This window comes from Hesperophylax consimilis, chromosome 21, assembly GCF_061612785.1.
Source record: "Hesperophylax consimilis isolate HC1 chromosome 21, BYU_Hcon_1.0, whole genome shotgun sequence".
Lineage (NCBI taxonomy): Eukaryota > Metazoa > Arthropoda > Insecta > Trichoptera > Limnephilidae > Hesperophylax > Hesperophylax consimilis.
Window position 1 is genome coordinate 28530661 of NC_142856.1, and position 576716 is coordinate 29107376.

At 33.8% G+C, this 576716-nt stretch overlaps 1 protein-coding gene and 3 non-coding genes across 4 annotated transcripts; 1 reads left to right on the top strand and 3 right to left on the bottom strand.

Annotated features, from left to right (window-relative positions):
• Positions 1–60096: 60096 nt before the first annotated feature.
• LOC149413825 (neuropeptides capa receptor-like) lies at positions 60097–395558 on the bottom strand. The gene is made up of 6 exons (XM_089644473.1): positions 395198–395558; positions 283829–283919; positions 268646–268845; positions 144314–144562; positions 99909–100092; positions 60097–60934 (listed from the first exon to the last, which is right to left on the bottom strand). Exons 1-6 carry the CDS (start codon positions 395556–395558, stop codon positions 60097–60099), a joined length of 1923 nt encoding a protein of 640 aa, XP_089500599.1.
• TRNAS-UGA (transfer RNA serine (anticodon UGA)) lies at positions 152194–152275 on the bottom strand. Its single transcript has one exon. It is a non-coding gene; the product is annotated as a tRNA-Ser (tRNA).
• TRNAS-UGA (transfer RNA serine (anticodon UGA)) lies at positions 279686–279767 on the bottom strand. The gene has a single exon. It is a non-coding gene; the product is annotated as a tRNA-Ser (tRNA).
• Positions 324188–324302, top strand: LOC149413828 (U5 spliceosomal RNA). The gene has a single exon (XR_016304233.1). It is a non-coding gene; the product is annotated as a U5 spliceosomal RNA (small nuclear RNA).
• Positions 395559–576716: the final 181158 nt, after the last annotated feature.

Here is a 576716-nt window from a genome sequence, read left to right on the forward strand (position 1 = left end):
GACCTTAATTTTTCGAAAATGAGGCTGGAGCAACAGTTACGGTGAATGGATTTCGCTATCGAGAGATGATTAATGATTTTTTATGGCCGAAATTGGATGGTATTGATCTGGACAACGTTTATTTTCAACAAGACGGCGCTACGTGCCACACAAGCAACGAAACCATTGATCTTTTACGATTGAATATCAATATAACACCTCTTATTGGAAAACCCTGTAGTTAAATTAAACTCACTTATTCTTAACATTCTTCTCTATTCCTTATTTCTCTATTTAAATACTTTCAATACCAATGTTTTTGTTATTCAAAATTTAAAAGTAGAATTTTAACATTTATCTCTTTTGAAAGAACTGTCTTTCTAAATCTGGATAGATTGTTACTGTCATACTATGACCTGTGTATACTACCTTCTCACACAGATGCATTGCCGGTATACAGCATATTTCAGAATACAATTAGGATTGTATATTCGTACCTATGTGTTACTACGCTTTGTGTTGTTTGGGTCTACCCTAATCGCCTATAACCCTACAAATGCACGTTGATAGAATATGTAATTATTAGCAAATTTAAGAACAAAATCGTTCAATTTTGATTTGATTTTATCTTTTATGTGTTTTTATATATTCACTTGTGCGTACATTTAACTACGCAATTCATTTTTGAAATATGTCTTAAATAGTGTACAGTAAGATGTATGTAATGGGGTATTTTCAATAATGTAATGAAACAAAGTTGATAGTTTTAAACAGACAACAATTTTTATTTTCTCAAAACAAATGCATGTAGGTACACTTAGTTTCCTACAACTTATCCTAGATGGCGCTAGGTGTATCATTTTAATTATTTTATTATCATAGACTAATAGCATTTTCAGACAATATAAATACCGTTAAATATGTGTGGAAGATTTCAAATTTATTTTTCTAATTCTGATCATTGTATTAAAAATGTGTAATTTTAATATTTAGATATATAATTAAACCATCTAAAACCGCACATTCCGAAACTTTTTTTTAATATGAAACCGCACAAGAGTCCCAACTGCTGTCAACCGTCTGGAGCCAGTGTGACTAAGGCATCCCCAATTGTGGTATGTTGTGAGGCTGAAGGTAATAGGCAGTGGAAGGACATGGGGACGAAGATGGTGGGGAAATACCAGGCTATTCAGATCTGGCCACCAAACACGGCCAAAGCCATTTAAAGCAACGTTTCAATTCTGAATTGTGGGCTTACACCAGGGCGATACTGAGAGTACCTTTCACTGTGGAACGTGTCGCAAATATACAATATATTATTTTAAATAAGTAATTTATGAAATAACACAAATTTAACAAATAAAATTTACTTGCGCACGCCTGGGTTCGAATTTGCGACCTCTGGCATGCTAGTCTTAAACCTCTCCACAACGGTGGCCGTCGAAACGTTTCCAAATGGTTACAACGTGATTATGACGTAGAAAACGCCACTGCTGCTTATCCGGCGTGATGTAAACGTCGCCATATACACGAATAGAAACGAACATATCGTTTTGGCTACAAATTGAAAATTCAACATTTTAAATCGTTGTAAAAAATATATTCATTCACATAAAAAAAAAAAAAAAAAAAATATCTTCATCTCTGTCATTTTTTCGAGAATAAAACAAAACGGTGAATATACCATATTGGTGAGCTGTTTGTAAGTAAATAGTTGTGTTGACGAATATTACTGTATTTTTTATTTGTATAAAAGTTGTTAAATATCTAGTGTAGGTACTACGTAAACACTGCAACTACGATAATAAATGTTTTCTGACAAACAAAACTTTTTTTCCTTTTTGCCTTTCCTATTCCTGCTTTCTATTTTATCATTCAGTCCTTTTACAGCTTTGAGAGTTTCCTGGAAGGAAGTTCAAGGTACTCGATCACTACGAGTATATTTAGAAATTCATGCAGGATCCAAATTCAAATTCATCCAGTACACAAAATGGATTGAAAGGTAAAAACTATTTTAATTTTACTTTGATAAATGGACTAATTTGATTGATGAAAAAAGGGCTCAAAACCCCTCTGGAGCCAGTGAGACTATGGCATCCCCGGTTAGGGTAATTTGTGAGGCTGTAGGTAGTGGAGAGGGGAAAGAGATGGGGAAGTACCTGGCTATTCAGATGTGGTCGCCAAACACGGCCAAACCCATATCAAGCAACATTCCAATTCTGAATGGTGGTCTTACACCAGAGCGATACTGAGAGTATCTCCCATTCTGAAACGTGGCGGAAATATACCATGTATTATTTTTAGTAAATTATGAAATAACATACATTCATAAAATATAATTTATTATTTATTAAAAGATAAATTTATTTTTACATTACAAGGTTTTTATGCAAAGGATAAAAGTAGTATAAGCAATAATTGTTATATTTAATTATTGAAGGCTATATTAGCGATTCTAAAACAAATATTTGAAACAGAAAAATCATATAAATATACGGTCACATCTAAGTCATGAACCCAGGACCCTCGCCTTGCCGGGGCACCTCTCTACCAACTGAGCTAATGGGACCATATCTCCTTAGGTCATATTTAAGTGTATCATATTTCGAATAAGAACTACCAACATTTTCTTAATTTTCTCACCGCACATTTTTATTGGTTGCTATCTTTATGTACGGTCGCAAGATTTAACTCGAACTAAATGCAATCTAGATAGTGTCTCGTATAAATATATCTTATTTTAATTTTTATATGCGACATCTATTGACTTTTTACGCAAGTTAATGATGAATATTTTATTTTTGGAATAACTTATTGAGTAAAACCTCAAATTGTAATATTTATTTATTGAAGACGTAGATTTCAACATTCACTAAGAGATTTTTTTCTTAATTTTTATTTATATCAACCCCACGCAAGAGGCCCCGAGAAAAAAAGTGGGTGTGTCAAGCCTACGCAAGACAGAAGTGAAACTTCTAGTTTCAGCTGATGCTTGGCGTGGCGCAGTTCGCTGGTGTCTGAGAGAGAGGAAAGAAGAGAAGAGAGAGAACGTTCGTGAGCGGCTCCCCCACCTCAACAAGGTTTCACTTCAAAAATGCCACAGCCGAGAATCGAACCTCGCTTAACTGATTGAAAGCCAACCACGCTGAGCACCAACTGTAAGCAAAGCCGCATAAATTGATTATATTATGTAGGTTCTGAAAATATGAGAGCTTGTTATGTTTTATAATGTTACCTACATCACACCCAAAATATAATATATTTTTAAAAATAATGTACAATGTACAGAAATAGAATCCCACACAAGATCGCGTAGTGCGCTCTAGCGAACGGATATTTTATCAGAGGGAGATAGTTTTAATTTTTTTTTCTGTAAATTATTACATATTATCAAAATAAATAAATTAATTAAATAAATGTAATACAATTATCATAATATACGGATTAGATAATAATTTTAATCCAACACAATAACGCAAAGCGCGCTCTAGCGGAGTAATGTTTTATCACAGTGAGATAAGTGTTTTTATTATTTTGCAATATTATTTTCTTTTAAAAAATGTTCTGACCTACTAAAAAATAAGATATTGAATGAAAAAGGCGTTAAAAACAAAAAAATAATGTGCGATGGCCGAGAATCGAACTCGGATCAACTGCTTGGAAGGCAACTATGCTGACCATTACACCACCAACGCCAGTTGTCGGGATGAGCTAAGAAGCATTTATATGTTACTTCAAAACTTTGACTAGATCAAATGAACTTTAATCGGTGGTGGGGGTACCCGCATTTTCGTTTCGGTCATGAGTCGGTTTTACTCCGGTCCTCGAAATTGCATGACGCGCGTAAAGAAGTTTCACTTCAATAATTTCCCTCAAGGACTGTGTCATCTTTGGAGATGCTGTATGTAGGGTCTTCTTTTAGGAAAGGGAGGAGAGAAAGTTCTGCGAAGGTAAAAGGTTTGATGGTTGGGTTAATCTAGGGATCATTATCTCCAGGAGTGACGGACGTAAGAATATATCCCTCCCACTGCGGCGCAGGTCTATGGGTCGACAGACCAGTTGGAGGGGTAAGAGGGTCTCCCCAAATCAGCCTCTCCCGATCTGGCACGCCACGCAGTTGGTGGGAAGACGCATCCTGAACACACCGTACCCAATTTTGGCGCGGTTGGATATCTAGCCCGACTGACAGCGAGATGCAAATCGCATTGTATTTGACCTGGCGTCCCGCCAAATCGCACCATTGTGCGGTTGTCAATGGGGACTTTTACGTAGTCCTCGAGTACCTCAGGTATGGTGAAATATTAATAAAAAATAATTATTTAACTACATTAAAATTTCAACACGAAACAAATTATTTCAGCTGCATTAATTATGTAGATATTCAAATTATTTTGGTGAAAGATTTAAACATTACGATAAGAGCCATTTCATTTGAATATCAAACAATCTAAACAATGAAAAAAGGTTCGAAAATAATAAAAAAAATAATTAAATAATTGCCCCGGTTGCGTGTCCACATACGTCACCGTACGTAATTAATTTATTCATTTTTTGTAGCTGCGTAAAAGCAATATTATCAAGTTTTAACGTATAGCCCACACACGAACCCTGATACAATAAATGGAAATGCTTATGATTTATAATGGTGGCTGCACAGTAATTCATATGTTTTCCTATTCAAATTATCGTGCAAAGCATTTTATCTGTGTATCTAGTTTACATAAAAATTGGTCACTTTCGGTCGACTACAAAAATTGTATTTTAGAAATTATGTGTGTTAGTACCTCTTGGCCACAGCATATAGAAAGTAACAAAGATACAGGCATAATACGCCTTTCAAACCACGGTGGTTTGATAGTCAAAAGAGAAAGGCTTCGTATGCCTGTATCTTGGTTTTAAAATGCTTTAGTGTACTTAAGTCGTTTTGGCTTGGCTCCCTTGATATCATGTGTTTTTATGTTTATCTATTTATTCTATTTGCCAAGAATAATTAAGTTATTTTTTGCTTCGAATTGTTTTAATTTTAGTTTTGAGAAGTTATTTTGAGTTTAAAAGGTTTTATTTTGACAATAATTAATTATAGAAATATTAAGAAAATATTAATGAAAAGTGTGTTTTTGTACACCCGTGTTATATTGTATTAATAACCTTATTGATGGATAATGTCATTACTTGTAAAATATTATATATATTACAATAAATTTAAATACTAATGAAAAGATAAGAAAAATCGCCCATTAAAATGTTTTCACAACATAATTGAATGCGGGTCCAATTAGACCCATATATACCATGTACGTAGTTGAAAATATGTATACCAATTAAGTATCAAAGCCATTTCAAGAAAACTTTGAATTCAGTTTCGAATAAATTAGGAAGCATCTCAATAAGACCCATAAAATGTTATATTCACGACTTTGTGAACTTAGAAATAATATAATAAATAAATTTGTCCACAAACATATAATATTTATTATTATATTAATTTATAATCGTACAGTCATTGAATAACGATGTTTTTCTTTTGTCCGTAACCTACCGACATAATGATAGAACGATATTCTTATTTAAATTCTTAGATATATTTACGTACCACATGACCCAACTATTGTTTATATTGAAATTACTATGTTCAATGATTCTGTCCTTCTCGACAAAAGTTTCTTCTGGGAGTAACCCATGTTTTTTTTATGTTACGATTTGTTTCACTAATAAAATATATTACGGAAACAAAAAAAGATAAAACTCAGATAAAAGTTCTGTTTTCTTGTTTGAGAAAAAGTTGGCTGATACTGCATGGTATCTTGATTCTAACTTTTCGTGACCGGGTGATGTTTATTTTTCACGCTTCTGAGATGTCATTTTGTCATGAACCACAGCATGTCTTCAATATGTTAGCTGTTATGCATTTCAATAATTAAGTTATATGTAATACGCCTTGAACAGCAAAAAACAACAACTCCTTGTTACTCATCATCAAGTATCGTGTAATACCAATAATAATAATTGGATATTTTGTTTTGCACTGTTTTTTTATGAAAAAGCACGTACAATTTAGTATGAGATCCAAGGCTTTGCCAAATTTTATTATTCACAAATTATACAGAAAAAACACGTGCTTACCTGGCAGGTCACTGTGTTCAATGGATTGACATCCTATTTAATTGATCCCTTTTCCCATCCACGTAATTAAATCAGAATTTGTACCTTGTTCAGAAGCGTATTGCCCTGGGGAGAAAATCGTTACCACAAACAAAGCGATTGCTTCAGATAAATCACGTATTTAAACCTAGCCCAAGGTTCTTATATACTCTAAGAACATTGAACAACAAAGTAAATAAAAAAGTAATATATTTCGTAATATAACAATATTATATTACGAAATCCGGGATAAATATCTATGTACCTTACCATGATGCTTCGTTTCATAAATTTTATAATTTAACTACCTCCGTGGTCGAGGGGAAAGGCTCTCGACTGGCAAGTTTGAGGTCACGGGTTCGAAACCCGGTGTGCGCAAGTAAATTTTATTTGATTCAATTACTCATCTCAAATATTTGCGGCACGTTCCAGAGTGGAAGATACTCTCAGTATCGCCTTGGTATACCTGGTGACCACCATTCAGAATAGATTGCGTTGCTTGCAATGGTTTTGGCCGTGTTTTTTGACCTAATCTGAATAGCCAGGTACTTCCTAACCTTCTTCTTCCCCATCTCCTTCCCATCTCTACTACCTTCAGCCTCACAACATACGCCTATAGGGATACCGTAGTCTCACTGGCTCCAGACGGTTGGGAGCAGTCGGGACACTTGTGCGGTTTCATATATAATTTTATTTTTTAGCAATTGAATAAACCCATCAAACTAGGCTAGTGCTCATATCATAAAATAATACAAAAAGTAATATAATAACTAACAAAAAGATCAAAACAACAGCAACAGCATTACAAGTTTGTAGAGCAGCGCCCCGGCAAGGCGAAAGTCATGGGTTCAAGTACCAGGTGCTAACTTTCTTTTTATGTTTTTTATATTTCAATTTTTCGTTTAAAAATTCTAATATTATTTTCAATTATTAAATATTATAATTTGAGGTTTTACTCATTAAGTTATTCCGAAAATAAAAATATTCATAAATATATATATATTTTATTAAGTTAATAGTTATAGGCCTTAATCGTAAGTCTCTAGTTTTAAGTCAGTAGTTCTAGTGTTAACTATTTAAGAAATATATTTGTACAGCGCCCTTGACGTGATTTCTCACGAAAACTGCGCTATATAAATTAGCCAATTATTATTATTATTATTAGTCTTGCAAAAAGTCAATAGATGTCGCAAATTAAAATGACAAGGCAAGGGTCGTGGGTTCAAGTCCTAGATGTGACCGTATCTTTTTCTGATTGCATTTAGTTCGAGTTGAATCTTGCGTTCATACATAAAGATAGCAGCCAGTAAAAATATTCGGCTAAAGAAATCGTGAAGATAATGTTGGTAGTTCGTAGCAGTGCCCGGCAAGACGAACGTCCTGGGTTCAAGTCCCATATCTTTTTATGATTTTTCTGTTTCAAATTTTCGTTAAAAAGTCGCTTAAATTGTCTTGTATAATTAAATTAAAATTGACGGATATGTGTATACTTTACAAGAGGTTGGTGCTTGGCCTACGGGATAACGAATAGCCATGATTCAATACAGTGTTACTGACATAATAATCATCGGAAAGCCACTAAACTTTCTAGGCATAAAATTGTTAATTTAAAAGCAAATTACTTTCTCAGACGGATTTAATTAAGAAGTTAACCGTGTTCTCCACAACAATTAATTAACACGCCAAGTAGACTGCTCTGTTTCATAGTTTTTAAGCTTTGCTCAACATATTGGTAAAATTGTTGTATACTTTCAAGCTGTTCCTGATTTTTCGATGTTTGATTTTCCACACAGGACGTCATCTCGAAGGTTTAATTAATTTTAAATTTGAAAACACTTCCACTTGCCGTACGTTCATTAAATTTCCCTTTCCAACAAGGGTTGTTCACAAATTGACTTCCACTTTCCAAAGTTACTTCTTCTTAATCGTACCTAACAATTCCAAAGCAGTTTATACAACTATTTATTAAGACAATTGTTAGCTTCTTTAAATTGAAACATAAGTCAGTAAGAAGTTAATTCTTGTATCGGCGTGAATAAATAAAACAATTTAGGAGGTTGAACGTCGGTACTTATTTGAGGCATCTAGAACCAGAGCGGTCCAATGGTCCAATGAGATAAATGCAATTGAAAAATGTCCGTTTTCAACTATAATTTCGTGTATTCTCGAGTTTGGTTAAAATAGTCGTAAATATTGCTCCTTTTATTGGATGTCTTTACAAAGCACCTTCCTAATGCTTCATTGGTTACAAAACCAGAAGGTATTTATGGCGAGTCAGCAGTCACTAACGAAAAATTTATTTCGCACTTCGTATTTTCGTAAATTTGCAAGAGAAGTCTTATCATTTCGAAGGATTTATTTTTATCTTCCATTTTCGAATGTTCGCATTGAATGAAATTGTCTGTGGGCTTGTGATAATATTGAATGTTTTGTGCCATAACCAACCCAATAATTTTATGTATTTGACTTATAATTAAGAACACAAAAAATTCTTTGTGGACGTATTAGTGATCCAAATATTTGTCCAATCGGGTCTTGAATTTTCAATGCAAAACTGTGTTTAAGAAAATCAAATGGGATAGAATTCTGCGCTGGACTAGTGGGCTAAATGAAATAGTTGTTTTATTTCAAATTTATATGGAAAGCAATTCTAGTTTTCTTCTTATTTCATGTCTTAATGTGACTACATCATACGGATTTCCACCTCTTGTACCCTTTTCTTTCTCTGAATATTCTCTCCTTCCTTTCCTTAAAAAGACACTGCACACGGCATCCTCAAAGATGGAATAGGCTCTGAAGGAAATAATTTTTTTCCGGGCCTCCTATGTGGAGCTAATGTAAAAAAAAATTACATATTATAGATCTTCTCGCGTATGTGATGCATGTTTGGGGGCGGTGCCTGGAACGTCACGGTGAGACCCAAACGGTCGCACTAGACATATCCAAGGCCTTTGACCGGGTCTGGCACCGAGGACTTGTCAACAAATTGCCTTCTTACGGACTTCCCGCATCCCTGTGTACGTGGATTGCTGACTTTTTAAGGGATAGGTCGATTCAGGCGGTTGCTGACGGTTTCACCTCTCCCTCACACTCCATAAATGCTGGCGTCCCACAGGGATCGGTTCTGTCTCCGACTTTGTTTTTGTTAACAAAGAAACAAGATTTTCCATCAGGTGTCCTTGACACATGATAATGGGTCATTCAGACAAATAAAATATTGTATTTCCTGAAAAAATATTTTACGAATGACATCTAGGTCACATGAGTATTATTTTTCTTTTATATAAGAATACAACATAAATCTTACGAATAATATTTTTATCTGTTAAGCATAAAAATTACTGTGGCAACCGTTTACTGGATTCTATTATGTTGTATATAGCCCATTTATCTACATGCATTCAGTTCGTAAAGCCGCATGTACACCAGCTATGTAAATGCCGGCAGCTGTATTTAGCATGCCAGTAGCGAATCGCATACTAGTAGTTCGTATACCGTACAATGGCACAGCGTTTGATTTTACATAAGCCAGTGGCACGCGGTGTGAGGTGGGGAGTGGAGAGAGACGCGTAGTACGTCTAAATCAAACCTCATAGATTACAAGGCCAGTACACTGAATCAAGTCAGCCTCCTAACTTGTATGGGAACCTCAAAAAATGTTTTTTTTTTTTAAATTAACTAAAACACTCTGAATGAGTGTCCCGGCCTTGTGATTTAGATGGTTTTGTCTGAATTCGCTCTGCCAGTAGCTTTCTTGCAAGTTGATATTTTCGCGATATAAATGGCTGGGTGGGACAATGAAAAGACTGAACTTCGTATTCACTATCGCAACTACCAGTGCATGTGGAATACAGGTTCGCTGCTTTACAAAAACTAAATTGCAGTTTGTTTCTTTTTCTTCCTAAACTTCCATCTCAGCCAGCACATTAACACTAATAATTAGTTATTCGCAAGAAATTAGAGATGTGAGTAGCTAGCATGATAGTATCTACCTACGGCTCAAAAGCATGCCTTTTCACCGGCATGTGTATCCGCGCCATAATGCGATTTATGAAGTAGTTCTTAAAACGGTATTTTGTGTATTTTTATTGAATGAAGCAAATAGAAAAACCCGTAAGCAATTGTAAAAACTGTCTATAGTCTATACCTATTCCATAAAATATTTAAAAAAATAAACTGGGATGAATCACATCATAACTTCGATAGCAATGTTAAAATTGAAGAAATGCTTGCCGTCCATAATGGAGTGCTGATACCCACCCATATGAATGTATGTAAAGCATGGAACTGGCAGAGAAAGCATGAAAGTAGACCTAAAATGAGATCCCTGAGGCCTACATGAGTATGAGTCATGAGTACGCGGAGAAAGATGATCCTGTTAAAAAGTGATAATGAATTTTCATTTTAAAAAAGTGATAATGAATTTTCATTCCAATTTCCATCAATAATTTTACCTACCTACAGACTTGACGTTTCATCCTTGCTCATACTAATTTAAAGAAATAAACGCAAATAAAGCTATATTTAAGCAGTAAAAAAGTGCAGAATACATTGATTTCACGATCGTGCGTTGTTTGTGCGTTTTCAAACTTTAAAAAAGTGAATCTGTGCTCTATTTCATTGTTCGTGAAAAAAGGACAATAGGACACAACAATTTAGTGAATTAAACAATTAACAAACAGTGAAACATAACGAAATTTAAAGTTTATCCTAAATATCTAGAACCTATTAAGGTTTTTATTAAAAAACGGTGTTTTTTACTTCAAAAAAATATGAATCCACATCAATTCATGGATTCTGCGAAGGAGGCAATTGATGATTTATTGAATTGTGTTCAAGATAAAGTGAATAAATTTAATAAAGAACAAATTAACTTAATTACAACGAAAACAAGTGCTATATTTAACTGGATGGGACATCTAACTCTTCAGTTATCTGAAGCAAAGGAAAAAATAATCGAACCAACATTTGGATACGGGAAAGTAGCTGAAAACCAAAATAAAATATTGGAAAGTGATTACAAATTAATAGTTTCATCGAACAATGCTGACGAATCTTCAGAAAATATACAAAATAAAATCAGGAAGAAAATTAACTTAAGTAAGATTGGTGCCAAAGTGATTGGTGTTAATGCGATATCTAAAAATAGAATACTTATAAAATGTTCGACAAAGTACGATGCGGAAAAATGAGTAAAGCTATCGGAGACGAGTTCAAAGACATCAGTGCTACAGAAATTAAAAAGAAAAGACCAACTATAATACTTAAGGGCATTGCTAATGACTATAATAAGGATGATATAATACAAGATATAATCGAACAGAATGAAGATATCAAGGATGTGATGATAGATAAACCAGAAATTGAGATGACGTTAAAAAAGATCTTGAAAAACAAATATAATAACACATCTAATTACATAATAGAAGTTAGTACTGAAATAAGAAGAAGGCTAGTATATACCGGTAAAATCTATGTGGGATACCAGAGAATACAAGTAGAGGATGCCCATCCTCTAGTGCAATGCTATCACTGCCTGGGCTTTGGACATACTTCTGTCAGGTGTCTTCATAAAGAAAAGGACAAACCATTGTGTACACACTGTGCTGGTGATCATTCCTACAAAGATTGTGCTAACAAAGATAAAGAACCTAAATGTAAAAATTGTGATAAAAATAATAAAAAAATGAACTGGAATATTGACATCAGGCATTCTGCAAACGTTAAAACGAAATGTATTGTGTATAAAAAAATGAGCTTTTTAGCAAAAGAAAAAATAGAATATTGACTAGAAATAAGATTAAACCTGTCTCAAAGTAGATTTAGTGTTATTACATTTTATTACATAAATATCGTTATAAAAATTATAAAAAATCACAAATTAACTAACAAAAATAACATTATTATATTACATTATTTTTTTAATAGTAATATCATAACGTCACCTTCAACAACATTTTTTTTGTTTACTTAAACATGCATTTTTTCACTGTGTACTACATTTCACATTCATAATTATAAAAAAGGCTTTTAAAATTTTTTTAAAATATGAAAAATATTCTGAGATAACACTAGATGTGAACATACAGTTTATTTTATATTTATTAAGCCTTTATCAAAAATTACTTGTACCAATTAGCTTCAAATACAATCACTTTTATTTTGTTAAATATTTAACATTAAATTCTTCAATTTATACTCAAAATATGTCTGTTAAACAAAACAAGAAAACAATTAATTACCATCACGAACTAAATGGCGCAGAATAATTTTTCTTATATAGATAATGATAATGAAATAGAAAGTAGTACAGTAAATAATTTAGAAGATTGGATAAAAAAACAAAACATAAATTCGTCTGATAATCTTGTTTGTATTCAATTAAATATTAGATCTATACAAAAGTATTGGGATGTATTGCATATATATTTAATTAATTGTTTGAAGCATATTGACATTCTGATGCTATGTGAAACATCTGTTCAAACTGAAAGTATGTGTATTTACAATATTCCTGGATATAATGCATATAACTACTGCAGGACTGATAAGTCAGGAGGAGGTATTATATTGTATATAAGAAACAAATTTGAATTTAGACTAAAAACATTAAAATCAATACATTTTGAAAATATATCAGGAAAGCTCATACTCCAGGACAAAACTAAAGTCAATATAATAGCTATCTATAGACCTCCTAATTTCAGTAAATCTTCATTTCTGACGGAATTATCATCATATCTTGAGACAATTAATAGTAAGGAAAATATTATCTTACTTGGAGATATAAATATTAATTTGTTTGATGAACAAGATAATATTGTAACTTCGTACGAAAACTTACTTACTAACCATTATTTAACTAAATGCATCAATGTAGTAACCAGAGAAGCTGTATCAAATGGACAAATTACTCGCACGTGTATTGACCATATATTTGCCAAATTTAGAGGCAAGAAAATAACAGCTTGCGTCTGTGAAAATAATATTGCCGATCATTTTATCACTGCTATTAATATAAAATGTCATAAACGTCAGGTAGACTTTGCAAATAAGTATATTCAAATCATCTCACAAAAGGATATTGATAGACATATCAGAGATTATAACTGGAGTAAACTTATAGAGGATAAGGATTGTATTTCATTATATGAAAAAATAAAATCTTTATTTAATAAATTTTACAAGAGCAGTTCTAAAACGATAGTGCAAAAACCGAAAACACGACCTTATGCAATAAATGAATGGGTAAGCAGTGAATTATTATGTCAAATAAATAAAAGGGATAAACAATATAAAAAAATGGAAAAGTACACCAACAAACAAAACATATGAAACAGAATACAAAAAATCACGAAACCTTGTCAATAAACTTATAAATAAAGATAAAACTAACTACTATAATAATAAATTTAAAAACTGTTTTAATGATACAAAAAAAACCTGGGATGTGATAAATAATATTTTAGGACGTAAACCCAAAAACGATTGTGATGAAACAATAACACGATATATGTTAAAAGATAGAACTGAGGATTCTGTGTCAAATGATTTTGTGAATTACTTCTCGGATAGCATCAGCAACATGTTACATAAATGCAATCACAAAGCTACTAATATTGTACTGGAAGAACTGCCTCACAGTTTATTTATACCAAGAGCTACTATAACTGATATTGAAAACATTGTTAAAAAAATGAAAAACTCTAAAAGCACAGGTATTGACAATATAAGAATGTTTGATTTAAAAAGAAATATAAAAACTCTTGGGCCAATAATTACTCATTTAATCAATACGATAATAAAGCAAGCAAAAATTCCACAAGAATTTAAATGTAGCATTACTAGACCAATATTTAAAGGTGGAAAACACATTGAACTGGGAAATTATAGGCCTATTAGTATACTACCTGCGTTAGAAAAAATTCTCGAAAATTTTTTATCAAATAAATTAAATAATTACATTGAAAAATTCGCATATATAGATCATCATAGATCCAAATCAATATGGCTTTCAAAGAAAAAAAAATACTGAAAAATTACTGCAAGATTTTTCCAATTACATAAATAATCAATTAAATAATAAATTACATGTTATTGTGTTATTTATCGATAACTCTAAAGCTTTTGACACAATTAACTCTAAAAAACTGCTAGAAACCTTAGAAAAAATTGGAATAAGAGGAAATGTGTTAAATTTATTTAAAGATTATCTTAGAAATAGAAAAATATGTACCAAAATAAATAATTATTTTAGTAAAACAAAGAATGTATCTGCAGGAGTTCCACAAGGTTCCATATTGGGACCTACACTATATATAATTTATGTAACTATAATGAAAAAACTTTTCTCTTTTGTTAAACATTTTGTATTTGCAGATGATACGGCATTGGTCATATCACATAAAGATCTAAAAATTGCAATTGAACTCATGCAAATTGACTTTAATCAACTTTGTAAATGGTCACATGATGCAGGACTATTAATAAATGCTAAAAAAACCAAAGTTATGCATATAAGATCACCTAATGCCAGATTTCAATTTAATCCTAATATTATTTCTCATAGTTTTAATTGCATCCATAAAAATATCCCGACTAATTGTAAATGTGAAAGCTTAGAATTAGTTACAGAATATGTCTATCTTGGTGTTACAGTAGATTGCTTTTTCAAATGGGACAAAAATATTTAAAAAAACCTGTAAAAGACTCAGATCAATTGCTGGCAGAATGTACACATTAAATTTTTTCCTATCAATTGAAACACTTAAAATAATATATATGTCAATGGCAGAATCTATTATAAGATATGGATTAACCATATGGGGAAATACTAGTATAACCAATCTGAAACAAGTCCAAGTTGTACAAAACGCAATTGTAAAATTACTAGTCGTCCCTAATATTTTTAAACAGAGACATAATACACCGTTGCTGTTTCAGAGTGCCAAAATTTTACCTGTTAAGGCTATACTATGGCAAAAAATCATAATTCAGTATATATTTACCCCGCAGCATAAAGAAAAATTAGAACATAAATACAGTACTAGATTCACGCGCAATGACGGGTTAATAGTTCCGAAATTTAATAATAAATACGGACAGAGAACGTTTGAATACAACATACCGAAGATATTTTATTTATTACCTGACACTATAAAGCAATGTAAATCTATGAATAAGGTTAAATATATGGTGAAAAATTGGCTATCGGAAAAAAAATATTTATTTTAATTATGTATGAAAAATTGTATGAAAAATTGTTAATTCTGTAGATATAAGATGTAAATTATAACTTTAAAAAATGTATTTGAAACTAAATTTAAGCACCTGTTGACAAGCCAATTCAATCGGCTTAGCAGGACTTGTTTGTTGATATTATGTATTAACTATTTATTCAATAAAAAAAAAAAAAAAAAATTAAAAAAAATAAAAAAAATTCCATATCAAAATTTGTTGCGTAGTTTATAAGAACTAAGCGCACAAACAGACAGATGCGGAAGCGACTTTGTTTTATACTATTTAGAGATTAGAGATAAATAAACTTAATGCAACATACTAAACCGTAAAATTACATATTTTCCTCTTTCTACCAATTTCTCCATTCATTTTCTTTTTGCCATTTCATCTTATTTTGATAACAGAGTTCACCAGAAGGACACATTCTTTTGAAATATATTCACATAAAAAAATGTCTCCAATAAAAAAATATTATTCATTTCTTCCTTACGATATTTCTTTCACGTTGCGATATTTAACAAGTTTTTGGGATAAGTTTTTTATGTCTTCGTGTGTTTCTTCTTCCGGAATCTGAACATTGAAATAGTATTTTTTACTTTAAAAAGTAACTCAACAAATCTCAAATATTCCCCGGAGGGAACATTTCATCTATCGAAATATTGTTAATCTTTGACCGGGGGTTAACCTTTCCCATGATACAACAAATATAATTTGAATTTCAAAGATAATTGACACTTCACTTTGTAGTTTCTTGTTATATTTGCCAACAACAAAGTGGTACGAGTAGATAAAAAATCTCAGTTTAGTTTGAATGAATATACTTTTCGCGAAATATATATGCGCGTATAAAATTATGATTGCTGATTTATTAAAAATATCTTCAAAATATTGGTAATCCGGTTAAAAAACGGGACTGCATCCGCATTCTGATAAACTTTTAGTAAATTCGTAATAATATCAGAACACCTACATTTGCCCTAACATTATAATAGGAATCACTAGCGCCTGACTTTTCGTTCTCATATTGATTCGGTATGCAACACTGCCATGCGAATGCTAGGTTTTGTAATCTGCAACGCAATTTTTTTTTCTAATACGGCAATCATAAAAATGCTTTACTCTTATAACTCTGGTTCGTAGCATTCGCATCGAGAGTCGCTTGGTTTTTGGGGATCCGAAGATGCAATACACTCTGTGATGGACTCGCCCTGGGATAAATTTTTTTTATTGTTGATTTATTATGGTGGGAAAGAAATTTTCAGTTGGTCTCACGACATAGGGGATTACCAGATGTTGGACAACTGATTTTAAAACAAGTGCTTAGATTTATTAGGGTAGAAAAAAAATAGGAACATGCACTGTATCGTCACAGACCTCCGTGATGGTCGTTTGAATTCTTAGATTTTATTCAGTGGGGTAGTAATGGATTTGCCAGAGTAGGGGGGGGATAGGAAAAAAAACCTAACGAGATCGATAAGAAACAATTCAACTAGGTTGAGCAATGCTACTAAGTGGCTTTCTAAGTATGAAATACGCCGTTAAATATAGTTACGTAATTTTCTAAGGATTCAGACGAATTATAATTATGAATAGCGAGGTAAATAACATTTTAACAGGACGAGTTTGGAATTTGCCTAATTAAATTAAAATCTCGCAAGAAGATTTAAAAAATAAAACTATCACATCATAATTATTTACTACATTCTAGAATTAGGTTGGTAATTTGAAAAGAGGCTAAAAACTGGTGGGCCAACACGCCACTGGACTGGAAGAGTCTTGTTACATTCTTTTGAACAAAGAATTGGACATTTTACTTGAGAAGTAACAATTTATTGGTTTTGAAACGATTTAAATTGATGTGTTCCTTTAGTGCATTTCTGTCTTTTGAATACAAAAAGCATTCAGAATTCAAAAAAACATAAATTAGAAATCGCATATGGCGATTTGGGGGGGTTGGTTTGGGGAGGGAGAGTCTGGATTTGAAAGCGCGGGGAGACGGTCGGGATAGTCAGCGTTGAAGAACGGAAGAAGAAAGTCGATAGTCGAGGGTGAAAAAAGCGGTTCAAGAGAGTCAGGTTTTGAAAACGTTGGGAGGCGGGAAATAGAGTCAAGGGGGTCAGAGTTTCAAGGTCTGGGAGACGGTCAGGAATAATCAGGATCGGTCAGCGTTTTAGGATAGTCGAGTCGGTAAAAACTAGGAAGCGCGTCAACAAGAATTAATCGTCGGGACGCGAACGCAGCTAAAGTCATTTAGTGTAGAAGGAGTGATTTTTCTAACAGCATGAGTATTTTACTGCATGTGACTGTGTTTGTTTTTTTTTATAATTATTTGGATTGTTGACACTAAGATGTATCGGTGAGTCTATTATAATCTAATTATTAACACTTATTTCCCTAATGTAAACCAGATAATTCAATTGTATTTTGAAGTAGGGGTATTTAACTTGAGTACTATAGGTAATTATGTTGAAGTCTTGAACGGAAGAACTTGGGACAATGGTCCGGACCTGTTAGCAAGGGAGGCCATAAATCACCTATTGCCTTGAAGCGACCGGGTCTTGGCGATTAACAAAAGGACTAAGAGCGGTTACCCTGAAGCCGCTTTGGATCATTCAATAATAGACATTGTTTATGAGTTAGAATATTTTATGCAATTTAAAATGATTTAATAATTCTCCAGTAGTTAGTAATATTTAGCGCCAAAATTTATAGAACACAAACCATTGTATTTATGCAGTGTTTTTATAGTCCGGCGAACGGTTATTAGTCGAAACAATCAGATACCTATGGGCGGAATAGTAACGGATAGAACGGTTATTAGTCGAAACAATCAGATACCTATGGGCGGAATAGTAACGGATAGAACGGTTAATTAAATGCTTCAATGCCTGTTATTTGACAATGAGTTGTCGTATCCTCCTTGGGAATTCAACTTATTCTTCACGGAATTCATAAAATATATTTAATTAAATATAACTTATTCAAACATCACTCTTTTCATTCATTTTTGAATCGGGATAACGCAGCGGGTTGAAGCTAGCCGCCGAGAGAATTCATCTGTCTGGCATTCCTATTCTATCAAGTGAGATTTTCATTTTTCATAAGTTTGGCGGGGACGAAGTATACGAATTTTCCGTAGGCTGTCCTATCTTATCAAAGCGACAAAAGCGAAGGGAACGAAATTTGTGATTGGCTTACCTAATAGGGGCTTTTGTGTTAGCAAAGTCGATAACCCTGGATACCGAGATAAAGTCTATTTTCAGTAGAGTAGCGCCGGTTTTTACCCTGCTCAGGTGTGGTTGAGTTATCCCCGTAAAAAGCACCGGTTTCTGTCGAAGGTGTTGGCGGACCAGCCTTAGATAGTCACCCTGAATAGACCCCTGTTTCGAGTATTTTCAGCTGGTGAGAGGACGCTTTTCACGGAGTTCAAATCGAAGGGAACGAAAATTGCTAATGGGCTTTCCTACTTGAGTTAGCTGGTAGACGAAGGAACAAAGCGGATAAGGGCTATGCTATTCTTGTCTGGCGTGTGGGGAGGATTTTCTCGCTGACAGAACGAAGGGATCGTGACGAATATGAAGTTGTTTCGGCGATTTCTGACGTCCTTCCTGTTAAATTCAATAAGTACTTACCCCACTATAGGAGGAGAAGTCATCCAGAATTAGGTTGGAAATTGACTCCGACTGAAACCGTTTGAGCTGACGGAGATCGGATGATTCAGATTCACGACCTGATGATTCCAGTATCCCTGATCCTTAGCGCCGGAACTCGAGGATATCAATTTCTACCATTCTTTGATATTTGAAGTGAACGGAGGGTAACAAACGATAGAGCGAATGACCATGACTTTGAAGTGGGGTAAAATCTCCCGTCTAGGAAACATTCGTTATGTCGGATGGACGCCCTCATCCAAATTAAATATTGACATGACTATTTTGAGTGTGGACGAAAGACTTGAAGTATGTTCTGTATTGTACATATGATAAATATGTGTCATTACCTCTACTGGAACGAGAAGCTGTATAGACTGGAGCCAGGAGCTATTTGGAGTAGCGTGACTGCAGAGGCGAAGTCGAACAAACTGAAGCTGAATTCATCATTATTCTTACGAGCGTAAACCAGAGGGGTGTTCACGGGACTCCCGAACTCCTGACGTTGCTGATGCAAACCACTTCAGTATATGTTTATGTTTGAGGTTAGTAGAGTGGACTCCTAATTTTCGGCATGCTGGCGAAGCTTAACTCATCATCGATTTGGGGGAGGTTGACGCGACCTAGACCTCGCGCTACCCACGTGACCCAAATGGTTCCTGACACCAGGCTATCATGCCACCGGACCGGAGCAGCTTCTTATACCTAACGGTATAAGATGAATCTTCTTCAATCATCATCATCATCAACATCATCATTCACCAACAAGGACCCACATCCCACTTTCATCACCCTCCGGCAGGAGGCAAAACATGTCATTATTTCATTTGTCGCTGAGCGATATTCAATTCGTTTCTGGAGGTGTTGGGATTGGACCATCAACTTGGCTGCTCTCGAGCTGGTCACGTTGATGGATGGGATTTGGACGGAGACCAATCGAAAGCAACACATGTTTTGTCTCTAGCTATTCCCGAAAATACCTACTCATAGAAATAACTCACAAAACTAACAATCCATAGTCAAATCATTAACTTAGAATCTTGTGCATCTTGAATTGAATTGTCTATAGTGAATTTCATGTACTTAATTTGTAATTAATTGTCTCATTATATTAGCACATTATCGACTGCAGCATCCTGAAACGTTTGGGCGAGCAAACAAGGTAGGAAAAGGTAGTTAAAATCAGGGTAGTCGGTCATTGTCTTATTTTCAAACCATACAGAATGTAACACGCCTCATCTAAAAAGAACCAAAGTTACCACAACCAATTAAAAGGATCCTTCAATGAATTAATCCCTGTCGAAACAAAAAATTGACACAACGTGACATATTAATTCGTTAAGATTGAAGGGTTGATAAACCGCGAGAAGTTGCAAATCAAACGTGACAAAAGATTAATCCGTTAATAAAAAGCTAGGGTAGAAGCTTAAAAAACATTACAACTCAGATGATATAGAAAAGGTGCAAAAAAAGTTTATGCGATACGTTTACATGCGAAAGTTTGGGTACTACCCCTTGCGAGATCGCTCTGACTTCATCGCTGGAATGCTAGGACTTGTTCGTCCAGACATTAGGAGAAAAATTGAAATAGCGGTAATAGCACATAATCTGCTAAACGGACACATTTACAAAACTGATTTTCTAGATTCACGTTTTATGTCCACGATATCTTCACCAGCGCTAGGCTTTTTATTTTTTCATGAGGCAGGATCAAGCTACCAATGCTCATGCCTACGGGCAGAAAGACTTTGCTTTTAAACCAATTTCCTTCAGAGGTAGACATGTTTCAGTCAAACCTTAATGAATTCGAGATTAGAGTAAGTAGGTATTCATTTTTTAACACGATGAAGCATCGCAACTGATTTAATAAGTGTATATAATAGAGTAATGTACTGGTAGGTAAATGATTAGTGCTTTTCACATATAAACAATAAATAAACAACTATAATGACAAAATTCAACTCATTCATTAATCACCTGCAATACAGTGTTTAAGCGGATTATGAATAATTTGAAGAGATTCTTAGTAAATTATCTATATATTTAATCAAATGATTAAATTAATTGTACCTTATTTTATCTAAAAATTGCTAATTTATTATTTTTTTTTTAATTTCAGTTGCGAGGCAACATTCCCTCATCCCTTTCCTCCCCCATCCCGCTACAATGACAAAACCTGTCTCCCACATCCGGCCTGTATACTTAAAAACACATATATATTCTTGTATAATGCATTATATAGGTGTATTACATTTGTTCTACTTCCATTTTATACTTATTACATAGTTTGTCTTCTAAATTTGTTACTTATTCCTGCTTTTTATATTCTAGTCTACATTCACTAAATACTTAGTTGTGTATTACCAAATCAACCATCTGTTGACATTTATAATTGGTCTGTTTCTTTTGCATCCCCCTTTGTGTATTGAATTAATATTAAGACTGTTAATGTTCATGAAAACAAATAAATAATTAAACATCAATATGTTTTCTCCATGTGGAAGTAGGTATGTATGTATTCGCATAGACTGGATGGATAGGAAACATCAGTATTTAATCCTACAATTGTCCTACCCCCACCCAATGTACCTATCCTAAAATGTAACCATATAAAATATCTGTTGGAATAATTGTTGCGAGATGAAGAAGATGTCAAACCATATACTACATTTTAAACTCTCAGTATGCTCAGTGTGTAAAGCAAATATAGGACATATTGATGTGTAATATAAAACAGATCGCGGAATAAATTTGAATCATCTGGAAGCTGGTATATTTTGTGGCCACAACTGCAACGGGTAAGTCGTGACATTGGGGCCACAACTGCGTTCAACTTAATATTGAATCTTTGTGCGAGTCCGAACTTTAATTAAAACTACACCCAGCACATGAAAATAGTTTTCTCCGATCAGAGCACCCAGTTTGCATCTTGGATTTTATAAATGCACTTCGAATACGATAATGTTTTTCTTCAAAATGCGTTAGCAGATGAATCCACAAAGAGAATTTTATCGTTATATTCTGAACATAATACTGGTTCAATCTTAAAAGTTACTCCTCGTGCGAGTAAACAACTTAATAATTAAAACTATATCCATAACATGAAAATGGTTTCTACCGATTTCCTACTTGAATTTTTACTGCTGTACTTATTAATCAATATAATGGCTTCAGAGGCGTCACCAGCTTCCAAGCTTGAATGGTGTATCTTATTTTTTTATAGAGCTTATAGGGAAGGAACAAGAAAATAGTCAGAATAAACTAAAACGTGCATCCTGTGTAGATTAAAAAAAATAATAATATGTACCTGGCTGAGAACCCCCCTCCCCAACAGTTACTATACAACAAAGTATTATCACAATAAAAACACATAAATTTGTTTTTGACCACTATTGTTTTATTTTCACTCTACCGGTTTCAGAAGAACCCTTCCTTCGTCAGGAGAATATTAAAAACAGTTTTTAACAGGAAGGGTTCTTCCGAACCCGGTAGAGTGAAAATAAAACAATAGTGGTCAAAAACAAATTTATGTGTTTTTATTGTAAATTATGATGAGCCACAAAGTGAATGCTTTTTACAATTAAAATATTATCAGTTTATTATTATAGTAGTTTCGTCGGCAGTCACAAACGTCTTTTTTTCTTTATTTTTTTTTAATGTGTCTAGAGGGGGGTAGTTGCCCGCCCCTCCCTGCCCCCCGTGCCGACGACCATGAATGGTTTCCGTCTAAAATGCGTCTGCAGATAATTTTGTCCGTAAGCGAGTCCCCAGTTTAATAAGAATTGCACGCATTATTTCTTATTACACATTTAATTTCTTATAAGTAAAATAACAATAATAATAAATTCTGATTTAAAATTCATTAACTTGGATTTTTACATATTTTAAATCAATAGCAGGATACTTATTGATAAATATCATTCCCTTACGAATACAAATTACCTAAGATTAATTAATTTAATATTATCCCTCAAACCTCTGGATTATTCTGTCAGAAGCTCCAAGTATTTCAGCTTTGAAATAAAATTAAAAAATCGAATATTTTTTAACGTATCCGAAAAATAAAAACTGTCTTTTAAATGTGATGAAATACACATTGCAATTTTATGATTATAAATAAATACATAATTTTGTAATTTTTACATTTTAAGTGAAAACATATATATTTTTTAATTGTTAAACTTATGTTTCTGGTAACCAAAATAACTGAAAACAAAAAATAAATAAAAACCTACTCATTTAATTAGATATATGTATTAAAAACGTTATTATCTGCTCACTATATTGTCTTTTAATATAAAAATAATCAATAGCAAATTTTCGAAGATGCATTTTTTTTTCAAATTGCCTTTTGGTTTCATCAACGTGTATTTTAAATTTGTATGTGGTTATTTTTTTATTTGAATATAAAGCGTGAGATTTTTTCTTTCTAACACCGTTGCGATTATATTTCTAACCATGACAGAAAGTGAGATACAACGATTTCAATAAGACCATATGAGCTGTTCCTAAAAGCGAACAAATTAGCCCGAGGGGTTAAGAAAAATAATATGGGGTATCTTCCATTCGGATGGTACGTTAAATTCCAAAAAAACTGTTTCCCAATAGTTTACATAATGTACTTGTCAACTTGCGAGTTTCAGGTTTTATGCAAGTCTTCCCTTGAGACATTTGTGTCAATCTTCAAATTATTGTGTTCAACGCCGCAGTATGACTCATTACCGGCTTGTCTGATTTCAGAACTTGTTCACTGTCTCAAGCATTTTGAAGGGATCTATTTCCAACTTTACTAGATACTATTTAAAGCAATTAACTGAATGGTTTCGCTTTACTGATGTTCTGATATTAACAATCTGGTCAAACTAGAAAGAGATTTGGATGTCATTAGTCGGCGGAAAGTTGAATGAATCAAATGGCAGCCAATGTGTTTAGTTTGGAGATTGAGCTGTCAGATTATCAGGCCATAAAATTGTAGTAATTAGTAATTAACATTCAACTAAAACATAGAAAATCTTTAAAAATCATAGCGATTATTTTAAATATCTTTTTGCAGTGTTGTTATTTGGGTGTAGATTCAATACAGCCCAACAGATCTCGGTAGAGTAACGTAGATCTAAGTTATTATTTTCCAGTTAAATTAGTTTTAAGGTATTTCTGTAGATGGCGGTGCTTACGGATAAAACATTTTGACTGTACCCGAATGGTAAAAAGTAAATCCGATGATTAGATAGTCAGCTCTAGTTCCAACTGCTTCCCTCGTTAGAATAGCTCATAGTTTTTAATAGAACAGACGTATGTCTAGTAAGATATTTACTGTAATTATCTTATAATAATAAAGTGCTCATAATCTTTAACGAACCACTAAAATATTGAATACTCCCGATGTTAGGTGTATTCCATGCTAATAAGATAATTAAACAGTTTGCCAGTACATTCAGAAAATCTTAAACATACGTTAATAATATTAAAAAATATATCAGTTAATAATTAACCCCATTGCTGACAAGACTTTTACTAATTCCAATAATACGTACACTTCTATTCTATAAAATTTATCTCGGCAGTAGGTAAGTAAGTACACTTTGCACAATGCTTCTTATTGCATTATACCTCCAAAAGTTAAAAGATAAACTCAATGTGGGACCAGTACGCAGTACAGTTTATTACAAAATTTGATTGAACTTACTAGAAAATATATAACAATAAAACTGGCAAATTATATAATTAACTAGCAGTTAAAAACCCTTTTTAACTGCTAGTAAATTATAAGGTTTTTTTCTGCTAGGCCCTGCGGGCGGCTCTTGGTTAGACTTCGCCCATTTTAAGTGATATTAACAACAATTACATTTAATAGATATTAGGACATTCACAGAGAGAGGGTGAGTATATATATTGTTAAAACACGGAACAGGAAGGAGTTTATTAATAATAACATGCTAAATTTACGCAAAATAAGAATGACAGTTGTTTGAATAAATGAAATTTTACATATTTGTGATGGATTATTTCCAAATATATTCGAAGAACCTAATATCTTTGATTATTTAAAATAAAACACTATTATTGACTACATGTCTACAACTGATATTAACTGTTATCGTACCTAATATAATTAGCTCATAGGAGACTTGCAGTGCTTAAATATGTGTTACAACCGTCAATGTCTATAAGTTGAATCAATATCGTTTAGTTTCCCACAGTTAAAGATAGTCATAACAAAGTTGAATTAAAATATTAGATTATTACATATTGATTAATTGTACCCGTGTTTATAAAAGTTGAATAAAAGGAGGGTAATTGTGCGATGAGATTAGCAGTCGGTTTAATTGAAAGGTGTTAATTTTACTCCAACTGGTGGTAATTCTTTACCTACAACTGTTATTGTATCTAATAACGTTTAAAGTTAGATTATATATACATCTTCATCAGGAGAGTAAAAATCTATATATAAAGGTAGATTATTACAATATAGCGCCCCTGAGGTGATATCTCACAAACGCGGCGCTATGCGAATTGTCCAATAAATAAATAAATATAATGTTTAAATTTTATTGTGTTTACACCGATGTCAAAAATTAAATATAGATTGAAATTGGGAAAGAAGAAGTGGAAGGAGGGGGGGGGGGGGTAAGAGTAGGCTGGGTTTATAATAAAATTAGGAATTACAATATCGCTAGACGGGAAAGACCAGTTAAGTGGGAAAATATTTAAAAGAGAGTTTATAAAAAAAATCTTGTTAATTATATCTTCTTTTATATTAACATGTTTCCTCATTTCTAAAATTTCAAAATTATTTATAGTGAAGCATTTTGAGACCTGAAAAAAAAATAGCATATAACCATAAAACAATATATTCATAAGAAAAATAGCATTTAATAACGGTTATTCTAATAAATTTATAGTTGAAATACTAAATAAAAAAATTAAACATATTCTCTTCAAACGGTCTTTCTAAAGATAGAAATAAACAATGGCGTAGAATTTTGTTTGTTGATAACGATACTTCTAAAATTATATATAAAACAATCCTGGTACTATTCAACTGGCGTTTTACACTAATAACAATGAAGAAATATATTCTCAATAATAAAGATAGCAAAATTCAAACAAAAAAATCAGGAGTTTAAAAACTAAATTGGGATGATTGTAATTTCTTTTACAAAGGTAGAACCAATAGAAACTTTGAAGTCAGAACTAAAGAATATCGCAGGGCTCTAAATGGAAATAGTTAATCTGAGTTTGCATATCATCTTTTGAATAATGATCACACTTTCGATAAAAATTCAGGTCTTAAAATACTTCACTCAGGATATAAAGCATCGCAAATAAATAATTTAGAAATTTTAGAAATAAGAAAACATGTCAATATAAAATCAGATATAATTAATAAGCAAAAAAAATATAAATAATAATGAAAAATGCCATTACAAAGTGATAAGCTACCAGAAGAAATCTTCTTATCAAACGCTTGTTAATGGTAAGTAGTCAAGTATTGTGAGCTGCATATTTAAATATTTCGCGCCAGTCATGTGGTTCGTTTTTATACCGCCAGTGGTTAACTCTGTCGGCCATCTATAGCCGTGCGTATCGGCCATATTGAAGGAACGCGTGATTTTTTATAAACGTCAAACATAATCACGTAACTGTGGATAATTTTCATTGTAATGTAATTAATCCAATGGATTATGAACTTTCTAAAACATATTTTCTTCGATATTATCCAAAAATTATATGAGCAGAAACGATGCTTTTGAAGAAATCTCGTATTATTATGAGGCGATCCTATTTTAGTATGAAATCGTGTATTAATTTTCAAGTTAGCGGAATTTACCCGAAACAGACAATTTTAATTTGACCAATCAGAGGGCCTACATCGTCCAGACGCTAGGACAATAATACTATCAGATCAGTTTATTCATTATTCAGATTTACATTAGCTATTAAAAGCCAACGGTTACTAAAATGCAGGAACCACAAAATAAAAATCTATAAAAAAATGATATAAACTACTAAAAAATCTATGTACTGCAAAGTTCAACTACCAGCGCGTGGCGCCAAACATTGTCTATCGCGGCGCACAAAGATCGTCTTATTTTGATCTAGGTTATAAGATTTTACCGTCATGGAGATTGTGTTGTTTTAGCTTTTTTTGTCTGAAGTGTTTTGTGCTTATTCTATAACGAACAGCATGGCAACATCGGCTCTTTGACCGTATTTTTATAATAATATGTTAATATTATTATAATTAAGGTTTGTCTCAAAATATCATATTTTAAATGAGGGTTCACTGCTCAAACGTACTTTAGAGAAATTCGCAACTATTGGCATTTCAACAATGTTAATAAAATGTATTTATAACTGTGTAATATATGTATTACTACATGAAAGGTTTAAAATAGTTAAGCTTTCCTGATAAGATATTTTTCTATCTCGCGAGAATTCTTTTTACATGACGTGAAACCGCACAGCAAATATTTAATAAATAAGAACGTTATAATATTGCCAACACTCTATGTTTTCAGCTTTTCAACGTGATATTGTTTTTCAGAAAAAAATAGACAACCTTACCTACGGGAGTTCCTTTCACACGAGACTTCATGCAATGTACAGTAATAATTTAGTGGACGTATTTATTCTGGAAGAGTAATGAAAATTTGATGAAAAATTACAGCGATGTTTTCTGCGTCTTTCCTAGTGAGATTTTATATGCACTCTTTGCGGAGCAAAATAAGAAGAATCTTGTGGGACGGATTATAAAGAGAAACTCAAAATGAGGAAAAGATGGTACAAAATATGGGTAAGATCACTAAAAACGTCCTTCAGAACTTCTGAAGTGTCCTGAAATAAATTCTATTTTTCGTTACTTCTGGGGGAATTGTTAAACAATTTAAACGTAGAAATTCTCAGGTATGATTTGAGATTTTCACGGCTCAATGTAATGCAGTGATTTATTTTTGGGATTTTATGCCGTGTTGCGCTACCTCCTTCTTTATCTAACTTTCGGACCGCATTATATATATTAAAAAACAATATGGTTTGGCTGAGAGTTGAACCTTCCTCCCCGGGGCTCAATGGAGTCAATCGCGGTTGGGTAGGACGACATTGGTTTCATAAATTTACTGCTCTAATTATTATATGTTAGCATGTGTAGTCGTGATTGCCGCCATTGTTGATAGAGTGCATTGTCGACAATGAGTCTATCTCTCTAGTTTCAGCTCGGTCGGATGTCGGGAAGGGGGTTGATTTCCACTTCAAAGATTTGCTTTTATTCATTCATTTGTGAAAACGAAAGTGTTATTCAAATAGATGTAAGTATTCAAAAACTTGAAAACCTTGTCTTCAAAGCATTTGTATTTATTTAACCAGTGGATATTTATGTGCGCAATGTAAATTCGTAGTTTTAAGCTGCCACCACCAGAGTATTATATATAATACCAATATTTCCTAGGTAGATCTCTTCCACCCTTAACCGTAACGGTCATATAAAGACACGACCCCATTGGTGACAGAGATTAATGGCAACAACCCTGAAAGCCTCCGTTAATACCCCCGAGCATTGGTCGCTTTAATACTGCCTCCACCTAAAATATTATAAAAACCGAAATACATTATCGTGAAGGTACTATTTGTATGCAGAAATTTTCAACCCCATCCCCTAGGACCTGAGGTATTATATTGATAAAATTTTCCGAAATATGGGTTTCTTTTTCAAAGGTACCTATTTATCATAGGCTGTCAGATTTTTTCAGATTCTCTTAGATATCATGTCTCTTGGTGTTGACCTCGTACGGATTAAAAACATATTTTTTATCGGGTCAGGGCTGTTCAATTTAAATATTCGAAGCGAGTTTTCAAAAGGTTTTGTACATTGCGTCACAGATAACGGTTTTATTTTAAACGTTAATTAAAATTTTCCTTCTTGTTTCAGTGGGCTATCACAGGCTATGATTAAGACAATCTTTAACAAAAATACTGAACGCCAAAATAACTAATTCGTATGTCATCTTCCCTTAACTCAATTTCCATCAATCTTTCAAGCATTTCGGTTAAAGGGTTACATGGCCTTGGCGCCCGGAAAAATATTATAAAAAAATTTCGCATGTATTAAATAAACCAAATTATTATCATTTTACACATACGTATATAATATGGTAGTTTCATGAATTGAAAAAAAAAAAACGGAGATATATGCAATCGAAATAGACTCTCTTTTCAAAATACTTGCTGATGGTGCACTTATTTTCTTTGTCAGGTATCGTCTTAAAAATAAAATATTTGTTTTATTATTTCGAACTGTAATTGCTAAGATTTAGCAAAGTTATTATTTTTTTTAAGAAATGACAGCTTTTTGAAAAAACTCTTATTTTTATTGAATTTTGTTTTAAAAAATAATAACTTATGAAAGTGGCAACCAATGAAAAACCCTACGCTGCATTGTAGATAATATTATAAAGAATAATTGAAATTTTAACAAAATCGGTAATGTAAGATATTAATGGTATAATGTAAGATATAGGTAATGTTGAGACATCTTGTAAACCAGCTTGAAAAAAGTAGTTTCGAAAAAAAACGCAAAAGAAAAATCACAAAAAAGACAAAACAATTTTTTTCAAAAATTACCTACCTTCGCGATGTCCTCCAACTCCTTTTCGAACTCTGGCTCCGAATCTAAAAATCTTTAAGAAGTTTTTATGGTTACTTTTAAGATGATGTTTTTGCTGTTTTAATGAGCTGATTGATATGGTTTTTGAGACAAATACCCACTAATATAATCAAAATCAATAATAATAATCCTATAAAATTAAAATTAATACTTCTAAAATTTATTTATAACTTAAAAAAAAAAGTTTAAAACTGTTAATACCTGTTGTATAGTTAATGGCTATCCTATGAGAAGCTGCAACGATTTAAGACAAATCAATGGGGAACAGAAACAATATTTGCTATAAAAGTTTGCAAACGTTCAATGAACTCGGAAGCTAAAAGTATTGCAGTTTTTCGTGGGTTATTCTTAAATGTTGTTTTCATATGCACCTCCCCACCCAATGATTCCATACTGAAGTAATGATTGGACTAGTGCGTAATAGACTTTTTTCAGGTTGTTTAGCTTGATAACATTTCTTAATCTAATGAATATATAGATACATTTTCTAATGCGCTTGACAAGTTCACATATGTGTCTGTTCCATTTCATATGTTGGTCTACAATTACACCGAGGTACTTTACTTCAGTTGTTTGGTTTAGTATGGTACATGATTTATTACAAACATCTTTGTTATATTTTTTGTTGTGTATTATTATATGAATGTTGGGGTAAGTTTTGAATTTATTTATTGTGAATGGTATATAAACTGTTTTTTTTTAGTTAATTGTAAGTAGATTTGTATCGAACCAGTTTTTTAGGATTTGGATGTCATTATTTGCATTTTCATTTACAATTTTCCAGTCATTACCCTTAATTATGATAATTGTATCATCTGCGTAAGATATAACTGTTCCACTGAGGTTTTGTTTAAAAATGTCGTTTACGTACATGATAAAAAGTAATGGACCCAAAACAGTACCTTGTGGTATCCCGAAATCACTTGTGAGTGGTAGACTAGATGCGTGATTAATTTTTACTACTTGTGTTCTTTGGTGAAGATAAATTTTTAGCCAACTTAATGCTGTGTCATTAAAACCCACGATCTTTAATTTTTGTATTAGTTTGACATGAGATATGCCGTCGAAGGCTTTTTGGAGATCAAAAAAAATACCAACACATTTTAAAGATTTGTCTAAAGCGTCTTGTATGGTACTAGATAATTTAGCAATGGCGTCTTTTGTGCTTTTGTTTTCCATGAATCCAAACTGGTTTTCGTGAATTATATTATTAATCTTTATGAACTGAGTTATTCTTTTTTTGGCAATTTTTTCAAATATTTTTGCAATGTTTGATAGTAAAGAAATAGGACGGTAATTGGTTGGTTCTTCCGGATTGCCGGTTTTAAATATTGGTATAATTACAGATTGTTTGTACATGGATGGAAAAACTCCGCTTTGAAAACTTGTATTGATTATATGAGTTAATGGTTTTGATACTTGTGATTTTATACATTTCAGTGTTTGTATTGTGACCCCATCAAAACCAGGGGCAGAACCTCCTTTCATACCTGAAATAATTTGTTCAATTTCTTCTGGTGTTGTCGGTTGAAATAATTCAAATGTATGCTCATTATTTACTGTAGTATTTGGGTCATTTGGGGTAAGGCCTTGTTGGATTTTTTTAGCGAGGTTTTTTCCTACATTAGCAAAAAAATTGTTAAATACATTTGCGGCTTCTAGAGGTTTATCTTTACAGCAGATTTTTGAATCATTATGGTTTACATTGTTGATTGTTTTATTTTTTAAATGTTTTTTATCGACAATTTCATTTATGATGGACCAAATCCTTTTACTGTCATTTCCAGATAATTCAAGTTTTTGTTTGTAGTAGTTATCCTTTGTGTTTTTTATTAGATATGTAAGTTTTTTTTTATAAGCTTTGAAATGTTTTTGTAATGTTATATTTTCCGGTTGTTTTGTATATTGTTTGTAGAGTGTTTCTTTGTGTCTAATTGAGATGATTAATCCGTGAGTTATCCATGGTTTGATTGGCTTTAGTTTTGAAGATGTTTTGTTAGATGTAATATTTCTACAAGCATTTATGTGAAAACTCAGTTATTTATCAAATATTTTGCAGCATTCTTCTACATCGTTACATTGCTTATAATATTATAGTAGTTTTGGAATAGATACTTTGACCGGTCAGTGGCTGAGTTGACATCGCGTTTGGGTCCTATCCAGGCGTAGTGTGTTCAATTCCTTGGCTGGCCAAGTGCGCTATCACAACACCAGCAAAATTTTCCACTTACTGCGGTGGTAGTAAGAGAATTAAAAATAATTTCAGGTTATTCGTAACCCGGGAATGTTTCCGTTCTTTAAAAATATATAGATTAGTAAAAAAATTGTGGCTAAATAAAACATACCTACTTAAATAAAAATAAAAAAAAACTATTTTATGCGCGATTCGCGAAAACAAATTCCCTCAGGTAATATTTCATCTTTGAGGATGCTGTGTGGAGGGTCTTTTTAGAGAATGGAAGGAGAATATGTTCTGGTAAGGAAAAAGGTATAGAGGGTGGGTAGGAGGTCAATGTGCGTCAATGTGCGTCAATGTGTCCAGGAATGACGGACGTCGCGGTGCAAGGCGATGGGTTGATATCCGCTTCTTATCCAGACTTTCACGCAGTTGGTGGGCAGACGCATCTACCGCCAAGACCCGAAAAAACTTCACCCCATGGACTCGGGCACCCCTGATGTTTATTTATTTATTTATTATTTATTAACGCCCTATCGGGCTTTTACATAGTAAGTTGACAGTATATATGTATATAAGTGTAACATGTACATGGATAAAATAGCTAAATATAATTTACTCATAAGGTAATTAGAAAATAATATGGTAAAGTAAATCAAAGTATGAAGGCTAGACCTTTTGTTTTAAAGCTAATAAATATTACAAGTTAATAACTAGCAAAAAATGTCTAAAATTAGTTGCCCTTTGAAACTCTCAAAGTTATTAACACCAAATATGTCGAAAAGTTTACAATATTTGTTTGCAAGGTGATGAATTCTTGGAATTGGTGAGTACAAAGAGTAGTTAGTATTGAGGTTATTGTTACATTTAAAAGTGTCTATGCTTCGAGTTTGTCTGGCAGGTACATTCATATAAATTAATTCCAATAATTCAGGGCTGTCAATGAGAGATTTGATAATTTTGAATAAAAATAATATATCAGTTAGAACTCTTCTATCCGATAGTTTGAGAAGTCTGGTTTCGGTACGCAAGTTATTATTATTTATAAATTCGATGGGAATATTCATTTTAAAATTGATGTACCGAAGAAATTTATTTTGTACCTTTTCGGTGACCATACTGTTGAATTATATTCTATTTTACTTCGTACTAATGAGCAATATAAATGTTTTAAAGTTAACACATTTTTAAACTTTGCCCCCATTCTCAAAATAAAACCGAGCATTCTCATTGCATCGCTAGTAGTTTCATCGATGCGTAAGTTAAACTGTAGACTTTCGTGAAATAAGATACCGAGATCTAGAATCTGTGAAACTCGAAGAAGATTAGCGCCATTAATGAAATAAGAAAAATGAAGAGGATTTTTACCTTTGTAAAAACTAATAATCTGGCATTTACTAATATTTAGTTGCAAATCATTTTCTGAACACCAAGCAAATAGTTTATTCAGATTCGACTGCAAAATAGCGCGATCATTATCATCTTTAATTATTATTCTGTAGATTTTCAAATCATCGGCAAATAACAGAACTGACTTTGCTAAAAATATTTACTATGTCATTGATGAACAAACAAAATAATATTGGGCCCAGATGAGATCCCTGCGGTACTCCACTTGATGCCGCAAATTTGAAAGAAGTGAATGAATCAACCTTTACCGCTAAGTACCTTCCCAACAGATAACTCTTAAACCATTCAAACATGCTCCCTCTCACTCCCAACAATTTTAATTTACGTATTAAGATTCTGTGGTTTACTTTATCAAATGCTTTACTGAAGTCAGTATATATGGAGTCAGTTTGATATGATGTGATAAAGCCATTAACGATATCATTAGTGTATAATATTAAATTGGAAAGCGTTGATCTTCCTTTAATAAATCCATGTTGAATTGGTGAGATTACTCGTTTAAATTGAGATATCAACTTGTCTAGTACTAGGCTTTCGAAAAGTTTGGGTAAAGAAGACATTTTGCATATTGGCCTATAATTTGTTACTTCGCTCTTATTTCCTTTTTTGAAAATAGGCGTCAAATGACTAAACTTCTAAAGGTCAGGAAACACACCTGATGAGAGTGACTTCATAAATAACGTATGTATGGGATTTGACAATGAATGCATACAATTAACTAGGAATCTAGGTGGAACTTTATCGGGTCCTGAGGATTTGCGGGAATCGAGACTCTTCAGCTTGGACATAACGTCCTCTATAGTTACTGTACAGTCAGATATATCAAGGTTTTCAACCAAATTAGAACAAGAGTACTTACTGTCTACACTATTACTAACATATACACCACCAAAAAACTCAGCAAACAGATTAACAGTTTCCTGTAGATTTTGTGATTGTTTACAAACGAATGACATAGTACTAGGTATATAAGTTCCATTTTCTTTTTGGGATTTAACATATTTCCAAAAGAAATTTGAGTCCTCTATGAGAGAGCCTTCGACAACACACATGTAACTGTTATAACATTTAGTAGAGAGCTTATTACATTCTGCCCTCATTTACCAAACGTAGCGAACCTCTGGGGATGACCTATGGCAGGAGCGTTGGTTATCAAATAAATGCTTCTCAGGGCGGCGGTACCCATACCTGCCTCTCAAATAAAAAAAATCAAAAGCTTTTATTAAGAGCTGTTATTGGTCAATGTAAATTTAAGAAAAAAGTTTTTTATGATTTAATTATTTTTTTGTAAAGAAAATAATAATAAGAAAAATGTATTTCGGATGTATTCTAGGCAATACAAGAGTAATATAAAATACTTTCAGGTAGGTATATTTAATTTAAGGGTATGAGAGCTTAGAGAGGTAAGTTTCCATCTTCATTTCAATGCCTCAGTTCAGAAATGAACATGAGAAAAGAGAAAACAATATACTCTTGCTCGTTAAAAGCTGTCTCATATCTCCGCTACAAACTAGTTTCTTCATTAACATCGAGATATCATCTTTAACCTAATGAAGGTGAGTCCCGTTCATTGTAAACTCTAGTTGCTAAATATTTAAATGGACATTTGTGTTATATTAAATTTTTAGTTGTTGTTTTCCAAACGTGAACTTTTTGTGATAATGAAGTAAAAAGCATATCTTTTTGGTTTACCATATTTATTTATTTTATGAAATGTGAGATAAATATAAAAATACAAAACAAAATGAACCTTTGTCTGTCCAACTGGGAAGGATTCCCGTTTCAGGACATCCAAATTGTGTATTTAGTACATATTATTCTTACAATGGAATGGCGATGCTGTCAAAACAAATTTTGAGAACATTGTTGATTGCATTTGAAGTGACAGGATGGTTTCTTTATCCTTGAAAGAATCGCAAAGATGTAATTTATTACCAGGGTCAATTTGGATAACATTAGTAATTGCATTCAGAACTGATGAATGGTTTCTTTCGGGACAACACAAGTCTGAGATTCTTTCCAGGGCATTTTGGAGAACATTTACAATTGTTTAGTTAGAATTTCCACATATAAACACACTATTTTGTTTTGTGTTTTTTTTTATATTGTGTATAATATTTAATTTTGCTTTTTAATAGTCAGTTTTATTCGTTAATCTTTATTTCAAGTACTTTCGCACAGATTTGAAACTTTGCATAATTAATTAGCTGTTGGGGGGCGGAATCAAAAAATCATGGTAATCCGTTATCACGCACACCAAGCTTTGATAAAAACCTGACAACACCAAGACACCCAAAACCGTCTACCACCAATAACTGGACAGCTTTTCCAGCTATTTATTATTTTTATCAAACATAGCGGTGAGATAATATATTACTCCATAGTATTTACTTCATTTTTAATAAAGCGGAGACGGTATACATGTAGTTCCCGTTAGCACTCAGGCCATAAGCCCATTGTGTTATCTCACATTTTAGCTCATTCCTTTGACTATTTCCAGGTCCCATGGGGATCCGGATGTAGCGGTGAGGGTTTTTTCGAAAGAAATTCCCTTTTGTTTGGGTTGCCTGAAGGCCCCAAGAGCGAAGAGTCCACTTAGGTGACCTCAGCTCTCCTTTCCACTCCCCCTTGGTTCCCTGAAGGTTCAACGAGAGAACTATAATAAATAATAAAAAAATTAAGACATTAAATATAATTTTCGTACTTATAGTATATTTTTGTTTTTTCCATTTTTATTATTAGTTTTGTTTTTATATTATTTTATTCCTAATTCAAATATGTTACCAACAAGGTAGGGGCATTCGCCCCTATTCGTTAAGTAAAAAAATAATATTATTAATTCATGATGAAGGCGTGAAATTTTTTTTAAATACCATTTAATACGGCAAAAAAAATCCGAACAATCTTGTATTTGCGATATTCATTGGAAAATTTTACTAAACAAAATCAAAATATAAATCCAACAAACAAAATTTACAAAAACGGAAAATCAAATTCTCTTTTAGAGGTGCAAAACCAAATATAAATCTTTGCACAAAAAAGTCTTTTCCAACTGAAGTTAAGAATATTTTTCTCCGCCCCTTCTCCCCACTTCTACAAGGACGAGCGTTAACACATTCAGACCCACTATTTTGATAAATGAATTATTTTATTAATAAAATTTATTATTATTTTAAATATAAATTTTATTATAAAAAATTTATATACATTTTATGTGTTCAAATAATGATGATGATAGTATTAGAATATATATTGTACTTTATTTGGCATCAGATTTATCAAATCGGCTAAGAAATCAATCCAAAGTTGAAAATATCATCATTTCCATTACAAAAAAATATATTAATTTTCCTCAGATGATTTATTTGAAATGTCAAAAGCTAACAAATAACTATTATTGTCCTCGAGTTCATCAACAATGTGACAGATATTCCAAAATTTTTTTTCGATACCAATAATATGTCGAAGAAAGTTACTCCAATACTCTGGCGTAACTTTTTCAATATCTTCTTGCATGAGTCGTCTTACGTCACTTATTTTGAAGGAAGTATTGTTTACTTTGACATGCTCTTTAACCAATGACCACATCGTAAATAAAACTAATCAACACCAACATTCACAAATTTTATACATATATTACCTATCTTTATCCTTGAATTATAAAAATGCATTGTTGCAAATCGAATATTCATACAAATAACACATAAATAATGTGTACCTGTCCTTTTTTGTTTTTCGTAATTGGTGATAATGAATTTGGACATATCGGCTGAGCATTCATTTTATCGCAGGGTCTGAATGGGTTAATTTCTCTAAGCGCGGGCACTTAGAACGAAAGCCAAGGACATACTGAATTGTGAGCGAAGACAGAAATTGCAGCCGAGCGATGGTGAAGGAACGAAGCGGGGGGGGGGGGGGGTGGTATGCGCAGAACAAACCTAATTTAGTACGCTAGCAGGACGTTCTTAACTTGGATCGAGAATAGGTCTTAGGACGTTTTAGGGTTGTTCAAAAAATTATAACAATTCATCAAATTTAAAAGTAAAATTCAAGTTGTGTGAAAGTTCTATTTCATGTTCTGTTATTATTTCATTATAGGCCGGTTGTTTTACAGTACTTGGATAATAATAGAACTTGAATAAAATTTTCGCAGAATTCGAATATTTTGTTTGAAATTTGATGAATTTTTTAAATTTTGTGAAAAAACAATCCTGTTTTTTTTTTACAAATTTTAAATAATGTTTATTGATGGGTAAATTCCCAGGAATATATTTTTTACATATAAGCCGTCAATGTATTGATATTTGCTGTGTTGATACATAATTCAATGACTAACGCAGCAGTACTGCAATATTGTCATTCGAATAATGAATTATTTACACAAACTATGAATACCATAATATCTAATTCTGTAATACCAATATGATACCATAATACTATAATACCATAATACTATAATACCAATATAATACTATAAAACCATAATGCTATAATACCAATTTAATACTATAATACCATAATGCTATAATACCAATTTAATACTATATTACTATGATACCAATATATTCAAAATGTTTAGAAAATTTAAAGTTTATTTTTCGGATTATGAATATCGTACTAAAAATATGTAATTTTAATATTTTCATTTTTAAATGTTGATTTAAAAAACGATCTAAAATCACACATTTCGAAACGGTTTCAACTGGCTACAACGTCATTATGACAAAAAACTAAGGCCTTTACAAACATGTGATGTTTATAATAATTTCGTGGAACATTATTAAAGAAATAAAATTTGTTAAAGAAATTGTAAAGTAGAACCCATGCAAAAGAATATTTATTTAGAAAATATGTTATTATAGTCTTCTTGTAACTAAATTTTTCACACAAAATCAATTCTAATAGATAATTAAAAGTGCATTTAAAAAGCGGATTTTGTTAATATTTTCGATTCGATTTTTTACTTGGATCGAGAAAAAGTCGATTTTCCAAGAACAACATTTGTAGACTTATGTCACTTGTAGACTTCTGGCAGTAAACCGATGATTTGGTATGCATACGCCAGGTCTCCTGGAAAAGCAATACCTTGGAGCATACTGGGGGATTTGATATTCCCTTCCTTTGAATTGCACTATGGTGCCAATGCCCCGAGGTGCCGCCTTGTGACAATACGTTTGTGATCAGTACCAGGATAATATGATCAGAATGCACTACGTCATGGTTATTATGTTATTGTTATTAGATTGGCTTACAAGTGTCAGGGACGTATTCTCGAATAAGTGAGACTACGACATTCCCAATACGAGATGATTGTGAGGTGGTATCACCAGGTTATTCCCATTAAGGCTTACTTGCGTAATCAAATAAAAATTAGTTGCGCAAGCCGAGATTCGAATTTTTGCTACCAAAGTTGTTTGTTATCTTTCGAAGCATCTATTTTTCCATTATAAGTTGTATAAAATTTTATCCGGAATTTCGCAATGTGTGAGCAGGTTTTGTAAACTACAACTCCTTTATCAATATAATACCCAACCTTACAACTTTTCCAAGATTTTCAAGTCCCATCACTAAAAAATACATATACGAAAAATACGCTACTTCAAAACCACAAAGATCTGTATAAGAAGTCACACCATGCCATGGTTCGTGTCGAGAGCAATAGGCAAAATACAATGGGTCGCTTATGGACTCCATTAATGCATACCAGTTTTGCACAACACTATTACACGTACACTGGAGTGGTATGGTTTAATAAATTAACGACTGAGATGAGATTAGAACCGGACTTTAATAAATTTAAAAATAAAATTAACTCCACTACAATAAATAATTTCACGAATTAGAATGACGATGATATCTCACTATATTATTTTATAAATTATTGTATAAAAAAACTAAAATCTCTTCACTTTATATGTTTTTATGATTCTTTTTTTCTTCTATTTACATATGTATGTTAAGTTTTTATTATTTTCCCTATACACACGAGTTTTAGACTCTTGTAAAGGTAAACATGTTAATTTTTATTGAAATATGTTCTTACTATGTAAATTTAAACATTATACTGTATTTAATAAAATAAATAAAAATATTTTAAAAAAAAGATAATAATAACCTCTAGACCAGAGGTAACCAAACTTTTTTGCCCCGTAGACCACTTGCCATATTTTTTTTTCCGTAGATCCCCTGCCTGCCGAATATTGAATTTTTCTAAAACTATTAACGTCCCATGTGATTCCCTACCCTTGCCTGCCCTACAACCGGGTGGCGATATAGTTCCTCTGTTTTTGAATTGTGCAGACAGGGGCGCCCTTGTGAGGTATTGCACCAAATGGAAATGGAGCAGGATAAGCAACGTGAATTTTTTTTCTGTAGCTGGCCATACAGAACTGCCCCTTAAGTTCTTTGTTAGCGCTTATTCCGATCAGTTCTTCTTATCATATGATATCCGATTCTTCAACATTCCATTTCCACAGTCAAAATGTCCCCAAACTTAGTTTTGAAGTCTGTGTGAAGTACATCTAAATTTTGAACGTCACTATTACCCTGGACGTTTTTCAAAAACAAGTTGGGGAACTAGGAAAATTGTGTAAATTTTTTGGTTCAATATATTAATTCTGACGAGAAAAGGAACGTGGACTCTATTTATATACCTCAATAAACAACTTTACAAATTTTAAACATACAAATATCAAATAAGTTATTTCTCAGTCTATTATTAGTATTAAATAAACTGTGTTATTTGTGTAAGGTGTATTGTGTCATTAACGGAACTCCTAAATATTGAGTTGAGGTAAATGGGGGTCCGCTTGTATGTACCCCCATTTGAATCTCCCCCAAATTTTTTTCTCGCTGACATAGACCCCCAGCAAGCCTATATCGGCCCATGGGGGTCCATATAGACCAAGGCTGCCTAACCCCAGGCCCGCGGGCCATAATGTGGCCCGCGAACGAATTATAAGTGGCCCGCGTGAACCATTTTCAAAAAACCCGCCAATCCGCCAATTCGAAAAAGTGTCGCGGGCCTGCGGTAAAACAAACAATGCAGCTTGCGCGCGGTCACCAGTGTTGCCAACGAAGGCGATTTATCGCTATTTGGGCTACTCAAAGTGACGAAAAAATCTAACCTGTTGAACTTACTTTTTAAACAAAAATACACCGGTTTTGGTATAGTATTTTTTGCGTCCGAAATGGAATCTTGTAGCCACCCCCCCTTCACATGGAATTCAAAAAATTGTTGTGGGGAATCACATATGATGTTTTTGGGTGCGCAGAATTTTTTCTCAGCGAAGTTCCGTAACAACCCCCCCCCCATGGATTTCAAATATTTGGTCGGGAGCACTCATTTTGTGAGGAATTATGTTTTATAGAAATTCTCTTACAACCCCCCCCCCCATGGAAATAGGAACCGTCAGGTATTCAGTGGCCCGCCAGTGATTCAAAATCGTCAATTTGGCCCAACTGTTAAAAAGGTTGGGCAGCCTTGATATAGACCTTTTTGGGAACCTCTGCTCTAGAGTATTAAAATTATATATATATAAATTAAAATTGCATAATCATATAATCTCTTTAATCTAATTACCAACGGAAATTACTTTTTGTATGTGTAAATCATTTAGTCTTATATCGCTAATTTGTACCCTAACAACGCAAAACCTACTTGGGCGTACACGTTTTAATAAAATATTAAATTATGCTTTAAAAAAAAACTAATAACAAATAGCAAATTTTAAATGTTTCAACAGAATTGATAGAAATCCAGAATAGCAAGAGAACAGAAAAAAACCTATTTTTATTAATATGAAAAAGATAAACTCAGGAACAAACTTAAAAATTTACCCTGGCTAGCAGTTACCAGCGCAACATGAAAGCATTTATCAAAATCTTTTCCGATAATTTTTCTTTCCTTATCATCTCTAAACACACCCTGTCCTAAGTAACTACCCTTAATGCAACAAGCTCGCTTAAGCTAAAAGCAATCTGTCATCGATAAACGTAACATTATCGTTTTCCACCCTTAGGAATATCACCATTACGCCATAAATTAATAAATATCGAGCAGCAGGTATACGAATAATTTTCCGCTCCATCACACTTTATTCGCTACCTTATAAAAACTACATACAGGTAAGATAGAATAAACGGTACAAAATTTCAGGAACTTATCATAATATTATTTGAAAGTTCTTAATATATTTATGTAGCTACGTATTTTATATAAATATGACATCTGTGACCGACTCTAGAAAAAGAGGTTGAGGTTTGAATCCTTTTTGTATTAATATACGATACGGCACGTACCAGAGAAGGATATACTCTCAGTATCGCCCTGCTGAAAGACCGACATGTAAACCTTTAAAATGGATTCAGCCGTGATTACCTAATACCTTGATTACTTTTTAGGTAGGTAGGTACTGCCTGACCCAACCTGCTTTGTCTTCACTCCCACCCCCTTCCCCTCCCTACTTTTTTGTTTATGTTTAAGCGTTTTTTGAATTAAGTGAAATAAATACCTTTTTATTTGATTACTTTTTTATTCTGAATATAACACAAATAACAGATACAAGATACAATGTATTTATTTTATTTTATATAATAAAACATCGTGATGCACTTTTTTGAAAGTAGGAATTTTTTTCAAATTTCAGGAAATTTGAAAAACAGAGAGGAAAAATAAATAACATTGTTTAAAATATAAGAAATAAGATAAAAAAGAAAATATAAAGAATGCGGTAGGTTATTTCATAGTAATTGATATTACATTACAAAATATTTTTGATAAAGTTTTTAATCTACTTTTTATTTTATTTTATTTATTTAAACGCCCGTAGGGCTTTTACCTATAATAATGTACATATTTATTTTTTAGTAATACAGATTACATATAAAAATTTAAAAAAAAAATCAGTGTTAACAAAATACAGGTTACATAAAAAATATCAGAGTTGACAAAATATGTTACATAAAATATAAAAATTTTAAAAATATAGGTATGGATAGAGTAAGTGAGATGAAAAATAGAAAATCTGCCAAAATCCACAAAATCAACCATAATGATAGTAAGAAAGTATAACAATAGTTTACAAATTAGGTAAAAATAGTTCGGACATACTCCGTTTAAAAATGGCCAAGTTAAAATTATTGTCATAAAAATTTATATTATTTAAGTATTTGTTACCAAGACTGTGTAAACGTTGTATTGGAGAGTGAAAACTATAGTTGGAATGAGATGTATGTATGTTAAATGTTGATATTTGCCTAGTTGTTCGTTTAGGTATGTGTAGATTTATTAAATGCAGGAGTTCACAACAATCGAATTTAGAGTTCAATAATTTTAATAAAAAGGTTAGGTCGTTTATTTTTCTTCTGTTTTCTAATGTCGGAATATTTAAAAGATTCAATAATGACTGGTAATTTATGTGTTCTAAAGGGATGTTAAGTTTAAAATTGACGAAGCGTAGAAATTTTCTTTGAATTCTTTCAACATTATGAATATGTACATTGTAGAAGGGCGACCAAACTATGGAGTTATGTTCTATCATACTTAACGTAGAGATACTTTGCCACAAAAATATTCAACATGCTCCCAGAAAACATTAAACTGAGTCAAACACAGAAAGAGTTTAAAAAAAATAAAAATTGGATTTATTCAAATGATCGAGCATATACTGGTGCCCTCACCCAAACACCTTGTCATTGACAGTTATTGTAGTATGTATGGTGATAAAACTTGCTGTATTTGTATTGTGTATATGCAAACAATAATTTAACCTAACCAAACGCCTTGTCATTGATAGTTATTATAATACAGGGGTGGCCAAACTTTTGACCTTTTCGATATACTTGAGTTAAAAATTATTTATTGCGGTCGACTGCAATGTAGAGTTTAAAAGTGACAAAATAAAACTATTTTGTGATAAATTTGTAAGAATTTATTAATGCAATGTAACCTATATAAATGTAATCTTTATAAGTTTTTCTTTTGAAAGGCCAGCTTCATAAGCCATTTTTCATCTTTAAGTTCGGGTATATTTTCTCCTTTCGAATGTATAAATGTTTTGATTTCTGGCAGTAATTGTCAAAATCTCTTCAAAAAGGCACCACGGCTAAGCCACCTGACATCTGTATGTAGCAAAAGATCTGAGTGTTCGGATTCAATCTCTTCAAGAAGAGCTCGGAATAGTTGCCTTTGCAAACTTCTGGCTCGAATAGAATTAACTATTACCTTTAAAGGCAACTTTCATAATATTATCAGAAGAAACTTGAAATTTTATCATCATTTTTGCACAGTGAAATAAAACCAACTCTTTGTCCCACCATAGCGGGTGCTCCATCTGTCGTGATAGCAACTAGTTTGTGAATCGGAAATTCAGTTTTTTTCAACAAAACACTTAAAAGATATGTAGATATCTTCACCTCTGGTTTGCCCTTTCAATGGAATCATCGTTCGTAACTCTTCTTTTACCGTCTGGTCTTCAAAAACTAGACGCACGAAAACGCACAATTCAGCGACGTCGATTACATCGGTGGATTCATCAAACTGTAGAGACAAGAAACTACATTTCTGCAAGTCTTCACTAAGAATCTAGTCCAAATTTTCACTTAAGGCTTCACTGCGTCTCATTACTGTGTTTCGTGACAAAAATGTCATTTATTGCTGAAATAATTTCTTTCTTATTTTTAAAGTCATTAAAATGCGCTTCTTCAGCTCTCTGCATGGCTTCCTTAATCATTTCTCCATCTTCGAAAGGTTTCTTACGTCTTATCAATATTTCTGCAAAGTGAATGATGCCATTGTTGCAGTTTATAATCTGTTACTAGGCGGCAAAAAGACTGGATCGAACATAAAAAAAGTTCGATAACCCTATTTTCTAAAACTAAATTAAAATATTGACAAAGCCAAAAGCTGGGCGAAATATTATTCGCACCACAATATCTGCATTTTGAAAACGTAAACATGTTTTCGTTGACGTAACAAAAACGCTTGTAGGAGATATTATAGATAGCCCATTAAAACAATATATTGCAGGATTCAAGTTTTAAAACTAGGAGTAGTGACAAAGCCGGTAACAACGCGATCTGTTCTTATAATTTCTGAGTGTAAACTGAGATCTGTATTCGCTTCTGTTCCTCCATCACGGCACAATCATTTTAAAGATTACAACTATGTGCAATGAGCTGTTTACTGCCGGCACTCTATCAGCTGAACCAGACGCATCTATCATCATTACAATAATGGGGCGTCTCCGTGTGCCGGCCCTTATAATCAAATGACCATGCCGCTGCTGAATTCCTGCTGGCCACCGACCGAACTGGCCACCGCTGTTGATCGCCTTAAGACTTGCCAATTTCTGCTGCAGTGAGATTATGGCATCCCCAATAGGCACCAAACACAGCTAAAGCCATTTTAAGCAACATTTAAATTCTGTATGGTGGTCTTACACCACGGCGATACTAAGGGTATCTTCCATACTGGAACGTGCCGCAAGTATACTATATATTGTTTTGAATGAATAAATTGTGAAATAACACAAATTAATCAAATAAAATTTACTTGCGCACGCTGGGATTTGATCCCGCGACCTTCGCCTTGCTAGCAGAGAGCTTTACCCCTCGACTATTGAGGCCGCCGTAAATAAAACACACGATCAATAAAACCCTATATCAATCATAAAGCTATAATTAAAGGCGCTACTGCGTACTAATTAATTAATATCTCGTCGAAACTTGTTCCACTATTAGAACACAATAATCGGTGCCCTTTTCACCTGAATCGGTATTTTTAATTAGAGCGTTGGGAGAGCTGGAGGCCAGTTGGAGGTCAAAAAGCAGAACCTATTTATTCGCTTTATTACGATATTGCTAAATCTGTCATCTATCATTATCATTATCAGTTAGCGATATTTGTCAGCTTAATATTTGAATCCGATAGTAGATGGACAAAAGCGGCCGCTTTCAGCGCGCACTTCACCATGTCGGTTTAATGTCAACAATTTTTTGAATAATGTCGTTTATTATGAAAAACACCTGGCTTATTAATTAACGAGGGTAAAATAACAAAGCTCTCAGAATCGAAAGAAATCATAAGCGAACAATTGATTCCGTTACAGTTTGGATAAATGTAAATTGTTCAAATATAACTTCTTGTGAGCAAGACTCATTGACCAATTAACTCCCTTTTTAGTATCAAAAAGTTCACGTGGACGGCCAAAATTAAAGTTGGTGTTACAATTGTTTAGGAATTTCAATCCGTAAACAGATACTCCAGTGTTCTCACCGTATGATGATTTTTTTATTTATTTCGTATCATTTTAGGTTCAGCTATCGACAGTGCAACCGTGCTAGGGATATCGGTATAAGATCGTAAATTGGAAGTTAAGTTAATTGATCCGATATTGTTATGTTATCGATTTGATTGTGCTAGGCTCCAGTGTTCTCAAGAACTAAAACCCTGAATGTAGCGATAACACACACCTTACACGGGCAAATAAACTTTAAACGCAATCAAACTATATAACTGCATACCCAACACATAAAAAACTACTAATTACAAATATATCTACCGTCATTTTTAAGCAATAATTATATAAGTCTGAAACTTTGAATGGAACCCGCAGCCTTGCTATCAGTTTATCATTGAAAAGTAATATCGGTGGGTGCAAGTAAATGCTATCTGATGAATTTGTGTTATTTCACAATTTATTAATTTACTTGCGGCACGTTCGTTAATACCACTTTTCAGAAATGTTTTTTTGTTCCTTTAAATGGCTTTAGCTGTGTTTGGTGGCCATATCTGAATAGCCAGGTACTCTTCCACCTGCCTTTCCCCATTTACTTCCCTTCTCTTGACTACCGTCAGCCTTACAACAAACCTCAATTGGGGATCCCATAGTCTCACTGGCTCCAGACGGTTTGGAGATGTTGGGACTCTTGTGCGGTTTTTTTTTTAATGTTCACGATATATTTATCTAAAAATATGTTAATGTAAATTTAAACTACAAGATGGTTTGATTAGAACGATTAAAAATCTTGAATTTACTTAAATAATTTGAATTATTGTTCTCTCCCTCTCTTCCATTTTTAACCGATGTTTGTATTGTTAATGTCGTAATTATTAATTATTTTTAATGAAATTATTAAAATATATAATAACACACCATAGATAGATCACTGACTATACAATACAAGCTAAAAATGCCTTCTATGTAGAATAGGTCGGGTGTGATCCCAAATCATTCTGAAGGTAAATTTACAATTTTGAAAGGCAATGAAAGATCGTGAGGCAAAAATATTTGTTTTAGAAATGATTTCTTATGATTCTATAATATGTGTAAAAATTTTCACCCAATATAATTTTTGATGGTATCTGAAAGGATTTTGTTGACAGTGGAGATGAAAGAACCCTTTTAATATTCCTTCTCGTGGTTTAATATCCCTTTGAGAGACTGAAAATGTTATACATTTTAATGTAATCTCAATCATATTACGCCAATGGAATAAATAACACCACAAACAAATATAAATATTATTTGCTTGTATTGCCATCATCAATACGTCATCGGGAACGTACCAGCAAACAGTAAAATGTGTACATCGTTAGCTATTCTAGAGTTCTGAAACATTGACAGTGAGATATTTGCGAGATAAATCAGAGCGCAATAATCAACAACCTCTCAATACGGTCAAAGGCTTTGTTTGTATGCGCCTTGCATTGAACTCTCAATACCCAATTACCTGTTAGGGAACCAATTGCCTACGTGACAATTCTACAAAAGTCTGAAGCCAATAATTATTTTGGATTTTGTTTTATAATCCATGGCTAGAATAAAAAGAAAATTTGAATTAATTATGTTATTACAGTTATCTTGGCAAACGCAGTAAGATATAAAAGGGTAATTATTCCTCTTAAGAAAACAGCAACACGCTATTAAATTGGAGGAGAATTTTCAAAAAGGTTAATAATAACAAAAATTAATACGATACAATACTTTAAATTAAGACGAGACAATACCATAAAATTAAGCCAGAAACTTAACCTTAAAAAACTTAAACTTAACACCTACGTGAAGGAGCCGTGCGCAAAGATATAAGACGCGCGTCCCTTGTGTATTGGACAGACCTACGGTTGAATTTGCTTTTTAAAATCTCTAAAATAAAGTAGGAATCTAAAAGAAATAAGTAATGATGTCAAAACAATATTTAGCACGCGGTCTGGCATAATGCCTAACAGACCGAGAAAATCGATGTTTCGGTGGGGTATATTTTAGTTATTTCAAATACGTTTTACTAAAATCTCAAATGTTTCTAGAGGGATCCCTAGGAAAGTAACTAACTGATCGACTAGAAATATGAAATCTGGTGCTTACCGTTAATTTTATAATTCAAAAAAGTTTTATAAAATTTTCTAACCGCTTCAAACATTTTAATGGTATGGTCCTGTTTTTATTAATCTTAAATACAAATAACTTACATCCGTAGGGATCCCTCTAGAAACATTTGAGATATAAGTAATACAGCTTTTCCGTGGTCAGCTGTTTGTTTTTGGACTTCATGAAGGAAACTTTCTTTCTTGGAAAAATGTGAACGTCGAGTAAACCCCCGTTATTAGAGTATTATGTCGTCTTAAAGTAGGAATCTTGAAGAAGGCGTTTACGACCATATGCGCCGCGTGGCTTCAGTGTATTCGACGGACCCATGGTCGTATTTTTCCTGGCGAGCGTTGAAAATTGATTTTTACGCGGGATATATTTTAATATACATTAATAGTATATACATTACTGCAAAACTTGAATTGTAAAAAATATTGTACCTAATAAACAAATAAAAAAAAATTAATTCTGATAAATGTATTTCTTAAATTTAAGATGTTTCGGAAAGTAACTAATTCATCGTCTAGAAAAATAAAATCTGGTACTAATTGCTATTTTTACTGTTGAAAAACGTTTCATAAAAACGTCAAATCGTTTCACGTTTTACGTGAAACATTTAAACGGTAAAAAAACGTTTTTATTAACAGCAAATGTAAATATGATCGGATAAATCATCAAACTGACAATTCAACACACCCGTGATTCAACACAAAGTGATGAACCATAAACTAGGTTAAATACGTTACGAACAAGGAGAAAACTTAATGACTTGAAATATTGTTTTGATTGTTTTCATAAAAGACTTTCAGTAAAGCACGAATGTGCTATGAGGAAGTCCGAACACATTTATTTGGACAAGGCCACCTGAGTATAAGCACGTTGACACGCATAATAATGTGGCGTAGAAAAATATCACTCACCTTATTATTTATTTATTGCTCTCACTGAACATCATTCATGTTATTTCTCATAAAAATCAACCTCACCAAGACTAACCCTGTATCGAGGTTAACACTTAACATTTGAGTGAAGTATACATAAAATAATTACAAAAATAAAGTAATATTGCATACAACACACAAAATATTACAAAAGAAAGACCAAAATATGTTACATGAGTGGCCAGATGGGTAATTTGACAGTATTGTAATAATATTTGAACCATAACTGTCATTAATCATTATTCCCAAGACAAAACGAGGTAAATAATAAAGAGAGCTAGGGTTACATTCAGTTTGTAGCAAATGGAATCTTATTATTTAAGAAATGATAGGGATGAAAAATTATTATCCCCTGTCAATACAAATATCTTAAATAAATTTTAAATTTAACCAAGATATTAATAGACTTAATATGATTTGGTTGAATATCAAACATAAGTGGAGCCTGATATGAATAGTTTCTTTGACCAAAACAAGTTTTAGTATGTACCGCCACATAAAGTTCAATTTAGAGCTATTTCTAGTGGCACGGGTTTGTTGTGTTCTTTCTGAAAATTTGATATTGACAAAAAATATTTGAGTGATATTTATTTATTTATTTAACGCCCAGAGGGCTTTTACATGGTTGGTAGTATAATTTTAATTTGACAGATACTTTGAAACATAAAAAATAAGAATAAAATTACATTTGATAAAAGCTATGCAACAAGTCATAGAAACACAAGAAACAAAAAAAGAAAATTACAGCTATTTGTAGGTTTACATGATGTGTTTAGGAGTATTGTTGAAATAAATGTTTTAAATGATCCACAAAACTTGCCAAGTTGGTATTGCATATGTCAACATCGCCCAAGTAATGACTTCCCATGGTGTGAAGTCGTTGTATCGGAGAGTGGGCAATGTAGTTACGCTTATGTGTGCTGCTGTAGAATATTGTATGTATGTATGTATTGTGTGTAGCTGTTATACACACATGACATTACACTCTTTATAGAGTAGGTTGGATTACGTGTAATAAATCTAATGAGATCTTGAAGCAATTTAAACTCAGGATTTGTGGAACAGATTGATACTGTTTTTTAGTCAGAGGGGCGAGGATGTAATCTCCCTGATTTATGAAAGTATAAAAATATATGAACAAAATGCTTCTCACAACTTTCAATATATTTGGCACATAAAACCAGGAAGAGAGAAAAAGAAAGGAATTCTCAAATGCATGTTCTGCTGGTTGAAGGTAACATTCTTTTCCAGGCGAGTTCTTCCGTGTTGAAGGTTGCATTTTCTTCCAGGCTGTTCTTCTGGATTGAAGGTAGCATACTCTTCCATTCGTGTTTTTCTGGATTGAAGGTAGCATTCTCTTCCATTCGTGTTTTTCTGAATCGAAGGTAGCATTGTCTTCTAGGCTTGTTCTTTTGGATTAAAGGTAGCATTCTCTTCCAGGCTTTTTCTGCTGGATTGAAGGTAGCGTTCCTTTCCTCACATCGACCCTACCTGTCCAATTATTACTGCATTTCTGTTGTACTTCATTTATGTTTTTTGTTGAAAAAAGTGTCACCGGAGACCAACATTTCAAATTTTTTTACTCCAAATAACGTCAGGAATCAGAGGTTAAAGTAAGTCAAGTACATTCCTTAATACCCTGAATTATTGTTAATTAGATAACTAAAAAGTGGCAAATATTTCGAAAGAAGAATTTTTTTTAATTTCCTGGAACCAACTGGGGCAGTTTATACAAATTTTTACGCCGAAAATACCTTATCGACATTAAAATTATTGTTATAACTGCTTCATTCTGGCTAAAGCTCCCTGGAGAGTAAAAAAACTGTAGGGCAGGTGCGTTGAGAGTTATACTTTAAATTATTTCCAATTTATTATAAGAATGGACCTTAAAAGATAAAATATTCACCGCTAATTTCGTCGTTCAGAATAAAGCCTTGTTTTGAATAATGGAAAATAAACTGCGCTTATACAAAATATTGTCTTGCTTTTTGAATACACCATCCCAATTTCAAGAAAAATGTTAGTTAGTTAGGTAATTTGAATTTGAAATATTTTTTGACTTGTCCGATATTATTATTTTTTAATGATAAACTAATCATTTTGTAAGACAAGGTTTTATGATAGCAAATAATTATTGCTTATTATTATTTGTTATCCTTTATGCTATGCATAAAGCCTTATCTTATAAAAATTACTTTATCATAAAAAATAACAAGCATTGTTGCTGAGCCGTGGTCGTTCTTATCATTGGGATGGCTATTAGGCACATTGTTTTAAATCGGTTGCTTATGCTATCTAAAGGGTGAATTTTATTGAAGATATATTCTTTGTAAATTTGATATAAGGCGTTGATTTTATACAATTCTGTATATCAGGTACATACTGACCATTAAATACTCACGCTACTGCAGCTTCTAGCTCTATCAGACTGTTAATATATACCGTGTTTTCAGTTCGATGATGGTCGATTTGGAAACCACCGTTCCACAGGTACTAAGGATAGGTACATAAAATATGACAGTTGTGATGCTGAGAGGAGGTGAGGTAAAGGAAAATTGGGCAATATTGCTTATGGCTATTACTGGCTACACGGAGAAAACTTACTGATATAAGATATTGCTAATTTAATAAAAATCTTGTCAAATCTTGTCACGGGACTGCAGGCCTTTAACGAATGAATTGACAGGTTTCCTAACAAAACGTCTGTAAAACACGAATGTGTTATGGGGATGTCGGAAACCGTATTCATAAAAATTCTAAGATTTTGAATTTCGTTACTATACTCATTAGAATAAACGTAGCTGCATGAACATGTGTTCCGATATATCCCGAATGAACTGATAGTTTGTTATGAAATGGCCAGCCATCACGTTTTTAACGAGACTTTTAAAAATAAGCAACGTTTATTTTTTTCGTGTACAAAGCTATATACTGGCTATTCATTACTGCTCATCAACCGCGGGTAAAGCCGTTTAAAGCAACGTTTCGATTATAAATCGTGGCCTTGCATCAGGGCAATTCTGAGGTAATCTATGACTCCAAAAACAATATTAAGTATTTTTTTTAAATTTAATTAAAATCAAATTTAATAATATAATTATTAAGTTCTGCAAGTATTTTTTGGTTTTTGTTATTGTTACAGCTGTTTCGGCTTTCAAGGCCATTTTCAAACTGTCAAAGCCGAAACAGCTGTAACAATAACCAAAACCAAAAAATACTTGCAGAACTCAATAATTACATTATTAAATTTGATTTTAATTTAATAAAAAAAAAATAATGGAGTTCTACGAATTAAACACAAAAACAAAAAAAAACAATATTAAGCATTTTTGTAGCTTCACGGAAAGATATCGATTTTTGCTCTCACGATAAATTAACAAGTTTTATTAATAAAACATCAATTTAAGAATGATTTATCGGTTTACCTTGATAATATATCATGAAAATAATATATTATCAAGGCTTTAATACAAAAATATTCGCATTTTCATTTGCACGTGTTCCGGACATCGTGAAAATATATTCGTAATTCACTAAAAGTTTATCAGGAAACATATTAATTCATTCGTAAGGCGAGCAATTTCATTTTTAAACGGAACTACCAATAATTTTATCAGTATCAATAATTTGAAGAGATCTTTATAAACTAGCCATAGTCAGTTTTCTCAGCGTTACTATAATTAATATTATATGGGGACATTTTTCGAAACTTGGGAATAAAACAATATTATTGATGATATAATAAAAAGTTTTGTTTAATTGGTTAATTTTTGACATTTTAAACACTATTAACACAGATCTCATTAAATTTTAATACATAATTGCGAAGGTTTTATACAAAGCAAGGTGTTATCATTAATATCTTTATGCGTGAAGAAGAAACTGTTTATTGGAAGTTCGATAAAATTAACAAATTATGGAAATCATTACAATGTACTGAAAATTAAAACTACTACTCTGAACAAACTATGAACTTCATGGTTCAAAAAAAGTGAAAGAAAAAAAGAGCAGAAACCTATTCAAATATGTATCATCATTATATCAACAATGTGTTTAGACAAATGTGGACAAGAGAGTGAATTTTCTGCGAATCACTTCAGAACATTTATCGAGTATTTGCGATGAGCAATAAATTGATTTGATTACATATTTTATCCCAACATTTTTACAAAAAAAGCAAAAAGTTAATGTAAATAAATTTTATTGTAGTTTAAATAATAATTGTAAGAAATGGAACCCACTTATGCAGCACCTACGTGGGGGTAGGTAATATAAACATTTGGTTATCAACTCTTTAATTAATATAACAGCATGAAAGTAGGTACATATTGTTAATAATGAAGTTACCGTGTTACATTATAAGCAATATTGTAGTTACGCAAAACAGATACAATTATAATTTTTCAACTTCTAAATCATTCAGCCATAGTTGAACATTTTCTTGTTTAGAGTGATATTTTATTAGTCGTTTGAATTTGTTTGATAAAAGGTTAAATGTGGGATTTTATAAATATATGCATTTCTTTGGTATTAGTTTGAGAGGTATAAAATACATTATTACTCATTTTACTCTTTGTATTTTCGTCCTTTTGAAAATTATTTTTGTTTTTATAACCCTTTACAGGGCAAAATTGTGAAATTTTATAGACATGTGGCAAGTATACTAATCAGCAACCTGTAAGGATTTACCCATAATAGGGCACATTTTTTAAATTTCATGGTCAAGTCACATGTATACTAATAAGCAATTAACATGATAAAGAAATTATAAATATTATACAATTTACATTATTTTTACACTAGCCAATTGAAAATGTTTGTTTCTTTACAAATATAACTTTAAAATTTGTATGAGCTGCTTGTAAAAGTGAAAATTTCATCAAGTGAACCTCCCCATCCCAATACACCGTCAATGATGAATTATTGATCCAGGAAAAATAGTTATTTTCAGTTTTGAGAAATTCTTTAAGCATACAGATATATCTATGCGTAAAATATCTTAATTTTGAAAAAAAGTCTTAATTATTTGAGATGCCAATTCACATTGCTTGTATTAATGGATATCTTTAGTCAAATATTTGATATTTTCAACTTTAACGGGTTCATTTCACAGTGAATGTGTTATTTGCTTTCGGTTGGCATTACGTGTTTTATTTGTTATTGGTCGTGTTTGTATAAAATGTTTCATACCAAGATAATCCATTTATTTTTATGCGTCGTCGGCAAAGGAAACATTTTTCCAGGGATTATAACATAACAACATCATTTATATAGAATAAAAATAGAATCGGGCCAAGTACAGATCCCTGTGGATAAATTCAGTGAAAATATGGTTTCACATTTACAGAGTAAAACATTGGTGATATTACTGAGGGCTTCTGGTGGAGATTATCTATGATAACCAACTTCTTAAATAAAATTGTACCGGAAGAAGATCAAGAGAAAGTGAACATAACAATAATTGTCTATGCCATGTTTGCCATCACGTTCAGTGAAAATAATAATACGATATTCGCTTGTTCTTTGGTACTACCATTTCAGAAAGGCGTATTTCTTATTAGATTGACACTTGACAGCTCGCACGTCCATGTGAATGTTGGAAGTTTTTTTTTGTACACTTGATTATTAATATAGCTTGCGTACTGTAAAAAAATCTTTCAATGTAGGCTTCGGGAAAAATTCAAAGAATAAGCATTACTGCGATAATATGAGAGAGACGAAGAATGTAACTATAGCCGGTAAAGAGTGAAATTATGTTGGTCTAAATCTGAACTAGAAGCTCATTTGCGCAGTTTTTGTTTATACTTTAAATGCGTGGAAGTATAAAATTCCTGGAAAAGTAGATGTATTGTTTCCGCTTTTCTACACAAGCATTGCTTTGAATACAATCGTTGTATTTTAATTGAATTATATACGCAATCGATTTTATTTTTCGAATGACAATTTGAATAAATTCCAAAGAAATAAAATCAACCTTGCAATAAATTCAAATATAAAACGTACTATCTTTTTACCAGTATTTATTGTATATTTTTTCACAACTGTATTATTGATTGTGCGCTACGTGAGTACGATATAAATTGGTTGTTGTGTATTGATTGAAAATCAAAACTTAGAAAATCGACCTAAATGTGAATGTGAAATTAGAGAGAATTATCCACTAGATCCGTGTGTACACATTTTGTTTGGTTGATAATAATACCATAGTTAGATAATATTATCCGTCGAAATGATCTGATATGTCTGAGCTGAGGGTTGAAATACAATATTTGGAGTAATGACTAAAATTTAATGATATTGTTTGGAACTTACTAAATTCGTGATTATTTGCAAGAACTGTAATTAAATCAAAGCGACACAAGACTCTAATAACGGGGGTTTGCTAGACGCTCACTTTTTAATTTTATGATGAAAGTATTACTATAATGTCAAATTTTTCTAGAAGGATCCCTACGGATGTAAGTTATTTATATTTCAAATCACTAAAAATATGACAAATATTTTATGTAAAACGGTTTTAAAATTTTATAAAAGGTTTTTCAACTTTATAATTTGCGGTAAGCACCAGATTTTTTTTCAGACGTTGAATTAGTAACTTCTCATGGGATCCCTCTAGAAACATTTGAGATTTTAGTAATACGTTCATCATAAATAATTAAATCAAACCCCACGGAAAGATCGATTTTCTATGTCTGCTAGGGCAAAGTTGACCGTAGGTCCGTTCATTACGCCGAGCCGCGCGCCGACTATTGTTTGTACACGACTTATGTCGTTAAGATTCCCACATTATTTTAGAGATTTGATAAGACAAATTCAACTGCAGGTCACATTTTTGTGAACGGCTGCTTCACTTGTGTAATTAAGAATTTGTCTTTCTTTTAGGGTACTGTATTGTCTTAAGTGAAATCTTTGGTAATTGGTTGTACATGAATCTTATTTATATATTTTTAGATTGCCAATGTGATGAATTTATAGTTAAATGAATACTTTCTTTTTTAGAAATGAAGCACTGACAATTTAAACTAATCGTACACGACGCAAATCTCAAATGAACTTGTTAACGACTTAACAGGTAGAAATTTACTGACTGTATAGTAGGATTATTAAGAGGAATCTGCCACCTCAGGGACATAAATGTGATATTCTTGGGGGTAGAAATAACATAATATATTATATTGTAGATAGATGTAGGAAATTTTAAAACTTACATTCACTAAATTTGCCAACGACTCGTTTGGGATGGCAATTATGCACATCGTTTGAGGAAACAGGAGGTATCGACAAATCCCCAACAAAAATAAACAATGTAATTATTGAAATTAATAAAGTACTTAGTTTTTACCACTTTAAGTATTTTTTTTGTATTAGGCAATTCACCATAAAGAGAGTGCTTTGTGCTTTAAGTTTTATTAAAACCCTTAAGAAGTGAGCGTTGCTCATGAAACATTTATAAGCAATAAAAGTGGTAAAAACTAAGTATTTTAGTAATTTCAATTAAAATTGTGCCACAAAATAAGTTTGCTGTGTTAGAAGAAGTAATGTTATTATTTATTGTTATTTAAGAGTTGAATCTTAAAAGAAAATAAAAGTTTATGGTGTTCTGAAACTAAAATAATTACCGAAGACTTTGTTTCCTGGTATCGGTTGCCTGAAAAGTAAATATTAATTCTGTAATTATTTTTTTTAATATGTAATATGTTTCTATATAAATTAGATAAACAATTCAATATCGTAATAATGTTTAAATGACACGACAGATATTCCCATACATTTTTCTTAGTCATTTCAATCTGACCTTTTAATTCTAACTGGATAAAAATCTGTACAATTTCTTAACGTATTCTAATAATATTATATTCTTGTATTTACATAGATACAAAACTTATTTATAAATAACTTACAATATAATATAATGTAAACAATATTTTCCTTAAAATAAACATTTTAAGATAAGTTTTTTACATTTTGCTATGACTAGTAATTTTCAATATAATATTTTTTTCACAAATTATAGGTGCACACTTTTAGACAGCTGCTTTTTACGTATATTTAGTTTTGGAAAAAAAATGAAAGGTAAAGTTAAGTTAGACATTTAAAAGATAGGTGCCAATATATTATGGGTTCCGTGGTAACTCAGGATAGTGGAAAATCAATTCACTTTTGAAAATTGAAGTTAATGAAAGCGATGGAAAAATGGCATTTAAACTTAACTTGACGTAACCTATTTAACGTAGTTTTTTTCATTACGTTTCATGACTTCACTTGTATGAAAGCATGTTTAATTGCCGATGTCCTGAGTTACCCGGGTACCATATAATACAATAATGGGATGCAATATATTTGTGGAGAAAACAAACTCTTTGTTGTGTTGTATTTTATACGAGATATGGGAATATTTTTATATTCTATACGTTGGCAGGTACAGTGTTTGTACCTACGTTTCATCACGGTTGCATAATATAGCGGATAAAGTTCACTACAACTTGTGCGTAATGTGAAGGCAATTTGGGAGGCGCGAATTTATTTTTTGGATAATAACACCTCCGCCATAAGTCACCCCAATTAGTTCGCCTTTAGTGACTTAGAAGGTGTGCTCGGGTTCATCGAGTGAGGTGTGTTCAGATCTTGGCCGTGAATGTGCCTGCCCGCCTGATATTGTAGAAGGCCGGATTGGGGAGACTCTTTGACCTCTCCAGCTAGTCTGTCCGAAACACCGTCTTGCACCGCAGCGGGAGGGATGGATTCATATGTTCTTCACTCCTGAACACTCTGACCCCTAGATTCCTACCCACCCCTTCAACTTCATCTTATTTTTTTTTCATAAAAAGATCTTCCACACAGCATCCCCAAAGATGACAGATGACATATGTTGGGTTAATGTAAAAAAAAAATCTATTTTATAAATTTTAGGGGTAAAAAGCACTCCACAGGAGGTGAGAGAATAAGCGCAGGGTAGGAATTTCAGGGGGGTTTTAGCTGGAATATACGATTTAATATGAACGACTATGGGAGTTATCTAAACTAATGGGTGTGAGTGCACTTTAATCAACTGCATTTTTACATGTAGATGTAGGCATTTATATAAAATTGAATGTATGTCCATGTCACAAAATAACGCTAGTTTATATTACATTGCTTCGATGAAGCTTTGTAGTATGGGATACCTGGTCGTCATAAAGCATTCACGATTTAGGTTTATTTACAAGCTTGTATTTTTATTCGAATTGATCTTTGATCATTGATGAATAATGTAATATTAACGCGTCTCATTAGGTCTTTGTAGCTTAATCGGCAGAGCGATGTACCGACATGACAGAGGACCTGATTTCAAATTCCAGTTTACAACAGTTACCTTTAATATTTTCTGTTTAAGTTAAATTAATTTTTTTATATATCCATTAATTTATATTATTCAACAAATAAACCAGTTCTGCTGTGTATTCTAAATGCATTATCAAACTGTGGTAAAGCAATAAAACTTATACATAATAATGGTAAAATATGGTAATAACCATATATAATTGATTATAAAATTAAAAACAATTAAATTTCAAGTATAAGTAACTATCTAGAAGTACTATATATATAGGGGGTCTGTAAGGATTAGCACGCACTGCGATTAAACGCAGCGGTTTTGGAATAGCTGAAAACGCCAAACCGCGTACAAACAAACTGCGGATAGCGTTTTTACTTCTTTCTATTTGATGGTGGTACTGAAATAGAATTAAGGCGATGCCATACGTCGTGTAATATTTTGAATCGAGCCGCCATCAATAACACTCCTTACGTAGATGGCGATAAGGCTTAAATTCCTGCCTAACACCATTCAGCTGTTTTGATTTAAGCAAGAAAAAAAAGCCAAAAGTGCGTTTTATTTTATTTTGTGGATGTTCAATGATAAATATTTAAAATGTTTCCTATCATTTTATAAATAACTTAATTTTCCACATTATACAATAAAACCATAACCGAAAATGTGTTCGTAAGTAGGAAATTTTGAACTTTAAAGCAGTTTTCATAGGCCTTATTAATTATTTTTTTCTGGGTTTATAAAAAGACTTATGTAAAAAATACTCGATTATTTTAAGGCCAAGATGTATTATACTCGCGGTATTTATTTAAAGCATCTGAAACATTTCTAGGCGACCAAATTTTCAAACCAAGAACACCTGATTTTGTATTACTACGTGGTGCATCGCCTTAAGTAAAAAAGGTTTTCAGCTATTCTAAAATCGCTGTATTTTATTGCAGTGCGTGCTAAGCCTAATTGGCACCACATTTTGATAATGTTTTCAGAAGACTAAACAGCTTCACGCGAAATAATAATTGCATGTCAGAACTTCTTTATAAATAAACTGCCTTTGTATAAATGGAATAGCAATATTGTTGCGGAGTTCCACAAATTTTATTTTATAACAATAAATGAATCAATCATTGATATTTGTTCATATATTTTTTTCTTCTTCAATTTTTATTGAATTCTTATTTGCACTCCTTAATTTCCTCAAAGAAACTGTACAGGACGTGCTTGCCTGCACAAGTAAAAACTGTAAATATAAGCACCGGTACACATTCACCATTTTCCTTTGTAATGATTCAAATAAAATGTCCCGTTAAGCGGCAGGGCAGGTTAGGTAGTTTCCTAATATGTAGGGCAGTTCTATCAGTATTTATTAGTTTTTATGGAAGGTTTTACATAGTTTTTTATGTTTGTTATATCTGATGTGCATATTATATTGATGATGATGATGTTCTATGTGGACGTTCGATACAAAAACCATAAGCACAGCGTTTCCAAAGATGAGTCGTGAGTTTCTATAAGGATCTTCAGTGGAGTCAATAAGAAAATTTTCGATTCGTCTAAATATAGTTGATTTTATAAAAGCTCGGTTAAGGCTTGACAGATTAGTTTAACATTTAAAATAAAAATAAAATGTGATTATGAAAGAAATTGTGTTTTTAAGAGTCATTGTATTAAGTGAAAAATATATTAATACTATTTAAATTTGATAAAAACTATTTTATTTTAAATACTCACAAGTGATTATTTTAACAATGCAAGGGAATGTTATAATATAAGACTACATTATTTCAAACAATGTTACTTTTATATACTTATTATATTTTAATAATGTTATTTAAAAAGAGAAGAAAATTTTGGTAAAACAAATGTTTTAAAATTTTTTCGTGGTGTTATACAAACACAACTACATTGTTATGATTTTATATTAGAAATATAAATACTTAATTGATTGTTTTTTCTACTGATCATAATGGCAGATAAAGTATTAAGTTATGTAATCGAGAATCGATTTGAGATATTCACACGATTTGTTTAATAATAAAAAATCTACGGTATGGATAAGATTTTATCTTCATTTTAATATCTAGATTTTTTACATCAATTTTGTCTTTATAAACGTTTCGTAAGATTAGTATTACATTATAATATTATGTACATTCAAGTATTCATTATTAAAGATAATTTTTAAAAGATTTACAATAATAGTAATATTAAGTCTTGACCCTATATGCGGGTTTCAGAAGGATCAGTGAGATCTTTCAATTTTGAATCATCAGATATTTCTTCAATATAATCATCGTGCGGTCTAACTAGGTTAGTGGCAAATCCGATCCCCTTATAAGCGCTGTTAGGGTACAGTATTTTGAGTCCATTATTAGGAGGTTTTGCGACAACAGGATCTTGCCTAGCGGAAATAATTGAATCCATCGCATTATTGCTGAATTCAATTCTTGCAACTGTTTGTTCGCGATCGTTCAAACAAATTGCTTTGTTATTTGATACTATCAAATGAGAGTCGCTTCTTGAATCGGGCATTCGGTAATTATTAGCGTTGGAATTCTCGACTTTTAAAGTATTGTTGTACTTTTTGATGCTGTCCATTTCGTAGTTTTCTCTGGAGGGGTTGGAAGGAGAATTCAACAGGTTGTTTGTTTCCGTTTCCAGTTTGATTTCTGCGCGTTTCGCGTTGGCTTCGTTCTGTTCCTGGGAATTGAAATTAGAGAACATGCCTTTGAAAGGGCTGTGATTGATAGATTTTCTATTTGACTTGGTGTCGTTGTTGTTCCACTTCTTGGTACTCTGGTTGTTGTCGCTCCATCTGTTTTTATTGTGGTTGAGATTGTAATCTTTTGAGAGGGTGCTATGTCTCGACAGCCTGGAGGTAGTATTTGATCGGTGGAGGGGTTCGGAAGATACGGATCTCACTCTCACCAGATGACTGCCTTCTCCGCTGGCGGCAATTGTGGTTTCCCTGAAGCTAGATTGCTCCCTAGAAAAGCCAATGCCGTTGTGAGAGTTTTTCCGCTGGCAGCACAGCGTTTCCCTGAAAGCGACGCGGTATCTGGAACAAAACAAGAAAATAACACTTTACTTTAAGCTTGAGTGCGGTTTCAGACAGTTTGACTTAATTTGATGGGTTGTGTCTCGGAAACATTTTCACTTGAGTGCATAAACTGCAGTTAAAATGAAGAACATTAGTGTAAACTTTTACAATGTAGAAGTTTGTCACAGAAAATATGCAAAGATGGTTAAATTTGATAATTATTTATGTTGAAATAGTTTTCATCCAAAATAATACTCTGACAATGGAAGTCTAATTCCGATACGGATTCTAATTTCATATTATAAAGACAATACAAAATTCAAAAGGTCTTTCACCCATTAATACTCCTTTCACAGCATCACAATACATCAAAATAATACCTTTTATTAAAATCTTAAATTGTAAATTTGACTAGAATCGGGCCTATTCACAATTCTACAAAAGCCGTATTTAGCCTTGGAGCCTCGTTGGATGGTATGAGAAAATGACTTTTCTTTCATTATTATAAGCCTAGTACGTCTACCTTCTTACAGAATCTGATTAGTTCATTTAAAATGTGATATATTTTTAGTGACTTCATTTGTAAAATTATTAATCAGCAATAATCTATTATTTATTAGGGGCTAAGACTCATTTGTTTTTTTTTGTACTTTATTCAAAATATTTATTCATTCGTTTTTGTGTATTCATATTTTTTGACATAATTTTCCACTACCACACTAGGCACTTACCCGTATTATGGTAGTCGAAATTTGTGTATTTAATTATATTCTTATATTGATTTATTTTTGGGGTATTATGCCGTGTTGCGCTATCTTCTTTAGCCAACGAACCGTTCTTCTTAATGCCGTTTCGAACAGCATTAGAGTGGCCATCATTATGTCAGATATGTAATCGAAGATTATGGTGAAATGTATTCTTAAGCATGTAGATGCGAAACCATGTTTCCAGCTCTAATCCTCTAAGATCTGGTATTAAAGCATAAATTAAAATGTTTTATTGCATTTAGTTTTGGTGTAGCCGTTAGTTACCAGATGCCAAGAATTATTGAGCTTAGCCCCGTCGTCTTTTTTAATATTAAACATTTTTGTGAATTTTAATTGCCTGGCGTACTTTATGCGTTTTGGGTCTTCTCAGGAATTCAGCAACATATCTAAAGTAGTGGCCGGTTTCAATTAAATTCTTGGAAATTGCCGATTTGTCAGGATGGTTGAGTTTACATACTCGAAAGTGTTCTGATATGCTTTTGGCCTACACAAACCTTGTCAGATAAAGAACAGCTGAGTTCATAAATTATATCTGTCTCAAGAGGAAAATTGGTTCTACCTGTTAATTATTAAATATACTGTTTTTTTAATAGTATTTGGAGGTAATCTGTAATTGCTTTCTCAGTTAAGTAAATTCCACATGTATATATAAACCAAATTTATTGTGAATTGTTGATTTCTCTAAATTAAAATAAGTAAATTAACACATAAATTTACTTGTAAACAAATGGAACGTACGTCGTAACCTGTTTGTTATAATAATGGTGGGTGACGGTGACCATTATTCTATTATTAACGGGACCTTTACAATAGGATACACATTAATCACGTAGTATATACAACCAATATCAGTGATTAAGATACGTAAAATTTTATTTGATATATTCGTTCAGTCCTCATGTTAATTTGTTCGGTTTTGGGAACCATCGGCTGTTAATCGTATAGTCAATTTATTCGCTTTTCGGAACAGCTTATATGGTCCCTTAGAAATCGTTGTATTACAGTTAGAATTATGAAATAAATGGTGAAAGAAAGAAAAAATATCAAAGTTTATATTAAAATATTGAAGATTACAACATAATAATTAAAATGTACGCCTATTTGTAACCAAAGGTTCCGACCGCAATTTGAGAATTTTTATTTTTAATCAATTATTTTAATTTGAAACGACAAAAAAATGAGATGACTGTAGTGTTTATATTACATTTTTCTAGTAAAATATGTATTTTCTTATCGTTATTAATCATTTTCGTTCAGAGTTTAGAGGAAAAAACTTGATTTCATCATTTTAATATTTAAAAATATATATATTTATTTTTTAAAATCAAATTTGTTATCTTATTTCAATTACTTCCTGATAGTTTATAAATATCCCATAATTTGGATTTAATTTAGAAGCGAAAATTTACACAAATTTTTTGACTTTCTGACAGCATCACTAAGAAATAAAACGGTGAAAATTTCATAAAAAAATAAAAGGTAACACTCGACACAGGAATTCCCTTGTGAAATGAATTCTACTGTAATGTACCATTTTATGATTGAAAAAAAAGAAAACAAGAGATATATTAATATTTGTTTTATCGAGTGTTCTAAAAATTCCAATATTCAAACGTATAATAAATATACAAAAAACGGTGACCGGATACATGATCACAATGATAATTCATCACATCTTTAAAAAGTTTTATAAAGTCATGGAAAGTGATGAAACAAAAACTTTATTAACTGGGTTAAGTAGGTTAGGTTAAAAAAAAATTTTTTTCATCGTTTCTAATGACTTTATATCACTTTTTAAAAGTGTGTTGAATTGTCACTGTGTTGAGTTATCATGGAACCGTAAAAACTACATTTTCCTTATTCTCCTTTTTCCGAAGTCAGTGTTGAAAGTAGTTCACCATTTTCAAATTATGTATGAAAACACTTAAAACATTAATAAAAAACATAACTTGTTAGCTTTTCAATGATTCATTAAATAAATAAATCACTGAATGATGCCAGATCCGTCCACATCACACTGAACCTTTTATCCGTTCCAAGAGTCTGAGATATTATTAAAATTTAAATAATTTTCCAAAAAATATCGCTTATAAAAAGCTTGGGGTTTTTATTTACCTCTTAATAAATTCTCTAAAAACCCAATATTCCGAAATTAAAGTTTTGAAATGGAAAAGCGGTTCAAATTGTAATTATGACCAAATTGAAATGTTCACTTTTGAATTAGGCACGGACTATTCCTAAAAATATTCTTTACGTTTATTAAATTACCCGACCACATAAAGGCATTTTGATAAGCCTTTTGAGGATGGTTCTGGCAAGAAAAAGTGCCGAATAAAAAATTTGAAAACGATTTTCATATTCTAGTAATCTCATGAACACGAGGTTTTACATAGTTGAGTCTACATACTGCGCTAGATTGTCTTTTAGGATTACATTGGCTTTTATTCTCCTTAGGAGCCTTATAAGATCCTAGGCCTAACCTCTGATAAGAGCCCTTAGCATTTTCCAGAGAGAGTTTTATAAGAGGGTAGAACTCCAGTTGATTATAAACCTGCCGAGGGTTCGAACCCCGGCTTTACAGGACAAACAAGGAGAGACATATCATGAAAGGCCAGACTGGAACACTTCACAACTAGTCTACTTACGTCATCTTACATGAAGACTAGCGTTATTCAAGGCGGCTACTTCAGGACTTGGCAAGTATAATAGAGCAACAACCAATTATTTTGCATTAGAATGTTTTCTATTTCAGATCTTCTTCACATTGAATCCAGTTTTTTTTTAGTCTCAAATGTTTTTTATGTTGTTTGAAGGATAGTGGGGATTTTATTTTAGAGTTTAGTTCCATTCAACAAAAAGCTGTTTTTCCCAAATGTTGTATTATTTTCTTAAGTTCGATGTGTTTTTGACACTGAGATCTAATTTCAATTTTTTTGGTATTTATGAATGCAAGGAATAATTGTTTTTAATTGACATTATTGTTAAGATTGTTAGGTTTCAGGTGGAATTATCCATTTAACTTTCATAATGGAAGAGCTCGTCATTCGAGAGATGTTGCTGATTCGCAAACAAACAATCATTTATATACTAATTTACATAATAAACGCCATGTTATCATTTTGATATATACAATATTATGTTACATTTTTTAATAGAATTTCTATCTCAAATTAACGCAGACTAACTTTGAATGTCCTTCAGACTTCACGCATTTGGTTTTAATAAGGCTGCTTCACGCTCGAGAAAATATTTGCATGGTGATTTCCACATTCTAACCACAAATACTTAAGAGAAAGTCATTTTGCTTCAGACATCGCTTGACCTCTATAGTAAACTAATAAGAATATCAAGTCTCAGCAATTCACGCTTTGGAAAGGTTTGTTAATATTAAATACTTAACTTACTTGTTCTCAGTTTGAGTACCTACTGTGCGATGATATGAGTATGTACCTACCTCTAGTGGTCAAAATATGTTATGAGTGTGTACCTCTGGGGGTCAAAAGATGATATGAGTATGTACTTCTGGGGGTCAAAAGATGATATGAATGTGTACCTCTGGTGGTCAAAAGATGATATGAGTATGTACCTCTAGGGGTCAAAAGATGTCAATTAAGAGAAAAGGTAGATACTTATAGCAATGTATTTTGTTAAAAGAGGTAACCACATTTTCTCACAAAACTTTTTGAACTATCAACATTTTATCATCGCACATTTATCTTTATGTATGCTCGCAATATTCAACTCGAACTAAGTGCAATCTAGATAATGTCTTTCAAATATTAAATTTTCTTTTGAGAATCGTTAATTTTGTCTTTAATTATTAAATATTACGATTTGAGGTTTTACTCATTAAGTTATGCCAAAAAAAAAGAATTAATTTTCCTTACTAATAATAAAGAATTAATTTTCCTTACTAATAAACGTCGTGAATATTTGGTACAGTTAATAAACAATAATTGAGTACGCCAAATCCTTAATAATTAACGAAAAATAGTGTCTGACAGCCATAAAATAATTCATGGAAAAATATAAATTTTTTATCCAGCCAAATAGGGTTGTTTATCGCTTGTATAAAGTGTTAATAATAGTAATTTCTCACAGATTTTTTAAAAGTTTTTTTAAATGCCTAATATATTTTTTTTATTTTTGAAGATGTGGTAAAGAATAAACTTTTAGAAACGAATAAAATTACTTTTTAAAATTTTATGTTTAAAATATACTTTAATATTAATAATTTGCAACGATTTTTTTCAAAAGGTAGAAAAATTTTGGAGAATTCACAATTCAAAAAACAAAGTCCTTTTATTTGGAATTTTTAAGAAAGCTGTCATTTCACTTTTATCTCGTTTAAATAATAAAAAAAATTGAAGTTGCTTTTGATTCCGGAAAAATACCAATAAAAAAACTGATGTTTGCATGCATTACTTTCATATCTTAAAACGTTTATTGATACATATTTACTGGCCCGAGAAAGACGTGAATTAGAATTAGAAATTCTTACTAGCTACCTCAAAGACAGAAAACAAAAAACAAAAATAGGGGATTTTTATAGTACTGAAACAGGAATAAAAAATGGAGTACCACATGGAACTGTGCTTGGCCCAATTCTCTTTCTAATATACATAAACGATTTGTGTGATGTTATAATCCCTGGTAAAAATTGTATCTTACGCTGATGATACAGTAATAATAGTGAATGGAAAATCCTGGCCTGAAACTTTTTTGAAGGCAACAAAATGTATTACATATGTCTCATCATGGCTAAAAAGTAATAGACTCTTCTTAAACTATAATTAAACATTTTACCTAACCTTTTCTAAAAATAGTAAAAATAAACCCCTCAATAACCTTAAAATTCGAATACATAACGTTAACTGTAATCAAGAAATATGCTCATCTTGCTTTGAACTCGGAAAAGTTGAAAAGATTAAATATTTAGGTATTGTTATTGATACAAAATTAAATTGGCAGTCACAAATTAATAATACCGTCTGTAAATTAAGATATCTTACATACACATTTTACAGACTAAAAGAAGTGCTCAATGTTGAAAAACTGAAAATTATTTATTTTTCTTTGGTGCAATCTTCACTCATATACGGAATAATAGGATGGGGCGGTGCGCTTCATACACATATCAAACCTTTACAAATAATTCAAAATTATATCATCAAAGTTATGTATAGTCGGAAAAGAACATTTTCAACAGATGAGTTATACAAAGAATCTAAAATATTCTGTCTCCGTAAACTATTTATTTTGCAAACTATGAAATACATCTTTAAAAACAAAAATAAATTCGAAATAAATGAAAACTGAACCAACATTAGAAATAATAATGTATTTTATACCCCCCAAACGAACACGAAACAAATGCAAACACACTGCAGTTTCATTGGACCTCGTACTTTCAATCTTTTACCGAAAAATATTCAAGTGATTACTAAACTTCCTCAATATTTAAAAGAATTAAAATTATGGCTTTTCGATACAGCAGTTGAAACTTTTTTTAATTTAATTTGTATCAATTTATGTTTCTCATAAAATATTCACCATATATTACACTAAACACTTATAACTTTACTATACACTATTATAAACACTTTTTATACAAACCGCTTAGACAAAATGTAATCTTGTTTTTATTATAATTATTGTTTATTTCTAGGTACAATAAAATAATAATTTAAATTTATTACCCACGCACAGGCTGCGCCTTAGTGGGTTCCCATTATTCGTATTGATTTATATAATATTGTATGTAATTAATGTAAAAATTGGGAAAAATAAAGAATTAAAAAAAAAAGATACCAGAGTAGAGCCATGCCAAAAATCAGAATAATAGAAAAGTATGTATAAATATGAATGAGACAAAGAGCGTGTTCCAACACCGAATGTAGAATCACCTCTCAAAGTTAGCTTACTTTACTCCGGACACTGTATAAATACAATGGAAACCAACGAATTAACAACACACTTCATGCGGGCAAAAATAAGGGTCCCATTCGATAAAATGGTTTGTGTGTGAAACGGCTGTGCACTTGAAAATAATACATGATTTGAATGTATATTTTTACACAGCACACCCCAACTCTAAAATTAAATCCTTATTTTTTGTAATACGACTCAATAAATTTGGCCATTTAGTGATGTTTTATTTGTAAAAAATATACATATTTTATTAAATTACAACTTTTTTTGATTTCCTTACAAATCATTACAAAAAACAAAAATTCCGCATCTTCGGTGCGATACCCGCCTCCCGAATTCACAAATTAAATTGAACAAAGTTATGTTGGTAAATAAGTAGATTTGTACTTTGCATTAAAGGTAAAATTCCACAAAATGGCGTTTGAAAAACAAGAATAATAATTATAATTTCTCGAAACAAATTCAAGATGTTATTCTGAAATCGCCTAAATTTTACGTATTGTCTTAAAGGCATGGAAGACTCGGCAAAAACAATATTGCAAGTACATCTTGATAATGTTAATAGTGTTAATCTCAAGTGACCTACCAGGTAAGTATTGTACTGTATATTTTCTCCATAAGTAGTTAAGTAAGAACATAGATTATAAGTTTGTACAGCGCCCTTGAGGTGATTTTGCACAAAAACGGCGCTATACAAGTCATCCAAATATTATTATTATTATTATTATTAAGCTTCATGTTCTCCAACAAGGTCGTTGAATACATATCAAAAACATTTTATTCACTGATTCCCGTAGGAAATATAGCATAGAGCAAAGGAAACCTCGCGTACTTCTCGTAGCATTCTGCACGAATTCTCTTTTGGAATACAAAAAACAGGCGCATATTTTTGTTTGTTTAGTTTCAAACAATATCTGACATTTAATACGAATTTTGCTTGGCAATGTATTGCGTGCAGCCTGGAATAGTAGTTTTGGATGTCGTGTCAATCATGCAGTTTCACGATCTCTGTCTCTCTTGCACCTCCTTACATCGTATATCGCCATTTATATTTGATCAAAATGAAAATTTCATAATTATGTGTTTGTGTGTGTGTGTGTGTGTGTGTGTGTGTGTGTGTGTGTGTGTGTGTGTGTGTGTGAGGGTGTGTATGTGTGTGTGAGTGTATGTGTGTATGAGGGTGCGTATGTGTGTGTGTGTATATTCCAATCGAACAGTTTATAATATTATTGACACGATGCCATTTTTAAATTTGGACCGTGAATCCGTCAAAAAGTCGATGCAAAAATTTAGACAAATATTATTGAATGTGTGTAGAGAACTACATCTGCCATTCATACCTAATAAGGCATTTTCATACATTTTGTTATCAGTAGGTACGAATTTTGAATAGCAAATATGATTTATTGTTCTCTACAGATAGTAATATAATACATCAATGCTTTAACCTACCGGATTCTAGACTAACCTAAGCACCCCTGCTCTAACCCCCTCATGTTGTCCCGTTCCCATCATCATAATTCATATCAGACATCCCTGTAAATATTATTTTTCTGTGAATATTGATATTTATTCCAACCAAATTTATTTTCTTTTCTTCAGTGGATGAAATTGAAAAAAACATTTCACTCGACGTGTTTACGCGTTTTAAAGGTTTCAGACACCTCAATTTGGAGGTTAAAGATTGGATTCCCGCCAAAAACGTAGCAGTCACACCATTGTGACATCGTGATGTCAAGATTGATTCAATGAATTTATTTATCACACATCTCACAAAAGCAGCATTCTAAATTCAAATGTAAGCAAGTGTTTGGCGCCGAGATTTTTAAGATTTGAGACATTCAAACGAACGCTGAAAAGGGGCACTTAGTTTGCTTTTAGTTTGACGCTTAAATTATCATATACAATAATAATAATATATTTTTTCTTTTTCCGACTTTATTTTCGGGTTAAATCTTCCCCACAGGAAAAACAAAACCATTTCGCACACTTTTCCACAAATGATCACCTAGTCAATCCACATTATGCAAGTGCATTATATAAGCAAAATAAATACAAAACAACACGTCAAATCACCAGAGATCAAATGGGAAAATAATTCACCGACTCCAGATATTTTCGTATCAGAGGGCTCGGTAGAAATTCTAATTGGACCTATAAATCCTACTGATCCCTCAATATAAATATTTAAAAAATCTTTCGTAATCGTACATGTATTTAAAATAACCGATTTTTGCATTTTTATGTATAAATTCTTTGACAGATCTAATACACCTAAATTTTGAATGAGAGAGCTAGGTAAAATGCCAGTAGCCGAAATAACAAATGGTAATATTATTATAGTCTGAGAATGCCAAATTCTTTTAATTTCATTTCCCAAATCTGTGTATTTATTTATTTTTTAGAAACAGATTTTTGAATATTATAGGAATTTGGAATAGCGACATCAATGATATAAGTTATTTTTTTAATTTTGTCATGTAAAACTATATCGGGTCTATTTTGACTAATCGTTCGCTCTGTTAGTATAGTTTTATCATATATGATTTAATATTTTCAGGGCCAAAAGTATTTTTGCTATTTGTTTTTGGGGTGTTATGCCGTGTTGCGCTAACTCCTTCTTTAGCCAACGTTTCGGACAGCATTGCAGTGTCCATCATCAGGGCAGATGTGTTATTGTATAACACACACAATAACACATCTGCCCTGATGATGGACACTGAAATGCTGTCCGAAACGTTGGCTAAAGAAGGAGTTAGCGCAACACGGCATCACACCCCGAAAACAAATAACAAAAATAGTTTTATCATAATATATTTTATAAAATTCATTTTATAAAAAATGAATTTGGTTCGTATTCATATTGTGTTTTTCTGATTTTTCTGTTTCTAATTTTCGTTTGAGAATCGCTAATATTGTCATCAATAATTAAAAATGAAAGTATTTGTGTTGGTTGTATTGACGTAATTTCGACTGCATCGTGGAATATTGTGGAAACAAATACAAATAAAGTGAAACCCACATTTCTATTAGATTAATCGATCCCTATATCTTATGACTTAGGCTAGGTGAGGTTAAGATAGTCATATTGGGCACTTGGCATTGGGCATTGGGCATTGGGCATTGGGCATTGGGCATTGGGCACTGGGCATTGGGCACTGGGCATTGGGCATTGGGCATTGGGAACCGGGCATTGGGCATTGGGCATTGGGCATTGGGCACTGGGCATTGGGCATTGGGCATTGGGCATTGGGCATTGGCAAAATGAACATATCGACACATCCACGCATATAAATGCGTTTTTATTTTCAATTGTTTTTCGCACATAATTTTGAATTGTATTTTGGGTCTGGATAATAGCAAATTAAAAACATGCTTTCGATAGGTAAGTATATTATAAGTACAGAGAGTTGAACATAATTTTCAAAAACTTGAACTGCCTTTTCCGTTTCTTCTTCCGCTATAGAAACTTTTATGTATTTTGGCACGTTACCATGAGTGGAATGCAATATAAAACGTAATAATCGCCCTGTATTCCTTATGAATTCATTTTTTGTCATCCCATATTTCTTTAATTCGATGGGTTCAATCAGTTGCAGGCTACCTGCATTACTTGATTTGCCAGAGACAGCGAACAGGAAATCTTTCCTCTGGAATAAAATTGTCGACAGAATTCCGCACGGTACTTGTTCTACTGGCATCCTAAGCACGTACAAACTCAAGTCGTCCTGGGATTTGTATATGAAGATTTACAAGGGTAGGATGCCAACTATGCAATACGGTTACAATATTACTACTCATACGTTTTCTAGTTGTTCCTACCCGGCTTCGCCCGATTTTATGCATTATTTTTTAGGAAAAAAAATATTATTGAGAAATATTGTAAGTCGGTACTTATTATCAAAAGAGATGCCGCTGATTTTTTAACAGCTCCATAGCTCTTGATGATAAATATATTGAGAGTTGAGAGATGTTGCGTTGCCCTGAAAAATCTTGAAAGAAAGCAGTGCAAAGTCAATTGCTGAAACTCGTAGTTTTTGTGAAATATTGCCGCATTAGATAAACTGAACAGATTTCTGTTTTATGCAACTTTAGAGGGTTATTTTCAGGACTACCGCTAAGTAATTTTATACATTTTTTTATCTCAATAACAATTCTTTTTCAAACATTTTTTAGGTAGGTAGGGACTATGATATTGAAAAAAAATTGCGATTACGAAAGCAAATAATCACGACAATTTCAGAGTTGAAAAAATATTTTTTTACTAAGCCATTAAAACGGCCACCACCTTGAACCAGAAACGGAACATGCAAATAAATTTACAGACAGACAAAAAGCTAAAAGTTCAAATTAAAACAGGTACTAACTAGTAGTTTAGTGAACACTTAAACTTTAAATGTTGTGTAAGTAGGTAGTAAAATATTATTATGGTAGTTTAAGAACAGATATAAAATGACAAAAAAATTTAGTCGAAAGAGAATCTAAAAAAGTATGTTTCTAATATTCTCTAAAATGGTAAGTTTTATAAGTAGGTACTTAAATATATATCTATTCAATTAATAAACACGATTTCATATTTCAAAAAATTATCTTTAATGAACCATTAAAACGGCCACCATCTTGAAATCGGAACCTGAATGTAACAAACAAATTATAGAAATGAAAATTCTACCAAATGGTAGAATTAAAATAGGATAATAATTTATTTCGAAATCTCATCAAGATTCATGAAACGGCTTCTTTTGAAGCAAACAAAGATTTGTGAAAATGTTAATGCCCATTATCCCAAAGCTCATCTCCAAAAAAACTTTTGTACTTTCAATTATCGTGTCTGCTTTTTCAGAATTTAAAAAGCCGGCGCACTTAAAATAATGTCTCTCAACTCAAACTTTTTTATAGAAAACTTTGCCTCGTGTCAAATTCACCATGCAATACGATACGACTTTGGAATAAGAAGCCAAACATAAATAAGCTCACAGAAGTATTTTATACTAGCGCAGCGGACCCCTGGATATCACGGGATATTATAATTGTGAATCTCACTATCTTTCAAAAATAAATATTGTCAATTTTCTGTATAATATAATAATATTTTTTGTTGTCAGATCTCTAGTCAATCCAAGTGAGCCTTCTATGCCTCAATACAAAGGACTATCCCATCAAAACCGTAGTTTCAACTTGAACGATTCCCCTATTTCCTCACTTAGTCGAATGAGGATTGGACATTGTTTCGTTCCTTCTCACCTCTTTAAAATTCACGTGCTTGACTTCTCATATTAATAATTTGACATTCAGAGTTAAAAACAAATTAACTCTTAAATTAAAAAAATGTCAACTTATGAGATTCCACAGAAAAAAAACCTATTGTTGTTCACCTACTTTCTCAATAATCACACCTTATTATCTGTTGATGAAATAAGAGACCTTGGTATAACCTTTGACACTAAATTAACATTCATTAAACATATTAATAATATAACCAGTAAAGCAATGCAAGTGTTAGGATATGTTCAAAGGATTTAAAAAAATTAAAAACTGTCAAATTACTTTACACTTCACTTGTTAGAAGCCAACTAGAATTTGACACCACCATTTGGAGTCCTTACTACAGTACATGAGAATTCCCTTGAGCGAGTCCAACATAAATTTTAAAGTTATATTAATTTTTAATTGGGAATACTCATTGTATCAGACGTAATCGTGTGACACACAAGACTGTAAGGGGGCCGGTGATCCCAATCTGTGGAGGCGGAAGGCGTCGTCCTTCAGTGGCGTGGAGGGGTAGAACGGGGCCGTCTCTGAAGCCGTGTAGAGCTGGTCCGATCGCTTGTCGCTTGTTCTTGAGCTGATTCCGAGTCTGGTCCGAAGGGGTAGGCAAGTCCGTGGTCCAGGGTGAGGCGAGGGTCAGAGTGAAAGAAGGCGAGCAGAGGCAGAAGTCGGAGCGAGGTAGAGGGCAGAGCAGAGAGAGAGGTGTAGAGCTGGTGGTGGTTTCTGGAGATCTGACGTTTTCAGGGCCTGTTGCCCGTTTTATAGGCCACCAGCGGGCGCACGACGCGCACACGGGACACTTTCTCTTTGATTCCTGGAATCCGTGAGCCGTGTTTGCGACGCTATCGCGGCGCCCGCCGGGCCGGTAGTTTCGGGCCGCGGTCGAACGTGACCACGGCCCTCCTTTGTTTGGGCACGATCCTCAGAACCGTGCCCGTGGGACGTAATGACGGCGTACCACCGGTCATTTGTGACGCTATGACGGCGCATGGCGCACGGCAAGGCTTCCCACTACGTTTTGGCACGGTTCTACCAATCGTGCCCGAATTAAAATATGAATATGATTTTACCAGCTCTCACATTACTTCTCTGCCCGTATACCTCCAGCCAAGCTCCGACGTTTCGTTTATTGTAACAATTTTACATATTACATAACAATTTTACACAGCAATTTTACAAACTTCTACATTTTACATTTTTCGGCAGTATATTTTACCTTAATAACAGGGCAAATAGCAAATCAATAATATGGGGCGACGTCGGCTGATATTGGAGCTGTGATGGACTCGCCCTGGGATAAATTTTTTTTATTGTTGATTTATTATGGTGGGAAAGAAATTTTCAGTTGGTCTCACGACATAGGAGATTACCAGATGTTGGACAACTGATTTTAAAACAAGTGTTTAGATTTATTAGGGTAGAGAAAAAAAAATAAGAACATGCACTGTATCGGCAGAGACCTCCGTGATGGTGGTTGATAATAGTAAGCCGAGCTAAAATGCTGGTGGGCCAACACGCCGCTGGACTGGGGGTAGTCAAGTTTCATCCTTTGAACAAAGAATTAGACTTTACTGGAGAAGTAACAATTTATTGGTTTTGAAACGATTTAAAATTAATGTGACAGGTTCTAGGGCCATAATTGATGTGTTCCTTTAGTGCATTTCTGTCTTTTGAAAACAAACGCATTCAGAATTCAAAAGAACATAAATTAGAAATCGCATATGGTGATTTGGGGGGTTGGTTTGGGGAGAGGGAGTCTGGATTTGAAAGCGCGGGGAGACGGTCGAGACAGTCAGCGTTGAAGATCGGAAGGAGGAAGTCGATAGTCGTGATTAAGGAGCGCGGGCGGATAGACAGTTAGCGTTGAAGAACGGAAGAAGGAAGTCGATAGTCGGTGGTTAGGAAAAGCGGTTCAAGATAGTCAGTTTAAAAGCGTGGGGAGGCGGAAAATAAAGTCAAGGGGGTCAGAGTTTCAAGGTCTGGGAGACGGTCAGGAATAATCAGGATCGGTCAGCGTTTTAAGATAGTCGAGTTAGTAAAAACTAAGAAGCGCGTCAACAAGAATTAATCGTCGGGACGCGAACACGGCTAAAATCATTTAGTGTAGAAGGTGCGGTTTTCTAACAGCATGAGTTTTTCTGCATGTGACTGTGTTTGTTTTTTATAATTATTTGGATTGTTGACACTAAGATGTATCGGTAAGTCTATTATAATCTAATTATTAACACTTATTTCCTTAATGTAAACCAAATAATCCAATTGTATTTTGAAGTAAGGGTATTCAACTTGAGCACTATAGGTCCGGACCTGTTAGCAAGGGAGGCCATAAATCACCTAATGCGTTGAAGTGACCGGGTCTTGGCGATTACAAAAGGACTAAGAGCGGTTACCCTGAAGCCGCTTAAGATCATTCAACAATAGACATTGTTTATGAGCTAGACAATTTTGTTTTCTGCAATTTAAGATGATTTAATAATTCTCCAGTAAAAATATTTAACGATTAGGTTATACGGAATTCATAAAATATATTTAATTAAATATAACTTATTCAAACATCACTCTTTTCATTCATTTTGAATCGGGATAACGCAGCGGGTTACAGCTAGCCGCCGGGAGAATTCATCTGTCTGGCATTCCTATTCTATGAAGTGAGATTTTCATTTTTCATAAGTTTGACGGGGACGGAGTGTACGAATTTTCCGTAGGCTGTCCTATCTTACCAAAGCGACAAAAGCGAAGGGAACGAAATTTGTAATTTGGCTTGCCTAATAGGGACTCCTGTGTTAGCAAAGTCGATAACCCTGGATACCGATATAACGTCTATTTTAGTATGGCAGCGCCGGCTTTTTCCCCTGCTATTGGTGTGGTTGAGTTATTCCCGTAAAAGCACCGGTTTCTGTCGAAGGTGTTGGCGGACCAGCCTTAGATAGTCACCCGGAATAGACCTCTGTTTCGAGTATTTTCAGCTGGTGAGAGGACGCTTCCACTGAGTTCAGATCGAAGGGAACGAAAATTGCTAATGGGCTTTCCTACTTGAGTTAGCTGGTAGACGAAGGAACAAAGCGGATAAGGGCTATGCTATTCTTGGCTGGCGTGTGAGGAGGATTTTCTCGCTGACAGAACGAAGGGATCGTGACGAATATGAAGTTGTTTCGGCGCTTTCTGACGTCCTTCCTGTCAAATTCAATAAGTACTTACCCTACTATAGGAGGAGAAGTCATCCAGAATTAGGTTGGAAATTGACTCCGACTGAAACCGTTTGAGCTGACGGAGATCGGATGATTTCAGATTCACGACCTGATGATTCTAGTATCCCTGATCCTTAGCGCCGGAAGTCGAGGATATCAATTTCTACCATTCTTTGATATTTGAAGCGAACGGAGGGTAACAACCGATAGAGCGAATGACCATGACTTTGAAGTGGGGTAAAATCTCCCGTCTAGGAAACATTCGTTATGTCGGATGGACGCCCCGTTCAAATTAAATATTGACATGACTATTTTGAGTGTGGACGAAAGACTTGAAGTATGTTCTGTATTGTACATATGATAAATATGTGTCATTACCTCTACTGGAACGAGAAGCTGTATAGACTGGAGCCAGGAGCTATTTGGAGTAGCGTGACTGCAGAGGCGAAGTCGAACAAACTGAAGCTGAATTCATCATTATCCTTACGAGCGTAAACCAGAGGGGTGTTCACGGGACTCCCGAACTCCTGACGTTGCTGATGCAAACCACTTCAGTATATGTTTATGTTTGAGGTTAGTAGAGTGGACTCCTAATTTTCGGCATGCTGGCGAAGCTCAACTCATCATCGATTTGGGGGAGGTTGACGCGACCTAAACCTCGCGCTACCCACGTGGCCCAAATGGTTCCTGACACCAGGCTATCATGCCACCGGACCAGAGCAGCTCCTTGTACCTAACGGTATAAGATGAATCTTCATCATCAACATCAACATCAACAGCTACCACCAAGGACCCACATTCCACCTTCATCACCCTCCGGCAGGAGGCAAAACATGTCATTATCTCATCTGTCGCTGAGCGATATTCAATTCATTTCTGGAGGTGTTGGGATTGGACCATCAACTTGGCTGCTCTCGAGCTGGTCACGTTGATGGGTGGGATTTGGACGGAGACCAATCGAAAGCAACACATGTTTTGTCTCTAGCTATTCCCGAAAATACCTACTCATAGAAATAACTCACAAAACTAACAATCCATAGTCAAATCATTAACTTAGAATCTTGTGCATCTTGAATTGAATTGTCTATAGTGAATTTCATGTACTTAATTTGTAATTAATTGTCTCATTATATTAGCACATTATCAACTGCAGCAACCGGAAACGTTTGGGCGAGCAAACAAGGTAGGAAAAGGTAGTTAAAATCAGGGTAGTCGGCCATTGTCTTATTTTCAAACCATACAGAATGTAACACGCCTCATCTAAAAAGAACCAAAGTTACCACAACCAATTAAAAGGATCCTTCAATGAATTAATCCCTGTCGAAACAAAAAAATTGACACAACGTGACATATTAATTCGTTAAGATTGAAGGGTTGATAAACCGCGAGAAGAGCCAAATCAAACGAGCAAAATATTAATCCGTTAGTAAGAAAATAGGGGGGAGCGGGGAAAACATTACAGTGATGCCGTTGGACCAGGAGGTGGGGTTTTAAAATGTTTTACATTCTGTTTGGTTCAAGACAATGAAAAAAAATATATAAAAAAGCCAGGGCTAACAGTTCAGTATTTTAAATACAACACTGCGGAAGGTAGTGAATTTCTACAATAATAGTTGAGCTATACGTGAATTTATCACTAGGGAAAAAATTAATTTATTTAAATTCCAAATAGAAATATACGAACGAAATTTTATGATGTTATCCAACCTCCGATAGGACACAGTGAGTAAAGGTATTACATTGTGGAGGGAGAAAATAGTCCCTTCAGTAGTAGACCTAACACCAGCGCATTAGTTTATTTGCTTTAAATGCTAAATATCCGAAATAAAAATATCCGTGAATTATAAGCCGAGAATAAATTAGGTTATTTAAACTTCAAATAAAATTGTATCCGTAATAAAAATATCCGTGAATTTATCAGTAGGGAATAAATTAGATTATTTAAATTTTAAATAAAATTGTAAAACAAAATTTTGTATTGTCATCCAACCTCCGATAAGACATAGTTATTAAAGGTATTACATTGTGGAGGGAGAAAATAGTTTCTTCAAGTAGTAGACACAAACCCAGTTCATTCTAGAGGCTGATGTCCAACCTCCGATAAGGGCTGAAATAACAGATAAAACTTTTTTTATGTTTCCTTATTCATTGAAATTATTTATTACATGCATTTAGGATTTTTTCGACCGCCATGCTAGGCACATGCCGTGTTACTTTGAAGGGAGACGAAAAGGGAAAGTGCAATTTAAACAAACATTTTAAAGTCAATAATAGACGTACGGTGAGAAAGACCCTAGGGCCAAGACGGTTGTAAAATCATAACAAAGATGTATTGTACTACTAGACCGGAGCCTCTCCCCGGGGACAAAAATAAATAATAGCTTATTACGACACTTATTACGAACTTGACCGTTATAAGTGGGTCAACGGACAGGATGCTGGTATTTGAATGTTAACAATGTTTTAAAATAAGTCAGTTTCAGAATCCCAATTACGGAAGTAGAATCGATTAAATAAAATAAAAAATATATAAAAATAAATTGAAAGTGAAAAAAAAAAATAATAATAATAAGAAAAAAATATAATATCCCAAAATAGAAATCTAACATAGTGTGTTCTTTGTGGATTTAAAGTGTCAACTAGTGTCAGTAACAGTTAAAGATGGAAGGGTCAGCACGTAAGACCAAAGGACGTGGGCGGCCTTCAGCGAGGGAGGAAGTCGCTGCCGCAGTGGAGACGGTTGGAGAGATTCCGATACCGGTGAATTTGAGCCAGGTGACGAGGATTATCCAGGACGCGCTAGGGCCGTTAGTAGAAAAGGTGCAAACTATTGAAAGACAACTAGAAATACGGGTGATAAGACGGGAAGAGAGCGAGGCGGAAGTGCTCCTAGGATCCGGGAACATGCGACAGGTTGTGGAATTACTTCCTGCGCAGGAGAAGCCATCCTTTAAAGGGGGGAGCCAGAACCCTATCTCTTTCCTGGAGGACCTGCGGGAATACATTCGGAAGACTAAGAGGACGGATAAAGTGATGGTGGCAAAGGAAAGCCTAAAGGGAGACGCTAAGAGCTGGATGAAGATTTATAGTGGCAGGTGGAAGACAATCGAAGATTTTGAGAAAGATTTCCTCGCCAATTATTGGGGAGAAGTGTGCCAGAATAAACTCAAACGGAAGTTGTCAGATGCGGCTTGGGACCCAAACGGTGACAAGACGATGCTTACGCACTTTGCCGGATACTGGGAGCTGGCGAAGGCCTTAAAAATAACTGATTCCCCGGCCGGGGTAATCAATGAAATTATGAGGCATTACCCGAAGGAAACGCAAGCGTTGTGGTTCTCTCGAGAACAGGGAGATGAACTTGACGCTGCCGAGTTCCTGAGGAAGATGGACAATATGGTTAGTCCGCCCATCGCCTGCAACATCCAGAAGGGAGGACGGAGAGAGGAACCGAGGGAAAAGGAGCGAGTACACGAAAGGCGCCGATTCCAGAGGGGGAATATAAACACTTTCGTAAGGGAAAGTTCAAAACGCCGGGCGGCTGGAATGAACGCCAATAGCAGGACATCTGAGGGCCCCAACGCAGAGCAGGAGCCAATAGAAGCTGAGCACGCGGGAAACGCCGTCGAGTCGGATCCGATGCCCTGAGGACATCGACTCAACCAGCAGAGAGCGGGGCACCGGAGGCGAGAACAAACATAGCTTTAAGGATAATGTTACGACAAAATTGGAATTTAGGAAAAGGGTTAGGGAAGGGAGAGAATGGAAGGGTTGAGCCTGTAAAAGCGAGGAGAGTAAAAGAAGGCGAGACATTGAGAGGCAGAGGATGGAAAAGGGAGTATGTGGGTATGGACGTCGGCTCATGTGTGAAAAGACTACAACATGTGAGTGACATTTGGAACGAATGTGAGGTAGGAGAGCGTGAGAAAGGAAAGAGATACGCGGGTTTTAACACGATTTTTGAGGAAGGGGTGTACGATGAAGTAGAAAGGGGTAGTACCTTGTCCCAACTACCCGAAGTGGAAGCCGACGTTGACGGGATTAAGGTGTGGTGCCTAATAGATAGCGGTAGTCAGATAACGTGCGTGGCGGAAGAATTGTGGCAATGTAAACTGCGCGACCATAGACGATATCCCGTAATACCGGTGGCGGCTATGCAGCTACGGGGTGCCGTAGGTCAGAAGAGTCAACGCATATCTAGCTTAGTACTAATTCCTTTACGTTTCGGTGACGCATTGTTTAATACCCCTTGTCTTATAGTTCCGAAGCTAATAAAATCTATAATTTTAGGAATTAATTGGCTTGACGATTATAGCGCAGAATTAAAGTGTGGACGGAAACGTAGTTTGGTACTGTCATCGGAATTAGGCACATTTGAAGTGGAATTAAGGTTATCAGGAATAATCCGTACTGAGCCGCAAGCAGATAATATCAATCAATATCCCGGCAGGGGCGAGCACAGGTGCCATGTGCACACCATCGATGTTGACAACGAAGCAGATATGATACAGGGAGTGTCGGCTAAGATCAACGACTTTGTAGGTGAACTGGAACTAGAGGTAGCTATTAAGGATAAACTTGCGGAAGTATTGTTAAAAAATCGGGAAGTGTTTGTTGAAAACCCGGGCCTTACGAATGCATACACCCATGTAATTAGAATGATAGATGAGACGCCGTTCGTGAAACGTTCTTATCCAGTGCCATTCGCGTATAGGGATAAGGTAGATGCTAAGATTGCTGAGTTGGAGAGCCTGAATATAATTAGCCGAGAAGCGACACAGTTTTCGAGCCCACTCACATTTACATTAAAAAAGGACGGTACCGTTAGAATTTTGCTAGATGCGAGGGAGCTTAATACGCGAATGCAGTCCGAAGTGGAGAAGCCGCCTCTAACTTCAGAGATCATACAGAGATTTCACGGCGTAAAGCATATAACAACGCTAGATTTAAATAATGCTTATTTTCAAATCCCCCTCAGTAAAGAAAGTCGCAAGTTCACAGGGTTTGTTTACAATGGTAAATCATTCGTGTACAGAGTACTGCCACAAGGGTTGAAAACATCTGTCGGTAGTTTTAGCCGAGCGATGGACCTTATTTTGGGCCCGGGCGTCCGCGAATTTTGCGCAAATTATTTAGACGACCTAGTAGTATTTACCTGCGGTGGACTTGACGAACATTTAGGGCACATAGACGCGGTTTTGAAGAGGCTGAAGGATGCTAACATGACATGTCGACTGATGAAATGCCAGTTTTTATACACGGAAATCCATATGTTAGGTCACATTATTACTCCCTTTGGTATCCAGATGGATCCGGAAAAGGTGGAGGCGATACAAAAATTTCCTGTGCCGAAAAAAGTTAAACAAGTTCGGGCATTTTTAGGCTTGTGCAACTACTATCGGCGATTCGTGAAAATGTACGGGGAGGCGACCAAGGGATTATGCAGTTTATTACAAAAAAATCAACCATGGCGTTGGACGGACAAGGAACAGCGGGTGTTCGACAATGTAAAAGAGTTATTTTTATCTTCGGTTATTTTACACCATCATAATCCGCAGAATACCTACTATTTGCAAACAGACAGCTCTGGATACGCAATTGGCGGAGAGCTCTACCAATTAGATGAAGATAGCAACCACCACGTTATAGGGTTCGTTAGTAAGGGGTTAACGGGGCCAGAACTGAGGTGGACCGTTTCCGAACAAGAATTATTTGCCATCATATACTGTTTACATAAGTTTGAAACGTACCTGCGCGGCGTCAGGTTGATCATTAGAACGGATCACCAGGCTTTGTCATTCCTGAAAAGTTGGAAAATGTATAGCGGTAGGATAACTAGGTGGATTCTGTACCTAAACCAGTTCGATTTCAAAGTAGAATACGTAAAAGGGAAGGATAACATAGGCCCGGACATATTATCTCGATATTCGCACGATGCTTTGGAAGTGCAAGAGGATAGAACGGAGTGCCCAGATATAGCGGCATTTATCGTCAGAGACAAAGGAAAGCTTAAAGAGGGGTTGCGTAACATAGGTGTGCTACAGGGAAGAGATGAATTTTTGATAAAGGTGCGAGAGTTTGTAGACAAGGGGCTACAGGGAACACCGAGTAGGAGCCTGAGTAAATACGGCAAGAATTATAATTTGAAGAACGGAGTATTGTACTATCTCAGCGGAGAACAGCGGAGTGTACTTGCAGTCCCACAAGAGATGGCGAGTGAGCTAATTAGATACGTACACCTGGAAATCGGCCACGGAGGCGGATATAAAACCATAGCTGCTTTAAAAGACAGGTACTTCTGGCCAGGAATGAGTAAGCAGGCGAAAATATTAGTGCGGGAGTGTGAACTCTGTCAGCTGTCGAAACAAGAGATAAGGCCGACAGTGGGACCGGGAAAGTCGATCATCACCCGAGAAGTAGGCGAGCTGATAATGGCAGACCTCTACGGGCCACTACCTCGAAGTTTACTTGGAGTTAAGTATATATTCGTCATTCAAGACTCTTTCAGCAGATATATAAATTTGTTTAGTTTAAGGGTTGCGAACACAACAACAGTTTTAAGGTGTCTGGAAAAGTTCCTGCAGGTTATTAAGGCAACGGCCATCTTGACGGATAACGGTACACAGTTTACTTCAAAAAAGTGGAACCTTTGTTTAAGTAGGTTAGGTATTAGAATACTGCATTCCTCGGTGCATAACCCGGGGCCCAACATAACCGAACGCGTCAACAAAGAATTAGGGCGTATATTTAGAATCTATTGTCACGACAAACACACCAGATGGACGACGCTGTTGCCCAATATTGAAGATACTTATAATAACAGCATACATTGTAGCACAGGGTTTTCTCCGAATGAGATAGTATTTGGAAATGGGCCTAGGTACAGTCTGGATAAGTATTTGGACAATAGTGTGGTACCTATCGTAGATTTAGCAAAAGTAAAAGCGAAGGCCTACGAGAATCTGCAAGCTAATGCTACGAAAAGGCAACATTACTTTAACATGAAGAAGAGACTAGCCGTTTATGAGATCGGTGCAATAGTAAAGCTGAGGCGTTTCACACAGTCGGACCTTTTGAAAAAGAAGACAAAAAAATTCTCATTGTTATTTGAGGGGCCTTACGTCATCGGGGCCACCCCCTATAGCAATACTTATACACTGGTAGACCCAAAAACTAGGAAGATTAGGGGTAATTACAGTGCCATACATCTAGCGAGGTATTACGTTAACAAAGGCGAGACACAGACTAGCGGGGACAAGTGCGACTAAGAGAAAGAAAGGGGAGAGCGTATGAATGGATCAGTTAGGAGTCAAAAGGGCAGAGTAATGGCTTTGATAGTTTATGACAGTAGGACGGTAGTAGTATTAATAATTGTGTTTCCTTTAAGAGAAAAATTGGATTTAACAAAGTAAGGGCAGTTTACACAAGGTTAAGATTTTATTGTGCAAGGTTATATAAGGCAGGATGTTCCGTTAGAACAAATAGGCGAGACTCTTTATTGAAAGCCTTTCATAAATGCACTTGAGAATAAATATTGTTGTAATTATGATTATCTTAAGAAATGCTGATAAGCAGTAATTATTTGGAAAAGATGCTAGAGAAAAATAAAATACTTTGTTTTGTAGGCACTAGTTTGTCATTAAAGAAAAAAAAAACATTAATTTTAAGTCTTTCTTAAGTCAACGATAAATGAATGTTAACAGTTTCAATGTGTTAGTTAAGCAACAGATATTTCAATTGTCTTATTTTTTTTTTGCCAAGTTGTACACCGGTCGTTAGAGAACAGCGCATTCAAACTAATATTGACAGAGAAAAAAATATGAAAATAATAATAACGGAAAAAAAAAAACACACAAGGGTTACAAATAGCCATGAGGGCACGCGTGACTGGCGACCGCTGAACACTAAATTATACTCGCGAGATTGTGGCACGATCTTTGTTAAAACATTGTACGAGAGGCTTTGGTCAAAAGGTAGAAAGCCATCGGGTTAGCGCGGGCGGGTGCGCACCCAAAAAGAAAAAAAATAAATTTATATACATTCTTGCACATATTGTAATTACCCAGGTGTGGCCTTGTGTTCCATTGGGAGTATGTGCAAACATGCACTCCAGACGCGATAGTTATTGTGATTACAATGTTTTGCAAAGATCGAGCACGGTCAACAAAAAAAAAAAAAAAAAAAAAAACGAAAAGAATTAATAGAAAAAAAAAAATCTAAACAAAATACCCAACGCTTAAAAATGCAAATAATTAGTGCGAAATAACTCTCAAGATCTTGGTTACTGTATGCTCAGTCATAAAACAATTAACAACGGCAGGAACACACAAAAAGTTAACAAAAGGGCCCCATAACGGACCTACCAGAGGTTTAACTGATAGCGTGCGGCCAAGAAAAAAAAAAATACTAAGAACGTCAAGTGAGACAGGGGCGGATTGGGAGATCTTTCGTAGAAAAAAAAAAAATATATATAAAAAAATAAAATAAAAGGTAAAAGGGATTAGGAGTTTTAACAATTTTAGCGACAAGAACAGGGCAGTGGGGAGCAAGTGAAACCTAGGAAGGTTTGGAAAAAAAAAATGTATTATTGGCGAGTTCAAACGTGTTCTGCTGCTAGGGTGATGGAACAATAATAGCTGACAATAGCTTATCTCCGTATCTACTCCCACTATTATTTTTCCAGAAGGGAGCTGTGATGGACTCGCCCTGGGATAAATTTTTTTTATTGTTGATTTATTATGGTGGGAAAGAAATTTTCAGTTGGTCTCACGACATAGGAGATTACCAGATGTTGGACAACTGATTTTAAAACAAGTGTTTAGATTTATTAGGGTAGAGAAAAAAAAATAAGAACATGCACTGTATCGGCAGAGACCTCCGTGATGGTGGTTGATAATAGTAAGCCGAGCTAAAATGCTGGTGGGCCAACACGCCGCTGGACTGGGGGTAGTCAAGTTTCATCCTTTGAACAAAGAATTAGACTTTACTGGAGAAGTAACAATTTATTGGTTTTGAAACGATTTAAAATTAATGTGACAGGTTCTAGGGCCATAATTGATGTGTTCCTTTAGTGCATTTCTGTCTTTTGAAAACAAACGCATTCAGAATTCAAAAGAACATAAATTAGAAATCGCATATGGTGATTTGGGGGGTTGGTTTGGGGAGAGGGAGTCTGGATTTGAAAGCGCGGGGAGACGGTCGAGACAGTCAGCGTTGAAGATCGGAAGGAGGAAGTCGATAGTCGTGATTAAGGAGCGCGGGCGGATAGACAGTTAGCGTTGAAGAACGGAAGAAGGAAGTCGATAGTCGGTGGTTAGGAAAAGCGGTTCAAGATAGTCAGTTTAAAAGCGTGGGGAGGCGGAAAATAAAGTCAAGGGGGTCAGAGTTTCAAGGTCTGGGAGACGGTCAGGAATAATCAGGATCGGTCAGCGTTTTAAGATAGTCGAGTTAGTAAAAACTAAGAAGCGCGTCAACAAGAATTAATCGTCGGGACGCGAACACGGCTAAAATCATTTAGTGTAGAAGGTGCGGTTTTCTAACAGCATGAGTTTTTCTGCATGTGACTGTGTTTGTTTTTTATAATTATTTGGATTGTTGACACTAAGATGTATCGGTAAGTCTATTATAATCTAATTATTAACACTTATTTCCTTAATGTAAACCAAATAATCCAATTGTATTTTGAAGTAAGGGTATTCAACTTGAGCACTATAGGTCCGGACCTGTTAGCAAGGGAGGCCATAAATCACCTAATGCGTTGAAGTGACCGGGTCTTGGCGATTACAAAAGGACTAAGAGCGGTTACCCTGAAGCCGCTTAAGATCATTCAACAATAGACATTGTTTATGAGCTAGACAATTTTGTTTTCTGCAATTTAAGATGATTTAATAATTCTCCAGTAAAAATATTTAACGATTAGGTTATACGGAATTCATAAAATATATTTAATTAAATATAACTTATTCAAACATCACTCTTTTCATTCATTTTGAATCGGGATAACGCAGCGGGTTACAGCTAGCCGCCGGGAGAATTCATCTGTCTGGCATTCCTATTCTATGAAGTGAGATTTTCATTTTTCATAAGTTTGACGGGGACGGAGTGTACGAATTTTCCGTAGGCTGTCCTATCTTACCAAAGCGACAAAAGCGAAGGGAACGAAATTTGTAATTTGGCTTGCCTAATAGGGACTCCTGTGTTAGCAAAGTCGATAACCCTGGATACCGATATAACGTCTATTTTAGTATGGCAGCGCCGGCTTTTTCCCCTGCTATTGGTGTGGTTGAGTTATTCCCGTAAAAGCACCGGTTTCTGTCGAAGGTGTTGGCGGACCAGCCTTAGATAGTCACCCGGAATAGACCTCTGTTTCGAGTATTTTCAGCTGGTGAGAGGACGCTTCCACTGAGTTCAGATCGAAGGGAACGAAAATTGCTAATGGGCTTTCCTACTTGAGTTAGCTGGTAGACGAAGGAACAAAGCGGATAAGGGCTATGCTATTCTTGGCTGGCGTGTGAGGAGGATTTTCTCGCTGACAGAACGAAGGGATCGTGACGAATATGAAGTTGTTTCGGCGCTTTCTGACGTCCTTCCTGTCAAATTCAATAAGTACTTACCCTACTATAGGAGGAGAAGTCATCCAGAATTAGGTTGGAAATTGACTCCGACTGAAACCGTTTGAGCTGACGGAGATCGGATGATTTCAGATTCACGACCTGATGATTCTAGTATCCCTGATCCTTAGCGCCGGAAGTCGAGGATATCAATTTCTACCATTCTTTGATATTTGAAGCGAACGGAGGGTAACAACCGATAGAGCGAATGACCATGACTTTGAAGTGGGGTAAAATCTCCCGTCTAGGAAACATTCGTTATGTCGGATGGACGCCCCGTTCAAATTAAATATTGACATGACTATTTTGAGTGTGGACGAAAGACTTGAAGTATGTTCTGTATTGTACATATGATAAATATGTGTCATTACCTCTACTGGAACGAGAAGCTGTATAGACTGGAGCCAGGAGCTATTTGGAGTAGCGTGACTGCAGAGGCGAAGTCGAACAAACTGAAGCTGAATTCATCATTATCCTTACGAGCGTAAACCAGAGGGGTGTTCACGGGACTCCCGAACTCCTGACGTTGCTGATGCAAACCACTTCAGTATATGTTTATGTTTGAGGTTAGTAGAGTGGACTCCTAATTTTCGGCATGCTGGCGAAGCTCAACTCATCATCGATTTGGGGGAGGTTGACGCGACCTAAACCTCGCGCTACCCACGTGGCCCAAATGGTTCCTGACACCAGGCTATCATGCCACCGGACCAGAGCAGCTCCTTGTACCTAACGGTATAAGATGAATCTTCATCATCAACATCAACATCAACAGCTACCACCAAGGACCCACATTCCACCTTCATCACCCTCCGGCAGGAGGCAAAACATGTCATTATCTCATCTGTCGCTGAGCGATATTCAATTCATTTCTGGAGGTGTTGGGATTGGACCATCAACTTGGCTGCTCTCGAGCTGGTCACGTTGATGGGTGGGATTTGGACGGAGACCAATCGAAAGCAACACATGTTTTGTCTCTAGCTATTCCCGAAAATACCTACTCATAGAAATAACTCACAAAACTAACAATCCATAGTCAAATCATTAACTTAGAATCTTGTGCATCTTGAATTGAATTGTCTATAGTGAATTTCATGTACTTAATTTGTAATTAATTGTCTCATTATATTAGCACATTATCAACTGCAGCAACCGGAAACGTTTGGGCGAGCAAACAAGGTAGGAAAAGGTAGTTAAAATCAGGGTAGTCGGCCATTGTCTTATTTTCAAACCATACAGAATGTAACACGCCTCATCTAAAAAGAACCAAAGTTACCACAACCAATTAAAAGGATCCTTCAATGAATTAATCCCTGTCGAAACAAAAAAATTGACACAACGTGACATATTAATTCGTTAAGATTGAAGGGTTGATAAACCGCGAGAAGAGCCAAATCAAACGAGCAAAATATTAATCCGTTAGTAAGAAAATAGGGGGGAGCGGGGAAAACATTACAGAGCAGTACGTCCGTTACACTCATAAAAAACATTAATTACCCCTCTCTGTTACAATTATTGGGACTCGATACATTAAAAGAAAGAAGAATTTGTTTTGACCTATTTTATTTATTTAAAATCGTTAAAAATATTCCTACCCAACCCTTATAACTTTTTCCTTCCCAGAACTTCGTCCCCTTCCTTTCCACACAGCATCCCCAAAGATGACAAAGGCCCTGAGGGGAGTGATTTTTCTCAGGGCCTCTTCTGTGGAACTAATGTTTAAAAAAATTTCATTCAAAATCTCGTCCCTTCTAATTCTGAACTCGACTACAATCTTCCATATAATTTTGAAATTTTCCAATATAAATTCACCGTCCCTCTATATGGCCTAGAACAATTTGAAGGGTAAAAAACAAAAACATTCGAAAAAAAGTTATGAAACACAATATTATATTAGAAGTGTTTTTAATATAGTGGCCTCTACGTGTAAAGTTGTATTTTTTTCAAGCTTAAACTTTCTAATAACAGGGTGTTTATCTGTATTGATCTACCAGGCAAATCTTATAAATTTCAATTTTCTAATAACAGGGTGTTTATCTGCATTGAATTACCAGTCGAATCTTATAAATTAAAACTTTCTAAAAACAGGGTGTTTATCTGTATTGATCTACCAGGTAAAGCTTATAAATTAAAACTTTCTAACAAAAGGTAATCTGTATTGATCTACTATGTAAATTTTATGAATTTAAAGTAAACAAATACCCATTTAAAAAATAATACGCACAAATTTTTGAACCTACTTTTTCGATTGTCTGTTATGATTTATACATTTATTTATATCAGTTCAAAATTTAAAAATTAAGCATCATTAAACTTCAATAATTTTACGCATTTCACAGAAATACAATATCATATCACACATTTTCATAGGGTGTATGCTATTTATGTAAGAAAAGGTTTATGATTATATATTTTTTTAACATATAGGGTTTTCCAATATGAAGTGTTATTTTGATATTAAATCGTAAAAGATCAATGGTTTCGTTGCTTGTGTGGCACGTAGCGCCGTCTTGTTGAAAGTAAACGTTGCCCAGATAAATACCATTCAATTCCAGCCTTTAAAAATCATTAATCATCTCTCGATAGCGATCCATTCACAGTAACCGCACCAAACAGTCACACGCTTGTTGACGAAGCCACCGAGGTGGAAATGGGCCTCATCACTCAAGATGATTTTTCGATGGAATTCCGGATCATTTTCACGCATTTCAAGAACCCAATAGAAGCTGTATCGTTCCATTTTTATTAATTGCTTAGTTTCTACTTGTCAAATGTCAAAAAATGACAGCTTCAAAAGTAACATCTACCGAAATAGCGGTCTATTCAAAATAACACCTCTTATTGGAAAACCCTATACATAACCTATTTATGAAATATTGTTGTAAGGGCAGCATTAAAACAGTAGCGCAAAATAAGATTTATTTCCCATGTAGAATGCTGCTTTCTAAATAAATTAAATTTTTAATCAATTCAATGCTTACGAAACGGGTAAATAAACCGCAATAAAAGGGTTTTTTAATAAAAGAACCGGGATGAGGTGTACCCGGTGTTGCTCGGGGAGGTTTGAATCGTGTGGGGTAAAGTTTTGGGGTTGCGAATTCTAGTGTAAATGACTTAAAATAATAATAATATAAATTTTATTGTAATAAGTATTTGTTTCGAATCCATATGTCATTCCGATGCAAAGATTGTGTGAATTAATTCTTCCTCAGGCGTCCCCGATGTTTTTTACTATTCACTACTACATACCGCATTGCTACTATTAAAAAACTACACTAAACAATCTTTAATTCGACTACTTATCTCATTTTACTGCAAAGATAATGCGTTGTAATAAAAAGATTTTTAATTATCAAATATATGCGGCAATGCACTACGTCGTATAATATTTTAAATTGAGCCGCTATCAATAACAACCCTTACGTAGATGGCGATAAGGTTTAAATTCCCGTTTAACACCATCCGCCTGTTTTGATTTATGCAAGAAAAAAAACACGTGCCTTTTAATTTATTTTGTGGATGTTCAGGCATAAATATTTAAACGTTTTCCGATCATTTTATAAATAACTTAATATGCCACACTATACAATAAAATAATAACCGAAAATGGGTTCGTAAGTAGGAGATTTTGAACTTTAAAGCAGTTTTCATAGGCCTTATATACTATTTTTTTCTGGGCTTATTAAAAGACTTATCTAAAAAAATACTCTATAATTTAAAAGGCCAAGATGTATTCTACTCGCAGTATTTAATTAAAACATCTGAAACATTTCTAGGCGACCAAATTTTCAAACCAAAAACACATGATTTTGCATTATTACGTATGGCATCGCCTTAATAAATAGTTATTATTCATCAATTAAACATGAGACTCTATAATTTGATTTAATGGATTCAATAACTTAGGGCCATGTGCCAGGTTCAAGAGATCTGGCAGCAGAGAATTTACAGTGTAAAAAATTTTAAATTCGTATAAGTGACATAGAAACACATGAGATTAACTAAACTTAGATATAGTGTAGGGCGCCATGTAGATATGATAATATGTACAGAATAAAAGTAATTTAAGGAGACAGCGTCCTGTAATAGGTTTAACTAACTAACGCGTAGCCAGAGATCACCTGCCAGATCATACAGAATGACCACCCCTGCCGCTTGCCCGCTGGGAACTGAGTTCCACCGGTTCTTGTCAAAACCATCTGCCCCGCGTTTCGAACTTCTTCTTCTAATTTAACAACACCCGTACGGCAAGCAACCTAGTGCAGATTGTTTGTGGACAGCCGAGTTAAAGTACAGTACTTTCGTATAAAGTTGCAGACATGGCAAATTTAACCGTTACAGCAAGTTTTCCTCGAATGTCCCCGACTTATTCTACCATTAGAACCGCTCTCTAACACCCCTGGCACTTAAATAATAAACTTTGAAATTTGCATCGCAATCGATTGAATGGTGTAGGAACGCGTTCGGCACAAACAAAGAAACAACCATATATATAATAAATGACTAACTGATTTAGAAAATATTCTAGTAATGCACCTCGTAACCCGAAGTCTAACATTGTTAGAACAATATCAGACTAATTATCATAATTTTGAAACATTCTCAAAAGATTGCTAGAGCGTAATATTAATATTGTGAGTGGTACAACTTCAAGAAACTTTAGAGTTTTGAACGTAATCGAGTTATTTTAAAACTGAGGTTCTCATTTTACTTAAAACATCACTTAGTAGTTCTCAGTTTTCATAGTAATATAATGTATTAACTTTCACAGAAACTGTGGAAAATGAAAACATATAGTTCATATTTGTACGGTAAACTTCTGTTTTTGATTTTTTTGGTGCTCTGTAAAATCATTTAATGTAAATTCTTGCTACCCTCTTTACGTGCTATCAAGCAACGCAGAAGTTTCAATTTATTATTTTTATGCCATCAAGAAGATGACAGATACAATAATGTTATACCCGGTTAACTTAATTCTTACTAAAAGATATAATAAATACAGTTGGTCCAACTCATAGACATACAAAATTATAGACTTACCCATGGGGTGACGTGACTGTCTCCCTTTTAAGTAATTTGTCAATTAAAAGCCCTAGAGGATTAGTGCGATTTTGTATGAATGGCATTGAAGCCAAATCTAGGGAAAAGGGAAATTGCCTGGCAGCCATCTTAAATGACTAAATTTTGAAGTGATGTATGCAAAGTGGTGCATGATGAACTATTATTATTTTTGGAGTAAAGGATGAGACAAAGAATGGGATACGTCACTAAAAATTTAAGAAGGTTATGGAATTTTTCATACGTCTTCCCCTTCGCCCCGCGGCTTCAAATTGTACTAGAATTGCTCCGTCCAGGGCTTTTTAAGTCATGCAATAAATAAATCTGTTGATATACTGTACAGGCAACCTTGTATTGTCCTATAAGTATCCAGTATTCGAAAATAAAATCTGCTTACGAATAAATAGTCCTTCTTATCCAAATTGCTGACTGCGAAAAAACCTTAAAGCTGAGGCCAAATGAGCGTAATTTTGTGAGTTGTGAGTTGCGTTTTTGTATCGCGTACTTTACGCTGCTTTCGGTTTTATATAAAAGGTTTGTTCCACACGGCGTTGTGAGTTGTCTGCCGATCCACTAGCGTAATTACGCGACTCGAAAAAATACAACTCACAAATTACGCTCGTTTGGTCTTAAACTGCAAATTCCAAAACGGTCAAACGAAAGATCGGGTCCGTTTCCAAAATCAAGTGTTTTGGTGTCAGACACTTTTGTGTTATCATTCACCTCAATCATTTTTGCGCCGTTATCGAACTACAACCGAATTGTAGACGATTCGATTGATTTGATAAACGAACATTCAAACCCTGGGCAGAAAAGTCCCACAATAAACTACGCTGCATACTGTTATCTTACTTGAGCGAACTTTACTTTTATGCGCAGGGTCTGGTTATTTCAATTTGCGCCTTTCGGCGATAAACGCACGACTGATGTCGTAGTTTATTAAAAGCATTCTCGGACCTTCCTGGTGCCAAAAAGATGGTTACATGGTTTGCCTCCAGCTCGTTGAATGACACCCAGAAATAAGGTCAGGACAAGTCTACTCTTTTGAATGTCTATGGTAGAACTGCTGAATGAACATATATGTTTTTGAGAGATTGCGTAAATTTTGTTTATTTTTCTTTTCACTTTACATGCAAGTACTTGCATGCCACTTCAAAATCGTGAATGCAGGGACATTGGAGGGTCTAGACTCGTTCATAAATAAAATAATGTAGCCTCCAATTTTTAAAAATGTAGATACTTGGCGTATGTGGCAAAGGAGGTAAATAATATGTTTCTTTATAACGCTATTCTGGAAGTGGTGGAATTTTCCTTCAAACGTAGGTTTAGGTTGTTCCTATCATCCAACTGACGTATTGATAAGCGTTTTGTTGAGTTGAGTTACAGCCGTTAATTATTGTTTTCATCAATATCCATAAATTATACCTTCCAACTATTAGATTTCCAATTTTCTTCGTTGAAGGCTTATATTTTAATTACCATGGGCCGGTTTTTCATCTCCAGCCTTCTCGTAGACGAGAACTTAATTATTAACTGACGGTTTTTACGCCTATCATGTCAGACATGTGAAAACTTAAGCTTAACCGACACTTGTAGCGCATTGGTGATCCAGAATAAAATTATTTAATAATTAAAGAAGAAGATAACACTAATACATCAAAATGAAACTTGAAATAGAACAACACAAAGATAATAAAAAAAAATAACGGTCACAAATATGAATTGAACCCAGGATCTGTTGTCTTACCGAAAGAGGCGCGTTAAACCACTCGACCATTGGGACCTATTTTTCATTTTTTTATTTAACTTTTTATTTATTTATTTATTTTAAATTTATTAATGAATTAATTTAAAATTACAAACCAAAGCCTCATTTAAAGCGTCATATTTGTTGATATCGTATTTCATATTCAGAATTGACAATATCATATTGCAACTAATTTAGTTGTTGTTTCATGTTTCACTTAGATTTATAAATATTATTATCTACTTCAATGATATATTACACGTATGTAACCTTCAAAATAATTTAAAAAGAAAAAAAAATATTTCTGAATATTATTTCCAACTAAATTTTCTAAATTTTTCTGCTGATGTATTTTTGTAAGAGTAGAAAGTTCTAAATGCATTTATTTGTAACCTATATTTGAATCCCGGTGGTTGGAGTAGTATAATTGATGCAGATTGAATGAGATTTAGATTCAGACTAAATTTTATACATAGAAACATTTTTGATTGAAGGTACGGTACGATGATTTTACTCGTACACAAAAATATTATTTTTATACGACATATTTAAAAATATTTTTTTTTGTTTGGCTGAGGATTGGGTAGGACCGACATTTATTTCGTCTATTAACTTAAATGTGTATATGTCAGCGTGCGTGTACGTCAATGCCACCAAAAGTTGATTGAATGGATTGTCATCGACAACGAGTCGATCTGCCGAGTTTCAGATCGATCGGATGTCAAAAAGCTGTGTAATTTCTACTTCAAAGAATTGCTTACATTCATTCATTCACAAAAAAATTCTCAGTCAAAAAAGATGTATTTTAAAAATCAATCCGTAAAAAAGATAGTTTTTTTTACTACAGTAAAAATATTTTTGTTTTTTATTGAAACAGTTTCTGCCGCGGTAAGACCTGGTTGCGCTATCATTTTATACAATTTCAGAGAAATGCGTAAATGTCCACGTGTCTATGCGTGATTACCACCAAAAGTTGATAGAATGCATTGTCATCGACAACGAGTCAATAGGCCGAGGCTTAGCTCGATCAGTTGTTGGAAAGTAGATTAATTTCCTCTTAAAAAACTCGCAATCATTCATGAAATTCAATTTAAAAACTACACTAAAAAAAACAAAAAGAAAAAAGTTTCACGTAATTTTATAATTATATTTATCTTTTGAAATCCGGTAATGAAAGTATGATTGAAACACGCCCCCTAGAACGTTCACGTTAACTGGTTCAACTCTTCAAACAAAACAGTAATAATAAAGGCGTCTCGCGGCGGAGCATTACCCACCCCCTTCCCGCTCCCAGTAATATCCACCGGAGTTATGAAATGGCTTGATGGATGATCCATCACCACTGTTTATCACTTCGTCAACATGGCGTGGAATTTTCAAGATTGTAGTGCTTTGGGAAGGCTCAGGACGTGATGTATTTTTAAGTATTGTCTAACAGATTTTTAGAGCTTCATTTTGTGTGATTTCTTGAGTCAAAGAACGAATAACAATACATATTATTAATTGTTGTGTTCGTAAAGGTCTCCAAATCGTCTTGGAAGGAGTTAATAAATAAGTGGTTCTTTTAGATTAATCAGGGATTCATTAATACTCCGCGTATTATAAAGGTGACTAGATAGTCGACCTAACTCATAGCTGGCTAATTGGAATCTGAAACAGTAAGTTTCTCTGAGAGCCTTCTCACTGGCCCTGGCGACTACTGGCCACTGGCTCCATCTTGCGGACTTCCACGCTAACTCTATGCACTGCCATCTGGGCGTGCATCTATGAAGCTCTTACTTCCCAACATCAATCTTATGGTCTCTTTTCAGGGTGAAATGCCTAAAACCAAAAAAAAAAAAAAAAAATCTTATGGTCATATTATCTATTAGATAAATATAATTAAGCTTTAAATTCTTTTGAAATGTTCTATATCAAAATGTTTAAATGGGGAGGCTGATAAGATATTAAACGAATGGTAAATGCAGGTACCTTCGTTAATGGACGACTGAACGCAGATGGCGGTAGCAAATAATTGTCCAAATAAGCGAAGCTAGCAGTCCACAATGCAGTGCTGATTCCTACACTGATGTATGACAGTGAGGTATGGAACTAACAGAGAAAGCATAAAGTAGAATGAATGCTGTAGGATTGAAATAATTTTTGTTACAAATGGGTATAATGATAACCTCAGTGGGATCTCCCGTACTGAGGATTTCATTTACGGATGATTAAAATTTAGTAGTACCGATGGATATATAAAGTAAATAAAGATATATTCAATAGTGTTTTTTCTTCTGAAATAATTATAAATATATTAGACTCTCTCGCTGCAGCAGCTGGTCCAGTTTCTTCACCACCTAGGATTCTTGCTGCAGAGTCTCCATCTTCTATCTTCTTGTCACCTGTTCCTGTTCTTCATTTTACCTAACTTAAATTCACTTTATTTTTGTAATATTTATTTTTTTACAATACCTTCATCAACAAGTACCCCTAAGGTGATATCTTACAAAAGCGGCGCTATACAAATTGTCCTATATTATTATTATTATTGCATTACAAAGTGTTTTTTTTTTGTTCAGTTGAGTGGTTTCGGTTTCAGTGTGTATTGTTGCGAGTTTTGAATGAGAGTGGGATTTTGCTGTAGAGATTAGTACCATAGTATAGGAACCTTATTTGGCCAAATATTGTGCATGTGGTTGCTTGGAATATATGTTAGTAGTTATTTATTGTGTTTTGTATTTATGTATGTAAAGTAGTATTGTTTTAGAACAGAGTTGTTTAAGTGACATGATAATAAATCATATATAATCGTGTGAGAAAAGTGGATATCCTCAAATAATGTAGGTGTGATATAGTGAGTAAGATTAATATAGGGATCGCCCAGATGGTTTGGTATGTTGAGCGAATGAACGAATAAATCAAAATAAAAATTTTCTCCCAATCATAAAATTTGTAAGTGGGTATTTAAATACCTACCTACTTAATTAATAAGCATGATGATTTTACATTTGAAAAAAAAAAACTTTACTGAATCGTTAACTCGTCGTGTGCCAATGCAATTTTTTTCCGTGCTCCACTTTATTCTATTTTCGTAATAACTTACTTGTTGTTTTTAGAAAACGATGTTTTTGTAAATTGTAATTATTTTGAACTAACTAACCACCACGCCGTTTCCCCGCAGGGGTAGGCAGAGGGCGGACCGCCAAACAACTTAGTCTTTTTTTTTAAATTTTAAGAGTTATTGTTGAAAAGCCTCTCTATCCTCAACGTGTGACTTTTTGGTACGGTTTATGGTCAGGCGGAGTCATTGGACCTTACTTTTTCAAAAATGAGGCTGGAGCAACAGTTACGGTGAATGGATTGCGCTATAGAGAGATGATTAATGATTTTTATATGGCCGGAATTGGATGGTATTGATCTGGACAACGTTTACTTTCAACAAGACGGCGCTGCGTGCCACACAAGCAACGAAACTATTGATCTTTTAATATTAAAATAACACCTCTTACTGGAAAACCCTGTATTATTAAATGAATTCCAAATGGTTGAGTTAAATTCTAACTGGTTTATAATCTTAATAAATAAAAATTCAGCCTACCTATGTCTGTGTTCGCAAAACTCGAAAAGTAGACGACCGATATCGCAGAAAATTTCAAAGTTTCTTGTTATTAGTGCCAAGAGTGACGAGAGATGTTTATGGTAGAATAAGTCGGAGACACCCGATGAATACTTAACGCAATATATCTGCACCGTAATGAGATACGGTGTCGAATTAAAGGCAATGTAATGTATTTATTTAACAGTGACATTGTGGTATACAGTAGTAAATGGTGAAGATGTCGTAGGCGCCCGAGAAAGACATTGGTAATAGCGAAGCTAAGGGGGGAGGGAAGATAAACCCGTTGTGGAAAGATCTGAAGTGTTTGTTGAAAGTTTCGTTCACAAGAAAGCAATATTTTCGGAGCTTAGACTTTTCAGTGTGGGAGTTGTCACTTTGTTACAAACAGAAGCACTAGAGACACTTTGTCAGCTTTCAGTTTGACATTACTCAAATTAATTAATACATGACGTTTATGCTTTTATTCTGGATTCTTGAACAGACGAAATAACGACAAGATTTCGATGACTACAGTTTATTTGTTTCTGTACATATCATTTATGATCTGCATCGGTAGTTAAAAAATCATAATGATTTTTCAAAATTTCTCCTTCTATAACGGCATAGCAGAAATGAAGTAGTCACTCAAAAGTTAAAATTCTGAAGTATGTTTTATTAAGTTTGATTAATAAATCATTTTTATTTTGTTTGACAGTTACATGACAGACGTCGTATTAAAATGATAATTTAAAGTACTGAAACGAAATCTTTGTAACGAAGTGATTAATGGAATGTTTGAATAATTAATAAATTTGATAAGTGATATTATTTACTTAGAATTTGTATCCACAATGTTCAATCGGTGTGATAAAACACTTAATTCGCGAATGATTTATTACTTTAAATTGGTATTCAAAGATAATCTACAACAAAAAAAATCCGCCTCTTAATCAAACAATGGTGGATTATAAAAAAAATCATTGTTACACGTCACTTTTTGATAACCTTGAATGTATCACAACGACCATTTACACAAATGGCACGTCACTTTTTGATATCCTTGAATATATCGCAACGACCATTTAAACAAATGGCACATCACTTTTTGATATCCTTGAATATATCGCAACGACCATTTAAACAAATGACACATCACTTTTTGATATCCTTGAATATATCGGAACGACCAATTAAACAATTCATGATGACATATAATTTTTGTTATTTTCGAATACATGGAAACGAACATTTAAAAATAAGGATGACAAATCCCTTTTTGATATTTGTGAATATATGGGAACGATTATTTCGAAAAATTATATAATCCTTACATTAACGGAAATGTTAAAAAAAAAATCACTGAACAAGAAAAAAGCGCAAATGAAAATAATTGAATTTTTACTCGTACATCACATCATTACATTGATGATAAACATATTTTTGCTATTTGTAACACATAATACGCAATAGAATGTTCTTGAATATTAACTTGCACATTCTTAACTTGGTCTTGAAAGTAATATTTATTCCTAAAATATTTTGCCTTATATTATTTTGCTCTGTTGATCAGAATACATTTCTGACAAATAATAAGATAAGCATACCCTACCCTTGATTGAAAACTGCCTTCGAATTTCAGCATATTCCAGTCGATTCTATTCCACTTTTCCTTCGGCGAAAGGCTAATTTAATCAATTTTACTGGAGCGCACGAAAAATATGACATGAAAAAATTTCAAACACAATAATATTCGAATATTCAATGATGTTTATTGTGGAAAAGCATGTTTCATTTAAAGGACAGAAATGAGAAACGAATTCAAACTACACGTTTGGCAACAAAACAGCCTTAAAATATTCCAAATATAATTTAATTACTTCAAAATAGTATTGTATGGTATCGCTGTGCAAAATTTATCAGAATTTTGACAAAAATATGAATAATTTGAGATCGCAATGAGATAAATATTTAACGAATAAAACAAAAATAAATTAGAGTTGAAAATTTGGAAATAATTCCACTCCACAAGAGCCGATTTTTGCAATTTTCGCCAAAGCAAAAAACCCATGCAAAATGAACTCAAAATGGCGAAATGGCAATGGAAGGTAAAGGATGAAAGTTGACCGAATGATGAAGAAATAATATCCTTTGCACGTGAGTGGAAAAACTACTAGGGATCGTGTTACAATTGTGGAGATTTGGCAAGAATGCAAGCCTGATTTAAGCACGAGGTTTAATTTTCTAATACAGAACTATGTTTACGAAATTGAAATGGGATGGAGATCTACAATGTCAGGCGAGTGTAGGTGAGATGGAGCGCTGATCTATTGGGCTAAATGAACCGTTTGTTTCCGTTCGAAGTTGTATATTTATTATTCTATGTATTTAAGTGTATTGAATAATATTTAGAAGGGGACGCTTAGATGGTTTGAACATTGCGAGTGTGACTTGAGAAAAGAATGTGAGTATATATGAGATGTGAGTATACACCATAGATGAAGAATTTCCCTCGAGGACTAAATACGTAAATATGTTTACCATTTTATTTTAAGTTTGTTGTCATATAATTTATTTAGATATATGCTTTTATATGGTAGACATAGTATTAAACTCACCGCCCCGTTCAGCTGAAATAAAATAAATTACTTGACTCGGATGATGTCTAAAGTCAGATTAACAGAAAGATATATAATTTTTTAAAAGATGCATTAGTATGAATGAAACAAGGATTGTGTGCCAAGACAGAGTTGTGCGGTCTATCCTCCTTTTGTACCTCTCCGAAGAAACAGCAAATGGATCGTTAGTAACTTAGTTAGCTAAATATAAACAAATTTTGTTGACATTACCTGTTGCTCATGACATTGTAGAGTATTGGGTTGACTGTACTGGAGACATAGTACAGCCAACCAGTCACGGAGAACATCCATTCGTTGATGTCCTTGAAGTGCGTCCAGTTCTGTCCGTAGATGTAGATCAGCCGCTGGGCGTGGAAGGGGGCCCAGCACAGAAAGAAAGCAACGACTACTGCGGCTGGAATGAAACGGATAAGAAAATGATTAGACCTTTTTAAATACCTACATCTATTTAAAATTCATTTTTTTTTATAAATTAATGGATGTAAAGCTTGAATGTGGAAATTAACCCACTTTCCGATATCCGATCGAGTTGAAACTCAGCAGATAGACTCGTTGTCGATGACAATGTATTATATCAATGTCTCTGAAATCAGCTAACATCACGTGAGATAATATACCTAATTTTATTTATCAAATAATACATAATACATACATGTTTTTGTCAATTTTAGAGGCGGTTTTAGGTACCGCCGCCCCGGGAACCATTTTTTTAAAATATATTTATTTATATATAATTTGTACATTTATTTATAACAATTACAGGTAATAAAGCCTAAGACGTTATAATTGTACCATTAATGCAGTGTATATGCAATGCCAAATATCTCGCAAATGCTCTATAGGACACAAAAAATAAATCAAATTTTTTATCTACCGCATTCAAAAAGCACGTAGCTCTCCCCACAGGTGAGTTCATAAATAAATTAGTGCGGCTTGCTTTACTATATATTTACTATTCCACATCTGCTGCAGCGGCGTCTTCTCCTCCACAACCACAGAGTACAATACAGCCTGTTCTGCCCAAGCTGCCAACCCAGCCAATAACATCGTATAGCGATGCCCTCGTCAACGGTAGACGACGATCTCGGCCAATCTGTAAAGGGACAGGGTCTATCGACGACAGCTTGGTCACTATTCCCAAAAACCTACATCTGCATGTATTCATGTTTCACCCGAATACCACAGAAGAAAATATATCTTCATTCTTAAAAAAGAAGAAGCCGGATTTAATTTACACTGTCGAAAAACTGGTTACGAGGCATGAACGTTATGCTGCCTTCAAAATAGGCATACCGGAAAATTACTTCCACTTTTTCCTGGACCCCACGATCTGGCCTGAAAACGTGGCCTTCAACGAATGGTCATTTCGGAGACCACGACCCCAAACTAGGACGGTCGATACGACGTCCGAAAAAGATAGACATTAGTGGAGTATACCAGAACGTTCGAAGTCTGAATAATAAAATTATCGACTTCATGACAAACGTAATGTGCCAGAAACCACTTCTGATTGCTCTTACTGAAACTTGGCTAACTTCAAGCACCTTTTCGTCGGAGCTATTCGAAAACCTATACCACGTCTACAGGAAGGATAGAGGCAGTCGCGGAGGAGGGACTCTCCTAGCCCTCCGAGCTGACAGCCACTCACACGCGGAAAGAATGGACTGCATAGAAACCCAAGGTGAAGACTTGTGGGTGAAAGTATCGCATAGAAATGTCATCATTTATATATGTGTTGTATATTTTCCTCCAAATACAACATCTGAACAGTATCAATTATTTTACGACAAAACTATAAGTGAAAGTGTAAAGTTACAATCAAAAAATATTATTATTTTCGGTGATTTTAACTTTCCCTCAGGGAAAAACCCAATTGACGTTTTCGATTACTTTTGTTCTTTTTATAATTTAACACAATTCAACACTGTTTATAACATAAATGCACACATGTTAGACCTAGTATTAAGTAATGTAAATTCTAAAAATGCTGTTATCTGCCGCCTTAACTCCCCATTAGTCAGAGAGGATATTCATCACCCTTCACTTTCATTCACATTCGATTACACAACTCAATCACATATACAAACAGACACATTGCCTCCAGACATAAACATGGGTTGGATTTTCCACGAAAGCTCAGATAACACACTTAAGAATGCCTTAGAACAACATCACTGGAATCATTACGATTGCCTTGACGTAAATCTAGCTGTCGAAATGTTTTATGAACAGCTCAATAATATTTTCAATATTTGTTTTAAGAAAAGATCTACACGTATGCTCAAAGATGTTAGACAATATCCGAAATGGTTTAATGGGGAAATCATTCACCTCATACGAGAAAAAACTAAAATGCACTATCTTTGGAAAAAAACAAAATCCGAACATGCCTTAGCTAACTTTAAAACTTTGCGAAAATCAATCAAACGGTTAATTGGTCAGGCCTACACTGACTTTACACGTGAGGCCGAGAACAGTATAATAACAGACCCAACTCGATTTTGGTCTTACACTAACGATAAACGCCGCGGCTGTGACAAACTTAACCACATGGACTACAAAGACAATAAATATGATGGATCGTCTGAGATCGCCGCAGGTTTCGCACACTATTTTCAATCAGTATTTAGCGACAATATCCCCAAACTTGACATATCCTCTATAGCTTCATTGTCATTTAACTCTTTACCTGTACAAATTCATGAAATTAACGATGACGATATTATTACAGCTTTCCATAAACTAAAACCTAAATACTCCGTCGGCCCAGACTGTATTCCACCTATAATCCTCAAAAGATATGCAAGTTATTTTGTTCAACCTCTAAAACATATTTTTAACCTATCACTTCGCAAAAATATCTTTCCGGAAATGTGGAAACTAACGAAAGTAACGCCTATACATAAAAAAGGAAAAAAGTCAGAAATAGATAATTACAGACCTGTAGCTGTGTTGTCAGCACCCGCAAAACTTTTAGAAACCATAATTTATTCACAGATATATAACCAAACAAAACACGCACTCACCGAAAATCAGCACGGATTTCGTCCCACACTGTCACCTTCAACGAATCTTATGAATCTCATTACCTATATTAATAATTCATTTGAAAATTTTGTACCTGTTGATGTGATTTATACAGACTTCGAGAAAGCATTTGATAAAGTCGACCATGATATTTTATTAAAAAAATTAAGTGACATCGGATTCTCTCAGAATTTCCTCGCTTTTATGGCTAGCTACTTACGCAATCGTCGTCAGTATGTCAGTTACGGACACCATATCTCTCACGAATACAAAACTAACTCCGGGATTCCCCAGGGATCGAATCTAGGACCCCTTCTCTTTCTCTTATTCATCAATGACATTGGCAACACTATAAACCACTCAAAATATCTCCTTTTTGCTGACGATATAAAACTTTTCAAAGCAATCAAAAGTTACATCGATTCCATTCTTCTGCAGAACGATCTTGATTCTCTTGTCAAATGGTCGGAACTGAACAACTTACCCTTCAGTATTCAGAAATGCAGTGTCGTTACATTTACAAGGTCCAAAGATACATTCCTGTTCCCCTACCACATTAATAAACATGAATTAACACGTAAAAATGAGATTCGAGACCTTGGCGTAATTTTTGAAGCAAATCTCTCTTTCAAATCCCATATATCTGATATTGTCTCCCGTGCCAACAAAATGCTTGGATTTGTTCTTCGTAATTCAAGATCATTTACCAACGGAATCGCAATCCGAAGAACGTATGAAGCACTTGTTCGCAGTATCTTGGAATATAGCTCCATTATTTGGGCCCCTTCTGAGCAAAACCATATTCTCGAAATAGAAAAAGTACAAAAGAGATTCATGCGTTACCTATATATGAGGGAATATATGTACTACCCTTTCCTGTATCCATCCTTATTCTTAGCAGGAATGCTCGATCTTAATACATTAGAAGCCCGCCGAAAAATATTTTTAGGAAAACATTTTTTTAAGATAATCTCTGGAACTATACATAATCCATCTATTTTGAAAGAGATTAACTTATATGTCCCAGACAAGTATACTCGTGGAAGGTCCCATACCCTTTTTTATGCTCCAAAAGCGAGGACTTCTGCCTATCAGAACGCCCCAGTCAACAGAGCGACTGAACTGCTCAACGAGTCTGCATTGACCATCGACATTTTTAACGTAACCTACAGGCAGTTTAACAATTATCTTTTGACGTATGTCACAAAGTAGTGAAACTGACCTTTTTATGTGTTTTGCTATACTTTTTGTCTAATTTGTAATCTTCTCCATAATGTATTGGTGAATAACCGTTTTACGGAGAACATGAAAAATAAATAAATAAATAAATAGAAGATTGTGATGACGTCCTCGAGAGTGAGACTCTGGTACAAAAAAATTTAATTGGGCCAGTATCTCATTATTAGATAAGTGACCGTTTATTAGTTGGAAAAAATATTTAAGCAAAACAATACCTCTACGTGTCTCTAGGGAGTGGTAATTGGTCATGCCTAATATATAAATCGATGGGTAAAGCCAAGGGTAACGTCCATAGAGCCGCGAGAATAAAAACCTTAAAAAAAATTTATGGACTCTTTCAATGCATAAAGTGTTAATGTTAATTCATGTGGAGCCCAGATGATCGAGTTTGATTCAAGTACACTTAGGACTAGTGTGTTATATAATAACGTCAGTGTTTTTGTGTTACGAAACGGATATGATTTTCTAATTACGAAGCCGAGAAGCCTGTTATTGAATAACCGACGGTTCCATGATAACTTAACACAGTGACAATTCAACACACTTTTAAAAAGTGATATAAAGTAATTAGAAACGATGAAAAAAAACCTAGTTAACTCAGTTAATAAAGTTTTTGTTTCATCACTTTCCACGACTTTATATAACTTTTTAAAGATGTGATGAATTATCATTTTGATGATTTATCCGGTCACCATCCTGAATGACTAATATTTTATCAGGAAATTGGAGTGCTATCACTTTTTTAACAGTATAATTTTAAGGTCTAAGAGATGGCGTAACTAAGTCGAAATTTAAAAATAGATGTATTATTGTAAAAAAAATGTTTTTAACGGGTTCATGTTTTATTATATAACATTACTGCAAACTTTAAAAACACAATACATTTGTGTATTCTCCCCTCAAAATCCATTTTATCAATAAATTGCTTTGCTTTGCTTTTATGAAAACTTGGAAAGGTTATCAAAACCAGAAATGAAATACATTAATTAAAGTAACTAATTATTATTATTTTAAATTAAAATAACTGACTTAATAATTGGAATCGTTTCACAATAAATTATTAGGTAATATTAGCAACGAAAAACAAAACCACGAGAATAGTGAGTTTCGACGTCAAGAAATTAGAAAAAAATAGCGAAATTAGAGGAATATAAAAAAATATTTTCAATAAACTATATTAATTCCACCGTGAACTATGGTAATTTATTTAAAAAAATATTAAGTCTATAATTAATTGTTTTTTTCCGAACTTTAATATTAATAATTGAATATATATATATATATTTTAAAAACCGTAGTTAAAATTATATTACCTCATGATGACCAAATATTATACATTTTAATTAATTTTTCTGTTTTTCAAGTATTTAACTTATATTTTAGCGTTTCAATAAGTAAATAATTTACGTGAATAACACGAGTTCAAGTCACATGTAAAACCGTTTAGTAATTATTACTTTATACAAGTAAAAACTCGTTTTTACCAATAATGACTTACTTACTTAACAGTGTACAAAACCTAATCTAAAAAAAATTGTCTCCCATTATTACACGGCAGAATATTCGCCAATTTTCTTAAATATTCTATTCACTTCTTAACAAATATAAACATCGCGATTTTGATTGGTCTGCAAATATTCAGAGTAGGCTTTAATCATTTTCGCAAGTTCCCGTCATAATCTACGCGGCCTTTCAGGAAAAGAAAGGTTTTGCATATATTAAAATTTAACATAAGGTACTAAAAACAACCCCCTGAAATTCAAATCCCCTAAAAGCTCTTAGGAACGTCGATAAAATGTTGCGTCGCTTCAAACTCATTTTTAAATCACTTTGAACCGAATTAAAATAATGGGGTAGTAGGTACTTTAAATCACTTCTACTTGGGTTTTTTATTGTGTCCAGTAAAAAAATGAAATATAATTATTTATTCCAAGTATTTAATTTGAGTTTATGACGTTTTTTTGTACATTAAGATGAGCAGAACGAATCAACGCGAATTTTTAAGTAACATAAAATAATAAAATTAAAGATTATTCATGGAAATACTGTCGAACAAAGTGAATTTATTCTTATTATTTTTCAATGGTAAACTAATTTTTATAAGACAAGGTTTTATGCTTACCATAAAGGATACCAAATAATTAGTCTCCCGAAATACCAATACAAATTGAAAATATCTCACGAGTAAAAATAAATAATTCCCGTTGGCGGCATTAATTTTTACACGGGAGATATTTTCAATTTGTATTGGTATTTCGGGAGACTAATTATTGCGTATAATTATTTGTTATATTTATTCTTGTTTAATATTTTAAATACATGGGTGACGTGTTGTGCATGTCTCACTTGGAACTTTTGTTTTGAGAGCAGGCACAGTTTAAAACATGACATATAATAGTTTACAGTAGTTTATAACAAAAACACAAATAACAAAAAAGCATTGTTTAAGTTAAAGTTATAAACGATCACAATCGTGCCATTCTAAATGCAAAGTTATAAATTGGTTTTAATAAAATCTTTGATAAATATTAGCTCTGTCTTGGTTGACGAACCAAGATTTATTATCTGATTTACATTTAAAGTAATTTGAATTATGTCTAATGGCCAGTGAAAGAGCATTGTATAGTTTTTGTGCAAATATTTAAAATTTATTTAAAAAAAATTATTTTATCAAAAGGGATAAGTAAGAGGTTATGATCTTTGGTTCTCGAGCAGTCTGGATATTGTCAAAAACAGTTCTGTGAAAATATTATGCTAGTATGTTTTTGGCATATGGTTGCCTAATGTCCAAAACTCATATTCTCCTAAAGATTTCACCTGAACTGCTTTTTATAATTAGTTTCTGGCTGTACAAATCGGATCAAGTATATTCATGGAAATACCATTGAATAAAGTATATTGTATAAGTATATTCGTGGGAATACTGTTAAATAAAGTATATTGGAAAAATTATATTCATAGAAATACTGTCGAATAAAATATATTGCAAACAGTGAGTTCATGGAAATACTGAGGAATAAAGTGCATTGGATAAGTATATTCATGGAAATACAGTTGAATAAAATATATTGAATAAGTCTATTCATGCAAATACTGTCGAATTTAGTTTATTGAATAAAGTTTGTTAATGGAAATACAGTTGAATAAAGTATATTGGATTCGTATATTCATGGAAATAATGTTGAATAAAATATATTGAATAAGTATATTCATGGAATCACTGTCGAATTAAGTTTTTTACATAAAGTTTATTCATAGAAATACTATAGAAAGTATTTTGGATTAGGTGTTATTACTACTACAATCCAGGTAGTGATTCTCAATAAAATGTAATGAGAAAATCAAGTTATTTTTCTTCGACCCCAATATACAAAAGTTCTAACGCCTAACTAATAAATTTTATATATTATTTAAAATAAAATTTAATACATATACACTAGGGCGTCCCTTATATGGTTGAAAAAAAATTTTTTTTGATATCAAAATGCATACCCACTATTTCTTTTTGAACTACCCAGACTTACTTAAATACAAAATTTTATCTTCCTACGTCAACATTAACCCGTGCCGACAGAGCTCTGAAGATTTTGAAAATTGCTGTTTTTAACCCTTTCCGTTATATATTGAAATCAATTGAAATAATGATAATAATAATAAACTTTTATTACACACAGGGAGTACACAGAAGGAATAAATCATGATATTTATTATATTTATTACTTTATTATATCACTAAACTAATCGAACCCTATTTTTTCGGTCATATTTAACTGTATCATACTTCAACTAAGAACTACGAACATAATTTTCATTTTTTAAGGTGTTTTTGGCTGCTATCTTTGTACGTGATTGCAAAATTCTACCCGAATTTAATTTGCAATCTAGATGGAATCTTTAATAAATATATCAATTTATATTTTATAATATGCGACATCTATCACAAGTCTAGGATCAAAATTCAACATGTTTGTATTGGAATAACTTGTTGAATATTTAAACAACGGCATGGTGGGTTCAATTCCAAGATACAAGCGAATCTTTTTTTTTTTTAAACTTCCGATTTTGTTGTCCGGGTTAAATCTTCCCCAAAGGAAAAACTTAACCCTTCCACACACTTTTCCACAAATGATCATCTAGTCAATCAACACTATGTAAGTGCATTATATAAGCAAAATAAATACAAAACAATACAAGCACAACACGTCAACTCACCAGAGATCAAATGGGAAAATAATTCACCGACTCCAGATATTTTCATATCAGAGGGTTCGGCTCGGTAGAACTTCTAACAGGGCCTATAAATCCTACTGATCCCTCAATATAAATATTTAAAAAATCTTTTGTCATCCTACATGTATTCAAAATGACCGACTTTTACATCTTTATATATAATTTTTTTGATAGATCTAATACGCCTAAATTTTTAATGAGAGAGCTAGGTATAATGCCATAAAATTTAACATTTTTCGTTTTAGACTTTTTAAAATTGTTTTTATTGATTAAATATAACAATTTGAGGTGTAACTCAATACAATATTGAATGTAAATAATATGTGTTAGCCTATACAGTACAGATTATGCGTTTACACGGAGAAAACTTACTGATATGAAATATTGTCAATATATTTAATATCTGGTCAAATTGATCATTTTCCTGTTAAAATGGAATTAATAAAATTAACAAAAAATAACAGTACAGCACAAATATGTTACGAGGAAGTTGGAAACTGTACGCTACACACGATATGTATATTACAGAATAAGTGCAATGCTGTGGGGAGGGGGGACGGTACGGCAAGAGAGGAGGAAAGATAAATGATAATATATCACCTTTGATCTATTTCCGTTAGCAGATTAAGCCTTGGACACATTAATATTTAATATTTGGCTAATTTATATAGCGCCGTTTTCGTGAGAAATCACCTCAAGGGCGCCTCTATAATATGCGCATACTTTGGGCGTGGCATATACGTATTACATGTTGAGGTGACACACTACGCTATAATATTTCTAAGAAGAAAGGGTCAAATCAATTGGGGAAGTGCCGCCGAATATCATTTCACTGTATGGGATCTGTCGCTTTGACAGATGACAGCCACGTAATTACGGCGCGCCGTAATTACGGCGACCGCCGCGGCGGTCCATTATTGTTCTGACGTATAATTCGCAAAATTTTCAAATATCGCTACGCCCACGCGTATAACACATGTGATAGGTCTGTGTGGGATTTATGGCGAGCAATATGGAGTTATGTAAAACGCTTTGATCTTATAGCGTAATCTGTCAACCCCTTTAAAGAATATAATCTAGGCCATACTCACACATTATAATTAGTAGTCGGTGAAGAATATATCTGATTGTATTGCGAGTGACATCGTGAGATAGGCCACACCCACAAATATTTATGTATTATATTCGCCGTGAAACCTTCAGGTAGTTCACTACCTGAAGGTTTCATTGTAATGGGTATTATAATGTTTTGCAAGACAACCTTTTTATCTCGCATAACAATGGTTTGATTATGGTAATGCTTTGTTTAGTGTTCAATGAACACACCAAAGAAAGTTGAGAGGCTTAAAATGTACACAACTCCTCAGCTATACAATACACTTTTCTGAATAATGTATTTTCCAAAGATAGTAATATATTTAAAAAATTGTAATTCTTTTCAATTTTCATCTACCTCAAAACAGGTTTTGTTTTATTAAGCGAGGTAGGATCTACTAAATGTGGAGATTCGCAAAGGTTACAGAGGAATAAGCGTAATGTGTATCATTAAGATATGGACGCTTAGATGGTTAACCATGTAGAGAAAATGAACTGAGAAATGAGTATAAGGAGAATAATTTGAATAATAATAAAAGAAGTTGAATGAAATACTTGAGTCGGGCCACGTTAAGAATCAGACCAGAAGAGTTTGTATGAGAGGAGGTGTTTGAACTAGTGAAAAAACATTTTTAATGGATAAATTTAGAAACTATATATCTCCCGTTGATAGGTGAACAGAATTGAGTTGAAGAACACAAAAATTAGATTTCTAATTAAATAAGTTCTTATCACAATATCATGTCATATCATTGATTTACTTTTAATGAGGACATGATTTTGTTTTCATTAGCTCCGTACAGGAGTGTCATCTGTGTCATCTTTGAGGATTCAGCGTGGAGGATTTGTTTAAGGAAAGGAAGGAGAGGTAGATCTGAGAGGGAAAAAGGTATGAGGGGTGCGTATTATTTTGGGGTCAGTGTGTACAGGAGTGATGGGGGTTTGAATTCATCCTTCCCATTGTGGTGCAAGGCGATGGGTTGAGAGAGTTCTGCTGGAGAGGCAAAAAAATCTCCCTAGATAACAACTAGACAACCTGCTAAGTCCCCAAAAATAGCAATCCACTTGGGGTAACCTATGACAAAGGTGTTGGTTATCCAATGAATGGTTCCCGGGGTGGAGGTACCCATAACCCCCCCCCCCCGCAAATTAAAAATACAAATTAGGTGCAAAAATTAAGAGGGAAACATGTAAAAAATATATTTTTTGAATTTGGTCAGAAAAGTATAGTCTCATTTGTAAATACGCCGTCGTTTTTAAATAAATCTTAGAAGGGTAATAAATTCTCAATTCGTTCACGAATTAAGCTTCCCCGATTTAAAAACAAAGTATAAATGTAATCATTTGACCAGAGCTGACGACAAAGCCCCCAAATAACCCAAAATCGTTATCTTCTTCAGGCTCTTGAATAGTTCTTCGTCCTATCTCAAATAAGGTTTTAGCCATTTCCGTCCATTTTTATCCGTTCACAAAGAAAACTGACCAAATTCGACAGTTGATATAGGAATTTATTAGCCAACAGGGTTCATTTTGTCAAAGATTTACTGCCACGATAAAACGCACTAAAAATACGTAAAGGCACCGGATTTTCCTTAACACACTATTCTTCGTAAATAAAAAATATAGCCACCTTATCAAAAAAATCCATCTTACACTACCAAAAATATCTTTAAGACATCACAAATACTGTTACTTCTTTATTAGGTGCCATTTATTTCAACGTACTTTTTCAAAGCTACTGTATTATTGAGAAACTATCGACCCTATACGCATTCATTTTTCGTATAAATCAGAATTTGTATCTTAGCAGCAGATTTGTTTTGTACGTTATTAGTCTACGCATGCAGCATTTTGCAGTTAACAGCTCATATAGGGTTTTCCAATAAGAGGTGTTATTTTGAATATTAATTAAGGAATTAATGATTTTTTATGGCCAGAATTAGATGGTATTGATCTGGACAACGTTTACTTTCAACAAAACGGCGCTACGTGCCACACAAGCAACGAAACCATTGATCTTTGACGGGAAAAGTTTCCGGACCGTGTTATCTCTCGAAAAGGTGATCACAATTGGCCACCGAGATCTTGTGATTTAACACCTTGCGACTTCTTCCTTTCAAGACACGTGAAAGAGAAGGTCTACGTCAACAGCCCAGCGTCGATTCAAGACCTCAAAGATGGAATTCGTGAGGCTATCGAGGACATAAGGCAGCCACTTTGCGATTTGGTTATGGAAAATTTCATGAAAAAGATATGGTCCTGTAAGCGTGGTCGTGGTGGTCATTTGACTGATGTTATTTTTCACCATATCTTCTACTTTATAATGAAATAAACATTAGATCATTTATATAAAAAATGGCATTTTTCTTTGAATATCAAAATAAAACCTCTAATTGGAAAACCCTGTAGATATATTTTGATAGATAGGTACAGTAAGTCAGGGTTGAGCCCGGTGTTATTCAGAAACTATCGACCCTAAACGCATTTATTTTCCGTGCAAATTAAAATTTATATCTTAGCTGCTGATTTTTTTTGCAGTGTTTTGCAGTTAACAGCTCATAGATATATTTTGATAACTAGGTACAGTATGTGAGTTAGGGTTCAACTATGGAATGACTTACAAATGTTCATACGTTTATTTGTTACTTGTAACGTACAAGGTTTCCCAAAAATGTATTCACACTTGAATACACCATTCTTTCTATTTTTTCCAAGTACAACGCATTTAGAATAATGGCTGTTATTAGACTACACTTTGAAAGACGTAAATTTCTTTTAAAATGAACGTAGTTGAAGTGCGAAGACTGTTTAGAAGGGAGTTTCAGATACATCCACCCATAGATAAGTGTTATATCTGCGTTAATATGCAGATTTTGGTATTGGGAACTCTTTGTTAAAAGTAAAAGGTTCTTCTTAAAATTGTGTTTATTTAAGTTACAATAAAAAGGTCTGGATTTAGTTACACTGTTCATTACCCGAGGGTTGGTAATTCTCTGGTTCGAGAAGCTTTTTTCCAGTCAATATCATCTCACAAGTACTTGTTACACTCTACGGACTAGCGACATCTGGCGGACTCTGGAGTAAGCTTTATGACTAGCGCCATCTATCGCTTAAATACTCAACCTTATTACCATACATCACAATAAGTTTTGAGGGGACTCATAAAATATGTTATCTATCAAAACGGGCAAAAGTTGATCAATCGATAGAGAATGCTATGAAATTCCTAGTAAAATGATTCGCCACGTTTTCGATTCCAATGTTTCGCATTGTCCGCAATGTTCGGATAAAACTGGCATCAATTTGAACATTTGCGGCGTTTTATTCTAAGTATATACTGTTTTTATAATCAAACAAAGTGTGTAAACATTGTTTGTGATAATCCATACACCTGTATTCAGGTGTATGGATTGATATTTGCTTATTGAATACGTAAGTAAAATCTAATACGCATGTTTTAATTGAGATCACCACCAAATCGAAATTATGAGAATTTAATTTAAAGTTTTTATTATATATATATTCAATAGTATTATTATTCCATTTCCAAATGACAGTTTATTTTTAGCAAGTTCTGCTGTGTCTTAATAATTATACACAGTAATAATAATTAAACAGCAGAACTTGTTCATAAATTATTATTGAATATGGCAAAGAAATGAGAATCGATTCAACTATGAGTTTATACACAATTCCTACATCAATTAAGAAACTATAACACAGTACAATACTCCAAAAAGAATGCTCTGGCAATGCTTTCAGAGTATCACCTTTCAAACATATTAAGTACTCACTTACCTAAAGGTTATAAAATTCGAAGTAATTTAGGATTTAAATTACACTCACAATTTAAAGTTCTTTGAACAATTCTCAAGTCCATGTTCTAAAGAAACCTTTCCATGAAAGCGACTGAGATTACTTCTGAGAGCTGAAAACTTCTGCTCTTCATTTCAATTCTTGTAGCCTGATTGTTTTACCTCTTTTCTACCAATAATAAAGGCAATGTACTGAAGAAGATAACTAGCCCCGCCAGTAAAATGATAAACGTTAAAAATACTTGTTTTAGTGTACATTATACAGTATACAAATAGTGCCAATGGCATTCGAGAATCTATTCCCGTATAATTTTTAAACATAAATAAATGTATTTTTATAGGTACCTACACCAATACTACGAATATTATATTAGAATTATCTAAATATATTTTGAATTGAATTGACTGCACTTTCATAGAGTTTTTTTGTGTTACGGTCTGCAGGGTTAATATTTCCCTAACGATAGCCATCGTTCTTTGGTAAAAGAGGATAACAGACGAAAAGATAATAATAAAAAGAATTTGTTTTACAAGATTGAGAGTTTTCAAATTAGCCTTTCGAATTTCGATGAGTCTTATTTCCTGTATGCTAGACTATCGCGACTGCAGTACAAAAATGTTTATGTCATATCTTGAAATATTATGTAAAATAAAGTAAGATTATTCAGATTATTTAGTAAGAGTGCAGGATAATTCAATAATAATAATACAAATAGAAGAGGTCACAATGTGCTTCCTTGTGGCACATTGATTACTTCAGCGTTTCCTTTTTTTCATCATTGAATGCGTAGAGTGGTGGGCATTAAAAAATATGGGTTGGTTTACATAGTCAAGGAAAATAGATTTATTTCATTTTTTTCTTAGGGCGACACATTTTTTCCGAAAGAGAATCCAAGAAAAGAAACTGCAATCATTTGAAAGCCGTGGCAAGATGTGGGAAATATAATACAAGTTTTCCCCTAACGACTCTTAAGGAAAATAACTTAGCCTCTCGTAAAATACCATGAAATATGAGTTTTAGTCCGAGGCGTGGTTCTTGTTAATGGTAGTTTCACGCCATAAAGGTATAACCTTGACATACAGAATGTAGACAAAGCGCCATTGAGGTGATTTTTTACAAAAACGGCAAAAAATCAGTTTATCCGATAATCTCCATATGGCATGGCATTATATTTTTAATCGGAAGAATGCGGGTTGTATTCCTGCGGAGCGCAAATAGATATTTTATATTAAAACAATATTATGACACCTTGCAAGAGCGCCCCTGTCTGTACACTTGAAAGTAGAGGTGGGCAAAATTGATTGAATTAATTCCATGAATTAATTCAATCTTGTAACACAATCGATCTTATTCTCATTTTCAAAAGGAATTGAATCTTAATTCGTTATCGTTGGCATTTTTTTCTAAACATTTTACAATTAAATTATTTCATGATAATAAGGTAACAATTAATAATGATGTGCACTTTAAATGATTTAAATATTATAGTGTTTCATAGAAATCTAATTAAATATTATTACGGTACTATGGCGGCGCGCCGCGAAGTTTATATGTACTGTGCCCTGTCGCACTAAATCGCGTATCTAGTATCCCGCGTCCCGCGCCGTAATCCAAAAGACTCTTTTCATCGAGTCCCCAGTCAAGGAATTAACGAATTTATTCCGTTTTCAGTTGTGACGTCACGCGTCGTGACACAAATCCTATGTCCCATGTACCGAGTCTGTCCGGACAAGCGCTCAATCTCAGGGAATAAGTGAAACAGGACAGAGACAGTGACACTCGAGACAGAGTTCCCAATTCCCTATTCGTAATCGAGTCCCTTTCCTTACTAGTTACAGGTCCGTCCGCACCGTCTGCAAGAACGCAATTCATTAATGTCGCAGATAGACACAACACACTTACTAGTCAGAAGTTCCTAATTCATTGCGCTATGTCAGCTGTCAATCGGTTCGTCGTTAGTTCCCGCGTGGCTAAACCTTCGATTTAGTACCTAGTCAGGTGAAAACTTTCTACTTCGGAATCTGAATTCTAGTAAAAAAGCGAAAGTATCTCCTGTATTCTTCTCCTTTTCACATGCGAAAATAATGCAATACGCTTAGAAACAAAACGATATTTACGTTATTGTTCTTATAAGTATGTTTTTTATGTACCTGCTTACTTGTAGACGTAAAACGAGATCGGTTGACTGTCGAATTGTGGGTGATGATAACAAGTAATTTGTTTTGATTTCTGTATTTTTGTACTGAATTGTATGCCACTCAATTTCAGACGTTCAATCAGTTTTTATTTGGCGCATGGATTTAAAATTACCATTGAGGTAAGTACCTGCAAACATTAAAATAAATAAATATAATATATATGTGGTTGAAGCTTATTCCAGGTGAACCGATCGGTTAAACAAAAGTGGGATAGTAATAATATAGTTCTTATAATTGCTTTAAGAACGTATCTCATTGCCCCTAAAATAATATATTTTTTATGTAAAGGATAGTAAATATATAGATAGTTTTACGAAGAAAGATAATAATAATTTTTATTCTGGGATTCAGTTTGCCAGCAAAAATTTTCTATGCAAAAAAAGAAAAATCGAGTGAAACTTTTTATTTTTGGTATCGTTTAATGATGTTTTACCTTCGTTTTTTATAGGAAAAAGCAACATATTGAATAGCCAAGATATATTCCAGAAAAAGGATCGAACTTTGGTGTTACTTTTCTGAAGTAGATGGAGGGATGCATTGCTCCACAATTTAGAAATGGCAGTTAAAAAATAAACATCCGACTATTCCTCTCCAGGTCCAGCGCCCTGCGCCTTCCGTTTCCTTTGCGGCACCCATTTTAACGATTTTATTAGTGACTTGTAAAATTACTTTTAATTTTTGTTTGTAAAATAACATATTTATTAAAAAATTTGTAACATGTTTATTTTGTGGAACGACATATCTTTTTTTACTTAAGTTACTCCAAAGCTCTCCTCGCTTTAAGAACTCTGTGCTATAAAGTGTAAAGCTTACAAATACAGGTTTTCTAAGTAAAGTTATAAATGTACTTCTGCAATGTACATAATAAATCCCTATATTTGATATTTTTTGTGTGTTTATTTAAAATGTTTTTTTCAAAACGAACACATTTATGTGAATGCGAAAAAATGGTTCATTATTGTTTTCTTTAAGTTTCCTAAATGTGAGCAATCTAGGTACAATACCAAAATGAAGTGTCGAATGAAGGAATTAAATGAATGAATTTAATGAATTAGTTCACTTGACCAGGTGAATAAGACTGAATTGATTCATTATTGTGAATGAATCTGCCCATGTCTACTTGAAAGGCATTGGAGCTATGGCCTCACCCAGTTGGGAAATGGGTTAAGGTAGGGGATGTAGGAAGGTATATAAGAGAAGAGGTTTTGAAGAGGCCAGGATTATATGAAGGAGGAAAAAACATCTGCCGATAACACGTTCCACATACGAGCCGTCTTACGCAAAAACAAGTAGAATTTGCCCGTTCTCATGAAGCAAACATCAACAGTGAATAGGTGTTCCGCTACCGTTGCGCCAGAGATCAATGCTGCTAGCTCCCTAAAGCAGGCTCCATTAAAATACCTGTAGAACAGACTCAGCATACCCACATTGCGTCTGAGCATTAGATATGGCAATCGATCTGATAACAATGGATTGTCAATCAGACGGACCGCCCTCCTTTGCATAGAATCAAGTAGATTTATCAAGTATTGACCGGTCTGATGGCATCGCGTTTGACCTCAGATTCATTCGTACCTTTTATCTTCCCAGATCTTCCTCTCCTTCTTTCCTTAAAATGAACTCCCAACACCCCAAAGATGGCAAAGGCTCTTAAGCAAATTGTTTTCCTCAGAGCCTCCTGCATCGATCTAATGTAAAAAAAACTTCTTCAATTGTTAACAATAATCATTAGAATTTGACACTACGCCCAGTTTTCAATTACACTAGAAATGACAACTTCGAAACTTTATTTCAAACCTTTATAATCTCAAACAACGACGGGGACAGGTCAGAATTATCTCGGTCTTGTGATAACCATTTTTAGAGGGATATTAGGAAGTAATACGCGAGAGTGTGAGATATATTCAGTTGAGCTGCAGTGCAATGCAATCGGTATTTCTCCCGCCATGTTCACCACGCCAACGAAACTGCAGGCTGTAGGTATACTGAACAGAGGATGAAAGCATCTTTCTAGGAATTATATAAACTTTATCGTTTAAAGTGTAAATGTGCAGGATCACTGAGACGTGCGGTAGTGCCTCGGTTAACTGGGATAGCTAAAATGTAAGGCGTTCGCCGGATACCCTTCACGTATATCGAGATTGGCTCGCGGTTAGGATCTCCGACAAATATTGCAGCTGTGTATTCACCTAAACTGGGATTTTGTGTATCACTGAATGTGCTACCTGTGTTCAGTTTTTTTCTTGGCTTCCTTTGCAGAACTTCTGATTTTAAGTCCTAAGATTATATGAGAACACTCCATATTTCATTTGTCAGAATTCAAGTGGAATATAATTCATCTAGAATATAATTCATCTATTTAGTCCCCGCTGTATAAAGTTCACTCTAACAATATAGAAATAGTTCAGCACAACTTTCTTAGGTAATTCCAAGTGAATATATTAATTATATCAGTTTAAATTACATCAAATAACACTGTCTGACAGAAGAATTATGTCAGACCTAGTTGTGTTACACAGATACATTAACAACATAATTTATGGTACTGCCATCGTTGCCACTATTAAATTCCTTGTTCAGACCAGGAACACAAGACAAAATGTAACATTATTCTGCAATACATACACAACCAACTATCAGACACACTCATTAACCAATCAGATGTATGCCCTGGGCAAAAAGTTTGGGGGTACTACGAATATATGTATTGACTCCATTTATAGAATTAGGCGTAATCTATACCTGCACTTTATTATAATTACATTAGCGTTGGTTATGTAGTTTTAGTGATTCGTCTTATATGTAATATTGTTCTAGTTTCTATATTATTTGATGTGACTGTTACATGTTTTACTAATATTATGCTTTAAAAAATATGCGTATAATTTTCGATAGCTCACTATATGAATATTCTGTTCTTAAAATACATGTAAAAGCCCGGCTGGGCGTGAAGCCAAATAATTGATTGTTGAATTAATATGTACCACTCACTCAATATATTCATTTGAAGACCAAAGTTACCCAGAGGTCGCTGTTAAAATGAAAATAAAATATATTTCTTTTATTTCACATAGGGTTGTAATGCAATTTTTATTATTTAATTAGCAGACAACATTCTGCTGATGTACTTATATTTGATTTCACAATTAGTTAAACAGTAATTGAGTAATTAAATTGAAATGATCTGTGGTAAGTTTGTGGCACGTTCCATAGTTTTTTTTTGTTTTCGTTCTAACAATAGAACCTCTTTAGGTATTTTATATAGTCATTGAATATAACACATGCGAGGTGTGCGCATTTCGTGATCCAAAGTCTGGTCAATCTTTGCTGAACTTTCAAATACATAAAATATAAATTGTAAAAAAGGAATGGTGATTAACGATGTCAAAGAGAAACGGAGCGCTTGTGGGATGTGGTAGAATCAGAAGGTATAATCGTGGCTACAGTGCCATTTGGTTTTATCCCAAACGACATGGAAGGCATTTTTAGCTTGTATTGTATTATCAAGTCAATAATCTATCTACAGTATGTTATTATATATTTCAATAACTACATCAAAAATAATAAATAATTACAATATTAAAAATACTAAAATCTGTTAAAAAATGGAAGAGAAGGAGAGAGCAATAATTCAAATTATTTAAGTAAATTCAAGATTTTTAGGCGATCTTATCAAACAATTTTGTCGTTAAAAATTGTAATAAATATTTTGAGATAATAATTTTCATGAAAATGTAAAAAAATTAAAAATAAATTTTCACATTTTTTTATGTGAACGAGAGTCCCAACTGCTCCCGAACGTCTGGAGCCAGTGATACTATGGCATCCCCAATTGGGGTATGTTGTGAGGCTGATTGCAGTGTAGAGGGGAAAGAGATAGAGGAAGAGAAATGTGGGGAATACCTGGCTATTTCAATATCGTCATCAAACACGGCTAAAGGATTTTCAAGCGACGTTTCATATTTGAATGGTGGTCGAACGTCCGGGCGACACTGAGGGTTTCTTCCACTCTAGAACGCGCCGCATATATATTATGTATTAGTTTTAATTAAGAAATTGTAAAATAACAAAATATCATCAAATAAAATTGGATTTGAATTCCGTTCAAATTGCTAGTCGAGAGTCTCACCTCTGAAGGCCGTGTAGGTCGGAGACTTCATAATAAACGGGAACATATTTCTTTGATGAATATATTTTTATTGATCTCCATCCAAAAATTGTTCCTGCCTTGACTTATCTTTATTGTTTTTGTGTTATTTGTGTATCATTTCTCCTTGTGTTAACTGCATGTTATATGTAGTGTGTTGTAATTGGACATAATTCGTTATTAAATAAATAAATATTAAAATCTTGTTACCATTTTTTTAAGGTACGTAAATAATTGTTTTCAAAAACAGCATTTTTCGACTTCGTTGTAGCTATCCAATTTTATTTTCAGAATTTATTTATTGTTTTCAAGTTTAATTTGTAGAACTCCATTTTAATTTTTATTTTTTATGTAATTTTTATTTTTTCAACATTACAGTAATTGGGAAAACTTTACTGGGGTAATAACCATTAATAATTTCTAACATTTTACTTAGAAATCAATGAAGAAATCAGTAATTAAAATACCTATCTAGAAATAATATAAATGTATCGTCTGAAAGTGGGCTACCCACAGTTTGATAATGCCTTCAGAGGGCGAAACAGCTGTCACACGTAATAATAATTACACGGCAGAACTTGTTTAAAAATAAACTGTTTTTATAAACCCAATAACAATATTTTTGAATATATATAAAATATTCAAAAAATATAAATATATATATATATATATTTTAGAACCTTCTATAAATGGTATTTTCGTCCATAAACCGACCGTTTATCTCAATTATTTTTTTTTACTTTTTCACATTCCACAAAGATACAAAAATAACTATAAATGATTTTCATACATCTGTCGAGCTATAATTTTATTTTAAATAACTGTAGTGTTTATTTTCGTAATAATTTTGTAGGTTTATGTTTTCAATATTTACATGTATTTTTATTTTATTTGCTAAACGTTATTGCAAAGCGAATTAATCAACACGGGAATTCTATAGTGCGATGAGCGGCTTATTATGTTCTTGTAATATTTTAAATAAATAAATTAACAATTTTTTTGGCCTTTCGTTGGTTTTTATTTAGTTGGAATTTTCAAATTGGAATGAATGAAAATTAAATGAAATCATATCGAAAAAAAAACAACATAATTATTCGACAAATCAAAAGGCGAAACTTAATGCTAAATTACTATTTTGATTAATCTTTATAACAAATTGGTGTATATTATGAATACCAAAAATATGCGTCACATAAATTGAAGGTTTTTTTATCATTTCGATTGAGTAGAATACAAATAAAAAATATATTACTCAATAAAAAATATAAATGTAAGTTAAAAATTATTTTTTTTCAATAGTAAAGTATGAACGCGTAAAGGAAACAACTTAAAAAAAACAGTATTATAGCTAAGATTATATTATCAGTGACAGTTTCACTTGATTAACTTTTTTGCTTTCTTATAAAATTATTTACAAAATAAATAAAAACCAGTTTTGAGCTTGAAATCGAACGTTTCTAGACTCCGTTTGTCAAGCGATTTTAATGCCTATTAACTACAATATAATGTATACAAAGAATATTCACATTTTTGGCTTAAAGCTTTCTCTTAATATAAAAAAACATAAAACAAAAATCTGAAACAGAAAAATCAGAAAAGGATACAGTCACATCTAGGACTCGAACCCAAGACCCTTGCCTTGCCGGGGCACCTTGGTTCTAGTCCTAGATGTGACCGTATCCTTTTCTGATTTTCTGTTTCAGATTTTCGTTTAGAAATCGCTAATATTATCTTCAATAATTAAATATTACAATTCGAGGTTTTACTCAATAAAGTTATTCTAAAAATATATATAAAAAATACATTTCCACCCACTCACCTATAAATAAATTCTGATGTATATTTTTTATTTAGCAAGTCCTTTAGCGTACAACTGGTGGTTGTACCTACCTGGCTGATTTACGATTCCCCGAAGAAATTTTCTCCAGATTCTAATGTTCTCCGTTTCATACTTAAAATCTCGTAAACAAGAAAGTTTTATCACGGAGGCTAAGGAAAAAATAACACCGAGGACATTATTGTCTCGTTTAGAAAAATTATTTTCTCGCGGTTATTATATTTTGGAGAGTAGCTTTATTATTTATTAGTATTAAAAATAGTTTATCTTTAACCAATTGCAGTGGAGTTGCAAATCTTATCTGCGAATCAATTTGTGGTTTTATTCACAAAGTTGACTGTAATCAATATTTGACAGAACTATTGGGGAACTGTGGTTAACAGTTAGATTTGGTTAGTTAGCAGTCTTTGGTATACGTATTGTTGTAAATTGATATTGTGGCCCCTCAATAAGGGTTTGAAAGGGAGATACGCAAATACGAATGTTAGAGAGAACGCGATAATATTTAAAAAAAATAATTAAGCGAAAATATTTTAAATTGAAAAACTTAAAGAGTTAGTGAGAAACTTGTTATAAATCGGTAGAAATTGAGTATGCGGGGCTTAAGAGACACTGCGCCTGATCCCGCAATGGACTAGATATCAACATGTTTACTGCACAGGTTTTTTTAACAGACTGGATAATTTTTTACAGAATATAAGTACATAATAAGTAGTAATAACAATAACATAATAACCATATGACATATATTATTAGCCAGTAAATACGTATGCATAGCATAATTATATATATGTAGTATGAAACTGTTACACAAAAAAATAAAAATATGCCTAATCGTAAGATTTGGAATACATTTTTTTTTCTTTCAGGAACAAAAATAATGGACCGATTTACTAAAAATTCTAATGAAATTAATTAACATAAGTAGCCACTAACTAAATGCCAGTATAAAATATTAAATAAATTAGGAAACTAAATTATCAAATGAAACGTAAAAAATAAAGCATAAATTCAGAAAATCAGTTAAAAATAGTATATAATGTTGCAATGTCGCTGAGGTAGGTATGTACTCCACACTGTCAGACAGGGACAAGTAATTAGATAACAGATTTTTTCTTTCAGTAACTAAAATTATGGATTTAATTATTAATAGTTGGATTGAAATTAATTAATAAAAGTACGAATTATATACCAGTATAAAATATTAAATAAATTACAAAACTAAATTATTAAATGACATGTAAAAAATAAAACAGAAATTAAGAAAATCAGTAAAAAATAGTATATAATGTTGCATGTCGCTGAGGTAGGTATGTAATCCACACTGTCAGACAGGGACAAGTTATAAGATAACAGATAATTAGAGGTGGAGGAATTCAGGACCATGATGTTAAAGTATATTTAAATACATTTATTTGAATTTTTCTTTTGTTTTCGTAATGATTGAATGCTAATCTTGTTTGCGGAAATTAACCCACTTCCCGACATTTAATTGAGCTGAAACTCGGTACGCAGACTCGTAGTCAATGACAATGCGTTCTGTCATACTTTGGTGGCAATCACGTATAATTTTGTAATGTGTAATCGCTCTGGAGCCAGTGAGACTATGGCATCCCTAATTGGGGTATGTTGAGAGTCTGATGGTAGTAAGGAGGAGAAGGACCTGGGGAAGATGAAGGCGTGGAAGTAACTTTCAATACAGATCTGGTCACCAAACACGGTCAAAGCCATTTCAAGCAACGTTTCGATTTTAAATGGTAGTCTTACACCAGGGTGAAACTGAGAGTATCTTCCATTTTGAAACGTGCCGAAAATATACGTGAAATAACACAAATACTTGCGAACGCCGGGATTTGGATCCGTGACCTCCAACTTGCTAGTCAAGAGCCTTACCCCTCGACAACGGAGGCCATCAAATAAAACTTGCGGACTTATACGCATTTCTCTGAAAACAGATGATATTACAGCAGTTAAAATATAAATAAATATCGGTACTTCACGATAGGCACTTGGAAAGATTGGCAGAGTTGTTGACTCTAATTCCTGGGTAGGAAGGTTAAATTCTCAGTCAAAGAAAATAATACTTATTATTAGTAGACATTTTAAAATAGATGTATTTCTGTAAAAAATTGTTGCTTTTTTTAAACTTCAGTTGCGCGTGCAACTCAAGTTTAAAAAAAGAACAAAAAACAGAAAAGGGTATAGAAATTTGTTGCGTATTGATTGAGTAAAACGCACATAGATCCTCACTTATGTACCGAATTTCGGATGACTTTTATATTTTATTTATTGATTACAAGATAATACATTACAAATTTATAATGTATTTTTCCCAGTGAGTTTACAAAACTCATTTAGGGTAAGACAACGTTAGATGAAAGACAAGACAACATAAATACATTAAAATACTTTGGAGTTCCAAAGAAAGAATGTGTCAGTCATTAATAAAACTGTTGAGGAAATAGCATTTAAGAGCTTTTTCCAATGTTTTTTGTTCATTGCCGGAAGTAATTATTTTTAAGTACAACATCACATGTCACAGGTGAGAAAGAAACACCGTGATAATATTATTATTTAGCTCAGGAACGGGGGCCCCATCGAAGCCAAAGTCAATTTGGCATTTTTGAAGCTGGGCGTTCTATACAGGACAGACACATTAATAGTACCCAACTGCTGACCCTATATGAATTTCAAATGCCCCCACTGTTGACTTTGGCAGCCACCTCTGGTCTGGAGCCACAAAATACCTGAACAAAACCATTGACTCTGCGAAGAAACGGGCAGTCCGTTTAATAAATTCCCCTCTCTTAACAAACGGATTTCAATCCGAGCACAGAGGTCAGGTAATAATGTTGTCCCTGTTCAAGACCCATGTTCACTCCTTCTTCTCCTCAAAAATACCTTCCACACAGCATCAAGAACAACCATACAATATATTTTCAATTATTTCTACTTCCACCGTGGTGAGTGGAAAATGTTGATTGAGCAATAATGGATGTCATAACTAGCTGGGAGGGAACTTGGCCCATCTGTCCACGCCACTATTAACCAGTCGAGAAATGTAATGTTTTTTTTTGTATTTTTTTATTTTTTTTATTTATTGTACGACAGACAGATAAGTCCAATTATGGTACAATTTTATTACAACTAACAATACATGTACATAATTTTTTTGAAACATGGTATAGTGATATTAAACACGTCTATCCGCTAACAGGGCATTTAGCAAGGTCATACCTCTTGTCATCTTGTCATGTTGGGCAATGACATCTGTCCGACCCTGCGGTATGCAGAATAGGTCGTGGCTACGATTTCAACAGTATTTATCAGGAACGAATAAACCACAGCATGACAGAAGATATGGACAAAAAAACAATGGTTTTTTAGTAACTTTAATTCAAATACCATCCGGCATTGCGCCTGATCTTTGGTAATTTGTCTCCTTTAGCAGTTCCACGTGATGCATGAATTTCGGATATATTCCGTATGATCGCATGTAAGCATACCTTAGGATTTTTTTTTAAGTTTGATCAATCATATTTATGTATTTAAGTTGATAAGGTATCCAGACAGTACTGGCGTACTCCAGCTTGCTTCTGACCACTCCGTTGAACATGACGGTCATTGCTTCTATGTTATTGAATTGTTTGCAAGTTGTATGTATGTTGTTGTATGTTAAGGTCCCGAGTTCTCTATCCAAGATCTTTATTGCAGCTAGAAAGCCAAGACAGTAGCCTAGATCGACAACTTCTTCACATAAACAGCAGTATTGGTTAACCCCCAGGCTAATTTGTTGGGTTTTGCGAACTAACAGCTATTAACCGCAGTCAATTTCTCGCTTTTCGGAACAGCTCATATGGTCTCATAAAAATCGTTGTGTCTTCCTTACTGTATAGTGAGAAATATGATATAAACGGTGTTAGAAAGGGAAAGTTAACAAGTTCAGTCCTCCATTAACTAAACGCAGTTGGCGCTAACAAAAAATGTCCAAAGAAGCGAAGTTAGCAGTCCACAATGGAGTACTGGTACCTAACCTGATGTATGGAAGTGAGGCATGGAACTGACAAAAAAAAAGATGAAAGTAGATTGAATGCTGTTGAAATGAGATCCTTGAGGCGTATGTGTGATAAAAACATGTTTGATCGTGTGAGGAATGTGGAGATCCGCAGAGAGTGCAAAGCTGATGTAAGCGTAAGGAGTAAAATTAAGAAAGGGACGCTTAGATGGTTTGCACATGTAGAGCGAATGAGCGAAGATAGTAGTGTAAGGTGGATATATGATGCAAATGCGAATGGAAGCAGAAGAAATGGGGACGCCCGAGGAAGACATGGCACGATCAAGTGAATCAGATACTCAAGTCGGGCCATGTCAAGAGTCAGAATAATAGAAGAGTATGTATAAGACGATGTATGAATGTGAACGAGCTAAGAAGTGTGTGCCAAGACCGATTTGTTTGGCGGTCCGTCCTCTCTGCCTACCCCTGTGGAGAAACGGCGTGATGGTTAGTTAGTTAGAAATGGAAAAAATTATACCTCTTTTTAAATCTAGAAGCTAACTAGAGAAAAAAATAACATACTCCAATTGGAGATGCCATAGTATCACTAGCTACAGACGGTTTGCAGAAATTGGTGCTCTTGTGCGGTTCCACACATTAAAAAAGCGTTGCTATTGGATGTCCAAAACCAAACCAAAAGATCTTAAGTGAAGTGGCAACAGTGAAGTTCTTTCAAACCATTGTGGTCCGAAAATCTTGATTGTCTTATATTTGTTCTGTATGAACAAAGTATAAGAGTCCTGTGGAGGGTAAACGAGGTCAATGCTCAAAACACTTAGTTCCCCAGATGCAATGCCAGAGTTCTGCTAATGTAATAAATGTGTATCGATCTCCCTTTAATTGAATATCATAAGGGAATAGACAGCCCGTGGTCATGTGATCAGTAAATATATTATATTTTTGGCAGAGAGAATGAGATGATTCTGTAGCACTTGAAGGGTAAGTAATTTAAGGCTTGCGGATTATATTATGTATTTTTTTTTATTTTTTTATTTTTTTTTATATTTACTCCACACAGGAGGCCCTGAAAAAAATAATTTCCCTCAGGGCCTATGTCATCTTTGGGGATGCTGTGTGGAGGGTCTTTTTGTGGAGAGGAAGGAGTGAACATGGGTCTTGAAGAGTCCCATGTTATAGGAGGGAGGAAACACAGAGGCCGGCAGTTCGTTCCACAGCCGAGCTGTTGAACTTAAGAACGAATCATAGAAGCGACCCGTTCTCATGTGACAAGTGTCAACTGTGTACAAATGTTGGGCGCGCGTTTGGCGTGTATCCCGACTACGCACCGGTGCCGAAGGGATCAATGACGCTAGTTCCTCAGAGCATCTTCCATTGTAATACCGATAGAACAAGGACAGCATACCTACCTGACGCCTGTGCTCTAAAGATTGCAGTCCGTTTGTTAAGATTGGGGAATCTATCAAACGGACCGCCCGTTTCTGCACAGAGTCAAGGGTTTTTTTCAGGTATTTTGGGGCTCCAGACCAGAGATGGCTGCCAAATTCGACAGTAGGGCGCACTTGCGATTTGTACAGGGTGAGCAGTTGTGTACTATTAAAGTATCTGCGGGCCCTGTACAGTACGCCCAGCTTCTGAGAGGCCAACTTTACTCTAGCTTCGATGGAGCCCCCGTACCTGAGCTGGTCACTTATAGTTACACCAAGCATATCAATGGAAGGCCTGTTCGGAAGATTGCTTCCGTTGAAGGAGACTAGATTATCATTTGGATCCCTTTTAGACGTAATCAGACAGGATTGGGTCTTTGAAACATTAAATTCGACGAGATTATTTTTACCCCAGGAGGAAATACTCTCGAGATAACCGTCCATTCTCTGCTTCAAAGCCCTCCGAGCCGTTGGAGTTTGTGTGCCCTTTGGGGGCTTGTCAAACAAAAAGCTATCATGAACTGTACTGTCATCCGCGTAACAATGAATCGGTGCACATGTCAAAAGGTCATTGATGTGCAACAAAAACAAAGTCGGAGACAGAACCGATCCCTGTGGGACGCCAGCATTTATGGAGTGCGAGGAAGAGGTGAAACCGTCAGCAATATAAGTCGTATAAACCATTTAACCCATAATTTGCGAAATTTGACTGTGAATAGTAATACTTTATTCAAACACAGCAAACTTTTTAACATAAATAATAGAAATTTCATAATTTGTTACTGTTTAGTAACAAGCGATATGCTAACCTCAAAAACATCAAACCATGCTAACATCAAACCAGAAGTGAGGGAAGAAATTACCTTTCCGTTCCAAAAAGCAACAGAGCGGCTTATAAAAAACTATTTTCATATTTCGGTCCTTAAATATTCTACAAAATCCCTTCACAGCTGAAATTGTGTGAATTGTCATCCTTCGGTACAAAAATAACAAAATGGTTATTAGATCTAGGCAAGACTGATTTGGAAATATTACTAAAAAATGTAATCTGATAATTATTGCGAATATACGCCTAGTTGTTCTTCGCTTTTACAAGCTTTTATTTACATTTTTATTATATTCACCATTAGTGTATTACCTACTCAATTTGCTTGTCATATTATTCAACAAGATAGTGTTATTATTATGTATTTTGTAATGTTACTGTTTTGTAATTGTAATTATGTACATGTATGATAATTTGAAACCTGTAAATTTGACTGTCCTAAAACGGGAAACCTTCCTAGTTGGACAGTCAAAAGCTCACTTCCATATAAATTAATGTATCTTTTCAAAATAAAAAATAAAATTAAAAAATCACTGATATATCTAGGCTTACTTAAGACTAAATTACAATTAAAGACTTTAAAATGTTGTGGGAGAAGTAATGGGATGGTGGGGCGGGGGGATTTTTCCATGTACTCAAACACCCATGTTGTGATGTTATAAATTGATAATCAATTTGAAATAGATAAATAGTCTTGTAAGATATTATACGAGGGGTTTTTCAACGTTCTGAGTGTTTTTAGCGGTAATTTTATCAAAAAATTTGACATTTTGAAATGTCTGATGAAAATAGAGATTACTAACATACCACTCACGCAGTCAGTCATTTGATTTTACATAGAAAAAATAAGAACATTTCTCATATAAAATCAAAGACAACACGTGTAATATTACTAATATCTAGGCTTTCGACCTATATACGTATAAATTCTAGCCGCGCTAAGCTTGATATTCCAAACAAGCCTAGCTTTAAATCAACCGATATACCGTGCCTAAGTCTGACTATCACATTACCACGATTTTTTTAAACCATTATTTATTTTTTTACACGCCTAAAAAGGCTTTTATGAAGAACCCACACATATTTTCACAAAGATACTCTTTTGTTCGGTAAACAGATCTAATTCTAAGTAATTCTATTCTTATACATATTATATTTTGCTTGTTAGGTTTATTGTCTGTGTTGTGACATGTGATTATCAGATTTGTGATACTTATACTTATATTACCAAACCAAATCATTCTGACAAAGCAAGATGAGTATATTTGTAAAAAAATAATTATGGCTTAGCTATTTTTGGTTAATTATATCCATTACAAATTTTAGTGGATGTTCAATGTTCAGCAGTTCAATGAAAAATGGAAAATTGAATTGAAATTAATATTATAATGAGAAAGTAGGGCTTGTTCTAATAATACTATAGCTTTAAGACAAGGCTAACATGTCGGTTATCTTATTTTTAAAACCAAAATATTTCAACCCTTTTTTCTTTTTATTGGTCAATTCGAATAATTTTTTTTTTTAATTAAAACGTTTTATCTAATTAATTTTACATAACTAATTTTATCTAATTAATTCACATTTATTCACCGTTTGAACGTTTTTAAAGCTTCAGAGAACATAATGTCTACGATACAAAATATTTGATTTGGTTTTTCCAATATATAGAGAGTAAAGTTAAATAGTATTAAAAAAAGAGTATATCGAACGATAGTTCCACGGGGCCTACTTTCGGGTTAACAAACCAGTAAGTTTGTGGTTTAACCTTTCCTTGCCGGTGCTGTCAAATGACTGCACATCGTCTCTAATTAATAAAAAATATCTCTAAATACTCTAAACACATAGTTCGAAGTTTAGGTATTCCTCCGCAATACATTTATGTATTGCATTAAGTAATTACAATATATAAATATTTACCGGAGGACGAGGAATTTTTGAATACCGTAAGGGAAGGGTTAATACGCGTATGTGACGTGGCTAAACCGGTGACAGGAAAGTTTCGAAAGATACAGAGTAGGCCACCTGCTCAGTAGGTACTGTCCGGAGCCAGTGAGACTAAAGCATTTTGCGCGGCTGAAGTGTGAGGTGGAGAGAATGAAACCAAACACGTCTGAAGTCATTTCGTTTCTGAATAGTAGTCTTTCACCTGGGAGATACTGAGAGTATCCACGTAAAGATTAATAAAAACAGTATTTTACCATTACATTTTTTTTTGTAAAACGGTATTCAATAAAAAAAAGATTTTCAACTATGAAATTAGCGGTGAGCGGTGATTTTTATAAATCTGATTTTGTCACTTATTTGTACCTATTCAGAAACATTTCAAAGACTAAATTTCTTCCTGATCTAATCGCACATCCTTTCTATATCATATCCTTTGTATCTTCCCATTTCGTATCCTTCCACATCACGATATCTCCCTTTATAACCTTTTTCGAACCATGATATTATTGATTTCTTCTTTTGTCATTATCTGAATACATTGTTGCGTGTTTTCGATACAAGGTTATTTCGCTAAAAAATACTTCTAAGAATAACCTTCCTATCCTGTTTATTATCATTAAATTACATCCATTACGACGTAAAAAATTTGAACATATATGTTGACACACACGAAATGTCTTTTTAAACGAAGATAAAAACCCAAATTTTTTTCGAAATGACATATTTTTATTGAAAGAAAATGAAGCCAAGCTTAGCCGAAACGAGTTAATGAAAAACGTAATTATCTTGTTCTGAACTATTTTAGACCAAACGGAGAACATATTCAAGTTCTGAAAATGCTCTTCGAGCGAATGCTATATATTAATATATTAATGCTATAACCTATGTATTACCATCGAGTTATCGCGGCAATCTTTAGACTCAATGTGGTTAGTCATTTTTTATGTGTACGTCACACTGCTCTCAACTGTCCAAAGCCAGTGAGACTATGGCATCCTCAATTTAGGTTGAGTTTTGTTACAAAGTTAGTTACGAAGCTAAGTGGAATTAGGAAGAGAAGGAGATGAGGTAGAAGAAGGTTTGAGAGTATTTGGATATTTGATGCCCTCCGTGGTCGAGGGGTTAAGCTCTCGACTAGCAATCCAGAGGTCGTGGGTTCAGATCCCAGCCGTGGCGTGCGCAAGTAAATTTTGTTTTATTTCACAAATTACTCATTCAAAATAAAATATAGTATGTCGGCAGCACGATTCAGAGCGGAAGATATTCTCAGTGTTGAATTCAGAATTGAAACATTGCTTGAAATGGTTTGTTTCGTGACCAGATCGTAATAGTCTGGTACTTCCACACCTTCCTCTGCCCCATCTCCTTCCCTTCCCCATAACCTCCAGCCTCACAACATACCCAAATTGTGGATGCCATAATCTCACTGACTCCATACGGTAGTGGTTTTATACCACGGTAACACTGAAAGTAGATATCTATCACTCCGATTGATGATTCTAAGAAGTTTGAAATACGCAGTGTTTAGTGTACAATTACATAATGATTTAGTAAATATACTTTTTTCCGTACACTTTATTTAACTGTAAATAACCGATTAAAACTTGTACATTAAGAATCAAATATCCCTTAGCTAGTATTCTATATACTTTATATATTGTAATATTCTTGTTGTATCCTATATACTTTATATTTGTAATATTCTAGTTGTATTCTATTTATTTTATATATTGTAATGTAATTATTGTATTCTATATACCTACTTTGTAAATTGTAATATTACTGTTGTATTCTATATACTTACTTTGTAAATTGTAATATTTTCTGTTGTATTCTTTATACTTTATTTATTGTAATATTATTGTTGTGTTCTATATACTTTATTTATTGTAATATTATTGTTATTATTGTAGAAAGCAATCACTTTGTGGTTTGACATATTTAATAAAATAAAATACTTTTTTGTTTTAAAACCACGATATTTATTAATTTAAGAACCGACCGGTTCCGCTTTACTTAAGCATCATCAGGGTACAAATTAATACTAAACAAGAAGTACATAATGTGTGTATATATATAACAAAATATAGAGGGAGACAACATAATACAAATATAAGCAACACAAAGACGGTCATAAAATACATTAACATAAGTGCACAAGTAATGGAAAAACCGCTAGATAATTATGTAGACTAATGGGTTATATCAATAAATCGGGAGAAACAAAGCATCAACTGGCATGGTGGTAAGGAGGGAAGGAGAACTGGGATTTTTTTATGGGTTTATTGGAAACAGACCTAATATTGGACTACTTGATATGTCTAATTGATTATTAAGTATCTGACTTTTGGTTTTTACAGCTTTTTTAATTTCTAGTGCCTCTAAGTTGTTTAGTCTGTTACCATGCCCGTTTTTATGTAAGATGTTAGCACCGGTGCTATGACAGAATGTATGATCTTTATCGATCAAATGATTTGCGAATTCGGAAAATCCGTTATTATTGAGGCAACGAAGATGCTCCTTTATCCTAATATTAACATTACGTGATGTCTTACCGATATAGAAAGCCGAACAATTATTGCAATTTAATTTATAAATCCCCGAATGACTGAATTTATCGTCCTTATCTTTAGAATTAATTAGAAATTTACCTATATTGTTATTAGTATAAAAGGCCGGTTTGACTTCAGAAGGAAGGTTTTTTACACTTAAGGTAGAAAAGTGATTAATAAATAAAATTCGCCGCCATTGATAATTAATATTATTATCATTGATTTGAGGACAAGGACTAGCCAAGAGTCTTCTAAAGTGAGAAGTAGCCAAGAGAATTCTAAAGTGGCGGACTTCATTGACAGTGACAATTTCGCAATACTTGCGAAAGACCCAACCAATATAAGTTCCAAGAAAATGTGAAACAAACACTTCAAGCATGTAAAACTAAAATATTCAAAGATGAATCATATCACAAAGTTAAATTTTTAACTAAAAATCCCAAAACTCCTAAATTATATGGGTTCCTTAAAATACACAAGAATAATTGCCCCGTCAGGCCAGTAGTTTCATGTTGTAACGCCCCAAATTTTAAAATATCATCCGTTATTACTAATGTGTTTCAAAATACCAATGTTTTTTCACCTAAACATACCCTTAAAAATTCTTTTTCATTAGTAGAAGAATTGAAAGATATGATTCTCCCTAGTAATTCTACACTAATTTCTTTTGACGTTGTAAATTTGTTCCCCAATGTTCCCATAGAAGAGAGTAAATGTTTAATTTCTGATTTATTAAATAGTTCCGATCTCTCTATAGATTTTATAAAAGATTTAACTTCCTTGTTTAATATATGCCTGAATCAAAATTATTTTCAATTTTAATAATGTTATATATCAGCAACGTGACGGCCTAGCTATGGGGAGCCCTACCAGTCCTCTGATTGCTGATATATTCATGGATAACTTAGAAAATAAAATTTTATCTAGTACCTCACATCTTATTAAAAATGTATTGTACTGGAAAAGATACGTTGATGATGTTTTGTGTATATGGACAGGGACTAAGCGTCAACTGAATTCCTTCCTCAAACTTATAAACTCTTTTCATAATAAGATTAAATTCACATTAGAAATAGGCATAAATTCAACCTTAAACTTTTTAGACCTTACCTTATCGATCGTTAATAACAGAATTAATTTTAACATTTTTCGTAAACCCTCCTATACTGACGTTGTCATACACAGCACCTCTAATCACCCTATTTCACATAAGCACTCCGCATTCCATTCAATGGTCCATCGTTTAGTCACAATTCCAATGTCCGATAGTAATTTTGATAGTGAACTAAAACTAATTAAAAACATAGCAGTAAATAATGGCTATGAATCAGATTTTATAGATTTAATCTTAAATAAAAAGCTAAAACAAATAGCCATTAATCGCTTCCTCTTTGCTAGTCCTTGTCCTCAAATCAATGATAATAATATTAATTATCAATGGCGGCGAATTTTATTTATTAATCACTTTTCTACTTTAAGTGTAAAAAACCTTCCTTCTGAAGTCAAACCGGCCTTTTATACTAATAACAATATAGGTAAATTTCTAATTAATTCCAAATATAAGGAAGACAAATTCAGTCATTCGGGGATTTATAAATTAAATTGCAATAATTGTTCGGCTTTCTATATCGGTAAGACATCACGTAATGTTAATATTAGGATAAAGGAGCATCTTCGTTGCCTCAATAATAACGGATTTTCCGAATTCGCAAATCATTTGATCGATAAAGATCATACATTCTGTCATAGCACCGGTGCTAACATCTTACATAAAAACGGGCATGGTAACAGACTAAACAACTTAGAGGCACTAGAAATTGAAAAAGCTGTAAAAACCAAAAGTCAGATACTTAATAATCAATTAGACATATCAAGTAGTCCAATATTAGGTCTGTTTCCAATAAACCCATAAAAAAATCCCAGTTCTCCTTCCCTCCTTACCACCATGCCAGTTGATGCTTTGTTTCTCCCGATTTATTGATATAACCCATTAGTCTACATAATTATCTAGCGGTTTTTCCATTACTTGTGCACTTATGTTAATGTATTTTATGACCGTCTTTGTGTTGCTTATATTTGTATCATGTTGTCTCCCTCTATATTTTGTTATATATATACACACATTATGTACTTCTTGTTTAGTATTAATTTGTACCCTGATGATGCTTAAGTAAAGCGGAACCGGTCGGTTCTTAAATTAATAAATATCGTGGTTTTAAAACAAAAAAGTATTTTATTTTATTAAATATTATTGTTGTTTTCTAAATAATTTATATATTGTAATGTTATTGTTGTATTGTATATACTTTATTTATTGTAATCTTATTGTACAATTCTATCTACTTTATATATTGTTGTTTCTATATACTTCATATATTGTAATGTTATTGTTATAAGATAAAAAATATAACCGTATTCAATTTTGTCGCACGTATTTATCTTTCCAGAAAGCACAAGGTTAAGAAACAAAGAAGTACTAGAACAAATAAATTGAATATCGACTGTGAAAAGTGAATCCTTAAGGTAAAAAGAGAAATAGTATTCCTCGACCATGTAGTGATTTCAAGATTCAAGGTTCTCTTTGTTTTCAATAAATGCACCTTAAAGGATTCTCTTCTAAACTCAACCTGCCTCTGGTATTTTAATAAAAGTGAACTTGAAACTTTTGAAAACATTTTTGAGGCTTATAAACTTTATCGAGGAGTCGCATTTGGCTCTAGAGAAAGCAATAAAGCGAAAAGTTTTTTTTTCGAAAATATTTCAGATTTTCTCCTCAGCCTTGGCAGTTGATGTAAATCGATTTTTAAATATACCATGAGAGTTTCTGCTAGAGTCATTGAAAGCAATTTTACAATCTAAATCCACTTTTTGGGGAAAAAAATCTAAAGGACCGTTGACCAGAAAAGAAATAAACTATTCTAAAAGGCATTCGAACATCACTTTATGTACCCTTGTGTGCGACTGACGCGACAACCTTGTGGTGCATTCGTGTAATGCAGTATCTTGAACTAGGTTTTACAATTTTTTACGCATTTCGTTACTAGCCTCGTAAAAGTTTTAATGGTAAGGTCCTGTTTCTATTCCCTCAATTAATTTAATGTACGCAATTAATGCCGATCTTATTCATTCAGGATTTGGCTCGGTTAACATCATTTTTTAATTTTTTGTATTAGCCTTAAAATACATTTGAAAATAGATGTTTTATAACAAAAAAAGTTAGACCTCGCGCAGCGGTAAACAACTAGAGACAGAGATACTGTCAAGGCGAAAGATATAACAAAACGTGCAATTAATTATTAGGTTCTAACAGAATCTACGCAGACATATTAAGAAAGTATAATAATTCTCCTATAGAAAATTCTCATGGAAAATTATTTCTATAACGTTTTGATTTTAAGTTTGAAAATCCCAAAAGCGTTGATTATTCGGAAACTTAATAAATTTCCCATTTATTTGAAGAGATCGTAAGAACTATTTGCGTAAAAGCTTGACTCTTCCACAGAAAACTTATAAGCCACACTTAAGCAAAATTTTGTACAGTGGTTGAAAATAGGAAGCCATTTTACAAGAGCTCACTTTAATAACGATATTAATTATTATTATAATTTGTATGAAAGTTTGCGCAAAGTTAAACGTATCTGCTGTTATAGCGACAAAGGCCGTTTCAATTTTAATGATAATAATTCTGTTCTAAAAGATTTATAAAGTTCGCGATGTTTTGTATTGAGTTTTGTCTCGGCACGATGAAGCTACTCTGGTTTCATACGCTGAACTTTTCTAAAGATAATGCTCTTAGATTTCGAAAGCTTTTGCCTTGTTTTAATTTCGTAAGAGTTATGAATGAGATTTCAACATTTGTTAAAAAACGACATAATTTTGTAGGTACAGTGGTACCTCGACATACGAGTGCCCCAACATACGAGTTTTTCGAGATACGAGCCGGAGAGCAAGTGATTTTTTGCTTTGAGTTACGAGTGAAATTCGAGATACGAGTTCGGTTTAGCAGGTCGGTCGGTAGCGCGCGTGCGCGGCCACGCCCACCACGGCCAGTGAATCAGTTAGTTAGTGGGTAAACCTGGTTTTCGGCCCTTCTGTTAAGAAATATCTACAGGAAAAAAACCTACCCCGTGTAAGCCCTTCTCATCCTCGACAATGCCCCTGCTCATCCACCAAACCTCGAAGATGACATCCTCGAGGATTTCAAATTTATAAAGGTTCTCTACCTACCACCCAACACCACTCCTATCCTGCAGCCCATAGATCAGCAGGTGATTTCTAATTTTAAGAAGCTATACACCAAGCATCTGTTTCGGCGCTGCTTTGAAGTGACGGAGAACACAAACCTCACCCTTCGAGAGTTCTGGAAGGACCACTTTAATATCGCGATTTGCCTAAAAATTATCGATCAGGCCTGGCTGGGTGTTACAACGAGGACCTTGACCTTTGCATGGAAAAAGCTGTGGCCTGAAGCTGTAGCTGAAAGGATCTACGAAGAATTGGAATCCTGTATGTCAGTAGAGGAGGAGATTGTGTCTCTGGGGAAATCCATGGGTCTAGAGGTGGAAGAGAAAGACGTGAACGAACTCGTCGAGAAGCACACCCAGGAACTGACGACTGAGGAGATACAAGAGTTACAGTCACAGCAACATACGGATGTTATGCAAGAAATTGGTTTCAAGGAGTCAGAGGAGGAGGAGGTAATTTCTAAAAGTGAGATAAAGGAGATCTTATATATTTTTCTGGTTTTTGGACTTTACTGGAAACACTTTTGTCGTATTTCAACTTTTTATTTTGTATCACAAAACATGCTTTTTATAATATCTACGTTGACAATGACAATTTATTGATAACGGGCCCGACCCTTGTAAAACTAAAACTGCTAAACACTGTTTACTGTAATAAATTTCTGAAGGAAAGAACACTTTTTTACTGGGAACAGGCCCTTTATAGATTAAAAATACTAATCCATTGACATATTGTTGATATACACAATGAAAAAAAAGGCAACTGCATATCGACATATTAGAGCTCTAAAAATGTTAGCACAGATTCACACCATTTCTAATAATCAACTATTCAAACAATCCATAGATGGCGACTGTATCCAGAACTATTAAAACTTATCTTTTAAAAAATTAAACAGTAACCAAACTCAATATAAATTTCATCATCTCCTTTCCCTCTCACCTCTATTAGCCTCTTACCCAAAAAATACGTCAGTCAGTTGTTACTCTTCTGCGGTACACATTTTGATGTGTTTTGTTATCTAGAGTTATTAGTCAACATAACATGGTGACACCCCGACCGGCAATGTTCCTAGGCGCAAAATAAGTGTGAACATAAATTTGGAATAGAAGTTTCGGTGGCAGTCCGCGGGGACCTTAAGATATACGACCGGTTCCTTGCCGTTGTGTATTGTAGAACCCCACCACCTCCCCGGAACTCCTGTAAGGGCCAGAAGGGACCCTCTATTCAAACCCTCCCCAACCTTTTTCATGACTCTGAAAGGTCTGTGAAATGATTTTAAATAAATTTAATTATTTAAAAAAATCGTTCAATTGCTTAGCCTGGTTGTTTGATTCGCAGTTTTATTGTATTTGACATTTTTCTTCCTGTCAACTACCTATAGCTAAAACCATAGTAGTCAAACGTAGTTGTCAAGTTTATATTATTCCACAATTTTTTAGTTTTATAGAGAATTCACAAAAAAGTTTCAATCGGTGAATTTAAATGTAAGTACCGTGTTAAAAATGTGATAAAGGCTGATATAATTTTAATTCTTCTCTCTAATAAAACAAAAATAAATTATTTTCCTGTTTTCAGTTTTACTGGTTTGCAAGGTCGAGTGTTATTTTTTGCATTTGATGTTAATCATAGTATTAGTATTTGAATTTTATATAGTTATCCATGTATCCTATTACACTCACATACATACATTGTTAATTTTACTTGTAGAGCGATGGCGAAGCTTAATGCTAAATCACTATTTTGATTAATCTTTATAACAAATTGGTGTACATTATGACTATCAAAAAATATGCTTAGATAAATTGAAGGTTAAAATATTGCTTCGCTTGAGTAGAATACAAATAAATTAATAAATTACTAAATAAAAAATATAAATATAAACTATTAAAAAAAACTTTTTTCAATAGAAATGTATGAGCGCGTAAAGGAAACAATTTTTTAAAAATAGAGTATTATAGCTAAGATTATTTGTGACAGTTTCATTTGATTAAATTTTTTGCTTCCTTGTAAAATTATTCACAAAATACATAAAAACCACTTTTTTGCTTCAAATCGAACGATTCTAGACTCCGCTTGTCATTACCAGCGATTTGAATGCCTATTACCAACAATATAAGGTATACCAAGAATATATACACTTTGATGAATAATAAATAATAATAAAAAAATTCTATTAAGTTTTTCGGAATAACTTTATTAAGTAAAACCTCAAATTGTAATATTTAAATATTGAAGACAATATTAGTGATTTTTAAACGAAAATCTGAAACAGAAAAATCAGAAAAGGAAACGGTCACATCTGGGACCAGATGTGACCGTTTCCTTTTTTGATTTTTCTGTTTCAGATTTTCGTTTAAAAATCACTAATATTGTCTTCAATATTTAAAAAAATTCTAGTCTGCGACTTTCTTGATAGTACTATCAAGTGAATCAATCACGTAGAAAGTAGATAGGTACCTCCTTCAATCCATTCGTGTCGATGCTCGGGATAACTGGTTTAATTTTGATGATGGTACGTCCCTATATACATACGTTCCAATTTATTAATGCTACCCTCGTACGCCCGAGAAAATTATATCATACTAGTGAAGCGCTTCACGCCCACAAAGTCACACTTGAACGACAAGCGCCTACAATACGGGCGCCTACTTTTCAAAAATAATAATTATATAACTGACCCTTCCCATGGTCTGTTATGGTGGTAAGTTTCATGCTTACATAATGCTCGATGATTCAATTCAATATTGTATTTGTTTGCCTTTCTTGAAAAAATCTAATATTTATACGGGCAAAACTATTGATTCATATTCCCATTGCGTGTATATGGGCGCTTGCTAAAATTACTTGCAAAAGTTTATTTTAGTAAAATGATTATTAAATCAACGCCATCTATGAATGCATTGATTATAACTGACTTTACGTTTACCCTTAAGCCCTTCCATCGAACACTACATTCACCGCAATCGTATTGTGAAGAGGATAAATGAAATATTTGGAGAGCGGTTTCTAGTTCCTTTCGTTTTGTGTTTTGTCAAAACCATTGTTAAAAGTTCCCGACCAGAAAATCACAAAATAATACCAAATATTTTCACAATTGAAAGGAGTATCTCTTCAAATCCCCGCGTTATTTCAGTTTGTTCCAAATGAAAATGCATTCTTCTGGGTATTTTCAAACACTAAAAAAAACTAAGCGAAAAGGTTGACTATTTGAAAATAGAAAATTTACTGCTAATGAAATTCTAGAAATTGCAGAAAAGATGGTGTGGTTTAACTGAAATTCAAATGTTACATTTTTTGGTTACTCTCTGAATATTCTCGTGAAGAAACTTTTTTATTAAAAGCTAGTTATCTTACATTTTTCTCTGCCATTTTTTACGAGCTTCGCAATTTAAAAAGGTTTGTAGATATTTATATTTTAAAATAAAATTTGTATCTTGTATCAATCTGATTTTTTATGCAAACTCCGCACAAGAGTCCCAACTACACAAGCATACTAATGTTGTGAGGCTGACAAGGTTGAAGGTAGTGGGAAAGGGAAGGAGGAAGATGGGGAAGTACCTCGCTCTTCAGATCTGGTCACAAAACATGGCTAAAGCCATTTCAAGCAACGTTTCAATTACGAATAGTGATCTCACACCAGGGCAATACTGAGAGTATCTTCCACTCTAAAACGTGCAGTAAATACATTTTTTTAACCAATTGTGAAACCAGTCAGTGGCAGCTCATAAATTTCGGGTATACGAGACTGATAATTTTATTACAAATGACATTTCTGATATAGTTGTAGCTGAAAACGATTTTTTTTTTCAAAAATTAATTTTTTTTTTTTAAAATTTTCAGGAAGTTCCAGTTTAGCCGTGCATCGCACGGATTTCCTGAAAATCTTCAAACAAAAATCTTTTTTTGAAAAAAAAAAATGTTTTCAGCTACAACAATATCAATAATGCCATTTTTGTAATATTAGCACTCTAGTAACCCAAAAGTCACGAGCCGCCACTGGAAACGACACGAAACAATTATAGAGCCTTACAATAAGGAAAAATACAAAAAATAAAATATATTGTAATTGCCTATCTGTCCCATTTATTAATGCTATATCTTTCTTGATATTTAAACCTACCCGGTACCCGTTATACGTCGTCCAAATCTATATCCGTTTTAGCTTTTAAACAATTTTTGTCCAACAAAAAAAACAACAACTGTCAATGCTTGCCAGCTTATCACAACTTGATACAAATCTGAAACTATATGAGTACTGTTGAATAATTAATATTATGAAAATAATTATGAATAAATGACAAATAAACTACAATACAACAACTTTGACGAAAGCGCATTGTCGGTAAATCATCACAGCGAAACAAATTTTTACCAGAAAGCACCGTGGGAAATGAATGTGAAATCAAGCTTTTTTTTTTTTTTTTTTTTTTTTAGTTTTTTTTTATTAGTAAAAAAAGATACACGAATTACATAATATAACAATTACATAATATAATTACACAATATAGTAGGTTATTAATTACATAATATAAGTATTCGATGTACCCCCATAAATAAGCAGGGCTTGTGTGTATGGGGGTGTTGTTATATTTGTTTATATTTGGTACGATTCAGTTCAACTGTTCGGAATACTTTTTAAGGTGGCTTTTGAATTCGTTTATATTTGCATTCATGTTTCTAATTTTTTCTGGTAATGAGTTAAAAAATTTAACTCCGAGATATTCATGGTTGAACTGTCCTATTGTTTTTTTACATTTAGGAGAAGGAAGTATTGACGTTTGTCTAAGATTTCTGTTATTTTTAAAGGGTGCAATTTTATTTTGAATATAGTTTTTATAAATTTGTAATGTTGCATGGTAGAAGTATAATGCACTTAATTTTCTGACCTTAAATTGTTTGAATAAAAGTTCGGACGAATATGAATAGGGTTTTTTTAATATGGTTTTTATTATTAGTTTTTGTGATATGTAAATTGTTTGAGTTTGATTTTTATATGTACCGCCCCAGCCTATAATGCCGTATTGTATAATTGATTGACAGAATGCGAAGTATGTGGTTCTAAGTAATTTTTCGTTTAAAATATCTCTTAAACATCTAAATATATATGTTAGTTTCCTTATTCTGTTGTTCAGAATATTTATATGTGGGGACCATTTTAAACGCTGGTCTATTGTTATGCCTAGGTACTTAATATGGGTCTTGCTTTCTATGTTTGTGCATAACATATTGCATTTGTGGTTTTCTGTATTTTTCACAGAGTGGATAATTATGTTTATTTCTTTAGGTGTTTCTTGTTTTTTAATGAAAAATGGTAAATAATAAGTTTTTTTAGAGTTTAAAGTCAACAGGTTTTCATCAAACCATAATTTTAGTTCATTGATATCTGTATTTGCCATGTTATTTAGTTCTGACCAGGTGTTTGCTTTTAGTAGTAGGACTGTATCGTCAGCGTAAGAGACAATGTCTCCATATTTGGAAATATTGAATATATCATTGACATATATAATAAATAACAATGGTCCCAAAACCGTGCCTTGGGGTATTGAAAAGTCGCTATATTTTGAATCGCTGACTTGATTGAGTAATTTTACTTGTTGAGGTCTTTTATATAAATAACTAGTTATCCATGCTAAGACTTTTCCACTAATCCCTACTGATTTTAATTTACTTATTAATTTTTTATGTGATATGCTGTCGAAAGCTTTTTTGAGGTCTATAAATATGCCAAGACATTTTTTATCGGAATCTAGGGCCGTATATAAATAGTTGGTTATTTTTGCTATCGCGTCGTGAGTACTTGTATTTTTTTTGAATCCGAATTGGTTTTAATTAATTATTTTATTTTCTTCTAAGAATGTCCAAATTTGTTTTTTTACAATTTTTTCATATATTTTTGATATATTCGAGAGAAGTGAAATCGGGCGATAATTTTGTGGATCTTTACGACAGTCTGTTTTATAAATGGGGGTTATAATTGCTCTTTTATAGTTATTGGGAAATTTGCCATTTGCTAGACTTAGGTTTATTATATGTGTTATGGGGTGAATTAAGTATTCTTTCATCGATTTTATTGTTTTAGTATCTATGTTATCAAAGCCGGGGGCAGAATCTCCTTTTAGTTTCGAAATAGTTCTGTCAATGTCGATTTCTGTGACTGGGTGAAATTTATTAATTTGACATTGTGTTATTTGTTGTGGATTAGATATATTGGTCTTATTTATGGATTTTGCTAGGTTTTTTCCCACGTTATTAAAATAGTTATTTAAAATATTACAACATTTTTTTGTGTCATTTTGTACGTTATATATTATTTCCCCATCTGAGATTTCTGATATGTGCTTATATTTTTTCTTTTTATTTATTATTTCATTTATTGTTGACCATATTTTTTTATTATTGTCTTTAGCTTCTGTTATAATTTTTGAGTAGTAGTCGTTTTTCGTTTTCCTTATTAGTGTAGTTAGTATATTTTTATACTTTTTATAGTATAATACAATTTTATTGTTAACTAGTGGCCTTTGTGTTATTTTATAAAGTTTATTTTTTTTTCCTAGTGGCTTTTATTAATCCTAGAGTAATCCAAGGTTTAATTTTTCTTGTTTTTGAGTTGGGGACGATTTGTTTTTTTTTTGTTGATTCTAAAACGTGTTTATTTAAAGTGTTTTCAAACAGTAATGCACTTTGGTTGGCGCATTTATTTATTAAAATTTCTTCCCATTTTTCAGTTTTTAGTGATTTTTCTAATAATTTGTAGTCTATTTGAGAATATGGAAGATTTAATTTGGGTTTTGTATTTAGTTTTCTATTTGTATCATGTAGTATAAGACACGCGTAGTGATCAGTTATATTAGTTTTCCACACAGTAGATTTAATATTTTTTATTTCATTCAAATGTATATTACACCAGATGTGGTCTATGTCTAGCTATTTACTGTATTTATATAAATTTTCCATTCTTTTATTTATTTATATAACGTTTCTACAGTTTTTATTTATTTACACAAAGTTTCTACAGTTTGTATTTATTTATATAAAGTTTCTTCGGATTTTACTAATTTTATTTTTTTAACTGTCTGCAATCATCCAAGTCGATGACAATGGCATTCATGGTGATTTTTTTAACAAGATTTTAACATTTTTAAAGCACGTAGGATGCAAAAATTTCCAATTCCAAGTTTCTTTAGGCGGCTATTCAATCCACCTACCTAAAATATTTTTTTTCTTTTCTATATCGGTTTGGTATTTAACTCAATTAATTATAGTTCGCACAAACTTAAGTGGTTTTATTTAATACTCCAACATGAGCCAAAAAAGCGTGTGCCGAGGGAAACAATAAACACCATATTTGGATGTGCGAAACTCTTCGTCATAAATTATTGCCCAAACTTCCCCGCAACCGTAAATTTACAACAGGGACTCATATGTTCAACAATAATGCGTCTTTACTACACTTTGACGCATTAAATTTCCTCGCTGCTTCTAGGTGAAAAAATACGTCAGACCATAAATTTAATGTCTTATTTTAAATCTATCAAATTTCCACCGTTCAAAATAAATTTCTTCAGGTTCTTTACTTACTCAGGTAAATCCCAAAAATCTTCTGATAGATCTCCTTCCTTTCTCACTCCATTTTCCATTCCCTTCCCAACTCTCTTCCCCAATCGCTTCCCCACTCCCTTCTCCACTCCCTTCCCACTCCCTTCTTCACTCCATTCTTCACTTCCTTCCCCTCCCTTATCAACTTCCTTCCCCACTCCTTTCCCAACTCTCTTCCATACTCCTTTCCTTACTCTCTTCTCCACTCCCTCCCCCACTACTTTCCTCACTTAATACTTCACTCCCTTCCCCACTCCCTTCTCGACACCATTCTCCACTTCCTTCCCCACACTTTTTCCCACGCCCTTCCCCAGTACCTCTTGGAGAACTCAAAAAACTCAACAGTACTAGAGCCATCATCTACGATACGTAGCTCGAACTTTCACAAAAAATAATTAATGATGTTATATTAGTTGCTTACCAAGCATTCTAATGATGGCCTTCCTGGACTGCGTCTGCCTCGTCTCCCCGTGCACAGAGCCTTTGACGCCCTTGCCAAGATGGTGCCGCGACCTGGCTCGGATCCGTAAGCCCATTCGGCAATACAGCACGAGGATCACCAGTGCGGGCAGGATGAAGAACACCACACTGGAAACTTCCCAGATTGGCAAACCGTAGGGCTGCGATAGCATGGCGCAAAAGGCGGATTCGAACGATTTATTGTTGGAGTCTGAAATAAAAGGAAATAACGGAATTAGTATCAGTTCAATTAAGGTCGATATTAAATATCATTAACACTAGTAGCTACAAAGTTTGCCGTAAAGGCAGCTTTATTGGTACTAAATATGTCTACATCCGAATTGATTCTTTTCAAGGGCGTGCAAATTATTGCTCGCCATGATATCAGAGTTTTCAAACCATCCACGAATAAGTTTAAAGAAATGTGTGGCAATGCGCATGTAGATAAAACTCAAACTATAACCGGTAGGAAAGAATCACAGGTAGTTAATTTACTCCATCAGGTAGATAAGTCTCAGAAATTTCTTTTGAACTCTCTCCAATATGAGGGAATAGTTTACCCGAGTAGGCTACAATCTCTAATTTCATTAATTTCTTGCAATGCGTAGAATAAAGCTCAGAATTCTTAATTAACAAGTCATCTCAATATGAGCACGAAAAACGTCAGTCTACCTTTAAACATAATTACAAGATTCTTCACATTTTATACTTCGGGTGTCCAATGTATTTTTTTATTTTTTTTTAATATTAATTCCACAAAGGAGGCCCTGAAGAAAATAATTTCCCTCAGGGCCTATGTCATCTTTGGGGATGCTGCGTGGAGGGTCTTTTTGTGGAGAGGAAGGAGTGAACATGGGTCTTGAAGAGTGCCATGTTGTAGGAGGGAGGAAACACAGAAGCCGGCAGTTCGTTCCACAGCCGAGCTGTTGAACTTAAGAACGAATCGTAGAAGCGACCCGTTCTCATGTGACAAATGTCAACTGTGTACAAATGTTGGGCGCACGTTTGGCGTGTATCCCGACTACGCACCGTTGCCGAAGGGATCAATGACGCTAGTTCCTCAGAGCATCTTCCATTGTAATACCGATAGAACAAGGACAGCATACCTACCTGACGCCTGTGCTCTAAAGATTGCAGTCCGTTTGTTAAGATTGGGGAATCTATCAAACGGACCGCCCGTTTTTGCACAGAGTCCAATGTATACCGGTAATAATATGTATGAAGTACAAAGTTCCTGCCAAGAAAGAGTTTGAAATTTTTCCACGCTCTCTCCATAACCTTGCGGTAAATTGCATAAAGGTTAGTGCGATAAGTAAAGCTAGGTGGCATCGATAACACTATCGATATTTATAATGTCATCCAAGAGACGTCTGTAGGTATTATTGTATACTGATGTCTCTAAATTACAGGTTCAGTCAATCTAGTTCAGAAGCGATGTGAGCTATTACTTTTTTATTAGTTTTATATTTTGCTAGAGCAATCCCGATGAGTTACAAAACTCATTGTAGGACAAGAAGAACGTAAAATACATAGATTGGAGTTAAAAGTAACAATTTTAGATTGGTATTTTGATATCAGAATTGTAAGTTTCACATAGGAAACAGTACAAAAATAGAAAAGTAGCATAGTTATGTGTTTCACATACAAAACAGTACACGAATAGAAAAAGGGAGGTAAAGTGGAACAAATAAGAAGAAAAAAAGGAAACAGACACATTAGCACAGAGCTAAGTAGGAATTTAGAAGAAGGTAATTACACATTAATACATTGGTAAAAATAGATTATGCTCAATTACAGGGGATAGAAAAGGAAAGAGAAAGAAAATAAACAAAGTACAACAGGACAAGAATTACTTTATTTATTTATTTTATTTATTTATATGTTTATTCATTTAAATTTACACACAGTACAATATGTTATATACAAGATATAATTAAAATATTTTGTGATTATTGATTATTGTACCTTATCAGGTTTACTTATTTTCGTTTGTTAAATTTTTTATATAATATATTCTTTTAAAGTCTTAATTTATCTGGAAGAGAGTTATAGAGTGTGTAAGCAATATCGTAAAGTGTTTTTAAGTTTCACATACGAAACAGTCCACAAATAGAAAAAGGGAGGTTAAGTAGAACAAACAAGAATAAACAAAAAAATCAAATAGACAGGGATATACACATAAGCACAGAGCCAAGATAGGAATTTAGAAGAAGGTACCCACTAATACATTGGTAAAAATAGTTTATGCTCGATTATAAATACAGGGGATAGAAAAGCAGAGAGAAAAAACAAAACAAAGTAAATTCGTTAAGCAATTAGGTTTCTACCAACAAAGAGATTTTGGGAGTATGACAGTCTCCTAATTGTACTTCACACTCTTTCCTGATTATAAGCGTTTTAGGTCTAAATAAAGTATTTGTTGAGAAATCAGTATTTATTTAAAGATTCATTTAAAATAGTTAATATTTTTAGTTAAATCGTTTAGCCGATGACAGGGTTTGAACTCGTGCGGAAAAAACCCATTGGATTTCAAGCAAAACTCCGTAACCATCTACGAAGAAACTTGAAGTTTCATTAATATTTTCTCTGCCAAAATTATTTATTCAAACTAATAACAAGAGTATAAAAAGGTAGTATGTAGTTACAGCGTAGTGAGTAGTAGATTTTGCATTTGGTTTTATAATCATGGAAAGTTCTGTAAGGGAGTTGATTACATTATCACAGAAAGTTGTATAAGTGGAATACCTACACAGCATAATAACATGAGTAAATAGCTACAGTACAAGGAGTAGTAAGATTGTTGTTATTATAAAAATAGAACAGCGTTGTAAAGCCTGTTTGCAATACAGTAAACCTTTGGTGCATGTGAAATTTAATACCCATATTGCATACATCCTTTTTCTTTCTTATGCCTACTTATTGTTTATAACGAAAAATAGACGACAAGTACTGTATACCACAATCAAATTAGGTTTTTCCCCAACTTTTGAAAAATCACAAAATCTGACTTCACTTGTCAAGATTAACTCTTAGAAATTAATAAAAGAAGTGCCCATTTCAAATAAAGAATTAAAATATTTTTTTTGGAAATAAAATTATGTAATAGGTACCTACGTACTTTACCGCTTTGTATGAATTCGTGGCGCCTCAGTTGCAATTTTAAAAACGACAATTTATATAATTTTATGTTAAAAAAAATATATATACATATATGTAATTTATATGGCGCCCTTTTTGTAAAAAAATCATTGCAAGTGCGCTCTACAAATAAAAATATAATAGAATTAATATAATTGGCTTACACTTAGATTTATAATTATAACTACTTACTTAAATCTAAGGCTAAGTGACTTCGGACTAAGACTAAAACTTTAACTACTGGTTTAAAATTAGTGATTTAAAATGACTTACATTTTTACAACTGTGGCAAATGTTAGAGACCTACAACTAATCTGTTTATATTTTGAAAATGAATTTGAGCTCATTGAACCAAATGGCTTTAGCCGTGTTTGGTGGCCAGATCTGAATAACAAGGTACTTCCCCACCTTCCTATTTCCCATCTCCTTCCCTTCCACATTCAGCCTCACAACATACCCCTATTGGGAATGCCATAGTTTCACTGGCTCCAGACGATTGGGAGCAGTTGGGACTCTTCTGCGGTTTCACATAAAAAGACCCAAAATTGAAATTAGCACGTTTGATTATCTTTTTTCTCAAAATGACGACAATTTTCAATTCTGGAAAAATATGTTGTATGCAAGCAATGCATGTCCTGTATTATAACTAAGTCAGTTTTATCGTGCCTCAATTTCATCTCCCGAATGTTAAGTTTTAACAAATGTTAGATTGATAACTGCTAATTGTAAAAAAATATCTTATTTGTCGATTTTACAAAGAGACAAAAAAAATTAGTGTACGAACTTTCATAATAGTATTACTTCTCTAGACTCGAGGCAAAAAAACTTAATAATATTATGTAAAACACGAAAGTTTTTATTCTTACCAGAACACTAAATTTCATTTCTGATAACTCTCTGCACCAAGTACTTGGTAGGTACTTTAAAAACTGTGGTTTCATTTCGAGGTTAAGAAAATTGTAGAATTATTGTAACAAATTTCCGAAAAGTTTGCGAAAATAATTTTTTTTCAAGTTTATTTTCATTTCAAAGTTTGTTAGTTTCAAAGATGTTTTTTTCTGAAACACTTAAGTAAATTGAGTATCTGTCGAAAATTTCAGAATGTTATTAAGTTTATTTTGTACCACTGCTTCAAATATAAATTTTGTGAGTAGATAAAACATGAATAAATTCTGGTAAAAAGAAAATAAAATATCATTTCATTTTTCTGCGTAAAGATTTTGTGAAGTATTCTTCGCTCGCGTTCTTTCCAAAATTATTAGGCAAGCACTTTTGAAACCTCCGTAGAAAATATTAACAATGATAAGGCATGGAAGCGTGCTGATCGTCGCCGAGCTACGACCAAATTGCACGGAATATCAAAGCGGCGGAGCTATTGAAAGTTATGCATTTGGTATGTAGGTAGAAATAAAGGCGAGGCGCCACTGTGGATAGATTTTCAGAAATATGAGTGAAAAATGTTGGCGACATGCGTTGTGCGCATGATTTCATACTAATTATAATTATGACTATGACGGCCGGCATAGTCCAGTGGTAACGCATTGGACTGCCATTCCGAAGGTCGCGGGTTCGAACCCGGCGTGCGCAAATAAATTTTATTTGATTAATTTGTGTTATTTCACAATTAATTAATTAAAATAATATATAGTATATTTGCGGCACGTTCCAGAGTGGAAGATACTACCAGTATCGCCCTGGTGTAGGACCACCATTCAGAATTGAAACGTTGCTCCAAATGGCTTTAGCCGTGTTTAGTGACTAGATCTGAATAGCCAGGTACTTCCCCACCTTCCTCTTCCCTTCCCCACTTACCTTCAGCCTCACAACATCCCCCAATTGGGGATGCCATAGTCTCACTGGCTCCAGACGGGAGCAGTTGGGACTCTTGTGAGGTATTCACTGTAAAAAAAAAAAAAAATGGCCCATCTCCTTTGTATCTATTACCTATGGGAAACGAAGAAAAATACGTGCATATATTTTTTTTGTATATTTCATGATATGAACATGGTTTTCTACGTTTAGTTTTGGTGTAGCCGTCAATTTCCGTAAACCAAGAACTATTGAGTTTATCTCCGTTTTCTTTTTTGATATTAATTGGGTTTTTATAGATTTCAATCGCCTGTGTGTTTTGGGTCTTCCCAGGACTTCAGGAACAAATGCAAAGTAATGAACGGTTTCAATTTCAAAAATCGTATAAATATTAATAAAGACCATGGAGCTAAGCTCAATAGTTCTTCTTATCCGGTAATTGACGGCTACACCAAAACTAAACGCAGGAAACGTTAAGCCCCAGCATACCAAATTTCTACCGATTTATAACAAGTTTCCCGTTAAGATAATAAATATACATTTGTTATGCTGAAATGTTAATTATATGGAATTGAAAAAAAATTGCAAAGTAAGCTCTGAAAATTATTAAAAACAAGTTATGTTCTGATGTTTAATATGTTATAGGGATGAAAAAATTCACAGTGTATCTTTAAATGAAACTAAAACATGTATCTAGAGATTTTTGCTCTATTTCAAACGAGTAGTATTTTATTAAATATTTTCACGTAATTGTTATCATTTTTTTTAAATTATCGCGCTCCCTCTAACATTCGTATTTACACATATCCATTTCAAACCATCTTTGAACGCTTACTACAGGGCCTTAAAGGATTGGAACTAGTAACACGGTAACGCGTCTACATATATACATAAGCATACACTTCACCACAAATCTTCGTTTACACATCTGCCCTGATGATGGACACTAATGCTGTCCGAAATGTTGGCTAAAGTAGCAGGTAGCGCAAAATGGTATAATACGCCAAAAATAAATCACTCTAACATAAGATTCAATTTAAAAAATTTCATATTTGTTTTCAAAGGTTTTCAATTTTTACAAAAAAACTTTTCAAGCGGCCAAGTATACCTTTGTGGTTTCTTAGTATTTTATTAACGTGCGAACATTTTTTTCTTTCACCGCTGACAAGTATTATTTGAGTTTAAGCCAGTTTGAACTAGAAAACCCATATTAAACGATTTTTATATGACGAAGAGAGTTTAATATCACGATGAGTGTTGTTTGCTAAGGCATTTGAGTTGGATCGTATTTCTTAAGTTACCTCCTTCGAAATGGTTCCTAAGAAACTTTGCCAAATGTAAATAGAAAAAACCCTCGGGAAAATGATGGCACTTTTTTTTGACGTCTTCAAAGATAACGAAACCCAATATATCTGCTAAACTTCTATTAAAATAATGTTTTATTGATGTAGGTATTTATTATTATTTTTTATCTGAAATTAGAAATAGAAGTAAAAACTAGAATAATATTCGTGAAAACTTCAGCTGGAGTCTTCGCAATGACTTGTCAAGATACCTCATGGCATAACTGCCGTTCTAGCACACCATGACATGGCAATAGCAATGGTGCTATTGAAAGAAATTTATAAAACAGTAAATAATATATTAAATATACTCTACACAAAAAAAGAGAGGAAAAATAAGAGTTCACAAACAAAATCTCTAAACTGTATAAAACAAAGTCACTTTCCGCGTTTGTATGTTTGTGCGCTTAGTTCTTCTAAACTATGCAACGGATTTTGATGGGGTTTTCATTATCGTTTAGATAATTTCTTCCAAAAGGGTTATATATATAATACATGCATGTTATATTTATAGTATTAAAAAGTTTGAAAACAAGTGGAATAAAAATATTTTCCGGCGCTTAAATTGCTAACGTTGTCTGAAAGTTGTAAGATCATCACAACCTCAAAACATTATCCCAAACCAAGTCCTAGAGAAAAGTCGGGTTTACGTCAGCTAGTTAAGAAAAAAAGACTATATTTCAAAAAATGATCTTAAAATAATAAAAAAATAAACCTACGTAGTACACATATTTTTCGTAAACGGACCAATAATTATATAAATATTGCTTAGTTTTATAACTGCCTTAATTATTTTATATTTAGTGTGTTTGACATATTCAATAAAAATTAAACAATTATTTTGTTTAAAACCACGATTTTTTATTAATTTATTGACCGACCGACCGACAGTATTATTTTCTCCGTGATTATATTTGCGCTAAACGAAACTGGTCGGTCAATAAATTAGTAAAAAAATCGTGGTTTTACACAAAATAACTGTTTTTATTTTTTTTAATATATTATTTAATTTCGTTAACATCGTTTCAACACAGTCATCTCACATTATCAAATAATATTTTATGAAAAAAAAACTTCTTATAAATCAATAAAAAATTTAAACTTGATTTTTTTTCTCTCATCTCAAATAATGTCATAAAAGTTATGATAAAGATTCTTGTAAGTAGTCTAAATGGAAACCAGTTTACAAATGCGTGGATATCAGGTCCCCAGTCTCCTAAGTCCTCCATATTTGCTGAGGACGGCAGAACACGTGTTCATACAAATTCTGTTATTGATACTGAAATACTTATACTGTAGCATTCCATCATGGGAAACAAATCTATTTGGAAAATAGCACATGCTCTCAATATATTCTGAATGACTAAAATTTTATCAGAAAGTTCGCATGCTGTCACTTTTTAACATGATCTTTTGTGTAGGAGGAGTTTTTCAAATATTGTCAGTGACGACTAACGTGACCGGATTAACTCAACGAAATTCAATAAATAATTTAAAAAAAAATATTTTAAGCTATATGAAAATTATTCACAATGATAATAAAAAAAAACGTCGCTGAGGACAGGATTCGAACCTGCGCGGGTAAAACCCATTGGATTTCAAGTCCAACTCCTTAACCACTCGGACACCTCAGCTGTTATCATTCGTGACAATATTTTCCATCAGATCGCGATCTACGTGATATATTTATCTATGGACAAATTACTTCTTTGGTAAAACGTGAAATATCATTAATATTTTCTGTGCCGATAGTATTTATCCAAACGAATAGTGTTTAAACAAGCAACAGTTGGAACAATCAATGGAGAACCGGGACACTTGGTTATATTTGAAGGTTATTTTGGGTAAACATGATATCGGTAAGGACGCGTCGATTATTATTAATTTGACAAAGTTGTTTTCGTTTTGTGACACCACGCAAGTCCAACTGCTCGGGGTCTTTTGTATTACCAGAAGGGGGGAATACACAGAAAAAACTTACTGATTATTCTTCGTATTTCTGTAAAAAACGGGACTGCAGGCCATTAAGGAATAAATTGACAGATTTCCTAATAAACTATCAGTAAAACACGAATATGCTTTGACGATGTCGGAACACGTATTCATATTTTTTTTCGTATTTTGTCATTATATAATAACAAAATAAACGCAACTGCATAAACACGTGTTCCGATACATTATGAAAGTACTTATAATTTATTGGGAAATGTTATTCTGTCAAATTTTTAACAGGATTTTAATAAATTAGCAATTCTGATTTTTTCCGTGTAGTACCTACATTGATTTTCACTTCTTTTTTTTTTATTTTTTTTATGTGACACCTCACAAGAGTGTCCCTGCCTGTGCAGTGCACAGACAGGGGAACTATGTCACCACCCGGTTGGGCGGCGTTGTGAGGCGGAGTAAGGTAGGGGCTGTAGGAAGGGATTTGTTAATGCGGGCCTTGAAGAGGCTCGGATTATAGGAGGGAGGAAAAACAGATGCCGGTAGCTCGTTCCACATACGAGCCGACTTACACAAAAACGAGTTGTAAAAACGGCCCGTTCTCATGAAGCCAACGTCAACCGTGAACGGGTGTTCAGTTCGTGTCCGTCGAGTTTCGCGCACGTGCACCGGTGCATCAGGAATCAATGCTGCTAGCTCCTTGGAGCAGGCTCCATTGAAATACCTGTAGAATAGACACAGCATGCCTACATTGCGTCTATGCATCAGAGAAGGCAATCGGTCTGTTAACAACGGATTGTCAATCAGACGGATCGCTCTCCTTTGCACAGACTCAAGCAGGTTTATCAAGTATTTTGGGGCACCAGCCCAAAGGTGGCTCCCAAATTCAATAGTTGGGCGGACTTGAGACTTGTACAGGGTCAGCAGCTGGTCACTGTTGAAGAATCTCCTAGCCCTGTACAAGACGCCCAACTTTTTGGAGGCCTGATTTACTCGGGCTTCTATGGATCCCCGATACTTGAGCTGGTCTGATATAGTAACTCCAAGCATTTCAATGGAGTCTTTATTGGGGAGAGTGCTCCCATAAAATTGCACCAGACAGTCATTGATCTCCCTCTTTGCCGAAATCAGACACGCTTGGGTTTTTGAGACGTTGAAACTGACCAAGTTGGCCTTACCCCAGGCACGAACCATCTCTAGGTGGTGGTCAATTTTTCGCTTCAAAACTTCCCGAGCTGTTCGGACATCATAGGTGGAAGGGGGCCTGTCAAAAAGATAACCCTCATGAACGGTGCTGTCATCAGCGTAGCAGTGAATTGGTGCACATTCAACGAGATCGTTGATGTGCAATAAAAACAGCGTCGGAGACAGCACAGATCCTTGTGGCACCCCCGCATTGATTTAGTGCGGTGAGGAAGAAGAGCCGTCAACCACGGTTTGAATTGTTCTTCCCCTCAGAAAGTCCGCAATCCAACTATGCAGGGTTGGGTGGATCCCATACGATGGTAATTTCCCGATAAGCGCCCGGTGCCAGACTCTGTCAAAGGCTTTGGAGATATCCAACCCAACGGTTTGGGTTTCACCAAAACGTTCCATGTACCGCCCCCAAATATGCGTTACATATCCGAGTAGATCGCCACACGATCGGTTTCGACGAAATCCATATTGCTGATCGCTTAGGATATTGTTATTCTCGAGATATGTGAGCAATTTGTTGTTAACCACCCTTTCTAATACCTTCGAGAGTATGGAAGTGATGGCTATGGGGCGGTAGTTAGAAGGGTCGGAACGGTCCCCCTTTTTTGGGATTGGGTGGACGATTGCCTTTTTCCAAAGATCTGGCACCTTTCCACCTTTGAGAGAGAGCCTAAATAATTTCGCGAGCACTGGAGTCATTTCTGCAGAACACCTCTTGAGGACTAAGGCAGGTATTCCGTCCGGCCCACTGGCTTTGTCGACTTTCAGCTCGTTCAAGACTCGGAGAACCTCTCTGTTCCGGATCTTCGGTTCCTCCATTTGAAAACCGCAGTGCGGAATAGAAGGGGGAGTCTCTCCGTTATCTTGAAGAGTTGAGTTTTCCGCGAAAATTTTGCCTAATAATTCAGCTTTCTCGCGGGCCGAGTTAGCCAGCCGACCATCAGGCTTGGTCAGAGGTGGGAAAGTGGTTCTGTAGAAATTTCTTCCGATCGAGCTAGCGAGTGACCAGAAAGCACGGCTACCAGTGGGGCAGTCAGCCAGCTTTTTCGCAATTCTCTGGTCGTGATCGCTCTTAGCTCTATTTAGAACTCTCTTACAATCCCTTGCTCGTTTTCGGTATTCCGAAAGGTTATTCAAGGAGCTAATCTTCCGGAGTGCATTAAAAGCCGTATTTTTGAGTCTGACAGCTTCAGCACAGCGATGGTCAAACCACGGTTTTGTGCCCGCTCCAGAGGATTTGACGGAGAAGGGAATGTAGCAATCCATTGCTGATGTGATTACTTCTTCTACCTCGCGTGCACAAATTGATGGGTCCTTGGAGCTAAAGCATACAGTACTCCAAGGAAAGGCGCCGAAGAAAGACCGCATGCCGTCCCATTTTGCTGCCCTGTAGTGCCATACCTTCCTCTTTACATGTTTGTCGAGTTGACGGTTCATGGAGGATGGGACAGAGGTGGTAATCAGGCAGTGGTCAGAGGATCCTAAGGGCGCTGTCACTTCCACTCTGTACCCGAGTGGCTCACTAGTGAGAAACAAATCGAGTAGGTTGGCTCAATGTGATGGGATGTCTGGTATTCTGGTCGGAGATTCTACGAGTTGGCTTAGTCCATGGATAAGGGCAAAGGATTCCGCAGATCTACCGGCAGAGTTTGTTGGGCCCGAGAACTTCAGCCACTGTTCATTATGAACATTGAAGTCCCCCAAGATTACAAACTCGGCCGATGGGTAACGGGGCAAGAGAATATCTACAGTGTCACTCAAGTATTTAAACAACTCAACAGTGTCTGATTCGGCAAGGTTTGGTGAGCGATATAGGCACGCATAAATTCTCATCATACCGGTGAGATCCACACGTACCCATAACTTTTCGTGTTTTGCGCTCTCGATATTTGCGAGACGAGCGCAGCTGATGTCAGCACGGCTGTAAAGGCAGACACCTCCTTTGGGCCTGAAAAGGCTTTCCAGATGATATCCTGGGCAGTTCAGATAGGAGGTATCTGGGGGCTCGGCAATCTGTGTTTCCGTAAGGAAGAGGAGATGGGGATTTTGTGAGAGAAGGTGGTGGTGGATGGGAGTTAGGTTGGTGTGCAGACCGCGAATGTTAGCGAAATTCACCTTCATCCTCGGTCCACACTGAGGACTCCTACTGTTCGCTGTCGCTGAGTTTATATTAATTTGTTGTGAGTTCATAGTTTTTAAGTTTGTTTTATTTGTTTGTGGGATTTAGGATGGGTTGGGAAGGATTAGGTTAAAAAGGTTGGGTGGGGAGTTGGAGAGTGGAGCAACTGGATACACCAAATGTAAGGTATGTTCTTCTGACTGCGGTTCTAGGCAATGGGCAGGAGAGTCCGGCTGTGGAGGTCGCCCAGTGCGCCCCAAACGCTAGATGCTGGGTCCTCACCGGTCACGAACCGTCACAACATCAGCGGCAGGGTTTTTTCGCTGGCTGATGGGGCAGCCCACCCTTGATCGTGAGCCCAAGGGTCGGGCCCCTGTACTATCCAGCGGCCTGGACAGCGATAACCGGTTTACTGGATCTCCCTCAACCGGCCTCTCCCAGCCCGGCCCGCCCCGCAGTGAGTAGGCCGACCCGTTCATCAGTGTGATCCAGAACGCACAACCCTCCATGAGCCCGGGCACCCCTGCTAAGTCACCAAACGTAGCGAACCACTTCAGGTGACCTGTGGCAGAGGTGTTGGTAACCCAGAGTATGGTTCCCGGGGCGGCGGTACCCACTGACCGCCTCCCAAATTAAAAACTCTGGTCACTCAATCGGCTAAATAATAAGGAAAATATTTTTTAATATTTTTTCACCGAATTGGTGTAAGATATCTTCCAATCAGGAACGTGGTGCAAACATTCAAATTTAAATTTGTTTACGTCTAAAAAAGCATGTAATTAATGAAATATGTTTTATTTAGCAACCATAAAGTTTTTTCAGAGGTAGAAGTTTTAACCCAAATGCTAGCCACGAAGCTTATAACCTCTTTATAAATTCATTAATACTCGTTCAAGGGCTCATTTCAAAGTGGGCTTTTTTATAAGTTCCACGTTTGCTACACACTCAGAAAAGAAACTTTAAGTACGTGAGAAGGAAAAAAGAACAAATAAATTGCCCTGGTAAAGCATTAACACTCGGCATATGTAATGAAATTGGGGTAAGTTATTTCTCGGTCAATTTTACTCTATTTTTAAATGTGTTCGATTTTTTAAAGCCACGTATATATATTAGAAAAACAACATGCAATGCAACAAAGGTTAAAACGCTCGCATATGTGCACGCTTTACAGCAAACATTTTGTCAGATTTACCGCGATCACTTGCAACATGTAATCCGTTTCGGAACAAGCGCTCGCTCAGCGTTATTGGTGTTTCAGTTATACTAACAGTATAAAAATAGAATTAACATTAAAAAAAATCATTTCAACCAATTTCATCAGACATCACGAAATTTCATGTTTCGAGCTCATTTCCACTTTATAATTTTTTATGTGAATACCGCACAAGGTTATTGGTTAACGGTTATTCAAATAAAAACACGTAGTTACCTTCTAAATTTAGGGTTCCTCGTGTTCCTAAGTAAATTAGTTTGTCCATTAATACAGTGCAATTTGAACGATAACCCATAATAATTGCTTTATCAAACTCAGGGTTCCATTGATAACAATGTTTTATGGATATTAAAATATTGCGAGTGTCAATATTTTGATACTATTTGTAAGACTGTGGAGTTTGGAGTGTGGAGCACAAGAGTCCCAACTGCTCCCAACCGTCTGGAGCCATTGAGAATATGGCATGCCCAATTGGAGTATGTTGTGAGGGGTTCCATGCTAACTCAACACAGTGACTACTCAAAACACTTAAAAAAAGTGATATACAGTCATTAAAAACGAAATTTTGTTTTTTTTTAACCTAACCTAACCTAACCTACTTAACCCAGTTAATAAAGTTTTATTTTCATCACTTTCAATGACTTTATATATCTTTTTAAAGATGTGATGAATTATCATTTCGATGATTTATCCGGTCACCGTTGTGAGGCTAAAGGTAGAGGGGAGGGGGAAGAGTTGGGGGCGAGTAAGGTAGGGAAGAACCTGGATTTTCAGATGATTTTTCATGTTAACGGCGCTATATAAATTAGCCAAATAAAAACATAAAAAAAGGTAGTACGGGGGAGAAGGAGTTGCGAAGAGGAAAATGGGGGAGTACCTGGTTATTCACATCTGGTCACCAAACACCGCCAAAGCCATTTTAAGCAAAGTTTGATTTTTGAATGGTGGTCTTACACCAGGGCGATACTGAGAGTATCTTCCACTCTGGAACGTGCCGCGAGTGTACTTTATATTATTTTTAATTATTAAATTGTGAAATATCACAAATTAATCAAATAAAGTTTACTTGCGCATGCCGGGATTTGAACCCGCGACCTTCGGCTTGGTAGTCGAGAGCCTTACCCCTCGTCCACGGAGGCCGTCGAAACTGCAAATCTGCGAACAACCTTCTAAGAGTTTTTTCCGCAGACACTCGAAAATCCGACATTCCGCAAATGCAAACTTTGTCGCGAATATCTGCAAGTGTCTTTATAAACTTAAATCTAATGAGTCTCTTTGACATGACGTAGAATATTAGATTGATTATTTACAGGGATTACTTTTATTGAAAAAAATAGTTATAATTTACAGAGGTAGATAAATGCAATGTGTTAAGAATTATGCCACCTTCAAAAGAACCGTGAAGTTCAGAACAAATAACAATAGGAGTATTTGTAAAGAGTTCCTGGATATTTTCAAAAACTCCGAACTTCCATTTGACCCATTTCTTTCACGCACAAATTCCTTTATACCATAAAACATTCCCTTACATCGGAGATAGAAAAGAATCACTTGGGACTTCCGAGTGTACAAAATAAAATCGATTGTTCAAAAGATTTTAAAGAATGTGTCGCGGGTTACTGCCAAAAGTTGGTAACTACATTTTTGATTTTTTGAGTTAGCGATGATTTTAATGTTTGTGTCGTTATCTATGTCTGGAATAAGTTTGGGTCCCCTCTTATGTGGAGTAGGTAGATTTTTAGCCATTTTTTTATAGACAAGAAAAATACTTATCTAACATTAATATTTGAATGTGAATGAGGCAAGTAGTGTTTGCCAAGACCGAGTTGTTTGGCGGTCCGTCCTCTCTGCCTATCCCTGCGGGGAAACGGCGTGATAGTTTGTCAGTTAACATTATTTCTCAAAATCCTGATTTTATAATGAAGATAAAACTTTAAAATACAAATTACTTTAAAACTCCAAAAATGTTTTTGTGAGTTACAAACTTTTGGCAGTAACCCGACAATATTATGTTTGATATAGTCTACCCGCGAGTGCGCATCGTTTGTGTATAAAATATATTATCCGTATTGTAAATAAATTGTATAAAAACTATTTTACAAAAATAAAAAAATAAAAACCTTTTAAATTTCATACGATGTATTTGCGGAGCGTTCCAGAGTGGAAGATAATCCATTGAAAGACATCCATTCAGAATTCAAATGTTTCTTGGAATGGCTTTAGCCGTGTTTGTTGACCAGTTATTAATGGCAAGGTTTTTCCTCACCTTCCTTTTCCTTATCTCCATCCCTTCCTCACTAGTTTCAGCCTCACAATATACCCCAATTGGGGATGCGATAGTCTCACTGTCTCCAGAGGGTTGGGAGCAGTTTATGCGGCTTTGCATAAAAAATGTGGGAAAAAGTTTTACTTCATAACATCTGCAAAGTTGTGTTTAAAATTTAGGTACCTACTGAATAAGTTTTTTTTAAGTTTCACGTCTCTTGAGGAAGTACGTATAATGTACAAGTGTTAGTGGTTCAACCGGGATCACATACTTTCAGGATGGGTTGTTTCTCAGAATTCTTCACAAAACTTGAATATCACCTTTGAAATTTGAGGAATTGTTCAAATTCTATGAATTAGAGATTATGTTAGATTTTTTTAGTGCAAATAGGCTGTTCATAAAGAGATTTTGTTACATCACATAGTGCGAATAGGCTGTTCATAAAGAGATTTTGTTACTTCACATAGTGCAAATGGGCTGTACATAAAGTGATATGTGTAATAGATTAGGATGAATCGAACAAAAACTATCAGCTATATTTTCTTGTTTTATTTTTGTTAAATTCTTTATTATCCACCCACTAAACTGCCAAAACAGTTTGTTAGCAGGTAAATTTCACAATATTAATTAACATGGTGGTAATTTGTTATCCGAAAGTTTATCCTTTTTAATAGTGCCACTGTTTTCTTGGATGGAGTGCCTGTAGTGTTCAGAACTTTTTGGGACCAACAAATGCCATTATTATTTTTCGGAATAACTTTTATTGAGTAAAACCTCAAATTGTAATATTTAAATATTGAAGACAATATTAGTGATTCTTAAACGAAAATCTGAAACAGAAAAATCAGAAAAGGAAACGGTCACATCTGGGACTCGAACCCAGGACCCTTGTCTTTCCGGGACAATGCTCTACCAACTAGTCCCAGATGTGACCGTTTCCTTTTCTGATTTTTCTGTTTCAGATTTTCGTTTAAGAATCACTAATATTGTCTTCAATATTTAAATATTACAATTTGAGGTTTTACTCAATAAAAGTTATTCCGAAAAATAATAATGGCATTTGTTGGTCCCAAAAAGTTCTGAACACTACAGGCACTCCATCCAAGAAAACAGTGGCACTATTAAAAAGGATAAACTTTCGGATAACAAATTACCACCATGTTAATTAATATTGTGAAATTTACCTGCTAACAAACTGTTTTGGCAGTTTAGTGGGTGGATAATAAAGAATTTAACAAAAATAAAACAAGAAAATATAGCTGATAGTTTTTGTTCGATTCATCCTAATCTATTACACATATCACTTTATGTACAGCCCATTTGCACTATGTGAAGTAACAAAATCTCTTTATGAACAGCCTATTCGCACTATGTGATGTAACAAAATCTCTTTATGAACAGCCTATTTGCACTAAAAAAATCTAACATAATCTCTAATTCATAGAATTTGAACAATTCCTCAAATTTCAAAGGTGATATTCAAGTTTTGTGAAGAATTCTGAGAAACAACCCATCCTGAAAGTATGTGATCCCGGTTGAACCACTAACACTTGTACATTATACGTACTTCCTCAAGAGACGTGAAACTTAAAAAAAACTTATTCAGTAGGTACCTAAATTTTAAACACAACTTTGCAGATGTTATGAAGTAAAACTTTTTCCCACATTTTTTATGCAAAGCCGCATAAACTGCTCCCAACCCTCTGGAGACAGTGAGACTATCGCATCCCCAATTGGGGTATATTGTGAGGCTGAAACTAGTGAGGAAGGGATGGAGATAAGGAAAAGGAAGGTGAGGAAAAACCTTGCCATTAATAACTGGTCAACAAACACGGCTAAAGCCATTCCAAGAAACATTTGAATTCTGAATGGATGTCTTTCAATGGATTATCTTCCACTCTGGAACGCTCCGCAAATACATCGTATGAAATTTAAAAGGTTTTTATTTTTTTATTTTTGTAAAATAGTTTTTATACAATTTATTTACAATACGGATAATATATTTTATACACAAACGATGCGCACTCGCGGGTAGACTATATCAAACATAATATTGTCGGGTTACTGCCAAAAGTTTGTAACTCACAAAAACATTTTTGGAGTTTTAAAGTAATTTGTATTTTAAAGTTTTATCTTCATTATAAAATCAGGATTTTGAGAAATAATGTTAACTGACAAACTATCACGCCGTTTCCCCGCAGGGATAGGCAGAGAGGACGGACCGCCAAACAACTCGGTCTTGGCAAACACTACTTGCCTCATTCACATTCAAATATTAATGTTAGATAAGTATTTTTCTTGTCTATAAAAAAATGGCTAAAAATCTACCTACTCCACATAAGAGGGGACCCAAACTTATTCCAGACATAGATAACGACACAAACATTAAAATCATCGCTAACTCAAAAAATCAAAAATGTAGTTACCAACTTTTGGCAGTAACCCGCGACACATTCTTTAAAATCTTTTGAACAATCGATTTTATTTTGTACACTCGGAAGTCCCAAGTGATTCTTTTCTATCTCCGATGTAAGGGAATGTTTTATGGTATAAAGGAATTTGTGCGTGAAAGAAATGGGTCAAATGGAAGTTCGGAGTTTTTGAAAATATCCAGGAACTCTTTACAAATACTCCTATTGTTATTTGTTCTGAACTTCACGGTTCTTTTGAAGGTGGCATAATTCTTAACACATTGCATTTATCTACCTCTGTAAATTATAACTATTTTTTTCAATAAAAGTAATCCCTGTAAATAATCAATCTAATATTCTACGTCATGTCAAAGAGACTCATTAGATTTAAGTTTATAAAGACACTTGCAGATATTCGCGACAAAGTTTGCATTTGCGGAATGTCGGATTTTCGAGTGTCTGCGGAAAAAACTCTTAGAAGGTTGTTCGCAGATTTGCAGTTTCGACGGCCTCCGTGGACGAGGGGTAAGGCTCTCGACTACCAAGCCGAAGGTCGCGGGTTCAAATCCCGGCATGCGCAAGTAAACTTTATTTGATTAATTTGTGATATTTCACAATTTAATAATTAAAAATAATATAAAGTACACTCGCGGCACGTTCCAGAGTGGAAGATACTCTCAGTATCGCCCTGGTGTAAGACCACCATTCAAAAATCAAACTTTGCTTAAAATGGCTTTGGCGGTGTTTGGTGACCAGATGTGAATAACCAGGTACTCCCCCATTTTCCTCTTCGCAACTCCTTCTCCTCCGTACTACCTTTTTTTATGTTTTTATTTGGCTAATTTATATAGCGCCGTTAACATGAAAAATCATCTGAAAATCCAGGTTCTTCCCTACCTTACTCGCCCCCAACTCTTCCCCCTCCCCTCTACCTTTAGCCTCACAACGGTGACCGGATAAATCATCGAAATGATAATTCATCACATCTTTAAAAAGATATATAAAGTCATTGAAAGTGATGAAAATAAAACTTTATTAACTGGGTTAAGTAGGTTAGGTTAGGTTAGACCAACAAATGCCATTATTATTTTTCGGAATAACTTTTATTGAGTAAAACCTCAAATTGTAATATTTAAATATTGAAGACAATATTAGTGATTCTTAAACGAAAATCTGAAACAGAAAAATCAGAAAAGGAAACGGTCACATCTGGGACTCGAACCCAGGACCCTTGTCTTTCCGGGACAATGCTCTACCAACTAGTCCCAGATGTGACCGTTTCCTTTTCTGATTTTTCTGTTTCAGATTTTCGTTTAAGAATCACTAATATTGTCTTCAATATTTAAATATTACAATTTGAGGTTTTACTCAATAAAAGTTATTCCGAAAAATAATAATTCATTTCAGACTTGCAGAAAAGTCAATAGATGTCGCACATTAAAATAAAAACAATAAGATAGGTTTATCTAAAAAAAAGACGCTGTCTAGGATTGCATTTAGTTCGGGTTGAATCTTGCGATCATACATAAAGATAGTTGCCAATAAAAATGTGCGGTGAAAAAATGAAGACAATGTTGGTAGTTCTTATTCGAAGTATGATACAGTTAAAAGTGACCGAGGAGGATAGGGTCCCATTAGCGCAGTTGGTAGAGCATTGTCCCGGAAAGACAAGGGTCCTGGGTTCGAGTCCCAGATGTGACCGTTTCCTTTTCTGATTTTTCTGTTTCAGATTTTCGTTTAAGAATCACTAATATTGTCTTCAATATTTAAACAAATGCCATCTTTATGGGCACGTTAGGAAGTCATGCACTCAGGACGCCATAACATCTAGCCAGGACAAGTGGTTAGGACTTCGAGTCTGCTATTTTTGCCAAAAAAGTATTGCATTCCGTAAGTCTAAACTTAAACTTTAAGGCGTACAGTTTATACCCACGCTGTGCAAGCGGGTTCCCAGCATCGAACAATCGCGAATATCGTTCTGGCATCAGAAAATAGACATAGAAGATACCCGAAATAAAAAAATATTGTATATTTTATCTACTACCTAATTACGTCAAACGAAAGTACCCGATCGAAGATAGAGTGACTGTAATCGGGTCTCGAGCACGACAGCTACTTTCGACTTTGGCGGCGGCATGCGGGCATCGCACGCATCAATCTCTCTTCTCTACTCTAGACATTTTTTTCCATGCGTAAAAGTACCCAATCGAAGAGTGGGTACTCTTGACTCGATCACTTGGCCAGTGAATCGTGAGCAACTGGGGTCGTGCAGAATGAATGATCGATTGACTCAGTTCTAACTGAAATGATTGCGAAAGTTTTCGACGACTTTTGGAGAATAAAACTGTGCATAAGATTTCAGTGCATATTTACAATAGTTATATGCTTTATTTATTTACTAATTTCAATAGTTTTAAAAACGGTTATACGCCAACATAACATTTTAAATTATTTGTACTTAATTGTATCTCTGTATATAACATTGTAGTTATATTTTATGGATTGTGTGGGATTGCACTAACCTCCCCACATTCTGGAATAAACAATTATTTATTTATTATTTATTTATCTATATTACGTTGAAGTTTCAAAAATTATAACACATGAAGGTACGGTAAATGAGAAATGATAAAAAAACGAATAAAAATAAATAAAAACAAGTGGTAGTAATAACGAATAGTGGAAGTAAGTGAATAACATGTATATATGTGTGATAATAACAAATCGTTTATGAACATATTTGTATTAACCTTTTACTCATTCTTATTTTTCATTTACTTCTGCATATTTAGCTATTATATTATATTAATTTTGTTACTATTTTTTTATTATTATGTATTTAAACATCCATGTATGTATATTTTTGGGCACCATGCCTGTTTTATGTACTTAAGTAAAAATAAATAAACAAAATAAAATAATGTATATTGAACATTAAAACAAATACTAAATACTACAATATCATAATTACCATGTAAGAGGTGACACTATTGTGTTATGTTATGTTGGTATAAATAGAGAAAAAGTAGAAGTATAAAAATGTCATGTGGCAGTTTTATTCTATTTCGTGGTGTGCGTTTTGACGATAGTTGCTGAACTGTCTGTGAGTGACCAAGGAAAGAGTCGCTCTGCAGATCGGCGCATTATGATCGGCATATTGAAGAACTTGCTTTCGGAGTAATAAAAAGTGCATGGGATCTCCCAGGAGAATACCTCCTTCAACATTGGCGGATTAAGCATAGTTCCGGAGATCAATTATTACCTAATTAATACAAATTATATTACATTAAAAATAAATTACAAATTCATTGTACCTACCTATCTACATAAGTACAATGCTTAGCCACCATCTTTTACTAGATTAAATATTTAAATGCCAAAAATGCACAGCTAAATGTAAAACGAAGCACGATTAAGTGAATCAAATATTTAAATCGGTTCTTGTCAAAAGTCAGAGCTAAGAGAGAATATTGTTTATAGTATGTATAAATGAAAATAAAGCAAAGAGATGCATGGAGTGTCATATTTTCCTATACATCATGGGTTATAAATAATAGCGTGATGGTTATGATTGAAGGTACACGCTGCGGAAATTGAACTTGCACCCCTAGAGTTCACTCAACCGAACCCTCTTCCTGCCAGCCTATCGATCAACCTCTATGATTGAAGTTACACTTTGCGAAAATTGAATTTGCACCCCTCGAGTTCACTCAACCAAACCTTCTTCCTGCCAGCCTATCGATGACATTTTATGATTGAAGTTTCACGATGCGGAAATTGAACTTGCACCCCTGGAGTTCACTCAACCGAACATTCTTCCTGCCAGTCTATCGATCACCCTTCATATTTATACTATAAAATAATATTTAGATTGCTTGAGCGTATTTTGAGCCGGCTGAGAGGCTTATGTAGTTATAATATTATTACGAAGCCATATAGAATATCTTATATTTAAAATTTGCATAATACAGCAATTTCTATACACGTGTTGTCCTGCGCATTTACATGTTATTATTTTTTTACCTTGTGGTAACAGAGAGAAAATCACTTCGTCCTTTTCGTCTGCCATACACATTGTTTATTAAATTTAGGCAACAGATTGGAATAAAATATTGCGCTTCATAAATTATTTATTTAATTATTGACGCCCATTTTAGGGGCTTTTTGAATATTGCATTTGCATATTTTTTTCGTCTTTTTATGCGTAGATGAACTACCCCAGTAACAATCTTCATTATATATTTAGTTGTAAATTGAAGATGTCCACTTATTGGTAGAATTATTTCCGCCAATTAGTATATTATAGACAATGACGAGTTAGTCCCTGAATTTCCAACTTATTATGTAATTAAATACCAAAGTTTATCAAAGTAAGCAATAATTCAGGACTCTCAAATGCATCATTTATAATTTTATATTGATGCCAATAAAAATGCTTCTGTCTGGCAATTTAACCATATTCACATAATTTAAAGTTCCACATTATTGCTTGATTACCCATTTTTAAATATAAAAGATTAAGTATTTTTCCTCTTTTTAATTTAGCGCGAAACTGCATAACACCCATCTCCATACCTTCAAAAACAAATATCGCTATGGATCCTTACATCTATAATACATCCAAATCATAATACCCATATCTTCTTAACTCTAACCACTTAAATACCCTTCAGGCATGTCTCAAAATACATTCTGATGTATTATCAATAATATTATATATTATCAATCATATCATGTATTATCAATCATATTATGTATTATCAATCATATTATGTATTATCAATCATATCATGTATTATCAATCATATTATGTATTATCAATCATATTATGTATTATCAATCATATTATCCATTATCAATCATAATTTATATTATCAATTATATTATGTATTTTAAATCATATTAACTACTTCACCCAAAATTAGTTTTAATATTTCGTAGGTCGATTAGGCTACGCGTGATCTCTATTCTTTTATAAACCCGCGAAACCGCTTAGCGGTTTTATAAATAAAAACACGTAGTTACCTTCTAAATTTAGGGTTCCTACGTAAAAGTGTACGTCTATGTGTGCAATTTGAATGAATGTTTATCAAACTCGGGGTACTGATGATAACAATGTTTTATGTAACAATTAATATTAAAATATTGCTAGGGTAGATATTTTGAAACGAATTGTAAGACTGCGAAGTTAAATGATGGAGAAAATTAGAGAGCTTTACAATAAAAGGACCACATTTTGATAATCTGAAAATTGTCATTATTATCCGTATCCAATGATAACGCCTTGAATATAAAATGTTTTCTTATATTAGTCTTCTTACACACTGTCCTACTTCTAACCACAATGCTTAATAATATGTGCATTATAGTTAGAAATAAGTAGTTATTTATAGCGGCAATTAAAGATGACATAAGCTCTGATGAAAAAAAAAATTCCACAGGGTCTCCTAAGTGGAACATAAAAAAAAATATATCTGAACTAACGAATGAACTGGCAAACAGATTTTCTCCTTGATAATCGTAGTTAGTTAAGATGCATTGTTTCTCGCCTGTGTATCAATCTCAAATTCCACAAATTATTTAATAATTTCAACAGCGTATTGCCCCTACCTCAAGACTTTTTCTTACCCTTATCTAACCCGCATTTCCCTACCCGTTACCCTCCCATTCGTGCCATTAATCCACCTGTCAAGACCATCTCCTTCGCTTCTGTTTAGTACAATTTCAAAATAGAGAATATTCAAATGTCAAAGACATAAAGACATGATATCGGGTCACTGGTCTCGGAGAGATTGAATGTGCAACTTTTCCATTGTTTCAGCATGTCTTAGCATGAAAGATTCTATTAATGAGAAATGGCAGCGTTTGTGCGATACTTACCTACCTCTGGAAATTATATCATGAAACGAAAACACACTTTAATATCATTATTAGAACATGAGTTTTGATTTACTAATGTGTTCATACAATGCCATTGTAGCGGCAGCTACTAGTAGGTTCTAGAAATGGAAAACATGCAACGCGCATCACATTAGAACCTACGAGTAAGACGGCTAATGTACGCTGCAAGTATCTATCTAGAATAATAGCAAAGCCCCCAACCTACCTATTCGCGATCGCCGAACAGTTTTCGAAAGAATGCGCCCTGTATATAACGTGGCGACATCACGGTACCTAAGCCAGTCTTACAGGTGAGTCAGTACCATGCAAACGGCCAGCGGAAACTGAGACGCCCGTAACGCGCGCCGGACCCCGCGGCTTGCCCTGCCTGTGCACACCAAACCTGCATACTGAAGACGTCGAGGAAAGGTTTCAACTAATCATCAGCTCCGCGGGATTACAACAGCATTCTGGCTTTATGACATCTTCCCTTTACCACATATTTCACACTGGAGCACGAGAAAGACTCAACGTCTTCACCAATGATGAACACCACCTGTAAGTACTGTCTCCACCTAGGCATTGTTGAGACACCGACTTCATCTCCGTGATCATAGACCACGGATTCACATCCCACCGTGATGTGACCTACATGCATCCCATCGTGATGCACATCAACTCATTCATCGTCAGCAACAACTGTGACTACTCCAGCTGTAATTCGACTTCCTCAATAAAGCCCACTGCTAAGATACCACACACATCTTTAATTTGTCTCCTTACCACATCCACAAACCACTTTTTTTTGTTCGTATTGTTTTGGATTTTTGCATTCAACTATAATATATAGCTTTTTAAAAATGTTGTAAGGCTCATTTATTAAATGATTAGGCGAAAAAACACATACAACAACGATCTAAGCCGATTGTTTTGATATTTGTATCTTATCGATTCATAAAGTTGGCATATAAAAAAAACTAACGAACAAAATGACACATCCCCCATACACACAAGCTTAGCTTTAACCTTGGTCCTGCATCTTATTCATAAAACTAAGTGAAATGATTCATATATTCTCTGTAATTTACGTTAAATATTTTTTCCGAATAAACATGAATAATATCAATTAAATGGCTCCGCTAGGCAGGGCGCAGCGAGGAGGAATGCCAACTGCCAAGAAGAAGTTTCTCTATAATAGGCAGGATGAAGGAGTGTTGATGAGATGAGAATTATTACGGTGGCTGGACGATGTGGAGACGAACGCAGCATATTTGGGCATTTGGAAGATAACATAACATAAGGTATAAGGAACCTCAGGCAGATGGAGCTTAAGATGCATAAGAAACTTCATTCAGGCGGCCAGAACTTTCAAAGGACATATGTACTCGTATATATAGCAAAATGTTTAATCGATCCTTCTTATTCCCACAAACATGCTGTGTTTTATTGCGTATGAAACGGGGTTGTTACTCTAAAAAGTATATTGTTTAATTCATTGCTTTTGTCACTAGAATCAGCAATTTCCGAGAAATATATTTACTTATTATAAGAACACGTGTCTATGAATTGGGTTTTGCCCTTGTACTTTGATAGGATACTTTTTAAATTGTCTACAGGGCTGACACCATAAGTTATCGATACGGGAACACCAACTCTAATCGCGTAACTTAACTTTTTTTTTTTTTTTTTTTGTAATTATTTTTTATTTTTAATAATATGTTTACATGGTGCATAATTCATTTTACATCTTGTATTTTTTTTACTACTCTTCCATTGAAAGCATTTGCTTGTGTATTGTAGTTAACTGTTGTAGTTAACTGTGTGGTGGTTAACTGTAATTAAAAATTCTACTCTATTGTTAATTTCACCCACACTTATTAATAAAACTTCCATAATCAACATTGTAAAGACAGTAAACTCAATTACTGATTCTATTCTTTACACCGGTTCAAGAAATTTGCTGAATAGGTTCCTATTCGTTCAATTGAAGAGTGTAACAGTTTCGCGCAGGGGAAGGTGTCTTAGAATAATGTTTGAAAATATCCTAAAGTCTGTTACCAACCCTTCCAATGTTATTGAATAAATATACATTTCGGTTCCTTATTTAGAAATAACGCCTCTATCTATAGCGATACGAGGCTATTGTGGTTCTGTGGATATAAGAAAAAGAGTGGAAAGAGCAGTACTCAAAGGAATTTAATTCAATATTAGCGTGATTGTTTTGAGACCAATGCAAAAAGGACACAATATTAATATAAAGGATTATTATAACAACTCGATCAAAAACTTGATGCCCTTCAAAAATTGTTTTAAAGTCTCCGAAGAGGGTAAGATCCTAGTTTCTTAAAAACGTGTTTTAGGGGAGAATTACATGTTATTTTCATTGGTTTTAACTTTGAATAGGTAATTCCTATCATGATTAAAATTACAATAATTTACATGCTATTGACCAAATTTGTTCGGTTAGCTGCCACAAGAAAAACAGAAGATAAAAATAGTAAGGGCCTTACTAATTAAGATGTTTTAAATTTTACACAACTGACAATCAATCATTAATGTATTGTAAATGTTAGTTTATCAGTTGTGTCAAAATTTAAAACACGTTTATTAGAAAAGGGGGAAGTATGTAGGATACTTACATGGTGTTAAAAGATTAAATTTAAGTTATGCATTTGTTAGACTTTTAACCAGTTTGCTGACGTTATTTGGAGTAGAAAATTTTAACAATTTTTTTTCTTATTTTGAAACACAAATAACTTTGTTTACATCACTTTAATATATATAACATCTACATGTTTCATGAACAAAGTTCACCTCATCAGGAGTAAGTATATAATATTTTTTTTGTCTACGGTGGCACATTCGTTATGGTTTTATTTTTTTTTCATATAGGGAAAAAAAATAATAACTTCCAAGAGTAACTTCCAAGCAACCCAATCATAACAGTCCAATATCTACTGATTAAAACATGTTTTAAAGTATATTTTTACGTTGGTCTAGAGTACTTGTTTTATTAATTTTATGCATTCGATGTAAATTTTGCTTTCTTTTCGTGCGGCCTCCATTGCGTCCTACTCCTCGGTAGTACGTAAAGGGTCGTTTTTGTGCTTTTCTTTTTCATATGCGAATTCCCTAGACACTAAAGTGGATAAAAATATTTAGATTAATATCGTTTAGTTGAATTGGCGGCGGAGGGAGTTCGGTGGAAACAAACATACTCTGGAAATTCAATAAGGCTTGGAATGGGAGCATTCTTGCTTTATAAATATCCTGGGGAAAACTGAAAACCAGAAAAAATGGAAAATCGACAGTGTTTTGTATTTTGGGTTAAAGTTGATGCTCCCTGTGAAAGTGGTAGCTCTTTTGTGCTATGGGATTAAGATATGTATTTCTAATACACGGAGGAAAATGATCTTATTAACAAAGTGAAAGCATGTGAACTTGCTGATAAAATATTAGTCATTCAGGATATATTGAGAACACGCGTTCTTTTCCTATTAGATACATGCTTATATCTATAGAAAAGGTCGGTGGCTGAGTTGACATCACGCTTGGGTCCCACTCAGGCGTAGTGTGTTCAATTCCTCGGCTGGCTAAGTCCTCCATCACAACACAAGCAACATTTTCAGCTTACTGTGGTGGTAGTAGGAGATTTTCAAATATTTTCAGGTTATTCGTAACCCGGGAATGCTTGACTTTCTTTTTTAAAAAAAAAAAACTAATTACTGAAATGTACTTACACTTCACTTAACCTTACCTTACCTTACCTTACCTAACCTAACCCTACCTAACCTAACCTAAACCAACCAAACCTAACCACAATTTAACGCTTTCATGGAAGGCTAGTATTCAAATCTCACAATATGTACAAACACAATGTAATTTTTTTAAAATTCTAAGCTCTTCAATTTGATTGAGTGTAATACGTTTGAGATCCTTGAAGCAATTTACTGGTAACTTGCCATAAATTTCTTTAATTCGGCTCCTAAAATGCTCCACATGTCCAATGTCTCCAGAGACACTGAGCAAGCGCAGTCTCTTGACGGTGTCAAAAATAGCATTTGAACTTTTCTTTTACTAGTTAGCTGCTATAAAATTGATGAAAAAGCCAGTGAAATAAATTAGATGAGTATGTATTTGTTCAGCAATTTTCAACGTAACGCGAACCGTACACCTCGTTATTATTGGCGACCCGTGAACAAATGGGAAAGAAATACTTTTAACCTGCAATCAGCACCAGATATAAACTATTTTATCTGTATTTTTTTTAATACTTAACGCTTAGAAACAATATAAATATTTAAAAACGAAATTAAGATCAGTCGATCGATTTTCAACACATGCTATATTAAATGCGAATCAGCTTATGGTGGATTGTAATCAGTATTTTTAAATTGACACAACTACTTGGGATAGCTGGTTAACAATTAGTTGAATTTCAAAGGAGTTCAGACTTACCCGTGACCTTCCAAAACACGTCTTGTTACGAATCGATATTCTAGCCCCGAGGGATACCGTGGATGATAATCACTGCACAAAGTTTCCCTAATAGATTCGATATTATACGCACTGAGAGAACATGTTCACTTTACCGATTTTCTTAACAGACTAATTAGCTGTAGAATAATTTTTTGCAAATTTCACTGATGTACGTAGGTACTCCGCACTGTCAGAAAAGGACAGGTAATTTTGAAACGTGTTGGGAAGCAGAATCCAGGAACATATGTTAGAGGGAGATACATATGCGTCCCGGAAAACACAGGTCTAAGGCAGTCAACTCTGAGATCAGCAACATCATCAGCTGTAGGCAGACTGATAGAACCTAAGCGCAAGCCAAATACTAAGCTTGGTGATCGGGATTTCGGAGCATCTGGCCGGAAGGCTTCGAATAAACTTCCTCAGGAACTAAGAACCATAACAAGTCTTACAGAATTCAGGTCTTAACTAAAAACTTTTAAGCTGTCGTACCCTTTAATTAAATAGTTTAATTAAAATTAAATATAGCATTCCTGAAAGAAAGTCCAGTTTTATCCAATATTCCAATTATGCCCTAAATCCTGTATCTAAATTTCGCTAATAAACAATCAGTTAATGTTAATTAAGTGTTAATCTCAAGTGACCTACCAGGTAAGTATTGTACTGTATATTATCTCCATTAGTTAGTAATAAGATAGATCATTGTAGAAATGTTTTATATATTTGTACTGGGCCCTTGAGGTGATTTTGCACAAAAAACGGCGCTACACAAATCATCCAAATATTATTATTATTATTTATATAATCCACACGGGACAGTCATTTTCTTAGGTGATTTTACAACTTTCATCGAAAACTAAAAAAAAATGTCATTGATTACCTAATAAATTTAGCGACATCACATTTTTAGTTCTAGAAAAAAAATCATTTTGTTAGGTTGTAACCATCGATATATCAACTCTAGATATGGCGTGTCTTACAAATTCGGTTGAATAATTCGTCCCGAAAACTAGTAGTATCAAAAATTCCATTGCCTTGCTTCGAAAGCATCATAATATCTTACGAGACAAATTTGCTCCTTGCAGACAAACAACGAGTAAAAAGCAACGCGTCTTTCGACTTTTGACTGACAGATAACGGACTTTCTTTTTGCTAAAAAAGTTTTCTCAACCCAATTTTTTTAATTAATAATTTTAGTTTCGGTGTCATTTTTAATACCCACATGCCCAGTCTAGACTTTATTAGTCAATGGTTGTAACCTATGATAAATGCTTCTTTTTTTGTAAAGATTTTCCGGTTTTGCGGCTTTGTTTGCTATGGTAGAATAAATCGGTTAACAAGCTAGACGAATTGCTGCCAACACAACTTCAGTCCTTTGTCTTCCCAAGATAATACAACAAATTGGTTGCTAATAAATTGCACGGATCATTAGATAAAGCTGAGAGGCTATCAAAAACAATATTATCTTCAATCTATTTTCCTATTGATGATTTGTCATAAATAATAAATTTCTACCCATATCTTGTACACAGTAAGCCAATCGGCTCATCAAAATATCGTAGATATCCCAGTAAAATTTTACGGTGCAACCATCTTCTCTGTTCACAGTGAAATTGAGATAATTGTCAGTCATACGCGAGTAAAATTTTGTATTGATATGGCAGAAGTCGTGAACTCCACCAAACCTTATAGTGATTTGTTTTTGTGGTATTATGCCATGTTGCGCTACCCCTTCTTTAGCCAAAGTTTCGGACAGCATTGCAGTGTCCATCATCAGGGCAGATGTGTAATTTTTAAAAATTATTTGATTATTAAAAATTACACATCTGCCCTGATGATGGACACTCCAATGCTGTCCGAAACGTTGGCTAATGAAGGAAGTAGCGCAACACGGCATAATACCCCAAAAACAAATCACTATAATACCTTTGGCCGTGAATATCTCAAATCATATCCATCAAACCAGTTTTGTCAATTGTTGGTACATATCTTTTTTTGTTACAATTCTCCTTATATTAACTTTTTGTAAATTCTAATGTATTAATTGGACTTGGTCCGTCAGTAAATAAATAAATTACTTTTTTCCGTTGCCAATAGGGGTACCCAAAATCTCAAAAAATCACCAATCATTCATGCATGAATTTTAAATGGAGATCTAACATTTAAGTTTTGTTTTGTATCCTACACAACCTATAAGTACAAAATCTACCATTAAAAAAACTTAAGATTCCTATTATATTAAAACAAACAATAAACATTTTATGTATGTAGATACGTGTATTATTTCTTGCGCGCTAGAACCATACCACAGTTGTTTCCACTATTATACGAACACAGTGTCTGCTTCGTGAGTAATTCGAGCCATCTCACTCGCTTGCGCTATTACTATTACGTCGCAAGTTTGTCCAACTCCAACAGTTAGCAGGATGGGGTTGAACAGACCTGGTGAAAATTGTAGTGGTGGTCATTGGTTTCTTTTTACAAAATTAGCTATATTATTTCACAAAAATGTGTAAGCGATAAGAATTATTTGCAGCTGACACACGGACATGCCCATAAGAAACTTTAGTGATGTTTACTCTCCAAATATGAACGTTCTACAGTTATTACAAAGGTATGATTAAAACTAGCTTACTTAAGAATGGTTTGGGGGAAATTTTAGAGGTGGTGAACACCCCACTCCAACAACGGTTTTAAGGTGAAAATAATATTCTTGTATTGAAAAAACATTTGACCGTGCCGTATCTCGACCTTTTCAATCATTCACTTCCAAGTCATACATTCTCCTTAAACTGTTAAGTCTTCCTCGGGCATCCCCGACTCCTTTTACAATTCAAACATTCATACATGGCACGAATTTTAAACATGTACTCTTGTAGTAGAATACCTACAATTTTTATTTCAACTTTCAGTTCTATCTCCATCAAAATATTATTTTTCTTTATTTCTCACCTTACTTTTATTTTCTATATTTGAATTTGGTTTTATTTATTCTTATATGTTTGTATCTAAGAAATACTAAATACTCCTGATGAATGACACTGGAACGCGTTCGGAACAAACAAAGAAACAATCATTTTTATACATAAGAAGTTTTGCAAATCTCATTGTTTAAAAGTGAACAAATAAATATTATAATTTTCTTTCAAATCAGTAAACAACAACAACACACTTCTTGATATATTCCGTTCAGTGATAAATAGCGATTTAAAAATAAAGGTTTTGAATAAAATACGTTTTCAGAAAAACCTTTCTCCCAAATCTATTATTTTGAGTTCAGAAACTATCAAGTGAATAATGACTGATAAATAACCCAGCCATCCATCTTGTAAAACTTCGATCAACTAAAGCCTAAAGAATGTACATAAAAAAACATTATTCTGTGAAAAATGTTCTTTTTCGACACAGCTAGAAAAAGACTGATGAAAAATGGACAAATCATTCAACCATTCTAGATAAAAATTTCTCCGATAAACAAACTTCGGTGTCAGACCGACGAACAAACTGATATTATTTGAATTTGTTTTTAACTGTTAGTTAGGGGTTCGAGACACGTTCTGGCACCTAATTTATATCAGTCTCAGATTGATGTAAATCATTGTTAAACAAGTTTCCATATTAAGAAATTAAGGTTTCATATTATCTATGTGTGAAAACAATTCAGGTTTTTTTAAGATTCCAATTTTCGTTGTGAAGGTCATTTATGTTATCACCGGACAGTTTTTTTATTCCGATGGATATTTTCAAATTATAAATATTGTAGTATCTTCATTCTTCATAACAAAAAAATGCCAATCACTTTTTTCTGCTAATGGTATAAATTAGAAATCGTAATATGACACGGATCAGAATGACAAAGACGTGACAAATTCTTGAGAAAAAAGGGTAGATAAATACCAAATGCTGGCGTCGAGTTCTTTATTTAAAAAAATCTTTATCAATAAAAAACACTTTTTAAGCTACTAGAATCTTAATAATAAAAGTATTTTAAATTTGACACGACTATTAAACAACCATTAATGTATGGTAAATGGGTGTTTTCCAGTTGCGTAAAATACTCCACCATAAAAAAATAAACATACATTTAACTGTGGTGCTTATGGCAAAAAATCTGTTTGCTAAATCAGACAAAAAATCGGGATGTTAAAAAAACAATTTATTAATGTCTTTTGTGATATACACTACGATGAAGATCTCAATCATAATCGTTTTTGTCATAATGATGTTTTAAAATTATCATAATGTTTCAATACCATGATATGCAACCACCAGAATACAATTCAACAGATTGGAACATGAACAAGCAAAGAATGATTTTATTTCACCACAAAATGAGATGTAATGCAAACCCAAATTTTGCCACAAATTGTATTAGACCAAAATATAAATAAACTCATCACGGCATAAATAATTCGAGTGCGACGAAATTTGCGCGAAATCCAAATTGCGAAGACAGAATTTGGCGCCCTTTTGCCAAGATGATTTGCATAATAATTTCGCGACCTGAATGCTAAAAGCTTTTAGTAAAGTAACATTTTACTAAATGACAATTTATTTTGGCTCAGCCACATTATTCGGTTTCTTAAAATGTCTTAGCCTACATTCCTATGATGGAACCAGTCGAGCGAAATATTTAACAATTCAACTTTATTATTGACGCACCACATTTTTTTTAAACAATTTTTGAGGGAAGTTTTAACAACGCGATCTTGACAACCTCCATTGTTCAGAGGAAAATTCCCAACCCAGTGATCATAAATCAAAAAAAAAACTGAATACTTTTGAGATGGCTTTAAAACAATACATAGTAAATTCGCACACCGTTCCAGAATGGATGACACTCTCAGTATCACCGTAGTAAAAGACTATCATTAAGCATTCAAATATTGATTGAAATGACTTTGGCTGTGTTTGGTGACTAGATCTAAAAGGCCGGGTATTTTCCCTTATTCCTCTTTCTTTTTCCCACCAAGTTAACTTCACCATTCCTTTCAGCCTCATGACTTGCGCCAATAGGAGGTGCGATGGTCCTGGTCCCGGCTCCAGACAAACTGGATCAGGTGGGATTCTTGTGTGGTAATTTTTTATTTATCGCCAGTTGAAATGGGCATCATACATTTATTATTTTAGTACTCACGATTTCATTCATATATTTGCCATAGGAAAAGATATAATATTTTGAAACCGTAGGCATTAAATCGTCAAAAAATGGCAACACCATGAACGTTGTGGATCAGATGAAAAAAATACTAAGTTTCAAATTCACAATACCGAACAGAAATACACGTTTACAATCAGTAATTAATTAACACATAATTTCCACATAACATAACTTTGTCTTTAGAATGGTGCGGGGTCAGAGGGGAACATCCAGGTTAGTGAACTAGTCTAGGGGCTCATGCGTCGTCCTCTTGACCTCATCAATCCCGCCGGGGAATGAATGCATCGAGCATTCTTTGTGGTCTGCACCGCACCGTATTCACACATCATGTGAGCACAGCGGTTATGAGAGAACCTCATCCCATTGATGGTGGACCGGAGTTTACGAGGCAGTGAGATATCAGGCTCTCAGTGGAGTCGTGCACGAGATGGACATTTCCCCACGTTGGCCGATTGGCACTCAAATTTCCACCTTTGAGTGTTTTCGGAGGAGCTTCTCTCCTTCCATCTAAAATATTACAATGACGACAGCTGTCAAATAATTTCTGCCATCTTAAACTGTACGGAAATTGATTTAAAAAACTTCTCAATGAACTTAAAGACGACCCATATGGAAAGTGAACTTAAAAAGCATCGTGTAGAACTAAAACCTCTTAGATCTAGGAGGTTTTGGTAGAACGCCCAGCAACTGAAAATATATAATTAAGGAATATGTTTAATCCTACCATTATACTGCAAATAAAATTTCTACGCTTCGTCAATTTTAAACTTAACATCCCTTTAGAACACATAAATTACCTGTCATTATTGAATCGTTTAAATATTCCGACATAAGAAAACAGAAGAAAAATAAACGACCTAACCTTTTTATTAAAATTATTGAACTCTAAATTCGATTGTTGTGAACTCTTGCATTTAATAAATCTACACATACCTACACGAACAACTAGGCAAATATCAACATTTTACATACATACATCTCATTCCAACTATAGTTTTCACTCTCCAATACAACGTTTACACAGTCTTGGTAACAAATACTTAAATAATATAAATGTATTTGACAATAACTTGAACTTGGCACACTTTAAACGGAGTATGTGCGAACTATTTTTACCTAATTTGTAAACTATTGTTAAATTATTTAAATAATTAATTAATTAAATTATTTCTTATTATCATTATGGTTGATTTGGAGGATTTTGGAAGATTTTATATTTTTCGTCTAACTTATTTGTACTCTATCCATACGTATATTTTTAAAACTCTTATATTTTATGTAAAATATTTTGTTAACTCTGATATTTTTTTATGTAACCTGTATTTTGTTAACACTGATTTTTTTAAATGTAATCTGTATAACTAAAAAAATAAAGATGAACTTTATTATAGGTAAAAGCCCTATGGGCGTTTAAATAAAATAAAATAAATTATACTTTGTGTATGTCCCTGAAAAAATGTAAAAGAAATAAATTACGTATTTTTAATTCCTCATGGATAAATAAACCGTTTGCCTAATTGATAAATAAATCCTATCTTGTAAAACAATCCATTTTCCTTCTTGTTACATTTGAACCTTGTTAATTCGATTGTTCGTGCCTAATTGTTAATGCGGTTTAATTGTAGCCGCAAGGGTTAAAGGAACCAGTTTCTCGGCGATTCGTTAAACCTGAAATACAAAACAAGGAAAATAACTAAACGTGTTTTCCAAATGTGGTAAAGCCACGTAATAAAAGTGAATTTAACGAGGAGAGAGTGATGCTAGCGTAGACAAAAAACATTGATTTATATATGATAAAAATACGTATTTAAACAGAGCTTTAAAAGATTTTAATGGCAGATAAGACAAATAACCCCCAAATAGACTTAAAATGATGTCAACTCGGCCACTGACCGGTCAGTGACATCGCGCTTGGGTCTCACTTGGGCGTAGTTGTTCAATTCCTCGGCTGGCTAAGTCCTCCATCACAACACAAGCAACATTTTCAGCTTACTGTGGTAGTAGTAGGAGATTTTGAAATATTGTGAGGTTATTCGTAACCCGGGAATGTTTGTCTTTCTTTTAAAAAAAAAACAGAAAAGTTTTCAAATCTTGAAGACAATATTAGTGATTTCTAAATGAACATCTGAAACAGAAAAATCAGAAAAGGAAACGGTCACATCTGATTTTTCTGTTTCAGATTTTCATTTAGAAATCACTAATATTGTCTTCAAGATTTAAAAATATTACAATTTGAGGTTTTACTCAATAAAGTTATTCCGAAAAATAAATAGAAAAGTTTTCGTTGACCGTTCTTAAAGTTCTATGTATTTCACGCAATCAGTCCGACTGACTTGTTAAATTAATTAAAACATTAGACTAAAAAGATTATTATTAAAACACCATTGTATGTAATTAATTTGCCGCTACTCACATATTCTGAAGTCAGTAGTACAATATTGTTTAATTTAAGATTATGTATCTAATTATTTACATATTTAACTAATAAAAAAAATCGTTTGAAAGATCTTTTCTTAGTTAATTTTTTTAAATCACTAACTCCAACCTCAGTCCATTGTTTATCAGAAGACTTAAAAAGTAAACAATCAAAGCAAAGGTACGTTAATTTTATTGCAAACGTAAAATCACTGACAAAAATGTAACTTTTCTTTTTAAAATATCGTTTTTAAACTCCTTATTTTTCTCTTTTGTAACATAAACTAATTGTCACTTCATTTTAATACGTTTGCCATGATTGTTTGTGATTTATTTCAATACGATATCCACAGACTTTGACATTTTAAATTATTCCAATCAAATTACGTCATCAATGATTTGGCAATAATCATAATTTGGCGAACTAATATTCAAGTTCCAGACGGCTATCGTTTATGACAAAAAAATCTTCACATCTCCCTCTAATACTTTAATAATTCTTGGTAGTAGATATCTCTTTCTCTTCACGGTTATGTCCGAAAACCCCTTAAAAATAAATTTTGCATTATACCGAGCATACGTCAGACATGATAGTGTTTACCTCCTTTATCTGTACAGCAAAGAGAAAAAAGAGGTTTTGGGACAAATTTAAAGTAACCCACGGTAGGAACATACAATAGCTTCTCATTTAGACGTCAGATGGCACTCGAATTAATCGAAAAGTAATTGAAATTATTAAATCCTTTTTTATATTAATACTACTGCAAAATATTTTTGGGTGGTCATTGACCAAATGACCTTCTTAGAAGAGCCGCCACTAATAAAAGCAAATGAATAAGATTCATCTCTCTTTCTCACACTTAAGCTCGTAACTAGATATCACGCATCCGTAATCCTATATATTCGGTTAAACAATAAACTAAAGTAATTTAGATAATCATATTATCATCATTTTAATATTCCCAAAGCATTAATATTACACATATCTAAAGAAAAATGTAAAGATTACGTACGCAATAAATATTACAAATAAACAAATTGTAAATTAAAATGTAAAAATATACGTCGACCACGTTAAGTTATTTAAAGTCCAATAAATAAATTAAATAAAAGTAATTTTATGACATCGACATAGTTCCTACTGCGGCTAGAACCTTCTCTCATCATAATTGCCTATTGTGATTCTTATTATTAGATACTTATTACTAATTTTTATTTCTTACTCCCACACTGACCAAAGAATTTGTGAGCTTGGTAAAAAATGAACCCTCACTGCACATAAAATGCTTTTGTTTTCGAACGAAGCACTCGCCTTGCCAAAACAGTTATTTCCAGGATTTCTTGATAATTGAGAGTTCACGTCCGAATTTCTGGCAAATAAAGGAGCAAAAAATATGTTTCTAGATGTGTCTAGAGAAAGATAGAAAAATAAATAATATGAAAGATAGAAAAATACTGGTCGGTGGCCGAGTTGACATCGTGTTTTTTTTTTTTTTTTTTTTTTTTTTTTTTTTTTTTTTTTTTTTTTTTTTTTTTTTTTTTGTATTAGGCAATTCACCCTAAAGAGAGTGCTTTGTGTACATCGTGTTTGGGTCCCACCCAGGCGTATTGTGTTCAATTCCTCGGCTGGCTAAGTCCTCCATCACAACACAAGCAACATTTTCAGCTTACTGTGGTGGTAGAATAGAGATTTTCAAATATTGTCAGGTTATTCGTAACCTGGGAATGTTTGACTTTCTATTTAAAAAAAAAAAAATTGATCTAGGTATTTCTATTTGAATGCTGAAAAAACAATGTTCCAATAAACGATGTGCCTTGACTGTTTCTTACAAGTCGTTTCCTTTGTATTTTGCAAGTAGTATATTGATATTGTCCACATATATATTATTTGATTAATCGTTTTGCGTTTTTGAACAAGGGTTATCCCTAAACTCTGATTGTGGATGCATTTATATAAGATATCATGTTTTAAGAGTTGGAATATTCTGATTCAATGTACGAAATGATGTGTGAATGTGAATGAAGCAAGGAATATGTACCAAAACAGAGTTCAATGGTTATCATTCATTTTTACATATTTACTGCAATGAAAAAAAGTGATGGTTGGTTATTTAGTAATAATAGTGATAACTGATATACTAACCATCACCGATATGAACTGAATGAATAAGACACCACGAATATACATAAACATCTACGTCACGACAAGTTGCTTAAAATTATGGTTTTAGCCATATTTAGCGGCTTTTTTGTAAACATTCAATCATTCCCATTTCTTCTCGAGGAAAATTTACATTCAGAAGCATAAAAGTACAATATTTATTAATCATTGGAATAATTTCTTAAACATCCTGTTACCAAATATTATAATTTACAGGTCCAAGGTTATAATTTGTTGTGTAAAAGGGGTTGCAATGTTATTAATAAAATCATCTGTACTCTGTTGCTGATAGTTGCAAAATTATCTGACTATTGTGACATTTTTCACACATTAATAATGAATAAGATTGGTCCAACGAAAGATCCCTGGAGAATTCCGAGTTATTGATTTTGAAATGTTAATATCTAAGACCTAAGCAACTTTGTAACCAAAATCCAGCCATTCCGATAGAACCAATATTGTTAACATCGTTCAGTAAATTTTGAATGTCAAATACCTTCTATCGAAAGCCTTTAGCAAATAAAGTAGCTGAGTAAGGAATGGCGTTTCTACCCAGGTGTTATGGATTAAATTGCTCTGTTGGCTCCATCATTGCAAACAAAAATTTAGGCTTGATTCTAGTGGAATTGTAAAAACCGTCAGTATTCGTATCAGTGAAATATTTGATTTTTCTTTAAATAAACACAATATATAAAAAACGATTTATGCTGTAAAAGATGTAAATTATACGAATCATCCTAATGTTTATTGTGTAATTACGAATACCAAACAGTAAAACTTCCAAATAAATAGTATAAATTTCAAAATCTTCTTAGTGCTGATGTTCAAAAGCCACACCACAAAACACCACAAAGCTACCAACTTGTGTTGGAACAATTATACGCACCCTACAACAAAGGCAAACTCAAACATCATTGTTTACTTAGACCGATCGATTATGTTGGAATTTCTTGAAGTGGCATTATTTGTCCGAATTAAACAAAATTACACCAATTTGTTTGCTTACTGTCTGGCTTGATTTATCACGTGATTAGGTATTGTTATCTTCATTTATTGATCGGAACATATGGACACTAATGGTGTAATATATATTTAAGCTACGCACGTTGTGAACAAAACGATATATATAATTTGACTGAAAAGGAAAATTTAAAAAAAAACTCCAATATTGCAAAAGTTGTTGAATTTTGTAGTGCTTTTGGTAGCCGTTTATTGTCTCGGGAATCTTGATCAGATATCTCATTATGTATTGGCTACATGAACGCGTGTGGTGTCAAATTTGATATACTTGCCATTTCGACGACCTCCGTGATCAAGCGGTATTAAAATTAATGGGTATTATTTCAAAACGTATTTCTGCCCAACGTTCTAGAATGGTAGGTTTGTTGATATTTTAGATCCTCTCAGTGTAGAACGGCTGAAAAACCAACAGTGTTGCCAACTCAACTACTTCAAAATATGCTAGAGTGATGGGAAAAATATGACAAAAATATGCTAAATTCCTTTAAAAAATGCCAAAAAAAGCTAACATAAATTTAACTTAGAAATAAAATCAGTGAAATAAAATATTAATATCTTCATCTTCTTCTTCTTCATTAACAGCGGCTGATGTGGAAGGCTGAGAGACGGAGTCGTAACTTTCTTTGGTCCCAATGCAGCGTAGTACTTCGTCAAGAACAGTGTAAGAATAACAGCACTTTCCTGTTCTCTTTAGGCCAAATCTCACGTACAAAATGGCATTCAGGGTTCTCACCGCCAAACGATTTCGGAGTTTTGTTTTGACCAGACTCATTTGGCTAAATACACGTTCAATGTCCGCATTTGAATGCGGCAATGTTAGAATAGACATTGCAAACTGACATAAATCATCGAAGGGGTTATTATTAGCTGCAACATTATATTGCATGACTTCATTCCAAAACTCTACAGTGGAAGTCAAGGATTCCCATTTTATGCGAACTATGTTTCTCCATTGAGATACCAGTTTTTCGATCGTAGGTTCATTTAGTCGGAACTCTTGGGCTATTATTTTTATTGGGGTTCAGTGGTGATGCACGAAATAAAAGGCGTGTGGTGAAGGTCACAGTGTTTATTGAGTCAGTTGCCGTGACGAGGAGATGATGTAGGACAGATGATGAATACTCCGGTTGCTGCGGTGATGTGTTGGTCAAGCGCGGGTCAGTGAGTCGACGCCAGGCGCTGGTGACCGGGACTCGATGAAGGTCAGGCACTGGCGAAGAACGTAGGTCTTCAGGCACTCCAGTGCTGACGAAACGGCCGAAGGTGCGGCGGACCTTATAGGCGGTTGAACGGGAACGATGTAGACCAGTGAGGATGCTGCGTGTCCTCGTGGTGGTCATGGTAGCGTGGAAGAAGCGCTGGTCAGAGACACTGGAACCAGGGCGCTTGTAATCCGAGTAGCGCTGGCCATGGACGTGGCCGAGGCGCTATGATGGTGTCCCGATGGAGTCCATGATGGTACGGGCGAAGCCGGGAATATTGTCCTTTGCGCTAGTAAGATTAGCGCGGGTTAACACTTGTTGATCCTTGTAGACTGACGGCGGAATGATGACTGACTGACTGACTCGCTGCGTCGGGCTTATTTATACTACACGGCCGATGGCGACAGTAGGTAGTAAATTGCAATTAAATCGAGGCCACTCGCTCGGACTGTGTGTTTCGGGAACCTTCGACATTGCGGCGATTATGCATAGGCCGTAGACTCGAACCTTCTGGCGAGTTCTCGTATTGTGTAAGACGGCCCGTGACGTATTGTCACCTGGTAGACAAGTAGGTACTTGCAGTTCGTTGGTTGCTTTGTTTTCGATGCGGTTTGGATTGCAGATACATAATTCGGGAGTAGGTACTAAGATGGTCGAGCGGTTTATTATTAATTATTTAATTTAGATTTTTTTCGACGCTACAGATGGTTTTACTACTTTTAAAGTATCTTTATCTTTATCGCCCGAAAAAGTGTTGTCCATAGTGCAAGTGAGGTGGGGAGAACGACAAAGTTATCGATATCATTTTTGTCAGTTAAAAAATTGGTTTTTATTATTTTCGTGTTTCTGTAAAAATAAGCCAAATAAATATGCTATATGCTAAAAGCATAATAGTTATGCTAAACATGGAGTAATTATGCCAAATTTAGCATATAATATGCTAACTTGGCAACACTAAAAACCAACATTTAAAATCTGAACGTCGCCTCGCTTGAGATGGATTTCGCGTTGTTTGGTGATTAGATATAAATAGCAAGGTACTCCAACCTTCCATTTATCATTTCCTTGCCTAGTCCATTTAGCCTCACAATATATCCCAATTGGGGATGCTATATTCTCACTGGCTCCGGACAGTTGGGGATGAACAAGAAAAATAATCGTTATGAAAAAGCATAATTATAATTTTCTCTTATTTAATAAATCAAATCCAAAATTTGAGAAAGACATGGCACGATCAAGTGAATCAGATACTCGAGTCAGGCCATGTATATCGGGCCAATAATAGAAGAGTATGTATGAGACGATGTATGAAAGTGAATGAGGCAAGTGTTTGGGCGGTCCGTCCTCTCTGCCTATATCTGAGAAACGGAGTGATGGTTAGTTATTTAGATAGTTAAATCCAAAATTTCCTTTCAAATCATGAAATTTGTAATTAGGTACATAAATACATACCTAATTATAAATCTTCTTCTTTCTATTAAAAATAATAAATAAAACAATTTGCCTAGAGAAATGTCAACATCTCAATAACAAATTTTTTTCAAACTTTCTTATTCTATAATATGATTATTCCGATTTGACAGGTCGTGGTAGGAACTTCAATCATGCGAACTATGGCGGGCAAAAAAAAATTGCAGACAGATGAAATGCCAAATAGTCTAGGTCGAAAATAGGATCAGGCCACATTCAGGCTACTAATATCTGGTTTTGGCACACAAGCCGTATTTAATTACCCGAATGGTCAATGTAACCGCAAAATACTCATCAAATCAATATGTTATTGTTGTTCCCCAAATACATTGATAGAATGTCATACTGTTTCTGCCACTGTCAAACACGGTGCATTTTGATATAATTACATGGTTTGAGATTGGTACAAAAATAATCATTGGTAATTAAATTTAATTACGGGAATAGGCAATGTTCTGCTCCTCCTTTTTATTTAAGGCGGCAACTATTTGCTGACAATTTTTTATTTTATATTTTTTAAAAGATTACAATTTTGGTGATTTTCTCAACTACAGTATACTAGGCTAATGCCTGTATTATGATAGTCGTACACTATTTATGTTATAAATGTTTTATATTATGTGAGAATAACAAAATAATATTTTGTAGGGCAAATAATGAAACATAAAGAAAAAAGAAATTGTTATGGTGTGTTTTTTTTTTTAAATTCATGTAATTATAGAAACCATATTAGAAATAAAGATAAAACTGATCGATAAAAAATGTTTTCAAGAAAATATAAATAAAAATATCAAAATTATACCAAATTATTTAAAAACAACATTTTTTTAAAATATACCTATTTACGGTCACATTGCCACATTTCAATTAAGCCATATGACAAAATAAATGATAGAGTTAATTTTTTTTAAACAGTGTTAGGAACTCATGTATTCTTTAAAGAAGGTTCGTCCCCTATCAAATAGCCAATGTTGAACACGGATAGTAAAAAGGGATATAGAATTAATTGACTTTATATCGAGCGAATGTGGTTCTAGTGTTAGGGACCACGCATATCAGGTTTGATGAAAAGCGGGTGTGTACTTGATGTTGTGGAGACACCAGCAGGTTAATTTGTATAGATTTGTTTTTAAATTCTTAGTGTCATCAGGTTATTCCCGGAGTACAATCAGAGCTCAAACTTAACCTATTTCTGCCATCTGTAAAAATTCAGTCTCTCTCAGATCTTCAAATTATCCCAAAATGATCTTCTTCACTAATAAATTAAAATGATACACGGAGAATAATAAGTAGGCCATTTTTTGTCAAGATACTATTAAAAATGTGACTGCATGACGAATTCATAATTCAAAATTATGCATTCAGAATATATCTGAATACGTATTCACGTAGGTGGCCTTGTCCGAATTAATATAATGGACGAGATGCGAAAATATTATTATTTGTAAGAACACGTGTTCCGACTTCCCCATAACATAGTCGTGCTTAACTGATAGTTTGCTATAAAATTTTTCAAATCATTCGTTATAGTCCTCCAGTCAGTTTAACACGAACACGAATAATTTGACAAGGTTCTTAATAAATTAACAATATTTCATATCAGTGAGTTTTCTTCCACGTCACCCCATCCCCAACAATTTTAGAAGCGATCGGCATCCTTAAAAGCTTTTCCAATCTCCTGGCTAGTACTGTCAATAATCTGTTTTGTATCATTATTTCTTTTAAATTGCCAACTCTTCTCTTTTATTTACTGATGGGTCCAAATCTCAAGATTCTCCTAACTGAGGTATTAATATTTACCACAATAATTTTGATGAAAAAAAATTGACTGCAGTCCTCATTAAGCAGTCAAAGGGAAAAATGAAGGGTGTGAAATCAATTGTGACTGTAATTCTGTATTCAGGCCTGCTCATCAAAAGATTGCCATCTTGACGGTGAAAATCAGTCCTCCTTATATTTTTTTCCAGGTGGTTATTGGTATTTATATTTATTTATTTATACCCTTATATTATTACTATTAATTCCGTTTGAAATACCTCCGCTGCGTTAAAAATACATGCAATTATACGTACATAACCTGGGAGAGCAGATCAATGCAAGTATCATGAAAAGTGCATAATTTTTTAGTTTTTCCAAAATATCTTCATACGTTTGCAGCAAAAAAGTCAAAAGATTGTACGAAACAATTTGTGTATTGACGGAGAACCAAATACATTATTTTTATTTGACAAAATAACTTTACATATTTTAAAACATTATTTCATAATGTGGGCCTCACTGGATGCTTTTCTTGTGCTGGGATCCCATTTTACAATTTAATAATAAGATAATGCAAAATAATTTATTTAAATTTAATAAAATAAAACAGAGATGAAATAAAATTAAATGCAATAAAAAGGCGGTAGTAAAAAAAACATCGATAGCACTATGATGAGCGGATGTATATCATCAAATGTTTATTGTAATGGTTTTTTGTACATTATATTTATATGTGCTTTACTATTTCACTTTATAAAATTTTCGTGATATATCTTTTTCTGTTCTTTAATCCATCTTTTAAATTTGCATCTGAAATATATTTTTTTGCATCGAGTGAATGATTTTAGAATGTGAAGCAATAATAATTAGCATCAAGAAATTAAATTGAATTAATTAAGATTTGATGTACATATTCGACCTAAAATATAAATTAAATTTATTTTGACATTCTGTATATAAAAACTAACCCGAGAATTAATTTAATAAATCAAGCTTTTTCATACTAACCGCAAAGAAACTTTCAACATGTTACAACGAAGGGTAGTATTTTTTTTTATTTATTACGTCTTTGATAGAATTTGATATCTTTTGCGAAAATCATTAATAATTAAAACCGCAACCAACTCAGTGAAGTTATTTTTCATCTATTCAGTAAACAAGTTATTTCCATAATTAATTTCAGCGTTCCGCTGGGTTTTCGTTCAAACATTTCTATCAAAAAGACTTCCGCATGAAACCAAGGTAAAACGATTTTCTAACGACATATGTTATAATGTTCTTAGATGGTAACAAAATTTGTATTTTTATTCTAAAGTACCCTCTCTCTTTTAATAAAATATTCATCATTTTAACAAAAATTGGTTTTACGGTGAATATTCTGTTTTCGTTTTACGGTTCAGTTGCGTTATTACAAATTAATGTTTCATTAAATAGGTTTTTTTGCAAAAATAAACCAATTACAAAGTTATTGGTCGTATTGGTAATTGCAGCCTCGCCTCGAAAAGAGATCTAACGTAAAAACAAGAAATATAATGGGTAAGGTAATTACATGTGTTATTACCGTTCTTAATTATTTTTTTCTTTAATTTGAAAACATTACAAACTAGATAATATGGAAAAGGGATCTAAGTGGCATTATTTATTAAAAACTATTCACGGGCATCATATTTAACATTTGTTGTTCTTCCATTCAAAAATGCTTAGGTTGCGTTTTTTCGCTTTATTTTCGCGAAATTCATAAAATCTACACTCAAACGCGACATTTTCTTGGTTGATTGTTAGATCCTTATTCCACGATAGAAATCATTAACACCTCTCTCTCTCTGGTTTCAATCCTGGGATTGGTTTGCAGCAATTTTATCTAATCTCCTCTTCCATTCTTCCCTGTCCTAAAACCTATAGAACAAATAAAAAATGCTAACTAGAACTCTCCAGATATTTTAGTATTTTAAAGAAATATTAAAAATATCTTTCACCGAGTCGATGGATAAGGCTCTCGACTACGAATCCGGAGGTCCCTGGATCAATTCCTAGCGTGCGCAATTTATTTCATTTCACAATTAATTTAATGCCAACCCTAGACAAAACCCTGGGCAATTGAATTTTGCAGCCACCTCTGGACTGGAGCCCCTTTAAACTTGATTCTGTGCAAAGGAGCGCGGTCCGTCTGATTGACAATCCATTGTTTACACTTCTACTGATTGCCACTTCTACTAATGTGGGCATGCTGAGTTCATTAATGGAACAAGTATTTTAATGGAAGCTGGAAGCGGAACGGTAATTGGAACGAGCTACCGGCATCTGTGTTTCCTTCTTCATATAATCTTGGCCTCTTCAATTCATAAGTGAGAGGTAAGGAGGTATTCGATATCAAAAATAAAAGTTTCACACACAAAGAACAAAAAATGTTTAAGTAAAACAAACAACGAGAAAATCAAAAAGAAGCTACTTAAAATACCTACATATACATAAGAACAAACTGAACGTAAAAATTATACTTAATGTGGGATTTTTAATAGCTGAAAGTATAGAAAGTCAAACATTTCAACAAAAGAAACACATTATTTAAATAAATAATAAAGTAACTTTTGTAACTATTTTATCGTCGTCTGACATGATTTATACTTATCAGTTCCAAATTTTGAAAAAGAAAAGCAACTTTCATTGTGAATAATTTTACGCACTGCGCAGGAATGTAATTAATTTTTAAATCTCTTACCCATGCACCGACAACCGAAATTAGACTAACTAACTGAACATCACTCCATTTCAGAGTCAGAGAGGACGGACCGTCAAAAAACTCTGTCTTGGCACACACTCCTTGCCTCAATCACATTCATACATACTTCTATTATTCTGACCCTTGACATGGCCCGACTCCAGTATCTGATTCACTTGATCGTGCCATATCTTCCTCGGGCGTCCCCGACTTCTCCACCATTCAAATTTGCATATTCTCCTTACACTCCTTTCTTCGTTCATTCGCTCTACATGCTCAAACCATCTGAGCATCACTTTCTTAATCTTACTCATTACGCTTTCATCAGTTTTGCATTCTTTGCAGATCTCTACATTTCACACACGGGCATACATGGTTTTACAACGTATATGCCTCAGGGATTTCATTTCGACAGCATTCCGTCTACTTTCATCTTTCCTCTGCCAATCCCACGTCTCACTGCCACACACCAGGGAAGGTACCACCACTCCATTGTGGAATGCTAGCTTAGAAATTAGTATTTTTAGTAATAGAAATACCCAAAGAAAATTTTTTAGATTTACAAAATACGAGAAATATTATTATTTTGAAGAGTGTCAAGTTCTGAGTTTTTCGATAATGGTAAAAGCTTCCTGAATTATATTTCATCTTCCCATGGATTTTATTATTCAGAAATAAATATATTACATAATAAAAATCAGAAAAGAAGATAGCATTTAAAAACGTTACTTGCATTAAGCTCTCGGAGTCGGAAAGAACTGAATTGAGAAACCGTGGTGAGTAATGTAAAAAAATGTATGTATTTGAGTTCGTTGATTCTCAAACGAACACTTTTATCATACCACTATTTTATATACTTAACGGACCGAGCTTCACGAGGACACTTATAATAACTAAATAGTATGACAGAGCTTTCCGTTAAATTTAGATAGAAAGACAGAGAATGTTAGAAAAGGTCAACATTGATAGATAATATGAATGAAAGGGAGACAACAAAACATATTATAAGTATGTATAATCGGAAAAGAACATTTTCAACAGATGAGTTATACAAACAATCTAAACTATTCTGTCTCCGCAAACTATTTATTTTGCAAACTATGAAATACATATTTAAAAACAAAAATAAATTCAATATAAAGGAAAACAAAATCAACATTAGAAATAATAATTTATTTTATACTCCCCAAACGAACACAAAACAAATGCAAACACACTGCAGTTTCATTGGACCTCGTACTTTCAATCTTTTACTGAATAATATTCAAGTGATTAGTGATTACTAAACTTCCTCAATATTTAAAAGAGTTAAAATTATGGCTTTTCGATACAGCAGCTGAAACTTTTTTTATTTAATTTGTATCAATTTATGTTTCTCATAAAATATTCAGCATATATTACACTAAACACTTATAACTTCACTATACACAATTGTAAACACTTTTTATACAAACCGCTTAGACAAAATGTAATCTTGTTTTTGTTTTATATGCCCACATTTTGTTTATTTCTAGGTAAAATAATATGATAACTTTAATATATTACCCACGCACAGGCTGCGCCTTAGTGGGTTCCCATTATTTGTATTAATTTATATAATATTGTATGTTATTAATGTAAAAATTGGGAAAAATAAAGGAATTAAAAAAAAGAAAAAATCACAAAGAAAGAGTAAATACAACATTGTAATGGAGACATAGTGAGATCATGTTAAACAATTACAAATTAACACGTTCGTCGCCAAGAGCTTTGTTACCATTAAATTACATACGATTGGTCTGCCCATGGGAGTGATTGGTACTAAATCGGATAACAGATGATCCTATGTTGCATTTATAAAAGAGAGAGATGAATTATTACATTAAAAGTAAGTTTTACAATATTAAGGTAGAATATAATTATTATGAACCTGGGGAGCAGGACAATATAACACAATAAATTATCCATAGCGAAGCCAGTTTTACCAAACAGCATCCCAAAAAATGACGCAGGCCTCAAGAGAAAATATTTTCTCAAGGTCTACTATATGGGGTTAATATTAAAAAGTATATAAACATCGTGTTACACGTATTTGTCATTAGTTCCTAAATAAAGTTTTGATAAATTTCTTTTTTTTTGTGCAGTTTACAAAAAACTTTCAAAGCTTGGTCCTCTTTCAAAATCTATGTACAGGATCGGGCAAGAGTAATCACCCTATTGGAAAACGCTATAACGTTTGTTTACTTCACAAATGTCAATTCGGTTGTCATTTGTGAAGTAAACAAACGCAGAATACAAATCGAAAAGACATGAATCGGTTTACACGGCAAGAACGCGAAACAATTGTTTCCATCACAATTAAATAAATTATTAAAAAATAACAGCAAAAGAACATTGGGTGATTAATTTTGCCCCACCCTGTAAAAAACAAAATAAAATTTTACCATACTCCTACATGAGAGGGTTTGGTTTTTATACATGACTCTTTCCAACAACATTTAGAAGGGATGTCGAATTACTGCTGATGGTTTATCATCTTCTAAACGGTTTATTATCAATATAAGTCATCCTGGTTAAAATAGGATTCTATGTCCCGGATAATTTCTTGCCTTTTGATTCTTCCCTGGTGCAGATCTAAATAACCAATAGTGATGCCCCTGGGAAGTTTCACTAGATAATTAACTGCCTCAGGAAAAGGATATTTTCCACATGTCCTTTAACGAATTCAAGCAGAAAGGATTACTTAATCGTTAACTGTGTGTAACTACGTGAAATATTTTTTCTAAATATATTTTTATACAGGGTGGGGACGTACTTGACTTACTTTAACCAGTAATTCCTGACTTATTTAGAGAAAAAAAAATGTTAACGAAGTTTTGGTCTCCGATGACATTTTTATGCTTTTTTTTCAACAGAAAAGGGTCGATGTGAAGGGTTTAGTCGTTACTTGGCTGAGTGACCAGTAATTACATGGGGAAAATAAAACATTAATTAACCCTAGAAGCCTTATCTACGCCTCCGAGGCGTACACACAATCTTAAATTTTATTTCTGTTTCTAACGGTTGAAGTAAGCGCCTCGTGCTCTTTCACCAACCCAGTGGCCGACGGAAGCTCGCCGATGGTATCTGTATCACTAAGGTAAGTCCAGCCATTTTTGAGTTTTTGAGGTATAGTACGCCTGCGAGACGTATGTTTAGGCTTTGTGTAACTTTTAACTTAGATTATGTGTTTTTACTTTCGTTAATTTTTCGTCCATTTTATGTTTATTTTGGCATCGTTTCAGATACCAACGTGTCATGGTCTAATATAAGATACAGTAACGATATTTTGAAAATCTTAGACCAAGACGTGCCGACTTAATGGCGATACTAGAATTAAAATATCAAAATGTTCGTGGCCTAAACACGAAAATAGATGAATTTTCAAGAAACGTTATCTCACAAAATTCAGAAGTAATTGCTTTGACAGAAACATGGTTGCAAACCTCTGTTTTTGACAAGGAACTGTTTACCGATCAGTACACAGTACATCGGCGGGATCGAGACGGGCAGCGAGGGGGAGGGGTACTTCTTGCTGTCCGCAAACCACTTGCATCGATGCGCTTAAAGGAACTAGAAACAGACGGCGAGCATCTATGGGTAAAGGTAGTTAAATCTAACTTTACCGTAGTCATATGTGTTACGTATTTTTATTGCTCAGACGATACTGAAATTAGACGCAACTTCTATGAGCATCTAGATACTAAATCCAATTTATTATTGAATAAAAATATTATTATACTGGGTGATTTTAACCTACATAATAAACCTGAGGACGTGTTAAACGACTTTAAATATTTTTGTGGTTCAAATGGATTAACTCAGCACAGTGAAGTATTAAACAGTTATGACAATATCCTGGACCTCGTCCTAAGTAACTTGTCCCTGTGTGAAGTGACTAGAAGCGAAGAGCCGCTAGTCAAGGAAGACCATCATCATCCAACACTGGCCGTCGCGGCGCGTCTAACGCGAGCCGCACCATCACATAGCAACGGCCACAAACATCACCGCGCCCGCGCCCGCCCCGCCTCGTCTACACACAATATCAACTGCTACTCGCAATATAACTTTAAACGTGCTAATATAGAACTGTGTCAAAACATTCTGTCACATTTTGACTGGAAATTTCTTAAAAGTATACATTCTGTTGATGTTGCGGTAGAGTATTTTTATAATGTTTTAACAAGTGTTTTTGATTTACGTGTTCCAATTAAGAAGTCAATAAATGTGAGTGCAACCTACCCCGTATGGTTCACAAAATCAATTATTGACAAAATAAAAATCAAGGAAGCGCATCGCAGAAAATATAGAGTACACAAAAAGCAATCAGACTACTTATTGTTTTCTGCGATGCGATCCGAGCTCAAAAAAGATATTGTCATAACTAAACGACAATATTTAAACAGAATTCAGGACGGGATTAAAGACAATGTCAAATGCTTCTGGGATTTTATAAAATCACAGAAAGCTAACTCCAGGTCACATAACGGCCTGAATAGTGGAGACAAATTTATAACGGACTCAGAATCTATCTGTCAGAAATTTGCAGACTACTTTCAATCTGTGTATGATAGTGAAACCCCTCATCTTAGTACAGATTTTACGCGAACAGAGGTCCCATGGAACGTAGGTAACATTTCCCTAAGATTAACGAGCCCGACAGAGGTAGAAGCTTATATCCGTAAACTGAAGACTGACAAGGCTACAGGGCCGGATGGAATCCCTTCCAGTACTATCATTAGCATAGCGCCAATGATAAGTGAAGCTCTTTGTCATATATTTAATACCAGTATTTTGACTTCTACTTTCCCCCAGATATGGAAACTGACCCGAGTCAGTCCCATTTTCAAGGCTGGTGACAAGACAGACGTCAAAAACTACAGACCGGTAGCCGTATTATCAGTGCTACCAAAACTATTTGAAAAAATGATTTGTGACAAATTAAGTCTCCAGATTATGCCATTCATTGGAGAAAATCAACACGGTTTCCTTCCAAAGAAATCAACAGTCACAAATCTGCTTACTTTATCGAGATTGGTAGCCACCGGTTTAGACTCAAGGCACCAAACAGATGTAGTTTACACCGACTTTGCCAAAGCATTTGACCGTGTTAACCATGATATCTTACTGAGGAAAATGTTTAAACTAGGTTTCGACCTACCAACACTAAACTTTTTCTCATCATATTTAAAATCCAGAAAACAATTTGTTTCGGTAAATGGACATAATTCAAAAAAATTCTCAGCGAAATCTGGAATTCCTCAAGGGTCTAACCTCGGACCGCTGTTGTTTCTAATACTAATAAATGACATCCAAAACTATGTTAAGAATAGTAAATGTCTACTGTTTGCAGATGACCTTAAAATTCTAATGGAAATAAGCTCCCAACAAGAATGTCTTAAAATGCAAGCTGATCTGGATGCACTATCTGAATGGTCGTTGATAAACAAATTAGATTTCAATACAAAAAAATGTGTCACTATGTCTTACACTCGCTCTTTAAACACTATACTTTACGATTATAAGATAAAGGGCGAAACACTATCACGTGTAAATTCTGTAAAGGATCTCGGTGTCGTCTTTGATCCCGAACTGAAATTCTCTGGCCATATATCGCAGCTCACTCAGTCTTGCTACAAACTTCTTGGATTCGTCATTAGGACATGCAAACAGTTCAATAACCAAGATGCTATGTTAGCATTGTTCGATGGCATACTGAGAAGCAAGCTGGAGTATGCGAGCGATGTTTGGGCACCGTACCACCAGAAGTACATTGAAATGATAGAGCAAATCCAGAAGAAATTCCTCAGGTATGTCTATATGCGGACGCATGGAACCTATCCCAGGTTCATGCACCATATCGACTTACTTGAGGAAACCAATTCTGTGAGTCTGGAAACTAGGCGGAAAGCAAGCCTAGCCACTATATCTTTCAAAATTTGGAACAATTTTATTGATAGCCCATTCCTCTTGGGATGCTATGATTTATATGTACCAGACCACTACAGCCGAAGTCGATACCATGACTTATTTAGAGTACCAAATGGCAAAACCGACGTCTTGGCAAAGCATAGCATGACGAGGGGAGTGGTGCTGTTGAACGAATTAGCAAAGAATTTGGATGTAAATGACTGTTCTTTAAACGACCTAAAACAATTTTTGAAGAGTCACTTACCCAAATGCTGATATGATGTAAAATTATACTGTTTGTAAAATTGTATTGAATTTTTTGTAAAATTGTATTGAATTTGTTTTAAATTATACTGTTTGTAAAATTGTACTGTAACTGGAACGAATGTTCTGTTGTACAATAATAAAAAAAAAAAAAAAAAAAAAAAAAAAAAAAAAAAAAAAAAAAAAGACGATAGATTTTCTCAGGGAGAATCAGCTTCTGAAGACGAGGACAGCCAGTTTCTGGGCGACATTCAAAGCGAAGATGAGAATAACCATATAACTTAAGAGGCTTTCCCTCTACAAGAATCTGCTCACACTGAAGAATCAGACTCAAAATTGCAGAATCTGACCTAGCATCTGATTCTGCTCATGCTTCAAGCCCACGCAGGGCGAATTTATTGTGTTTCTGGAAATACTTTTCGCGGTAAGAATAGACGCGGGATGTTTGGTCAACTAATAAGGGTCAATCATCTCACAGAACTTAAGCTATGAATAAAGTCCGCACCTCTCTAGGACCAGCTCAAATTGCAAAATTAAATCTAGTGGGCACTTTCCAATCAAATAGGCGGGAAATCCACGAACAATTGAAGAACACATGTTTGAAGTTCTACGTTTTGTTTTGATGGCCCTCTTACACTTTTATCGTACAATCCAAAACCTGCAAATATGGTTTGCCTTTTATCTTGTTGTGATGAAAATGCAATAATTAATAATTCGAGTGACAAACAAAACATGATTCATTTCTAGAACCAAGCAAAAGGAGTAGATTCATTTGATCAAATGTGCGCCTCAATGTCGTGCAATCGCAAAACTAATAGATGGTCAATGGCTGTTTTCTATGGCATCTTAAACATGGCTTTTGTCAATTCTGCTGTAATTTATGGCGACAAGATGAAAAAATAAACTCTCCAACAAAAGAAAATTTATTAAACAACTTAGCACAGATTCGGTCAAACCTTGGATTCAGACTTGAAGCTCCAACTTAAAAATGTAAGCTGAATTCTTGCAAAACCTACTGATTCAAGTAATAAACTTCAGGCAGGAGAACCAGAGCCCAAATATCGTAAATACTGCGCTTTTTTCTGCTAAAAAAAGAGAATTTCGAAATTAGTGTGCTGTTAGTGCAAAAAGTCAGTATTTTCTGAGCAGAAAGTTGATGTCTGTGTAGATTGCTCTAAAACTATAGCTAGTAATTAAAAACATGAATACTTTTAATGTTTGCCCTAAGAGTAAGAAATTAATATTAAAAAAATAAACGATTATTTAAAAAAAACATATGTTCAAGTTGATTTTTAAGAAGATGACTTGTTTGTTTGAATATAAGCATAATGTTTTGATTCGTTGTAATAAATACCTTTGATAGTAGTTTTCATTGATAAAACTGTGTTTTATTATTAGTTTACATTCCTACCTTAACTTCTCATCGAAAAATAGGGCACAAGTAGGTATATTTAGGCCTACTGGCTGTCATTAACATGTGAACGCCTCTGAGACGTATGTTAAGGCTTTATGTACCTATAAAATAGATTAGGCTTCTAGGGTTAAGTCACCGTATACAAAAAATTCGATTACATTTTTAACTCCAAATAATGTCAGGAATCATTGGTTAAAGTGAGTGAAGTCCGTCCTTTTACACCCTGTATGTGTTATATGTTTATTATACCAAGAATATATAAATATATATATTTTTTTTTTGGTATATATGCATATGCATACTATATGAATTTTTTTTTTAAATTTTCTTTATAGCTTTTACAATGTATATCTTGTATGCTGTTTTTGCACATAATTAGAATTAAAGTATAAGTTGAGCGCAGGTACTAAAAGCTGCTAAGGAGAGCGAAAGCTGCGTTGTAACAACAAGTAATAGTAAAAAAGTACTTGTTCCGGAGTTTTGGCGTCCTGAGACTTGCAATCTTGCATCTGATTTAAAATTGTTCATGATAATAAGCTACGGGGTTTAAAATGTCAGTAAATACGGCAGGACGCTATACTTTTCGGTCATATTTTCCAATGGATTTAACCTCATTACTATTATTTCTTTAATATTTTTTGTTACAATTTTGACATGAAAAATATTGTTTTATTCCCACAGTAGCCTCAGAGGCGATCATCAGTAATTTTCGGTAAAAATATTTGTAATTTCTTTATAATATTTTAGCAGTGAAAGAGTTATCGCTTTCTCACGAAAGCATCTCCTAACTCTTTGTGATGCCGACCCCCGCCACCCTTGAGGTTTGGGGTTGGTAGCTACCCTATATATATCTTTTGATGTATTTCTTTATTTAGGTCGGCACTTAAGACATCACCACGTCTTTTATACGGCAACACGGGGCGAAGTAATCTCAACTGTGGATTTCACGCAGTTTTCTCTCCATGCGAAAAGAAAAAAAATCTCGAAGAAAAGAAATGAACAAGCATTTAAATGTTGGATGCAAAGGATTTTTCTAATGCTATGTGTGTTAGATGTATATGGCAGATATGTATATTAAACCAAATTTATTATTTATCACACAATATCCTTTAAAACAAGTAAAGTTACTCGAGAGGAACTCACACGGTACAAGTACCTAAAAATACACAGTACAAAAACAAAATATCTTCTAAGAAACATATCTGCTTATTGGTTACCTAAATTGTTTATGCGTGGTGTGTAGGAAATTATAAACGAATTGGTATTGACATTATTGTTACATTGTAAGATAGTTTTAGTTAATATGGTTTTTTTTTTTAAATAAGCATTTTTTCATACATGGTTTTTTACGCCTAGCTCAGAGAATAACATATTATTTTTAAGCAATAATTACTTGCCTAAAACACCTATGTAGTTGAAAAAATCTTCTGAGAAAAACCCGGGAATTAAACCCGCATAAGAGCATTGCACAGGGCAATTAGAAGGCTGCGGGTTCAATTTCCATGGGCGGGATGTATTTTTTCTCGGAAGATTTCTTTAATTGTATGTGTACAAAGTATATTTGTATTGCTTGAAATAATTTTTATTTTATTTTTAATGTGTTTCTACCAACTTTGGACATTGAAGGCTTGAAAAACTCGGATGTTTTTTATTATCGTTTTGGCGATTTCTTAATTAAATAAGTCCAAAATTATATTTCAATTATCTTTTGTTTGTTTTATTCCAATACGAAGCCGGTATAAAAACAACATGTCGTAACTGTTGTTGCCGGATGGGCACTCAACGACATTTCAGGAGCGTTTTTTTCAGAACTCAAAAGTATAGCTCATTTTTTCCGGGACCATTAGTTTTATTTTCTATTGCTTTGTACCCGAGTAAGTAAGGTAATAAAAATTAGATAATATCGTAAAACTATGTAAATTGAAAATAAATAAATATTTATCAAATTTTGAAAAAACGCCGAGCAATTTGCAACAGGTTAAACAGAGTTAGCAGTGAAGTAGGTAGGAGAAAACATTGATTTGATTTATTAATAAGAGAAAATCAGAAACACACTTGAACGCGATGTTTAATGTTCTGGTAATAAATTATGAATATAATTTTTATTTATTATATTCTATATTTTTCTTGAATTAGAGCCCGCGGGGAAATCTATAGCCTGCAGGCTGCAGCCCAGATCAACTTTGATGTACATAGTATGCAAGTATTATACCAGCTACATGAAATTAATGTAAATTCTCTAATTATTATTCTGAAATACCGACCCTAGGAGGGTTAAAGTTTGCAACGTGATATCACTTCTTACATAAACATATACTTCACCACAATCTAAACATCTGCAAACGTTGGCTAAATAATGAAGAAGTGCAACACGGAGTAGTAAGTAAAAAGAGAATCACCATAATACTTTTGAACGTAAATATCTCAAATCATGTTAAGCTTCAATTTCAATGAAAAATTCCCTTACCCTGCAAATTCCCAAAGATTCTGGGTTCTTATCGGTGTTTCTCCATTCCGTTTAAATTTGAGAAATATTCAATTCAATTCAATTTATTCATTTTAAAAACATTACAAAATTGTTATTTTTAATACGTTTTTAAAATACATTTGGTAATAATAATTCTTACATATAGGTATCATTGATGTTGCTATTCCAAATTCCTGTAATATTCAAAAATCTGTTAATGAAAAAATAAGAAAATACACAGATTTACAAAATGAGATAAAAATAATTTGGCATTCTCAGACTATAAAAATATTACCATTTATTATTTCGGCTACTGGCATTATACCTAGCTCTCTCATTAAAAATTTAAGCGTATTAGATCTATCAAAAAAATTATATATAAAAATGTGAAAATCAGTCATTTTAAATACATGTAGGATAACGAAAGATTTTTTAAATATTTATGTTGAGGGATCAGTAGTATTTATAGGCCCTGTTAGAAGTTCTACCGAGCCGAACTCTCTGATATGAAAATATCTAGAGTCGGTGAATTATTTCCCATTTGATCTCTGGTGAGTTGACGTGTTGCTCTTGTATTGTTTTGTATTTATTTTGCTTATATAATGCACTTGCATAATGTTGATTTCTTAATTAAATAAGTCCAAAATTATATTTCAATTATCTTTTGTTTGTTTTATTCCAATACGAAGCCGGTATAAAAACAACATGTCGTAACTGTTGTTGCCGGATGGGCACTCAACGACATTTCAGGAGCGTTTTTTTCAGAACTCAAAAGTATAGCTCATTTTTTCCGGGACCATTAGTTTTATTTTCTATTGCTTTGTACCCGAGTAAGTAAGGTAATAAAAATTAGATAATATCGTAAAACTATGTAAATTGAAAATAAATAAATATTTATCAAATTTTGAAAAAACGCCGAGCAATTTGCAACAGGTTAAACAGAGTTAGCAGTGAAGTAGGTAGGAGAAAACATTGATTTGATTTATTAATAAGAGAAAATCAGAAACACACTTGAACGCGATGTTTAATGTTCTGGTAATAAATTATGAATATAATTTTTATTTATTATATTCTATATTTTTCTTGAATTAGAGCCCGCGGGGAAATCTATAGCCTGCAGGCTGCAGCCCAGATCAACTTTGATGTACATAGTATGCAAGTATTATACCAGCTACATGAAATTAATGTAAATTCTCTAATTATTATTCTGAAATACCGACCCTAGGAGGGTTAAAGTTTGCAACGTGATATCACTTCTTACATAAACATATACTTCACCACAATCTAAACATCTGCAAACGTTGGCTAAATAATGAAGAAGTGCAACACGGAGTAGTAAGTAAAAAGAGAATCACCATAATACTTTTGAACGTAAATATCTCAAATCATGTTAAGCTTCAATTTCAATGAAAAATTCCCTTACCCTGCAAATTCCCAAAGATTCTGGGTTCTTATCGGTGTTTCTCCATTCCGTTTAAATTTGAGAAATATTCAATTCAATTCAATTTATTCATTTTAAAAACATTACAAAATTGTTATTTTTAATACGTTTTTAAAATACATTTGGTAATAATAATTCTTACATATAGGTATCATTGATGTTGCTATTCCAAATTCCTGTAATATTCAAAAATCTGTTAATGAAAAAATAAGAAAATACACAGATTTACAAAATGAGATAAAAATAATTTGGCATTCTCAGACTATAAAAATATTACCATTTATTATTTCGGCTACTGGCATTATACCTAGCTCTCTCATTAAAAATTTAAGCGTATTAGATCTATCAAAAAAATTATATATAAAAATGTGAAAATCAGTCATTTTAAATACATGTAGGATAACGAAAGATTTTTTAAATATTTATGTTGAGGGATCAGTAGTATTTATAGGCCCTGTTAGAAGTTCTACCGAGCCGAACTCTCTGATATGAAAATATCTAGAGTCGGTGAATTATTTCCCATTTGATCTCTGGTGAGTTGACGTGTTGCTCTTGTATTGTTTTGTATTTATTTTGCTTATATAATGCACTTGCATAATGTTGATTGACTGTATGATCATTTGTGGAAAAGTATGTGGAAGGGTTTAGATTTTCCTATGGGGAAGATTTAACCCGGACATAAAGTCGGAAAATATAAACAGTGTGTATATCAACTTTACCAGTAATATTAAAGCTTGCCTTTTAAAGGAAGCTTCATTGATGATATAAATGTCAATATCAGAATTGATTCTTTTCAAATAATATGATTTAAACGGTGTTAGAAAAGGGAAAACACCACAATTTATATTCAAATCTATGCATAAGTTAACAACAGAAACGTTAAAAACTACACCTCTATGAAACCAAAAGGACACCAATTTGAGAAAAAAAATGATCAAAGTTTGTAAATTTTTATCAATTATTTTAATATTAAATGGCAAAAAATTGGACTTACTCTAATGTTTATTATACATTTTTCTAATGAAAAGTATATTTATTTTTGCCTACATTTAGAAATATTTCACATATTTGTATTTTATTTCAAAGCGAAAATACAAACAAATTCTTCGACCTTCTGACAGCGCATTAAAGAATTATACTTACCAGATAAAATAAAAATACCAGACTTATTGATGATGGTGTCATGTTTGAAAGCATAAAAACCAATAGAGTTTTTCTTTGTAAATAACAAACAAAAGTGTGACACATCTTTTTCCTTGTCACGCTATGAAAACTCACAAGTATTTTATGTTTGTCATGAAAAGCTTTTAAACAACATTAGTCACATTTTACACTCAATCCACTGAAAACGACAGAAACAAATGGCCGGCATTTAGCCTTCAAGGTACTGATGGCTAAATCGGCAGCCTTCGTTTCCTTAAAACGGAAAAGAAGAAAAGCTTTCGGTGCTTTGTTCAGGACCTATTGTTATTTACGTGGTTAGTGCTGAATAGATAGGTTGGCACCACCTTAAGCTTGTGTCGCCTAATCTCTACGGAAAGTGAAACATAACCGGACCTGGATAAATCGATGTACAGAAAAGAACTTAATGGTACCTTAACCCGTTGTTTTCCTCACCTTTAGCTCGTGTTAGTGTGTTTACTTGATATACTAGTAATTTTTAGATCTTCACGTGAAATTATATAGCATCTATCAGTACGTCCCGAAGGATTTTAAACAGCGGTTCCTGAGTATATTATTTAGAATTAAAAACTGAGATGACATTTTGCTGTCAAATGTTATATTTTTTCAACTAAATGCAAAAAATTTGTTTCCAACATACTTTACCACTGGTTAGCTGGGTACAGCCTAGTGGGTCACATGATAAATACTCAGTCTCGTTCCAGCATCACGGTAAAAGATGAAACGGGCGTATGACGTTATATTGACTTGTAGCAGTGTGATCAGCGATGACATGTGATATAAGAAATCATCGGAGAGCAAAATGACATTCACATTTTTTACAACAACTATGATCACGAATCGTTGGGTAAAACCTTTCGTCTCCGTGTTGCTACCTTCTGTGTAAATAAATATTCTGTAAATGTACCTCAAGATATGAAGAAGGAAAATTTTAAAAACGCTTCATGGAAACTTAAAAGTTTTTTTTAAATTATAACAAAAGGTATTCATTATAATTAATCAAATAAATGCAGTTAATTATAAACAATATTAATAAAATAAATTGCATACATAGTTTAAAAAAGGTATGTGAAATTTATGTTAATGTCAGTTTAATTAATTGAATAAAGGGTGAGTAAGAATATAGTGTGTACATTATCAAAATAAAAGTTTTTTACGAAAACCATCAAATCTTAAAACATTTTTTTTTTTTTTGTAAATTACACAACATCATCTGTGATTTTTTTGCTTCAATTAATTCTTAATTGTAATTTACGAATCACACTTAATACTTACTTACAAGGTATTAAATCAAGTTCCTTTCAAGCCACAGTAAAGCAGAAGTTAAGCCCCTAGTAGCCGCTTCAGGTTGCATTTTACAGTAAACCAAAGGAAGCTAAGCCACCAAGCTCAGAGAAAATCTATGGTCCTTAATGAATCTCAAAGGCGTCTAAGGATTATCCCTTCATACGAAAAATTAAGATTTTTCATTTTACATTTTTTCTTCATGCACAAAAATTTTATGTTACGAAATTAAAATTACGTCAATTTAATCGGATAATAATTAGAAGGAGCCGTGTCAATAATGAATTCTTAAAATGGAGCAAATTAATAACGCCAATGCATTATTTTTATCACCGTTAATATGTGTAGTGTATAGGTTCCTAATATATAGAGATTCCCCTTGGATATCCCCTGGCCGCATCACTCACTACCCTACCTTCATGCGGGGTAACAATAAGTAACAATAAACGTTCCGACAACATCGCAAACAGCGCGGCAGACACAACCTTTGCGTGCGGTAGTTGGCGCACTACTATATATATATGAAAAAGTTCCGAACACCTTTCTGGATGGAAGGAGAGAGGCTCTAACGATTACCCCTCACTCCAAAAATGGAAACAAAAAAGGCCCGTTTCGTGCACCTCGCCATTGAGAGACAGCCCGGATTCTCACTGCTTCATAAACTCTGGTCCACCATCAATAGGATAAGAACCTCCCACAGCCGCTGTGTCCACAGATGCACAGGTGAGGCCTTTGAGAATCAGCGATGTGTGAATGCGGTGCGGTACAGACCACCGAATATATGATCATTCTGGCGGGATTGATGAGGTACACAAAGCGATTCCTGAGACCATAGACTAGCTCACTATCCTAAATGTTCCCTTTCGACCCCCTACCATACGAAAGAAGAAGAACCATAATATTTATGAAGAGTCAATACATTCGTAAAAATCCAACAATAATCAATCATCGGAAAATTGATTGATACGTCAACGATTTGCGCTTTTGTACGAATCCATCATCAACCAATTACTATTCAATTTACTGATAAGCTCCGGTCAGAGAGCGGAAAAGCTTTGACTTTGTGTTTACTAATTCGGAACGCAGTGAAGAGTAAACAAAATTATATGGGTTTCATGAATTTTACATACATTCGAAAACATATCAATTTTAGAATTTTTATTATTACTAGCGTAACATGTGAATGATCATGTGGTATTAGATATGTAGGCTTTGTGAAACTGAAAGTATTTGTGAAAAAAGGTTTTCCTGAACATAAAAAACTGAATATTGTAAACTTGAAAAATTATCACATCTATAAAAAAATACAAGAAACGTTATATTCTTCTTAATCGCACAAAAATATAGCTTTATTGATCGATGAACACATATATAGGCCGCTATATGTCCACTGGACCTAGCGCGTTGTCTCAGTAACGCATCTTCACTCTATTGATTCATTTAACCATCCGTCAAGCACTTAAACAAAATAAATTCACATCTCGAAAGAGTTATGAATTCATGAAATAATTTCGGTACCTACTTTATCATCTGTCTGATATGATAAAGAGTTCCAATTTTGAATAAATTTTTTTTGGAATAACTTAATGAGTAAAACATAAAAAATAATATTTAATTACTGAATTATTGAAAAAAATGAAACAGAAAAATCACAAAAAGATACGGTCACATCTAGGATATGAACCCAGGACCCCTGTCTTGCCGGGGCACCGCTCTACCGACTGAGTTAATAGCTATCTCCTTCGGTCATATTTAACTGTATCATACTTCGAATAAGAACTGCCAACATTGTCTTCATTTTCTCACCGGACATTTTTATTGCCTGCCATCTTTATGTATGATCGCAAGAATCAACATTGAAATCTAGACAGTGTCTTAGAAAAATAAATTTCATTTTAATTTTAATGTAATTTCCCCGGCAAGGCAAGGGTTTTGGGTTCAAGTCCCAGATGCGACTGTTTATTTTTCTGATTTTTCTGATTCATATTTTCGTTTAGACAAAATTCAAGACGAAATTCTTTTTTTGTAAGCTTTCCTAAATTACGTCGTAAAAGGGCGAATGCTTGAAATAAATATTTAATTGACAGGGGTGGCATTTTTTATACCTCGCCCGAGTGCGTACTACAATCGGCGGTATATCTCGCGACGACCCTGCACTCACTGATTGTCTGCACATATTATCAAATAATTTAGCGTTGCTAAAACCGGCTTGCCACTTTGCAAAAGGAGCCGAGCCCGCTAAGGGTTCTGGGATGGATGTTACGTCCATAGGGGTATTTTTTTACCTAGTGCCAATCTGCTAGACCAGACGTGATAGGCATTAGGGCTTCCAATTAACCGCCTAAATATAAAAACGGTTTTTCTCTTGTTTTTACATAAAAAACCGCTAAATCCGTTTTTTATTTGAATATTATCATTATTTGCAAATATTATGTTTGATAATGAGGCTTATAACACATATTAAAAACATAAAAAAACGCTTATTCCATTATCTGAAATGACACTAACAAATATTTCAATAATAAGTCAACTTTATTTAGCGCCGTTTGATCATTCAATCACCTCAATGGCACACTTCAATCAAATGAATAACTTCTTCGTGCCATTTCTTCCTGGGATATCCCCGTTTATTGGTTTTCATATTCTTGTTCCACCCACTTGCACATTATATTTATTACTAAATCCTGACGTCATTCAGGATAACTTTACACATTACGCAGGAATATTTAACATTACTTACCAACAATACATGTACCAACAACAGAAAGTAGTATGTTAAATAAAATATAACTCCACCACCTTCCCCTCCCCGCTATCAGCCTCACAACTTAATCCAATTGGTGATGACATTGTCACACTGGCTGCAGACGGTTGGGAGCAGTTGGGGCTCTTGTGCGGTATACACATACATATATTTTTTTTATTCTGGACCGCCATCATTTAAAAACGAATTTATTTTAAGGGGGGGCTAGGGTTTAAAAAATTTTTTCTTTGCATTTTTTTAAATTTTTTTAAAACAAATTCTTAATACTTATGTTAAGAATATTGTGTTCAAATTTCAAGTTGATTGGAGCAAAATTGACGAAGTTACGAGTATTTTTATACCTGTCGGATTTTAATCCCTACCCGACCATACGTATAAGCCGAGCAGAGCAGGAAGCTGAGAGACAAACTAAAGAAGGCAGGATTCGTCGTAGACAGGAGCAAAAAGGTGCTTTAGACATCATGGATGATAGCAACATCCTTTATGGACCTGGCATTGATGATTCAGTGCGAGGTAAGCCGATAAAACTTGCTTATAAACGTTTAATACCAGACTTTTTAGTGTTCAAAACTTTATAGCGTTTTTCCCACAACTCACGTTTTCAAAGTCGGTGCCCGTCATAACTTCAAAACTACTGCACCGATCCCTTTGAAATTTTGAAAACTATTTTTGTACAAAATTTACGAGGTAACGCTGGAGAGTTTTTTCAAATTTGTTAATAATAATTATTTTACAATAACAAATTAGCCGATTTTTTTCACTAAAAATAGCGTTTTTTCCCTTCAACGTGTTCCAAAAAAGTGAAAAATTAAAATTTCGAAAAACCCTCCCAGCGTTACCTGGGAAAAACTATTATCTAACGAATGAATTTTGATTTTTTGATTTCAGATGACCCAGCATCGAGTTATGAGGGGCACCGCCATTCTACTTTTTTTGAGACACGTCCGAATAATTGCTGCCATTGCCGTGTTTTTTAATATTTCTCCGTGAAAATTTTATACAACATTCTTAAAATGTCATACTTTAATGTCCTATTAGATTTAATAAAGAGATTTTAACTGTGTTGTCACAAAAAAATGCCTTTTTTCGTACGAATTAACCCTAGCCCCCCTTAAGTTTCTAAAAGGATAAAATAAGTTTTTGATATTTCTCAATCCTTCTGATTATTGCTTATTTTTTGTAAAGATGGTTTATTTATAAGGTTAACTAGTCGTGGAAAACGTAGATAATTAATTACCATACAACTGTGTTAAATAATTATGTTTGAAAGCTTTTTTCAACGCCGAATGTCCGATTTCTCTAAATGTAAAGCTACCATGGGATATTTGTGATTTATAATGCATTAAATAACGCCACATTAATCACAAAAGTGATATGTTGTTACATTTGTCACCCATGAATGATTTTTAAAGATAAAACGGTTGATTTATGATATGAATACGCTTCATAAAGAATGTATTTTCAAGAGAACAATACATTTTTTAGACAGAAATTTGTACCAACATGGATTTTCCCCAAGAAACTTAAATCTCTCATTCACTACCTATTTTAGATTTGTTTTAAAGATAGTCATGAAAATCACGTTTAAGGGAGAGTAGCCTATTAACAAAGCTTTAAGTATTTAATTAAAAAAAATAGCAGTCATAAAAACTAAATAACAATTATTGCCATTCATGGATTCAGAATGCGTATCTTAGCTGAAGGCAAATAATTTCCTTAGAGAAGTGCTTTGCCGAGGGTCTCTTTGAGGAAAGAAAGGAGTAAACATGGGTCTTGAGAAGACCAATGTTGTAGGAGGGAGGAAACACAGACTCCATCATTCCAAAGCTGATCGGTTGAACACAAAAACTAGTATTGGATACTGGCTGCGCCAATGTGGTAAACTGTTCTAATAAGCAACACACTTGAGATAATCGGGAGATTGCGAATTAGTTTTTTTTTATATATTACGATATTTACAATGAATATCTAGCAGGACGTAAGACCGTTCTATAGGAGGCTCTAAGTTATTTTGTTTCGAGGGAGAGAAGTCGTACTTGTAACTTTGGCTGTACTTGTAACCACTCGGATATGGCCGACATGTTGTCTCTGTCATGTAGCATTACTACTGCCACTCATGGAGATATCTTCCATCTACGTGAAGTAAATACCAATAACTTAAATCTACACACTCCAACATCATCTGTAGAGTGATATTGAAACTACTATTATTTATCAACACTTCAAATGTTAATAACTAATATGTCGAATTTAATTGATTCCGTTTTGAATATTTTTGATTTTGTGATTTTCATTGTATGCTTTTAATTAAATTTGAATACAATGTAATTTATGAAATCGAATTTAATGAATTTCCCAATAAAAGTCATAACATCATAGCCGTTTTGTTTGAAATTCATGATACAGCTGAAAACCAGTGGCGGAAAATATTGCAGTAAAGGATGGGATTGTGTGGAATAAAATAAAAGATATTACTATTTCGTACGTAAATTTCTATTTGCAAAAGATCATTAATGTCTGTGTAAAATTGGATTTAATGCAAAAGTAATTACGGTTTGCAGGATGACTTTATGAATACGTTTTCAGAAAGAGTATTTAAATAAATACGAGTATTATTTACGTTTTTTGTTTGTTTGGATTTACACAGGAACGTATTATTTTAATGAAAAAAGTGTTGGCTTTTATTACTGGTTTGCGTATGTACTTAGCTCGGAAACAAATAAGGTTCAAATATCGAAATATTGTGTAAATATTAGCATTTAAAAAAAATTTAAAACATTGTGGAGCTTTTGAAATAACTGAAAAAAAACATTTTCGAATATCCTATTTCGATAATCGAATACATTGTTTCGTTTCTTGTTACTTGCTCGTAAAACAGTAAGATAAACTTTGTTTCTCAGTAACGCTTCATAACAATATGTTATAAATTAGGGTCCTTTTAAATTAAACTCCGATATTTTTGAGAACAAACTGAATTATTTTAATCACAAATGAATATACACTTTCACATGATATGACTAGGCACTTTTTATAGTAAAATACTCTAGGTACATGCCAGTTCCTGTGATTTTTTAGGAAAGGTGAAACCTTTGGTTGTTTTTGAGCAAGAGACCGTTTTTAATAAAACCTAACCTTTATATGAAAAAGCTGTTGACAAATACATTGAAAATTCAAATTCAACAGGCCGCAATACAGGAATTGTCCTTGCCGACGCGATTTAATTACAAACAAATAGCAGAGGCGAGAACCTTTCATAAATAATATAACCTTTCACAGGTGGCACTAATGGTATCTAATTCATCCAAAAATAATACACAATGCACAAAACACAAGTATGTATCGTTCACATCTACTATATTCAACAACAGAACAATTAGATTGATTTTAGACAAGTTGAATGAAAAAATCTCCAGATCTAAAGTTGCAGTGGGTATTTTGAAAATTCTAATACCTACGATAAAGCCGGGAATACACATGCCTGTAGCTGGCACACTTGCATGCCAGCTCCTTGCACATGCCAGCTACTATCATGTGTATACGCTAACTTGCATGCCTGTACCTGCCTTGCCAGTAGATTGCACAACATTTGATTTACTGGCATGCAAGTTGAGGGAGGGGACGAGGGGGGCTATGAAACCGGCATGTGTGAACGTCGTGACAAGTACGGGCATGCCAGTAGCTGACCTGTTGTTCGCCGCGGCCTTTTCTCTCATTAAATTAGCCACACATTGTACTGCCAATTGCAATACGATGATATTTAATTCACTTCGAATGTTTTCCATTACCAAAAAGCTTGAGACTACTCAGTCTCAGAGTGATTTGAGACACGTACTGTCTAGTGACTGGCATGTGTATACGTCTTGCAAATACAGGCATGCAAGGACGCAACTGGCATGCAAGTTTAACTTGCATGTGTATTCTCATTGCGCCAGTAGCTTGCACATGCCAGTAGCTTGCATGCAAGCTACTGGTCCATTTTACAGGCATGTGTATCGCCGCCTTTACTTATAAATAAACAGCCATATACTTACTAAATAAGGTAGATATCTTCATTACAAAAATTGTTTTATAAAGTTCTAGTCTTTTATAAAGTTAAAAAGATATGAAAGATGGGATGTAAAAAATATTTTTTACGCGAATTAAATATAATTTTGATCACTAGCCGATCAAAAATTTTCTAAGCCTAACCGCAGCAATATTGATTTGAGAGTTTGTTTATCCACTGGAATAGGAGACATAATTGAAGTGTCTAATTTGGATCGGAAAATGGTTTGAAACCAATAGGCTGTCAAATTTAATGCGTTTGTTTTCCATCAACGTTTCAACTGGATTGTGATGAATGGGTCCAATAGAATTGTTACCACTAATGGGCTTTTAATATCGTGTATTTTGTGATAATTGGTATCTGATAAATCAATTGACTTTAGTGTTTTTGGCAATGATTTAGTATGTAGGTACTTATAATAAATTTCCAACATACCTACCTACTTCTATTTTTATTAATAGATCTTTTTTAATTTTAATTTTATTATATTTTATACTATCGAAACAAACAGTACATAATTTACAGAGATGAAACAATATACAGGAATAGGATACTTCATGTTGAGTACCTATGATATATTTCCTTGTAATGTTTGCTAAGTGGTATGTTTATTCCTTAATTACTAGGTGACATGTGTAGTATATAGGGGTGTGTGTAATGTATGTTTGAGTGTTTGTGTGTGTTTTTGTCTGTGTGTATGCGCATTGAACAGTTTAAATTATTGACATGATTCCACGTTTGAATTTGGGCAGTGAATCCGAAAAAATGTCAGTGTTAGAGTTTAGACAAATATTATTTATAGTATGAAGAGCTTGGTTAATTGGCAACTTAGATGCTGCAAATAATTAATACATTTTATTTACATGTATTTGTATATATATATATATTTTTTAATGCTGTGGAAATGAGATGCTTGAGACGTACGTCTAGTAAAACCATCTATGGTTGAGTGAGAAATGCGGAGATTCACAAATAATACAAGGCTGATGTAAGCGTTATGAGTAAGATTAAGAAAGGGACGCTTAGATGGTTTGGGTAGATGGTAGTACAGATGAGCGCAGAAAGGAGTGTAAGGAGAATATATGACGCGAATGGAAATTTTAGAAGAAGTCGGGGACGTCCGAGGAAGACGTGTAACTATAACGTGAACCACACACTTGAGTCGGGTCATGTAAAGAGTAGATAACAGAAGACTATGTACGGGACGACGTATGAATGTGAATAAGGCAAGGAGTGTGTGCTAAGACCGAGTTTTTGGTGGTCTACACTCTCTGTCTATTCCTGCGGGGAAACGGCGTGATGGTTAGTAATTAAGTTAGTTGATATGTGTATATATATTTTTTTATGAGGATTGAAAATTCCTCTCCAGCGACTGGAGTTGACCGCGCTAAAAACTCAGCCAAATCCCCATTGAGTAGGACCAACATTTATTTAATATATTAACTGCTATAATGTAATCGAATTTCATGAAAGAATGCATTGTCAAGTGAGTCTCTCTGCTGAGTTTCAGCTTGATCGGTTATCGGGAAGAGGGTTAATGTCTATTTTTAAATGTTGTTAAAATCCATGCAAAACCCCGGCTGGTCGTCAAACCAAATAAAATAAGTCAAATAAAAAAAAAATCATTGTTAGTATGGAAAAACTTACTTAAAATACTATGTATATATGTAACTCATAATAACTACAATCACTGTTTGGCAGATTTTCATCACTTACTTTGATTTTCACAAAATTATTAATTTCGATTGTGGACTGCACTTAATATCAAAACTAATTACACACAATAATATTGAAAAACGAGAAATGCATGTTCCAAAATATATTTTGTTTGCAACAAAAAACCAGATTCAACATACAAAAACTGTTTTAATATTATGACAAAACAACGGAACTCAATCTGGAAACAATTTACTTGTTTCTTATAAAATTTAGTAAAAAAACGTTACATAGAATTTGAGAAAATATTGTTTCTTTTACACTGTATTTTGATTATCGATTTCCTTCACCTGTTTATTGCCTTAAGTAAACCCTTTCAGCCACAGTGTTAATTCAAATTAACATGAACTTTGTGATTTTTTTACCGTAACGGTAGCGTTTTAGAAAAGCCATGTTTTTGTTTTCTTGTAGCTTGTAGTCTTTTCTGTGGCGTATATTTTTTCCGCTCGGTTAAATCTTTATTCCCGCCACAACAACGATAAATATTTTGACATCTGCTGATTGTTAGTTTCATCGAATTTCTGCCGTCATTGATTACTTAATTGAAGGTGAGATATCAATATTTTCTACTCGAATTACAAATATTTTAATGCATTAAGATGTGTTCTATAATAATAACATCAGTTCAATTCACTGTTTACAGTCATTTTCCAGAATATTATAAATGAATTTCAATGTTCATTCAAATTAACACTGGCAGTGGCGGACATGTTTAAGACTAGTATGGCGAATTTTTAAAAATTTATTATCCCATATATTTCTTTATTTCTGAATGAATTTCAGTAAAATATTATTTGTTTGTGCTTATGAGATTGTCACCACATTGTAAATGTGCATTTTTGACATGAAACAGTTATTTGTATTACTTTTGTGTTATGTTTATTTTACCTTACTATTTTAAAAATACCCTCTGACGTCCAACGTTAATCCAAATTAACATAGAGTTTTTTCCAAAAAAAAAAACTATCAAAAATTTTCAAATAATTTTCTGAGGTTGTTTTATATATGTGGAAACAATAATGAGAAAGGGTGTGAAAGGGTTAAATCTATATTCAATACCTTGCAAAAAGTGTATGTTAATAAAATAAATTAATTAACGCCATCTATGAACACATGGAATATAACGACCATCGCGTTTAACCTAAATAAGGGGAATACATTACATGAATCCACCGCATCAAAACATACATCAATATTTGGTTTTAAATTGCCCTAATTATTTTATTAGTACATCGATAAAATACAGCAAACAAAATATCAAAGCAATTCAGTCGTTCTTTTGATCATCGCATCAAACCTGCTTCATCGATGCCTCCAACCGCTGTCAATTGACCATAAATAATTAACCTAATATCTACGACCATATTTTTATTATTACCGTATATTTTTAAAACACACTTCGTATTCCTTTCGTATCAATTCACCTCGGAGAGCTTTTGATAAAGATCATAAAAATCACCGCTGAACGGAATTCGATTTCATCCCATAAAATTTTGGTTGCCTGTATTTTTTATCATATAAAAAGTAAAGAGGTTGTCATGCTTATTCTTTTTTGCTTAAATTGTTTAAATGTGTATTTACTGTATGCTTTTGATAGATGAATAGTAAATAAAATCATTGATATTGAAAGGTCTGAGGATCAAAACATCTCGCGGCAAAAGAAAGACTTTTGGCAGCGGGTATGCGTATTGCCGCCCCGGGAACCATTTATTGGATAATCAACACCTCTGCCATTATGTCACATTTAGCTGGTGTGCCTGGGTTCATAGGGTGAGGTTTGTCTATGTCATAGCGGCAGATGCATCTGTTCACCTGCTGCCTGGCGGCACTGATTGAAGGACACCCTTTGACCAGTTCAAAAATACTCTATCAACCCATCGCTCTACACCGCAGTGGAAATAAGTGGATTCATAAATCCGTCAATTTTGAACACACTGACCCCCAGATTCCTACCCACTCCTTATACATGTTTCCTTCCCAGAACTTCCTCACCTCTACTTCCTCACAAAGACCCCCCACTCACCATCTTCAAAGATGACATAGACAAGAGGGAAATTATTTTCCTCAAGGCCTCCAGCGTAGGTGTGATGAAAAATAAATAAATATACTCAAAACTAGGCGACACAGCATGGTATTATTTTCCTTATTCTAATGTATGTAGCATGATCTATATTATTCAGCTTTGCTTCATTATGAAATGAGGCTTAAAATTATGACAATTAAAATGAATAAATATATGTATGAAGACGTATAGCAAGTATTTATTACCATTTAAATAATATATGCATTGGTACTAATTAATAGAATAATTCATATAATGAAATAAGGAGCAAACAGATAGCAAGGTAGACAGTTTTAGGCAGTTGAAGACAATAACATAAATTAGTTGTTATTTGGTAACCTCAACGTGAGGTACCATTACAACTTTGTATGCGTGCGCCCTGAGGGGCAAATAATAAAAATAATAATGGAAAATAATATAATAATTGAAAAAAATGGTAATTTTCTCAGGTAACACTGAACAGCGAGCGTCACAGACCCCAATGTAACAAGATTACAATTATAGTTATTTCACATTGGCATGAATTAAATATAGTATGAAGTCATCAGATTCAGAAATAATCATTTGCAAATTATACACATCAAAGAGGCTGCGAATCGTACTTTTTTAAATACTACCTGATTTTTTTTTTAATCACAATTCTGTACGCTCTCATTTACGTAATCTACTTTGTATTTTTACCCCTTTCAAAGTTATAAATAAACCTCGCAAGTCAGAACTTAGTTCTACACTCCTGGATAAAGCTGTTTTGATGAGGGTTAATTTATTTGACTGGTTCCAATAAATCGCCCAGTGGCGGCAGATAAATTAATTATTTCCGTTTTGTCGAATGGATAACCGAATCAGGAAAATTAATTTGGGGCATTTATTCAATTCACATCCTTGATTTAAGGCCCCTCGGAGGATTACGGATTATATTAAGGGTGAGAAGGCTAATTTTTATTTAAACGTTTTGTCATAACTCCGGAATAATAATCTATTGGCGGAAAAATGTCAACAAAAATAGATTGTGAAAATCTAAGAAATTAAAACTTTTCATGTCAGCTTTCGTTGGTTTAATCTGAAATCCAGGTTATTGGAAAGGATTATTCATGATTATACTGCTTGTGTTTTGAAGTACGAACCACGTGGCATTTTGTTGACTGCATACTTATGAGGTCCATTTAGAATTTAAGATGGAAATGCCAGTATCTGACTTCTTTGATAAATTCTTCCACAGTCTGCTTGTATTAATTGGCTACGGCCAATATATTACATTGTTTATACATTCATCGAATTACCCTTACGTCGAAGGGTAAGTAAGACTCTTTACTAGCAAGCTGGAGGTCGCGAGCTCAAATCCCGGCGTACGTAAATAAATTTGATGTGATTTAGTTGTGTTATTTGACGATTTACTAATTAAAAATAATATAAAGTATATTTGCAGCACTTCCAGAGGGGGAGATTCTCTCATTATCTCCCTGGTGCAAGACCACCATTCAGAATTGAAATTTTGCTTGAAATGGCTTTGGCCGTGGTTCCCCACCTCTTTCTTTCCTTTCCCCTATACTATTGCCTCTCAACAAACCCCAATTGGGGAGGCCATGGTCTCACTAGGCCCAGATGATTGGAAGCAGATGGAACTCTTGTCAATAAAACACATGTTAACATAAAAAAATTGAAGAAAAGAATGTTCGAATTCATAAAAGTTTTGGTATTTCCTTTAGTCGTTGGGTACAATGGTCAAATTCCAAAAATAGTCCAAATTTTGTTTCATTTTACTAGTACGATACAATATTATGTATTGAAATAAACATTTTTAAGCAACTGCTTAATCCATTTTCTTCTTTGTGATATGCCATTATAATTTAAAAAAATAATAAATCACTTTTATTTATGTTTTAATTAGATACTTAAAATACAATTACAGAATAATGAAGCGTTGACTGTCCAAACTGGGAAGGTTTCCCGTTTCGGGCCAGTCAAATTGATAGGTTCATATTAAGTAGGTAATATATCACAAGTACATAACAATAAATTCATCACATTGTGAATATTATTTTCATGTTTACAATATAAGAGAAGTTACGTAAGCATCTTCATGTTTCCACTATTTCTATAATGAGTAGAATTATTATTTAAAAAGTGTATTATTTGAGTTTGTGTTGTGTGGTGGGAGTTTTAGGTCGAGAGGCAAACATTAAACAATTAAATGAACGTTCTTAATTTTTTTGTTTATCTGAAAATTAGCATATTGACGATGGTTTAAAAAAGTTTTTGACTTGTTGTTTACCCTTAACTTAGCATATTTGACGATGATTTTAACAATGTTATTGATTTGTTGTTTACCCGTAATTTAGCATATTTGACGAAGATTTTAACAAAGTTATTGAGTCGTTGTTTACCCTGTGATGGACTCGCCCTGGGATAAATTTTTTTTATTGTTGATTTATTATGGTGGGAAAGAAATTTTCAGTTGATTTCACGAAGTAGGAGTTTACCAGATGTTGGCCTTAAAGCTGCTTTAGAAACAAGTGTTTAGATTTATTAGGGTAGAGAAAAAAAAATGGGAACATGCACTGTATCGGCAGAGACCTCCGTGATGGTGGTTGATAATAGTAAGCCGAGCTAAAATGCTGGTGGGCCAACACGCCACTGGACTGGGGGTAGTCAAGTTTCATCCTTTGAACAAAGAATTAGACTTTACTGGAGAAGTAACAATTTATTGGTTTTGAAACGATTTAAAATTAATGTGACAGGTTCTAGGGCCATAATTGATGTGTTCCTTTAGTGCATTTCTGTCTTTTGAAAACAAAAAGCATTCAGAATTCAAAAGAACATAAATTAGAAATCGCATATGGTGATTTGGGGGGTTGGTTTGAGAAGGGGGAGTCTGGATTTGAAAGCGCGGGGAGACGGTCAAAGCAGTCAGCGTTGAAGGTCGGAAGAAGCAAGTCGATAGTCGTGGTTAAGGAGCGCGGGCGGGTAGTCAGTTTTTGATAGTCTGGATTTGAAAGCGCGGGGAGACGGTCGGGACAGTTAGCGTTGAAGAACGGAAGAAGGAAGTCGATAGTCGGTGGTTAGAAAAAGCGGTTCAAGATAGTCAGTTTGAAAACTTTGGGAGGCGGGAAATAAAGTCAAGGGGGTCAGAGTTTCAAGGTCTGGGAGACGGTCAGGAATAATCAGGATCGGTCAGCGTTTTAAGATAGTCGAGTTAGTAAAACTAGGAAGCGCGTCAACAAGAATTAATCGTCGGGACGCGAACACGGCTAAAATCATTTAGTGTAGAAGGTGCGGTTTTCTAACAGCATGAGTTTTCTGCATGTGACTGTGTTTGTTTTTTTTTAATTATTTGGATTGTTGACACTAAGATGTATCGGTAAGTCTATTATAATCTAATTATTAACACTTATTTCCTTAATGTAAACCGAATAATCCAATTGTATTTTGAAGTAAGGGTATTTAACTTGAGCACTATAGGTCCGGACCTGTTAGCAAGGGAGGCCATAAATCACCTAATGCATTGAAGTGACCGGGTCTTGGCGATTACAAAAGGACTAAGAGCGGTTACCCTGAAGCCGCTTAAGATCATTCAACAATAGACATTGTTTATGAGCTAGACAATTTTGTTTTCTGCAATTTAAGATGATTTAATAATTCTCCAGTAATAATATTTAACGATTAGGTTATACGGAATTCATAAAATATATTTAATTAAATATAACTTATTCAAACATCACTCTTTTCATTCATTTTTGAATCGGGATAACGCAGCGGGTTACAGCTAGCCGCCGGGAGAATTCATCTGTCTGGCATTCCTATTCTATGAAGTGAGATTTTCATTTTTCATAAGTTTGACGGGGACGGAGTGTACGAATTTTCCGTAGGCTGTCCTATCTTACCAAAGCGACAAAAGCGAAGGGAACGAAATTTGTAATTTGGCTTGCCTAATAGGGACTCTTGTGTTAGCAAAGTCGATAACCCTGGATACCGAGAACGGGGAAAACATTACAGTGATGCCGTTGGACCAGGAGGTGAGGTATTAAAATGTTTTACATTCTGTTTGGTTCAAGACAATGAAAAAAAAAATATAAAAAGCCAGGGCTAACAGTTCAGTATTTTAAATACAAAACTGCGGAAGGTAGTGAATTTCTACAATAATAGTTGAGCCATACGTGAATTTATCACTAGGGTAAAAATTAATTTATTTAAATTCCAAATAAAAATATACGAACGAAATTTTATGATGTTATCCAACCTCCGATAGGACATAGTGAGTAAAGGTATTACATTGTGGAGGGAGAAAATAGTTCCTTCAGTAGTAGACCTAACACCAGCGCATTAGTTTATTTGCTTTAAATGCTAAATATCCGAAATAAAAATATCCGTGAATTATAAGCCGAGAATAAATTAGGTTATTTAAACTTCAAATAAAATTGTATCCGTAATAAAAATATCCGTTAATTTATCAGTAGGGAATAAATTAGATTATTTAAATTTTAAATAAAATTGTAAAAGAAAAAATTTTGTATTGTCATCCAACCTCCGATAAGACATAGCTATTAAAGGTATTACATTGTGGAGGGAGAAAATAGTTTCTTCAAGTAGTAGACACAAACCCAGTTCATTCTAGAGGCTGATGTCCAACCTCCGATAAGGACTGAATTAACAGATAAAACTTTTTTTTTATGTTTCCTTATTCATTGAAATTATTTATTAAATGCATTTAGGATTTTTTCGACCACCATGCTAGGCACATACCCGTGTTACTTTGGGGGTAGAAAACCAGGGACAACAAAAAAAAAATCACTTATGATAACAGTTTTTTTTGAAGTTCAACTTTGAAAGGAGACGGAAGGGAGAGTGCAATTTAAACAAAACATTTTAAAGTCAATAATAGGCGTACGGTGAGAAAGACCCTAGGGCCAAGACGGTTGTAAAATCTAAACAAAGATGTATTGTACTACTAGACCGGAGCCTCTTCCCGGGGGGGACAAAACCAAATAATAGCTTATTACGTCACTTACTATGAACTTGACCATTTATAAGTGGGTCGACGGAACAGATTTATATTATCTTGAAATGTTAGAAAAAATTCAGTGAACAATAAAAGTGTGCACTGGTAGAGTATTTATGTTTCGTTACCTAACGGGTATTCTTCCATGAAAAGAAGGCCGTGTCCTTGTGCAGTGAATATCTACAATAAATTGATTCAATTTTGATATAACCTAACTTGCTAATTGAATAAAGTGATGATGAGGACATTACGGCGTGAATCAGTGATTAAGTTTTGTGATTAAACCAATTAAATTCTTTTCAAATTAAACAAAAAATATGTACTACAATAATAAACGGAGGGATCAACATAATTTAATAATAAAAAAATAATCTAACTCATCTTAAGCACAGTTCGAATGTAAAATCGATCGGGGCCTTCAATTCAAAACGGTTGAATAATAATAGGATTCCTGAAACGTAATAGAAACACGAGTGTTAAGATTTTAATAAAAGTTGCGTATTGAAATAAAGGGTTCGATAAAAAAAAAAATATGTATACATATAAACATATTTATACCTAGGGTTTCCCTGATAATTTTCAGACTCCCCATCGAATCAAAATTAATTACCTCGGTAGTGTCATCAACATTACTAAACCTTTCCCTTTCCCGATTTTCGACCAACAATTAAACTTCATAATTGGAGAATTAGATAGTTTCGCTGTAATAATATCACACAAATATTAGCAAGCCGAAATGGGTTCTTTTCCTGCGCTATCATGAGGACGGGGGCTCCAACATAAACTGGGCGGTTTAGCGCGGCGTACTGAAAGCTTCACCCTTTCGCGGTTTTATGCAATGAAAAGGGGAATGACAGACAGGGTGAGAAGACATGAGTGACTCTGGGATGAAAAGAGTGTAATTCGCTGTTGAAGGCGTCTAGCTGAAGGTAACCTGCGAGGTTCCTGCAAGGTTATGTGGAAGAGATGTTCGCGCGATATTCCGTAGGAATAAACCCGTTAAAGTTCTATCAAATACTCCAATGGCGTCGACCTGGAACCTGATGTAAGCCAACGCAATCTTGGCTTAATTACAACAGATTCTAAGAGGTGAAGTGTAGGTCTGACAGCACGTGGAAGGAGGGCTTCATCAGACGAAACTTACATGACACATTTTCGCGTCAGCATCGTGATATGGGATGCAATTACTTTCCCCATTTAGAGACAGTAAAGTAGGTTCACAGAAGTGAATACGCTGGAACAGTATCTGGAAGTGTTGGGAAGTCTCAATTCGTTTTCCTTCAGGCGTGGTGGGTTCTGGTAGGTCACGGTACCTTTAAGAAGTGGGTCGCCAGCTATTAGAGTATAGCCTAAGACACGCTGAGGTCAATGTTTGAGTTCTGATCACCATTCACCGTTATTGTTTGGCTAATGTAAGACAGCGTAGTTTGAAAGAGATTTCATTTGTATAGTTTACCCCTTTTTCCTTCCCCTCCCCCTCCACACTTCCTTTCCCATAATACGACTTAGTTGTTCAACAAAACTCTTATCAAAATATAAGTAGCTACTACAATATTAGGTTCCTTGAAGTAGCTTTTCACGAAAACGGCGCTATATAAATTATTCAATAATAATAATTATTATTATCAGGCATCCTGTAAGGAGGAATAGGAAATAAGGCACACGGTTTTACGAGAAATAATTTATCAATTAAATTGGTAAAGAGATTATCCACTCAAATTAGACGGAACTGAATTACCGCAAAACATATAGGTACACTAATAGATTTTTCATATAGAAGGAGTCCTATTCACATGAATTAAAACATCAAAACAAATTACCCAACGCTTAAAAATGCGAATAATTAATGCGAAATAACTCTCAAGATCTCGGTTACTGTATGCTCAGTCATAAAACAATTAACAACGGCGCTAACACAAAAAAGGTAGCGAGGGCCCCATAACGGACCTACCAGAGGTTTAACTGATAGCGTGTGGCCAAGGAAAAAAAAATAAGAACGTCGAGCGAGACAGGGGCGGATTGGGGAATCTTTCGTAGAAAAAAAATATATATATAAAAAAATAAAATAAAAAGTAAAAGGGATTAGGAGTTTTAACAATTTTAGCGACAAGAACAGGGCAGTGGGGAGCGAGTGAAACCTAGGAAGGTTGGGAAAAAAAATGTATTATTGGCGAGTTCAAACGTGTTCTGCTGCTAAGTTGATGGAACAATAATAGCTGACAATAGCTTATCTCCGTATCTACTCCCACTATTATTTTTCCAGAAGGGAGCTGTGATGGACTCGCCCTGGGATAAATTTTTTTTATTGTTGATTTATTATGGTGGGAAAGAAATTTTCAGTTGATTTCACGAAGTAGGAGTTTACCAGATGTTGGCCTTAAAGCTGCTTTAGAAACAAGTGTTTAGATTTATTAGGGTAGAGAAAAAAAAATGGGAACATGCACTGTATCGGCAGAGACCTCCGTGATGGTGGTTGATAATAGTAAGCCGAGCTAAAATGCTGGTGGGCCAACACGCCACTGGACTGGGGGTAGTCAAGTTTCATCCTTTGAACAAAGAATTAGACTTTACTGGAGAAGTAACAATTTATTGGTTTTGAAACGATTTAAAATTAATGTGACAGGTTCTAGGGCCATAATTGATGTGTTCCTTTAGTGCATTTCTGTCTTTTGAAAACAAAAAGCATTCAGAATTCAAAAGAACATAAATTAGAAATCGCATATGGTGATTTGGGGGGTTGGTTTGAGAAGGGGGAGTCTGGATTTGAAAGCGCGGGGAGACGGTCAAAGCAGTCAGCGTTGAAGGTCGGAAGAAGCAAGTCGATAGTCGTGGTTAAGGAGCGCGGGCGGGTAGTCAGTTTTTGATAGTCTGGATTTGAAAGCGCGGGGAGACGGTCGGGACAGTTAGCGTTGAAGAACGGAAGAAGGAAGTCGATAGTCGGTGGTTAGAAAAAGCGGTTCAAGATAGTCAGTTTGAAAACTTTGGGAGGCGGGAAATAAAGTCAAGGGGGTCAGAGTTTCAAGGTCTGGGAGACGGTCAGGAATAATCAGGATCGGTCAGCGTTTTAAGATAGTCGAGTTAGTAAAACTAGGAAGCGCGTCAACAAGAATTAATCGTCGGGACGCGAACACGGCTAAAATCATTTAGTGTAGAAGGTGCGGTTTTCTAACAGCATGAGTTTTCTGCATGTGACTGTGTTTGTTTTTTTTTAATTATTTGGATTGTTGACACTAAGATGTATCGGTAAGTCTATTATAATCTAATTATTAACACTTATTTCCTTAATGTAAACCGAATAATCCAATTGTATTTTGAAGTAAGGGTATTTAACTTGAGCACTATAGGTCCGGACCTGTTAGCAAGGGAGGCCATAAATCACCTAATGCATTGAAGTGACCGGGTCTTGGCGATTACAAAAGGACTAAGAGCGGTTACCCTGAAGCCGCTTAAGATCATTCAACAATAGACATTGTTTATGAGCTAGACAATTTTGTTTTCTGCAATTTAAGATGATTTAATAATTCTCCAGTAATAATATTTAACGATTAGGTTATACGGAATTCATAAAATATATTTAATTAAATATAACTTATTCAAACATCACTCTTTTCATTCATTTTTGAATCGGGATAACGCAGCGGGTTACAGCTAGCCGCCGGGAGAATTCATCTGTCTGGCATTCCTATTCTATGAAGTGAGATTTTCATTTTTCATAAGTTTGACGGGGACGGAGTGTACGAATTTTCCGTAGGCTGTCCTATCTTACCAAAGCGACAAAAGCGAAGGGAACGAAATTTGTAATTTGGCTTGCCTAATAGGGACTCTTGTGTTAGCAAAGTCGATAACCCTGGATACCGATATAACGTCTATTTTAGTATAGCAGCGCCGGCTTTTTCCCCTGCTATTGGTGTGGTTGAGTTATTCCCGTACAAGCACCGGTTTCTGTCGAAGGTGTTGGCGGACCAGCCTTAGATAGTCACCTGGAATAAACCCCTGTTTCGAGTATTTTCAGCTGGTGAGAGGACGCTTTCACTGAGTTCAGATCGAAGGGAACGAAAATTGCTAATGGGCTTTCCTACTTGAGTTAGCTGGTAGACGAAGGAACAAAGCGGATAAGGGCTATGCTATTCTTGGCTGGCGTGTGAGGAGGATTTTCTCGCTGACAGAACGAAGGGATCGTGACTAATATGAAGTTGTTTCGGCGCTTTCTGACGTCCTTCCTGTCAAATTCAATAAGTATTTACCCCACTATAGGAGGAGAAGTCATCCAGAATTAGGTTGGAAATTGACTCCGACTGAAACCGTTTGAGCTGACGGAGATCGGATGATTTCAGATTCACGACCTGATGATTCCAGTATCCCTGATCCTTAGCGCCGGAAGTCGAGGATATCAATTTCTACCATTCTTTGATAGTTGAAGCGAACGGAGGGTAACAAACGATAGAGCGAATGACCATGACTTTGAAGTGGGGTAAAATCTCCCGTCTAGGAAACATTCGTTATGTCGGATGGACGCCCTCATCCAAATTAAATATTGACATGACTATTTTGAGTGTGGACGAAAGACTTGAAGTATGTTCTGTATTGTACATATGATAAATATGTGTCACTACCTCTACTGGAACGAGAAGCTGTATAGACTGGAGCCGGAAGCTATTTGGAGTAGCGTGACTGCAGAGGCGAAGTCGAACAAACTGAAGCTGAATTCATCATTATTCTTACGAGCGTAAACCAGAGGGGTGTTCACGGGACTCCCGAACTCCTGACGTTGCTGATGCAAACCACTTCAGTATACGTTTATGTTTGAGGTTAGTAGAGTGGACTCCTAATTTTCGGCATACTGGCGAAGCTCAACTCATCATCGATTTGGGGGAGGTTGACGCGACCTAAACCTCGCGCTACCCACGTGGCCCAAATGGTTCCTGACACCAGGCTATCATGCCACCGGACCAGAGCAGCTCCTTGTACCTAACGGTATAAGATGAATCTTCATCATCAACATCAACATCAACAGCTACCACCAAGGACCCACATTCCACCTTCATCACCCTCCGGCAGGAGGCAAAACATGTCATTATCTCATCTGTCGCTGAGCGATATTCAATTCATTTCTGGAGGTGTTGGGATTGGACCATCAACTTGGCTGCTCTCGAGCTGGTCACGTTGATGGGTGGGATTTGGACGGAGACCAATCGAAAGCAACACATGTTTTGTCTCTAGCTATTCCCGAAAATACCTACTCATAGAAATAACTCACAAAACTAACAATCCATAGTCAAATCATTAACTTAGAATCTTGTGCATCTTGAATTGAATTGTCTATAGTGAATTTTATGTACTTAATTTGTAATTAATTGTCTCATTATATTAGCACATTATCAACTGCAGCAACCGGAAACGTTTGGGCGAGCAAACAAGGTAGGAAAAGGTAGTTAAAATCAGGGTAGTCGGTCATTGTCTTATTTTCAAACCATACAGAATGTAACACGCCTCATCTAAAAAGAACCAAAGTTACCACAACCAATTAACAGGATCCTTCAATGAATTAATCCCTGTCGAAACAAAAAAATTGACACAACGTGACATATTAATTCGTTAAGATTGAAGGGTTGATAAACCGCGGGAAGTTGTAAACCAAAACGTGACAAAAGATTAATCCGTTAACGAGAACGTTGAGGGAGGGGGAAAACATTACAACCCGTAAGTTAGCATATTTGACGATGATTTTATTGATTTGTTGTTTACCCGTAATTTAGCATATTTGACGAAGATTTTAACAAAGTTATTGAGTTGTTGTTTACCCGTAAGTTAGCATATTTGACGATGATTTTAACAAAGTTATTGATTTGTTGTTTATCTGTGAGTTAGCATATTTGACGATGATTTTAACAAAGGTATTGATTTGTTGTTTATCTGTAAGTTAGCATATTTGACGATGATTTTAACAAAGTTATTGATTTGTTGTTTATCTGTAAGTTAGCATATTTGACGATGATTTTAACAAAGTTATTGATTTGTTGTTTACCCGTAATTTAGCATATTTGACGAAGATTTTAACAAAGTTATTGAGTTGTTGTTTACCCGTAAGTTAGCATATTTGACGATGATTTAAAAAAAGTTTTGAATTGTTGTTCATCTGTAAGGTGGCATATTTGACGATGATTTTAACAGTTAGTAAAGTTATTGATTTGTGCGCAGCTTTTCGAAATTAGATATAGAAATCATAATTATAATCTTATTGTAAATATCGTATTAAATATCCTTACTTAAAAACATGGTGTAAACATTATGCGGCGCGTAAGGTCAGCATAGTAAAACAACCATGGAGTTCTTTTAGTTAAAACGGTTTTAAACCAGACTAGAGGCCGGCTTTATCACACCAACGTTGAACGTGCGTGTTAAAATCTTATGTGGCATGTGAGTAAAGCTTCTTCAAGAAGTAACAGAATACTGTTTTAGGGGTGAAAAAAGTGGATGTGGGTAGATTTATGAAATCACATAAAGACAGTGAGCTTCCTCTTATTTTGAAGGTCAAGTGTGCAATATTTCACCGATCTCGGAATAAAACTGTAGATTTGTATAAAAATCAAACAAACGCTGCTCGCCTGGAAAGCGTCCGCCGCCACAGACACTCATCTTTATATAAATAGTAAATACAAAAGATCCAAAAAGAAATTTTTAATAAACCTATTTTCAATTTTCGTCCTAGTTGCGTCATCTCTCATACCGTTAGCAGCCAATTTCAAATAAAAAAATGTTCTACTGAGGATTTACCTTTCCTCTCCAGGGACTCAAGTCAACCGCGCTTACAACTAAGCCAAATCCCGATTGGGTAGAACTTACATCTATTTCGTATATAAACTGCTGCAATGTCACCCATAATGTACAAGCGTACAAAGAAAACATAAAAACTCCGACGGTAAACACTACCCTTGGACAAAGACACCATAAATACCACGCTATTAAAGCATTCAACAGTCTTCCACTTGAAACAAAAATTGAGGAAAATAAAAATAAATTCAAACACAAAATAAAAAAAATGGATTAAAGAACAAAAAGACAATATTACCAAAATACTATAACATAAAAGAATAAAACATATACACGCAACACAAAAAAAAAAATATAAAACACGCAACACGCACAAACACATATATCATTATAAATGCCGATTTACATTCTCTTTTGATATTTTTCTTTTAGTGTTATAATTATATTTTAATTTTTAATCTTTATTTTTTATTTTAAATTTATCTTTATTTTAATGTTGTTTTTCTTTTATTTTTTTAAATGTATAAATTCTTAAATTATAAAATGGGGGCCTCAGCACGGGTAAACAACCCAGTGAGGCCAACATTACTAAATTGAAATATGAAATATTGTAAAAAAAAAATGTATCAACAATAAAAAAAAAAAAAAAAAAAAAATGTTTTTTTTGCATAAATTTTTGAATTCATGTCCCTGTCTTAAAAATTTAATTTACTTTTTCCTTATCATGCTATCTCGGAAGAGGTAAAGGCTCAAGGAGGAAATCCATAATTGGTTTATTTTTGGCTAAATAATACTTATGTACAAACTGAAATAAATGTAAACTGTCGATTTTCCAAAAAAATAATAAATAAATAAATACCTTCAGCTTAATAAATCCTACTGTTATTATAATATCCCGTGATTTTTCACTAGTCTGCTAGTGAAATAAATAAAATACCCAGTTCCATATTTCCTTAAGATGTACAAAAAATTAAATTCCAGTAAAACTTTTGCCAAAAATACAAGCATTGGATTTTTTCCCATAATAATAAGTATTGTAGCTTTATCAGGCTCATAACACCGCGAAGGCTTCATAAAATACTCGAGTGCTAATTTTCAGGTTTATAAAAAGGTTTCTGCGGTAGCTTAGGGTTAATTTAACAGACCTCAATTTATCAAGCAAGCGCTGTGTCTTCATAAGAAAGGGATAAAACACAAAATGCTACTTTCCTCGTAACTTGAATAGATTGTTTAGAGTTGGTCTGTCCAGTATGAAACTAAGGCCGTCGACACACGGGTCGGTAAGGAATCGACAATAACCGATTTTTAAAAATTTTCTAAATTTTTTTTGTGTGAATACCGCACAATAGTCCCAACTGCTCCCAACCGTCTGGAGCCAGTAGGACTATAACATCACCAATTGGGTTATGTTGTGGGGTTTAAGGTTGCGGAAAGGGAAAGGAGATGAGGAAGAGGAAGGTGGGGGAGTACATGTACATTCAGATCTGGTCACCTAACACGGCTAAAGCCATTTCAAGAAATGTTTAATATTTGAATGATGGTCTTACACCAAGACTTTTTTTTTACTTTGGAACGTGCTGCAAGTTTAATATAAATAGGTTTATTATTTAAAAAATAATAAATTGTGAAAAAACTCAAATTTATTCCGTAAAATTAAAATAGTTAAAAAACCTATAAATATCAATAAAGACGAAGGGGCTAAGCTAAACAGTTCTTGTTTTCTGATAACTACCGGCTACATCAAAACTAAACTCAAAAAAACATCTTTATTATACTGTTTGGAGTTGGCGACACGGTATCACATCTACATACGTAAGCACAGACTACAATTTTTACACATCTGCCTTGATAATGGACACTCAAATGCTGTCAAAACATAATAACTCAAAAATAAATCACTATAATACATTTGACAGTGAAAATCACTAATCATACGCAAGGAACAAAAAGTTTGCAGATTAATTGGGACTTCAGCTAATCATTCCATTTCTTACAAAAGAGTGGGTAAAGTAGTGTAGTAAAGTGACGTCATCGTTATAGTATCCTTTGTATGTTTTCATATATAGTGTGTGCGAAGGAAGAGGTTAATCATCGATGACGTTAGAACTAATCATTATAATCTTCTCACATACGTAATGACTTATTATTTACTTTCAAACTTTGTAGCGACTAAATAATAAGAGATAAAAATAGAATGCATCATGAATATAGAGTAACTTATCACAAAGTTTATTGACTATCTTTACAGGTAAATGTCCAAATGCCGGTAGAGCAACAAAACTTTGAGCATTAGCTAAAATTAAGACCATTATTAATGATTTATAATTTGATCTGCTTAAGGTCATCAGAGGGCTGGAAAATTTCAGACGAGTATCATTTTCTCGTGGAAATTCCATATAACTAGGTGGAAACCACCCTTAAACACACAAAGAGGGTGTACGTTCATTATAAGTTTGTAAACAAAAACAAAACTGTTTTTTGTGTTATAACAACTATTGAGGTTTCCAATTAAGAACATTATTTTGAAGACGTAATAAGTATTAATGAGGATGATGTTCCTCGTAATTCCAATAGTTAGCAGTCTATTTGGTTCCATACGGTTGGTAGCGGTTGGGACTCGCATACAAAAGTTAAATTTAAATAATTCCCACTTCATGGCAATTAAGAATCTAGAAAATAAAATAATGTAAAGAAAAAAATAGATATTTAGAAAACGTTTGTTTAATTTTAGGTAAGATAAGATTAACCAATTTGGGGCACACAGAAACGTCTAAATCGGTTCTATCGGTTATTGTGAGTGATTGCACTTATGTGGATACTATTTAATAAATGTCTTTCAGGATAAAAGAAGGTAGGTTAGACCATAGACTTCAAATTAAAAGACTTGCTTTAACCTGAAATCTGGGTATCATTTCTAAGAGCTGAAAATAAACAAAGTGAGCATATTTTTGGCATCAGCATAGAGAATGCTTTGATTAAACTAAACATTGAAATAACAAGACGCTGCGTAGAAAAGTAAAGTTCTCTAAAGTAAAGCAGAGGTTTGCAGCGGAGTTCAGTGTGGAGCTTTTCTGAGCAGGATCTAGATTTAAGTTTTTAAACAAACCTCCTAGCATAGCTAAGATTGAGTGAGGCGGGAAATAATAACACATTTATAAAAGTCTCTAAATTATTGTAAAAAAATATTAAATTTTGTTATCAAGCCCGAACTTTTTTTTTACCCGATTTGGAATTTTCAGTTAATTTTTAAACGCTGCAAGTTATTGGCACGCTATTGTAAAAAGGATTAGTAATTCGTACGCAAAATTTATTTTCGTAGACTGAATGGGGATATTACAAAGCGAGTTACCTGCATTCAGATTCATTTATTGAAAAATCACAGAAATGGGGACGGGCACGTCGCCTCCCGCGCTCCTCAAAACTCAATTTGGTCCTCTTTCTCTGGCTGGTCAATTAATCTGAATTTCTATGCGTTAATCGTCAACCATTATAATTTCATGACTGAAAAAAAGGTAGCTATGATTGAGTGTTTTACTCGAATCATTCGGTTGAGATGTAATAACTAAAACAAACCCCTTCACTGGTTTCCGTGTTACGTTGACTAAAATCCTACTATTTAAATCTGTACGTCATAGGTTGGTGGTTCCCATTCTTACGAATATGAGCTACGTACGTTGGGTTAAATGTAACCATACGGAGAAATAAAGACAGCTTCCTTACGTAAAGGTTTAACAAAGATTGGTCATCTTGAAAGGTCGGATGTCCTGACAGGGTTCAGAAGGCAAATAGGTTGTGTCCTTTGGTCAGATATTATAACCCTTTACCCTTTGACCTTGAATGTGTACTCAGGTCAAACCAAGATTTTCTTTGTCTTGATATTTGTACCATCAAAGGAGAACCAAAAAAAAATATTTATTTTAAAAATTCAACTAACCGAAAGAACTTTAAAATTTAACATCCGAAAATTTTATTTGAGGGAAGCAAAGAAATAAAATATATTAATTTGCAAAATTTTCTTGCTATTAGTCTTCTCTTACCTTGCGTATAATTTTTTGAGCAGAACCGAGAACCATGGGAAAGAAACGATGCAAACGCAAGCTGCGTTTAGCACTGTGTGCTTCCATTCCCGTAATTCGTAGTTCGGCTTGCGCGTGTATACCTAACATGTAAAAATTAAAATCAGTTTTGTACTGAACTAAAATAATAAAAATAAAAGACATAAGATATATTTTTAATTTATGATGAAAGTTGTTGGAACATAATATTAATGTCCCTCCGAAAATAACACGAAAAAACTGTTTAATATTTTTTTATATTACGTAGTGTATGTAGTTACTGAGGTACTAGAAAGCCTAATTTTCTATTGTTGTTTGTTGCGTTGAAAGGTCATATTTAAAGAACTTTAAAGTTATTGTGTATAAGTACTGTATCGAAATTAGGACTTCAAAAGGTACGGTATCGAAATATGATCAATTTGATCCCTTTAAAAATCGATTTACTACGTTGTGCCAGCTGAACAAGCCATTTACAATATTTTCACACCACGTGTCAAAATCTTATAAAACAAATCTTGATGATTTCATTATTAAGTGTGGATTAGCTGGAACCTGTTACCCGATTTAATCATATTGAAAATCAATTAGCGGCTGCCAATATTAAATAAACTTGTGAAATGCTTAATTAGGTGTTTGAAGTGTTTTTAATTCTGGAGATAATGTCTGAAGTGCCGTTAATTATTTCAATCATCCCAGTCAGAAAAAAAATAATTGGCTGAATTCGAACTGAACAAAAAAATACTTAACTTTGTAGGATTCAGTACAAATATCACTTTTTTACAGAATGTTTAGTTTTCGTTCAATCTATTTTCATTTCTCCTGACAAACCGCCTTTTTTAACATGATTTTTAGGCTCTTCAAAAACAAAAAATTGACATCACAACAATAACACATAAATTTAAAGTAGATTTATTGTAAATATGTTTTCGAGCTGCATAGAAATTAAACCTGTATTTTTAAACTTAAGGCCTCGTAGTAAGCGTTCAAAGATGGTTTGAAAGGGAGATATGTGAATAAGAATGTTAGAGGGAGTGCGCTAGTATAGAAAAACGATAATAATTAAGTGAAACTGGTGAAAAACACGATTCGTTTAGAATAGAGCAAAAATCTCTCGAAAAATGCTTAAGTTGCATTTAAAGATACATTGTGATTTTTTCCATACCTATAACATATTAAATAATAGAAATAAACGTGTTTAAAATAATTTTTGGAGTTTACTTTTTGATTATTTTCTATCGAAAGAATTTCATATAATTACCGTTCCGGCATTATCAAGGTAAAGATATTAAAAAATACCGTTTATTCTTTTAGGAAATTTTAGTGTTGAAGAGAAATATATTATAAATCGACAGAAATTCGAATGCGGGGGCTTATTACTTAGGAGCCGAAGCACTGCAATTGCAGTGTCAACCTAATACATTATTTTTACATGTGCACCGATTCATTGTTACGCGGATGACAGTACAGTTCATGATACCTTTTTGTTTGACAAGCCCCCAAAGGGCACACAACATGGGACTCCTCAAGACCCATGTTCACTCCTTCCTCTCCACAAAAAGACCCTCCACACAGCATCCCCAAAGATGACATAGGCCCTGAGGGAAATTATTTTCTTCAGGGCTTCCTGTGTGGAGCTAATGTAAAAATAAATAAAAAGTATTATATTTATGACACGCCCCAGAATGGTAGGTACTTTCGGTATCACCCTGGGAAAATACTTCCATTATAAAAGAAATAAGTGTGGAGTTAATATAAAAAAAAAAAATTAAAAAAAATATATTTTTACCTTGGGATATTATTTCTGGTGGGTTTTTTAAACACAAAAACCAAAATGTCACTTTATCAAAGTATGGTATTGTCTACATGTCGGCCTTAACAAAAATGTATTTTATTTATTAGATAGCCTCACGGTTCCTACTGAAAGTAAATGATACCATTGCTATTTGTGCTCTAATGGCGCGTGCCAACTTCATATATTATATGGTCAATTTAATGGAATCTTTGAAAATGCTATTCCATAGAAAGCCTGATACAGATATAAATCCAATGTTGTGACAATTTTAAGTGTTAAATTTGCTGGTTTCCGTGTTTCGTACCACTTTCAACGTGGGCCTACTTCCTCTCCCTTAAAAAAAACCCACACAGCGTTCTTAAAGATGACTGAGAGAAAATATTTTCGTCAGTTTCGTCAGAGTAAACGTTAAAAAAAATCTATATCTATATAAATCTATTATAGTAGAGGAAGTTAGAACTAAACAGAAAAGAGAATACAGAACAATTGAGTGGTTCTGGAAATATCTGCTGGTTATGATACATTCACAAAAAGTGCTTAAATAGAGTATTAATATTTTTTCACTAAATATCAATATAATAATTGTATTGATATATATCAAATGCATATTATTTCTTTAGTGTCTCAAACAGTTTTCGTGACATCAACAGAATTCCTACAGGTTTTGCAAATTGACGTCTCAATTACATTCCACTTCTAAAAGGTTTGTTCCATGGAGGATCGTTCTATGAAATAGATCATAGAATAGATCCGGTGTGACCCTAGCTTAAGAGTCTAAGCGCTTATTAAAAAAATCGATACTAAGCTTAGAAAGCCATGATCTAGCAGTTTTACCTTTTAATTGGGACTTCCCATTTGTGGTATATTACGAAGCGTATGCGGTTGGGGAAGGGAAGAAAATTGGAAGACGAAGATTGGAAAGTACCAGTAAGTAGTAAGTAATATGTTGTAACTCCAGATTGTCTTATAATTATTTATTTTTGTTAAGTGTAAACTCCGGGGTAAGCAAAACACTTTGGAGTTTTAATTGGTGATAGATTATAATGTGCTCGAAAGGCTTTGTAAGCAGGCTGTAGGAATGATGCTGGGACGCAGGGCTTGTAATCGTGTTTATCCAAGTATCAACCGACAATAATTATTACTCGTGCCATCTATCAGTAACCTCATAAACGGCTCTCAAGGATATCACACCGTATCTGTCAGCTAATGATGGTACCTAAACAAAGTAAAATCGTACAATTTATAATACTTTTGATTTCTAATACAATTTTTTTTTACACAACTATTACGAATCTTCTAATTTTCTTCCTTCCTGACCAGACCGTGAAATCTGCCTCTGAAAGTTTGTTCAAGTAATTAGAAATATTTTAGTAGTCTAAACAATTTTCTTAGATTTTACCAGGGAATTTATTGCGAGATAAATTAATGATAATTGAAGACTGACAAATCAAAAATTATAATTGAAAGTTTGATTAAATACCAGGATTCATAAACAGAACGAGATTTAAAAGGTTTAAAAGATGTTATTCAAAGTGTTGTTGTATGCGTTTGTGATTTTAAATAGAGATGTGAATTTAATAATTAATTACACACGAAGTAATGCAAATTCATATGTTTGTGGTTTTGATAACTTGATCGTTTAAAAATATTTTATTTATTTATTACGCCACGAAGGCTTTTACATGTATATGTCACCGGAAATGTATGATATCTAGGAATTGTATACAACTCCTAGGAAATGTATACAATTCCGAAGCTATTTAGGAAATGTATAAAATATTGTTTTAAAAATTATTTAATACATACATATCCTGGGAAATGTATACATTTCCTAGGAATTGTATATAATTCTAATATCGTATTAGGAAATGTATAAAAAGAATGCTTTCTGTTGTTTTAACACGTTGTTTTATTTGTTATATTCTTTTAAAGTTAAACTTTCATTTGGTAAGTAATCAGTCTGTTATTTAAGTAATTATAAATGTCACAATATTAGAGTAAAAGTCTTTTGGATTGGGTTGGGTTAGGTTAGGTTAGGTTAGGTTAGGTTAGGTTATGTTTACGCCGCACTATCGCGATCGCCTGATCAGACGATGCAATACCCTTCCCTTGTTCCACTATCCCCGCTTACCCATTGATATCTTAAATGTTTTACATTTCCGATTGCTATTTAGAAAATGTATAGATTTCCTAGGAAATGTGTCTAATATAATTTATTTCACACATTTCCTTTTTAGGAACTACATACATTTCCTAGGAATTGAGTACAATGACCGATTACATACATTTCCGTTAACATATACAAAATTTAAGGTAAACTGATCAGGAGTACAATAATTAGTGTATATTACATAGCGTAATAGGTCGAGTACGGACAATGTAAGCAGGTACAATACTAGTTATTATTGAGAGTTATTGTACATTCAATAATAATAATATTTTTAGGATTTTAATAGCGCCGTTTTTGTGCAAATACACCCCAAGGGTGCTGGTACTAATATATAATGCATTTCTACAATGATCCATGCTATTACTGACTATATACTAATCAAACTATTATCAATGTACGTCTAACAGATTGCATCCACAGGTTCGCCAACCACTAATACTAAAGCTATATTTATGTGCAATGCATTTGATTGATGAATGTGATGATAGCATGTACATTCAAGTAATACTTGTTCTATAAATAATAATAGGGGTACATGTTAAGTACTAAAGGTAGTATGCAAGTAGTAGCGGAACAATATTTAGTAACATTGTTGATGTTAGTAAAATAAATATGAAATGTTGATTGTTAAGCATTGTTAGTATTTAGCAAACCTTTATAATGCTAGATCAGGTATTATACAGAACATAGCTTAAAATTAGCATAAGAATAAATAAGAATGGTTTGTTGCTTTTATTAAATACTGCGAGCAGTGCACATCTTGACCTTCGAAAAAATCGAGCATTTTATAAGCCCAGAAAAACATTATCAGGTCTACGAAAACCGATTTAAAGTTCTAATTATATAATTGATAACCCCGTTTCGGTTACGGTTTTATTGTGTAATGTGGCTGATTAAGTTTTTAGGAAATTATCGTAAAATATAAAAATATTTGTACCTCAACTTTGCAAAAATAAAAGACACTTTTTGGCATAAATCAAAACAGGCGATTGGTATTAAGCTGGAATTTAAACCTTATCGCCATCCACGCAAGAATGGGTTCCATGCTAACTCAACACAGTGATTATTCAACACAAATTAAAAAAGTGATATAAAGTTATTAAAAACGATAAATTTTTTTTTTTAACCTTACCTAATCTAACCTAACTTAACCTACTTAACCCAGTTAAAAACTTTTTCTTTTATCACTTTCCATGACTTTATATAACTTTTAAAAAATGTGATGAATTATCATTTCGATGATTTATCCGGTCACCCTGTGAGGTTCCATGCTAACTCAACACAGTGATTATTCAACACACATTTAAAAAGTGATATAAAGTCATTAAAAACGATGAAAATTTTTTTTTAACCTTACCTAATCTAACCTAACCTAACTTAACCTACTTAACCGAGTTAAAAACTTTTTCTTTTATCACTTTCCATGACTTTATATAACTTTAAAAAATGTGATGAATTATCATTTTGATGATTTATCCGGTCACCCTGTGAGGTTCCATGCTAACTCAACAAAGTGATTATTCAACACACATTTAAAAAGTGATATAAAGTCATTAAAAACGATGAAATTTTTTTTTTAACCTTACCTAATCTAACCTAACCTGGTTGTACGGGATTGTATGACCACGCCCACAAATATTTAGATATTATATCCCTCGTGTGTAACAAGCTTAATACCCAATTAGTTAGCCACTCCTTCTAATCCTCTCTTACCACTTATATTTGCAGTGTAATATTTGTTCTGAAACACGTTGACAATTTATATGTATAATACTAGTGGGCCCGGGCAGATGTTGTCCTGCCAAAGTCCAATTTCTGTGTAGGGAAGTCAAAATTTGTTGTTGTGTGTATTTATGGATGAGAAATCTAAAAAAAACTTTTATCCTGGAACCAACCATTCGCAAAATTTCACTGAAATCGGTGGGGTGGTTTCGGAGATTAGCGTGTACGAACACAGTGACAAGTTATTTATATATTTTAAGACGATGAATCAAAGTGTTTTTATAATTATTTAGCTAGATAATAACATATTTTATCAGTCAAATCATCAATTCCCGTCAAATTTAAAGAAACCATAACTATTTAAATAAACATTTCACTGAAGAGAAATGCTTGACCATGTTTTAACTCTTCACAATTTCTCGATGTTATGCAGGTAGAATAATAAATAAATAAATTCGTCTTGAAAGATTATTTTACGAAATAGATTTACAAGATGGCTTGGCTAAACAAATTATGTTTTTGCGTGGGTATTATGATGAAAAATATGTTTCGGAAGAAAGTCAAAATTTAGATTGTCCGTAATTCATAAGCGGGTTTGTTTTATTTAACCCTCAGGCCTCTTGTATATTTTGTTAAAAGGTCAGAATATTTCCGTTTTGCAATAAAATCCAAATAAATTAAATATTTCCGAACGTATCCGAAAACTAAAAACTGTTTTTGAAAGCCGATGAAATACAATTTCTAATTTTTAATCTAATAAAAAAATATATAATATTAGTAATAAAAACATCATTTTAAATCATTAAAATTTTGAATGCATACGTAAAAAGTTGTAAATTACATTGTTTTAACTAAAATTACTTATTTTGAAAAAATAAGAAAAATGCATACATATTTTTGTAGTTTCATACAAAAATAACTAATAAAAAATTCAAGAAATTTAATAATTATTTTCTTAAATTGCGGTCGGAAACTTGGATTTCTTCTTCTATGGTCAACTTCGATTTGAATATAAAGCGTGGTGTTTTCTCTTTCTAACACCGTTCAGATCACATTTTTCACTATGACTATAAGAGAGAAACAGACTGTAAGAGTTGTTCCCAAAAGAGAAAAAAATGCCTGAGGGGTTAAGAACATCTCTTGCTGTAGACGATAATGTCATATTTTATTTTGGGCCTGCTCAATACTAACTTTAATGCAACTCAAACATAGCTCTTATCCTCATTTGCTACGAACCTTAAAGGAAGAATAAGCGGGTTTATTATTGCACAGAAAAGTTAAATAAAAAAAAGTTTTTGCGGCACGTTCTAGACTGGTAGGTACTTTCAGTATTGATCTGTTGAAGGAACATCATTCAGAAATGAAACAATACTTGAAACGGCATTAGCGGTGCTTAGTGACCAGATATGCCAGACAATCCCCACTCTCTTCAACATCACAACATACCCCAGAGACAGAATGTTTTAGTCCCACAAGCCCTGCGAAGCTAGGAACCTTGAATAGTATTAAAAAAAGGTTTTATATTTCATCCCTTTTCTGACCAAAACCCTTGAAACAGTTGTATAAGTATTGTCTTACAAAAATACCATCATTACGCCGTTTATCCCAATTTAAATATTCAACAGATGAACAAATAATTTTATTCTTTCACCTTAAACCTTGTGTTACAAAAGAAAGTATTTAAATATTTTCACGAAAGTTTCGTAACAGGCCTTTAATTAGGTAAAGTTTTTCCATTGAACTTTTCCTTCAGTTTTTCAAAAAGTTTGACTTTGTGCGTTAAATCACTCTGAGGGGAAGTATTTACCTACCTAACTCTTCGGATTTGGTCACTAAACAGCGATAGCAATTAATAGAAATCTTTAGAACCTCAAGATCAGTCTTTGCAAGCAAAACTACCTACGAATTACAGCTTCAGATAAACATGAAAGTACACTGTAAATAATTTAAACGAAACGGTAGTTGTTGAAATTGGGTGAAAGTAAAGTATGAAAAAGGTAAAACGGGATGACCAATCACTTGCCACTGTATATCTGCGAAGCAAACAACACAAACACAATATAGTGAGTCTCACTGCGATACCTCCAGGTAACTATCGCAACAGCAAAACGAATGAGTACTTAAAACAATATTATGCACTTTCAAGATAGTCGAATTCATTCTTTTTACTTTTCAACGAGATTACGTACATGAAAAACTTGTTTCCAAGGTAGTCCCAATACTTATTTGATTTTAAAAAAAATGCACTCGAATTTGCACTATGTTCTTGCCACTATTCCAAATTTAAAATATATTCCAGCAAAGTGATAGGTAGGTACTGCATAAAAGACATCCCGGCAAGAATTTGGCATATTCTTATTTCAAAACCAAAGAAACTGTGGAGATAATGGGGTATTTGCTGATGAAGACATAACGAGATATTTGTTTATTTAATCTATATATATATTTTGGAGCAAATGTGAACAGAACACAATAAAATTTCTGGTTTTTGCAAAATACCAAAATAGGGATTTTACTATTCGCTGTCCGAGTTCTTGTATGTTCTACAGAACTTTTTAGAAACACTGAGTTATGAATGCTAATATGTTCATTAGCCTATCACAAATTAATGTAGATAAAAAAATGTTAACTGCCATTTTCATCATTTTAGATCCCCTTTGTTCAACTTCCTTGTTTTCTAATTTGTTTGGTTCTGGTTATTGTTCATCTAAAAGTGTATTTCATTATGACTCACTGCTGGTTATTAAGTGAAAAATGACTTAACTGATTGTTTTCTAATTTGTCTGGATCTGGTTATTGTTCACCTAAAAGTGTATTTCATTATGAATGTACTGCTGATTATTACGTGAAAAATGACTTCACTGACTCCAGAATGAAAATACGTTATACCATTAGCTCAAATAGATACTTAAGGTTTACAATTATGGTATTATACATTTTATACTTGATAGATACATATACAAGATGATATATTTATCTAAAAATATCAAAACAAAAAGGACACAACAATCCTAAAAAATAGTATCAAATAATAAAAACTACACATTTTTTAAAACTAAATTCTAGCTTACAAATGAAATTTTCTCTGAAATCATAAGATTTGTAGGTAACTAGGTACAAATACCTACCTACTTAATTAGGTATAAACCATATATTTCATGTGAGATTTTTAAAATTTCAAATACGGATTTATATCATTTGTATAAAGAAATGATAATATGTTTTCATTATGTCTTAATAAAAAATAATTTTTCAATCATTCTTTAGTCAGGTAAGCACCAAAATATTTGAAAACATTGCAAATGAGCAATTCCAAATAAATCAAATATAATAAAATATAAGTAAAGTATCTTTGAAATAAACACTACGATTTAAAATTTGAATAAAAAACTATACTGAACTATAGTTTATTTCAAAGATACTATACTTATATGTTATTATATTTATTTATAATATAATAAATAAACTATTATATTATAAATAAAATATAATATAATATTTTATTTATAAAATATAAGTATAGTATCTTTGAAATAATTATAAACCAAATATAATAAAATATAAGTATAGTATCTATGAAATAAACACTACGATTTAAATTTTGAATAAAAAAAACTATACTGAACCATTAAAACGGCTACCATCTTGAAACGGAAACGGAATGCATAAAAAAATACAATCAGACGAAATGCAAAACGGTCGAGTTAAAACTTCGCTCCATTCAGTCAATGAAGAACCATGTACCTAGTAAGCAATGTTTTCAAACTTATCATAAAAATACTTCAACATTTTTACAGGATTTATTTAAGTCAGAGAAATAAAATATATAAATATATTGCTTTAAATCTAAAAAATCACTCTGTACATTGAAATTACCGTTATTTGGTTAATTGAACAAAAAAGAACTGACAGTCATGGGATCCAAACTATTAAATCTCCAGACGTTGTGTTCAATATTCTTATTAAATGTAAAAATATGGTTATATGATAGCTTCAATCTGCGAGAGTTGATGTTTAAACTGTTCATGTTATACGTATGTATAAAATGCACTAACCAAAGCAGAGAATTGCTTAGAATATACCTGTAAAAACAAAAATAAAAAACTTCTCCTGTAAAATTTGCAAAATGGTCTGCTGAAAATGCAAGCACTAATGCAGCGTGTTACTAATTGCAGTCTTGTTAGGAAGTTTGTGTTTTCTGTAAACTGATAATTCATTATTTGGCAACTATGAATTCTCGACAAATAGCCAACAACACCAACTGAGAGTTTGGACCAACAAAGTGCGGAGGTGTAAAAGCTTTATAAATTGTTTTTAATTGCTTCATGGAAAACAGATCAGTTTCTAAAACTTCTAATAAGGGTCTGCGGGCCAACGCTCCAGGTAAAACTTTCCCAGTTTTCAGAATAATTAAATTGGTTTTTCCACGTCAGCGGGCCATTTGAACTTCACATCACAAGTCCAGAATAAATTGATCCTTGTCAAAAATGAAACGAGACGTCCTTGGTGACACCTTCAATGACAAATATTAGATTCGTTCCATTACTTTTTTTGCCTACTAATTTCTATTTTATGGTAATTTACTCAAGGAGAAGCTACATTTTTTTTTAGAGAGAAATTTATAAGGAAAATTGTTCAGTGGCTCAATTGTTAATGATCTAAATAAATTACGATCAACAAACAAACAAAAAAATACTTCTGATAAACACTATCCATCAAACAAGACTTTGCTTAAAAAAACGGTCCCAATTACAAAATCAGGCAATTATTCTGAGCGATGAGAACTTTTATTGACCACCACACAGAGAAAATCAGTATTACTGATTTTTGTTATTTGTTTTTGAGGTGTTATGCCGTGTTGCGCTAACTCCTTCTTTAGCCAACGTTTCGGACAGCATTGCAGTGTCTATCATCAGGGCAGATGTGTTATTTACATATTTCTTATTATTATTTAAATATTCTTAAATCATATTTGAGTATTGCTGATATCTTAAAATCCGATTTAAAACGCAATTGCAGGCCTTTTACCAATTAACTTTTATTAAAATTATAATGTATCGGAGCACGTGTTCATGCCTGCATTTATCCTGATAATGGCGAAATAACACAATGGCAAAATGTGAAAATATTAAAATTTTTATGAACATGTGTTCCGACATCGTAACATTCGTGTTTTACTGAAAGTAAATTAGGTAACATATAAACGATTTCGGTACAGGCCTGTAATCCCGTTTTTAACCCTAATATTCAAAACACACTGTGAATGTCATAGTCGTACTGGTTACGGGAAAAAATCACGTTAATCAAAAATGATTTGCTTCACGCCGACCAATTTTCTTTTAAACTTAAGCAAATAAAAAATGGAGTTTTATTACTGTAATATCTGCAAGAGATCAGCGCATGCGAAAATGCAGGATTCAAGCAAGCATCTGTTTTTTGAATTTAAGTGTTCCGATAATTACTTTTAGGCGATTTACTTGTTTGCGTTAAATATCTCTAATAATTTCCAATTTCTTTCCAAACAGTATCAACACAGAAATAAGTATTGGTACAATTAAAATAAGAATTATTGCCGGTGAAACCAAATAATTAAAATAAGAATTATTGCCGGTGAAACCAAATAATGAACAAATTAATTGAAGTGTGTAGGTTAAATGTATTATAATTTATTTATTTAGGGAACGATTGTACTGTAATATCGTAATGTAGTTATGAATGATGTAATTTATTTAACCAATCTAGTTAAATTGTGCCGCATTGGAACATCAAACCATGTTCGTTACAATAATAAGGGAACATTTTGATAAAGCTATTTAAATTGTCAGTACTACAGTATTTTCCACGTTAACAGTATTTTGTCGGCTGAAAGAAAAAAAATATTTTGAATTTTTTATTTTTATATTTTGTACCTACATACTGTGTGGATCAAATTCAAGAATATTTTAATTTATATCTGTGTTTTGATGGACACTGCAATGCTGTCCGAAACGTTGGCTAAATAAGGAGTTACCGCAACACGGCATAACACCCCAAAAACAAATAACAAAAAAACTTTTGGCCGTGAAGATCTTAAATCATATTAGTCATCTCCTGCACTATTTACGAGTATAATTTCGTAAATATTGTTATATATGTATGTAAAAGCCTTAATAGGAGTAAAATGAATAAATAAAAAACATTGATATTACAGCAGTTAGCATTTATGAAAGCGGGACTTGTTCCACGGTTTGGTCCGGAACAAGCAGTCTCATTTTTGTCCCTGAGGGAAAAAATCCCTCAGGGTCTTCTTTGACTATGCTGTGTGGAGGATCTTTTTAGGAAAAGATAGGAGAGAAAGTTCTGGGAAGGAATAGGGAAGGAATAGGGAAGGAATAGGGTATGAGAGGTGGGTAGGAATCTGGGAGTCAATTAATCCACGAGTGATGGACGTCTGAATCCATCCCTCACACTGTCGTTAAAGGCGATGGGTCGAGAGAGAGCTCGGCTGGAGAGGTCAAAAGGTCTCCCTCAACCATTCTCTCCCGATCCAACTCGCCACACGCAAAACCCTTCTGCCGCTAAGACTGAACAAACTTCATCCCATGAACACGGGCACGCCCACTTAGTCGCGAAACGTAGCCAACCACATAGTGTGACCTATTGCAGGTGTCTTCCATCGTAGATATTGTTCTATTGTTGATAATAAAAAAAAACCATGAATGTATTTTTGTATGAGAAATCATTATTTTTTTATTTTTAGATCTCGACAACAGCGCCACCTATCTGGTCCAAAACTATTATATCTTTCGAACTGGAATCGAGCATACACATTCACAAAATTTCATTGAAATCGGTTGGGCGGTTTCGGAGATTAGGGTGTACGAACACAGTGACACGTGATTTTTATATATTAAGATTATAATAATCCTTAAGTTACGTATAAATATGACGTGGCGCCCAAAATATTAAAATATTTAATGATATACTCGTATTGACTATCTACAGACATGTTGATTGTAGCAATCGCGCACCAGAATGTAAAGACGTATCCGTCTGATTAAAAACTTTTAATAATTTGAGCAATTATTCAAATTTAAAAGTTAGTTTTCAAGTTCTGTTATTATTTCAGTTTTGTCAAGCAACTAACTTTAATAATAACATAATAGAACATGTTCTGTGATACAACCCATCCTTAGAGATACACCCTGATCCATTTTTATTTGATCAAATTAGAGTCAATCTATAATCAAGTATCTTTTAAAAAGTGTTAGTTTTTTCCTCTAAAAATAAATATTTTCCTTTGGCTGAATGTGATTTTTATTTTTTTTTTATTTCAAAACCACTTGATATTATTATTGAAGATTACAGATTAATAATAATAAGTGTCACAAAATGAGTAAAGTACAAAGTACACTCGTAAAGTGCAACTATCCTACTATTGGCTACAATAGTAGGATAGTCCAAATAGTTCAGTAATAGCTCGGCGACAGACGGCATGCTTCCATGATACATATTCCTTTGTTTCTATTATCTCAAGTTCTATTGTAAATTGGTTTTTCCATCCGTGCACGGAGAACACTTACCGATATGAAATATTTCCAAATTGTGAAGATCTCTTAAAAATTTTCGTAATCCGGTTAAAAATGAGACTGCAGGCTATTACCGAATGAATTGGTAGGTTTCCTGTTAGATTTTTGGTAAAAGAGGTATTTTTGCGATGTCGGAACACGTGTGCACAAAAATCATAATATTTTCGCATTTCGTCACTATACGAGTATATTATCAAAACAAAGTGTAGGTGCATTCATCGTGTTCCAACATGTTAAAAAATATTTATTTTTCTAACCGGATTACCAATAATTTAAAGAGTTTTTAATAAATTAGCAAACTCAATTTTCCCCATATTGTCTCCCTGAGGTTTTAATTTACATTTCAAAATAACTTTATCCGAAACAGTTTCATGCACAAAAAACGGAAACGCAACTAGCGTTCTCTGACTAATCTATTCAAATGTCCTCGTAAAACAATTGTTTTTCGTTCCAAAGCGGATGTGTACCTTAAAATGATGTACACCAGCCATTGCAATGTCGCGCGCAGTATATCCGGTATCCGGTTACAGCATTTCAAACAAAACCTCCTGAAGTTAAGTTAGACTAAGTTATTCAGTTTGGGGTTGCAGTTAGGACTATGGATGGTTCAGTTGAATAGTTAGTGGATTTAGGTGTGAGTTTTAGTTGGTTTGCAATTAAACTCTTAATTACAGCGTTGTTAGATTACCAGTTGTGTAGAATTCCAGAGTTAAAATGATGACTCATAAATAAAGTTATGTCGGTAGAAGGATAAACTAATTAAGATTATTATAAGCAATAAGCTTGAAACACAAATAAAAATTGATAAAACCTTCCGGTAAAAAATAAATGCTACTGTCGAGGATTGATTCAGCTCCCTTCTGACTGCCGATCAGGTGCACTAAGCCACTGTGTTACGTCGGCATATTTATAACGGCCAAATAATTCAATAAATACTAGAATTTTATTCAAAAATGATTGCAAACTGATTTTTTTAAACATTTTTTATCCATTTAAATTCCTGTTTTTAGAGAGTAAAAATATAAGCAGCGTGTCGTAATGATTAAGCGTGAAATAATATTTATTTAACATTTTGGTCCTACGAGCCGGATCGTAAAGCTTACCACATTTTTATTGGTCCAATATTATCACTTTATCATAATAGAGACAACCAACAGAATATTCTATTGCTTTGAATGATTTGTTACTGATTTATGAATGCATTGATTTATTGTTAGGGAACAAAACAAACTCTTTTTAAAAAGTTATTCTGAATTATTTTTACCGAGTTTCTAGTTTATACAACACTTTTTCAGAAGGGCGTAGCTATAGCATGCACGTTAGGAAGAAGTTCCGTCTGAAGGGGGGGGGGGGTAATTGTTTAGCTTAATATTTACTTAATTATGAAGCAATTAGATATACATAAGACTATATTAAAGACAGTAGGCGATTCTCAAGCGAAAATTTGAAACACTGGAAATCAGACAAATTACGGACGCATCTTTTACGATTTTTATGTTTCAAATTTTCGTTTGAGAATTGCTTCTTTATTTATTGCATCTCAGTATACAAAAAACATGTTTTTTTCTCATAAAAATCAACCTCACTAGGGCTAAGCTTGCATCGAGGTTAAAAATACTTAAATATTTGAGGTTTTACTCATTAAGTTATTCCAACAAATAATTAATATTTACTATTTAGACACACTCTTAGTTCGCATAGTTAATAAAAAAACATACTTTCTTAAAATAAATTACTGTAAGAGAAAAATTGCATTTGCTTAGGAATTTCGTTCAAATTTTTATGGACAATTTTGTCATCTTGAACATTAGTCGATATATTATCGATAGGTAAGAGATATGTAGGTGCTTTCAAATATAACGAAATTTAAACTAAAAGCTCAACATAATTTATTTTAACTGACCTCAAGGGACCCCAGTGATATTAAATTCTTTTTAAAATTTGTAAACAAAAAAATATGTAGCGTCGAGAAAAATCTAAATTAAATAATTAATAATAAACCGCTCGACCTACTCCCGAATTATGTACCTGCATTCTAATTCGCCTCGTAAACAAAGCAACCTACCTGTTTTAAGTATCTACTCGCGACAATAATACTGCAGTCCGTCTGGGATACTACGAGAACTCGCCAAAAGGTTCGAGCCTACGGCCTAGGCATAATTGCCACGCCGTCGAAAGTTCGCGAATGATCCAGATCGAGCGAGTGTCTTCGATTTAGTTGCCACTTAACTACCTGCTGTCGCCACCGGCCGAACAATATAAATAGGCCCGACGCAGCGAGCATATTATCAGTGTGTTCAGTAATTACTATCGTCGGCTGCACCTACTTGCGATTACTACGGTTTAGTTTCGCGCGCGTTTTGTACGTAACAAACGTGAAATATTGTGATTGTAAAATCAGCTGACAACTTATCAATAAACGTTATACCTGAGTGAGAGATCTTTTCATTTATACACCACGATAACCACAAATATGATTGATGGATTATTTGCAATTAAAATGGATTTTTTTCCTTTTCCTGTAAGATTATGTTTTCTTATAGTAAAGTTGAAAAGAAGTGTTGTTTTTGGTGATTATGCGTTTTTGGTGACATGTAGCGGGCAAGGATAATATTGTCGCAGATGCCCTCTCCAGGGTCGAGTCAGTCGACGCTCCCCTGGACTATGCAGCACTGGCAGCTGATCAGGTGAACGACACGGAACTAGAGCAATGCTTAAAGGGAAGTTCTAGCCTACAACTTAAGAAAGTGCGCATTCCCGGCATCAACACGGACTTGTACTGCGATATGTCTACAGCGAGACCTTTCGTCACCAAAAAGTTTCGGCTTGCAGCATTTAATGCCGTCCATCAGCTGGCTCACCCAGGCGTCAAAACAACGGTTAAGCTCATAACTGAACGTTATGTCTGGCCGGCCATCAAGGCGGACGCGGGTAAATTTGCACGCAACTGCCTACAGTGCCAACGCAGTAAGGTGTCACGTCATGTGTCAGCACCCTTAGGAACTTTTCCCAGACCATCGGCCAGATTCGAGCATGTGCACATAGATATCATCATCATGCCCTCATCTGAAGGATGCCGATACTGCCTCACCTGCGTAGACAGGTTTACAAGATGGCCAGAGGCTTTCCCGATTAGGGACCAGGAAGCAGCAACTGTAGCGCGCGCTTTCTACCAGGGGTGGATTACCAGGTTTGGTACTCCGCTCCGAATTACAACTGATCAAGGAAAACAGTTTGAGTCAAGGCTGTTCAGGGAGTTAAACTGCCTGGCAGGTACGACTCAAATACGTACCACGGCTTACCACTCTGCGGCTAACGGCATGGTTGAGAGGCTACACCGCCAGCTTAAGGCAGCGATTAAATGCCATCAAAATGACCGCTGGACTGAGGCGCTTCCCACAGTGTTGATGGGAATCAGGGCAGCTTGGAGGGATGACCTCGCTGCCACTTCGGCCGAACTGGTGTACGGAGAGTCACTCCGCCTACCTGGAGAATTCCTCGTTGCTCGGCCAGCAAACGACGTCAGTACCAGCGATTTCCTCGAAGAGCTGAGGCAATATTTTAACAACCTAAGACCGGTTGAAGGTTTCCGACATGGCGAAAGGAAATGTTTCATTTTTAAAGACCTTCCCGCAGCTACCCATGTGTTTCTAAGGGACGACACGGTAAAAAGCCCGCTTCAGCAACCCTACACTAGCCCTCACCAAGTGGTACGCCGGAACGAAAGAACGTTCACCATTTAAAACAGAGGCAAAGAGGTAACCGTGACTATAGACCGCCTCAAACCTGCGTACGTTGCCCAGGAAACTAAGGAAACTACGCAAGGAATAAGTTCAACCCTTCTTTTGAAAGCTACCAACCCGGATCGCACTCATACGACCACACATTCCGGTAGGCGTGTTCGTTTCCCGGACTACTTTAACGCCTAAAGGCACGTTCAACCCAAAACGCTATCCTACGTTTTTGATGACGAGGAGTGCTGTAGTGATCAGTTAAGGCACCACGGAGCATCATGCACCCGACCATCTCCGCACAAGCGCGGATAATAGTGCCACCATGGTTATCTGAGTGTATCATCAGCCTGTGTTGTGTACATGTGTTTTACAAAAAATTTTTTTTTTGAAGTGTCACAATTTAAAAGACGTTCGTCTATGAGCTGTTTCTTCTATCGCAGCCCTCAGCAAAGCTGCTGAGAAGGGGGTGTTTGTAGCGTCGAGAAAAATCTAAATTAAATAATTAATAATAAACCGCTCGACCTACTCCCGAATTATGTACCTGCATTCCAATTCGCCTCGTAAACAAAGCAACCTACCTGTTTTAAGTATCTACTCGCGACAATAACACTGCAGTCCGTCTGGGATACTACGAGAACTCGCCAGAAGGTTTGAGCCTACGGCCTAGGCATAATTGCCACGCCGTCGAAAGTTCGCGAATGATCCAGATCGAGCGAGTGTCTTCGATTTAGTTGCCACTTAACTACCTGCTGTCGCCACCGGCCGAACAATATAAATAGGCCCGACGCAGCGAGCATATTATCAGTGTGTTCAGTAATTACTATCGTCGGCTGCACCTACTTGCGATTACTACGGTTTAGTTTCGCGCGCATTCATTTATACGTAACAAACGTGAAATATTGTGATTGTAAAATCAGCTGACAACTTATCAATAAACGTTATACCTGAGTGAGAGATCTTTTCATTTATACACCACGATAACCACAAATATGATTGATGGATTATTTGCAATTAAAATGGATTTTTTTCCTTTTCCTGTAAGATTATGTTTTCTTATAGTAAAGTTGAAAAGAAGTGTTGTTTTTGGTGATTATGCGTATTTAAAGGCGTCTAGATGGGGTTTAAATAAAATTTCCTAGATCACAAGGCCGGGACACTGAATCAAATCAGCCTTCTAACTTGTACGAGAACCTCAAAAAAAATTAAGTAACCAAAACATTTTAGTGTTTTTAATAAATGAAAAAAAAAATTATAACAAAATTTTAGTGAAATTCCATACAAGTTAGGAGGCTGCTTTGAATGAGTGTCCTGGCCTTGTGATCTGGGAGATTTTGGTTTAAACCGCCCCTCTCATATACGCCCTGCTTTTTTAACAATAACAAACTGAGTATGTATAAGCTTTGTGTTCATCTAGTGTCCACATCCAATCGGAGATTGGCTGTCATCAGAACAATCTCCGCCTCACAGGCTGTTGCCAGGATCAATTTCCGGAACTACTAACGTAAGAGGCAAGCAGGTTTCCAAGTACAAAGTATGACGTAGGTATTCCTCTGCTGCCTTTTACTTTTAGTAAAAGCTAATTTGTGATTTTCTGGTCTTAGGAAGTACAAAATTCTGACATTACCTCACAGGGTTAGGTATGGTCTTTCACATATTTTAAATGGATTTATAAATTGCTGTTCCTTCGAGGCAAAAGTGAAGAAGTCGCTTTGGGTGGTTTTAAAATTCCCACAATAACGGTGTTTCATTTCTTCAATATGAGTGAGAGAGATCATGACAATGTTTGCATCTTTCCTTTAAGGGAAGCAGACATACGTTTATCATTTTTTTCACTATTATTTAGTGTGAGCTACTGCATTATTGTGGTAAATAACGCACGTTTTATGCGTTTTTTATACCAGAAATATAACACATGGGCGAAATTTTACATGGAGAGAATTGAACAAGTAAAAACCTAATATAATTTAATCAAAACCAGATTTTTTCAAACATGAAACATATTTAGCAAACACTTGAATAATAATCTCCTTACTAATGAACGTGTTTAAAATTTTGACACAACTGACAGACAACTATATCAAATGAAAAATACACTTTGTAAAACACCACTTTTATTTTGAATTAATATTAACAGCCAACCAGGTTTCGCTTAGCTCAAGCTTCATCAGGGCTTATTATATCAACTAAAGTTATTTTCATACAGACACAGAATTTTCAGAATTCGCGAATCATCTACTAGAAACTCACCATTCATTTGATAAAACCTCTGGGACTACAATATTACATAAAAATGGAATTGGAATTAGGTTAAACAATTTAGAAGCCCTCGAAATCAAAAAAGCCGTCAATAATAAATCAAATATAATCAACAATCAAATCAATTTAACTAATAGTCCAATATTTAATTTATTCCGTTAACCTCTGATAAAACTGTTTCCTCCCTCCCCCCTCCCTTCCTACCCATCCTGTAATCGGTATACATCCTTTCTCGTTCTAGCACTAATAAGGTGTCTGCTCTTTTATTTCTATCTCTTTCACTCGTGTATTTTATTTCTATCTCTTTCACTCATTGTTTTATTTTCTTCTATATATATGTGTCTGTATGAAAATAACTTTAGTTGATATAATAGGCCCTGATGAAGCTTGAGCTAAGCGAAACCTGGTTGGCTGTTAATATTAATTCAAAATAAAAGTGGTGTTTTACAAAGTGTATTTTTCATTTGATATATAATGTCACATCACAAAGTGTTTGCTTCCTTCGATAAAATGATAGACAACTATTTACTCAACATTGATTGTTGTTTAGCAGTTGTACAAAATGTAAACAATAATCTGTTTTACATTACATACATCTTAAACAATCATTAAATGTAATGTAAATGGTTGTTTATGAATGGTGTAAAATTAAAAACACGTTTATTAGTAAAGAGATTAAAATTAATACTAAAAAAAATTAGGTTGGGTTTGTTTAGATTGGTTTAGGTTAGGTTAGGCTTTTTAAAAGTTTTTTTAGTAAAGGGTTACGGTATTACGGATCAGCTGATAAACAATCGTTTATGTAAGAACCTTACTAATAAACTTACTTAGGCTATTAAGATGTTTAACAGATAACGATGTTTAGGGATATAATATGGCTGACAAACCAAATTGTATTTCATTTTTCCTACAAGTATTTTGTACTATTTTCGTCGTACTTTCCAAAAATACGCGTAATCGTTTTGTCACAGTACGTAAGCGATATCATCTTACAACATTTTAAGGGTGTTGTAACGTAAGACCTTCGTCCGTCTGTTCGTACCGTTCCTTGTGAAAATAAAATACATTATAATAAATGTAGCACACCGTTAGTGGTGTGCGCCCTTTTAACAATGACGCATTTCTAGAAGCTTTTAAGGTAGAATATTATGTAGTATAGTTAAACCTTTGCCAATAATACTTTTCTATATCCTTTGGTACCTTGGTTATGAATGTCTAAGGGTTTGAAGTTGAAAATAACACATAGTCTATTCCCTTTTGAGAAGAAGGGAGAGAAAGATAATAAACACATATATTGTTTGGCGTTGTAAGAAGTTGGTACACAAATCATGGTGTAATTTGGTGTTGGATAAAGAAGTTCAGTATTGAAAATATTGCTCACTAAGGTCAGCTTAGTTATGATATAACTAACTTTGTTTATCCTTAGTTAGGTTAGAACCTGAACTGTACTGTACCGTTTATCACCCCATCAAGGGGGTGGATAGACCCGTCTCTGCTTTAACTCATGTGATGAATTTTTATTTTGTTAATTATGTTATTTCACAATGTAGAAATTTTTGCGGCATGTTCCAGAGCACTAGATACTTTCAAAATCGACCCAAAGACCACCATCCAAAATAGAAACGTTTCTTGAAATGTTTTATCCTTGTTTGGCGTCGAGCCAGTCGGGTACTTAATTTTCTTTCACTTCCTACTACCTTCAGCATTACAAAATACCCAAATTGTGGATGTCGCAATCTCACTTGCTCAAAGCAATTGGGAGCAGTTGGGACTCTTGTGCATAAAATTGGGACTGTGATAAAAATAGTATAAATAATATATTATTGTGGGTATTATAATAGTCAACCATAAAATAATAGATTCTGGCGAAGACAAATCTTCTAAATAATAATATATAAATAGGTACCAGAGCCGAAGCACTCTCAGGGAGTATTTCACCATTCTCTCGATAGCTTATCCATAGGATAACGTACATTAATAAATTAATAAACAAAAAACAAAAGGTATAAACTCGGCTCACTTATTTGATATACAGGGAGTCCGGGGGGTAAAGTGCGCTAACTTCGGGAGGTGATTCTACATGATGGTAGAAGTAAAAAAGGAGAATATTTTTTTTGAAATCCAATTTTTATTTTCCCGTACGAAAATATTTTACTATTAAAGAATCATCAAGAAATCATCGTTTTAACCTAAATATTAACTTAAGACATTGAAATTTCGAAAAATGTAATTTTTTACTTCTAAAATCATGTAGAATCACCCCCCAAAATTAGCGCTCCTAACCCCGAACACCCTAAATAGCCACTATTCATAGGTTTCGAGAACGACGATCTCAAGAATTTTTACCAGTTGAACTGGTGCTTTTTATGCTGGAATACAAAATCATATACCAAGTAAACCTTGGTTCCACGGCAAGAAAAAATCCAAAAGATTTATTTCCTGTATCTCGAGAATGAGAATTGGTCATTGCTCCATTGCATCCCATTTGTTTAAAATCCGGGTCCTAGATAGTCCACTCTGCCAGTGCGGCATGGAAAATGAGACTCTTGATCATGTTTTCTTTAATTGTAAAAATCATTCATCTTTCAAAGGCATTTATCGTTTACTTATAAAAATCACCCACCAATCTCCCCTTAGTATTCCTTATTTACTTTCTCTTAACAATTCTCGCATTTTCTCAGTTCTATACAAGTTCATAGACTTGAATGACTTCAATATTTGAGATTTCCTATTCCCGTATAGATTTCCCATAAAATTATAACCATCTCCCCTAACTTTAACGGCACATAGCACTCTTTTTAGGGTGAATTGCCTAATACAAAAAAAAAAAAGTATACATAACTGGAGTAGATACTTCCAACTGCCCTAAACTAAAACAACTAAATTTTAAATAGAACACAGAGCAAAAACAATCTTGGTTTCAGTATCTGCATTAATAAACGAACACCCAAAATTCAGAGATAATGAAGCGATCCGCCTGTTCTTGAAGCATTATTTCCATCGACTCAAAGATGTTTGTTCACTCCATCCTTTCTAAACGAAGTCCCCCACAGCTTCCTTCGAGATAACAAAGCCCCCGGGGACTACTCTGTGACCTCCTGTATAGAAAGGAATGTGGAATAATTGCGACTAACAAAAACGAAAATAATCAGGCCAATAAGCATTATTTTTGTTACCGTGCGCTTATGTTGAAACCCCTTGTTCGCAAAAAAATAACATTGGATCGTTGGATGCGCAGCCCAAAAGTATATTAACATTGTAAACTTTTCTTTTAATTTGAGCGCTTAGTAGCGTCTTAGTCCGGATTTTGGGGTGTTCATTTCCCACGCTTAAGGCGATGCCATACGTAGTAATGCAAAATCATGTGTTTTTGGTTTGAAAATTTGTTCGCCTAAAAATGTTTCAGATGCTTTAATTAAATACTGCGAGTAGAATACATCTTGGCCTTTGAAATAATCGAGGGTTTTTTAGATAAGTCTTTTTATAAGCCCAGAAAAAAAAATGTATAGGCCCATGAAAACTGCTTTAAAGTTCAAAATCTCCTACTTACGAACCCATTTTCGGTTATAATTTTATTGTGTAATGTGGAAAATTAAGTTATTTATAAAATGATCGAAAAACAATTAAATATTTATGCCTGAACATCCACAAGATAAAATAAAAGGCACTTTTTTGCCATGTTTTTTTCTTGCATAAATCAAAACAGGCGGATGGTGTTAAGCGGGAATTTAAACTTTATCGCCATCTACGTAAGGGTTGTTATTGATAGCGGCTCAATTTAAAATATTACACGACGTAGTGCATCGTCTTAATGAGATGGACCTTACAAAAATGCTCTACGTGCTTATGTTTGAAATGATATTGTAAAGGTTTTATAAAAAAAAATCAGTGATTTTGGTGAATAATAAATACTCGCACCGCTTAAAAAAACACGCACCTAATATTACATTTCTTTGACCAAAATAAAAATTCATAATAACCTTTAATTGTTAGTATTTTAAGTATTTACCTACATTTTCTACACAAAACACAGTGATTTTGCAAGAAATTTTTTTTTCACAATATATACTCCTTCTTAATAGTGATTGTGCTTAGGAGCCGAGTGCTCGTTACAAAAAAATAAAATTGTTGATAAAAAATAGTTAAAAATACTTTGTAAATGCTAAATGATTTTCAATTGATATATAAATGGTGGAAAAGAAATATATGTTTCATTTTAACACAAATGAATATTTTTGTTTTGATTGCCTGGAAATGATTTTGACAAACGCACTTTAGAAAGGACCTCTTCTTCTTTATGTGCCGTATCAGGTCTCCCCGACGTTGGCGATCACTCTAGAAAATGTCTCTTTGTCTTGCGCTGCCCGGAATAGCTCCTCCACACTTCTAATGCCGGTCCACTCTCGTATATTTCGCAGCCAAGACATTTGTCTCCTAACAGGCCCTATGCGACCCTCTATCTTGCCTTTCAATATTAACAAGTGATACTTCTTCCCTCGAAGTACATATTAAAAAGGACAATAATAGTTAACTAACTAATTATGTTTGTGTAGGTAATTATTCAGATTCGTACGTATAAAACTGTATTTTATAAGATGTCGTTTGTCAGTATGGGTGGGGGTGGTACGAAAAGGTCGTGAAGGGTCGTAAACTACTATACAGGGTGTTAAGGGACATACTTGACTTACTTTAACCAGTGATTCCTGACATTCTTTGGAGTAAAAAATGTATCCGGTGAAATTTTTTCTGTTTTTTTTTTGTCAATTAACAACAAGGTAAATCAGTACGTATTGGACAACTAGGGTCAATATAATGGGTTGCGCGGTTACTCGGCTGGATGATCAGTGAAAACATTTGGAAGAATTTAAAAACAAATTAAAATTATATTTCACCAAAGATCAAAATTTCCTTAAAATTTTTCACTATACATAAGTTAGAAACAAAATAATCAAGGAAGAATGACAGTATATCAAAATGCCAGATGCAGCAGCTGTTTATTTGGGAGGTGGTAGTGAGGATATGAAAGCATCATATAGGATATATCTTACACATGACTGCGTTAAAACAATTAAATGCAACTGATTTCTAGTTGAAAGTCGTATTGAAGCTTGAAAAAGCCCAAAAATTACGACAAAATCTGTTAGTAGATAACAAAACGATAAGAAAACGATTGGAAGAAATGCAGGTATTACTAGGTATTTATTTTCTTACGAAAATAAAAATCGTAATTTGATTAGCGCTGTGTATAATTTGCTAATATTATTACACTACAAGTTGGTCATATGATTTTATATTTTTAATGGGGGTTCACTGTACAAATGCATTTTAAAGAAAACCGCCACTGCCTGAGGATAATAAGGATTGGCACAAGGATATCTGCATACACCCCTATTTGTATTTGTCCATTATCCAACTATATAACTGTGTGAAACATTCTCAGGTTCTAGAATATTTTGTATTCTGAAAACGCAGGGTGTTTTTGTACAAAATTATCAAATCCTCTTATCTGGGGGTTTAGAATTATAATAAGCCAATCCTAAACACTGAATATTAAACTTAGATTTTAATAAGGGTGGGACCGTTGCTTAGGGAGGCAACGAACCCGAGGATTTGTGAACCTTTGGGTATTCCCTTGGTTATTATTTATGGACGTCTGTTATTATAAATTCACCATGTTTATAAATACGATACCTGATATGATAGATGTTTATGAATAGGCAAATATTTGACTGTGCTTCAAAAACAGATTAAAATTGATTTGAAGCAAAAAAATGAAACTTTTCAATTTAATTTTTTTTTTTTAAGTTTTTCTCGCAATTCGCCACTGACAAAAACCTAATGTCAGTAGGATTGTGTCACGTGGAGGAGTTAAACCGAAGGGTAAGAGACGTTAAAACATCAATCTGTATTTGGTGACCAGATCTGAATATCCTGGTATTTTCCAACCTTCCTCTTCCACATGTCACACCCTTCCCTTTCTTACTCCCTTTACCCTTACAATATTTGTCACACAACACAACATACCGTAGTTTCAATAGTAGTTTTTTTGAAAAAAAAACGATCACTAGGTAAAGAACAATAACACACCTCATTTGCCTTTTTCTAATACAGACGCTTACTACTTGAGTATTTAATAATCATATGATTATATGAGCTCTCCAATGAAGAGTTCACAAAATATTATATAAGTACATGTATATTTTTATTTAGACCATAATCCTTGTTCTGCTTAGATTTTTAGGAACTCTTGGAGTTTCACAAGATGTGTGCAAAACACGGAATGTATCTACGAAAGAGGAGGGAAAGTGTTTTGTTGTGATAATTGGAATTAAAATCGTGTCTTGCGTGTGATGCTGTCATCAGGACCTCAAAGATGTAAATTGTATGGCCGTATACACTGAACACTATACAACTGTACATTCGTTTAGAAATGTGAAACAAGTGTGATTATTTTACGCACCGCGGACTGCGTCCTTTATAAACTTCTTACAGCAACAAACATAAGAAGATTCATTCAGGTACACGGAACCACTGTTCTACGTTGGCTTACTTTTAACCACCTCAGTTGGTAAAAATTGGCTGTGTTTAGGTGAATTTTTTTTTTAAAACAATAATTGTTGAATGACCAACCAACCAGGCCTACCAACTTTTACCAGCCAACCAGGCGGTTAAACATAAGCCGACGTAGCACAGTGGTTCCGGGTACCTGACCGGCAATCAGAAGGTGCGGGTTCAATTCCCGTCGGCGGCATTTTTTTTTGTTTGGAAGATGTTTTCAATTTAATTTTGTGTTTCAGGCTAATAATTATTGCTTATAACTTTTTGTTAAAATTTATTTCACTAATATGTGTTAGTTAATGAATTACTCATTTTAAATAATATGTAATGTATTTGAGGCAGGTTCCAGAGTGAAAGATACAGCCATTGGACTGAACGAATTTTTTTCGAAATATAAAACAGACATCACGTCTTGAATCATCAGCCAAGACAGATCCAAGATCAAAAATTTTATAAAAATCCTCTCATAAGTATGTACTAGATGCTGATTAACCAATTTATCATTTATTATTTTTTATCATTTTCACATTGTCATTTAATGTTATGAAATATTATATGTAAACATTAATGTATGTACTCAATACGTCTGTCTCGACACAGGTTTATCCTAGTGAGACAGACATCGAAAAAAAACCTGTAAAAAAACTTTATATTGTTAATAAAAAAAAAAGTGGGTGTGTCAAGCCTACGCAAGACAGAAGTGAAACTTCTAGTTTCAGCTGATGCTTGGCGTGGCGCAGTTCGCTGGTGTCTGAGAGAGAGGAAAGAAGAGAAGAGAGAGAACGTTCGTGAGCGGCTCCCCCACCTCAACAAGGTTTCACTTCAAAAATGCCACAGCCGAGAATCGAACCTCGCTTAACTGATTGAAAGCCAACCACGCTGAGCACCAACTGTAAGCAAAGCCGCATAAATTGATTATATTATGTAGGTTCTGAAAATATGAGAGCTTGTTATGTTTTATAATGTTACCTACATCACACCCAAAATATAATATATTTTTAAAAATAATGTACAATGTACAGAAATAGAATCCCACACAAGATCGCGTAGTGCGCTCTAGCGAACGGATATTTTATCAGAGGGAGATAGTTTTAATTTTTTTTTCTGTAAATTATTACATATTATCAAAATAAATAAATTAATTAAATAAATGTAATACAATTATCATAATATACGGATTAGATAATAATTTTAATCCAACACAATAACGCAAAGCGCGCTCTAGCGGAGTAATGTTTTATCACAGTGAGATAAGTGTTTTTATTATTTTGCAATATTATTTTCTTTTAAAAAATGTTCTGACCTACTAAAAAATAAGATATTGAATGAAAAAGGCGTTAAAAACAAAAAAATAATGTGCGATGGCCGAGAATCGAACTCGGATCAACTGCTTGGAAGGCAACTATGCTGACCATTACACCACCAACGCCAGTTGTCGGGATGAGCTAAGAAGCATTTATATGTTACTTCAAAACTTTGACTAGATCAAATGAACTTTAATCGGTGGTGGGGGTACCCGCATTTTCGTTTCGGTCATGAGTCGGTTTTACTCCGGTCCTCGAAATTGCATGACGCGCGTAAAGAAGTTTCACTTCAAAAATTAAAAAAATCGTAGTATCGCCCTGGTGTAAGGCCACCATTCAAAATTGAAACGTTGGTTGAAATGGCTTTGGCCATGTTTTGTGACAAAATCTAAATAGGGTACTTCCCCTCCTCACTATCCTTAGCCTCACATCTACCCTGATTGCTGATCCCATTGAATCACTGGCTCCAGAAAGTTGGGAGCAGTTGGAACTCTAATATTTAAAAAAATAATTAAGAAGAACACAAGAAACGCATTTTAGGCGTGTTTCGAGATCTAAAGTTCTGGCCAATCGGTCCCTAAATTTCCAATACAAAACTGTGTGTCATCATTATTAAATTAAAATTGGATTGCGACACACGATGTCAGGCAAGTGTAAGAGAGACAGTGCGTGTGCTAAATGGACTAGAACCAAAAGGTATTAAGACAGTGGTGATATTGGTTTCCTTTCCTTATCTGGTTGGAATGCAATTCTAGTGTGTATTATCTAATCAGTGATTTTTGTAAAACTGACAATAAAAAGAGTACCTACAAATCTACTTATACACAGTTGCCATAAGTATCAAACAAAGTTTGTAATAAATTTCTTAAAATTTTAATTTAAAAAAGGTTGTAGGTACTTTCAAAACCGTCATGATTATTAACTTTAAGGTAAAAGCCCTTTCTAACAAATGTGGCGCCGTTACTTTTAATGAACATCATACATAAAAACACACTTTATTTTGATTGCTGCAATCAGGAACTCCTAATTCACATTATGTCGAGGCACAAACTTAAACAATTTTAAGTAAAGTTGTTGATGGAGAAACAAAACTTAAACTTACGTGGAAGTAAGGTTTTATGAAGATGTTTCGTCTGAGCCCATAATATTGTGTGAACAATTTTTCTTAAACATACCAACATGTTTTACCAAATTAATTTTGTAACATTTTTAATACACGTAACAATTTTTTGTTTGTTTAAATTATGTTTACGCCTAGAAAAAATCTAACAAATAATATAAGTCATAAAGATTTCCAGAAGTTGACAATATTATTGCAGGATTTGTTTTTTTTTAGATCCGAAAGATATTTTCACAAAGCCCTTTTCCAAAATACGTTTAGCTGAAACATTGCCGAATAAATACAAAATTCTGCTCGGTTTTCTTGAGCCAACAAGGCCTTGTCTATATAAATCAATTTGCGTGAGGTTTTATTGGAATACGTAAAAATAAATAGGGACTACTCGATAAAAGGCTTATTCACTTATTGATGATGTGGACCCAACACACAAGTTATTATATTAAATATTGGGCTTTTACAGTGAAAAAACATATGCACATAAATTAGGCTCGTGTTAGCAGATGTTAATGATTTTTTTTACTACGCCAGGGGAGGTAGACTGGCAAATTTTATATAACACTAGGGGAAAGTTCAGATTTTGTACAATAATTTCATGAATTAAATCTCTTTTGTCATTTATCTGTTCACATTTGAAACTTTGGTGATTTTTTTTATTTGTGTCTATAGCTGTTATAAATTAGGGTCCTTTTAAATTAAACTCCGATGTTTTTGAGATCCAACTGAATTATTTTAATTACAAATGAATATAAACCTTCACATGATATGACTAGGCACTTTTTACAGTAAAATACTCTAGATACAAGCCAGTTTCTGTGATTCTTTAGGAAAGGTGAAACCTTTTGTTGTTTTTGAGCAAGAGAGCATTTTTAATAAAACCCAACTTTTTATATGAAAAGACAGTTGACAAATTTCAATTCAAAAGGCAGCAATACAGGAATTGTCCTTGCCGACGCGATTTAAATACAAACAAATAGCAGAGGCGAAAACCTTTCATAAATTCTATAACCTAACCTTCACAGGTGGCACTTATGGTATCTAATTGATCCAAAATAATACAATAGCACAACCTACATAATACTTCTGTGCATGAACACGAAATGCCGGAGAAAGCACCTTCTCTAATAGTTTGGATGTTTTATTAGCATTTTTATTTTTATGTGAATTCCGCAAAAAGGTCTCAACTCCTACCAACCGTCTGGAGCAAGTGAGACTATTGCATCCTCAATTTGGGTATGTTGTGAGGCTGAAGGTTGTGGGGGCAGAAAAGCTCTTCAGTTCTGGTTACCAAGCAGGGCAAAGCCATTTCAAGCAACATTTCATTTCTGAATGGTGGTCTTATACCAGGGCAATACTGACAGTATTTTCCATTCTGGAACGTGCCGCAAGTATCCTACATATTATTTTTAGTGAAAAAGTTGTTAATTAACACAAACACAACAAATACAATTTACTTATGCACGCCGGGAGATGAACCCCTTATCTTCGGATTGCTAGTCGAGAACCTTACCCCTCGACCTAACAAATAACAAATCTAAATGAAATATGAAACAGAACAAGACGCAGAAAATAGAAAAGTAATGGTCCCAACTGGGAATCGAACCCAGAGAGTTTTAACACACGATGACACATGTCGTAGGACACACGACAAGAAATAAGTTTGTCTCAGCTGTTCCTAGTACCACTTCCCTCTATTTATTTTTTTAATCAAGTTTACGTATTAAAAATGACAACTTTATTTTTTTGTTAATGACTTCAATGAGGTTATAGTAAAAGATCTTGATGTTGAATTTTTGAACAAACAAGAGTTTTTTATTTTTAAATTCGGAATCTTTGTTTCTTGGTAAAAGCCAATTTTCCATTAATTTGCTTTCCCTTTTACTCTATAAACGTTAAACTCAAAAGACTCTTTGTTTAGTACACTACGCGACCTAAAGGTACAGCGCTGAAGCACGTGGAATTTTCATTAAATTGTTTATCAGGTGCGGTCATTGGTGTATTTTTGCACATCGGTTGAATACAATAACATAACGTCATAATTCCTACACAAAATACAGCACCAGTTGAGAAAAAAAGTATGCTTTTCGAAACTCGAATGAGATTGGTGACGTTACACGTAATGCAAAATTAAAACTTTGAATATTATTTTAACTATTAAATTGATATTTGTAGAAGAATAATATTGGTATAAGTAAGAAAATAAATATGATAAAATAGATTGATTAAAAATAAATGAAAAAGGGAAATGAGTTCCTGATTATTGTTAATCGATCATAACCGTAAATCGGGCCAAATCGTACTTTATTTATCACGAAACATATTAAAAAATAAACCGATGAGTCACTTTGTGTTATATCTGTCACCAAATCCTCATGAAACTCGTTCTATCTTTTCCATTATGGTAAGACATATTATTATGATTTAAGCATTTGAAGAGAGAGACCAGCAAGCTTTCACTTTGTGCATTTAAAGGTTTACCAAATTACCCAAAGGTTAAAACATTTGATAATAATTGTCGAGCGGGAATATTTCAAAATAAATCTCTGATCTGATGATTTGAAACTAACGTGATATTTTATTTCGAGTCTGTTGAAAAAAATATAAGCAATTCTGCTATAAAAATATCTTGATGTGATGGGAGACTTTTCGAATTTCCACGCCCTAAAATCCATCAACTACAAAAACAGTCTTCAAACGAGTTCAACAGCTTTTTGGACTCTTTAGTCTGGTGTCTGTCATCAAGTATTTTTCATCAATAACTCAGACTCTATTGAAATAACACTGTTTTTCAACAATTGTATTTCTATACACGTATATTTGTTTTATTGTATCTGTACTGTTTTTGAAACGCTTTCATCCATCAAATATGAGCAAATCCAACAATTTTGTATTTTGGTAAAGACTAAACCTGTGGTAGGGAAGAATTGAATATTTAAAAGAGAGTAACTTTTTTGGAAATCCTATTTTTTAGAAATATATTAACGATATTGAAAGTCGTATTATTATTATTATTGAAGCTTATGTTAATACTAGCGCAGACCCGTTAAAAATCACGGGATATTGTAATAATATAATATTTTATATAATAATATAATATTTATAATTGAAAAAGTTGTGACCCTGAAAATATATATTTGCCTCAGGATCATTGCTTTTCAAAATAAGAAATGACTCGAATTAAAGTAAACATGAAATATTAGGACTTCTGTCAAACATTTAAACAAACGAAATACACAATTAAAATAAATATTTATTCATTAATAAAAATACTTTTTGTACTTATTTTACAGCTTGTCTGATATGATTTATACTTATATTTCCAAATTTAAAAAATTAAAAGTTTATTAATAATTTTACGCGTTTTAGATTACGGAATTAGTATGTTTAATACCATGTGAAAGGGTATAGTATGAAGATGATTGAACCCGCTACGCCAGGCCTGGGTATGAACCCAACGCATAGACCACTCGACAACAAACTGATCAAATAACTCTAAAGCGCCCTTTATTTGATTTTGCACAAAAAAGGCGCTGTACAAATCATCCAAATATCATTATTTAACTCTTTACTTTTCTAATAATTTTCACTTGCACCCAAGCCCTCTCAGAGAATGTGCATTTCCCATTAAGACTGTACCACCCACTATCTTCGGTATCCGAAATATTCACCGCCGAAAATTAACTACGTAAAATTCACCGCGGAACTTTAAACGTGGAACATTCATTACGAAAATTCACCGCAGAAATTTCATCCGAGAAATTTATTATTTGACATTTATCGCGGGAAACATTTATGGAAAACTCACCATCCAATTATTATTTACCATTATTTAAAAGTGTGTGTTTTTTTAGTTAAAGAATTTAGTACAAATGTTAAAAAAAATTGCTCAGTTTTAAAAGGAAAAAATTAAATATAACAGTTATGTTGAGTAAATTTTATAAATATATAAGTTTTATATAACATCGGCAAGATTTTGCAACCTTGTTTAATGTTACATCAAACCACCGAGTAAAATAAATCGCACTCAACGCTTTGCACGAGGTACCTGCTCACTTCAAAAAAAGAGTTACTAATAATTGAAGTATTTAAAAAAAAATGATTGGATAGTAAAATTGCTCATAAACTCTAACCCCCTTACTTATAAACGCGGTGTAAGGTGAAAAGGTGAAAAACTTGACTTATTACCATTGCATTTGTTTTGGTTAAAACGGTATTAAACCAGGCTCAAGGCCAGCTTTATCACGTCAAAGTTGAACTGGCGTGTAAAAAAGTAATTGATAACAGTCTTACTAAAGAAAAAACACTTCACAAAATTCGTTAAACGGTGTTTTTGTTACGCACTGTATAAAGAATATGAAAGTTAAGATTCGAGTTGGTACCAATAAAAAAATATCTTTAAATCTTTTTAAATTTGGCAACATTGTTTTTTTGCAACGTGGAAGCCGAGGTTGACAGCTGTTTTTATGTCTTCTAGAGATATCTTCACAGATGGTGTTTTGTTCATAAAAGGATCAATTTACTATTTTTGTGTAATTCAACATATTTACAATTATTGTGTTATTTTTCTTAAGTTTTAAATTTAAAGTTTATAACATAAAATGTTTTAAAATGTGCAAGCAATTCATTAAACATTTCAGATTTTTTTTAATGTTGTTTCAAGGAAAATAAAAGCAAGTTCATTTTTTTGTATGAACGAGATAAAAAGTGAAGTGAAAGTTTTCTTTTAAACTCCCTAAATAAAACGACTGTTTAACTCTTTTAAATATTTCAACGTTTTGATCAAAAATGTTTGTGGTAAGCTTTTTTTTTTATTTATTTAAGGAGAAAACACAGATACAGACAGTAATTAAAAGATAACTTTTTAAAACAATAACTTGAGAATTCGCCTGCATCCTAACTATTTCTCACTGATTGACTGGTAGATAACAATTTTAAATATTTTTTACATGTAAATAAGGTAAAATTATTTTGTATATAGATAATGCTCAGTATCAAATAAAAGTGTACAAATATTTTTTATACAAGTTTAGAGATAAATCATAAAAAAGTACTTAAAGAGTATAGTGAATGAAGTAAGTACACATTTTCTTCTTTTTTTATAGTAAAGCAGACTTCAATTTCCTACCAAAAGTACTATATGTATCAAAGAATATGTCGGAATCCTTCAGGTTTTGGTTTTTATTATACAATTCGCACATTCTTCTGATTGGATCTCTGACACCAGCATTTGTGCGCGTCCGGCTAATATGGAATAAGTCGTTAAGCCTCGTCGTTCTGAGTGGTATTTTAAAGTTTATTAGATTGAGTAGGCCAGGACAGTCGATAAAGTTGTTACAGATTTTGTACAAGGTCATTAGGTCAAGGTAAGTTCGCCGGTTAGTAAGAGTGGAGACGTTATATTTCGAGAGCATATTTGTGTATCCCCGTTTAGGTGCGCTCATTCTGTGGTTGAGGTAACGCAGAAATTTCTTCTGGATACTTTCAATATTTTCTTTATAGATATCGTAAAGTGGAGTCCATATGGAGGTGCAGTATTCAAGTTGAGAACGGACCAGCGTATAGTAAAGCAGAAGGTAGGTTTCAGGCTTTCGAAATACGCGGCTGTTTCTGATAACAAAGCCTAGCATGCAGTAAGCTTTATTCACAATGTTTTTAATGTGCGCATCGAAATGAAGTTTGGAATCAAAAAGTACGCCAAGATCCCTTATACAGTATACACGATCTAGTGAATAGTTGCCTATATAATAATTGTGTATAATAGCGTTATGATTTTTAGTGAAGCTTATTTGTTTACATTTATTGTAACTTAGGTAAATTTTGTTTTCATTGCAAAACGCTTCGAACCTTACTAAGTTTCGTTGGATGAGCAGACAATCATTTAAATTCCTAACAATAGCAAATATTTTTATGTCATCGGCGTACAAGAGAAATAAACAATGCATGAAACATTCAGAAACTGTATTAATAAAAAGTATAAATAAAAGCGGTCCTAGAATTGATCCCTGTGGTACGCCTAATAGATTTTATATATATTTCGAATTCAAAATTCTAATAGATAAGTTTATCTAAGTTCTAAAATGGTATTTGTTTTTGTGACATCTTTAAAATGAAGAAATATATGAAATACCAAATTTCTAGTTTACACAACAGATAGAAATCAATTTTATGTCAGTTTTTATTTAACGTTTCAATTAGTAAGGTTTTCACATGTACGACCGTTTATCGATTGAATAAAATTTCCAAAAGTTTTTTTGTTAAGACGGTTGGAATATACGGTTTACTTTATTTACAGTTATGTATTTTAAATAAATCAATATGATGTTAAGTAGTAAGTTCGTAGCACAGGAAAAAATAATTACAAATCACTTGATTTTACTGGAAATGTTTAATAAGGCACTTTAAATCAAGAACTATTAGTTGAAATAATTGGTATATTTATTTCATTCCTTAAGATTACAAAACGGTGGAAAGTGGAAGGGTCAAAACAATAAAAGAATTGTTGAAAAACATTAACAGTAAATATTGCTATAAACTAAATTCAAGAAAAACAATTGGAAAAGGAAATCGAGGAAACAATTTGAGGAATTAAATACAGCAGACCAAATAATAAAAAACTAAAACAATTGTGAATGAAAAAATATGATGACCAATGATATTAAGTTCGTCAAAATAAACAAAAAAATACTGACGTTTTCCCTGTCTAAATAATATATATTCCTTAAAGCCTTACGCCAGTATAAATAGCGTAAGGCTCAAAAAACACTAGCGTTTCTTGCGCCGCGTACTGGCCAAGATACGCGAAATAAAATACGCAAAGTATATATTAAGTCACGTAAAAGGGCAAGCCAAATCCGCACGCGACTTGTAGGATTCTAGGCCCTATTACGCTTGGCGTAACAATGTATAAAACGCATGGTGAAGCCGTGCATGAGAATTTGTATATACCTGCGATTCGCTCAATGTTGTTTTGCCCTAACTCCTTCAGTAATTTCATAATTACTTTGTGGCGTCATTATTATATGATTATATACGTTATTATATTATGATACTTTGTTTACACTATCATTTAATCAAACAGGATCGACATGTTTCGAAATAATCATTAGTTTATCCTGAAGATGAAACCATTGATTTTGAAACATGTCAATCCCTTTTCATTAAATAGAGGTGTTTACAAATTATTTATTAAAATAGCATTAGTTCAATTCCATTACACTTCTAAAAACATCATATTCAAACATCTATTAGTGATTGGCAAATTGTGGGATTATTAAATTACTAACTTGACTTGAGTAGTATTAGAGAGTGACAGAAAGAGTCTAGGGTTTATAAGCGGTTGCACTTGTTCAAGCTTCATTCTTTTATCCCATATCTCAGATAGTATAGCCGTCAGACTTAAAAACATCGATAGAATTTTATTTAATTAAAACCAAATTTAATAATTAAGTTCTGCAAGTAATTATTTTATTAAATTGGATTTTAATTATTTAAAACAAATTGAACGGAGTTCTACGAATTAAACACAAACACAATAAATATTTATTGAATTGACCAGTTGTTTGTGAACCGAAGAGTCATCATTAAAGCCTACGCTCTTCTAGCAATATAACATAGGCGCAGCCGGTAGATGGTCTACACGACACACATGAGAACTAAGGCCATTTTTAGAATTTCATAATATGTTTTACTTTGTTCCTTTGCTGGTAGCCCAGTCCCTTTATAAATTTAAAAAAAACACACACCTGCTTTATTATTAGGTGTTTCGCGATGTCTCGTAGTTTTACGGCATGGAAAACATCTTAAGAATTTTAAAAAATGTTGAAGAATAATTAATTAAGTCTCTTGTGAATTGTCGTTTTATATTTTCCGTTAAAATTGCTTCTTTTTGAAGTCTTAGATAGCAATTCAAGGAAAATTAATCAATAACTATAAGAAGGTTTATTTAACGTTCCACGAATTGTATTGGTAAGTGTTGAGCACAATTGTAGTGTAAACCATATAGATGTTGATGAGTTTCGTCTGTGGTATTTGGTAGTTTGTAGGAAGTGTAGGCACTGCCAACCCAATAAAAAAAACATGAAACACTATCTTTAAATCTGAAATGTTCGTAAATGTATAATAAAATGATAGGTTAGATTAGGTAAGGTTGGGTTATTATAGGATAACTAACTGTTGTCAGTATCACTTAAACTGGGCGAAGCCCAACTTAGTGCCGCCGGGTTTAGCGGGTTTTTAACTGCTAGTTAACATTATTATTTCGATTTTATAATGTAAAAACGTTTTTAAAAAAGCTCCCATATAAAGGTCCCACCAAATATGGCGTTGAAACGCTTTCACTGTTGTCAAAAATTTAAATATTTCTCATGTCCCAAGGGTTGTAGCAGAAAGTGGTTTATATATTCTTAAAATGGACCACTATCCGTGCTTTTTAGTGCGTTTATGTCATCGAGTGGCGAGGGAGAGGTCAGATAAGGGCATCGAAATTCAATCTGCGCGACCAACGAATCAGTCATTACTCCGTAGCGGAAAGGGTAATGTGATTTATTCGTGCGTCGTCGTGTATATTTTGAGGTGACCCAAAAAGTAAGCTAAGCAGAAACATATAAATGATGCCCAGTGACGAACGAAATATGTTTTCACGTAAAAAAATAACGGTAGTGTAGAGATACTCTCTCTACCCTCTTGATACCCTGCACAATTTTTTTTAGTATTTAGTTAAAGTACCGTGCTTTTAAGTTATGTATTTTGGGATTTAAAGTAGCAAAAATTCGAGATTTAATGTGTTTATTGAATTTAATATTGATATAAATAGCGTCCTCTCTTGATAACATTTTCTTAAAGATACTATCAACAAACTAATTTTAGATCAAAGTTTTGAGGTTGTTAGCTTTATAATAAGAAAATTTTGCAGACATTTTCATTAGCGAGTTCTTAGATGAGTAATAAAATGTAAGAAATAGATTGCGATGTCTGAAGTTCACCCTTAATCTAAAACAACGAGAAATTACCACAAAATTTTTCAAAATATTGAAAAGTGTGTGTAAATGGTTATCGTATTACTCTACAGATTGTTCAAGGATGATAGATTTATTAAAACCATTAGATTTAAATTAATTATTATTGATAGTAATAAAACTTTCATGTCTCAAGTATGGTGAATAAAACATGTTTATTTTCCTTAGAAAAATATTTGTAAAACCAAATAAGTGAAATGCTTTTTTAGGTTAAAAAAAAACATTTAAGTAATTACCGTATAAGGGTATTCAAGATGTTAATGTTATTTTTAAGGAAAAGAAGGATCAGATGTGGTCTCCGTGGTTGAGGTGTAAGGCTCTTGACCAGCAAGCCGAACTTAAAATCCCGGCGTGCGCAAGTAAATTTCATTTGATTTATGTGTGTTATTTCACAATTTATTGATTTTTTTATAATATATATTATACTTGCAACATGTTTCAGAGTGGAAGACACACTCAGTATCACCCTGGTGAAAGAAAACCATTCAGAATTGATTCGTTGCTTGAAATGGCTTTAGCCGTGTTTCGTGACCAGATCTGAATACACAGGTACTTTCACTCTTTCTCTCCCCAACTCCTTCATCTCCCCACTACCTCCAGCCTCACAATATACCCCAATTGGGGATTATATAGTCTCACTGGCTCCTATCAGTTAGGATTCTTGTGCGGTATTCACATAAAAAATATGGTATGAGAGTTGGATAGAAATCTGGAGGTCATTGTATCCAGGAGTGACGTATCTTTTAATACATCTCACCTTCCACATTGCAAGGTGAAGGATTCAGAGGATTCGGCTGAATAGGTCAAAGGGTTTCCAGCAATCGGCCTCTCCTGACAATGACACATGCGTCGGTTACTCAATTAATGGTTCCCGGGGCGGTGGTACCAATACCCGGCTCCCAAATGATAATGATACACCTTATGAATGACACGGTAAGTATTATTAATAAATCATAAATATTTCTTACTTGGCGGGTAGTCCAGGTAGTTGATGGTAGTCTGCAGGAAGAACGGAAATGCACTCATGAGGGAAATGGTCCACAAGGCTGCTATAATCCTCACAGGTCTCTGCAGACCTGACATGGTGTAGAGATGCAGAGGATGACATATGGCCAAGTATCTTTCCGTGGAGAATGCTACTATGGTTAGCACTGAGACATACGAAGACCTGGAAAGAAAACATATGGTCATTAGAATTAGTCTTGTATTCAACCAGCTGACTTTTTAACCAGTCGAGATTTCATTATTGCCATTAGTCGCCCCAAATGGTTAACTACGTTTGATAACTTAGCAGGAATGCCCGGGTTCACGGGGGGTAGAGTTTATCTAGATCTAGGGGGGGGGACTTTGCCCACCATCTGCGTGACGGGTCGGATCAGGACCTTTTAACCTCTCCACTGGCATTCTATTGCATCGCAATGGGAGGGATGGATTCATATATCCGTCTCTCCTGGACATACTATCCCCCAGATTCCTACCCACCCCTCATACATTTTTCTTTCCCAGAACTTCTTCTCCTCCCTTTTCATAAAAATACTCTTCACAGAATAATGATAATAATAATAATAATAGTGCAAATAATCCAAAACAGAGCCATGCGTAACATTTTTGGCTTGCCTTGGGATATACCTGTTAAAGATATTTACCGTCACGCACTTGTTTTGCCATTTAAGATGGTTCCTAGCTTTGAGATAACAAACACCATTTTAAATATTATTCAGTGTAACACCCACACAAATATAAAACTGAACTATAACAACGATGTTCACCAATATAATACACGACAACACAACAAACTACATATATCAAAAATACACTCAACAAAGTTCGGACTGAAATCATTAGAATATATTGCCTACACTAACTATAACAAATTGCCTGAAGAATTAAGACAGGTATAAGATAGAAGGTATAAGAGACAGGCCTCTAACAAATCTCGAAACGATATATTGAAATCCTATTTTTTCAAATGTTATTTGGAAAACGAGTCATAAGTAGGTACAAACTCTGTTCTGATAGCCGTCCTAATTATCTCCAAATACCAAACTTTGTACTTCCAGAGATGATGAGCTTTTTTAATCTTCTCATGTATTTTGAATGTAAAACATCTTGTATTAGGTCTGTTTATTTTTGACCCCGTACTTTTTAATGTATTTTCCTGATTTTGTTTTTATGCATTTATATAGTCCATCATTGAGGATACTTTTTGACACCAACAGTACATAAATCAAATGAGTGATTATAATAATTCATAAAGTCTTATAAGACAATTTTTTTTGTGATATATCTGTAAAGTGATTCTTCATATGTTGTGTCTGTATGTTGCTTCTGTGAAATGTTTTGTAAATGTTTTCTTCATACATTGTGTCTGCACATTGGGTTGGGTTGGTTATTTTTAATTTTTAATCTAATTTTTCTGTACAAAACTCTTTTTTTAATTTTTTTACTCTTCTATTTCAAAACTACCAATTGGCGATCCCTTGATGAGTTTAATAACCCATGGGAATACAACATCGTTTGTTGTATGTTAAAAAAAAAAAAAAAAAAAACAGTATCCCAAAGATGACATAGGCTCTGGGGATTTTTTTCCTCAAGCATATTTCCTCATGCGGAGCTAATGTAAACAAAAAAAAGTTAAACACAAAAACTTTAGTATGTACGGTCCATAGAACTTATTGCTGTTTAACGAGAATGACTCCGTGCTCATGGTAATGCGCAAAAACAAATCATATGTTTCAAGTTTCTTAGCCGACCAGGAGAAGTTGAACACTTTACTCATTCTTGCCATGGGTTTGCCGGCAGCTTCTGCGTCCTCCTATCTGTCTGAAGATTATAATCTGTGCCTATATCTTTCCCCTCATCACTACCACAATCCCCAAATGGGGATACTAGAGTCTCTCTGACTCCATGCGATTGGGAGTAGCAGCGATAAAAAAGATAGTAAAATGTGTGTAGTTTGGTTAACGTATAACCTAATGACCACACATTTAATTTGCTCCGTAGAACAACAACATCCAAGTTATCCTTGCAAAATTAACAAAATATTTAAATAAACAAGGACCATTTCGAAGACGATTGCTCATAGAACCCAAAATTATGAGTTAGGTATTTAGTATTCATGCCAAATTAACACAGATTGTTTCAATGACAAACTATCACAGAAGATAGTAAGTAAACCAAAATGGCTACTAACGAGCCTATTATGAAGAGTTCCGACTACAAGGCTCCATATTTCAAATAGTGTAGTAATTTACTTAAAATGCATCTCATTTTCCCCCAAAATATTTTAAGCTTGTAATGAAGGCAGAAATTAAAATTTTATATGTTTTTATTCGTTCCACTTCCATGTACACCAAAAGTCAGAGGAGATTGTGTAGTCATTAGTTGTGGAAGATTATTCGTGTTTCCTCACTAACTGTGTTTTCCGCATAAATATGAACTGAAAATCTAGTGAATGAGAGTAATTTGAGATTCTTTGAGGGTTACATAATTATCTCTTGGAAATGCAGTGCTTTCAAATTTAAAAACATGTATAACAGGACCAAAAAAACAAATCATTGTACTGCTGCACTTACTAACAGTCAGCTCTTGCGTTATATAATTTAAAAACCTATCCATATACGGGATTTCTTTAAAATTGCTATTCTTTTCATTTCAAAATGACATTTCATTCATGAAAAATGGAACCACTTTACATATTTAATGTTATTATTAAGTGGATATGATAGGCAATCGATGTGATTTTATGAAAAACAGCTACCAAACACGTCTAAAACTACCTTTCGTATGCCTTCCCTACTATTCCCAGACTTAGTATTTTTTATTTTCAAACAAAGGACTATTGTTTTTCACTCTGTTGAGTTTTTTTTTCTAATTAATGTAGAAGTTCGACTATAATAAATAAAACACTGATACACAATAAACCCATATTTACAACTACTTCATCTATGGTTAAATAACGATTTTAGACAAAATTCTTTATTTAAAATATGTAGATTATGCACAAATCCGTGGAATTATAAATGTAAAAACGTAGTAATACTCATTGGTAGCACTATCAGAGGAATATTTTAAATCGACTTACCAAAGCGAATGCGGAACGCATAATCAAATTGGCCAAATTTGGAAAGCAATTCAAAGCAGACCGGGTCTCAGTGACATCGCAAATATCATCTGAAGAAAAGTGAATTTAGCAACTAAACGCGAAATGCAAAAAATGACCGTGTTTTTGAGGATTGGAAAAAAGTGGTGCCAGTCTAAAAAATCTTGCATGATTATTATTGTGAGTAAATATTTTAACTTGAGTAGTACACAGACCTCCTCACCGTATAGTTTTACCAGCGCTGCAGCAACGTATTTGGGGAATCTTTATAAGTAAGATGGAATATATTTGTATTACATTTTTTTTAAATCTAGCTGCTTAAAAATAAGACATAGTTGTGAATTTATGTTATTAAATCAAAACCTTAATTTCCTCTGAAATCATAAGATTTGTAAGCAGGTACATACGTGGATTCTTCCTCGATTATAAACCATATAAAATCTATGTAAAGTTTTTTTTTAAATTTCAAATTAGAAATTATGCAATTCGTCCGTAGAAACGTCACTACCTCAATGACAATTCTTTTTTTTCAATCTTTCTTTGAGCAGGTATTTACCATAATGTTGATTATTAAGATTGGACAGCTCGTAGAAGGGTCCACGTTCATGCAAACTCTGGCGGGATTAAAATGCAGTATTCAACACGGCCACCATCTTGAACCGAAAAAGGAACACACAAACAAAATGCCAAATGGTTGACAGAAGAAATAATATCATTTGTGTTATGAATGTTTTGGAGTAGTCTTTGAATAATAGTGTACTTGAAAACTGGATCTATTTTTAACTCCTCAGGCTAATTTGTTCGGTTTTGGGAACAAACAGGTATTATCAGTTGAGTTAATTTGTTTGCTTTTCGGAACAGCTCATATGGTCTCATAGAAACCGTTGTCTACCTTACAAATTTATGAAATTTTTTTAAAATTATTTTTATATGAAACGATAAAAAAGTGAGATTACAGTAATATTAATAATATATTTGTATAATTTTTATTTTTTCGTTATCAGTAATCTTAGTTAAATGTTTAGCCATTTTTTTATTTAAAAAAGATAATATTTAAAAAAAATATATGTTTATTTCCATTAATAATTTTGAAAGCGTATTTTAACACCTTTCATAAACAGATTTTAGTTTCTGGATACGTTCAGACATATTCCATTTATTTGGGTTTTATTTAGAAGTGAAATTCGCAACACACAAATTCTCAGACTTTCTGACAGGATATTTAAGGAATAACACCGTCTATATGCCAGAGGCCTGAAGGGTTACGGTGGTAATAATATTAATCAAAATAATTGGAAAAGATAACTTTTTGCTTGCCATACTTTCAACATTCACTACTGTTTACCACATTGTTACCATTTAAAAAAAAGCATTATATCGACTTTTAATCGACTCCTTATCTCATTCCAGTGCAGAGAAAATGCGTTAAGTTTTCATCGGACATTCCTGACTTCTTATACCATTCAAACTACGCTATAAATACTCCTGACACTAATAAGAACAATCTTTGAACTTTTAAGCAAAATATAGGGTACAAACAAAGAAAAGTCGTAAAAAACATTCAATATCCAATCGCATTCATCTCCATTTTGCAAATTTGAGGTTAGATCCTATGACGCTAGTCGCCTCAATTATAAATTTTAACCACAATTATTTTGATAACAAAATAACTAATTTTAATGATAATATCACATGAAAATGCTTCCACGAAATACTTTGTTTGTAATAAATTAAAGCAGAACAAAACAAATTTTCATTTGATGGACATCAACTGATAACTATCTGTTTAAAACTATATCGATATTTTAAATTGATACTTTTAATCAATGTTCATTGTGTACAATTTTCCATGAATACAAACCTCGCACAGTGGAAATATAATTACATTAGCGAAATGCTAACGAATTCTTTTCAATCGAAGGGCTTTTGACAGTCAAAACTGTAATTAAAATATTAGACTTTTCAAGTTCATTCCTAAAATTGCACGTTGGCACAAAACGGTTTTAATTTTGAAATATGAACATCTTCCAAAGTATTTATTTATTGAAGACAATATTAGCGATTTCTAAACGAAAATCTGAAACAGAAAAATCAGAAAAGGATACGGTCACATCTAGGACACGAACCCAGGACCCTTGTCTTTCCGGGACACCACTCTACCAACTGAGCTAATGGGACCCTATCCCCCTCGGTCACTTTTAACTGTGTCATACTTCGAATAAGAACTACCGACATTGTCTTCATTTTTTCACCGCACATTTTTACTGGCAAAAATATCTTTTTTAAGTTTTATTTCAAAAATAACTTTTTTAATTTTTATTTGTTTTTTTAAATTCAGGGTGTAACACCACGTACCCGAAAGATTTTACCCAACGCTTCCTGGGCATGTTTGGAGTAAGAAATGTATATTTGATTTTGCTGTTCAATGATATTATAAAAAAAACAAAAACAAAATCGTCAATTTGTTGGCCAGCAATTGTGACCAAAGTTTAAAACAACGTAACCTGAGTAGTATGGTGGACAGTGGCGGGCAGAGTTTTTAATCAGGGCCGTAAGTAGGTAAAATAGCAAATTTCGACATTAAAAAAACTCGCTAAATTTTTGACAAGACTTCGTGAAAAATAATAATCGTTAATTCAGGGATTCGCCCATGCACGTAAAGCGCTGCAGTATCTAGGAAGGCCGAACATCACGCGGTAAGCGTTGTTATACTGTACGCGTAGACTTTCCATGCTGTTCTACTTAGCCCAAAGCCCACACGTACAAAAAGATGTACAAAGCGTAAGGATTAGCAATCTTTTTACAAGTAGGCTGCAAAGCCGAAACTTCTGCTGAGCAAGTTCTACTTCATTCTAAGCGCTCTTCTTTGCTTGTCGATGTAATTGTCGTACATCATTCTACTTTTGTTTTGTTTTATTTTCTTTTATTCTTAACAGCATCATTAAGTTAAATTCACTAAATATCGTTGTCTTTTCATTAAATTATTACTACAATGTGTATATGTAATATTATGATAAAATTTAACGACTACTAACCTAATATGTTTACAATACTTGTGTTTTTACTTATGACGGGATAGTAACACCATTTTTCGTCATAAATTTATCTAAAACATGCGAACAACTCAGCACAGGTTCTGTTCTAACAATATTACTAAACAATACAGATTACGATTACTAACATGTTTTGTACAACTGGTACTTATTACGTAAACTGTATATAAGAGAATAAAAATGAATAAACTTGTTTTGAAACTCATAATTCATTTTATACTATTTAAACAATTTGAAATATTGTTATCAATACAATACGTATATTTTTAGTAAAAAATACGTTACACTTACTTAAACACGACTTTATTATTTAATATTCCAACCTTCAAGCAATAACTAAAATAAAGCAAGTATACTTATAAGTGGGCAATATTAATGACCCATTTTATTTCCCCCCGAGAAAACAAAATAGTTAATATTTCGAAAAGATATTTAATGTCCTTTGTTCTCTATAGATTTATTAATATTGGATTAACTTTATATGATGGACGGCGAATATTGTAACAAAAAGGAATGGGTAATGTCCCTGCTTTTAAGATCTATTTGGGAAATGTAGCTAAGCCATTTGGTATCAAGTGATTTTTTATTGGTTGAACAATGGTACCTCACTTAAGACGGAACAATATCCTAAAATAAAGCTGGAATCTTAACGACGTAAGTGAAGAAGACATGTAAAGATTTATGCGACGCGGGCCCTAGTGTATTGGATAGACTTATGGTTTATTTTTCCCTGGCAAATCTCTAAAATGAAATGGAAATCTTAACGACATGATTCAAGAAGTCATGTCAAAAAATATTGTGTAATGGACGGATATTGCCCTAGCAGGCCTAGAAAATTGATCTTTCCGTGGCGTTACTAGAATCTCATTCTAGAGTAATACCTTGGGTACTTACTAATTCACTGTATAGAAAAATAAAATGTGTCGCCCTATCTATGGAATGTTTTTGGTGTTCTCCAGTCGAAATATAATGTTTTCTTTTTTGAAAATGTATACTTATGACAATCTCGCAATGTTCACCACATAATAATAACGTAATAATATAACGTAATATGATATTATAATATAACATTATCGATAACGTACTTTGTTCATTAAATTTTATAAAATTATCTGATCGTAGAATAATTTCCGTTTTAACCTGTTTGTATAAAATCATTAATTCAATGTTTGATATCCCTGTATGTATTCTCTTTTCATACTCCAAGAAGGTCGGTTATGAGACAGTACCTACCATATTATTGTAGCAATTCTATATCAACGTCCCAATATCACACTCCGATGCGACGGATTCAACAGCTAGGAAACAAATACTCCGATGTTGTTATATTTAGTACATCAATTTCATTATATAAGCATAACTTATTGAAGTTTTTTGCATCAAGCAGGGGAATATTTTGATAAAGCTATTTAAATTGACAGTAGTACAGTATTTTGTCCACTGAAAGAAAAAAAATATTTTGAATTTTTATATTTATATTTTGTACCTACATACTGTGTGGATCAAATTCAACAATATTTTTTTTATATGTGTGTTTTAAACAGTAATTTTCGGCACTGTTTATGAGTATAATTTCTTAAATATTATTATATATGTATGTAAAAGCCTTAATAGGCTTAAAGAAATAAATAAATAATCCATTGAACTGAAAGGCTATTTGAAAAGTTGAATCAAATCGACTAACAGTTTCATATCGATTATTGTTTTTTAAACACCCCTGTTTGTTGGTCCATTCCAGCATTTAATTTAATTGTTGTAACGTTATTGTAAAAAGCATTCACTTTGTGGCTCATCATAATTTATAATAAAAACAAATAAATTTGTTTTTGACCACGATAGTTTTATTTTCACTCTACCGGTTTCGGAAGATCCCTTCCTTCGTCAGGAGAATATTTAAAACTTTAAATATTCTCCTGACGAAGGAAGGGATCTTCCGAAACCGGTAGAGTGAAAATAAAACTATCGTGGTCAAAAACAAATTTATTTGTTTTTATTATAATTGTTGTAATCTTATTATTGACAGCCGTGAGTGCAAAATACCCTCAATGTCGTTTGGTGTAAGACCAACCATCAGAATTGAAACATTGCTTGTGATATCTTAAGCCGTGTTTGGTGACCAGATCTGAATAGCCACGTACGTCCCCACCTTCCTCTTCCACTATCCACTAAAATAAGCCTCACAACATACCCCGATCGGGGGATGCCACAGTCTCACAGGCTCCAGACGGTTGGGAATAGTTGGGACTCTTGTGCACTTTCATAAAAAAATGAAAATAAATTCTGTGAGAGTTCTGTTATTTTACAATTTAGGGCCAGTTGCTTCACATATCAGAAATTGAATGAAACTTTCTCAGAACTCAAAAATTAACTTTGACATTTGATGAATTGTTCAAATTTTGTGAAACAACTGGCCCTTAGTATCGTCCGGGTGAGAGATCACCCTTAAAAATCAATGTAATGTATGTAATTTTTAGTAACCCAACCTCCCCTTCCTCCTCACTTTCTTTTCCCTTCTTTAATTAGCTTCACTACCATCTTCCCTGTTTCTATAGTCTATGGACGCAAGCTAACTGGGCAGCAACCAACGAGACTCGAGAACATTACTCCGAAGGTCGCCCTTGGCAAAAAACCCCACATAATTAAAACAAACAATGACCACCAAGGGCGCCGCCAATAAATAATAAGGCCAATCAAAAACAGACCACTTGAGTCACTCATTCAATTGCAAGGAGGGAGATTTTCCGTTGAAAATTATCTGAAATAAATCATTGAAACGTTTTTTTCTGTTTTAGGAACTAAACTACGGACTGCAATCTTAACCCTAAATAACAAATCACCAAACATTTCAAATGATGGTTAGTAACAACCTCTTGCCTCAATCTTCATAGAGTCGGTAAATAGGTATCTAAACATGCAGATAAGTAATATAGATAGCCCCAATTACGCTTTCACTTCCCCCAATTCATCGTGAACTTTATGTAGATTAATTGGCCTCATTAATATTTCGTTCACATTTCAGTGCGAGGCCTGCGGAATTTTAATAAAGACGAAATGGGAGATACGAGAATGCGATTAAGGCAGATAGATGGTAAAACCGTCAAGGCATAAGCATCCAGTTGAAAACAATATGTATCTATCTATCTATACTAATAAAGTGCTTAAAGAAAAGCAAAGGAAAATTCTCTTCTCGATAGTTAATGACAAACTAAAAAGAACTGAAATTAACTTTTGAATCATAGACAGAGAACAAAATATGTGACAAATTTTCTAAAATAGAGCACTGAGAATAATATAAGATAAAATAGATTTTAATTATTGAAGACAATATAAGCGAGTCCTAAACGAAATTTGAAAGAGAAAAATCACAAAAAGATACAGTCACATCTAGGACTTGAACCCTGGACCATTGTCTTGCCGGTGCACCGCTCTACCAGCTGAGCTAATGGACCCTATCTCCTTCGGTCATATTTAACTGTATCATACTTCGAATAAGAACTACCAACATTGTCTTCTTTTTTCTCACCGCACATTTTTATTGGTGATCTTTATGTATGATGGCAAGATTCAACCCGAACTAAATGCAATGTAGACAGTATCTTTAGATAAACATGTCTTATTTTAATTTTAATGTGCGACATCTATTGACTACTCTGCAAGTCTAGGATGATTTTTTTAATAACTTAATGAGTAAAACCTCAAATTGTAATATTTAATTATTGAAAACAATATAAGCGATTCTTAAACGAAAATCTGAAGAGAAAAAAAAAAAAAAAAACGGTCACATCAAGGACTCGAACCCAGGACCCTTGCCTTGCCGGAGGACTAAATAGATAAATTTTAAAATAGCAAATGGAAACAGATTTTTAAAAGTAACTATAATGATAAATGAACTTAATTGGCTAATAGTGAAACATGTTTGAAAGACAGACCAAAGACAGAGAACGTGCGATCAGATTAGGCTACCAAAAAAGGACAAAGCCAATACACTAAACATTTTACTGTACAAATAAATGCAATATTATAATGCGCTGCAGGAAACTATAAATTCTACACCAGTCGATAGATTAAAGCTGGATTGTGGGAGCCATAATAATCCAAATAAAGTGTAATCAATTACAAAAAATTAAATATAATCAATTTTAGAAATTTGTAAACTCGATAGCGAGATTGGTCTTTCCTACCACTACCAGTGGTTCGTGTACAGATTAACTCTTGACTCAACATTCAGTTATCCTATCGTATCGATGATCTCCAAAATTTAAAACCAAAACGATACTCCAATATTATTAAATATTAAATATGATACTATATATCGTGTGATATAATAAGATGTATTTTAACTGCGGTGAACTTGTAAAACGACCTTTAAAACTTAAAAAAAAATTGTTTGACTGAGGCTTAAACCTTTCTCCCCAGAGACTGGAGTGAACGCCTTAGGCAAATCACAATTGGATAATACCGACATTTATTGCGTATTATGTCAGTTGGAATTTTTTAAATAAAATGTCCTCCAATTTCAGAAAAATGCGTTTGAGCACACATACATTGTAATCGACAACGAGTATATCTGTCGAGTTTCAGCTCGATCGGACGCCAATGTAAGTGGGTTAGTTACCACTTCCAAGATTCAACTTTTTCCAGATTTTTTAATAGAAGTATTACAAAAAAAATACTATTATTCATGAGTCATTTAACGCACATGAAAATAATGCTTCCGAATGAGTTTTTAATTTTTTAATTTTTTTTGACCACTGGGGAGAAAAGCCAGTCTTCTAATACTGGACGTTTTACCTAACCTAACCATCATGTTTTGAGGTTTAAAAAAGGTTCGGTTTAAAAATAAATAAAAAGATCGCTGAGGACAGGATTCGAACCTGCGCGGGTAAAACCCATTGGATTTCAAGTCCAACTCCTTAACCACTCGGACACCTCAGCTGTTACCATTCGTGACTAGAATTCCATCTACAGACGAATTATCTGTTCAAATAAATTCTTCAGTAAAACATGAAATGAATTTGGCTAGTAACTACGCTGACAGTATTTATACAAACGGATAGTGTTTGAACAAGAAACATTTGGTTGTTATAATACAATCAAGGTCACAACATTTATCACTTTTGTGTTATGTTTTAGATAAATATAATGTGACTATAGTATATTTCGACGCTTCAACAACCATACATTATTTTACCACAGGGGTAGGTGGTGGGGATGTATCACCACATAACATCATCTCATACTCTTCTGTTGTAATGATTTAATGGTACATATTGAATAATTTTTTTGTGGCAAAAGGTTAAAAAATTGGAATACATGGGATCAGTGGGAATAGACCATGCAAATATGACAAATCCTCGGTTGATATCATCAGTACAGTCCGTACTCGGCCTGGTAGCTAGAAACAAGGCCCAATGCATGCCTTGCAATGCATGTCTTGCACCTAATAAAATCCATTAAAAACATTTTCCCACTAACAATACTCAGATCAATATATTTTGCACTGTGTCAATCCATTGCCACTTATGGAATATTATCTTGGGGAAGCGCTACAAACACAACAATTGACCCAATTCAAAAAGTTTAAAAGGCAATAGTAAAACTCATACTGCAAATACCATTCTACACAGACTCAAACAAAATCTTCAAAACACTAGACGTCGATAAGAAAAATTTACGCCAAAACTGCTCTCCTACACCTCTTCCATAATAATCTTCATATTACAAATCAAGCAAAAGCCATAATAAAAAACAGGTCGTCAACAAATAAAACACTGAACATTCCGATGAGACGCACCACACACAGACAAAGACACTTTCAATACTACGCAACCAAACTTTTTAACAGTATGCCCATTACTTTGAAACAATTATTGACTACAAACACATCTAAAAACTTTCTCAAAAAACGTATCGTAGCCTGGATAAAAAATCAAGATATTAACTTTATTCAAAAGATTATAATTCCAAACCAAACATAACCAAAATTTAATAAGTAAACATAGATATTATACACGTTCTTCAAGAATTATCCAAAAATACATACACTCACATATAAATGTGTGTTTTCATGTTTCAATATATGTCTGTAAAAAACAATAATAACTTTCTACCACAACACATAAATACCTGTCACCCTTAATCACAAACACGTTAACACCTCAGCACGGGTTTTCCTGGTGAGGTGTTCACGTAACATCCAATATCACCCACACACAGTTTTACAACCTATGTTCTTTATTTTTTAAACCTTTTTTCTCTACCTCCACCTGCACAATAGACTTGACATTTCACTCGATCGAATTTATTTCAATTCAGTGCGTTCAGCCGACTGTCAGTCAAATAAACAAAATCAATATTTTATATATTTTGAGTATTGTTTTTTGTGTGGAGTTTGTTGTTATAAAACTCTCTTAATTTTTATCTTTTCTCTTCATCGCAAATCCATGTTAACAGAACTTTAAACTAATCTCAAAGAATTTAATTGCCACAGTCTCTTCTGCATGTAATAACCTCAACACTTTAATAAGTAAAATTGGGTTAAATAATGTGAGGCAATCAAATTGAGGGATGGTAAAGAAAATGGGATAAGAATGATGAAAGATTATTTTCTGTTCAAATTTATCTACGTTTAGTACTCTCGAACAGTAAAGCAAGTCTCCAGCATCTCGAAATTTTTACAGTTTTATCTGTCTAGACTGCATGAAGTGCCACATTTATTTTATTATTGATACCTTTCTACTTTTCTGAGGATTAATATGTTGGGTCAGAAATGACCCAGTGTCTGCATCTAATAATTATTACAGCATAGATATTTTATTGAGGTTTATTAATCTCCTTTAGTCTAATCTTTTTCAAATATTTAGCCACAATTTGTGAAAAAAATGAATAAAATCGGACAAGATACAAATGTGTTATTATTGTAATTATTGTGCATAAAAAAGCACTACAATTTGGACAGCCGTCGAAACATTGTCATTCTCGCTGTAATGCAATTGGAATATATCTTTTTTGCAAGAAAATCTTTACAAGATACATAATATGGAATGCATAAGGAATTTTAGAAGATCATATATAAAGTCAAAAATTTTATGACTAAAAAATGCACGAAAAGCACATAATTTGAATTTTTAAGGTGGGTCTATTTGTACCCATCATCGCTGCTTGTGTTTTGTTTTGACCCACCGGACTCTACGTGTTAAAATAGTTTTGAAATGTCCACTTTCTTTTTTAAAATTCGACAGAACGCCGAATAGTTTTCTCTATATTTAACAAAGGGGACGAGAAACAAACACAACTATTCGACTATTAAATGTACGCTAGAAAATAACGATAAACAACAACGCATTAAGCTGTGTGACCTATCCCTCGTAGTTTTTTCGCCAAAGCGTTTAAGGTAGGAATTAAAAAGACCTGAATCAACACCCCGAATGATGATATTAAAAGGGAAACATCAAATAAACAGATGGACATATATTTTTCCGTTTTGCATCATAATTATTTCCGTATTTGAACAAAACCATAAAGGTCGGGAGAGCGGTAAACAGATTTATTTTGTTTATTTATTATACGACACCAGTTTTATGATTCTCGGAGCCAGAGTATACAACGCAGTTTCTGGAATTTTATGAAGCTAACAAAATATGAGAAAAGAAATTGAGGGGAAAAGGGAGGTTGGTTTACCAAACAACACATACACTTTAATTTTTAAAGGTGATCTCTCACCCGGAAAATATGTGAAATATTATGTGAAACCGCATAAGAGTCCCAGTTGCTCCCAACCGTCGTCTGGAGCCAGTGAGACTATTGCATCCTTAATTGGAGTATGTTGAGAGTAGTAGTAGTGGGAAGGGGAAGTAGATGAGAAAGAGGAGAGTGGCTAAGTACATGGCTGTTCAAATCTGGTCACCAAACACCGCCAAAGTCATTTCAACAACGTTTCAATTCTGAATTGCGGTCTTACACCAAAGCGATACTGAGAGTATCTCACACTCTGGAACGTGCCTAAAATATAGTGTATATCATTTTAAGTGAGTGATTTGTGAAATAACACAAATTAAATTTACTTGCGCACACCGGCATTTGAGCCGGTGACCTCCAGCTTGCTAGTCGAGAGTCTTACCTCTCGACTACGGATTTGATGAATTATTTAAATTTTGTGAAACAACTCGTCCGAGTATAAATTTTTGGGAACGAAGTGCATATAACTCCAAATTTTAAATAATATTCAGGTACTTAGGTATAATTGTAGTTTGTAGTGCAGTGACTTTGTGATTAAATATTCGAATCAGAACTACTTAAAAAGCTAGATAAAAATCCACAATATCCATTTATGAAATTTAACAACTTTATTATTACGTATTTACGCAAACGAACAGAAATTTAAAAAAAAATCAGTATTATAAAATATACAAAAACAAAAATGAAATCAGTGTTTTGTGACAATGCAAATTATTGTTTGCTAAAATAAACGAAAAAAATATTTTCCTTCCTTCGTCCTGAAGACCGATATTTTTAAAAATTATTATAAGTCATCAAAACATTTTATTTCTGTTCTATTTATGTACCTTATTTTTTACGCCCTAGCAACATCAATAAAGATTGTAATTGATCAATATTTGTAATATAAGTTTTAAAGTTAAGTGTTTCAAGATAACGTGCAGTCGGTAAAATATACCCATTTGATATTAAAGATATATCTTAAAAACTAACCATCAAGCCGTTTTCCGCAGGGGTAGGCAGAGAAGACACTTCACACTCATAGATAAATCACAGCGGTATTTGAGACCGATATTCTCGTTACGGTTTAATAAAGATTTTTCTTAAAATTTAAACTTTAAATTTGACAGGCATTTAACAGAGTGATTAAAAAATAATGAAATAAAAACAATACTTTTTGTTAAACAAAAAATATTGTTTTTATTTCATTAAAATGTTAAACCACAAAGTGATTTCTTTCTACGAGAAAAAAAAAAGAAAAAAGAAAAAAAAATACTCACGCTTCAGAAAGTAAGGCTCGTAACTTGCAGAATCCTATCCCTAAACTGTAGGGGTACTGATGCCAATAGATGCTGATGTCGTTTGGCAGACCTGCAAAAAAATCATAAAATATATTAGAACGAATCAAAAAAACGGGATGGAAAAATGGACCGTAGGGAAATAATCGAAATATTTGCTTAGGTTTATTATATTAGGTATGAGAAGTCAGCTTTTTTGTTTGTGACTTAAGCAGTTAAGCGCTCCATTCAATATATAATAAATAAGATATTTTAGAAAAATGAATAGTGTATCTTATTATTATATTATATTTAAATAAAAATGTAAATGTTCGTTTGTTTAATTTCTTAAATGACGATAAATCACGCCAGGCGAAGTTGATGACAGAAATTTTAACAGGCATTAGCGTTTTGTATGTCATATTGACGTTGTAGCCAGTTGGAACCGTTTCGGATTTTTTATTTTTTTTGACAAAAAAAATATTACACGATGATGCAGTAAATTTTCTTTTGACTATCACACTAGGCTAATGCCCGTGTTGAATGTACGGTTTTAGATCGTTTTTGAAATCAATAATTCTGAAAAAAAATAAGAAAGTAACATGTTTTCAGTCAGTGATATTATGGCATCCACAATTAGGGTATGTTATTAGGTTGAAGGTAGAATGGAGGGGAAGGTGATAGCGAAGAGGAAGGTAACTGGCTATTCAAATTTGTTCACCAAACACGACCAAAGCCATTTCAAGCAACGTTCTTATTTTATTTCATTTCGAATGGTGGTCTTACACCAGGGCGATACTGAGAATATCTTCCACCATGGAACGTGTCGGAATATACTTCATATTATTTCTATTGATTTGAACCCGGGATCTCCAGCTTGCTAATAGGAAGCCTTACCCCTTGACCACGGAGGCCGTCATTGGTTTTCTTGATGTTATTTGAAGCCTTCGAACTATTAGCCAACACCACAATTTAGAAAATAATCATAAAAGCAGTCTGTGCTGTACAATAAATTTTAAAAGTGACATATTTAACCCACTGACGATTAATTAACATGAAATATTCCTTTCCACTGACCGAAAAAAAATGTCTCCACCGACGATGAATATGTTTTTTTTGCAGTCACTGACAATAAATAACTTTTTTATGGGGCCATTATAATAGCACTAAATTTATGAGTGCAAGTTAGTAATATTTCACACCAAGTGTTAAAAAAATCCATAAAATTCGAAGAAATATCGTAATAACGTTCATGAAATTGTAATTATTATACAGTGGAAGTCTTCCATGGGTGTCAAAGCGGGTCATTTTTTCTATTTGTAAGGAAAGGCAATATCACTTGTGGTTTTGCAGTGTAAAACGACCAGTCTCTAAGAAAAAAGAAAATTCTTCAGGATTCGCGTTCTAGATTTAACAAACTGGGATACGAACGTGATCTGAATAATCAAGTACGGTCTGAAAAAATAAGTAGGAAAGTCTTGTAAAAAGATTGGTATAAAGTTCAGGACATTGTTTTGATAAGAAAGATATGAGATATGGCGTCTTCAGGGACGCTAAGGTAGTCCAAGGGATGTTTTGACAAGGGTTGGCCATAACTAGAACGTACAAATAAAGCCTCTTTATGTGATGCACTATAATATTCGAAATGGCCTGTGTGTTGTTACAGCGGAAAGGTTTCGTAATAATGGTGATTGATATTCGTAGAATAAAAAGTGACACCTTTAAACAAAGGGGCGTTTTTTATACAAGTGATCTATTTTTACGACAGCAATCTAAAACAAAAACATTGGTTACTCTGGCATGCATTATGGTATATTTAAAATAAATTTCTTCGGTAAAAGGAATGTTTTCTTTGTATTCACGACAGCTACATTGATGCAAGTATCGTTTTCTCTGATTATAATGATGTTTTTTCTTCTTAATTCTTTTATTATTTCTTATCGTAGTTTTGCTATCTTTATGGTAAAACTCAGCAAACCTTGTAGAAATATGCTCAAAATACTATGTCTTTAGGTATTTGTCTTTAATGCCACTTGTAATTCAAAGGTGTAAACTTGTCTAGCCAAGTATTTGTTTTTATTCAGAGCGTTATGAATATCATTATATATTAATTAGGAAGATTTTCTAAGGTTTTTTTATTTCTAATGGAACAACATCCTTAGACAATGAGTAATCTCCCTTGCAGCAAATGGCCCAACAAAGAGGACCTAATCATACAGGCAGCGGAAAGTGATTGAGATCATTAAGAATACGAGTTGTACGGAAGGGACTGAACTTGGAGGAGCAAACCATTTGAATTATGCTAATATCTACTCGTAACTTGACATCTCATCATACCAAAACCCAGGCACTCATATTTGTCAGTCACCAATATTTGGACGCCTGCCCAAATATTGGAAGGGATATTTAGAAAAATAATTATTTTAACGCTTTTAATATTGCTGTAACTGTGTAGTCATTCATTATAAATAAATAAAACAATATTAATTTGTTCGACCCACTATATTTTCATATCAAAGCCGACCGGTTTCAGAACAACCGTTCCTTCCTCAGGGCAAAATATTAACTATTATATGTCTTTCCAAAATAATGGGTGAATAAATATTATTAAGTGTTAAAGTGGGGGTGGAGGCGTGACTAGGCACTAGTGAAGAGTGGGGGGAGGAGATAGAACAGACGGAGAACGGAAAAATATCTAGAATGGGACTGTGAGCATTCATATCGATATTTTTGGCTGGTCTATTTAAAAATAAATAAACTAATTTTATGTTCACGTTGACACATTTTACAAGTCTGATAGTATTCGGTAGGAACTGGCCTTATTTCTTTTTGTTTTAGAGAAAATTTTGAGCAATATTTTTGAACTTATCTGCAAAAACATTTGGTGAATTTTTAAGTCTATTTCGTCAAATTATACAGTCCTGTAATAATTTTACCATACAAGAACATTATATTTTTACACGATTTATTCACTTTGTATCTTTCCTTTGACAAATACAGCAGTTTTACAAATTGAAAGCTCGTCAAAATGTTTAATAAGTCTGTAAAAAACAAACACAAAAAGACCCATAATACACCCTTAGTCCATCTTAATCTGCAGAGTAAAGATCATCGTAGGAAAATAAGCGGAAAAATAAATTCCCATCTCCATAAAAAATGCTGGAGGGACACCCCCCATTACACTTCATGAAGTTTTTTAATCAAGAAATAAACGTGTTATCCCGAAGAAAGGGACTAAGTCCGAATGAATATTAACTTTTCCCCTTTCTTTTTTACTCGAAAATCGCTTTCTCTTGTCACATTTCGTTTTGCGCTCGACTACCGGCAAAGCTCTCTGCCATCCTGAACCACCCCCAATGTATATATTTGCTTGTAAGTTTGACGTGGATGACGGGTAACTTCTGTATGAAATGTTCTTAAGCATAGGTGGGTTATACGCAATATCCATGTTCTTTGTTAAAATAACGATATCGTAACAATAAAGAACGCATTTAAAAATTGGTAATGGCCAATTAAAATGAACAATTGGTAATGGAAATATCCATTAAGATGACACAGTAATCTAACATAAAGTGGGTATCTAAACGATGCGACGCAAGTGATGATGATGTTTTAATTAATATTAGATAAAGATGAATCACATCCATGAGTATCGGTCTAAAAAGATATTGTACTTACAAATTCGTCGTAAATAATTAAAATATGAACCTGGAGCTAACACCGTTTTTGGAGTCGTTGTGCGCCTTAAACTGTATAAATAATAATAAGTATTAAATTTATTCCAGAATGTATGCAGGGGTAGTGCAATGCAATACATTCCATATTTTAAATAATATAAATAATTAGAGTTAGAACAATAATAATAATATATAGTTGATTCCGATAGGCACAAAAAAGCGGAATTTAAGTGAAAAAATCATAAAATATAAACACAAAAATGAGTATGAGCAGCCGTTTATGGAGGATATTTGCACATCTCCCGTCTCCAGAGGGCCATCAGAGGGGACTCCATCCAGCAACCATGGCAGTGATGATTTTGTTACTTGATTGGCCTAGTCTGCGCCATAAGCTTCCCATGTGATGGCAGAGAAGCGCTCTGAAAGAGTGCACTCGTCCTTCAGGAACATTTCCGTGGCGCTGCAGTATCTCGGTAGGTGGAATGTTGGCGATAAGAATTAGTGTAAGCGACTTTTAGTTTATGCCATTGAGATGCAGTATAATCCACCCACAGTTTCTACTGCAAAAGTAAAAACACCGTGACAGCATACCTGCTCCAACGGATATCGCTCTTCTTTGCATTTCCATATCCTCGATGTCTTTCAGGTCGTCTGCGATAATATGTCCCAGGTATTTGAGGCTACGACTAACATCCATTTTCCTTCCATCTAGCCATACTGAAGGTGTTAACATGTCTCTTTGCATTTGAAAACCATAACTATCGATTTGGACGTATTATATACAAGGTTATAATTTTTTGTGAAATCTTCACATATTTGGAGTAGTTTCATTAGTGCGCTAAGTGACGGTGCTAGAAGAACCATATAATCTGCGTAATTAATACGAGACAACTAGCTTCATTTTCAATTCAAACGTTCTACCAGAACTGAAATTGGAATAAACAACAGATCTTTATATTTTTTTGCTATATTTGTTTCTGAAATATTTATTAATATCTTAGATACTTAGGACATTTTCCCTGGTTATATCTGTAGAAAGCCTTGTTAACAATGTGTGACCTCCGTTGTTTACCATCAGGTTGATGGTAAGGTCCTTGTAACTTACGGTGTTTTCCAATCCGTAAATCCGTGTTTAGAACATATGTGGAGATGTTGATTAAAAACTCGAGTAGTTACATGATGATTTCTATTTTATTTGTGAGAATTATTTTCACAAAAGACAATACGCGTTTTACGCGGGTAACGGTGGCAAAGAGAAAGTGTGACTGGTAGGGACGAACGCTAAAACCGGAATCGATTTGCTTCGTCATGATCGACGGAAATCAGAGGTTCCAAAGATTATTCCGCGAGCCAGTGTTGTCACTGGTGGGAATTGTGAAAGTAGTCCCACATTTCCATCAGTCTTTTCGTCTAGTATGCTTGGTGTTGATAGTCTCACCGATAGAAAAAAAAACTGCTTTTCTGATGACAGCTCACAACTTTTTGAAGAGCGACTTCTGTGTTCCTGATATAATACAAAAATGAATAAATATGTTTCCTACAATTTCACAGGAGCGCACAGGCACACGACTTTTATTGTTACAAGATGCAGAATGCAGAATCTTACCATTGGTAATGCTTGGATAACAAATGATTTAACTATTAAAATAGAATTGAAGATATAGATTATTTAATAAAATAAAATTGTATAATAAAATCCCCCATGAATTAAATATTAAAACGTGCAAATGTCCTTTATCAGTTCAACAATAACTAAATGGTTGATTGGCTTGAGGAGGGTGAAGTCTGAAAACTATTAAGTAATGTGACTTAAAATTTTACATGGTTACCTATTAATGGCTCATTTAGTAAAAACTTAATAAATATTCAATTTGGGTAAAAAAAACAAGCGGGCAATCTGTCTAGCTAGGAACTAAAATCGACCTATAATTCATAATAACATTTGTACTTATTTTTAACATACTTATACAGTTATACAAATATTTTTAATCGTATTTTCATTCAAATAATTGTACTGCATGATAATAAATCATTACAATTATTGTAAATGTACATTTAAAATGTAGAAAAAAATACCGTAAACAGCCGTCACGGGACGCCTGGAAGATGTGAAACATCGAAATTGATTTTTATTGAAGGCAGTGGGAATGAAAGTAAACAAGCTTCCTATATTTTTTACTTTACTTCGATATAAATGTACTATTGCGGACTATTCTGTAGTTCTTTTAACGATTACCTCTTAAATGATAACAGCGCCATACAAACCATTCAACTATTAAAGAAAAATTATGTTAAAGATGCCCACAGCAGGCTCAAATTACTTTTATCGCAAATTACTGTTACGAAATTTAAAAAATATAAACACCGATCAACTGCTTAGAAGACAATTATGCTGATCACTACACCACAAACTGTTGTAAGAACGGAGGCATAAATTCATTAGTAATAACATAGTCGCAGCATTAAAATAGAACGTGTGCGACTATAAGTTCCAGCAGTTCTATAACTATAAACAATCCTGCACGTGCGACCTATCTAAACCAAATTTGGCAAAGTTCCTCTTCGGGTTCCTGTGCAAAACAAAGTCATCCAAATCAATGTCAACCCCCCAATCGCCCCCTTTGCGGTACATATGTGAATAATATTGAATGTCATCAATTCAGAATTTTTCTCAGTTGCACTGTAGCACCCTTAGGAAAATATATCACCCTTAATAGCTCACCCTTTTCAGGCTTTGAGCAAATATAGCATACGTCGTTAACCTTTAGCGTACATGTACTTACAGAAGGTCATAGCTTGAATAGTTTCATACAAATTTTGTAGGAGCTTCAACTTTTTTTATTTTCGATTCGCAAGAGTCTCCAAAAATTACGCATTTATGTATATTAAAGTATGTATATTTTCACGTTACTTTTGGCACTGTTACACAATTCAAAGTTTATTTATTGAATGTATCAGGACGCGGTATGAAGTCTAATTTTGATTGAAAAAAAAAACTTTTGTAATTTTTACGCGTTCCGCGTTTAGAGTTTGCGAGCATAAGTGGTGACATCTGTGTTAAAACGTGATACTAACTAATACTCGTGATAAGGAATTTGAACAAAAAAAAATTCTAATCTACTTTGCAAGTAGGCACTATTCCGACAATTTTATGATATAACAGTATTTGTTAGAACTTAGTTGAATTACTCAATTAAAAACTCTTCTATTAATAAGATTGAAACGGATTATTGTTTCGATATTTTTATGAGTTCTCGATGGGAATTACAGTACTTAATACCTTTAACGGAATAGCCTTTTGTAAAACTAATAAACAATTGTTCTGGCTAAATTAGAGAAAGGCAAACTTTATTATTATGCAAGCAGGTGCAAAATACTAAAGATAGTTCAAATTATAAAGGTACAGTCTTTCGCTTTTATAACTACACTAGCTGACGTGTAGGTACCCGGCGTTACTGGAGGTTATCTTTAGGAAATAAACATATACCATTGTGCAGTTTGTAGGACTTTTTAAGATATATACAATTCCTTAGTACATTATTTTGATGCATTTCATAAGGTTTAGCCAAAGTTAGCGATGCAAGGGCCTGAAAATATTTTATACGACTTGATTACAAAACATTGACTATTCTCTACGCTTTGTAAATACAATATTCATGTTATATTTATTTATTTATTTATTTTTCATGTTCTCCGTAAAACGGTTATTCACCAATACATTATGAAGAAGATTACAAATTGGACAAAAAGTATAGCAAAACACATAAAAAGGTCAGTTTCACTACTTTGTGACATACGTCAAAAGATAATTGTTAAACTGCCTGTAGGTTACGTTAAAGATGTCGATGGTCAATGCAGACTCGTTGAGCAGTTCAGTCGCTCTGTTGACTGGGGCGTTCTGATAGGCAGAAGTCCTCGCTTTTGGAGCATAAAAAAGGGTATGGGACCTTCCACGAGTATACTTGTCTGGGACATATAAGTTAATCTCTTTCAAAATAGGTGGATTATGTATAGTTCCAGAGATTATCTTAAAAAAATGTTTTCCTAAAAATATTTTTCGGCGGGCTTCTAATGTATTAAGATCGAGCATTCCTGCTAAGAATAAGGATGGATACAGGAAAGGGTAGTACATATATTCCCTCATATATAGGTAACGCATGAATCTCTTTTGTACTTTTTCTATTTCGAGAATATGGTTTTGCTCAGAAGGGGCCCAAATAATGGAGCTATATTCCAAGATACTGCGAACAAGTGCTTCATACGTTCTTCGGATTGCGATTCCGTTGGTAAATGATCTTGAATTACGAAGAACAAATCCAAGCATTTTGTTGGCACGGGAGACAATATCAGATATATGGGATTTGAAAGAGAGATTTGCTTCAAAAATTACGCCAAGGTCTCGAATCTCATTTTTACGTGTTAATTCATGTTTATTAATGTGGTAGGGGAACAGGAATGTATCTTTGGACCTTGTAAATGTAACGACACTGCATTTCTGAATACTGAAGGGTAAGTTGTTCAGTTCCGACCATTTGACAAGAGAATCAAGATCGTTCTGCAGAAGAATGGAATCGATGTAACTTTTGATTGCTTTGAAAAGTTTTATATCGTCAGCAAAAAGGAGATATTTTGAGTGGTTTATAGTGTTGCCAATGTCATTGATGAATAAGAGAAAGAGAAGGGGTCCTAGATTCGATCCCTGGGGAATCCCGGAGTTAGTTTTGTATTCGTGAGAGATATGGTGTCCGTAACTGACATACTGACGACGATTGCGTAAGTAGCTAGCCACAAAAGCGAGGAAATTCTGAGAGAATCCGATGTCACTTAATTTTTTTAATAAAATATCATGGTCGACTTTATCAAATGCTTTCTCGAAGTCTGTATAAATCACATCAACAGGTACAAAATTTTCAAATGAATTATTAATATAGGTAATGAGATTCATAAGATTCGTTGAAGGTGACAGTGTGGGACGAAATCCGTGCTGATTTTCGGTGAGTGCGTGTTTTGTTTGGTTATATATCTGTGAATAAATTATGGTTTCTAAAAGTTTTGCGGGTGCTGACAACACAGCTACAGGTCTGTAATTATCTATTTCTGACTTTTTTCCTTTTTTATGTATAGGCGTTACTTTCGTTAGTTTCCACATTTCCGGAAATATATTTTTGCGAAGTGATAGGTTAAAAATATGTTTTAGAGGTTGAACAAAATAACTTGCATATCTTTTGAGGATTATAGGTGGAATACAATCTGGGCCGACGGAGTATTTAGGTTTTAGCTTATGGAAAGCTGTAATAATATCGTCATCGTTAATTTCATGAATTTGTACAGGTAAAGAGTTAAATGACGATGAAGCTATAGAGGATATGTCAAGTTTGGGGATATTGTCGCTAAATACTGATTGAAAATAGTGTGCGAAACCTGCGGCGATCTCAGACGATCCATCATATTTATTGTCTTTGTAGTCCATGTGGTTAAGTTTGTCACAGCCGCGGCGTTTATCGTTAGTGTAAGACCAAAATCGAGTTGGGTCTGTTATTATACTGTTCTCGGCCTCACGTGTAAAGTCAGTGTAGGCCTGACCAATTAACCGTTTGATTGATTTTCGCAAAGTTTTAAAGTTAGCTAAAGCATGTTCGGATTTTGTTTTTTTCCAAAGATAGTGCATTTTAGTTTTTTCTCGTATGAGGTGAATGATTTCCCCATTAAACCATTTCGGATATTGTCTAACATCTTTGAGCATACGTGTAGATCTTTTCTTAAAACAAATGTTGAAAATATTATTGAGCTGTTCATAAAACATTTCGACAGCTAGATTTACGTCAAGGCAATCGTAATGATTCCAGTGATGTTGTTCTAAGGCATTCTTAAGTGTGTTATCTGAGCTTTCGTGGAAAATCCAACCCATGTTTATGTCTGGAGGCAATGTGTCTGTTTGTATATGTGATTGAGTTGTGTAATCGAATGTGAATGAAAGTGAAGGGTGATGAATATCCTCTCTGACTAATGGGGAGTTATGGCGGCAGATAACAGCATTTTTAGAATTTACATTACTTAATACTAGGTCTAACATGTGTGCATTTATGTTATAAACAGTGTTGAATTGTGTTAAATTATAAAAAGAACAAAAGTAATCGAAAACGTCAATTGGGTTTTTCCCTGAGGGAAAGTTAAAATCACCGAAAATAATAATATTTTTTGATTGTAACTTTACACTTTCACTTATAGTTTTGTCGTAAAATAATTGATACTGTTCAGATGTTGTATTTGGAGGAAAATATACAACACATATATAAATGATGACATTTCTATGCGATACTTTCACCCACAAGTCTTCACCTTGGGTTTCTATGCAGTCCATTCTTTCCGCGTGTGAGTGGCTGTCAGCTCGGAGGGCTAGGAGAGTCCCTCCTCCGCGACTGCCTCTATCCTTCCTGTAGACGTGGTATAGGTTTTCGAATAGCTCCGACGAAAAGGTGCTTGAAGTTAGCCAAGTTTCGGTAAGAGCAATCAGAAGTGGTTTCTGGCACATTACGTTTGTCATGAAGTCGATAATTTTATTATTCAGACTTCGAACGTTCTGGTATACTCCACTAATGTCTATCTTTTTCGGACGTCGTATCGACCGTCCTAGTTTGGGGTCGTGGTCTCCGAAATGACCATTCGTTGAAGGCCACGTTTTCAGGCCAGATCGTGGGGTCCAGGAAAAAGTGGAAGTAATTTTCCGGTATGCCTATTTTGAAGGCAGCATAACGTTCATGCCTCGTAACCAGTTTTTCGACAGTGTAAATTAAATCCGGCTTCTTCTTTTTTAAGAATGAAGATATATTTTCTTCTGTGGTATTCGGGTGAAACATGAATACATGTAGATGTAGGTTTTTGGGAATAGTGACCAAGCTGTCGTCGATAGACCCTGTCCCTTTACAGATTGGCCGAGATCGTCGTCTACCGTTGACGAGGGCATCGCTATATGATGTTATTGGCTGGGTTGGCAGCTTGGGCACAACAGGCTGTATTGTACTCTGTGGTTGTGGAGGAGAAGACGCCGCTGCAGCAGATGTGGAAGCGGAATGTAGATCTTCCTCCGGTTTTCCTTTTTTAGCAGTGGATCTTGTAGTCATTTTGCGGGTAGTGAGCGGCTGGACGCCGCTAACGGGAAGGTGAGTCTGGCCGGCTAGAGCGGCTAAGGTAATAGCAGGAGCGGGGGCGAGGCCGGGGGGCCCGGGCGGTGGAGGTATCCCAGACGGCTGCTTAGTGATATCGCCGTACGCTGAGCGCACACACACATTTAAGTCTGGCGCCGGCGCTAGTACCTGGGGAGTACCTGCAGTTACGTTGTACGAGTACTTGCATGAAGGGCACACAATTTTAGCACTACCGTCACTTAAAATTGAACGAATCGTGGTCAGTTCGCTACCGAAACCCTCGATTTTGCCACTCAAAACATCGACCGTTTTAATCAAGGACTGAATGATATCACCAAACTCTTCCATTTTGTAAATAGACTAGAACGAACGATTAAAATGAATACTATCGAGAGCCGATGACAGAAGACGTGCGTCGCGTGTTGCGTGCGTATTGACACTCGTATGTACCTATAAAGAACTTTTGGAAATAGTTTTCTAAATGATAGTGAAAAAACAAATCAAAATCCGCGCATAAACGGACGCGTGTAGCACCTTTGTTTTATACTATTTAGATAAGTGCTTTTCAGAAAATGGAAACTGTACTGCCCAAATGTAAATTATCAGTGCTATTTATATGACATAATGCAAACTTTGTTTCCGAAATATATTGGCCAAAGACAAAGCACGTGTCCCCAATTTGGAAGATCATTTGATCGCTTAGCAGTAATTACCCATAAGATTATCAAAAACAAAACCACACAAGAGTCCCAACTGCTCCCAACCGTTTGGAGTCAGTGAGACTATGGCATCCAAACTTGGGGTTTGTTGTGAGGTTGAAATTGATGGGGAGGTGGTGATGAGATGGGTAAGAGAAAGGTGGGGAAGTACCGGGCTATTCAGATCTGGTCACCAAACAGAGTAAAAGCCATTTTACTAACGATTCAATTCTGAATGGTGATCTTAAACGAGGGCGATACTGACAGCATCTTTCATTCGCACAAGAGTCCGAACTGCCCAGAGCCAGTGAGAATATGTCATCATTAATTGGGGCGTGTTGTGATGCTGAAAAGAGTGGGGAGAGGAAGGAGATGGGGAATAAGAATGTTGGCTATTCAGATCTTGTCACTACAAGCAACGTTTAGATTCTGAAAGGTGGTACTTCACTGAGAGCTACGACTCTGAAATGTTTCGCAAATATGATTTTTGCAATTGCGCATACCGAGATTCTAACCCATCACCTCTAAATTCGTAAGCATGGATCACGGATGTCGCCATTGTAAAAAAAGAAGCAGTTGTACATCGGTACATGTAATATGTGCATACCTATGTGTCAATTTTTATCATTTAATCCCTCAGGCCGCTGGCACATTCTGTAAGAAGATTTTGCAATAAAATCAAAATAAATTGAATAGTTCTGAAAGTATTCAAAAATTAAAACTGTTTTTGAAAGATGATAAAATACGCTTCTAAATTGTATTAGTAGAAATAAACATATTATTTTTAAAGTGTCAAAATTTTGAATGTAAGCATAAAAAGTGTTTTAAAAATGGCTCACTTCGTCAATACACTGAACAAAAATTACCGGTGTTTTTGAAAAAAAAAAATTTTTCAGACAAATGTCTTACAAACATTATTGTCAACTCATTTTTTTTCACTTCATATAAAAATAATGAAAAAGAAATTCACAGCGTTTAATAAATTTTTCTGTAATTACGATCGTAAACTGTGGTTTCATAGATGTGTTCATTTTAAGTCTTCTGTGGTACTTTTCTTTGATTAAAAAGCATGGTGGTTTATCTTTTTAATACCGTTTAGATCATATTTCTCACCATGACAGTAAAGGATACACCAAGATTTCCATGAGACCATACAAGTTGTTCCCGAAAGCGAAAAAATTAGCAGGAGGGGTTAAGGTACGGTGTTTTATGGCGTAATAATTGGTTTATCCTACGGAATTTCATCTATGCTCGTAACAATTTCCATCCATTAATGTATGCACTACCGTCCTTCCACTTGCACTCCCAGGTTAACTTAATTATTTACGTCTTTCATCTCATCATGCAGACACTAATGCACACTCGAAAACAATTAACTCATTATCTTGTATGTGGGTTAAGTAATTCTCAAATAAAATTGAAAGAGTTTATAAAAGAAGTTAATTTTTTCAGTTGTGAAATATGCAACAGTTAAATTATTCAATTTACTCGTACTTCCTTTAACGCTAATCTGCTAAGACACTGCCAACATGTTGTACAGATAATTGTTGTTAAAATAACGGCCACTCTCTATATAAAATTATCGGGGTGCATTTGATGTGTTTGACTATTTGACGGCCTCCATGGTCAACGGGTAAGGATCTCGACTAGCAAGCTGGAGGTCACGAGTTCAAATCCCGGCGTGCGCAAGAAAATTTTATTTGACTAATTTATGTTATATCACAAATTACTTATTTAAAATAATCATAGCATATTTATGACACGTTCCAAGTTGGAAGATACTCCCAGTATCGCCATGGTGTAAAACCACCATTGGGAATTGAAACGGCTTTGGCCGTGTTTGGTAAACAGATATGAATGAAAAAACATTTTCCTCCATTTAAGATGAATTAAACGTAGTTACCGTTAAAAGATTGTTTGAAATGGAGATATGTATATACTAGTGTTAGAGGGTGCGCACTAATATTAAATAAAGGATAATAATGAAGCGAAAATGGTGATAATATTTAATAAAAAAAATCACTCGTTTGAAATAGTGTAAAAATCTCTCAACAGATGTTGTAGTTGCATTTTAAGATACACTGTGATTTTTTTCATGCTCATAACATATTAAATAACAGAACAAAATGTGTTTTAAATAATTTTCGGAGCTTAATTTGGGATATTGTTTTATCGATGGAATTTCATATAAATAACGTATCGAGAGGTGCAAAAATCATTCGAGATCAAAAAAAAAATCGATGAAATTTCAATCCATTCGTAAATACACATAAATCACTTATAATTTTTGCTTGATACTAAAATCTTAATTGTGAATTTATTTAGTCTACGACCTACATGTACAGTTTCTGAAATCTAATACCAACACTAAGAACATTTTTTCTTGATAGCTTATAACGGTTTCAGAAAAATATATTCAGTTTTTATTATCTCTTTACAGCCGAGCTACGGTTTATACAAAGTCTAATAACAATGACCACATTTACCCAAATTACAATAGAATAAAGTGTAAATTTTAGTCTGTGCCAAGCTTTTAACGATGATGAAATGCGTAAATTTACAAAAAATGTAAGATGGATTACATTAGGATTTAACATATTTTTGAATTTTAAAAAAGAATTTACAATTTTTGTACGCAGCTTGTTGCTTTCTATTAAAATTCAATATACAGGGTTTTCCAATAAGAGGTGTTACTTTGATATTCAAAGAGCTATCGAGAGATGATTATTGATTTTTATGGCCGGAATTGGATGGTATTGATCTGGACAACGTTTACTTTCAACAATAAAGGCGCTACGTGCCAAACAACGAAACCATTGATCTTTTACGGGAAAAGTTAAAACGGACCGTGTTATCTCTCGAAGAGGTGATCACAACTGGCCACCGAGATCTTGTGATTTAACACCTTGCGACTTCTTCCTTTGAAGCCACGTGAAATAGAAGGTCTGCGCCAACAGCCCAGCGTCAATTTTAGACCTCAAAGATGGAATTCGTGAGGCTATCGAGGACATAAGGCAGCCACTTTGCGATTTGGTTATGGAAAATTTCATGAAAAGGATATGGTCCTGTAGGCGTGGTCGTGGTGATCATTTGACTAATGTTATTCTTCACTACAACGGCATACTTTTCTCTTTATAATAAAATAAACATTCGATCATTTATATTAAAAAATGGCATTTTTCTTTGAATATCAAAATAACACCTCTTATTGGAAAACCCTGTACTACACCAACAAAATGTTTTTTCACGGCCATTAAAACATTGAATAGAAGATTCATAGTTACAATGAGCATCTGAAAAGCTCCTTTTAACTCTTGGCTAAAGACTATACTTATTGAGTATAGGTAGCTACCAGACTTCTCGATTAATCAGGTAGAAGAGTATCAACTGATTTATTATATTCATTAAAAATGAATTAATCTCTATTGGACAGCCCTGAATTATTGGAACTAATTTACATTAATATACCTGCCAGGCAAAAAGGTTGAAGAAAATGTCAGGAATCACTGCTTAAAGTGAGTCAAGGACGTCCCTTAACACCCCGTATAGATTTCTCGAATTCATCACTTTGCAAACAAACTCTGCGAACTTATTGATAAGTATTTTTTTTTTTTTTTTTTTTTATAGTAAATACCTCACAAGAGTCCCAACTGCCCCCGTCTGGTGCCAGTGAGACTATGGCATCCCCAATTGGGGGATGTTGTGAGGCTGAAGGTAAGTGGGGAAGGGAAAGAGGAAGGTGGGGAAGTATATTTGGTGTCAACATTTTTTTGGTTTCAAAAAGCAAATAATTTCAGACCTATTTTTTTTTATTATACAGGGTTTCCCAATTAGAGATGTTATTTTGAATAGCCCGCTATTTCGGTGGATATTACTTTTAAAGCTGTCATTTTGTAACATTTGCTAATAAAAACTACGCCATTAATAAAAATGGAAAGATACACGCTTCAACAACGCATTGAAATTACTAAAATTCACTTGAGTGAATCAAATGCAAATCATCTTAAGTGATGAGGCCCATTTCCACCTCGGTGGCTTCGTCAACAAGCAAAATTGTCGCATCTGAGGCTCAAAAAACCCAAGAGTTATTATTGAAAAGCCTCTCTATCCTCAACGTGTGACTGTTTGGTGCGGTTTATGGTCCGGCAGAGTCATTGGACCTTACTTTTTTTGAAAATGAGGCTGGAGCAACAGTTACGGTGAATGGATTGCGTAATTGAGAGATGATTAATGATTTTTTATGGCTGGAATTGGATGGTATTGATTTGGACAACGTTTACTTTCAACAAGGCGGCGCTACGTGGCACACAAGCAACGAAACCATCGATCTTTTACGATTGAATATCATAATAACACCTCTTATTGGAAAACTGTGTACTTGAATTTTTTTATTTATTCATTTAATTTAAACGCCCATAGGGCTTAATTACTAGTTTTTATTTTTTATTTTTTCTTGTCTCATAATAGTCTCCCGTACCTGGAAATTTTTTAGAAAAAAATCACCCCAATGGCCCAAAAATAAATTTTGTATTGTTTTGTTAAAAATACAATGCGCTTACTTCGGTAGGTGATTCAACATGATAGTAGAAGTAAATAAGGTAAATAAATTTTTCATAAATTCAAATGCTTAATTTCCCATACAAAAATGAATATTTTTCACTGAAAAATATTTATTTACCAATAAAAACGATTTTTTCACTAAAAACTACCACAAAACGTTGGAATTTCGAAAAAAAATTATTTATCTTTTTACTTGTACTATCATGTAGAATGACCCCCCGGAATTAGTGCACTTTACCCCCGAACACCCTGTATATGTAGCTAGTTTGAAAAAACTATGTTATTGAGTAGAACTGATAGTTGAAATAGTTTTTTCGAACAAGATGCCGATAATTTTTCATCAAAATAGTAGATTTTTGACCGCCTTTGGGTTCTCATTCTCATCTTCCAAAAATTGTTCGATAGTAATATTAACATATTTACAATTTGTTAGTGACACATTTTGTAATGTATTCTTTACTATAACTATTTAGTACAGGAAGTATTGAGAATAAAAATGGATTTATTTCATCTTTTCCCATAACGGGGGTCGCCTTTTATGGTGTATTGAGTCAGGGTGGTTAGGATGATCGGTTATAACCTTTATCGGACTTTATCGTATTCACTAAGTGATGAAGGGAACCATAGAAAACTTTTCAAGAAGAAAGCGTCTTAGCACGTATCCTCAATTTGTTTTCCACGCGTGTTCAACAAATAGGGGCTTACTTTCCGTGTTTTGTTTGTTTTTTAATGTCATATATTATTATATATTGTGATGTCTGTATGAATGTGTGTAAGTGCAAGCGAGATAGCATTCTAGCGAGATGCTATAAAAGGCGATGCAAACTAGGTTTTTCCCTCTTTTGTTACAAGCAGCTCCTTAATAAATACCAGTACACAGATCACCTAAGAGTTTTATTATTGTACGACCTTCATCCGCTACAATACTCCATACTTCACATTTGGCGCACCCGGTAGAATTCGGTAATTCTATAATTTATTTATTAATGGCGCAGACCCGCGAAAAATCATGGGATATTTTAATTCTAATTTTGAAAATAAAATATTGGATTATAGATAAGTGTACTTTATCGCTTGTCCGAAATCTTCACACAATCAGTTCTTATTTCAAAAATGACATTTAAATTTAAATAAAACTGAATTCATTGAACTAGATTTTACGCAGCACTAACTTCGAATATTCGTTTCAAAACGGATTGAGTGAGGTGGGTAAATTATAACACATTTGTAAAAGTGTCTAAGTGTTACAAAATGTTAAATTTTGGAAACAAATCCGAGATTTTGATTCAACGATTTGGGATTTGTTTAAGCAGTTTTGAAAAGGACTAGTAATTTGTAATCAGATTATATTTTCGTGGACCAAACAGTCCTAAATGGATCCTAAAAAACAGTCTTTTATAAAAATAAATTGGCCAGATTATTCCAAAACCGCGTAGCCTAATGAGTCCTTTATCAAAAAGGTGCCATTGACGGATAGTCCTCGTAATTTCCACTGGCCGGAGTAATTAATCGGCCCACATTTCCTGGCTGCAAATTCATCGCCTACTATAATTTAGCGCCTAGAAAATTCATCACCTTATAAATTATGTTGCCTGGTGACTTTATTTCTACGTGCAGAAGAATCAGATAGATTATGAAAATTAAATTTAAAAAAAAATCATGATAATAATTATTATTATTTTTTTGGTAAACTAATGTGACAAGATTTTTTATGCATAGCACAAAGGGTAACAATTATTTTTTAAGCAATAATAATTAGCCTGAAACACTCATCCACATTGAAAAATCTCCTGATAAAAGATACATGACGCCAAATAAAATAATAATAATAATTGGATGACTTGTATAGCGCCGTTTTTGTGCATATATTATGATACATGATACATATATTATTTTATTTCTTACCGGATTACTGAATCAGTACTTACGTTGAGCAGTGGTATAATTTATTACTATGGTATGGTACTAAGTATTGGGACTAGTACAGGAAAGGACGAAGGTAATAAACACATATGCGGTTGTTGGCACCTAGCATCGTGTTATCTAAACCTTTCCTTTGTATCTCCTTTTAAAATTATTGTTGCCCACCGACCCAACTCCTACCTCTCCTATGCCGACTTAGTTGAACTTTAGTTGAGATGAATAAATCAACAACGTTTGATTACGGAGCCCCCTTTATCGACCGTGTCGAAACTTAAAAGCAATAGTGAGCTCGCACATTGTGGTGAAATTTAGTGATTTGTGTATGAAAGAAAACCGTGGAATAATAGAAAAGGTAAGTCGGCATATCCGAACTTTCCACTCCCATTGCATTCCGCGGTGCGGCGGTGCTTTTTCGTCCCCAACAGCGGTCGTATTACGAATGTAAAGAAAAATGGAACACTTAGGCTTGGAACAACGCTTAAGCTAGGGATGCTTGGACTTGGGAAGTATGGACTCGGAACGTTTCGGCTTTGAAAGCTTAGGCTTGGAACGCTGAAACTTGAACGCCGTAGCTTGAAATAATGTTTAAGCTCGAAATACTTAGGCTTGGAAGGCTTAGGCTTGGAACGCTGACGCTTGGAATGCTGTGGCTTGTAATGCTTAGGCTTGAAATTTTTAGGCTAGGAACGCTTAAGCTTGGAATTATATGGCTTGTAATGCTTATGCTTGGATATCTTAGGCTTAGAACGCTTAAATTAGAAATTATTTTGCTCGGAATGATATATGGAACGCTTAGACATGAAGAGCAGATTGCCGGAGAAAGGAATTTTAGGAGGAGATGTAACATCTCTGAATATTACATGAATCGTTACGTGAGATGAATTATAATATACTTTAGATCAGAGGTTCTCAAACTGGTCTACACAGACCCCCAGGGGTCGATATCGGCATGCTGGGGGTCTATGTCAGCGAGAAAAAAATTTCGGGGTCCACGAGATTCAAATGGGGGTACATACGGGCGGACACCCATTTACTATTTAGGAGTTCCGTAAATGACACAATAGACCTAACAGAAAAAAAAACTGTGAAATTACTTATTTGATATTTGTATTTTTATGTTTCGTAAAGTTGTTAAATGAGGTATATAAATAGAGTCTATGTTCCTTTTCTCGTCAGAATTAATTTATTCAAGCTTGTATATCCTCAACTTGTTTTTAAAAAACGTCCAGGGTAATAATGACGTTCAACATTTAAATGCATTTCACACAGACTTCAAAACTAAGTTGGAGGACATTTTGGCTATGGAAATACAACGTTGAAGAATCGGATATCATGTGACAAGAAGAACTGACCGGAATAAGCACTGAAAAAAAATTTAAAGGGCAGTTCTGTAGGGCTAGCTACAGAAAAAAATACCCGTTGATTATCCTGCTTCATTTTCATTTGTTGTAATACCTCACAAGGGTGCCCCTGTCGGCACAATGAAAAGACAGAGCAACTATACCGCGACCCGGTTGTTGGGCAGGCAAGGGAAGGGAATATTTTTACTCAAAAAATAATAATTATCACATGGGACGTTAATAGTTTTAGGAAAATTCAATATTCGGCAGGCAGGATGTCTTCGGAAAAAAAAAATTGGCAAGTGGTCTACGGAGCAAAAAAGTTTGGGAACCTCTGCTTTAGATGGTCCATGTCAAAAGTCCTTATAACAGATGCTGTGATTATAATTTTGCTAGAAGATTAATGTCAAATAAGGTTAATGTTAACTGTCCATCGACTTCTCTACTATTCCTGTACGGTAATGGCGTATTCCTTAGTGAATTTTGAAATTATATCTCGTATAATAGATATGTTTCTTCAGGTATAATATGTATAAATTTTATTTGATTAATTTGTGTCATTTCACAATTTATTCATTAGCAATAATATATATATCGTATACTTGCGGCACGTTACAGAGTGGAAGATACTCTCAGTACCGCTCTGGCCTAAGACCACCATTCCGAGTTGAAATGGTTTTAGCCGTGTTTGGTGACAAGATATGAATAGCCAGAAACTCTCCTACCATCTCCTTCCCTTCCTCAACACCTTCAGCTTCACAACATATTCTAATCGGGGATACCATAGTCTAACTGGGCTCAAGTCGGTTGCGAGTAGTTGGGACTCATTTGCCGTACTCAAATTGAGAAAATGTGTATATTTATACTTGCTCACATTTCGGAAAACGTAAAAATTAATAAATCAGTGAAGATTTCAAGAAAAAAGCCTTTTTTCAATTTGTGTCTTATAGCAAAGATAATTTTATGAAACAGGCAGTAAAACAATTTGTGCCGTATTGTGGTTATACCAGTAACCCATGCTTCAGGGATATCATTTCCACTGCATTAAGTATTCTTTGTCTTTCCTCTGCTTGTTTCACATGTGAAATTTTATTATAAAAAAACAATTATGAAAGGCTTCTTTTTTGTGGGTAGGTACATTGCTTCTACAAGTTTTTCTTCTTGGTGCCAGTATATTAAGTATTTGGTAACTCACTCGGATGAACATGTGGGGAAGTAATGAATGGGGGAGTTGGGGTGGGGAGACGAAAATAAGCTCGAAAAATAAGGGTGGAAGAGAAATTAAATGTTAGGGTCGTTCAACGCGCGTATTTCGGGAGTTTTTTTCGTACTAGGAATGGTGTGTGGAATATTTTTAATGTAGTTACTACGCTAAAGCTTGTACGGAGAACTACGGCTTTTTTAAACAAAATACTGCTAAAAATGTAGCTGCATGATCATTTCCTAGCAAAATATTAGTAATTCAGAATATATTTGAACATGTGTTCATGCAGGTGTCACTGTCCGAATAATTATAATGAAGGAAATGCGAAATTATTATTATTTTGAATAACACTTGTTCCGACTTCTTCAAAACATGAAAGTTTGTTGAAATGGAATTTGTCAAATCATTCGCTATAGGCCTCCAGTACCAATTTTTAACAGGAAAACGAACAATAGGAACAGATTTTTATATCTATATATTAACAATATTTCATACCAATAAGTTTTATCCGTGTGTGGGCAGAAGGATGTGGACAAAAAGTGGCTGTATCATTAAATGATATTACCGCGATTGTAAAAAACTCAATATGTTTTTATTCGCCCTAATAAATTACCATAATAAGCCCACATGTGTACAGCTTATAGCTATAATAAAGTGTTTGAATAAAAGTTTCAATTTTTTTTCGTGAGTGCCGTTCAAGAGTAATAACTTCTCCCAGTTGTCTAGAGCATGTGAAACTATGACATCTCAAATCGGGGTATATTGTGTGGCTCAAAGTAGTGTAGAGGGGAACAGTGTGCGGAAGAGGAAGGTGGGGGAGTTCCTAGCTATTCAGATCTGGTCGTCAAACACGGCAAATGACATTTCAAGAAACGTTTCAATTCTGAATGGTGTTCTTTTACCAGGGCAATACTGCTGACAGCATCTTACACTTTAGAACGTGCCGCAAATATACTGGAGAAGCAGTCGATTTAAAATTTAAAATTTAATTTAAAATTAGTGTGAATGAATTTTTAAAATATAAACACATATGAATTAATTAATTTTTAATATATATAATGGACAAAAGAGACATCTCTGGTCATTTTTGGATGGATTTTGCTCTGCAGGTGAGTGATAACGAATTACCGACACCTTTGCATTGATCAGATGGATTCATCCAGGTTGTATCATTTGTCAAAAGAGGTCTATTGAAGACTAAAATGTTTGAAATATTTTTTGACAATAATGTGCAGTGCGTATTATTACAATGTGCTGATTCATCATTATTAATAATTCTAATCTCTTGAGAGCTGGTTGACATCTTATAATCTCATAGTGCGAATTCAAATATATTTTTGTGCTAATTTGCCGTCTGCCGCCGAATTTGAAGACCAAGGAGAGGAACTCAATTGCAAGTGCTATTTTGTGGTGAGTTTTTCTGTTTATATGTATTTGGTGGCTGGTTTATAAGTTGTCTTCTCCTGCAGAGTGAATTCATTGATCAATCCATTTTTTTCATAGGGAATTAAAATATTCCCTGATGGTCTGTGCTATTTACAAGCCAGATTATTACCATATACTTTAAGAACCTACATTATTTTCAGATGAATTAATTTATTTTGGAACAAAAGGAAGTACAAATTAATTAATTAAATAATATTTACCTCTGCACAATTGTGCAAAAAATGATTTTTTTTACAATAACATAAATATATTTGATTAATGAGGTTTATCTGGATCTTGGCAACAGATGCGTTTGTCCACCAACAGCCTGGAAGGCTGACCTAATAACCTCTCCAGCAGTGGGTGTTGCACCGCAGTGGGATGGATGTATTCATACATCCGTCACTCCTGGACACAATGACCCACAAATTCTAACCCAAACCTCATACCTTTTTCCTTCAGAGATATTCCTCTCCTTCCTTTCCATAAAAAACCCTCCACACAGCATACTCAAAGACGAAATAGGCCCCGAGTGAAATTGTTTTCCTCAGGATCTCCTGTGTGGAGCTAGTGTAAAAAAAATAAATCACGCCCACATTAAAAGTAAATCAATGATATGACATGATTGAAAAAAAAGATCAAATATTATCTACATACGTTCAATATATTAACTAATTCCGTTGTTCCCATTGATTTAGATTTCTTGTTAAGAAGACAAAATAAAAGTCCTTCATAAGGTAAGAAGAGTTTGCAATGTTTGCAATGTAAGTAGATGCCAAGAAGCATTGACCTGCTCCAGGCAATGAAAATAGCACATTTCCGTGTTTTTCTCACTAATATTGCCAGGGAATAGATCCGGATGACAAGCGTTCGACCGCAAACAAATTGTGCCTAAAGGATTTTTCTTTCCTGGCCTTAATGTTAATACCGGTGTCAATGAACAGATAATCCCTAGAACCGATCCCTAATTCTGTTTAGAAACCAAGTGAACAAATGCATAAGGATCGTGGGTTCAATCCTCTGTTCGGTAAGTCCTCCATGACTGCGCAAGCAACTTTTTCCTCTTAGAATTATGAAAGTTGAAGTAATTCAAATAATATTGTCATTTTCTTAGGTTAAAAATTTTGTAAACGTGATCGCCTCGGTGGTCGAGAAGTAAGATTCTCGACTACGAATCCGAAGATTACGGGTTAAAATCCTCGGGTGAGCAAGTAAAATTAATATAATTAATTTGGGTTATTTTGACCACCATTCAGAATTAAAGTTGCGTGAAATGGCTTTAGTGTAGTGTTGGTGAACAGATCTTAATAACCAGTTACTTTCCCACCTTCCTGTTCCCCATCTCCTTTCCCTCTTCACTAACTCGCGTCACAACATACCCCGATTGTGGATGCCACAGACTCTCTAGCTCCGGGCGGTTTAGAGCAGTTTGTTTCACATAAAAAAACTATTTATTTTTCGGAATAACTTTATTGAGTAAAACCTCAAATTGTAATATTTAATTATTGAAGACAATATTAGCGATTTCTAAACGAAAATCTGAAACAGAAAAATAAGAAAAGGATAAAATAAAACTAGCACCTAGTTTGTCCTAGATGTGACCGTATCCTTTTCTTATTTTTCTGTTTCAGATTTTCGTTTAGAAATCGCTAATATTGTCTTCAATAATTAAAAAAAAACTATTTTAAAAAGGTAAAAAATCGATTTTTACTGGAATTAAGGTCAAATTGACTACTTTTGGTACACTAGAAACACCCACAACACAATTCTCTCGGTTTTTCTTTTCAGTGTTTTTTTTGCCAATTGCATTTGCCTTTTCTAATCTAGCCGAAAAACATCTCAATTTTGGACAGTAAAAATTGGGTCAAAAGAATGCTGATGTTATTCCCGGGAGTATTTTAACAGGCCTCTCTGAAACACTAAAATTAGAGAACTGTTTCGATTGGGTTAAAGATAATTATATTATGGAAGGTAGATTAAAGTGGTGCTAGTTTTAGACGAAATCAAGTTTTAGACCAACTTTTGTTGACAACATTATAACTCAAGTCAAAAGTGATATAAAGTCATTCAAAGCTTTGAAAAAAGAACTAGCCTATAAAACTAACCTACGTTACCTATAAGCTGGTTTTGTTTAAGCACTTTTCATGACTTAATATCACTTTATAAAGATGTGTCGATTTGTCATTTTGATGAGTTATCCGGTAGCCAAAAAACAACTACAACACCTAACAAACAAACACACCACACTTTTTTATTACAGTAGCTCCAAACGAAAGAACATGAACAAAAAAAAATTCCCTCGTGTCTTATGACATCCTTGGGTATGCTGTAAAGAGGATATTTTCAAGGAAGACAAGGAGAGGAAGTTAAGGGAAGGAAATATGTATGAGGGGTCTGTAGGAATCTTGGAGGTGAGTGCATCTTAGAGTGACAGACGTATGAATCCTTCCCTCCCACTGCGGTCAAAGGCGATGGGTCATCAATCAGTCTTTGCCGAACCGGCCCGCCACGCAGTAGGTGGGCAAACACTTCCGCCGCAAAGTCCTAGAAGAACCTCACCCCATTGACTCGTGCACCCCTGCAAAGTCAACAAACTTAGCAAACCACTTGGGCGACCATGGCGAAATGGTTTCCGGGGCGGCGGTAACGGTACCCGCCACCCTGATTAAAAAAAAAACACCATTAATCATACAAATAATGTTAATAAACTTAATATATACAAATATATATAGTTTTCTCGTGTATGTTGAGTAACATTAAAAATAAATTTGTTATAAACTATTGTTTTTTGGGTATTATGCCGTATTGCTTTACCTCCTTCTATAGTCAACGTTTTAAACAGCATTACAGTGTATGAAATTGTTGGCTAAAGAAGAGGGGTAGCGCAACACGGCATAATACCCCAAAAATACATCATTATAATACTTTTAGCCATGAAAATCTAAAATCGTGTCTTGTAATAAACGGATTATTTATAAACAAGGGTTGTTGTGTAATTATTATTAGGTGACAGCTATTTCGCTTTAAGAAGGCATGAAATTTAAAAAAAAACATGTTTTGTCTTTCTGCTGGTGATGTTATACATGAAACTGAACCAGATACAGACAAATAAAAGGGTAATGGTCTCAACTGGGAATCAAACCCAGAACTTTGTCTTACCGGGACACCGTCTCTAACCACTCGGCCATCGGGACCTCATTATTTTTGTTTATCTCACATTTAAAAATCAGAATTGAATCTAATTTTTAACGAGTAATTTTTGCCATACGTAGTAATGCAAAATCATGTGTTTTTGGTTCGAAAATTTGGTCGCCTAGAAATGTTTCAGATGCTTTAATTAAATATTGCGAGTAGAATACATCTTGGCCTTTGAAATAATCGAGTATTTTTTAGATAAATCTTTTTATAAGCCCAGAAAAAATAATGTATAAGTCCTATGAAAACTGCTTTAAAGTTTAAAATCTCCTACTCACGAACCCATTTTCGGTTATGATTTTACTGTGTAATGTGGCAAATTAGGTTATTTATAAAATGATTGAAATAAAATAAAATATTTATGCCTGAACATCCATAAAATAAAATAAAAGGCAATTTTGGCCATGTTTTTTTCTTGCATAAATCAAAACAGGCGGATGGTGTTAAGCGGGAATTTAAACCTTATTGCCACCTACGTAAGGGTTTTTATTGATAGCAGCTCAATTTAAAATTTTAAGCGACGTAGTGCATCGCCTTAAGACAGAGATACTGGGCTTGTTACCTTTTTTTCTGTGTCTTGTTCTGTTTTATGTTTATTTAGATTTACTAGTATTATCTTCTTCTTGAAAGATATATTATATTGATGGATATAACCTTTTATATATATTTAATCCAATAAAATTGGATATTGTTTTTTTTTTATTAATATTTCAAACCACAAAATGACTGATTTCTAACAAAATATAATACCCTTTGTCTAAAATATCAAAATTATATCTGTGGCGTCAGTTTTGGTATAAATCATATCTATTTTTAAAGGCTTTTGGTAAGATCATAAAACTACTGCGAGTTAGTCGAGTACCTAATGTGTTTTTAAACGTCTAGAATTTCGCTGCAGATGAGTTAGTTCAGGCTGTAGATGTCATTTAGAGTTCCTTGTCTTGAGACCTTTCGAAATGTGAGTCTATAAGCTGTAGCATCTTCAGCTTATCCTTAAAGCCAGCACTGTCAGTTACATACTAGCGTGAATTAGACGATAAACACAAGGATTTGAGCCACGCAAGAAGAACAGATGGAGAAAACGTTTTTATTTTATTTTATTATCTACACATCTGCTTCTGCAACAGAATAGTCAATTCATAGAATAATTGCGATAGGTACCAATATCGACTCATAGTCTCAAAATAGATAAATTAAATTCGATTTAATTCGATTTAACACGATAAATTAGATTTCAGAATTTCGATTATTAAAAAGGTTTGTCGATTTCACCCTAAGTATTAGACGATGTGTAGGTGCCTCCATGGTTGAATATTAATTTAATTAGTTTGTAATCATTGAAGATAATATTAACGATTCTCAAACAAAAGACTTAATTAAAGTTAGTAATTTAGATAGTTTCTTGAATAAATACATCAATATTTTTTTAATGTGCGACATCGTTTGACTATTCTACAAGTCCAGAATGAATATTTTTATAGTGGAATAACCCAATGAGTAAAAACTGAAACATAAATATTGAAAGACGCGAAGCAGAAAAGACAGAAAAAATAAGGACGTTTTCCTTTGTATTGTCTTCAAAGATTATAAGTTTCCATTTGAGATATTACTCATTACGTTAATCCACTTTCAATATAAATATTTTTTCTTGTTTCAAAGTGGTAGATACTTTCTGCGTAACCCTGCGGACAGATCACCATTCGGTTTGAAACTTTTGTAATGGCTTTAGATGTTTTTGGAGACCACATCTGAATAGCTAGGTATTTTCTATATTTCTCTCCCCCATCTCCTTCTCCTCCCCAATTGGGAATGCCATAGTATCACTGGTTCCAGACTCCTTCCCTTCCTCACTACCTTCATCCTCTCAGCGTACACTCCTTAAATTGGGACTACCACATTCTCTCTCATGGCACGATCAACGAAACCAAATACTTGAGTGGGAAAGAGTCAGAATAATAGCAGAGTATGTATGAGATGATGTATGAATGTGAATGAGGCAAGGAGTGTGTGCCAAGATGGAGTTATTTGGTGGTCTGTCTTCTCTGCCTACCCCTGTGGTGAAACGGCGTTAGGGTCAGGTAGTGTAAAGAGGGTCAGTTGCGGACGAGCGGCGTGGATTTAATTTGTAATACAAATCTACAGTTTTATTCCGATGTTGATGAAATTTTGCACACTTGCTCTTCAAGGCATGAGGACGGTAAGTGAAAAAATCTTCGCCTCAAAGCAGAATTTTGACACTTCTCGATGGAATTTTGCACCTTTGACGTCCAAAGTGAGAGAAAAATTACTGTATACATTTCATTTCAAAAAACACCTCATCAGTTAATCCCGGCAAAGCCGGGGATTTCAGCTTATAGTTTATAAATTATTGGTAACAATAATTTTGTAAATTTTTCTTGATATTATTATTACTCCACTGTTTGTAAAAGACCTCTGGGTATGAAATAAAATTAATATGTTTTTTAAAGTAAGACGAAAACTACAAAAAGAAGACAAAACGATTTTGTACAAGCATTCTTTTAAATTAAAGCTTCTACACCAGCCATTTTTCATTTTATTCAAGACTTTTTGCATCTCCAACGGAGCTCGTATTTCGAGCAGACGAATCGCAAAAACTCTAAAAAATTCCCCTGAAATTAGGCTCCACTTTGCACATGCAAATTGCTGACCAATTTGTAAAGCCGATATCTTAATGTCATTTCTTCAAAGGTTAAAGGTCTCGCTATTTGGCTGGGAATAATTTGGAGAGTCCCGAGTCAACTCTAAAAGCATGCGAAAAGAAATCATTTTAAGTCTTTGAAACGATAAAATAAAAATCTTAAAGGATGTGTTACATACTCGTACAGTATATCAAATGTTTGCTTCACGATGAAGGTATGAGCACAACACAAGTTTTCAACAACTTTCAAACCAAACACTTAGTAGTAATTTACAATTTGGGATGCGGATTTGGGTAACCAACATCTCCCAAGCAGTTCGCTACGTTTGTTAATTTAGCAGGGGCGCCAGGGTTCATCGGGTGAGGTGTGTTCAGGATGCGCCTCCCAATCAGCTGCCTGGCGTGCCAGATTGGGAGAGGATCTTTAAGGGGGAGACATTTTTACCTATGCAACTGGTCTCTGGACCAACCGCCTAGCGCCGTAGTGGAAGGGATTTATTCGTTCGTCCTTCGATCCCTCGACTTCCTCTCCTTCCTTCCCTTAGAAAGACCCTCCACATAGCATCCCCAAAGACGACAGAGGCCTTGAGGGAAAATATAATATATGATAGTTTTTCTCATGGCCTCCTGTGTATTTTCATTCATAATTATTGATTACAAAAACGATCTAAAACGGTCCCAACTGGCTTCATCGGCATTATGTTATAGAAAACACCAATTTCAACAACAACAATATATATTAAGTATACCTGCTCATGTAACATACAAATTTCTGTTTTCTGTGGCGATGTGAGTTGGTTATCCTAGTGTGAATTATTCCTGCGTGATTATTTTTACATTCAACTTAGTAAATTTCTAATCTTATTTATAATTTTTTAACAAAAAATATAATTATATAACAAGAAAATACAAAATTTGTTTTTGAAAGGCAATGACCATAAGGCAAATATTTTATAAATATATCACAAATACTACAATTATAATATCCCGTGATTTTTCCCGGGTCTGCCCTTGTAAGAAAATAATAACAACAAACCAAATTTTTAAGACAAGATTATTTTTTTGCGCAGAAATTAAAAAGATGAACAAGAGATAGAAGTGAGTGCAAAATGACAAATATTTGTCCATTACGGTATTTGGACCGTCATAATTATTTATTGGGCCATAATTTTAAAATACTTCATATTATGTGATTATATGTCAATGCACTACCACCGAACATGTGGTCAACGAATGCCCGCTCAATTCATTCCCCGGTGGAATTAATGAGGTTTACATGGCGACGCCTGAGGCCCTAGAATGGCTCGCAGACCTAGATGTCCCCCTCTGACCCCCCACCATACGAAATAAGAATGGCCAAATATGCGAAACATAATCACATGGACCATGAAATATTTCAAAAATATTTGGTTAGTCTCAGAAGTAAATCACATGAGTGGCGTTGACAGAAAAATGAAAAAAAAATTTGTACTCTCTACATTTCTTTAACCAAGGATTTGTACTGATCCGTTCGTGCTGATCCTAGTTGGTGAAAGTTTTAGAAAATAATCTCACTCCTTGAAAGTGAAAGCAACGTTTAAGAAAGTGACAGGCTTTTAGCCTTACGTGTTGTAAAGTTAACTAGAAAGTGTTGAATCGTCATATTATTATTAATAATTGAGGAAGGAACTGAACTGTCCAAATGGCGGATGTTTTAGAGCAGGGGTAAGGAACCTGCGGCAAGCAAGGTTTTTTGGTGTCCCCGCGAGCCCTTTCTACAAAAAACCACAAAAAAGTAAAAATTACTTTCAGAATCATTAATTTTTTCTTTCAAGACGTTTCAGATACATTTTAATACTTTATTACAAAACTCAGAAAAAGGTATAACACAGCTGCCATGTACCTACGCAAGCACATACGTTACTTGAATGCAGTTTACACACAAATAAGAAAGGCAATCAAATTTCAATTTTTAATTTTATTAAAATTTCTTATTATTTTTCTAATAACATATTAACGGTCTTAGTAAAAAAAAGTGGTGAAAATTTTATTCAATTAATAAACAACCAGGTATGGGGAAACTGACATAAAAAGTTCATGGAAAGGGCTTCAGTCAAATGGGTTAGTTTATCTGTTGTAAAACTAGAAATTAATTATTTTTAATGTTCTATATATTTCTTCATTTTGAAGATGTTAAAAAACTAATACTGTTTTAGAAACTAGATAAATGGCAATACATTAATAATTAAGAATTTAAGAAAATTCGTTCAAAAAATATTCATTCAAGCAGGTGGTACCAATTATCAAGTTATTAAAAATATTAATATTTACTTTCTGAAATAAGATTATCCTTTATTCCCAGCCTTTCACATTTGAAGACATCTCATATATTTATTTTCCACGTCCGCGTATCTAAGGTATTATTTATCTACGTCACTCCATCTCTTTGTTATTTCCTATTTTCAGAATAGAAAAGTGCTTACGCTGGTGAACGGAAATCCCTTCGCGTTTCTGCACTCGGTAAAAATAAAGAAATACATCGTCAGAAGGCAGCGGAAGACTTTTAATTTACGTATTATTTAATTTGTACAAAAAACGAGACATTTTTAATTAGTTACCTCTTTTTACGAGTGGAAGAAGTTAGATTGCCAAACGCATTTCTGTTATAATTTCTGTCCCTTGATTCACAAGTCTCTTAGCTTCATTCACATTTATACATCGTCTCATATGAGTCTGTTGTCCTGACTCCTGAGTCTTTTTGATTCATATGATAAGTATATTTCGTCAGGCGTTTCCGAATACTTTTAGCTTTCGTTTTGAAGTAAAATGAGTATTTTACACTCGTTTATCAGCCAGACGTGATTAAATCATAAAAGCGTCCCTTTCTTAATCTTTTTCATTACGCTTAGATCATAATTGCATTATTTTAGAATATCCACATTTGTAGCACGGCCATAAGTAAATTATTTTTCACACACACGCCTTAGGGATCTTGACTAATTGTGCCATATCTACCTGAGGCCACCCCAACATCATCGATCATTTTTTTTTAAATTATGTAGTGGTACGTCACTAGTCGAGTCGGACGGTGTCAAATACTACTTAGTACACAGCGCCAAGCACTAAGGTACCTAGGCCGTCATAGAAAATACTGGAAATTTCCGCCGTTGCTCAGCGTTACGGGTGGCAATGTTTGTTGCCATAGCAACTAGAATGTTCTTAGGTGCAACTTTACCCGTATTGGCACCTTAGATAAGCGACAGCGGAAAGGTACTCAGTCAATCTACTACGCGCAACGTTTTAACGCGCTAATTAAAATAATTTACTCTTTTCGCGCCGCGATTACTTAAATAATCCTTGCTGTAATAACTCTTTTATAAAATATAACATGGTTCACTTTCAACACCGAACACATCTTCAACCTTCGCAACAATTACTAAAATAACTTACCATCACAAAACATTTTCCACTGGGTAGTAAGCGAAAATTGAACGGTATACACGTTTGACGTTTATCGAATACAGAAAACAATTTTTTTTCTGTTCGAAGCTCACTGCCTATATTTGAATAGTCAGGTATCGCAACTTTCTTTACACTTCCTGCTTCACTTACACATATTTTCACCAAATTTCCCACTACATGGAGCCTCATAGTTGCCAGTACTCTGGAATGTTGTAAAGCAATGGCATTAAAAACAATTTTTTATGGTTCTTCGGTAAAAACTTATTTTATCTTTATTATACTATACAATTTTTTCATAGTTATATATCTGTGCACATAAATAAAAAAAAATGCGTGAAAAACACAATTGAATGCCGGAACGTTCAGAGAAAATTGCGAAAATTGATTGAAATTGAATAAAATAAAAACAATATCGTTTTTATGAGAATCATTCTGTCAGTGAAAACCACTATATTATTATTATGGTTAATGTATTGTGATCCCGGATTCATTACGTAGCGTAGAAGGGGATTCAAATAACATTAAAATAAATATCATCGATTCTTTTATGATAAAGATGAATTTTATATATATTTTAATGTGAGTAATATAATCATGATGTCATACAATTTCGTTTATTATTATTCAATATTTTCGTGGAGATTATTTCAGATAAGAATACCACAGACAACTGGACATTTTTGTTGTGGTTAGAAGGTTTTCACATCAAGAACAACAGAAAAGTATGAATTAGAAGTTGTATGAATGTGAATAAAGCAAGGAGTATGTGTCAAGACAGACTTGTGTGATCTTTACTCTGTCTACCCATTTAGTGAAACAGGCGTGATGGTCAGTTGAGTATGTAAGATTTTTAAATGAGGGCGTTTTTTATGTAATAACACTATTAAATAAAAGTATAAGAAATACCTCAAAAGAACTATATAAAGAAACAGTTTTTATTATTTTTTATGTAAATACCGCACAAGAGTCCCAACTGCTCCCAACCGTCTGGAGTCAGTGAGATTATGGCATCACCAATTAGGGTGTTTTATGAGGCTGAAGGTAGTGGGGAGGAGAAGGAGTTGGAAAGAGGAAGATGGGGAAGTACCTGGCTATTCAGATATGGTCACCAAACACGGCTAAATCCATTTCGAGCAATGCTTCAATTCTGAATGGTGATCTTACAACAGGGCGATACTGAGGATACTGGAACGTGCAGCAATATTATTTTTAATTAATGAATTGTGAAAAAACAAAAATTTATAAATTAAGATTTACTTGCGCACGCCGGTATTTGAACCCGCGATAGTCGAGCTTCTTACCCCTCGACCACAGAGACCGTCAATAACATTTATGTGAGTAATTAAAAAAAAAATTTACAAGCATGTGGGTACTTATTACAAAATTTCGACAACACTAACCACAAACCAGGTCTCCGTCTCATTCGCCTCCCCAATTCCATCAGTATCACATCATACCGCATTTGCTGATTACACAGCCTCATTGACACCAGATGGTCGAGAACAGTAGGAATTCGGTATTTGAAAAAGATATAGGTACCTAACTCCTTCAAAATTCTATTTTACTTCGAGTATTCCTAATTGGAACACATTCAAAAAAAAAAAAAACCTTCCCAAACTTCGTAACAAGGTTATACATTAAAAAAGTATTCTCCCATTATTCCACTTTATTTCTGAAATAAAAAAGCAGTATATACCATTACAATGTCCTTTTTATTATATCAACGATAAATCATTCATGGCTTCTTCTTGGCACGACTATTTTCATTTGCGTATTAAGTGCCAAAAATAATGAAATATACGGCTGTAAAACAAATCGTTTCCGCAATTTTATCACTTCTGAGAGGATAATTCATGAGAAATTTATTATTCAGTATCATTTAGAATCGGGTGGTCAAGCCAAAATATTTCATGACAGCAGTGGTTTGGCTTAAATCCAAAGAAAAAAATATACCAATGACGATAGGTACAATACATACAGACGCGTTGTAGAAACTTGAAGTGGCAAGCAAAAGATACGATAATTGTCGTTCGATTTTGTAGTTTTGTAGGAGCATTAAACTGTTACGCGTAACGTAAGGTCATGTGGTGCCTCTAAGAAAATTGCATAAAAATTGCCAAATGCCCTCGTGTATGATGATAAAATTTATTACTCGGAGAACACTAGTCAAAGCGAAAAAATAACATTTCAATAAAATACACGCAAATTGTATTATAAATAATTCAGTATTATTTTTATTATTTTAATTCATGAAGCTTTTAAGCGTCGTCATTAGAGAGAGCGAGATAGTTAACGTCCCGATACATAAGTATTAAAAAGGAGGAAAACCAGTAGGTCGTCTCATACAGCGTTCCGTATTCGGCTTAGTGTAAGCGAGTAAGCGTATCTTGTCATCCCAATCACACCCAACTTTACCTATTTCATTCATACACACATATTCTTTGAATGTATATTGTCAAACATGAGCAACGTACGAATCAAGAATTTACTGAAAACATTACAGCGTTTCTTACTGGTTACATTTTGTCAAAATTTTGTGATACAATAACAAGTCTATGTATAATAAAGTAATTGGTTAAGCTTTGTTGAGATGAGAAGCAGAAAATAAAGTTTTTTTGGTCTTCTTGTTTTTAAACGCAGCTAAAGCTATTCTAGCAAAGCAATGTTTTTATTTTCTATGGTGTTGATGGATAGTGTTTTTCACGTTTTTTACTCTTGAATGTTATATAAATAGGCTTTTTTACACGTATATATTAATATAGTATTTAATTCTGTAATTGGTACTGTAATTGGAGAATCAATCTGCCGAATTAAATACTATATTAATATATACATGTAATTGTAATTAAATGTTATTCGGCAGATTGATTCTCCAATTACAGTACCAATAATATTTCTAATTTTTACATTAGTAACATTTTGGAAGATAGGTACATGTGTAAAAAAGTTTAAAAAGTATTTAAAGAGTTACTTGTCATTCTCTTTGGGAACATCTAATCTGTAGTGTAGTATCTTTAAAAAGTCGTAGTAACAATAGGGCTGAAGTTCTTGGGCACATATGAGCCATTGCATTCCAAGAGAAATAAGCTATTAATATAGTTAGCAAAACGTCTAGTTTATAGGCGAAATCTGTTTGTTGCCTCAAGTTAGTTCATATATTTTAGTGCATGAACCTTGGTTAAACTACAAAATGTTTTTAAAAAAATACATTGATTTCTATACATTTTTATGAAAGAGATACAAACTTCTACAATCATCACAAGTAAATAAGTATACTGGAATCCTCTCTTCAATATAATTATGAAAACAATATACAAAAATAAAATGCTTTTGAAAATAGGAATTTTTCTTTCTCATTTGTTTTTGTACCTATTAAGTTTTCAGGTCACTTAAGTAAAGAAAAACACACTCCGAGTTTACTAACGACTAAACAATTTACATGATGAATTTGAGCTTCTAATTTCTACCCAGATAAATGAAGGCTAAGCCACCCTGCTAGTTCTGAAATAACTAATTTGCTCGGCGTAAAAAATATATATAGGTGTTTTTTTTAAGAAGCTCATTGTATTTATAAAAAAGGTTAAACTAACACAACAAAAACTACTGACAAAATCCTGTGTTTACAGGGAAGAAACCGTATCCTACCTTACAGAGATGTGCAAAATAGGTCTCCAAAACCATTTGAAATGCAAAATGGAAATGGGTCAAAACTTTTCCATTTGAAAATGCAAAATGCAAAATGGTTTTTAGAAAAGCATTTCAAATGCAAAATGCAAAATACCTATTTTCAAAATGCATTGAAAATGCAAAATAGTTTCTCAGGTCAAACAATTAAAATAATTATAGAATTTTTAAACAATTTTGTCATTTAATAATGGACATCAATGTAGAACAAACATATTACATGATGGTAAATCCAAAAACACCACGACTACAGATAATGAAACCATGTTTACTAATATTGCCAACGTAAAAACATAGAAACTGTTATCTAACATTTAATATTACAGCGTCATGGCCCCATGTTCAGTATTTTTTGTAATGGTATCACTCAATTGCCAGGGCTCCTACCAGGGAGCAACTTGACAAATGTAAATTATCTCTCATAGCGAGGTTGAGGACCGACTGATATTTGGGGCTTATGAAAAAAATATGAGTGGAGTTAGTAGGAAGAATGTTGCAAAAACGGATTTAAAGTACAAAATGCAAAATGGATTTTAGAAAAGCATTTAAAATGCAAAATGGAAAATACCCATTTTGCATTTTGCATTTCCATTTGAAATGGATTTATTTGAAATAAAGCACATCTCTGCTACCTTATCAGTAGACTGCTTTATCATATACTCAGTGAAGCATATAGGGTAAGACGGAAAGTTTTAGTCAAGTTTCAAACCAAATATTTTAAGATTTACAACATAGAGGACAACAGTAGTCACCTTATAAGCCTAATTTCTTTCCATCCGAATCTTTTTTTTTAATTTACGTACCTTTCCCTTATTATGGAAGGATTAATTGCAGTGCGCTTACCTTACCTGCTGAAATGAAGCTTATTATTATTTGTACTTTATCTACATATTGATGATAATAACTCGTTCTTTTTATACCGTATAAGAGATCCAACCGCCCGAAGCCAGTTGGCTATGAGATCCCCAATTTTGAGAATTTATGTAGTGGGAAAGGAAGGAGAAGCGATAGAATAAAGTTTGGAAGTACGTGGCTATTAATATCTGGTCACAAATCATAGCTGTTGTTTTAATTATTGTTAACTTGACTGCATGCTAACTATGAAAAATAAGTAATAATACAAATCCCATAGAACTTAATGTGAGAAGCACTTAAGCAGTCTTCAAGTTTCTGAGTCAACGGAAAGCCATTTTACATCTAGCGCAATAAAAAATTCAAAATAAAAACTTTGTTTGCTTTATGCGATGTCTTGGAATCTGTTTGCCGATCCTAAGTCTAAAAGATTTGCGAGGTCAGGTCAATCCACAGTTAGTAAATATTTGGTCGCCGGAAAAACGGTTTCATGCGGATTTGGAGTCGAGTGTCTTCGCCAGCCAAAGAGTGAAGTATTGTCCAAGGATGTTGAAAAATCCGCTTGAATTTGGAATAAATCACAAGAAATGTAGAAGAAGCGCGGATTCAATAAATAAAATATGATTTAGGTACCAACGATTTGGAAGTGAATTGAACTTCAGTGGGTAAGTGGTTTGTACAAACCTAATCCTTTTTTTACTGTCCGGAACCAGTGAGACTATCGCATCCCCATTTGATGAACGATTCAAATATTAAAAAAAGCGCGACCCAGCATCACATATCCGTAATATTTTTAAAACTTTAGCGTAATTTTATTTTTTTTTCTTGATTTTATATTCAACTTAGAATACTCACTTAGATAAAAAGCAACTGAATAAACGCAACCCGTGAAAATTAAACCTATAAATTTTGAAAAACCTCCCCTCAATAATTGTGGTACATTATGAATATGTATAGATACATTGAATGGAGTGGGGAGGGTAAAGAGATGAGGAAATGAAGATTAAGTAATACTTATTATTCAGATCTGCTCATCAAATATGTAGGTACATATGACGTCATATCAAGCAATATTTTTTAAGTTTTTTTATAAGCTTCCCAACAAAAATAAATTTGTTACATCTTAAATAAAATAATTGTTTTATCCACCCAGTAAACTACTACACAAGAATGGGTTTCTTTATAATTACATATTTATGTATAGATATATACGAGTATAATACTTTCTTTTGTTGGGGCTTTTCCTTGACACAGTTATTATTGTCTCGTCATATACAATATACACAGCGCCCTTGAAGTGATTTCTCACGAAAACGGCGCTATATAAATTAGCCAAATATTATAGTTTATTTATTTATTCAAAAAAAAGTTTTTAACATAAAAAAACATACTCTGCACATCTCACTAGGAAATTCCTGTATCAAGATGCTATAGTATGCTTTATATCCTGATGAATAAACTTTTGGTTTTGAAACATGTTGATAATTTTTATTAAAAAAATAGTGGTTTACACAAGGTTGCTTTTTTTCGTTAAATCGATAATGACACCACAAAGTATTTAGCAATAATTATTGAGAAAGAAATATATTTAATAAAAGTAGAAGAGGGGGAGGAGGCATTATCGGGTATCTAAGGTAGAAGTCCCACAACGTTTTAATAGAAACAAAATAATATTAAGGTTTCGAGTTTTAAAAAGAGCATAAATTTGTGTGCAAATAGAAAAAATATTTTTGAAAAAAATTTAATTTTTATCTATTTTCAACTAGGAAGAATTCCCGTTATAAGACAGGCAAATTTTTAATAAATTGACATACCTACATATTTTGTACACCTAAAAAAAGAAAAGAAAGAAAAAAAGAAAAGAAACAAATGAAAGAAAAGAAAGAAAAAAAAAGAAATAAAAGAAAGAAAAGAAAGAAAAGAAAGAAAATAAAGAAAATAAAGAAAAGAAAGAAAAGAAAGAAAAGAAAGAAAAGAAAGAAAAGAAAGAAAAGAAAGAAAAGAAAGAAAAGAAAGAAATGAAAGAAAATAAAGAAAAGAAAGAAAAGAAAGAAAAGAAAGAAAAGAAAGAAAAGAAAGAAAAGAAAGAAAAGAAATAAAAGAAAGAAAAGAAAGAAAAGAAAGAAAAGAAAGAAAAGAAAGAAAAGAAAGAAAAGAAAGAAAAGAAAGAAAAGAAAGAAAATAAAGAAAAGAAAGAAAAGAAAGAAAAGAAAGAAAAGAAAGAAAAGAAAGAAAAGAAAGAAAAGAAAGAAAAGAAAATAAAGAAAAGAAAGAAAAGAAAGAAAGGGAAGAAAAGAAAAATAAGAAAATAAAGAAAAATAAAGAAAAGAAAGGAATAAAATAATTAAAACAGTTTAAAACATAAAGAATTGATGTTTGATTATCAAACTTAATCATAATAAGAAATACATGTACTTAATAATAAAGGGTTAAAACATAAAGATTGTTTGTTTTTTGTTTATGTTTTTCTTTTTGCTTTTGTTTTTGTTCGGTTTTGTTTATGTTTTTATTTTTTGAAAAGAAAGAGATCATTCTCGTTTCTTCAACAATGAGGTAGTGCCCGGTGGGTGGTATTTAGCCACTTTTTGATCGCATGAGTGAGATATCACCCTTCAGAATCGAAAGGTTGTCTGTTAGCTTGTCACAGTTGCCACTCCGCCACAAAGGTCGAGCAGTGCCGAATTGACAAGGTGCCAAGGCGCTGATAACACTTAACAGTCCAAACACATCGCTTTTGAGATTATTTTTCACAAAAAACGGCACTGTACAAAAACACAAATCATCCGAATATTATTGATGACAGTGATAATCTACCTAGGCGTCTACTGCTTTTGACAAGGGACGTCAAAATTTTACTCGCGTTTGGCTGAGGGCCGGTCCTGCATTAGTGCAGATATGTAAATTGTGTGTTTGCATGTATGTAATAGTGATACCATGTTAAGAATCAAATCTCTAAGGGGCGGTATTTCAGTTTTATAATTATTTTAATTCATGTGGTTTTCAGAGTTTGGTTTTGGCGTAGTCGTCAAATACCTGATACCAAGAACTATTAAGCTTAGCCCCGTCGCCGGCGGCCGGCTACTCGCCCTATTAATATTCATGGGGTTCTTGTGAATTTAAGTTTCCTCCGTCATTAAGCGTGCTCGATGCGTTTTGGGACTTTCACGAAGGCTAAGCAATCTTAAGCCATTTAAGCCAATTCTAAAATAATTATCAGATTCCCCTTCAACCAATCACCCTTTTCATAATCTAACAAAGCTTCCTTCTACCTTCCTCATTGGACCGTAACGGAGATACGGTTGACTAACACGTTTTTATTCTTCTCCGGTCTGCCTTTTCTTTAATGACTGATGAAATATTACGGAAGCGTGAAATTAAAGGTGAGGTTACCCAACCAGATCACTGCATACGCAATATTATAACTTTGGTTCCACTTAAGGTATTTGATAATGTGGAGCTCAGCGGGTGCTTCAGGCACGCTAAGGCCCCCGGTGTACAGTATTTAAAATACATTATATTTTACCTGACTTTCTGTTGAGTAACAGATTTTACTTTATTTATGATTACTCAATATTTTTAATTACACGTAATAATAATCTTGGACAAATAATAGATGGTATATCATTCCCTTGGAATAACGAGGTTCTTTGTGAAATTGGAATGAAACTGAGATATTTGAGTACGATGTTTGAATTCAGAATAAATTACTCACAATTGGAATTTAAGATAAAGTTAATATTATTAATTTTCTAGTACCATTAACGCATTTTGGCTTTTATAAAGTATAACTTGCAAAAAGCAGATGTTGCTTTGTTGCTTTGAAAATCAGCTAAATTCAGAGCAACGGGGTTCTATCTAATTACTTAATTTAGTTTTTTTTTGCTTAATTCCAAGTTCGTTTGTTCAAAATCTTAAAACTTCGAAAGTTTGTCACCGATTGCTTTGAAATTTTGACACAATACGCGAGTGTATTATATTAAAATAGTGTCATCTGTTGGACTTAAAAGCAACACGCGCTGTTGTTTCTCAATCCGCACAGACAGAATAAGCTACAGCAACCCGTGGCAGGGTACTGCTAGTTTACAAACAAAAAGATAATTCAATTACAATACAATCTGCATTTTCTTTTTTTGCATAAATTAAATGTTATTTTTCATTTATTTTCCCAGTTTCACGCAAATCGGCTGATGGAAACATTTTCCCGAGCTAAAGAACTCAAAAAAAATCAAATGGAACAAAGTTACTCCAAAAATATTTCGTCAAGCAGACAAAACTAAGTTAACCGTATTTTTTTTGCAAATGGAACCTTATTATTCTAACAATAAAAACAAAAGTTTAGAAAATAGAACTAAGTTGTGGCACAAACTGTGAACTTACACTAAGTTGTACAGATTTTAGAAAAATATTCTGAGAAATAATCTTGTTGTCCCAAGGGTAAGATATAATGAAAATTAAGGTTATATGTGCATAATATATATGTAATAAATGTTAAATATATTTAGAATAATAATTTATTCAATCGCATTAGGCAAGTATTGTTCCCTAATATGAACAATAATTTACTTTGGTTTTCCTTCAACTACGAATAAATCATTCGCCTTTTACTAAATTTCCGTGGAGGGGAGCACTCAAATGAGTCTATAAACCAAAATATCGTATTAAACGTAGTGAAATTCCCCTAATATAAAGAAAATCCTACTTTCTCGGCATAACGCGTTAAATTTTAACGTCGCGATCTTGAATATTAAATTTAGAACTAAATAATTGGTCAATTTACGCAGGAGACGTGAAGATTTATTTTTGAAGACACTTTTATGTGGGGAGATTATGGGAAAGTTAGCAAAAAATATTTCGTGGAAAAGTTACAATAAACAAAAACGTTATTAGAATTTCCGGTCTATTTTCGGCCTCGTCTCGTTAGGGAGAGATTGCTAAGTGGTTGTGTTTTTTGTACGTTGACTGTAACATTTGAAATTTCCCGATAAGGAACAAAGACGGAAAAAGGCCATCTATAGAAAGCTTCCTAACAAAACAAAATGTCAAATTACTAAAACGATGCCAAAATTTTCATATTTAAAGACATCGATCGGATGGAAAATATTTATTTATTTATTATTTATTAACGCCCTATCGGGCTTTTACATAGTAAGTTGACAGTTTATGTATTTAAGTGTAACATGTACATGGATAAAATAGCTAAATATAATTTACTCATAAGGTATTTAGAAAATAATATGGTTTAGTAAATCAAAGTATGAAAACAAGATCTTTTTTAAAGCTAATAAATATTACAAGTTAATAACTAGCAAAAAGGTCTAAAATTAGTTGCCTTTTGAAACTCTCAAAGTTATTAACACCAAATATGTCGATAAGTTTACAATATTTGTTTGCAAGGTGATGAATTCTTGGAATTGGTGAGTACAAAGAGTAGTTAGTATTGAGGTTATTGTTACATTTAAAAGTGTCTATGCTTCGAGTTTGTCTGGCAGGTACATTCATATAAATTAATTCCAATAATTCAGGGCTGTCAATGAGATATTTGATAATTTTGAATAAAAATAATATATCAGTTAGAACTCTTCTATCCGATAGTTTGAGAAGTCTGGTTTCGGTACGTAAGTTATTATAATTTATAAATTCGATGGGAATATTCATTTTAAAATTGATGTACCGAAGAAATTTATTTTGTACCTTTTCTAAGGCTTGAGAATGGACTTTGTAGAACGGTGACCATACTGTTGAATTATATTCTATTTTACTTCGTACTAATGAGCAATATAAATGTTTTAAAGTTAACACATTTTTAAACTTTGCCCCCATTCTCAAAATAAAACCGAGCATTCTCATTGCATCGCTAGTAGTTTCATCGATGTGTAAGTTAAACTGTAGACTTTCGTGGAATAAGATACCGAGATCTAGAATCTGTGAAACTCGAAGAAGATTAGCGCCATTAATGAAATAAGAAAAATGAAGAGGATTTTTACCTTTGTAAAAACTAATAATCTGGCATTTACTAATATTTAGTTACAAATCATTTTCTGAACACCAAGCAAATAGTTTATTCAGATTCGACTGCAAAATAGCGCGATCATTATCATCTTTAATTATTCTGTAGATCTTCAAATCATCGGCAAATAACAGAACTTTGACTTTGCTAAAAATATTTACTATGTCATTGATGAACAAACAAAATAATATTGGGCCCAGATGAGATCCCTGCGGTACTCCACTTGATGCCGCAAATTTGTAAGAAGTGAATGAATCAACCTTTACCGCTAAGTACCTTCCCAACAGATAACTCTTAAACCATTCAAACATGCTCCCTCTCACTCCCAACAATTTTAATTTACGTATTAAGATTCTGTGGTTTACTTTATCAAATGCTTTACTGAAGTCAGTATATATGGAGTCAGTTTGATATGATGTGATAAAGCCATTAACGATATCATTAGTGTATAATATTAAATTGGAAAGCGTTGATCTTCCTTGAATAAATCCATGTTGAATTGGTGAGATTACTCGTTTAAATTGAGATATCAACTTGTCTAGTACTAGGCTTTCGAAAAGTTTGGGTAAAGAAGACATTATGCATATTGGCCTATAATTTGTTACTTCGCTCTTATTTCCTTTTTTGAAAATAGGCGTCAAATGACTAAACTTCCAAAGGTCAGGAAACACACCCGATGAGAGTGACTTCATAAATAACTTATGTATGGGATGTGACAATGAATGCATACAATTAACTAGGAATCTAGGTGGAACTTTATCGGGTCCTGAGGATTTGCGGGAATCGAGACTCTTCAGCTTAGACATAACGTCCTCTATAGTTACTGTACAGTCAGATATATCAAGGTTTTCAACCAAATTAGAACAAGAGTACTTACTGTCTACACTATTACTAACATATACACCTCCAAAAAACTCAGCAAACAGATTAACAGTTTCCTGTAGATTTTGTGATTGTTTACAATCGAATGACATAGTACTAGGTATATGAGTTCCATTTTCTTTTTGGGATTTAACATATTTCCAAAAGAAATTTGAGTCCCCTATGAGAGAGCCTTCGACAACACACATGTAACTGTTATAACATTTAGTAGAGAGCTTATTACATTCTGTCCTCATTTTTTGAAAGGCAATATAATCGATAGCCAGGCGACTTTGTTTGAACCTCTTGTGCGATATTTTTTTGACGTAAATTAAGTCAATCAGTTCTTTTGAGAACCATTTCGGAAATTCAGTTTCCCTATAAACTGTCAAAGGTACAAAATTTTTGATTGCAGAATTAACAATGGAGTAAAATTTTACAAGCTGTACATTAATATCAGCATCAGTGTCTAAAAATGACCAGTCACTCTGTTTAAGAAAGTTAGAAATTTGAACATAGTCTGCTTTTTTGAAATTGCGAGTTTCATCTATCTTTTTTACAGTGGGAATTGGTTTAAGATTAGACATACATATTTCTAGTGGCGGATGGTAAACATTGACGGGCAAAAGTATTTCTGTACTTCTCACAACACATATATCAGACACATTAGACAAGACCAAGTCCAATGTACGGCCACCTATATTATAAACACAATTACACTGAGTTAGTCCCAAGAACAGGGCCATATCTCTAACTTCCCGAATTTTAACATTGGAACAATAATTGTCAGTACTTATATTACACCAGTCGTAATGTGGCAGGTTGTAATCACCAACTAGAAGTAATTTTGTATGAGGGTATTGGGCGCAAATTGATTCAACCTCTTCACAGTGATTGCTGTAGCATTGAACGTCAGAATTTGGAGGTAGGTACGCACATCCCACTATTATTTTTCCGCCAGAAGTGTTCACTTTGACAAAAATTTGCTCGATGCTTGGGTTCTTCGTGGATATTTTTGAGGAACTGAGATAGCAATGGCTACACCACCCCCTCGTGTTTTGGCACTTGTTTTAGAATTTCTGTCCGTGCGGTATATATTAAAATTAGGGAAGCCTAATTCAGCAGATTTAATTCCCGAGTCAAGCCATGTTTCGGATAAAAAGAAAATATCACTGTTGATGGTTGCTGCCGATGCTACCAAAATGGGAAGTTTGGTGCGGATCCCTCTCACATTTTGATAATAGCACTTTATTATTTGCTGTCGTAGTTTTTTGGTACACAGTTTATAATTTTTGGGACTGAGTTCACGTATTTGATTGTGATATTTGTTTCACCGTTTTTCTTCCTCGTGTCAAGTTCGTTTCGTAAATCCTGAAGTTGAGCCCTCTGCAAAGTAGTTTGATCATTACTGGCCTTGATACCATTTTTGATTCTTGCACTTCTTGATAAAACCTCACGCGCCGATACAGATTCCTTAAATTCGATCTTAATTGGTCTTGTTTTGTTAGCTCTTTGTACACCCAGTCGATACATCTTAACGACATTTGGTATGATTTCGCTATTAATATCACTTATTACTGAAACTACTTTTTCTTTATCCATTGCGATAGTCGTTGCAGTAGATTCCGAGATGCTCTCCGGAACATTAAAGAGAATGATATTCTTCGATCGGATTTTTCTTTCTTCTGCCTCCGCGAGCAAATCATTTATTGGAGAGCAGTTTACTGGAATTTGTTGCTTATCAATTGTCCTTTCATAAGTATCAATTTTACCCACGAGAATCCCCACCTTCACTCCTACGTCTGTCATGTTTCCAGAGACGGTTGATAGTAGTGACAATATTTTTGTCATTTGATCCCTGGTGATTTTAAGTGCAGGATCGGTGATGGCTTTATGGAGGGCACTAATTGATTCTGTCGCCATATTTAATGATGACACGGCACTATCGTTATTATTCATAATGACAATAAAATAAATATTATTTTTTAATTTTAGACAAGAATTTTGACAACCCTGCAGCACTAAGCGGGAACTACTATTATAAATGTATATTCAGCTCACTCAGTGTCGTGAGTAAATGTCACTTTTCGTTTTAAATTTATAATAATGTTTGCACAGAGTACGGTTTAAAAACACCAACGGTTTCGAATGGCAATAGTTATTGATATACCACCGAGAAATTATTTATTGCAGTGATTTATTGCGGATTAACTAGTTTTATAACGCAGAGTTGAAACAATCGACTGTTACACTTGATACTTAGTATTGTTCATTTGTATCATTACTTATTAGTATGTTTATATGTTATTTTAATGTAATCGTTTGACAAATGGCGGAGGCGTTGATGTTAATCATACAGCTATATAATCATTGCCATTGGATTTATTTATGATGTTTTCGCCCATTGAGATTTTGTTATGGAAATGTTGGTGGTTAAATATAATTCAAAATAAATAATAAAAATACGCGTACACAATCTTTTTTTATAGTACTGAAAAATCAATACGGCGGACGGGAATTGAACCCTTATTCTTCGGGTGATATTTTTGTGGTTAATTAGGTAGGCAGGATAATAACTAAAGGATTTAATATTAAAGGTTTTCTATCCATCAGTCAGTCATTGCTAATACCTCTACTCCAATACGTACTGCACGAACAGGTATTAATTAATTTTTCTTTTTCTGTACTGCGAGAATAATAATTAAAAGAGGAGAAAATTAATTAAGTTTCTTTTCTTTTTAATTTAAGAGTATTTTCGAGAGACGAGTCCAGAATAATTATTAAATAAATACCGAATTAATAGAAATATTTGAAGTATTTGTGGACAATTCTGCCAAAATAAAATGAATACCTAATTATCTTTCATTATATCTTCACAGTAAAGTATTTATTTAGTTAATTAATGGTACGTAGACATTTTGTTGATTTAATGTTTTTGTCAAAACGTGTACACGGTTTCCGACAGCTAAAGAACTTTGTAAATATGTTTTTGATGTTCGTTCGTTTTTCAGGATAAATTCATCTTAATTAAATTTTACATACCTGAAGGGGAAACCCTCGTATCTCCCAAAAGGGGTCATTAGGGTTCCCCATACGTCGCAGAACGATCGTAACTCTTTATTTCTTTTACACAGCCGCCCAACAGTCAGTCATTAAGTAATACAGAACGGTTAATAACTAATCAAATAACTTACTAAGTAGGCAGAGAGGATGGACCGCCAAACAACTCTATCTGGACAAACACTTCATACCTCAGTCATATATTCATTCGTACTCTTATATTATTCTGTCTCTTAACGTAGCCCGACTCCAGGATCTGATTCGCTTGATCGTACCACGTCTTCCTTGGGTGTCCCCGACTTCTTCTTGCAAAACGGTAAATGAGGTATTAAAAAATCGTATTTAACTCAAATATTTACTTTACAATATTTATAGCCCTTTCCAGTAAAATGTCGGAATTGGATGTATTAAAAAATTGTAGGGTTATTGATAGTTTTTTTGTAAAAAATACTCGCTTCGGGGGTGTGTATTACCCCCACCGGTTCGGGATGGTTACAAGAGAATTTTTTTGACGTGCCATAAAATTATACATGTAACCCATGTACACATACAATTATGGTTGTAAATTGGTCTCTTTGAGCTAGCTCCACCAAATTGTTAAAAAAAGGTAGGAAAACGCTAGGCTTCATAATAATAAGAACGACTAAAATATCCAATTCATTTCAAGCCATTACAACTTTATATAGGGTTTTAGGGGACGTGCTTGACTTCCCCTTGATCATTTGGAGTAAAAATTGTTAGTGAAATTTTGGTCTCAGGTAACTTTTGTGAAAATTTCATTTTCATTTTTTTTTCAAAAAACCCCAAAAATGTAACGTATTGTACTTATAGATTGATGTAAATTTAATAACACAACTGAATATAATAAATCAAAAGAAAACTCCCCCCTTTCGACTTTTATACGTAAACGAACCTAAAACATTTGTAACAACCACGAAATAAGGAAGCCGTAATAAAAATACGTTTGTGATTATTCATCTCAAGTGGAATAATTACAGAAATCAAAAGTAAAAATTTTCAAAAATTCGGCGTCATTCTTTTGTTCGACTTATTTTTAATATGCAGCAGGTGACAGGATCCAATTTTCCACATGATCTATCTGTGCCACCCTTTTCCCCCATCATTCCCTTTCAGAACACCCTCCCCATCCCTTAAACTGGTTGGTCAGAAATCAACTTATTGGACCGCAGAGATTCAGTTTGGAACGAAAGTAAATATCATAAAGGAATCCTATTATTTCGCGATTGTCCAAGTTCCGAACCTTTTTCGTCAGGAAATAATACATTTCTTTTTTTACATTTCCATGAAATTTGATCAAACAGAAAATGACTTCCAGGATATCGATATTCGAGTATTTTCACTGTCAAGTGCTTATTTTGAAATGAGAGAGGTTAATGTGGTTTGTTGACGTTTATGTCCACAGTAGATTAAAAGTAAATAAACCAAATGTTGTTTCAATTGTGTGGGGTTTGATTTTGAAGAGTAAATTTAGTTAGCAACTAGTTGACGTTACCCAGCGTTGCTTAACTTTTCTCTACTTTCAATTAATGTAATATGTATTATATATATATATGTAAATATTTACACTTTGATCTTAGCCAACAGGCCGAAGGATTTTTTTTAAATGAAATAGAAAATCCGTTTGGTATTTTAAAAAAACTAAGAGCAAAAACAGTCATATAATGTCCCTACACATTGTGACTAAAATATTCAACTTGATCTGTGATTGTAATTGTTGTCCTTAGCATTATTAACTAAAATAATAATATTTGAATGTGAACTTACACAATGCAAACCAAAATTGTCATAATTCAATTATGGCTGACAGAAAAGTTGACATCATTGTTCAAAAATGTAATTGCATTAATTAAAATATTTAAAGCTATTTTTAGTCAAGGCAGCGATTCAAAAACACCATCACACTTTATGAAATGGAAACACACAAACATATTTATGTGTATTTATTTTATATATTATTATTTTATATATTGGAGCAAATACATATACAGACATAGACAAAAACAGAAGATACAGGCAGTAATAAACATGCGTGTTAATTCGCCTGCATTATCACTCATTCCCACAGATTAACACAGCAGCATATTTTAGGAAAGCATTCAAATTCGTGTAACTCTACACGCAAATCTTTTGGACAAATCACATTAAAAATCGGAATCCTTACTAAAATATATTTTTATTAATTTAAAAAAAAAAAAAAACAGTTTTTTACATAAAAAACATACTCTGCACATCTCACTAGGGCATTCCTGTATCAAGATGTGCAGCTTTACAATTATATTATTTAAAAAAATACATATATGCAAACTTAATATAATAATAACATTAAATTTAAACCTAAAAAAGAAGAGTTTATGACACGGTCGTTTCGAGACCGGTAGACAAAAATAAACAAAATTTTAGTAACAAATGTACGAAAAATAAAAACAAAAATATCAACAAAAGAAGCATTATATTCTATTTTATATTTTACCCACGGAACATAGGTATAAACGTAGGTAAACTAGTGGTTATGTGTTAAAAAAGTAATCTTGCTTTATAAATTAAAACCAAAAATTCATCTGATATCGTAAGATTATATTGCTGACTTATTGACGATCGATCATATTTGAAAAAATAATATTTACTGAATGGCCACTATCTTTAACCGGAATCGGAGTCAGCAAAAGGACTTTTTTACAGCTTTTGACAGCTTTTACATCTAACTTTACTTAGATTTGTGCACATTTTGTATTTATTAAAATTGTCATCTTTAAATTGCGTCGGATTTCTTGAATACAGAATTTTATAGTCGTGAGTTGTTTCATATTTATTTTTTAACGTTATATGCCTTTTATGCGTAAAAACTATTCTTTACACGGAAATAATGGCACAACCTACGCTGACCGCAACATGAACTGTTTTTAAAAAAAGTAAAATTGTATCAAAATCTCAAAAATTGTATTTTTTATTAATAGGAAATTTTTGTTCAGCACCATTCGAATGTCTTATTCTACAATGTGTTTATTCAGTTCGGTAGTTGAAGATTTCCACGGCCCTTGAGCGGCCTTTTTATAGGTCTAAGTAGACAGAGCTAAAAGCACCCTCAATCAATTACTTCCAAGGGTGGTCGGCCAGCAACAAAATATTGAAAAGCTCCAACCCTTGTTTTACAAAGTGGGGGGTTGTGAAACAAAAGGTTTCCTTTTAACTTATCTGAAGATCTTATCAGGACCAGACATCAACAGTTTATTTATTGTTATGTTTGTTTTTGTGGAATTCATAACACTTATTTTCAGGAATTAACTTTTTGTAATTTGGGTATCAGATTCGGTCAGGTTGGGTTAGCTCATTGTAATGTCTATTTTTGTAATTATGGTGTTAGATTATGTGCGATCAGACGTTTATTCTACTATTTTGATGTGAATACTACACAATAGTTCCAAATGCCTATTGCCAGTGGGGCTAGTATCCCCAATTTAAATATGCGATGTATTGTGAGAAATGTACGTATATACCTCAAGTATATTATTGATTCATTTTTTCTATTATTTACGAAATAACAAAATATTATCATCAATTAAATTATCTTATTTTTCTCTTCTTATTTTAAACGCTCAGCTGCAAAATTTATCAAAATTTGTTTTTATCTTTCATCAAAGACCATTAAGTACCAATGATTTAAAAATACAGTCGGTGAGGGATGAAGATGTTGAAAAAAATATGAGCCCTGGCTAATAAAAAATATAGCCCCTGGGTTTGCGGAAACTCTTAGAAATTCCTCGTAAAAAAATATGGTGAGAACACTCCGCATGTGCACGGAGAAAAATAGTATTGCTGATTTATTAGAATCCTGTTAAAAAAGTGATTTCCGGATAAAAAAATTGGTACATTCATGATATATCGGAACACGCGTGTATGCAGCTGCGTTTATCCTATAATTATATAATGACGAAAAGCGAAAATATTAAAATTTTTATGAACACGGGTTCCGACATCGAAATAGTAAATTGTTTAACTGATAATTTATCGGGGCATCTGTCAATTTATTCGTAAAAGGCCAGCAATTAATTACACATTATATTGTTGAAATTTTTAGAAAACCTGGTTACAAATTTCAACATATATTTGTAAGCCCTTGTTAGGAAATTCTTTGTGTTAACTTCTACAGAGCATTGTTGTAATGCACTATGCACTTGTGTTAAGAGATTTTACCGAGAGGTGTTCAACTACTGTTCCAATCGAGTCTCTATAGAATAGAAGCGCAAGTTCAATGGAACCGAAACCTATTCTACTCTTTCAGCAAATGGAATTGTGTCGCTGAGCTGAAAATTTCAATTCTTTGCGCTATTCTGTTCTCCAGATTATAACACTTTTCTAGCTGAAAATATGAACCCTGTAAATCTTGTCCTGTAAATTTAATACAAGTTGGATTTGATTCAAAGGGATAGATTTTAAATAAAAGCTTTATTTCGGTACTTTGCAAGAGATTCAAATAGAAGAAGAAAGTAATAAACATGGGATAATATCCTTATATGGGATAGCTCGATTTCTTAAAAGCTTACTGATCATTTCAGAATTAATGCGACAATACCCATTGTAAATAATTTAGACATTAGATAAATTTTCCCACGATTTTCAATTTTAACATTAGCACAACAGAATATTTCTTTCCCACATCTGAAATGTAAAATCCCAAATAAACATCTAAAAGCCTGGTATTTCATAAGCAAAATGTCCTTCTAGAATTTAAAATTATTTCTCTTTAAAATTTATGTTTATATGTTTTACTTTTAATTACCTTCCTGAAGCACTTGAATTTATTTTTTCTGTCTAAAATTTCCCTAATTTAACTGTCTTCAGCTCCAAGGAAAAGTTTAACACTATTGCCCACTGAGTGTAATCATTGCAAGGATGCCGCTAACCTATAATAAAATAGGAGCTTGCAAATTGCAAAATGCAAAACTAAGATGATGTAAATATTCCTATTGTTCATGTTACGTCCCTTTTAAATTATTGTTTCAGGATAAGAAAAAATGTATTCCACACGCCAACGATTGCGTGGGAGAAAAAAGCATTAGCAAGATGAACTTTTTTTGTATTTTTGTATTTGAATTTAAAAGGCAAATACCCCTAGTATGGCCAGTCAGTCATGTTGAGTCAGTCATGGAGAGGCAGTCTTGACGATCAGTCTCGAGAAATAGTCCGGAACAGTTGTCTATCACAAGTGGTTGATAGTAGTACCTACAGATTAAGGGAACTTAGGCTGAGAGTAGGCTGTGTTATTCGTCTAACAGGAGTGGTAGGTAGTGTAATTCCACTACTGATTAAGGAAAATAAGACCCTTAATCTGGTACCTGCCAGTAAACTTCAGCTGCGGATGATATTCAGTAATATTTGTATTTATATTATATAAAAACAAAACTGATGTACAGAAAAAAGTGTTTTCCTGCCTACCATAGGGTGATCTCGTACCAAGATAGAAGAAATACAAACATTGTGCAACGCTGTGGAGAAAAAGAAATTCGGGAGATTTTCAAGTATCCTATCATTATTTTTCAATGGTTTTTTGTATTTTTTGTTGTAGACATGCCTGCCTATGATATGCAAAAGTCTTTATATAGTTACGTTCTATTTTAAATAGAGATTATTAATAGATTACCAATATTTTTTATCAGTAATTTTTCTCAAGTTGTTTGAAATGTCTTTAGCCGTATTTAGTGACTAGATCTGTTACCCATCTTCTTCTCGTTCACAATAACTTCAGCCTCACAAAATACCCCAATAGTCTGACTGGCTCCAGATGGTTGGGAAACGTGGAGACTCAAATTGGTGCCTATATTTCGATTGTAGTTAACAACCAGGTAAAACGCTTCACAATAAACCTACAGATGGAACTAGTTTTACTCTGCTAATAACCAAGAGTTCTACCAACTAAACTATGAACACCCTCAAATGCAAAAATTGAACATTCGCCCGAAAAAACAAAGTCATTATTGTTCATTCAATAATATTGCGCTTAGAAATTTCAAACGTATCCACGAAACAACAAAGAGTAAAACCCGCTTAGGGTGCTTATTGTAACTTTTCTCGAAAATCACCACAATTTTGTTGGTTAACCCAAATTATCCTCTTATGCCGCTTATCCTAGATTTCTTTCTTCCCCTTCTTATTTCCAACCCCATCCAACTTGCAATCAGTCTCTTTATCTATGTCCTCAAAAACGTCGTCCTTTTAAATCCACCTTTCCCTGCGACCTAATTAGATAGTGTGCCCTTTAGAGGGTATTGCTCCACTCACTACTGCATTCTGGTAACATCTTACGTAAAAAGGGCACAAAGGTAATTTTCGTTAAATTAAAAATATATATAATAATATATTGACCAAACATAGCTAAGTCCTTTTTTTGTTATTTGTTTTTGGGGTGTTGCGCTAACTCCGTCTTTAGCCAATACGGTTAACGCAACATGGCATAACACCCCAAAAACAAATAACAAAAATACTTTTGGCAGTAAAAATCTTAAAACATAAATAAGTCCTGTTTTAACTCGACCGTTTTTCGTTTCTTCCGTCTGTAAATTTATTTGTACGTTTCGTTTCTGTTTCAAGATGGTGGCCGTTTTAACGTTTCAGTAAAAAATATTTATCATATGTGCAATCGATATGTTTGGCTTTTGCATATTCGTATTATACTTTTTCAATAATATTGTATGGACCTACATGTCAAAAATAAATTGTTGTCATTGAAATGGCCACGTTTATTCGAACGAGTTGTATAATTACTTATTTGAAATTATTAAAAAAGTTGCATTAAATAATATGGTTTATAATTAAGTAGATAGGTATTTGAATACCTATTTGCAAATCTTGTGATTTAAGAGGATATTTTAGTTTTGATTTATTAAATAAAAAATAGAAACTTGCTTTTTTTGGACGCCATGTTGATAACATAGTTGTTAGTTCAAAACTCTGAATATTGTGATGCTTACGAGCTGAAAGATGTTTCGTTAGGAAATTCATTCAGTAGGACATTATTTGAAATATTCCAGACACAAACATTCTTCAGTTTCAAGGCCTAATTCTAAGACCAAACCTAATTCTTGCAGAATTTTCGAAAAACAAAATTCACATCAAAATTCCTTTTGTCACCTGTGCTTAATATATTTTTTTTCTTTGATCAAACTATTCCAATAAAAATAATTTGCATTCCATTCCAACTTTCCAGCCCTGAAAATTTTAACATTTAAGGATTTGCCCTATATTCCCTTGTTTTGGTAACATCTTGAATCATCCTTTTCCCTTGATAGCAGTTACATGAATAACTGAGAGCACTCAAGCGCCAGTTTAACTAATCGCATCGCAGAGATCATTGCTTAATCTTATCTTAATTATAATGACTATCCGGGTTTTGTAATACGAATAATTGCTGCAGGAGAGGGTAGTGGCGTGACAAGATCTTGTGGTGGCCCTGGGCAAGTCACCGAACTAGCTCGAAGTTTTTCCATTTAAAAAAAAACGCATGGTACAAATGGCAAGATAGCTGACTAATTATTAATTCAAACTATTTAGATTGCATAGGTACTTCTGACCTAATTGACCAATGCTGGTTTCTGATTTTATTGACCAGTATATTGACTCACACACTCCTTGTTAAAATGAGAAGACGTTTGATAGTTGTAATGTCACATTTTTTTATTACATATTTTTTTATATGTCAAGAGTCCCTACTGCTCCCAATTGTCTGAAGCCAGTGAGACTACGGCATCCCCAATAGGGGTACGTTGTAAGGCTGAAGGTAGTGGAAAAGGGATTGAGATGGGGAAGAAGAAGGTGGGTAATTACCTGGATATTCAGATCTGGCCAAATAAGTCTTAAGGCGAAGCTTAATGCCAAATCACTATTTTGATTAATCTTTATCGGTGTACATTATGAATATCGATTATATTGATTAATCTTTATCTTTAATCTTTATTATATATTGATTAATCTTTATCGGTGTACATTATGAATACCAAAAATATGCTTTATATAAATTGAAGGTTTTCCTATCGCTTCAATTGAATAGAATACAAATAAAAAATAAACTACTCAATAAAAAATATAAATGGAAACTACTAAAAAAAATTTTTTTTCAATAGAAATGTATGAACGCGTAAATGAAACAACTTTAAAAAATACAGTTTTATGGCTAAGATTATCTGTGACAGTTTTACTTGATTAACTTTTTGCTTTCTTATAAATTTATTTAAAAAATAAATAAAACCAGTTTTTTGCTTAAAATCGATCGTTTCTAGACTCCGTTTGTCAAGCGATATAAGGTATACAAAGAATATATACATTTTTGGCTTGTAGCTTCCTCTTAAGCTATTTCAAACAACGTTTCAATTCGGAATGGTGGTCGTACATCATAGCGAAACCGAGAATATCTTCCTGTCTAGAACGTGCTGCCAAAATACACAATTGTGAAATAGCACAAATTAATCAATTAAATTAACTTGCGCACGCCTAAGTTTGATCCTTCGACATCCAGATTGCTAGTCAAGGTCCTTACCCCTCGACCACGGAGACAGATGACATATAGATATACATATCGAGATATACCACAGTTGTGCATATTGTAAAGTGACACAACTTATACAGTAGTACTTTGTTAGCAGTAGGTATACTTATCGTATGTTATTATTTGTTTGATACTAACACCACGTGGAATAAACTAAATTATTCAAAAACATAATATATATATATATATATATATATATATATATATATATATATATATATATATATATATATATATATATATATATATATATATATATATATATATATATATATATATATATATTATTCCACGGTTTGGTTGGAAGAAATCGCAAGTTGGTATTAAGTCAATTTACGATAGCAATTATTTTATAGTGATTATTTGACTTAGGATCTGCCCACAAACGTTTCAACATATTGTTCTACGATGTTTTTATTAATTTTAAATAAATAAATATGTTTTGAAGATATCCAAAGCTGTCGACAATCACTTTTCAATTCATAACATGAAGGGGATGAAATAGACAGGTAGAGGGTAAAGTTACGTTGCTAAAACACTTCCCAAGCGAACACAATGGTGGTGAAACAATCGCAGAAGTCGGTGTTTGCATAGGTGACTGCCTAAATTTATAATTGCAATTAATAATTTTGCCGAATGGAGGAGACCGAAGTACCAAGGTGAATCATTTATTATTCAGAAATCAAATATTACTTGGATAGATATATATATATATATTTTTTCAATTTGGGGGCCAACTGTACAGGGCTAGGAGATTCTTCAACAGTGACCAGCTGCTGACCCTGTACAAGTCTAAAGTCCGCCCAACTATTGAATTTGGGAGACACCTTTGGGCTGGTGCCCCAAAATACTTAATAAACCTGCTTGAATCTGTGCAAAGGAGAGCGATCCGTCTGATTGACAATCCGTTGTAAACAGACCGATGGCCTTCTCTAATGCATAGACGCAATGTAGGCATGCTGTGTCCGTTCTACAGGTATTTCAATGGAGCCTGCTCCAAGGAGTTAGCAGCATTGATTCCTGATGCACCGGTGCACGTGCGCGAAACTCGACGGACACGAACTGAACACCCACCCGTTCACGGTTGACGTTGGCTTCATGAGAACGGGCCGTTTTTACGACTCGTTTTTGTGTAAGTCGGCTCGTATGTGGAACGAGCTACCGGCATCTGTTTTTCCTCCCTCCTACAATCCGAGCCTCTTCAAGGCCCGCATTAACAAATCCCTTCCTACATCCCCTACCTTATTCCGCCTCACAACGCCGCCCAACCGGATGGTGACATAGTTCCCCTGTCTGTATACTGCACAAGCAGGGACACTCTTGTGAGGTGTCACATAAAAAATAAAAATAAAACTCCTTTTCCGTAGGTCACCCCAAGTGGTTCGTTACATTGGTGATTTAGCAGGGGTGCCCGGGTTCATCGGGTGGGGTGTGTTCAGGATGCGCCTACCTACCAGCTGCATGGCTTGCAAGATCGGGAGAGGTGATTTGCTCGCCTTGCGCCGCAGTGGGAGAATATATTCATATGACCGTCACTCCTGGACACACTGATCTTTAGATTTCTACCCAACCCTCATACCATTTACCTTCACAGAACATTATCTCCTTCAAAAATACCATCCACACCACATATCAAAAGATGACATAGGCCCTGAAGGAAATAATTTTCCTCAGGGCCTCCGGTGTAGGGTTAAAATAATAATAATAAAAAATTGGCATCGCAACAGTTATTCATTTTATCTGTCAGGAGATTATTCACTGCTTTTTCTGGTTGAAATAATAAATGATTCAAATATTATTTTACACCTAACCTCCTAGTGTCTTTCGGAATATTGCTTGTTGTCGTGCAGCGGCGATTTTTTTAAATTTTAATTTTTCATTGTGCATTCAATAAAAGTACATACAAACATCAACACCCATAATTTTATAAATAAACATGTTAATACATTTTATTTATTTTAACTTTTAACTTTACTTTATTTTTTATTTATTTTAGCGACTATTTAAACATTTTACATACCAAAAATATACTATTAAATATGTGTATATTAAATTGTATTTCTTAGTCCTCCTCACTAGGGTGACCTGTGCTGAGGTTTTTCATTAATCTCTTTCAGCCAGATTTTTATTCTTGATTTGTAATCATTCAAATTTTCACGGGGAAGGATGTTGTGGAGTTTTGTCGCAAAATAAATATAATTTTTTATTTCATTGTGATTTTACGTTGTTTGGTGAATACGCGGTATTGTAGAGGATTCAGTACTTTTGAATTTAATTAAAATACTCTTGACAGTAAACTCGACATAATGAAAAATTTTTTGAACTTGGAAACCTTAAAATAGGAACTAAAAGTACTAAAACTGATGAAATATTTTACAGTGATAATTATTACATGCCATATAAACCTCTTCATCAATTTGTTGATATACTGTGTTTTAATTTTTACAAATAACAAAAAGAACAATGAAAAGCTTATTGACTGCCATTTTGTTACAGAATACCGATGTGTTCGAGTGAACATGAAGTACAATTCATGCACTATTTAGTGAATCAGTATAATGAAGAACTAGGGGACTAAATTTTTCTAGAGCGTTGTCCAAACCCCGCAGATGCGAACGCCGGAAGGTTAAATGCATATTTAAATATTCGCTTGCTGACGATGAAAATTATGTCACAGGCTGATTCTCCATATTATAAGTACCTAGTGCAAACTTCTTGAACTCAGAGTTTACAGTTGAAAAGATAATTTACAGATAAACTTTTTTCGCTGTTCATAATAAAGGTAAATTTTTCTCCGGTTTCGCTTTTAATTTCGTCCTGTTAAGCGCAGGAAAACACGCGGATGTCCCCGAAACGCTGTATTTATCTCATTTGCATGATAAGCTCATAAAAAAAACATTTATGCCACATATGCAATAACACGCAGGCCCCATCCTCTCCACCATTATTTTGACAGATGCTGAACATTATTGGAATAATCAAAACATAAAACAAAGTAATCACGCGATTTATAAATTTTGGATTTTTTTTTCCTCTGGTGGAAGAAAGCAACTTGTCTGTTATTTCGTTATTTATTTGGAATCGATGTTTTAAGGTGATTGTTTCGGTCATTATTTAACCCTTACCCCCTTACTTATAAATGCGGTGTAAATATTACACGGCGGTTAAGGTCAGAACAATGAAAACTTTGAATTATTACCAAGGTATTTATTTTTAAATTTTTTATCCCCACACCTGAGGCCCTGAGGAAAATAATTTCCCCCAGGGCCAATGTCAACTATGGGAATGCTGTGTGAAGGGTTTTTTTTAAGGAAAGGAAGGAGATGAAGTTCTTTTAAGTAAAAGGGTATGAGGGATGGCCATGAATCCAGGGATCAGTGTGTTCAGGAGTGACAGACGTATGATCTATCCTTCCCGTTGCGGCGCAAGGCGATGGGTCAAGAGAGATCAGTTGAAGAGGTCAAAGGGTCTCCCCAAGCCTACCTCTCCCGATCTGGCACGCCACGTAGCTGGTGTTGGGCGCAACCTGAACACACCTCACCCAACGAACCCGGGCACCCCTTCTAAGTCACCAAACGTAGTGAACCACTTGGGGTTACCTACGGCAGAGGTGTTGGTTAGATATCCAATAAATTATTCCTGGGGCGTCAACACCCGAACCCGCTTCCCAAATTGGCGTGTGTTTGGTTACAACGGTCTTAAACCAGGCTCAAGGCCGGCTTTACCACACAATCGTTGAATGGATGTGTAAGAATTTAATACGTAAGACAGTTAGTGTAACATCTAAAATTCCTAGCAGCTCGCCATGTGCTGACTGACACTATTTCGAAATGACTTTCTAGTTTTAATGCAAAAAGTTTTTTTTCTTTATTTTGCCGTTATCAAATAACGTTTTTATATATTTATAAAAATTATACATATCAATTATATAAGGGTTTCCTTGGCTATCTATACATATTTAATTATTATTTTTTAAATTACTATGGTTAAATAATATAATAAAATAAAAAAATAATGAAGAATTACGAAAATATTTTTGAGTATCAAATATCATTCGTATATTTTATAGAAAGGAATTTCTTCAAATGTAGTAAATATATCAAGATCAATAATAATGTATTCGTTGAGTGCACTAGATCATTTCAGTATTTTATAGAAAGGACTGTCTTCAAATGCAATTTACCCCAAGACCCAAACCATAAATCATTTTTAAAGTTGTCAATGGATATAATGCTTCTGGAAATAAAGTTTGAATAATGCAGTTTCTTTCCATGAGCCCAACGTGCTTCGACGGTTGCAACGCCACTGATCAATGTATTACCCTATTCTCCAGAGGGCGCTTTGCAGTAAAGCACTTGAATTTTCCTGCTCTAAGAACGTATTCCATCTTGCATTTTCAGCTGGCTTTAAATGTCAACTAAAGAAGAGTCTTTTTTACGAATGGAATTTTACCATATTTAATGTCCAAGAGTTGAAGAGTTAAAAAAGTATTGTTTTCTGTCAAGAAAAAAAACTTGATTTTCAAATTTTGATAAGATACAATAAAACAAACTCTAATGCACAGATCAAAATTTAATTATATTTTCCTCAAATGTGAAGAACTTTCGACGAGGAGAACAAATTTAAAAACAAATAATAGCTTGGTGTTGCCATGGTAATTGAGAACTTTAGTACCAATTGAATAAATTTGTAAAATATGTTGCCAAGCTTTGTGTTACTCTACTCACCAAAATATTTTTCATAAAAATTGTTTAACAGAATTGAACCACTACATAATTTTTATATTGTCCTGAAAAGAACAATACTCAATAGAAGTTTTTTTTTACTTAGAGTGATTCTATTTTTAAAAAAGTATTTAAATCTTTATCAAAAACGATTATTTGATTTTTTATTACGTCACACATTTGAACTTTAATTTAATGTCAGTACGAAAACCGTGCAAGGTTGCAGGCCATGAAAAGTGTCAGATATTAAAAAAGAAACGAACCGAAAAAATTCCATAGACGCGACCTGAAAATAAAGCTACCTACCTACGGAGCGAGGACACCTTAAAAGGTCTCACGAATTCACCTATTCAGCTTTTTTAAATTGTTTTTTTTTTATGAGTATTACAATATTCTTCATGTGGAATTTTTGAAGCTATTTCATAATTTCTATCATACTAAATTCGAGAAAATGAACGAAAAACATTAACGAGAGTTGTGCCTGTCCTGGCTGCTACTTACTCAACACATTTTTGCGTTTTGAGCCCTTTTCGGTACGTACTTTGCCATCTCAACACTTATTGCTTAAAATGGCCTCGAAAAAAGTCGTGAAATTAATAAATGTTATTATTACTAGGTTTATCTAACTAGCTACTTTGCATGCTTTCGTATATTATAGACGACCTCCCAAGTCCCGGGTTCAAACCCTTGAGTGCGAAAATATTTTTTAAATTTAATTAGTTTATGTTTTTTACTACGAGTTTATTAAATAATATCCTTTCGTCCCCTCATACCCTTATTATCGCCCTGGTGAAAGATCACAATTCAGATTTGAAATATTTCTTGTAATGGCTTTAATCAGATCTGGATAGTCATGAACCCCCCCCCACCATTCAAATTTACTCTTCGCTACAGTGGTAGAACCGCCTTGAGAGCATTTCGGACTTTATATTGATTGCTCTCCTTTATCGTTTCATATCTTCTATGTCTTTCATGTCTTCTGTAATGATATGTCCAAGATATTAAACCTGTGGGGCCACAAGCAGTTCATTTTCTTCTAGACGGATTGGTTGAACATTTAGTTGCTCCTTGTTGTATTTGAAAACGACGATGAGTTTTTGGAATTATAAAATTGTACAATTGTTTTGACCAATGTGTAATGTATAATGTGTATATTGTCTATTGTGTAATGTATAGTGACCTACGTGTAGTATTTACTTTGCAATGTATAATAGGTAATGTATATTGGGTACTGTGTATTGTGTCATGTGGCATGTAGAATGTGTACAGTGGTTGGAGCGGAGGATGGCTATCATCAGGTCAATCTATACCCTGAAGGCAGCAGTCCTAAATTAATTTGTTTATAAATTATTTAAAAACTTCATTGTTTCAGTTTTTAATACGATATAAACGCGTTTATATTATGGAATTAAAAACGGAAAAAAAATCATTGAAAACTGTCTCCAATAGTGTAAAAAATCAAAGGTCAAACAAAAAACCGCATTTTTATTCATGACATGAACAAAATCAACACATTTTGCATATTCACGTCTAATGAAAACATGAAAACAAAATGAATTTTCTATCATTGTGACTGTGAAATCGATTCCAAACTTGTATGGAATACAAATCTTGCCTTACATATTATTTCAGCCAACAAATAATGTCTTTGTTCAAAACCTTCCCCCATTTGCTTCTTTTGGACGTTAGTAGATTACATTTTTAGGTGAGCTTTAGGTCTGACGTGGTTAATTTCCATAATATTCAGACAAACTTACAACTTTTAGCTTAACTCAAGATTTGAAAAAACTTTGTTAAATTAGAAAAAAACACGTCAAAGAAATTACTTCTTGAATATCCGTGAAAGATTGTAAATTTGATTTTTTTTTTTTAATACAATTATTGAAAACATGCGTGCACACGTACACATTTTTCTAAAAAAAACACTCATCGTAGTACATGTTATCTCGTGTACCGTGAGATACCATGCCCAGCTAGTGCGGGAAACTGATCACAGTTAAGGAAATGTCAGCAGCATGAAAACGAGTCATTTCTAAGAATAACTAACAGACTGGTTCGTTAAGCTGGTCCATTTCGGTCTTCAAGATCCATAAAAACAAATCCATTTCAAATGGCTCCTTCGCTAATTCGCCTCATATCGCTATCTGGATGCGATTTATGATCCACTTTCTGCAGTAGATTTTTTTTTATTTGCACACTTGCTTAATTAATGCAATATCGAAAGTAGATCTACAGTGAAAGGGCTTATTTTCGTGCAAAATTCCCAAAAAATCCAACAATTGATTTTAGAAAAGCCAAAAATATCGTTCTTTTGTCATTTTTTGCTTCCTCGCAAAAAATGGGACCATTGAAATATTTCAAATAAGACTAATTGTACGAATTTCGAATTGGCCACGAAATGCGTAAGAAAGCAGAAGAATTTTATTGTAAGGGTGGAAGGTACCTACCGACACTCTGAAGGAAATTGCCTCTTGTCCCCCTAACAAAGACCACGGGGCCTTATTTGACTTATTGATACGCTTTTTGGTGGAGGCAGACGCACGACTGGTTACTGTAAAACTTAATGAAAGTGATTAAAAAAATGGTAATGTCTTCGGAATTCTTTTAAGATTGGCTGATTTTTCTTCGGGTTTTTTTAATGATTTTTAGCAGTTGGGCTCTGGATGGCATCTATATATATTAAGTTTATCGGTAGTAGATAAGAGGAAGAAGAAATTAGAAGAAAAAGGGGATGTTGGAATTTGTTTAACACTTTTAGTACCGTACATTTATTTATACATATATACCAGAACAGGAAACCATAGTGAAGAGGGCTGTGAAAATTTTATAATTTATACTTTTATTACACTTTATACCTACAACATGTATATACTTTGCCATTAAAACTAATTAAAAAAGTAGTGTATCATGCAAACATATGAAGATAATATTTAAAAAAAAAAAAATGTAGTAGATCAACTCTCAAACGAAAAATGTGAAACAGAAATCAGAATAATACGTTTTTCGTTTTAAAGTTGTTAATATTATTTTCAATGCTTAAATATAAACAATTCAAAGTTTTACTCAAATAAATTATTTAAAAAAAATATATATATATTTGATTAATTTGTGTCATTTCACGATTTATTAATTGGAAATAATATTCGGCACGTTCAAGAGTAGAAGATAATCTAATTATCTCATTCATTCAACATTCATAATTGAAATGTTGCTTGAAATGATTTTAGCGATATTTTGTGACCAGATCAGAATAGCCAGGTAATTCCCTAAATTCCTCTTCTCCATCTCCCCCTCCTCATTATCTTTATCCTCACAAAATACCCCATATTTTGGAAGTGACATAGTCTAACTAGATCCAGATGATTGGGAGCAGTTGGGGATCTAAAAATAATTAAAAAAAAACCATGAAAATCCAAAAAACTTATTACCAGATTTTTACTATCCTGACCTCTTGAGGCACTGGGTCTACATTCTTGAAATGACCTGATATTTAGATTGAGGATAAAAAATAGTAACTAAAATAAGGAAATAAATTAATTTCTTGATTTTTTCAGAAAAAAACTATCGTCAGGTAATAAAAAAATAAAGTACACTTGAAGTGAAATCACTAAATGGCGATATATAAAGTGAAAAACTAATTTATTTACTTTTTTTTGATGAAATTAAAGTAAGGATAAGGGATACAAAAAAAATGTACTGTAGCGGAAATTGATCCTTTAACTTATTTATTCCAATTTAAATGTATAAACCACAGCTGCGAATTCACATATAAAAATAACAATAAAATCCTGTACTCAAAACACACGTTCTCATGAAATATAAGAAGTTTTTTGAAAAGCGTATGTTAACATATTTATATACAATGAAATTTTCCAACCTTCGGAAATATCATTTGATTTGCACGAAAAAGGGATAAAAACAGATTTACGAAATATTGACGTTTTTACGAGCTAGTTCTTTTTGTCGGAAATACGAGTTATCCGTTTTGATTTTACGATTTTTGTCTCCGGGAACATAAATATTATATTATGAATCCGTTCTTTTCTGCAAAATATGCATTTTGTAAATGAAGTCAATCCTTGTATCTGATCAGTTTGTTTATTGTAACGGAAATCCTCTAGAAGCTCTTTCTGAAATAAGAATAGTATTACGTAAATGAAATACAGTATCTTTCTTTTATCACCACAATTTATAAATAATATTTTAGATTTTATTCTGTTTCGACTTCATTTTAGCTAAGTACAGCATAAAACTTGAAGTATATAATATACTATTAGTTTAAGGTTCCAATGTTTACAGATACGATAAACTTTTGTATAAGCTGATTTGGTATCTAGAATAAAGTTAGTGTGATATATTAGATTGATATTAGTTTAATAAGTTACCAACAGATGGCGCATAGCTATTTTTAATTTAACCCCACACAGAAGGCCCTGAGGAAAATAATTTCCCTATGGGCTTATGTCATCTTGAGGATGCTGTGTGGTCTTCTTAAAGAAAGGGAGAAGAGGAATTTCTGGGAAGATAAAAGGCACGAGGGTTGGGTAGGAATCTAGGGATCGACGAATAACGATAGTGACGAATATCTGAATATATCCTTTCCACTGCGGCGCAACACGATAGGTCAAAGGGTCTCCCCAAACCCGCCTATCCCGATCTGTGAACACAGCTCACCCTATGAACCCGGGCACCCCTGCTAGATCACCAAATGTAGTGAACCACTTGGGGTGACCTGTGGCAGAGGTGTTGGTTATCCAATAAAAGGTTCTCGGGGTGGCGGTTCTCAAACCCGCCTCCCAAATCTTCGGTAATGCAATCTGTCGGACAAACATGCATTAGCACCCTTGAGGTGATTTTGCACAAATACGGCGCTATACAAATCATCCACATATAAATATTATTTAATAAATACGATTACAATCTCAAGGTCCCATAACTATTTATATAACGCCAGCTAATAATAATTCGAGCTAATTATTATAACTTAGTATCAATTATTTATTTTTATTAATTTTTTTTTCTTTATTCATAAAAATATATTTGGATACAGGTTTTTTACATGCTTTTCGACTACCACACTAGACACATGTCCGTATTATGGTAGTCGAAATTTGTGTATAATTTACAAATGTAATACATGATTCATTCAGTTGTAAAATAGGTATAGGTTAAATAGGCTTAACTGAAAATAAGAAAGCGATGAAAATTAAGATAAATTAAATAATTACGTAATTGTAAAAAGCATTCACTTTGTGGCTCATCATAATTTATAATAAAAACACATAAATTTGTTTTTGACCACGATAGTTTTATTTTCACTCTACCGGTTTCGGAAGAACCCTTCCTTCGTCAGGAGAATATTTAAAACTGATCTACTACACAAAATATTGACACATAAATACAAAAATGTTAAGCGTTTGAGGGAGATGTGGACAAAGTGGAAGGGGTAATTACGGGAATTCCAGGAAGAACAGAGCGGTTAACTGGAAATATGTCAAGAATAGGACTATAAGACAGATTAATTTGGTTATTTATTATACTGGAGTTATTATTGAGGGATTTTCTGATTTCAAGTGCTTCTAAATTATCTAATTTTTTGCCTTTATTACTACGGTGAAGAATTTTAACCCCTGTATCTTTACTAAAAGTATGATCGGTGGAAATGAGATGATTGGCAAACTCCGAAAAATTATTGTAATTTAAACATCTTAAATGTTCCGTGATTCTAATATTTATATTTCTAGTTGTCTTACCTATGTAGAACGATGGACAATCATTGCAACATAGTTGGTAAATGCCTGAGTGGCTAAATTTGTGATCTTTATCTTTAGTATTTTTAAGTAATTTTCCCAAGTTGTTATCAGTATAGAACGCGGGTTTAATGTGGGTAAGCAAATTTTTTGTACTAAGTGAAGAAAAATTGGATATGTATAAGATTTTACGCCATTGAAAGGGATTTATGATTTTATTATTAGTTTCAGGTGTACCAAATAAAAATGTATTCGTCGAAATGAGTTTAAGTTTCTTATTCAGGATTTTATCAATTAAGTGTGTCGAGTAACCATTATTTAGAGCAATTTGTTTTATTTTTGACAGTTCAATTTCGAAATTAACAGCTGATAGTGGGATTTTTACTAAGCGGTGTACCATTGAATGATAGGCAGAATGTTTGTGTGATATCGGGTGGTTCGACGTGTTATGTATAGTTATATCCGTGAATGTCGGTTTACGATAGATGTTAAATTCAATTATATTATTTATTGAAGTTAGTGTTAAATCCAGAAAATTAATCGATATATTACTGCCTACCTCTACAGTGAATTGAATGTTTTTATGAAATGAATTTATAAGAAGAAGGAATTTAGTTAGTTGCCGCTCTGTTCCCGTCCAGATACAAAAAATATCGTCTACATATCGTTTCCAAGTGAGAAAATTATTTAAGAGTGATGACTTACAATTAAAAATCTTATTTTCTAAGTTATTCATAAAAATATCTGCCAACAGTGGGCTAGTAGGAGCTCCCATGGGTAGCCCTTGGCTCTGTTGGAAGACGCAGTTGTTATACTGGAAATAATTTTGATTAAGGCACATATTGAATAAACGAGACAGGTCATCAATCATATCTTTATCTAAATTAGAGGATTTTAACATATCCACAATTATTTGTTTGCAATCAGTAGTTGGAACATTTGGGAAATAATGTGTCAATATTTTGTGTAGTAGATCAGTTTTAAATATTCTCCTGACAAAGGAAGGGATCTTCCAAAACCTGTAGAGTGAAAATAAAACTATCGTGGTCAAAAACAAATTTATGTGTTTTTATTATAAATTAAATAATTATTTTAAAAATAAATTTTAGACAGAATTGAAATGAAAAAAAGAATAATAAAGCAAATGAACTTATTTAATGATGTCAGGTATTCTATAAAATAGTTCTTTCCCTTCATAAATAACCAATACTGAATATTTATATAATATTATGTACATGATCACATACAGGAAAGGAATTGGAGTAGGTGAATCTTGTAAACATAAAGATAAATAAAAATAAGGTAGGATACAAATAAAAATAATAGATAATGTTAGGGATAATAGAAATAAAAATAAAAATAATCGCATCAGCGTAATATAAAGTTTTTGTTGAAAGTTAATTTAGAGATAAAATTTTTACTCGAAAAATAAGAACACTATGAAGTTGTAAGGCATTCTTTATAATATTTCCTTCCCTGAGCAAATAACCAGTTCTGTACACTAATAGCATAAAGATCATCAGTTTTCGATGTCTTAATACCAATACTCAGTAAGTTGAACATTTTAGGCGCTATATAAGAGAACTGACACAAATTTCGACCAACATATATTATACGCCTATGTGTTTAGTGTGGTAGTCGAAAATCGAATGAAAAACTTAGATTAATTAAGAAAAAATGTTTAAGCCTAACTAATTTAAGCCAACTATTTGATTACCTGGCCAGTCAGATCTAATAGTTAAAGCCACATTAGCTATTTCTCGCGTAGGGAATTACTACGAGAATATTTATTTGATTCAAGGACCTCACTACCGGGCAAAACTTAATGATAGGAATATTATTATTTTATTAAAAATCTGGTCAAAATATTATTTTTCCTGTTAAAAATGGGACTGGAGGAGGTTTGACAAATTTCATAAAAAAACGGAATGCGTGAATTTAAAAATAATAATATTGTCGCATCTTGTCCATCTCGGACAAAGCCACCTGCCTTGAACACGTGTTCAGATATTCTGAATGACTAATATTTTATTAGAAAATGGTCATGCAGTCACATTTTCAACAGTATCTTAATAAAAAAATCCTTACTCATTTTTCTCCGAGCAGCTACATAACACTGAACCGATGCTAGGAATATAAAATAAACATTTCTAACATTATTAATTACTAATCTTTAATTTGTAATAAAGATAGATTTCCATACTAAATTTACATAGCTTATCTTAAATTCTACAAATTACATTTGTCTTCATAACTTCTCCACATAATAGCTTTGGCGAATTCCCAATGAAATGTAAATGTGATTAAGCAATCCTTGGAATTATTCAACAGGATTTCCTTACATTTCCGTTGTTGCTATGGTCCCTACTGGAATTCCACATAGTTACTTATTGTGAACTAAAATTTTATAGATATTTTCTGCCCGGTGAACTGTGAAATTTTCTTTCAGATCATTTCTTGCCACCCCGCCTTCTTTTATCGCCCTAGTTCGTGATACAACTGAAGAAAACCCAGACGAGGATTCACAGTAAATATTTGCATCACATATCTCCAATTTTACAGCTTTTACTCAGAAGGCTTTAAGGGCGGGTTCCAGATTAAATTTTTGTTAATTATTGGTAAAAACTTTTGTTGGTATTCTCTTGATTAATTTTGCGTTTCATTATATTATTTTAATTGAAGTACTTGCATTTGCTCACTAACCGCGTTTGCACGGATATTTGGAAGGGCATGGGAGGGAAGAACATCTAGAGTCGTTAAAATAAATGTAACTTGTGTGCGGTGAAGGAGGAACCATGTGTTTCCTTATATCACCATTGGAGATGTAGTGGGGTCCCCTCCAAAGGCAATGATTCATTCAGTAAATCATACCAACCCACAAAATCAGATCTTATTCGAAAGGAAATTTATATGCCGAACTTCTGAAGGATGGAATGAAATGAATATTTAGGTTAGGCATAATTGAAATAACGCTTTGGATTTTTTTAATGTAAGCACAGAACAAGGATAAATACGCCTGACATCTTGCAGCTAGAGGAGTTATGGCATCTTCAATTGGGTATGTTGTAATGCTTAAGGGAGTTAAGAAGGATTGAAATTGAAAAAATGATAGGTTAGGACTAACCTGGCCAATTACCAAACAGTGTTTCGATTTAGAATGGTGGTCTTTCAACAGGACGATACTGAGAGCTTTTACCACTCTGGAACATATCATAAACTAAGTAACTATTTGATATTTTATTTTAATAGTGAAGTAACACCAAAATAAATTCATTGTCTAGAACCTTAACCGCACAATCACGAAGATAATCTTGCATTAGTTTTGATGAAATAATTACGCAGTTACGCCAAGTACGATTAATTTTCTAATATATATTTATACACACTCATTTCCACCGTGCACAAAACAATACAAAAATCAAAGAGATTATGTGGTACTAAAGTTCAATAACTTTATCAAGTACGTTATTATCTATGGTTAATGTTAACAGAAGTACTATTTAACAAATAACAGCATACTAAAAAACTTTAAATTGAAACTGACCTAAAATATGTCATGGAAAGATAAGTAAGTCATATACATTGCTTATCCAACCAAAGAGGGGTGTTTATCTGTTGTGTATATACTTCAAATAATGATAATTTCTCTTCGAATATCGAAATTTTTCCAAGGTATTTTAAATGTTTTATGTATTCATTTTGATCGTGTCATATAAATTAATACTATTTTAGAAATAAGATAAAGTTACCTTTTATCTGTTTTTACTTGAAATATACTTTAAAATTTAAAACGTTCAATATTTTAATCTAAAACATTAAAGTTGAAAAAAATGCTTACCACAAACATTTTCAACTAAAACGTAGAAAAATTTAAAGAATTAAAATTTAGAAATAAACAGATCGTTATAACGGGATTTGCAATAAAACTATCAATCCACTTTTTATCTCGTCTATATTTGTATTTAGTAATCAAAAAATCAGACGTTCTGAATTCATTTTGACACAAATTAAACGTTTATTCAAATTTTTTATTTACCTAGGCTCGTATAATGCATTTATGTTTTTAGAAAAAAACATCACGAAATTTTATTAAATTCAAAACAATAAATCGATAACATGTACACGATAAACTTTATTGACAAAATGATATTATTAGTGAATGAAAACAGACACATATTAGTATATATGTTGAATTGTACTAATAAACTAGTGAATTGAACATTAGAATAGAAATTATGAACAAAATCATGATTTGAATCACACATCACAAGGGAAACTGACGTGCATAACCCATGCGTAAAAGTAGCGCATTCGCGTAAGTTTGCCAAAATTCAATGTTGTCAGTTCTTTGGCAGCGCAGTTAGAGAATTTTTTTACTAGTCATAATTCAAAACAGATATTGTACAGTCTTTGTACAATGTATATCAAAAACACCATTTAACGGTTGTGAAGTGATTATTTTATTAGTAAGGCTGATAAAATATACCTATACACCTCTGTCCTTCCTTTTGAGGTTAAATGAAAGTGTCTTTTATACTTAGTGTTTAGTTACAAAAAAACTTAAAACGTTTTTAAATATAAGAAATCGTAGGTGCTACAATAACGTATTGAAATAACAACCTTGGAAGTCCGCTCAATATTAACTACCATTATTATTTTTTCTCTCTCTCTGCAAATCCGAGAATCGCTCATGTTATGGCTTCGATTGATCCCAAGTAGATATTATGTTTGTGATAACCACCCTCATTTCTCCACTGGAGGTCCAACCCTTCATAGAAAATCATCCCCCAAGACATAACCTCTTTTCTCACATCCCCTTTCTTCCCTCGCGCAGTGTGATTCGTACAACGGTACAGAAGTCGGCTGACAGTGACAAAAGGCGAGAAATGTCTATTGACACTAGCCTTGTGTGCACCGTTGATAAAAAGAAATAGGTGAACATGTCGATTTTTGTTCGCATTTTTATTTCACTGTCATGGTAACACTTATATAAGAATTTATATCAAATGCGAAACATACAAGGGTACATGTTTATAAGGATAGAAATTCGTTTCTTCATCATTTAGCAGAAATAATTTTTTTAAATACCGAAAATTAAAGCACATTTATTGCGTGAGACCACAAGCAACAATGGCAGGCCTGGAACCCTTGGAACTATGGAAAACCCTGATTATGAATGCTATGAGGCAAAAAGATGAGAAGGGATGTGAAGGACGATCATAAATATTTTGTTGCTAAATATTGCAATGCTGCCATTGTTAGATCCTTTGTGACTGTGGTGATGGCTCGTTTTTACGTGAGCTAGATGACCTAGTAAATTTATATCTTATTGATGTGTAGTCAATAAATACTCTAGAGGGCAGAGTTTAAATTGGTAAATATAAATTTTCAAGTTGTCACAAAGACGAGAGACAAAGCAGACATTCCCATTTATATTTCGGCTTAATCATGCCATCTCATTCATACATGAATGTATTTTTCGTATCTTTGTACACAGTTTACGGGAAAAAGAGAGAGATTTATGTAAAATGAATCTATCGGTGGTATGTCTTTATAGTTATTTTAAGCAACGATTCAGTGTTGAGTTGTGATTTTTGTCTAAGGCGAATCTACTTCGACTCTAAATCGAGGAGTAAATAGCACCATTTTTATTTATTCCATTTTTTTACTGGGATTTGAACCCAGAATACAAACTGTGCCACATAAGTATGTAAGTTTTTGTAAAAACACAGTTTGAAATTTGAAAAAAATATTACTAATTATATCTATTTTCTGACTAATATGAACTTTTTTCAAAGCTCTTTCAAAACTGGGGTCCGACAAGAATTACAATTGAGGGTTAATAATAATTTAATAATTGACCACACGTTCTTGTCGCCATTTCCTTGATTGCACAATAAACCCTGGATCCTTTTGTCTGGCGGGACATCGAACTTCCTAACCGAAAAGGACAAAGGAAAATAATGATACCTACTCTTGTGCCAGGACTTATAATCCAATTATTGAAATAGTAACTATATCAGTTTTGATGAACAGAAAATGCAAAAAAAAACTCTTTTAATGCACTGTTTCCGTACATTTTTGTAAATTATGCAACATAGCCTGCTGATCATAGTCGTTGATATACAATTGGATTTATGAATAATTTGCTTTAAGTTTTCTTACAAAAAAAGGTTTTTCACGTAATTAGTTGGCTCATCCATGAAAAACAAGACCCTTGCTTATTTTATGACTTATTTTGTGTTAGTATTCAATGCTGTATTTATCATTAGAATAAGAAGATTTTTCACTCAAAAAAATTACATCGCTGCCTTAAGGACTCAGTAGTAACGACAAAAAATTCAAAAATCTTTTTCGTAAGTAACGAATTTTGCGTCGGCTTACTGTCATTCTTATTGAAAAAGTTATGGGAAAGTTAAATAATAACAAATATATAAATTTAAATGAAATTAGTAATTATGTAAGACAACGATGTTCAAACATTAAGAACCCTTGCTTCCTTATTATTTGCAAATTAACATTATGCACCATGAAAATGTTCACAATTATTCTACAAGAAGTTGCCAAGATTTTAGGTTACCCAAAACTTAACTTATGTGCACACAAACACCGTATTTTATAAAAGATAGACACTTTATAATAAACCTACCTACGAATATATGCAATACGAGAAATTAAAAATTCATGATTTATGTCCGAAGGTACTACCATTATTATTGTAGTCACTTTAAACCAATTTAACTGTTGTAAACCACAAGCAACCCATCTGCCTGGAACCCTTGAAACTATAGAAACCCCTGATTATGAATGGAAGGAGGCAAGAAGATGAGAAGGGATGCGAAGGACGATAATTCAAATCTTGATACGTAATACTGCAATCTGCTGTTGTTAGCTCATTTGTTACTATGGTGATGACTAGTTTTGAGATGAGCTCGATGACCAAGTTAATTTATACTAGCTGTACCCCACCACGCGTTGCTATGGCTCAGTCTGTCTGTGAGATAGAGGAAAAAATAGCGCGTCTTACTTTTTCGTCCAACAGATGGCGCCGTTTATAAAAACATGTTTTTACCTATCACAGATGATATATATAATATATGTACATAAAAATACAAGCGTATTCGATTGCAACGTTGTGTCAAAAATTTAAAGCTACTGGTGAAGGACTTTCGGAGATTTAAAATGTTGAACTAACAAACGTTTACATTTTAATTTATAAAAAAAGATTGATGGGTAGTCAATAATAATCCTGAAAAAAATACAAATTTGTACAAATAAATTTTTTGACGAGAGAGAAAGCAGACATACCCTTTTTTACTTCGGCATAATCATGCCATGATATATTACATTGATGGGTATTACCTTCAAACGCTTAAGAAAAGTTTTCAAACTAATATACATAACCGTATTACTTAAAATGTATTAATGTTTTGATAAATATTTTTATCTTGTATTTCATAAATTTTTCCTACCGGATGTATGAAAATGTTATATATTAAATAAATAATTCAAAAACCAACAAAAAAATTATATGTCAGAAAGTTATGAATGCATGGCGATTTTTTAATTATGTTACAAGGAGTGTTATTGCACTAACATGCAGTATACCACAAAGAAAACTTCAATGAATAATTGCCAAAATTCTTAGTATTACAGGGAAGCAACAAATTTTTCTTTTTGTTATTTTTCGTCCATTAAATTCAAAATTTACATTCGTCGTATCCTGACCGCGCCTACCGCAGGTTGCTTTTTATGTTAAAGGGATTACTAGCTGGGGACGTTATTTCTCTCTTTAAAACAGAATTTTTCACATTGTTCCCCCTGTTGTCAAATAAAACTAATACAAAGACAAATATATTTCACTCAGGGTAATAAAATGTTCCTCATGGGACTAACAGACCTCCAGGAAATATTTGCCCGAGCCAACTTTAAAATGACGAACATGATCTGTGCATATTTTAAAATTTTCCTTAATTTTAAAATATTTGAAGAATATTTTTAAAACATCAAAAGATTCAGTTCTTAAAGAAATCTTGATATATAAATCAAAGGCAAGTCTTTAGGGAATATCTAAAAAAATGACAAAAATATTGAGATTGAAATATTGAGATCTAAAAATAGTTCTATGGGAACGAATCAAACAAATTTTGAGAAACTTTATTGAGATCTTTCATTTATTATTAGTACCTAAACCTTCTTATTTAGGAAAACTAGATGAATTAGAACTGACCATTTAATGTGGAAATTAAAATATTTAATTCAAAGTCCAATTTCTAATTTGAAAATGCAGTACTTACTTTTTACATTTTTGATGTACAGTTTTGTGAGAATTTGGAAAGCGTCCCTGTAGTAACGTTCAGTAAGAAGATTTTTTAAAAGGAGACATTTAACTACGAATGTTAGAGAGAAAGCAAGCAGCATTTAAAGAATTTATCAGTTTTTTTTTCAAGGGAATTTTATTAAAAACATTACTCTCTCAACTCGGCAAATGTAAAAAGATTTTCTACTATATTGACATGTTTAAGAGCTTAGATACATATGTTACAAATCGCTAGAAATTCTAAATTCGGTGTCTCTATTTCATTCTTGACAGTTTAATCCACAAATTTGAACCCTTTGACACCCAGTGACATCTGTTGTAAAAAGCAGTTTCCGGTTCTTAAGTCCATTTAAATGGCTAATTATTATTAAGATTCCTAATTTAACTTAGTTATTAGTTATTTTGTAACTTTGCACTGTGTCCTTGAGAAGGTTAAAACGTTATTGTCATGTTTGTTGGGGGTTTTAATGTCAACGAGGGGGATAATCGAAGGGATGAAACACCCAAGCTAAAAAGAACGAGGTTTCGAAAAATTAAAGTTATGTGCGCTAAGACTGTGTAACACGTTTAGATACCAATAATAAAGGTACAATTGACAACAGTTCTTACCTTTCATTAATTTTGCCCATAAAACAAATCCATCATTCTCACCTACCTTATGTGTAAGGTAACCTACCCAGTAAGCGAAATGCAAACGTTTAGAAATAAGATCTACTCGTATTGACTGTCTTCATTTATTCACTTTTACATGTTAGTTCACTCCTTCAAGTAATTAATCCACTTGCTATGCTGTATTCCTAGTATTATTCTTTTTACAGTTCTAAGAACAGGCAACAGCAAAGTGATGGTTGTGGTTAAGCAAAAGATACTTTGTTAACAGCAAGTTGGTTACGTTATGTTCACATGAACAGGGAATAACTAAGGGTACCTAGTAAAACCACCTTCAAATCATCGCATTAGTTTCTGTGTAACTTTCTGTAAGTCATTCCCAACTAATCAATCTATCAGACGTCATGAGAAAATCAGAGATTAGTTTTCTCGAATGATGCAAGAAGTACAGAGGGATGTTTTACAAATCCGAAACAATGAAGGCGAAATTAGTTTTCCAAAGCAGGATGTAGTTGCAATATTCTGGTGCAAATTAATTTGTATTTTTATGCGGTTTTTATACTTTGATAAAAAATGTGCTTTTTCAAAGTGACACAATTGTCGGAATATATCGCGAATAGTAAATATTGAGAAGGAAGTAAGAATGAATTATTTTTTACGCTGCACGTTTTTGTCGAGAATCGATATTATCACTGTGGTTGATCACTCACAAGTTTTCATAATAGAGTCGATAGTATGGCTTGAAAAATCACTAGGTTGCTCCCTGCACAAGTTTTTTAACAGACTGAATTACATTGATTTGTTTCTTATTTTATTATAAACGCCGTGTTGGGCTTTTACATAAATGTGTACTTAACATGATATACTGCATGATACAGAGACACGGGCGTTTTTTTAAGTTTAGATAACTAAATTTAAATACAAATCTCTAACCAATTAACACATCACATGACATTGTTACTAACAAAGAACTTAACCTCTCTCTTTGTATACTATATATATATAGTAATGTAAGGTCTTTCAAGTATGTATTCCACGCTATCAGACAGAGACAGGTAATGGGAAACAGGTAGTGGGTGAAGGAACGTATAGGGAGATGTATAAACAGAGGAATTCAGTTTCAGGCGTGGCTAATACTCTCAGTATTGCCCTGGTGAAAAAATCATTCAATATCGAAAAGATGCTTGAAATGACTTTAGCCGACCAGATCTGAATGGTTAGGTACTTTCCAATATTCATCTTTCCTATCTCCTTCTCTTTCCAATTCCCTTCAGCTTCACATCATACCCCGATGTAGATGCCATGGTTCAACTTGCTCCGGACCGTCGGGAGCAGTTGTAAACCTTGTGCGGTTTTCTCATACTAAAGAGTAATAGTAATTTATTTATTTATTATTTATTATTGACCGGTGGGTGGCCGAGTTGACATAGCGTTTGGATTCCACCCAGGTGTCGTGTGTTCAATTTCTCGGCTGGCTACGTCCTCCATCACAACACAAGCAATATTTTCCGCTTACTGTGGTGGTAGTAGGAGATTTTCAAATATTGTCAGGTTATTCGTAACCCGGGAATGTTTGTCTTTCTTTTAAAAATTAAAAATTAAAAAAATTAACGCCCTATCGGGCTTTTACATAGTAAGTTGACACTATATGTATGTAAGTGTAACATGTACATGGATAAAATAGCTAAATACAATTTACTCATAAGGTTATTAGAAAATAATATGGTAAAGTAAATCAAAGTATGAAGACAAGACCTTTTTTAAAGCTAATAAATAATACAAGTTAATAATTAGCAAATAGGTGTGAAATTAGTTGCCGTTTGAAACTCACAAAGTTATTAACACCAAATATATCATCTATCTGATAGTTTGAGAAGTCTGGTTTCGGTACGTAAGTTATTATAATTTATAAATTCGATGGAAATATTCATTTTAAAATTGATGTACCAAAGAAATTTATTTTGTACCTTTTCTAAGGCTTGAGAATGGACTTTGTAGAACGGTGACCGTACTGTTGAATTATATTCTAATTTACTTCGTACTGTTGAGCAATATAGATGTTTTAAAGTTAACACATTTTTAAACTTTGCCCCCATTCTCAAAATAAAACCGAGCATTCTCATTGCATCGCTTACATTGCATCAATTGTAAGGTCAACGCAAGTAATATTCGTCAGTTAAATCATGATACCGAGCAACAAAAAAAATGAGCTATCTAATCTAATCGTAAAAAAATTAAACACTACCCCCATTTTTTTTAAGAATTAAGATAACTATTCATAGTTTGATAATGTGTCTTATTCTAAAATTAGCTTTCTTGAAATGATGAAATCCGCTGTCATGCTCGGTTAACAGGTTAAAAACACGTTCAACTTAGTATTGTTCAACGTAGGCTACGTTTATTAAATCCTTGACTTCTTCCTACCAGTGGTTTTACCCGAAAACAAATAATAAAATAACCATCGAAACTTTGCGTAATTTATTCAGGCTTTTACAAACTTGTCGGCATTGGATTAATTGTTATTTTCTTAGAAAGTGTCGAAATCAAGTCTTAATCAACTTTTCAAGAATCGGAAGGAAAAACAATGGAATAATCAATTCGTCTGAGAACTCATTGGTTATTCAACCTCGGCGATTGTAGATACAGAATCTATTTCTCTTTTATTGATAGTCAAAATAATTTGAAGTTGGCAGGTAAATTATCCTAGATATCTATCTGAGAGAACAGTGAAGTGTTAATATTGATGATTTTAGAATCTTCAGTAATTTATTTATTTATTTATTTCATATTATAGAAACAGGTAACCGGATAAATCATCACAATGATAATTCATCACATCTTTAAAAAGTAATATAAAGTCATGGGAAGTGATGAAACAAAAACTTTATTAACTGGGTTAAGTAGGTTAGGTTAAAAAAAATTTTTTTTCATCGTTTCTAATGACTTTATATCACTTTTTAAAAGTGTGTTGAATTATCACTGTGTTGAGTTATCATGGAACCATAGAAACAAACAGTACATTGGTAACAGTGATGAAACAATTGACAGATATTAAATATCTCAAGTGCCTTTGATGTTTTCTTGGAATGTCTTATATGTCGTATGTATATTTAGTACTTACTGGGTGATATGTATATGTGTGTGTGTAAAACATGGTACTCTTTTTAAATATGCATAGTGAATCAGAAAAAATGTCGATGCTATGACAAATATTATTGAAAGGAACCATTTATTGGATAACTAACACCTCTAGTATAGGTCACCCCAAGTGGTTCGCAACGTTTGGTGATTTAGCAGGGGTGCCCGGGTTCATCGGGTGAGATGTGTTAAAGATGCGCCTGTACTCCAGCTGTGTGGTGTGCCAGTTCGGAAGAGGCTGGTTTGGGGAGACCCTTTGACTTCTCCACCTGGTATCTCAATCCATCGCCTTGCGCCGCAGTGGGAAGGATATGTAGGCATGGCCGTCACTCCTGGACACACTGATCCTACCCAACTTATACTTTTTACCTTCCTAGAACTTCCCTTTCTTCCTTTCCTTAAAAAAATTCTCCACACAGCATACCCAAAGATGATATAGGCCCTGAGGGAAATTATTTTTCTCAGAATCTCCGGAGTGGGGATAATGTAAAAAACAACAACAGACAGCAACAATATGTGGTCTGTTGGTCGCCGAGTTGACACGGATCAATTTCCTCAACTGGCTTTGTCCACCATCATTGCACAAGCACAAGCAATGATGGTAGTAAGAGATTTTCAAATATTGTCAGTTTATTAACTGGGGGATGTTTATCTTTCTTATATGTAAAAAAAATACCAAAATTTATTCAAATTCGCCTCTCAGTGCTATTGTAAAATATGTTATCTGCACTTCTTTCCAAAAAGGCCGCCTTACAGTTCGTGGACGTTGTGGATTGTCATATTTCACATCTCTCCTCGAGTTCTCATGTCACGAGCGTGAATAGTTACGGCAAATTTTGAACAAATGTTTTCCAGAAATCTAAATAACAAAAGCTCAGAACAAAGTAAATGTCAACCGAAATGCAACAACTCTGATCCATTGCCGACTATACAATACAAGTGTTATTTTTATTTCATACCGTTAAAACATTTTCACTTAACTTCATATTTTTTTTATGGATGTTACATTATTGATTTCAAAATACGAACGTGTAATTAAGATTGTTGTTTTTTCAGTTACAATAACTTTGTTAAAAGTTGTACAGATTTTCACAACGCTCTGTGCTAGGTGACGGTCAAAAGAGGAACTAACAAACGAACACTAAAATAAAGAGTGCAAGTAATTTGAATGATATTTTTATTATTTACACGGTAGTTACAGTTTTACTTGAATCTCGGAGATTTAAAATGCGTGTAAAAATATAAGCTTTTAAAGTAAGAATACACGCCATTTTTATGTATCTTATTCAAGTGTTTACGTAGGAGAAAGTATATCAAACCGGCTTAAATATCGGGAAGGTACACCCAACAATTGAAATTGGGAGCCACTTCTAGGCTGGAGCCCCACATTACTTGATAAATCTACTTGAGTCTGTGCAAAGAAGGGCGGTCCGACTGATTGATAATCCATTGTTAACATACTGATTGCCGTTTCCAATGCACAGACACAATGTGGGCGTGCTGAGTCTGTTCTACAGATATTTTAATGGAGCTTGTTCCATTGAGCCAGCAGCATTGACCCCCAGTCAGAATGGTCTGCTTCTTTGACTCGGTTTTGTATAAGACAGCTCGTATGTGGAACGAGCTACCGGAATATGTTTTTCTTCCTTCATTTGATCCTGGCCTCTTCAAGACCCGCGTTTAATAAATCCCTTTCAACAGCCCCTACCTTAACCCGCCTCAAAACGTTTCTCAACCGGGTGGCAACGCAGCTCCCCTGACAGAGGTGCTCTTGTGAGGTTTATAATTGAAACTCTGGCGATGCCGAGTAGTATCTTCAAGAAATCAATGAACGAGAAATGATTTTTTTTTTTTTATTATTTTAAAATGTGTTATGTGTTACTAAATATGTTATGTGACATATTTCGTTCGCAATCACGCATGCTTACAAATGAAATCTTATTCCTAAAATAAATATATTCTCCCATTGTATTAATCCCCAAGCTTTGATTCTTATCTACTTAGTTTAGTAAACATACGTCAAAAGAGATAAAATCTTACTTAACTAGCTAGCATTGTGTGTAGGTACCACAGACTCACTAGATAACATTTATTCCTTCTGAAGTTTCCAGTGAAAAGAAATACTACTTATTTCATTTTCAAAGGAAAATTTCCATGCAGAGTTTTAACAGAGGGTAATATTTTTTAAAAATAGAAACCAAGTAAAATAGCACCCCTTCGGGTAGGTATTAACTTATTTCTAGGATCACACGGAACCTTTCATTAAAAAAACTTTTTTTTAAATAAGATGGTGCTTAAACAATAAATACAGTTTTTTTTAAATATTCTATATTTAACCCTTAAGAACTACACTGGGTCCATGCGGACCCGATCAAAATATACATTCTTCTCTCCAGCTACCGATTTTGGGGCAGGACGCTAATGTTTTCGAGATATTTAACAAGTCGGATCCTTACGAACACATTGTAGTATTAGTGTGGTACAAAGTACAAATCTAAGGTGTTGTTTTGCATTTCTCAAATTTGTGTACGTTTATCATATTTTTGTTGAGTTTTACTTACAGTTATTATTATTGTTGACTTCTACACATTTTGAGGTAATTTTTCATAGATTAGTTCAAAGCTTTTACTAATAATGGTTTCTAAACCTGATTGTATGGGATGAAAACATGTTGTCAATCTTCAACAAATTTAATCAAGAAATGTCCCAATACGAGTAGAGTTCCAAATTTATCAAAAAGATTTATAATAAACAAAGCATACGATGTGCATCTAGCAGTGCATTTTTGTGTATTGAGCATCGTGTAATAATTTGTGTAAAAAGTAAGATTTATATATTTTATGTAACAAAATTTTTCGTCATACAATAATAATAATATTTGGATGATTTATATAGCGTTTTTTTATGCAAAATCACCACAAAGGCACCTGATATGAAAGTGTTAATATGTTTTTTTTGTTAAAATAAGAATAGAAAATAACATATACACAGTGTCCGGAAACTGGTAGTAAATGTGGGAAACTGGAAAATTTATACCCCATGGAGAACCCAAATAAACAAAGTTTTTTAATTTGAGTATTTTCAGAAAAAAAAATTAAAAACAAATATTTTTCGGCTATTTTTTCGTTATTCAATATTCTCTAGGGAGAATTTAAATCATCAATAAAATATAAGACAGAAAACCTTGAAAACTCAGGCGTTTACCAAGTGAACTGCGCTAATTGTCCGTCGTATTACATATGTCAAACTAGGAGGTCATTCAAAACCCAAATTAAAGAACACTTCACAAACTGGGTGAGTGACAAAGGCTAATTGTCAAATGTAGCATCACACTTATTAGAAAACAAACACACCTTTGAAGTGCAATAAAGGTCATAAACTCGATATACTAGAATCTTTAGTAATTGCCTGCTTAACTTAAAAGATAGAACCTAACTTTAAACACCAAAATAATTATAAGTTCGACAGTCTTAAATGACTGTAATGCAAATCGAAACAAATGAAATTAATATAATTGATTAAATAACCCTTGTAGACCACCCCTCTGCCCCCTCATATGTTATGTACATAAACCGCAGACTAAGAATAATTAGTACTAGTCTAAAGATGGCTTAAACGAGCTGAAACCGGTTACGATCAATAAAATGAAGGTGGAAAAAGGCTTCATATTTGTTTTATTATAAATATTATAATGGAATTTCACCATGAATTCTCTGTTTCAAAAATATAAATATCAACTAATTTTTGGTAATCAGTGTGTTTTTATATACGACAGCAGAATAAGCCAAACAATACTGGTTGTTCCCAGTTTGAATACATATTTTAGGCAGAAAAATATTAAATTTCATGCTACAAATATATATTAAACAAAATTATAAAAAATATAGGCCGCCTCAGAAAAGATAACCCTAGCGAGGAGTACTTTTTTTTTTTTTTTACAGTGAATACCTCACAAGAGTCCCAACTGCTCCCGTCTGGAGCCACTGAGACTATGGCATCCCCAATTGGGGGATGTTGTGAGGCTGAAGGTAAGTGGGGAAGGGAAAGAGGAAGGTGGGGAAGTACCTGGCTATTCAGATCTTGTCACTAAACACGGCTAAAGCCATTTGGAGCAACGTTTCAATTCTGAATGGTGGTCTTACACCAGGGCGATACTGGTAGTATCTTCCACTCTGGAACGTGCCGCAAATATACTATATATTATTTTAATTAATTAATTGTGAAATAACACAAATTAATCAAATAAAATTTATTTGCGCACGCCGGGTTCGAACCCGCGACCTTCGGAATGGCAGTCCAATGCGTTACCACTGGACTATGCCGGCCGTCAAAACTGGGAAAACTTTGAATTCTTATGTTATAATTATTGATTTATTCTTGCTTTGTGCTTATGAACAAACTTTGCCATAGAAACTAATACAAAATAAACAATGAAAAATAAACAACGATTCGATATTGGCAACGGTTTGAAGTATTATTCATTTCAATGTCACACAAAAAATGTTTACAATTTTGCTGTTGAGTAATTGTTTTATACATACCTAACATAATGAATTTTTAATTAATGACTTTGTAAAGTTAACAAGCTGTCATTTAAAACACTGTTAGATGTTTTTAATTACGTCAAAATATATGAATAATTATTTCGTAAAGTCGAGGCTTTTCTTAGGAAATACATTATTATTCTAGCCTCCAACTCTGACGAGTTTTGTATAAAGACATTGCGAAACAATGATATCAAATAACATTAATGTAATTTTAGCAGATCTAATGTTAGATATGCAATCAAATATCATTACACGACGAGTTGGCTTTTCACATTCGTCATTGTCAAGTATTTATAGAACCGCGTGACTAATTTAGATGTCAAATTAATTTCATCACAAACACAAGGCATTAAGGTTCAAATTGATCGTCACCCGCACATAAGTGGAACTACGGCTGACACGAGTCTTGATCCCCCGACCACTTTATCCCCCATACAATTCATCCCCTAAATAGTTCATCCTTTGGAAACTTGATCCATAAAGAATTCGATCCCCAAAGGACTATTTCTGAAGTATTGGTAACGTAATGCAAAGTGAATATAATGCCGTATAACAAACGTAACAATAATGCCTTTTCCAAGAAGGAGTATGCAGAGAGGATTTATCGCCGAACTGTCAAAAAGTAACTTATGGAAGTACAACATAAATAATTATTTGGGGAATCAATGAATGTGTCTAAGGGATCAACTGTCCTAGGTATAAACTGTCGGGGGATCAACTGTCAGAAAATAAACTTTCGGAGGATCAATCGTCATGGAATTGAAACAATGGCATGCCCAATTATCGGGGCGTGTTGAAGAGAAGGAGAGGAGACGAGGTAAAAGAAGGTGGGGAAGAATCTAGCTATTCATATCTGGTGACCAAACAAGGCTAAATCCATTTAAGCTACATGGTTTCCAAATGGTGGTCTGTCACCATCTACCACTCTAAAACAAGCCGCAAATATATTATAACTATTACCATGATGTGTATTTTATGCGCAAGCTAGCGTTCGAACACGCAACCTCGAACCTTAAGCTAATGCGCTTCAAAGATATGTCAAGAAAAATAGTTAATATCCTGTAAATAACTAGCCTTTGATAAAATAAGTATTTCCATCAATATTTTTCACCATAATGTTTTTATTTTCGTAACAGCTTTCATATTTAATATCTAGATCATGTATATCATTTGAATATCTCCCAGTGTAACGAAATGTAAATAAGGATTCTACGAATATAATGAATTGTCCTTGAGCCGCCCGTTGAAAGAACCAAAAATGAATTTCGTATCAAAGCGGAATGCAAAAGACCGCTGGGACGGCCCTAGAGAGACTCAAAGAAATGGATGGATTCTTTCTCTGAAGAAGGGGTAGGACTTCCGTTGAACCAGATGTACACTCAGTTAAAGGAAAGGGGCTGAAAAGTTGACTAGCAGATACTTACAGTATGGCCCTGGAGGAAGACCGTCATTCAGAAACGAACGAATCACTTTTACCATTTCCTTCCCTTGCCCACTATCTTCAGCTTCACATCGTACCCCAATAAGGGATGCCATAGTCTCACTGGCTTTAAGCGATCGAGAGCAGTTGAGACTCATGAAAAAGTACTTACGAAACTTCTTGCTTTATTCATCCTTTCTTTGAGTTACAACGACGGTCACAGCTGACGGCCTCCGTGGTCGAGGAGTAAGGCTCTCGACTAGCAAGCTGGAGGTCACGGGTTCGAATCCCTGCGAATTCAAATTCTGCGAAAAGCCAAAAACGCGTTCAAGAAAAGACATCAATTATATCATTAATAAATAAGTTAAAAAGAAACGGAGCTAGATGAGACCCTTGGGGCACGCATTACATCAATATTAATACATACATTCACAGACGTTACATCAATATTAATAAATAAATAAAAGTTACCTCAATATTAATACATTAACAGACGTTACATCAATATTAATACATTCACAGACGTTACATCAATATTGATACATTTGCAGACGTTACAACAATATTAATACATTCAAAGTTATTTATTTTAACTCTTTGCTTCCTGTCTCTCAAGTAACAATAAGTAGAAGAATGATAATGGATTTCTTATACCGATTTGTTGTATTTTTTTTAAATTTTATATAGTATATTTACGGCACGTTCCAGAGTGGAAGATGTCCATATATGATATTCCAAAAATGTGTGTTTGCATGTTTGAATATATGTCTGTGAAAAAAAAAACTAACACTCAACTACAACACATAAATACCTGTCACGCTTAACCACAAACACGTTAACACTTCAGCACAGGTTCTCCTAGTGAGGTGTTCACGTAACATACAATATCACTCACACATAGTTTTACCTCATCAACCTATTTTCTTTATTTTTTGTACTTTTTTTCTGTACTACAATATAAACCACTGTAATCGTTTGTAAAACGTGTATTCAAGAATAGACATAAATAAATAAATAAATTAAAGTATCCGTAATTTACACATATTTTGGTTGGGTTTTGCTTTGACTCAGTTGTATTTAATTAAAAATCAGCCCTGAAGAATAAATCAAAGTAAAATCTTCAGAAATGTTAATAAATAGTGGTTTGAAACAAAGTTAATCCATTTTATTTTATCATTTTTAATAAGTTGCAAACTTTCAACTTTTTTTCATTAAAAAAATATATCCATCACGACTAACTCCTGTGGAACTTCTCGGACTGATTTTCTTTGGAATGCCTTGGAGCGAAAAATAAGAAGGAATTCTCGAATAATAAGTAATCTTTCTGGGACAACTTTTCTACAAAGCCATGTAAGATTACAATTCTTTACTATGTAAAAAAGAGCAACAATTTCAGTAGTCTGAATTATACCAAAATTGTGAAAAAAGGAATATTATTGTAAAATTAATCGGCGTGTTACGAATTTTCGAATAAATGCCTGAATAATTTGATGTTACGAGTAAGATAGAGAAGCAAGATTTATTGGAAGTGTATATAAAATTATTATGCTTATGTATTTAAGGCGAAGCTTAATGCTAATTCACTATTTTGATTAATCTTTATAACGAATTGGTTTACATTATGAATACCAAAAAATATGCTTTAGATAAATTGAAAATTTTCCTATCGTTTCGTTTGAGTAGAATACAAATAAAAAAATAAATTACTAAAAAAGATCACTAAAACTATATTAACAACGCTTGTATAATTTGTAGGATTCAAGAAAGTGCTAGTATATATTGAGCTTAATTCTATGAATGGAGTCAATAAATATAATATCAATAGTACTCCCAAACTTGATGGATAGATCATACATCATATTGGTTAGTGAATGTGTCACATAGTTGGTTGTGTATATATTGCAGAAGAATTTTACATTTTGTCTTGTCGGCACAAGGAATTTAATAGTGGAAACGATGGCAGGACTGTCAATTACGTTGTTAATGACTTTGTGTAACACAACCAGGTCTTACATAATTCTCCTGTCAGATTCATCAAACTGACATAATTAATGTATTCAATTGGACTTTGAGCTTAAAATTTACCTACCTAAGAAATTTTTGCTGAACTTTTTCTATGTTGGTAGAGTGAATTTTATACAAAATGGACCAAATAGGTGAATTATATTTCAGTTGATTCTGATTAATGAAATATAGAGGGTTCTCATTCAATTTAAGGACATAATATTAGTTAAAGTTCTGCAAAGGAAGCCAAGCACCTATAAAGCCTTATTAGTTGCATAGTTAATGTGTGCAATTAATATCAAGTTTTCATCGAATATTACACCCAAGTGACATTGATATTAATTTAATATTATTTAAAAATCTCTCCAAATTATTAGTAATTCCGGTTAAAAACGGGATTTTTATAATCACCTTGTATTTGCCTTGATGATGACGAAATGCAAAAATATTAGGATTTTCATGAACACGTTTTCCGACATCATGAAAATATGTTCTTAATTTACTAAAAGTTTATCAGGAAACCTTATAAAAAATTTCCATTATTTCAAATTAATTATATTAAATGTTAAAATTCAAATCGGCCAGTTTCGTACTATGCAAAACCAATACCCAACCAATACTGTTACTATTGTTGTGATTCTCCGATCACGGTACTTTAAATTTTTGTTGCTTTTATTTTTAATTCATGTGTGTAGTATATTTTATTTCTCATATTTAATTGTACTGACTTTATATAAATATGTAAAAGCCCTCTGGGCGTAAAATAAAATAGATAAATTAGCATTGGTCAGTTTCCTCCGCCCACATGGAAATTCTTTTTTTTTTATATTAACTCCACAGAGGAGGCCCTGAAGAAAATAATTTCCCTCAGGGCCTATGTCATCTTTGGGGATGCTGTGTGGAGGGTCTTTTTGTGGAGAGGAAGGAGTGAACATGGGTATTGAAGAGTCCCATGTTGTAGGAGGGAGGAAACACAGAGGCCGGCAGTTCGTTCCAGAGCCGAGCTGTTGAACTTAAGAACGAATCGTAGAAGCGACCCGTTCTCATGTGCCAAAATACCTTAGTGTTTATTTATAAGCTAAAAAATAAAATGTTACCTGACTATATGTCAAAGAATGTTAGAATTAATAGTGCAGTTCATTTATATCCTACGAGAAACTGCAACGATTTTAGGCTTCCTAAAACACACTTATCAGAAACACAAAACAATATTTATTATAAAGGTTTTAAAATGTTCAATGAACTCCCGGTAATTGTTAAGGAAGCTAAAAGTCTTGCAGTTTTTCGTGGATTATGTCTCAATGTTGTTAAATCTAAATTTTAGTATGTAAGAAGTAAATAATATTGTAGTAGTCATAGAAAATAATATATTAGGTATAAGATGTAAACTCTTATAACTAAATAAAATATACATTAAAAAAAAAAAAAAAAAAAAAAAAAATGTCAACCGTGTACAAATGTTGGGCGCGCGTTTGGCGTGTATCCCGACTATGCACCGGTGCCGAAGGGATCAATGACGCTAGTTCCTCAGAGCATCTTCCATTGTAATACCGATAGAACAAGGACAGCATACCTACCTGACGCCTGTGCTCTAAAGATTGCAGTCCGTTTGTTAAGATTGGGGAATCTATCAAACGGACCGCCCGTTTGATAGATTTTTATTTATTTATCAGTTACACCGAACAAACACAATCGGTGTAACTGATAAATAAATAAAAACTCAAACTCTGAGGTATATTTTAATCTCACACTATCTATTTGTCAGCAGTTACAGAGCCTTCAAATATTTATCTGCCTAAACACAAAACAAGAAGTCGTATTTATTGTTTCTTTTAAATATCCATCAAATTGTGATTTAATGAATTTATAACGTTTATGTTATAAACGCTTTGAATAATGCTGTTCGTTTCGAAAAAGAAATTCAAATTAAATTCTTGCATAGTAAGATTGTGTTCAACATATTATAATAATAACATTCTATCTAATGTAGATATATTAAGTTTTAACGGAAATATAAGTAAATCTCTATTAAAAATGTACCTAGTCATTCCACAATCATATATTATTAAGTTTTTCTTGTTGTATTGTAATACAAATACACTATAAATGGTAAATATAAAAAGGATTAAAAAAAAACGTACGAGTAAGGTAAGAACAGTTAAATACTTGACTTATTATCATAGCGTTTGTTTGGTTAAAACGGTTTTAAACCAGGCTCAAGGCCGGCTTTACCACACCAACTTCAAACGGGCGGGTAAGAATTTAATTAATTAAAAGGTCGATGTATGTGTATAGTAAGGAAATTTATAATTGGTTCTCAGTTAAGTAAATTGTACATGTATAAACCAGCAATATTAATTTCTTTCTTCATATGAAGCGGTTACTTTGTCCCTACCTCTTCCACTGTAGCTCAGACTGTCCACCTACCGTGATATCTACACATGTTAATTTAATTTTTAGATTTTTAGTATTATACTGCCCTGATGAGGCTACGGTTGTAGCGAAACCCGGTCGGCATTAAGTATTTACCCATAAGTGATGTTTACAAAGTTACTGTTTAATTTTAAAATATTAATTTCTCTAAAATTAATAGCAAGTTTCCATCAGAAATGTTCAGATAAGATTGTTGAAGATCGGACAAAACAAAGTAAATATGCGAATACATTTTAATACGTAGACTATCAAAAGCTCCAAGACTACGGTTAAATCTACAATAATAATTTAAAAATAATATTTTCTAAATGAATTGGCTGATTGATAGATAATACTGCCCCTAAAAGGTTTCCAATACCGACTCAACGTGGTAGGTACTGGGAATAGTTTCACACAAAAAATATTGGTGCTAAAGTTCCGATGAACAATAAATTAGTAAGGTTTATTCAGTTGTTATTTGATATCATTGAATCGTATTCCAAATCTGAGAATTTGAGAAGAGATTTACAATAGATTATAATAAATAGAGATAATTCGCAGAAATTATTAATAGTTTTGCCTGATTATTAAAAGTGGTCGAGAATCATCACAGAAAATTGGTTTCTACAATAGTTATATTATTTACATAGTTATTTTTAAAATCACTTCAAGGACGCTGTACAATTTTTATGTGATAGATTCTCTCAAAAACTCACCATTCAGAACTGAAATGCGATTAGACTTACATTTCTAGGAAAATACTTCTTAACCTTCCACTTTACCCACCCCCTTCATTCTCACGACATACCCTGATTGGGGATGATACAATCGAATTGGCTCCGCATAATTAGGAGATGTAGAGAATTTTGTGTATGTGGTCGATACTTTTTTAATGTTTCGAGATGGCTTATTTTTACACTTACAAAAATATAGGTTTTCGGAGGGAAAGAGGAGTCCAGTTCACAACATTTTTTCTTCAAAAGTGGAGATAAAATCCCTTGGCTTTAACGGCCTTACACACTAGCTGAAAAAAAGAAGAGATACAATATCAAATTTGCTTCAAAAATTGAGAATACATAGCCTTGGCTTTAACGGTATTTCATACTAGCTGCAAAGAGTGGAGATACAGTGTCGTAACTTTAAGTCTTCCATATTGTTTTCTGATTTGCGTGCTATTAAAGTTTTATTTTACCTATGAAAAATGTTATGACCTGCTTCGAACCATCTATTTCAAATTAATCAAGTTCTCTGATCAACGTTAATGCATGTACATATGCAAGTGAAAATTTTACAATATCTGTGTGAGCTGACCCCTCGATTAATCCATCTGAACGAGTCATCGATTACATCTAACATAAATGGGTGAAATTAACTACTGATGTAGGGTTATTTGATTGATGAGTTACAGTTGATTGAAAGGAAAAGCAACCTATCTAGTTGTTTCTAGCAGAAATAAATGAAGCACGTATTCGGGTCAATGATCAGAGGTTAACATGTAATATTATGTTATAAATTTATTTACGTTAAACACAAAAACAGGTAATTTACTAAATGATAGGATTTTACTACCCCGATCATTAGCAGTCATTTTAATAAAACAAAAAATATGAGAAGGCACTTAGACCAAGTGGCGCAACTGAATCAAATTCTTGTCGGGTCATGTTAAATTAAGGTAAAGCAGAATAACTATATCTACACAGTCGGTCCCAATTATAAGAGTTTCACCAACCAATCACAACAGTTAGCTTTAATATTGTTTTTCTGTATATTTGTAACATTCAAATGTATAACTTACGTGTATCATAATTTTTTTGCGTTATTATAAATCAAATTCATCGAAACCAACTTGAGTGTGTGGGTACAAGCTGGAAACAAAGGTTTTGTTTGTTCAAAGCAAATTAATCATAATTTGTTCATAAGTTAGAAGATGCTCATTATCAAATTTTCAAGGGGATTGAAATCCATCGCAAAACTTGAGAAAGGTTCGGTATTTGAAATTGTTGTTGTTTGTTAAATTATGTACTTACATACTTACTGCCTTCAAGAACAAATAGTTTTCTAATATTAATGCCCAATATGTATCTGGTAACAAGGAATGTTACAATATTTAAGTTATTTGGGATAATAATACACCTTCCTCCAAATTCATGGAAATGTTCTATTTTATATAGTCATACAGTGTATCATGACTTGAAAAGGTTATTTCGATTGATTCTGTGTATGTATTGTTAATTTCCTGTCTGTACCACTTGAGTTTCACTTGATGAACGGGAGAGTTCAATAATACTTCAGTTTGCCTGAGATTACGAGTATGTTTATTATCCTGTCGTATTTACAATGAACATCTAACTGGACTCACGCCAGTTTTATAATATGCTCTAAGTTATTTTGAAGCGGGGGAAGACGTTGACTGAAGATGCTCGCCTGTAGATCGGCTAACCTCGGTTATCTTCGCAACCATTCGGGTATTAGACCGATAGTTGCCTCTATCATGTGGTACTACTACTGACACCTATAGAGACTCCTTAAAATTACATAAACTATGTATTCTAAATTAAAACCACACACTCTAACGACATCTGTTAAGCACCATTGAAACAACATATATAGTTACAATTACTACAGTATGCTTTTTTTCTTTTTCTTTTGATGCCCATTATTGCCCATTATGCTATCAGAGGATGACTATCATTAGAGCAATCTTCACACTGCTAATTTTGCCCAAAATATCTCAGTGGAACTACTTATTTAAAAATAATTATATATCCCTGCATTTTAAGCACATAAAAACTAATATTATTCGAAAATAATATATTTCACAACCAAACTATGCTAAACGTGTCTGTACCTGTGCTAGAAAACTGAGCATACATGCGTTTTCTCTTCACTAATTACAAATAGTCGCAGTTGTAAGGCTTATATGTATGTAGTCGGAATCCACTAGTTATAAATCACAGTTGTAAGACACTAGTAATAAATCTTAGATGTTATTTATTAGTTATGAGTCTAGTTAAAATATAATTATAAAGCGTCATTGAGGTGATTTTCCTGCGAGAATGGCCTTACAGAACTAACCGAATCATTATTAGAGCAGGAGACCATTTAAGAATGATTATGTATATGAGAAAAACTATGGGGACTCAACAAGTAGCAAACCAGAAGCAGTCCAAGAAGAGGATGGACAATCTGGGAGGAAGAATGAAGCCAGATTAGAATGACTGTGGACTGGAGGCAAACAGCTAGGGACTGTGGCAAGTGGAGAATATTTGCGAAGAAAGCTCTATCTAGGCTGTAGTCGTTTGTAGCGTGGTGATGACTTCTACATCATAAATTATATTTTATTTGTAGGAGTTTTGTTACAGATCCGAATTATACCAAATAATTATGCTAACATCAGTAGCCGATCTGTCTTTCGAAGGCATAGAGAAATTACAACATGTGGATTAAGTAGAGCGTACTTTATCGACTTGCATAAAATACATAAAATCACATGCAAAATTACACCTAATTTATTTATTTATTTAATATATGTTACATTGTTTTGAAATTTACAGAAAGTAGATATAATGAATTACCATACTAGGCGGCTGCCTGTTTCATGGTGACCAATTGAGTGTAATTACTTTGTATGAAATATGAAATCTAGTGTAAACATATGAAATTAGTAACTATAGATGAAGCTAAAATTTTGGAGAAATTGTAATAAAAAGTAGAAGATAGAAATTAGAAAGGAGAAAGAAGTAAATTAGCATTAGATTGTAAAAATGTACATAATTATATATATAATTTTTAATATGTGTGCATGCAAGCACACATGTGTATATAGCAGCAGACATACCTATATACATATAACAACACATGTATACATACACCCATATGACGCATCCTCACGCATATAAACAATATATCTTGTATTATGTACTGTAAATATATTGTCCCAATCTGCTGCTGATGAGGTTAGCCTCTATTGTACTCCGTGAAGATTGTTTTGATAAAAAAAATAATTTGTTCCAAGTTACGTCACCCTCTGTTGAACTCGAAAGTCAAATTATGATCAATGTTTTTTTTTTGTCCAGCCATAATATTCATTCAGAAAAAATCGATAACACGTATATCCTAAAAAGTGTGCGTATCTTTTTAAATAATTTCCAAATATTTTAATTTAACCATTTATCATTACATTGTGATTACGAAAAACCATTTATCTTAAATTCCGACATAAAAGCATTAAAAACACATCGTTTATCCCATTACACAAAACAGGACGGAAAATGCGAGCATAGTAAAATTCCGGCAGTTACAAAAATAAAACAAAAAACAGGGTTTTCATGTAAATTAGAAGATCTATTTACGTCAACCCTTGGATTACATAACTGTGGGGTGAAGTCCTACTTTTACGATGGTCTTCCGGTCAGCCCGATACGGTCTAAGTTTGTTATTTACGAGACAAAGCAAGAATCATGCAGTGGAAGCAATCGTCTGTTTGTATAAAATTTATTCATTGTTAAACATAACATAAAATTTAAAATCACTTTCTTAAATATTTTTCCAATACTGCACAAAGTGCAATACTGTCGGCGATGTATCATATCTTTAAACAAAACTGAATATAAACAAAGACACGATGTACCTAAATCATTGCTAAACAATTCTGTTAATTTATTATCTGTTCGTGTTACATTGGGGCGTAAAATTGTGAGTCAGCACACATCTTTATCTGAATATAACAAAATAATGGAACATGCTCATAATATAAGACTAAGGACGGGTTGTTCCGGAGAAGTTGAACAATTCTTCAAATTTCAAAGTTAATTTTCAAGTTCTGTGAAAGATTTTTTAAATTCTGTTATTATTTCAGTTCTGTCAAGAAACGAGCCTATAATAATATAATAACGGAACTAGAATAGGACTTTCACAGAACCCGGAAATAAACGTTAAAATTTGATGAATTGTTCAAATTCTCCGAAACAACCCGTCCTAACTGCTAACGATGGCTTTGTTATTCATAGATATTTAAATAAATACGGTCAAAGAACCTTAGAAATCAATCCCAAACTTAAATAAAAATTGTGAACAATATTTTTACTGAAAAATTGATCATGTAAAAAATACTTTTTATTTTGATCTATTTTTCTCTCCTTTTTCTTTTCTCTCTTTGGTTTTCCCTGCACCTCGTATTTTTCTGATTCTTTATACATTTTTTGTTGTTTCTGTTTTTTTCCAGGCATTATTTACATCGATTTTTTTATCTTAATATTAATATTTATTTTTTTTGTGAATTTATGTTTAAGTTTTTCATTAGCATTGACTAGTAAGTTAGGTTAGGTTAGGTGAGGTTAGGTTTGCTAACAACTGTTTGGGAATTTTTTTTCGAGTATACCGATCAATACTCGAAATAAAGGTCGTTAAATGGAAACATAAAATCACCTTATTTTGTTTTTGTTTTATTTGGATGTCATCTTTTACATCCGGTTTGACAATGAAAATTCTGGAAATTTCACGAAATAAAGAATATCCCACCCTCGTTAAATCTTCAAAAGTATTTTGATAAATTTTTCGAATTGCACTATTTTTTCAATAATACACGTAACATAGGGAATATATTGGTTTATGAATTTAAAAAGTTATATAATTTGAATTCAAATACTCTCTATTGTCAAATATTAGTGTTATTTTGCCAGACTATCTTCCCGTTAATAAGACCTGTTCTTGCAGACATTGTAAATAAAGTACTCGAGACTTCAGTCACAGTCTTCACAGCACTTTTAACTGTTTGGGTATAACATTGGAGTCGTACAAGAGGCAATTTATCTGTGCTTCAATAATAATTGAAGATTTTAATCAGAAATATTCTTCAGTATTGGGGGTTTGGTAACATTTTGTTGTCTATTTACAAGATCGTAGGGAAATGATGTAATTAATGTTTTAAAGTTAGAAAAGCCATGTTTTAAATGATTTTTACAACTAATTCTCGAATATTCTAATGGGTCAGTTATTTAACTGAACCTCCTTAGTAAAAAAATATCGGGGTGTGCGAAGTAAACGTTTCTTTCCATAAAAGGATAAATTATTATGGTTTTTAGTTAACATGTCAAGTATTTAGCATCATCTAAACTGAGATTAACTACCACGGGTGACGTGCTCCATCTTTACAAGTGGGTTGAGTTTTATAGCTCAACCAAGTCGGAGTTTAAAATTTAACAACATAGGTACGTTGCTAAAATAATAATATTTACTAAATGAACTTCCGTTGAAATATAAAAAAAACATCGGTAAGCACAAATCAAGCCATCTGTTGATGTTGCCCAAATCTTCAGGAAAATCCACCACCGTAACTGAATTTAATGTTTTATACAAATATATCTGATACGTACTCAGGTCAAGAGTAAGTAATTCAGATAACTGTTCGACAATTTTGTGAAAATGAACCACTGGCTTTTTTCACAGTTTTATATAGCTTATCATAATATAGTACCTGCATATATACGGATTTTTAACCATCAAAATATGTGAATTAAATGCTGACATGGTAATTCGTTCATATGAAGCAAGCAAATTACCAACTGGAATGGTTGATTCAAAAGTTTTTCTAGCAAACACATTAAACCATCGTTTGATCCTTCACACCAGTACCAAAAAAAGTTCTAATGGTATTTAATTAATTATTGATCTTCTATATCTAACATTTTGTAATTGAGCCTCAGAGTTTGGTGCAATATAATCCAAAAAGTCGATCCTGGCATTTTATTAATGAAATATGCACTTCTAATATTAATTCTCTGTAAAGTTTCCCTTCTCCCTTTTTGTGATAATCAAATTGTTATTTTTTCGGCCATCTTAATATATTGCGAGCATTTGGAAGACGTTGTCTTTTATCCCAAAATTACTCTTGGTTTGTTTTGTTCTCTGCGGAGCGTAGGTACTTTTGTCAATAACTGTAACATTACGTCTGACACTACATATCTATCACGAGTTTTAGACAGCGTGGAATTATCAATAGTGATCGCAGCAGAACTTCTGAGAAGTTTGAGATACAACAGTAGGTTTTAAAACAATATCATAATCGGATTCATTTGAAGCGGAAGACGTTGAATAAGGCGCTTGCACTTAGTGTAATTGGTGCTCCTCCCACCCTCACCACACGCCCCCACTAAACAAAACTGGGAGGATCGGTAAATTATTTTATAAATAAACAAAAAAAAATTTTTCAAAACATTAAAATCAACATACATTATTTATCTTAAATTTTTCAGAATGTAAATAAATAATACCATATTAGTAATTATCAATTACATTCTTTTTCTAACTCATTAAAAATACATTCTATTCTGTAATTTTGTCAGATTTTATGAAGCAATATTATATGCCCATCGCCCAAAGCCGAAGGAAAAATATGTGTTTTTTTCACTTCACCATATTTTACGGTGATTATAATCTTAATTCTAACAAATTGGGTAGTAATTTAACGTGTTCCTAAAAAGAAATTCGAGAAACGATCAAAGATTATCTATTTGTTCCAAAACTTCCTTCATCGGCACCATTCCTCCTGTCTATTAAGGTTCTGCTTTATTGGCACAAATAGAGCTTCAAGAGAAATGGGCTATTAATTACCTAAGTGTTTTCAATGCCAAGATTACAAGGGTCGCATTTCACCAAGTAACAAGGCCGAGAACAACTATTTATAGGCTTCCTGTTAGTAAGTTTGAAAGTGACACGCCAGTGATACAGTCATTATTGATTTATTTAATAAATAATAATACAACACAAGATTCCATGTTTCATTTAATGTAATTGTTTCTTGCAGAAATTTTGATATAAAATTCTTACTCTCAGAGATTGCATCATATGGGAAATGAAGCTTGCTTACGTTAGGAAATTTTGTTGCTACATGAGGCAAATAAACATGCAGTCGTGCAATAATCCTCATCAATTTTATGTAATGAATATTAAATTATTATAACAATTATCTATAAACAATTATAAATTGTACCTATGTATATAAAATCCTAATGGGCGTAAAATAATAAAAATGTGAAATACATATTTAAGTATATAATTTAGTTAATATATTACGGTGCTTCAAAAATGTTCGAAATTTTTCTTTCTATTCTTTCATATGCTTACATATGGCTAAAAACTTACACATTTTTTTTAAAGTTTTTAAAGTTCTTGTAGGAAGTCACTACCTGCTGTGAGAGTAAAAATATAAGAAGCATTTTAATCGAATATTTATTGTTAACAATTTTAGAAAATGTAGTCGAGTAAAAATTTAAAATAAACGAAATAATTAATGAAACATTTAAAAATAAACACAATTTCTAATTTAAGATAATGAGAAATTATGGACTTTACTGTAAGGCCAGAGGTCCTGATTCAGGGAGGCGGAAGGTGTCGCCCCTTTCACCACATGTGAAGGGAGAGCGTGTAGCCTCTTTTGCCGCTATAGAGCTGGTACGATTTGCTCGAGGGCCTCCTTCCGTTTGACGTTGCGGGGTCTGGTCCAAATAAATGTATAATAGTCCATGGTTCAAGATGAGGCAAGGGCAGAAGAGAAAGAAGGCATGTAGAGGCGAAAGTCGGAGCGAGGCAGAGCGGGCAGAACAGAGAGGTGTAGACGTGGCGAGGAAAGCTAAGGAACGACTGATTTTTTATATAATGGCATACAGAGCTCCTGGCCAAAAAGGCCCTTTTCTCTTTCATAATGAGTTTGATGAAGGACTGACTTGAAAAGGGTTTATGATCTGTTTTTATAGGGGGTCGGTAATGCTTATACGCTACCACTGCCATTGACTTAGGCACGATTCCCGGAAGTGAATGTGCCCGAGCGGAACGCGATGCCAGCGTACAGCCGGTACAGTTTCTCTTTAAACAACCTCTTTGTCTGCTTGCTTAATACCTACATATTTCATTGAAAACATAATTGGGAACCAAGTCTGAGAGCTGGTTCCTGCTTGACTGCCTCAGTAGCAGGCCCGTGCACGCGCCAAACACCACATTGGGTTCGCGTTCCTTTAAGAGGAAGCTACAAGCCAAAAATGTGTATATTCTTGTTAAACCTTATATTGTAGGTAATAGGCATTAAAATCGCTTGACAAAAGGAGTCTAGAAACATTAAATTTCAAGCACAAAACTGGTTTTTATTTATTTTGTAAATAATTTTATAAGAAAGCAAAAAAGTTAATCAAGTGAAAAATTGTTGCAGCAAGACTTTATTTCTTTATTAATTTGGTCACATGATTATGGTTAACCAATTAATTCTAAAAAAACAAAACTGATGCATATAAGGTCACCACATGCCAAGTATAGCGAGGCTTCTGTAATCATATCTCACTCTTTTGACTGCATTCACAACAATATCACACAGCCCTGTGCGTGGAGTTACAGTAGATTGTAACATGAAGTGGGGTGTACACATTTCAAAACTGTGTAAGCGCCTTCGGTCAATTGTAGGTAGACTGTATAAAATAAAATATTATGTGCCTTTAAAAACTATGAAATTGATTTATTTGTCTCCTACAGAATCAGATTATTGGCAACTATCTTTATGTATGATCGCAAGATTCAACCCGAACTAAATGCAATCCTAGACAGCGTCTTATAGATAAACCTATCTTATTGTTTTTTTTATTTTTAATGTGCGACATCTATTGACTTTTTCTGCAAGTCTAGAAATGAATTATTATTTTTCGGAATAACTTATTGAGTAAAACCTCAAATTATAATATTTAAATATTGAAGACAATATTAGTGATTCTTAAAAAAAATGTGCGGTGAAAAAATGAAGACAACGTTGGTAGTTCTTATTCGAAGTATGATACAGTTAAAAGTGACCGATGAGGATAGGGTCCCATTAGCGCAGTTGGTAGAGCATTGTCCCGGAAAGACAAGGGTCCTGGGTTCGAGTCCCAGATGTGACCGTTTCCTTTTCTGATTTTTCTGTTTCAGATTTGCGTTTAAGAATCACTAATATTGTCTTCAATATTTAAATATTATAATTTGAGGTTTTACTCAATAAGTTATTCCGAAAAATAATAACAATTTTTTTTTGTTTGTTTGGTTTTTGTAGATATTTATGTATTACTACGCTAAAGCGTTGATGATTATTTCATTTATGTATTGTACTACTATTATATGTGCAACTAATCTCCTGCTGACAAGCTACTTGCAGTAGCTTAGTGGGTATAAATAACATTGTATGTAATTTTTAAACAAATAAAAAAAAAAACAAAAACAAAAACAGAAAAAAAACAAATATTTTTTATATTGAAAACAAATATTTTTTAGTAGTTTTTTGTACATTTACACATTGAAAAAATATATATTTTTAGTAGTTTACATTTATATTTTTTATTGAGTAATTTATTATTTTATTTGTATTCTACTCAAGCTAAACGATAGGAAAACATTCAATTTATCTAAACCATATTTTTAGGTAATCATAATGTACACCAATTCGTTATACAGATTTAAATAGTGATTTAGCATTAAGCTTCGCCTTAAGTGACCATGTTAGACACGCTGACATGGTCCTGTGGTCAGCACGGCCGTTAAACAATTGCCCTAAACGGAAAATATTTTCAAATTTATTTCGATGAAAAACAAAAAAGTATGTGTTTATCTCTTGCCTATAGATGCACGTCCACCTCTGAAAGAATTTGGTGCCCCGATAAAAAATATATTGTGAAATATGTGTGAAAAATAATTTAAAAAAAAACTCTATTATTAAATATTGAATTAAATTTTTTTCACAGTTTTTGGATGGTTACTTACGTAAATATATTTTTTTTCGTGATATTTCTTATAAATAATAAGTATTTATTTTGGTATGTTGGGGGTTAGTGCATATAAATTATAAAATAAGTATTGGTTCAAAAAATACATAAAACGTTAGATTAAGTCAATTATAAAAGTATATATTTTTAGGAAGGGCTAGTATTTAAAACTAGTATTAAATAAACTTAAAGAGATTTGGTACGGAGAGGTTAGGTAACACTCTACAAGAAATATTTGTAATAATTATTTATTTATAATAAAAACACATAAATTATGATGAGCCACAAAGTGAATGCTTTTTACAATTACGTAATTATTTATTTGTTAATTTTCTTAGGTAAATTAATAGTGAAAGTACACAACAATGTACATTATACAATAACTAATAATAACAAATTTAGAAAAAAAATCTTTGTTAACTTTCCTTGACGTTCACCGAGTTGAGAGAAAATGTTAACGCTAAAGTGAAATAGTTGAACTCCTACAAGTTTTCAATAACAGAAGACATATGAATTAAACGTGGAAATTTAATAATTAATCCACTAATTCACGTTTGGAGCGCAAACACGAACTCTCAATTATTAGTACCCAGCGACAACTTATTAGTACAAGCATTACACATGTTTCTTGTTTTCGTTTTGAACTTTAAATCATTTTAAAACACGGATAAATTCAACAAAAAGACGAGAAAATCATGAAAAACGTAAGTTCTGGCTTCATTAAATTATAAATAATATTGATGTGGGTTTTTTAGATTGAATCACGCAATAAATCATTTCCATCCCCACCTTCCTCTTCCCCCGTCTACTTGCCCTCCCCACTAACATCAACCTCACAACATTTCCCAATTGGGGAAGCCATAGTCTCACTGGACCCAGGCGGTTGGGACTCTTGTACAGTTTCACATAAAATAAACTCATTTTTTAACCTTTGGTAAAATCACGCAATCACACGCGGACGTATACGCATTTATCTGAAATTAGACGAAATGAAAGCATTTAATATACGAAAAAGATGTCGATCCTACACAATAGCGATGTAGTGTAGTTGTTAGCGTGGTTGATTGCTCCATGGGGAGGAAGAATCAATCCCCAGTTGAAATTGAAAAACGACGTATTATTGTAAAAAAACTTTTATTTTTACTAGGTTGATTTTTATTAGAGTTTTCAGCCAGCCCGCGTTTGAAAAATAAGTAAATTTTCCGTTCTGTCAAAAAGGTTGTTCACCACTGACTTACAGCTTATCCAATTCGATGCAATAGACTTATACAAGATTAATTATTGCAAACGGCGTGACATTCACTATTCACTAAAACATATGCTAGGCGTCTCTTGTAAGACAGAAAAGTTAATGGAGGTATTAGTAGCACGAGCTACTGGGTGGTACAGCTAATGGGTAAAAAGCAGAATGCTGGCATTATTTGTGGGTTTTATTGATCAGGGAAGAATGCAACGATCATCCCCAATTTAAGGACTGGTTCAAAAAGGCTTAGTGAGAATAGCCAACTGATTGGGCTGTAGCCTCCAAGAATCAATTTAATTAACCGTAGTAGAATATTGCCATAGAAATAAGAATAGGAGCACTAAATGCCTTGAGGGAAATCTTTTTTGTTAGTGTTAGAGTATCCTGGATCTTGAGAGATGCATGCTAAGTGATGGAGAAAGTAAACAACCCCGTAAGTTATTTCACAGCATAACTGTTCACAATGGAGAACAAAACGAGTCATCAAAATCAATCCGTTCTTTTGCAAGAAATAATATATTATATAACAAAGGCAAATGCTATGTTATTATAAAAGGCACTGGTTGTCAGAGAAAAATTCATTAAAATACCGACGAAACAGACACGACATTTGCAACTGAGGTCTGTATCGTAAGGATCAACGGTGCTGGTTATTTGAGCACCTTCCATTTAAATACCAAAAGACATACATATAAATATAAATATTAGAGGGGACAGAACGTCAGAGCTAGGTGGATAGAGGGGAGGGAGGAGGAGGAGGGTTACTTGGGGAGAAAGGGAACAGCTTTAAAATTGGATAATTCCTTTTGTTTACTAAAAATAAAATCATTTAAAAATTATTTTGCCTTCGTAATTTCTAATGCCTCCATGTTATTAAGGCGTAAGCCTTTTCCATTTTTACGTAGGACATCACCTCTGTATCATTATAATAAAATAGCTTTACTTCTGGAAATAAAAGAAAGGAAGAGTCTTAAAACCTCGCAACGAAGGTATTTCACTGATCACTGAAGTAATCAACATCCACAAATTGTTATTCTTTTTTGTTTAAATCTAGTACGGTGTAATCTAAATGACCAAGACCTTCAAAGCTCCTGTATTTAACAACGTACCAAAACTTTATCTCTTAATGTTGTAATATCCGTAAACTATATAGATTATAGCAATTTCATGTAACAAAAGCTGTGTTGTTCATTATTCTTTCAGGTCAGGCGCGATTAACCTTTAGCATTTAAGTTTTCATGACATGTTGCGGATAGTTTGTCTCTCCAAGAACTTGGCACAATTCTCCGCGGGTAAATAATGTATTCTACTTGCGGACAAAGGGCCTCGGGGTCGCCCAGTGGTCCGAATAAAAACTTACAGAATGAATAAGAATAGAAAGCTATTTTTATATTTTACTGGATGGGCGGAATAATAACTAAGGATTCGCTTGAGACCGAAGAATGAATTTGGCCTCTCAACTAAAGTTAAAATTATTACACGCTTAAATGATTTTCAAGTTAATAATAATTCTGCTAGGCAGAATAATAACTATGGATTCACTGAACATCGAAAACAGATGAAATTTTGAATCTCAGAACAAAAGTTTTTTTTTGGTTCACGGTCAGATGATTGTCACATAATCAATTATTTATGGCTGTTAACTAGACCATATAATAATAGTCGGTTACCGTGGCTGCGTATATTTTGTGATGTTTTGGACACTCACATAAAATAAACGAAACGAACGTGCTCAAAAAAAATTTTTGTTTAGACAACGACGGGAGATTTATGGACAGACAGGCCTGGAGTAAACACATTCACACGGGACAGGGCGCAGGGACGGGCAGTCGAGGCTTGAACTTGGGTGCATTGACAGCCCCGAGAAATGGATACAAATCAGAAGTGTTGTTTGAAATTACAGTTAATTATTGAATTCAAATGGTATTAGAGAATATTGTGGAATTTTGAACTAAAGTGAAATATTATTGAACCGGGTTTTGTGTGAAGTGAAAGTGGTTGGACTCAGTGAGAAAACAATTAATAATAATGACAATAAGGAACAATCGGATAATTTGTAGAGCGCCGTTTTGTAAAAACCCACCTCAGGGGCGCCCGGTGTTGTGCAATCGCGATTGTGTTATAAAGTTGTGTTGATTTAAATGTGTAGTTCAAACTAAATTACTTGTCTTAAAAACATGAAAATAATAATAATAATGATCGCGTTTTTAAAACAGAGTGACCGTATATAAAGGCAGCAAGTTTAATCGGGCTAGGTTATTGATTTGGCGAGATGGCATTCTATCCACGGAGACCGAAAAACCAGAGAATCAAATAGATTATTAACTGTGGGTTCGAATCCTAACAGATTAGGGAGGTACAATTTTATTTACAGGAATATTTAATTACCCTTTTATAAGCGTAGGGAGGAGGTCGAAAATTAAAGTGATTTAGCTATATAGTGTAACCAGGTAAGTTTCACACGAGGATTTGGAGGTGACTAACAGGGTGAGTTTTTTTATATTATTTATTAAATTTCAGAGGACCCTTTTAATAATAGGATACAACCGAGGTACAGGAACCGAGTTTGCAACGCCTGCAACCCAAATAATCTTCCCATAAGAAGGGATATGCTAGACGCATTGTCAATCAGCTGTGAGCGAGAGACGAGTCAACGACCTTTTCATATATAGGACAAGACGCAGGTACAGTCAGTCAAAGGGGGAAGTTTTGCTAGCGTATGCCGTCCCAAATTGAAAGCGATCGGATGCAACCAGATGGAATAAAATGAAAACTTTTCTTCTGTTATTTGACTTTCTAATTTAATACTTTTCATCTATTATTTGACTTTCTAAGTTACGAATTGGGATGCACAAAAACAAATCTAAAGTCGAAAGAGGGAGATGGTAATCTCCGAAATAAAACTACCAACCGAACAACTTTTCTCAACAGGTATCTTTCGAGAGGTAGGCAGCCTCTTTAAATTAAATGCAAAAAATCAAACCAATTATCCGTTTATACCTTACCTGAGAGGATAGGTATTCAGTAGAAGTTACCCATACCTAATACACGAGGATGCTAGTAACCTCATAAAATAAATACTGGAACCAAATATTAAAATACAGACAGTCCTCATCCCAAATTTGGCATTTCGAGTAGACCTTACATATATCTCACATGATAATTGGCTGAATGGGTAGGCACACAACCTATCGTTAATAAGCAGGCAAAATGTCGACAAGATTGTCGTGTGTTATCTATGTATTGACCTAGAAAGGGATGTAAATCCCCGACGGCGTGGGAGTTACAACGTTTTCTGGAGGTGGCACGTAACTTAGGACCTTGCGTGTCACATTTTCGCGACTAGATTCGTGACAAGGGATGTCATGGTTTTCCCCTTCTACACTCAGTAAAGTAGATTTTCCTGGAGGTGTTTGAGATTGGGGCAATTCTGAAATTGGTGATGAGACCTGGTTTTCTTTATTCTGGCGTGAAGGTTGCCGATTTGGAACAAGGGGAGACCCGGCCGGTTGTGATATCCAGACACGCAGATATCGATCGCCTTGCTCAAATTATCATCCATCAGTTTTGTTTGGTAAGAGGAGGAGTCAATCTTAGCTTGAAAAAAATTCATTTCCTTTCCTCTCCTTCCCCTCCCAAAATATATACATGGATGGCGCCGACAACTAACACCATAAACTTATCGTATGTATATCACATATATAAAATCTAACACTTTATTATATTCACATTACCCTACGATAGGTAGAATCGAGTAGCTAGTGGGGGGGGAGCAGGCGACTTAGAAGATAAGGTTTATAAAATGGTTTTAAAACACAGCGGTAATGGATTCAACTCACTCTATCTCAAAAGAACCAAGGGATACCACACATACATAAATAACTAGGTTTCTAAACCGAGAAACAAAAACCCAACACAACGTTCGGTGAAGCCTTTTTATACTGAACCGTCACGTGAAATGAGTACGTTCAAGGTCGTACGTCACGTAGACAAACTAGGATGTACACACTTGAAGGGGTGTGTAATAAAGAAAAGACGGCAGGGAGGACCTTCCTACCCCGGATATATATATAACCAAAGCCTTATGGAAAAGTTACCTACGGGACTGAAGGAAAAGTTTGAAGTAAAAAGGGCAGATCATGACAATTTTTAAAACTTTTTTTTTATAAATAATCATCCACTCGTGCGTTTATTAAATTTGTTGAATGAATTGTTTTTATCACAAACCCGCGTTTGGGCTTTTATGCAACAGTTTTAACAAATATAAAAAGCTTCCTATAGACACTTTTCAACCTTAGGAAAAGGGACTATACATCTTGCTATCAGTGTCAGGTTTCCGCCTAGGATTTCTCTAAGAACTCGCTGAAAGGGTCGAAACATCTCGCTACCAGGATCAAGTATTGAGCCAACGACTAGCTCAGGATCTCTGCTCGTTCAAGGCCGTGCGTCCGCTTAAATAGACCTTCCATGGTACAGCATTTGGTTGGTAATGTGTAGCTGGCCTCTGATTAGTTAATTTGTAATTTGCGTAACCAGTAAGAGATCTACGATATTCTCCATTCATAGAAAAGGATGCCGTAAAAGGTGTGAGCGAGAAAGTATTTGGGGTCCCGTGGTTTCGTCTTGTTACAAATGTAGGTTCTAAAATTTTCAAAAAAAATATGTGTATCATGAATATTATATGTAGGTTTATTCACAAAGTATTTATGTATTCCGAAATTCCGCTTGAATTAATGGCGCTTCTTATAATGCAACAATATATATATATATGGGGAACAATCTAATTTTGTTCTCCTAAGGTCGAGTCTCCAGCTACCGAATGTTTTCAAAACATCGGACAAAAAAAAGTATTACTGGACTAAGGCCACAACGTTTTTTTGCTTTCCGTCAGCCACAGAAAACAAAACATCGTGGCCCTGTCCCAATGTTTCATGTTTCATTTGATTAAATGTTTGTATTAATATTGTCACCGGAGACGCGGCTTTAGAGCTTAAACAAATTTAATAAAAATGTATTTTTAATAGAAAGAGTCAATTTAAAATAAATGACATCAAATTTAGTTAGTCTAACGGTGAAGTTTATTTATTTATTGTTTGAAACATTTACAGAGTGTTAAAAATTATTACATTTATATTATTTCGGTGGGGATGTGCACAGATATTAACACCCCAATTAAAAATGTTCACAGCATGCGTAAACAAGGTTTAGTTGATATTAGGTGAAGATGCTAGTAGTGAAAGAAAAAAGTACAAATATAATAATAATTAAAAAGAAATATAAATCATTAATATTAATATTAAATGAAATAAAAATAATTTGGCATTCTCAGACTATAAAAATATTACCATTCGTTATTTCGGCTACTGGCATTATACCTAGCTCTCTAATTAAAAATTTAGGCGTATTAGATCTATCAAAAAATTTATATATAAAGATGCAAAAGTCGGTCATTTTGAATACATGTAGGATAACAAAAGATTTTTTAAATATTTATGTTGAGGGATCAGTAGGATTTATAGGCCCTGTTAGAAGTTCTACCGAGCCGAACCCTCTGATATGAAAATATCTGGAGACGGTGAATTTTTTTTCCCATTTGATATCTGGTGATTTGACGTGTTGTGGTTCTTGTATTGTTTTGTATTTATTTTACTTATATAATGCACTTACATAGTGTTGATTGACTAGCTGATCATTTGTGGAAAAGTGAGTGGAAGGGTTAAGTTTTTCCTTTGGGGAAGACTTAACCCGGACAACTAAATCGGAAGTTTAAAAAAAAAAAAAAAAAAACAAAAGTATAAGGTCATGGATGTATTTTATTTATTTATATTGTATTTTATTTTATTATCGCCACTGCGCAAAGTTCGATTATTGCTAGTTGAAAACTTTTAAGCATAAAATATAGTAAATGTACAGAGAAAGGATAAGGAAGAAAAGTAAAGAAAATAATAAAGCTATTATATCTCTTAACTGTTCTCCATAACATATCATGGTAGAAGATGGTTGATCTTTGCAGTTCTTGCATTTAAAAAAAATCCTTTTATTCAATCAATGTATTTATCTATACGGCACGGTTTTATATATATGCGGTGGGTTTGCACTCACCTCCCCACATCCTGAATAAAAATTTGTTTTTATTATTATTATTATAAGTTTTTTATACCTAGTAAAATTAATAAAACACCTCATATTGTTGGTATGACTGAATCTGTTGATTTTGACAGGACAACCAGTCTACGTGAGTAAGACATCTATGGTCTACAACGTGTTTTTCTTTCGTTGTAATGCAGGTTTTTAAAATTGTTTATCTGGTGAGGTCATGGATGTATTTTTGCACACTGGTTCAATACAATAACATTGTGACGAGGTGATAACATTTTATCTACTTTTCTTCAATGTTAAAAGTGGGTAATCGTAAGAGTAAAAAACGTCTCGACTCCCATAAAAAATACAGCGCCGGTTAAAAAAATCAGTTTTTGGGACTAGTTACAGGTTACGTCACACGTACGATTTTTTGAGACCAAAAAATTATAAATTTTAAAATTGTTTAAAAATTAAAACTACCTATAAATATAAAAAATACCGGTTTTTAAGTAAGAAGCTAATTATAGAAAAAAATATATAAAAGGGGACTGGAGTTTCTTATTTTATATGATGATGAGTTTTAACTAAATACTCCAGGGACTAGATAAGTATGAATGATGTCTAATTCTTTAAAACGTTAAAAAATGATAAAGATGATATTTTATTGGTTGAAAAAGGTTATGATCCCTGCCTCAAAGGTATGATCAATAATGCTTTGAAAGTTTAATACTTCGGAGCAAGCCGCATAATACGTTGGCTTCAGAATGGTAGAAAAGTGGTGTCAATCACTGCCCCTAACTTGAGAGTCCCGGGGGTGAAGGATCGCCCGTGTCTACCCTCGTAAAAGGTAATGCACTGGAGAAATAAAATATCTGAGATGATAGTTAAAGGTTCGGACAAGTGGACGCTTTCCGAATGATATCTTATGATATATATAAACGTGAGATATTAAATGACATTGTCGGCCATTTTTGCAATCATTCTGAGATATTGTTAAAATGATTGAAATTCAATGATATACATATACCTACAGTATGTTTCACGTGAGCCTCGGGGGTTATTTATTTATTTGGACTATCTTTGTGAGATATCACCTCAGGGGCAGTTTTTACTTCATTTTACTTAACTTTACTTTACTTTATTTTTGTAATATTTATATCTTTTGTTTATTTTATTTTTTGTGAAAGAGTCCACTACGTCCACCAAAAGTGCCAGCACGAGGTTCGTCATCCGTCCAGGTATATGTCTGCTGCTAATAAAGCGCTGACAGAATATCCTCTCACAGATACCAGACCATGGCAGCACCGCTGTGACTTTCAACGAAGATAGAAGATGGAGACTCTGTAGCATGAATCCTAGGTGGTGAAGAAACTGGACCAGCTGCTGCAGCGATAGAGTCCACCGCGTCCACCAACAGTGCCAGCACGAGGTTCTTCATCCGTCGAGGTGTGTTTCTGCTGCTAATAAAGCGCTGACACCTCACATATGCATTCGGCGAGTCCGTCCTGGTGATTATTGAAACATTGCATTCTGCCTGCAATACAAGGCGACGGTAGGGATAGTAAATTACCCTGGGCTTAACCTACTTACACTTTCTAGGCCCTTCAGAGTTTCCGAAATTTCCGTTGAAAATATCTGGGGTGCATTTACCGATCGACGTTCGTTTCGAATGTCGAATATTTTGAGCAAAATATCTGAATATTCAATTTTAACATACTGCACACAAATCACATATTATAAATTCCTAATAAATGGTTGATAAATTTATCTAAAACGTTGATTGATTGATTTTAAAATAATTTCAAAGGGATGTTGGTTCATTTCCCTTGAAAATACTAAAAAAACACACAGCGGTTGACGCTTAGGACGCGTTAAGACGCGTCCGGCTGCCACAAAGGGTGATACACTACTATAAATATATACACTATTATCATATAAAAGAATACACACCATTGGTAACTCTTATGTTATGGTAGCTGATGTTTTTAATATTAGCTATACTAATTAAAAATTTAGTAGTACATATTAATTTAATAGTTAATTTTAAATAAATAAAAACATAGAAGCAGAAAATAATAGATGGTGAAGTCACCAATAGCATCATCAGAAATCTAGTTAGTTATTAGTGTTATTACCGATGAAGTTACTTGTTAAGTTGAAATCATATCGTATTAGATAATACTTTATAGATAAATAATTTCAGTCATTTTCACGAAACGTAAAAATTCATCCTACAAAAAAAAAACTATCTTATCTTTGTCTAGTGACCAGTGGCGGTTCGTGGTCTAAGCGTCTAAGCCATTGGGAGTTCAACATTAAAGCGATTTAAAAAAGGAAGAAATGCGTATTTCGATGAGTACCTCATCTTCTTTGTCCAACATTATTATATTTATTACAGATTTGAAAGTGGGTGTGGTGGCGTTAGTACAATTTAATATTATAATAATTATATGGGTAAAAGGTATTAAGAGAAAAAGTGTATTTATGACTGAATTTATTTTGCCACAGAAGTAAATGAAAGGCAGATAACATTAAAAAAATTATGTACAACTTTTAATAAGTCCTCTATCAAAAATATTAAAATGAAATTCTGCCAATTATGAATAACTTGCCTTGAGTCTGTAGAGGAATTGCTGCGCGGCCTTTTTAATATAACATTTAAATTTAGATTTTAGGCCGAAATTCTTTACTAATATATCTTGATAAATCAAAAGGTTTAGCAAAAATAATTAGTATGGATACGTGCCATTTTATTTATTTGCGGACAAAATTATTTCTTGATTTTATAGGCAATTTAGGATTTTTTTGTGAGTTAATAGTTTTTATTAAAAATGCAATTTTTCTTATACAGCGAAGTATAAAATTAACAATTTAAACATTGAATCAAAAAAAATTATTTAATCGGTAATTTTTTAATTGACTTTAAACCCATCGAAATGTTTTTATAATAAAATTTAATAGTGAATAATATTTTATATGTCATTATATTTACGAAGACGTGAGTACATTTTTTTTATTTATTGATCATTAACTGACAATTTAAATATTTGAAAAATCGACGACTTTAATAGTTTTTATTTTATAATTTTAAACTCAAATAAATAAACTAGCACACATCCATACTAAATAATTAGCATTAAATCTTTCCTTTTAGTGGAGTATTTTGGCCTTATATCCATATTTAATTTTTATATGAAAAAAGCCGCGCAGCCATATGTATCAGTGGCGGTCGGTGACTTTTTGTAGAAGGGATGCTGGACATCAAATGTTTATACTCGTACTTACTACGTACTTGATATCAAATATGCACATCTAGATGCTAGCTCACAAACAAGATACAACTAGTTACCCTCTAAAATTATCTCCATAAATCCATTAAGCTCCATAACTCAATATTTCCAGTATCCAGAATAAGGTTTTTTTCCGCAAATGGACGAGACACAAAACTTTCTTGCATTAATGATTTAATTAAACAACCACACAATTCGCTATTATAATTTACAGAGTATCCATCTTACTTTGGGTATTCATTTTTATTTATTTCAATTATGATTAAAAAGTAAATTGAAGGTAAATAATATTCAATAAGAATTCGAGCTCAAATCAAAATGTCAAAGCAGCGCGCACTTACAATCCAATGGATTAGTATAGAGTGTACGATTCTGTGCATTATACCTATGTTTAAGCATTAATTATGGTTTTTGAACGTTGGATGCTGTCATTAATATCGTATAAAGTTGACGAATATATTGGCTTGCGGGTCTCAGTACGCATGCGCGGAAAGAACGTACGTTCTAGCATTCTTGGATACGGTTTACAGATCGCTTCCACACGACAGTGTGTTTTACGCGTTTTACATTATTTGAGAATGTATGTGTATTTAGACTCGCCCGCGCTGTTTGTATCGTGCAGTTCGTTGTGGGTACTACACAGAAACGGGACGAAAACATGCACAATGTCTTATAATAATAATATTTGTATGTTTTTTTACAAATAAAATACGCCGTTTTTGTAAAAAAAATCACATTAAGGTTGCTGTAGAAATATTAAAATATTTAAATTGCAGTGTTATTTTTTACGGCTAGAAGTCCCTTTAACATGCATGGACGGACCGCGCCTAATATATACATTAGGGTGTCCCAGGACATAAGGAAGATTTTTTTTTTCATGAATTTAAATATGCATACCCTCTTTTTTTATTCCATTTGATCCCAATAACTCATATAATAAATATTATTTTGATTAAACACCGGCAACCTGTGCCGACTTGATGCCAAACATATGGTACAGAGTTAATATGGAAGGATTTTCAACTTTCATTTTTGTCGGATAAATAAAATTTAAAAATGCACAAATGTTCAATTATGTAGTGTTTAATATTTAAAAATGGTTTATTGATTAAATTTTTTCTTCATAGTTTGTTTTTTAGAGTCAGGATAAATCTTCCGGTGGTCCTGAAAACGAGGAAACAAAAATTTTATTTGTTTCCTCTTCGACCGTGAGATTAAGCCATGAAAATCTTGCATTAACTTAACATTTATTTCAGTTGTATCATTCACTACTCTCAGCGGCGACATTTTCTTTCTGACTTCTTGATACGAAGCATTATATGACCACATCGTAAGGAATTCGTTAAGAAAACTGGCATCTGTTTTCAGACGATCAAACAAATACTTGCTCTTGACTGAAATGAAGTCGTAAATATTTTTCTCTGAAACAAAAGTCACTAAATTATGATATGAACAAAAACCTCAATACAAAACATAATTTAAACTATTTAATAAACTTACCATACAATTTACCATCAAGATCTTCCTTCGATGGGATGTAACGTTTGTCATGGGTTGATAAATTATTTTTTTTTGATATTTCGAGCATTTTTATTTTAGTTGTTTGATCCACAGCGTCGTCAAACAGCGATAAAATAGATTCTTCATCGGTCAAATACCATAACTGCTTACTGAACAGAAATAAAGCTGCCATTGAGATGTTTTCATCAATTTTTTCTTAAGCCTTCATCGATTTAAAAAAACACAAGTCCTGGTAAGGTGCTTTAACTGCTATAATACATTGTAACCATGGTTTGACATATAATGTTACTATGAACAGGCAAACGTCTAAAAGTGCCGCCTTATCCTTACCGGTAATTTTAAATTGCGCACAAATTAATGATATTTTCAAAGAATAAAGCGTCTTTGTCATCCATCGAGCACCTGGAGGCCGCATCTTAAATTTTCTTGCTGTATCTCCTCCTAAAACTATCACACAGAGCTCTAAAAACTCTCAATAGTCATCTCAAAGTATTTTTGTTGTCAGTGCAGTACGGTAAAAGTCAAGCAAATTATCGATTCCGGAAGCGGTTAGGTGCAAGGTGAGATTTTCTCTGTAGCACTGAATTTTATCGGGATCAACATTTTTACAGTTATCTCGAAACTTTTTGAAGAGTGGTATGTCAGGGCTTGTAGTCACTTGACTGATTTTTACTTCAAACACAGCTTTTAATATCAACTATGGCTATATTTGGTATATATTCACAGTTAAATTCACTTTCCGGATATTGTAGAACAAAACTTCAAGAACTTGTCCATTAGATGGCAGTTTAGAACCCGATATTTGGTGTTTTACGACTCCTATTAAAAATACATTATTTTTAGAAGTGCGTAAATCTAACAACATCTTGCCTGAACGATTGATTTTCGTTTACTAACAAAATAGCAAGTTACTACAAGCTCATCAACACGTTTGCTCGCTGGCGTCTTAATGTACAAGTACTGACATCTTTCGATGCAAGTCGGCACGGGTTGCAGTTGTCCAAAGAAAACGATTTTTTTGTCAGTGTTTTGTCATTATTAAAAAAAAATTTGAGGGTATGCGTTCAAAAATAACAACTTTAATTTTTTTGGGACACCCTAATATACATATCTGTTCACCGTTTAGTAGTACCATACTACTAGTATGGGTAAACGACGTTGACGACACTTCACACAAATTATAGTTCAGGGCTATGTCTCTTCGTTCATATATATGATGTCAATATTATATGAAATAAATAAAAATCACTCACCCAATAAGAGAAGCGTCAAATCACTGACGGCCAAACTAAACAGGTAGTAGTTCGTGGCCGTCCTCATTGATGGATGCCGCACAATCACAATACACACCGATACATTTCCCACAACACCCGTCACAAAAATCAGCACATAGACCACTGTTATAGGAACAGCGACCGAAAGTGCCAACTGCTGTGGACCCAGCATGTAAACAAGGTATTCTTGCAGCGAGCAGTTGAAGAAAGGGTTGGTCTGATCGCAATGATCCAACTCTTCAAAATTATCGAAAACTGCTCCACTGTAGTTTGGAGTGAAGTTGGAAGCGATCTCATCTTCCAAAATAATGGCACTTGTTGCCACGTGCGGAACCTCCATTTTGATTTGCTAACTTCCTGCTATCGCATTATTGTTACGAGTTTGTTGTGTTATAAACTTGAAACCAGATTAATAAATTGACTTTGAAACCACCCTGGTACGAGTTTACCAAATTAAATTAGAATTCACCTCGTTATAAGTTAACAATATTTAATTTTAAATCACCTTGATTTCAGTATAGTAATGTTTATAGGTACGTACCACTTTGTTACGAAATAAACTTACTAAATTGATTATTATAAAACATTGATTTTTAAAACGTGTTTAAACTGGGAGAGTAAACAATATTACCACTTTACGCTAATGAACCACGTTATTTAAATTATCTACTTAAATTTGAAATGAGTCATTAGAATCAATATCAGGAAATCATTATTATTAAATAAAACGATGACTGGCCTCCAGGAGTCTGCGTTGCTTTTGGTCGTGCGTCATCTGTAAAAAAGAAAAGTTTTAATTAGAATTTTTCATCAGATACTCTTGATTATTATTGGAAATTTTCTTTGATAAAATAGACGTAACACTGTGGTTATTAATTTTGAAACATTTTCTCTAGAAACACGACTGTGTTAGCATTATGCGGTGCCTTTGTACACAGAACTAACTGAAAGAACTCGCATAATATCAACAAATTTCTTCGTAAATGTTTAGAAACTGATGATCCCATTCAAAGATCATTTTTATTTTTAATGGTAATTATTCTGTTTAATTAAAATAAAAATTAAAGCGTGATGTACATAATAATTACTGTTAATTAACAGTAATTATTACACGTACACTAATAATTACTGTTACTGTACGTGTAGGTGGGTGCATACCTTGTGCAATGATGGTGTACTTAGCTAGCAGAGAATCGCATCAAGTAACTTTGGCGGAAGATTAATGTTAATATTCAGGCAGTACTCCACCACGCTTTGCTGTGGTTCAGTATGTGCAGATAGAGAAATAATGTAAGGGCGTGTTGTTTTTACGCCCAACAGATGGCGCAGTTTTTTTAAAGTACGTTTTAGCTGTCATATTTGACATCCATATAATCTATAGTAAATAAAAACACAAGCGTATTCGAATGTGTTGGGAAGTAAGAGCTTTATAGATGCACGCACAGATGGCAGTGCATAGAGCTTGCGTGGAAGTCCGCAAGATGGAGCCAGTGGCCAGTAGTCGCCAAGGCCAGTGGTAAGGCTCTCAGAGAAACTTATTGTTTCAGATTCCAATTAGCCAGCTTCTAGTTAGGTCGACTATCGAGTCACCATTATAATACGTGGAGTATTAATAAATCCCTGGTAAATATATAAAAAAATCCTTCCAAGACGAGTTGGAGACCTGTTTGTACGAATACAACAGAATGCAACGTTGTATAAAAATTTCAAAGGCATCGGTGAAATTTTTCGGAGATTTAAGATTTTCAACAAACGAACATTTACATATATATACAAGGTTTTCCAATAAGAGGTGTTATTTTGAATAGCCCGCTATTTCGGTAGATGTTACTTTTGAAGCTGTCATTTTTTAACATTTGAAAAGTAGAAACTACGCCATTAATAAAAATGGAACGATACATGCTTTAACAACGCATTGAAATTCACTTGAGTGAATCAAATGCAAATCATTTTGAGTAATGAGGCCCATTTCCACCTCGATGGCTTCGTCAGAAAGCAAAATTGTCGCATCTGGGGCTCGGAAAACCAAAAAATTATTGTTGAAAAGCCTCTTTATCCTCAACGTATTACTGTTTGGTGCGGTTTATGGTCCGGCGGAGTCATTGAACCTTACTTTTTCGAAAATGAGGCTGGAGCAAAGGTTACAGTGAATGGATTGCGCTATCGAGAGATGATTAATGATTTTTTAAGGCCGGAATTGGATGGTATTAATCTAGACAACGTTTACTTTCAACAAGACGGCGCTACGTGCCACACAAGCAGCGAAACTATTGATCTTTTACGATTGAATATCAATATAACACCTCTTATTGGAAAATCCTGTATATATATAAATGTATATGTTCATTTGTTCAAAATCTGAAATTTCCGAAAGATCTTCACGGATGCCCTTAATATTTTTACAAAACGTTGCATTCGTTGCATAAATATATAAATAACAGCTATTAGGCGTATCACACTGCCTTTGAATGGTAAAATATGTAGTTAAAAAGAGAAAAATAATTCAAAAGGGTAACTGTTGAAACAAAAAAATAAAAAACACGCATTTGATTTCTCTCAAAGCAGCTAATTAATTTATACGGAAGCCCCAACAAATAATTCATTATCATCTTATTTACGTAGATTGTTGTTTTGAAGAAAATATGCGAAGGACTTTCGAGACGTAATCTTTAGAATAAAATGCTTTTAGATTCTCGTGGGATCTTTTTTACCGTTATTGGCATTGACGTTACAGCATTCAATATAAATAACGAGACCTCCACGAAGACACGAACGTCATAATTATTTTTTTAACTCAGTAAGATGACGCAAAGTCAACCATGTGTTTGGTAATATAAATTGCACCCTCATCATATCTCCTCAGACTCCAGCAGTTGTTGGAAAATTTATAAATTGATTTTCACATTAAAAAAAACCGAGTTTGAGTTCCGTGATTTCGAAAAAATTTAATATCCCGAAACAATTTTTTAGCAGAGATTTTCCTATTTTTAAGTGATGAAATTGTGTCATAAACCTGAAATTTATTTCCCTCCGTGAAAGTTAAAAGGCTCTCGCTGTGAATATTATTACTAAAGGTTGAAGTATTAAAAAAACTACTTTCCTTTAATGATAAAAATAACTGTCATTTTTTCTTCCCAATTAACATTTAGCTTTCTTTTCATAATGTTCTGAATAGATAAAGAATGTCCCTAAAAAAATCATTTTTTCTGTGACGGTTCTATATTCAAAAGCTTTTGTTCAGAATTGGTAGATTTTAAATCAAAACATATCGACATAAATAAATGTAAAAAAGAATAAATAAAAAAAAATTGCCGTCAGAAAATAATCTGTTACTTTTTGTTAGATATAATTAAATTGTATAGAGCTTTAAATGCTTGACCAAAAAAACAAATTTCAAACAGAAACCATCGATAATTGTTGTCAGACAAGACGAAAAAATATATAAAAAATATATATAAAACGCCCCTGAGGTGATATCTCACAAAAGCGGCGTTATACAAATCGTCCAATTAATAAATAATAAAAATCATCCAAATGTTTTTACTATACAGGCGTTCAATATTCCTCCACTCGATACAAAAAAATTAAGAAAACAAATACAAAAATTAAAAGTTTGACTAAGACGAGATAATACCCTAAAATAAAGCCAGAATCTTAACGACGTAAGTGAAGCAGTCGTGCACAAGAATATGCGACGCGCGGCTTAGGTGTATTGGACCGACCTGCGGTTGAATTTGCCCTATCAAATCTCTAAAATATAGTGGAAATCTTAACTAATAAAGTGATGCTGTTGTGTAAAAACAATATTCGACGCGCGGCCCGACGAAATGGACGGACCTACAACTGTCGATTTTGCCCTAACAGGCCCAGAACATAGATCTTTCCGTTAGGTTTATATTAATTATTTCTGATGAACGTATTACTAAAGTTTCAAATGTTTCTAGAGGAATCTCTCGGGAAGTTAATAATTCATCATCTAGAAAAATAAAATTTGGTGCTAATTTTACAGTTGATATAGAGTAAAAAAGGCACATTACAAAATTTAATATCATAAAAGAATAAAACATATTAACCATTACTATATTTACGTCATTATATACATTCGCACCTCATATTTGACCATTTATAACTTTTTTCACTACCGCTTTTATTATTGTAATTAATTTTTTATTTCATATATCAGTTTTATTTCATTTATTTAAATTTATAAATTCGTTTTATCTTTTTAATAAATTGTAAAATGGGGAACTCAGCACGGGTAAATCACCCAGTAATTCCAAAATTATCAAATAATGTTTTTAAAATACCTATATTATTGAAAAAAAAAATTAAAATGATTAATTGCTTGGCTTTTCCAAAAAAGAAAGAGAAATTAGGTGATAATTTTTCTAATGCTCACAGGTCTTGCATGGCTTTACAGATCAATACAGATGCCTTTTCGCTCGTTCCTATTAGAAAGGTGTACGAGGAAAAAGGACAGTTATGAGTATTTAGCCACGGTAATCTCTATTGTTTGTGGTGAATGTCTACGGAAAAACTGTTGACAGCTGAGTGTCTATGGCATGGTGTTTGATAGAATGGTTTATTTATGGTGTTTGACATCTTCACATCTTGAGCTTTGTGTAGTTACTGCGCCGTTGTGGAGATTTTATTGGCAGATTTTAATAAATTGTTTATTTTGGATGAAAAACTAAGTTTCGCCAATCATATCCACCAAATTGTAAAAAAAGGCATGAAAACACTAGGCTTCGTATTAAGAACAACTAAAAACTTTAACTCCATACAAGCCATTAAACTGTTATACATATCTCTAGTTAGAAGCATAATTGAATACAACTCAGTTGTTCGAAGAACGAACAGGGGTTGGAATAGCCGCACTTTAAAGGGCTATTCCACACAGATAAAGTATAAATGAATTATATGGCTTGTGACAGGCGATGCAAAAACACAATACATAACGTTAATTCACAATCAACTTACCGGGAGGAGATGGTGAAATCTGCATAGTGAGCATCATCTGTCAGCACTGGGACGTTTAGCGTGGTTGTTAGCACTCGTTATTTTAGATTAAATTGCGATAAAAATACGTCTTATGATTATTCCGATTAGACAACCGGCGATCGAGAGTTGACAGGACGAACCGTTTTTGTGCAACTGCTCGGCCCACGGCCTCCGTGGATCCAGCTGACATGTGCGAAATTTAAACTATTCAGTTTAAATTCTGACGGTACAATTGGTTAGTACACAGCCTGTCAAAAGCAATCAGCGTTACGGAACATTCCGCCCACCAAAATACAACAACGTGTATTTTAAAAAAAATTTAGAAACCAAACGGGCAATGCTGTGGAACGTTGCGTGAATGAAGAACAGTGAAAAGAAATAAGAAAAAGAAAAAAAATATTAATAATAATAATGAAAATGATAAGAAAAGAAAAAAATGAAAATAAGAATAACGAAAATCGATAAGAGAGAATGCGCCGCGGAAGCGAAGATGATTAGTCACATTGACTAGGCAATGGACATAATTTGGTTAATGTAGAGCGATGTAGAGCGTCTATCACAAGAGAAGTAAGCTTAGATTCGCGAGGAAGTAGGGCAGGATGTTTATACTCGAATTCGAGACCAGATCGAGATAACCTGCCACCCACACTGAGCACACCGTGGTCGTCAATGAAGGGATTAAGCTTCCGCATTTGTTTCGACATAAGGTTGCCCTCTTTCAAGCGCGTGATATCATCATTAAAATGTACATGTTGAGTGCGTTTAACTACTGTCAAAAGTGAAGTGTGAATTTCGGCACGGTTTAATGGAAGATACAAACGACGAGATTCTTTATTCTGTAGGCTGTAGATGAATCTAAGACAGTAACCGAGAATGCGTTGGATCTTCTAAATCGAAGAAAATTTAATTGGTAATAGGTCCACCAGATTTTCGTCCTGTTGGACAAATAACGATCGAACTCGTTCCTCAGAGTGAAGTTCAATTTCGTCGACATTGCCATCGAAAGACGGCCAAGAATCGAATGACTGGATCCGCCACGAAGGCCCCGCCCACCATAACGTGTGATCGATCAAATCGGCTGGGGATTGACCGCATCCGCTGGATTATCTCCAAATGACACGTGATGCCAGGAAGTCCCTTCGAGAGCATCTTGAATGTGACTGACACGGTTAGCCACGAAAGTCTTCCAGCGACACGAAAAAGAACGTAACCAGGCGAGCACGATGGTTGAATCCGACCACGCAAAGGTATTGGAGATCGGAAGCAATGGTACGTATAAATCTTTGACGAATTTTAATAGATCTGCTAGAAGAACTGCCGCACACAGTTCAAGGCGAGGCAATGAAATCTTTTTTGTGGGGGCGACTCGAGACTTGGCGCAAACCAAATATATTTGGACTTTATCGTCAACATCCATGATTCGCAAGTAAACTACCGCGCCATATCCAAGTTCCGAACTATCTGAGAAGCCATGAAGTTGACACGACTCCATGTGAGGGAATGACACCCATCGAGGGATTTTGAACGACTTCAAGAGCGGTAATTGTTTAGTATAACGATCCCATTGACAAACAATGTCAACAGAGGGGGTGTCATCCCACCCAACCTTTAGAACCCACAAATTTGGTACTAGGGATTTGGCGAAAAACGTCAAAGGGCATAGAAAAACGAGAGGGTCAAAAACCCGAGCGACTTCACTGAGGATAGTGCGTTTAGTAAACTCGCGATCGAGGCATAAGACTTCGAATGAAAATGTATCATGTCGTGGCTCCCACTTTAATCCCAATACCTTGAGAATGTGAGAGTTATCAACATCCATGGACACCAAGTCATTGAGGCAGTATTCCGGAGGCAGATCGGCGAGTAATTCTGGTTTGTTACTAGCCCACTTCCGCAATTCGAATTGACCTCGTTTGAACAGCTCGATAACTTCGGTTTTCGTTTGTTGAGCTTGTTCCAAGCTGTTACAACCGGTGACGATGTCATCTATGTAAATATCCGAAATTAGCACACGACGCGCTAGCAGTAAATCATAACCTTCATATTTGGTCAACTGTTTGACAGTACGACAGGCTAAAAATGGGGCGGAGGAGACACCATAGGTTACAGTGTTTAGTTGGTACTCTTGGATGGGTTCCGACGAATGAAAACGCCAAAATATTCTTTGGAAAGCACGATCTGGTTCTTGAACCAATATTTGGCGATACATTTGTCGTACATCAACAGTAAACACTACCGATGGTATACGGAATTTTAGCAAAAGCTCCAGCAGGTTCTTTTGAAGCTTTGGACCGATAAGCAAGGTATCATTTAGCGAGGATCCGTTCACATGCGTCGCTGAGGCGTCGAAAACCACTCTTAACTTAGTGCTAGCGCTGCTTGGACGAAGAGTGCAATAATGAGGTATGTGATTCTTTCCCTTGTGCAAATCTTTTCCAGGAACACGAGTCATGGGACCACTGTGTAAATAATCAGTCATGAAAGCAGAATATTGTTCACGTAAGGTTGGATTTGCTATGAGTTCGCGCTCGAGGGAATGGAATCTACGTTAAGCGATCTCACGCGACCCTGGAAAAGAGATATCCCTTCCCCTTTCTCGGAAAGGCAAGGATACGATGTATCTTCCCGAAGTGTCCCGTGAGTGGTCAGTGTAGTACATTTGTTCACAAAGTTGTTCCTCAGGAGTGAGGTGTGAAGACTGAGGAATGGTGTCTAACTCCCACAGTGGCTGGACCTCTTCGTGGAGCCGGTCTTCGTTAGTAACGATGAAAGAATTCGTTTCATGAGCAGTGTTCGAACCAACTGAACCTAGAAGAAGCCAACCAAATGCAGAATTGAAAGCTGATGGCTGACGTGGACCACCATTCAAATTACCAGGTCTCAGAAGAGAAGAGAAAACCTCAGCACCCAAAAGAAGATCAATCGGTCCCGGTTTGTGACAGTCAGGATCGGCAAGAGGCAAGTCTCTCAACTGATGCCACGATGACTTATCTAGATGAACAGTTGGCATGTTGCCACAGATACTAGGCAGCGTAAGTGCCTTGATGTTGTAGAGAACCCGTCCCTTAACACCGATCTCTAATTGAATGATTCCTGACGTGGTTGCGGAAGATTTGCCTAAGCCGCTAACTCTCTGAGAACTGGCTTGACGAGGGATGCCTACGAGCTCCGCAGCACGATCGGTGATGAAGTGAGCTTGACTGCCCGAATCGATCAATGCGCGAAAGGTTTGGAAACGGCCGGATGAATCGCGAATGCCAACATTGGCGGTTGACAATAGTACTATGGACTTGTCTCCTAAGTTGGTGAGGACCTGCATTTTAGTGTCGGAAGAAGGCTCCTGGTCCGTAGACGTCGTGGAGTGTTGATACTGATCTTCCAAAGAAGCGTTTTCGTCTCGATGGAGCAAAGTATGATGTTTTTGCTGACATTTTTGACATGTAAACAAAGATTTACAATCTTTAAGATAATGAGAAGAATGAAGACAATTGAAACACCAACGGTGTGATTGAACAAACTGTAGGCGATCCTGAACTGACTTGAGTGCAAATACCTTGCACTTGGAAATGGAGTGGCCTTCCCCGCAACAGGAGCACTTCAGGTAAGTGGTGGAGTTCGAGGACCTATTTGTTTTAGGCTGTCCTTTCTTAAGATCGCAAAGAAGCGCTGAAGTGCGTTTTTTGGCAGCCTGATTAAAGTTCCGTGCAAGAGGTTTGTCAATAGTACTGCTATCGCGAGTCGAAAAATGTAAGTCTCGTACAAGAGCTTCGCATTTGTTATAAAGAAACTCTTTGAGTTTCAAATATGAAGGCAGGTCGGTAGGAGACTGCAGTTGTTCGAATGCGCATCTTGTAGGTGAATCTAATTTCGACAGAATTAAATAACAAAGCACGAAGTCCCAATTATCTATTGGGAGATCCAATTCTTTTAAAATTGTTAAATCCTCATTAAATACATCGAACACGCGACGAAATTCAAAAGGATCAGTAGGCGGAAAATTTAAATTTAGCATTTCCCGCCAACACGTAAATGCGAGTTCACGCGCGTTACGATAGCGCGCGATTAATCTTTGATATGCTTCAACGTAGTGAGCTCCTTGTACTGGAAATGTCCGAATTAACCCTAAAGCTTCTCCAGATAAACATGAGAACAAATACTGCATGCGTTCGATGTTGGATAAAGATTTGTTTTCATGAATCAGAGCGTTAAACATGTCGTAAAATTCGGGCCATTGCTTGACATTTCCAGAAAATATTGGAATGTTTATTTTTGGTAATTTAACGTTTGTGCACGCATTCGCGGTTTTACAATCGAGAGGCTGACTGGTTAACTGCTGGTAAATTTCGACAATTTGATAATACATCTCGTCAAAGGTTTCGCGAATTTTATCCTCATCAATTTCGTTTGTGTCATCTAAAGCTAATATTTCCGCGTGAGACGTTTCAAATTCAAGAACTATCTTTTCCAGAGTAGTATAATGCGCTAACAGTAAGTTGCACTTAGTTGCATCGTGCAAAGCGCCTTTTGCTATTTCATGTGTCTTGACTAACCTATTATTCGCTAATGTCCGTTTCCGGCGCAATGTTTGAATGGCTGGGGCCATGTTGAATAAACACGATTGGAAACGTACCCAAAAACGAAACAAAATAAATGATAATAATTTAATCTATTATAATTATATGCGCGGTAGGTCGTAAATACTCAAGCGCTAGGTACCTACCTAATTACTGTTCGAATTGATTATTATTCAAAATTTAAGAAACATTCCACAGCATTATCCGTTTTGGCAAAGATAGATTATAATCTTAAAGTTCCCTAGTTTCGGCACCAAAAATGTTCGAAGAACGAACAGGGGTTGGAATAGCCGCACTTTAAAGGGCTATTCCACACAGATAAAGTATAAATGAATTATATGGCTTGTGACAGGCGATGCAAAAACACAATACATAACGTTAATTCACAATCAACTTACCGGGAGGAGATGGTGAAATCTGCATAGTGAGCATCATCTGTCAGCACTGGGACGTTTAGCGTGGTTGTTAGCACTCGTTATTTTAGATTAAATTGCGATAAAAATACGTCTTATGATTATTCCGATTAGACAACCGGCGATCGAGAGTTGACAGGACGAACCGTTTTTGTGCAACTGCTCAGCCCACGGCCTCCGTGGATCCAGCTGACATGTGCAAAATTTAAACTATACAGTTTAAATTCTGACGGTACGATTGGTTAGTACACAGCCTGTCAAAAGCAATCAGCGTTACGGAACAACTCAGTAGTTTGGTCTCCCTCTTACAAAATTATCATTGATAACATTGAGCGAATACAAAAAATTCTACGTTTTATAAATTTTAAATTAAATATCCCACTTGATGACTTACAATATCATTTCTTATTAAATACTCTAAAAATACACACATTGGAAGACAGGCTTAAAATAAACGACTTAACTTTTTATTCAAGATTCTAAACTCTAAATTCGACTGTTGAAAACTTCTGCAACTCATAAACTTACGAATACCTACAATAACAACACGACAAAATACATTATTCCACTGCAACACACATAAGTGCAATTACATTGCGAACTCCCCAATACAACGGTTTCACACTATGGGAAACCAATACTTAGGTGATGTCGATTTATTTAATTTTAAATTTGCGAATTTTGTGGATTACGTAAAAGACTTATTTCAACACTATTCCTAAATGGAAGTTGTATTTTTTTACACAAGTCAAATCGCTGTATTTTTTAATTTATCTTCTTGTTATTTTTAATTTTGTTTCTTGCATATATTATTTTTTTATGTAATTTTATTTTTAATTATTTCTTTTTTATGTTTCAAAACTGTCATTAAAATTGTACCACCTACATGTTAAAGCCCTCAGGGCGTTAAATAAATAAGTAAATTAAAAAAATATAAAAATTAGCGAGATGGCTTTGTACCACTGGGATCATTCACATCCGCTACAAGATAATGGAGGGTGGCCGAACCCCACTCTTGAAAAATACTTTGCAGATTACGGTTTGCTTTCAACGCATTCAAAGATAAAGTCACGAAATAGTTGACTTTTAATGAACCTTCCGTAGTATTCCAGGAATAATACGGAGGCAGAGGTGCCGCAAAGGTCCTGCATTGAATTTATCACGTAAAAAATCAACATAAACATTCAATAACAAGAATCTCGTCTTGAAAATAAAATACAGATCTTTGTGAGGTTATGATGTGTTCTGGTAATTTCCTGGGTATTGTTGACTACTTGTGCGCACATACTCTGATCAAATCCCACGCCAGGGTCTTTACGAAGATGTATTCAAAGCAACGCAAAATGGTGAGTAGAAGATAAGACTTGTTATTTTACATGTAATTCATCAACAATGTCACCGGCCAAATTCCTGTGTTGAAAAAATGTTATGAATCGATCAATTGAAACGAAAACATTGGCAAAACCAATAAATATATTAATCCACTGCTTTGATACTTTCAGGGAGAAAAGAAATGAGTATTAACCTGCCATCACTCGCGCGGGGCGCTGTCAGCACCCCACGCATTTTTTAACTTAAAAATGAATATAATTTGTCTAGTTACGAATTTGCGCATCTCAGTACCTTCAAGTGACCTTTAAGGCCTAGCGCGCACCACGATTATATTTTTTGCGATACGATTTTAAAATCGTGCTACAATAAATCGCAAAAATAATACTGCGCGCATCGCGATTTAAAATTGCGATAATTGTTCATTCTCAACATGGATTTCGAACAAATTGCTTGTATTGTTTTGCTTCTTCGGAAGAGGAGGAATAAAAGAAAACATAAATACTGGACTCCTCCTTTTACAGCAGAAAGATATGTTAAAGGTTTCTTTTATCTGAAATACAATGATCTTCGACAGTATCCAAAAAAATTCTTTGGCTATTATAGAATGACGATTCAGACATTTGACAAACTATTAAGAATTGTTGGACCTCAAATTACATACAATAATACTAGATGGCGGAATGCAATCTCAGCTGAAGAAAGGTTGTCAGGTAGCGATTTTAAATCGCAGTGCGCGCGTGTCCATATAACTTCAAATGCTATAATTTTATTTTGCGACAATCGCGTCGCGCGCTGTCGCGGAAAAATGTGACAAATCACAATTTTAAAATCGCAACTATTTATTTGTCGTATATGCGCGCACATACTTACTAACTCATACGTTGCATTTCTGCGACAAAATTATCGTGATACAGAAAATCGTGGTGCGCGCAAGGCCTAAGCCCGTCGACACGGGGAGGGAAGGGCAGTGTGGCGCGAGCGCTCGCAACGTGAGGACGTGTCAATGTTTGCTTGGGGTGGTCACGATACCCCACGAGTGCTCGTGTTATGCTTTTGCGGAGGTTACTTTATTAGGTTTGTTGCGATAAATAAGAAAATTTTATGTGATTTTGTTAATTAACCCATATATTTATGATTTTCAATGAGAAAGTTCATGTTAAAATCTAAGAAGTAGTTTTTTTTTGGTTCTTTGAGGAAAGATCTCAATATTATGACTAAAAAGGCTGATTATGATAATGTTTGATAGAACAGTAATAAAGTTGATTTAAAAAAATATTGTTTTTTATTTACATACGCCAAACAACACTAAATAATAAAATGCTTGTATAATTCCATTACCTGATACTATATGTATAAAAATGTACTTTGAGTATGTGGGGTGGCCACAACACCCCACGAGTGCTCACGAGGCTGAAAACCGCGCGAGTGATCAAGGGTTAATGTTGATTGGAATGAACCAGAAAATCCAAATTCTGATGCCGATGTCGAGGCGTTTTAAACAGGTTTTGAGTTGACAGTAAGTTACCTATAGAGATGATATTACAGACAGCAATGTCGGAAAACGTGTTAATTTAATTTCATGACAATATAAAATATGTTTTTTTAAATGATTTTAGTGTTTCATGCTTAATAAATAATTTCTATGCAGTGTGATACGCCTTACAACATTACGCTACGATAGTACAAAAAATAAAAATCATATAAAAAGCTTGCAAACATTATTTATTTTGAACACCTATAAGTAATATTATTCCTTCTTGTTCCTCCCCTCAACTTCTCTTCTCAGTGCCCAGCACGCCTAAGGTCCCCATCACTCTTTGTCCGCAGTCCCCAGATACTCAAAGTAGGTATAAAATATTTTGTACCGTGTATTTTTCCCAGGTATTTTTTGTACCTATACTCACTGTACCCAATATCGGAAAGTACTCACAGGACTCACCTGTACTCTCGACTAGCAAGCTGAAGGTTTAAATCCCGGCGTGCGCAAGTAAATTTTATTTTAAAAAATGGTGTTATTTTAGAATTAAGTTATTCCAAATAATAAATTATACATTAGTTCAGAATGGAAGATACTCTCAGTAACACACTGGTGTAAGACCACCATTCAGAAATAAAATGTTGCTTGAAATGGCTTTGGCCTTGTTTGTTCGCCAGATCTAAATAGCCAGGTACTTCTTAATGTTCCTCTTCTCCATCTCCTTCCCGTCCTCACTACCTCCAACCTCACAACAATGCCCAATTGAGGATGCCATAGTCTCACTGGCTCCAGACGTTTGGGAGCAGTTGGAACCTTTATGCGGTTTCACATAAAAAAAACATTAAATTCTTTACTGTAAAAGTTTTAACCATTTGTATTTGTAAAAATCAGTGTTTGATTTGTTACCAAACACCATTTTGCTGTATGTGCAAAAATACCACCAAGACGTCAATTATTGACATTTTCTCACATTACCTAACGAGACGAGGATTTTTGTATTTTTATCATTGTTAGGATCTTTTATTTCCATTCAAGAACATATCATCAACTGTCCTTGTTATTAATTAAAAATAATCCGGATTTAATGATCCCACGTGCAGGTTTTCAGGTATTTCAGGTGAAACACTTACAATGTGAGTCAGTTCCAGAAATAATAAATATCCTGATTTCTTGAAACTTCTTTGAAACATCATTTTTCTGAAAACGTAAAACATTCGAATGATTCATGTTATTTGTAATAAATAATATAATTGTGTTCTTGTAATATTAATTTAAGGCACCATATGTTTGTCTATTGCGAGAACACTTTTTTTATCCAGTTAAGAATTTTTCTCATAAAACACATTAATGTAACGTAAAATCAGTCAAGTAAATACAACCATGAGATGGTAATAGTCATAAGGACAAATTAGCCACAGTACTAGTTAGTTAGACACATGAATGGGTAATGTTATAAGCCCTAGCTAGTAAGAGGATTACGAAATAATCCATAAAATAAATACGAGTTTCTCTAGATAGGTACATACCTAAGGGTATAAAGTGTCATTTTTGATGTGGCCCACTTACGGAGATGATATAGCAAACGTGGCAAGGCACGGAACGACGCCTTATTCGGCACTTTCCGTTTGGCTGCCAAAAGTCTGTGCGGGTAATGCTAGTAGCTATTCTAAAATATGTTTCATTTTTCCAAAGTAATGTACATCATTGTGCAGAAAAGTTTTCTTCAATGTCAATATTTTCACTAAAATCAAAATTATTTTTATTTTTCAAATATATTGTTAGACTGCCACACAACTATGTCTTTATACACCATCCGTGCTTCAGTCATATTCGTACATTGTCTCATATATATTCTTTAGGTTTATGGAAGTGACGCATGAAACTGGCAAGGATAAAAGTAAGGATGAAAGTTGACTGAAACTAGAAATGCTTTAGAAATGAGATCCATGAGGCGTATGCGTTGTAAACCACGTATGAGCATGTTCAAATACAGAGATCCGGAAAGAATGCAGGGCTGGTGTAAGCGTATTGGATAAGATTAAGAAAGAGACGCTTAGGTGGTTTTGTGTTTTTTTTACAATAACTCCACACAGGAATGATTTTTTTTCAAGGACTATTACATCTTTGGGAATGCTGTGGGGAGGGTATTTTTAAGGAAAAGAAGAAGAAAAGGTTCTGGGAAGGTAAAAGGTATCAGGGTTGGGTAAGAATCTAAGGATAAACGTGCCCAGGAGTGAGCAACGAATGATCTATCCCTCCGGCTGTGGTGCAAGGCGATGGGCTAAGAGCTGGCACGCAGCTGGTGGGCAACCTGAACACTCCTCACCCGATGAACTCGGACACCCCTGCTAAATCACAAAACCTGGCGAACCAGGGTGTTATCCAATAAATGGTTTCCGAGGCGGCGGTACTAAAATCCGCCTCCCAAATTGATGGATTCACAAAGAAAGGAGTGTGAGGATGATGTATAATAAAGAAATAAATTGTAAAATAAGTCAGTGATGCTTAAGGAAGACATTATACCATCAAGTAAGGCTTCTATCGGGAAACAAATAAAAACAGTAAGTAGGCAAGATGTATTTAGTTCCAGTCAGACATAGAATCTATTAAAATGTATACAGAAGAAAATGTGTTAAAGAATTCTGCAATAAAACAAGTTGAGATAGATTTGCAAGAGTGAAGATTTATACAAAATAATGTGGAACAGAAGAACAAATTATAATAAAAAGATTGAAGTTCTGGTTAATTTAAAATAAAGAAATGCATTAAACATGAAAAATTATCTTGTCTACACGGGCACAGAATTAACGTGAGTCAGTGAATACACAATCCTTTAGTAATTTTAATGAAAGTGGGGTGTCCTTTTGTTTAAAAATTCCGAGCATATTAAGAATAAACCTTCAAAATCACCATTTTATAAGTATGTTGGAAACGGTTTGTGGTTGAGTTTACCCATGTGCCGACTTTAAAATGAATAAATTCGTTTTTAAATACTTTTTGCGCGTTATAGATAAACATAATTATAATATTTTGTTTAAGTACATGTAGATTATGCAGAACGACTTATAACATTTCAAAACAACACCTACAAAAGAGATAATAATTTAACTTACCTAAAAAGGACGTGTTGTTTCGGAGAATTTGAACAATTCATCAAATTTCAACGTTCATTTGCGAGTTCTGTGAATGTCTTATTCAAGTTCTGTTATAAGATCATTATAGGCCAGTTGCTTGACAAAACTAAAATAATAACAGAACATTCAGAGAACATGAAAAATAAATACGAAATTTGAAGAATTGTTAAAATTCTCTGAAACAACCCGTCCTAAGTAAAATACAGCTTTTTACTTTTTTGCTGTTCAAATACCAATATAATATATGTTGAATCTGAAAGGATGTCGGAAAATAGCATTATGAATGGACGACTTTTTGGTGAATTATTATAGATTATTCCGTCGATTTTTTTTATTTCATAATGTATATATCGATCTGTATCATTATTCGTTTCTTCGTCAATAATAAATAACTTCTTTTTTAAATAAACCAAGTTGCATACGATATTTGTGTCCTTTTAATTAAATGTTCTTATAACTCTGTTTTCAAGTCGTGTCCAGCCAATCTGTTGACTACAAGAATCCGTCCTAAAACGAAAAATCTTCTCATTCGGAAAATGTTAAAAATATACTAATGTTGGACATAGGATCTATGCTATGGCAAAAGACTGATCGATGCTAGTTGAAATGCTTGCGGAACAATTGAGGTCTTAGTTTAAACCCGTATTTGCGAGCAACTCGAATCCGAGACGTAAACAAATGCTACCGTTGTGTGCGCGTCACTCGAATTCCAAGTTCTGATGGGTTTCATGGATTTGTTGAAACAGAACCATTTATCTAAATTATTATTAGGTAGTTCACAGATATTCACTGTTAATGAGCCAAAAAAGTTCAAATCACATCATTTAATGATCTTCAAAAATTAATTAAAAAGTAAAGTTTACCAAATTTTGTAACATTGAAATTTTCCTTCGATTGTCCATTTTCATGTAGTCGTATTTTAAACTTAAACGATGGATTTCATTACATAACTTGCTTATTTAGTGAATGAACTTGTATATATATTTCATAAAAACATTTATAAATCCTATTTTTTATCTTAATCAAGCCTTTAGCGACGGGCGCTGAGATTAGCTTGCGTAAATAAATGTATTTACTGGACACGGCTAGTCACTCAAATTATGACTACTAAGTCAATCGGACGAATAATAGTTTTGGCGAAATTTTCAATCTGACATCATCAACAATTTATCTGTTGTGCTCTATTACAATTTAATTACAAAAAATGTTTATCTATTTCAGCTGAACACAGCGGTAAGGACAATACTCTGTCTGCCATGTAGGAACAAAGGTAAAATAAATTAAATACGAGATAAGAGATTGAATATAGAATATAATATACAAGTTATTTATATACGACGGCCTCAGTCGCTAGATTAAATCCCGGCTTGCGCAAGTAATTTGTATTTAATTAATTTGTGTTATTTCACAATTTACAATTAAAAATAAGATGTGGTAAGTTCCAGAGTGGAAGATTCTCTCAGTGTCGCCCTGGTGTAAGAACGCCATTCAGAAATTAAACGTTGCTTGAAATGTCGGTCGTGTTTGGTGACCAGATCTGAATAGGCATGTACTTCTCCACCTTCATCTCCATCTCCTGTCCCTCTCCCTTACCGTCAGCTTCATTACCCCATACCCCAATTGGGGATGCCTTAGTCTCACTGGCTCCAGACGGTTGGGAACAGTTGGGGCTCTTGTGCAGCTTCACATTTAAAAAAAACATTTGTTTAACCCTTACAGTGTTTGAGAGGATGCTTTATACTTACAAGCAAACTTAAATGATACGTTACCGACAGCACACGAGAACAAATTTAAAACATTCAAATATTCATTAGATTCCAACGTTTTCGAATAAAATACATTCACGCCGAATTCCAAATTCTCTTACCTACCTTTCGGCTATAATATTTATTCACAACTCGTAACTCTTCGTGTTTATTTGACAATTGCACGTGTTCCGGAGGGAATATTTCCCACACCGGCTTGTTTGGTGGAATAAAAGTTTGATTGCTCTGTTTACTTCAAACTTTTCTGCCAGTGAATCTCAAACAGTGACATTATTTTCAAATAAACATGCCATGATGACAAGAAGAATTTTAAACCTCTTTTCTTTTACTCAATTGAATAAACTATTTTTTGTGGTATATAATAAGGAACGTCGTGACGAAAATGACAATTTATTTTCAAAATACACCAAATTTCACCTTGTATAATCCTCCCTTTTGGCCATAATCTAAATCAATATCTATCAAAGCCTATTAAAAAAACCCGAAACATTCCATATTCCATTCCTTTAAAAAAAAACAAATTAACCTTCTCGCAAACTGTTGTACGAATATGAATTGGGGAAGATTCCAGCCATATTCAGCGATAGCCACTAGAACTTTACAAAATCAAAATATATTGAATCTCTTGTTTTAAATCGACTCAAACTTTATTATCTCTTGTTTTGTTTTTTTACAAACTTGTTTTATATTTAATTATATGTTATTGTAAACCGTTTTTGGATGGTTGGTATGTTATTTTGTTAACTATTTTGTTTGATGTGTAAATTTGTACATTAAAATAAAATAAACTCCATTGAAAACATTCATGGCTAAAAATATTAATGTAGATTTACAATAATTTTAAGATTTATATAACGTCGATTCTGAAGATACAAGTTAAAAAAAATACAAACTTAGTTAATCGTTATTTGAAAACGAATTAAACACCAGCAAATCAAAACGCTATGTTTGGTTGGCATCATTGAATAAGCGCTTCTGACTTATATAGTTTTGTTTAGAAATTTTTGTCTGTCTTAACTTACACTCTATAATGCAGTTAAATTTATATATACATAAATATTAATTACGGGACGAGGATATATACTTAGATGAAAAAGATTGCATATTTGAGATAATATAGGTTTATGAGTGTGTGCCGAGACAGAGTTGTGTGGTGGTCTATCTTGTCTGCCTAAGTAACTACCCCCCGCAGGGGATGGTAGATTGTTCAAGGGGTGGCTGTTATGACCGTAATTTCCTCAAAGTTTGGAACGAATGTATTCATAATACTTAAATTAATATACAATAATTTCGTTCTATAAAGCAGGTAGTTTTTAGAGTGGAATGTAAAATATTATGTTTTACGAAGGGTTCTAAAGAGAAACTATGCGAACTTCTGCTTATATCAGTCAAGGGGCATAGGAATGTAAATAGAACGGAGAGACGAACAAACATTTATTAGAACTATTATATTAACTTCCATAGGATTAAAATAATAGGAAGCTTGAACCGAGTTAGGATAAGCCAGCGTAACTAACTCGTTAATATTGTGTTGATGGAAATTTGTGAAAATTATTTTAGTACCTGGGAACAGTGTTTTAGTTGGAAAATTTCATGGTTTTGCAAAGGTTGTATTTCATTTTACGTTTCTCACTATGAGCATTATGAAGAATTTCTGATTTGAAACAAAAACATCTCCACATTGTTAAATTTGCCAATTAATTAATGTTAATTCAAAATATACTCTAACTCAGTGATACTCAACCTTTTTCTTCTGCGGGCCACATTCATATGTTTGTAAAGCTACGCGGGCCGCTACTGGTCGGTGTTGCCAAAACGGTGGGTGTTGCCAAAACGGTGTGAGCTTGATTCCCCCTTTTATTATTCGAAATCCATGGGGGGGGGGTTGTTAGAGAATTTCTGTAAAATAATAATTCCCCACGATAAAAGTTCAAAATGAGTGCTCCCCACAAAATATTTGAAATCCATGGGGGGGGAGGGGTTGTTACAGAACTTCGCTGAAAAAAAATTTCGCACAGCCAAAAATATCATGTGTAATTCCCCACAACAATTTTTCGAAATCCATGGGGGGGGGGGGGTAGCTACGGAATTCCATTTTCGAAAATTTCCAACTGTCAAAAATTCATGTATTGCCACGAGCAAAATTATTTGCGCGCATATTTGTCTGTCAAATCTTTGTTTTTTAGAGATCTAGCGTGTGCAGTAATATTATATGTATAGATAGTATATTATACTTATACTATCCTCTTCGGGTTTCAATGTCTGTACATCAAAGTCGCAATTAATCTCAAATTAACGTGATATAGAATGCCAGATTTTGTAAATGTTCCTGATATTAAATGTATTGAGGGCCGCACAAAATAGCTCGGCGGGCCGCAGGTTGAGTATGACTGCTCTAACTGAACAGTCGTCACAACAACAATGAATTTTTTAAATGTGAATACCGCACAAAAGTCCCAAACGGTATCCATGGTCGGGGGGTAAGCTGAAGGTCGCGGGATCAATTGCGGGAAATAACTCATATTAATCAAATTTTATTTGATTAATTTGAGTTATTTCACAAATCAGTCATTTGTAAATAAGGTATGGTAAAGTTCCAGAGTGAAAATATTTTCAGTATCACCCTGGTGTAAGACAACCACTCAGAACTGAAACGTTGCTTGAAATGGCTTTGTCTGCGTTTGATGACCGGCTCTGGATAGCTAGGTACTTCCCCACCTTACTCTTCTCCATCTCTATCCCCTCCTCAATACCTTTAGCTTCACAACATACCCTAATTAGGGATGCTATAATCTCACTGGCGGTTAGGAGCAGTTCGGCTGTTGCGCGGTATTCACATAAACGGTAAAATTTGTTTTTGTAACAAATTTTCCACAAACTATTATTATCAATATAATAAGTTGTCGCGAGCCAGTGGAACTATGGCATCCGTATTGGTGCTAAAGGTAATGGTAGCCCAATTAGATGGGAAAGATGAAGGTTGTATATTATATGACTATTCAGATCTGGTCACCAAACATGGCTAAAGCCATTTCATGCAATGTTTCTATGCTGAATGTAGTACTATAGTCTTTAATAAGAGTATCTACCAATTTTGAAAGTTATTAGCAGATTTGGCTACGCCCTTCTTTCATACCCCAAAAAATAAATTATGAAAATACTTTTTTGGCCGAGAAAATCTGATATTATTTTATATATAAATACTTCACTGTGTAGATAATATACAAAAATAAATAGAAAAATAAATTTTTATACATTAGTAACAAATAAGAATAATTATTAAACAATTATATATGAACAATATAACTACACTCACAGGAAGGGCGACACGGCGCGTTATCTCCGGTTATATACGAAAGGTAAAGAATTCCTCTTGGTACTCTTCAACCTTACTAAAAGGGACGACACATCTCGCCATCAGCATCAGGTCTTGAGCTTATGACTGGCTCGTGATCTACGCTCGTTCAGGGCCGTGCGTCCACTTATATAGAATGTAGGTACCTAGTACATCATTCGGTAGCTAGCCTCTAATTATTTGGTTTATGATTTGCGTAACCAGTTCGAGATCTACGATATCCTGCGTTTGTAGATAGGGATGCCGTAATAGGTGTGAAAGAGAAAATATTACGCACTCGCGGTTCGTCGCGTTACATATATACGTTAATGATCGTGTTAAAATAAAATTTGGATTGTTTTCGTGACGGAAGGTATTGAAACAATATTGTGATAAAGTTACAAAATCATCTTGTTTCCCTATCTTACGTAGTCCCGAAAATATTTTAGTCGCCATTTGGCGGTGACCCCAAAAATTATTTGTCGCCTCTTTTCCCCTAGCCAAGGGCTAAAAATGATCGCCTCTCCTGAAAACCCATAATTGTTTTGGCTTTCCCCTCTCTCTCTCTTCTCTTGGATTGTTGAAAACATTTAATTTACTCACTTATTCGACTAAAATTGAGTCGAGTGTAACAAAATGAAGAAAAAAAAAATCGATACATTTTTTTTCTAATAATTTTGTAAAAACTCCTCAAGTAGAGCAAATAAAACCACACCTTATTATTGTTGAAGGATCGGAACATTTCAACATGCACTTTACCATTAGTGTTAAATTAAAACTTGTATTTAATCGTTTAAAGCACGCCAGGTCACCACTTTTCCTAACACAAATGAGGTCACTAGAAATTACAAGTAATAATACACTCTGTGGAAATAGGCATATAATTTACATTTTTAAAGCCAGTGAAAAAACACAAATTAATCGAAAGTGCGGAAATCTCATCCTACTAGTATTATTAGGTAAATTTTCTCATTTGCATAAATATTTAATATACAGGATGTCCAAAAAGTTTACATCCTTTGAATGGTTCAACGGAAAATTCATGTAGAACCAGGATATCATAGCATCGTTTGTAAAAAGTTCTATGTTCTCGAGATATTGACACTGAATTAAATACTGAATTAATATCTTCCGTTAATTTACCAAGTGTTTTCATTCGAATTCTTAATTATTGAAATAATTTCAGAGTTAAATCTTTTTGCAGTAAAATGTCTTTTTCTAAAGTAAAACATTGCAAATGTTATAAAGTTTTTTACTACACTAAATGAGGAACTTTATAAATATCTTTCAAGGTTACGTCGTACATTTTTTTTTACGAAGAAGCAGTCGAAATAAGCTATTAAAAAATAAAAATCGCTTGAATCGCTTTGAAAAATGTTTTTATTTTCTTAAACTCTAGGCACTGTTGGTTTTATTTTGGACTGTGATCAATATCGAGGATAATCAGGGTTGCGTAATACAAATTAGAATCTTAAAATGTGGAATTTTGTAGCTGTGGGAATGTTTTAAGGTGTCGATTATCACGAAGTTTGTAAAAATGTCAATATCTCGGAAACTAACATCTTTCGAAATCATTTATTATGGTCAACCTTGAGTTGGCCTGTCAGCCCTCCAACAGAACACGTTAACTTTTGGGACGTCCTGTAGATCCCTACTTCTGTTTCCACGCTCATGCTACCAACTTTTGAAAGTTATTTTTCATAAAAAATTGCGTGACGGCTGTTCGAAATATATTAAGATTTTTTCTTAAATGTCTATGTAAACATTTTCCACCTAAAATCAGTGTATAAATATAAACACGTGTTTATTGGAAATAGGCATTCGGATCTCGATGAAATAATTCTTAATAGTCTATTATCGAAGTCTTAAACCTATCATTTTTTAAATTAAAATAAAATACATTGTGTACGTCACTATTCAATCAAAACCAATATTTTTTTTTCATCAGGATACAGCGTGTATTAACATATCACTAACGTAACACTACTTTTTCTTTTCGATATTTATAATATATAAATAACCACACAGTATTAATATAATCACCCATAATCGATGCCAACGGCTGACTGATTTTCCAACGCCAACTGTGCTAAGTAGGATCATTACTCTAATGCTGATAGTGACAATGATGCCAGTAAAATATTTAAAATACGCAACACTTACCAACAATAAAAAATTACCCCACTCTGAGGGACATACGGAGCAGTAAAAGAAATAAGTTTAGTATTTGTTATAACTGCGCCTCATCTTAACGCTGTGTTAAAAAGGTCGCTGGTTCTAGAGATGAATGGAGAAAGAAATTCGTTTAATAGATTAATTTTTATTTAAAAACAAGATACACGCGACGTGTTTTTACCAGAAGGTGAACGCGGTAAGGAATTATGTAAGACACATGGCATCTCTACACTGCTGCTAGAGTTCGAATGATTTCCAAGTCCACCACAACAGCTCGTGGGGGCTCCGTGTCGCTTCATGGAGGCAAGTTGATAACTCTTGCCAAACGCCAAAATACGCGAAAGCAGTTTCCACGTAAGTATTTTTTGCAGTAATGTATAAGCTCATCGCATTTTTTTTTAGACCTCCGAGTTTTTTAATTTTTTTTTAATTTTTATTTATTTAAGTACATAAAACAGGCATGGTGCCCAAGAATTTACATACATGGATGTTTAAATACATAATAACAACAAAAATAGTAACAAAATGAATAAGCTAAATATGCAGAAGTAAATAACAAATAAGAATGGGTAAAAGGTAAATACAAATATGTTCATAAACGATTTGTTATTGTAACACCTTTACTGGTGAGACACTGATTAGGTAGATACAATGTTGCTTCTCATTAAATAAAGGGTTTCATCACAATATCAGCTTAATATGATTAAAGGTAATACATTTTTTTTTGAAGTGTTTAAATTGGTCATTAAAAATGTCTATTACATTATTAGAGCCATGTATAATCTTATAATTTCTTAATGTTCGCAGTACAGGGGAAAAATATCCTGTATTTGTGTGGTAGGCTTTAATATAGAAAATTTCATTCATCCTCCTTGTTGATTTTCTTGATGGAATATTGATGTTAATTTGGGATAAAATGTTTGGTGTATCAACTGATGCATGTATAATTTTGTGTGGGAGCAGTATTTCAGAAAGTTTACGTCTGACCGTCAGTGAGTGTAGTTTGTAGTGCAAAATTCGGTCATTATATGTTCCAGATTGACCAGATAAACCTTCACGATAAGCAATAACACGGGTTAGTTTCCTTTGTATGGATTCAATCCTATAATTATGATTCTCATAATTGGGAGACCAAATTGTTGATGCATATTCGAGAATACTTTGCACAGTTGATTTATATAATGTCAAAGTTAATTCTGTACTTTTAAAACAATTTGTGATTCTTAGCGTTAATCCTAATACTTGTAATGCACTTTTTGAAATTGTATCTACATGTTTATTGAAGCTAAGTGACGAGTCAAATATCACGCCTAAGTTTTTGATTGAATTTGTGTTTAGTAAAGGGATATTGTTAATGTGATATGTGTTTGAGAATTTATTAATGTTGTTTGTGAATGAAATTACGGCACATTTGTTTTCTTTAAAATATAAATCATTTAGTGTACACCATTCATGAAGTGATGATAAGTCTTTTTGCAAATCGGTGCAATCTTCTAATGAAGTAATTTTTTTGTACAACTTAAGGTCATCGGCAAACAGGAGATGTTTTGATGTTTTTATTTTTAAAATTATGTCGTTTATAAAGATTAAAAATAGCGAAGGTCCAAGATGCGAGCCCTGTGGAATTCCCGACGTTGCAGTAAAAAGATCCGCGGAGTACCCTCCTACAACCACTTGCAGTTTTCTCTCTGTAATGTAACTTTCGAACCATTTCAAAGTATTTCCATTTATGCCAAACTTTTCCAGCTTCTTGATGAGTAATGATTGATTTAACTGGTCAAATGCTTTGCAAAAATCCGTGTTAAACATTAACCTTAAAGCAAAGAAACTTTAGGAATAATAAGAAAAATAATTTTATTTCAAGCTACATGCAGGGGTTGTGCATATAATGTAATCTATATTGGCATATCGGAACATACAAAATATTAAAAAAAGTTTTGAAAAGTAACTAATAACATTATGCAACATGTGGTCGCAATATTTTTTACGAAAGAGTTTTTTGTTTTATTGTGGACTGGTTGTTTTACACACACAATTGTTTGGCTGTTTTACACACACAATGTTTTACACACACACTTACACAATTATAGCGATAGCTGTGGTTAACAGTTAGAATTAGACAAGGATTCTGACTTTCCCTTGGAATTTTTGATTTATAGAATAAACTCGAATCAAATGCATTAAAGGAACATGTTCACGGCACCAGTTTTCTTAACAGACAGAATGCACAATAAATTCTTGCAAAACACTCAACACTGTTGAACAAGACATGTAATTGGATAACAGGTAATTGAGTAGAGGAATGCAGAATCGGAGATGCATATAGTTGCCTCAACGCAACAAATATTATTGAAAGAGAAAATATTGAGTTACATAAAATTCAAAAGGATATTGAAAACAAAAACCAAAAATATTTTGGACGCATTATTTGTGTTGTTTTGGGGCGTTATACCAACCACTTGCAACTCTTATTAGAACATTTCGGGAGTATAATAGTTTCCAAGTTGTCTGATTGTAGAGTAAAAATAATTAAACTCTACCCGATGTAAATATTTTGCTGGCACTGCAAGACCTTGGTAACAGAAACAAAAGGTCCACAAGCGTTGCTATATTGAACTCTTATGAAATTACACTGCGTTTGGGTAAAGTGCATCCACACTGAGTCCACATGTATGTCGTGTTGAGGTTTGTACAGAATGCATTGATTAAAATTATCTTCACACGGCTGGTACCTACATACAAAAACGTGAAGCTACACTTTTTTGACCATTTCATTCGGAAATTTTTGATCATCGTAAGATTTTTTAGTCTTGCAAGGGTAATTTCATCTGCAGTATAAATTCTACTGTCAAAAAATTAAAAAAATATAATTTAAAAAAATTTAAAAGTCGTGTTTAAATCGGATGATGTCCGATAGTGATTAATTACTGGTTCTGACATAAACGCATATTCAAAATTGAAAAATGCTAGCATAACTATTCTGCCAAACGAAATGAAATTTACGGACTCTTCCAACAGCTAGACATTCAGTCAAATGTCAAATAGTTCGATGACGCGGGTTAATGGCAGATATCGTAATACAGAGACATTTTTTTAACAGATTTTCAATAGTTCAAATAAGTGGACAATGTTGAAAATAATTTAAATAGGAAGTATTTACCAAATAAGCGAAAAAATAACGGGATCAATTACTTACTTTCGACCTAAGATGGAATCTACAAACTTGCACGAAAGGCCTTATAAACTGTTCGTGTAGATTATTTAATTACGTAGTAAATGTATGCGCGAAGAAATTAGTGCACGTATTAATACTTCTTACCTACGAAATTATCTAAATATATTAACCTTAACGAATACATTCAAACCTGATCCTCACCAATATGGCCAAGGAAATATGCCTGATTGGAAAAATGGTATTTTAGCAACTGGTATTACTTTCAAACGTTATTTATAGATGGCGATACGTGTGATTAAAAATGATTGACAGTCATGAGGCCAAATACAGGTATATAAATACAGTGTTACAAAATTGTATTGTAGTGCCCATTAAAACCTTTATAAAATCTGATATGCACTTGTTCAAATTTCTGATTATGGTTTGTAAAAAATAACATGAAATATTTAAGAAGGGTAAATGCAGGAAACTCTATTAATGGGGAACTGAACGCGGCTGGCGATAGCTAGCAGTCCACAATAGATTGCTGGTACCTATCCTGGTGTATGGCAGTGAGGAATGGATTTGGTAGAGGAAGGACGAAAGTAGACAGAATGCTGTATATATGATCGTATGAGATATCTGGAGATTCACAAAGAATGCCAGGCTGATATAAATGTGATGAGTAAGATTTAGAAAAAGGACCCTCAGATGGTTTGGGCATAGAGAGCGAATGAAAGAAGAGAGGAGTGTAAAGAGAATATATGACGGAAATGTAAATGGTGAAAAAAGTCGTGGACGCTTGAGAAATACATGGCACGATCAAGAGAACCAAATACTCGAGTCGGGCGATGTCAACAGTTGGAATAATAGATGAGTATGTATGAATGTGAATGAGGCAAGGAGTGTGTGCCGGACCGAGTTGTTTGGTAGCCTCTCCTCTCTGCCTACCCCTGCGGGGAAACGGCGTAATGTTTAGATGGTTAACATTAGATGATAATATTATTTTGTTTATTTCGGAATATAGGGAGGATAGAGTATAAAGTAAGTAGTAGTATCTTTCTACAAATTTCTTCAATACTCGAATTTGAACTCTGACGGGATTCCATGATATGGCCATTTATGGAGTTGTTGATTCTTTTCTAATATTTTATAATTACATGAATATAGTCATCGAAACGAAGCACGCACTGAAGTATTTTTAAACCGAAGTCATAACATGATTCGAATCCCCAAAAATAAATTTCGCCAAAACCGTATTTATTGTAAAACACAATCACAATTTTCAAATGTGATCAGAAAACTTGGAAAATAATAGCTAGATTAAAAAAAAACACGCATTATTTGTGAATTGTGAGAGTTCCAGGTAATCCGACAGATAAAAGCAATTTTACTGTTACATTTTTTTAAGGTTTATAAAAAGACAATTTCAAAATTTATTTTCGTAAAATTATTTTTGTAACGGTAATTGGTTTATGAGTGTAGGGTGATGTCACACTACCTCCCTTAAAAAATCTTTACACTAGACACCCTATCACTAGCCAAAACATTGAAGGGTATACGTAGCGTACGTTATACTCCACTTGGTCATAGATGGCACTAATTTAATTATTTCATGAAAATAAACATTTGAACGCTTTAAAATACTAAGACGAATTATTTTTTTGCGCCAATACATACGCAATATGAATATGAATAAATAGTTTTGTCCGTATAAAAACTCAACTCTTTCAAGAAAGCCACACAAATTCAATATTGGATTAAATCACCGATAGAATATTGCATCTGTATGCCTAATAGAAAGAATTGAGTTTCTATACAGACAAAATTATTTATTCATATATTTATATGGCCAATTTACGGGCGCAAACATCTAATTTGTTTAAATATTTTAAAGCGTACCTTGAAAAAAGTGTATTTACATAAAATAATTAAATTGACAATATAGATTTTAACTAACATTACTTTTACTCTCAATGAACAGAGTTTTCGCTAGACAAAGGATTTATCATATTTTGAACTCTTCCAGTTGCTGAGGCGGCAGCCGGTCGGCCGCCGCTGACTCAGCACGTTCAATTTACCAATCGTTCCTCATGTGAACCAAAAAATAGAGTTTATTTTTATTTTTACTACTCAAAAATCATTTTAGCCGTTTTTCATCCAACTACTTAATTCAACTCGTTAAAAATAAATACAAACCATTTATTCGTGAACATGACATCAAAGATGTGGAGATTATTCATTTCCACGATCATGCTTCCAATTTCGTAAACAAGCATCGTAAGGGACTTTTACGTCATACTTCAGCAATAAATGTTTAACATAAATATATCCTTCGGTTTTGTATAATAATATTATGCAGATATTTGGGAATTCTTTGCTAACTCAGCGTGGGGAGATATTTGATACCATAGGGATTATTCTTCGTATTTATTTCATGAATATTATTAGCCCTTTATTAGAGATATATAATATATTATGTATTTTCGTTGCCATACTGCTTTGATGAAATAAGCGTAGAGCAAAACAAAAATAACGTTGATTATCAAATAAAAAAGGGTAATTATTTATTATGACTTAGAGTTACTTCTCAGCTTCATCAGAGTTTTAAATAATTTTATTTTGTTGTGGAACATAGAAAAGTAAGAAATATGTATAAATTTCGTCGGTTCTTAAATTTTTCAAAAGTCAAATCAAAAATGGTGATTAATATAACAAAGTTTCGCGATGAATCTCGTAGGGTAAAGCAGTCCAAATTTCAAATGGAACTTGAGTGAAATATATTATTGCTTAAAAACATACATTCGTGTAGATCAACAAACGCTGATTCTGAATATATAAGCTTTATTGTATATTATTACACACATAATTAATCAATCATCATTCAAGAACGATTAAGAACTTAAGAGTCTAAAACGCCCTGTGATTGGTCGACGGGTTCTGACAGAACTCAATCCGGTACCTCACGGGTCGGCCGGCCACGTGCATTAAAATGCTGAAAATTTTGTGTTACATAAGTTACGCTGCGTAGACACGGTAGCACGAAGCACACGGTTCATTACTGAGGTATTCAAATTATTTCCCCGACCCGAGTGGGATTAACATTTCTGTTAACCGTTTACGTATGACGTCACTGGTACCCCCGCCAGATTTTGAACCTGTTTCCTTATTCAATAAGACTAAAGTTATGGTGTTTTTTTCAGAGACTTTCAAACCGATTTTCTGTTTTTTGGTTAAAATATTCTAAAGTATCTTAAATATTTTTTTATATTTTAGAAAATGATTCATATTATTAACAGATACTCCAAAGTTTTAGATTCATTTTATTTGCTGATTTACTTCCGCCAAAAGCCCGTAGAATTAATAATAGGGGCGTCCCTTCACGCGTTTCAAATGCTTACATGTATTTAATACGATTATAACAAAATATCTTATTTTCACATGGTACGGTTCGAGCACCTAAATAGTCGTTATTGTATGTTATTAAAATTTCCCTTATTTGGTAGGAAACATAGTCGTTTACATAAACTTATGTTAGTATATTAAATTTGACTAAAAATATTAATTACGGAGACACTTCATTTTTTTTAGTGGGTCAATTTCCGCTTCCAATATTTGCATCCAATCATACCGGAAAATGAATGTGAAATTCAGATAGTTACATTTAAAAATACAATGATTTTTGGTCACATCTTCGACGTAAATACTGGTAATTTATATTAACAGTCAAAAGGCGCTATAATGTATCCCATATGTCGTACACAATAATGATAAGTGATCTTATTCTGATGGTTATTGGGGAGCTGCTTGTAGCAAAGGAGGGCATACAACTAACGTGCATCGCCTTTTATAAGATATTGAAAGATCCATCTTGTTTGCACTCATTTACATTCATACAGACATCACAGGCACTTAACTTATAATAAAACATAAGAACTATAGCATATTTAAAAGAAAAATAACGAAAAACAAAAAAGAAGTTTTTTAGATTGGTACCATCTTGAAAAAATTTCGTTAAAATCTTAGAACGCCACAATATCATCATTGATGACGTAACGTATATATTATTCCACTCCGTAGGTTTCTTATTCTGTTTGGGGCCAACCCGTTTTGTTGTAGAATTAAGTGAATTTCACTGCATTTCCTCTTTGGTCCATAAATCTCGCACGCGCCTCGACTCCAAACAACTGTTCGGCGTGAGACGAGTGCCAATCGGTATTTTGGGTCAAAATTCTTTTCAAAGACGTGACCGCTGATGATAAAAAATCTATGGAAGACTCTGTCTTTGTATTTTATACATTACTTTTCTTTGTCATGATTTTTGATTTTTTTTTACATTAGCTCCACACTTAGAATTTTTCAATTATTTATTTTAGTGATATATACTACTTACGTTATTAATAACCAAATAAATAATAAATTATTTTTATAATAGTAAAGGTAACCATTGGTTATTTTGGCAACTGGCATTATACCTAGCTCTCTCATTAAAAATTTAGGCGTATTAGATCTGTCAAAGAATTTATGTATAAAAACGCAAAAATCAGTCATTTTAAATACATACATATATCCTACAGGATAACGAAAGATTTTTTTAAATATTTATATTGAGGAATCAGTAGGATTTATAGGTCCAGTTAGGAGTTCAACCGAGCTGAACCCTCTGATTTGAAAATATCTGGAGTCGGTGAATTATTTTCCCCTTTGATTTCTGGTGAGTTGACGTGTTGTTCTTGAACTGTTTTGTATTTATTATGCTTATATAATGCACTTGCATAATATGGATTGACTAGATGATTATTTGTGGAAAAGTGTGTGGAAGGGTTTTGTTTTTCCTGTAGGGAAAATTTAACCCGGATATAAAGTCGGAAAATATTTTAAAAAGTTAGTATTATTACATTATTCGCAATGAGTTTAGTAAAAGTAAATACGGAAAGGATAATATTATACAATGAAAGAGAAATTATTTCTACATAAGAATACGAATTTAAAAGAGAGTTCAATGAAGAGTGTACATAGTTAATTTTTTTTATTTTCTAGACTCTCATATTCCATGAAGTGGTGAATAATTTCAATTTACTATATTTAAAGTTAATGTTCTTTCTACAAATAGAACTGTGTCATATGCGCGTCACAATTTACTATATTTAAAGTTAATGTTCTTTATACAAATAGAACTGTGTCATATGCGCGTCACAATTTACTATATTTAAAGTTAATGTTCTTTATACAAATAGAACTGTGTCATATGCGCGTCACAATTTACTATATTTAAAGTTAATGTTCTTTATACAAATAGAACTGTGTCATATGCGCGTCACAATTTTTACCTCATATGGGTGTTTAAAACGTTACCTGGCTATTATAGACTTTCTCGGTAGGGAAAAATTTGTTACCTAAAAACTTTACTAAAATTACATGTTTTGGAACATCATATTCTTCTGCTTCAGAATCACCAGCAGCCGACAGCGGTTATATACTATATATATACACACATATCGGTTTGTATTATGTTGGGATCGGGGGGAAATTCAGCTACGCCCTACTATAGGGAATTCCTCCGCATACGCCTGTGGGACTATGGGAAATCGCAGAAAACCATATCCATGAGGAAACGGCCGTCTGTCAGCTTGAAACAGAGGCGGCCTTCAGTAACATCGGTATATGATGTCCTGCATTTTGAAGTGTGTGGTTGTCTGTGTCTGTTTTTATGTAAATATAAACTTACGCGAAGATATGTAATAGACATCCATATACAAAAGAGTTATAAAATATTATAAACATATATGAATATTATATATTTGGGAAAGGAGTCGGGAGAATAGGAAATACCTACTGCTCGCTGCTTATTTGCCCGCGTCTGAGGAGTCAGACTCTACTTTCTCTGAATATATAAAAATGAAATACCAAATAGAGTGAAGAGCTTTTTCTAGTATTTCGGAGCTCCAGGGTATAGAAGGCTGCCAAGTTCAACAGTAAGGCGAATTTTCGATTTGTACGGGATCAGCAGATGCGCATTATGAAAGTATCTGCGAGCCATTTACAGTACGCCTAGCTTCCCCGTCAAGTGTTTTTTTTGTCCAACGCGAACATTATAATTGAAAATGTTCTCTTTCTGGAGTCCACTATCGATATACACATTATTATTAGTCCACATTATTGACTTTATATGGTCCGTTGGATAAGTTTTAATATATTTTTTTAATGTGAATACTGCACAAGAATCTTAACTGTCCCCGAGCCAGCAAGATAATGACGTCCCCAATAGGAGTATACTATGAGTCTGAAGATATCGAGGAAAGAAATAAGATGAAAAAGTACCTAACTATTCACATCTGGTCACCAAACGGGACAAAAGCCATTTCAAACAATGTTTCGATTCAGAATCGTGGTATTTCGCCGGGTGATCCTGAAAGTATCTACCAATTTAGGAGAAAATATCTAAGCTGAACACTGAACAAGATGACGCCCAAAAATATGAATTATTTAAAGATATGTTGTAAAATGGCTTTCGGCAAATTACTTAAGACCTATCGACTTGATGATCGATGTCAATAAATTTGGCTTTTCGTATGAAAATTAATGTTTGTAGGTTGACTTAAAAAATGATTGATCAATTTCACCAAAAGCAAGGAAAATATTGCATTCAGCTCTAAAGAAAGATACCGACTTTTTGGCCCACATTATGACGACATTATGAAATTAATGTTGGTTTAAGAAAAAAATATTTCATACGCCAACCTAACTTAGGTAAAAAGAGCAGATACCCCGAGTATCGAGAGTGAATGTGTGAGAATCAGGCTCTGAGAGTAGTCTGTGACAGTAGTCTGTCAGAAGTGGTACATAGTGGAAAACCCAATGAAGGAGTATGGTAGAGCTGATATGTATAGAATTACCTACCAGAGTGGCTGATAGTTAGTACCCTTCGTGTTTATATTTTATTAAAGTAAACTGTTTTGAAGAAAAATCGAAGAAAGTTTTTTCCTGCATACCACTGTGTGTTTTTGTACCACAATATTAGAAACATACGTCATCCTAGTTATGAATAAGACGTCAACGTCCTGTGAATTGAGTTGAACATATTATTTTCCTCGTTCTATTGCAAAGATCTTTCCGTAAAAACTCGCAAGGTTTCAGTTTTTTTTATATATAGTGGGTTTTTAAGTAACCTTTTTTCCCTGCCGAGAAAATACAAGGCCTCTAAGTCTATAATATAACCAGGTAACATTTGTATAAAGAAAATGAACTTGTTTTTTTCAATTGTTCCTGGCTTTCACCCTTCAAGGGTGTTGTTCTAGGCCATCAATTCAAATTATGGAGAGAGGGGAGGTGAATTTATAAATGTATTTTATTTAAATGGGCAAATTTCAAAATTATATGGAAGATTGGAGTCGAATTCAGACTTAGAAGAGATGAGATATTGAATGGAGGGGAGGCAATTTTAGATAAGGCTTTAAGAAGAGAGAATTTTTGTTTTGAGCGGGACAGTTAAAAAACATATGATATATAGTTCTCATTTATAAATTCAGTAAATTTAAATGATTCGCCATTTCATGGAAAATAAGATTCAAGAAAATGTAAATAAGATGCATGTTCTTAGTGAGGCAAACAAAAATAAATCTTTAAAAAAGAATAAAGGAGACGAATTCTATTCATTTCTATACTCTCTGAAGTTGTATCCTTTAACAGTTCCACATTATTGAACTTCCGCGAATAGAAAAGGCAAATAGATACGAGAATATTGGACTACGTCAACCGGAAAAGCACACAACTCTACTGGCCTCGGGAGGTGCATCTGAAATGAATAAGATGCTGGGTGACAAATATAAATATGTTGGATATTGCCAAATCGAGATTTCATTTTGAGAGGAAATTCTTTTTGGATATCCAAAATATTTATTATAATCAAAAAAATGTTACGATTGATTTCTGTCTGTTATTTCATATGGATTATAAGAACAGCATTTACCTTGTGAGCGATTGACAATTTTACAAAACGTTTTTTAAGCATGAAATAAAATAAATCTGATAAACTTTATATGAAACAATATTAATTAGACATGTGACAATAACATGAAATAATATAGAAACTACTCATAGAACATTACTACATGTAAGACAAATCACCAAAACTATATTACCAACGCTACAACGATTAGCAGGATTTAATAAAGTGTTGGTAAAGATTACGCTTAATTCTACAAATGAAGTCAGTAAATATATTAAAAGTACCCCCAAGCATGTTCCCCAGATCATGCATACTATTGGTTAATGAGTGTGTCTGATAGTTGGTTGTGTACGTATTGCAGAAGAATGTTACATTAAAGAGTATCGACTTCCTTTTAGTAATTATTTTTTAATACATATACGCAGCCTGCTTAGTTGTTTGTGTTTGGTTTTTAATATAATACCAACGCTACAATTAAAATCAATTTCTTACAGTTTGAGAAGAAAAAAATTACATATATATAATTTCGAAAAATACTTAGCCTAGCTAAATAACCTAGCTAATAAACCGAAGTCTTTTCAAAAAAGCACAATATATATTTTTTAAATTTAAAATTATTTTTTGAACAATATACATATTTATAAAACTATAAGAAACGTCCCAAAACAATTAATAAAATTTACTTTGAAGATTTTTGATTATTTGTATGTGAATACCGCACATGAAACTGCTCCCTACCGCCTGGAGCTAATGAGATTATAGCATCTCCATTCAGGGTATGTTGAGATGAAGGTAGTGGGAGAGGAGGAGGCGGGAAATAAGAAAGTGTGTACGTACCTGGCTATTCAGACCTTGTCACCAAACACGTCTTAAGCTATTATATCCAGGGCTATACTGAGAGTATCTTCCACTGTGCCATGTGTCACAAATGTGTTACATATTATTTTAAATACATGACTTGTGAAATAATAACAAATTTACTTGCGCACACCGGTATTTGAACCCGCGATCTCCAGAATGCTAGTTGGTAGCCTTACCTCTCGACCATAGAGGTCATCTGTTTTGTTATGATCGCTTTTTATATTATTTAAATTTTTCACGACTCGACAACAGCATTTTCTATAGACGTACCAACGTCATAAAGCGGAATTAATTAAATTGGACAGTGCCCCGGACTGACGCTAATTGGAACTTATTTTCTGAACTGTTCAATTATCTAGAAAATTTTACTTTATAAAGACTTTACAACTTTCTTTTGCATCTTGTAATGAGTTCCATCAGAGAAGTAAACAGCAAAAATGTGGAAAATAATTAGTCATTAGGTAGCAAAAGGTTTTTCTTTAGAATTTTTGTTTCGTTCGTAAAAGTACTTACGGTCTTGAAGCTTAAATCTACGTGGTAACCACAGTAGCATGCAATGTTTCAAATAAATAGGGAGGTGGCGCATATAATGAAATACACATTGCTTACTTAAAATTCATTTATTATGTCGATTTAAAATGTATGAAAATTGTATGGAATTCTCTTTGCCAATTGATCATTAAATGTATTTTATATATTCATCACAATAGACAGTGCAGTTGTAAAGGGCTATTTAAAAAATCAAATATTTTGGTTCAAAATTTAAAAAAAAATATACTAATTGATAAAATATAAAATTTATAAACTAGGCTTACTCGACACATGATATCCGTAGTGAGTCAAGCCCAGCAAAAATTGTGTAAAACCTACTTGTGTATACCTACCTTAATTGATAGTAATAATATCAACAATTTTAACCTATTAATAAAATTATAATTGTTTATTTGCAATTTTATCCATGCGCAATTCCATCTGTGTGTAATTTTGGAAGTGCAATATTAGTAAGTAAAATACACATCCTTGTAATGTGGTCTTGACACTATATATTTTAATCTTTATAAGCGGTTTTGGTGATATGTTTCAAAATTATATTTTTAATAGGTTTGGTGTCCTTTTTCGTTTGATATACCTACTTATGCACTTTCAAAGACTCTTTCGTATAATTACAATGGTTCAATTAGCCAAATAAACATGCGAAAATTGTTATTTTCATTTATGAAGAAAAACAAATTATATTATCAAAATCGAATAAAAAAACATTTTTTAGAGATATTTTTACGATTATAATATATAAATTACAAAAATTACAACTGGCCCCGTCTGAAGTCAAGCATCGAAACAAAGGATATGTTTTGAAGCTGGAGTGAGTGGAGAAGGATATTCAGATCCGGTTACCAAACACGCCTTAAACCATTTAATCAAAGTTTGTATTCTAAATGGTAGTAATTCAAAAAGGCAATACTGAGATCTACCACTCAGGATAAACAAAAAAGGTGACTCAACTCTTAATCCTGATACAATTGATCCCCCGACAGTTGATCCCTCAGACAGTTGATCCCCCGGACATTTGATCCCTTAGAAACTTGATCCCTCAGTCACTTACTCTCCAAATATTTATTTGGGTTGCCTTTCCTTCCTGGCATGCACATCGTATTTTCCCTAAGTCGACTGTGAATAAAAATGTGTCAACTTTTCTCATTCGGTAGTTATATCCTTTCTGCATACTCCTCTGGAGACAAGGCATTATTTTCACCTAAAATATTTTATAGTGGATTTCTACTCAAGGCACCTGCACACATTATGAGTAGGTAAATAGGGTATAGCGACTTTTGTAATATGGCCGTATATCATCTGTATATACCTACGTTATCAGGAAGAATTATTAATTTAAAAAACAAAAATTTTCTTTATGCACTTTCTGTAAAATAACAAAAAATGGCTAAAGTTTGTTTATGAAATTATAAAACAACATATTTCGAAAGATATAGATTGAGAAAATAGTGATAGAGCGCCACGACCATATTATCCTGGTACAAAAATACACCGATATTTTTTTATTTTTTTTTACAGACTGATGGAACCTAAGCGCAAGCCAAATACTAAGTTTGATGAACGCGATTTCGGAGCATCTGAGCCGAAGGTTTGGAATAAACTCCCTCCGGAACTAAGATCCATAACAAGTCAAACAGAATTCAGATCTAAACTAAAAACTTACCTCTTTAAGCTGTATTCTGTTTTCCTTAAATTAACCATACCGTTCCTGAGAGAAAGTCCAGATTTATACAATTTTCCAATTATGTCCTAAATCCTGTATCTAAATTTCTCTAATAAACAATTAGTTAGTGTTAATCTCAAGTTACCTACCAGGTGACTCAATGTACTTTATATTATCTTCATATATAGTTAGTAATAAAATAGATAATTTTAGAAATGTATTAAATATTTGTACAGCGCCCTTGAGGTGATTTTGCACAAAAACGGCGCTGTACAAATCATCCAAATATTATTATTATTATTTTAGATACAATAGATCCCCATCTTTTGATTCCATATTCAATAGGAGAATGACATAAAGCGTAATAGATTTTTTTCATGTCCTGTTTATTTACCATTTTTCTTGGATTTTTAAAAAAGTTTTGTAAGTTTTCCGTGACCGTATCATTCTGAACCTTTGGAACTTCTATAATTTGTCAATTATCTGTAAACGTATGGATGATGTATACCAAACCGGAATACGTCGAAGACCGCAGAAGGTAAATGACCATTATAATTATCATACATAAAAATACAGTCTGTTAAGGAACGTACTTGGCTTACTTTAACCAGCGATTTCTGACGTTATTTGTAGTAAAAAAGTAAATGAACTGTTGGTCTCCGGTGACTTTTTGATGTTCATTCTTATTATTGTACAAAAACATAAAAAATCAAAAGGAATTAGACAGCTAGCATCGATGTGAGGGGTTGAGCTGTAATTTGGCTGAATGACCAATGTCGACAAGTAGAAGTATTTATTTTCGAAAAATTAACAATTTTGAGCGGTTATTTGGCTGAATGACCAATGTCGACAAGTAGAAGTATTTATTTTCGAAAAATAAACAATTTTGAGCGGTTATTTGGCTGAATGACCAATGTTGACAAGAAGAAATATTTATTTTCGAAAAATAAACAATTTGTAAAACAAAAAAATAATTGAGAATAACTCTGTGTGTAGAGAGGGAAGTACATCAGAAATAATTCTTTGGGGGATCAATATTGCATCATGGATTCCAATAACTTTGCATAAATTCCTATAGAGTAAGGTTTCCATCACTAGCTTACATAATTAATAATAAAACAGTGTCCGTGCTTATAAAATTAATTTAACAAAATGGTTATCTTATCTGGGAGAACAATATTTATGGGACGCGACTCGAGACGTGTGAATACATATTTGATGTTTTATTTTTAGTATGCCGCAAAGAGATTACGGTTTGTTTACACGAACTCAATCATATTATGAACGATTAAATAACTATGGAGAATTTTCTTATCGTATCATCAGGTTTAAAGGTAGGGCAGCGCATTACAGGTTTTCAAAAATAAGGGATGATGTGTTAGTAGTTAAAAGTGCGCATTTTGCGGAGATGAAAAAAAATCAATTACCTTTTTTTATACAATATTGCATAAAAAATATACTACTGAAAGTTACCAGGGTTTTGACACCATAAATAATTAGAGAGTGGAAGCATATTCGGACAAACAACTAAGTTAAGTTTTTTTTCAAACACGTTTTGGACACTAAAAAAAGATACCGTATTTTAAGGCATATTTTTATGTAAATTTAATTTTTACAGTAAATACATTTTATTTATTATTTGTCCCACCATGCCAGGAATGTCCCTGTGTTAACGAGGGTGAAGTTAACAGATTTTTTTTTTTTACTTCCGATTTAGTTGTCCGGGTTAAATCTTCCCCAAAGGAAAAACTTAACCCTTCCACTCACTTTTCCACAAATGATCATCTAGTCAATCAACATTATGTAAGTGCATTATATAAGCAAAATAAATACAAAACAATACAAGAACAACACGTCAACTCACCAGAGATCAAATGGGAAAATAATTCACCGACTCCAGATATTTTCATATCAGAGGGTTCGGCTCGGTAGAACTTCTAACAGGGCCTATAAATCCTACTGATCCCTCAACATAAATATTTAAAAAATTTTTTGTTATCCTACATGTATTCAAAATGACCGACTTTTGCATCTTTATATATAATTTTTTTGATAGATCTAATACGCCTAAATTTTAATATTGCCAGTAGCCGAAATAACGAATGGTAATATTTTTATAGTCTGAGAATGCCAAATTCTTTTTATTTCATTTCCTAAATCTGTGTATTTTCTTATTTTTTCACTAACAGATTTTTGAATATTACAGGAATTTGGAATAGCGACATCAATGATATAAGTTATTTTTTTAATTTTGTCATGTAAAACTATATCGGGTCTATTATGACTAATCGCACGGTCTGTTAGTATAGTTTTATCATAATATATTTTATAAAATTCGTTTTCTAAAAATGAATTTGGTTCGTATTCATAATATGGCACTACATTACGGCAGTCAATCAAGTTATGTTTAATTACCAAATTTTGGTGAATTATTTTTAAAACTTGATTGTGCCTAAATGTATACTCGGACGGTGCTAATATAGAACATCCCGATATAATATGTTCTATAGTTTCCGGAAAAGCCAAACATTTTCTACACAAATCATCAATTTGATTTGTATCTTTGATTATATGCTTTCTATAATTTTTAGTATTAATGACTCTATCCTGAATGGCAAGCATAAATCCTTCTATTTCTGCGCTCAACTCTCCAATACTCAACCATTTGTTTGACGAAATTTTGTCAACATACGTTTGGTTGAGATAATTGAAGTGTTTTGCGTGTAAAATTTTATTTGACCAGGAATCTAAAAATTCCTGGTTGGGATTTATAAAAATGTTGGCATTCTCATCGTATAAATTTAAAGGTGTAATATTTCTATCTGCCTTGCAAATTATTTTGTGCATTTCTGAGCTATGAGCTTTCCTATGGAAAAAAGTTCTTAGCATTTCTACCTGATTATGTTTCAAAGAAGTTATTTTGACTATACCTCTACCTCCTAAATTTCTAGGTAAATTAACTCGTTCTATAGCTGAATTTGGATGATGGCAATTAAACTTTGTTAGCGTAGTTCTAATTAATCTTTCTAAGTTATCTAAATCTGTATTAGACCATTTAATTATGCCAAATGAGTACGTTAATAGAGGTATTGCCCAAGTATTTATTGCTTTTACTAAATTTTTAGCAGATAGATTGCATTTTAAAATTTTCCTGATCCTAGTTTGAAATTTAATCCTAATATCATTTTTAATACTAGTATGGTCTAATCTATTTGATTGTGGGTATCCTAAATACTTATAAACCTCATCCCTTTTCATACTAGTAATTTGGAAAAATCTAAATATACTCTCGTCCCCATCTACAATTTTGCCTTTTTCTATATGGATCGTTCTACATTTATCTAAACCAAAAGTCATTTTGATATCATCTGAAAAGTTTTTAACTACCTCGATCATTTTTTCCAAATTTTGTTCAGAATTCGAAAATAATTTTATGTCATCCATATATAATAAATGCGAAATTGTACTACTTTCCCTTGTATTACCCTTAACTTTTATTCCAAACTTGCTTTTAATTAACATTTTAGATAGAGGATTCAATGCTAAACAAAACCAAAGAGGACTCAATGAGTCTCCTTGAAAAATTCCTTTTTTAATTGAAATGCCCGGTATTACTATTTTCTTACCTTTTAAATTGATAATTAAATTGGTATTCCAAAGGGACATAATATTTTCCAAAAAGCTAATAATAATGGGGTTAATTTTATATATATTTAATACTTTGATCAGCCACGAGTGCGGGACACTATCGAAAGCCTTTTGGTAGTCTATATAGCAAGTATGTAAATTACGTTTTCGAGTTTGAATCTGTTTTAGAATTACAGAATCAATAACTAATTGTTCTTTACATCCCATATGTTTTCTGCGACAACCTTTTTGTTGTTCAGATAAAATATTTTTTTCATCTAAATGAGTATATATTAAATTATTATTATTATTATTATTATTCACAATATGATTTATAATATTGTAATTATTGTTTTACAATTTTGTTTGATGTAGGTAATAATTAAATAAATTTAAATATGGAATGTGAGACATGTCTTAAAGGTGTTTAAAAAAAATTAAGTTCTTAGAGTGGGGAATATATTGTGATTGAGATGTATTGCAGATGTAAGGATCGTACAGGAATTTAAAAAATATATACTTTTACAAACTAACTCAATTAAGGTATCGATTAACTATGTTTTTGTTCGTGCTGAAAATGAGACCACTACCAAGTCGATCGTTTCAATATTTGGTAAGATATTATCTCTTATTGTCTTATGAAGACAGTTTTAGTGAAGAATCATGAAACACTCTTTTACATACATATATATATATATATATAAAAATATTTACAAAATTTTACACGAAAATAGTGCAGTAAACGACTATTTAAAACAATTGCAGAAAAATAAATATAAAGTCAAAATATCACTGAACTTGATCTACACAGCATGCAGGCACAAAACATAAAAAATCCAAAATATTTTTTTCTGTTTCAGTTGACAAAATTATATATGTGTTAGTCAAATTACCACTACTTGATGGAAAAAACTTCAAAAGGGTATGCTTATATATTGAAATTGATGTACTAAATATATCAACAACATCGGAGTATTTATTTCCTAGCTGTTGAATCCGTCGCATAGGAGTGTGATATTGGGACGTTGACATAGAATTGCTACAATAATATCGTAGGTATTGTCTTGTTACCGACCTGCTTGGAGTATGAAAAGAGAATACATATAATAAATCAGGGGTATCAAACATTGAGTTAATGATTTTATACAATTTAGGTTAAATCGGAAATAATTCTACGATCAGATAATTTTATTAAATTTAATGAACAAAGTACGTTATCGTAATTTAAGTTTTCTCTAGGAATGCCCATTTTAAAATTTACACATCTAAAAAATTTATTTTGGATTCTTTCAATCGCATGTGAATGAACCTCATAATTTGTGGACCAAACCGTGGAATTGTATTATACATGACTCCTTACTAGTGACATATATAATGTTTTTACAGTATTGACATTATTGAAATCACTAGATGCCCTTAAAATAAATCCCAACATTTTCAAAGCTTTATTGGTTATTATTTCAATATGCTTAATAAAGTTAAGTTTCGTGTCAAACCAAATACCTAAGTCATTAATTTCCGAGACAGATACTAACGACATATTGTTAATGGAATAATCAAATGTGAAAAAAATGCGTTTTAAAAATTCTATTTCACTTATATACTGCCTCCTCTAAGCTAAAATGATTGCGAACACTATTTGCTTTGACAGTTGTTTTACGGTACAGGTCGTTTTAATGCAAGCTGACGCAGGTTACCAAGTCACAGTATCGTTAGTTATGTTCATTGTTCGTGGTGCGCACGAACAGAGTGCAGAGTTACATGACCGGGGATCACGTTTGATATGGGTCTGCTATAACATGCAGGGGGGGCAGTTTGAACAATAGGGCAGATAAATATACACACGAGGATATTGTGAGGCACTTCCCTATGGTGCACAAGAACCTTAATAATTAATGAAGTTCCTAAATGTTGTTTTCTGTGTTGTTTTTATAGAGATCAACTGTTCATAAGTGAGTCTGCAATCCCCAATGGAGAGCTTATACCAGCCCCGATGAATGTAAGGCATGGAATTGGCGGAGGAAGAATGAACATAGACTTACTGTTGAATAAATAAGATCTCTTTTTTTTTGAGTCCCAACTGCTCTTCATTTGGAGCCAGTGATACTATTGCAAAAGTGATTAAGTTGTGAAGAGGGGAAGAAGATGATGAGGAGGAAGGTAGGGAAGTACCTGGATATTCAAATCTGGTCATCAAACACGCTTAGATTTGATTTTTTAAATATTAAACCCACACAGGATGGACTGAGGAAAATAATTTCCGTTGGGGCCTATGTCATATTTTGGGATAAGTGTCTCCAAGAACGACGGACATATGAAAATATCCCTCGCACTGTAGTTGAAGGCGATGGGTCGAGATACCAGTCGGAGAAGTCAATAGGTCTCCCCGAAACCAGCTTCTTCCGATAATTGGGGTAACCGATGGCAGAGGTGTTGGTTATCCAATAAATGGTTCCCGGGGCGACGGTACCTAAACTTCCCAAATTGCTCATAAATTGTCATACAAATATAAGTGCACAATAAATATTTCACAAATAGGAGTAAATGCATTTCGTTCTAAGGTTCAAGTTTCTCTTAGTAACGCCCTTGGTAAGAGATTACAAGTTGCAATGGTTTAATCTATCTGAAATGGTTTAATCTATCTGAAATTGTTTAATCTATCTGAAATGGTTTAATCTATCTTAAATGGTTTAATCTATCTGAAATGGGTTAACCTATCTGAAATGGTTTAATCTATCTGAAATGGTTTAATATATCTGAAATCGTTTAATCTATCTGAAATGGTTTAATATATCTGAAATGGTTTAATCTATCTGAAATGATTTAATCTATTTGAAATGGTTTAATCTATCTGAAATGGTTTGATCTATCTGAAATGGTTTCACCTATCTAACGAATATAATCAAAGATCTTCTGTGACCTACACAAAAAAGTCTTCTCTTTAGAGAATTTGAGTTCATAACCTCAGCTGATCGAGATGTGAATGAAGGCTAGACAGTTATGTACAAACGGACTGTCTCCAAGTACAACTAGTCAATTACCAAGCACGTAATTATTTAAACCGATCGTTTCTTTAGATTTTTACCTAAAGTCCTGGTAAGACCCAAAACGCATCAAGCACATCTAGTAGGCAATTTAAATCCCCATAAATCCAATTAGTATCAATAGAGATGACGGACTAAGCTTAATAGATATTGGTAACCGGTAGGCACTTATACCAAACGCCGAAAACTGCATCAATTTAACTTATTTTAATTCTAAAATACCGGACCCAAGAGGATTGACACCAGTGCCAAAAAACCGATGCTGAAATACAGGAGATTTTTATAATACACTTAGTTTCTCAAGAAAACACTTTTTTATTATCTTCTTAATCGATTTATTCCGACATTTTTACCAACATTACAAATCGCAGCACCTTCCTTGTCAGCCATTTACATATAAATGACAATCATTGAAATGCATGGTATTTGGAATCTATTTTAAAAGTAAACATGATAGATTGCTCTTGCTTACAGAGTCACATTTCGGTGTGCATAGAAGATTTAATAAAAAAATTGTCACTTGGGCATTTATTTAGGCGATGGCACAAAAAACATTTCTGCATGATTAGTTTAATTTGTGCACTAAGTACCCACTTTATTTCGTGTATATTTATGTACGTATGTTATGTATTATTGTATTATGTATTTTATAAAATGAATTTTTCCTTCTCATATATTTTTGGCTCATTTCACATGGATTCAGATGCTTATCCTTAAAAGAAAGAATTTTTGCATAAAAAGATACCAAAAAGAGAAAAACAAACAAATACTACGAGTGTATATTATGTAGCGTAAGGAAATTGTGATGGGTGTTTTTGTGTAAAATGTCTTAAGTGCACGTAATAAAAGTTTGGCAGTTGTTTTGACATGGGAATTGTTGTCGGGAAGTTAAAAAAAATGTTATGGGTAAATACGAGAAGATGAATCAAAAGGAGTTACAGCTAGTAGAGTTTGGTAGAAGATTTGTCTAATGGGTTGTGACAATAGTTATGCTGTGAGAGTAGATTGCAAAAAAGAAAAGGAACAAGAAGTACAAGAGAGGCTGATTTGAGAAAATGTTTTAAAAATTTAAATAAATTGATAGTTCAATCATCTTTCGCAGGACCGTATTTTATAAAAAAAAGAAAATTGGGCTCTTTGAAATTAGCTGTTGTGTGTCCCGGTGTGGTTAAAACTCTTCAATAACTAACTATTCTACGAGATCAAATAATACAGTGAGATCTTTTATTTGTGATAGTTATAATTGAGCTTGGACGACCAGGAGGCAAGTATCTATTATATAGTCTCGTTTTCAACAGGAATACAAATAATTTGACGAGATTTATCGAGCAATATTTTATATCGGTAAGTTTTATCCGTGTGACCTTAGAAGTAATGGTATTTATCTAGCTCTGAATCTCTGTATTATCGACATCTCTACTTCACTGCTACACGTTCCATCTGTGAATAATAAATCAAACTAATATCTAAGATACCGCATTAGTGTTTTAAAAATGACATATGTTATCAAAATATTTATTCAAAGCAAACAACAGTATCAATCTTAACGATTATCCAATTCAATTGAAATTTTGAATTTAAAATGTATCTGGGTACCTAATGATTTGTGCCGAACCCGTTCCATCTTACAAACGCATTTAAGATATCGTGATCTATTGGTCCAGCTTCAAAGAGCAGTCAGGTATGTAATCAATCTTGTACATGATTTAATAAATTTATAATTGACTGGCCTTTAAGAAATACTGGACTCCCTTAAAATTAATGGACTGAAGGAATTGAATTTGCTACTTTATACATACATAGTTCCTTCAAACTTAATAATATACCACGGCGATAATAATCTTGTTGTTTTGCCGGGAGCTATTTTACAGGAACTTAAGATCCGGCTTAACTAACTAACCCTTAACCTAACCAAACGGAGGTCTGATCAATTCGAAAATTATTAATTTTAATCCCGAAGAGGCCTTCGTAAATAGGGGTACGTTCCGTGCTTACCCTGTGCCCTGTGGGATAGATAGTAATACTATCTACGCCATTGCCTAACACCTATATATTGGCTGGCTATAATAGAAGTATGCTGCAGGGAAGCCTGTTTGGCCAAAGTAAGGTCAATTATTCGAGGCATTCTGTTTTCGCTTCTGTAGTTTGGAGAATATATGAGATTCAAAAAATAAGGATCGAATCAGTTCAAAAGTGACTAACTCATGCATTATACCATAGAACTGAATTGTCTACACTTCTTACCGGCAATAAGAGATGCCTATATTATTTGAAGTTAATAATAACTCCTTAGAATCTTCCCTCTTGGTCACAATCAAAATCAATCACCGTCTACTGAGAAACTCCGAAACTTTCCATATTCCTTTCCAAATGACCAACTTAACCTTCTTCCAACCTCCTGTGCGAATGTGTCGACTGCGTGTATATAACATTGCTGTAGCGGCAAGATTCCGGTAACAATTTGCGATAACCCCCAGAACTTAACTGAACTAACCCACAGAATTTTCGAATCTCTTGTTTTGAATCTCGCTCCAAACTTTATTCTCTCGTTTTACTGTTGTTGTTGTTCAACATGCTTACTATTCCTACATATTTTTCTACATCGTTATTGAACAAGCTGCATTTATTCTTTAAACTAACGACACAAGTTTTGCTCAAAATCAGTAAACATCAGACTTCTACTAATTTTCTGTTCAGTGGACTGTACCTAAAAATAATTTACATTATCCTTTGTTTACCATTATACGCTGAAAGTTGATAAATTTTTCATTCTGGTTTAATGGTTTTAATCGAAGGGCTTAGGGCTAAGGCGCAGAGGAAAATTTGGAAAATTTTTTGATTGGATTATAAAATATTTTAAATGTATTTTGGTGTAGTATGATACCTATTTTATTTTTTATTCGTTATCTATCAACAATTTATCTTTTAGTTATATAAAAACCGATGTATAAAAAATAAAAATTATTAAAATAGTGTTTTTAGGTAATTACAAGATAAATGAGTTGGTTTGAGATTCGAGACTGATTCTGTTTTAGTAGTAATATTGTTAATGCAAATTATATTTAATGGCGGCTGTTCATTGTTCAACCTCTAAAAACATTATTTTTTTCTGATTTTTCTGATTAATATCATTATAAATAAAATAAAATACCGTTTGACCAAAACCAATTATTTGTGATACTATGAACTGAATTGGGCATCTTCAGTTATTTTTTTTTTCTAAAAAAATTACAGTAAACGTATTTTTATGTTGACGAATAAATTTTCTATAACGATTTAAAAATAATTACTTACGATTTTTCACAAAAATGCAGATTACATATATTTGCTTTTATTTGAGAATTTGGCGGTTTTCACGTCATGCCGGGCGACGTTAGTGACAAAAATCTTACCAGACATTGGCGTTTCCTATGTCGTAATGGCATTGTAGCCAGTTGGAACTGTTTCGGAATGTGCGGTTTTAGATTGTTTTTGAAATCTACAATGAATGAAAATATTAAAATTACGTATTCTTAGAATAAAAAAATTAAACTATCATAATGAGAAAAATATACTTATAATCTTCCTCTCATTTTAACGGTATTAGTATTTTACTAAAATACCCAATTTACTTCAACAAAAAGTTTCATCTTTGTTGGAAAAATTCAAGTACTTTTACTTCAAACATTACTTATAAATACATACAAGTATTTAGCGATGCTACTAGACTATTCAGGAACGTTCGCCCATGCAAACACATCGTAGCTAGAACTCTCTAGATATGATGCTAGCATTCGGCGCATCTACCTACACGTCTGAATATTTTGGCTATAAAACGGGGCGCGTCGAGACGTTCTCAGTCAATCATTAATTTGCAGTTTTACAAGTGACCAGCCTGTTTTGTCCCAGCCATTTTTTGTCCCAGCCCTTCAAGGGTATGGATCACAGACCGTCGTCCCTGCAGAAAAAATGGCTTCTCCTTTATCCTCTGGACATTGTATATGGATCACGAGTCGCGCCTCCCCCTTAAGAGGTGCTCTTGGTTGTCATGAGGTCTGCAAGAGCTAGACCACTTTCCTTGCGCTCCTCTCCCGTCTGACGCTCGATTTCTCCTTTAGGGTCTTCGGCTGCTCACAGCCTATGTATCAGCTTATCTCTTTCTTAAAGGCAAAATCACGACGTCTGATTGCACCTTTGAGGGACTGCCGACTCGGAGAATCTGATTCCACTTGTACATACTTGTTTTGCGTTTATCTGATGTGTAAAAACTAACAATGTCCCATATACACTATTAACACTTATACTAACCTGAACATCTTGCATAGTGCTAACAAACCCCTCATGCATTGACATTTGAGGTCTAGAATCGTTATATACCTAGTGATTTAGAGTATATTATACCTAGAGTCTTTTATCAATATTAAAAAAATAGAGTCCTGTTGTGTACCCTGAAGGAGTAACCATCTATTACTTATACCGTGGTGGGAAAGTGGTGGGAGCCTCAAAGTGACCAGCCTGCGAGCCCTGCGAGTTCTTGATGCCTACTGAGCAGCCGACCACTTGACCGGCCCCTAACGTCGCGTTCCATCGTAACTTCACTACACCGCTACATGCCACGAACCTACCTACTAAGCCTGGCATTAAACGGACATTTAAGACAGGCTACGGATTATTATGGATAACATCAGCGCCCTGGCCCCGGATATCATCCCTGGCCTGCGCTCCCTACGCGCCTAGACCCTGCGACACTTACACCGGTCTGCGCCTAGACCCCACAACATCGTCGCCAGCCTGCATCTCCCGCGCATCTGCCGACCAGGTTTATCATACCTTCGGCTATCCTGATTCATCTCCAGGGCTGAACACATCCTCAAGTCCTGTCTCCACCAACGCGGTGTCGAGCCACTGACTCTACCGCCTCGACCACTTCACTGCCGTCATCGCCACTTATACCTGGTATCATAATCATTGGTCCGGAGTCATCTCACAACTGCGTTACTGACTCACTCAAAATAAACGCTGTGACATCACAACCACCATCTTTCATTGTCTCACTACCAAATACCCAGACACATTTGTTTGATTCTAAATGGTCAAAAATACATGATTTATATATTTTGGAATATAAATATACAGTTGCATTACCCTGAATCTGTGTATGAATTGGTTTAATATTTTCTTCCTGGTAATTTTAGGTACTTCTCGTCCTCTCATTGTTTTTATTCCCAATAAAAAATTCTGAGATATTTTGACAACAAAATGATTTTTTGTTGTGAATTTTAATAAAATGAATATTTGCTAAACTGAACGTAAACAAAACACAATAGAATCCAATATTCAAAACCAGCGCTGTTGTTGAATTCTAATATTGCTGAGTGTTTTTTTGGCGTGATGAGGGAGAGAAAAACAATGTCCAGGATAAAACGTGCTCGGTGTGATATCTCGCGTAAAATACGCAGTACTAAAAACAGTGTCGACTCCACTGAACTCATCTTATCTAGATCTTCATTTACCAGCTTGAAAGAAATTAACTGTCGTTAGTTTACATAAGACCTGTCTACACCTAGACCAAACGCAGATCAATGGAATAGATTACATGTTCACAAAAAAAAATTTGTGTTGAAAAATATGAATAATAGGATTAAAAACTACTTATTTTCGGCACACGAACATGTTTAAAATATGTTTCCCTCGGTTTATCTATACTGTGGTGATATATCATAAATGAAGAACGGCGGAACTCAAGTAAAAAAATCAACAGGTAAAAAAATGTTGTTTTAAATATAATAACTACACCTATTTTTATTTAAAGATGTATAAAATATACTTTTTTTTGTTAGTCTAAAGATTGAATCTTCCTTGCCAGGAATGGTTCTTAACTGATGTGAACTGTTAAAATATCTGTTAAAACATTTTTTTTTACTGAGGAATGAATCTTCTTTCCCAGGGCCTGGATTCAACCACGCTAACAACTGAGTCAAATCCCGATTGAATGGGACCGATATTTATGTCATATATGAACTGTTGTAATGCCAACCAATTTCAAAGAAATGCGTATTTGTCAGCGTGTGTGGCATGATTTCCAACAAAAGTTGCTTGTCATTGACAATGAGTCTGTTTGCCGACTTATATAATAAGCAAGGTGTTGTGACTAATATCGATTAATATTTATTAAATTTATGAAGTCAACACAATTTCTTATTTCTTCATACCTGTAAAGAACAACACGCTTGTTGACTGTATACCTTAGTACCTATGGGTTATTATCAATGACATTATAAAAATACAAGATACTGTTTATTCATAATAATCGAACATAAACTGTAGCACTGCTTATGAGAAGGATAGCCAGTCAAATAATATGTTCGTGAGTCGCTAAAGCATGTCCACTGGACCTAATTCAGTGAAACCACGCGCATTGTCTCAGTAACGTTTCTTCACTCTATGAATGCATGGCAAAAATTAATGGAAACTTAGACAAAAATAATGACCTAGTGGCTCTATGCGCATTTGATATTATTATCTACATCCTCCAAGCTACAATATTATTAAAAGTTTAAGTATTTTTCCCCATGCTCAGTAAAAAAGTGTCTATTTTAAAATATTTTTGTCAGAAAGTTTAATTTTAGATGGTAAAATAACAACACTAACTGATGTGTACGCTTTTCTTCCCCCAAAACTTCATTCAAGTTGTTGAACATAAACATAGGTAGAGTTCATCTTGAATAAATTACTAATAGGGAACTCCCCTGGGATCAATTAGTATCTGCGGCGGAGGTAATTCGCCAAACTTTCTTACCCTTACCAATCCTACCAACCCTAACTTGGGGCAAACTGATAACATCCGATATCAAGATTAAACGCTAAATGTTTCCTACGATATTGTTTTAGAACTCGAAAGATAACATTATCATCAGTTATATGAAATGAATATAAGATTTCAAAATAATGAAAATATTTGTTTTCAAACGTTTTAATAGATACATGGGCCAAATTGAACTAATTCGGAGAGGGAAGAATATTATTATTTTCGCTATCTTTATGCATGATTGCAAGATTTTTTCCGAACTAAATGTAATCCAGATAGTGTCTTGGATTAATATATCAATTTATATTTTAATGCGCGACATCTATTGATTTTTTAACAGGATAAGGATAAATACTTGTTTTATGGAATAGCAGAGTAAAAAAAAAAGTAATGTAAAACCTCAAAACAGAGTAAAATAAAACGTCAAATTATAATATTTAATCATTGAAGACAATATTAGCTACTCTCAAACAAAAATTTGAAACAGAAAAAGGATTCGGTCAAATTTAGGAACTGCCTTGCATTTTAGTACCACAGTGAAATTACACGGAATTAAGTAAAACGTCAGTCGCAGTGCGTGTTTGTACGCAGTTTGGCGTTTTCAGCTATTCCAAAACTAGGGCGTTTAATCGCAGTACATGCTAAACTGGCTGGATCCAGTGATTTCAATTTTCCCTAATTGTTGTCTTATGATGGAAGGTTGAACGGAGGGAGAAGGGAATGAGACGAGGAAGAGGATGGTTTCTGAACAAGACTAAAGCCAATTCGAGCAACATTTCGATTCTGAATGGTAGTCTTTCACAAGAATGATATTGAAAGTACCTATTTACCGCTCTTTAAAGGGGTTAATTTCAATTTATTACCGAGAAGTTCACAAATACATACGTCCATTTATGAAAATCATTCTGTATCTGTGATTTGATTGTCGTTTTTAGAAACTTTTGAAAAAATATAAATTTATTTTATATTAAAAAAATTCCAATGACTGGCATTCGAGATAGGTTCATTAGGCTTAGTTTTACAACGATCAACGATGAATCAATATATTTTCGACATAATATACAGGTTGCGGCAAAACAGACGGTGCAGGGCTATTAAAAAATGTGCAAGTTACATTAATGTCGTTTATGTTATTTTAATCCGCATATCATGCCGTTTTATGCATCAAGTCTTGAAGATGACACCAGAAAAATGGCCGTCAAAAGCAATACATTGATGAAGGCGATTTCTGAAGTTTTCGGCCGCAATTCGACACATTTCGACGGGTATAGCGGCGATTTCCTTCCGAATTCAATCCTTTAGTTCTTCCAAGGTGTGAGGCCGATGTTAAAAATAATTCAGGTAACCTCATAGGAAGCCGGAATGCCCGCTGGGTGGCGACGACGGCAATTCCATTTAACGCCGAAGTCCCGATGTTGTCCGGACCAATCCATGGTAACGACTGAAAACAGCACGACCCTCCCTAAACAATGAGACCCCTCCCAGTTTCCTACTTCCACCACACGGGATGTATCGGCCCTTCAAAACTGCACTGTCTATTTTGCTGCACCCTGTATTAACTTAATGTAAAATATTAGAAGTATATTATTATCTTCAACCAGTAATCTCATGGTAATTTTGGTTGCCTTAAATATTACCGATGTACCCTGGTAATATTACCTATGTACCTCTTAATCCTTATAAAGGCTTATCCGTGTTAAGAAGGCTTCGCAGAAAAGCACCTTCGGTTGCCGCAGGGATAGGAGCTTTATTAGGTGATGATCAAACTTTCATGCCAATATTCAAAACGTCGCGGGAACTTTGAAATAATACAGTCGTGTAATTTTTCGCATTGAACAAATGCATAATATTGCGAGCTATCTTATTGTCTTTCATAAATTTAGACCCGTCTCTGTACCTACCAATCTATTATACTTTTAAGTCAATTAATTAATATTAAGCCTCCGTTTTCCAAATTTCTACTGATTTATAACTATTGAACTAAGTTCCTAAAAAAATATGTATAATTTTTTAATCTTAATGATTTTAATAGTGTAGTGTATATATTCAGGGTGCACGGAGAAAAATAAACATGGCTAATTTATTGAAATCCTGTTATTGTTGCAATCCATTTCCTAATAAAATATAAGTCCCTTCAGAATATATCGTAACACGTGTTCATGCAGCTGTACTTTTCATCATAAATTTAATAACGAAATGAGACAAAATTAGAATCTAAATGAAAACGTGTTCCGACATCCTATTGACATACTCGTGTTTTACCGGCTGTTTGTTAGGAAACCTGTTAATTCAATAGTTAAAAGCCTGCAGACCCATTTTTAATAGGAATACGAAATATTTGAGGAGATTTTTAATATTATTCGCAAAATTTATATCATTAAGTTGTCTCCTTGTGTTAAGGACGTACCTGACTTACTTTAACCAGTGATTTCTTACATTATCTGGAGAAAAAATGACAAATTCGGTCTCCGGTGACATTTAATCTTAAGCCATTGAGACGTTCAATTTTAAAAATATATTTTGTTGGTTTAAGCATATGCAATCAACATAAATATGTAAGCACGTTCAATAATAAAATTTCCCAATGTTATTCAGTTTCAAAGTTTTAAATTGATAAAAATCACCCGATTTTACGGTATTTATTTACACCTAAAAAAATCACTATTATTATATACATTTCTCTCCAACGTATTTACATTGTAAGTTCTGCAAGTTAACACTCATACCATATTAAAATATTTTAGGTAATTTTTTTTCCAAGTAACACCCTTGCTTGATAACATTATTTATTAGGGTCTAATAAGTTGATTTTCTGCAGTCTATGTGGGTTGTGAAAACATCCAAATTTAAACTTGCAAAATTGTTAGGTCGAAGTATTTTTGGACTAGCTCGGGGTTATTAAATTTAATCTTCCGGCCTGAAACCATAATTGGTTTGTATGTGTTTTGTCTGGTGGTAGATTTGAGATACAATAATGCCCACAAAAAGACTGTTGAAACTTGATAAAACAGCTTCAGCTCGATTATCATCAATTGCCAATATTCCACCTTTATTATGTTTTGCCACGACCTTAATTTTCAATATTTCTTGGAAGGTTATTAGACTATAGACTTAATTGAAAATCTGATTCAGACATTGAATGAGGTATTTTGGAACTACTTATCAAAGTTTTATTGGGGTTGTAATTAGTAATTAGCTCTTTCAAAATACATTTTGCATTTCTGCAACTTTTGTTAACTATTTAGGAAGTTTATATTTTATCAAGGCATCAAACAAAATACTAAATGTAAAGATTTTCCCCGTGCTGGAAAACTGAATTATTGATTTTTTTGAGAAAGATTTAATGAATTATTTTTTATTACGTGAGAACAATCCTGTTATAAGAACTCAGATAAAACACCAATAGGTACAACAATTACAAAAATCTATTCAGAATTAATTATTTTCATGCGTTTAAAAGAAGATTAAAATATGAAACAAATAAATACAAATTATTGAAGACAATATTAGCGATTTCTAAGCAAAAATCTGAAACAGAAAAATCAGAAAAGGATACGGTCACATCTTGTGTCACACATTAAAATAAAAAATAAGATAAGTTTATCTAAAAGACGCTGTCTAGATTGCATAATCTTGCGATCATACATAAAGATAGTTGCCAATAGAAAATGTGCGGTGAAAAAATGAAGACATTGTTGGTAGTTCTTATTCGAAGTATGATACACTTAAAAGTGACCGAAGGGGATAGGGTCCCATTAACTCAGTGGTAGAGCAGTGTCCCGGAAAGACAAGGGTCCTGGGTTCGAGTCCTAGATGTGACCGTATCTATTTCTGATTTTTCTGTTTCAGATTTTCGTTTAGAAATCGCTTATATTGTCTTCAATAATTCAAATAAAATTTATTTGCACACGCTCGGATTTGAACCCGCAACCTCTCGCTTACCCCTCGAAAATGGAGGCCGTGGAGAAATAATAAACGTTTTTGGAGAAATAAAAAAAAATCACTCAAAATATTATCAACCTTTATATTCAAATGATAGGCTAACATGAAACATTATGCGCATCCGTGTGTTTTTGTCGTCAATATTCTGTAGAAATTAGGAGACCAAGGTTAAAAGCAGATGTAAAATTCAGATTTACTGTCACACAAATCGTTAAACAAATGGATTGACAAATGGCATGACGGAAATACAACCTTTTATCAAGAACCACCATTTTTTCATTCAATTTTTGGATGCTAGGAACCTTCTTGCAAAATTGAACGACTAAGGAGTACATTAGGAGCAAGTAAAAAAGTATCCAATGTTCTCATAAAAAAATTCACACTCGAGTGGAAACATATGACTTAGCATGATTAACAGATATTCGTTCAAATAACGATGCTTTTGGATAGTACAACCTTTATTTAGAAAGGGAAATAGACGTCTCTCTTCAATAGGATGAGCTAACAAACTACTGGTTTCTTCTGTGTGAAAATCCTAAAACAATTAAGACATTTTAAGGAGGCATATATCCAAAACTGGAATCCAGAAGTACCCAAAAAGATGATGGGTTGTTTTATTTAATTAGACCAATTTAGGAAAAAAAATAGTTAACTTATAACATATCATTGGAGAAGAAGATAATATTAATAAACCTTAACGAAACATGAAACAGAACAAGATACAAGATACACAGGAAAATAAAAATATAATGGTCACAACTAGGAATCGAACCCAGGATCTCTTGTCTTACCGGGTCAGGCGTCTTAACCATTTAACCACTAGGATTTATTTATAGAGGATATCATACACATGTTATTGGAGATGCGTTTATTTTATCCGGGTATATATTGTGTATGTTTTAATAATGCATGTACTTTAATGAACGTGTTTAGGAATGGAAAAGCAAATTTTATGATAGGCGGTTCAACTTAATAAGGATATTCATAAACATAAAAATCAGTTTTCTCCCTCAAAAGAAACATATTGAAATGTAAGGCTTCAAATAACTTAATCCAATGAGAAAAAATGTGATTATGATATATTAGAGATAATACAAGAATGTGATAATGATATATTAGAGGTAACACTAGAATGTGAAAATGATATATTATAGATAAAACAAGAATGTGATTATGATATATTATAGGTAATACAAAAATGTGATAATGATAAATTATAGATAAAACAAGAATGTGATTTTGATATATTATAGGTAATCCAAGAATGGGATTATGATAAATTATAGGTAATCCAAGAACGTGATTATGACAAATTATAGGTAATACAAGAATGGTACTCTCAGGTAGGTATATAGAATTTAAGGGTAGCTAAAATACTAAAATTAATGAAAAAAAAAATATATATATTGATTGCAAATATATGATTGTATAGCTTTCTTGCACCTATCTTCCATGCAGTTTATTAGATATGCTATTTCTGCGTATCTATTACTAACTTCATGTAATCTAGGTACAAGAGGAAAAAGAGAATAGCTGATTTATTAAAATCAGCTTAAAAACTGTTATTTCAGCCTGTTTCCTGTTAAAGTTTTACTACATTCCTTATATATTGGAGCACGTGTTCATGCATCTGCATTTGCCCTGATAATTTGTAATAACGAAATGCGAAAATGGATTTTTATGAACATGTATTACGACATCGCGATAAAACATTCCCTTGTTACTAAAAGTTTAACATATCCATTCATTAACCTATCAATTCATTTGTTAAGGGCCTGCATTCCCAATTTTAACCAACTTATGAATAATTTGAACAGATTCTTAATAAAGAATCAATATTTTATATTAGTAAGTTCTCTCCGTGTACAAGCGAGTGTTTGAAATGCTCACTGCTAATTCCTGGTATTGGTACATTTAAATAGAATTTTTGAACGAGTAAGGGCCCGTTCCCACTTCCGTTTTCAAATCGGGGGCGGGTCCCGTTTTAAAATCGGATGCCCTAGTGGCTGTAGTGGATGTATGGAGCTGTTCACACTTGTCCGACACGATTTGAAAACGGATCCGACATTTTTTGTCGGATGGCTCGCCTACGCAGCGCGTCCGTTTTCAAATCGTGTCGGCACACGCTCGCTCATAGTGTTGTATGGAGCTGTTCACACTTGTCGTCCAGTCATTCCGGCAGAGTCCCCGCCAAACCCCGACCCCTCCCCGCCCGCTCCCTGTCGCAAGGAAGCAGGCACGCTGCGTGCTTGTATTTGGTTATTTTGTTAAGTAAATAAATCAAAACTACAATAATGGATAAGGAAATAAATCCCGAAAATTTAATACCACTGGTCGAAGAAAGAGTATGGTAATATTTTATCTTTAACTAAATAAAAACAAAACACTTGGTGTACACAACTTTTGTACATCAAAATTTTTATTTTATTTTATTTAAGTTTACTTTTTTTAAAATTTTAAAGCTTTAATGAGATGCACGGAAGAGCGTATTAGTTAAATAAACACATAATAAAAAATATTTGAGTGTTTATTGTTTTCTTACTTTAAAATATCGATAGCCTTCCTTCAGGACAAATGCACTTTCTCAATTTTGTATTTTGATATGTTAAGCTCTCTGAAACTCATTCCAGTAGATGGTTAAAGGAAGTGATAGACATTCTCTTAAGCCATTAAGCGCCCTTGAGGTGATTTTTCATGGTGAAAACGGCGCTATATAAATAATCCATTCATTATTATTCTAAAATAATTAAAGAACTTTAGTTCATCACTTCTTAACTCACCAATTAACACTTGGAAAATTCCTACAGAAAATCATTCGGCTATGATTGGGTGTACTCAAAATTTTCTTTTCACTTTTTTCCTTCTATTTAATAAGTACCACATGATAACAAGAGCTTCATCGTCGTCCATTGCGCACCATTACTGAATAATGAGCAAATAACATGTTTTTGTTGAATCGACAATTATTTTTTTTCGTAGAGTATGGTCCGTTTTTAAAACGGATCCGTTTTTAAAACGGTAGTGTGAACAGGGCCATTGGCCGTCCGTTTTTAAAACGGGACCCGCCTCCGATTTGAAAACGGAAGTGGGAACGGGCCCTAACTCTCGTGGGTATATGAAATTCAATGAGGTTTAGTAAATCAGGGCTGTCTGTAAGGGCCCGTTCCCACTTCCGTTTTCAAATCGGAGGCGGGTCCCGTTTTAAAAACGGATGGCCAATGGCCCTGTTCACACTACCGTTTTAAAAACGGACCATACTCTACAAAAAAAAAATGTCGATTCAACAAAAACATGTTATTTGCTCATTCTTCAGTAATGGTGCGCAATGGACGACGATGAAGCTCTTGTTGTCATGTTGTACTTATTAAAAAGAAGGAAAAAAGTGAAAAGAAAATTTTGGGTACACCCAATCATAGCCGAATGATTTTCTGTAGGAATTTTCCAAGTGTTAATTGGTGAGTTGAGAAGTGATGAACTAAAGTTCTTTAATTATTTTAGAATAATAATGATTGGATTATTTATATAGCGCCGTTTTCACCATGAAAAATCACCTCAAGGGCGCTTAATGGCTTAAGAGAATGTCTATCACTTCCTTTAACCATCTACTGGAATGAGTTTCAGAGAACTTAACATATCAAAATACAAAATTGAGAAAGTGCATTTGTCCTGAAGAAAGGCTATCGATATTTTAAAGTAAGAAAACAATAACAACTCAAATATTTTTTATTATGTGTTTATTAAAATAATAAGCTCTTCCGTGCATCTCATTAAAGCTTTAAAATTTAAAAAAAGTAAACTTAAAAAAATAAAAATTTTGATGTACAAAAGTTGTGTACACCAAGTGTTTTGTTTTTATTTGGTTAAAGATAAAATATTACCATACTCTTTCTTCGACCAGTGGTATTAAATTTTCGGGATTTATTTCCTTATCCATTATTGTAGTTTTGATTTATTTACTTAACAAAATAACCAAATACAAGCACGCAGCGTGCCTGCTTCCTTGCGACAGGGAGCGGGCGGGGAGGGGTCGGGGTTTGGCGGGGACTCTGCCGGAACGACTGGACGGCAAGTGTGAACAGCTCCATACAACACTATGAGCGAGCGTGTTCCGACACGATTTGAAAACGGACGCGCTGCGTAGGCGAGCCATCCGACAAAAAATGTCGGATCCGTTTTCAAATCGTGTCGGACAAGTGTGAACAGCTCCATACATCCACTACAGCCACTAGGGCATCCGTTTTGAAAACGGGACCCGCCCCCGATTTGAAAACGGAAGTGGGAACGGGCCCTAAGTCGGTTATAATTCTTTTATCTGAGGGTTTTAATTCTTTCAAGTGATTATAGTTTATGCTTTCTTAGCTAGTTAATGTGTCTTAGCAATTTATGTTAAATTTTATTCGATTTAATCTTAAGATTAAATTTAAAAGATGTATTTTAGAATAGGGGGCCAAATTGATGAGATATATTCGACTCAGTTTCGATCTAAAGATGTATTCAAAATTTTGTTTTAGTTTCGACCTAAATTCTGATGGGTTTGTTGTGCATCCATGTCACAAATGGTGCAAGATTAGATCAGTACATCGACTTATCAACGAGTGTGGGTTAGATCACACTTGAATATTCTAGGATCTTTAGTATCCCTCTTTTCGGCTCCACGATTATAATGTTCGTAGGTTTGACTGATTAGCTGTTGATATATTTCTTTTACTTGGGCGATGAAAAAATGTAATATGTTCTTGGCGTATAAGATGAATGATTTGTCCCATGATCCGTATTGGATATTATCCATCATCGTTTGATTTTTTGGTTGAAAGAAATTATTATTAGCTTTGTCATTTCACTCTTCTAAGGCCGGTCACGAGAGGTTTCATAGTTATATACGCATATATACGCGTTATTTATTTAAGAATTATTCCTAATCGTATCAATTAAGAACGGCGAATGAACCACGTCTGTTTCATGGAATATGTACCTACCTTAATCATGGATTTAATTGGCCTTAAAAATTCTCAGTATCGCCCTGGTTTAAGACCGAGATTCAGAATTGAAATTTTGGATGAAATGGCTTTAGCCGTGTTCGGTGATCAGATCTGAACAGCTAAGTACTCCCCCACCTTCATCTTCCACATTTTTCCTCCTCTTCACTACCTTCAGCCTCATAACAAACTCCAATTATTGGGGATGACATAGTCTCACTGGCTCCAATTGGTTGGGAGCAGTTGGGACTCTTGTGCGGTATTCACATAAAAAGAAGAGTCTAACTTGGTAATGTGAGCCTCACTTGGTGCTTTACTCGTGCTGACGCTCCCACTTTACAATTTCATGTGACGAATTATGTATGTGAATAAAATGTATTGTTTTGAAATTTTGTTAAATGAAATATTAAGAAATACAAAAAAACAAATTAAATAAAAAAATAATAATTAGGGCAGTTATAAAACTAAGTAATTTGTAGGTTTGGTCCAATTGCGTAAAATATGTGTACTGCGTAGATATAATATTATGACTGCTTCAACACGGTCTAGCCGCAAGCCTAGTGAGGCAGGTTATGAGAAACCTCAACTTTTCACGAGCTTGACTTCAAGGTTTGTTACATACTACCTATTGTTTTTATACATGGTTTTCCAATAAGAGGTGTTATTTTGATATTCAATCGTAAAAGATCAATTTTTTCGTTGCTTGTTTAGCACGTAGTGCCGTTTCAACCATCCAATTTCGGCCATAAAAAATCATTAATCATCTATCAATAGCGCAATCCATTCACCGTAACTGTTGCTCCAGCCTCATTTTCAAAAAAGTAAGGTCCAATGACTCCGCTGGACAAATTATTTTCAGTTAGATTTGTATTTATAAAAATGATACTTTTTAAAACAAGGAAATATTTCTTGTAGATTTTTTTAAAATTGAAATAAGTACAAAACGGGAATAGAGAGGAGAGATGAGACCTGAGAACACACATTGTGGAACAAGAAGATATAGCCACATATCCAATGACAACCCTGGTGAAATTTATAAAAGGGACCGTGTGACTGTTAAAGGAATGAGGTAAAATGGAAGATAGCACAATGGGCCTATGGCCTAGTATAAGTGCTCACGGGAACTACAAGTGTACAGCACCGGAGCTTGCAGAATTTTCAAAGATGCGAGCTTTGGTATATGTAAACCATCTCCGTACTATAAGTAAATTGAAATTATAAAGAAGGATACTGATAATTATCAATAATAAGTTACTTAAAATACTTGTTTTCCATTTGAATTACCCAGTTGGTAGAGAGATATTCTCTGGTCTAACTAGGGAACTAGTCTATTTACTTAAACTTATAGATATTAAAGGCGTATGTACAAAATTGTAGATATAAATAGATACAAAAAAAATTCCGGTAAGTATGTAGTGGTACGCAACTACTTCATTCGAACGAAATTCTAGAAGTCTCGATTGTTCCAAACAAGCTTCTTGGATGTTCTTTTATTTTTTATTTATTTGTTTGGAAAATTTTACATAGCAACCAAATTGTTCCAGAAGCTTCTTCACCTTTTAAAAGCGACAGCGTGAAGAAAGCAGTCAGTCAGTCATCAATCTGCCATCAGTTAACAAGGTGCTCAACGAGTGATAATCCGCGCACCTCACTTGCGCGAAGGACATTCTTCCCGGCTCTCATCATGGACTCCATCGGGACATCATCATAGCGCTTTGACCAGATGGCCGTTCCTGGCCAACGCTACGTGGATTACAGCGCCCTGGTTCCATCGTCTCTGACCAGCGCTTCATCCACTCACCATGACCATCACGAGGACACGCAGCATCCTCACTGGTCTCTTCAGCTCCCGTTCAACCGTCTACAAGGTCCATCGCACCTTCGGCATTCTCGTCAGCACTGGAGTACTGATTGCCAAGATCGCCAGTGCCTGACAGTCAACGAGTCCGGTCACCAGCGCCCGGCGTCAACTCACAGACCCGCGCTTGACCTGCCATCACAGCCAGCATCCGGAGAATACTACATCTGTCCTACGCCCACTCTCATCACGGCCCTGACTCACAAAATAAACACTCTGACCTTCACAACAACATCTTTCATTCCGTGCCTCCTCACCAGATCACCAAAAGTATTTTCATAAATGTTTTCATATGTGTCAAAGAATATTTTTAAAAAATCAACCAAGTTTTGGATAAAAATGTACCATTAGTTGGTTTTTAATTTTTGAAAAGCGCTTCTCACTTTTTATTGCATCCGTTAAATTGTTTAACATCTTTAGGCCTATTCGTATTTTCTATCATTTGCGTTTCAAAATTCAAAGAAGAGGTGACCTTCTATTTCTCTCTTTTGTTCGTGGAATATGGAGCGCACACGTAAATACTTCGGAAACAAATGTAAATAAGTCTTTATGGTACGTTTACGTAAATTCAACGGAACCTACTCGTGCCTCGTACGAGAATGTACGTGGTCAAAATTCGCCTACGTGATGCGTGACAGTAAAATCGCTTATTACGTACCTACGATAAAATAAGATCAGTTGAAAGTTGAGTCGCTTAAATTGGCTAGACTTAGTGCGAATTAGTTACATCGGGTTATGGTACATTAAAGGCACTAATGATGTCTTGAATCAGATTACTTTTTTATGGCAAGCACCATAACTAGTTTCCAGTGGCTGTGAAGTTCAAATTTGTTTTCTTGCTTGATGACCGCAAATTTTCGAATAGCTCTTGGTAATTACTTTTTAAAGGACAAGCTTTTATTTGAATAAATTTATTTGTAAAACTAACTAATCTAACAAGCTCATTTACCTGCTTATACGTCATTTTTGTGTATGGTAGGCATATAGGAAAAATCATTTATAGAGTACTTTGGCATGTAAATTTCCCAGTGACGTCCACATTGTCAAGCAATGTTTTAAAATAAAGTTATTGGATCAAATCAAATATATGTTATTATTAAAGACAATATTAACGAAAAACGTTAAAAGGAAAAGACAGAAAAAGATTCAGCAGCATCTAGAAATTGAATCCAAGGAAGGATCTTTCTTGCAGGGAAGTGCTCTGTACACTGAGCAAATTTGACCATATCAACTTACGTCTTTTAAATGTATCATACTTCGATTGAGAGTTGCCAATATTATCTTCATTTTCTTAACGCATATATTTTTTGTCTGCTCTTTTTCAGTATGATTTCAAGATTATACCAGAACTAAATATTACAATTTGAGGTTTTACTCATAAAGTTATTCCACCATAAAAAAAATGTTGTTTCTTACAAGTTCCATAGAATTTTTGGCTATACCACCTCAGATTGACAGCCTCCATGGTAGAGGGGTAAGGGTCTCGACTAGCAAGTCGAAAGATGCGGGTTCAAATACCGGCGAGCGCAAGTAAATTTTATTTAACTAATTTGAATAAATTACCAATTTATTAATTGAAAATAATATGTAGTATATTCAGTATTGCCCTTGTGTAAGACCACCAGTTGTTGCTTGAAATTGTTTTAGCCGCGTTTGGTAAGCATATCTGAATGGCCAGGTTCCCAGCGTCCGCTTTCCCATCTGCTTCTCCTCCTCACCATCTTTGAGAATTCCATGGCTCCAAACGGTATATTGTGCGTTTTCACATAAACAAAATTCTAGGCAAATACTAGTGTTGTGGTGGTAGGATATTAACATTCAAATGTGTGCCAAAAAGAGTTAAGTTTCATTCCGTCATATTTTCCACTCCAATCAGATAATTGAATGATGTTAAATTATGTTGTTGATTATATTCTTATGTCAGAATAAATAAATGCGACAGTGACAATATGTTTATTACTGTTTTGATTGCCTTACTTACACGATACAAATGCATTGTTACAAATTGTTAAAGATCCAATTTATCCTAGTGCCAACTCCCTGTAAACCCCGTTCAAAAATATTCAAATTGTCGTCATCATTAGAGCACTCACCAATAATATTTTTTCACATTCTTTTGTTTTCCATGAGAACATAATATAACATGTATTATATGCGATGGAGGTATTTACGGTGGGCATATTTTTTGTCTTGACACATATTTGTACCAATTGCAAAGGAGTTCGTAACCACACGAAAAACAACTATCAGTGGAGTGATTTTAAAGTTTCTTGGTTTATACTAAATTTAATTAGACAAAACTAAAGTAAATTATTTTTATTGTTTTTTTAAAGTATAATTTTTGAATTACCACCTATCTATTTATAGAAGTTGTACGACTTACCTAGGTTTATTTATTAAGATTCAGGAAGATGCCTGAAACTACATATCTCTTTAACGTCGCCAGTTTTTTACTGATCGACATGCCTGTAAGGTCAAAATTTGCTCATTTAAAAAACGTACCTTGATTTTCACAAAAAAACACTTAAAAATTTCTTCCTGGTTGTTACAGATTAATTTTGTAGATAAAATATATCAAGAGAGCTTCACTGAAAAATCAAAAGACATCTTCAAACGATATCCCTAGTAATTTTTTTTCTATGGAACTGAGCTATGGTCAAAAAATCAGGTGAAAAAATATTTTTAAATTCCACAATGAAACCTTGATTTCGGAATAACCTTACTGAATATAATAAATTCGAAATGAATTTATTCGGCGTGCCCCAAGGCAGTTATCTTGGACCGATACTATATCTAGAATTGGTAAATAAATGTGTATAAATAATAATTCTACATGCCAAATGAAAAATTTATCTAATTTATCAATAACAAACCAAATGAAAGATTTTGTGGGAAGAGATGAAATATAATAAAAGAAAATCTGAAGAGAATTTAATGAAACAGGCCTGTTAAAAGTTGAGTTTTATTAACGATATCGATGGAAAAGGTCGAAAACAAAAACAATCTCTCTTAAAAACTTTACTGAATACCTCTTAGTTTATTATAATGTATTTTTTCGTCCACCACCATTATAAAATATTCGTCGTTTTATGAATAATTCAATTGTTTGCTTTACGTAACTTGTCAAGTCGACTAAAAAAGTTTGCTATTGTAACTAAAATGTATACTTATCACATAAATATTTATTGAATAATGGGATTAGATTAGGTACTTTCATTTTGTAACATATATTAATTGTGGAATTTTAATTTATTGATGCATGCAATTTTTTTATTACAGAAAGACATTCCTAGGTTACGAAAAACTTGTCACTATTTGAAAATATCCTCCCACCATCACAGTAAGCTGAAAATGTGTCATCACAGTAGCTTGCGTCGTGATGGAGGACTTAACCAGCCGAGGAATTGCACACTCCGCCTGGGTAGTACCAACTCAGCCACTGACCGGTCAAATTTTGTAACCGATAACACAAAAATCAAAAAGATATAACGGTTAAGTGATAACACCCACGTTTTTTAATATGTCATATCCAGAAGCGGCTCGTGCATTTCACTTTTTAAATGAATGTACCTTGTATGTAATAATATACGTGTATCAAATCAATTAATGGGCAATTAATTAATAAACTCCACTAAGTTACATTATTTTTAAAATAATTGAATACGTAATACTGCTCCTTCAGCGTCCTAAAAATTATCTCGAGACCAAAGGACATGTAATTCTTCGCTAAAAATCTCGCAAAACGGTTTTAATTCACCGCGCACGAGTGCTAAAGTATCAGTATTGTAGCGCTAACATTATAAATTAGTATTATTCCTAAACAAATCCATACCAGATACAATGGATTTCACATTATCAAAGTAATCCAAAGTACTTGAATTTTGAATATAGATTAACTTCTTTATTTTTCATAAAACCTAGAAAACCAAGGATCTAACAAAACTTTTATTTTCAAAAATTACCTCTCAATGTAAAACCATTAAGTTTGCTCATTTCTCTAACAAAAACAACTTTCAGAGCTATCTGCGTTGTTTTTCCGTTTAAACTTATATGACGCAGTTCTAAAATTAAGTATTAAAATCACTTTAAGCCTTTTGTATCTGACAGATGATCGTTTTTAAAAGGCGCAGTGTAGTTCGTCACTTTAGTGGGATAACTTTAATTTCTAACTTCACCTTGCAATGTTCTGAGGTGTCAACATTTACAAAGATCATTTCTCATTAGATCCTTGACATTTTCTGATTTTTAGGTTCAACCTTATGTAATTTTTATTAGTCTTGCTCGTGCATCATACTGACTTTTCATGATCAGACTCAGACAGTGACTTTGATCTTGTTTGAAGGTCAAGTGTACAAATTTTCATTAACGTTGGAATAAAAGTTTAGATATGTATACAAATCAAATGTAAAATATATTTATTTGTAACTTCGTATTATGAATTAATAAAATGGTACGTTTGAAGGTAATTCGAAGAAGGTTCTATGGTAATTCACTTTGAAATAAGTCTAACTTCTGTTGTTTGTTAGAAAGTTCTGTTTCAAGTCTTTGAAAATCAATACTCAATACTGCTCTCAATCTGCTTGATTTGGTAAATAATATAACAAGTAGATACATAAGTTTTCTTAACTTGGTGGTCTTAATAATAAAGTTTTTTTTCAGTTTCCAGAATTACGGTGATATGAAAATGTTCATGAACTTTAAAGTTGGCCCACGAGAGTGGATATTTGGATTTTTTTAAAATTATCCTTATACAACAGGTTCTGAGGAAAACAATTTATCTCAGGGTTTATGCTGTGTGGAGGTTCGTTTTAAGGAAAGTAAGCAGGAAGGAAGTAGGGGAAGCTCCAGGAAGTAAAAAGGTATGAGGGGTAAGTATGAATCTAAAGATCAGTGTGTTCAGGAGTGATGAACGAATAAACATATCTCTCCCACTGCAGCGCAAGGCGATGGGTCGAGAGGCCAGTTGGAGTCAAAGGTTCTCCCCAAACAAGCCACTCGGACACGCAACACCACCTCACCCGATGAACCCGGGCACCCCTGCTAATCTGGTATACTTGATCTTTTCATGTTTTCTTCGGGGGTCCGCGACTTAACCATTCACATTCGAGTAATATATTCTGCTTACGCCTCCTTTCTTCGTTCATTCGCTCTATATGCCAAAACGTTATTTCTTACTGATTATGCTCACATCCTTGTATTATTTGAGAATATCCACATTTCTCATTTATTTTTGTATTAACTCCGCACAGGAGGCCCTGAAGAAAATAATTTCCCTCAGGGCCTATGTCATCTTTGGGGATGCTGTGTGGAGGGTCTTTTTGTGGAGAGGAAGGAGTGAACATGGGTCTTGAAGAATCCCAAGTTGTAGGAGGGAGGAAACACAGAGGCCGGCAGTTCGTTCCACAGCCGAGCTATTGAACCTAAGAACGAATCGTAGAAGCGACCCGTTCTCATGTGACGAATGTCAACCGTGTACAAATGTTGGGCGCGCGTTTGACGTGTATCCCGACTACGCACCGGTGGCGAAGGGACAATGACGCTAGTTCCTCAGAGCATCTTCCATTGTAATACCGATAGAACAAGGACAGCATACCTATCTGACGCCTGTGCTCTAAAGATTGCAGTCCGTTCGTTAAGATTGGGGAATCTATCAAACGGACCGCCCGTTTCTGCACAGAGTCAAGGGTTTTTTTCAGGTATTTAGGGGCTCCGGACCAGAGATGGCTGCCGAATTCGACAGTAGGGCGCACTTGCGATTTGTACAGAGTCAGCAGTTGTGTACTATTAAAGTATCTGCGGGCCCTGTACAGTACGCCCAGCTTCTGAGAGGCCAACTTTACTCTGGCTTCGATGGAGCACACATGTCTTTTCCACAAATATGCCTCAGGAATCTCATTTTCACAGCAGTTAGTCTGCTTTCATCCTACCTCCGATGAAAGCAGACTAACATATTATTCAGGAACAACTTATTCTTTAACTTATTTTGAAGGTTATTACCATCATGTAATAGATCATTGAAGAAGAAGATAATACTAATAAATCTAAAAGAACCTGAAACAGTAAAAGAAACACAATAATATAAAGGTCACAACTAGGAAACGAACCCAGGATCTCTTGTCTACCGGGTCGAGTGGTTCTTCTTCAATGATATAATATATTTTTGTAATTTTTTTATACATTTGAACTTTCCCCGTTAACCTCCAATTCTCTGGCCGTTTCCACCTTTTAGCAAATTTGGATCACCTGCCAAGCATAACGATCATGCAGTTTCATGTGTCAATTGTCAAGTCCAAACCAAATGATTTGACAAATTTCACAAAAACATAGTATACTTCATCAGTGTAGAACGAATATGTTAGGAGGAAGTCGGAACACGTATTATTCAAAATAAAAATATTTTCGCTTTTCGTACATTACATTTATACAGACAAGAGCACCTGCGTCAACACGTGTTCAGATCTATTCTGAACGACTGATATTATATTAAGAAATGTTAATTCAGTCACATATTTAACAGTATCTTCATAAAAAAGACAGTACTCATATTTCTCCGTGTGTACGCCACTGTCGATTGAAAGTTTGATGCAAGATCTTTGGAGCACTTTCCTTTAAAATACCGTTAGAACATGTATAGTTTCTCCATCAAAGTATAAGTTTCTTACAATTCCCGTCGAAAGATAGGAAAATCTTTGTTTCAGACATAGATTCGAATGCATTTATAATTTTTTTTTCAATTCATATTGTCTGTCGAACAAAAATTATAAATTGATAATAAATCTTTATGTAACTATTTTCAATATCTAAATCACTCCAAACTTATCGCATCACTTTTGCCAAAGTTTTGATGGAACTTTTATGTAAGGTTCAAACGGTGAAAGTGGTAAAAGATATTTTTGTACAGCGAACCGTTTATTCATTTCGTAGGTAACTTATGGAAAAACTATTTAACTTTTTTTATAAGGGATAAATTAGTGTTCTAAATCTTTTTCCGCAAATTTTGCTATGAAGAAGTTTTATCTGCGAGGAAATAATAGTTTATCTACTTTAAACACTTTTTTTTTCTTACTGAAGATACATACGTTACATTTTATAGACAGAAATTTGAACACTGACAATAAATTATTTTTTTATGAAAAAATAATGTTTATAAGGCAAGGTTTTTATGCATAGCACAAAGGATAGCAAATTATTATTAGCATTAATTACTCGCCTGAAATATTCATACAAATTGAAAATATCTCCCGAGTAAAAATAAATGCCCCTTCTGATGTCCGGTCAGGTGCTCTGGACCACTGAGCTACTTCGGCTTATTTCCAACCCGCCAAATAATTCAATAGGTACAAGTTCTTCAATCGACAATTACTGCTCATTATATTTTTTCACCTATAAACAAACAAACTTATTTTAGTAGAAAAGGCTTTGTTAGTGATGAATTTCCTACTACGTAAAATTTAAAATTGGTATTATACATAACAAAACATAATAATACAAAAATATAAAAAAGGAAGGTAAAGTAACACAAAAAAGGGAACAGACAATGATATACACATAAGCACAGAGCCAAGGTAGGAATTTACAAGAAAATACTTCCTCACCCAAAAATACATTGGTAAAAATAGCTTATGCTCGATTACAAATACAAGGGATAGGAAAGGAGAGAGAAAGAAACAAAACAATGTACAACACAACAAGAATTGCGTATTTTCGTTATTATATGTTTTAAAATATTAACTATGAATTTATGAATTATGCTGGCTGTTTTATACATATCTGGAGTTATAGAGTGTGTAGGCAATTTAGTTAAGATATTTTATCCCATATTTCGTAGTGTGTGTTAGCGGATTTTATAGTTATTCCGAGTACTGTGGTTGTGGATTTTTTTATTTTAAAGTAGCTTAAAGTTGTTAGTGTGGGTTGATTGTTGGGTAGTTTTTTATGATTTTCGTGATTTCATGTTTGGGAAAGACTGTTATAGGAAGGAAACCAGATATTGGGGTAAAAATCAGTAGATATTCAAAAAATTCTGCTTTATATTATGGGGCTTTTAATTTAGAAAAAAATGGAAAAATAAAAATTAACTCTTTATTTTCATATCATGTAGATACCGACTGATAAGTTGGTATTTATTAGATTGTGAATCCCGCAACAGAGTTGCCACTGCTCAGAGCCAGTGGAACTATGGCATCAATAATAATCGGGATATGATGGGAGGGGGGCGATCAAACCTTAACTTTCTTACCACCATTATATGTCTTTACTTAATATTTCTTCTTTCAAATCACTAAATTCAAATGTGACAATATCACCATAAACATGAACTCTTGTAGATAGGTACCTAACATGATTAATCTATGTTTTTTTAATGTTAATTTATTGCTTTTAATTTGTTGATCTCATTTACAATTTTAGAACTTATTTAAAATATTCCATTATATTATTATTCATTTATTTAAAAAAATTTATTCATAAATAAATTCTGTAGCGTAATTATTACTACGCTTCACAATTGTTTCACATTCCAATTGCAATATTTCATTATTTCTGATGGGCAGTTTGATAATGTTATCAAACGTTATGTTAGCTCATAATAATTACCACGGATGATTGCTGTTTCGCTTTATCATCATTTATGTACACAGCACAACTTGCTTATAAATAAGTACTATGTTATTATTCTAGTTATTATATAATAATATAACCAATGTACGACTACCATGATACGGGTACGAGCTAGTCGGAGAACACAAATAAAATGTAAAAAACATAATTAAATAAAAAAACTTGCAATCCCTTCCAAAGCTTCTATTTTTAAATTCAAAAGTAAGCGCTCACAAAGGTACCCAAGAATTTATTCTGTAAGCGACCAATATCGCGCCATTACTCTTGTCCCGGCTTTACTTTCGGCCAATAATGTTTAAAACAAATTATAAATCTCCATTACTGTATGGTTCCAGACAGAGGCTGTCGCATTCCCCCGAACAGTGACCCTTGTCACGTGGTTATTGTAACTTGTAACGCTCTACACACCATTATTAACTTGTAGCCTACCTTTCTAAGGTTGGGAATAATTCTACTGTTGGAACTGAGAAAGATTCAAAACGATATTATGTTAACCATACAGTTTAATTTGTTCGCTTTTGGGAAAAACTCATATGGTCACGTAGAAATATTTATCCAAATGATAATCCCTGGGAGGAATAGTGGAAGCATGATGAAAGAAGCTGCTATAATCAGAACAAGAGACCAATGCATTACAGATAGACATTTTACATAAATTTAATTTAACTAAATATACCAATAAAATGATTATGTATCATGTTTATTAAATTAAAGAAATAACTTGCAGACAAGCTGCTTTGCGACAGCTTTACGTGAGTAATTTTATTGTTATTAGTAAAATTCTAGTAAAATCAATATTTTATAATAAATACTTAGATAAATGTAGCCTGTAGTATTATGGCATCCTAAATTAGTTGAAGGTAATCGTGAATCTAAAGGGAATAGGGCGAGGAAGGAGATGAAGAAGAAAACGGTGGAAAAGTACCTTGCAATTTAGATTTAGTCAACAAACACAGATAAAGCAATTTCAAGCTCTAGAGGTCTTTTATCAGAGACAGCCGTGGTCGAGGGGTAAGGGTCTCGACTAGTAATCAGGAAGTAAATTTTATTATAAAAAATTGTGATATTTCACATTTTATTAATTAAAAATAATATGTAGTTGTAATACATCACTTTGAATTGAATCGTTGCTTTGAATATCTTTAGCCGTGTTGGTGACGTACTTCCTCACCTTCGTCTTATTTATCTCGTTCCCCTACCCACTGCCTTCAGCCTCACAACAAACCCCATTTAGGGATGCCATAGTATCACTGGTTCCAGATGGTTGGGAGCAGTTGAAACTCTTGTGCGTTACACATTAAAAAAATAAAAATACTGATTTCAATTTTATCTACCACTCTTGAAATAACACAACTCTTATTAGGAAAGTGAAATAAACTGACAAACGCTTAACATACTGACTGTTATGATATGGTTGTAGGCTGTACCATTTTTAATGTAAGGTTCGAGATTATTCATAAAATGATATGTTCATTGTTAACCAAGGGTATACGTGGTTACTAGTTGCGAGCTAAGATGTGAGAGGGAGATTAAACTAAAACATGGGCTTTTATACAATTATTATACAACTGTCTCGCGCTGCGCTGACATAGTCAAGCACCTGACTTCATTGTCCCACACACAGACATAGGAATTAATAGACGAGAAGATAATGGCGAGGGGTAAAATCAACTGTTGAAGAACGAAGGGAGTAAGGCTGACTGTGATTCGTCAATAAATCAATCTGACAGTAAATAGGCATCTCGCATTATAATATCACCATTTACTTCTTAAAAGTAAAATCTGCTTTAGAATGAATAGACATTTTTACATGGGAGCGCAAATTACTCGCCACGTTATGAACAAATTTGCGAAGTCCAAATTCGACAAAAAAATTCGGTTGCATTTTCAGAGTCGAATATTTCGTTTAAGTATTTAGTTAAGACACTTTTATAAATGTTCATAATTTACTTCCCAGCAACCAACCAGCTTTGTGTTTCGCGTCCAGACGTTTCTCGATGTGATAGTATATGTTTCTAAAACTGATCTATATTATACGATGTGAATATGCTTAAAATAAAGTAAAATAATGCTTATATATGGAATGTAATACGACAATTGGGTTTATTCTCTTTTTCAAATCTATTTTTACAAGTTTTCATAGTACAAGTCAACATTTTGCCGTGTTATTTCGTAAAATGAACCGATGATGCCTCGACCATAGTTCGCACAAGAATGATGACGTCACGTTTTCAAATTTCACTTGAGGCCATATGCGAGCCCAGCCGGCTCAATGGAACCGGTATGGGGAGTGGGGATAATACGCTTTTAATCACTTAGGGCAGGTCTACTAATATTCATATGTCTATGGTCCCACACTAATTTATTGAGATGATGGAAGCTTTTCAGTGTCATTTATGCAGTGATTTAGATAAATAAGCTTAGTAGAATAAACGTATAACATCGAAGTGAGGAGATCCATAAATTATCACATGTACTCGTACGTATACTAACGCTTAATTATTATTATTTTTTATTGAGATATGCCAAACGTTTCCACAATTCCCGTTATTTAAAAAGAGCGCTGTCTACAAGGAGAAAAATGAGTATTGCTTATTTGTAAAGAATCTTTTTTAATTGGTTTTTATGTTAAAGGAGGAATTGCAGGCCGTTTCCTGATAAACTTTTAGTAAATTCGTAATAAATCAGAACTCGTGTTGATTCGCTTGATAATATGTAATGACGAAATGCGAAAAAAATTGAATTTTTTTAGCACGTATTCCGACAACGTGGTGAAAATACATTGGTATTTTACGAAACATTTAGGAGAAAACCTATCAAATCACTCATTAAGGCCCCGCAATCCCGTTTTTAACCGGATTACGAATAATTTAAAGAGATTTTTAATAAATAAGCAATAGTTTTTATCTGTATTTTCTCTCCATTTACGCTTGGAGTTAGACTGCAAAATTTATTTTACGGAGAAGGAAAAGTGAGTTAAGGTTATTGTAAAGGTTTAAGTGTTTTTCAAGCCGTTTTGGATATTAATGCTACCCGGCTCAGAACAGATATTGTCTAGTGAGTCGGGTAGCGCACATAATTTGTAAACAAATATTGATGTCAATAAACGCCCGGGTTACCGGCAAATTTAAAAAAAAAAAAATAATAATTATGGGTTAAAACGAATCTGAAAGGATAATATAAGAAGAGCAAAGGGTAAAAGTTGTTTTTGAAGTTCGCAGATGATTTGTGTGATGTCTATGAAATTACCCCCAGAATTTTAACTGTTAATGGTTGACATTTGAAAGATAAAATCTGCCTTAAAGAAAAATTTAAAATTGCAAAAAATTAGTGCTAAAAACATAGAAAAAAGACTCTAGCATAGGTAGTATCATTACACTACATTTCTCACCGATCAGAAAATTCCGAGAAGTTAATGAAATCTATATCAATTTTAAAAAAAACGTCAATATTAACATTCAGACGGAATAGGGATACACACAAAATAACAATAATATGTGACCAACCTTCAATTCACAAGATAATGCTTTTCATAGAAGAACAAAATAGCCTATTGTAAAAACCAGAATTATTATGTTACTTACAAAAGTTCCATCACTAAAAATAGTAAAAAAAGATATAATTGGTATATGAAAATATTTTTTTTCAGTTAAAGTAAAATATAATTAATAATATTTTTGGCACACAAATACGCCCACAATAAACTTCTATCAGCATAGTTTTTTTTTAAATGTTTAAAACCGCACAAGAGTTCCAACTGCTCCCAAACATCTAGAGCCAGTGAAATCATGGCATCCCCAATTGAAGTACATTGGTTACGAGCTTGAATATAGGGGTGGAAATGAAATGGGTAAGAGGAAGGTTGGGATGTACCCGGAAATTCAAATCACCAAATTTGGCTAAAGCCATTTCAAGCAAATTTTCCATTCTAAAATGTCACCGCTTAGAAAACCTCTTTAGAAAGTGCCACCAATAAGGCGATAATTTTAACAATTTCATCTGCAAAGAAACTTCTTGCTTACATTATTGTTATAAAAAAAGCAATTATGTTCAAAAAGTAACTACAATTGCTCTCTACATTACATTTATTAAGACATTAGGTTTGAAGCTTGACTGAATCCTGTCGTCAAACTTAGGTTTAACTATTTACATTTTGATAAGGCAGTTTATGATACCATTGATAAGGATCTGTAAATACAGAATTCTGCCAAGAATTACTTCTTGTTGCTTTGTACGCGGAACAAAGCAGTTATCTTCAGAAAAAGCAAGGGGAACGAGCCGTCCTTTTACTGGGTAGAAATTAAAAAGTGCAAAGTCATCATGTCAATTATTCCTTGTAAATATGTAAATAAACTCTGTAAAAGTATATTATAATAAAACAAATAAAAAACTTTATTCCACTTAATTTTATTTTGACCGTAACCGGTTTCAGCTCGTCAAAGCCATCTTCAGACTGGTACACAAAATTCTTAGTCTACGGTTTATATACACAACATATGGGGGAGGGGGGAGAGGGGTAGTTTATAGGGTTTTAATCAATTTTATTTGTTACTAAGTCGTTTAAGATTGTTGAATTTCTAAATATTTGGTAATTCCAGTAAGCTAATTACCTTGGGTTTGTAGCTTATTTCAATATTTATTAGGGAAAAAACCTCACAGGTAATATGCATTATTAATGACCTAATTTTATTGTCAAATCATTATTTATGATGGGATTATATTTTCTTTTTGAAAAGATACATGTTTACATTTGAGAAATTATTATAAGAATTAAGAAAGTAGGGACTTAGCAACTGATACTAATAGCTTATTAATTACAAAGTTACTTATTGAAGGGGTACATGTTGTCACGTAACGAATCGGACACGTTCAAAACTCCCGCGAATTCAAATTAGTAAGCGGTGGTTGTTACCATTGTCACTGTGCGCGCGCACCTGCCTCGCGCACGGCCAAGTTGGTAAAACTGCTCCACGCCACACTCGCCGGCATTCAAACCACCAACGGCCACACTCACAATCTAGCTTTGGCCCTGCCTACATGTCCGTTCCGCTATCAACGAGGACGCCGTGTTTGCGTGCCTAAATTAACGGCCGCTTTGTACAAGTATTTTCAAAGCCTGCACCTAATCGCTGTGCCTACTCACCATGGAGAAATGTACGCGTAATAGCGCGTACAGTACGGAAGATAACCCTCCTTTTGTGGTTCATCATGTACGCGAAACCTACTACAGATTCATGTAAGCGGACTAACTATCTTTACCTTTTATGTGCCTTTTGTGACTTGATCTATGCCTACACCCACGCTTGCCAGCCAGAACCTAAATTATCAAGAGAGATTGTTCCTAACGAAACGCTAGGGATATTTAGGATGTAAATGACCCATCTCATTTGTGTACCTGTTTGTAATTGTGCTTTGTGAATATACCATCATACCCCATTAATGCGTTTCCTTTGACGAATTCGAAGTGGTTTGTTTGTTAATCAGTTCCCCGTGTAAAAGCAGAAGCTGACCTGACCCCTGATGATCATGACCTCACCTTCTACCACCTGAGCTAACGCCGATATGTACTAAGGCACCCTTTTTGCAATGGACCTCTCACAGGGAAATTGCGCCCTTTTACACTGTCGCCGAACATGGGGCAATTTTTTTTTTGTCATCCCTTCATAAGCCAACAATAGACTACCTCGTGTTCGTCAATTGAAATTCTATTCATGTACATTATTCTTGTAACAACTTGTGATTTCCTTAGCAAATGTCCACAAACCGTTTTTTTTTGGCGCGCTCGCAAAAAACTGGGTCCACAAAATGGTGGCCGCGCGTGCTCACACCTTGCCGCGTATCGTGAACACTCACGACAACTACAAACAAACACAACAGAGTTGTTTTTGTTTCTCAACAAGCAATAAACATCACGAATTCGTGTTTGTTTATTTGTTTTCAACGCCCATTTCAAAACCGTAATGTTCCCTTTCACATAGCGAACATTACCAACAAATCACCTTCCTTCAACTAGTGTAAATAAAAACACGGGTTTGTCTCAACACTAATTATACATTTATTCCTAATAAATTATAGGTACAACTGTTTTTTCCTCTAGTGTGCAAATACGAGTGTTAACCTTCCAAGTGCCTTCGACGAGTGTTAACCCTCCAAGTGCCTTCGACAAGTTTTAACCTTACAACAAGTGACGTGAAAAGTGAAATTAAATTCATTCCTTTTCTTCAACATCCTCAATTTCAAATCAGTAAATCTGTGGTCAATTTTTTCTCAACAAGTGAAAGTGACTAGTGAAACTAAAAAACACAGTTTTACAAAGCAAAGTCCTGGCCAATTTTTCTTCTCAACAAGTGAAAGTGACAAGTGAAACTAAAAAACACAGTTTTACAAAGCAAAGTCCTGGCCAAATTTTCAAAATTTCAAAACACTTCAAAAATTCCGGAACACAATCATCTTCCTTCTTCAAACATCAAGCAAACCTTCAAAATGGACTCACCCACTGTACCTACAGAAACTACATTTGGTGTAATCACCAACATTTTCCAATCAAAAAGAGAAACATTACTACAAACTCTTCGTAAAAGGGACCTGTCGCCAACTGACAAATCAAGGAAGTCGCTTATAAATTACGCCTTGTACTTCAACAAGAAATACATCAGGAATTTACGTTTTTATTGCCCCGAACCAGTGGAAGCAAAAATAATTACACCAGTACCACCTGAGTCAAAAAACATACCAGCACCGGTCATTCCACAAAACAAAAGTTACGACCTATCATCCTGGAAAATTAAATTCAACGGTCGCACCGATGTGGAAAATTTTATTGACAGAATAGAAGAAACTGCCCAAGTCAGAGGAATTCCCATAGAGATCCTACATCGCAACTTTATCGATCTCATTGCACCCGAATTGCTCTCGTGGCATAAATCACAGAAAAAAAGGGCAGATTCTTGGCCCAAACTAAAATCAGCCCTCATCGTCAGTTTTGGAAAAAAGGAAGCCCAACACAAAATAAAACTGTCGCTGTTTGCAATCAAGCAATTTTCAAATGAATCAGCTGCCAACTACATACAAAGAGCTGAATTCATAAACGCCAGGCTCTCTTCACCTGTTTCGGACAACGAACTGCTGCCGATTATAATTGATGGTCTCCTCCATAAATATGAGAACATCATTACTTCACAAAAAATCCTCAGCATAAACCAACTCAACGACGTTTGCCTTCTATTGGAAACATACCAAAACAGAAGAAAAGATTCTAACGATGCAAACGAAATCACCAAACCAAGCAGATCCTCTGGTATCAAACCAGAATATAATGAAAGAAAAACCTGCTCATTCTGCAAGAAAACCGGTCATTCTCAAACTACTTGCTTTAAGCAAGCTAACCTCCAAGAACCCCGAGACACCAGAGCACCTAAGAGGCATTCTTCCCAAAATTGCTCTCAACCTCGTGACAATCTACGAGAAATTTTCAGAAAATCAAGACACAATTACGAGAGATTACACGCTCCCAATAAAGTTGTCAAACCTCCACCGGACTTTTCGAAACCCCCTCCAAATTGGGTAAACAAGAAACAAAAAAACTAATACCCAACCTCTCGGGAATCCATTTCACTCCAAGGCCTAAGGAATGGATAGAGTGGTTGAGACACGTAAAATACTTCAACCAGGCCTTACATCTTTCAACTGTTAGTTGCAAAGAAGCTCAAGACGGAAGACCCTATGCTCAATTCTCCGTCAATAATGTCACCTTTTCGGGACTTATGGATAGTGGCGCATCTATTAGTTGCCTCGGCAATAATGCACACATACCTTTCGTCAATTGCGGATTTAGAATCAAGATGCATTCTACACACGTCACAACCGCAGACAACACAGCACAAACTGTCACAGGTTCCCTAGCACTACCTGTCAGTTGCGGAAACAAAACAATCACAATCGACTTCTTAGTGATTCCTTCAATAACCCAGAACTTTATCCTCGGTGTAGACTTCTGGAAGGCCTTTAATGTCGCCCCCCAGGTATTTAACACTTGCAACAACACCTCTCACTCCACACAAGTCAGTGAAATTCGTACAGTAATACCTTACGAAAATCTAAGTTCTGCTCAGTCACAACAATTAAAAAGGATGATCAACAAATTCGAATCAATATCCTTCGAAAAATGCGGTTTAGGTCTAACTAACCTAGTCGAACACCACATCAAAACTAACGGACCACCCATCAAACAAAGGTACTATAACCTGGCTCCCCAGAAACTTAAACAATTGGAAAAAGAGTTAGACGAAATGTTGAGTTTAGGCGTTGTAGTTCCTAGTAGAAGCGCCTGGACCAACCCAACTCTACTTGTATCAAAAAAGGACGGGTCTGCACGATTCTGCATCGACAGTAGAAGGCTTAATGCTTGCACTGAGGCTGACGCCTATCCACTTCCATTTGTTCACGCCATCCTCGACGAACTACGAAACGCCAAGTTTATATCCTCAATTGATCTAAGCAAAGCTTTTTGGCAAATACCATTAGATGCTGCATCTTGTGAAAAAACTGCGTTTGTCATACCAGGTAGAGGTATGTTCCACTTCAAAAGGTTACCATTCGGCCTCAAAAACAGCCCTGCCGAACTACAAAGGTTAATGGACAAGTTATTCGGCCCAGAATCGGATAATAACTTATTCTGTTACCTAGACGATCTCATCATCATAACTGACACTTTCGAAAAACACATTGAAATGCTGGAAAAAGTCTTCCAACAACTCAAGCTCGCCGGTCTTACCATCAACTTGAAGAAATCAGAATTCTGCAAGTCCCGCTTGCGTTATTTAGGCTTTATTATCGACGAAAAAGGTCTGAGAACGGACCCAGCTAAAGTCGAAGCCATGGCAAATTTCCCCAGACCCAAAAACGCAAAAGAAGTCAAAGGTTTTCTAGGACTGGCCGGTTATTATAGAAGGTTCATCAAAGACTTCTCCAACATTGCAGCACCCCTCAACAAAATCACTGGTACGCGCAAAGGCATCAGTAATTTCTTATGGTCTCCTGAAACCGAAAAAGCCTTCATCACTTTGAAATCTGCTCTACAAACAGCACCTGTGCTGAACTGCCCTGATTTCACACTTCCTTTCACGCTCCATACTGACGCTTCTAATGTTGGAATCGGCGGAGTACTAACTCAGGAATTTCCCGATGGAGAACACCCTGTAGCTTACTTTTCCCGAAGTTTAAACAAACACGAAAAGAACTACGGAATAACGGAAAAAGAGTTACTGGCAGTAATGGATTCTATTCACCACTTTCGAGGATACATAGACGGCAGCAAATTCACTGTAATTACTGACCACAGCAGCCTAAAATGACTAATCTCCTTGAACAATCCATCCGGTAGACTCGCTCGTTGGTCATCACGCTTGTCTCAATACACTTTCGATCTCATACACCGCAAAGGCGCCGACAACATTGTACCTGATGCACTCTCAAGAATCGAGCTTGCTCTCCTAAACACCGAACCAACTGCTCCCATTTCTTCCACTAAGGACACCTGGTATCTAAAGATATTCAACGGTTGCATTAACTCTCCTCAACAGTTTCCCAATTTTATCATAAAGGAAGGACAATTGTACCGTAATTGCAAACCTCCTTTGTCTATTCTCGAAGACCATGCCTGGAAACTGGTTGTTCCTCCTGAAGAAAGAGAACAAATAATATTCAACAACCACAGTGCCCCGGAATCCATACACCCCGGAACCTTCAAGACATATAAGAAAATATCCTTGAAATATTATTGGCCCGGTCTTTTCAAACAAGTGCGAAATTATATTTCTAAATGCGACACTTGCAAAGCTTATAAACACAGCACTGCACCCCCTGCTGGTCTTATGGGTAAACCCAAACGCGCCGATAGACCACTGCAATCACTGTCAATGGATCTTATTGGACCTTTCCCCAGAAGTTATGCTGGACACATGCATATACTCAGTGTAGTGGATATTTTCACCAAATATTGTTGGATTTTCCCTTTAAAAAGAGCCACCGCATCTGCAGTCGTAAGCCTTTTGGAAAAACACATATTTATACCTTACGGAACCCCCCGTACAATTATTGTGGATAACGGAAAACAGTTCATCGCAACTGAATTTAAGGAGTTCCTGTCCAAATACGGCATAAAGGACATTTTTTATAATACTCTCTACACACCACAGAACAACACTGTAGAGCGTTATAACCAAAACATCAATACTGCCCTGGCTATCCTAGTCGATAAAGACCAACGCACTTGGTGTAAAAACTTGGAAAAAATTCAAGCAGCTATAAACAACACGGTAAATCTTACAACCGGTTACACCCCATTCTTCCTCAAACACGGCATGGAACAAATTGTTCACGGCTCTCTACATTGGAATATTGATTTTCCATCATCGGTCCCCTCATCTGAAGACCCTGTAGAAACATATGCCCACCGCTTAGAAGAACTCTCTGCTATCTACAGCGAAGTAACAGACGCTTTATTACTGGCCCACCAAAAAAGTGCGGACAGATACAACTTACGCAGGAAACATGTCACTTTTAATAAAGAGGATATTGTCTGGAGAAGAAATAACACATTGTCACAAGGTGCCATGTACTTCTCTGCCAAATTGGCACCCCGCTTTATCAAGGCTAAAGTACTGAGAAAAATCTCAGATTTGGTGTACACCCTGTCCGACATTTCTGGTAAACACATAGGCAACTACCACATAAAGGACATTGTCAAGGCTGGAAATATGGAAACAATAGAAACCATCACTCTTGTCCCTACGTTTGTACCTCATTGGCAGAAACAACCACTGCCATACACTACAAACTTTGCTTAAACAACTATCTATGACTTCTACTATTGATCTCACAAGCCGTCTACCAAAGTGTTATTCGTTTTTTGTTGAAATCATTAGCCTTTTTAACCACAATGTTCTTGATTTTCATAAGTTAATCATCCATTATGGTTTGTTGTAAGTAAATCTTACACGACAAGGTACAATAAGTGTCAATTGTAACCTTGACCTCGGTACACTATTTCTTTGTATATAAACTTTTGTTACTATTCTTTTTCTCACGTTTCACTTTTTCTCATGTACACACCTTTTTTGAAACTGATCATTTCAGAAAAGAGACACCTCCTCAATGTCGGTTTGTATTTTTGGGTACGCGCGATACTCGAAAATGTTCTCCATTCCCTGTTCCCAACACACCAAGTTTTCTTGACATATCATTATATTTTTTTGCTCTTGTTCTTCCTATTGTCCTTCATATTTGTTCTAATGGGTTCCATCGTATAAAAACAATGACCCTTTTGCAACATGCACCCAATTGAGGTGAATGTTCTACCCCTGTAATTTGTAATCAAAATGCGTGTGTAATTCCAGTTCGGTATCGTCATTTGATTCAAGTTACACAGGTGTAACAAATATAAGTTACAATTACCATGTTAAAGTTTTTTCAGTTTTCCCAAAATTGAATGGCGCTCAACTACCCCATTTGCTCTTGTCTTTTTTCAGAATTTGACATTGACACGTCATTTCTGAAAATAGTTGTTGTAAAGTAAAACAAATTGCATTTGTCTTCCTAATCAATAACATTGTACCATGCATAACACCTTTCGGTCACATTGAGTATGTAAAATCATAGGATCTCAACTTCCTGACCCAAATCTGTTATTTTGTCGCATTTTTTTGTCTTGAATGACATTAATTCGCCTTGTTAAAATACACCAAGCCAGGTCACTCATATTAAGTTATCCTGTGTCTTAAGGTGCCCTCCTTTTTGTATATAAAAATGTATAACATGTAAAGTTCACAACATTCGTGTTTGTGGCAATTGGTAACACCAAGCGTGTTCCCTTGCTCATTTTGTTTGGTCATTTTAAGTAGGTAAAACCCAATCAGGTCTTAAATAAACCACTACAAACCTTTATATTATAAGCAAAGAATATGTAAAGCCAAACAGGCCTCCTTTGCTATATATATATTATTTTTTTGTCTTGTATAAAAAATTCTTGTTCACATATGTCTTGCATTATGTCATCACTTACCGTGTAAACTCAACTTTTGGTTGTGTCATCACAGTATATTGTAAGCAAAGAGTAAGTAAAACCAATAGGTCTCTTTCGCTATATTTGTGCGCTGTGTAAGTAATTACTACCATCACACCACATGTCTTGTACAATTGTATCTGCTTGTCATGTTACTTTTGCATTATGCTGGTACCAATAACTATCGACATCACCGAGTATGTTTATTGTGTATTTTGTTCATATGCCGTCTGTATTGAAATGGAAACTTCTTTATCAACTTAAACGTAAATTTGTCTTCCACCATGATACGAGAGATCGTTATAAAATCCACCATGATACGAGAGATCGTTATAAAATCCACCATGATACGAGAGATCGTTATAAAATCCACCATGATACGTGCGAACGTTATAAAATCCAACGCTATACGAGAAGCTCGTCATAATCACTTAATTCTTTCGCCAATACAGCGAATAGGTAATTTGTCTCAATGTTTTGATATAAATACCTACTGTCTTACACCCTTGCAATACTAGGCTCGACCTTTTTTTCAAAATCGTTCAAATTCTAACATGATACGTGAAGACGTCATAATACTTACCGTGATTCGTGTGAACGATATAATATCAATTGGCCTTTCTTAATTACGATTGCCACCTGTTTATACTTGAACTACCTGACGTAGATCATTTTACCCGGATATGTCTTGTCATTTTTAAAATATTTGACACTTTTGTTAAACTTGCCAAACAGCAGGAAACTTCCCTCTTGGAAGAATTTTTTTTAAAAAAATAACATTGAAGCTGTGCATTCAGCAAATTTTGGTTGAACTGATGCCTCTAGACTTCTTGTAACTAAACCCAAGAACTATCTACTATCCATTGACCATGGACTAATCATCGGCTTCACTTTTGATTATGAGGTATCGTGTCGTAGGAGGTCAATCGGGACATGACACAAAAACACCTAACTCGTCGGCTGGGAAACGAATAAGAAAACTCCCAGGTTTGTGAAATTTGAACAAGGGTCTGTCATTTTCTCACAAATTTGTAGAAGATTAAATCGACCCCTAGTCTTTCATCCAATACACATGAAAGACTAGAATTGTATTATGTTGTATGTTATGTTTCATCACACCTTCTTGTAAATATAATGAGTCGGGAAACCTGCTGTCAAATATATTTCGCTCTCTCCTGAAGATCGAATCCGGACTCTAGCCAGTTTTCAGCAGATTTCTGTACTCAAACATCTTCTTTCGTCATCACTTTCACCATGTACATATTGTTAAAATTATTCACGGATTTGGAAATAGTACGATAAGCATTGGCTTATCGTCTGTCAAATAGGACAAACCTCATCCACGAATCTTTTTTCTCACCCCCTCTTCCATCATCCCTTCACCCTTCAATGAAATATATTCACTACGTTTTCTTCCTTGAAAGCCTTACGTTGTTACCGCTTTAGCGATGACATTGACCATGAAAGGTCAATTGCTTTCAAAGAAGTTATTTTTTGTCTCACTGCACAAACATGTTCTTGTATCAGTGGATTTGTATTCAGTACTATTGCACTGAATGGACTATACAGAGTCACCTCTTGATACGAAAACATATTTTTTTTCACATTTGTAAAATATCAACTAGTTAGGAACATCTCTACCTTTCTCTTTCTCTGGTTTCTGGCAAGCAAATCTCTTTTTTCTACCCAAGGCACATTTGTTTCTCTCCAACCATTTTTGCATCATTGGTCTACCAGGCAGGTAAACTTTAAGAATTTTGTTCTAATAATAATTCACCCCTGGACTAAAAAGAAGCCCAGCAGCCTCTCTCATCACCAGCTGAGCCCTCTTCATTGCCGCCTTCACTACCGTCACGGAGGTCCCCTCTCTTCAGCCTCGTTATATAAAAAGCACCCGACCACACTCAACTCAATCAAGTGTGAGCCGTTTGTGCAGTTGCGAACAAGTTGTCTCACAATATAATGACACTTTCCAAACAACAACCTCCGAGCATGTCAGCTCCAGGTTAGTTGTCCGTTCCTGCCAAATCAACAGTTGTCTTTTGCTCCATCAAGCACTGACACAAGCACTGTCTTGCAAATACTAAAACACGCAGACCAACCAGTCGCCGTTCATGCAGACTCACCAAATGCCGTTTGTGCATACTCACCACCAACCTCCATTTGGCACCAACCTATGTTACTCGCAGCCCTGCACGCTTTAATAACCAGTACAACCTTGCTTACTACCAGCATGGACCCACTCTGGCACCTCTACAAACCTGAAGCACCTATTTTGACCTCTGTGATAGTAGAACCCCTCCGCAACAACAAAGTTCCACACCGTGTTCTTTTCCAAGACCCTAGTGTTCATTTGAGTGTAATCTCAAAGGGTCATGTGTTAGTGAAAATAACAAGTGCTACGCAAACTCCGACCCACTACGCAAACAAACTACGCTTCGCAAATCTTAGCTTCCCGGACCAATGATAAACTTAGAGTCATTTTTTTTCTCTCTTTCAAATGTCACTGTGTTTTGTCTTGTCTTGTCATGTCATGTCATGTCATATGTTACTATGTTCTGTCTGTCTTGTCATGTCATATGTTACTATGTTTTGTCTTGTCTTGTCATGTCATGTCATATGTTATTGTGTTCTGTCTTGTCCTGTCATGTCATGTCATATGTTACTGTATTTTGTCTTGTCTTGTCATGTCACTATGTGTTTTATGTTTGTCATCAATTAGCTAGCACACCCAACAATCTCTCTCTCTCTCTCTCTCTCGCAAGCCAGTGGCATGTTGTAAGTAAAAGAGGATTCTTAAGCCTATTGCTTCATTGCCACGTCGCTTTTTCTCGGGCGGGCGGGGATGTGTCACGTAACGAATCGGACACGTTCAAAACTCCCGCGAATTCAAATTAGTAAGCGGTGGTTGTTACCATTGTCACTGTGCGCGCGCACCTGCCTCGCGCACGGCCAAGTTGGTAAAACTGCTCCACGCCACACTCGCCGGCATTCAAACCACCAACGGCCACACTCACAATCTAGCTTTGGCCCTGCCTACATGTCCGTTCCGCTATCAACGAGGACGCGGTGTTTGCGTGCCTAAATTAACGGCCGCTTTGTACAAGTATTTTCAAAGCCTGTAACTAATCGCTGTGCCTACTCACCATGGAGAAATGTACGCGTAATAGCGCGTACAGTACGGAAGATAACCCCCCTTTTGTGGTTCATCATGTACGCGAAACCTACTACAGATTCATGTAAGCGGACTAACTATCTTTACCTTTTGTGTGCCTTTTGTGACTTGATCTATGCCTACACCCACGCTTGCCAGCCAGAACCTAAATTATCAAGAGAGATTGTTCCTAACGAAACGCTAGGGATATTTAGGATGTAAATGACCCATCTCATTTGTGTACCTGTTTGTAATTGTGCTTTGTGAATATACCATCATACCCCATTAATGCGTTTCCTTTGACGAATTCGAAGTGGTTTGTTTGTTAATCAGTTCCCCGTGTAAAAGCAGAAGCTGACCTGACCCCTGATGATCATGACCTCACCTTCTACCACCTGAGCTAACGCCGATATGTACTAAGGCACCCTTTTTGCAATGGACCTCTCACAGGGAAATTGCGCCCTTTTACAATGTTTACATTGAAATAGGGATGGTCTAACCTAACTACTTATTTTAATGTCGAAATTATTATGAAAATTATAATGGATACAAGAGTGGAGACTTGGCAAATGATTCTAATTGTTTATTCATTACAAAGTTAGGGTCTATTTTATTAATTAAGCGAGTAATTTCTAAAGATTCTAGTCTATCAAGTTTGTGGCCTTTATTGCAAGTATGGAGGACTTTAACATCTCTGTCTTTATCAAACGAGTGTTTGTTTTCTAATAAATGTGATGCTACATTTGACAATTCGCCTTTATTATTTATCCAATTTGTAAAAGGCTCTTTAATACGGGTTTTGAAAGATCTCCCTGTTTGACCAACGTAATATGCTGGGCAGTTAGCGCAGTTCACTTGGTAAACGCCCGAGTTCTCGAGTTTATCTCTCTTATCTTTGTTGTTAATTAAAATTCTACCTAGAGAGTTTACATTATAAAAAGCTGTTTTGCATTTATCATTATTGGTTAATCTAGATATTTTTGTTGATATTTCACCAATATAAGGGATTTTAACCCATTGTTTATTACTATCTTTTTCATTTTTATTTTCAAGGCCTTGTGAAATGATTGTTAATGTAAGTTTTTTATCCTTTTTCTCTATTAGCCTATCAATAGTTTCGCTTTTGTATCCGTTGTTATTGGCGATAGTTTTAATAATATTTAATTCATTATTATAATTTATATAATTCAAAGGCACGTGTAAAAGTCTGTGAATGAGTGAATAAAATACTGATAATTTATGTGAAATGTGGTGTCTAGATGTATTGTGTATTATATTATCACTATATGTAGGTTTTCTATAAATTGAAAATTCTAATTTATTGTTAATGATTTCGATACCTATGTCGAGAAAGTTGTAAAAGTGTTTTTTTTTTCACTGAAGTGGCCTGAATACCCAAAAATTATTATGAAATTAAAAATTTATGATCCAACAGTTTCTCTTAAATATATAGCAGTTAGTATGTGGTGCAGGTTTTGAAAGTAAGTGGTTTCTTGGAGTAGTTTAATACTGTACAAGTATATAATTTTGATGGGGTGCTTAATGATTTGGGTTAATACTTAATAGTTGTTTTACTCAACTAGTTATAAGTTAGTTCTGCAGAACAGTCTAAAATGTATACTTTAATAGTGCTTTCCCAGAAACAGTCTGCCATCTTTCCTATCAATTGAGTACCATACGTTTTATTATAATTTTTTCATCAAATAAATTAAAAATAAATAAAATCATACACAAGGAGTTCGGTAAACAGTATACCTATCTACTAAATCAAATATTTTATGAAACATTTTTTTATGTTTCAAATAAGGAATTACACATTTTTTTCAAAGAAATGTCACTATGTCAATGAATATTCTTTTTTTAAATTTTATTCATGTGTAAGTATGTGATTTAAAAGGTATACATACAGGGTGTATCGGCACGTACCCGACAAACTTTAACCAGCTATTCCTTAGCACATTTGGAGTAAAAATGTTAATGGCACTTTGCTGTCCGGTAACATTTTTTTATAATAAAAAAATTATCATTCATATTTTCACAGCATGTCACCACTTAGTACGAGAGCCCACGACCAAAATTTTTGTCTCATAGCAATACGGCCAAAACCGCATCAAATCGATAGATACGATTATCCTGAACTCGAAAATACCAATATCAGACATTTTCCGCGTAGCGTTTGATCTGACCGAATTTTCAAAATTGTCAAAGAATTTTACCGAACTGCATCATAGCAATATGTCTGATTTGCAGACTGTAGTTGAATGATAGTTCTGAGATACCGGAAACATATTTTTCAGACGTTAGTGGTGTAGCGCAAACCCGTAAAATCACTTAAAAAAATTAAAAATGAGACAAAAAAAATGTCTCATAGCAATACGTCTGAAAATCTTTTTTATTAGTAAATTTTGGTTATTTGATGCGAACAGAACAATTTTCAGACGGAAATGTGAACGCATTAAATTTTGAGACCGTTTTGAAAATGTTAACAAATTTTACCGATCGGTATCATAGCAATATGTCTGAAAATTGTTGGACATGATAAAATAAGTTGTCCACATGTGCAAAAAATTTATATCAGACAAATTAAGTGTAGCACCTTCTCTATCAGACAACTTTTCGATACTCAGATATCATTTAAAAATCGTATTGAGGCATCTTGAATTTTCTGAGGCTGTTGAAATTAAATACTGATTGATTTGATAGTTTTGGTTTTATTTAAAGCACACTTGAGTAACTTTTACAAAAGAAATAAGTAATGACATCTGTCATCTGTCAAAGTACATATAATAGACAAGGGAGATTCTTGAATATCTATGAAGGCTGTAAATTTAAAAAAACATTTAACAGAGGCGTCGGCCAGGCGACTCCGAAACGTTATTTTCGTTTTTGAGAGTATATGCTATACTTAAAGTGTCTGAAAACAGGTTTTTGGTAATCATGGCAGCAATACGAAAAGTTGAAAAAAAAATTATCCGTATTGCTATGATACAGGTCGGCTAAATTTGTTGACATTTTCAAAAATGCGCTCAGGCTATATGCTACGCGCAAAATGTCTGAAAACAAACTTTTTCGTAATACAATTATAAAATCTATGTACATTTTCACTATCAGACGTATTGCTATAATACCGACTGTCTTTTTTTTTGACACAGCAGAAATGGCCTCCCACGCAGTTGCTACACTTTCGACCGTTACTACACACCTAGTCGGGTTCAGAATCATACAATCTAACGATTTTATAGGGTTTTTGCCGTATTGCTATGAGACATGGTTTTGGTCGTGGGCTCTCGTACTAACTGTTTTATCATTTGTCAAAGTTTGAAAACCCATCTGGCCATATTTTATTCGAGTTGCGTTGAATAATGTACGAACGTACCTACATTGGCACGCTTTTACAATCACAACGAAATGGGATGGCACCATTCGTCTCATTTTTAACTATTATTATTTAGTGTGTATGAAAGAGCGAGGACGCTTTTTGACACACTTGCTAATAACAACTGTTGAAGACGAGAGACAATGCAAATGACACTGACGGAGTGTGGATTTTTTTATAATTTTTTGTATTTAATTGAAATAAAATTTTACCGGACAGCAAAGTGCCCATGACATTTTTTACTCCAAATGTGCTAAGGAATAGCTGGTTAAATTTTGTCGGGTACGTGCCGATACACCATGTATACATGACGATGGATGTTTACTAATCCATTAAAACGGTCACCATCTTGAAACGGAAACGAAAACAAATTTACAGATAGGCGAAATACAAAGGGCTCGAATTAAGACAGGACTTTCACTACGTGTAGCTAAGACAATAACCTTAAATAAAGTCGGAGTCAAAATCGACGTAAGTGAAGAAACTATGCACAATAATATACAACGCGCGGTTCCGGTGTATTAGAGAGACATACGGTTGAATTTGGGAATCTTAACGACATAAAGAAATCGTGTCCAAAAATATTCGCCCTCCAGCGCGGCGTTACGAATTTCTGTGGGGTTTATTTAAATTATTTCTGATGAACGTATTAGTAAAATCACAGATGTTTCTAGACGAATACCTCGGGAAGTTACTGATTCATCGCCTAGAAAAATACAATCTGGTGCTTACCGCAAATTTCATAGTTGAAACTTATTATTTATTAATCCTAAATATAAATAACTCACATTCTTAAAAACACTTTTTCATGAATGAATATTCTTCAAAGTTTTAAAAATACACAAAAATGCATTATTTTAGATCAAATATTTGGAATTTTCTGTTCCGTTGCAAATAATTTATATAATTCAGAATCTTCAGAGATGTTTTTTTAACAGTTTGTCGTAAGGTTTATTGATATTAAATATCGTGTTGAAAGCATAAGCTCATTTCTTCGACACTGTAAATAATACATTTAATATGCCAAGGTAACCTCGTTACTTGAGCAAACTCAAGAAAACCAGAGAAAACATGTTCATTGATTACGGGCTGCTCAAGGGACCAAAACAAGTAGTTGTTCAGAGGCAAACAAAATAAATATTGCTGTTTTTCAAGATTAAGAAAAAAGACGCAAAAAACCGTGAGGATGAAGTTCAAGAAAATCGTTATGAATACATTAAATGTTCTGTGTTTATTTTGTGATAACGACCTTCACAAATTTATATCAATATTATTTTTAATTATTGATTTATTAATGCTTTTAGGGGAGTAAGTTCGGAATTAGAGCGCTGTAGTCAACCGCTGTTCGATGATGATAAAAATCGTTAATTATTGTTTACTAGTTATTTCACAAAGCACTTTGGAAATTGGATGGACATATTAAAAGAATACAAAAATTCATGATAGTGTGGGTGACAATAATTATTATAATACCCACGTACACTTACAGACTTTGACTTCATGAGATTTTTTGCTACGCACTGCACTGTAATTTTATTTGTAGAAATGTTCATTATATACAAATGACACTTTTAACCAAACTCTTCTATGTAATATATATAAATTAAAAATATGAATGTAGTATACAAATGCAATCAAAATTAAAACCAATCCAAAAATGCTGAGCTTGGTGTTTTATACATGAAGTTTATTGTTGGTTCTTATAATGTATATTTTTGTACATAAAAGTTCTAGTAGACCTTCAGTTTTTTGCTCCGGAAACTCAAATAAAACCTCAAAATTTAGGTTTTCTGTTGGGTGGTAATTTTATAAATGTTTATCAAGCACCCCTCGTTTATCAGGGCTGGCCAACCCAACCCCATAATAGAATATCCTCGCAGCAGCAGACTGGAAAATTAATAGAGTGACTTTGCGTTTCGGCGGATGTGGGCGAAAGTAAGGAAATCTAAAACGGTCGGGAAAGACAACAAATACTTCTTCCCTTTGTATGTTTTTATTACAAAATTCTGCTGAAATGCATATGAGTATCAAACCATCAAATTCTGCTGAAACCCCTTATATGAGTTTCTAATATTATGTTATCAAATTCTACTGAAACCCTGCATATAAGTTTCCAATATTATACTATCAAATTCTGCTGAAACCCTGCATATGACTTTCCAATATTATACTATGAAATTCTGCTGAAACGCTGCATATGAGTTTTCAATATTAAACCAGCAAATTCTCCCGAAACCCTGCAAATGAGTTTCCAATTTTTTTTTATTCTTTATTCATAAAAATATATTCGGATACAGGTTTTTTACATGCTTTTCGACTACCACACTAGAAACATGTCCGTATTATGGTAGTCGAATTATATTATCAAATTCTGCTGAAACCCTTCATATGAGTTTCCAATATTATACTATCAAATTTTAGCTTATGGATGACATTTTAAAGTACGTTCAAATAAAAGCAAATGGATTTCTTCAATTATAAAAATCACTAATAGCTGCAGCATAATTGTTATTATACTAGTAAAGACCAGTTAAAAATCAGGAATCATCATATTATAATTAAAATTTTAAAATAATTTTCTGGTTAAATATTGTACTTTAGGTGCGTACTTACATTATCGCTTGTATGCATTAATATTCAAATAACATTTTAATCCAAAACAGATTTGAGTTTATTAAACAATTAAGCAATTTTTATGTAGGATGTAAGCAAAGTAATTTCTTTTAGGAAATATTTCATCTTTGGGGATGCTGTTTTGAGGGTTTTTTTAAAGAAAGAAAGAAAGAAGAGGAATATCTAAGAAGGAAAAAAAGGGCTGGATATGAATCTGGGGGTGAGTGTTTGAATTCATCTCCCCCAGTCGAGAGAGTCCTGCTGGAGAAGTAAAAAGATCTCTCTCAACCAGTCTCTCCAAATTCGACCTGCCACGCAGTTAATAGGCAGACGCAGAAAATCCTCACCGGATGAAACCGGGTACCTCCGCTAAGTCGCCAAACGTAGTAAACCACTTGGGATGACCTATGGAAGAGGTGTTGGTTATCCAAAGAATGGTTCCCGTGGCGGCGGTATCCATACCCGCCTCCTAAATAGAAGATCTAGTCATTATTTAAAATTTTAAGTAATATTAACTGTCTTAAAAAAACGTTCAGATTTTTTTGTGCATCCTTTCTATGTGAGTTGTTTGGACAAAGAATAGCAGCGCTTGAAACATGTACATTGTACATTACAACAAAAAAATCATTTAAGAATAAAATAATAAACGTTTTCACGTTTTGTCCGTTTTCCCCAAAGTATGCTAACACTTATAACATGTACGTATTATTCATAAGGAACTAAAGCAGTGTTGTGCCAAGTTTACAAGAAGCCAAATTGTAAACAAATAATAACAACACGTTAAGAGGAAACTCAAATACGATACCGAAAACATTACCCATCGATCCACTTTACTAAGTCTTTATGGCTTTTGTTTGAGTTTGTATCTCCTACCTTTTACCTCCATTATACCACGATAGTAGCCAACAAACGACGCATAATATTATTTACTACTAAACTAACTTTTTATTTTTTTGAAAATTTTAATGCTCAATTTTTTCAATTCCACATGTAACTTAATTTTACAGTTGTGCAAACACATCTATTTAAATTTCACTTTCAGAGTTGTCAACTAGTTCCTAAAAAGGAAGGTTCAGTCAATTAAAAAATAGTCATTTAAGTTTGAAAAGACATTTTGAAGTAGATGTACCATAGTAAAAAAACTTGCTTTTTTCGTGTTGATTCTTTAGGTTTTTTTAAATTTAATTTTATTTATTCAGTGTTTTTATAGTTCTTACAATTACTGGATATGTTAAGATCACTAAGTTAGGCACATGCTCGTATTGTTGTGGTTGATTTAAAACTTCCACTGAACCCAAATTGATGTTTTGGCGTTAATAACAGTAAGTTCTATTCATTTCTATTCTATTCTATCTAACAAGAAAATGAATAACTATTTTATATGACAATAGGTACTTATTATGTTTTGTATACTTTTGTAATCTTAAATCATAGAAATGTGAATTATAGTAGAATGCGCACGTACATGTATTGTTTCAGATTTATTACTAAAAACGTTTCGAGTACCAAATCGTAACACGAGACTTCCTGAGTTGTTCTTTGTTCGATCATCTAAAATAATTTTAAAAAAATTATCATGATACATCATAGTGCCATTAAAATGTTTAACAAATAATTTTATTATTAGAAATTGACACAAAGTTTTTAAAATATTACATTTTTTAAATCATACAAAAAAAAAGTTTTAAAAATGGCTCACCTTTTGTTTTTCGTCTAAACACTGAACTAAAATTACTGATAACAAAAAAATACATATTTTTTTAGACAAATTTATTATAAACGTTACCGCCACCTCATTTCGATTCATTTACAAATAATTAATAAAAAAAACACACCATTTTTTTTTGTTGTTCTCAAATTACGGTCGCGACTTTGTTTTGATATAGGTGTACATTTTAATTATTATGAGTTTAACTTATTTCTTTTAATAAAAAAACTTGGTATTTTTCTTCCCAAAACCATTTAATGAAATTTTCTAAATATGACGGTAAGGCAGGTACAACGATTCTATAAGACCATACAGGCTGAAAAAATTAGCCTTTGTAGTTATCTGGCAGTGTAATTTTCACATGGCAGAATATTGAGGTTTTGGTCAGCCCTGAAATGTTTTCCCCCAACAAATATAGTTAAGCAGCCACTTGTGGTCAGAATGTAGAATAAGATTGATCAGCAAATAATGTCAACCCCTAACCTAACCACGTTTTGATCCTGATATTTTTTCACTGCTGATATCCAAATGATTTAATGGATTGGTTTTTCTGACTTACTAAATATATAAATGACGATCACTAGTTATTTCTGATATTTAAATAGTTGTCTGATAAATAAACACAAAATTATAGTAGTCAGATATGACGTTGACGTCATGACACATTACGTCAAAACGCTTCACATATATTCGTCCAGACGGAATTTAAACGTCGCGACGTCGCGTCGGCTGCAGCAACACGTCCATCTAAAATTAAATATGTCAGACAACGACGTTCTCTTGGAAAAATTTTTTAATAGTTATTTGGTTACGAGAAAACTATGAACATTTTAATGGTGTTTTAAAATGTCACTATGAAAAGAAAAATTGGAGAATTTTGCTCAACAACACGTTTTGTAACAACTTCTCTTATGATGCTAAATAATCCTTTGTCCTCTGGTATTCAGTACACAGGATTCACTTTAAGGATTTCGAAATTTTGAATATAAGAATAAATTAATAATTTACATTATTTATTACTTGTGCAAATCATTTTATTCATAGTACATACGAAGAAATGGACCTAAGTAATTTATTACGTGTAAGCTGTGCAAACGATGAAAAAATATCGGCCATGCAAACAACGCAAATAACGTTTATTACAGCCGGAGATTTCTGACAACCGTGCATTGTAGCACGTTCAGTGAAGTTGAAGGAAGTGAAAAGGATTTTTTATAAAGAAAACATTTTTTTATTACATTAATAAACGCTAAGAAATATATTATAAATTACATAATATTTATACAACTTGGAATAAAGAAATACCACAGATTACTCAATAACATATTGATGATTTTAGTTTAAATAATCGTATTGAAAAAAGCCTTTTTGTACAAAACCAAAGTTAATTTGGCACGATGAGAAATATTTGAGATCAGATCACAACAAAACATCCCACAAAATTAACTCTTCGATGAGGTTTTCCCGCACAGAGTTTTGGCGACCGAGCGGAAAAAAGCCAACCAGTCACGAGGCTGGCCGAATGAAGCGTCCTTCGTCGTCCCGTCGTCCCATCTTGCCACGCTTGCTACGCAAGAGTCAGTTTTACCCCCCCATAGGTACGCCAAAGATGTTTTGCGTCAATTATAATAGGAGTGTAGGAGAGGATGAAAGATTGTGAACTAATGAAGAAAAAAGTGGATACCATGTAGGAGTTGTGTCCTCTTCAAATACCCCTCTGCGAAAATGTCCGTACGATTATTTAGTACTACTATTGAAATATGTGTAACTTGTCTATTGTCTTATTTATTCATCAATTTCTCGCTGTACGTAATATTCCACTGCTAAGGATATAGTCCAAAATATTCTTCTTGTTGTACGGTTACACATTATGTCATAATCTATCATTTGCATCATTCTCATTTTAACGTAATGACCTAGTGCCATTGACTAAATACAACAGTACGAGTTTTGACTAAATACAAGTATAATACATCAATGCCTACTGCCAAAACCACTATGTAAATGATTGTATCGGTCCACGCCGTAGCATAGCGTGGCGCTGGCTAATTAAATGACATGAAACAGACCGCCCTGACTCGTTCACGCCAGGGTGGCGCAAGCCTCATTGTATACTTTAAACGGTTTACATGAAGGGACAAAAGTCACATAGTATTAAACAAATAAAAATATAAACTATTCCTACTAAATCATACTTACGAAGAAGAGTGTCTCCGTGGGGGTTTTTTTTATATACAAATCTACAGTTTTATTATAAGATTCATGCAATTTTGCCCACTTGGCCATTATAATAAAAGGATAGTCGCCGTCTAAAACGTCTAAAAACCATCCTTATCTCGTTTTCCTCTCAAAGCCGAATTTCGATATTTCTAATTTTAAAAATTATATTAAAATTACTCTTTTTTTTTTGATTTTTGATTTGATTTCGACAAACTACAGGGTGTTGCATAATAGACAGTGCAGTTTTGAAGGGTTGGTATGGTGAGGGTAGAAACCTGAGAAGGTTCTCATTGTGTCAGGAGGGCGTGCCGTTTTCTGTAGTTACCGTGGTTTGGTCCGGACAACACAGAGGCTTCGCTATCCGCACCTTAATTTAAAATGGTCGTTCTTTCGTGGCCACCTAGCGGGCCTTCCATTTCTCTGGAGCGGAGAAAAAACTAAATTTTCAGTACTGAGCTGAAAATAACTCAAAGCATCTTCCCGAGAGACCTCTTCATTCCTCAAAAGTGACCGTGTGGTGTGCGATTGCCAAATTTGGGGTAATTGTGACTCTCAACGTTCAACGTTATGTTGCCAAGTTGGTTTTTTTTTGAACCTCAATTGAAAGCACTAATGGAGGAAATAGATCTGGGAGACATCTGGTATGAGGAATTACAGCCCATACTGCTTGACTTTCAATGACGAAACTGCGACAGATGTTCCCTGCGCGCGTTGTCTTTCTGAGAGGTGACGTAGATGGCCCGCGAGCTCATCCATATAGCGCTGCTGGGGGCCATTGCCTTTTTGATATCATCTTCAGAACTTGAAGCATAAAACAGCATGATATACGGAATAAAATTTAAAAAACCTATTTCTGTAACGTAGTGTTTTTTTAATGGCCTTTCAAAACTGCACTGTTTGTTTTGCTGCACTCTCTGTGCGTAAAGTCTCTCACCTAAACAAGGGATTTTAGCTAGTAATAAAATACATTTTCTTAAAAAAAATAACTTACTCTAACTTTCTTTTTATGAATGAACTTAGCACAGGAAGCCTTAATGGAACTTTTTTCCCCCAGGGCCTTTGTCATGTTTGGGAATCTGTGTGAAAAAGCTTTTTTAAGGAAAGGAAAGAACTGGAAGGAAACAATGAAACCGGAAAATCATTCCTCAGAGAAAAGTACAGATGCCAAATTTACCGACAATTATTAAACATGGGCAAAACATGAATTACTCAGGTGAAATTACTCATAGAAAGAAGCACATCAAGATGTGCCAAAACCTAAACTCGTATAAAATAAATGTCAAAAGCTGGGTAAAAAAGTATCTGGAAGTGAGAGAATTTTTTCTATAAGTTATACGAATATGATACCTATATATGATAATATGTTACCATCTAAAAAACTGTCTACGAATAATGTATATGAACGCGAGAAGCATCCGTAATAAGTTTGATGAGATCGAAGAAAAAGTAAGAAGTTCGCGGTATATTGTACACGTGCTCGTCATTACGGAAACGTGGCTTAAGATTGGAGAGGAAAAGTTTTACTCCCTGAATGGTTACAAAAGTGTTTTTGCTTCTCGCCCCAACGAAGGAGGAGGCGGCGTAGCAATATATGTAATTGATACTATGAAGTGTGCAATTATTGAAAATTTCTCAAATGAAAATTCCTTTTTAGGTATAACGCTTAGTAGCAGTGATAGGAAACCAGTTAACATCTATGCTATCTATCGAAAACCCAACACAAATATGCAGGATTTTCTAATACATCTAGAAAAAATACTGAACGAAAGTAGACAAGATACATTAATATTCGGAGACTTTAACATTGACATATCCATATCCACACACTCTTCATTAAATTTTTGCAACATCTTACAATCTTACAATTTTTCAATACATAACAAAACATTTCCCACGAGAGTCACTGATACAAGCTGCACCTTAATAGATCACATCTTATCAAATAGGCAAAACATTCAGACTACTATATCGAATATTGATGATCCACTTAGTGACCATAATATACTTATTGTTGATTATAAGAACAACTTAAAAAAATGTTTTAATAATAGAACCAAATCCCGGATTACGAGACCTATCATCAACAGTATGTCAGTAAAATCCTATCTTCTTGATAACAATTTCACGATCAACTTAAGCAACTCAGAAGACCCTTTTAAAAGTTTCAATTATCACATTAAAAAGGCAATAGAATCAGGTACAACTACACCAAAAACAGGATTAAGAAGTCGGGTACAACTGAATACTCCGTGGTTTGATTCCAAATTAAATACATTAATCAAAGAACGAAACCAGATTCACAAGCAGTGGAAACAAGACCCTGGTAATCTTACTCTTGTAACACTTAAAAAGAGATTGAGAAATACCATTACTAATTATAGGCGAAATCTAAAATACAAATATTATGCGAACAGCTTTCAACAAAACCAAAATAACCCCACTAAAACCTGGAAAATCATAAACTCTATTCTATCAAACCGAATACATAAACCAACTAACGAAATAGAATCCCTCGTGGTAAATGACTGCGTAATTAAGGATCCGAGCCAAATAGCATCCGCATTTAATGAGTTTTTTCTCTCAATAGGAAAAAAGCTAGCAGCTACCATTCCGTCATTCCCGGATGACTGTAATACCGTATTTGTGGAACCGAAGGCTTGCCTATCCTTGTACATGGCTAGGACAAACAAAGATGAGGTACTGAGGATCATCTCTAAAACTAAGCTGAAAGCAGCACCGGGACTCGATGGAGTAACACCATCAGTTCTTAAGACTTGCAAAGAAGAATTAGCGGGTCACCTTACTGAACTTTTTAATTGGTCACTGTCCTCGGGAAAGTTTCCAAATGAATTAAAGTTAGCGAAGATAATACCTATACACAAAGGAGACTGTAAAACATGTATCTCTAACTACCGTCCTATATCACTTCTATCGGTTTTTTCAAAAGTATTTGAGACCATAATCAAAGATAGACTCCTAAAATACATATCTGCGAATAATATCCTTACACCACAACAATATGGCTTTCGGAAAAATTCTAGTACTCAATGTGCCGCCTTTGATTTTATCTGCAACCTTCAACAGTATATAGACCAGGGTGAATATGTGGCAGCCATATTTATAGATCTCAAAAAAGCCTTTGATACGGTCGATCATGAAATACTCTTAAAGAAATTGGAATATTTGGGAATTGTTGGGAAGCCCCTAAATCTCCTCCGAAGCTACTTAGATGATAGATTTTGTCTTGTTGAAGTCAAAGGTGTCTCGAGTGGCTTAGGTAAAATCACATGTGGAGTGCCACAGGGATCAATTCTTGGGCCTCTGCTTTTCTTGCTATATGTCAATGACATAACTAAATGTGGTATCTCTGGAAACCTCCAACTTTATGCGGATGACACTGTAATCTATTATCACAGTACAAGCCTGAGTGACCTGGAGTCTCAAATGAATGTAGATGTCTCAATTCTAGCTAATTGGCTGCGTATTAATAAATTGAGCAATATAAAAAAAACGCACTACCTAACTTTCGGTAATAAGGATTATGTGCCCATGAATATCACACTTGGAACTGAGAAGCTCCAAAATATAGAAGTCACGAAATATTTAGGGCTATTAATAGACTCTAAACTTTCGTGGAATTCCTATGTTGAGCATGTGAAATCTAAAATATCCCCAATAACCGGCGTACTGTACCGACTCCAAGGTCTTCTCTCTACATCTCTACTAAGGGCCACATACTATGCGATGATTCACTCCCATCTGAGTTATTTAGTTAGTATCTGGGGCACTATTACTAAAAAACAAATATCAGAAATACAAGTGATTCAAAATCGAGCAATAAGGAATATCTACCGTCTACCGTGGGATATACATATCAAAGAAATATACTAAAAGACAAACATACTTCCTTTTACGGTTCTACCTAAATACAATATCAGTTGTACAATATTACAAATCATACATAGATCCTCACACACTAACATCAAACCAGCATTTAATTCAGACATACACCAGCACAAAACACGGTCCCAAAATCTAATTCACCTAGCATCGTCTACCCACACAACAAAATTTGGTATTAACTCATTACAATATATTGCATATATACAATACAATGCATTACCTAATGAAATAAAGCAATCAGTAACTAACAAAAAAATATTAGTTAAAACGCTTAAAGATTATTTCCTGAAAATGTTTTTAAACCAATGAATTTTCGCTCGCTTTCATATGTTGGTTTACTATGTTTCATGTGTATAGATGTCTCTCAGTATTTCTAAAATCTCTATTCTTAACAATGTATTTTTCCTTTTTTATTTATTTTTCTTTTCCTTTTCAGTATGTTGTATTTTTTTTAAAGTTTAATATCCTTTTAAAATGTATTTTATGTGTCTGTACTTCCCGTAATGAGTTTTATCTCAACTCATTGGGAATAATGTGTTACTTACCATGTTTTTTGTAATACATTATAAATAAATAAAAAATAAAAAATTTTAAAAAAAAGTTTAACTTCTTTTAAACTGTTTTTTTATTAAAATAACTAAATGTATCATATGATTTATTTTTTTCTTTATTCATATCTCTTTTTTCATTTAAACCATAGATAATATAACCACCACTGTTTTGATTTTCACCTTATAATGCCCACGCACAGGCTTCGCCTTTGTGGGATTTTTTTGTTACTCCTTATATATTGTATAAATAAATATGTACCTGTATGAATAGGATGTAACCTATAAGTTATACCCTTTGTACTCTTTTTGTGCAATAAATATTTTTTTGAATTTGAATTTGTATAAAAAAATGACAATAAATGAAAAAAAAAAAAACAATTACGCACACTTTAATTACAAATACGCCAAAACAATCTGTTGTTTTTTTTATTTTTTCATACATACGGCACAACGCGTGCCATCAACAAAAGTAACATTAGTGAAAGTACAAAAACTCAAAGAAAAGTATTAAGTAACAAACATAAAATGTAAGAGTTCAACGACTCAAAGAAAAGTATAAAATGTAAAAGTACAACAACTCAAAGAAAGGTATAAAGTAACAAGTATAAAATGTAAAAATACAACAACTCAAAGGAAAGTATAAAGTGTAAAAATACAACAACTCAAAGCAAGGTACAAAGTAACAAGTATAAAATTTAAAAATACAACAACTCAAAGAAAAGTATAACGTGTAAAAGTGCAACAACTCAAAGAAAAGTATAAAATGTAAAAGTACAACAACTGTAAATGTAAAAATACAGTGTATGCAAAATAAATTACTTCATTGAAAATAAAAAAATAAAACGACAGTTAGTTAAGCTTCTTTAGACGTGTGTAATTCCAGTAAGTGTATTTTAAGTAGATAAAATTCTATCCATGTGTAATTTTTTCAATTTGTAATTCTGCCAGTGGTACTTACGTGAAATGCACGCCTGTGTAATTTCATCGTGTAACAAACAAACAGTATTGATGAAATATTTCGTGAATGGGAATGGATCAAAAAGGATGTGTTAATAAGATTATGGCAGTTTATCTACTCTACCTACACCCATGGGAAAACAGTAATGATTAGTTAGATAGTCTGAAAACACAGTATTCAATTAAGCCAGTCAGATTAATGGCTACCACATTACCGCAAGCCAAAGCAGACGTAAATGTACAAATTGATTTATCGGACGCTATTGAAATCGGTAAGACCGGTATTCGATAAAGGGATGCACTATGGCATTTAGTCAGGTGTTTCAGGCTAATGAATTAATCTAAGGGGGCGTGGCAACGAGAAAATATCCCAGATGTTTACCCAAGTAAGCCGTAACACATTTGTTCAATAATTTTTTTTTCAAATAAACTGACGACTCATGGGAATCGTCGCACTTCAATGGCTTCAAAATCTGTGCTGTAGAATTAAAATTACCTTAATGATGCCCAACTTCTGAATTCCCAACCTTCCTCTACCCCATCTCTTTTCCATCATCTCTACCTTCTGCGTCACAACATTCCCCTACACTTGTTTCACTGGCTTGAGTTTTAATTTTTATGTGACACCTTACAAGAGCGCCCCTGTCTGTACAGTGTAAAGGCAGGAGATGGCGCCACCCGGATGGACAGCGTTGTGAGGTGGGTTAAGGTAGAGGGCTGTATACGAAGGATGAAAAACAGATGCCGGTAGCTCGTTCCATATACGAGCCGTTTTACAAAAAAAATGGGTCGAAGAAGCGGCTGTGCTTTCGAAGCCAACATCAACGTTGAACGGGTATTCAGTTGGAAGCAGTTGGGACTCTTGTTCGGTCCTAAAAGAGAGAGTACCATCAAAAGACGTTTTGCATAGAAAATTCTTGTAAGATTGTAGGTATTTTCCAAGACTGATGCCTAATCGAAAGCCGCTGAAGAAATTAACCGATAGAAATAAATCGTGGAAATATGTGTCATATGCCTGAAGTTAGCTCTTTTTTACCTTATTTTATTAGAAATTGAAATCTTTAATACTTATTACACTTCTAGGATACATCTGATCAATGCAGACATCTATTGAAACATCACAAATTAAGAACACATAATCGCATTTCGGTAATATTTCATAATCAAAGGTATGCCGAATTGCTCTGAAATGTACCCAACTTTGTCTTGTAAAATAATACCTCTCCTTTCATGATTTCATGAAATGAATAACTTGCCAAATTCCCAATTATTATCAAAATGCTTTGCTTATTACATTAATATAACGATCAGAAACTTTCTGCTTAAATAATTTACATAGGAATTTACTCGAATATGGTGCGTCATATTATACGAGATACGAGTATGTACGTCATACGACGTAGGTACATTAATAAACGATTAAATAATTTATATTTGATCGAAGGTCCGCATCATCATGCTCATAATACATATATAATATATAATTTAACGGATGGAACGTGTGGTATATGAAGTAATTAAAATAAGAATGCCGTTAAACATCGTTGGAATGACGGAATCTTTAAAACATTGTTAAAATAACACGATAGTTTAAACATTGTTGGAATCATACAATGTTTAAACATTATTGAAATAACACACTAGTTTAAACATTGTTGGAAAAATACAAGTTTAAACATTGTTGGGATAACACAAGACGTTAAACACTGTTGGCATCATAAAATAGTTTAAGCAACGTTGGAATAACTCAATACTTAAAAAATTTTTGGAATAACTCAATAATTTAAACACGGTTAGAAAAACACAAAAGTTTAAACAATATTGGAAACGATAATATATTCGATCTGGAGATGATGCCTGTTAGTTCGATCATCTCCAGAAAAGTTCCCACAAAAAAACTCAATACATAAACACGCTACAAGATTCACAGAAAACTTATTTATCCCAAAAGCAAACAAAACTATATTTCAAAAAGGACCATACTACATGGCCATTAAAGTATATTACAACCTTCCACGTAGCATCAAACAAATAACCGACATACTTAAATTTAAGTCATCACTGAAAACTTTTCTTTTAAACAATTGTCACTACACCTTAAGTGAATACCTTACATAAATTAAATACCTATGTTTTTTTTTTATTTACATACATTTGTTAACATGTAATTGTTGAGTTACGTAATATAATGTATATTTTTTGGGTTAGCTGGATGAAATAGGATGTAACCTATGAGCTTTACCCTTTGATACTCTAAACACAATTGGAATAAAACGAAAGTTTAAGCTTTGTTGGAATAACACAATAGTTTAAAGATTGTTGGAAAAACACAGTGGTTTTTGGGAGAAGATGTATGAATGTAAATGAATCGGGAAAATGTATCAAGATTTAGATCCATTGTCGTTTCATTCCATCGGTTTTCGGTTTTTGTTGCAAAGCTCTCGTGGTGGAAGACCATAATTCAGATTCAAAACGTTACTCGAAATGCTTTTAGACGTGTTTAATGACACGTCCCCAGGTACATCCCAATATTTGTCTTTCCTATTCTACATCCAGAATGGGGATTCAATCGTCCGATTAGCTCTGCCACATTTTCAATTAAAAATTTTATAAGAACGTACTTAAATGAAATACAGCTATTATATTATTTAAATTAATACGCTTGAACTCTGCACGGGTTCTTCCTCACTTGAGTAATCTATTCGTTGTGCATCGCTGCATAGAAGGGAGACGCGGCGAATACGCGCCCATCAACCATATACGGTTCACAAAGCTTTAGTATTAGATAAACCCAATTCTCTTGCTAAACTTTATCCCGGAAATACAGGCAACAGTGTATTCAAATGGCTGTTTGGAATGTAACCAACTTTTGGTTTAATTTTTTTTTTAAATCCACGTCGATATAAATATTTTATTAAGAGCCTCTGTTATTTTAATATTTTATCACTACACTGTTCTTCAATATAGAAGGTATTTAAATTCAAGCACTTCGTCACTCGTCATAGGGTTTTACCAATTATTTGTAAATTAATTTTGCATACAACTCACCCGCCTGGGTATGAAGCCAATCTAAGACAGCACATTAAAGATCTTCATCGTCATCGAAGTGAGGTAACCTAAGCCACTTCTTGAACAAACAGTCCGGGCTATACAGGGGGGTGATTATCATACAAATGTTAATCACACGAAGTCACTTGGGGCTTGGCACTTCTATGACGATGAAGACCTTAGAACATAAAATAACTAATAACATCTACATTTTTTTAAAAGTAAAATCAAATTATTTAGTTTGGTATCACTTAATTTGAGTATAATATATAACCCCCCGGTTTTGATTTGACCTGAACCTTCCATCAGGGTTTTATAAAACATAGTGAAACTCAAACAAAGTTATTTTATTTTAATAATAATTTAAATGATTTTTAAACGTTGAAATTTAGCATTTTTTGATACAGCTATTCCAAATAAGCTCAAGAATCCAGATAAATTAACATTAATAGTAACATTGATAAAAAATGTCCAATTATTATAACCTGCCATATTTTCTGGGAAGCAGCATAATCATAAAGAGTAGGTATTATCATTTCAGAAGTGGAGCGCATTACAAGTTTTGGTTAAATGACGGAGAAACAGTATTCCAGGGTATCATTACACCGAGGTTAACAGATCACTTTGTCCCGGCCGTTGCATCCCCTTGCTTTCTAAATGAAAACTAGGCATGACTTTCTAAATAATAATAACGTCACTGTTATTCAGAATGTTTCTGAAATATAAGTTAAGTTTATGAAATTTAACCTTTAATTTTATAAGAAGTTTAACTGTTAGTTTTCTTGAGGAGGCCAAGACCCACCAGGGGTTGTAGAGCCAAAAGTGATGATGATGATGAACTATTAGTTTTACAAAATCTTCTCCATCGGCCTATTTCGTTACCTGCCTCATTGGAAAACCCAAATAGAATGTGTTATACTTTTTTACTGTGTAGAGCCAGAAGAAGTCACAAATATTTATAATATTTGTTGCTTAAAATTCCTGTTTTATTCGTGCCACATACATGAAATCCTCAAGAACTACATTTTGTCTTCATTTGGCGTGAAGCCCATCTTTGATACGTAATTTTAGTATTGGTAGACTTCAAAACAGCAATGGATACGATGGAACGATACAAATGTTTGCGAAAGTTAGTAACGAACATGTCATAGGGCTTCCGGACGAAGGTCTTAATTATTCAAAAATAGGCATCCTTTTTTAAAAAAAAAGGTATTAAGTATTCCCGGGTTATGAATAACCTGACAATATTTCTAAAACTCCTTCTACTATTATAAGCGGGAAATGTTGCACATGTAATGATGGAAGACTTGACTAGCAGAGGAATTGAATCTATTAGGCCTGAGAGAAAGCTCGATGCAAATATCAAATAAGCTACTGACCGGTCAATGATTATTAATAAAATAATAGAAAAAACTATATTTAAAGCATTAAAAAATACCACGGATTAGTTATGTGAGTATTCCCCAAGGATTGGAGTTGGGTCCAATACTTTTTTTATCAATACATATTTTAGGGAATAAATGAAGTACTTTAAACTGGAACACCAGAAAGACGTATCATCACAGATTTACATCCCATTGTGTTGTGACCTACATGCATCCCATTTTGAAGTACATCAACTACCATGAGGATATCGTTAGCAACAACTGTGACTACTCTGGCTACTATATTGAGCTCTGTAAATCGACTACTTTAATAAAGACACTGATACACACATCTTTCCTTCATTCGTCTCCTTACCACATCCCCAAAAACTATTTGTGGATCACACATTAACCAATTATTATTTTTAATTATATAAAAAGGAGAACATATTATTTTAAGCAATAATTATTAGCCTAAAACACCTCTATACACCAGGAAATTTAGCATTATCAATGCCTTTCCTACAAAAATAAAGTTGGTTTTTTTCTAGTGAAAAAATCTAATAAGCAATAATTGTTGAACGAAAAATACCAGTACATATTGAATAATTTGGCGGGTTTTGCAGGTTCAATTCTCGTTGGGGGAATGCATTTTTTTCTCGAATTTAAAAAAATTTAAATATGTATTTATAATTTAATACCTTGAAGCGAATATGAAAGTAAAACATCGAATACCAGGCAAACAACAGTTTCTATGTACATGTTGAATTATTATTATGTGTAACTTTTAATCTACTTTTGAGGGTTTTACTTGGATACAACATAATTTTAATGATATTCAAACATTTGGCACACAACCCAAATTTTCCAGAACTTATTAAAACGTTTGATGTGGGTGAAACTATTGTTTATTACACAAACAAAATACCAGTAAAGTGGATAACATAATTTAAAATGATTTAACTCGTTATTCACTGTGGAATATTGTTTTGATCTTTAAAAACTTTACTCGGAATAAAAGTAAAGATATGTAATATATTAAATGCAAAAGTAAAACTTTTATACATATTTGTCACATCATCAGAAGAAGAATGGGGGTATATACTAGCTTCGGTTACCCTTAATATGGAAGGTTGGTTGTCATTAGTGCAAAATTAACCCGCAGACTGCAGAACAGAATATGTCAGCATCTCAATGCATTCATCCTTTCACGTTTTCCTTTTTCAGAATTTGCAATTGGTCAATCTAATATTTTTTACAACTTTGCTAATATGCCACTTTAATATGTATTTTCTAGTACAGTAATTTCTCATTTCTGCGTCGATTTATAATAAAAAAAGATTAACCCTCTTATACCTGCTTACAATCTAAAAATAACACCATCTAACTGTCCATCGAATTCCGATATCTTGGTTCGAAAACCTGGATATAATATGCAAGTTCTCAACAATATTTTATTTATTTATTTATTTTATTTTAAGAACTTGTTGAACATTTATAAATATTTGTGATAATTCATCCGCCATGCTAGGGATGTCCCTGTGTTTTGGCGGGTGATGTTTACAGATTGGATTTATAAAATAAGTTAATTATAAGTTATAAAGTTATGCAAATTAGATTAAAATATAAGTTAATTAGATTATACAATTAAATTAAATAATAAGTAAGTAATAAAACTATACAAATTAAATTAAATTAAAATTTATTAAATTATACAAATGTAATTGCATTACAAATATGAAAATCATGGTTTCTAAATGTATTTATAGTAATAAAAATAGTATTAAACGTTAGTTATAGCTCAAACCTATGCAGTATTTTGTGAATTTTATCGACCACTAGCAAGTTTGAAAGCATCGCGTCACAAGATACACAGACAAATTTAACAACCTAACATGAAGTAGACTTATTGAACAAGCTATAACCAGGTACGCAAAACCATCAAAGATCGTTCTTTTTGTGGCAAAAATGTTGTTGTAATTTATTACCTGACGTATTTGTGTTGCTAGAAGATTTTAATCAATTGTTACTTCGATACGTCGCCTCGAAGGTATCTTGAGGTATATATACTTTTGTTCATACAGTTGATTAAATTTTTAATGATAAAGTCCGGCATAGACCTTACCTAAAATATTGTTAACTGCTTCAAATTTGTGTTTAAACAATGAACTTCATGACGCTCTTGGGACGATCTTTCTGGAAGACCAATTTGCTCCACGCAGACCAACAAAAAGTAAACAACAATGTTTTTTTCCGATCTTTCAACTACGAGATAATGCACTTTTAATTGATACTATTTTCTTGAATTGCCCGTTCACACGTCCTGTCTAGATAATACTTGGTCGAAAAAATGTTGCCATTCTATGAAAAACCTTATCGACCTACCTCTCCACGATCATTATTTTGATGATGTGGCTACAAAACCATCGTCCTAAAAACTAGAAATAAGCTGCCGTCGATTGGAAATTTTTGTTTGAACCATACTTACCGTTAATATGTAATTTCATAATGTGTACTTAGGAATTTTTTAAACAATTAGGTAAACTTTATACATTTTCCACTAGAAAACGATTAACTGGTAAGACTATCCATCAAAAATATCAGTCCATAAACCATACATGGTCTTACCGAGACTGTGATAATATTTCTTACTCGTGTTGAAAAATATGTACACTATCTCAACTGACGTCTAGAGAGGAAGACGACACATTATTGACTTCGGGATTAGATGACTACTTTAACATAGCACTCTGCAAGTATGTTCCAAGATAACGCAGACAAGTGACTAAGGTCGCATTACAAAATAATAGCTTGGTAAAATAAATATAAATTATTTAAGTACTTATTTGAATACCTATTTAACACCACTTAAATGATTACCGTTTTTAATAATAAAACTTTAATTGTTCCTGGTTCTCGTTTCTTTCTGCACGTAAGTTCTTCACTATTTTAAACATTTCTTTCTCAAACATTCTTAGAATCACCTGATGCTTTCCGTGAGAATCTGTTTTACAGTTTAGTTTTTTTTCAACAAAGAAATAAAGAACGCGAGCTTTGAAGATTAACCAGATGCAGGCGTTTTATTATGTAAACTGTACACAGGATGCATGGATCTTGTGTATTGTTGAGTGAACTCATTGCCTTTGAAATTAACGTCCAGTTTTTTTCCATCGTTGGAATAAGTTTCTTGTGATGATGATTTGTTGTGAAATGTAAGGTTGGTCAAAGGTCTGGTGAACAGAACTGGGTTTTAATATTACCCGAATGAACATTAGGTGGCTTGATGTATTCCATCAGGGAAAAAGTCGTAAAATTAAAAGTGTTTAATTTTTTAGGAAAAGATAAAGAAAAACATGCTTTTAAAGAGATCCAACATACTGATGTGTAATCATTACGCTAAGTCTGCACGTGATAGTCGTATGTATCATTATTGATAAATATAAAATAGCTGGCATCAAGTTGGATCTAGAAGATGAACAGGAGATCTGGCACGGACGATCGACAAAAGGGATCGAGCACAGTAGATAATCTAACAATATGCACAACTTTATGGATAGTGGTATTAACTGGCCTAATATTTAATTAAGGTGAACTAACTAAGCTCTAAGAATTGAAAAAAATCGTGTATGGATTGTCCATTGACCTAATGAATTCAGATCAGACGCGATCAATCGATTCAAATTTAAGAAACAACAACGTAGACGGCAAATGAATATTTAAGTTATTATTTCAAGTCGACAATGTCAATTTATTATTATTTCTAAGTTTAACGCAGCCTTCTGACGGTCAGGAATGTCAATTTATTGAAAATACCTCCAGGTTCGCCAGTGTACGTAGATTTATAAAATATTGCGTTCATCTATCAGTCTATATCAGTCTGGCTATCAACAGCGTGACCGTTCTCGGAAAATCGGTATAAAATCATCGATAGTTACGATAACGGTCCGATATTGTAAAGATATCGATTTCACTGTGCTGGACCTGCAGGTTGTTGTGTTATGTTTGTAAGCGAATGCTACATTTTTTTTGTTTGTTTCAACGTCAGCAACCCGGGTGTCTGTTTTGAATATTACATTTAATTTGACACAAATATATGTAGCTCACTAGACGAAGTCTGTTCTGGGACAAGTGGTTACTAATATTTTAATGTCAATTCTTCACACATTGCCATTGTAATTCCGTTCACCTACCTCTAAACATTTTGTTAATGAATCTAAAATCCATATTATTAAAATTCTCTCCGTCTTCATCTCAATTTCATAATAATCACACTTTATCATTAATGTCAAAACGTGATAACAACTCGCATGATACGTTCTAGGATTAGTTTAATTTTTTCTGTTTGTTGTCTTCCAGCCTTATCATACAATGATTTCCGCAGCCTCTTACAAATGAGATTGGTCTTGTTTGACAAATATTATGTATTCCTAATACCATTATAAACAGTTTGAATCACTCGAGTGCCATGCATCAACAAGATAGTATGACAATTTCAATGAAAATATATTGCTTCAAAACGGAAAAAATCTGGAGTTTCTTGAACACGTGGAGATTTTTGGTATGATAGAGCATTATAAAAGAGTACTAATTACATTATTAGATTCGAAATATTTCGACACACGTGTTATGTAGTCCAAACTATAAATCCAAGTAATTAATAAAATTATCATTAAGAAACCATACGACTTCTCAACTTTAGAAATATTTCGAAAATTTAATGTACCATTTATTACAGAATTGTATAAAAGAAATGCCTTATATCAAATTTATAAAGAATATTTCGTCAATAAAATTCACTCTTTAAATAGCATAATAACAAATGGCCTAGTAGCCATCCCAATACTAAGAACGACCATGGCTCGACACCACACTTGTTTTAAGTGTGAAATGGTACAATATATTAATTATTGTCCAAAAAAAAATTAAGGTAACAGAAACATTGAAATTTGAAGAATTCAAAAAGAAAATTAACTCCCTGAAATTGGATAATGATATATTTTTCCCCTAATATACGCATATAATCTATAGTATCTAGCATTAAAAAAAAATTGACTAGGTATTGTAAATTTTATGTCCAGGTTAAATCTTCCCCATAGAAAAAACTAAACCCTTCCACACTTTTTTCCACAAATGATCATCTAGTCAAGCAACATTATGCAAGTGCATTATATAAGCAAAATAAATACAAAACAATACAAGAACAACACGTCAACTCACCAGAGATCAAATGGGAAAATAATTCACTGACTCCAGATATTTTCATATCAGAGGGTTCGGCTCGGTAGAACTCCTAACAGGGCCTATAAATCCTACTGATCAGTCAACATAAATATTTGAAAAATCTTTCGTTATCCTACATGTATTTATACTATGTTATAATTGCCATTAATAATAATTATTATTGTTATAATACTAGTTATAATACTTGTTATAATCATGTTAGTAGTTAATTTGAATATTGAATTATGCATATCGAATTTTGTTTGTAGCTAATTTAAAGATTTAATTATGTTTGTATGTTGAATTGCAGTATTTCAATAAGACACTCGATACTGTTTACACATCAGCTTTATTTTTGTTGTTGTATATACTTACTCCTCCCATAAACACAAGCTCCTGGAGCTTACATTATGGATTAGTTAAATAATTAAAAAACCTTGTATCATTTTGTGATGATTAAATAGATAAATAAATAACAGCAAAAAAATGGTCATAATATTTTACGAAAAAAAATAATAAATTAAATTAATGTGTTTTAAATTGAATTCTATGAGAAAGTATTGAAAATCTCTAGTTTGGAAGGTATAACTCTAGTTCTTAGATTCTAACAGAAGAATTTTGTGTAGAAACGGTGGGTTCATTTGATGTATTCCCTTTAAAAAGAACTATAGTCTTTGAAACATAGACTTCAGATGAATATGCTGTCCTCGTTCAACCAGTAATTCAATGGAAGACATTTCGTCATTGATACTTTTGGTGCACAGTCGAGAAAATGCCAAACGCGCGATCAACACTATTTGTACATAAATGGTTGGCATTCGTAACACGACAACGGTTCGCGTCACTTGTTCTTTTATTCAATAGGTCGGCTGTGGAATAGTGAAAATAATAAACAGTAGGCATTTTTGTTTCCTCCTTCCTATAACATTAAGAAATTATTCCCCTTAAGGATACGACTTACAAGAAAAGAATGATATAATTTTGTATATATTAATTTTGTATTAATTTTGTATATAATGTTTGTTTATTTTAAAAGTAAAAAAAGGTTATTTGGTAGATAATGACACGATTTTCTTGTACTAAATATTATAATTTCACTCATTCCTTCAGAAATACACAAAGACGAAAGTTCTCGTTGCTATCTATGAAGATTGTAAACGATACAAAGGTCTGCATAAATTCTGCATTCTACGAAAGTTTAACATTTCAAAGACTCTCGAATCGGCGGCAGTAGGTATCTACAGTCAGTAGGTACTTTCAACGATTTGCTAAGAATAACGTATATTCTGGAGAAAACCCTGCTTTGTATAAAAAATTTGGATTCATACATTTTTTGTTTTTTTGTTTTCATTTTTTTTATTATTACTTGCTTACATGTCTTTATTTAATTGAGATAGAATTCCCTCACCAAACACAATATCCATATCTCTTTATGGCGAGTAAAAGGTATTTTTATCTTTATAATTTTTATTTTATTAAAAATATAAAAAAATTTCAGACTGTTTTTTTTTAACCTTTTTTCTGTTTTATTGATGTTGTGGTGCTACTCAACAATTACTTTTAAATAATGAGTTTAATAACTAATTGCTTGAGTCCTGAAATGACATATTATTCAAAAATAAATGTGCATATATTTACCGTTGTCATAGGTCAGCGTATAAGAATTTTTTACACCTTCGGAATCCAGGCAAACCTTTTTTCTACTTAAAAGAAACGAATATTAATTTTATTCCGTATGTATATTTATTTTTTATTCAAAGGTCAATGTTTTATCAAAAAAAAAATAATCAGATTTTTTCAAAGAATAAATTTACTCTCTTATTCGGATGAGAATAAAACATTAATTTCCACTCACATTTTAAAATATGCATAATTGACCCCCGCTTTGTACTTTCTATGGTCTATAAGTGGGAACTTTATATCAAATATTTTTGGTACTGTCCCTCTTTAAACAAATATCCTCTTTTCTACTAAGCCTTATCTAACAATGTCTGCCCTTCATCCAACATTCTGACTCTGAACTCATATCCAATTTTTCTTACTACTTTGAATTTTCTCCATTTAAATAATAAACAAATATAAATTCACCTTTCCTTTTTCAGTCCATTGAAATGATTTCCAAGAACACTCTTGAAGGGTGAAAACCAGATACATTGCGATAGAAAAGTGTGAGAAAAGATCAGTGGTCCATTTCCATAAATTAATGTACGTAGCATGGCTTATGGGGATGACGATGACGTCACTTTGACCTTTCGCATATTGGAGGTTATATATCCAAAGGTGAACGATTTCTAATTGAAACAATTTAACAATAATTACTGAAATGATTAATTAGTCTATGACGTTACAGAGCAAACTTCTCAAACTGGGGACACTGTTGCGTCTACTGGTAATATAATAATAACAAACTAGTAAATATACAGAAATGCAAGACACGATTAGTACGCACTTTGCATTTTTGCATCAGCTAGATAATGATGATATGTAAGTATTTCAGTTTTCGGAAATGGAAAAAAATCATTTTAGTATTATTTATTTCATTCAAATTTAAATTGATTTTTCTCTTGGCCATTGTTATTGATGTGAACTTTTTAAGGTCAGTTTATTTCTTCTTTCATTTTTAAATAAATAAAATTAAGCTATTGAAATGCACTTTTTCGTTTACTGCAATAGTTGTTTCTCATTGTTATCTAACCGATTCAAAGTTTGTTTTAATAAAATGTGCCTAATTGTGTCAGACTTTTCCATATATTTACAAATAAAATAATAATAAAGTTTCATTATTAGAATAAAACACAAAAAATAAGTTTTTCAGAATTCTCCGCCCACTCTTACGCCTACTAACTAACTTACTAACTCCGCCCACTCTTACCCCTCCCCATTTCTTCCACTGTTCAATTGTAATCTATATTTAATTTTTGACTTTAGTATATATTATACTTGCTCCTGATGAGTTGAAAATTGTTCATGAAACATGTAGAGGTTAGATATATTAAAGTGATGTAAACAAAGTGATTTGTGTTTTATTCTAATAAATAATGACATCACAATGTGATAAGCTTTCAGAAGAAAGTTTCTTCGAAAAAAAAATCTTTTATTTTTACTTCATTGAAAAGAAAATCAAATTGATTTCTTAACACCTCCGTGGATATATATTCAATACATGGATATTACTAGTACTAACGATTTGAGTTGCTAATCTGAACAGCCCGTTGTGTAAATGTATTTGATGATAAGTACATTTTTATAACGAAACACTGTATCTATAAAAATAAAAGCTCTTATTATCAAGAATTAGCCTATGGAATGGCCTGGAGGCCAATGTCTTCTCCAGTATCCTCTCTATATTATACAACCGACATCTGACGGAAAAAAATGTAACTTATATGATCTATCTACTCTAGAGCCACCTGTGTCTCGAAGCTCAAACTATCACAGCCCTTATTACAATGTTTTACAAACTATCAGGATTTAACTCATTCTATTATTGCCAAACAAAAAGATCGGGAGGCGGGATTATGGTTTATATTAAATAAAACCATATATTCGAAAAAAAAGATATAATAGCTACTACATTCGAGTGCGTCTACGGAACCTTCTCCGTAAACAAACACAAAGGCATACATCTATTTGCATTATATCGACCCCCGAACACGAACAAAAAAACCTTCCTACAACAGCTCGAAAATATAATACGAAACATTGATATTAAGAAAACCATCTTGATACTTGGAGACATTAACTTAAACCTATTAAATAAACACGACTCAATAATTCTGCAATACGAAAATTTAATAACTAATTACGGTCTAGTGAAATGTATATATGACATTACGAGAGAAGCGGTGGTAAATACCTACACAACTCGATGTTATAATATTAACCGAATGCTGGTTAAATAAATACTACACCGTAAAATCAATCCACAATTACTCTGAATATCACACCACAACCAACCTCAACAAATCCAGTGGAATTGTCATCTACATCAAGGACGGAATTAAAGCTCATGTAGAGGAAATTACTTTAGCACAATCAAACTGTATGAAAATAGTATTGAATAATAACATATGCATATTTGCCATTTACAGATCTCCTTCCTTCATCAATATTGACCCCTTCCTTTCTTCATTGCAAGCAATTTTAAACAATGCGAAAAAATTTGAACAGCAAATTATAATGGGAGATTTAAACATTAACACTATCCCTGACTACCACCGTCAATCAATCGATTATCTATGTCTACTCACGGAAAATGGTTTCACACAGACTATTAACAGCTTTACTCGTGAACAGGGCTCGAGTAAATCCTGTCTTGATCACATCAATGTAAAAAATATTAACTTTATTGACACTTTTGTTATACACTCAACTATTTCAGACCACTATACAACATCTCTTTGTCTTAAAAACAAGCCTCCCACTCCTTCGAAAATTAAATACGTTGCTAAAACTAATTTCAACAAGTTAATTGAGGACTTGAGCGCAGAAAACTGGCTAAATGTTCTAGATAAATCAGACACTGACTTAGCAATGAAAGAATTTATTATCAAACTACACGAGTATATATCAATATCAGATATATCTTAATAATTCTTGAAGACCAAACCGACGGATGAAGTTGCAGAAAATTTTGCTAACTTCTTTGATGAGGGAGCAAATGAGTTACTACACAAATGTGATGTCCGTGCGTCTCCATACCAGCTAGACGATTTACCGCATTCTATGTACCTACCCAGAGCTAGCGTAAAACAAATCGAATCTATTATCGGAATATTGAAAAACTCAAAAACACCAGGATTGGACCAAATACGTATGTATGATATAAAAAAAACATGTAAAAATAGTGAGCCCAGTAATTACTCATTTTATAAACACAATAATTGATACTTGCCAAATACCTGAAGGATTAAAAACTAGTATTGTTAGACCAATTTTTAAAGGCGGTGATCATTCAATTATAAATAATTACAGACCTATTTCCTTATTACCTGCTTTGGAAAAAATTCTCGAAAAATATATAGCAATATACCTAGATATTTAAATAAATTTAGTATCATTGACGAATGTCAGTACGGGTTCCAGAAAAAAAAGCTGTGACACACTACTTAATAATTTTTTTAATTTCATAAACACCCAACTCAACTCTCAAAAACATGTACTTGTACTCTTTATTGATTTCTCTAAAGCCTTTGATACACTATGCCATAAACAAATAATAAAATTTCTACAAAGAATTGGAATCCTTGGTAAACTGCTAACTTTTTTTATTAACTACTTATCAAATAGAATAATGAGGGTAAAAATATTGAATGAGATGAGTAAATCTAAATTTGTAAGGTCTGGTGTCCCACAGGGGTCAATTTAGGGTCAAAATTGTATATTATATATGTCATAGCTATGTCGAAACTATTTAGAAAAGCGCGCAGATTCATTTTCGCAGATGACACCGCACTTGTAGTATCTAATGAAAATCCTCAAATAGCGATTCAAGAATTGCAAACCGACTTCGATGAATTGCTAAAATGGGCACACGATGTAGGATTGGTTATAAATGTAAAGAAAACAAAATGCATGTATTTCAGATCACCTAGTTTGAAAATGTGGAATATTCCCAAACTAACCGCACATAACTTTGAATGCATCCATAGAAAAATAATATCTAACTGCCAATGTGAGAAAATTGATTTTGTCAACGAGTATACTTATCTGGGATTAAAAGTAGATAACACATTTAAATGGGATAAGCAAGTTACTAAAATATGTAACCAGCTAAGAGCTCTAGCAAACAGTTTCTATAAATTGAAATTTGTCTTGCCTCGTAGCACACTCAAACTAGTATATTTCTCATTAGTAGAATCTATTCTTAGATATGGAATTAGAAGCTGGGGAAATACAAGCATGACATATATTAAGTATGTACAAAATTTGCAAACCTTTATCATTAAAAAAATTGTGTCACCTAATATGTATAGACAAACACAATGTGCAACTCTTATATTGTGCTGAGGGCCTGCTCCCAATAAAAGGTTTATTTTGGTTCCTTCCCATTAAAGATAACTGGGGCGATAGTACTTAGAAAAAGTATAAAAAACCACTGGTACATAGTCACAGCACACGTCTTACAGAAAAAAAGTGCTGAAAATACCCAAAATAACAAATAAGTATGGAAGCCGCACGCTGGAGTACTGTGTACCAGTAATTTTTAATAAGCTCAAAAATAAATTTGTTTTCTTCAGAAAATAAGAGTTTAAGCATGAAAACTGTAAAGATGTGGCTTATAAATGAAAAATCTGTATATCTATAAAAAAAATAAAGCAAACAAAGAAGAAAAGGAAAGACATTATTAGAAAGTTTTAATTCTAATATAAATGAATGTATTTACTTTTTTTTTTCCTTTCACTAACAAGCTTTTTATTTCCAGAAAAAAAAATTAAAATAACATTTCTAACTTAGTTAACTAGAATTTTAATTCTATTGCATTGTGCTACAGTACGATTTTATTCACTTTCAATGTGTGTTATCATATATGTATTACTTTTGAATGTGTGTTATCTGTGTGCTATATTGTCTTGTACTTTTGAATGTACGTTATCGTATTGTCATTCAAAGTGTTTGTGTACTTGGGACGCTTTAGTGAGTTCTATGATTGTATGTAAGAGTATGTTATTTATTTTATATAACGGGAGATATTGAATTTTAGATATAAATATTGTATTATAATTGTATATTGAGATAGAACCTGCAGACAAGCAGCCATGTGGCAGCTTCGTGGGACTATCTACACATTGTCTAAAAAAAAAAAAAATGTAAAAAATTTTCAGTCTCTAAAGGTCAGCTTTAAAAAAAAAAATCACAGCCATAATGTATCTCCTTTTGAGGATAAGGTAATAACGAGCGGATTAGGAGCTAGAAAAATGTCAACATTTGGGAACCGTTCTAGGCGCGTAGCACGACTGATATTTGTTGGCTGTTAGAAATCCATTATCGTCGGATAAAAATATGATGCCTAAAGATAAACTGATAATATTGGTGAATACAGCTAAAATTCAAAAAGAATTTTTGCATTAAAATTCATTTTAATGGTAAATGCTTGAAGAATTTTCATCATTCAAATCATTGAATCAAATTACTCCGTCCAATTTATTTACGATGAATTCATAATTATTTTAATTACCTAAGTTAGTAGGTAATTAAATTGTGCAGCTACCTACCTACCAAATTATCTAATGTGCAGTCAGAACACTGCACACAGAATTGAAAAAGTTCTAAGCGACTTAATTTTGAAAGACGCGTAGGAATCTATAAATAGTGCGGTATTCCCATTTAATAAATAAAACAATCATTTTAGGAATTTGAAAAAGTTTACCAACATTTGAATGGCTTAGTTACTAATGTAAAATAAATGTCTACCCAAAAGTCAATATTCATAGTATAATGCATCAATAATATTTATGTTACGTATTTATATTGTACGTCTACGAGGGCCTTAACGAACACGTGATATAGGTACAGAATCATTTAGTTGAACAGTTATCATGAAGTAAAATTTCCTATATTAATTAAATAGAATTCATGCCAAATAATAATAATGCTATCATTTAAAATTATTATCATTTTTAAGGTATGTTATTATAGCCTTTTTGTAACTATCTACTATTTCTGCTAAATTTCCAACTGCAATCTAGTTACAAACGAATGTCTAAATGCCTCAGTCCTGATATTGTTGTCACTGAGTAGTTCTAGTTGGTATAAGAAAGGTAATTAGGCAGTAAATCAGGGCTGTCTACAATACCATCAAAAAATTTAAAAATAAAATACAAATCGGTAACAAATGTTCGTAGAATTTTAATAATTTCAATTATTTCATAAAGCGGTTGAAATACAAAGTATATAGAAACTTTATAGAATATAAACTCTGTAAACCAAGATTAGAGTAATATAATATATCTTAGAAATGTATGCTGATTTTTTTAAATGGGATCAGATTAGATTTTGAAGAGACCAGATAAAATAGTTATATTCGACTTGACTTTGAAGTGAACAAGAATATAAGATTTTTGATATTGAAACGTTTTTAAGATATCTGCTATTACGGAGAACGAAGCTTAGCATTTTAAATCCTTTATTTTATTTAACTTACGTGATAAAATCGGATGTGGAGTATCACCACTCACCTGAAATAATAAAAAAAACACAAATTAGATATTTGTTTACACAACGACTTTGACAAACCAGTTTTTAAGCTCATAATCCAACCACGTTAATAAATATACACGTTTTATTTAAATTCCTTTTTCTCCAGTTACCGAAATGGTCCACGCAAAAACGTTGTTATTTAATCACTAATTGAAGTCCCCGGCGTTGGCCGAGTTTTTCACAGATTTTGTCAAAAAATGAAATGGACGGCGACCTTCCACTTGTTATAAAGGTCAAGTGTGCAATGTTTCATCAATCTATGAATAAAACTGTAGATTTATAAACGAACAAATCCACGCCGCCCGCTCGGTCCGCCGCAGACATTCTACTTTATATAAATAGATAGATTTACAGAAGATAGAACGATTGAAGAAGATAATCCCAACATGTGTCAATGATGATAAGAAACTGATTAAAAAAACAAAAAAGTTAATGGTCACAACGGTAGAGAATTATACAAATATACAATATATTTGTTCATCGCCCTTGCAATGATTTTTCTCGTAAATAGTGCTATTCAAATCATCCAAATATTATTATTATTATTAACTGGTACTCAAACCCAAACGCTCTAGTCTTAACGGGACTTGCGTCTCTTCCAATTGGGCTATTGCCACCTCATTATATTCTGTCATTCTTATCAATGATTTTTGAAATACGAGATATCGTTATCCTCATCACATTCACTTAATTTTCATTTTTAAGGCGGTTATAATTATTTGAGTACGCTTCTTATAGCGCCATCTATCGCTTAAGTATTCCACCTTATTACCATACATCACACCCTCCCCGATTTAACCTAAAACCCTAGGCTACAAAAAGTACGATGCAATTTATTAACTTCATATGTAGGATTTATGAGTGTCCTAAAAATTGTATAATATGTTGGTACCACAAAATAAAGAATATAGTTTGTATTAACAAAAGTAGTTATAAAGTATCCTGAAATATTCTTTTCACAAACGTGTTCATGATTAGCATAATATTTCCCGTAGTGTCCTACGCATAATTCGTTGTGAAAAACAAAAAAATTGTAGTGAAATATTATTAATGTTTGCTTTAAAAGGCGACAGACGTGCGTCAAATACTGATAAAAAGTAGAAATATGTAAAATTTCATTCTGCGATGGAAAGTTTTAAATCACGGTATAAAATTAATGGGTAGTTTGAAAAAGGTTCCATTCGAATAAATTTAACAGATTTTAGTGAAATATTGAAGTTTTAACTTTTGACTTTTTGACTTCTGAAAGTCTAAAACTTTTTTGGGAGCATGGGATACATTTATATTCGGAAGAAAATATACATAAAAATGAGTGTAGTCAATTTCTGTGCTGTTCTGATAAACGATACAATATATGTAACTAGAAATTCTGTTAACAAGTAGACCTCGCGTACAAAAAGGTATTTCTTTCTCTTATTTGATAAATCGTGCTTAATTACAACCGCACTTAATTAATTTCACAAAATAATTTTTACTGAACCACTTAAGTGACCACCATCGTCAAGCGAAAACGCAAAGTACAAAACAATTCACAGACAGACGAAATGCAAAATGTTCGAGTCAAACAGGACTTCTCTACGCTTAGTCAAAAAAATAATGGAATCTACCTTTAAAATGCGGAAAATGTATGAAATGAAGCTGAATAGAAAATAAACAGAATCAAAAATTAAATGTTTATGCTAATGCTGCTGAGGAACCCATAAAATCATATCAAAATAACGTAGATTTTCTACAGAAAAACACCATATTAAGACAATTACAAAATGCACAAATGCACAGAAACATTATATTGTATTTTTGTTATTTGTTTTTTGGGTATTATGCCGTGTTGCGCTAACTCCTTATTTAGCCAACGTTTCGGACAGCATTGCAGTGTCCATCATCAGGGCAGATGTCAGATGTCTCCTGATGATGGACACTGCAATGCTGTCCGAAACGTTGGCTAAAGAAGGAGTTAGCGCAACACGGCATAATACCCCAAAAACAAATAACAAAAATACTTTTGGCCGTGAAAATCTTAAAACATATTATATTGTATTTTCAAATTGTAATGCAAGCATTATTGAACTGTTGACAATCCCTGCCGTAGAACTAAAGAAAATTGTTTGTCTCGTTACGCAAGGGTGGTTTGCAAACAAACTTGGCAGATACTCTACCTACTTCTACCCTTTACGCCGGGACTGCTTGAATGGCGGAAAAGGCATTGCTGTCCGATAATTTTAAGTAATTTTTTGATACCAATCTGTTTGTAAAGGTCCCAACTATAAATATGTATATGTATTTAAAAAGGTAAACCAAGTCTTCCTATATCTTTAAATCCTTGTTTTTTGTATGGAAGAATATTTTCATATCAAAAGTAAACTATATTTAAACCTTTAATTATTGAAGACAATATTAGCGATTTCTAAACGAAAATCTGAAACAGAAAAATCAGAAAAGGATACGGTCACATCTAGGACTCGAACCCAGGACCCTTGCTTTGCCTTGAGTGCCTCGGGAAAGCAAGGCTAGGGTCCTGGGTTCGAGTCCTATTTGTGACCGTATCTTTTTCCGATTTTTCTGTTTCAGATTTACGATTTCAGATTGTTTTCAATAATTACATATATATTTAAACCCGTAGAACGAGTAATAAATCTTTCTATTCATTGCACCAGAAATGCCGAATTTTTTTTTTTTTTTCTAAAATTTGTAACGTCTTAAAAAATAGGAACATTTTTACTAAATGGCTCAACACTGACTTCTACTTCAGATTATGGAGTCGTGTTACAAAAGAAGGCTTAATTTCAGGCAAAAATTTATAGTTGGGGTGTGGTGAGAGCTATGTAAAAATAAATTCATTTAAATATTTGTATTATTTTCAAACCCTTGTTTTAGCCCTATGGAGTGTGTTGTTAACAGGATCTAATATATAAGAACTTAATTTTGCATCCATAAAATACCCAACCATTCTGAATGATATTTTATTATTTTATAATAAGAACAGAATATACTTAGTGAGTATTCAAAAAATATACACAAAGTTTTAAAAGCATGAAATAATGTTTAACTGATAAACTACATAGATATGAAACAATATTGATAAAACCGTAGACTTAAATAAAATAGAAATTAGATGAATACATAGGCAAAAAACTATGAGAAACACTCACTAGCCAATAAAATGCGTGATCTGGGCAAAAAGTTTGGGAATATTATTGATATATTGACTTCATTTATAAAATTAAGCATAATCCATACCAGCACTTGAATTCTGCAAATTATGATAACGTTGATAATGTACAGAGTTTTTTAATAGTGTGATGGACTCGCCCTGGGATAAATTTTTTTATTGTTGATTTATTATGGTGGGAAAGAAATTTTCAGTTGGTCTCACGACATAGGGGATTACCAGATGTTGGACAACTGATTTTAAAACAAGAGCTTAGATTTATTAGGGTAGAGAAAAAAAAATAGGAACATGCACTGTATCGTCAGAGACCTCCGTGATGGTGGTTGATAATAGTAAGCCGAGCTAAAAACTGGTGGGCCAACACGCCACTGGACTGGAAGAGTCTTGTTACATTCTTTTGAACAAAGAATTGGACATTTTACTTGAGAAGTAACAATTTATTGGTTTTGAAACGATTTAAATTGATGTGTTCCGTTAGTGCATTTCTGTCTTTTGAATACAAAAAGCATTCAGAATTCAAAAGAACATAAATTAAAAATCGCATATGGCGATTTGGGGGGGTTGGTTTGGGGAGGGGGAGTCTGGATTTGAAAGCGCGGGGAGACGGTCGGGAGAGTTAGCGTTGAAGAACGGAAGAAGGAAGTCGATAGTCGGTGGTTAGAAAAAGCGGTTCAAGATAGTCAGTTTGAAACCGCTGGGAGACGATCAAATACAGTCAAGGGGGTCAGAGTTTCAAGGTCTGGGAGACGGTCAGGAATAATCAGGATCGGTCAGCGTTTTAAGATAGTCGAGTTAGTAAAAACTAGGAAGCGCGTCAACAAGAATTAATCGTCGAGACGCGAACACGGCTAAAGTCATTTAGTGTAGAAGGTGTGGTTTTCTAACAGCATGAGTATTTTACTGCGTGTGACTGTGTTTGTTTTTTTATAATTATTTGGATTGTTGACACTAAGATGTATCGGTAAGTCTATTATAATCTAATTATTAACACTTATTTCCCTAATGTAAACCAAATAATTCAATTGTATTTTGAAGTAGGGGTATTTAATTTGAGTACTATAGGTCCGGACCTGTTAGCAAGGGAGGCCATAAATCACCTATTGCATTGAAGCGACCGGGTCTCGGCTATTACAAAAAGGACGAAGAGCGGTTACCCTGAAGCCGCTTTAGATCATTCGACAATAGACATTGTTTATGAGCTAGACATTTTTTTTTCTGCAATTTAAAATGATTTAATAATTCTCCAGTAATAATATTTAACGATTAGGTTATACGGAATTCATAAAATATATTTAATTAAATATAACTTATTCAAACATCACTCTTTTCATTCATTTTTGAATCGGGATAACGCAGCGGGTTGAAGCTAGCCGCCGAGAGAATTCATCTGTCTGGCATTCCTATTCTATCAAGTGAGATTTTCATTTTTCATAAGTTTGGCGGGGACGAGGTGTACGAATTTTCCGTAGGCTGTCCTATCTTATCAAAGCGACAAAAGCGAAGGGAACGAAATTTGTGATTGGCTTGCCTAATAGGGGCTTTTGTGTTAGCAAAGTCGATAACCCTGGATACCGAGATAAAGTCTATTTTCAGTAGAGTAGCGCCGGTTTTTACCCTGCTCAGGTGTGGTTGAGTTATTCCCGTAAAAAGCACCGGTTTCTGTCGAAGGTGTTGGCGGACCAGCCTTAGATAGTCACCCTGAATAGACCCCTGTTTCGAGTATTTTCAGCTGGTGAGAGGACGCTTTCACTGAGTTCAAATCGAAGGGAACGAAAATTGCTAATGGGCTTGTAGCAGTGACGATTCCACTGCTGACTTCCTCGAGCGAACGAACATCACTACCATGCTCCCACGTGACCTTGGACGGCGGACGCGAGGTGGCGTAACGCATTTCAAGGAAAGAAGTTTGAGTATTAATCTGGCAGCCAGCAGGACGACATTACCAACACACTACGAGATGGATTCGGGGAACCGGCCCAGAGTACTCACGCAAGGAATCTACTTCAACCTACGTAATGTAGTTTAATTCTTTAATCATGGTTTATCCTTAAATTAGCTATTTCAAGTTTTCCTGTTTATCTAAAAAATAGGATGGCGCTCATAATATATTTTCAGTTTAGTTTCATTTTTAAATAATTATTACGTGACATTAACTTCGTTTACGTGACCTTGTCTCTTCGAGGGAAGGCACGACCCTGTAGATATAATATTATTCTTCACCCATCTTAATCATGATTATTAATTTATTAATCTATTTGTTTATATGAATAAATCTTTATTTTACTAATAAGAGTTTTCATTATGTCTCATGCTCTGGTTATTTCCTTATTTTATTCACACATGTTTCACATATTATACAAACACATGTAGCGAGCATTAAGCTAAGAATTCCATTTATTACGCCACATTTTGGCGCATCAACATAGTTAATAGCTATTTACGGTACATTTTTGGCGCTACAACGTGGTAAACCTATAGTAAACTTAGTTAATTTATGTCACATTTTTTCTGGGTATAAATTTTTTTTATTGCTACATTTAGATTCTTGTGAGGGTGCTTTGGTCCCGTCCGTTTCGTTTTGTGTTGGTAAGCATGTCTTTGTTATTCAGTTTATTACGCTCATCCTGCTTGTTTCAGATTGAGGCTCAAATTTTGTGTTGTAGTAAATAATATGTCACCATTCGGCTAAATACCTACTTTATTTAGCTCATTTTGAAATATTTGTGTTCCCTTGTCTTACTTTGAATTTTAAATTCATATCCCTTCAACTTATATTTATTCAAAAGATAACTTGGAGCAATTGTCATCATATCACTGCCATTATCGTAATTGTTTTTATATAATTTTATTTATGCATTATAGCGGTTGTCTTAATTTATTGGATGAATTACGGCCGGCGGGGTATTATTATTATGTGCCATCGTAGGAATCCAATATACCTACTGCCTATTTCACTCTAATTGCGGCCGGTTGGAACAATACATTGCTACGAGATTTTGTAAGTTGATTTCACATCGATTTATTCTCTCTTATTGTAATTATCATTGTGGTAATTAAAATGGGATTGTTTTCTAATTTCGGGGTTCAATTTTGTTGCAATCATCTCGGGAATAAAATTTGCTTTTGAATGTTATGCTACTCAACATTTTTATATTGAGAGACGGGGGGTCGATGTCACTAATATTTTTACAGATTTAAGCACGGGTTTTAAGTTTGATTGAATTAATTATTGGATGTAAATGGTATTTGCTTTCTTAGTATGATTGAGGTTATTGTGCAACAAATTTTTCAAAATGTGGTTTTAAAACTATTATTGTTTTACCTTCATGTTACAATTGTTACAAGTTCATAAAATTTTGTCATGCGACACGAGTAACTTCTACGATTTTGGGAATATTATTTCATACCTTCTGTTATGATTCTGTAAATTCTATTTATTGTCAAAAATTTTTGTTGTTCACGCGTTCAATATTTTATTTTATTGCAGCATATTTCTTCAATGCTTTCTAATAATTTACTGAATACCTGCTTTGATTTTATTTTACTTTTGAAATGAAATTTAATTTCTTAAAAAAAGAAAAAACTTGATTCATCGTAACATATTAATATGGATTTATATGTCAACTTCTTACCATAATTTATTTCAGGTTTCGGTGTTTCATTAATTATTTTATGCAATATTTGCTTCATTTTAATAAATTCTATTTTTGCGACTTAAGATTAACATAATATTATAACGGTGTTTCGATTGCTACAATATACAATTAAATTTTATTTCGGCTTATAATATAATATAATTACTACCTGACTGTAATTTCGTATTTTATCACATTATTGCGATTAATGTCACAAAACGTTATGTTATTTTTTTCCGTTTCGAGATTACTATATTTCATATTTCTAAATGACTTTTAACTTCATAAACCACTTAAGTTTATTATATCTTACGGACATCTTTTGTAAACTTAAATTGACTTCTTACAACCTTGGTTAATATTCTTATCAGAATATATTTGAAATATTAAAAAAAATATATATATATAAATAAAAAAAAAATAAACATGGGAAATTTTTTTTTTTTACTTCTTTCCTTGGGAATCCTTCTTTCGGGTTTTGGAATAATCCTCATTTTGTTTCATGGAAGTAAATTATTTATAATTTTATTTGGGAATGTTTTTCCTTTCATGTATTTCGAAGTTAAACCTTAATTTTGCTTTATTATTTAAATGCGTCTAATCATGCTTTTCAGCGTTGCTGGGTTCCTTCACATTGCCGTTGGATATGAGACGTCAAGTATTCAATGGGAATTATCAAGGTCCAGTTTATCATTATCATCATGGATAAGAGGTCATATTAAATACTTTATTTTATAGTTTTCGGTTGAGTTGTTGATTGCTTTTACTGAAGTTTTGTATATAGTTTGTGTTAATTTCTTTGGAATCTATCAATAACTTGGATTGATGAATTATTAAATGGGAATTTATTGGCATCTTGCTCTAGGTTAAACGTTTTGAATTATTGTCGGTTCCTTTCAATTTACCATGGCTCACGTATTTTGATTGCAATTGCGTTAATTTCAAATTTTTAACAATTACTAAAATCTTAAATCTTTCACAGGCATAATACTTTTAGGAATAGTTTTGAGGGGTTAAATCATGGGTTATTTGGAAACCTTTATCCTAATGTGTGTTACGAGTGATAGGTGCTGTTATTACCTGTAATTTACATATTACATAATATGTTGGTTAGTCTCGAGGGGTTAAATTGTAAAACAGTTTATTTTTAAATTCATGTTAATTTGCTTTAATAATCTGATAGCGTTTCATTTACAAAAGCGCATTGCATTTGAGACGGCATATTATTTTATTATGAATAGTTATCATAATGTACTTTGATTTTTGGGTGCTGATTTGAAGAGGATTATTTTTCTAAAACTTTTGGAGATTTAAGTTAACTTTTGGGGTTATATTTCTATGTTATAGCGCTTTCCTTGGGGTTATCTTATTAATTACTATGGGAATTTAAATGCTATACGAATCTAATGTAATTTATTTTATTCAGAAATTCTAACTTTTGTTAACTCACCCTGTTGCAAATATAGGTGTCGTTAATTGGGTTTATTATTTGGCTGTTATTGAGAAGGAATTTTATTTTCTACACTACTTTGCGTAGTTATCATTTTCTGTTAGTATGGCTTCCGTGAAGGGTTATTAAATTCATACAAGAAATGATATGTTTATATGTTGCATTTTTAAATTGAATTGGTGGGTCATTCATGGCGTTGTTATAACTTACCTACTCTAGGGATTTTTTTTTAAAAGGTTATACAGAACTTTGTTTGAGCAGCAAATTTTATTTTTTGCTAAGATAAGAAATCTATTATAACTTTCTTCCTTCGTTCCAATTTCACCATGAGTGGTTGAATTCTCAATGATTTAATTTTTTTTCATAAATTATAAATTCAATTTATATTAATTATTTTGAAGACAAACCTTTACTAAAGTATTATTTCGTTTCACAGCAGTCGTTTGGTTGTACATACCTTATTATGGGATTTTTATTGTAAATCGGATTACAGTTGGTTTCGTTATTCTACGAGCATTTAGGTTAATTTTATAATGCGTTGGGATTCAGTTCATTGAATTATTATTATTATTATATACACAGTTCTCGGTTCGCGGTGCATTCGCTAATGACATTATTATTATTACATACAAGTACATATACGTCGGGTTTTATACTTATTTACTTTCATTATCATGATTTATAGTTGGTTCGAGTCTGAGTACCTTGGATAATAATTTACTTTATCAATTAGTGTTTACTTGTATTAATACACTCTGTCATTTAGAATTACTTAATTGGGATTCAACATTTATTTTATTATAGATGACACACCTTGCTTAGTTTTTTTAAATAATATTTCTTACGACAAGATATATTACCTACTCATCGTTGTAATGTTTTATACACAATCTTTCGGTATACAAATTTATTCTACGGTTTATCTCGGATGCTGTTAAGTTCATATTAACATATTTAACTATTTAATAATTTTCTTCGGCACTTTAGTTTGCAATTATTAAACTTTTATCAACTTTTTATTGTTGGATTTTTATGGAACTTTGATACTGCCTAGTTGTTGGCATAAGTTGGATACTATTTTACGGGAACACAAATTTTCTTTCTCTTAGTTGCAAGTATACTTTCAACTGTTTCATGTTGGTTTTCATGGAGAATTATACAACTATAAGTTGTTTTGATGTTTTTGGTCGGTTTCTGAACAAATAGAAGCTGTCATCGATGTTCATATACATCTAATACTTCGTTTTTTTTTTCATTTTTAGAACGGTTACATATTGTTTACTTTTCTTTTTCGTAAACTTAAAAAGAAGAGCATTTGTCTTTTCCGGTTAAGAGGGATGCGATATTTTTTTAAAAAGAGCACACATTCGACGTTCATATATGAACACGAATATGAACTTCGAATGGATGTTTTGTGTTGTCTTGTTTTGTCTTGTCGTTATTGTAGTTGTCCATGGGGTAATTCGCGGCTTATTTTTCGGATTTCAACTTTAAGCCTCGTCTTTAATTTTGGTGGAAATTATTTCACTATTTTTATTCTTGTCTTGCAGCGGGACGATATTAACGCGTGACATGTTAGTTTTCTAATCCTCTGAGCACGTTGTTTAATTGTTTTCGCGTTCCATGCTTTAGTTCTAGGGCCTCTGAGTTCGCAGCACAATTCTTTTGGAATTGATCGTGGAGATTAGATGTAGGATGTAGGTAGTTTCCTAGTCTTTCTCATCCGCAGGAAGAGAGAGGAACCCTTGGCGTAGATGTATTTCCTATGATGAGGGTAGGTCTCTTGTCCTCCGCAAATAAGATATGTATTTTGAAGTATATAGCGTTATGTCCAGGAATTTTCCGGGTTTTCCATCTCATTATGAGGTTTTATATGGATTGGTTGTTCAAGTGATATTTGTTCAACAGTAGTTTTATTCAGCAATAAGACGTTTTGGGTATTTTATATAACGCATACGTTATTCTGGAAATTTATTTCAGGACTATATGAGTTCTGGGTTTTTCCGGTTTTCCTTCTCATTCGAGGATTTATATGGATATGTTGGGATATATCTAGTTCAACAACCGTGGGGTCTTTTGTTCTGATAATTTTTTTTTAAATATAAAGTTTTTGGGATACTTTTTTTTCTGTTTTGAAATATATACCGTTTGGTATGTTAATATACAACAATTATGACGTCTTGAACATATACGTTCATTCGGGATATTATCAGAGCAATGTTTATGTTTCATGTTTTTCGTGTTCGCCTTCTTAAGCACTTCTCCTATTTTAGGATAATTGCTTGACAAGCTAATTGAAATATTAAAAAAAAAAAAAAAAAATTACATATATATATATATAAATTTATCATAATGATAATAACTTTTTTTCTTCCTTCAGAAAGAATATCATTCTTTATTTTTGAATTTTATCATTTTATTATATACCTTTGGTATTGAATTTACAATTTTCTTGAAACTTTATATGTTCTGTGTCTAATGATTGACAGTTTTTCAATTGATTTTGAATATTTTAAATTTTGAGTATGATAAATTTTTTTTTAATTAAAATTTAATTTTGGATTAATATTTGTGAATAAACTCGGGAGTTGATATAATATTTCGGTTTGGTTTTCTGGTCTTATTATTCATACTTTGCAAAAAAAAAAAAAGTTTTGTGTACCTGGGTTTTTCCTTCTATTTTACAATTTTTTTTTCCGTGATTTTGTAACATATTTTCTATTTTGGGTCAACATATTTTAACTTTTGGTAGGTTTATACAACTTGAATATTAACATTAATTTTGATGTTTTATAACTTTAGTTCATTTGCGTGTTTGCATTTCACATTTGTTGAGGTCAAATGTTTTATAGGGTTCATTCATAGGTAACCTTTTGATTTGCTTCTTTATAATAATGCTTATATTTTCATAAACATAATTAGCAATGTTTTATTGAGTAGTTCATTCTTGCGGATAAACCATAAAGGTAGGCAGTTTTAGCTGTAGAGAACTTCACTTCAAGCGGTTGGTCATCATCACCAGATCTCTTCAACTACAAGTTGCCTTGAATGGGCAGAAGTATTCTCTCATGCATTTGGATGGTGTCAAAGAAGTTTCTTCAACTACATGGAGCATCATTTTTCATATCAACCTACTTATAATTGCCTTGAATGGGCAGAAGTATTCTCTCATGCATTTGGATGGTGTCAAAGAAATTTCTTCAACTACATGGAGCATCATTTTCATATCGACCTACTTATAGTTGCCTTGAATGGGCAGTAGTATTTTCTGCAGCTGGTGCATCTGTTATATATATCTCTTCGGTGGGCCACTTTGGGTCTTTAAGTTATATGAAGAAATCATGATCTGAGAGATTCCGGCAAGATTATCTACGGGCAAGTCTCACTAGCCAAGAAGGTTCTCTTCAGGAGGTGCCAGGTGGACCTCATTATTTCCAGGAGGAAATATTTTCTTTTGGTGAGGGGGTAATGTAGCAGTGACGATTCCACTGCTGACTTCCTCGAGCGAACGAACATCACTACCATGCTCCCACGTGACCTTGGACGGCGGACGCGAGGTGGCGTAACGCATTTCAAGGAAAGAAGTTTGAGTATTAATCTGGCAGCCAGCAGGACGACATTACCAACACACTACGAGATGGATTCGGGGAACCGGCCCAGAGTACTCACGCAAGGAATCTACTTCAACCTACGTAATGTAGTTTAATTCTTTAATCATGGTTTATCCTTAAATTAGCTATTTCAAGTTTTCCTGTTTATCTAAAAAATAGGATGGCGCTCATAATATATTTTCAGTTTAGTTTCATTTTTAAATAATTATTACGTGACATTAACTTCGTTTACGTGACCTTGTCTCTTCGAGGGAAGGCACGACCCTGTAGATATAATATTATTCTTCACCCATCTTAATCATGATTATTAATTTATTAATCTATTTGTTTATATGAATAAATCTTTATTTTACTAATAAGAGTTTTCATTATGTCTCATGCTCTGGTTATTTCCTTATTTTATTCACACATGTTTCACATATTATACAAACACATGTAGCGAGCATTAAGCTAAGAATTCCATTTATTACGCCACATTTTGGCGCATCAACATAGTTAATAGCTATTTCCTACTTGAGTTAGCTGGTAGACGAAGGAACAAAGCGGATAAGGGCTATGCTATTCTTGTCTGGCGTATGGGGAGGATTTTCTCGCTGACAGAACGAAGGGATCGTGACGAATATGAAGTTGTTTCGGCGATTCCTGACGTCCTTCCTGTTAAATTCAATAAGTACTTACCCCACTATAGGAGGAGAAGTCATCCAGAATTAGGTTGGAAATTGACTCCGACTGAAACCGTTTGAGCTGACGGAGATCGGATGATTTCAGATTCACGACCTGATGATTCCAGTATCCCTGATCCTTAGCGCCGGAAGTCGAGGATATCAATTTCTACCATTCTTTGATATTTGAAGCGAACGGAGGGTAACAAACGATACAGCGAGTGACCATGACTTGGAAGTGGGGTAAAATCTCCCGTCTAGGAAACATTCGTTATGTCGGATGGACGCCCTCATCCAAATTAAATATTGACATGACTATTTTGACTGTGGACGAAAGACTTGAAGTATGTTCTGTATTGTACATATGATAAATATGTGTCATTACCTCTACTGGAACGAGAAGCTGTATAGACTGGAGCCAGGAGCTATTTGGAGTAGCGTGACTGCAGAGGCGAAGTCGAACAAACTGAAGCTGAATTCATCATTATCCTTACGAGCGTAAACCAGAGGGGTGTTCACGGGACTCCCGAACTCCTGACGTTGCTGATGCAAACCACTTCAGTATATGTTTATGTTTGAGGTTAGTAGAGTGGACTCCTAATTTTCGGCATGCTGGCGAAGCTTAACTCATCATCGATTTGGGGGAGGTTGACGCGACCTAGACCTCGCGCTACCCACGTGACCCAAATGGTTCCTGACACCAGGCAATCATGCCACCGGACTGGAGCAGCCCCTTGTACCTAACGGTATAAGATGAATCTTCATCATTCATCATCAACATCAACATCAACAGTTACCACCAGGGACCCACATTCCACCTTCATCACCCTCCGGCAGGAGGCAAAACATGTCATTATTTCATCTGTCGCTGAGCGATATTCAATTCATTTCTGGAGGTGTTGGGATTGGACCATCAACTTGGCTGCTCTCGAGCTGGTCACGTTGATGGATGGGATTTGGACGGAGACCAATCGAAAGCAACACATGTTTTGTCTCTAGCTATTCCCAAAAATACCTACTCATAGAAATAACTCACAAAACTAACAATCCATAGTCAAATAATCAACTTAGAATTTTGTGCATCTTGAATTGAATTGTCTATAGCGAATTTCATGTACTTGTAATTAATTGTCTCATTATATTAGCACATTATCAACTGCAGCAACCGGAAACGTTCGGGCGAACAAACAAGGTAGGAAAAGGTAGTTAAAATCAGGGTAGTCGGTCATTGTCTTATTTTCAAACCATACAGAATGTAACACGCCTCATCTAAAAAGAACCAAAGTTACCACAACCAATTAAAAGGATCCTTCAATGAATTAATCACTGTCGAAACAAAAAATTACACAACGTGACATATTAATTCTTTAAGATTGAAGGGTTGATAAACCGCGAGAAGTTGCAAATCAAACGTGACGAAAATATTAATTCGTTAACAAGGAGTTAGGGGAGACGGTAAAAACATTACAATAGGAGGTGTTATTTTGATATTCAATGGTTTCGTTGCTTGTGTGGTACGTAGCGCCGTCTTGTTGAAAGTAAACGTTGTTCAGATCAATACCATCCAATTCCAGCTATAAAAAATCATTAATCATCTCTCGATAGCGCAATCCATTCACTGTAGCTGTTGCTCCAGCCTTATTTTCAAAAAAGTAAGTTCCAATGACTCCACCGGACCATAAACCGCACCAAACAGTCACACTTTGAGAATAGAGAGGCTTTTCGACAATAACTCTTGGGTTTTCCGAGCCCCAGATGCGTCAATTTTGCTTGTTGACGAAGCCACCGAGGTGAAAATGGGCGTCATCACTCAAAATGATTTGCATTTGATTCGCTCAAGTGAATTTTAATAATTTCAATGCGTTGTTGAAGCGTGTATCGTTCCATTTTTATTAATGGCGTCGTTTCTACTTGTTTAATGTCAAAAAATGAGAGCTTCAAAAGTAACATCTACCGAATTAGCGGGCTATTCAAAATAACACCTCTTATTGGAAAACCCTGTAGTTTTAAAGATTTGTCGCTTTAGATATAGTTGGTTTTGTATTTATTGTACGAGAATGTTACATTTTGTTTCATATTATTATCTATAAAATAAAGGCCACTAAAGGAATTCGATTATTCTTAATTTTTTAATTTTAGAGGTATATGTTATGGGTTCGATTTTTCACATATGCACTGTAGACTATATATATATTATTATTATAACAAAGAAAATAAATAAAAATATTTTTGAGCAGTATTAGATATTTGCTATACCTTTTAGTGTTTAATATATATCATTTAATTTAGCCACATTTTCCAAATAAAGTTTTGTACGAAATATACCGCATAGTCGCTTTCCAGAAATATTTCATCCTTTAAGAATTTTTAGCGCATTGGTGCAATTAAGTTACTTGTGGTATCTTGTGCAATCATTTTACAAATAGAAATTGAATCTAAAATAAACACAAATGCCGCATTATTTACCACATTTAAGAATGAGTTAGTAAAATCTTCGTCGTCATCATTCTGCAGCATTTTGTGTTGCAAAACCGAAATAATAATTAATAAATTTTAAACATTTAAAATGATAGAAACACACATTGTAATAAACCACTTTTATTTAATTAATAAAAGACAACCAACGAACGTCAAGATAAGAGGAAAAGAGAATCAGAGAATGCATTTTCAGAATTCATTTAATAAAATTAATCTGTAAGATCTATAATTAATAGTTAAATAAATTTAACAGAGTTTCATGTTTCGTCACGCCGTTGATCTGCGGTGGTTTGTTCCATTTCCGCCAATCACAGAGCTAGGATCACAACATTTTTGATCCGCGCATTATTGTACGATTCGCCTCGCAGCAAGTTTGCAAAGGGCTTCAGCGTTATCACAACGTGATAAATCAATGAGTATATATCGCTATTTAAATGTTCAATATTACATTCTGATTGCTCTGGAGCAGTAACTACTGTTTCAGTCTGTCGTGCGTGAAGTGGAAAATATAATCATTGTTGCAAGTGTTGATCACCGTGCACTGGTGCAGTGATTAGAGTTTTGATTAGTGATCCAATTCGTTACGTTAATCTCCGCTGAAACTGAATCGACCTCCCCTTTCCTACTCCTCCTATAATAATGTGTCTCTGTGATATCCGTACAAATGTGAATGAGTGTGAGCGAGATGGAATGCTTGCAAGATCTTATAAAAGGCGATGCACGTTAGTTACAATAAAGGAACGATAATACTCCATACACTACAGTCTCTCTCTTTTCATTTTTTTTCTCTTTCTTTCACAAATAAGGTGTCTTCTTTTTTTATTTTCTTTTCTCTCATTGACTTATTTTCTTGAATATATGCTTGTAATTATGATTAGTTAAAATTTGAACCCTGAAAAAGCTTGAGTCAAGTCATTTTTTAACTCAATAAAACTGGTGTATTACACCGTGTATTTTTAATTTAATTTGTAATATCATACCCCAAAGTGTTTTCTTCCTTCGAATAAATTTTAACCTTTTACAATATAGTATTCTGGCGTTTTTCGGTAAAATATTTGTAGGTACCCGGGTAATACGAGGAACAGATTTTAATTCTTACTTTGGTTTTAGTGAGGAGTTTTCGAACACTGAATAATATAATGGATAGTAATTCAAAATTACTAAAATAATTAACTCAAAAATGAGAATTCTAATGGTTAAAACCCCACAATAATTGTACTACTGGATAGAATTTAAAATTTAAATTTAAAAAAAAAAAACATTATATATTCATATTCTTAGGTAATTCTGAAATAATAATTCAACACTAAAAAATGTTTTAGTAAATAAGGGTTTTTATTTTTACAGTTCAATAAAATTACTAATCTTCCTCCATTTGTCATTTGAATACTTTATGGTACTTTTGATTTACTTGACATTACATCACATGGAATAATCATACCTTTCCCGAGATTAATTTCAGTGATGCGAACGTAAGTTACTCAGAATTCTCCAGAAAACATCGCGCCGAGAAGACAATAAATTGTCAGGCTAAGAGATCGAATGTGAATATGAGGGAAGATGAGTAGAAATTTCCTAGAAAAAAAACAAACAAGCATTTTACGCCGTTGGAATCTGAAGTTACCCATTAGAAAATTCTGAAATGGTTAATTTTTACTGAGCTTTAATCTGTCTCTCTATTTTACGGATCGTTCCACATGATAAATCTTAACCCATATAACGCTAACTTTGCGTAAACGCAACGGACAGCAATCCGGTGATATTCTGAGAATTTGATAAGGGATCGAAATGATATATTACAGTTTTATTATGCCGTTAGGGAAGTGCATGTAAAACAAATTTCGTTCAGTTTCATAAAAATATATTTTTATTTTTTTATTTGGGAGGCGGGTTGGGTTCCGCTGCACCTGGAACCATATATTGGATAACTCACACCTCTGCCATAGGTCACCTAAAGCGGTTTGTTACTTTTGGTGAATTAGCTCGGGTTAATGAGGTTATTAATCTTGGTCTTTGCGGTGGGACCTCTACCAATTTATGGCGAGCCGGATTGGGAGACCCTTTGATCTCTCCAACAGGCCTCTGACTATCTTGACTCATCGCCTTCTACCGCAGTGGGAGGGATGAATTCATACATCCGTTTCTTCTGAACCTCCCTGATTCCTATCAACCCCTTTTACCTTTCTTCCTTCCCAGAAGTTCCTCTCCTGCCTTTCCCCAAATAGACCCTCCACACAGCATCCCCAAAGACGACTATTTATTTATTTGAGTAACCGCCACATAAATTAATACATTCATACAACCATAAGTTTTTCCATTAAAATAAATCTTAATGATATTCTGTTCCGACCCTGACTTGCTCAAGTATTTAGAAAAAAAACATGTTTTGTCAGAAAATTAGAGAAACTGTGTATTTTTAAATAAAAAAAATGTAAAACTGAAGAAGAAGATCACACACAAAAATCTAAACGAAACATGAAACAGAACAAGACACAGAAAAATAAAAAGATAATGGTCGCAACTGGTAATCGAACCAAGTATTTCTGCCTTACAATGCCAAACCAACTCTGTCATCTCTCACATTTCAGATTCATAATTAATATTATTATCTTCAACTAATTTTCCCATATTGTTTGTTGCTATCTTTTTGTGTCTCGGATAAACACATTCGATTATATTTTTATTCTATTTGGCTTAGTTGGTGTAGGCGATGTCCTGGTAAGACAGAAACCCTGGGTTCGATTCCCAGATGTGACCGTTTCCTTTTTTTCTGTGTTGTTCTGTTTAATGTGTCGTTTAGATTTATGAGTATTATCTTTTTCTTCAGTGATATATTACATTGACAGGTATAACCTTCAAAGGTAATTAAATAAATCAATTGCAATAAAATAAAAATATATAAGTATTAAAATAGACAGTTTCCTTTTTCTTAATTTCGTAGCTATGGGCTTGTGTCCGTACAGCTACGATATCTAAATTACATAAAAATCGCAAAATTTGGGTTGGCCAAGGCTGATTCCTTGAGTCGGATAGAAATCAACCCAAAGACTTGGAAATCGCTTTCATGTTAATCTTTCGGGATATCCAAATGTAAGCCAAAACGAAATAAATTGAAAAGCTCCGAACTTATCAGTAATTTTTCATTGTAAAATCTTTTCTGTAGATCTCTATGTTCTGGGATATATTTTCTTTCATGTACTGTTATTTTTTTTTATTAAAGCGGAGGAACCTCTATTGAATTCATGTTAAAATATGATACAGCGTGATATCAACAAAAACGACTAAGGAGTTTTGCTCTACAGACCAAACACTACCGGACCGATTTCGTTGTTCGTTCTTATTAGTGCCAGTTTGAAATTTTGTTCTTATTAGTGCCAGGAGTGTTTAAAAAATGGTTTAAATAATAGAAGAAGTCGGGGACGCCCGAAAAATACTTAGCTTATTATCTTTGCACTGCAATGAGATACTGAGTCGAATAAAATACGATAAAAGGTAGTTTTATTGTAGAGAATGGTTGAATAAATCAGGGACATCAGAAGAAGACTTAAAGCATTAATTCTACGCTGGAATGGGATATGTAGTCGAATTAAAGTTGATAAAATATATATCTTTTAGTAATACCATGTGGATTTTTTCATGCTACAAGAAGTTGGTGGTAGAAAAATTCGAATAGAATCAAATATTTATGTGTAATAAAATGTGGCATATGTGAAGAAGATATGAGTGTAAGTAGAATTTATGTTTTATGAGACGGTTTATCGATGGAAATTACTATAAATAAATAATGTGGCTTACGATAGTACTTTGTGTCATTTAATTATTCTTGTTTAGCCCTACAGTAGTTTATGCAGCGGTTAGCGATATATTTATCAAAAAATATGATGGGAAATTGATTTGAATTATGCAAAATATCAAGCATTAGCAGCAAGGTTGGTAAAATCATGTGTACATATTTTCAATATTGGATTAGACCTTCGACAACGCCTCCGGGAAAATTTACAGTCTGCGGTCTTCAATTTTCAACGTTCGATAAAATCAATAGTGAGTATATTACATAAGGTGTAAATTATTTATATTCCAATAAGGCTGTGGATGGTTAAAAATTAGATTAAAATATTATTATCTTTAAATACGAAGTAGGTAATGCAACATCATGTGTTTTAGGTTTGAAAATTTGATCTCTTAGAAATATTTGAGATTATGAAATACAGCGAATAGAATATATCTTGGTCTTCGAAATAATCGAGCGTTTTCAAAACTTTTATGAGCCCAAAAACAAATAAAGTATCAGAATTATAAAAACCGCTTTAATGTTCAATATTTCTTTAATGTGATTGAAGATTCTCACGGCCAAAAGTATTTTTGTTTTTTGTTTTTGGGTGTTATGCCGTTTTAACTCCTTCTTTAGCCAACGTTACAGTGACCATCCTCAGGGCAGATCACACGTTAATATTTTCTTCATTCACTGACCGCAATTTCGATTGGTTTCAATACAGTTTAAATGTTAACGAACCTATACACAAAAACAAATATTTTTGCATATTTATTAATGTCGAACTCAGTAAAATTGTTCAAATGCATATAAATAATATTAATAATAAAGGAATGAAAATGCTAGGCTTCATTCTTCGAAATTCCAGAGGTTTCAAGAATATTTCAACATTAAAAATTTTGTATACATCCCTGGTTCGTAGTCAAGTCGAATATAACTCCTCGATCTGGTCCCCCCACTACAAATTACATTCAGATTCAATCGAAAAAATTCAACATAAATTCCTAAGACACATTAATTTTAAACTCGGTATTCCCATTGAAAATATAAATTATAATTACTTGATGAAAAATCTAAATTTATTAAAACTCTCAGATCGAAGAATTATATCCGACTTAATATTTATGTTCAAAATTTTAAATGGTAGAATAGACAGTCCAGATTTAATTAACCTCATTGAATTTCATATACCCACGAGAGCTACTCGATCTAAAATTTTGTTTAAATGCAACAATATCAGGACTGAGTATTCCAAACACTCGCTTGTACCTAGGTTGCATGAAGTTAGTAATAGATACGCAGATGTGGCAGATCTATTTAACTGCACGCAAGGTAGGTACAAGAGGGCTATGCTATCAAATCTTTTCAATCAAAATTAATTTAATCTAATTCTACCTTATTTGCACTATAGAAACTTATGTACTTGTATCTCTTGTTTACTTACTTACTTACTCTCTAATGTCATTTTAAAATCAAATGCCACATATATTTGTAATTCTTTTTTAAAAAAATTTTTACGATTTTAACTGTGACATGTTATCATTGTTTATGGTATATTTATACCGTTGATATTAAATAAAAAAATGTAATCTGGGATCGTAATCAATGATGATAAAAAATCGATTCGAATGATTCGAATTTCTAAATTAGTTCAAAAAGAGTATATTAAATAAATGTACAAGCTGGTACATAGTTAAGGCATTGCTGGCAAGTTTGTAAATAAGGTTATCTACTGATTTATTTAAAGATATTACTTTATGAAGAGAAGTTTTGAAAGCTTCGCTATCGGAAGAATATTTTCCACTTTCAGCTGATATTCACAATGCCGAAATGCTCTGTGTACGATACGGGTATATACGTGGTATGTGCTTTGGTTACTTCTACATTAAGATCAGATTATGCCAGTCAATTTCCTAATAACGTAGGATTGATCCATAAATTGGCGTTTTTAGAATGTACAGTTGGTATAAATTCGACAAGTGTTAGACAAATTTGAGTTTAGGAGGAGGGTTTTATTGGATAACCAACACCACTGCCATAGGTCACCCCAAGTGGTTCGATACGGCCGGTCATTTAGCAAGGGTGTTTGGGTTCATCAGATGAGGTGAGTTCAAGAACTACAGAACTACCAATCCTTAATTTCCTTCAAAACACCTTCCACACAGCATCCGCAAAAAAATTACAGAGACCCTGAGAGAAATTATTTTTCACGTGGCCTCCTGTGAAGGGAATGTAAAAAATATAGCCCAGTCAATCTAGAAAACATAATTGACCCTTAATGGAACAAATTAGGGGGGAGCGGAATTATTGCAGGTGAATAGTACCTACTGCAGTTAGTATTTTCACAAAAGTTTCTCCCCCTCCCCCTTGCTTCCCCTTCCCTTCACAAAACATATAAATTGAAGTTTCCACTAATCCCATTGCATCTCCTAAGATAAAAATTTATATAAAATTATTTACAAAAAAAATCCATTTTGTGCTTTCAAACGACTTATAACATTGATTATCTTTTTCCTCCTTACACATCAAAAATAGTGTGTAGGTGCGACACGGCCCCGGGGCTCTGAATGAAGACGGATTTCGACGAATAAGAAGGATAAAGGTAAGCAACATCGTTTTAAAGCTTATTACATTTTCCGAATATTTGATTTGAAACATTTTTTGAAAAAAAAACATTATTTTTAACAATCTCATTATTATTGGCCTCACTATTGCAGATAATAAAAGGTTTTAATTCACATTTTATTTTAATTTTAGTTCATTTCTGGAAATAATTTTCTGCCTTTGGAATCATTTATTGGATAACCAAGTGGTTTGCTACGTTTGATGACTTAGTAGGGGTGCCCGGGATCGTGGGGCGAGGTTGTCTTGATCTTGTGGGCCGGATCTCTATCGACCTATGCCTTGCACCGCAGTGGCATGAATGATGACGTCACTCCTGGACACACTGATCCTGAGATTTTTACCTACCCTTTATACATTTTTCCTTTCCAGAACTTCCTCACTTTCTTTTCCCTAAAAACACCCTCTACACAGCATCCCTAAATATGACGTAGGCCCTGATAGGAATTCTTTTCCTAGAAGACCTCCTATATGGAGTTAATGTAAAAAAAAGTCAAGACGTAGAACACGAAGAAAAAACATGTGTCGTATTGATCTATCTTCCAATCCACACAAGAGAACGAACTGTATTTATTAATATCTAACATTCGTAAAAAAATCATTATTTCTAGTTTCTAATCAGAATTTAGCTACTCTTTTCCAACATTAGTATTTTTCAGCCTATAAAAAAACGATGCGAAAAAACCCTTTTCACAAAAAGTTTTTTTTTCTGCCGAAAGCTCTTGTGTAGGCTGAAGGACCGGATGCTGTGTGAGTTATGTTAATAGAATCGTTTAAAGGATTTTCACGAATCGGACACTTTTTCTACGAGCGTGAATTGTGAAATCACCTCGCGCCGCTTGGTAATTTCTTCCGAGTTGGGTGATTTGCGAATACTTTCAAATGTCAAAATGTAAATAAAAAATAGATCAGCGATGGTTGTCATTAACAGTTCCATGACAAAACAGACCGTTGAGGAAAAACGAAGAATTTTGTAAAAATACCTAACATTTTTTTCTTTTATATGAATTCCATACAGGAGGCCATAAAAAAATAATTTCTCTCGTGTCATCTTTGGGGATGCTTTGTGGAGGATTTTTTTAGGAGAGGAAGGAGTAAACATGGGTCTTTAAGAGAACCATATAGTAGGAGGGAGGAAATCCAGAGACCGGCCAATTGTTCCGCAACCAAGTTGTTGACTCAAGAACGGGTCGTAGAAGCGACCCGTTCTAATTTAACTAATTTTAAGTTTGTCGTATTTTCAGACTATACAACGGTGACATAGGAACAAGGACAGCAAACCTACATGACGCCTGTGCTCATATTCGTATATTAACAGTAATACGGACATGTGTCTAGTGCGGTAGTGGAAAAGCATGTAAAAAACTGTAAGTATACAAAAATATTTTACGAATAAAGAAAAGAAAAAAAAAAAGTTATCCGATTAAAAATAAATGCTCATATGTTTTAGGATTGAATCTTCCTCCCCAGGGACTGAAGTCAACCGCGCTAACAACAAATCACATTGTGTAGGAACGACAATTATTTTGTGTATAAACAGTAATATTATACGATTTCAAACAAATTCTTAAATGTTTGAGGATTGAATCTTCCCCCCCGGGACTGAAGTCAACCGCGCTAACAACTGAGCCAAATCACATTGTGTAGGAACGACAATTATTTCGTTTATAAACAGTAATATTATCCGATTTCAAACAAATGCTCATATGTTTGAGGATTGAATCTTCCTCCCCAGGGACTGAAGTCAACCGTGCTAACAACTGAGCCAAATCACATTGTGTAGGAACGACAATTATTTCGTATATAAACAGTAATATTATACGATTTCAAACAAATTCTTAAATGTTTGAGGATTGAATCTTCCCCCCCGGGACTGAAGTCAACCGCGCTAACAACTGAGTCAAATCACTTTGTGTAGGAACGACAATTATTTCGTTTATAAACAGTAATATTATCCGATTTCAAACAAATGCTCATATGTTTGAGGATTGAATCTTCCTCCCCAGGGACTGAAGTCAACCGCGCTAACAACTGAGCCAAATCACACTGTGTAGGAACGACAATTATTTCGTATATAAACAGTAATATTATCCGATTTCAAACAAATGCTCATATATTTGAGGATTGAATCTTCCTCCCCAGGGACTGAAGTCAACCACGCTAACAACGAAACCAAATCACATTGGGTAGGACCGACATTTATTTCGTATATTAACCATAATGTATATAAGGAATGCAATCCGTATGTTAATGGAGGGGAATCTATGAAATCCATCCCGTTTCTGCAAAGGTTTTTAAAGGTATTTTTGGGCTCCAGACTAGAGGTGGCTACCTATTATTCTTTCATGCTCAATGTTTTTACCGCTCTTTTTATCCGCTTACTAAATTAGGTAGCTCCTTTTGCCTGAAAGAGATCTCTTCGATGAGATATTGAGGTTCGTTATTTATGGGAAATTATGGAGGTGGTTTAAAATTTTCTTCCATTTTCGAAACATGTAAAAGTATGTTACGGTTACGTGGTTTCCTTCCTTCAATTTCTCTGCCATCCTAATTTTAAATGAACTTTAAGAAAACGTAATATTCCCATTCAAATTGCTTTGTGGTTTTCGTAATCTACTTATATCTTTGTAGTAAAGCAATAAATCTTTACTACAAAACTTTTGAATACTGGCAACATAATGCACGAAAAAGTATTGTGCTGTATATGATTCATTAACACGCTCATAATAATCGTTTTTTGTCGGTTTATAGCTGAAATCCTCGATTGAATGAAGAACACCATTGAAAATGTATATATATATATATATTAATTTTTTTTAACAACTTCGGACGGGTTGTTTCACAAAATTTTAAGAATTCATAAAATTTCAAAGTTCATTTTCAAGATCTGTGAAAGCTCTATTCAAGTTCTGTTATTATATCATTATTGGCCAATTGCTTCACAAAACTAAAATAATGACAGAACTTGAATAGAACCTTCACGTGAAACTACCGGTCTTTATCTGTGACTTGTACCCAGTACCTTCGTTTTGCCGGGACGGTGCTCTACCAACTGCGCTAATCCATCCTTATTTCCTTCGGTATGTACAGTTAAATAAAGTAAAGTAATTCTCATGACAGAGATATTGAAAGAAGGGTAAATGCAGGTAACTCTATTAATGGAAGAATGAACGAAGTTGGTGCTAACAAAAAAATGTCCAAAGAAGCGAAGTTAGCATTCCGAAATGGAGTGCTGGTACCTACCCTGATGTATGGAAGTGAGGCATGGAACTGGCAGAGAAAGGATTAAAGTAGATTGAATGCTGTAGAAATGACGTCCCTGAGGCGTATGTGTTGTAAAATCATGTATGATCGTGTGAGGATTGTGGAGATCCGCAAAGAGTGCAAGGCTGATGTAAGCGTAGTGAGTAAAATTAAGAAAGAGACGCTTAGATGGTTTGGGTATAAAGAGCGAATGAGCGAAGAAAGAAGTGTAAGGAGGATATATTATGCAAATGCGAATGGTAGAAAAGTCGGGGACGCCCGAGGAAGACATGGCAAGTGTCAGAATAATAGAAGAGTATGTATGAGACGATGTATGCCTCTTCCTATATCTGCGGGGAAAGGGAGTGATGGTTAATTGGTTAGTTAACTATCATTTATTAAATAAAATGCTTTTATTCAAGTCAGTTTATCATCTGCATATTTATAAAAAAATAATGTTTATTTGTTTGTCCCGTACGCGTTCCTATGCCATAAATCCGATTTCGCTAAAAAAATCATTGTTATTAGCGCCAGAAGTGTAGCAGAGAGTAGTTTGAATGAGAGAAAAGTCTGGGACTCTCGAGAAAGACTTAACGCATTATCTATGCACTGGAATGAGATAAGGAGTCAAAATAAAGTCGACATAATCTAGTTTTTTAACAGTTACAATGTAGAGTTCGAGATACTACATCAAGTTAATGGTAAAAGAACTCGGAGATGCCCGAGGAAGACATGAATAAGTGATGAACGAAGAAGAGATATATGAAGAATATATGACTTAGAAGTGAATGGTTTAAAAGGTCGAGGACGGCCGAGAAAGATATTGCGCAAAACTTATTATAATACAATAATATTATTTCCTCCTTAAAAATGAACACAGTTGTCAGGTGGTGCATCTATTATATGCATATCGTCTCCTGCGGCCGAACCCGTCGAACCCGTCGCTCCTGCCACTACTGATAGCTCTACCGATAATACGACTCCCAACATATTACAACCTAAAGGGCTATCTGATCAATGGACAAAAGTTGCACGCAAACGGCGTGTCACCGTACGGGGTAATCAAAAGAGTGAAAAGGAGCCATCAGTATTGAACTTCTTTCACTGTTATCCCTTCCATCCTGATACTTCTTGCGATGACATGTCGCATTACCTAACGTCACTATATGGCGCCGCATCATATAAGGTCGTAAAAATTAAAACTCGGGGTGAGTACTCCTCATTTAAGATTGGCGTGCCTCAGCCGGCTGTTGCCGAAGTTTTGAAAGCAAAACACTGGCCGCGCCGCACATTCATCAAGGAATGGGAAGTAAGGCTGACGGCGCCTCGTCTTCCAGCGGTTGCGGTCGGCAACAGCTGACTCAACTCGCACACAAAAAAGATCATTTACTACCAAAATGTCAGAGGGTTGAAAACGAAATGCTCGCATTTTTACAATAATGTCGCGGCTGGTGACTGTGATATCATAGCACTGACCGAGACATGGCTAAATGCTGGTGTTTTGACCTCTGAACTTTTTGGTGGTGACTTCTTAGTCTTTAGAAGAGATCGAGACAATGGCAGTGGTCACAGGCAGGGTGGCGGTTGTCTGCTTGCCTTCAAGGGTGAGGATGGGGTAAAGGTAGAGCGCATCCACACCCTAGAAACTGAGCAAGAAGATTTATGGGTAAAAGTATCTTGCAAACTGACTGTCACATTCATTTGTGTAGTTTATTTCCCGCCTAACAGTAGGTGGGAAGTATTCAATCAATTTTTTGACAGGATACATTCTAATTTCGATGCAATTGGTCAAAAGAATGTCGTCATACTGGGAGATTTTAATTTGCATTCCGCTCGTGAAGTTTCTAAGGTAGAATCTGATTTGGACTATCTGTGCGCGGCCTTTGGTCTCTCGCAGTGTAATGACATTCTAAATTCCAATTCCAGAATCCTTGACTTTGTTCTGTGTAATGCCAATCTTGAGGTGAGACGCTGTGAATTTCCACTTGTACCTGAGGACAGCTTTCATCCGGCTATTGAATTTCAGTGCAGCTTGATGAGAAAACCTTTTAAAAGTAATAGAGTCCCGACCCTTGAACGTGAAATCTCAAGGGGATGGAATTTCAACAAGGGTAATTTCATCAACTTGTATGAATCAATGAGCCGGATGGACTGGCAAAACCTCAGCACTTTCTGTACAGTAGATGAGGCGGCGCAATATTTTTACAGATGTATTTATGACGTATTTGATTCTTGTTTTCCCAAAAAACGTGCAGGCAGTGGTGGTCGCAAGTATCCGAAGTGGTTCTCGAGAGAAGTCATCTCGAATATAGAGATCAAACACGCCCATCATAAGCGCTGGAAAGCTGGACGCCTTCAGAGTGAATACGATCTGTTTAGTTTTTACCGAGCGTTAGTTAGGCGCGAGATTCGAGTGGCCTATCGAGCCTACGTGTCTGAAATTGAGGAAAACATCATGCATAATCCCAAGATGTTTTGGCACTATATAAAATCTCTTCGGAAGGATGGTGGTCTCGAAGACACCATGATGAAAGGTTATCAGGAATTTCGTGGCTTGGGTGTGGCAAACGCATTTGCTGATCATTTTCAATCGGTCTACAATAAAGACCCTCCACTTCTAGACATTAGTAATACGGCCACATTTAATACCAAAGGAGCTTCAAACGTCGATTTAGGTATATTTACGGAATCTGACGTTATGAGTGCCATAAGACTCATGAAGAACTCGCACTCTATCGGACCAGACTTCGTTCCCGTATTTTTTATTAAAGGGTGTGCCGAGTTCCTAAAAACACCACTATGTCTTATCTTTAACTTAGCTATAAATACTTCAACTTTTCCCGAAGTATGGAAAACTTCAAAAATATGTCCTATTTTTAAGAATGGTTCGAAAAACTTAATCGAAAACTATAGACCAGTTGCTATACTATCAGCTCCTGCTAAAGTATTTGAAAAATTAATTCATAAATTCATTATGCCTCAGATAGACGCATACATTATCCCAGAACAGCATGGTTTCCGGAAAGGAAGATCCACTGAAACCAACCTGATGGTTTTCAGCGACTATGTTGCTAGGTCCCTAGACAGAGGTTACCAAGTAGACTGTTCGTACAACGACTTCTCCAAAGCTTTTGACACCGTGAATCACGATATCTTACTCATAAAACTTGCCCAGATGGGTTTTTCACTTCGGATGTTAGAGTTTTTTAAAAGTTACCTCAAGAACAGAAAACAATTTGTCACTCACGGAATCTTCCAATCTGCCGAATTTCTTGTTTTTTCTGGGGTTCCCCAAGGATCGATCCTAGGGCCTCTTCTTTTTTCCATTTTCATTAATGACATTGCTGAAGTCATTCGTTTTTCTCGCTTTCTGCTGTTCGCTGACGATCTAAAATTATTTCTTCTAATAAGAAATATTGAGGACTGCCTGCACCTTCAAGCTGATGTTGATAACATTTCAGAATGGAGTCAACGAAACAAGCTTCATTTCAATGTCATGAAATGCGTAGTTCTGACTTTCACCAGAGCATTTAGTCTCACATACCACAGGTACACTATGCTCGGTCATAATCTCAAACGAGTTTCAAACATAAAGGATCTTGGGATTGTGTATGAGAATAAGTTGACATTTCGTCCTCATATCGAAGGGGTGTGCCAGTCGGCCTTAAAAATGTTAGGGTTTGTTCTCCGAACCGTCAGAGTATTTCGGGATACCCGTGCTCTGAAGATTTTATACTTCTCCCTGGTCCGCAGTAGGCTGGAGAGTGGTTCGCTTATCTGGAATCCTCATGAGGCGGGGTGCTCCCTCATGTTGGAGAGGGTTCAAAAAAAGTTTCTAAGATTTCTTTACATGAGGGAGTACGGCCACTATCCATGGCTCTACCCGACGAACTTTCTTCTGGGCATGCTGGGACTTCACTCCCTGCAGCTCAGAAGGGAGGGGTATGCCGCTACCCACTTATTCAGACTGCTGCGAGGCTATATTGAGAACTCAGCCATTTTGGAGCGCGTGAGTCTCTATGTTCCAGATGACTATCTTAGACAACGTCATCATAGATTATTCTATCTTCCTGCCTGCAGAACTAACCTGCCAATGGTTCTCCCGGTAGGGAGGAGTATATTGCTCCTGAACCAAATCTCCTCCGAGATTGATATATTTGGCGTCAGTGAGGAGAGATTCAGAGGGGAAATTCTTCTGATTCTTGAAAGAGTCTCTCCACATTGACGAGACCTTTCACCACTGCCTGAATTTTTTTTTTGGAAATTCCACATTTCTTGAAATTTCTTTTTTTATGTATAAATACTTAAAACCATCTTTTGTAAAATTTATATAACCTAATTTCTTATATGTATTAAATCCTAATTTGTAATTGTGTAAGAAATTAATAAAAAAAATATTATTATTATTATTATTATTATTATTATTATCATTCCAGCGATTACGGTTAGTACAAAAACTAATTTTGAGAATTATATTTAAATACCAACCTACCCACCGCTCAAACGAACTATTTACTAAAATTAGGGTCTTAGATATTCGCCAGTTATTTACTAAGACAAGCTTGTCCTACATACAAAAAAAAACCTGCTGGTGTCTCCACAACATTAAGCACACACCCACTTTTGATCAAACCTGGGATGCGTGATTTCTAACACTAGAACCACAATCACCCAACGACAATTCTGGTTCATCGCTCCTAAAATATACAATGCCTCAAACACTGATATAAAGTCAATTAATTCTGTATCCCTTTTTAATATTCGTGTTCAAGATTGGCTGTTTGAAAGGTGACGAGCCTTTTTTAAAGAATACATGAGTTCCACACTCCTTAAAAAAGTTAAGTTAAAATTTAACTCTATCATTTATTTATTTTTATCTTTATTTTTTAATTTTCTTAAGTTTATATAATAATAATAATACATTTCCTATGCGACCAATTCAACAGTTAGGAAACAAATACTCCGATGTTGTTGATATATTTAGGACATCAATTTCATTATATAAGCATTCCTTATTGAAGTTTTTTCATCAAGTAGGGGAATATTTTGATAAAGCTATTTAAATTGACAGTATTACAGTATTTTGCACGAAATAAAAAAAATATTTCGGATTTTTTATTTTTATATTTTGTACCTACATACTGTGTGGATCAAATTCACGAATATTTTTTTTGTATATGTGTTTTAAACAGTCATTTTCTGCAATATTTACGAGTATAATTTCTTAAATATTGTTATATATGTATGTAAAAGCCTTAATAGGCGTAAAATAAACAATAATTAGCATTTAAAAAAAATTACCACTACAATTTTCTTTCCCATTATGTTTTATTATTGTTATTCTTGCATAAATCATAAAAGACTACCATAATACGGGCATGAACTTAGTATGGTAGTAGTGAAAATCACCAAAATTTTAATTTTTTTAAATTTATAAAAAAAGAACTCTAGAATTGATAACCTCAAATCTTTACCCCAAACCATCTATATTGTATAAATCCCCAAGCAACGCGGGTCTCGCGTTAGCTAGTAATTGTTATTAAAAAAATTAAAAGATGGATTAATATTCTCTATTGAAGTAAGGAAGAATTCCTTCTTTTAGAAATAATTAAAAACATTGATTATATGAATTTTTCCATCAATTTGCATAATCCACACATTTAATGAAACCCTGATTTATCTTCGCCTATTCCTCTACCAGTGCTTTATGAGGGATATATAATATAATATTAACCACAGATAACTCCAGAACAAACATTGTATCATTTTGGCTGTGGTTTTTGCTGAATGATTTATTCATCAGTTCTTGGCTCTACCGCGTGAAAGTTTCAAACGTAAAATAAATAATATCTCACCGATTCTGTTGTGATTTCATTCAGCAGACATTTATGGCTATATACGGCTGTGTTAGTAGTTTTTAAATATCCGGAAAACTTTTGAGGTTTTGAAAATATTGGAAATTCGATCACTATTTCATGAAATATCGGTGCAGTAGTTACCTATGTAACAACAAATTGAAGGCCTCCGTGATCGAAGGGTAGCCCGTAAACTAGCAATACGAAGTTCGCGGGTTCAAATGCCGAGGTGCGCAAGTAAATTTTATTTTCCGAATTTCTGTAATTTAATAATTTATTCAATAAAAATAATTTAAAGTATACCTGCTGCACGTGCAGAGTGAAAGATACTAAGATAAGATAGCCTGCGTGGTTGGGAAGTCGCGGATACAAACACAAAAGTCAATTTTATTTGATTCGTTTTTCACTAATGTAGTATATTTTCGGCACTCTTCAGATAGGTCTTCAATAGGCGTAATACCACCATTTAGCGGCTTTAGCCACGTTTAGTGGCCAGATCTGAATAGCCAGATACTCCCCTAACTTCCTCTTTACCGTCTCCTTTCGTTCTCCATCATCTTAATGGGAGATGCCATAGTCTCACTGAATCCAGACGGTTGGGAGCAGTTAATTACAAAAAGCCCATTACAAAAACTGTTTCTGTTAATGGTCAACTTTCAGATTCTGACTATACGGTGATTGATGTTTATGTGCAAACAACTAAAACATAAGTAATTAATATATTTGAAAACGATGTAAAGTTCGTAAATACAGGGTTTTCCAATAAGAGGTGTTATTTTGAATAGCCCGCTATTTTGGCAGATGTTACTTTTGAAGTTGTCATTTTTTTGACATTTGACAAGTAGAAACTACGTCATTAATAAAAATGGAACAATACATGCTTCAAAAATGCATGGAAATTATTAAAATTCACTTGAGTGAATCAAATGCAAATCATCTTGAGTGATGAGGCCCATTTCCACCTCAGTGGCTTCGTCAACAAGCAAAATTGTCGCATCTGGGGCTCGGAAAACGCAAGAATTATTGTTGAAAAGCCTCTTTTTTCTCAACGTGTGACTGTTTGGTGCGGTTTATGGTCCGGCGGAGTCATTGGACCTTACTTTTTTGAAAATAAGGCTGGAGCAACAGTTACGGTGAATGGATTGCGCTATCGAGAGATGATTAATGATTTTTTATGGCCGAAATTGGATGGTATTGATCTGGACAACGTTTAATTTCAACAAAACGGCGCTACGTGCCATACAAGCAACGAATTCATTGATCTTTTACGATTGAATATCAAAATAACACCTCTTATTGGAAAACCCTGTAGTTATCACTGCATGCGAAAAAAAAACGTTTCTATCAGATAAGATGACTATATTTCTTGTTTATTCGATGTCCTGGAGAGAAAACATTTAAAACACGCTACCTAGTCGCAACACCTATTCTAAAAATATACACTTGGATGTGCGTCCGCGAAAAGAAAACAATTTATTTGGTAAGTGATAAATTTGTTTTTTACCAATGTGTATTATCTTTGACGGGTTTTCTCTTTAAATCCGTACCTAGCTTACATTTCTGTGTCCAAGATAATGTTTTCCTCGTGAAAACGAGTTAGAACGAGTCTCTAGTGACCCGTAAAGGCCTCCAAGCGACTAGTTTCCATACGGAATAATATTATTGGAACTGATAATGGCTTAAAACATTAGGTTTGCTTACAAAGATTGCGGCTCTTCGACCTTACTTGACTTTATCGCGATCGGAGCATTCAGACTTTTATTCACACTCATTCAGAGTTTTAGCTGAAAACTTCTGTATTCAGACAATATAAGAATAAAACGTCCATAACAGATTCTTTGAAATTTGGTCAAAACACATTTTGAAATTGTTATTTTTGACTTAAAAATATATGAATCTTTATTGCTCGATGCACGACCTGGTTTCAATATTTTGCTTACTTTGTCTTCATACAAAATGCATTGGTTTTTTACCATGTCTTCGATGCAATGCACTGCATTAAACTTAAAACATTCATTTGAATTTGAGACCCACCTCTGGACTGGAGCTCCGCAATACTTGATAAACCTTCTTGATTTTATGCAAAGTATAACGGCCCGTCTGATGGAAAATTCGTTGTTAACGTTATGGACATGCTGAGTCTGTTTTACAGGTATTTTAATAGAACCTGCTATAAGGAACTGGCAGCGTTGATCCCGGTGCGCCGGTGCAAGTGCGTGAAATTTCACGGACACGCGCGGGACACTCACACAATTGCCGTTGAAGTTGGCTTCATGAGAACGGGTCGTTTCTTCGACTGGTTTTTATGTAAGTCGGCTCGTATGTGGAACGTGTTTCCAGCATCTGTTTTTCCTCCTTCATATAATCCGGACCTCTTCAAGACCAGCATTAATAAATCATTTCCTAAAACACCTTCCTTAACCCGCCTCACAACGCTGTCTCTACACTGTACAGACAGAGGCACTGTAGTAAGGTATAACATAAAAAAATATATATTAAAATTTTTATTTATTATTTCACAGATTCGATAGTTTGTATAGATTGTCGTCTAAATATGTCATCAATCGTCGCAAAATTGCAATACATTTATGTTAAATGAAAGGCTCACATATTTGCCCATAAACTATTATTTTGCGTGTCTGATGTATTATTCTAACGGCCGCTGTTCCCAACTTTTTAATCGTTATCTAAGTTCAAATCTTTGTTTTTGCTCAGCCAAGCGATTTTTAAGCATTTTGTAGGGAACGTTCGATTTGCATTGTTCCCAATCATTTTATCTTTGAAAATCTTAAGTAGCCCCACACACTACCGCACATTACCATAGACAATAAAATGACATCAAATTAAAAACTTTCTATGTTAAATTAATATGAAAGAGTTAATGATTGTAGCTCTTATTAATACACATTACTTCTTTTAAATACCGTTATTCATAAACTGGTATTTCATATTTTTTTAACTAACGTATATAATATATTAAAAATAAAGTGACAACTTGAACGTGATGCCACAATCGGGACTTCCCATTTGATTTGGCAGATCGACGTAAGTTTTTTCTCCGTGCGACAGCAAAACAAACCCAAACAAACCTTAAAATGGAGATCAAAGCAAAGCGTGCGAAGAATAACATTAAATTGATAGAATAGAAAGGTTTTCAGATCTGACATGAGGTAAGGGCAAAATATTTCGCACATTCATCGCAAAAATGACACTTGCGTAAATAAAATTAAATTCTCCTCAATTAGTTTCAAAATATACAAAAAACACGTTTTCGTCATACGAAAACGGTCAAAAAATTCTTTGTCATTTAATTCATTTGTAGTTATTTTCTATATGTACTTTTTCTATTTTACATTGTCTTTGCCCTTCACATACATGTACTCTCCATTCACTGTCATCTATGTTTTCTTATTCGTGTCAATATTATGGTTTTAATGGACATATTGTCCGTAAATTAATAAATAAATAAATAGTTCGATGTAATTGACATCCACACCCTGTCGCCGCCTGTATAACCCGATGTTTTCATCGATTACTTCGGCCCATTCCGCAATATCTAGTATATCTAAAATGTCTAAAACTTCTCTATCCATTTTAAAATGATAATGACAAATGCAACACAAAAAACTGAAAGGAGCGCGACTGTCGATTGTCAGAGTGACATTTGATCATTGACATTGATTCGCGGTATTTTTTCACTCTGTCGACACTTTTTGTAACTAGCTTTTTCCTTACATATTGCTTAAATAGCTAATCCAGCTGTCCGGCTGGCTTAGACTGAGCGGCTTGCTTAAGCAATTATTGTGTGTTGGAATTACGTAGTGCAGTGGTGATTCGCTTAGAATTTGATTATTAGGATTGGGAACAGCGGCCGTAATTCAATTAACGGGTTGCTGGCAAATACGCGTGGATCATTTTCATTTAACATCATATACCACCTCAATTATTTGAAAATACTCGTATCCATTGATTGACAAAGAAAATAAATAATCACTTGTATCTGTCAATATTTTGTACTTATTACGACGTGTTGTCATCAAATTTTAAAGTTACTCTTCAAGTTCTGCGAAAATTTGATTAAAGTTTTTTTACTATTCAAGTTATGTAAAACAACTTCACATAACATGAAAAATGAGCTTTAATATTCTTCTGATGAATTTAAAGCAATAATTAAAATAAATTTCATTTAAAAGTTGGTGTGTTTATATTAAAACACATATTCTTTAAGGCGATGCCATACGTAGCAATGTAAAATCATGTGTTTTTGGTTTGAAAATTTGGTCGCCTAGAAATGATTCAGATGCTTTAATTAAATACTGCGAGTAGAATACATCTTGGCCTTTGAAATAATCGATTATTTTTTAGATAATTCTTTTTATAAGCCCAGAAAAAAATAATGTATAAGGCATATGAAAACTGCTATAAAGTTCAAAATCTCCTACTTACGAACCCATTTTCGGTTATGATTTTATCGTATAGTGTGTTAAATTAAGTTATTTATAGAATGATCGAAAAAAAAAATATTTATGACTGAACATCCACAAAATAAAACAAAAGGCACTTTTTGGCCATGTTTTTTTCTTGCATAAATCAAAACAGGCGGATGTTCTTAAACAGGAATTTAAACCTTATCGCCATTTACGTAAGGGTTGTTATTGATAGCGGCTCAATTTAAAATATTACACGACGTAGTGCATCGCCTTAAACATTAGCTTATTAACTATTTGCATTCCCAAATAGTACAATGATTATTTTAAGCTTGTAGACAATCCATTTTTTGATATCATCTGCTCCCAAACGTCTGTCTCCAGTGAGACTATGATATCCCCAATTAAGGTTTATTGTGAGGCTCAAGATAGTGGGACGAGGAAGGAGATGCGGAAGAGCAGGCTGTGGAATTACTTGGATAATCAGATCTGGTCACCAAATACGTCTAAAACCCTTTCAAGCAACGTTTGGATTCTGAAAGATAGTCTTTTACCAGCGCGATACTGAAAGTATTTACCACTCAGGCAGATGTGTGCCGGACATCTGCCCTGATGATGGACACTGCAATGCTGTCCGAAACGTTGGCTAAAGAAGGAGGTAGTGAAACACGGCACAATACCCCAAAAACAAACCACTATAATACATTTGGCCGTGAATATCTCAAATCATAACTATTTACCACTCATTTAGAACATTTTAAATTTAAAAAATTACGAAAAAAGGTATGAAATAAGATTTCTTCCCAGTTTTATGAACTTTGTGACGTTTAGCTCCTTAAACAGAGTTTAGAGCTCATTGTTATAACGTCTGCGCCAAAATCCATTTTCTAGAACCGGTCTGAAGATGCGCCTCAAAATTTTCCTTTCAAAAACGACCAGTGCTCGCTCATTCTTCTTAGTTAGAACCCACGTCTCGGCTGCGTACGTAAGCACTGGTCTAATTAGTGTTTAATTTCAGACATAATTTTTTAGGTAATTGTGCCGTGTTGCGCTTCCACCTTCTTTGGCCAACATTTCGGTCAGCGTTCCAGTATACATCATTAGGACAGATGGGTAGATTATGGTGAAGTGCGTGTTTGTATTTGTAGAAGTGATACTATGTTGCCCGCGGGAATCCTCTAAGGTCGGTATTTCAGAATAATAATTTGTTAAACTATTTTGGTTTTCGGCGTTTAGTTTTGGTGTAGCCATCAAGTACTGGATACCTAGAACTATACGAATATATTATGCAGATAAATCTATTTAATTGGTTATCTTGAAAAAATCTGTTGTTTTTCCGGAAGGTAGAATGGGGATAATAGTGTTTGCAGGGGTGGGTGAGCACACTGAAAATAAAGGTTAAAAAAGTGGCAATTTGTCGGAACTCAGCGGACATTAAGAACATTGCCATTCAGATTCCCCCCTCACCCCCTATCCCAAATTAAATTTCTTTCTCCCATTGAAACTATGTGGAAAATTACATTATTAAAATAAAGAGTGTAAAATTATTCTTTCGAGGATGATGGTGCCTAATCATCATTAGGGAAAAGGGTACTTGGGTCGGTTCTAGTGTGGGATTTTCACATTATAAAAACCTTTTCAGCATATTTTTCAAGTTATTATGTGTTACGAGTAGGGACGTCCCATTTAGTTCATGAAACGTGATTATTTTTTGGAGACTATTGAAACATTAAATAAAATTTACGAGTTAGGACGAATTTTTTAAATTATTTTAATTCGGTAGATATTTATTTAGGTAAGATAAAAAAATATTTTTATGTTAAAATTATTATCAAATCTCTTTATTCCGAAACATTGCTCATAATATTACGTTATTTTTATAATGATGTACTCCGTGTCTTGCACTTTGATGTTTTATCCAAAATATATTTTAACATGTTTTTCTAGTATACGAGTATGTAAAAGCAAATATATATCCGATTGAGTATAATTTTTTTTACATGAGGTAAATAAATGCATATTTAATTACTGAACCATTAAAATAGCCACCATCTTGAAACGGAACGTACAAACCAATTTTTTAAGCCAAATAAAATATTATAAGAAACCCCCGGGGTATTTCCTTAAAAAAACATTTTAATTTGTCTTTTCATGTAAATTGTAGGTCTAAAGAACTCTGCCCGCTGCGACGAATCGTACCATGACCGTAACTATATTGGCGCACGCAAAAAAATATAATTTTTATGAGTTAATCTGAACCAACGCCCACTAGACCGTCACTGATAAACACTGTAGCGTGCCATGACCGGACCGTCGACATATCTACGACTAGAATATTTTGCCGGTGGCGATGCGCTTCATGCATACACACATAGAACGCTGTTAATCCGTTGCAATGGGCACAGTAGTGCGCGTCGTGTTTCTTTTTGTGCCTGATACGTTCATATCACTGTCATGGTATGCTCCGGTCATATGGGCAGACTCTTTTATGGTGAAATTTAAATGTCAATAATTGAAAAACTTATCAGTATTCAAACGGTATTCTGATTCTAACGACTGTCACGTATAATTTGAAAAAGCGTTTTAAGAACCATTTACGTTAAGTTTCTTCAAATATTTCTATTCCACGCTTAAAGAATTTAGATGGTTTAGTGGTGTTTTAATCCAATTTAAAAGAGCACTATTATTATTTTGAGACTTTTTATAGATAACAGATAAGTTTCGGAAAGCAATTACCTTCCAATGCCAACCTAAATAGCCGCTTTCATAATGTCAGCATACTAATAGCACTCTCTTCGTAAATGGCATAGATGAGATTAAATTTAATTTACCTGCGCGCCCCATACGCTCTTCTGTCTTATTCAAATTTGATCAAACAAAATGTTTAAAAAATTCTTGCCTAAACAGACTATGCAATAATTTTATATTAATATAATATCAAAAGTGGACATATTTAAGCTAAATAAAAATATTAAAAAAATAAATAAAATAGTGTTTTTCTGACATGTCATGAACCTACCTCCTTCTTTAGTCAACGTTTCAGATAGCATTAAAGTGTACACATCTGCCATGATGATGAACACTAGGGTGTATCGATTTTTAACTTTTTTTTTGTTTTCAAATTTCAAGTTGAAATAAAGTTGCTACTAGGTACCACAACTTACCACAAAAAGTTTTGGATTTTTAAAAAAATGTTTAGGTCCCCGCACAAGGACTAAAGTTTTAATTTTTTTCAAAAAACAGTAAATTTTTTTATAGTATAAAAAAATATACTTCAGTAACCGAACCCCCTCTTGTTACTGATATGAGCCTAGAAGAGTTAGAGTCAATTGCGGAAACTGGCAGAAGTGGAAGGGTTGAATTTAGAATTCCTTCTCACACTGAAGCGGTGGAACGAACTGTCAAGGAAGTCACAGAAGCTTCGAAGCGAGTATGTGGGCTGATCAAAAGAGATGGTTTTATCCGTGCCAGACTGGAAGACCGTACAGAGCTACCTACGTTCGAGACCAAGAGCCAGTACAAAAAAGTAAGTTTTTTTCGATTATTTTGTACTTATAATGTTTCTAAATAACGTCTTTATCATACTGTCTTCCATATTAAATTGAAATTTCATTTGGGAACTGTAATAACATCTATAAAATTTTCACTAGGCCTATGTAAATACTATACATAACTTTGATTTTAGGTTTTGAAGCCAAGATGAAAGGACGAATACTTAAACAAGTCAGTAAATTTGCAGTAGAACAAGAAAACTGCCACTCATGTCGTATGGAAAGTAATCGATTATATATTATGTTTTTAAATTTAAAAAAAATTTGATATTTTTTGAAAAAAATTAAAACTTTAGTCCTTGTGCGGGAGACCTAAACATTTTTTTAAAAATCCAAAACTTTGTGTGGTCAGTTGTGGTACCTAGTAGCAACTTTATTTCAACTTGGAATTTGAAAACAAAAAAAAAGTTAAAAATCGATACACCCTAATGAACACTTTAATGCTGTTTGAAACGTTGGCTAAAAAAGGAGGCAGCGCAACACGGTATAATACCCCAAAAGTTAATCACTGTGATACTTTTGGCCGCTTAATCTCGTTTTTATATAATTGCGTTCTGATTAAAGTTGTTTTATGTACATCCTGTTCTCGTGTCACAGTATAAAATTACGTTTTTTTCGTTTATTCTCTACTGTAAATTTCTTGACATAAGCAGGTAATCTGTAATTATTCTTTTTGTGGAACGTTTAGAATTAAAAAAAATGTGGTTTTTTCCCAAAGATTCATCATTTCCCAAATATTAATAAATAAAAATGATAATAATTTTTCAAGCGAATTACGATCCCTTAACTTCCCTGTTAAATGCTAACAAATGTAAGTGTTATGGAAAAGGGCAAGTAATTTTATTATTATTACCACTTCTTTTATTTGAAGGTTTTTCTGCCTGCCAATGGTATTGGGTGTGACTTAACTCAGAACAGATGTGCCCCGGAAAACTTTTGGAGGGGAGATTCTTCTACAACATGCCCTGTAGTTCTTATGTGTCATTTGTTCATCATTATATAGGTGGTCTGTTTTCGGTTTTCCTCATTGTTCAGGTCATTTACGTCAATGGTTTGCCCACGAGTATATCCTATTTCTATCACTAATAGATGTTCACGGCTCTAAATATCTTTTTACTAACATTTTCAGAAGTCCCCATTATTAAAAAATAAGTTAACTGTAAAAAAACTTAATTCTGTTGTGTTATTATTTTACGTGTACGCGAGCCGAACTGCCGAACTGCTGAACTGAACCTCAACTTATGGGAAAGAAACGAAGCAACCGCAAATGGCGCGAAACGCCGCTTGCAGTTGATTCTTTCTTTTCTCGTAATTTGTGGTACGGTTCGCAAACGTGTACGTACCCTAAGAAATACCAATCTGTCTCTCCGCCACATGCAGTTGACATATTTATTCGAATTTAAAACTACGCTATTGTCTAAATACATGCTGAAGACATCTCTTAATTAAATGCATTTGATATAAAACTAAATTATACTATGGTAAATTAATAAAGATGAATGAAATGAATGAAATGAATGAAATGAATGAAATGAATGAAATGAATGAAATGAATGAAATGAATGAAATGAATTTAATGAATGAAATGAATGAAATGAATGAAATGAATGAAATGAATGAAATGAATGAAATGAATAAAATGAATGAAATGAATGAAATGAATGAAATGAATGAAATGAATGAAATGAATGAAATGAATGAAATGAATAAAATGAATAAAATGAATGAAATGAATGAAATGAATGAAATGAATGAAATGAATGAAATGAATGAAATGAATGAAATGAATGAAATGAATGAAATGAATGAAATGAATGAAATGAATGAAATGAATGAAATGAATGAAATGAATGAAATGAATGAAATGAATGAAATGAATGAAATGAATGAAATGAATGAAATGAATGAAATGAATGAAATGAATGAATATCATTACTTGTTGGGGTTTATTATGAGGCTGAAAGTAGGGATAAAATGACGCGAAGGATATGGGGAGGCGGAAGATGGGAAAGTTAATGGCTATTGAAATCTGGTCACCAAACACGACTAAAGCTATTTCAAGCACAATTTAAATTATTTGGTGGTTTTTTACCGATGCCATTCAGAGCAAATACATCATATATTTTATTTTTATTGAATAAACTGAATAAAATTTACTGTTGATGAAATCCTTACTCCTGTACCACTTACTCGATGATCTTAGTGGTCAAACTAATCCCGATAGTTTTTATATCATTTTCTGAACTTTTATTAATTTTATTTTGATGTCGTCATCATGGTGCGTATTGCATTAAAACAAACAATACAAAAACACGAATATTGCTTACTTTTTAAGGGTTTAGATGCAGCTCAAGTAAAACCATTCTCGCGTTCCGAGTGCAATTATAAATTTCTAGTAGTAGGCTAAATTGTGAACATGACATTTTGTCACGTATTTTTACTTTTTATTTGAAGAATTCTTGTCACCTGATCTTGATCATATGGCTTACATTAATACATACATATTTTGCAAAATATAATATTTAGGTTCATTATTAGTCATGTATACCTTATCAGAAAAGAGGAGCTCTTGTGCCTGATAAAGGAGCCACGATTCTTACTTAGATTCTATGTCATAATATTATGTAATGTGTAAACTGTATATAATAATATATTATATATATATTTTTTTTTTACAATAAATCTTTTTGGAAAAAAAGTTTGATTTTATTTATTTGTTCTTGTTGGTTCGTAATACAGCGCAATTCGGAAGGGAGATTATTGTAGTTTTTTATGGCTTGGTAAATATAATGGTTTTGCATTTGAGTTGTTTTAAAGATTGGCGTAATAAATTGATTTCCATTTCTCATTAGTTTGTAAAATTCTTGATATTCTGTGTTATTTTTTTCTGTACACATTTTTATAATGGAAGTTTGCTTAAATATATCATCAATATTTGGCACTGGAAACAATTTAAAAAGCAATTTTGTTGGGAAAGTATAGTTTTTTTAAGTATTACCTTTATAATGATTTTTTGCGAGACTTTTACTGAGTTTGGGTTGTTTTTATAAGATCCTCCCCAACCTATGATTCCGTAGATAAGCAGGGAGTGGACAAGAGCATAATACACATTTTTAGTATTGAGGATTATTGTATCGAGGATTCCGATACCTTCCCCCCTCTGCTTCCAAAATCAACGTACTGTCCGCAGGTTATCATTGATTAGTACATTGATCAGGGGATTACAAACATTAAAATGGCCCCCGACTGCGAAAAGGTCTCTCACTCCTGCTTTTTAGCAAAAAAACCCGGTTGGTTTTTGGACTCCCCTTGTACTGTGGCGCCCTGAAAAGTTTATTAGAGGGCACGTTAATTCAAACTGATTAAGAGCCCCAATAAGAACATATTTAGCTAACTACACAATGAAAAAATTGCCACCAAAAAAAATCTTGTCAGGTCAGGTTACCATTTCTCCGTCTTAAATTGTTAAAGATCTTTTTGCTATATTCTTCATTCTCCTGTATTTTATCCCTGTAATCTAGCAAAACGAAAAATCTCCTCCATATCTTGAACATTGAACCTTAAACCGGAGAATTTTCCTCAGCCACGATATTCTCCCATGTATTACATTTCTCTGGTTTTTTACTCCATTCATAACCTCTTTCAGTGTTTAGATCCGACTTGTTGCTACATAGCACGTGTTCTTAGAGAGTCCTCTCTTTCTTACATTCACTAAGTACCTCCTTGTATACTTCTGCTTTCCACTGTAACTTCAGCATTTCAGCAATTTCCTGTACAGACAAATATCAAACGCTACGATCTTACTCAGTGAGTTTGCTTTCATACTCTTAGTAGGTATTTCATGTAAGATAGGATAATGAAAAAGACGGAAGTGATCTTTTATACGTACAGGTGAAATGTACGAGTTATTATGAATTTCAGAAATAAAACCGTGGAAGTTATAAATGGTGTCCGGAAACTCGTGATATAAGCGGGAAACTTTTGAATCTACGACACATTTAGAATTGATTTTGTGGTTCAGCCTCAAATCGAGTGCAAAGTTGGAATTTCAATAGATTAAATTTAAAAAAAAAGCTAGCCAGGGGGATAGTAAAAAGTTTTTTTTTCCTATCTGACTTGTAGATTCTCCAGTTTGATAACGCATAAGTAAGAGTGTTCGTGTAGGTTTTTTTTAAATTTGATTATATCTTGGTTTCTGAAGTTTACACATTTGAAAGTTAAAATGGTAAAGAATATTTAAAACATATTTCTTGCTAAATTTTAGTCATCTAACAGTAAATATATATTTTTAAAGTTTTTGGTGTTCCGTTTAGCTTCCCGAAGTAAATTGTTTGATATGTGTTTATAAAAAAATGTTACATCATTACAGAAAAAAATTTTGAAACAATGTACATAGTAAACATTTATCGTAATGTTATATATATATATATATATAAGATTTATCACTAAAATAAAGCTAGGCTTATTTGTTTTTGGGATGTGTTATTACGTTCGTTATTTCTTTATTTATCATCATATATGTTTTTAAGATGAAAATCAATCTTCATTATTATTTATATTTTTGATATTTTCTGGCAATATATTAAAAAACTTTACTCAAAAGTATTTACAATTGAATTGTCCCATTGCTTTTTTTATTTATTATTTTATTTGGTACAATATTTTTTACATTTTAAGTTTTCCAGTAATGTTGGCCTCACTGGGTGGCTTGCCCGTGCTGAGGCCTTCATTTTATAATGAAAATACAATCTACATAATACATTTAAAGAGTAAATAATACATTTAAAATTAAAAATACATAATAATAATATATTTAAAATTAAAAAATAATACATTGAAAATAATCTTGTGTGTTTGTGAGTGATGTGTATTCATATTGGTTTTGTGTGTTACGTGTAGGTTTTATTTTTACTTTATGCTATGATATTTTGGTAATATTTTGCTTTTTTTTTACCTTTTGGAGTTGGGAGAATCGACGTTTATTATTGTGTTTTTTACTATTTTTAAAAACTTTAGTTTCATTGGAATATTATCTTTGTAAATTTGTAATGTTGCATGGTAGAAGTATAATGCATTTAGTTTTCAAAATTTAAATTATTTTAGCAAAAATTCCGATAAATAGTGAATTGAGTAATATTTCATAATGTTTAAGTTCCACCCCATCCTAATACCACATTGACATATAGATAGGCAGAAGGCAAAGAATGTAATTTTGAGAAAATTTTGTTTTTGATTTGATCTTGCCTCACAAGTTGCTTCACCGAATTTGGACAATTCATAAAATTTCAAATCGATTTTCAAGTTTTTTTATCTATTCAGTTTTGTGACAAAACTGGCCAGTAATGATATAGTAACAGAACTTGAGTAGAACATTCACAGAACTTGAAAATCTACTTTTAAATTTGATGAATTGTTCAAATTCTGCGAAGGAACTCGTCCTTACACACTTAAAGATATATGTTAGTTTCCTCATTCTGTATTTGACTAAATATTATAACATTCTTCACATTACAAAACCAGTACGCAATAAAATACCTACGTGTTATTTGACTTTATGAGTACATTCGATTGATGAGCTCGTTAAGTGCGATTATTACAAAGATTATCATTTTGTGGCGTCGAGAAGAATCCAGATTAACTAATTAATAATAAACCGCTCGACCTACTTAGTACCTACTCCCGAGTTACGTACCTGCAGCCGAAATAAGTAAACAAAACAAAGCAACCTACCGGCGACAATACTATCGCGCAGTCAGTCTGGCATATTACGACAACTCGCCAGAAGGTTTGAGTCTACCGCCTATGCATAATTGCCGCGCTGTCGAAGATTTCCGAAACACACAGACTGTGCGAGTGCCTCGGATTTAGTTGCAATTCATCTACCTACTATTGCCACCGGCCGAACAGTATAAATAAGCCCGACGCAGGGAGTCAGTCAGTCAGTCATCAATCTGTCGTCAGTGGATAAATCTCACGAGTGATAATCCGCGCACCTTTGCGCGAAGGACAATATTCCCGGCTTCGCCCGTACAATCATGAACCCTATCGTGATATCACTATAGAACTTTGGCCCAGATCGCCGTCCCTGGTCAGCGCTACACGGATTACAGCGCCCTGGTTCCAGCGTCTCTGACCAGCGCTTCATCCACGCCACCATGACCACCACGAGGACACGCAGCATCCTCACTGGTCTACGCAGCTCCCGTTCAACCGCCTACAAGGTCCGCCGCACCTTTGGCCTTCTTGTCAGCACTGGAGTATTGATTCCCCAGATCGCCAGTGCCTGACAGTCATCGAGTCCCGGTCACCAGCGCCCGGCGTCGACTCACTGACCCGCGCTTGACCTGCCAACACAGCCAGCATCCGGTGAATACATCTGTCCTACGTCATCTCTTCATCACGGCAACTGACTCAATAAACATAGTGACCTTCACGACACCGACTTTTATTTCGTGCCTCTCACCACCACCTGATCCCCAAAATTTGTTTAATTTTCTACCAAGTAAAAAAATAAAACATATAGAGGTTTTAATTTTAGTGGACACACGAGATCCCTGTAGGAACGATATATAATGTTTAAAAAAAAATCGACGTTAAACCCCCCTATTGTTTGTAATATTATATATAAGGTTGTTACTCTAAGCCTCATTGTAAAAAACCCTGGAAGGAAATCATTTTTACGAAAAATAAAATATATATTTCTACATCATATTTCATTACATAATAGATATTGGCAATCAACTGAGCTGTGAGATTTCCCCTTTTTATTTTAAATAAATTTTATATTTTATACGTTTCAATTTGTATGTTTTTTTCTTCATATTTTAGATGCGTCTTTTTGTGGCGCTTCTTTTGCAATATCGCTTGAAAACTGGAAGAAATATTGAAAGGTTGTATAATTATCGTTTACCATAGCAAATAATGGTCTAACCAGAATTGGAAATGAATTAACTGTTTGAAATTATACTCATTTCATATCAAATCATAATGAATTAAATGCAATAATGCAAATTGACAAAATAACCATAATTCGCTTACTATTAAATCTGGTTCAGCTCACACTATTAATATTGCTTTTGTGCTATTCGATACACTATCACCAAATGCATTTCGTAGTTTATTATTTATGTTTTTCTAGTGTGACTATATGATAAGTGTATCAAGTCATAAAAATAAATTATTAAGATATTTATTAAAAAAAACTCTTTTTTGATATTATTTCATAAAATACAATACCTTTAATTACATTTTAATCTCCCGAAGTGCTGCTGTATTTAATAAACTCATCGGAATGGAAAAGAATTAATCATTAGAGACAACATTAGCGACTCTATAACGATAATTTGAAACAAACAATCAAAAAAAGATTCAATCGCATCTATGAACTAAATATTAGACCTTATTAGCCTTGCAGGATTTCTGCTCTAAACACTGATCAAATTCGACTTTATTGCTTTAGGTCATATTTAAATGTATAATATTTGGACTTAGTAGTTACCAACATAATTCTCATTTTATTAACTCATATTTTTATGGGCTGCTATATTATATATGATTTCAAGATTCTTTCCAAACTAAATGCAATCTTGACAGTGTCTTTTTTTACATTAACCCAAAGATATTAGAAGAACGAGATGTGCTATGAGCAGTTCATACTGTGCGGAATTGTTTTGCCCAGTGTCGCCGGTTTTGTTCACCAATACTACTGCACACCTTTGCTTACGCTAAGGTATCCGCACTAATACATAGAACAGATTTCTGTGCGTACACGTCCCGATAGTATTCAAAGTACCCTAATTAGGTAGTACTCCGCCTACGGTCCGGCGGCCAACATAGCATATCTCGTTCTTCTAATATCTTTGCATTAACCTAACACAGGAGGCCCTGAGGAAAATTATTTCCTTCAGGGCCTGTGTCATCATTTGGGATGCTGTTTGGAGGGTTTTTTTAAGGAATAAAACAAGGAAGTTTTAAGAAGGTAAAAGGTAAGATTATTGAGTATGAATCTAGGGATTAGTGTGTACAGGAGTAATGAACACAAGGCGGTAGGTAGAGGGACCAGTTGGAGAGGTCAAATGTTCTCAAAGAAAAGAATGACTATATTGGAAGTCTTTAGTATCGTTCAAGTACTCCTTCATGTGGTTGTTGCGGTATTTACCTCAAGGAATCGCGGTGGAACTCATTAAATTGTGATTGTGTTTTGCTTGAACTCACTATATTGTGTTGTGTGCTCATTTTTGGTAAGTGATTGGTCATCATGTTTTTTTTCTTTCCATACCTCGTTTCAATCCTACACAAACTATCACCTAATTTCAACTAACACAGTTTCTTTTCGTATCGTTAATTAATTTAAGGTACGTAATTTATGTTCATCTGAAACTGTAATTCGTAAGCAGTTTTGGATGCAAATCCTGTAATTTTCTCCAGTGAAAAGTATTCAGCCCAATTATTTATCATGATGAGACTATGATTATGCAATAGCGTATTGCCACTGTGTTTATAATATGATAAACATCCCTTAGTTGGTTAGTTGTTTGGTAGCTTAATAGCGAATCATATATTGAAATTCCATGGTTACCCGCTGTCTGCGGCTGGGTTGGTCTCTTCAAACTGTAAAATCATGAATTTTAATTGCTAAATTGCGTTGCCATATTTCTGGAATCTCTGAAATGACAGCGTATATAATTTTTTTTAAAGAAACTTGACACGAAATCGATGCTAAAAAATAGATTCTGCTTAATTTTAGTACGGGCAAAAATATAAGGATTGAAAATAATGAAAACTTACGTAGGTATTGCATATTTCCAGAAAAAAATAGAAAACCAAACATAAACCAATGGTAGGGAATCAGCAAAATGAAGTTTTTTAAATCAATGACTCCTCCTATTTCAAGTTTGTGGTTATTATTAGTTTTGTAAATTTATTGTTTCAACTATATAATACAAAGTCTAAAGTCCAAGTAGATTTGAAGTATCTCCAAAGTTATTATAAGTTATTGGATCACCTGCAAAGTTTTCAAAACAAATAACCAAAAACATGAATATTTTCCCTTTGCCATTTTGTTTTACTATTAACTACATATTTACTTTCTAACTGCTAAAGCCAACAAGGGGGCTTATTTCAGACTCACAAGCAAAACGAATACAGGCCACTTAGACTGATGGACAGTGGTAGTTCTACTCAAATTCATGGATTCAGCTCAACTGATTTAACAATTTTATTAACAACTGATTTTATTGAATTAACAATCGAACACAGCCCTCTGAAACCATGTAAAAATTCGCGCAATATTATATGCAGCCATGTAAAAGCCCGAAAATATTTTTTTAAGACTTGATTACAAAACATCGACTCTTCTCTGCTTTCTGTAAACAAAATGTGCATGCATTTAATATATTAACCTTTCCAGACATACACGAATAGCGACTTTATTTACGTATAATAGAGATTGTATGAACTCATATATATTATTTACATATAATAGAGATTGTATGAACTCATATATATTATTTACGTATAATAGAGATTGTATGAACTCATATAATATATATTATTTACGCAAAATAGAGATTGTGTGAATTCATATATATTATTTACGTTTAATAGAGATTGTATGAACTCATATATATTATTTACGTATAATAGAGATTGTATGAACTCATATTATATATTACCTGTATTTCTGCATTATGTAAAATATCGACTTGTATTATGTCTGTAAAAGCCTGACGGGCGTTCAATAAATACATAATAAATGTATGACTTCCATTGATAAAATTATTCAGTGACACACGGTTCGAAAAAAATATATTGTATTATATCTTGTTCATCCCTCTTCAGTTTGGTAGTGAATTCACGACAAACCGACTCCTACAAATAAATAATTCATTGTGGTAATGTGGTCAGTGGTCATTGTGGTTATGTGGCGCCTCGGAAGTCAATGAGACGATTATGTATTATGACAGTATGTTTTGTATTAAAATTGTTTATCCAGCCCCTTAATGTTCAAGTTGAAAACGATCGAATTTGGATAACAAATTATAGAAAACAGTTTTTAAACAATTTGGGAGGCGGGCTTGGGTACCACCACCCCGGGAACCATTTATCGGAAAACCAACACCTCTACCACAGGTTACCCCCAGTGGTGGCTGATTTGGGGATACCTTTTGATCTCTCTAACTGGTCTTTCGACCATTCGCCTTGCTGCGCAGTGGGAGGGATATATTCATAAGTCCGTCACTCCTGGACACACTGTTCCTAGATTCCCACCCAACCCTCATATATTTTACCTTCCCAGATCTTCCTCTTCTTTTTTCCATAAAATACCCTACCCACAGCATCCCAAAATATGATATAGGCCCTGAGGGAAATTATTTTCCTTCGGGCCTCCTGTGTGTAATTAATTAAAAAAAAACAATTTAGGAGTAGTGCGCCAACTACCACTCGCAAAAGTTGTATCAGCCGCGCTTTTCGCGATGTCGCCAGCACGTTTATTGTTACTCCGTGTTTAAATAAGGCAATGAGTGATGCCGCTACATAAGAAGCCGAAAACTGACAGGTCTCCCGGCCAAGGGGAATCACTAAATATCGGGAACGATAAAACCTAGATTTCCTCTCTGACCCCCCGTCATACGAAAGAAGAAGAATATTTCTTGAGAAATATGAATGATTTTTACAGTGTAAACCCCATAGTACTTAGGTGTGAAAACAATTTTAAATCACTTCTCCACTCTTTTTCTCACTTCCCAAGGTAAACGTTATTTCTTCTTATTTTTAATGTGAGCCTTTCCAGAGCCAGTAAGACTATATACATTGTGGGACTAAGGTCAGAAGGAAAGAGAGGAAATGTGGAAGGTAGAAGCATGGAAGAACCTGGACATATTTAAATCTGGTCTCTAAACTAAATTGAATGCATTGCAATTATTTTTCTCAAATTACATGATTTTTTACTATGTTCTTTTACATCTTGATCAACCGGTCAAAGTTGGCATCGCGTCTAGTTCCCATCCAGGTGCAGTGAGTTCAATTCCTCGACTGACAAGTCCTCCATAACGATATGCCTTAACAACATTTTCCGCTTACTATGATGGTAGTAAAAGATTTATAAATATTATTCGGGAACGTTTATTTTTAAATTTAAAAAAAAAAATGTAGCTTAAACTAGATTGAAACCTTTCTGGACGATTATTTAGTGTTGGCAATATAGTACCTATTTGAAGTCATATCCAGGTCTATTTTCATCCTTTATTTGGAATAACTGATTGGGCCCTTCTCACGGCATCTGCTGGGGATTGAAACCTGGGCTTTTCCTCGGGCTCTTTTTGAAGGGTTCGGACCCTTAGTATTTCAGCGGACGGATTTCACACCCTTGTTGTAAGGGTGATTTATGACGATAGATCATTTGAATACTAGGACTTATCTCTTTCCAAGAAAAATATTAGAAAACGGAAATAACACGTTTATTTCAATCTTAACTTTTACCCCACGTAAGATTTATATTTTTACCAATAAAACCTTGACTATAGGGTATATTTATAAACTAATTATCTGTTTCAGTTCTAACTCTTCACCTACCTCTGAACGGCTTCTGGTTCTAAAATTAACTATAACATTGGTTTTTGATTTAACCCTTGAGTAGACGCGCTGTGAGCATTTTGCTCACGAAAAAATTGATTGTGTAATTTTTCCATGAAAACGATATCATGGCGTCTCAAAGGTCTAGTTACCCTACTAACTATTCACCTTCTCATCTCTGATATAATTCATATCCCGTCCATTGCCGCCGCAATCGCGTGGTGAAGTGCTTTTAGAGGCAGGTTTATTAAGATCTCATACTATAATATCATAAAATTCAAAATTATGATTTGGTAGTCCAGAGTTGCTTGCATTGATTAGCTTTCAGACTCCACTGCATAATTCTAAAAGTTAAATTTATTTCAAAGCATAAATTCTGGGACTAACTATCAAATTTTTTCCTCATTGCTCAGATACTGTGAAATAATTTTACCGAGTCAGTGGACAGCTTCAATTTACCCCTCATATCGACCATTTGTCAACATACTCGTATAATATATTACAATTAGTAATTTAATAAATTAAATTTTAAATAGCGTGAGCGTTTTGCTCGCGCGTGCCTTAATCTCAATTTGTTGAAATATGTAGCTAATGCTATATTCTTTCACAATATTATTATTATGTAAAACATTGTTTATGCAAGCAATATATCCGTTTATAACACCATTCATGCAGTAATGCATTCGTTTGAAACTTTTTGGTAAGGTTGACCCACAAGAGTCCGTGGGGAAAATAATTTCCCTCAAGGCTTATGTCTTATTTTGGGATGCTGTATGGAGGGTCTTTTTTAAGGAAAGAAATTCTGGTAAGGTAAAAGGTATGAGGGTTGGGTAGGAATCTAGGGATCAGTGTGTCCAGGGGTGACGGGTATAAATGAATATATTCCTTGGTTGGAGAAGTCAAAGGATCTTTCCAAACCAGCCTCTCCCGATCTGGCACACCACGTAGTTGGTGGGTGGGCACATTCTGAACACACCTCACCCGATGAACCAGGGCACCCCTGCTAAATCACCAAATGTACCAAACCACTTGGGGTGACCTATGGTAGAGGTTTTGGTTATCCAATAAACAGTTCCCGGGTACCTAAACACTCCTTCCAAATAGTGAATATACTGTGCGCAAGCAATTAAGTTTTCTTTTTATTTTAATTCATCCTTCCCCTACTTATTTTATCAACACTTTTTCTGTCTCAGATAAATTATCATAATAAATATTTCTGACTTCCAGCAATTTGGGCTTTTTGGTAGGAATGTAGTTATTTTAATGTACGTCAATACGTAACATCTCATTAAAAAAAATCTTTTTTAATGACCTGACTTTGATTGAAGCCTTAGGAAAAAAACAACATTGCTTCTTGGAATGACGTAATAGTCGAATCAAGCTTAAAGTCTATTTTCAATGAAAATAATTTTCAGCGAACTTTGTTATTCAGCTGGCTTCATTAAAAATGCTAAATCTGGATTTCCTCTTTCATACATTAAATAAATATTTAAGCCACTATCTCTTTTATAAATAAATTAATATTCATCAAAATTATTACTATCTTTATTGGATCTTATTTACGTACGTTCAACAAGGTATTATTCTCTTTAGTAAAATGTTAAAATATCTCGTAACATTCAAATAGTGTACCAGTATTTGTTTGCCATTTATTACCTTATTCTAATAAAATATTCATGGAGAGGTTCTGCGAATCCTGACAAACACTCATTCCTATTCACGAATATCCTCGGCATCCTGTATCTGAGATGCCGTATATTTAGTGTAAGCTGGCGTATCTTATGACATGTAAAGCGGCGTATCTTATTCATGTGGCAAAATGGGGAGCGCTAGCCCCCCAGTAAGTACTTACGAATTATAATTTTATTTTATCTTTACTATTCACACGAGGGTTATAACAATAATTGTTTGGTAGTAGAAAACCCATATTTCTTTCTGTCAATTACACGTAGAAGACTTGCTGATATAAAATATTGCCAATTTATCAAAAATCTGGTTAAATTATTCGTATTTCGGTTGAAAACAGGACTGCAAGCATAGACTAAATTAGCATCAATGACTGCAGGCCTTTAATGAATAAATTGACAGGTTTCCTAACAAAATATCAGTAAAACACAAATAAGTTATGTGGATGTCGCAACACGTGTTCATAATAAAATAATGTATTTTTTTAAATTTTTAATTAAAAAATAATGCCAGACATTCCCGGGTTACGAATAATTTGACAATACTTTAAAATCTCCTACTACCACCGCAGTAAGCTGAAAATGTTGCTTGTGTTATGATGGAGGACTTAGCCAGCCGAGGAATTGAACACACTACGACTGGGTGGGACCCAAACGCGATGTCAACTCGTCCACCGACCGGTAATTTTTTCGTTTTGTCATTATATTTATTAGGATAAACGCAGCTGCGTCAACATGTGTTTTGATATATTCTGTATGTACTGATTGTTTGTTAGGAAATGGCCGGCCATCATGTTTTCAACAGGATTTTAACAATTCAGCAATACTGATTTTTCTATGTCTAGTAAAATCATTTTTAAAACATTACAAAACTGCAATTTTAATGCGTTTTTCTAAATAACTGTAAAATAAATGTAAGTTAAAAAATAAAGATAGGTACTATAAAATATCTATTTTAATCTAATTTTTTTTTTTTTACCATAGTTATAGTGTATTTGAAAATTTTTATTGAAACTAAAAAAAATGCTTTAACTGACGATTGTACCTTCCTTCCCATGGACTGGAGTTACCCGCGCTAACAACCTCGCAAAATTCAGATCGGGTAGGACCGATATTAATCTTGTATAACTGCTGTATTGTCATCCAATTTCAAAGAACTGCTTATTATATGTGTGTGTATACGATTTCCACCAAAAGATGAAATAATGGATTGCCATCGATAACGAGTCTATCTGCGAGTGTCAGCTTGATCGGAAGTCGGGAGGTAGTTGATTCGCTTCCAAGATTTGCACTCATTCATTCCAGAATTGAAAAGTAAAATTCAAATAGATGCATTTAAATTGCAGTATTTTACGAACCACAATAAAGCTTTCCATTGAAACTCTTCTTCATTGATGGTAAATAATACATAATAATATGTATATTATGTCGTTAGCTTCATATCGGAATCTCTAAATAGTATTTTTTATTTTTTTGTAATTATTTTTTATTTTTAATAATATGTTTACATGGTACATAATTCATTTTACATCTTGTATTTTTTTACTACTCTTCCATTGAAAGCATTTGCTTGTGTATGGAAGGGGAGTGTACATAAATGTTGTTGTTAGTTAGTACTTAAATAATTATTTTTACATAAATGTATGTTTGCTGTAGTATTTTTTTGATAGTAGTGAAGGATAATATATTAATTTATTAAATTTAAAAAAGAAAGGAAGTTATGGAAAACTAAGGATATTTGTGAGATTAATTAAGTGACAGTAGTTTTTTTTTCAGAATATTTTTTAAATGTCTCTTGACAGAGAGCAGTATTCGGGTTTTATCATTAATGCTTCTGATTTCTTCTGGTAGACGATTGAAAAAAGTTCTTCCCTGGTAAGTATAATGATGTTGTGCAAAAGACGTATTTAGTTTTGGGCATAGAAAAACATGTCTAATTCGCGTTCTGTTTTCATTAAAAAATTGATATTTATCTTTTTCTTTTATAATTTGGATTAATGAGTTTTTAATATATAGGTCTTTAAATGTAGGTACTTGAAATTCTTCAAACAGGCGTTCTGTTGGGTAGTCAAAGGATTTTTTTAATATAATTTTAATAATTGTTCTTTGTATAATTTCAATTGGAAGAAGGTTATAAAATAAAGTATAAAATAATATAAAGTCGCTATCCGCGTCTGTCTGTTTGTGCGCTTAGTTCTTCGAACTACGAAATGGATTTCGATAGAGCTTTTCACTATCATTTAGAAAATTTCTTCCGGAGGGTATAAATATATAATATATGCATATAATATATGCAAATAGAAATTTAATAATAAATACGGAATAGTCCAGTGGTAACGCATTGGACTGCCATTTCAAAGGTCGCGGGTTCGAACCCGGCGTGCGCAAATAAATTTTATTTGATTAATTTGTGTTATTTCACAATTAATTAATTAAAATAATATATAGTATATTTGCGGCACGTTCCAGAGTGGAAGATACTACCAGTATCGCCCTGGTGTAAGACCACCATTCAGAATTGAAACGTTGCTCCAAATGGCTTTAGCCGTGTTTAGTGACTAGATCTGAATAGCCAGGTACTTCCCCGCCTTCCTCTTTCCCTTCCCCACTTACCTTCAGCCTCACAACATCCCCCAATTGGGGATGCCATAGTCTCACTGGCTCCAGACGGGAGCAGTTGGGACTCTTGTGAGGTATTCATTATAAAAAAAAAAGAGAACGTTTGAATACAACATGCCGAAGATATTTAATTTATGATACTATAAAGCAATGTAAGTCTATGAATAAGGTTAAATATATGGTGAAAAATTGGCTATTGGAATTTTTTTTTTACTTTAATATGTATAAAAAATTGTATCAAAAAATTGTTGATTCTGTAGATATAAGATGTAAATTATAACTTCTAAAAATGTATATGTACCTAAATTTAAGCGCCTGCTGACAAGCCAATTCAATTGGCTTAGCAGGACTTGTTTGTTGATATGTATTAACTATTTATTCAATAAAAAAATTATAAAAGTAATTATATTTAAAATATTTTTTCGGGCACTACATTGCTAACGCTGGTTAAAACTTATGAGATACATCAAAATACTACGGAATTATATATTTTAAAAAGGCTCACAGAAAAGTCCACGATGGTATACGTCTATGCCCCGAGGATAACCCCCAGCATAAATAAACCACTCACACCCCAGCAAAACCGGGTAAACGTCAGCTTGTATTGAAATAAATGACTTTTTCGATTTTATCTTAATGGGTCGGAAAAATGTGCATTTAAAAGATATTGAGCATTTGAAACGCACCATAGTCATACTTTTTCAAAAGTTAGTATACTTATATTAACTATGTTATGTATATGCACATATTGTACATTCTGACAGTCAAAGATAACTATGCAAAAAAGTCTTAAGGATATTTAAAAAGGAATTAAATACATTCAATGTTTCCGATGTTTCATTCAATAGCACCATTCCTCGTGTCATGCTATGTTGTTTTAGAACAAATGTTATATAGTGTGGTATCTTTATTAAGACGTGGCGACGACTTTGGCATATTTCAACTGAGTGTGTCAAGATTTTCTATTTAAAAAAATATATATGTACATAAAAACACACGCGTACTCGAATGCAAAGTTGAGTCAAAATATCAAATCAATTAGTGAAGAACTTTCAGAGATTTAAGATTGTGACCAAACGAAATGATTTTTCAAAATTTTTTAAAAATATCAATCTGATAGTTAGGCAATTTGAACATAATGCAGAAACTGCGTTTTCGTGATATTTTTTACGTTGTATTTTTATTTAAATTCAAGTTTCCTGTTTTATTTATTTATTGGCGATATGTGACTTGATAAGCGTACCCTTGCTGTATCTAACCCTTCACTGTCCCTTTTTTCCTCATCCTAAATCACTTAAATATCTGAATGTCATCTTGATTTAGGTAGATGGAAGAATCTTGAACGATTTTTAAATTCACATTACTTTCTGGCACAAAATAAATTTCAATTCACACTCAAATCAAAACATGTTCACATAAAAATGTTAAGAATTATATAATTACAATTTTAGGAGAAATGCAAAGAATTATATTATTACAATTTTAGGAGAAATGCTAAGAATTATATAATTACAATTTAAGGAGAAATGCTAAGAATTATATAATTACAATTTTAGGAGAAATGCTAAGAATTATATAATTACAATTTTCTAAAACGGGTTTCCGTTGCTTAACAAGCTTTGAAAAGTTACTTATCTTATTAATTTGTGGCTGTACAAAAGGCGGTAGATATTTTGACAATCCAGCGAATCTTCAGAAATTAGTGAAACAGAGGTCAGACGTCTATAAGGTGATTAAATTCTTAAATGAACAGAAATCTGCAAGGTTATCTGTCATGTCAACCCTTAAAGCTTTCATACACTTAAAAATGGCAGTGCAAAAACGTATTATTTAATAGTTGTTAATAATATTTGATTGAATTATTAGAAAATTTGAAAACTCAAAAAGACAGTTACACCAGCTATTGAATATCCACAAACGCCGATGTTTTTTCGCTCTATATAGGGAGGAAAAAATTCTCACATCTATGAAATATAAACAAATGTATTTTTATTTTTTGGAAAATTTTTTTGAGTATAACCTCAAATTGTAATATTTAATTATTGAAGACAATATTAGCTATTCTTTAACGAAATTTTGAAACAGAAAAAGATACGGTCACATCTATGACACGGAGCCATGATCCTAGATGAGACCTTATCTTTTCAAATTTTCGTTTAGGAATTGCTAATATTATCTCCAATAATTAAATATATATTTTCAAATATACACACTGTCCAAAAGGGTCAACAAGGGTATAAAGACATCGATATTTTATTACCAATTCGTAAGATAATTTATCAGTTGAAATATTTTTTTGACTAGTATCTTTTTCTATCATTCGTTTGTTTTCCTCTCTTCAGCCATCTTCACATTTTACTATGAGATTTTTACATGTTTTTTTCTATATTGTGCAGTGTTTTTTTTTAAATTATTATCGATGTTGTTCATTATAATAATAAGAGATTTTGAATGAATATAATTTTTTTATATTCAATTCAAGCCGCTTTAATTCTGATTGTTGTTCTTTCACCGGGGTGATACTGACAGTATCTTCCAATCTGGAATGTCCCCAAATATTTATTTATATAATTATTTATTCGAACGCCATAAAATGGCTTTTAAAATGCAGTGATAATCGAATTACAAACGATAAAAGTGGTAAACAGGATAATAATAGCAATAAATTTAAGAAAAATTAATGTGTACACAAAAACACTATTGCAAGTGATGCAGTTATTAATATAAGTACAGTAAGGCAATGCATAATTCAAAAGAAATAAATACAAGTGTAACGATTGTTTAACTAATTTATACTAGGCTTGTATAAGACCTGTCATAACTCGAAGTATGAGGTGTCTAATGGTAATAGTCAGTAGTGAGTTTATTGTTACCTACAAAATTAATTGTACTTGGTATAGTTGAGTAGGCAATTCAACTAGGCATAAACAATTCATTATCAATTCCATATACTATATTATATTATCGTTATTTATATTTTGGTTTTTACGAAGTGTTGCATTTCCTCCTTCCTTATCCAACGTTTTGGACAGCGTTACAGCGTCCACCGAAATGTTGACTAAAGAAGGAACAAGCACAATACGACATAAATACCCAAAAAATAATCACGATTATGGTTTTGGAAGTGAAAATCATATTATCTATATTTTATCAAAAAAAAGTTAACATTGCGGAAACAACACAAAAAAATTCAATTTACTTACGCGCGCCGGAATATAAACCCCTTTGTAAATACGTATTAAATACACTTTACTTACGCACGCCGGAATTTAAAATATTAAATACACTTTAATTACTCACGCCGGAATTTAAAACCTTTGTATACAGGCAAAAGCTTAATATGGGTTTTTTTTTAAAGCTTGCCTATAAAATATTTGAGTGAGTAAAAAATTTACTTCAGCCAAAAAAAAAACACTTATGCTTCAATTCATTCGAATGAATAATTTATTTCTAAAAGCCGATAAATTCAGTTAACTAAATTTAATTTCTCTGAAAGGTCAACCACACTGAAAATTATGTTGTCATTGTTTTTTTAGGAACCAAATTTGAGCGAATTTTTGTTATATTTATTGTTTCAGGAAATGAATTAATTCCAACAAGCAATTAATTTTGAAACATCATTGGATTACGCCCATGTGGACTAACCCATGTGGACTAATCTGGTTGATCAATTATCGCAATAAATTAGTGGTAGACAAGACAACCGTGTCATCCCTTGTCGAACACTGTAATACTGTTTATGCTTTGCATATCTTGATATCTAATCAAAACCACGAGGTAGAGGGGTAAAGGGCAATAACTGATCAGTTTGTAATTCTAAATTATAGAATTATAAAAAATTTACACGGAGAAAAAAGGAGATTTGCCAATTTGTTAAGAATCTCTTCAAACTGTCGGTAATACGGTTAAAAATGGGAGAAAATCACGAATATACTATTACGATGCCGGAACACATGTCGGAACAAACTAAAAGTTTTTTAAGAATGGCTTAAATTCATTTGTTAATGGCCTAAAATCCCGTGTTCAACGATATTACCCATTGTTTTGAATAGATTTTTAATAAATTTGCAAAATCATTTTTTGTCCTTGTATTTAAATGTTCAATCGTTTTAACCACTGAATAAAGAAAACTACAAAAATGCCACGTGTTCGTTTTCAACAAGTTTGAACATTTTTTGCTTAAAGATCATGTGCTGATCTACGTTTCTCCACCTTTAAATTCAAATAGGATGGCAATTTACTCGTACAATGTCAGGTAAGTGTAAGAGAGAGGAGTGCGTGCTAAATGGGTTATAATCAAAGTGTATGTGCTGACAGTTTGTGGTGACATTTGCTTCCAATAAAAGTTCTTCTTTATTCTACGGTTTTAACCTTGGACGTACTTTTTTATATTAGATGCTAATCATTTGTCAATTTGACTAACACTTCTGCTAACCCTTTGTATGTTTTTGCTTACGGTTTAAACATCGTGCATTTGTTGTGCATTGTATTTGTTTTATTATAAAAAAAATCATGTAAAGAATTAAAAAAATAAAGTGATGTTTGTAATTTTCGTAAGGTAGCCCAAAAATCACCTCACTTTCGAGACAGATTTTGAGGTTAAACAAATTTCGAGAAAAGAAATGATTTTTTTTTTCTCAAAACAAATAATTATTGTAACTAACTTAAAAAAACTTGCATTCTTTACAAAATATTAATCTTAGGTACAGTTGACATATTTATGTGTATTTCATTGTATGTTTGTGTCTTCCGCAGACTGGACTAACAAGGGCGTCGTTTTTGAAAATCTTTTTCCTCCCTCCTACGACATGGGTTTCTTTAAGACTTCTCTTTAAAAAGACCCACCAAAGATGACGTTGGCCCTGATAAAGACTTACGCCTTAGCGCGGTCACTCATTGGAAGCCTTTATCGGCGACAGAGTTGGCCCGGAAAGATTGCGCGATCGGCGCATTCCTTAGAGATACTACCTAAAATGCACGCAGTGTTAGTCGAAATGCCTGAAATTAGTCTCCTAGAGTTTAGGTACTTTTCGGGTTAAAATATTTTAATTTGCAATTGTCACAACTCTTTCCAAGGTGGTTACAAATATTGATTTCCTGTCGATTTCCGGTAAAATTAAATATGGCATTCCTGTTATAAAACTACTATGTTATCATTATTATTTTAGAAACTGACTTTGTTTCTTTTGTTCCCCAACCTGCTTCGGTGTATAATATTGTGTTGCATATTAATTAACTTACTATAATTACAGACCTAGATGTGTATAATAATGCTTCCCTTCGCATACTCATCAGCTAACCCCCACCCCCCCCTACATAATTTCTTATTGTTGTTTACTGCATGACGCACGTTACATCTGTAATTATAGATAATTAAATCATTAAGCCCAGCTGAAGCTTCGGTACATGAGAAACCAGGACTGTACATAAAACAAACCACTGTTAACGTTTGTCATAATATTCATGTTTTATATTTCATGAAAAATAAACTTCAAATACGTAAACGACGGACAGAGGTGATTACTTCCTAAGATATACCGTAGGCACGATCAAATTATTGATCATCATTCATTCATTTTAAGGTGTTACACAACCTTGGCGATCCAAACAATAGTATAAAAATAAAAATTAAATTTGACGCAGCTGAAAATTTTTAAATAATTTTTATTTTACACATACACAAAGTAGTTTTATGAATAATTTGGAATACAGCGAAAAAAAATACGACGGGTTTATGAGCTATCAAGTAGGACCCTGTTTTAAAAATTCTTGCTGATGGTGTGAAATTTTTTTAAGAAAGGTAATAGGCTAAGATGTCGCTTTGGGAATATAGAAAATATTAGTCGAAATGATAGCAACATGAATATAAATATTAAGAAGAAATTTTTGGTTTTAAAAATGTATTATTTATGAACGTGGCATTGATTCATAAATATCACATGCAAAATTATAAATAATATTAGAAAGAATATATGTAAATAAATCTTGAGATATCGTACACCAGTTTGAAAAAAGCAGTTTCGAATAAAACGTAAAAGAAAAAACAGTACGACGTCAGCGTCTTAATACTAAATATTTTGTTTACATTCTGTGATTCCTGGACCGTACATGAAGTCTTCCACTGTTGCTATTGTCCTCCGTCTCCTGTTGGGCTTTCGTATTAGCTATAGATATTGGTCCGATGGCTATCTGAGTTTCGGGTCGACTCTGCCGCGCTCACTTCTAACTTCGGAAATAGTCTGAATTTTTAAATGGTTAAACCATTTAACCATTTTAATTTCCCTTAAGAAAGCCGATTCCAACCCCATGAATTTTAAATCTGGGTCTATAAATATTAAAAATAAAAATAGCTACCTACCTAATCATTCTAAATTTTCGGTAACTTTGATTTTTTAAATGATAAAACTAACTTTTCAAGTTGAATCCTTCGAGAAAGCTCTCAATTGCGCTAATTCAATGAAAATATCCCTTTTTACCACTAATACCATACACGTGAATAAAACTGACGTGTCAACACTCTATTCTGACTAGGCGTATTTTATTACGGCCACTTTTTTTAATCACCATAACGGTGCCGTTATTGCGATGAAAATAACCACCTGCAGTTAAAACCTTACAATCTATTTACTAATCTATGTAGGTATGTACAACACGGAAAGTACATTACCTAGGCATGTAAAATATCGCGAAAAAGGATTGAGATTAGCGGGAGGACCTGCGAACAAATGGATTGTAATAATGATAAAATGAAGAATGAGTTAAAGTCTAATGACATGGCAAGAAAACAGTGTGCAATATAAATGTGAATTATGAATTACTTGGAATAGTTGAATGAGTTTGTGTATTTGGGAAGTATAAAAATAAAAATATAAAATGGAAGTAACTCCATTGATTGCGAACGTGCTTGGCGCTAACAAAAAATGACAATAGAAGAGAAGTTAGCAGTTCACAATGGAGTGCTGATACCTTCCCTAATGTACGATATGAGATATGAAATTGAAAGGATGAAATTGGACGGAATGTGATCCCTGAGGCGTGTATTAGGTAAAACCATGTATGATCGTGAGTAAAATGTGAAGATTCGCAAAGATTGCAAGGTTGATGTAAACTTAATGATTAAGATTAAGAAATGAACGTTTATATGGTTTGACCATGTAGAGCGAATGTATAAAAAAAGAAGTGTAAAGAGAATTATAATGTTTATGGTTAAAAAAGTCAGGGACACCCGAGGAAGACTTGGCACCATCAAGTGAAACAAATATTAAGTTGGGCTATGTCAAGAGTGTAATATTTCCGCTTTTTCACCATTTTCTTTTATTTTTATTTGTTTAAAACAATATAAAATTTTCTTCTCTCTTGGCTATGACCGATATTTAATTTTTTCTCTAAGGCTTTGCATATGTGTTCGCAGGGATGGAAAATTCCTCCCCTACAACACATAAGCCTCCATGAAAATTGGACCCTTTTCTTTGATATCTACAGAAAGCTACTTAAAGCTCTCTTGTACTATATATCTTTATAGACATATGTACTTAACTAATTAATACGTTATTTACGAACTTGAACGCAAATATTTCCGTATTTATATCGTAATTAAATTCCATCAAACGTTGTGTAATTTTTTTGATTTATGATATAGGATTTTAATTACATTCATTTTTGTGGTAACCCCCTTGGTTCTGATCGAGGTGTTGAGTTTCACAATTTAATTGGTCTTTCCATTGCAAACCTAAACTTAAATGAATTCCCTGAATGAGCTAACTTTCCTATTGTAATTATTCTGATTCCCTGCACCCTAACAAAGTCGTAGTTAAACGCTAAATAGCCCATTTGCTGGCATAATTTGGCTCCAAATCCTCCTGCAAGTAAACGAGATGATCTTGAGTCAACAAGAAATTCGCACAATCCTTTGACACGGCTCTTTGATTGATACCTAAGTTATCGCGTCCCAAAAAGCCTTCCACGTCATCATGTACTGCCTTCAAGTTTCCCCTCGGGTCTCGATACCCCCAAATTCCGACCCCTCCTTGGACTACAATTTACTTAGGGCGAACCGGTTTCGTCCTATATACAATCATATACTCACGGTTGGTGTGGACTTACGGGTCGTGAATCCTCATTCCACGCTTAAAAGAGAATGCGAGAGTGGTCTACCGACCTAAATGCAAGCTGTATGCAGGTCCGCATTCTCCAGTAAACAGTACATACGAATAAATATATGTATACATACAGTTAGGGAAAGGTTTATAACTCGCAATACGAGGCTATCTACCTCGCATTCCAAGCTCGGATCTCGCACGAAGAATTCTGCACAATTCTTAGCTTGGTAACCGAATATATACGTAAGAATAAGGTTATACTAATAAATACTAGTAGAATAAGGTCTTATTTGATAGTTTGTTTTGGAGAGCTATCGAACTCCAGGCTTTTGTTTGTTTGGTTTTGACGTTTTTATTTAAGAGAATCGCCATCTCTATTTGATTTGGTTAATGGTCTTGTTATAGGAGCGACCACTGCCTCCTATTGATGAACTG

Coding starts and splice junctions, on each gene's coding strand:
- LOC149413825 (XM_089644473.1), bottom strand. CDS start 395,558: ATGGAGGTTCCGCACGTGGCAACAAGTGCCATTATTTTGGAAGATGAG. Junction 144,563..268,645: donor CTACCTGGACTACCCGCCAA/GTAAGAAATATT, acceptor CTTTTATTTCAG/ACTCCAACAATAAATCGTTC. Junction 100,093..144,313: donor GGCCATCATTAGAATGCTTG/GTAAGCAACTAA, acceptor GTTTCATTCCAG/CCGCAGTAGTCGTTGCTTTC.